Consider the following 576716-nt stretch of genomic DNA (forward strand, 5'->3'; position numbering starts at 1 on the left):
TTGATTACTGATTGTTGAGGATTGATGAATCAGGGTTGAGGGTTGAGGATTGACGATTGAGGATTGAGGATTGAGGATTGAGGATTGAGGATTGAGGATTAAGGGTTGAGGATTGAAGATTGAGGATTGGGTATTGAGGATTGAAGAATGAGGATTGAGGATTGAGGATTGAGGATAGAGGATTGAGGATTGAAGATTGAGTATTGAGGATTGAAGATAGACGATTGAGGATTGAGGATTGAGGATTGAGGATTGAGGATTGAGGATTGAAGATTGAGGATTGGGTATTGAGGACTGAACATTGAGGATTGTGGATTGAGGATTGAAGGTTGAATATTGATGAATGAAGATTAACGATTGAGGATTGAGGGTTGTGGATTGAGGACGAGGACTGAGGGTTGTGTATTGATACTTGAGGTCTGAGGATTGAGGATTGAGGATTGCGAATTGAGGCTTGAAGATTGAAGATTGAGGATTGGGTATTGAGGATTGTAGAATGAGGATTGAGGATTGAGGATTGAGGATTGAGGATTGAAAATTGAGTATTGAGGATTGAAGGTTGAGGATTGAGGATTTACGGTTGAGGATTGTGGATTGAGGATTGAGGATTAAGGCTTGAGGACTGAGGATTGAGGATTGAATATTGAGGATTGAGAACTGATGACTGAGGATTGAGGATTGAGGATTGAGCATGGAATATTGAGGATTGATGTTTGAGGTCGGAGGGTTGAGGATTGATGATTGAGTACTGAAGATTGAGGATTGAGGATTGAGGATTGAGGATTGAGGATTGAGGATTGAGGATTGAGGATTGAGGATAGAGTATTGAGCATTGACGGCTGAGTGTTGAGGATTGAAGATTGAGGATTGAGAATTGATGATTGAGGATTGAGGATTGAGGACTGAGGATTGATTACTGAGGGTTGAGGATTGAGGGTTGAGGATTGAGGAATGAGGATTGAAGATTGAGGATTGACTATTGATGATTGAAGATTGAGGACTGAGGATTGAGGAATGATGGGTGAGGTTTGAGTGCTGTGAGTTTATGATTGACAATTGAATATTGAGTGTTGAGGCTTGAGGAGTGAGGATTGAGGATCGAGTATTGAGGATTGAGGATTGAGGATTGAGGTTTGTGGACGGATGATTGAGGATTGAGGATTGAGGATTGAGGATTGAGGATTGAGGATAGAGTATTGAGCATTTACGAATGAATGTTGAGGATTGAATATTGAGTATTGAGGACTGATGATTGATGATTGGGGATTGAGGATTGAGGATTGATGGCTGAGGATTGAGGATTGACAATTGAGGATTGAGGATTGAGGATTGAGGATTGAGGATTGAGGATTGAGGATAGAGGATTGAGGACAGAGAATTGAGGATTGAAGATTGAGGATTGAGGATTGAAGATTGAGGATTGAGGATTGAGTATTGAGGGTTGACTACTGAGGGTTGAGGATTGAGCGTTGGGGATTGAGGATTGTGGATTGAAGATTGAGGATTGATGATTGATGATTGAGGATTGATGGTTGAGGATTGAGGAATGACGATTGAGGATTCAGGATTGAAGATTGAGTGTCGAGTACTGAGGATTGAGCATTGAGTATTAAAAACTGAGAATTGAGGATACTCTATTGAGGATTGAAAATTGAGGATTGAGGATTGTGGATTGAGGATTAAGTGTTGAGGATTGAGGATTGAGGATTGAGGATTGAGGATTGAGGATTTAGGATTGATGATTGAGGATTGAAGATTGAGGACAGAGTATTGAAAACTGAGAATTGAAGATATTCTATTGAGGATTGAAAATTGAGGATTGAGGATTGAGGATTGAGGATTGAGGATTGAGGATTGAGGATTGAAAATTGAGTATTGAGGATTGAAGGTTGAGGATTGAGGATTTACGGTTGAGGATTGTGGATTGAGGATTGAGGATTAAGGCTTGAGGACTGAGGATTGAGGATTGAATATTGAGGATTGAGAACTGATGACTGAGGATTGAGGATTGAGGATTGAGCATGGAATATTGAGGATTGATGTTTGAGGTCGGAGGGTTGAGGATTGATGATTGAGTACTGAAGATTGAGGATTGAGGATTGAGGATTGAGGATTGAGGATTGAGGATTGAGGATTGAGGATTGAGGATAGAGTATTGAGCATTGAGGGTTGAGTGTTGAGGATTGAAGATTGAGGATTGAGAATTGATGATTGAGGATTGAGGATTGAGGACTGAGGATTGATTACTGAGGGTTGAGGATTGAGGGTTGAGGATTGAGGAATGAGGATTGAAGATTGAGGATTGACTAATGATGATTGAAGATTGAGGACTGAGGATTGAGGAATGATGGGTGAGGTTTGAGTGCTGTGAGTTTATGATTGACAATTGAATATTGAGTGTTGAGGCTTGAGGAGTGAGGATTGAGGATCGAGTATTGAGGATTGAGGATTGAGGATTGAGGTTTGTGGACGGATGATTGAGGATTGAGGATTGAGGATTGAGGATTGAGGATTGAGGATAGAGTATTGAGCATTTACGAATGAATGTTGAGGATTGAATATTGAGTATTGAGGACTGATGATTGATGATTGGGGATTGAGGATTGAGGATTGATGGCTGAGGATTGAGGATTGACAATTGAGGATTGAGGATTGAGGATTGAGGATTGAGGATTGAGGATTGAGGATTGAGGATAGAGGATTGAGGACAGAGAATTGAGGATTGAAGATTGAGGATTGAGGATTGAAGATTGAGGATTGAGGATTGAGTATTGAGGGTTGACTACTGAGGGTTGAGGATTGAGCGTTGGGGATTGAGGATTGTGGATTGAAGATTGAGGATTGATGATTGATGATTGAGGATTGATGGTTGAGGATTGAGGAATGACGATTGAGGATTCAGGATTGAAGATTGAGTGTCGAGTACTGAGGATTGAGCATTGAGTATTAAAAACTGAGAATTGAGGTTACTCTATTGAGGATTGAAAATTGAGGATTGAGGATTGTGGATTGAGGATTAAGTGTTGAGGATTGAGGATTGAGGATTGAGGATTGAGGATTGAGGATTTAGGATTGATGATTGAGGATTGAAGATTGAGGACAGAGTATTGAAAACTGAGAATTGAAGATATTCTATTGCGGATTGAAAATTGAGGATTGAGGATTGAGGATTGAGGATTAAGGGTTGATGATTGAAGTTTGAGGTTTGAGGATTGACGATTGTGGATTGAGGATTGTGGATTGAGGATTGAGGATTGATGGTTGAGGATTGAGGATTGACGATTGAGGATTGAGGATTGAGGATTGAGGATTGACGATTGAGGATTGAGGATTGAGGATTGAGGATTGAGGATTGAGGATTGAGGATTAAGCATTGAGGGTTGAGTATTGAGTGTTGATGATTGAAGATTGAGGATTGAGAATGGATGATTGAGGATTGATGATTGAAGATTGAGGAATGATTACTGATTGTTGAGGATTGATGAATCAGGGTTGAGGGTTGAGGATTGACGATTGAGGATTGAGGATTGAGGATTGAGGATTGAGGATTGAGGGTTAAGGGTTGAGGATTGAAGATTGAGGATTGGGTATTGAGGATTGAAGAATGAGGATTGAGGATTGAGGATTGAGGATTGAGGATTGAGGATTGAAGATTGAGTATTGAGGATTGAAGATAGACGATTGAGGATTGAGGATTGAGGATTGAGGATTGAGGATTGAGGATTGAAGATTGAGGATTGGGTATTGAGGACTGAACATTGAGGATTGTGGATTGAGGATTGAAGGTTGAATATTGATGAATGAAGATTAACGATTGAGGATTGAGGGTTGTGGATTGAGGACGAGGACTGAGGGTTGAGTATTGATACTTGAGGTCTGAGGATTGAGGATTGAGGATTGCGAATTGAGGCTTGAAGATTGAAGATTGAGGATTGGGTATTGAGGATTGTAGAATGAGGATTGAGGATTGAGGATTGAGGATTGAGGATTGAAAATTGAGTATTGAGGATTGAAGGTTGAGGATTGAGGATTTACGGTTGAGGATTGTGGATTGAGGATTGAGGATTAAGGCTTGAGGACTGAGGATTGAGGATTGAATATTGAGGATTGAGAACTGATGACTGAGGATTGAGGATTGAGGATTGAGCATGGAATATTGAGGATTGATGTTTGAGGTCGGAGGGTTGAGGATTGATGATTGAGTACTGAAGATTGAGGATTGAGGATTGAGGATTGAGGATTGAGGATTGAGGATTGAGGATTGAGGATTGAGGATAGAGTATTGAGCATTGAGGGTTGAGTGTTGAGGATTGAAGATTGAGGATTGAGAATTGATGATTGAGGATTGAGGATTGAGGACTGAGGATTGATTACTGAGGGTTGAGGATTGAGGGTTGAGGATTGAGGAATGAGGATTGAAGATTGAGGATTGACTATTGATGATTGAAGATTGAGGACTGAGGATTGAGGAATGATGGGTGAGGTTTGAGTGCTGTGAGTTTATGATTGGCAATTGAATATTGAGTGTTGAGGCTTGAGGAGTGAGGATTGAGGATCGAGTATTGAGGATTGAGGATTGAGGATTGAGGTTTGAGGACGGATGATTGAGGATTGAGGATTGAGGATTGAGGATTGAGGATTGAGGATAGAGTATTGAGCATTTACGAATGAATGTTGAGGATTGAAGGTTGAGTATTGAGGATTGATGATTGATGATTGCGGATTGAGGATTGAGGATTGATGGCTGAGGATTGAGGATTGACAATTGAGGATTGAGGATTGAGGATTGAGGATTGAGGATTGAGGATTGAGGATTGAGGATAGAGGACTGAGGACAGAGAATTGAGGATTGAAGATTGAGGTTTGAGGATTGAAGATTGAGGTTTGAGGATTGAGTATTGAGGGTTGACTACTGAGGGTTGAGGATTGAGCGTTGGGGATTGAGGATTGTGGATTGAAGATTGAGGATTGATGATTGTTGATTGAGGATTGATGGTTGAGGATTGAGGAATGACGATTGAGGATTCAGGATTGAAGATTGAGGGTCGAGTACTGAGGATTGAGCATTGAGTATTAAAAACTGAGAATTGAGGATATTCTATTGAGGATTGAAAATTGAGGATTGAGGATTGTGGATTTAGGATTAAGTGTTGAGGATTGAAGGTTGAGGTTTGAGGATTGAGGATTGAGGATTGAGGATAGGCGATTGAGGGTTGAGGATTGATGGCTGAGGATTGAGGATTGACGGCTGACGATTGAGGACTGACGATTGAGGACTGAGGATTGAGGACTGATGGCTGAGGTTTGATGTTTGAGATTTGAGGATTGACAATTGAATATTGAGAATTGAGGCTTGATTACTTAGGATTGAGTATTGACGATTGAGGATTGAGGATAGAGGATTGAAAATTGAGGATTGAGTGTTGGGGATTGAAGATTGAGGGTTGAGGGTTGAAGATTGAAGATTGAGGATTTAGGGTTGAGGATCGGGTTTTGAGATTTTATGTTTGAGTATTGGCATTTGAAGGCTGTAGAATGTGGATTGTCTAATGAAAACTGAGAACTGACGATATTCGACTGAGGATTTATAATTGAGGTTTGAGGATGGAGGATTGGGTATTGCAGGGTGAGAATTGAAGTTTCAGGATGGAGGATTGAGTATTGAGGATTGATAATTGGGGATTGCGGGAAAAGGATTGAAGGTTGAGTATTGAGGATTGAGGACTCAGTGTTGAGGATTGAGGATTGACGATTGAGGTTCGAGGATTGGAGATTGAGGATTGTGTATTCATGTTTCAAGATTGAGGATTGAGGTTGAAGTATGAGGATTTAGGATTGATAATTGATGATTGAGGATAGAGGACTGAAGGTTGAGGATTGAGGACTGTGGACTGAGGGTTGAGGATTGAGGTTTGAGAATTGAGGATTGAGGATTGCGGATTGAGGATTGAGGATTGAGTATTGAGTGTCGAGGATTGAAGATTGAATATAGAGGTTTGAGGATTGTTGATTGATGATTGAGGACTGTGTGTTGAGGATAGAGTGTTGAGAATTGATGTACGGGAACTGAGATTTGAAGATTGTAGGTTGAGGATCGAGTATTGAATACTGGGAATTGAGGATTTTCTATTGAGGGCTGAGAATTGAGGATTGAGGATTGAGGATTGAGGATTGAGGATTGATGATTTAGGATTGATGGTTGAGGATTGAGTATTGACGACTGAGGGTTGAGGATTGACGATTGAAGACTGAGGACTGAGGATTGAGTATTGAAGAATGAGGACAGAGGGTTGAGGGTTGAGGATCAAGGTTTGAGGATTGAAGGCTAAGGTTTGAGGATTGACGATTGAGGATTGAGGATTGAGGATTGAGGATTGAGGATTGAGGATTAAGGGTTGAGGATTGAAGATTGAGGATTGGGTATTGAGGATTGAAGAATGAGGATTGAGGATTGAGGGTTGAGGATTGAGGATTGAGGATTGAGGATTGAGGATTGAGGATTGAGGATTGAGGATTGAGGATTGAGGATCTAGAATTGGAGATTGATTATTGAGGATTGAAGATTGAGGATTGATGATTGAGGATTGAGGATTGAGAATTGAGGATGAGGACTGAGGGTTGAGGATTGAGGTTTGAGAAATGAGGAATGAGGATTGAGGATTGAGGATTGAGGACTGAGGATTGAGGATTGTGTATTAAAGATTGAGTATTGATCACTGAGGATTGAGGATTGAGGATTGAGGGTTGAGGATTGAGGGTTGATGATTGAATATTGAGGATTGAAGATTGAGGTTTGAGGACTGAGGATTGATGATTGAGGAGTGAGGATTGAGGATTGAGGATTGAGGATTGAGAATTGAGGATTGAGGATTGAGGATAGAGGATTGAGCATTGAGGATTGACTGTTGAGGATTGAAGATTGAGGATTGAGAATTGATGATTGAGGGTTGAGGATTGATGACTGAGGGTTGAATACTGAGGGTTGAGGTTTAAGGGTTGAGGATTGAGTAATGAGGATTGAAGATTGAGTATTGATGATTGATGGTTGATGATTGAGGACTGAGGATTGAGGACTGAAGGGTGAGGTTTGAGTGCTGTGAGTTTATGATTGACAATTGAATATTGAGTGTTGAGGCTTGAGGTCTGAGGATTGAGGATTGAATATTGAGGATTGATAATTAATGACTGAGGATTGAGGATCGAGTATTGAGCATTAAATGTTGAGGATTGAGGATTGAGGATTGAGGGTTGAGTATTGAGGATTGAGCATTGAGGATTGAGGGTAGAGAATTGAGGACGGACGATTGAGGACTGTGGATTGAGGATTGAGGATTGAGGATTGAGGATTGAAGATTGAGGGTTGACTACTGAGGGATGAGGATTGAGTGTTGGGGATTGAGGATTGAGGATTGAGTATTGAGTGTCGATGATTGAAGATTGAATATAGAGGTTTGAGGATTGTTGATTGATGGTTGAGGACTGAGTGTTGAGGATAGAGTGTTGAGAATTGATGTACGGGAACTGAGATTTGAAGATTGTAGGTTGAGGATCGAGTATTGAATACTGGGAATTGAGGATTTTCTATTGAGGGCTGAGAATTGAGGATTGAGGATTGAGGATTGAGGATTGAGGATTGAGGATTTAGGATTGATGATTGAGGATTGAAGATTGAGGACAGAGTATTGAAAACTGAGAATTGAAGATATTCTATTGAGGATTGAAAATTGAAGATTGAGGATTGAGGATTGAGGATTGAGGATTAAGGGTTGAGGATTGAAGATTGAGGATTGGGTATTGAGGATTGAAGAATGAGGATTGAGGATTGAGGATTGAGGATTGAGGATTGAAGATTGAGTATTGAGGATTGAAGATAGACGTTTGAGGATTGAGGATTGAGGATTGAGGATTGAGGATTGAGGATTGAAGATTGAGGATTGGGTATTGAGGACTGAACATTGAGGTTGTGGATTGAGGATTGAAGGTTGAATATTGATGAATGAAGATTAACGATTGAGGATTGAGGGTTGTGGATTGAGGACGAGGACTGAGGGTTGAGTATTGATACTTGAGGTCTGAGGATTGAGGATTGAGGATTGCGAATTGAGGCTTGAAGATTGAAGATTGAGGATTGGGTATTGAGGATTGTAGAATGAGGATTGAGGATTGAGGATTGAGGATTGAGGATCGAAAATTGAGTATTGAGGGTTGAAGATTGAGTTTTGATTATTGAGGATTGAGGATTGAGGGTTGAAGATTGAGTTTTGATTATTGAGGATTGATGATTGAGGATTGAGGATTGAGGATTGAGGATTGAGGATTGAGGATTGAGGATTGAGGATTGAGGATTGAGGATCTAGAATTGGAGATTGATTATTGAGGATTGAAGATTGAGGATTGATGATTGAGGATTGAGGATTGAGAATTGAGGATGAGGACTGAGGGTTGAGGATTGAGGTTTGAGAAATGTGGAATGAGGATTGAGGATTGAGGATTGAAGATTGAGGATTGATGATTAAGGATTGAGGATGGAGGATGAGGGCTGAGTGTTGAGGATTGAGGTTTGAGGACTGAGGACAGAGGATTGAGGATTGAGAATTGAGGATTGAGGATTGAGGATTGAGGATTGAAAATTGAGTATTGAGGATTGAAGGTTGAGGATTGAGGATTTACGATTGAGGATTGTGGATTGAGGATTGAGTATTAAGCATTGAGGGTTGAGTATTGAGTGTTGATGATTGAAGATTGAGGATTGAGGATGGATGATTGAGGATTGATGATTGAATATTGAGGGTTGATTACTGATTGTTGAGGATTGATGAATCAGGGTTGAGGGTCGAGGATTGACGATTGAGGATTGAGGATTGAGGATTGAGGATTGAGGATTGAGGATTAAGGGTTGAGGATTGAAGATTGAGGATTGGGTATTGAGGATTGAAGAATGAGGATTGAGGATTGAGGATTGAGGATTGAGGATTGAGGATTGAAGATTGAGTATTGAGGATTGAAGATAGACGATTGAGGATTGAGGATTGAGGATTGAGGATTGAGGATTGAGGATTGAGGATTGAAGATTGAGGATTGGGTATTGAGGACTGAACATTGAGGTTGTGGATTGAGGATTGAAGGTTGAATATTGATGAATGAAGATTAACGATTGAGGATTGAGGGTTGTGGATTGAGGACGAGGACTGAGGGTTGAGTATTGATACTTGAGGTCTGAGGATTGAGGATTGAGGATTGCGAATTGAGGCTTGAAGATTGAAGATTGAGGATTGGGTATTGAGGATTGTAGAATGAGGATTGAGGATTGAGGATTGAGGATTGAGGATCGAAAATTGAGTATTGAGGGTTGAAGATTGAGTTTTGATTATTGAGGATTGAGGATTGAGGATTGAAGATTGAGTATTGAGGATTGATGATTGAGGATTGAGGATTGAGGATTGAGGATTGAGGATTGAGGATTGAGGATTGAGGATTGAGGATCTAGAATTGGAGATTGATTATTGAGGATTGAAGATTGAGGATTGATGATTGAGGATTGAGGATTGAGAATTGAGGATGAGGACTGAGGGTTGAGGATTGAGGTTTGAGAAATGTGGAATGAGGATTGAGGATTGAGGATTGAAGATTGAGGATTGATGATTAAGGATTGAGGATGGAGGATGAGGGCTGAGTGTTGAGGATTGAGGTTTGAGGACTGAGGACAGAGGACTGAGGATTGAGAATTGAGGATTGAGGATTGAGGATTGAGGATTGGAAATTGAGTATTGAGGAATGAAGGTTGAGGATTGAGGATTTACGATTGAGGATTGTGGATTGAGGATTGAGGATTAAGGCTTGAGGACTGAGGATTGAGGATTGAATATTGAGGATTGAGGATGGAGGATTGGGTATTGCAGGGTGAGAATTGAAGTTTCAGGATGGAGGATTGAGTATTGAGGATTGAGAATTGGGGATTGCGGGAAACGGATTGAAGGTTGAGTATTGAGGATTGAGGACTCAGTGTTGAGGATTGAGGATTGACGATTGAGGTTCGAGGATTGGAGATTGAGGATTGTGTATTCATGTTTCAAGATTGAGGATTGAGGTTGAAGTTTGAGGATTTAGGATTGATAATTGATGATTGAGGATAGAGGACTGAAGGTTGAGGATTGAGGACTGTGGACCGAGGGATGAGGATTGAGGTTTGAGAATTGAGGATTGAGGATTGCGGATTGAGGATTGAGGATTGAGTATTGAGTGTCGAGGATTGAAGATTGAATATAGAGGTTTGAGGATTGTTGATTGATGATTGAGGACTGAGTGTTGAGGATAGAGTGTTGAGAATTGATGTACGGGAACTGAGATTTGAAGATTGTAGGCTGAGGATCGAGTATTGAATACTGGGAATTGAGGGTTTTCTATTGAGGGCTGAGAATTGAGGATTGAGGATTGAGGATTGAGGATTGAGGATTGATGATTTAGGATTGATGGTTGAGGGTTGAGTATTGACGATTGAGGGTTGAGGATTGACGATTGAAGGCTGAGGACTGAGGATTGAGTATTGAAGAATGAGGACAGAGGGTTGAGGGTTGAGGATCAAGGTTTGAGGATTGAAGGCTGAGGTTTGAGGATTGACAATTGAGGATTGAGGTTTGGGGATTGAGGATTGAGGATTGGTGGTTGAGGATTGAGGATAGACGATTGACGATTGACGATTGACGATTGAGGATTGAGGATTGAGGATTGAGGATCGAGGATTGAGCATTGAGGATTGAGTGTTGAGGATTGAAGATTGAGGATTGAGAATTGATGATTGAGGATTGCAGATTGAGGACAGAGTATTGACAACTGAGAATTGAAGATATTCTATTGAGGATTGAAAATTGAGGATTGAGGATTGTGGATTGAGGATTAAGGGTTGAGGATTGAAGTTTGAGGTTTGAGGATTGACGATTGTGGATTGAGGATTGGGGATTGAGGATTGAGGATTGATGGTTGAGGATTGAGGATTGACGATTGAGGATTGAGGATTGAGGATTGAGGATTGACGATTGAGGATTGAGGATTGAGGATTGAGGATTGAGGATTGAGGATTGAGGATTGAGCATTGAGGGTTGAGTATTGAGTGTTGATGATTGAAGATCGAGAATTGAGAATGGATGATTGAGGATTGATGATTGAAGATTGAGGGTTGATTACTGAGTGTTGAGGATTGATGACTCAGTGTTGAGGGTTGAGGATTGACGATTGAGGATTGAGGATTGAGGATTGAGGATTGAGGATTGAGCATTGAGGATTGAGTGTTGAGGATTGAAGATTGAGGATTGAGAATTGATGATTGAGGATTGAAGATTGAGGACAGAGTATTGAAAACTGAGAGTTGAGGATATTCTGTTGAGGATTGAGATTTGAGAATTGATGATTGAGGATTCAGGATTGAGTATTGATGGCTGCAGTTTGAGGATTGAAGATGAGGGTTGAGGATCGAAGATGGAGGGTTGAGGATTGAGGGTTGAGGATTGAGGATAGACGACTGAGGATTGACGATTGAGGATTGAGGATTGAGGATGGAGGATTGAGGATTGAGCATTGAGGATTGAGTGTTGAGGATTGAAGATTGAGGATTGAGGATTGAGGATTGAGGACTAAGGGTTGAGGATTGAAGTTTGAGGTTTGAGGATTGACGATTGTGGATTGAGGATTGTGGATTGAGGATTGAGGATTGATGGTTGAGGATTGAGGATTGACGATTGAGGATTGAGGATTGAGGATTGAGGATTGACGATTGAGGATAGAGGATTGAGGATTGAGGAGTGAGGATTGAGGATTGAGCATTGAGGGTTGAGTATTGAGTGTTGATGATTGAAGATTGAGGATTGAGAATGGATGATTGAGGATTGATGATTGAAGATTGAGGATTGATTAATGATTGTTGAGGATTTCTGACTCAGGGTTGACGGTTGAGGATTGACGATTGAGGATTGAGGATTGAGGATTGAGGATTGAGGATTGAGGATTAAGGGTTGAGGATTGAAGATTGAGGATTGGGTATTGAGGATTGAAGAATGAGGATTGAGGATTGAGGATTGAGGATTGAGGATTGAAGATTGAGTATTGAGGATTGAAGATTGACGATTGAGGATTGAGGATTGAGAATTGAGGATTGAGGATTGAGGATTGAAGATTGAGGATTGGGTATTGAGGACTGAACATTGAGGATTGTGGATTGAGGATTGAAGGTTGAATATTGATGAATGAAGATTAACGATTGAGGATTGAGGGTTGTGGATTGAGGACGAGGACTGTTGGTTGAGGACTGAGGATTGAGGATTGAATATTGAGGATTGAGGATTGAGGATAGAGGATTGAGGACAGAGAATTGAGGATTGAAGATTGAGGATTGAGGATTGAAGATTGAGGATTGAGGATTGAGTATTGAGGGTTGACTACTGAGGGATGAGGATTGAGTGTTGGGGATTGAGGATTGAGGATTGAGTATTGAGTGTCGAGGATTGAAGATTGAATATAGAGGTTTGAGGATTGTTGATTGATGATTGAGGACTGAGTGTTGAGGATAGAGTGTTGAGAATTGATGTACGGGAACTGAGATTTGAAGATTGTAGGTTGAGGATCGAGTATTGAATACTGGGAATTGAGGATTTTCTATTGAGGGCTGAGAATTGAGGATTGAGGATTGAGGATTGAGAATTGAGGATTGAGGATTTAGGATTGATGATTGAGGATTGAAGATTGAGGACAGAGTATTAAAAACTGAGAATTGAAGATATTCTATTGAGGATTGAAAATTGAGGATTGAGGATTGAGGATTGAGGATTAAGGGTTGATGATTGAAGTTTGAGGTTTGAGGATTGACGATTGTGGATTGAGGATTGTGGATTGAGGATTGAGGATTGATGGTTGAGGATTGAGGATTGACGATTGAGGATTGAGGATTGAGGATTGAGGATTGACGATTGAGGATTGAGGATTGAGGATTGAGGATTGAGGATTGAGGATTAAGCATTGAGGGTTGAGTATTGAGTGTTGATGATTGAAGATTGAGGATTGAGAATGGATGATTGAGGATTGATGATTGAAGATTGAGGGTTGATTACTGATTGTTGAGGATTGATGAATCAGGGTTGAGGGTTGAGGATTGACGATTGAGGATTGAGGATTGAGGATTGAGGATTGAGGATTGAGGATTAAGGGTTGAGGATTGAAGATTGAGGATTGGGTATTGAGGATTGAAGAATGAGGATTGAGGATTGAGGATTGAGGATTGAGGATTGAGGATTGAAGATTGAGTATTGAGGATTGAAGATAGACGATTGAGGATTGAGGATTGAGGTTTGAGGATTGAGGATTGAGGATTGAAGATTGAGGATTGGGTATTGAGGACTGAACATTGAGGATTGTGGATTGAGGATTGAAGGTTTAATATTGATGAATGAAGATTAACGATTGAGGATTGAGGGTTGTGGATTGAGGACGAGGACTGAGGGTTGTGTATTGATACTTGAGGTCTGAGGATTGAGGATTGAGGATTGCGAATTGAGGCTTGAAGATTGAAGATTGAGGATTGGGTATTGAGGATTGTAGAATGAGGATTGAAGATTGAGGATTGAGGATTGAGGATTGAAAATTGAGTATTGAGGATTGAAGGTTGAGGATTGAGGATTTACGGTTGAGGATTGTGGATTGAGGATTGAGGATTAAGGCTTGAGGACTGAGGATTGAGGATTGAATATTGAGGATTGAGAACTGATGACTGAGGATTGAGGATTGAGGATTGAGCATGGAATATTGAGGATTGATGTTTGAGGTCGGAGGGTTGAGGATTGATGATTGAGTACTGAAGATTGAGGATTGAGGATTGAGGATTGAGGATTGAGGATTGAGGATTGAGGATTGAGGATTGAGGATAGAGTATTGAGCATTGAGGGTTGAGTGTTGAGGATTGAAGATTGAGGATTGAGAATTGATGATTGAGGATTGAGGATTGAGGACTGAGGATTGATTACTGAGGGTTGAGGATTGAGGGTTGAGGATTGAGGAATGAGGATTGAAGATTGAGGATTGACTATTGATGATTGAAGATTGAGGACTGAGGATTGAGGAATGATGGGTGAGGTTTGAGTGCTGTGAGTTTATGATTGGCAATTGAATATTGAGTGTTGAGGCTTGAGGAGTGAGGATTGAGGATCGAGTATTGAGGATTGAGGATTGAGGATTGAGGTTTGAGGACGGATGATTGAGGATTGAGGATTGAGGATTGAGGATTGAGGATTGAGGATAGAGTATTGAGCATTTACGAATGAATGTTGAGGATTGAAGGTTGAGTATTGAGGATTGATGATTGATGATTGCGGATTGAGGATTGAGGATTGATGGCTGAGGATTGAGGATTGACAATTGAGGATTGAGGATTGAGGATTGAGGATTGAGGATTGAGGATTGAGGATTGAGGATGAGGATTGAGGATAGAGGATTGAGGACAGAGAATTGAGGATTGAAGATTGAGGATTGAGGATTGAAGATTGTGGTTTGAGGATTGAGTATTGAGGGCTGACTACTGAGGGTTGAGGATTGAGCGTTGGGGATTGAGGATTGTGGATTGAAGATTGAGGATTGATGATTGATGATTGAGGATTGATGGTTGAGGATTGAGGAATGACGACTGAGGATTCAGGATTGAAGATTGAGGGTCGAGTACTGAGGATTGAGCATTGAGTATTAAAAACTGAGAATTGAGGATATTCTATTGAGGATTGAAAATTGAGGATTGAGGATTGTGGATTTAGGATTAAGTGTTGAGGATTGAAGGTTGAGGTTTGAGGATTGAGGATTGAGGATTGAGGATAGGCGATTGAGGGTTGAGGATTGATGGCTGAGGATTGAGGATTGACGGCTGACGATTGAGGACTGACGATTGAGGACTGAGGATTGAGGACTGATGGCTGAGGTTTGATGTTTGAGATTTGAGGATTGACAATTGAATATTGAGAATTGAGGCTTGATTACTTAGGATTGAGTATTGACGATTGAGGATTGAGGATAGAGGATTGAAAATTGAGGATTGAGTGTTGGGGATTGAAGATTGAGGGTTGAGGGTTGAAGATTGAAGATTGAGGATTTAGGGTTGAGGATCGGGTTTTGAGATTTTATGTTTGAGTATTGGCATTTGAAGGCTGTAGAATGTGGATTGTCTAATGAAAACTGAGAACTGACGATATTCGACTGAGGATTTATAATTGAGGTTTGAGGATGGAGGATTGGGTATTGCAGGGTGAGAATTGAAGTTTCAGGATGGAGGATTGAGTATTGAGGATTGATAATTGGGGATTGCGGGAAAAGGATTGAAGGTTGAGTATTGAGGATTGAGGACTCAGTGTTGAGGATTGAGGATTGACGATTGAGGTTCGAGGATTGGAGATTGAGGATTGTGTATTCATGTTTCAAGATTGAGGATTGAGGTTGAAGTTTGAGGATTTAGGATTGATAATTGATGATTGAGGATAGAGGACTGAAGGTTGAGGATTGAGGACTGTGGACTGAGGGTTGAGGATTGAGGTTTGAGAATTGAGGATTGAGGATTGCGGATTGAGGATTGAGGATTGAGTATTGAGTGTCGAGGATTGAAGATTGAATATAGAGGTTTGAGGATTGTTGATTGATGATTGAGGACTGTGTGTTGAGGATAGAGTGTTGAGAATTGATGTACGGGAACTGAGATTTGAAGATTGTAGGTTGAGGATCGAGTATTGAATACTGGGAATTGAGGATTTTCTATTGAGGGCTGAGAATTGAGGATTGAGGATTGAGGATTGAGGATTGAGGATTGATGATTTAGGATTGATGGTTGAGGATTGAGTATTGACGACTGAGGGTTGAGGATTGACGATTGAAGACTGAGGACTGAGGATTGAGTATTGAAGAATGAGGACAGAGGGTTGAGGGTTGAGGATCAAGGTTTGAGGATTGAAGGCTAAGGTTTGAGGATTGACGATTGAGGATTGAGGATTGAGGATTGAGGATTGAGGATTGAGGATTAAGGGTTGAGGATTGAAGATTGAGGATTGGGTATTGAGGATTGAAGAATGAGGATTGAGGATTGAGGGTTGAGGATTGAGGATTGAGGATTGAGGATTGAGGATTGAGGATTGAGGATTGAGGATTGAGGATTGAGGATCTAGAATTGGAGATTGATTATTGAGGATTGAAGATTGAGGATTGATGATTGAGGATTGAGGATTGAGAATTGAGGATGAGGACTGAGGGTTGAGGATTGAGGTTTGAGAAATGAGGAATGAGGATTGAGGATTGAGGATTGAGGACTGAGGATTGAGGATTGTGTATTAAAGATTGAGTATTGATCACTGAGGATTGAGGATTGAGGATTGAGGGTTGAGGATTGAGGGTTGATGATTGAATATTGAGGATTGAAGATTGAGGTTTGAGGACTGAGGATTGATGATTGAGGAGTGAGGATTGAGGATTGAGGATTGAGGATTGAGAATTGAGGATTGAGGATTGAGGATAGAGGATTGAGCATTGAGGATTGACTGTTGAGGATTGAAGATTGAGGATTGAGAATTGATGATTGAGGGTTGAGGATTGATGACTGAGGGTTGAATACTGAGGGTTGAGGTTTAAGGGTTGAGGATTGAGTAATGAGGATTGAAGATTGAGTATTGATGATTGATGGTTGATGATTGAGGACTGAGGATTGAGGACTGAAGGGTGAGGTTTGAGTGCTGTGAGTTTATGATTGACAATTGAATATTGAGTGTTGAGGCTTGAGGTCTGAGGATTGAGGATTGAATATTGAGGATTGATAATTAATGACTGAGGATTGAGGATCGAGTATTGAGCATTAAAGGTTGAGGATTGAGGATTGAGGATTGAGGGTTGAGTATTGAGGATTGAGCATTGAGGATTGAGGGTAGAGAATTGAGGACGGACGATTGAGGACTGTGGATTGAGGATTGAGGATTGAGGATTGAGGATTGAAGATTGAGGGTTGACTACTGAGGGATGAGGATTGAGTGTTGGGGATTGAGGATTGAGGATTGAGTATTGAGTGTCGATGATTGAAGATTGAATATAGAGGTTTGAGGATTGTTGATTGATGGTTGAGGACTGAGTGTTGAGGATAGAGTGTTGAGAATTGATGTACGGGAACTGAGATTTGAAGATTGTAGGTTGAGGATCGAGTATTGAATACTGGGAATTGAGGATTTTCTATTGAGGGCTGAGAATTGAGGATTGAGGATTGAGGATTGAGGATTGAGGATTGAGGATTTAGGATTGATGATTGAGGATTGAAGATTGAGGACAGAGTATTGAAAACTGAGAATTGAAGATATTCTATTGAGGATTGAAAATTGAAGATTGAGGATTGAGGATTGAGGATTGAGGATTAAGGGTTGAGGATTGAAGATTGAGGATTGGGTATTGAGGATTGAAGAATGAGGATTGAGGATTGAGGATTGAGGATTGAAGATTGAGTATTGAGGATTGAGAATTGAGGATTGAGGATTGAGGATTGAAGATTGAGGATTGGGTATTGAGGACTGAACATTGAGGATTGTGGATTGAGGATTGAAGGTTGAATATTGATGAATGAAGATTAACGATTGAGGATTGAGGGTTGTGGATTGAGGACGAGGACTGAGGGTTGAGTATTGATACTTGAGGTCTGAGGATTGAGGATTGAGGATTGCGAATTGAGGATTGAAGGTTGAAGATTGAGGATTGGGTATTGAGGATTGTAGAATGAGGATTGAGGATTGAGGATAGAGGATTGAGGATTGAAAATTGAGTACTGAGGATTGAAGATTGAGTTTTGAGTATTGAGGATTGAGGATTGAGGATTGAAGATTGAGTATTGAGGATTGAAGATTGAGGATTGAGGATTGAGGATTGAGGATTGAGAATTGAGGATTGAGGATTGAGGATTGAGGATCTAGAATTGGAGATTGATTATTGAGGATTGAAGATTGAGGATTGATGATTGAGGATTGAGGATTGAGAATTGAGGATGAGGACTGAGGGTTGAGGATTGAGGGTTGAGAAATGAGGAATGAGGATTGAGGATTGAGGACTGAGGATTGAGGATTGAGGATTGTGTATTAAAGATTGAGTATTGATCACTGAGGATTGAGGATTGAGGATTGAGGGTTGAGGATTGAGGGTTGATGATTGAATATTGAGGATTGAAGATTGAGGATTGATGATTAAGGATTGAGGATGGAGGATGAGGGCTGAGTGTTGAGGATAGAGGTTTGAGGACTGAGGACAGAGGATTGAGGATTAAGAATTGAGGATTGAGGATTGAGGATTGAGGATTGAAAATTGAGTAATGAGGATTGAAGGTTGAGGATTGAGGATTGACGATTCAGGATTGTGGATTGAGGATTGAGGATTAAGGCTTGAGGACTGAGGATTGAGGATTGAATATTGAGGATTGAGAACTGATGACTGAGGATTGAGGATTGAGGATTGAGCATTAAATATTGAGGATTGATGTTTGAGGTCGGAGGGTTGAGGATTGATGATTGAGTACTGAAGATTGAGGATTGAGGATTGAGGATTGAGGTTTGAGGACGGATGATTGAGGATTGAGGATTGAGGATTGAGGATAGAGTATTGAGCATTTAGGAATGAATGTTGAGTATTGAAGATTGAGGATTGAGGATTGATGATTGATGATTGGGGATTGAGGATTGAGGATTGATGGCTGAGGATTGAGGATTGACAATTGAGGATTGAGGATTGAGGATTGAGGTTTGAGGATTGAGGAATGAATGTCGAGGATTGAAGATTGAATATAGAGGTTTGAGGATTGTTGATTCATGATTGAGGACTGAGTGTTGAGGATCGAGTGTTGAGAATTGATGTACGGGAACTGAGATTTGAAGATTGTAGGTTGAGGATCGAGTATTGAATACTGGGAACTGAGGATTTTCTATTGAGGGCTGAGAATTGAGGATTGAGCATTGAGGATTGAGGATTGAGGATTAAGTATTGAGGATTGATGGTAGAGGTTTGAGGATTGAAGATTGAGGATTGAGTACTGAGGGTTGTGGATTGAGGTTTCAGAATCCAGGATTGTTAATTGAATATTGAGGATTGAGGATCGAGGTCTGAGGATTGAGGATTGAGTATTGAGGATTGAAGATTGAGGATTGAGGATTGAGGATTAAGGCTTGAGGACTGAGGATTGAGGATTGAATATTGAGGATTGAGAACTGATGACTGAGGATTGAGGATTGAGGATTGAGTATTGAGCATTGAGGAATGAATGTCGAGGATTGAAGATTGAATATAGAGGTTTGAGGATTGTTGATTCATGATTGAGGACTGAGTGTTGAGGATAGAGTGTTGAGAATTGATGTACGGGAACTGAGATTTGAAGATTGTAGGTTGAGGATCGAGTATTGAATACTGGGAACTGAGGATTTTCTATTGAGGGCTGAGAATTGAGGATTGAGGATTGAGGATTGAGGATTTAGGATTGATGGTTGATGATTGAGGATTGACGATTGAGGGTTGAGGATTGACGATTGAAGACTGAGGACTGAGGATCGAGTGTTGAAGAATGAGGACAGAGGGTTGAGGATTGAGGATCAAGGTTTGAGGATTGAAGGCTGAGGTTTGAGTATTGACGATTGAGGATTGAGGTTTGGGGATTGAGGATTGAGGATTGGTGGTTGAGGATTGAGGATAGACGATTGAGGATTGACGATTGAGGATTGAGGATTGACTATTGATGATTGAAGATTGAGGACTGAGGATTGAGGAATGATGGGTGAGGTTTGAGTGCTGTGAGTTTATGATTGACAATTGAATGTTGAGTGTTGAGGCTTGAGGAGTGAGGATTGAGGATCGAGTATTGAGGATTGAGGATTGAGGATTGAGGTTTGAGGACGGATGATTGAGGATTGAGGATTGAGGATTGAGGATTGAGGATTGAGGATAGAGTATTGAGCATTTACGAATGAATGTTGAGGATTGAAGATTGAGTATTGAGGATTGATGATTGATGATTGGGGTTTGAGGATTGAGGATTGATGGCTGAGGATTGAGGATTGACAATTGAGGATTGAGGATTGAGGATTGAGGATTGAGGATTGAGGATTGAGGATTGAGGATAGAGGATTGAGGACAGAGAATTGAGGATTGAAGATTGAGGATTGAGGATTGAAGATTGAGGATTGAGGATTGAGTATTGAGGGTTGACTACTGAGGGTTGAGGATTGAGCGTTGGGGATTGAGGATTGTGGATTGAAGATTGAGGATTGATGATTGATGATTGAGGATTGATGGTTGAGGATTGAGGAATGACGATTGAGGATTCAGGATTGAAGATTGAGTGTCGAGCACTGAGGATTGAGCATTGAGTATTAAAAACTGAGAATTGAGGATATTCTATTGAGGATTGAAAATTGAGGATTGAGGATAGTGGATTGAGGATTAAGTGTTGAGGATTGAAGGTTGAGGTTTGAGGATTGAGGATTGAGGATTGAGGATAGGCGACTGAGGGTTGAGGATTGATGGCTGAGGATTGAGGATTGACGGCTGACGATTGAGGACTGACGATTGAGGAATGAGGATTGAGGACTGATGGCTGAGGTTTGATGTTTGAGATTTGAGGATTGACAATTGAATATTGAGAATTGAGGCTTGATTACTTAGGATTGAGTATTGACGATTGAGGATTGAGGATAGAGGATTGAAAATTGAGGATTGAGTGTTGGGGATTGAAGATTGAGGGTTGAGGGTTGAAGATTGAAGATTGAGGATTTAGGGTTGAGGATCGGGTTTTGAGATTTTATGTTTGAGTATTGGCATTTGAAGGCTGTAGAATGTGGATTGACTAATGAAAACTGAGAACTGACGATATTCGACTGAGGATTTACAATTGAGGTTTGAGGAAGGAGGATTGGGTATTGCAGGGTGAGAATTGAAGTTTCAGGATGGAGGATTGAGTATTGAGGATTGAGAATTGGGGATTGCGGGAAACGGATTGAAGGTTGATTATTGAGGATTGAGGACTCAGTGTTGAGGATTGAGGATTGACGATTGAGGTTCGAGGATTGGAGATTGAGGATTGTGTATTCATGTTTCAAGATTGAGGATTGAGGTTGAAGTTTGAGGATTTAGGATTGATAATTGATGATTGAGGATAGAGGACTGAAGGTTGAGGATTGAGGACTGTGGACCGAGGGTTGAGGATTGAGGTTTGAGAATTGAGGATTGAGGATTGCGGATTGAGGATTGAGGATTGAGTATTGAGTGTCGAGGATTGAAGATTGAATATAGAGGTTTGAGGATTGTTGATTGATGATTGAGGACTGAGTGTTGAGGATAGAGTGTTGAGAATTGATGTACGGGAACTGAGATTTGAAGATTGTAGGTTGAGGATCGAGTATTGAATACTGGGAATTGAGGATTTTCTATTGAGGGCTGAGAATTGAGGATTGAGGATTGAGGATTGAGGATTGAGGATTGATGATTTAGGATTGATGGTTGAGGATTGAGTATTGACGATTGAGGGTTGAGGATTGACGATTGAAGGCTGAGGACTGAGGATTGAGTATTGAAGAATGAGGACAGAGGGTTGAGGGTTGAGGATCAAGGTTTGAGGATTGAAGGCTGAGGTTTGAGGATTGACAATTGAGGATTGAGGTTTGGGTATTGAGGATTGAGGATTGGTGGTTGAGGATTGAGGATAGACGATTGACGATTGACGATTGACGATTGAGGATTGAGGATTGAGGATTGAGGATCGAGGATTGAGCACTGAGGATTGAGTGTTGAGGATTGAAGATTGAGGATTGAGAATTGATGATTGAGGATTGAAGATTGAGGACAGAGTATTGAAAACTGAGAATTGAAGATATTCTATTGAGGTTTGAAAATTGAGGATTGAGGATTGTGGATTGAGGATTAAGGGTTGAGGATTGAAGTTTGAGGTTTGAGGATTGACGATTGTGGATTGAGGATTGGGGATTGAGGATTGAGGATTGATGGTTGAGGATTGAGGATTGAGGATTGACGATTGAGGATTGAGGATTGAGGATTGAGGATTGACGATTGAGGATTGAGGATTGAGGATTGAGGATTGAGGATTGAGGATTGAGCATTGAGGGTTGAGTATTGAGTGTTGATGATTGAAGATTGAGAATTGAGAATGGATGATTGAGGATTGATGATTGAAGATTGAGGGTTGATTACTGAGTGTTGAGGATTGATGACTCAGGGTTGAGGGTTGAGGATTGACGATTGAGGATTGAGGATTGAGGATTGAGGAGTGAGGATTGAGCATTGAGGATTGAGTGTTGAGGATTGAAGATTGAGGATTGAGAATTGATGATTGAGGATTGAAGATTGAGGACAGAGTATTGAAAACTGAGAGTTGAGGATATTCTGTTGAGGATTGAGATTTGAGAATTGATGATTGAGGATTCAGGATTGAGTATTGATGGCTGCAGTTTGAGGATTGAAGATGAGGGTTGAGGATCGAAGATGGAGGGTTGAGGATTGAGGGTTGAGGATTGAGGATTGAGGATTGAAGATTAGGGATGGAGGATAGATGATTGAAGATTGAGGACTGAGTGTTGAGAACAGAGTGACGAGGATTGATGTCTGTGAAATGAGATTTAAAAATTGAGGATTGAGGGTTGAGTATTGAAAACTGAGAGGTGAGGATTTTCTATTGAGGATTGAGGATTGAAGGCTGAGGGTTGAGGATTGAGGTTTCAGAATTCAGGATTTGTAATTGAGTATTGAGGATTGAGGCTCGAGGACTGAGGATTGAGGATTGAGTATAGAGGATTGAAGATTGAGGTTTGAGGACTGAGGATTGAGGATTGAGGATTGAGGATTGAGGATTGAGGATTGAGGATTGGGGATTGAGGATTGAGGATTGAGGATAGAGGATTGAGCATTGAGGATTGACTGTTGAGGATTGATGACTGAGGATTGAGAATTGATGATTGAGGGTTGAGGATTGATGACTGAGGGTTGAATACTGAGGGTTGAGGTTTAAGGGTTGAGGATTGAGTAATGAGGATTGAAGATTGAGTATTGATGATTGATGGTTGATGATTGAGGACTGAGGATTGAGGACTGAGGTGTGAGGTTTGAGTGCTGTGAGTTTATGATTGACAATTGAATATTGAGTGTTGAGGCTTGAGGTCTGAGGATTGAGGATTGAATATTGAGGATTGATAATTAATGACTGAGGATTGAGGATCGAGGATTGAGCATTAAATGTTGAGGATTGGGGATTGAGGATTGAGCATTGAGGATTGAGGGTAGAGAATTGAGGACGGAGGATTGAGGACTGTGGATTGAGGATTGAGGATTGAGGATTGAGGATTGAGGATTGAGGATTGAGGATTAAGGATTGAGGATTGAGGATTGAGGATCGAGTGATGATTATTGAGGATTAAATGTTGTGGACTGAGGATTGATGACTGAAGATAATCAATTGAGATTTGATGATTGAAGATTGAGGACCGAGTGTTCAGGACAGAGTGTTGAGGATTGATGTCTGTGAACTGTGATTTGAAAATTAAAGATTGAGGGTTGAGTATTGAAAACAGAGAATTGATGATTTTCTATTGAGTATTGAGGATTGAGGATTGAGGATTAAGTATTGAGGATTGATGGTAGAGGTTTGAGGATTGAAGATTGAGGATTGAGTACTGAGGGTTGTGGATTGAGGTTTCAGAATCCAGGATTGTTAATTGAATATTGAGGATTGAGGATCGAGGTCTGAGGATTGAGGATTGAGTATTGAGGATTGAAGATTGAGAATTGAGGATTGAGGATTAAGGCTTGAGGACTGAGGATTGAGGATTGAATATTGAGGATTGAGAACTGATGACTGAGGATTGAGGATTGAGTATTGAGCATTGAGGAATGAATGTCGAGGATTGAAGATTGAATATAGAGGTTTGAGGATTGTTGATTCATGATTGAGGACTGAGTGTTGAGGATAGAGTGTTGAGAATTGATGTACGGGAACTGAGATTAGAAGATTGTAGGTTGAGGATCGAGTATTGAATACTGGGAACTGAGGATTTTCTATTGAGGGCTGAGAATTGAGGATTGAGGATTGAGGATTGAGGATTGAGGATTGAGGATTTAGGATTGATGGTTGATGATTGAGGATTGACGATTGAGGGTTGAGGATTGACGATTGAAGACTGAGGACTGAAGATCGAGTGTTGAAGAATGAGGACAGAGGGTTGAGGATTGAGGATCAAGGTTTGAGGATTGAAGGCTGAGGTTTGAGGATTGACGATTGAGGATTGAGGTTTGGGGATTGAGGATTGAGGATTGGTGGTTGAGGATTGAGGATAGACGACTGAGGATTGACGATTGAGGATTGAGGATTGAGGATGGAGGATTGAGGATTGAGCATTGAGGATTGAGTGTTGAGGATTGAAGATTGAGGGTTGAGGATTGAGGATTGAGGATTGAGGACTAAGCGTTGAGGATTGAAGTTTGAGGTTTGAGGATTGACGATTGTGGATTGAGGATTGTGGATTGAGGATTGAGGATTGATGGTTGAGGATTGAGGATTGACGATTGAGGATTGAGGATTGAGGATTGAGGATTGACGATTGAGGATTGAGGATTGAGGATTGAGGAGTGAGGATTGAGGATTGAGCATTGAGGGTTGAGTATTGAGTATTGATGATTGAAGATTGAGGATTGAGAATGGATGATTGAGGATTGATGATTGAAGATTGAGGATTGATTAATGATTGTTGAGGATTTCTGACTCAGGGTTGACGGTTGAGGATTGACGATTGAGGATTGAGGATTGAGGATTGAGGATTGAGGATTGAGGATTAAGGGTTGAGGATTGAAGATTGAGGATTGGGTATTGAGGATTGAAGAATGAGGATTGAGGATTGAGGATTGAGGATTGAGGATTGAAGATTGAGTATTGAGGATTGAAGATTGACAATTGAGGATTGAGGATTGAGAATTGAGGATTGAGGATTGAGGATTGAAGATTGAGGATTGGGTATTGAGGACTGAACATTGAGGATTGTGGATTGAGGATTGAAGGTTGAATATTGATGAATGAAGATTAACGATTGAGGATTGAGGGTTGTGGATTGAGGACGAGGACTGAGGGTTGAGTATTGATACTTGAGGTCTGAGGATTGAGGATTGAGGATTGCGAATTGAGGATTGAAGGTTGAAGATTGAGGATTGGGTATTGAGGATTGTAGAATGAGGATTGAGGATTGAGGATAGAGGATTGAGGATTGAAAATTGAGTACTGAGGATTGAAGATTGAGTTTTGAGTATTGAGGATTGAGGATTGAGGATTGAAGATTGAGTATTGAGGATTGAAGATTGAGGATTGAGGATTGAGGATTGAGGATTGAGAATTGAGGATTGAGGATTGAGGATTGAGGATCTAGAATTGGAGATTGATTATTGAGGATTGAAGATTGAGGATTGATGATTGAGGATTGAGGATTGAGAATTGAGGATGAGGACTGAGGGTTGAGGATTGAGGGTTGAGAAATGAGGAATGAGGATTGAGGATTGAGGATTGAGGATTGAGGATTGAGGATTGTGTATTAAAGATTGAGTATTGATCACTGAGGATTGAGGATTGAGGATTGAGGGTTGAGGATTGAGGGTTGATGATTGAATATTGAGGATTGAAGATTGAGGATTGATGATTAAGGGTTGAGGATGGAGGATGAGGGCTGAGTGTTGAGGATTGAGGTTTGAGGACTGAGGACAGAGGATTGAGGATTAAGAATTGAGGATTGAGGATTGAGGATTGAGGATTGAAAATTGAGTAATGAGGATTGAAGGTTGAGGATTGAGGATTGACGATTCAGGATTGTGGATTGAGGATTGAGGATTAAGGCTTGAGGACTGAGGATTGGGGATTGAATATTGAGGATTGAGAACTGATGACTGAGGATTGAGGATTGAGGATTGAGCATTGAATATTGAGGATTGATGTTTGAGGTCGGAGGGTTGAGGATTGATGATTGAGTACTGAAGATTGAGGATTGAGGATTGAGGATTGAGGATTGAGGATTGAGGATTGAGGATTGAGGATTGAGGATTGAGGATAGAGTATTGAGCATTGAGGGTTGAGTGTTGAGGATTGAAGATTGAGGATTGAGAATTGATGATTGAGGATTGAGGATTGAGGACTGAGGATTGATTACTGAGGGTTGAGGATTGAGGGTTGAGGATTGAGGAATGAGGATTGAAGATTGAGGATTGACTATTGATGATTGAAGATTGAGGACTGAGGATTGAGGAATGATGGGTGAGGTTTGAGTGCTGTGAGTTTATGATTGACAATTGAATATTGAGTGTTGAGGCTTGAGGACTGAGGATTGAGGATCGAGTATTGAGGATTGAGGATTGAGGATTGAGGTTTGAGGACGGATGATTGAGGATTGAGGATTGAGGATTGAGGGTAGAGTATTGAGCATTTAGGAATGAATGTTGAGTATTGAAGATTGAGGATTGAGGATTGATGATTGATGATTGGGGATTGAGGATTGAGGATTGATGGCTGAGGATTGAGGATTGACAATTGAGGATTGAGGATTGAGGATTGAGGATTGAGGATTGAGGAATGAATGTCGAGGATTGAAGATTGAATATAGAGGTTTGAGGATTGTTGATTCATGATTGAGGACTGAGTGTTGAGGATAGAGTGTTGAGAATTGATGTACGGGAACTGAGATTTGAAGATTGTAGGTTGAGGATCGAGTATTGAATACTGGGAACTGAGGATTTTCTATTGAGGGCTGAGAATTGAGGATTGAGCATTGAGGATTGAGGATTGAGGATTAAGTATTGAGGATTGATGGTAGAGGTTTGAGGATTGAAGATTGAGGATTGAGTACTGAGGGTTGTGGATTGAGGTTTCAGAATCCAGGATTGTTAATTGAATATTGAGGATTGAGGATCGAGGTCTGAGGATTGAGGATTGAGTATTGAGGATTGAAGATTGAGGATTGAGGATTGAGGATTAAGGCTTGAGGACTGAGGATTGAGGATTGAATATTGAGGATTGAGAACTGATGACTGAGGATTGAGGATTGAGGATTGAGTATTGAGCATTGAGGAATGAATGTCGAGGATTGAAGATTGAATATAGAGGTTTGAGGATTGTTGATTCATGATTGAGGACTGAGTGTTGAGGATAGAGTGTTGAGAATTGATGTACGGGAACTGAGATTTGAAGATTGTAGGTTGAGGATCGAGTATTGAATACTGGGAACTGAGGATTTTCTATTGAGGGCTGAGAATTGAGGATTGAGGATTGAGGATTGAGGATTGAGGATTGAGGATTTAGGATTGATGGTTGATGATTGAGGATTGACGATTGAGGGTTGAGGATTGACGATTGAAGACTGAGGACTGAGGATCGAGTGTTGAAGAATGAGGACAGAGGGTTGAGGATTGAGGATCAAGGTTTGAGAATTGAAGGCTGAGGTTTGAGTATTAACGATTGAGGATTGAGGTTTGGGGATTGAGGATTGAGGATTGGTGGTTGAGGATTGAGGATAGACGATTGAGGATTGACGATTGAGGATTGAGGATTGAGGATGGAGGATTGAGGATTGAGCATTGAGGATTGAGTGTTGAGGATTGAAGATTGAGGATTGAGAATTGATGATTGAGGATTGAATATTGAGGACAGAGTATTGAAAACTGCGAATTGAAGATATTCTATTGAGGATTGAAAATTGAGGATTGAGGATTGAGGATTGAGGATTAAGGGTTGAGGATTGAAGTTTGAGGTTTGAGGATTGACGATTGTGGATTGAGGATTGTGGATTGAGGATTGAGGATTGACGGTTGAGGATTGAGGATTGACGATTGAGGATTGAGGATTGAGGATTGAGGATTGACGATTGAGGATTGAGGATTGAGGATTGAGGATTGAGGATTGAGGATTGAGCGTTGAGGGTTGAGTATTGAGTGTTGATGATTGAAGATTGAGGATTGAGAATGGATGATTGAGGATTGATGATTGAAGATTGAGGATTGATTACTGATTGTTGAGGATTGATGTCTCAGGGTTGACCGTTGAGGATTGACGATTGAGGATTGAGGATTGAGGATTGAGGATTGAGGATTGAGGATTAAGGGTTGACGATTGAAGATTGAGGATTGGGTATTGAGGATTGAAGAATGAGGATTGAGGATTGAGGATTGAGGGTTGTGGATTGAGGACGAGGACTGACGGTTGAGTATTGATACTTGAGGTCTGAGGATTGAGGATTGAGGATTGCGAATTGAGGATTGAAGATTGAAGATTGAGGATTGGGTATTGAGGATTGTAGAATGAGGATTGAGGATTGAGGATAGAGGATTGAGGATTGAAAATTGAGTACTGTGGATTGAAGATTAAGTTTTGAGTATTGAGGATTGAGGATTGAGGATTGAAGATTGAGTATTGAGGATTGAAGATTGAGGATTGAGGATTGAGGATTGAGGATTGAGAATTGAGGATTGAGGATTGAGGATTGAGGATCTAGAATTGGAGATTGATTGTTGAGGATTGAAGATTGAGGATTGATGATTGAGGATTGAGGATTGAGAATTGAGGATGAGGACTGAGGGTTGAGGATTGAGGTTTGAGAAATGAGGAATGAGGATTGAGGATTGAGGATTGAGGATTGAGGATTGAGGATTGAGGATTGTGTATTAAAGATTGAGTATTGATCACTGAGGATTGAGGATTGAGGATTGAGGGTTGAGGATTGAGGGTTGATGATTGAATATTGAGGATTGAAGATTGAGGATTGATGATTAAGGATTGAGGATGGAGGATGAGGGCTGAGTGTTGAGGATTGAGGTTTGAGGACTGAGGACAGAGCGTTGAGGATTAAGAATTGAGGATTGAGGATTGAGGATTGAGGATTGAAAATTGAGTAATGAGGATTGAAGGTTGAGGATTGAGGATTGACGATTCAGGATTGTGGATTGAGGATTGAGGATTAAGGCATGAGGACTGAGGATTGAGGATTGAAGATTGAGGATTGAGAACTGATGACTGAGGATTGAGGATTGAGGATTGAGCATTGAATATTGAGGATTGATGTTTGAGGTCGGAGGGTTGAGGATTGATGATTGAGTACTGAAGATTGAGGATTGAGGATTGAGGATTGAGGATTGAGGATTGAGGATAGAGTATTGAGCATTGAGGGTTGAGTGTTGAGGATTGAAGATTGAGGATTGAGAATTGATGATTGAGGATTGAGGATTGAGTACTGAGGATTGATTACTGAGGGTTGAGGATTGAGGGTTGAGGATTGAGGAATGAGGATTGAAGATTGAGGATTGACTATTGATGATTGAAGATTGAGGACTGAGGATTGAGGAATGATGGGTGAGGTTTGAGTGCTGTGAGTTTATGATTGACAATTGAATATTGAGTGTTGAGGCTTGAGGACTGAGGATTGAGGATCGAGTATTGAGGATTGAGGATTGAGGATTGAGGTTTGAGGACGGATGATTGAGGATTGAGGATTGAGGATTGAGGATAGAGTATTGAGCATTTAGGAATGAATGTTGAGGATTGAAGATTGAGGATTGAGGATTGATGATTGATGATTGGGGATTGAGGATTGAGGATTGATGGCTGAGGATTGAGGATTGACAATTGAGGATTGAGGATTGAGGATTGAGGATTGAGGATTGAGGATTGAGGATTGAGGACTGAGGATTGAGGATTGAGTATAGAGGATTGAAGATTGAGGTTTGAGGATTGAGGATTGAGGATTGAGGCTTCAGGATTGAGGATTGAGGATTGAGGATAGACGATTGAGGATTGACGATTGAGGATTGAGGATTGAGCGTTGAGGATTGAGTGTTGAGGATTGAAGATTGAGGATTGAGAATTGATGATTGAGGATTGAAGATTGAGGACAGAGTATTGAAAACTGAGAATTGAAGATATTATATTGAGGATTGAAAATTGAGGATTGAGGATTGAGGATTGAGGATTAAGGGTTGAGGATTGAAGTTTGAGGTTTGAGGATTGACGATTGTGGATTGAGGGTTGTGGATTGAGGATTGAGGATTGATGGTTGAGGATTGAGGATTGACGATTGAGGATTGAGGATTGAGGATTGAGGATTGACGATTGAGGATTGAGGATTGAGGATTGAGGATTGAGGATTGAGGATTGAGCATTGAGGGTTGAGTATTGAGTGTTGATGATTGAAGATTGAGGATTGAGAATGGATGATTGAGGATTGATGATTGAAGATTGAGGATTGATTACTGAGTGTTGAGGATTGATGACTCAGGGTTGAGGGTTGAGGATTGACGATTGAGGATTGAGGATTGAGGATTGAGGATTGAGGATTGAGGATTAATGGTTGAGGATTGCAGATTGAGGATTGGGTATTGAGGATTGAAGAATGAGGATTGAGGATTGAGGACTGAGGATTGAGGATTGAAGATTGAGTATTGAGGATTGAAGATTGACGATTGAGGATTGAGGATTGAGGATTGAGGATTGAGGATTGAGGATTGAAGATTGAGGATTGGGTATTGAGGACTGAACATTGAGGATTCTGGATTGAGGATTGAAGGTTGAATATTGATCAATGAAGATTAACGATAGAGGATTGAGGGTTGTGGATTGAGGACGAGGACTGAGGGTTGAGTATTGATACTTGAGGTCTGAGCATTGAGGATTGAGGATTGCGAATTGATGATTGAAGATTGAAGATTAAGGATTGGGTATTGAGGATTGTAGAATGAGGATTGAGGATTGAGGAAAGAGGATTGAGGATTGAAAATTGAGTATTGAGGATTGAAGATTGAGTTTTGAGTATTGAGGATTGAGGATTGAGGATTGAAGATTGAGTATTGAGGATTGAAGATTGAGGATTGAGAATTGAGGATTGAGGATTGAGGATTGAAGATTGAGGATTGAGGATTGGGTATTGAGGATTGAGCATTGAGGATTGAAGATTGAATATTGATGATTGAAGATTGAGGATTGAGGATTGAGGGTTGTGGATTGAGAATTGAGGATTGAGGATTGAGGGTTGAGGATTGAGGATTGAGGATTGAGGATTGAGGATTGAGTGTTGATTATTGAGGATTGAATGTTGTGGACTGAGGATTGATGACTGAAGATAATGAATTGAGATTTGATGATTGAAGATTGGGGACTGAGTGTTGAGGACAGAGTGTTGAGGATTGATGTCTCTGAACTGAGATTTGAAAATTAAAGATTGAGGGTTGAGTATTGAAAACAGAGAATTGAGGATTTTCTATTGAGCATTGAGAATTGAGGATTGAGGATTAGGTATTGAGGATTGATGGTAGAGGTATGAGGATTGAAGATTGAGGATTGAGTACTGAGGGTTGTGGATTGAGGTTTCAGAATCCAGGATTGTTAATTGAATATTGAGGATTGAGGATCGAGGTCTGAGGATTGAGGATTGAGTATTGAGGATTGAAGATTGAGGATTGAGGATTGAGGATTAAGGCTTGAGGACTGAGGATTGAGGATTGAATATTGAGGATTGAGAACTGATGACTGAGGATTGAGGATTGAGGATTGAGTATTGAGCATTGAGGAATGAATGTTGAGGATTGAAGATTGAGGATTGAGGATTGATGATTGATGATTGGGGATTGAGGATTGAGGATTGATGGCTGAGGATTGAGGATTGACAATTCAGGATTGAGGATTGAGGATTGACGATTGAGGATTGAGGTTTGGGGATTGAGGATTGAGGATTGGTGGTTGAGGATTGAAGATAGACGATTGAGGATTGACGATTGAGGATTGAGGATTGAGGATTGAGGATTGAGGACTGAGCATTGAGGAATGAGTGTTGAGGATTGAAGATTGAGGATTGAGAATTGATGATTGAGGATTGAAGATTGAGGACAGAGTATTGAAAACTGAGAATTGAAGATATTCTATTGAGGATTGAAAATTGAGGATTGAGGATTGAGGATTGAGGATTGAGGATTGACGATTGTGGATAGAGGATTGTGGACTGAGGATTGAGGACTGAGGATTGAGGATGAGGGCTGATGGTCGGGGATTGAGGTTTGACGGCTGAGGACTGAGGATTGAGGATTGAGAATTAAGGATTGTTGATAGAGGATTGAAGATTGAGGATTGGGTATTGAGGATTGAAGAATGAGGATTGAGGATTGAGGATTGAGGATTGAGGGTTGAGGATCTAGGATTGGAGATTGATTATTGAGGATTGAAGATTGAGGATTGATGATTGAGGATTTAGAATTGAGAATTGAGGATGAGGTCTGAGGGCTGAGGATTGAGGTTTGAGAAATGAGGATTGAGGATTGAGGATTGAGGATCGAAGATTGAGTATTGAGAATTGAGGATTGACGATTGAGGATTGAGGATTGAGGATTGAGGATTGACGATTGAGGATTGAGGATTGAGGATTGAGGATTGAGGATTGAAGATTGAGGATTGAGCATTGAGGGTTGAGTATTGAGTGTTGATGATTGAAGATTGAGGATTGAGAATGGATGATTGAGGATTGATGATTGAAGATTGAGGGTTGCTTACTGAGTGTTGAGGATTAATGACTCAGGGTCGAGGGTTGAGGATTGACGATTGTGGAGTGAGGATTGAGGATTGAGTATTGAGGATTGAGCATTGAGGATTGAGTGTTGAGGATTGAAGATTGAGGATTGAGAACTGATGATTGAGGATTGAAGATTGAGGACAGCGTATTGAAAACTGAGAGTTGAGGATATTCTGTTGAGGATTGAGATTTGAGTATTGACGATTGAGGATTCAGGATTGAGTATTGAGGGCTGCAGTTTGAGGATTGAAGATGAGGACTGAGGATCGAGGATGGAGGGTTGAGGATTGAGGGTTGAGGATTGAGGATTGAGGATTGAAGATTAAGGATTGAGGATAGATGATTGAAGATTCAGGACTGAGTGTTGAGAACAGAGTGACGAGGATTGATGTCTGTGAACTGAGATTTAAAAATTGAAGATTGAGGGTTGAGTATTGAAAACTGAGAATTGAGGATATTCTATTGAGGATTGAGGCTCGAGGACTGAGGATTGAGGATTGAGTATTGAGGCTCGACGACTGAGGATTGAGGATTGAGTATTGAGGATTGAAGATTGAGGATTGAGGGTCGAGGATTGAGGCTTGAGGCCTGAGGACTGAGGATTGAGGATTGAATATTGAGGATTGAGAATTAATGACTGAGGATTGAGGATCGAGGATTGAGCATTGATTATTGAGGATTGAGGTTTGAGGACGGAGGATTCAGGATTGAGGATTGGGGATTGAGGATTGAGGATTCAGGATTGATAATTGAGGATTGAGAATTGAGGATTGAGGATAGAGGACTGAAGGTTGAGGATTGAGGACTGTGGACTGATGGTTGAGGATTGAGGTTTGAGAATTGATGATTGAGGATTGCGGATTGAGGATTGAGGATTGAGTATTGAGTGTCGAGGATTGAAGATTGAATATAGAGGTTTGAGGATTGTTGATTGATGATTGAGGACTGAGTGTTGAGGATAGAGTGTTGAGAATTGATGTTCGGGAACTGAGATTTGAAGATTGCAGGTTGAGGATTGAGTACTGAATAATGGGAATTGAGGATTTTCTATTGAGGGCTGAGAATTGAGGATTGAGGATTGAGGACTGAGGATTGAGGATTGAGTATAGAGGATTGAAGATTGAGGTTTGAGGATTGAGGATTGAGGATTGAGGCTTCAGGGTTGAGGATTGAGGATTGAGGATAGACGATTGGGGATTGACGATTGAGGATTGAGGATTGAGGATTGAGGATTGAGGATTGAGGATTGAGCGTTGAGGATTGAGTGTTGAGGATTGAAGATTGAGGATTGAGAATTGATGATTGAGGATTGAAGATTGAGGACAGAGTATTGAAAACTGAGAATTGAAGATATTATATTGAGGATTGAAAATTGAGGATTGAGGATTGAGGATTGAGGATTAAGGGTTGAGGATTGAAGTTTGAGGTTTGAGGATTGACGATTGTGGATTGAGGATTGAGGATTGAGGATTGAGGATTAAGGGTTGAGGATTGAAGTTTGAGGTTTGAGGATTGACGATTGTGGATTGAGGATTGTGGATTGAGGATTGAGGATTGATGGTTGAGGATTGAGGATTGACGATTGAGGATTGAGGATTGAGGATTGAGGATTGACGATTGAGGATTGAGGATTGAGGATTGAGGATTGAGGATTGAGGATTGAGCATTGAGGGTTGAGTATTGAGTGTTGATGATTGAAGATTGAGGATTGAGAATGGATGATTGAGGATTGATGATTGAAGATTGAGGGTTGATTACTGAGTGTTGAGGATTGATGACTCAGGGTTGAGGGTTGAGGATTGACGATTGAGGATTGAGGATTGAGGATTGAGGATTGAGGATTGAGGATTAAGGGTTGAGGATTGCAGATTGGGGATTGGGTATTGAGGATTGAAGAATGAGGATTGAGGATTGAGGATTGAGGATTGAGGATTGAAGATTGAGTATTGAGGATTGAAGATTGACGATTGAGGATTGAGGATTGAGGATTGAGGATTGAGGATTGAGGATTGAAGATTGAGGATTGGGTATTGAGGACTGAACATTGAGGATTGTGGATTGAGGATTGAAGGTTGAATATTGATGAATGAAGATTAACGATTGAGGATTGAGGGTTGTGGATTGAGGACGAGGACTGAGGGTTGAGTATTGATACTTGAGGTCTGAGGATTGAGGATTGAGGATTGCGAATTGAGGATTGAAGATTGAAGATTAAGGATTGGGTATTGAGGATTGTAGAATGAGGATTGAGGATTGAGGATTGAGGATTGAGGATTGAAAATTGAGTATTGAGGATTGAAGATTGAGTTTTGAGTATTGAGGATTGAGGATTGAGGATTGAAGATTGAGTATTGAGGATTGAAGTTTGAGGATTGAGGATTGAGGATTGAGGATTGAGGATTGAAGATTGAGGATTGAGGATTGGGGACTGAGGATTAAGCATTGAGGATTGAAGATTGAATATTGATGATTGAAGATTGAGGATTGAGGATTGAGGGTTGTGGATTGAGGATTGAGGATTGAGGATTGAGGATTGAGGATTGAGGATTGAGGATTGAGGATTGAGGATTGAGGATTGAGTGTTGATTATTGAGGATTGAATGTTGTGGACTGAGGATTGATGACTGAAGATAATGAATTGAGATTTGATGATTGAAGATTGGGGACTGAGTGTTGAGGACAGAGTGTTGAGGATTGATGTCTCTGAACTGAGATTTGAAAATTAAAGGTTGAGGGTTGAGTATTGAAAACAGAGAATTGAGGATTTTCTATTGAGCATTGAGGATTGAGGATTGAGGATTAAGTATTGAGGATTGATGGTAGAGGTATGAGGATTGAAGATTGAGGATTGAGTACTGAGGGTTGTGGATTGAGGTTTCAGAATCCAGGATTGTTAATTGAATATTGAGGATTGAGGATCGAGGTCCGAGGATTGAGGATTGAGTATTGAGGATTGAAGATTGAGGATTGAGGATTGATGACTGAGGATTGAGGATTGAGGATTGAGTATTGAGCATTGAGGAATGAATGTTGAGGATTGAAGATTGAGGATTGAGGATTGATGATTGATGATTGGGGATTGAGGATTGAGGATTGATGGCTGAGGATTGAGGATTGGCAATTGAGGATTGAGGATTGAGGATTGACGATTGAGGATTGAGGTTTGGGGATTGAGGATTGAGGATTGGTGGTTGAGGGTTGAAGATAGACGATTGAGGATTGACGATTGAGGATTGAGGATTGAGGATTGAGGATTGAGGATTGAGGATTAAGCGTAGAGGGTTGAGTATTGAGTGTTGATGATTGAAGATTGAGGATTGAGAATGGATGATTGAGGATTGAGGATTAAGCATTGAGGGTTGAGTATTGAGTGTTGATGATTGAGGATTGAGGACTGAGAATGGATGATTGAGGATTGATGATTGAAGATTGAGGGTTGATTAGTGAGTGTTGAGGATAGATGACTCAGGGTTGAGGGTTGAGGATTGACGATTGAGGATTGAGGATTGAGGATTGAGGATTGAGGATTGAGGATTAAGGGTTGAGGATTGAAGATTGAGGATTGGGTATTGAGGATTGAAGAATGAGGATTGAGGATTGAGGATTGAGGATTGAGGATTGAAGATTGAGTATTGAGGATTGAAGATAGACGATTGAGGATTGAGGATTGAGGATTCAGGATTGTGGATTGAGGATTGAAGGTTGAATATTGATGAATGAAGATTAACGATTGTGGATTGAGTGTTGTGGATTGAGGACGAGGACTGAGGGTTGAGTATTGATACTTGAGGTCTGAGGATTGAGGATTGAGGATTGCGAATTGAGGATTGAAGATTGAAGATTGTGGATTGCGTATTGAGGATTGTAGAATGAGGATTGAGGATTGAGGATTGAGGATTGAGGATTGAAAATTGAGTATTGACGGGTTGAAGATTGAGTTTTGAGTATTGAGGATTGAGGATTGAGGATTGAAGATTGAGTAGTGAGGATTGATGATTGAGGATTGAGGATTGAGGATTGAGGATTGAGGATTGAGGATTGAGGATTGAGGATTGAGGATTGAGGATCTAGAATTGGAGATTGATTATTGAGGATTGAAGATTGAGGATTGATGATTGAGGATTGAGGATTGAGAATTGAGGATGAGGACTGAGGGTTGAGGATTGAGGTTTGAGAAATGAGGAATGAGGATTGAGGATTGAGGATTGAGGATTGAGGATTGTGTATTAAAGATTGAGTATTGATCACTGAGGATTGAGGATTGAGGACTGAGGGTTGAGGATTGAGGGTTGATGATTGAAGATTGAGGATTGAGGATTGATGATTGATGATTGGGGATTGAGGATTGAGGATTGATGGCTGAGGATTGAGGATTGACAATTCAGGATTGAGGATTGAGGATTGACGATTGAGGATTGAGGTTTGGGGATTGAGGATTGAGGATTGGTGGTTGAGGATTGAAGATAGACGATTGAGGATTGACGATTGAGGATTGAGGATTGAGGATTGACGATTGAGGACTGAGCATTGAGGATTGAGTGTTGAGGATTGAAGATTGAGGATTGAGAATTGATGATTGAGGATTGAAGATTGAGGACAGAGTATTGAAAACTGAGAATTGAAGATATTCTATTGAGGATTGAAAATTGAGGATTGAGGATTGAGGATTGAGGATTGAGGATTGACGATTGTGGATAGAGGATTGTGGACTGAGGATTGAGGACTGAGGATTGAGGATGAGGGCTGATGGTCGGGGATTGAGGTTTGACGGCTGAGGACTGAGGATTGAGGATTGAGAATTAAGGATTGTTGATAGAGGATTGAAGATTGAGGATTGGGTATTGAGGATTGAAGAATGAGGATTGAGGATTGAGGATTGAGGATTGAGGGTTGAGGATCTAGGATTGGAGATTGATTATTGAGGATTGAAGATTGAGGATTGATGATTGAGGATTTAGAATTGAGAATTGAGGATGAGGTCTGAGGGCTGAGGATTGAGGTTTGAGAAATGAGGATTGAGGATTGCGGATTGAGGATCGAAGATTGAGTATTGAGAATTGAGGATTGACGATTGAGGATTGAGGATTGAGGATTGAGGATTGACGATTGAGGATTGAGGATTGAGGATTGAGGATTGAGGATTGAAGATTGAGGATTGAGCATTGAGGGTTGAGTATTGAGTGTTGATGATTGAACATTGAGGATTGAGAATGGATGATTGAGGATTGATGATTGAAGATTGAGGGTTGCTTACTGAGTGTTGAGGATTAATGACTCAGGGTCGAGGGTTGAGGATTGACGATTGTGGAGTGAGGATTGAGGATTGAGTATTGAGGATTGAGCATTGAGGATTGAGTGTTGAGGATTGAAGATTGAGGATTGAGAACTGATGATTGAGGATTGAAGATTGAGGACAGAGTATTGAAAACTGAGGGTTGAGGATATTCTGTTGAGGATTGAGATTTGAGTATTGACGATTGAGGATTCAGGATTGAGTATTGAGGGCTGCAGTTTGAGGATTGAAGATGAGGATTGAGGATCGAGGATGGAGGGTTGAGGATTGAGGGTTGAGGATTGAGGATTGAGGATTGAAGATTAAGGATTGAGGATAGATGATTGAAGATTCAGGACTGAGTGTTGAGAACAGAGTGACGAGGATTGATGTCTGTGAACTGAGATTTAAAAATTGAAGATTGAGGGTTGAGTATTGAAAACTGAGAATTGAGGATATTCTATTGAGGATTGAGGCTCGAGGACTGAGGATTGAGGATTGAGTATTGAGGCTCGACGACTGAGGATTGAGGATTGAGTATTGAGGATTGAAGATTGAGGATTGAGGGTCGAGGATTGAGGCTTGAGGCCTGAGGACTGAGGATTGAGGATTGAATATTGAGGATTGAGAATTAATGACTGAGGATTGAGGATCGAGGATTGAGCATTGATTATTGAGGATTGAGGTTTGAGGACGGAGGATTCAGGATTGAGGATTGGGGATTGAGGATTGAGGATTCAGGATTGATAATTGAGGATTGAGAATTGAGGATTGAGGATAGAGGACTCAAGGTTGAGGATTGAGGACTGTGGACTGATGGTTGAGGATTGAGGTTTGAGAATTGATGATTGAGGATTGCGGATTGAGGATTGAGGATTGAGTATTGAGTGTCGAGGATTGAAGATTGAATATAGAGGTTTGAGGATTGTTGATTGATGATTAAGGACTGAGTGTTGAGGATAGAGTGTTGAGAATTGATGTTCGGGAACTGAGATTTGAAGATTGCAGGTTGAGGATTGAGTACTGAATAATGGGAATTGAGGATTTTCTATTGAGGGCTGAGAATTGAGGATTGAGGATTGAGGACTGAGGATTGAGGATTGAGTATAGAGGATTGAAGACTGAGGTTTGAGGATTGAGGATTGAGGATTGAGGCTTCAGGGTTGAGGATTGAGGATTGAGGATAGACGATTGGGGATTGACGATTGAGGATTGAGGATTGAGGATTGAGGATTGAGGATTGAGGATTGAGCGTTGAGGATTGAGTGTTGAGGATTGAAGATTGAGGATTGAGAATTGATGATTGAGGATTGAAGATTGAGGACAGAGTATTGAAAACTGAGAATTGAAGATATTATATTGAGGATTGAAAATTGAGGATTGAGGATTGAGGATTGAGGATTAAGGGTTGAGGATTGAAGTTTGAGGTTTGAGGATTGACGATTGTGGATTGAGGATTGAGGATTGAGGATTGAGGATTAAGGGTTGAGGATTGAAGTTTGAGGTTTGAGGATTGACGATTGTGGATTGAGGATTGTGGATTGAGGATTGAGGATTGATGGTTGAGGATTGAGGATTGACGATTGAGGATTGAGGATTGAGGATTGACGATTGAGGATTGAGGATTGAGGATTGAGGATTGAGGATTGAGGATTGAGGGTTGAGTATTGAGTGTTGATGATTGAAGATTGAGGATTGAGAATGGATGATTGAGGATTGATGATTGAAGATTGAGGGTTGATTACTGAGTGTTGAGGATTGATGACTCAGGGTTGAGGGTTGAGGATTGACGATTGAGGATTGAGGATTGAGGATTGAGGATTGAGGATTGAGGATTAAGGGTTGAGGATTGCAGATTGGGGATTGGGTATTGAGGATTGAAGAATGAGGATTGAGGATTGAGGATTGAGGATTGAGGATTGAAGATTGAGTATTGAGGATTGAAGATTGACGATTGAGGATTGAGGATTGAGGATTGAGGATTGAGGATTGAGGATTGAAGATTGAGGATTGGGTATTGAGGACTGAACATTGAGGATTGTGGATTGAGGATTGAAGGTTGAATATTGATGAATGAAGATTAACGATTGAGGATTGAGGGTTGTGGATTGAGGACGAGGACTGAGGGTTGAGTATTGATACTTGAGGTCTGAGGATTGAGGATTGTGGATTGCGAATTGAGGATTGAAGATTGAAGATTAAGGATTGGGTATTGAGGATTGTAGAATGAGGATTGAGGATTGAGGATTGAGGATTGAGGATTGAAAATTGAGTATTGAGGATTGAAGATTGAGTTTTGAGTATTGAGGATTGAGGATTGAGGATTGAAGATTGAGTATTGAGGATTGAAGTTTGAGGATTGAGGATTGAGGATTGAGGATTGAGGATTGAAGATTGAGGATTGAGGATTGGGGACTGAGGATTAAGCATTGAGGATTGAAGATTGAATATTGATGATTGAAGATTGAGGATTGAGGATTGAGGGTTGTGGATTGAGGATTGAGGATTGAGGATTGAGGATTGAGGATTGAGGATTGAGGATTGAGGATTGAGGATTGAGGATTGAGGATTGAGTGTTGATTATTGAGGATTGAATGTTGTGGACTGAGGATTGATGACTGAAGATAATGAATTGAGATTTGATGATTGAAGATTGGGGACTGAGTGTTGAGGACAGAGTGTTGAGGATTGATGTCTCTGAACTGAGATTTGAAAATTAAAGGTTGAGGGTTGAGTATTGAAAACAGAGAATTGAGGATTTTCTATTGAGCATTGAGGATTGAGGATTGAGGATTAAGTATTGAGGATTGATGGTAGAGGTATGAGGATTGAAGATTGAGGATTGAGTACTGAGGGTTGTGGATTGAGGTTTCAGAATCCAGGATTGTTAATTGAATATTGAGGATTGAGGATCGAGGTCCGAGGATTGAGGATTGAGTATTGAGGATTGAAGATTGAGGATTGAGGATTGATGACTGAGGATTGAGGATTGAGGATTGAGTATTGAGCATTGAGGAATGAATGTTGAGGATTGAAGATTGAGGATTGAGGATTGATGATTGATGATTGGGGATTGAGGATTGAGGATTGATGGCTGAGGATTGAGGATTGGCAATTGAGGATTGAGGATTGAGGATTGACGATTGAGGATTGAGGTTTGGGGATTGAGGATTGAGGATTGGTGGTTGAGGGTTGAAGATAGACGATTGAGGATTGACGATTGAGGATTGAGGATTGAGGATTGAGGATTGAGGATTGAGGATTAAGCGTAGAGGGTTGAGTATTGAGTGTTGATGATTGAAGATTGAGGATTGAGAATGGATGATTGAGGATTGAGGATTAAGCATTGAGGGTTGAGTATTGAGTGTTGATGATTGAGGATTGAGGACTGAGAATGGATGATTGAGGATTGATGATTGAAGATTGAGGGTTGATTACTGAGTGTTGAGGATAGATGACTCAGGGTTGAGGGTTGAGGATTGACGATTGAGGATTGAGGATTGAGGATTGAGGATTGAGGATTGAGGATTAAGGGTTGAGGATTGAAGATTGAGGATTGGGTATTGAGGATTGAAGAATGAGGATTGAGGATTGAGGATTGAGGATTGAGGATTGAAGATTGAGTATTGAGGATTGAAGATAGACGATTGAGGATTGAGGATTGAGGATTCAGGATTGTGGATTGAGGATTGAAGGTTGAATATTGATGAATGAAGATTAACGATTGTGGATTGAGTGTTGTGGATTGAGGACGAGGACTGAGGGTTGAGTATTGATACTTGAGGTCTGAGGATTGAGGATTGAGGATTGCGAATTGAGGATTGAAGATTGAAGATTGTGGATTGCGTATTGAGGATTGTAGAATGAGGATTGAGGATTGAGGATTGAGGATTCAGGATTGAAAATTGAGTATTGACGGGTTGAAGATTGAGTTTTGAGTATTGAGGATTGAGGATTGAGGATTGAAGATTGAGTAGTGAGGATTGATGATTGAGGATTGAGGATTGAGGATTGAGGATTGAGGATTGAGGATTGAGGATTGAGGATTGAGGATTGAGGATCTAGAATTGGAGATTGATTATTGAGGATTGAAGATTGAGGATTGATGATTGAGGATTGAGGATTGAGAATTGAGGATGAGGACTGAGGGTTGAGGATTGAGGTTTGAGAAATGAGGAATGAGGATTGAGGATTGAGGATTGAGGATTGAGGATTGAGGATTGTGTATTAAAGATTGAGTATTGATCACTGAGGATTGAGGATTTAGGACTGAGGGTTGAGGATTGAGGGTTGATGATTGAAGATTGAGGATTGAGGATTGATGATTGATGATTGGGGATTGAGGATTGAGGATTGATGGCTGAGGATTGAGGATTGACAATTCAGGATTGAGGATTGAGGATTGACGATTGAGGATTGAGGTTTGGGGATTGAGGATTGAGGATTGGTGGTTGAGGATTGAAGATAGACGATTGAGGATTGACGATTGAGGATTGAGGATTGAGGATTGAGGATTGAGGACTGAGCATTGAGGATTGAGTGTTGAGGATTGAAGATTGAGGATTGAGAATTGATGATTGAGGATTGAAGATTGAGGACAGAGTATTGAAAACTGAGAATTGAAGATATTCTATTGAGGATTGAAAATTGAGGATTGAGGATTGAGGATTGAGGATTGAGGATTGACGATTGTGGATAGAGGATTGTGGACTGAGGATTGAGGACTGAGGATTGAGGATGAGGGCTGATGGTCGGGGATTGAGGTTTGACGGCTGAGGACTGAGGATTGAGGATTGAGAATTAAGGATTGTTGATAGAGGATTGAAGATTGAGGATTGGGTATTGAGGATTGAAGAATGAGGATTGAGGATTGAGGATTGAGGATTGAGGGTTGAGGATCTAGGATTGGAGATTGATTATTGAGGATTGAAGATTGAGGATTGATGATTGAGGATTTAGAATTGAGAATTGAGGATGAGGTCTGAGGGCTGAGGATTGAGGTTTGAGAAATGAGGATTGAGGATTGAGGATTGAGGGTCGAAGATTGAGTATTGAGAATTGAGGATTGACGATTGAGGATTGAGGATTGAGGATTGAGGATTGACGATTGAGGATTGAGGATTGAGGATTGAGGATTGAGGATTGAAGATTGAGGATTGAGCATTGAGGGTTGAGTATTGAGTGTTGATGATTGAACATTGAGGATTGAGAATGGATGATTGAGGATTGATGATTGAAGATTGAGGGTTGCTTACTGAGTGTTGAGGATTAATGACTCAGGGTCGAGGGTTGAGGATTGACGATTGTGGAGTGAGGATTGAGGATTGAGTATTGAGGATTGAGCATTGAGGATTGAGTGTTGAGGATTGAAGATTGAGGATTGAGAACTGATGATTGAGGATTGAAGATTGAGGACAGAGTATTGAAAACTGAGAGTTGAGGATATTCTGTTGAGGATTGAGATTTGAGTATTGACGATTGAGGATTCAGGATTGAGTATTGAGGGCTGCAGTTTGAGGATTCAAGATGAGGATTGAGGATCGAGGATGGAGGGTTGAGGATTGAGGGTTGAGGATTGAGGATTGAGGATTGAAGATTAAGGATTGAGGATAGATGATTGAAGATTCAGGACTGAGTGTTGAGAACAGAGTGACGAGGATTGATGTCTGTGAACTGAGATTTAAAAATTGAAGATTGAGGGTTGAGTATTGAAAACTGAGAATTGAGGATATTCTATTGAGGATTGAGGCTCGAGGACTGAGGATTGAGGATTGAGTATTGAGGCTCGACGACTGAGGATTGAGGATTGAGTATTGAGGATTGAAGATTGAGGATTGAGGGTCGAGGATTGAGGCTTGAGGCCTGAGGACTGAGGATTGAGGATTGAATATTGAGGATTGAGAATTAATGACTGAGGATTGAGGATCGAGGATTGAGCATTGATTATTGAGGATTGAGGTTTGAGGACGGAGGATTCAGGATTGAGGATTGTGGATTGAGGATTGAGGATTCAGGATTGATAATTGAGGATTGAGAATTGAGGATTGAGGATAGAGGACTGAAGGTTGAGGATTGAGGACTGTGGACTGATGGTTGAGGATTGAGGTTTGAGAATTGATGATTGAGGATTGCGGATTGAGGATTGAGGATTGAGTATTGAGTGTCGAGGATTGAAGATTGAATATAGAGGTTTGAGGATTGTTGATTGATGATTGAGGACTGAGTGTTGAGGATAGAGTGTTGAGAATTGATGTTCGGGAACTGAGATTTGAAGATTGCAGGTTGAGGATTGAGTACTGAATAATGGGAATTGAGGATTTTCTATTGAGGGCTGAGAATTGAGGATTGAGGATTGAGGACTGAGGATTGAGGATTGAGTATAGAGGATTGAAGATTGAGGTTTGAGGATTGAGGATTGAGGATTGAGGCTTCAGGGTTGAGGATTGAGGATTGAGGATAGACGATTGGGGATTGACGATTGAGGATTGAGGATTGAGGATTGAGGATTGAGGATTGAGGATTGAGCGTTGAGGATTGAGTGTTGAGGATTGAAGATTGAGGATTGAGAATTGATGATTGAGGATTGAAGATTGAGGACAGAGTATTGAAAACTGAGAATTGAAGATATTATATTGAGGATTGAAAATTGAGGATTGAGGATTGAGGATTGAGGATTAAGGGTTGAGGATTGAAGTTTGAGGTTTGAGGATTGACGATTGTGGATTGAGGATTGAGGATTGAGGATTGAGGATTAAGGGTTGAGGATTGAAGTTTGAGGTTTGAGGATTGACGATTGTGGATTGAGGATTGTGGATTGAGGATTGAGGATTGATGGTTGAGGATTGAGGATTGACGATTGAGGATTGAGGATTGAGGATTGAGGATTGACGATTGAGGATTGAGGATTGAGGATTGAGGATTGAGGATTGAGGATTGAGCATTGAGGGTTGAGTATTGAGTGTTGATGATTGAAGATTGAGGATTGAGAATGGATGATTGAGGATTGATGATTGAAGATTGAGGGTTGATTACTGAGTGTTGAGGATTGATGACTCAGGGTTGAGGGTTGAGGATTGACGATTGAGGATTGAGGATTGAGGATTGAGGATTGAGGATTGAGGATTAAGGGTTGAGGATTGCAGATTGGGGATTGGGTATTGAGGATTGAAGAATGAGGATTGAGGATTGAGGATTGAGGATTGAGGATTGAAGATTGAGTATTGAGGATTGAAGATTGACGATTGAGGATTGAGGATTGAGGATTGAGGATTGAGGATTGAGGATTGAAGATTGAGGATTGGGTATTGAGGACTGAACATTGAGGATTGTGGATTGAGGATTGAAGGTTGAATATTGATGAATGAAGATTAACGATTGAGGATTGAGGGTTGTGGATTGAGGACGAGGACTGAGGGTTGAGTATTGATACTTGAGGTCTGAGGATTGAGGATTGAGGATTGCGAATTGAGGATTGAAGATTGAAGATTAAGGATTGGGTATTGAGGATTGTAGAATGAGGATTGAGGATTGAGGATTGAGGATTGAGGATTGAAAATTGAGTATTGAGGATTGAAGATTGAGTTTTGAGTATTGAGGATTGAGGATTGAGGATTGAAGATTGAGTATTGAGGATTGAAGTTTGAGGATTGAGGATTGAGGATTGAGGATTGAGGATTGAAGATTGAGGATTGAGGATTGGGGACTGAGGATTAAGCATTGAGGATTGAAGATTGAATATTGATGATTGAAGATTGAGGATTGAGGATTGAGGGTTGTGGATTGAGGATTGAGGATTGAGGATTGAGGATTGAGGATTGAGGATTGAGGATTGAGGATTGAGGATTGAGGATTGAGGATTGAGTGTTGATTATTGAGGATTGAATGTTGTGGACTGAGGATTGATGACTGAAGATAATGAATTGAGATTTGATGATTGAAGATTGGGGACTGAGTGTTGAGGACAGAGTGTTGAGGATTGATGTCTCTGAACTGAGATTTGAAAATTAAAGGTTGAGGGTTGAGTATTGAAAACAGAGAATTGAGGATTTTCTATTGAGCATTGAGGATTGAGGATTGAGGATTAAGTATTGAGGATTGATGGTAGAGGTATGAGGATTGAAGATTGAGGATTGAGTACTGAGGGTTGTGGATTGAGGTTTCAGAATCCAGGATTGTTAATTGAATATTGAGGATTGAGGATCGAGGTCCGAGGATTGAGGATTGAGTATTGAGGATTGAAGATTGAGGATTGAGGATTGATGACTGAGGATTGAGGATTGAGGATTGAGTATTGAGCATTGAGGAATGAATGTTGAGGATTGAAGATTGAGGATTGAGGATTGATGATTGATGATTGGGGATTGAGGATTGAGGATTGATGGCTGAGGATTGAGGATTGGCAATTGAGGATTGAGGATTGAGGATTGACGATTGAGGATTGAGGTTTGGGGATTGAGGATTGAGGATTGGTGGTTGAGGGTTGAAGATAGACGATTGAGGATTGACGATTGAGGATTGAGGATTGAGGATTGAGGATTGAGGATTGAGGATTAAGCGTAGAGGGTTGAGTATTGAGTGTTGATGATTGAAGATTGAGGATTGAGAATGGATGATTGAGGATTGAGGATTAAGCATTGAGGGTTGAGTATTGAGTGTTGATGATTGAGGATTGAGGACTGAGAATGGATGATTGAGGATTGATGATTGAAGATTGAGGGTTGATTACTGAGTGTTGAGGATAGATGACTCAGGGTTGAGGGTTGAGGATTGACGATTGAGGATTGAGGATTGAGGATTGAGGATTAAGGATTGAGGATTAAGGGTTGAGGATTGAAGATTGAGGATTGGGTATTGAGGATTGAAGAATGAGGATTGAGGATTGAGGATTGAGGATTGAGGATTGAAGATTGAGTATTGAGGATTGAAGATAGACGATTGAGGATTGAGGATTGAGGATTCAGGATTGTGAATTGAGGATTGAAGGTTGAATATTGATGAATGAAGATTAACGATTGTGGATTGAGTGTTGTGGATTGAGGACGAGGACTGAGGGTTGAGTATTGATACTTGAGGTCTGAGGATTGAGGATTGAGGATTGCGAATTGAGGATTGAAGATTGAAAATTGTGGATTGCGTATTGAGGATTGTAGAATGAGGATTGAGGATTGAGGATTGAGGATTGAGGATTGAAAATTGAGTATTGACGGGTTGAAGATTGAGTTTTGAGTATTGAGGATTGAGGATTGAGGATTGAAGATTGAGTAGTGAGGATTGATGATTGAGGATTGAGGATTGAGGATTGAGGATTGAGGATTGAGGATTGAGGATTGAGGATTGAGGATTGAGGATCTAGAATTGGAGATTGATTATTGAGGATTGAAGATTGAGGATTGATGATTGAGGATTGAGGATTGAGAATTGAGGATGAGGACTGAGGGTTGAGGATTGAGGTTTGAGAAATGAGGAATGAGGATTGAGGATTGAGGATTGAGGATTGAGGATTGAGGATTGTGTATTAAAGATTGAGTATTGATCACTGAGGATTGAGGATTGAGGATTGAGGATTGAGGATTGAGGATTGAGGATTGACGATTGAGGATTGAGGATTGAGGATTGAGGATTGAGGATTGAAGATTGAGGATTGAGCATTGAGGGTTGAGTATTGAGTGTTGATGATTGAACATTGAGGATTGAGAATGGATGATTGAGGATTGATGATTGAAGATTGAGGGTTGCTTACTGAGTGTTGAGGATTAATGACTCAGGGTCGAGGGTTGAGGATTGACGATTGTGGAGTGAGGATTGAGGATTGAGTATTGAGGATTGAGCATTGAGGATTGAGTGTTGAGGATTGAAGATTGAGGATTGAGAACTGATGATTGAGGATTGAAGATTGAGGACAGAGTATTGAAAACTGAGAGTTGAGGATATTCTGTTGAGGATTGAGATTTGAGTATTGACGATTGAGGATTCAGGATTGAGTATTGAGGGCTGCAGTTTGAGGATTGAAGATGAGGATTGAGGATCGAGGATGGAGGGTTGAGGATTGAGGGTTGAGGATTGAGGATTGAGGATTGAAGATTAAGGATTGAGGATAGATGATTGAAGATTCAGGACTGAGTGTTGAGAACAGAGAGACGAGGATTGATGTCTGTGAACTGAGATTTAAAAATTGAAGATTGAGGGTTGAGTATTGAAAACTGAGAATTGAGGATATTCTATTGAGGATTGAGGCTCGAGGACTGAGGATTGAGGATTGAGTATTGAGGCTCGACGACTGAGGATTGAGGATTGAGTATTGAGGATTGAAGATTGAGGATTGAGGGTCGAGGATTGAGGCTTGAGGCCTGAGGACTGAGGATTGAGGATTGAATATTGAGGATTGAGAATTAATGACTGAGGATTGAGGATCGAGGATTGAGCATTGATTATTGAGGATTGAGGTTTGAGGACGGAGGATTCAGGATTGAGGATTGGGGATTGAGGATTGAGGATTCAGGATTGATAATTGAGGATTGAGAATTGAGGATTGAGGATAGAGGACTCAAGGTTGAGGATTGAGGACTGTGGACTGATGGTTGAGGATTGAGGTTTGAGAATTGATGATTGAGGATTGCGGATTGAGGATTGAGGATTGAGTATTGAGTGTCGAGGATTGAAGATTGAATATAGAGGTTTGAGGATTGTTGATTGATGATTGAGGACTGAGTGTTGAGGATAGAGTGTTGAGAATTGATGTTCGGGAACTGAGATTTGAAGATTGCAGGTTGAGGATTGAGTACTGAATAATGGGAATTGAGGATTTTCTATTGAGGGCTGAGAATTGAGGATTGAGGATTGAGGACTGAGGATTGAGGATTGAGTATAGAGGATTGAAGATTGAGGTTTGAGGATTGAGGATTGAGGATTGAGGCTTCAGGGTTGAGGATTGAGGATTGAGGATAGACGATTGGGGATTGACGATTGAGGATTGAGGATTGAGGATTGAGGATTGAGGATTGAGGATTGAGCGTTGAGGATTGAGTGTTGAGGATTGAAGATTGAGGATTGAGAATTGATGATTGAGGATTGAAGATTGAGGACAGAGTATTGAAAACTGAGAATTGAAGATATTATATTGAGGATTGAAAATTGAGGATTGAGGATTGAGGATTGAGGATTAAGGGTTGAGGATTGAAGTTTGAGGTTTGACGATTGTGGATTGAGGATTGAGGATTGAGGATTGAGGATTAAGGGTTGAGGATTGAAGTTTGAGGTTTGAGGATTGACGATTGTGGATTGAGGATTGTGGATTGAGGATTGAGGATTGATGGTTGAGGATTGAGGATTGACGATTGAGGATTGAGGATTGAGGATTGAGGATTGACGATTGAGGATTGAGGATTGAGGATTGAGGATTGAGGATTGAGGATTGAGCATTGAGGGTTGAGTATTGAGTGTTGATGATTGAAGATTGAGGATTGAGAATGGATGATTGAGGATTGATGATTGAAGATTGAGGGTTGATTACTGAGTGTTGAGGATTGATGACTCAGGGTTGAGGGTTGAGGATTGACGATTGAGGATTGAGGATTGAGGATTGAGGATTGAGGATTGAGGATTAAGGGTTGAGGATTGCAGATTGGGGATTGGGTATTGAGGATTGAAGAATGAGGATTGAGGATTGAGGATTGAGGATTGAGGATTGAAGATTGAGTATTGAGGATTGAAGATTGACGATTGAGGATTGAGGATTGAGGATTGAGGATTGAGGATTGAGGATTGAAGATTGAGGATTGGGTATTGAGGACTGAACATTGAGGATTGTGGATTGAGGATTGAAGGTTGAATATTGATGAATGAAGATTAACGATTGAGGATTGAGGGTTGTGGATTGAGGACGAGGACTGAGGGTTGAGTATTGATACTTGAGGTCTGAGGATTGAGGATTGTGGATTGCGAATTGAGGATTGAAGATTGAAGATTAAGGATTGGGTATTGAGGATTGTAGAATGAGGATTGAGGATTGAGGATTGAGGATTGAGGATTGAAAATTGAGTATTGAGGATTGAAGATTGAGTTTTGAGTATTGAGGATTGAGGATTGAGGATTGAAGATTGAGTATTGAGGATTGAAGTTTGAGGATTAAGGATTGAGGATTGAGGATTGAGGATTGAAGATTGAGGATTGAGGATTGGGGACTGAGGATTAAGCATTGAGGATTGAAGATTGAATATTGATGATTGAAGATTGAGGATTGAGGATTGAGGGTTGTGGATTGAGGATTGAGGATTGAGGATTGAGGATTGAGGATTGAGGATTGAGGATTGAGGATTGAGGATTGAGGATTGAGGATTGAGTGTTGATTATTGAGGATTGAATGTTGTGGACTGAGGATTGATGACTGAAGATAATGAATTGAGATTTGATGATTGAAGATTGGGGACTGAGTGTTGAGGACAGAGTGTTGAGGATTGATGTCTCTGAACTGAGATTTGAAAATTAAAGGTTGAGGGTTGAGTATTGAAAACAGAGAATTGAGGATTTTCTATTGAGCATTGAGGATTGAGGATTGAGGATTAAGTATTGAGGATTGATGGTAGAGGTATGAGGATTGAAGATTGAGGATTGAGTACTGAGGGTTGTGGATTGAGGTTTCAGAATCCAGGATTGTTAATTGAATATTGAGGATTGAGGATCGAGGTCCGAGGATTGAGGATTGAGTATTGAGGATTGAAGATTGAGGATTGAGGATTGAAGACTGAGGATTGAGGATTGAGGATTGAGTATTGAGCATTGAGGAATGAATGTTGAGGATTGAAGATTGAGGATTGAGGATTGATGATTGATGATTGGGGATTGAGGATTGAGGATTGATGGCTGAGGATTGAGGATTGGCAATTGAGGATTGAGGATTGATGATTGAAGATTGAGGATTGAGGATTGAGGATTGAGGATTGAGGATTAAGCGTAGAGGGTTGAGTATTGAGTGTTGATGATTGTAGATTGAGGATTGAGAATGGATGATTGAGGATTGAGGATTAAGCATTGAGGGTTGAGTATTGAGTGTTGATGATTGAGGATTGAGGACTGAGAATGGATGATTGAGGATTGATGATTGAAGATTGAGGGTTGATTACTGAGTGTTGAGGATAGATGACTCAGGGTTGAGGGTTGAGGATTGACGATTGAGGATTGAGGATTGAGGATTGAGGATTGAGGATTGAGGATTAAGGGTTGAGGATTGAAGATTGAGGATTGGGTATTGAGGATTGAAGAATGAGGATTGAGGATTGAGGATTGAGGATTGAGGATTGAAGATTGAGTATTGAGGATTGAAGATAGACGATTGAGGATTGAGGATTGAGGATTCAGGATTGTGGATTGAGGATTGAAGGTTGAATATTGATGAATGAAGATTAACGATTGTGGATTGAGTGTTGTGGATTGAGGACGAGGACTGAGGGTTGAGTATTGATACTTGAGGTCTGAGGATTGAGGATTGAGGATTGCGAATTGAGGATTGAAGATTGAAGATTGTGGATTGCGTATTGAGGATTGTAGAATGAGGATTGAGGATTGAGGATTGAGGATTGAGGATTGAAAATTGAGTATTGACGGGTTGAAGATTGAGTTTTGAGTATTGAGGATTGAGGATTGAGGATTGAAGATTGAGTAGTGAGGATTGATGATTGAGGATTGAGGATTGAGGATTGAGGATTGAGGATTGAGGATTGAGGATTGAGGATTGAGGATTGAGGATCTAGAATTGGAGATTGATTATTGAGGATTGAAGATTGAGGATTGATGATTGAGGATTGAGGATTGAGAATTGAGGATGAGGACTGAGGGTTGAGGATTGAGGTTTGAGAAATGAGGAATGAGGATTGAGGATTGAGGATTGAGGATTGAGGATTGAGGATTGTGTATTAAAGATTGAGTATTGATCACTGAGGATTGAGGATTGAGGACTGAGGGTTGAGGATTGAGGGTTGATGATTGAAGATTGAGGATTGAGGATTGATGATTGATGATTGGGGATTGAGGATTGAGGATTGATGGCTGAGGATTGAGGATTGACAATTCAGGATTGAGGATTGAGGATTGACGATTGAGGATTGAGGTTTGGGGATTGAGGATTGAGGATTGGTGGTTGAGGATTGAAGATAGACGATTGAGGATTGACGATTGAGGATTGAGGATTGAGGATTGAGGATTGAGGACTGAGCATTGAGGATTGAGTGTTGAGGATTGAAGATTGAGGATTGAGAATTGATGATTGAGGATTGAAGATTGAGGACAGAGTATTGAAAACTGAGAATTGAAGATATTCTATTGAGGATTGAAAATTGAGGATTGAGGATTGAGGATTGAGGATTGAGGATTGACGATTGTGGATAGAGGATTGTGGACTGAGGATTGAGGACTGAGGATTGAGGATGAGGGCTGATGGTCGGGGATTGAGGTTTGACGGCTGAGGACTGAGGATTGAGGATTGAGAATTAAGGATTGTTGATAGAGGATTGAAGATTGAGGATTGGGTATTGAGGATTGAAGAATGAGGATTGAGGATTGAGGATTGAGGATTGAGGGTTGAGGATCTAGGATTGGAGATTGATTATTGAGGATTGAAGATTGAGGATTGATGATTGAGGATTTAGAATTGAGAATTGAGGATGAGGTCTGAGGGCTGAGGATTGAGGTTTGAGAAATGAGGATTGAGGATTGAGGATTGAGGATCGAAGATTGAGTATTGAGAATTGAGGATTGACGATTGAGGATTGAGGATTGAGGATTGAGGATTGACGATTGAGGATTGAGGATTGAGGATTGAGGATTGAGGATTGAAGATTGAGGATTGAGCATTGAGGGTTGAGTATTGAGTGTTGATGATTGAAGATTGAGGATTGAGAATGGATGATTGAGGATTGATGATTGAAGATTGAGGGTTGCTTACTGAGTGTTGAGGATTAATGACTCAGGGTCGAGGGTTGAGGATTGACGATTGTGGAGTGAGGATTGAGGATTGAGTATTGAGGATTGAGCATTGAGGATTGAGTGTTGAGGATTGAAGATTGAGGATTGAGAACTGATGATTGAGGATTGAAGATTGAGGACAGAGTATTGAAAACTGAGAGTTGAGGATATTCTGTTGAGGATTGAGATTTGAGTATTGACGATTGAGGATTCAGGATTGAGTATTGAGGGCTGCAGTTTGAGGATTGAAGATGAGGATTGAGGATCGAGGATGGAGGGTTGAGGATTGAGGGTTGAGGATTGAGGATTGAGGATTGAAGATTAAGGATTGAGGATAGATGATTGAAGATTCAGGACTGAGTGTTGAGAACAGAGTGACGAGGATTGATGTCTGTGAACTGAGATTTAAAAATTGAAGATTGAGGGTTGAGTATTGAAAACTGAGAATTGAGGATATTCTATTGAGGACTGAGGCTCGAGGACTGAGGATTGAGGATTGAGTATTGAGGCTCGACGACTGAGGATTGAGGATTGAGTATTGAGGATTGAAGATTGAGGATTGAGGGTCGAGGATTGAGGCTTGAGGCCTGAGGACTGAGGATTGAGGATTGAATATTGAGGATTGAGAATTAATGACTGAGGATTGAGGATCGAGGATTGAGCATTGATTATTGAGGATTGAGGTTTGAGGACGGAGGATTCAGGATTGAGGATTGGGGATTGAGGATTGAGGATTCAGGATTGATAATTGAGGATTGAGAATTGAGGATTGAGGATAGAGGACTGAAGGTTGAGGATTGAGGACTGTGGACTGATGGTTGAGGATTGAGGTTTGAGAATTGATGATTGAGGATTGCGGATTGAGGATTGAGGATTGAGTATTGAGTGTCGAGGATTGAAGATTGAATATAGAGGTTTGAGGATTGTTGATTGATGATTGAGGACTGAGTGTTGAGGATAGAGTGTTGAGAATTGATGTTCGGGAACTGAGATTTGAAGATTGCAGGTTGAGGATTGAGTACTGAATAATGGGAATTGAGGATTTTCTATTGAGGGCTGAGAATTGAGGATTGAGGATTGAGGACTGAGGATTGAGGATTGAGTATAGAGGATTGAAGATTGAGGTTTGAGGATTGAGGATTGAGGATTGAGGCTTCAGGGTTGAGGATTGAGGATTGAGGATAGACGATTGGGGATTGACGATTGAGGATTGAGGATTGAGGATTGAGGATTGAGGATTGAGGATTGAGCGTTGAGGATTGAGTGTTGAGGATTGAAGATTGAGGATTGAGAATTGATGATTGAGGATTGAAGATTGAGGACAGAGTATTGAAAACTGAGAATTGAAGATATTATATTGAGGATTGAAAATTGAGGATTGAGGATTGAGGATTGAGGATTAAGGGTTGAGGATTGAAGTTTGAGGTTTGAGGATTGACGATTGTGGATTGAGGATTGAGGATTGAGGATTGAGGATTAAGGGTTGAGGATTGAAGTTTGAGGTTTGAGGATTGACGATTGTGGATTGAGGATTGTGGATTGAGGATTGAGGATTGATGGTTGAGGATTGAGGATTGACGATTGAGGATTGAGGATTGAGGATTGAGGATTGACGATTGAGGATTGAGGATTGAGGATTGAGGATTGAGGATTGAGGATTGAGCATTGAGGGTTGAGTATTGAGTGTTGATGATTGAAGATTGAGGATTGAGAATGGATGATTGAGGATTGATGATTGAAGATTGAGGGTTGATTACTGAATGTTGAGGATTGATGACTCAGGGTTGAGGGTTGAGGATTGACGATTGAGGATTGAGGATTGAGGATTGAGGATTGAGGATTGAGGATTAAGGGTTGAGGATTGCAGATTGGGGATTGGGTATTGAGGATTGAAGAATGAGGATTGAGGATTGAGGATTGAGGATTGAGGATTGAAGATTGAGTATTGAGGATTGAAGATTGACGATTGAGGATTGAGGATTGAGGATTGAGGATTGAGGATTGAGGATTGAAGATTGAGGATTGGGTATTGAGGACTGAACATTGAGGATTGTGGATTGAGGATTGAAGGTTGAATATTGATGAATGAAGATTAACGATTGAGGATTGAGGGTTGTGGATTGAGGACGAGGACTGAGGGTTGAGTATTGATACTTGAGGTCTGAGGATTGAGGATTGAGGATTGCGAATTGAGGATTGAAGATTGAAGATTAAGGATTGGGTATTGAGGATTGTAGAATGAGGATTGAGGATTGAGGATTGAGGATTGAGGATTGAAAATTGAGTATTGAGGATTGAAGATTGAGTTTTGAGTATTGAGGATTGAGGATTGAGGATTGAAGATTGAGTATTGAGGATTGAAGTTTGAGGATTGAGGATTGAGGATTGAGGATTGAGGATTGAAGATTGAGGATTGAGGATTGGGGACTGAGGATTAAGCATTGAGGATTGAAGATTGAATATTGATGATTGAAGATTGAGGATTGAGGATTGAGGGTTGTGGATTGAGGATTGAGGATTGAGGATTGAGGATTGAGGATTGAGGATTGAGGATTGAGGATTGAGGATTGAGGATTGAGTGTTGATTATTGAGGATTGAATGTTGTGGACTGAGGATTGATGACTGAAGATAATGAATTGAGATTTGATGATTGAAGATTGGGGACTGAGTGTTGAGGACAGAGTGTTGAGGATTGATGTCTCTGAACTGAGATTTGAAAATTAAAGGTTGAGGGTTGAGTATTGAAAACAGAGAATTGAGGATTTTCTATTGAGCATTGAGGATTGAGGATTGAGGATTAAGTATTGAGGATTGATGGTAGAGGTATGAGGATTGAAGATTGAGGATTGAGTACTGAGGGTTGTGGATTGAGGTTTCAGAATCCAGGATTGTTAATTGAATATTGAGGATTGAGGATCGAGGTCCGAGGATTGAGGATTGAGTATTGAGGATTGAAGATTGAGGATTGAGGATTGATGACTGAGGATTGAGGATTGAGGATTGAGTATTGAGCATTGAGCAATGAATGTTGAGGATTGAAGATTGAGGATTGAGGATTGATGATTGATGATTGGGGATTGAGGATTGAGGATTGATGGCTGAGGATTGAGGATTGGCAATTGAGGATTGAGGATTGAGGATTGACGATTGAGGATTGAGGTTTGGGGATTGAGGATTGAGGATTGGTGGTTGAGGGTTGAAGATAGACGATTGAGGATTGACGATTGAGGATTGAGGATTGAGGATTGAGGATTGAGGATTGAGCATTGAGGATTGAGTGTTGAGGATTGAAGATTGAGGATTGAGAATTGATGATTGAGGATTGAAGATTGAGGACAGAGTATTGAAAACTGAGAATTGAAGATATTCTATTGAGGATTGAAAATTGAGGATTGAGGATTGAGGATTGAGGATTAAGGGTTGAGGATTGATGTTTGAGGTATGAGGATTGACGATTGTGGATTGAGGATTGTGGACTGAGGATTGAGGACTGAGGATTGAGGATGAGGGCTGATGGTCGGGGATTGAGGTTTGACGGCTGAGGACTGAGGATTGAGGATTGAGAATTAAGGATTGTTGATAGAGGATTGAAGATTGAGGATTGGGTATTGAGGATAGAAGAATGAGGATTGAGGATTGAGGATTGAGGATTGAGGGTTGAGGATCGATGATTGAGTATTGAAGATTGAGTATTGATCACTGAGGATTGAGGATTGAGGATTGAGGATTGAGGATTGAGGATTGAGGATTGAAGATTGAATATTGAGGATTGAAGATTGAGGATTGAGGATTGAGGGTTGAGGATGGAGGATGAGGGCTGAGGGTTCAGGATTGAGGTTTGAGGTCTGAGGACTGAGGATTGAGGATCGAGAGTCGAGGATTGAGGATTGAGGATTGATGATTGAGGATTGAGAATTGAGGATTGATGATTGAGGGTTGAAAATTGAATATTGAGGATTGAAGATTGAGGATTGATGATTAAGTATTGACGATTGAGGATTGAGGATTGAGGATTGAGGATTGAGGATTGAGGATTAAGCGTAGAGGGTTGAGTATTGAGTGTTGATGATTGAAGATTGAGGATTGAGAATGGATGATTGAGGATTGAGGATTAAGCATTGAGGGTTGAGTATTGAGTGTTGATGATTGAGGATTGAGGACTGAGAATGGATGATTGAGGATTGATGATTGAAGATTGAGGATTGATTACTGAGTGTTGAGGATAGATGACTCAGGGTTGAGGGTTGAGGATTGACGATTGAGGATTGAGGATTGAGGATTGAGGATTGAGGATTGAGGATTAAGGGTTGAGGATTGAAGATTGAGGATTGGGTATTGAGGATTGAAGAATGAGGATTGAGGATTGAGGATTGAGGATTGAGGATTGAAGATTGAGTATTGAGGATTGAAGATAGACGATTGAGGATTGAGGATTGAGGATTCAGGATTGTGGATTGAGGATTGAAGGTTGAATATTGATGAATGAAGATTAACGATTGTGGATTGAGTGTTGTGGATTGAGGACGAGGACTGAGGGTTGAGTATTGATACTTGAGGTCTGAGGATTGAGGATTGAGGATTGCGAATTGAGGATTGAAGATTGAAGATTGTGGATTGCGTATTGAGGATTGTAGAATGAGGATTGAGGATTGAGGATTGAGGATTGAGGATTGAAAATTGAGTATTGACGGGTTGAAGATTGAGTTTTGAGTATTGAGGATTGAGGATTGAGGATTGAAGATTGAGTATTGAGGATTGATGATTGAGGATTGAGGATTGAGGATTGAGGATTGAGGATTGAGGATTGAGGATTGAGGATTGAGGATTGAGGATCTAGAATTGGAGATTGATTATTGAGGATTGAAGATTGAGGATTGATGATTGAGGATTGAGGATTGAGAATTGAGGATGAGGACTGAGGGTTGAGGATTGAGGTTTGAGAAATGAGGAATGAGGATTGAGGATTGAGGATTGAGGATTGAGGATTGAGGATTGTGTATTAAAGATTGAGTATTGATCACTGAGGATTGAGGATTGAGGACTGAGGGTTGAGGATTGAGGGTTGATGATTGAATATTGAGGATTGAAGATTGAGGATTGATGATTAAGGATTGAGGATGGAGGATGAGGGCTGAGTGTTGAGGATTGAGGTTTGAGGACTGAGGACAGAGGATTGAGGATTGAGGATTGAGAATTTAGGATTGAGGATTGAGGATTGAGGATTGAAAATTGAGTATTGAGGATTGAAGGTTGAGGATTGAGGATTGACGATTGAGGATTGTGGATTGAGGATTAAGGCTTGAGGACTGAGGATTGAGGATTGAATATTGAGGATTGAGAACCGATGACTGAGGATTGAGGATTGAGGATTGAGCATTGAATATTGAGGATTGATGTTTGAGGTCGGAGGGTTGAGGATTGATGATTGAGTACTGAAGATTGAGGACTGAGGATTGATGATTGAGGATTGAGGATTGAGGATTGAGGATTGAGGATTGAGGATAGAGTATTGAGCATTGAGGGTTGAGTGTTGAGGATTGAAGATTGAGGATTGAGAATTGATGATTGAGGATTGAGGATTGAGGACTGAGGATTGATTACTGAGGGTTGAGGATTGCGGGTTGAGGATTGAGGAATGAGGATTGAAGATTGAGGATTGACTATTGATGATTGAAGATTGAGGACTGGGGATTGAGGAATGATGGGTGAGGTTTGAGTGCTGTGAGGTTATGATTGACAATTGAATATTGAGTGTTGAGGCTTGAGGACTGAGGATTGAGGATCGAGTATTGAGGATTGAGGATTGAGGATCGAGGTTTGAGGACGGATGATTGAGGATTGAGGATTGAGGATTGAGGATTGAGGATTGAGGATAGAGTATTGAGCATTTAGGAATGAATGTTGAGGATTGAAGATTGAGGATTGAGGATTGATGATTGATGATTGGGGATTGAGGATTGAGGATTGATGGCTGAGGATTGAGGATTGACAATTGAGGATTGAGGATTGAGGATTGAGGATTGAGGATTGAGGATTGAGGATAGAGGATTGAGGACAGAGAATTGAGGATTGAAGATTGAGGATTGAGGGTTGAAGATTGAGGATTGGGGATTGAGTATTGAGGGTTGACTACTGAGGGTTGAGGGTTGAGGGTTGGGGATTGAGGATTGTGGATTGAAGATTGAGGATTGATGATTGAGTGTCGTGTACTGAGGATTGAGCATTGAGTATTAAAAACTGAGAATTGAGGATATTCTATTGAGGATTGAAAATTGAGGATTGAGGATTGTGGATTGAGGATTAAGTGTTGAGGATTGAAGGTTGAGGTTTGAGGATTGAGGATTGAGGATTGAGGATAGGCGATTGAGGGTTGAGGATTGATGGCTGAGGATTGAGGATTGACGACTGACGATTGAGGATTGACGATTGAGGACTGAGGATTGAGGACTGATGGCTGAGGTTTGAGGTTTGAGATTTGAGGATTGACAATTGAATATTGAGGATTGAGGCTTGGTTACTTAGGATTGAGTATTGACGATTGAGGATTGAGGATAGAGGATTGAAAATTGAGGATTGAGGGTTGGGGATTGAAGATTGAGGATTGAGGGTTGAAGATTGAAGATTGAGGATTTAGGGTTGAGGATCGGGTTTTGAGGTTTTATGTTTGAGTATTGGCATTTGAAGACTGTAGAATGTGGATTGACTAATGAAAACTGAGAACTGACGATATTCGACTGAGGAGTTACAATTGAGGTTTGAGGATGGAGGATTGGGTATTGCAGGGTGAGAATTGAAGGTTCAGAATGGAGGATTGAGTATTGAGGATTGAGAATTGGGGATTGCGGGAAAAGGATTGGAGGTTGAGTATTGAGGATTGAGGACTCAGTGTTGAGGATTGAGGATTGACGATTGAGGTTCGAGGATTGGAGGTTGAAGATTGTGTATTCATGTTTCAAGATTGAGGATTGAGGTTGAAGTTTAAGGATTTAGGATTAATAATTGAGGATTGAGGATAGAGGACTGAAGGTTGAGGATTGAGGACTGTGGACTGAGGGTTGAGGATTGAGGTTTGAGAATTGAGGATTGAGGATTGCGGATTGAGGATTGAGGATTGAGTATTGAGTGTCGAGGATTGAAGATTGAATATAGAGGTTTGAGGATTGTTGATTGATGATTGAGGACTGAGTGTTGAGGATAGAGTGTTGAGAATTGATGTACGGGAACTGAGATTTGAAGATTGTAGGTTGAGGATCGAGTATTGAATACTGGGAATTGAGGATTTTCTATTGAGGGCTGCGAATTGAGGATTGAGGATTGAGGATTGAGGATTGAGGATTGATGATTTAGGATTGATGGTTGAGGATTGATGATTGACGATTGAGGGTTGAGGATTGACGATTGAAGACTGAGGACTGAGGATTGAGTATTGAAGAATGAGGACAGAGGGTTGAGGATTGAGGATCAAGGTTTGAGGATTGAAGGCTGAGTTTTGAGGATTGACAATTGAGGATTGAGGTTTGGGGATTGAGGATTGAGGATTGGTGGTTGAGGATTGAGGATAGACGATTGACGATTGACGATTGAGGATTGAGGATTGAGGATTGAGGATTGAGGATTGAGGATTGAGCATTGAGGATTGAGTGTTGAGGATTGAAGATTGAGGATTGAGAATTGATGATTGAGGATTGAAGATTGAGGACAGAGTATTGAAAACTGAGAATTGAAGATATTCTATTGAGGATTGAAAATTGAGGATTGAGGATTGAGGATTGAGGATTAAGGGTTGAGGATTGAAGTTTGAGGTTTGAGGATTGACGATTGTGGATTGAGGATTGGGGATTGAGGATTGAGGATTGATGGTTGAGGATTGAGGATTGACGATTGAGGATTGACGATTGACGATTGAGGATTGACGATTGAGGATTGAGGATTGAGGATTGAGGATTGAGGATTGAGGATAGAGGATTGAGCATTGAGGGTTGAGTATTGAGTGTTGATGATTGAAGGTTGAGGATTGAGAATGGATGATTGAGGATTCATGATTGAAGATTGAGGGTTGATAACTGAGTGTTGAGGATTGATGACTCAGGGCTGAGGGTTGAGGATTGACGATTGAGGATTGAGGATTGAGGATTGAGGATTGAGGATTGAGCATTGAGGATTGAGTGTTGAGGATTGAAGATTGAGGATTGAGAATTGATGATTGAGGATTGAAGATTGAGGACAGAGTATTGAAAACTGAGAGTTGAGGATATTCTGTTAAGGATTGAGATTTGAGAATTAACGATTGAGGATTCCGGATTGAGTCTTGATGGCTGCAGTTTGAGGATTGAAGATGAGGATTGAGGATCGAAGATGGAGGGTTGAGGATTGAGGGTTGAGGATTGAGGATTGAGGATTGAAGATTAGGGATGGAGGATAGATGATTGAAGATTGAGGACTGAGTGTTGAGCACAGAGTGACGAGGATTGATGTCTGTGAACTGAGATTTAAAAATTGAAGATTGAGGGTTGAGTATTGAAAACTGAGAGTTGAGGATTTTCTATTGAGGATTGAGGATTGAAGGCTGAGTGTTGAGGATTGAGGTTTCAGAATTCAGGATTGATAATTGAATATTGAGGATTGAGGATCGTGGGCTGAGAATTGAGGATTGAGGATTGAGGATTGAGGATTGAGGATTGATGGTTGAGGACAGAGTATTGAAAACTGAGAATCGAAGATATTCTATTGAGGATTGAAAATTGAGGATTGAGGATTGAGGATTGAGGATTAAGGGTTGAGGATTGAAGTTTGAGGTTTGAGGATTGACGATTGTGGTTTGAGGATTGGGGATTGAGGATTGAGGATTGATGGTTGAGGCTTGAGGATTGACGATTGAGGATTGATGGTTGAGGTTTGAGGATTGACGATTGAGGATTGAAGACTGAGGGTTGAGGATTGAGGTTTCAGAATTCAGGATTGGTAATTGAATATTGAGGATTGAGGCTTGAGGACTGAGGATTGAGGATTGAGTATAGAGGATTGAAGATTGAGGTTTGAGGATTGAGGATTGAGGATTGAGGGTTGAGGATTGAGGATTGAGGATTGAGGATTGAGGATTGAGGTTTGAGGATAGAGGATTGACGATTGAAGACTGAGGACTGAGGATTGAGTATTGAAGAATGAGGACAGAGGGTTGAGGATTGAGGATCAAGGTTTGAGGATTGAAGGCTGAGTTTTGAGGATTGACAATTGAGGATTGAGGTTTGGGGATTGAGGATTGAGGATTGGTGGTTGAGGATTGAGGATAGACGATTGACGATTGACGATTGAGGATTGAGGATTGAGGATTGAGGATTGAGGATTGAGGATTGAGCATTGAGGATTGAGTGTTGAGGATTGAAGATTGAGGATTGAGAATTGATGATTGAGGATTGAAGATTGAGGACAGAGTATTGAAAACTGAGAATTGAAGATATTCTATTGAGGATTGAAAATTGAGGATTGAGGATTGAGGATTGAGGATTAAGGGTTGAGGATTGAAGTTTGAGGTTTGAGGATTGACGATTGTGGATTGAGGATTGGGGATTGAGGATTGAGGATTGATGGTTGAGGATTGAGGATTGACGATTGAGGATTGACGATTGACGATTGAGGATTGACGATTGAGGATTGAGGATTGAGGATTGAGGATTGAGGATTGAGGATAGAGGATTGAGCATTGAGGGTTGAGTATTGAGTGTTGATGATTGAAGGTTGAGGATTGAGAATGGATGATTGAGGATTCATGATTGAAGATTGAGGGTTGATAACTGAGTGTTGAGGATTGATGACTCAGGGCTGAGGGTTGAGGATTGACGATTGAGGATTGAGGATTGAGGATTGAGGATTGAGGATTGAGCATTGAGGATTGAGTGTTGAGGATTGAAGATTGAGGATTGAGAATTGATGATTGAGGATTGAAGATTGAGGACAGAGTATTGAAAACTGAGAGTTGAGGATATTCTGTTGAGGATTGAGATTTGAGAATTAACGATTGAGGATTCCGGATTGAGTCTTGATGGCTGCAGTTTGAGGATTGAAGATGAGGATTGAGGATCGAAGATGGAGGGTTGAGGATTGAGGGTTGAGGATTGAGGATTGAGGATTGAAGATTAGGGATGGAGGATAGATGATTGAAGATTGAGGACTGAGTGTTGAGCACAGAGTGACGAGGATTGATGTCTGTGAACTGAGATTTAAAAATTGAAGATTGAGGGTTGAGTATTGAAAACTGAGAGTTGAGGATTTTCTATTGAGGATTGAGGATTGAAGGCTGAGTGTTGAGGATTGAGGTTTCAGAATTCAGGATTGATAATTGAATATTGAGGATTGAGGATCGTGGGCTGAGAATTGAGGATTGAGGATTGAGGATTGAGGATTGAGGATTGATGGTTGAGGACAGAGTATTGAAAACTGAGAATCGAAGATATTCTATTGAGGATTGAAAATTGAGGATTGAGGATTGAGGATTGAGGATTAAGGGTTGAGGATTGAAGTTTGAGGTTTGAGGATTGACGATTGTGGTTTGAGGATTGGGGATTGAGGATTGAGGATTGATGGTTGAGGCTTGAGGATTGACGATTGAGGATTGATGGTTGAGGTTTGAGGATTGACGATTGAGGATTGAGGACTGAGGGTTGAGGATTGAGGTTTCAGAATTCAGGATTGGTAATTGAATATTGAGGATTGAGGCTTGAGGACTGAGGATTGAGGATTGAGTATAGAGGATTGAAGATTGAGGTTTGAGGATTGAGGATTGAGGATTGAGGGTTGAGGATTGAGGATTGAGGATTGAGGATTGAGGATTGAGGTTTGAGGATAGAGGATTGAGCATTGAGGATTGACTGTTGAGGATTGAAGATTGAGGATTGAGAATTGATGATTGAGGGTTGAGGATTGATGACTGAGTGTTGAATACTGAGGGTTGAGGTTTAAGGGTTGAGGATTGAGTAATGAGGATTGAAGATTGAGTATTGATGATTGATGGTTGATGATTGAGGACTGAGGATTGAGGACTGAGGGGTGAGGTTTGAGTGCTGTGAGTTTATGATTGACAATTGAATACTGAGTGTTGAGGCTTGAGGTCTGAGGATTGAGGATTGAAGATTGAGGATTGATAATTAGTGACTGAGGATTGAGGATCGAGGGTTGAGCATTAAATGTTGAGGATTGAGGATTGAGGGTTGAGGGTTGAGTATTGAGGATTGAGCATTGAGGATTGAGGGTAGAGAATTGAGGACGGAGGATTGAGGACTGTGGATTGAGGATTGAGGATTGAGGATTGAGGATTGAGGATTGAGGATTGAGGATTGAGGATTGAGGATTAAGGGTTGAGGATTGAAGTTTGAGGTTTGAGGATTGACGATTGTGGATTGAGGATTGTGGATTGAGGATTGAGGATTGATGGTTGAGGATTGAGGATTGACGATTGAGGATTGAGGATTGAGGATTGAGGATTGACGATTGAGGATTGAGGATTGAGGATTGAGGATTGAGGATTGAGGATTGAGCATTGAGGGTTGAGTATTGAGTGTTGATGATTGAAGTTTGAGGATTGAGAATGGATGATTGAGGATTGATGATTGAAGATTGAGGATTGATTACTGAGTGTTGAGGATTGATGACTCAGGGTTGAGGGTTGAGGATTGACGATTGAGGATTGAGGATTGAGGATTGAGGATTGAGGATTGAGGATTAAGGGTTGAGGATTGAAGATTGAGGATTGGGTATTGAGGATTGAAGAATGAGGATTGAGGATTGAGGATTGAGGATTGAGGATTGAAGATTGAGTATTGAGGATTGAAGATTGACGATTGGGGATTGAGGATTGAGGATTGTGGATTGAGGATTGAGGATTGAAGATTGAGGATTGGGTATTGAGGACTGAACATTGAGGGTTGTGGATTGAGGATTGAAGGTTGAATATTGATGAATGAAGAATAACGATTGAGGATTGATGGTTGTGGATTGAGGACGAGGACTGAGGGTTGAGTATTGATACTTGAGGTCTGAGGATTCAGGATTGAGGATTGCGAATTGAGGATTGAAGATTGAAGATTGAGGATTGGGTATTGAGGATTGTAGAATGAGTATTGAGGATTGAGGATTGAGGATTGAGGATTGAAAATTGAGTATTGAGGATTGAAGATTGAGTTTTGAGTATTGAGGATTGAGGATTGAGGATTGAGGATTGATGATTAAGGATTGAGGATGGAGGATGAGGGCTGAGTGTTGAGGATTGAGGTTTGAGGACAGAGGACAGAGGATTGAGGATTGAGAATTGAGGATTGAGGATTGAGGATTGAGGATTGAGGATTGAAAATTGAGTATTGAGGATTGAAGGTTGAGGATTGAGGATAGACGATTGAGGATTGTGGATTGAGGATTGTGGATTAAGGCTTGAGGACTGAGGATTGAGGGTTGAATATTGAGGATTGAGAACTGATGACTGAGGATTGAGGATTGAGGATTGAGCATTGAATATTGAGGATTGATGTTTGAGGTCGGAGGGTTGAGGATTGATGATTGAGTACTGAAGATTGGGGATTGACGATTGAGGATTGAGCATTGAGGATTGAGGATTGAGGATTGAGGATAGAGTATTGAGCATTGAGGGTTGAGTGTTGAGGATTGAAGATTGAGGATTGAGAATTGATGATTCAGGATTGAGGATTGAGGACTGAGGATTGATTACTGAGGGTTGAGGATTGAGGGTTGAGGATTGACGATTGAAGACTGAGGACCGAGGATTGAGTATTGAAGAATGAGGACAGAGGGTTGAGGATTGAGGATCAAGGTTTGAGGATTGAAGGCTGAGTTTTGAGGATTGACAATTGAGGATTGAGGTTTGGGGATTGAGGATTGAGGATTGGTGGTTGAGGATTGAGGATAGACGATTGACGATTGACGATTGAGGATTGAGGATTGAGGATTGAGGATTGAGGATTGAGCATTGAGGATTGAGTGTTGAGGATTGAAGATTGAGGATTGAGAATTGATGATTGAGGATTGAAGATTGAGGACAGAGTATTGAAAACTGAGAATTGAAGATATTCTATTGAGGATTGAAAATTGAGGATTGAGGATTGAGGATTGAGGAATAAGGGTTGAGGATTGAAGTTTGAGGTTTGAGGATTGACGATTGTGGATTGAGGATTGGGGATTGAGGATTGAGGATTGATGGTTGAGGATTGAGGATTGACGATTGAGGATTGAGGATTGAGGATAGAGGATTGAGGACAGAGAATTGAGGATTGAAGATTGAGTATTGAGGATTGAAGATTGAGGATTGAGGATTGAGTATTGAGGACTGATGATTGAGGATTGACGATTGAGGATTGATTATTGAATATTGAGGACTGACTGTTGAGAGCATAGTGTTGAGAATTGATGTTTGAAAAATAAGACTTGGTGTTTGAAGATTGAGGGTTGAGTATTGAAAACTTAGAATTGACGTTTTTCTCTTGAGAATTGAGAATTGAGGATTGTGGATTGAGGATTGAGGATTGAGGATTGAGGACTGAGGGTTGAGTTTTGAGGATAGAGGTTTGAGGACTGAGGGTTGAGATTTGAGGATAGAGGATTGAGGTTTGAGGATTGATGATTGTGAATTCTGTATTGATGTTTCAAGATTGAGGATTGAGGATTGAGTATTGATGATTGAGGATCGATGGTTGAGGATTGAGTATTGGCGATTGAGGATTGAGCATTGAGTATTGCGGATTGAGTAGTGAGGTTTGAGGACTGAGTATTGAGGAATGAGGATTGAGTATTGAGGATTGTGGATCGTGGATAGAGGTTTCATGTTTGAGGATTGAAGGTTGAGGATTGAGGATTAAGGATTGTAGATTGAGGGCTGAGGGTTGAGGATTCTGTGCTGCGTATTGTTGTTTGTAGATTGAGATATGAAGATTGATGTTTGGGTATTGAAAACTGAGAATTGAGGTTATTCTATTGATGATTGGGTATTCAGGATTGAAGATTGAGGATTGATGGTTGAGGATTGAAGATTGAAGGCTGAGGATTCCGGAATTAGGATTGAGCATTGAGGACTGAGTGTTGAGGATTGAGTGTTGTGAATTGTGGATTGAGCATTGAGTATTGAGGATTGAAGTTTGAGGACTGAGGATTGAGGATTGAGGATTGAGGATTGAAGATTGAAGACTGAGGATAGAAGATTGAGGATTGAGGATTGATGATTGAGGACTGAGGGTTGAGGATCGGGTGTTGAGTATTTATGTTTGAGGATTGGGATTTGAAGACTGAAGAATGTGGATTGACTAATGAAAACTGAGTATTGGCGATATTGGATTGAGGATTTACAATTAAGGTTTGAGGATTGAGGCTTGGGTATTGAAGGGTGAGGATTGAAGGTTCAGGATCGAGGATTCAGGATTGAGGATTGAGAATTGAGGATAGAGGGTCGAGGATTGAGGATCGAAGGTTGAGGATAGAGTATTGCGGTTTGAGGATTGATGACCGAGGGTTGAAGTTTGAGGATTGAGAATTGTGGATTGAGTTTCGAGGTGAGAGGATTGAGAATTGAGAATTGAGGATTGAGGATCGAGGATTGAGGATTGAGGATTGATGATTGAAAATTGCTGGTTAAGTATTGAGGGATGAGGATTGAGGATTGAGGATTGAGGATTGAGGAGAGAGTATTGAGGATTGATGTTTGAGAACTAAGATTTGAAGATTGAAGATTGACGATTGAGTGTTGATAACTCAGAATTGAGGTTTTTCTCTTGAGAATTGAGAATTGAGGATTGGGGAATGAGGATTAAGGGCTGAGGATTGATTGTTGAGGTGTGGGGATTGACCATTGAGATTTGACGATTGAGGATTGAGGATTGAGGACTGAGGGTTGAGGATTGAGGTTTGAGATTTGAGGATTGACAGCTGAATATTGAGGGCTGAGGCTCGAGGACTTAGGATTGAGGATTGAGGATAGAGTATTGAGTATTGAGGATTGAAGATTGAGGATTGAGGATCGAGGATAGAAGGGTTGAGGATTGAGGATTGAGGATTGAGGATTGAGGATTGAAGATAGGATATTGAGGATTGAAGATTGAGGATCGAGGATTGAGGACTGAGGATTGAGGCTTGAAGGTTGAGTATTGAATATTCAGGATTGAGGGTTGAGGACTGAGGATTGAGGATTGAAGATTGAGTATTAGGGATTGAAGATTGAGGATTGAGGATTGAGGATTGAGGATTGAGGATGATGTCTGAGGGTTGAGGATTGAGGTTTGAGTACTGAGGACTGAGGATTGAAGACTGAGGGCTGAGGATGAGGGCAGACGGTCAGGGATTGAGGTTTGACAATGGAGGATGAGGGCTGAGGGTTGAGGATTGTGGTTTGAGTATTGAATCCTGAGAATACAGGATATTCTATTGAGTATTGAGAATTGAGGATTGATGGTTGAGTACTGAGGACTGAGGATTGAGGATTGAAGCTTGAGTATTGAGGATTCAGAATTGAGTTTTGAGGGCTGAGGATTAAGGATTGAAGATTGAGTATTGAGGATTGAAGGTCGAGGATTGAGGATTGAGGATTAAGGAATGAGGATGATGTCTGAGGGTTGAGGATTGAGGTTTGAGGACTGAGGACTGAGGATTGAGGACTGAGGATTGAGGATGAGGCCTGAGGGTCGGGGATTGAGGTCTGACGACTGAGGACTGAGGATTGAGAATTGAGAGTTCAGGATTGTTGATAGAGGATTGAAGATTGAGGATTGGGTATTGAGGATTGAAGAATGAGGATTGAGGATTGAGGATTGAGCATTGAGGATTGAGGATTGAGGATCTAGGATTGGAGATCGATTATTGAGGATTGCAGATTGAGGATTGAAGATTGAGGATTGAGGATTGAGGATTGAGGATTGAGGATTGAGGATTGAGGATTGAGGATGGTGTCTGAGGTTTGAGGATTGAGGTTTGAGGATTGAGGATTGAGGATTGAGGATTGAGGATTGAGGATTGAGGATTGGGGATTGAATATTCAGTACTGAGGATTGAAGATTGAGAATTGAGGATTGAGGATTGATGATGGAGGATGAGGGCTGAGGGTTGAGGATTGAGGTTTGAGTATTGAATCCTGAGAATTCAGGATATTCTATTGAGTATTGAGAATTGAGGATTGATGGTTGAGTACTGAGGACTGAGGATTGGGGATTGAAGGTTGAGTATTGAGGATTCAGAATTGAGGTTTGAGGGCAGATGATGGAGGATTGAAGATTGAGTATTGAGGATTGAAGGTTGAGGATTGAGGATTGAGGATTAAGGATTGAGGATGACGTCTGAGGGTTGACGATTGAGGATTGAGGATTGAGGATTGAGGATTGAGGATTGAGGATGGAGGATGAGGGCTGAGGGTTGAGGATTGAGGTTTGAGTATTGAGCCCTGAGAATTCAGGATATTCTATTGAGTATTGAGAATTGAGGATTGAGGGTTGAGTATTGAGGACTGAGGATTGAGGCTTGGAGGTTGAGTATTGAAGATTCAGGATTGAGGTTTGGGGACTGAGGATTGAGGATTGAAGATTGAGTATTAGGGATTGAAGATTGAGGATTGAGGATTGAGGATTGAGTATTGAGGATGATGTCTGAGGGTTGAGGATTGAGGATTGAGGACTGAGGACTGAGGATTAAAGACTGAGGGTTGAGGATGAGGGCAGAGTGTCAGGGATTGAGGTTTGACCACTGAGGATTGAGGATTGAGGATTGAGAATTGAGGATTGATAATTGAGGATTGAAGATTGAGGACTGGGTATTGAGGATTGAAGAATGAGGATTGAGGATTGAGGATTGAGGATTGAGGATTGAGGATCTAGGATTGGAGATAGATTATTGAGGATTGCAGATTGAGGATTGAGGATTGAGGATTGAGGATCTAGAATTGGAGATTGATTATTGAGGATTGAAGATTGAGGATTGATGAATGAGTATTGAGAATTGGAATTGAGGATGAGGACTGAGGGTTGAGGATTGAGGTTTGAGAAATGAGTATTGAGGATTTAGGATTGAGGATTGAGGATTGAGGATTGAGGATTGAGGATTGTGTATTAAAGATTGAGTATTGACCACTGAGGATTGAGGATTGAGGATTGAGGGTTGAGGATTGAGGGTTGATGATTGAATATTGAGGATTGAAGATTGAGGATTGATGATTAAGGATTGAGGGTGGAGGATGAGGTCTGAGTGTTGAGGATTGAGGTTTGAGGACTGAGGACAGAGGATTGAGGATTGAGAATTGAGGATTGAGGATTGAGGACTGAGGATTCAAGATTGGATATTGAGTATTGAAGATTCAGGATTGAGGTTTGAGGACTGTGGATTGAGGATTGAAGATTGAGTATTAGGGATTGAAGATTGAGGATAGAGGATTGAGGATGGAGGATGAGGGCTGAGGGTTGAGGATTGAGGTTTGAGTATTGAGTCCTGAGAATTCAGGATATTCTATTGAGTATTGAGAATTAAGGATTGATGGTTGAGTATTGAGGACTGAGGATTGAGGCATGAAGGTTGAGTCTTGAAGATTCAGGATTGAGGTTTGGGGACTGAGGATTGAGGATTGAAGATTGAGGATTGGGGATTGAGGATTGGCGATTGAGGATTGAGTATTGAGTATTGAGGATTGATGGTTGAGCATTGAGGATTCATGGCTGAGGGTTGTGTGTTGAATATTGAGGGTTGAGGATTGAGGTTTGAGTATTGAATCCTGAGAATTCAGGATATTCTATTGAGTATTGAGAATTGAGGATTGATGGTTCAGTACTGAGGACTGAGGATTGAGGATTGAAGGTTGAGTATTGAGGATTCAGAATTGAGGTTTGAGGGCTGAGGATTGAGGATTGAAGATTGAGTATTGAGGATTGAAGGTTGAGGATTGAGGATTGAGGATTAAGGATTGAGGATGATGTCTGAGGGTTGAGGATTGAGGTTTGAGGACTGAGGACTGAGGATTGAGGAATGAGGATTGAGGATGAGGGCTGACGGTCGGGGATTGAGGTTTGACGACTGAGGACTGAGGATTGAGGATTGAGTATTCAGGATTGTTGATAGAGGGTTGAAGATTGAGGATTGGGTATTGAGGATTGAAGAATGAGGATTGAGGATTGTGGATTGAGGATTGAGGATTGAGGATTGAAAATTGAGTATTGAGGATTGAAGGTTGAGGATTGACGATTGACGATTGAGGATTGTGGATTGAGGATTGAGGATTAAGGCTTGAGGACTGAGGATTGAGGATTGAATATTGAGGATTGAGAACTGATGACTGAGGATTGAGGATTGACGATTGAGCATTGAATATTGAGGATTGATGTTTGAGGTCGGAGGGTTGAGGATTGATGATTGAGTACTGAAGATTGAGGATTGAGGATTGAGGATTGAGGATTGAGGATTGAGGATTGAGGATTGAGGATAGAGTAATGAGCATTGAGGGTTGAGTGTTGAGGATTGAAGATTCAGGATTGAGGATTGATGATTGAGGATTGGGGATTGAGGACTGAGGATTGATTACTGAGGGTTGAGGATTGAGGGTTGAGGATTGAGGAATGAGGATTGAAGATTGAGGATTGACTATTGATGATTGAAGATTGAGGACTGAGGATTGAGGAATGATGGGTGAGGTTTGAGTGCTGTGAGTTTATGATTGACAATTGAATATTGAGTGTTGAGGCTTGAGGACAGAGGATTGAGGTACGCGTATTGAGGATTGAGGATTGAGGATTGAGGATTGAGGTTTGAGGACGGATGATTGAGGATTGAGGATTGAGGATTGAGGATTGAGGATTGAGGATTGAGGATAGAGTATTGAGCATTTAGGAATGAATGTTGAGGATTGAAGATTGAGGATTGAGGATTGATGATTGATGATTGGGGATTGAGGATTGAGGATTGATGGCTGAGGATTGAGGATTGACAATTGAGGATTGAGGATTGAGGATTGAGGATTGAGGATTGAGGATTGAGGATTGAGGATAGAGGATTGAGGACAGAGAATTGAGGATTGAAGATTGAGGATTGAGGACTGAAGATTGAGGATTGAGGATTGATTATTGAGGGTTGACTACTGAGGGTTGAGGATTGAGGGTTGGGGATTGAGGATTGAAGATTGAAGACTGAGGATTGATGATTGATGATTGAGGACTGAGGATTGAGGACTGATGGCTGAGGATTGAGGTTTGAGGTTTGAGGATTGACAATTGAATATTGAGAATTGAGGCTTGATCACTTAGGATTGAGGATTGGCGGTTGAGGATTGAGGATAGAGGATTGAAAATTGAGGATTGAGGTTTGGGGTTGAAGATTGAGGATTGAGGGTTGAAGATTGAAGATTGAGGATTTAGGGTTGAGGATCGGGTTTTGAGATTTTATGTTTGAGTATTGGCATTTGAAGACTGTAGAATGTGGATTGACTAATGAAAACTGAGAACTGACGATATTCGACTGAGGATTTACAATTGAGGTTTGAGGATGGAGGATTGGGTATTGCAGGGTGAGAATTGAAGGTTCAGGATGGAGGATTGAGTATTGAGGATTGAGAATTGGGGATTGCGAGAAACGGATTGAAGATTGAGTATTGAGGATTGAGGACTCAGTGTTGAGGATCGAGTATTGAGGATTGAGGATTGAGGATTGAGGTTTGAGGACGGATGATTGAGGATTGAGGATTGAGGATTGAGGATTGAGGATTGAGGATAGAGTATTGAGCATTTAGGAATGAATGTTGAGGATTGAATATTGAGGATTGAGGATTGATGATTGATGATTGGGGAATGAGGATTGAGGATTGATGGCTGAGGATTGAGGATTGTCAATTCAGGATTGAGGATTGAGGATTGAGGATTGAGGATTGAGGATTGAGGATTGAGGATTGAGGATAGAGGATTGAGGACAGAGAATTGAGGATTGACGATTGAGGTTCGAGGATTGGAGATTGAGGATTGTGTATTCATGTTTCAAGATTGAGGATTGAGGTTGAAGTTTGAGGATTTAGGATTGATAATTGAGGATTGAGGATAGAGGACTGAAGGTTGAGGATTGAGGACTGTGGACTGAGGGTTGAGGATGGAGGTTTGAGAATTGTGGATTGAAGATTGAGGATTGATGATTGAGGATTGAGGATTGAGAATTGAGGATGAGGACTGAGGGTTGAGGATTGAGGTTTGAGAAATGAGGAATGAGGATTGAGGATTGAGGATTGATGAATGAGGATTGAGGATTGTGTATTAAAGATTGAGTATTGATCACTGAGGATTGAGGATTGAGGATTGAGGGTTGAGGATTGAGGGTTGATGATTGAATATTGAGGATTGAAGATTGAGGATTGATGATTAAGGATTGAGGATGGAGGATGAGGGCTGAGTGTTGAGGATTGAGGTTTGAGGACTGAGGACAGAGGATTGAGGATTGAGAATTGAGGATTGAGGATTGAAGGTTGAGGATTGAGGATTGACGATTGAGGATTGTGGATTGAGGATTGAGGATTAAGGCTTGAGGACTGAGGATTGAGGATAGAGGATTGAAAATTGAGGATTGAGGGTTGGGGATTGAAGATTGAGGATTGAGGGATGAAGATTGAAGATTGAGGATTTAGGGTTGAGGATCGGGTTTTGAGATTTTATGTTTGAGTATTGGCATTTGAAGACTGTAGAATGTGGATTGACTAATGAAAACTGAGAACTGACGATATTCGACTGAGGAGTTACAATTGAGGTTTGAGGATGGAGGATTGGGTATTGCAGGGTGAGAATTGAAGGTTCAGAATGGAGGATTGAGTATTGAGGATTGAGAATTGGGGATTGCGGGAAAAGGATTGAAGGTTGAGTATTGAGGATTGAGGACTCAGTGTTGAGGATTGAGGATTGACGATTGAGGTTCGAGGATTGGAGATTGAGGATTGTGTATTCATGTTTCAAGATTGAGGATTGAGGTTGAAGTTTGAGGGTTTAGGATTGATAATTGAGGATTGAGGATAGAGGACTGAAGGTTGAGGATTGAGGACTGTGGACTGAGGGTTGAGGATTGAGGTTTGAGAATTGAGGATTGAGGATTGCGGATTGAGGATTGAGGATTGAGTATTGAGTGTCGAGGATTGAAGATTGAATATAGAGGTTTGAGGATTGTTGATTGATGATTGAGGACTGAGTGTTGAGGATAGAGTGTTGAGAATTGATGTACGGGAACTGAGATTTGAAGATTGTTGGTTGAGGATCGAGTATTGAATACTGGGAATTGAGGATTTTCTGTTGAGGTCTGAGGATTGAGGATTGAGGATTGCGAATTGAGGATTGAAGATTGAAGATTGAGGATTGGGTATTGAGGATTGTAGAATGAGGATTGAGGATTGAGGATTGAGGATTGAGGATTGAAAATTGAGTATTGAGGATTGAAGATTGAGTTTTGAGTATTGAGGATTGAGGATTGAGGATTGAAGATTGAGTATTGAGGATTGAAGATTGAGGATTGAGGATTGAGGATTGAGGAATGAGGATTGAGGATTTAGGATTGAGGATTGAGGATCTAGAATTGGAGATTGATTATTGAGGATTGAAGATTGAGGATTGATGATTGAGGATTGAGGATGGAGAATTGAGGATGAGGACTGAGGGTTGAGGATTGAGGTTTGAGAAATGAGGAATGAGGAATGAGGATTGAGGATTGAGGATTGAGGATTGAGGATTGTGTATTAAAGATTGAGTACTGATCACTGAGGATTGAGGATTGAGGATTGAGGGTTGAGGATTGAGGGTTGATGATTGAATATTGAGGACTGAAGATTGAGGATTGATGATTAAGGATTGAGGATGGAGGATGAGGGCTGAGTGTTGAGGATTGAGGTTTGAGGACAGAGGACAGAGGATTGAGGATTGAGAATTGAGGATGGAGGATTGAGGATTGAGGATTGAAAATTGAGTATTGAGGATTGAAGGTTGAGGATTGAGGATTGACGATTGAGGTTTATGGATTGAGGATTGAGGATTAAGGCTTGAGGACTGAGGATTGAGGATTGAAGATTGAGGATTGAGAACTGATGACTGAGGATTGAGGATTGAGGATTGAGCATTGAATATTGAGGATTGATGTTTGAGGTCGGAGGGTTGAGGATTGATGATTGAGTACTGAAGATTGAGGATTGACGATTGAGGATTGAGGATTGAGGATTGAGGATTGAGGATTGAGGATAGAGTATTGAGCATTGAGGGTTGAGTGTTGAGGATTGAAGATTTCGGATTGAGAATTGATGATTGAGGATTGAGGATTGAGGACTGAGGATTGATTACTGAGGTTTGAGGATTGAGGGTTGAGGATTGACGATTGAAGACTGAGGACTGAGGATTGAGTATTGAAGAATGAGGACAGAGGGTTGAGGATTGAGGATCTAGGTTTGAGGATTGAAGGCTGAGTTTTGAGGATTGACAATTGAGGATTGAGGTTTGGGGATTGAGGATTGAGGATTGGTGGTTGAGGATTGAGGATAGACGATTGACGATTGACGATTGAGGATTGAGGATTGAGCATTGAGGATTGAGGATTGAGCATTGAGGATTGAGTGTTGAGGATTGAAGATTGAGGATTGAGAATTGATGATTGAGGATTGAAGATTGAGGACAGAGTATTGAAAACTGAGAATTGAAGATATTCTATTGAGGATTGAAAATTGAGGATTGAGGATTGAGGATTGAGGATTAAGGGTTGAGGATTGATGTTTGAGGTTTGAGGATTGACGATTGTGGATTGAGGATTGGGGATTGAGGATTGAGGATTGATGGTTGAGGATTCAGGATTGACGATTGAGGATTGAGGATTGAGGGTTGAGGATTGACGATCGAGGATTGAGGATTGAGGATTGAGGATTGAGTATTGAGGATTGAGCATTGAGGGTTGAGTATTGAGTGTTGATGATTGAAGATTGAGGATTGAGAATGGATGATTGAGGATTGATGATTGAAGATTGAGGGTTGATTACTGAGTGTTGAGGATTGATGACTCAGGGTTGAGGGTTGAGGATTGACGATTGTGGAGTGAGGATTGAGGATTGAGTATTGAGGATTGAGCATTGAGGATTGAGTGTTGAGGATTGAAGATTGAGGATTGAGAATTGATGATTGAGGATTGAGGGTTGGGGATTGAAGATTGAGGATTGAGGGTTGAAGATTGAAGATTGAGGATTTAGGGTTGAGGATCGGGTTTTGAGGTTTTATGTTTGAGTATTGGCATTTGAAGACTGTAGAATGTGGATTGACTAATGAAAACTGAGAACTGACGATATTCGACTGAGGAGTTACAATTGAGGTTTGAGGATGGAGGGTTGGGTATTGCAGGGTGAGAATTGAAGGTTCAGAATGGAGGATTGAGTATTGAGGATTGAGAATTGGGGATTGCGGGAAAAGGATTGAAGGTTGAGTATTGAGGATTGAGGACTCAGTGTTGAGGATTGAGGATTGACGATTGAGGTTCGAGGATTGGAGATTGAGGATTGTGTATTCATGTTCCAAGATTGAGGATTGAGGATTGAGGATTGAGGATTGAGGATTGAGGATTGAGGATTGAGGATTCAGGATTGAGGATCTAGTATTGGAGATTGATTATTGAGGATTGAAGATTGAGGATTGATGATTGAGTATTGAGGATTGAGAATTGAGGATGAGGACTGAGGGTTGAGGATTGAGGTTTGAGAAATGAGGAATGAGGATTGAGGATTGAGGATTGAGGATTGAGGATTGAGGATTGAAAATTGAGTATTGAGGATTGAAGGTTGAGGATTGAGGATTGACGATTGAGGATTGTGGATTGAGGATTGAGGATTAAGGCTTGAGGACTGAGGATTGAGGATTGAATATTGAGGATTGAGAACTGATGACTGAGGATTGAGGATTGAGCATTGAATATTGAGGATTGATGTTTGAGGTCGGAGGGTTGAGGATTGATGATTGAGTACTGAAGATTGAGGATTGAGGATTGATGATTGAGGATTGAGGATTGAGGATTGAGGATTGAGGATTGAGGATAGAGTATTGAGCATTGAGGGTTGAGTGTTGAGGATTGAAGATTGAGGATTGACAATTGAGGATTGAGGATTGAGGATTGATGAATGAGGATTGAGGATTGAGGATAGAGGATTGAGGACAGAGAATTGAGGATTGAAGATTGAGGATTGAGGATTGAAGATTGAGGATTGAGGATTGAGCATTGAGGGTTGACTACTGAGGTTTGAGGGTTGAGGGTTGGGGATTGAGGATTGTGGATTGAAGATTGAGGATTGATGATTGACGATTGAGGATTGATGGTTGAGGATTGAGGAATGACGATTGAGGATTGAGGATTGAAGATTGAGTGTCGTGTACTGAGGATTGAGCATTGAGTATTAAAAACTGAGAATTGAGGATATTCTATTGAGGATAGAAAATTGAGGATTGAGGATTGTGGATTGAGGATTAAGTGTTGAGGATTGAAGGTTGAGGTTTGAGGATTGAGGATTGAGGATTGAGGATAGGCGATTGAGGGTAGAGGATTGATGGCTGAGGATTGAGGATTGACGACTGACGATTGAGGATTGACGATTGAGTACTGAGGATTGAGGACTGATGGCTGAGGTTTGAGGTTTGAGATTTGAGGATTGACAATTGAATATTGAGAATTGAGGCTTGATTACTTAGGAATGAGTATTGACGATTGAGGATTGAGGATAGAGGATTGAAAATTGAGGATTGAGGGTTGGGGATTGAAGATTGAGGATTGAGGGTTGAAGACTGAAGATTGAGGATTTAGGGTTGAGGATCGGGTTTGGAGGTTTTATGTTTGAGTATTGCCATTTGAAGACTGTAGAATGTGGATTGACTAATGAAAACTGAGAACTGACGATATTCGACTGAGGAGTTACAATTGAGGTTTGAGGATGGAGGATTGGGTATTGCAGGGTGAGAATTGAAGGTTCAGAATGGAGGATTGAGTATTGAGGATTGAGAATTGGGGATTGCGGGAAAAGGATTGAAGGTTGAGTATTCAGGATTGAGGACTCAGTGTTGAGGATTGAGGATTGACGATTGAGGTTCGAGGATTGGAGATTGAGGATTGTGTATTCATGTTTCAAGATTGAGGATTGAGGTTGAAGTTTGAGGGTTTAGGATTGATAATTGAGGATTGAGGATAGAGGACTGAAGGTTGAGGATTGAGGACTGTGGACTGAGGGTTGAGGATTGAGGTTTGAGAATTGAGGATTGAGGATTGCGGATTGAGGATTGAGGATTGAGTATTGAGTGTCGAGGATTGAAGATTGAATATAGAGGTTTGAGGATTGTTGATTGATGACTGAGGACTGAGTGTTGAGGATAGAGTGTTGAGAATTGATGTACGGGAACTGAGATTTGAAGATTGTAGGTTGAGGATCGAGTATTGAATACTGGGAATTGAGGATTTTCTATTGAGGTCTGAGGATTGAGGATTGAGGATTGCGAATTGAGGATTGAAGATTGAAGATTGAGGATTGGGTATTGAGGATTGTAGAATGAGGATTGAGGATTGAGGATTGAGGATTGAGGATTGAAAATTGAGTATTGAGGATTGAAGATTGAGTTTTGAGTATTGAGGATTGAGGTTTGAGGATTGAAGATTGAGTATTGAGGATTGAAGATTGAGGATTGAGGATTGAGGATTGAGGATTGAGGATTGAGGATTGAGGATTGAGGATTGAGGATCTAGAATTGGAGATTGATTATTGAGGATTGAAGATTGAGGATTGATGATTGAGGATTGAGGATGGAGAATTGAGGATGAGGACTGAGGGTTGAGGATTGAGGTTTGAGAAATGAGGAATGAGGAATGAGGATTGAGGATTGAGGATTGAGGATTGAGGATTGTGTATTAAAGATTGAGTATTGATCACTGAGGATTGAGGATTGAGGATTGAGGGTTGAGGATTGAGGGTTGATGATTGAATATTGAGGATTGAAGATTGAGGATTGATGATTAAGGATTGAGGACGGAGGATGAGGGCTGAGTGTTGAGGATTGAGGTTTGAGGACAGAGGACAGAGGATTGAGGATTGAGAATTGAGGATTGAGGATTGAGGATTGAGGATTGAAAATTGAGTATTGAGGATTGGTGGTTGAGGATTGAGGATAGACGATTGACGATTGACGATTGAGGATTGAGGATTGAGGATTGAGGATTGAGGATTGAGCATTGAGGATTGAGTGTTGAGGATTGAAGATTGAGGATTGAGAATTGATGATTGAGGATTGAAGATTGAGGACAGAGTATTGAAAACTGAGAATTGAAGATATTCTATTGAGGATTGAAAATTGAGGATTGAGGATTGAGGATTGAGGATTAAGGGTTGAGGATTGATGTTTGAGGTTTGAGGATTGACGATTGTGGATTGAGGATTGGGGATTGAGGATTGAGGATTGATGGTTGAGGATTCAGGATTGACGATTGAGGGTTGAGGATTGAGGGTTTAGGATTGACGATCGAGGATTGAGGATTGAGGATTGAGGATTGAGTATTGAGGATTGATGATTGAAGATTGAGGGTTGATTACTGAGTGTTGAGGATTGATGACTCAGGGTTGAGGGTTGAGGATTGACCATTGTGGATTGAGGATTGGGGATTGAGGATTGAGGATTGATGGTTGAGGATTCAGGATTGACGATTGAGGATTGAGGATTGAGGGTTCAGGATTGACGATCGAGGATTGAGGATTGAGGATTGAGGCTTGAGGACTGAGGATTGAGGATTGAATATTGAGGATTGAGAATTAATGACTGAGGATTGAAGATCGAGGATTGAGCATTGATTATTGAGGATTGAGGTTTGAGGACGGAGGATTCAGGATTGAGGATTGGGGATTGAGGTTTGAGGATTGAAGTTTGAGGATTGAGGATAGGCGATTGAGGGTTGAGGATTGATGGCTGAGGATTGAGGATTGACGACTGACGATTGAGGATTGACGATTGAGGACTGAGGATTGAGGACTGATGGCTGAGGTTTGAGGTTTGAGATTTGAGGATTGACAATTGAATATTGAGAATTGAGGCTTGATTACTTAGGATTGAGTATTGACGATTGAGGATTGAGGATAGAGGATTGAAAATTGAGGATTGAGGGTTGGGGATTGAAGATTGAGGATTGAGGGTTGAAGATTGAAGATTGAGGATTTAGGGTTGAGGATCGGGTTTTGAGATTTTATGTTTGAGTATTGGCATTTGAAGACTGTAGAATGTGGATTGACTAATGAAAACTGAGAACTGACGATATTCGACTGAGGATTTACAATTGAGGATTGAGGATGGAGGATTGGCTATTGCAGGGTGAGAATTGAAGGTTCAGGATGGGGGATTGAGTATTGAGGATTGAGAATTGGGGATTGCGGGAAAAGGATTGAAGGTTGAGTATTGAGGATTGAGGACTCAGTGTTGAGGATTGAGGATTGACGATTGAGGTTCGAGGATTGGAGATTGAGGATTGTGTATTCATGTTTCAAGATTGAGGATTGAGGTTGAAGTTTGAGGATTTAGGATTGATAATTGAGGATTGAGGATAGAGGACTGAAGGTTGAGGATTGAGGACTGTGGACTGAGGGTTGAGGATTGAGGTTTGAGAATTGAGGATTGAGGATTGCGGATTGAGGATTGAGGATTGAGTATTGAGTGTCGAGGATTGAAGACTGAATATAGAGGTTTGAGGATTGTTGATTGATGATTGAGGACTGAGTGTTGAGGATAGAGTGTTGAGAATTGATGTACGGGAACTGAGATTTGAAGATTGTAGGTTGAGGATCGAGTATTGAATACTGCGAATTGAGGATTTTCTATTGAGGGCTGAGAATTGAGGATTGAGGATTGAGGATTGAGGATTGAGGATTGATGATTTAGGATTGATGGTTGAGGATTGAGGATTGACGATTGAGGGTTGAGGATTGACGATTGAAGACTGAGGACTGAGGATTGAGTATTGAAGAATGAGGACAGAGGGTTGAGGATTGAGGATCAGGGTTTGAGGATTGAAGGCTGAGGTTTGAGGATTGACAATTGAGGATTGAGGTTTGGGGATTGAGGATTGAGGATTGAGGATCGAGTATTGAGGATTGAGGATTGAGGATTGAGGTTTGAGGACGGATGATTGAGGATTGAGGATTGAGGATTGAGGATTGAGAATTGACGATAGAGTATTGAGTATTTAGGAATGAAGGTTGAGGATTGAAGATTGAGGATTGAGGATTGATGATTGATGATTGTGGATTGAGGATTGAGGATTGATGGCTGAGGATTGAGGATTGACAATTGAGGATTGAGGATTGAGGATTGAGGATTGAGGATTGAGGATTGAGGATTGAGGATTCAGGATAGAGGATTGAGGACAGAGAATTGAGGATTGAAGATTGAGGATTGAGGATTGAAGTTTGAGGATTGAGGATTGAGTATTGAGGGTTGACTACTGAGGGTTGAGGATTGAGGGTTGGGGATTGAGGATTGTGGATTGAAGATTGAGGATTGATGATTGATGATTGAGGATTGATGGTTGAGGATTGAGGAATGACGATTGACGATTGAGGATTGAAGATTGAGTGTCGTGTACTGAGGATTGAGTATTGAGTATTAAAAACTGAGAACTGAGGATATTCTATTGAGGATTGAAAATTGAGAATTGAGGATTGTGGATTGAGGATTAAGTGTTGAGGATTGAAGGTTGAGGTTTGAGGATTGAGGATTGAGGATTGAGGAAAGGCGATTGAGGGTTGAGGATTGATGGCTGAGGATTGAGGATTGACGACTGGCGATTGAGGATTGACGATAGAGGACTGAGGATTGACGATTGAAGACTGAGGACTGAGGATTGAGTATTGAAGAATGAGGACAGAGGGTTGAGGATTGAGGATCAAGGTTTGAGGATTGAATGCTGAGGTTTGAGGATTGACGATTGAGGATTCATGGTTGGGGATTGAGGATTTAGGATTGGTGGTTGAGGATTGAGGACAGACGATTGAGGATTGACGATTGAGGATTGAGGATTGAGGATTGAGGATTGAGGATTGAGCGTTGAGGATTGAGTGTTGAGGATTGAAGATTGAGGACTGAGAATTGATGATTGAGGATTGAAGATTGAGGACAGAGTATTGAAAACTGAGAATTGAAGATATTCTATTGAGGATTGAAAATTGAGGATTGAGGATTGAGGATTGAGGATTAAGGGTTGAGGATTGAAGTTTGAGGTTTGAGGATTGACGATTGTGGATTGAGGATTGTGGATTGAGGATTGAGGATTGATGGTTGAGTATTGAGGATTGAGGATTGAAGATTGAGGACTGAGGATTGAGGCTCCAGGTCGGAGGATTGAGGATTGAGGATTGGGGATTGAGGATTGAGAATTGAGGATTGAGGATTGAGGATCGAGGATTGAAAATTGAGTATTGAGGATTGAAGGTTGAGGATTGAGGATTGACGATTGAGGATTGTGGATTGAGGATTGAGGATTAAGGCTTGAGGACTGAGGATTGAGGATTGAATATTGAGGATTGAGAACTGATGACTGAGGATTGAGGATTGAATATTGAGGATTGATGATTGAGTACTGAAGATTGAGGATTGAGGATTGATGATTGAGGATTGAGGATTGAGGATTGAGGATTGAGGATTGAGTATAGAGTATTGAGCATTGAGGATTGAGTGTTGAGGATTGAAGGTTGAGGATAGACAATTGAGGATTGAGGATTGAGGATTGAGGATTGAGGATTGAGGATTGAGGATAGAGGATTGAGGACAGAGAATTGAGGACTGAAGATTGAGGATTGAGGATTGAAGACTGAGGATTGAGGATTGAGTATTGAGGGTTGACTACTGAGGGTTGAGGGTTGAGGGTTGGGGATTGAGGATTGTGGATTGAAGATTGAGGATTGATGATTGACGATTGAGGATTGATGGTTGAGGATTGAGGAATGACGATTGAGGATTGAGGATTGAAGATTGAGTGTCGTGTACTGATGATTGAGCATTGAGTATTAAAAACTGAGAATTGAGGATATTCTATTGAGGATTGAAAATTGAGGATTGAGGATTGTTGATTGAGGATTAAGTGTTGAGGATTGAAGGTTGAGGTTTGAGGATTGAGGATTGAGGATTGAGGATTGAGGATAGGCGATTGAGGGTAGAGGATTGATGGCTGAGGATTGAGGATTGACGACTGACGATTGAGGATTGACGATTGAGGACTGAGGATTGAGGACTGATGGCTGAGGTTTGAGGTTTGAGATTTGAGGATTGACAATTGAATATTGAGAATTGAGGCTTGATTACTTAGGATTGAGTATTGACGATTGAGGATTGAGGATAGAGGATTGAAAATTGAGGATTGAGGGTTGGGGATTGAAGATTGAGGATTGAGGGTTGAGGATCGGGTTTTGAGATTTTATGTTTGAGTATTGGCATTTGAAGACTGTAGAATGTGGATTGACTAATGAAAACTGAGAACTGACGATATTCGACTGAGGAGTTACAATTGAGGTTTGAGGATGGAGGATTGGGTATTGCAGGGTGAGAATTGAAGGTTCAGAATGGAGGATTGAGTATTGAGGATTGAGGATTGAGGATTGAGGATTGAGGATAGAGTAATGAGCATTGAGGGTTGAGTGTTGAGGATTGAAGATTCAGGATTGAGAATTGATGATTGAGGATTGGGGATTGAGGACTGAGGATTGATTACTGAGGGTTGAGGATTGAGGGTTGAGGATTGAGGAATGAGGATTGAAGATTGAGGATTGACTATTGATGATTGAAGATTGAGGACTGAGGATTGAGGAATGATGGGTGAGGTTTGAGTGCTGTGAGTTTATGATTGACAATTGAATATTGAGTGTTGAGGCTTGAGGACTGAGGATTGAGGTACGCGTATTGAGGATTGAGGATTGAGGATTGAGGATTGAGGTTTGAGGACGGATGATTGAGGATTGAGGATTGAGGATTGAGGATTGAGGATTGAGGATTGAGGATAGAGTATTGAGCATTTAGGAATGAATGTTGAGGATTGAAGATTGAGGATTGAGGATTGATGATTGATGATTGGGGATTGAGGATTGAGGATTGATGGCTGAGGATTGAGGATTGACAATTGAGGATTGAGGATTGAGGATTGAGGATTGAGGATTGAGGATTGAGGATTGAGGATAGAGGATTGAGGACAGAGAATTGAGGATTGAAGATTGAGGATTGAGGACTGAAGATTGAGGATTGAGGATTGATTATTGAGGGTTGACTACTGAGGGTTGAGGATTGAGGGTTGGGGATTGAGGATTGAAGATTGAAGACTGAGGATTGATGATTGATGATTGAGGACTGAGGATTGAGGACTGATGGCTGAGGATTGAGGTTTGAGGTTTGAGGATTGACAATTGAATATTGAGAATTGAGGCTTGATCACTTAGGATTGAGGATTGGCGATTGAGGATTGAGGATAGAGGATTGAAAATTGAGGATTGAGGTTTGGGGTTGAAGATTGAGGATTGAGGGTTGAAGATTGAAGATTGAGGATTTAGGGTTGAGGATCGGGTTTTGAGATTTTATGTTTGAGTATTGGCATTTGAAGACTGTAGAATGTGGATTGACTAATGAAAACTGAGAACTGACGATATTCGACTGAGGATTTACAATTGAGGTTTGAGGATGGAGGATTGGGTATTGCAGGGTGAGAATTGAAGGTTCAGGATGGAGGATTGAGTATTGAGGATTGAGAATTGGGGATTGCGAGAAACGGATTGAAGATTGAGTATTGAGGATTGAGGACTCAGTGTTGAGGATCGAGTATTGAGGATTGAGGATTGAGGATTGAGGTTTGAGGACGGATGATTGAGGATTGAGGATTGAGGATTGAGGATTGAGGATTGAGGATAGAGTATTGAGCATTTAGGAATGAATGTTGAGGATTGAATATTGAGGATTGAGGATTGATGATTGATGATTGGGGAATGAGGATTGAGGATTGATGGCTGAGGATTGAGGATTGTCAATTCAGGATTGAGGATTGAGGATTGAGGATTGAGGATTGAGGATTGAGGATTGAGGATTGAGGATAGAGGATTGAGAACAGAGAATTGAGGATTGACGATTGAGGTTCGAGGATTGGAGATTGAGGATTGTGTATTCATGTTTCAAGATTGAGGATTGAGGTTGAAGTTTGAGGATTTAGGATTGATAATTGAGGATTGAGGATAGAGGACTGAAGGTTGAGGATTGAGGACTGTGGACTGAGGGTTGAGGATGGAGGTTTGAGAATTGTGGATTGAAGATTGAGGATTGATGATTGAGGATTGAGGATTGAGAATTGAGGATGAGGACTGAGGGTTGAGGATTGAGGTTTGAGAAATGAGGAATGAGGATTGAGGATTGAGGATTGATGAATGAGGATTGAGGATTGTGTATTAAAGATTGAGTATTGATCACTGAGGATTGAGGATTGAGGATTGAGGGTTGAGGATTGAGGGTTGATGATTGAATATTGAGGATTGAAGATTGAGGATTGATGATTAAGGATTGAGGATGGAGGATGAGGGCTGAGTGTTGAGGATTGAGGTTTGAGGACTGAGGACAGAGGATTGAGGATTGAGAATTGAGGATTGAGGATTGAAGGTTGAGGATTGAGGATTGACGATTGAGGATTGTGGATTGAGGATTGAGGATTAAGGCTTGAGGACTGAGGATTGAGGATAGAGGATTGAAAATTGAGGATTGAGGGTTGGGGATTGAAGATTGAGGATTGAGGGATGAAGATTGAAGATTGAGGATTTAGGGTTGAGGATCGGGTTTTGAGATTTTATGTTTGAGTATTGGCATTTGAAGACTGTAGAATGTGGATTGACTAATGAAAACTGAGAACTGACGATATTCGACTGAGGAGTTACAATTGAGGTTTGAGGATGGAGGATTGGGTATTGCAGGGTGAGAATTGAAGGTTCAGAATGGAGGATTGAGTATTGAGGATTGAGAATTGGGGATTGCGGGAAAAGGATTGAAGGTTGAGTATTGAGGATTGAGGACTCAGTGTTGAGGATTGAGGATTGACGATTGAGGTTCGAGGATTGGAGATTGAGGATTGTGTATTCATGTTTCAAGATTGAGGATTGAGGTTGAAGTTTGAGGGTTTAGGATTGATAATTGAGGATTGAGGATAGAGGACTGAAGGTTGAGGATTGAGGACTGTGGACTGAGGGTTGAGGATTGAGGTTTGAGAATTGAGGATTGAGGATTGCGGATTGAGGATTGAGGATTGAGTATTGAGTGTCGAGGATTGAAGATTGAATATAGAGGTTTGAGGATTGTTGATTGATGATTGAGGACTGAGTGTTGAGGATAGAGTGTTGAGAATTGATGTACGGGAACTGAGATTTGAAGATTGTTGGTTGAGGATCGAGTATTGAATACTGGGAATTGAGGATTTTCTGTTGAGGTCTGAGGATTGAGGATTGAGGATTGCGAATTGAGGATTGAAGATTGAAGATTGAGGATTGGGTATTGAGGATTGTAGAATGAGGATTGAGGATTGAGGATTGAGGATTGAGGATTGAAAATTGAGTATTGAGGATTGAAGATTGAGTTTTGAGTATTGAGGATTGAGGATTGAGGATTGAAGATTGAGTATTGAGGATTGAAGATTGAGGATTGAGGATTGAGGATTGAGGAATGAGGATTGAGGATTTAGGATTGAGGATTGAGGATCTAGAATTGGAGATTGATTATTGAGGATTGAAGATTGAGGATTGATGATTGAGGATTGAGGATGGAGAATTGAGGATGAGGACTGAGGGTTGAGGATTGAGGTTTGAGAAATGAGGAATGAGGAATGAGGATTGAGGATTGAGGATTGAGGATTGAGGATTGTGTATTAAAGATTGAGTACTGATCACTGAGGATTGAGGATTGAGGATTGAGGGTTGAGGATTGAGGGTTGATGATTGAATATTGAGGACTGAAGATTGAGGATTGATGATTAAGGATTGAGGATGGAGGATGAGGGCTGAGTGTTGAGGATTGAGGTTTGAGGACAGAGGACAGAGGATTGAGGATTGAGAATTGAGGATGGAGGATTGAGGATTGAGGATTGAAAATTGAGTATTGAGGATTGAAGGTTGAGGATTGAGGATTGACGATTGAGGTTTATGGATTGAGGATTGAGGATTAAGGCTTGAGGACTGAGGATTGAGGATTGAAGATTGAGGATTGAGAACTGATGACTGAGGATTGAGGATTGAGGATTGAGCATTGAATATTGAGGATTGATGTTTGAGGTCGGAGGGTTGAGGATTGATGATTGAGTACTGAAGATTGAGGATTGACGATTGAGGATTGAGGATTGAGGATTGAGGATTGAGGATTGAGGATAGAGTATTGAGCATTGAGGGTTGAGTGTTGAGGATTGAAGATTTCGGATTGAGAATTGATGATTGAGGATTGAGGATTGAGGACTGAGGATTGATTACTGAGGTTTGAGGATTGAGGGTTGAGGATTGACGATTGAAGACTGAGGACTGAGGATTGAGTATTGAAGAATGAGGACAGAGGGTTGAGGATTGAGGATCTAGGTTTGAGGATTGAAGGCTGAGTTTTGAGGATTGACAATTGAGGATTGAGGTTTGGGGATTGAGGATTGAGGATTGGTGGTTGAGGATTGAGGATAGACGATTGACGATTGACGATTGAGGATTGAGGATTGAGCATTGAGGATTGAGGATTGAGCATTGAGGATTGAGTGTTGAGGATTGAAGATTGAGGATTGAGAATTGATGATTGAGGATTGAAGATTGAGGACAGAGTATTGAAAACTGAGAATTGAAGATATTCTATTGAGGATTGAAAATTGAGGATTGAGGATTGAGGATTGAGGATTAAGGGTTGAGGATTGATGTTTGAGGTTTGAGGATTGACGATTGTGGATTGAGGATTGGGGATTGAGGATTGAGGATTGATGGTTGAGGATTCAGGATTGACGATTGAGGATTGAGGATTGAGGGTTGAGGATTGACGATCGAGGATTGAGGATTGAGGATTGAGGATTGAGTATTGAGGATTGAGCATTGAGGGTTGAGTATTGAGTGTTGATGATTGAAGATTGAGGATTGAGAATGGATGATTGAGGATTGATGATTGAAGATTGAGGGTTGATTACTGAGTGTTGAGGATTGATGACTCAGGGTTGAGGGTTGAGGATTGACGATTGTGGAGTGAGGATTGAGGATTGAGTATTGAGGATTGAGCATTGAGGATTGAGTGTTGAGGATTGAAGATTGAGGATTGAGAATTGATGATTGAGGATTGAGGGTTGGGGATTGAAGATTGAGGATTGAGGGTTGAAGATTGAAGATTGAGGATTTAGGGTTGAGGATCGGGTTTTGAGGTTTTATGTTTGAGTATTGGCATTTGAAGACTGTAGAATGTGGATTGACTAATGAAAACTGAGAACTGACGATATTCGACTGAGGAGTTACAATTGAGGTTTGAGGATGGAGGGTTGGGTATTGCAGGGTGAGAATTGAAGGTTCAGAATGGAGGATTGAGTATTGAGGATTGAGAATTGGGGATTGCGGGAAAAGGATTGAAGGTTGAGTATTGAGGATTGAGGACTCAGTGTTGAGGATTGAGGATTGACGATTGAGGTTCGAGGATTGGAGATTGAGGATTGTGTATTCATGTTCCAAGATTGAGGATTGAGGATTGAGGATTGAGGATTGAGGATTGAGGATTGAGGATTGAGGATTCAGGATTGAGGATCTAGTATTGGAGATTGATTATTGAGGATTGAAGATTGAGGATTGATGATTGAGTATTGAGGATTGAGAATTGAGGATGAGGACTGAGGGTTGAGGATTGAGGTTTGAGAAATGAGGAATGAGGATTGAGGATTGAGGATTGAGGATTGAGGATTGAGGATTGAAAATTGAGTATTGAGGATTGAAGGTTGAGGATTGAGGATTGACGATTGAGGATTGTGGATTGAGGATTGAGGATTAAGGCTTGAGGACTGAGGATTGAGGATTGAATATTGAGGATTGAGAACTGATGACTGAGGATTGAGGATTGAGGATTGAGCATTGAATATTGAGGATTGATGTTTGAGGTCGGAGGGTTGAGGATTGATGATTGAGTACTGAAGATTGAGGATTGAGGATTGATGATTGAGGATTGAGGATTGAGGATTGAGGATTGAGGATTGAGGATAGAGTATTGAGCATTGAGGGTTGAGTGTTGAGGATTGAAGATTGAGGATTGACAATTGAGGATTGAGGATTGAGGATTGATGAATGAGGATTGAGGATTGAGGATAGAGGATTGAGGACAGAGAATTGAGGATTGAAGATTGAGGATTGAGGATTGAAGATTGAGGATTGAGGATTGAGCATTGAGGGTTGACTACTGAGGTTTGAGGGTTGAGGGTTGGGGATTGAGGATTGTGGATTGAAGATTGAGGATTGATGATTGACGATTGAGGATTGATGGTTGAGGATTGAGGAATGACGATTGAGGATTGAGGATTGAAGATTGAGTGTCGTGTACTGAGGATTGAGCATTGAGTATTAAAAACTGAGAATTGAGGATATTCTATTGAGGATTGAAAATTGAGGATTGAGGATTGTGGATTGAGGATTAAGTGTTGAGGATTGAAGGTTGAGGTTTGAGGATTGAGGATTGAGGATTGAGGATAGGCGATTGAGGGTAGAGGATTGATGGCTGAGGATTGAGGATTGACGACTGACGATTGAGGATTGACGATTGAGTACTGAGGATTGAGGACTGATGGCTGAGGTTTGAGGTTTGAGATTTGAGGATTGACAATTGAATATTGAGAATTGAGGCTTGATTACTTAGGAATGAGTATTGACGATTGAGGATTGAGGATAGAGGATTGAAAATTGAGGATTGAGGGTTGGGGATTGAAGATTGAGGATTGAGGGTTGAAGATTGAAGATTGAGGATTTAGGGTTGAGGATCGGGTTTTGAGGTTTTATGTTTGAGTATTGCCATTTGAAGACTGTAGAATGTGGATTGACTAATGAAAACTGAGAACTGACGATATTCGACTGAGGGGTTACAATTGAGGTTTGAGGATGGAGGATTGGGTATTGCAGGGTGAGAATTGAAGGTTCAGAATGGAGGATTGAGTATTGAGGATTGAGAATTGGGGATTGCGGGAAAAGGATTGAAGGTTGAGTATTCAGGATTGAGGACTCAGTGTTGAGGATTGAGGATTGACGATTGAGGTTCGAGGATTGGAGATTGAGGATTGTGTATTCATGTTTCAAGATTGAGGATTGAGGTTGAAGTTTGAGGGTTTAGGATTGATAATTGAGGATTGAGGATAGAGGACTGAAGGTTGAGGATTGAGGACTGTGGACTGAGGGTTGAGGATTGAGGTTTGAGAATTGAGGATTGAGGATTGCGGATTGAGGATTGAGGATTGAGTATTGAGTGTCGAGGATTGAAGATTGAATATAGAGGTTTGAGGATTGTTGATTGATGACTGAGGACTGAGTGTTGAGGATAGAGTGTTGAGAATTGATGTACGGGAACTGAGATTTGAAGATTGTAGGTTGAGGATCGAGTATTGAATACTGGGAATTGAGGATTTTCTATTGAGGTCTGAGGATTGAGGATTGAGGATTGCGAATTGAGGATTGAAGATTGAAGATTGAGGATTGGGTATTGAGGATTGTAGAATGAGGATTGAGGATTGAGGATTGAGGATTGAGGATTGAAAATTGAGTATTGAGGATTGAAGATTGAGTTTTGAGTATTGAGGATTGAGGTTTGAGGATTGAAGATTGAGTATTGAGGATTGAAGATTGAGGATTGAGGATTGAGGATTGAGGATTGAGGATTGAGGATTGAGGATTGAGGATTGAGGATCTAGAATTGGAGATTGATTATTGAGGATTGAAGATTGAGGATTGATGATTGAGGATTGAGGATGGAGAATTGAGGATGAGGACTGAGGGTTGAGGATTGAGGTTTGAGAAATGAGGAATGAGGAATGAGGATTGAGGATTGAGGATTGAGGGTTGAGGATTGTGTATTAAAGATTGAGTATTGATCACTGAGGATTGAGGATTGAGGATTGAGGGTTGAGGATTGAGGGTTGATGATTGAATATTGAGGATTGAAGATTGAGGATTGATGATTAAGGATTGAGGACGGAGGATGAGGGCTGAGTGTTGAGGATTGAGGTTTGAGGACAGAGGACAGAGGATTGAGGATTGAGAATTGAGGATTGAGGATTGAGGATTGAGGATTGAAAATTGAGTATTGAGGATTGGTGGTTGAGGATTGAGGATAGACGATTGACGATTGACGATTGAGGATTGAGGATTGAGGATTGAGGATTGAGGATTGAGCATTGAGGATTGAGTGTTGAGGATTGAAGATTGAGGATTGAGAATTGATGATTGAGGATTGAAGATTGAGGACAGAGTATTGAAAACTGAGAATTGAAGATATTCTATTGAGGATTGAAAATTGAGGATTGAGGATTGAGGATTGAGGATTAAGGGTTGAGGATTGATGTTTGAGGTTTGAGGATTGACGATTGTGGATTGAGGATTGGGGATTGAGGATTGAGGATTGATGGTTGAGGATTCAGGATTGACGATTGAGGGTTGAGGATTGAGGGTTTAGGATTGACGATCGAGGATTGAGGATTGAGGATTGAGGATTGAGTATTGAGGATTGATGATTGAAGATTGAGGGTTGATTACTGAGTGTTGAGGATTGATGACTCAGGGTTGAGGGTTGAGGATTGACGATTGTGGATTGAGGATTGGGGATTGAGGATTGAGGATTGATGGTTGAGGATTCAGGATTGACGATTGAGGATTGAGGATTGAGGGTTCAGGATTGACGATCGAGGATTGAGGATTGAGGATTGAGGCTTGAGGACTGAGGATTGAGGATTGAATATTGAGGATTGAGAATTAATGACTGAGGATTGAAGATCGAGGATTGAGCATTGATTATTGAGGATTGAGGTTTGAGGACGGAGGATTCAGGATTGAGGATTGGGGATTGAGGTTTGAGGATTGAAGTTTGAGGATTGAGGATAGGCGATTGAGGGTTGAGGATTGATGGCTGAGGATTGAGGATTGACGACTGACGATTGAGGATTGACGATTGAGGACTGAGGATTGAGGACTGATGGCTGAGGTTTGAGGTTTGAGATTTGAGGATTGACAATTGAATATTGAGAATTGAGGCTTGATTACTTAGGATTGAGTATTGACGATTGAGGATTGAGGATAGAGGATTGAAAATTGAGGATTGAGGGTTGGGGATTGAAGATTGAGGATTGAGGGTTGAAGATTGAAGATTGAGGATTTAGGGTTGAGGATCGGGTTTTGAGATTTTATGTTTGAGTATTGGCATTTGAAGACTGTAGAATGTGGATTGACTAATGAAAACTGAGAACTGACGATATTCGACTGAGGATTTACAATTGAGGATTGAGGATGGAGGATTGGCTATTGCAGGGTGAGAATTGAAGGTTCAGGATGGGGGATTGAGTATTGAGGATTGAGAATTGGGGATTGCGGGAAAAGGATTGAAGGTTGAGTATTGAGGATTGAGGACTCAGTGTTGAGGATTGAGGATTGACGATTGAGGTTCGAGGATTGGAGATTGAGGATTGTGTATTCATGTTTCAAGATTGAGGATTGAGGTTGAAGTTTGAGGATTTAGGATTGATAATTGAGGATTGAGGATAGAGGACTGAAGGTTGAGGATTGAGGACTGTGGACTGAGGGTTGAGGATTGAGGTTTGAGAATTGAGGATTGAGGATTGCGGATTGAGGATTGAGGATTGAGTATTGAGTGTCGAGGATTGAAGACTGAATATAGAGGTTTGAGGATTGTTGATTGATGATTGAGGACTGAGTGTTGAGGATAGAGTGTTGAGAATTGATGTACGGGAACTGAGATTTGAAGATTGTAGGTTGAGGATCGAGTATTGAATACTGCGAATTGAGGATTTTCTATTGAGGGCTGAGAATTGAGGATTGAGGATTGAGGATTGAGGATTGAGGATTGATGATTTAGGATTGATGGTTGAGGATTGAGGATTGACGATTGAGGGTTGAGGATTGACGATTGAAGACTGAGGACTGAGGATTGAGTATTGAAGAATGAGGACAGAGGGTTGAGGATTGAGGATCAGGGTTTGAGGATTGAAGGCTGAGGTTTGAGGATTGACAATTGAGGATTGAGGTTTGGGGATTGAGGATTGAGGATTGAGGATCGAGTATTGAGGATTGAGGATTGAGGATTGAGGTTTGAGGACGGATGATTGAGGATTGAGGATTGAGGATTGAGGATTGAGGACTGACGATAGAGTATTGAGTATTTAGGAATGAAGGTTGAGGATTGAAGATTGAGGATTGAGGATTGATGATTGATGATTGTGGATTGAGGATTGAGGATTGATGGCTGAGGATTGAGGATTGACAATTGAGGATTGAGGATTGAGGATTGAGGATTGAGGATTGAGGATTGAGGATTGAGGATTGAGGATAGAGGATTGAGGACAGAGAATTGAGGATTGAAGATTGAGGATTGAGGATTGAAGTTTGAGGATTGAGGATTGAGTATTGAGGGTTGACTACTGAGGGTTGAGGATTGAGGGTTGGGGATTGAGGATTGTGGATTGAAGATTGAGGATTGATGATTGATGATTGAGGATTGATGGTTGAGGATTGAGGAATGACGATTGACGATTGAGGATTGAAGATTGAGTGTCGTGTACTGAGGATTGAGTATTGAGTATTAAAAACTGAGAACTGAGGATATTCTATTGAGGATTGAAAATTGAGAATTGAGGATTGTGGATTGAGGATTAAGTGTTGAGGATTGAAGGTTGAGGTTTGAGGATTGAGGATTGAGGATTGAGGAAAGGCGATTGAGGGTTGAGGATTGATGGCTGAGGATTGAGGATTGACGACTGGCGATTGAGGATTGACGATAGAGGACTGAGGATTGACGATTGAAGACTGAGGACTGAGGATTGAGTATTGAAGAATGAGGACAGAGGGTTGAGGATTGAGGATCAAGGTTTGAGGATTGAATGCTGAGGTTTGAGGATTGACGATTGAGGATTCATGGTTGGGGATTGAGGATTTAGGATTGGTGGTTGAGGATTGAGGACAGACGATTGAGGATTGACGATTGAGGATTGAGGATTGAGGATTGAGGATTGAGGATTGAGCGTTGAGGATTGAGTGTTGAGGATTGAAGATTGAGGACTGAGAATTGATGATTGAGGATTGAAGATTGAGGACAGAGTATTGAAAACTGAGAATTGAAGATATTCTATTGAGGATTGAAAATTGAGGATTGAGGATTGAGGATTGAGGATTAAGGGTTGAGGATTGAAGTTTGAGGTTTGAGGATTGACGATTGTGGATTGAGGATTGTGGATTGAGGATTGAGGATTGATGGTTGAGTATTGAGGATTGAGGATTGAAGATTGAGGACTGAGGATTGAGGCTCCAGGTCGGAGGATTGAGGATTGAGGATTGGGGATTGAGGATTGAGAATTGAGGATTGAGGATTGAGGATCGAGGATTGAAAATTGAGTATTGAGGATTGAAGGTTGAGGATTGAGGATTGACGATTGAGGATTGTGGATTGAGGATTGAGGATTAAGGCTTGAGGACTGAGGATTGAGGATTGAATATTGAGGATTGAGAACTGATGACTGAGGATTGAGGATTGAATATTGAGGATTGATGATTGAGTACTGAAGATTGAGGATTGAGGATTGATGATTGAGGATTGAGGATTGAGGATTGAGGATTGAGGATTGAGTATAGAGTATTGAGCATTGAGGATTGAGTGTTGAGGATTGAAGGTTGAGGATAGACAATTGAGGATTGAGGATTGAGGATTGAGGATTGAGGATTGAGGATTGAGGATAGAGGATTGAGGACAGAGAATTGAGGATTGAAGATTGAGGATTGAGGATTGAAGACTGAGGATTGAGGATTGAGTATTGAGGGTTGACTACTGAGGGTTGAGGGTTGAGGGTTGGGGATTGAGGATTGTGGATTGAAGATTGAGGATTGATGATTGACGATTGAGGATTGATGGTTGAGGATTGAGGAATGACGATTGAGGATTGAGGATTGAAGATTGAGTGTCGTGTACTGATGATTGAGCATTGAGTATTAAAAACTGAGAATTGAGGATATTCTATTGAGGATTGAAAATTGAGGATTGAGGATTGTTGATTGAGGATTAAGTGTTGAGGATTGAAGGTTGAGGTTTGAGGATTGAGGATTGAGGATTGAGGATTGAGGATAGGCGATTGAGGGTAGAGGATTGATGGCTGAGGATTGAGGATTGACGACTGACGATTGAGGATTGACGATTGAGGACTGAGGATTGAGGACTGATGGCTGAGGTTTGAGGTTTGAGATTTGAGGATTGACAATTGAATATTGAGAATTGAGGCTTGATTACTTAGGATTGAGTATTGACGATTGAGGATTGAGGATAGAGGATTGAAAATTGAGGATTGAGGGTTGGGGATTGAAGATTGAGGATTGAGGGTTGAAGATTGAAGATTGAGGATTTAGGGTTGAGGATCGGGTTTTGAGATTTTATGTTTGAGTATTGGCATTTGAAGACTGTAGAATGTGGATTGACTAATGAAAACTGAGAACTGACGATATTCGACTGAGGATTTACAATTGAGGATTGAGGATGGAGGATTGGCTATTGCAGGGTGAGAATTGAAGGTTCAGGATGGGGGATTGAGTATTGAGGATTGAGAATTGGGGATTGCGGGAAAAGGATTGAAGGTTGAGTATTGAGGATTGAGGACTCAGTGTTGAGGATTGAGGATTGACGATTGAGGTTCGAGGATTGGAGATTGAGGATTGTGTATTCATGTTTCAAGATTGAGGATTGAGGTTGAAGTTTGAGGATTTAGGATTGATAATTGAGGATTGAGGATAGAGGACTGAAGGTTGAGGATTGAGGACTGTGGACTGAGGGTTGAGGATTGAGGTTTGAGAATTGAGGATTGAGGATTGCGGATTGAGGATTGAGGATTGAGTATTGAGTGTCGAGGATTGAAGACTGAATATAGAGGTTTGAGGATTGTTGATTGATGATTGAGGACTGAGTGTTGAGGATAGAGTGTTGAGAATTGATGTACGGGAACTGAGATTTGAAGATTGTAGGTTGAGGATCGAGTATTGAATACTGCGAATTGAGGATTTTCTATTGAGGGCTGAGAATTGAGGATTGAGGATTGAGGATTGAGGATTGAGGATTGATGATTTAGGATTGATGGTTGAGGATTGAGGATTGACGATTGAGGGTTGAGGATTGACGATTGAAGACTGAGGACTGAGGATTGAGTATTGAAGAATGAGGACAGAGGGTTGAGGATTGAGGATCAGGGTTTGAGGATTGAAGGCTGAGGTTTGAGGATTGACAATTGAGGATTGAGGTTTGGGGATTGAGGATTGAGGATTGAGGATCGAGTATTGAGGATTGAGGATTGAGGATTGAGGTTTGAGGACGGATGATTGAGGATTGAGGATTGAGGATTGAGGATTGAGGACTGACGATAGAGTATTGAGTATTTAGGAATGAAGGTTGAGGATTGAAGATTGAGGATTGAGGATTGATGATTGATGATTGTGGATTGAGGATTGAGGATTGATGGCTGAGGATTGAGGATTGACAATTGAGGATTGAGGATTGAGGATTGAGGATTGAGGATTGAGGATTGAGGATTGAGGATTGAGGATAGAGGATTGAGGACAGAGAATTGAGGATTGAAGATTGAGGATTGAGGATTGAAGTTTGAGGATTGAGGATTGAGTATTGAGGGTTGACTACTGAGGGTTGAGGATTGAGGGTTGGGGATTGAGGATTGTGGATTGAAGATTGAGGATTGATGATTGATGATTGAGGATTGATGGTTGAGGATTGAGGAATGACGATTGACGATTGAGGATTGAAGATTGAGTGTCGTGTACTGAGGATTGAGTATTGAGTATTAAAAACTGAGAACTGAGGATATTCTATTGAGGATTGAAAATTGAGAATTGAGGATTGTGGATTGAGGATTAAGTGTTGAGGATTGAAGGTTGAGGTTTGAGGATTGAGGATTGAGGATTGAGGAAAGGCGATTGAGGGTTGAGGATTGATGGCTGAGGATTGAGGATTGACGACTGGCGATTGAGGATTGACGATAGAGGACTGAGGATTGACGATTGAAGACTGAGGACTGAGGATTGAGTATTGAAGAATGAGGACAGAGGGTTGAGGATTGAGGATCAAGGTTTGAGGATTGAATGCTGAGGTTTGAGGATTGACGATTGAGGATTCATGGTTGGGGATTGAGGATTTAGGATTGGTGGTTGAGGATTGAGGACAGACGATTGAGGATTGACGATTGAGGATTGAGGATTGAGGATTGAGGATTGAGGATTGAGCGTTGAGGATTGAGTGTTGAGGATTGAAGATTGAGGACTGAGAATTGATGATTGAGGATTGAAGATTGAGGACAGAGTATTGAAAACTGAGAATTGAAGATATTCTATTGAGGATTGAAAATTGAGGATTGAGGATTGAGGATTGAGGATTAAGGGTTGAGGATTGAAGTTTGAGGTTTGAGGATTGACGATTGTGGATTGAGGATTGTGGATTGAGGATTGAGGATTGATGGTTGAGTATTGAGGATTGAGGATTGAAGATTGAGGACTGAGGATTGAGGCTCCAGGTCGGAGGATTGAGGATTGAGGATTGGGGATTGAGGATTGAGAATTGAGGATTGAGGATTGAGGATCGAGGATTGAAAATTGAGTATTGAGGATTGAAGGTTGAGGATTGAGGATTGACGATTGAGGATTGTGGATTGAGGATTGAGGATTAAGGCTTGAGGACTGAGGATTGAGGATTGAATATTGAGGATTGAGAACTGATGACTGAGGATTGAGGATTGAATATTGAGGATTGATGATTGAGTACTGAAGATTGAGGATTGAGGATTGATGATTGAGGATTGAGGATTGAGGATTGAGGATTGAGGATTGAGTATAGAGTATTGAGCATTGAGGATTGAGTGTTGAGGATTGAAGGTTGAGGATAGACAATTGAGGATTGAGGATTGAGGATTGAGGATTGAGGATTGAGGATTGAGGATAGAGGATTGAGGACAGAGAATTGAGGATTGAAGATTGAGGATTGAGGATTGAAGACTGAGGATTGAGGATTGAGTATTGAGGGTTGACTACTGAGGGTTGAGGGTTGAGGGTTGGGGATTGAGGATTGTGGATTGAAGATTGAGGATTGATGATTGACGATTGAGGATTGATGGTTGAGGATTGAGGAATGACGATTGAGGATTGAGGATTGAAGATTGAGTGTCGTGTACTGATGATTGAGCATTGAGTATTAAAAACTGAGAATTGAGGATATTCTATTGAGGATTGAAAATTGAGGATTGAGGATTGTTGATTGAGGATTAAGTGTTGAGGATTGAAGGTTGAGGTTTGAGGATTGAGGATTGAGGATTGAGGATTGAGGATAGGCGATTGAGGGTAGAGGATTGATGGCTGAGGATTGAGGATTGACGACTGACGATTGAGGATTGACGATTGAGGACTGAGGATTGAGGACTGATGGCTGAGGTTTGAGGTTTGAGATTTGAGGATTGACAATTGAATATTGAGAATTGAGGCTTGATTACTTAGGATTGAGTATTGACGATTGAGGATTGAGGATAGAGGATTGAAAATTGAGGATTGAGGGTTGGGGATTGAAGATTGAGGATTGAGGGTTGAGGATCGGGTTTTGAGATTTTATGTTTGAGTATTGGCATTTGAAGACTGTAGAATGTGGATTGACTAATGAAAACTGAGAACTGACGATATTCGACTGAGGAGTTACAATTGAGGTTTGAGGATGGAGGATTGGGTATTGCAGGGTGAGAATTGAAGGTTCAGAATGGAGGATTGAGTATTGCGGATTGAGAATTGGGGATTGCGGGAAAAGGATTGAAGGTTGAGTATTGAGGATTGAGGACTCAGTGTTGAGGATTGAGGATTGACGATTGAGGTTCGAGGATTGGAGATTGAGGATTGTGTATTCATGTTTCAAGATTGAGGATTGAGGTTGAAGTTTGAGGGTTTAGGATTGATAATTGAGGATTGAGGATAGAGGACTGAAGGTTGAGGATTGAGGACTGTGGACTGAGGGTTGAGGATTGAGGTTTGAGAATTGAGGATTGAGGATTGCGGATTGAGGATTGAGGATTGAGTATTGAGTGTCGAGGATTGAAGATTGAATATAGAGGTTTGAGGATTGTTGATTGATGATTGAGGACTGAGTGTTGAGGATAGAGTGTTGAGAATTGATGTACGGGAACTGAGATTTGAAGATTGTAGGTTGAGGATCGAGTATTGAATACTGGGAATTGAGGATTTTCTATTGAGGTCTGAGGATTGAGGTTTGAGGATTGCGAATTGAGGATTGAAGATTGAAGATTGAGGATTGGGTATTGAGGATTGTAGAATGAGGATTGAGGATTGAGGATTGAGGATTGAGGATTGAAAGTTGAGTATTGAGGATTGAAGATTGAGTTTTGAGGATTGAGGATTGAGGGTTGAGGATTGAGGGTTGATGATTGAATATTGAGGATTGAAGATTGAGGATTGATGATTAAGGATTGAGGATGGAGGATGAGGGCTGAGTGTTGAGGATTGAGGTTTGAGGACAGAGGACAGAGGATTGAGGATTGAGAATTGAGGATTGAGGATTGAGGATTGAGGATTGAAAATTGAGTATTGAGGATTGAAGGTTGAGGATTGAGGATTGACGATTGAGGATTGTGGATTGAGGATTGAGGATTAAGGCTTGAGGACTGAGGATTGAGGATTGAAGATTGAGGATTGAGAACTGATGACTGAGGATTGAGGATTGAGGATTGAGCATTGAATATTGAGGATTGATGTTTGAGGTCGGAGGGTTGAGGATTGATGATTGAGTACTGAAGATTGAGGATTGACGATTGAGGATTGAGGATTGAGGATTGGGGATTGAGGATTGAGGATAGAGTATTGAGCATTGAGGGTTGAGTGTTGAGGATTGAAGATTGAGGATTGAGAATTGATGATTGAGGATTGAGGATTGAGGACTGAGGATTGATTACTGAGGGTTGAGGATTGAGGGTTGAGGATTGACGATTGAAGACTGAGGACTGAGGATTGAGTATTGAAGAATGAGGACAGAGGGTTGAGGATTGAGGATCAAGGTTTGAGGATTGAAGGCTGAGTTTTGAGGATTGACAATTGAGGATTGAGGTTTGGGGATTGAGGATTGAGGATTGGTGGTTGAGGATTGAGGATAGACGATTGACGATTGACGATTGAGGATTGAGGATTGAGGATTGAGGATTGAGGATTGAGCATTGAGGATTGAGTGTTGAGGATTGAAGATTGAGGATTGAGAATTGATGATTGAGGATTGAAGATTGAGGACAGAGTATTGAAAACTGAGAATTGAAGATATTCTATTGAGGATTGAAAATTGAGGATTGAGGATTGAGGATTGGGGATTAAGGATTGAGGATTGATGTTTGAGGTTTGAGGATTGACGATTGTGGATTGAGGATTGGGGATTGAGGATTGAGGATTGATGGTTGAGGATTCAGGATTGACGATTGAGGATTGAGTATTGAGGGTTGAGGAATGACGATCGAGGATTGAGGATTGAGGATTTAGGATTGAGGATTGAGGATTGAGCATTGAGGGTTGAGTATTGAGTGTTGATGATTGAAGATTGAGGATTGAGAATGGATGATTGAGGATTGATGATTGAAGATTGATGGTTGATTACTGAGTGTTGAGGATTGATGACTCAGGGTTGAGGGTTGAGGATTGACGATTGTGGAGTGAGGATTGAGGATTGAGTATTGAGGATTGAGCATTGAGGATTGAGTGTTGAGGATTGAATATTGAGGATTGAGAATTGATGATTGAGGATTGAAGATTGAGGACAGAGTATTGAAAACTGAGAGATGAGGATATTCTGTTGAGGATTGAGATTTGAGTATTGACGATTGAGGATTCAGGATTGAGTATTGATGGCTGCAGTTTGAGGATTGAAGATGAGGATTGAGGATCGAGGATGGAGGGTTGAGGATTGAGGGTTGAAGATTAAGGATTGAGGATATATGATTGAAGATTCAGGACTGAGTGTTGAGAACAGAGTGACGAGGATTGATGTCTGTGAACTGAGATTTAAAAATTGAAGATTGAGGGTTGAGTATTGAAAACTGAGAATTGAGGATTTTCTATTGAGGATTGAGGCTCGAGGACTGAGGATTGAGGATTGAGTATTGAGGCTCGAGGACTGAGGATTGAGGATTGAGTATTGAGGATTGAAGATTGAGGATTGAGGATTGAGGATTGAGGCTTGAGGACTGAGGATTGAGGATTGAATATTGAGGATTGAGAATTAATGACTGAGGACTGAGGATCGAGGATTGAGCATTGATTATTGAGGATTGAGGTTTGAGGACGGAGGATTCAGGATTGAGGATTGGGGATTGAGGTTTGAGGATTGAGGATTGATGATTGAGGATAGGCGATTGAGGGTTGAGGATTGATGGCTGAGGATTGAGGATTGACGACTGACGATTGAGGATTGACGATTGAGGACTGAGGATTGAGGACTGATGGCTGAGGTTTGAGGTTTGAGATTTGAGGATTGACAATTGAATATTGAGAATTGAGGCTTGATTACTTAGGATTGAGTCTTGACGATTGAGGATTGAGGATAGAGGATTGAAAATTGAGGATTGAAGGTTGAGTATTGAGGATTGAGGACTCAGTGTTGAGGATTGAGGATTGACGATTGAGGTTCGAGGATTGGAGATTGAGGATTGTGTATTCATGTTTCAAGATTGAGGATTGAGGTTGAAGTTTGAGGATTTAGGATTGATAATTGAGGATTGAGGATAGAGGACTGAAGGTTGAGGATTGAGGACTGTGGACTGAGGGTTGAGGATTGAGGTTTGAGAATTGAGGATTGAGGATTGCGGATTGAGGATTGAGGATTGAGGATTGAGTATTGAGGATTGATGATTGAAGATTGAGGGTTGATTACTGAGTGTTGAGGATTGATGACTCAGGGTTGAGGGTTGAGGATTGACGATTGTGGATTGAGGATTGGGGATTGAGGATTGAGGATTGATGGTTGAGGATTCAGGATTGACGATTGAGGATTGAGGATTGAGGGTTCAGGATTGACGATCGAGGATTGAGGATTGAGGATTGAGGCTTGAGGACTGAGGATTGAGGATTGAATATTGAGGATTGAGAATTAATGACTGAGGATTGAAGATCGAGGATTGAGCATTGATTATTGAGGATTGAGGTTTGAGGACGGAGGATTCAGGATTGAGGATTGGGGATTGAGGTTTGAGGATTGAAGTTTGAGGATTGAGGATAGGCGATTGAGGGTTGAGGATTGATGGCTGAGGATTGAGGATTGACGACTGACGATTGAGGATTGACGATTGAGGACTGAGGATTGAGGACTGATGGCTGAGGTTTGAGGTTTGAGATTTGAGGATTGACAATTGAATATTGAGAATTGAGGCTTGATTACTTAGGATTGAGTATTGACGATTGAGGATTGAGGATAGAGGATTGAAAATTGAGGATTGAGGGTTGGGGATTGAAGATTGAGGATTGAGGGTTGAAGATTGAAGATTGAGGATTTAGGGTTGAGGATCGGGTTTTGAGATTTTATGTTTGAGTATTGGCATTTGAAGACTGTAGAATGTGGATTGACTAATGAAAACTGAGAACTGACGATATTCGACTGAGGATTTACAATTGAGGATTGAGGATGGAGGATTGGCTATTGCAGGGTGAGAATTGAAGGTTCAGGATGGGGGATTGAGTATTGAGGATTGAGAATTGGGGATTGCGGGAAAAGGATTGAAGGTTGAGTATTGAGGATTGAGGACTCAGTGTTGAGGATTGAGGATTGACGATTGAGGTTCGAGGATTGGAGATTGAGGATTGTGTATTCATGTTTCAAGATTGAGGATTGAGGTTGAAGTTTGAGGATTTAGGATTGATAATTGAGGATTGAGGATAGAGGACTGAAGGTTGAGGATTGAGGACTGTGGACTGAGGGTTGAGGATTGAGGTTTGAGAATTGAGGATTGAGGATTGCGGATTGAGGATTGAGGATTGAGTATTGAGTGTCGAGGATTGAAGACTGAATATAGAGGTTTGAGGATTGTTGATTGATGATTGAGGACTGAGTGTTGAGGATAGAGTGTTGAGAATTGATGTACGGGAACTGAGATTTGAAGATTGTAGGTTGAGGATCGAGTATTGAATACTGCGAATTGAGGATTTTCTATTGAGGGCTGAGAATTGAGGATTGAGGATTGAGGATTGAGGATTGAGGATTGATGATTTAGGATTGATGGTTGAGGATTGAGGATTGACGATTGAGGGTTGAGGATTGACGATTGAAGACTGAGGACTGAGGATTGAGTATTGAAGAATGAGGACAGAGAGTTGAGGATTGAGGATCAGGGTTTGAGGATTGAAGGCTGAGGTTTGAGGATTGACAATTGAGGATTGAGGTTTGGGGATTGAGGATTGAGGATTGAGGATCGAGTATTGAGGATTGAGGATTGAGGATTGAGGTTTGAGGACGGATGATTGAGGATTGAGGATTGAGGATTGAGGATTGAGGATTGACGATAGAGTATTGAGTATTTAGGAATGAAGGTTGAGGATTGAAGATTGAGGATTGAGGATTGATGATTGATGATTGTGGATTGAGGATTGAGGATTGATGGCTGAGGATTGAGGATTGACAATTGAGGATTGAGGATTGAGGATTGAGGATTGAGGATTGAGGATTGAGGATTGAGGATAGAGGATTGAGGACAGAGAATTGAGGATTGAAGATTGAGGATTGAGGATTGAAGTTTGAGGATTGAGGATTGAGTATTGAGGGTTGACTACTGAGGGTTGAGGATTGAGGGTTGGGGATTGAGGATTGTGGATTGAAGATTGAGGATTGATGATTGATGATTGAGGATTGATGGTTGAGGATTGAGGAATGACGATTGACGATTGAGGATTGAAGATTGAGTGTCGTGTACTGAGGATTGAGTATTGAGTATTAAAAACTGAGAACTGAGGATATTCTATTGAGGATTGAAAATTGAGAATTGAGGATTGTGGATTGAGGATTAAGTGTTGAGGATTGAAGGTTGAGGTTTGAGGATTGAGGATTGAGGATTGAGGAAAGGCGATTGAGGGTTGAGGATTGATGGCTGAGGATTGAGGATTGACGACTGGCGATTGAGGATTGACGATAGAGGACTGAGGATTGACGATTGAAGACTGAGGACTGAGGATTGAGTATTGAAGAATGAGGACAGAGGGTTGAGGATTGAGGATCAAGGTTTGAGGATTGAATGCTGAGGTTTGAGGATTGACGATTGAGGATTCATGGTTGGGGATTGAGGATTTAGGATTGGTGGTTGAGGATTGAGGACAGACGATTGAGGATTGACGATTGAGGATTGAGGATTGAGGATTGAGGATTGAGGATTGAGCGTTGAGGATTGAGTGTTGAGGATTGAAGATTGAGGACTGAGAATTGATGATTGAGGATTGAAGATTGAGGACAGAGTATTGAAAACTGAGAATTGAAGATATTCTATTGAGGATTGAAAATTGAGGATTGAGGATTGAGGATTGAGGATTAAGGGTTGAGGATTGAAGTTTGAGGTTTGAGGATTGACGATTGTGGATTGAGGATTGTGGATTGAGGATTGAGGATTGATGGTTGAGTATTGAGGATTGAGGATTGAAGATTGAGGACTGAGGATTGAGGCTCCAGGTCGGAGGATTGAGGATTGAGGATTGGGGATTGAGGATTGAGAATTGAGGATTGAGGATTGAGGATCGAGGATTGAAAATTGAGTATTGAGGATTGAAGGTTGAGGATTGAGGATTGACGATTGAGGATTGTGGATTGAGGATTGAGGATTAAGGCTTGAGGACTGAGGATTGAGGATTGAATATTGAGGATTGAGAACTGATGACTGAGGATTGAGGATTGAATATTGAGGATTGATGATTGAGTACTGAAGATTGAGGATTGAGGATTGATGATTGAGGATTGAGGATTGAGGATTGAGGATTGAGGATTGAGTATAGAGTATTGAGCATTGAGGATTGAGTGTTGAGGATTGAAGGTTGAGGATAGACAATTGAGGATTGAGGATTGAGGATTGAGGATTGAGGATTGAGGATTGAGGATAGAGGATTGAGGACAGAGAATTGAGGATTGAAGATTGAGGATTGAGGATTGAAGACTGAGGATTGAGGATTGAGTATTGAGGGTTGACTACTGAGGGTTGAGGGTTGAGGGTTGGGGATTGAGGATTGTGGATTGAAGATTGAGGATTGATGATTGACGATTGAGGATTGATGGTTGAGGATTGAGGAATGACGATTGAGGATTGAGGATTGAAGATTGAGTGTCGTGTACTGATGATTGAGCATTGAGTATTAAAAACTGAGAATTGAGGATATTCTATTGAGGATTGAAAATTGAGGATTGAGGATTGTTGATTGAGGATTAAGTGTTGAGGATTGAAGGTTGAGGTTTGAGGATTGAGGATTGAGGATTGAGGATTGAGGATAGGCGATTGAGGGTAGAGGATTGATGGCTGAGGATTGAGGATTGACGACTGACGATTGAGGATTGACGATTGAGGACTGAGGATTGAGGACTGATGGCTGAGGTTTGAGGTTTGAGATTTGAGGATTGACAATTGAATATTGAGAATTGAGGCTTGATTACTTAGGATTGAGTATTGACGATTGAGGATTGAGGATAGAGGATTGAAAATTGAGGATTGAGGGTTGGGGATTGAAGATTGAGGATTGAGGGTTGAGGATCGGGTTTTGAGATTTTATGTTTGAGTATTGGCATTTGAAGACTGTAGAATGTGGATTGACTAATGAAAACTGAGAACTGACGATATTCGACTGAGGAGTTACAATTGAGGTTTGAGGATGGAGGATTGGGTATTGCAGGGTGAGAATTGAAGGTTCAGAATGGAGGATTGAGTATTGCGGATTGAGAATTGGGGATTGCGGGAAAAGGATTGAAGGTTGAGTATTGAGGATTGAGGACTCAGTGTTGAGGATTGAGGATTGACGATTGAGGTTCGAGGATTGGAGATTGAGGATTGTGTATTCATGTTTCAAGATTGAGGATTGAGGTTGAAGTTTGAGGGTTTAGGATTGATAATTGAGGATTGAGGATAGAGGACTGAAGGTTGAGGATTGAGGACTGTGGACTGAGGGTTGAGGATTGAGGTTTGAGAATTGAGGATTGAGGATTGCGGATTGAAGATTGAGGATTGAGTATTGAGTGTCGAGGATTGAAGATTGAATATAGAGGTTTGAGGATTGTTGATTGATGATTGAGGACTGAGTGTTGAGGATAGAGTGTTGAGAATTGATGTACGGGAACTGAGATTTGAAGATTGTAGGTTGAGGATCGAGTATTGAATACTGGGAATTGAGGATTTTCTATTGAGGTCTGAGGATTGAGGTTTGAGGATTGCGAATTGAGGATTGAAGATTGAAGATTGAGGATTGGGTATTGAGGATTGTAGAATGAGGATTGAGGATTGAGGATTGAGGATTGAGGATTGAAAGTTGAGTATTGAGGATTGAAGATTGAGTTTTGAGGATTGAGGATTGAGGGTTGAGGATTGAGGGTTGATGATTGAATATTGAGGATTGAAGATTGAGGATTGATGATTAAGGATTGAGGATGGAGGATGAGGGCTGAGTGTTGAGGATTGAGGTTTGAGGACAGAGGACAGAGGATTGAGGATTGAGAATTGAGGATTGAGGATTGAGGATTGAGGATTGAAAATTGAGTATTGAGGATTGAAGGTTGAGGATTGAGGATTGACGATTGAGGATTGTGGATTGAGGATTGAGGATTAAGGCTTGAGGACTGAGGATTGAGGATTGAAGATTGAGGATTGAGAACTGATGACTGAGGATTGAGGATTGAGGATTGAGCATTGAATATTGAGGATTGATGTTTGAGGTCGGAGGGTTGAGGATTGATGATTGAGTACTGAAGATTGAGGATTGACGATTGAGGATTGAGGATTGAGGATTGGGGATTGAGGATTGAGGATAGAGTATTGAGCATTGAGGGTTGAGTGTTGAGGATTGAAGATTGAGGATTGAGAATTGATGATTGAGGATTGAGGATTGAGGACTGAGGATTGATTACTGAGGGTTGAGGATTGAGGGTTGAGGATTGACGATTGAAGACTGAGGACTGAGGATTGAGTATTGAAGAATGAGGACAGAGGGTTGAGGATTGAGGATCAAGGTTTGAGGATTGAAGGCTGAGTTTTGAGGATTGACAATTGAGGATTGAGGTTTGGGGATTGAGGATTGAGGATTGGTGGTTGAGGATTGAGGATAGACGATTGACGATTGACGATTGAGGATTGAGGATTGAGGATTGAGGATTGAGGATTGAGCATTGAGGATTGAGTGTTGAGGATTGAAGATTGAGGATTGAGAATTGATGATTGAGGATTGAAGATTGAGGACAGAGTATTGAAAACTGAGAATTGAAGATATTCTATTGAGGATTGAAAATTGAGGATTGAGGATTGAGGATTGGGGATTAAGGATTGAGGATTGATGTTTGAGGTTTGAGGATTGACGATTGTGGATTGAGGATTGGGGATTGAGGATTGAGGATTGATGGTTGAGGATTCAGGATTGACGATTGAGGATTGAGTATTGAGGGTTGAGGAATGACGATCGAGGATTGAGGATTGAGGATTTAGGATTGAGGATTGAGGATTGAGCATTGAGGGTTGAGTATTGAGTGTTGATGATTGAAGATTGAGGATTGAGAATGGATGATTGAGGATTGATGATTGAAGATTGATGGTTGATTACTGAGTGTTGAGGATTGATGACTCAGGGTTGAGGGTTGAGGATTGACGATTGTGGAGTGAGGATTGAGGATTGAGTATTGAGGATTGAGCATTGAGGATTGAGTGTTGAGGATTGAATATTGAGGATTGAGAATTGATGATTGAGGATTGAAGATTGAGGACAGAGTATTGAAAACTGAGAGATGAGGATATTCTGTTGAGGATTGAGATTTGAGTATTGACGATTGAGGATTCAGGATTGAGTATTGATGGCTGCAGTTTGAGGATTGAAGATGAGGATTGAGGATCGAGGATGGAGGGTTGAGGATTGAGGGTTGAAGATTAAGGATTGAGGATATATGATTGAAGATTCAGGACTGAGTGTTGAGAACAGAGTGACGAGGATTGATGTCTGTGAACTGAGATTTAAAAATTGAAGATTGAGGGTTGAGTATTGAAAACTGAGAATTGAGGATTTTCTATTGAGGATTGAGGCTCGAGGACTGAGGATTGAGGATTGAGTATTGAGGCTCGAGGACTGAGGATTGAGGATTGAGTATTGAGGATTGAAGATTGAGGATTGAGGATTGAGGATTGAGGCTTGAGGACTGAGGATTGAGGATTGAATATTGAGGATTGAGAATTAATGACTGAGGACTGAGGATCGAGGATTGAGCATTGATTATTGAGGATTGAGGTTTGAGGACGGAGGATTCAGGATTGAGGATTGGGGATTGAGGTTTGAGGATTGAGGATTGATGATTGAGGATAGGCGATTGAGGGTTGAGGATTGATGGCTGAGGATTGAGGATTGACGACTGACGATTGAGGATTGACGATTGAGGACTGAGGATTGAGGACTGATGGCTGAGGTTTGAGGTTTGAGATTTGAGGATTGACAATTGAATATTGAGAATTGAGGCTTGATTACTTAGGATTGAGTCTTGACGATTGAGGATTGAGGATAGAGGATTGAAAATTGAGGATTGAAGGTTGAGTATTGAGGATTGAGGACTCAGTGTTGAGGATTGAGGATTGACGATTGAGGTTCGAGGATTGGAGATTGAGGATTGTGTATTCATGTTTCAAGATTGAGGATTGAGGTTGAAGTTTGAGGATTTAGGATTGATAATTGAGGATTGAGGATAGAGGACTGAAGGTTGAGGATTGAGGACTGTGGACTGAGGGTTGAGGATTGAGGTTTGAGAATTGAGGATTGAGGATTGCGGATTGAGGATTGAGGATTGAGTATTGAGTGTCGAGGATTGAAGATTGAATATAGAGGTTTGAGGATTGTTGATTGATGATTGAGGACTGAGTGTTGAGGATAGAGTGTTGAGAATTGATGTACGGGAACTGAGATTTGAAGATTGTAGGTTGAGGATCGAGTATTGAATACTGCGAATTGAGGATTTTCTATTGAGGGCTGAGAATTGAGGATTGAGGATTGAGGATTGAGGATTCAGGATTGATGATTTAGGATTGATGGTTGAGGATTGAGGATTGACGATTGAGGGTTGAGGATTGACGATTGAAGACTGAGGACTGAGGATTGAGTATTGAAGAATGAGGACAGAGGGTTGAGGATTGAGGATCAAGGTTTGAGGATTGAAGGCTGAGGTTTGAGGATTGACAATTGAGGATTGAGGTTTGGGGATTGAGGATTGAGGATTGAGGATCGAGTATTGAGGATTGAGGATTGAGGATTGAGGTTTGAGGACGGATGATTGAGGATTGAGGATTGAGGATTGAGGATTGAGGATTGAGGATTGAGGATAGAGTATTGAGTATTTAGGAATGAATGTTGAGGATTGAAGATTGAGGATTGAGGATTGATGATTGATGATTGTGAATTGAGGATTGAGGATTGATGGCTGAGGATTGAGGATTGACAATTGAGGATTGAGGATTGAGGATTGAGGATTGAGGATTGAGGATTGACGATTGAGGATAGAGGATTGAGGACAGAGAATTGAGGATTGAAGATTGAGGATTGAGGATTGAAGATTGAGGATTGAGGATTGAGTATTGAGGGTTGACTACTGAGGGTTGAGGATTGAGGGTTGGTGATTGAGGATTGTGGATTGAAGATTGAGGATTGATGATTGATGATTGAGGATTGATGGTTGAGGATTGAGGAATGACGATTGAGGATTGAGGATTGAAGATTGAATGTCGTGTACTGAGGATTGAGTATTGAGTTTTAAAAACTGAGAATTGAGGATATTCTATTGAGGATTGAAAATTGAGAATTGAGGATTGTGGATTGAGGATTACGTGTTGAGGATTGAAGGTTGAGGTTTGAGGATTGAGGATTGAGGATTCAGGATAGGCGATTGAGGGTTGAGGATTGATGGCTGAGGATTGAGTATTGACGACTGGCGATTGAGGATTGACGATTGAGGACTGAGGATTGACGATTGAAGACTGAGGACTGAGGATTGAGTATTGAAGAATGAGGACAGAGGGTTGAGGATTGAGGATCAAGGTTTGAGGATTGAAGGCTGAGGTTTGAGGATTGACGATTGAGGATTGATGGTTGGGGATTGAGGATTTAGGATTGGTGGTTGAGGATTGAGGATAGACGATTGAGGATTGACGATTGAGGATTGAGGATTGAGGATTGAGGATTGAGTATTGAGCGTTGAGGATTGAGTGTTGAGGATTGAAGATTGAGGATTGAGAATTGATGATTGAGGATTGAAGATTGAGGACAGAGTATTGAAAACCGAGAATTGAAGATATTCTATTGAGGATTGAAAATTGAGGATTGAGGATTGAGGATTGAGGATTAAGGGTTGAGGATTGAAGTTTGAGGTTTGAGGATTGACGATTGTGGATAGAGGATTGTGGATTGAGGATTGAGGATTGATGGTTGAGGATTGAGGATTGACGATTGAGGATTGAGGATTGAGGATTGAGGATTGACGATTGAGGATTGAGGATTGAGGATTGAGGATTGAGGATTGAGGATTGAGCATTGAGGGTTCAGTATTGAGTGCTGATGATTGAAGATTGAGGATTGAGAATGGATGATTGAGGATTGATGGTTGAAGATTGAGGGTTGATTACTGAGTGTTGAGGATTGACGACTCAGGGTTGAGGGTTGAGTATTGACGATTGAGGATTGAGGATTGAGGATTGAGGATTGAGGATTGAGGATTAAGGGTTGAGGATTGAGGATTGAGGATTGGGTATTGAGGATTGAAGAATGAGGATTGAGGATTGAGGATTGAGGATTGAGGATTGAGGGTTGATGATTGAATATTGAGGAATTGAAGATTCAGGATTGATGATTCAGGATTGAGGATGGAGGAAGAGGGCTGAGTGTTGAGGATTGAGGTTTGAGGACTGAGGGCAGAGGATTGAGGATTTAGAATTGAGGATTGAGGATTGAGGATTGAGGATTGAAAATTGAGTATTGAGGATCGAAGATTGAGGATTGAGGATTGACGATTGAGGATTGAGGATTGAAGATTGAGTATTGAGGATTGAAGATTGAGGATTGAGGATTGAAGATTGAGTATTGAGGATTGAAGGTTGAGGATTCAGGATTGAGGATTGAGGATTGAGGATTGAAGATTGAGGATTGAGGATTGAGGATTGAGAATTGAGAATTGAGGATTGAAGATTGAATATTGATGATTGAAGATTGAGGATTGACGATTGAGGGTTGTGGATTGAGGACGAGGACTGAGGGTTGAATATTGATGATTGAGGTCTGAGGATTGAGGATTGAAGATTGAAAATTGAGGCTTGAGGATTGAGGATTGAGGATTGAGGATTGAAGATTGGATATTGAGGATTGAAGATTGAGGATCGAGGATTGAGGACTGAGGATTGAGGCTTGAAGGTTGAGTATTGAAGATTCAGGATTGAGGTTTGGGGACTGAGCATTGAGGATTGAAGATTGAGTATTAGGGATTGAAGATTGAGGATTGAGGATTGAGGATTGAGGATTGAGGATTGAGGATGATGTCTGAGGGCTGAGGAGAGAGGTTTGAGGACTGAGGACTGAGGATTGAAGACTGAGGGTTGAGGATGAGGGCAGAGGGTCAGGGATTGAGGATAGACGACTGAGGATTGAGGATTGAGGATTGAGAGTTGAGGATTGAGGATTGAGGATTGAGGATTGAAGATTGAGTATTGAGAATTGAGGATTGAGGATTGAGGATTGAGGATTGAGAATTGAGGATGAGGACTGAGGGTTGAGAATTGAAGTTTGAGAAATGAGGATTGAGGATTGAGGATTGAGGATTGAGGATTGAGGATTGAGGGTTGAGGATCGATGATTGAGTATTGAAGATTGAGTATTGATCACTGAGGATTGAGGATTGAGGATTGAGGATTGAGGATTGAGGATTGAAGGTTGAGGATCGAGGATTGAGGACTGAGGATTGAGGCTTGAAGGTAGAGTATTGAAGATTCAGGATTGAGGTTTGAGGACTGAGCATTGAGGATTGAAGATTGAGTATTAGGGATTGAAGATTGAGGATTGAGGATTGAGGATTGAGGATTGAGGATTGAGGATTGAGGATGATGTCTGAGGGTTGAGGAGAGAGGTTTGAGGACTGAGGACTGAGGATTGAAGACTGAGGGTTGAGGATGAGGGCAGAGGTTCAGGGATTGAGGTTTGACGACTGAGGATTGAGGATTGAGGATTGAGAATTGAGGTTTGATGATTGAGGATTGAAGATTGAGGATTGGGTATTGAGGATTGAAGAACGAGGATTGAGGATTGAGGATTGAGGATTCAGGGTTGAGGATCTAGGATTGGCGATTGATTATTGAGGATTGAAGATTGGGGATTGAGGATTGAGGATTGAGGATCTAGGATTGGAGATTGATTAATGAGGATTGAAGATTGAGGATTGATGATTGAGGATTGAGGATTGAGGATGGAGGATGAGGGCTGAGGGTTGAGGATTGAGGTTTGAGTATTGGGTCCTGAGAATTCAGGATATTCTATTGAGTATTGAGAATTGAGGATTGATGGTTGAGTATTGAGGACTGAGGATTGAGGCTTGAAGGTTGAGTATTGAAGATTCAGGATTGAGGTTCGGGGACTGAGGATTGAGGATTGAAGATTGAGTATTAGGGATTGAAGATTGAGGATTGAGGATTGAGGATTGAGGATTGAGGATTGAAGATTGAGGATTGAGGATTGAGGATTGTGTATTAAAGATTGAGTATTGATCGCTGAGGATTGAGGATTGAGGATTGAGTGTTGAGGATTGAGGGTTGATGATTGAATATTGAGGAATTGAAGATTCAGGATTGATGATTAAGGATTGAGGATGGAGGAAGAGGGCTGAGTGTTGAGGATTGAGGTTTGAGGACTGAGGGCAGAGGATTGAGGATTTAGAATTGACGATTGAGGATTGAGGATTGAAGACTGAGTATTGAGGATTGAAGATTGAGGATTGAGGATTGAAGATTGAGTATTGAGGATTGAAGGTTGAGGATAGAGGATTGAGGACAGAGAATTGAGGATTGAAGATTGAGTATTGAGGATTGAAGGTTGAGGATTCAGGATTGAGGATTGAGGATTGAGGATTGAAGATTGAGGATTGAGGATTGAGGATTGAGAATTGAGAATTGAGGATTGAAGATTGAATATTGATGATTGAAGATTGAGGATTGACGATTGAGGGTTGTGGATTGAGGACGAGGACTGAGGGTTGAATATTGATGATTGAGGTCTGAGGATTGAGGATTGAAGATTGAAAATTGAGGCTTGAGGATTGAGGATTGAGGATTGAGGATTGAAGATTGGATATTGAGGATTGAAGATTGAGGATCGAGGATTGAGGACTGAGGATTGAGGCTTGAAGGTTGAGTATTGAAGATTCAGGATTGAGGTTTGGGGACTGAGCATTGAGGATTGAAGATTGAGTATTAGGGATTGAAGATTGAGGATTGAGGATTGAGGATTGAGGATTGAGGATTGAGGATGATGTCTGAGGGCTGAGGAGAGAGGTTTGAGGACTGAGGACTGAGGATTGAAGACTGAGGGTTGAGGATGAGGGCAGAGGGTCAGGGATTGAGGATAGACGACTGAGGATTGAGGATTGAGGATTGAGAGTTGAGGATTGAGGATTGAGGATTGAGGATTGAAGATTGAGTATTGAGAATTGAGGATTGAGGATTGAGGATTGAGGATTGAGAATTGAGGATGAGGACTGAGGGTTGAGAATTGAAGTTTGAGAAATGAGGATTGAGGATTGAGGATTGAGGATTGAGGATTGAGGATTGAGGGTTGAGGATCGATGATTGAGTATTGAAGATTGAGTATTGATCACTGAGGATTGAGGATTGAGGATTGAGGATTGAGGATTGAGGATTGAAGGTTGAGGATCGAGGATTGAGGACTGAGGATTGAGGCTTGAAGGTAGAGTATTGAAGATTCAGGATTGAGGTTTGAGGACTGAGCATTGAGGATTGAAGATTGAGTATTAGGGATTGAAGATTGAGGATTGAGGATTGAGGATTGAGGATTGAGGATTGAGGATTGAGGATGATGTCTGAGGGTTGAGGAGAGAGGTTTGAGGACTGAGGACTGAGGATTGAAGACTGAGGGTTGAGGATGAGGGCAGAGGTTCAGGGATTGAGGTTTGACGACTGAGGATTGAGGATTGAGGATTGAGAATTGAGGTTTGATGATTGAGGATTGAAGATTGAGGATTGGGTATTGAGGATTGAAGAACGAGGATTGAGGATTGAGGATTGAGGATTCAGGGTTGAGGATCTAGGATTGGCGATTGATTATTGAGGATTGAAGATTGGGGATTGAGGATTGAGGATTGAGGATCTAGGATTGGAGATTGATTAATGAGGATTGAAGATTGAGGATTGATGATTGAGGATTGAGGATTGAGGATGGAGGATGAGGGCTGAGGGTTGAGGATTGAGGTTTGAGTATTGGGTCCTGAGAATTCAGGATATTCTATTGAGTATTGAGAATTGAGGATTGATGGTTGAGTATTGAGGACTGAGGATTGAGGCTTGAAGGTTGAGTATTGAAGATTCAGGATTGAGGTTCGGGGACTGAGGATTGAGGATTGAAGATTGAGTATTAGGGATTGAAGATTGAGGATTGAGGATTGAGGATTGAGGATTGAGGATTGAAGATTGAGGATTGAGGATTGAGGATTGTGTATTAAAGATTGAGTATTGATCGCTGAGGATTGAGGATTGAGGATTGAGTGTTGAGGATTGAGGGTTGATGATTGAATATTGAGGAATTGAAGATTCAGGATTGATGATTAAGGATTGAGGATGGAGGAAGAGGGCTGAGTGTTGAGGATTGAGGTTTGAGGACTGAGGGCAGAGGATTGAGGATTTAGAATTGACGATTGAGGATTGAGGATTGAAGACTGAGTATTGAGGATTGAAGATTGAGGATTGAGGATTGAAGATTGAGTATTGAGGATTGAAGGTTGAGGATTGAGGATTGAGGATTGAGGATTGAGGATTGAAGATTGAGGATTGAGGATTGAGGATTGAGGATTGAGCATTGAGGATTGAAGATTGAATATTGATGATTGAAGATTGAGGATTGACGGTTGAGGGTTGTGGATTGAGGACGAGGACTGAGGGTTGAATATTGATGATTGAGGTCTGAGGATTGAGGATTGAAGATTGAAAATTGAGGCTTGAGGATTGAGGATTGAGGATTGGGGATTGAAGATTGGATATTGAGGATTGAAGATTGAGGATCGAGGACTGAGGACTGAGGATTGAGGCTTGAAGGTTGAGTATTGAAGATTCAGGATTGAGGTTTGAGGACTGAGCATTGAGGATTGAAGATTGAGTATTAGGGATTGAAGATTGAGGATAGAGGATTGAGGATTGAGGATTGAGGATGATGTCTGAGGGCTGAGGAGAGAGGTTTGAGGACTGAGGACTGAGGATTGAAGACTGAGGGTTGAGGATGAGGGCAGAGGGTCAGGGATTGAGGTTTGACGTCTGAGGATTGAGGATTGACGATTGAGAATTGAGGATTGATGATTGAGGATTGAAGATTGAGGATTGGGTATTGAGGATTGAAGAATGAGGATTGAGGATTGAGGATTGAGGATTGAGGGTTGAGGATCTAGGATTGGAGATTGATTATTGAGGATTGAAGATTGGGGATTGAGGATTGAGGATTGAGGATCTAGGATTGGAGATTGATTAATGAGGATTGAAGGTTGAGGATAGATGATTGAGGATTTAGAATTGAGAATTGAGGATGAGGGCTGAGGGTTGAGGATTGAGGTTTGAGTATTGGGTCCTGAGAATTCAGGATATTCTATTGAGTATTGAGAATTGAGGATTGATGGTTGAGTATTGAGGACTGAGGATTGAGGCTTGAAGGTTGAGTATTGAAGATTCAGGATTGAGGTTCGGGGACTGAGGATTGAGGATTGAAGATTGAGTATTAGGGATTGAAGATTGAGGATTGAGGATTGAGGATTGAGGATTGAGGATTGAAGATTGAGGATTGAGGATTGAGGATTGTGTATTAAAGATTGAGTATCGATCGCTGAGGATTGAGGATTGAGGATTGAGTGTTGAGGATTGAGGGTTGATGATTGAATATTGAGGAATTGAAGATTCAGGATTGATGATTATGGATTGAGGATGGAGGAAGAGGGCTGAGTGTTGAGGATTGAGGTTTGAGGACTGAGGGCAGAGGATTGAGGATTTAGAATTGACGATTGAGGATTGAGGATTGAAGACTGAGTATTGAGGATTGAAGATTGAGGATTGAGGACTGAGGATTGAGTATTGAAGAATGAGGACAGAGGGTTGAGGATTGAGGATCAGGGTTTGAGGATTGAAGGCTGAGGTTTGAGGATTGACAATTGAGGATTGAGGTTTGGGGATTGAGGATTGAGGATTGAGGATCGAGTATTGAGGATTGAGGATTGAGGATTGAGGTTTGAGGACGGATGATTGAGGATTGAGGATTGAGGATTGAGGATTGAGGATTGACGATAGAGTATTGAGTATTTAGGAATGAAGGTTGAGGATTGAAGATTGAGGATTGAGGATTGATGATTGATGATTGTGGATTGAGGATTGAGGATTGATGGCTGAGGATTGAGGATTGACAATTGAGGATTGAGGATTGAGGATTGAGGATTGAGGATTGAGGATTGAGGATTGAGGATTGAGGATTGAGGATTGAGGATAGAGGATTGAGGACAGAGAATTGAGGATTGAAGATTGAGGATTGAGGATTGAAGTTTGAGGATTGAGGATTGAGTATTGAGGGTTGACTACTGAGGGTTGAGGATTGAGGGTTGGTGATTGAGGATTGTGGATTGAAGATTGAGGATTGATGATTGATGATTGAGGATTGATGGTTGAGGATTGAGGAATGACGATTGAGGATTGAGGATTGAAGATTGAATGTCGTGTACTGAGGATTGAGTATTGAGTTTTAAAAACTGAGAATTGAGGATATTCTATTGAGGATTGAAAATTGAGAATTGAGGATTGTGGATTGAGGATTACGTGTTGAGGATTGAAGGTTGAGGTTTGAGGATTGAGGATTGAGGATTCAGGATAGGCGATTGAGGGTTGAGGATTGATGGCTGAGGATTGAGTATTGACGACTGGCGATTGAGGATTGACGATTGAGGACTGAGGATTGACGATTGAAGACTGAGGACTGAGGATTGAGTATTGAAGAATGAGGACAGAGGGTTGAGGATTGAGGATCAAGGTTTGAGGATTGAAGGCTGAGGTTTGAGGATTGACGATTGAGGATTGATGGTTGGGGATTGAGGATTTAGGATTGGTGGTTGAGGATTGAGGATAGACGATTGAGGATTGACGATTGAGGATTGAGGATTGAGGATTGAGGATTGAGGATTGAGCGTTGAGGATTGAGTGTTGAGGATTGAAGATTGAGGATTGAGAATTGATGATTGAGGATTGAAGATTGAGGACAGAGTATTGAAAACCGAGAATTGAAGATATTCTATTGAGGATTGAAAATTGAGGAATGAGGATTGAGGATTGAGGATTAAGGGTTGAGGATTGAAGTTTGAGGTTTGAGGATTGACGATTGTGGATTGAGGATTGTGGATTGAGGATTGAGGATTGATGGTTGAGGATTGAGGATTGACGATTGAGGATTGAGGATTGAGGATTGAGGATTGACGATTGAGGATTGAGGATTGAGGATTGAGGATTGAGGATTGAGGATTGAGCATTGAGGGTTGAGTATTGAGTGCTGATGATTGAAGATTGAGGATTGAGAATGGATGATTGAGGATTGATGGTTGAAGATTGAGGGTTGATTACTGAGTGTTGAGGATTGACGACTCAGGGTTGAGGGTTGAGTATTGACGATTGAGGATTGAGGATTGAGGATTGAGGATTGAGGATTGAGGATTAAGGGTTGAGGATTGAGGATTGAGGATTGGGTATTGAGGATTGAAGAATGAGGATTGAGGATTGAGGATTGAGGATTGAGGATTGAGGGTTGATGATTGAATATTGAGGAATTGAAGATTCAGGATTGATGATTCAGGATTGAGGATGGAGGAAGAGGGCTGAGTGTTGAGGATTGAGGTTTGAGGACTGAGGGCAGAGGATTGAGGATTTAGAATTGAGGATTGAGGATTGAGGATTGAGGATTGAAAATTGAGTATTGAGGATCGAAGATTGAGGATTGAGGATTGACGATTGAGGATTGAGGATTGAAGATTGAGTATTGAGGATTGAAGATTGAGGATTGAGGATTGAAGATTGAGTATTGAGGATTGAAGGTTGAGGATTCAGGATTGAGGATTGAGGATTGAGGATTGAAGATTGAGGATTGAGGATTGAGGATTGAGGATTGAGAATTGAGGATTGAAGATTGAATATTGATGATTGAAGATTGAGGATTGACGATTGAGGGTTGTGGATTGAGGACGAGGACTGAGGGTTGAATATTGATGATTGAGGTCTGAGGATTGAGGATTGAAGATTGAAAATTGAGGCTTGAGGATTGAGGATTGAGGATTGAGGATTGAAGATTGGATATTGAGGATTGAAGATTGAGGATCGAGGATTGAGGACTGAGGATTGAGGCTTGAAGGTTGAGTATTGAAGATTCAGGATTGAGGTTTGGGGACTGAGCATTGAGGATTGAAGATTGAGTATTAGGGATTGAAGATTGAGGATTGAGGATTGAGGATTGAGGATTGAGGATTGAGGATGATGTCTGAGGGCTGAGGAGAGAGGTTTGAGGACTGAGGACTGAGGATTGAAGACTGAGGGTTGAGGATGAGGGCAGAGGGTCAGGGATTGAGGTTTGACGACTGAGGATTGAGGATTGAGGATTGAGAGTTGAGGATTGAGGATTGAGGATTGAGGATTGAAGATTGAGTATTGAGAATTGAGGATTGAGGATTGAGGATTGAGGATTGAGAATTGAGGATGAGGACTGAGGGTTGAGAATTGAAGTTTGAGAAATGAGGATTGAGGATTGAGGATTGAGGATTGAGGATTGAGGATTGAGGGTTGAGGATCGATGATTGAGTATTGAAGATTGAGTATTGATCACTGAGGATTGAGGATTGAGGATTGAGGATTGAGGATTGAGGATTGAAGGTTGAGGATCGAGGATTGAGGACTGAGGATTGAGGCTTGAAGGTAGAGTATTGAAGATTCAGGATTGAGGTTTGAGGACTGAGCATTGAGGATTGAAGATTGAGTATTAGGGATTGAAGATTGAGGATTGAGGATTGAGGATTGAGGATTGAGGATTGAGGATTGAGGATGATGTCTGAGGGTTGAGGAGAGAGGTTTGAGGACTGAGGACTGAGGATTGAAGACTGAGGGTTGAGGATGAGGGCAGAGGTTCAGGGATTGAGGTTTGACGACTGAGGATTGAGGATTGAGGATTGAGAATTGAGGTTTGATGATTGAGGATTGAAGATTGAGGATTGGGTATTGAGGATTGAAGAATGAGGATTGAGGATTGAGGATTGAGGATTGAGGGTTGAGGATCTAGGATTGGAGATTCATTATTGAGGATTGAAGATTGGGGATTGAGGATTGAGGATTGAGGATCTAGGATTGGAGATTGATTAATGAGGATTGAAGGTTGAGGATAGATGATTGAGGATTTAGAATTGAGAATTGAGGATGAGGGCTGAGGGTTGAGGATTGAGGTTTGAGTATTGGGTCCTGAGAATTCAGGATATTCTATTGAGTATTGAGAATTGAGGATTGATGGTTGAGTATTGAGGACTGAGGATTGAGGCTTGAAGGTTGAGTATTGAAGATTCAGGATTGAGGTTCGGGGACTGAGGATTGAGGATTGAAGATTGAGTATTAGGGATTGAAGATTGAGGATTGAGGATTGAGGATTGAGGATTGAGGATTGAAGATTGAGGATTGAGGATTGAGGATTGTGTATTAAAGATTGAGTATCGATCGCTGAGGATTGAGGATTGAGGATTGAGTGTTGAGGATTGAGGGTTGATGATTGAATATTGAGGAATTGAAGATTCAGGATTGATGATTAAGGATTGAGGATGGAGGAAGAGGGCTGAGTGTTGAGGATTGAGGTTTGAGGACTGAGGGCAGAGGATTGAGGATTTAGAATTGACGATTGAGGATTGAGGATTGAAGACTGAGTATTGAGGATTGAAGATTGAGGATTGAGGATTGAAGATTGAGTATTGAGGATTGAAGGTTGAGGATTGAGGATTGAGGATTGAGGGTTGAGGATCGATGATTGAGTATTGAAGATTGAGTATCGATCACTGAGGATTGAGGATTGAGGATTGAGGATTGAGGATTGAGGATTGAAGATTGAGGATCGAGGATTGAGGACTGAGGATTGAGGCTTGAAGGTAGAGTATTGAAGATTCAGGATTGAGGTTTGAGGACTGTGCATTGAGGATTGAAGATTGAGTATTAGGGATTGAAGATTGAGGATTGAGGAATGAGGATTGAGGATTGAGGATGATGTCTGAGGGTTGAGGAGAGAGGTTTGAGGACTGAGGACTGAGGATTGAAGACTGAGGGTTGAGGATGAGGGTAGAGGGTCAGGGATTGAGGTTTGACGACTCAGGATTGAGGATTGAGGATTGAGAATTGAGGATTGATGATTGAGGATTGAAGATTGAGGATTGGGTATTGAGGATTGAAGAACGAGGATTGAGGATTGAGGATTGAGGATTGAGGGTTGAGGATCTAGGATTGGAGATTGATTATTGAGGATTGAAGATTGGGGATTGAGGATTGAGGATTGAGGATCTAGGATTGGAGATTGATTATTGAGGATTGAAGATTGGGGATTGAGGATTGAGGATTGAGGATCTAGGATTGGAGATTGAAGATTGGGGATTGAGGATTGAGGGTTGAGGGTTGAGGACGAGGACTGACGGTTGAGGATTGAGGATTGAGGATTGAGGATTGAGGATTGAGGAATGAAAATTGAGGGTTGAGGGTTGAGGATTGAGGATTGAAGATTGACGATTGAGGATTGAGGATTGAGGATTGAAGATTGAGTATTGAGGATTGAGGATTGAGGATTGAGGATTGTGTATTAAAGATTGAGTATTGATCACTGAGGATTGAGGATTGAGGATTGAGGGTTGAGGATTGAGGGTTGATGATTGAATATTGAGGATTGAAGGTTGAGGATTGATGATTAAGGATTGAGGATGGAGGATGAGGTCTGAGTGTTGAGGATTGAGGTTTGAGGACTGAGGACAGAGGATTGAGGATTGAGAATTGAGGATTGAGGATTGAGGATTGAGGATTGAAAATTGAGTATTGAATATTGAAGTTTGAATATTGATGATTGAAGATTGAGGATTGAGGATTGAGGGTTGTGGATTGAGGACGAGGACTGAGGGTTGAATATTGATGATTGAGGTCTGAGGATTGAGGATTGAGGATTGAAAATTGAGGATTGAGGATTGAGGATTGAGGATTGAGGATTGAAGATTGGATTTTGAGTATTGAAGATTCAGGATTGAGGTTTGAGGACTGAGGATTGAGGATTGAAGATTGAGTATTAGGGATTGAAGATTGAGGATTGAGGATTGAGGATTGAGGATTCAGGATGATGTCTGAGGGTTGAGAATTGAGGTTTGAGGACTGAGGATTGAGGATTGAAGACTGAGGGTTGAGGATGAGGGCAGAGGGTCAGGGATTATGGTTTGACGACTGAGGATTGAGGATTGAGGATTGAGGATTGTGTATTAAAGATTGAGTATTGATCACTGAGGATTGAGGATTGAGGATTGAGGGTTGAGGATTCAGGGTTGATGATTGAATATTGAGAATTCAAGATTGAGGATTGATGATTAAGGATTGAGGATGGAGGATGAGGGCTGAGTGTTGAGGATTGAGGTTTGAGGACTGAGGACAGAGGATTGAGGATTGAGAATTGGGGATTGAGGATTCAGGATTGAGGATTGAAAATTGAGTATTGAGGATTGAAAATTGAGGATTGAGGATTGACGATTGAGGATTGAGGATTGAAGATTGAGGATTGAGGATTGAGGATTGAGGATTGAGGATTGAGGATTGAGGATTGAAGATTGAGTATCGATGATTGAATATTGAGGATTGAGGATTGAGGTTTGAGGATTGAGGACGAGGACTGACGGTAGAGGATTGAGGTTTGAGGATTGAGGACTGAGGATTGATGACTGAGGATTGAGCATTGAGGATTGAGCATTGAGGATTGAAGATTGAAGACTGGGGATTGAGGATTGAATGTTGAGAATTAAGGATTGATGATTGTGGATTAAGGATCTAGGATTGGAGATTGATTATTGAGGATTGAAGATTGAGGATTGAGGAATGAGGATTGAGGATTGAGAATTGAGGATGAGGACTGAGGGTTGAGGATTGAGGTTTGAGGAATGAGGATTGAGGGTTGAGGATTGAGGACTGAGGATTGAGGATTGAAGGTTGAGTATTGAGGATTCAGAATTGAGGTTTGAGGGCTGAGGATTGAGGATTGAAGATTGAGTATTGAGGATTGAAGGTTGAGGATTGAGGATTGAGGATTAAGGATTGAGGATTATGTCTGAGGGTTGAGGACTGAAGTTTGAGGACTGAGGACTGAGGATTGAGGACTGAGGATTGAGGATGAGGGCTGAGGGTCGGGGATTCAGGTTTGACGACTGAGGACTGAGGATTGAGGATTGAGAATTCAGGATTGTTGATGGAGGATTGAAGATTGAGGATTGGGTATTGAGGATTGAAGAGTGAGGATTGAGGATTGAGGATTGAGAATTGAGGGTTGAGGATCTAGGATTGGAGATTGATTATTGAGGATTGAAGATTGGGGATTGAGGATTGAGGATTGAGGATCTAGGATTGGATATTGATTATTGAGGATTGAAGATTGGGGATTGAGGATTGAGGATTGAGGATCTAGGATTGGAGATTGAAGATTGGGGATTGAGGATTGAGGGTTGAGGATTGAGGACGAGGACTGAAGGTTGAGGATTGAGGTTTGAGGATTGAGGATTGAGGATTGAGGGCTGAGGCTTGAGGGTTGAGGATTGAGCATTGAGGATTCAAGATTGAGGACTGGCGATTGAGGATTGAAGATTGAGGATTAAGGATTGAGGATTGGGGATTGAGGATGTAGGATTGGAGATTGATTATTGAGGATTGAAGATTGAGGATTGAGGATTGCGGATTCTGTATTGAGGATTGAAGAATGAGGATTGAGTATTGAGGATTGAGGAATGAGGGTTGAGGATCTAGGATTGGAGATTGAGGATTGTGGATTGAGGATTGAGGATTGAGGATTGAGGATGGAGGATGAGGGCTGAGGGTTGAGGATTGAGGTTTGAGTATTGAGCCCTGAGAATTCAGGATATTCTATTGAGTATTGAGAATTGAGGAATGAGGGTTGAGGATCTAGGATTGGAGATTGAGGATTGTGGATTGAGGATTGGAGATTGATTATTGAGGATTGAAGATTGGGGACTGGCGATTGAGGATTGAAGATTGAGGATTAAGGATTGAGGATTGGGGATTGAGGATGTAGGATTGGAGATTGATTATTGAGGATTGAAGATTGAGGATTGAGGATTGAGGATTCTGTATTGAGGATTGAAGAATGAGGATTGAGTATTGAGGTTTGAGGAATGAGGGTTGAGGATCTAGGATTGGAGATTGAGGATTGTGGATTGAGGATTGGAGATTGATTATTGAGGATTGAAGATTGGGGATTGAGGATTGAGGATTGAGGATTGAGGATCTAGGATTGGAGATTGAAGATTGGGGTTTGAGGATTGAGGGTTGAGGATTGAGGACGAGGACTGACGGTTGAGGATTGAGGTTTGAGGATTGAGGATTGAGGATTGAGCATTGAGGATTGAAGATTGAGGACTGGCGATTGAGGATTGAAGATTGAGGATTAAGGATTGAGGATTGGGAATTGAGGATGTAGGATTGGAGATTGATTATTGAGGATTGAAGATTGAGGATTGAGGATTGAGGATTGGGTATTGAGGATTGAAGAATGAGGATTGAGGATTGAGGATTGAGAATTGAGGGTTGAGGATCTAGGATTGAAGATTGAGGACTGAGGATTGAGGATTGAGGATTGAGGATTGAGGATGGAGGATGAGGGCTGAGCGTTGAGGATTGAGGTTTGAGTATTAGGTCCTGAGAATTCTGGATATTCTATTGAGTATTGAGAATTGAGGATTGATGGTTGAGTATTGAGGACTGAGGATTGAGGCTTGAAGGTTGAGTATTGAAGATTCAGGATTGAGGTTCGGGGACTGAGGATTGAGGATTGAAGATTGAGTATTAGGGATTGAAGATTGAGGATTGAGGATTGAGGATTGAGGGTTGAGGATTGAAGATTGAGGATTGAGGATTGAGGATTGTGTATTAAAGATTGAGTATTTATCACTGAGGATTGAGGATTGAGGATTGAGTGTTGAGGATTGAGGGTTGATGATTGAATATTGAGGAATTGAAGATTCAGGATTGATGATTCAGGATTGAGGATGGAGGAAGAGGGCTGAGTTTTGAGGATTGAGGTTTGAGGACTGAGGGCAGAGGATTGAGGATTTAGAATTGAGGATTGAGGATTGAGGATTGAGGATTGAAAATTGAGTATTGAGGATCGAAGATTGAGGATTGAGGATTGACGATTGAGGATTGAGGATTGAAGATTGAGTATTGAGGATTGAAGATTGAGGATTGAGGATTGAAGATTGAGTATTGAGGATTGAAGGTTGAGGATTGAGGATTGAGGATTGAGGATTGAGGATTGAAGATTGAGGATTGAGGATTGAGGATTGAGGATTGAGCATTGAGGATTGAAGATTGAATATTGATGATTGAAGATTGAGGATTGACGATTGAGGGTTGTGGATTGAGGACGAGGACTGAGGGTTGAATATTGATGATTGAGGTCTGAGGATTGAGGATTGAAGATTGAAAATTGAGGCTTGAGGATTGAGGATTGAGGATTGAGGATTGAAGATTGGATATTGAGGATTGAAGATTGAGGATCGAGGATTGAGGACTGAGGATTGAGGCTTGAAGGTTGAGTATTGAAGATTCAGGATTGAGGTTTGAGGACTGAGCATTGAGGATTGAAGATTGAGTATTAGGGATTGAAGATTGAGGATTGAGGATTGAGGATTGAGGATTGAGGATGATGTCTGAGGGCTGAGGAGAGAGGTTTGAGGACTGAGGACTGAGGATTGAAGACTGAGGGTTGAGGATGAGGGCAGAGGGTCAGGGATTGAGGTTTGACGACTGAGGATTGAGGATTGAGGATTGAGAGTTGAGGATTGATGATTGAGGATTGAAGATTGAGGATTGGGTATTGAGGATTGAAGAATGAGGATTGAGGATTGAGGATTGAGGATTGAGGGTTGAGGATCTAGGATTGGAGATTGATTATTGAGGATTGAAGATTGGGGATTGAGGATTGAGGATTGAGGATCTAGGATTGGAGATTGATTATTGAGGATTGAAGGTTGAGGATAGATGATTGAGGATTTAGAATTGAGAATTGAGGATGAGGTCTGAGGGTTGAGGATTGAGGTTTGAGAAATGAGGATTGAGGATTGAGGATTGAGGATTGAAGATTGAGTATTGAGAATTGAGGATTGAGGATTGAGGATTGAGGACTGAGAATTGAGGATGAGGACTGAGGGTTGAGAATTGAGGTTTGAGAAATGAGGATTGAGGATTGAGGATTGAGGATTGAGGATTGAGGGTTGAGGATCGATGATTGAGTATTGAAGATTGAGTATTGATCACTGAGGATTGAGGATTGAGGATTGAGGATTGAGTATTGAGGATTGAAGGTTGAGGATCGAGGATTGAGGACTGAGGATTGAGGCTTGAAGGTAGAGTATTGAAGATTCAGGATTGAGGTTTGAGGACTGAGCATTGAGGATTGAAGATTGAGTATTAGGGATTGAAGATTGAGGATTGAGGATTGAGGATTGAGGATTGAGGATGATGTCTGAGGGTTGAGGAGAGAGGTTTGAGGACTGAGGACTGAGGATTGAAGACTGAGGGTTGAGGATGAGGTCAGAGGGTCAGGGATTGAGGTTTGACGACTGAGGATTGAGGATTGAGGATTGAGAATTGAGGATTGATGATTGAGGATTGAAGATTGAGGATTGGGTATTGAGGATTGAAGAACGAGGATTGAGGATTGAGGATTGAGGATTCAGGGTTGAGGATCTAGGATTGGAGATTGATTATTGAGGATTGAAGATTGGGGATTGAGGATTGAGGATTGAGGATCTAGGATTGGAGATTGATTAATGAGGATTGAAGATTGAGGATTGATGATTGAGGATTTAGGATTGAGAATTGAGGATGAGTTCTGAGGGTTGAGGATTGAGGATTGAGAAATGAGGATTGAGGATTGAGGATTGGGGATTGAAGATTGAGTATTGAGAATTGAGGATTGAGGATTGAGGATTGAGGATTGAGAATTGGGATGAGGACTGAGGGTTGAGAATTGAGGTTTGAGAAATGAGGATTGAGGATTGAGGATTGAGGATTGAGGATTGAGGGTTGAGGATCGATGATTGAGTATTGAAGATTGAGTATTGATCACTGAGGATTGAGGATTGAGGATTGAGGATTGAGGATTGAGGATTGAATATTGAATATTGAGGATTGAAGATTGAGGATTGAGGATTGAGGGATGAGGATGGAGGATGAGGGCTGAGGGTTGAGGATTGAGGTTCGAGGACTGAGGACTGATGATTGAGGATCGAGAGTTGAGGATTGAGGATTGAGGATTGAGGATTGAGGATTGAGAATTGAGCATTGAGGATTGAAGATTGAGGACTGGCGATTGAGGATTGAAGATTGAGGATTAAGGATTGAGGATTGGGAATTGAGGATGTAGGATTGGAGATTGATTATTGAGGATTGAGGATTGATGACTGAGGTTTGAGGATTGAGGATTGAGCATTGAGGATTGAAGATTGAGGACTGGCGATTGAGGATTGAAGATTGAGAATTAAGGATTGAGGATTGGGAATTGAGGATGTAGGATTGGAGATTGATTATTGAGGATTGAAGATTGAGGATTGAGGATTGAGGATTGGGTATTGAGGATTGAAGAATGAGGATTGAGGATTGAGGATTGAGAATTGAGGGTTGAGGATCTAGGATTGAAGATTGAGGACTGAGGATTGAGGATTGAGGATTGAGGATTGAGGATGGAGGATGAGGGCTGAGCGTTGAGGATTGAGGTTTGAGTATTAGGTCCTGAGAATTCTGGATATTCTATTGAGTATTGAGAATTGAGGATTGATGGTTGAGTATTGAGGACTGAGGATTGAGGCTTGAAGGTTGAGTATTGAAGATTCAGGATTGAGGTTCGGGGACTGAGGATTGAGGATTGAGGTTTGAGAATTGAGGATTGATGATTGAGGATTGAAGATTGAGGATTGGGTATTGAGGATTGAAGGATGAGGATTGAGGATTGAGGATTGAGGATTCAGGGTTGAGGATCTAGGATTGGAGATTGATTATTGAGGATTGAAGATTGGGGATTGAGGATTGAGGATTGAGGATCTAGGATTGGAGATTGATTAATGAGGATTGAAGATTGAGGATTGATGATTGAGGATTTAGAATTGAGAATTGAGGATGAGGTCTGAGGGTTGAGGATTGAGGTTTGAGAAATGAGGATTGAGGATTGAGGATTGAGGATTGAAGATTGAGTATTGAGAATTGAGGATTGAGGATTGAGGATTGAGGATTGAGAATTGAGGATGAGGACTGAGGGTTGAGAATTGAGGTTTGAGAAATGAGGATTGAGGATTGAGGATTGAGGATTGAGGATTGAGGGTTGAGGATCGATGATTGAGTATTGAAGATTGAGTATTGATCACTGAGGATTGAGGATTGAGGATTGAGGATTGAGGATTGAGCATTGAAGATTGAGGATCGAGGATTGAGGACTGAGGATTGAGGCTTGAAGGTTGAGTATTGAAGATTCAGGATTGAGGTTTGAGGACTGAGCATTGAGGATTGAAGATTGAGTATTAGGGATTGAAGATTGAGGATTGAGGATTGAGGATTGAGGATTGAGGATGATGTCTGAGGGTTGAGGAATGAGGTTTGAGGACTGAGGACTGAGGATTGAAGACTGAGGGTTGAGGATGAGGGCAGAGGGTCAGGGATTGACGTTTGACGACTGAGGATTGAGGATTGAGGATTGAGAATTGAGGATTGATGATTGAGGATTGAAGATTGAGGATTGGGTATTGAGGATTGAAGAATGAGGATTGAGGATTGAGGATTGAGGATTGAGGATTGAGGGTTGAGGATCTAGGATTGGAGATTGATTATTGAGGATTGAAGATTGGGGATTGAGGATTGAGGATTGAGGATCTAGGATTGGAGATTGATTATTGAGGATTGAAGATTGGGGATTGAGGATTGAGGATTGAGGATCTAGGATTGGAGATTGAAGATTGGGGATTGAGGATTGAGGGTTGAGGATTGAGGACGAGGACTGACGGTTGAGGATTGAGGTTTGAGGATTGAGGATTGAGGATTGAGGACTGAGGCCTGAGGATTGAGGATTGAGCATTGAGGATTGAAGATTGAGGACTGGCGATTGAGGATTGAAGATTGAGGATTAAGGATTGAGGATTGGGAATTGAGGATGTAGGATTGGAGATTGATTATTGAGCATTGAAGATTGAGGATTGAGGATTGAGGATTGGGTATTGAGGGTTGAAGAATGAGGATTGAGGATTGAGGATTGAGGATTGAGGGTTGAGGATCTAGGATTGAAGATTGAGGATTGAGGATTGAGTATTGAGGATTGAGGATTGAGGATGGAGGATGAGGGCTGAGGGTTGAGGATTGAGGTTTGAGTATTGGGTCCTGAGAATCCAGGATATTCTGTTGAGTATTGAGAATTGAGGATTGATGGTTGAGTATTGAGGACTGAGGACTGAGGCTTGAAGGTTGAGTATTGAAGATTCAGGATTGAGGTTTGGGGACTGAGGATTGAGGATTGAAGATTGAGTATTAGGGATTGAAGATTGAGGATTGAGGACTGAGGATTGAGGATTGAGGATTGAAGATTGAGGATTGGGTGTTGAGGATTGAAGAATGAGGATTGAGGATTGAGGATTGAGGATTGAGGATTGAGGATTGAGGATCTAGGATTGGAGATTGATTATTGAGGGCTGAGGATTGAGGATTGAGTATCTAGAATTGGAGATTGATTATTGAGGATTGAAGATTGAGGATTGATGATTGAGGATTGAGAATTGAGAATTGAGGATGAGGACTGAGGGTTGAGGATTGAGGTTTGAGAAATGAGGATTGAGGATTGAGGATTGAGGATTGAGGATTGAGGATTGAGGATTGTGTATTAAAGATTGAGTATTGATCACTGAGGATTGAGGATTGAGGATTGAGTGTTGAGGATTGAGGGTTGATGATTGAATATTGAGGATTGAAGATTGAGGATTGATGATTAAGGATTGAGGATGGAGGACGAGAGCTGAGTGTTGAGGATTGAGGTTTGAGGACTGAGGGCAGAGGATTGAGGATTGAGAATTGGGGATTGAGGATTGAGGATTGAGGATTGAAAATTGAGTATTGAGGATCGAAGATTGAGGATTGAGTATTGACGATTGAAGATTGAGGATTGAAGATTGAGTATTGAGGATTGAAGATTGAGGATTGAGGATTGAAGGTTGAGGATTGAGGATTGAGGATTAAGGATTGAGGATGATGTCTGAGGGTTGAGGATTGAGGATTGAGGATTGAGGATTGAGGATTGAAGATTGGATATTGAGGATTGAAGATTGAGGATCGAGGATTGAGGACTGAGGATTGAGGCTTGAAGGTTGAGTATTGAAGATTCAGTATTGAGGTTTGAGGACTGAGGATTGAGGATTGAAGATTGAGTATTAGGGATTGAAGGTTGAGGATTGAGGATTGAGGATTGAGGATTGAGGATGATGTCTGAGGTTTGAGGATTGATGTTTGAGGACTGAGGACTGAGGATTGAAGACTGAGGGTTGAGGATGAGGGCAGAGGGTCAGGGATTGCGGTTTGACGACTGAGGATTGAGGATTGAGGATTGAGAATTGAGGATTGATGATTGAGGATTGAAGATTGAGGATTGGGTATTGAGGATAGAGGATTGAGGATGGAGGATGAGGGCTGAGGGTTGAGGATTGAGGTTTGAGTAATGAGTCCTGAGAATTCAGGATATTCTATTGAGTATTCAGAATTGAGGATTGATGGTTGAGTATTGAGGATTCATGGCTGAGGGTTGTGTGTTGAATATTGAGGGTTGAGGATTGAGGATTGAGGATTGAGGATTGAAGATTGAGTATTGATGATTGAATATTGAGGATTGAGGATTGAGGTTTGAGGATTGAGGACGAGGACTGACGATAGAGGATTGATGTTTGAGGATTGAGGACTGAGGATTGTGGACTGAGGATTGAGGATTGAGGATTGAGCATTGAGGATTGAAGATTGAAGCCTGGGGATTGAGGATTGAAGATTGCGAATTAATTATTGAAGATTGTGGATTGAGGATCTAGGATTGGAGATCGATTATTGAGGATTGAAGATTGAGGATTGAGGGTTGAGGATTGAGGATTGAGAATTGAGGATGAGGACTGAGGGTTGAGGGTTGAGGTTTGAGGATTGAGGTTTGAGGATTGAGGATTGAGGGTTGAGGATTGAGGATTGAGGTTTGAGGATTGAGGATTGAGGATTGAGGATTGAGGATTGAGGATTGAGCATTGAGGATTGAAGATTGAGGACTGGCGATTGAGGATTGAAGATTGAGGATTAAGGATTGAGGATTGGGAATTGAGGATGTAGGATTGGAGATTGATTATTGAGGATTGAAGATTGAGGATTGAGGATTGAGGATTGGGTATTGAGGATTGAAGAATGAGGATTGAGGATTGAGGATTGAGAATTGAGGGTTGAGGATCTAGGATTGAAGATTGAGGACTGAGGATTGAGGATTGAGGATTGAGGATTCAGGATGGAGGATGAGGGCTGAGCGTTGAGGATTGAGGTTTGAGTATTAGGTCCTGAGAATTCAGGATATTCTATTGAGTATTGAGAATTGAGGATTGATGGTTGAGTATTGAGGACTGAGGATTGAGGCATGAAGGTTGAGTATTGAAGATTCAGGATTGAGGTTCGGGGACTGAGGATTGAGGATTGAACATTGAGTATTAGGGATTGAAGATTGAGGATTGAGGATGGAGGATTGAGGATTGAGGACTGAAGATTGAGGATTGAGGATTGAGGATTGTGTATTAAAGGTTGAGTATTGATCACTGAGGATTGAGGATTGAGGATTGAGTGTTGAGGATTGAGGGTTGATGATTGAATATTGAGGAATTGAAGATTCAGGATTGATGATTCAGGATTGAGGATGGAGGAAGAGGGCTGAGTGTTGAGGATTGAGGTTTGAGGACTGAGGGCAGAGGATTGAGGATTTAGAATTGAGGATTGAGGATTGAGGATTGAGGATTGAAAATTGAGTATTGAGGATCGAAGATTGAGGATTGAGGATTGACGATTGAGGATTGAGGATTGAAGATTGAGTATTGAGGATTGAAGATTGAGGATTGAGGATTGAAGATTGAGTATTGAGGATTGAAGGTTGAGGATTGAGGATTGAGGATTGAGGATTGAGGATTGAAGATTGAGGACTGAGGATTGAGGATTGAGGATTGAGCATTGAGGATTGAAGATTGAATATTGATGATTGAAGATTGAGGATTGACGATTGAGGGTTGTGGATTGAGGACGAGGACTGAGGGTTGAATATTGATGATTGAGCTCTGAGGATTGAGGATTGAAGATTGAAAATTGAGGCTTGAGTATTGAGGATTGAGGATTGAGGATTGAAGATTGTATATTGAGGATTGAAGATTGAGGATCGAGGATTGAGGACTGAGGATTGAGGCTTGAAGGTTGAGTATTGAAGATTCAGGATTGAGGTTTGAGGACTGAGCATTGAGGATTGAAGGTTGAGTATTAGGGATTGAAGATTGAGGATTGAGGATTGAGGATTGAGGATTGAGGATTGAGGATTGAGGGTTGAGGATCGATGATTGAGTATTGAAGATTGAGTATTGATCACTGAGGATTGAGGATTGAGGATTGAGGATTGAAGGTTGAGGATCGAGGATAGAGGACTGAGGATTGAGGCTTGAAGGTAGAGTATTGAAGATTCAGGATTGAGGTTTGAGGACTGAGCATTGAGGATTGAAGGTTGAGTATTAGGGATTGAAGATTGAGGATTGAGGATTGAGGATTGAGGATTGAGGATGATGTCTGAGGGTTGAGGAGAGAGGTTTGAGGACTGAGGTCTGAGGATTGAAGACTGAGGGTTGAGGATGAGGTCAGAGGGTCAGGGATTGTGGTTTGACGACTGAGGATTGAGGATTGAGGATTGAGAATTGAGGATTGATGATTGAGGATTGAAGATTGAGGATTGGGTATTGAGGATTGAAGAACGAGGATTGAGGATTGAGGATTGAGGATTCAGGGTTGAGGATCTAGGATTGGAGGTTGATTATTGAGGATTGAAGATTGGGGATTGAGGATTGAGGATTGAGGATCTAGGATTGGAGATTGATTAATGAGGATTGAAGATTGAGGATTGATGATTGAGGATTTAGAATTGAGAATTGAGGATGAGTTCTGAGGGTTGAGGATTGAGGATTGAGAAATGAGGATTGAGGATTGAGGATTGGGGATTGAAGATTGAGTATTGAGAATTGAGCATTGAGGATTGAGGATTGAGGATTGAGAATTGGGATGAGGACTGAGGGTTGAGAATTGAGGTTTGAGAAATGAGGATTGAGGATTGAGGATTGAGGATTGAGGATTGAGGGTTGAGGATCGATGATTGAGTATTGAAGATTGAGTATTGATCACTGAGGATTGAGGATTGAGGGTTGAGGATTGAGGATTGAGGATTGAAGATTGAATATTGAGGATTGAAGGTTGAGGATTGAGGATTGAGGGATGAGGATGGAGGATGAGGGCTGAGGGTTGAGGATGGAGGTTCGAGGACTGAGGACTGATGATTGAGGATCGAGAGTTGAGGATTGAGGACTGAGGATTGAGGATTGAGGATTGAGAATTGAGGATTGATGATTGAGGGTTGAAAATTGAATATTGAGGATTGAAGATTGAGGATTGATGATTAAGGATTGAGGATTGAGGGTTGAGGATCGATGATTGAGTATTGAAGATTGAGTATTGATCACTGAGGATTGAGGATTGAGGATTGAGGATTGAGGATTGAGGATTGAAGATTGAATATTGAGGATTGAAGGTTGAGGATTGAGGATTGAGGGATGAGGATGGAGGATGAGGGCTGAGGGTTGAGGATTGAGGTTCGAGGACTGAGGACTGATGATTGAGGATCGAGAGTTGAGGATTAAGGATTGAGGATTGGGAATTGAGGATGTAGGATTGGAGATTGATTATTGAGGATTGAAGATTGAGGATTGAGGATTGAGGATTGGGTATTGAGGATTGAAGAATGAGGATTGAGGATTGAGGATTGAGAATTGAGGGTTGAGGATCTAGGATTGAAGATTGAGGACTGAGGATTGAGGATTGAGGATTGAGGATTGAGGATGGAGGATGAGGGCTGAGCGTTGAGGATTGAGGTTTGAGTATTAGGTCCTGAGAATTCAGGATATTCTATTGAGTATTGAGAATTGAGGATTCATGGTTGAGTATTGAGGACTGAGGATTGAGGCTTGAAGGTTGAGTATTGAAGATTCAGGATTGAGGTTCGGGGACTGAGGATTGAGGATTGAAGATTGAGTATTAGGGATTGAAGATTGAGGATTGAGGATTGAGGATTGAGGATTGAGGATTGAAGATTGAGGATTGAGGATTGAGGATTGTGTATTAAAGATTGAGTATTGATCACTGAGGATTGAGGATTGAGGATTGAGTGTTGAGGATTGAGGGTTGATGATTGAATATTGAGGAATTGAAGATTCAGGATTGATGATTCAGGATTGAGGATGGAGGAAGAGGGCTGAGTGTTGAGGATTGAGGTTTGAGGACTGAGGGCAGAGGATTGAGGATTTAGAATTGAGGATTGAGGATTGAGGATTGAGGATTGAAAATTGAGTATTGAGGATCGAAGATTGAGGATTGAGGATTGACGATTGAGGATTGAGGATTGAAGATTGAGTATTGAGGATTGAAGATTGAGGATTGAGGATTGAAGATTGAGTATTGAGGATTGAAGGTTGAGGATTGAGGATTGAGGATTGAGGATTGAGGATTGAAGATTGAGGATTGAGGATTGAGGATTGAGGATTGAGCATTGAGGATTGAAGATTGAATATTGATGATTGAAGATTGAGGATTGACGATTGAGGGTTGTGGATTGAGGACGAGGACTGAGGGTTGAATATTGATGATTGAGGTCTGAGGATTGAGGATTGAAGATTGAAAATTGAGGCTTGAGGATTGAGGATTGAGGATTGAGGATTGAAGATTGTATATTGAGGATTGAAGATTGAGGATCGAGGATTGAGGACTGAGGATTGAGGCTTGAAGGTTGAGTATTGAAGATTCAGGATTGAGGTTTGGGCACTGAGGATTGAGGATTGAAGATTGAGGATTGGGGATTGAGGATTGGCGATTGAGGATTGAGTATTGAGAATTGAGAATTGATGGTTGAGTATTGAGGATTCATGCCTGAGGGTTGTGTGTTGAATATTGAGGGTTGAGGATTGAGAATTGAGGATTGAGGATTGAGGATTGAAGATTGAGTATTGATGATTGAATATTGAGGATTGAGGATTGAGGTTTGAGGATTGAGGACGAGGACTGCCGGTAGAGGATTGAGGTTTGAGGGTTGAGGACTGAGGGTTGAGGACTGAGGATTGTGCATTGACGATTGAGGATTGAGAATTGAGGATGAGGACTGAGGGTTGAGGATTGAGGTTTGAGGAATGAGGATTGAGGGTTGAGGATTGAGGATTGAGGATTGAGGATTGAGGATTGAGGATTGAGGATTGGGGATTGAATATTGAGTACTGAGGATTGAAGATTGAGGATTGAGGATTGAGGATTGATGGTGGAGGATGAGGGCTGAGGTTTGAGGATTGATGTTTGAGTATTGAATCCTGAGAATTCAGGATATTCTATTGAGTACTGAGAATTGAGGATCGATGGTTGAGTACTGAGGACTGAAGATTGAGGATTGAAGGTTGAGTATTGAGGATTCAGAATTGAGGTTTGAGGGCTGAGGATTGAGGATTGAAGATTGAGTATTGAGGATTGAAGGTTGAGGATTGAGGATTGAGGATGATGTCTGAGGTTTGAGGATTGAGGTTTGAGGACTGAGGACTGAGGATTGAGGATGAGGGCTGAGGTTCGGGGATTGAGGTTTGACGACTGAGGACTGAGGATTGAGGATTGAGAATTCAGGATTGTTGATAGAGGATTGAAGATTGAGGATTGGGTATTGAGGATTGAAGAATGAGGATTGAGGATTGAGGATTGAGGATTGAGGGTTGAGGATCTACGATTGGAGATTGATTATTGAGGATTGAAGATTGGGGATTGAGGATTGAGGATTGAGGATCTAGGATTGGAGATTGATTATTGAGGATTGAAGATTGGGGATTGAGGATTGAGGATTGAGGATCTAGGATTGGAGATTGAAGATTGGGGATTGAGGATTGAGGGTTGAGGATTGAGGACGAGGACTGACGGTTGAGGATTGAGGTTTGAGGATTGAGGGTTGAGGATTGAGGATTGAGGACTGAGGCTTGAGGGTTGAGGATTGAGCATTGAGGATTGAAGATTGAGGACTGGCGATTGAGGATTGAAGATTGAGGATTGAGGATTGAGGATTGGGTATTGAGGATTGAAGAATGATGATTGAGGATTGAGGATTGAGGGTTGAGGATTGAGGGTTGATGGTTGAATATTGAGGATTGAAGATTGAGGATTGATGATTTAGGATTGAGGATGGAGGATGAGGGCTGAGTGTTGAGGATTGAGGTTTGAGGACTGAGGACAGAGGATTGAGGATTGAGAATTGAGGATTGTGGATTGAGGATTGAGGATTGAAAATTGAGTATTGAGGATTGAAGTTTGAATATTGATGATTGAAGATTGAGGATTGAGGATTGAGGGTTGTGGAATGAGGACGAGGACTGAGGGTTGAATATTGATGATTGAGGTCTGCGGATTGAGGATTGAGGATTGAAAATTGAGGATTGAGGATTGAGGATTGAGGATTGAGGATTGAGGATTGAAGATTGTATATTGAGTATTGAAGATTCAGGATTGAGGTTTGAGGACTGAGGATTGAGGATTGAAGACTGAGTATTAGGGATTGAAGATTGAGGATTGAGGATTGAGGATTGAGGATTGAGGATGATGTCTGAGGGTTGAGGTTTGAGGTTTGAGGACTGAGGACTGAGGATTGAAGACTGAGGGTTGAGGATGAGGGCAGAGGGTCAGGGATTGAGGTTTGACGACTGAGGATTCAGGATTGAGGATTGAGAATTGAGGATTGATGATTGAGGATTGAAGATTGAGGATTGGGTATTGAGGATAGAGGATTGAGGATGGAGGATGAGGGCTGAGGGTTGAGGATTGAGGTTTGAGTAATGAGTCCTGAGAATTCAGGATATTCTATTGAGTATTCAGAATTGAGGATTGATGGTTGAGTATTGAGGATTCATGGCTGAGGTTTGTGTGTTGAATATTGAGGGTTGAGGATTGAGGATTGAGGATTGAGGATTGAGGATTGAAGATTGAGTATTGATGATTGAATATTGAGGATTGAGGATTGAGGTTTGAGGATTGAGGACGAGGACTGACGATAGAGGATTGATGTTTGAGGATTGAGGACTGAGGATTGTGGACTGAGGATTGAGGATTGAGGATTGAGCATTGAGGATTGAAGATTGAAGCCTGGGGATTGAGGATTGAAGATTGCGAATTAAGGATTGAAGATTGTGGATTGAGGATCTAGGATTGGAGATCGATTATTGAGGATTGAAGATTGAGGATTGAGGGTTGAGGATTGAGGATTGAGAATTGAGGATGAGGACTGAGGGTTGAGGGTTGAGGTTTGAGGCTTGAGGTTTGAGGATTGAGGATTGAGGGTTGAGGATTGAGGATTGAGGTTTGAGGATTGAGGATTGAGGATTGAGGATTGAGGATTGAGCATTGAGGATTGAAGATTGAGGACTGGCGATTGAGGATTGAAGATTGAGGATTAAGGATTGAGGATTGGGAATTGAGGATCTAGGATTGGAGATTGATTATTGAGGATTGAAGATTGAGGATTGAGGATTGAGGATTGGGTATTGAGGATTGAAGAATGAGGATTGAGGGTTGAGGATTGAGAATTGAGGGTTGAGGATCTAGGATTGAAGATTGAGGACTGAGGATTGAGGATTGAGGATTGAGGATTGAGGATGGAGGATGAGGGCTGAGCGTTGAGGGTTGAGGTTTGAGTATTAGGTCCTGAGAATTCAGGATATTCTATTGAGTATTGAGAATTGAGGATTGATGGTTGAGTATTGAGGACTGAGGATTGAGGCTTGAAGGTTGAGTATTGAAGATTCAGGATTGAGGTTCGGGGACTGAGGATTGAGGATTGAAGATTGAGTATTAGGGATTGAAGATTGAGGATTGAGGATTGAGGATTGAGGATTGAGGATTGAAGATTGAGGATTGAGGATTGAGGATTGTGTATTAAAGATTGAGTATTGATCACTGAGGATTGAGGATTGAGGATTGAGTGTTGAGGATTGAGGGTTGATGATTGAATATTGAGGAATTGAAGATTCAGGATTGATGATTCAGGATTGAGGATGGAGGAAGAGGGCTGACTGTTGAGGATTGAGGTTTGAGGACTGAGGGCAGAGGATTGAGGATTTAGAATTGAGGATTGAGGATTGAGGATTGAGGATTGAGGATGATGTCTGAGGGTTGAGGAGAGAGGTTTGAGGACTGAGGACTGAGGATTGAAGACTGAGGGTTGAGGATGAGGTCAGAGGGTCAGGGATTGAGGTTTGACGACTGAGGATTGAGGATTGCGGATTGAGAATTGAGGATTGATGATTGAGGATTGAAGATTGAGGATTGGGTATTGAGGATTGAAGAACGAGGATTGAGGATTGAGGATTGAGGATTCAGGGTTGAGGATCTAGGATTGGAGATTGATTATTGAGGATTGAAGATTGGGGATTGAGGATTGAGGATTGAGGATCTAGGATTGGAGATTGATTAATGAGGATTGAAGATTGAGGATTGATGATTGAGGATTTAGAATTGAGAATTGAGGATGAGTTCTGAGGGTTGAGGATTGAGGATTGAGAAATGAGGATTGAGGTTTGAGGATTGGGGATTGAAGATTGAGTATTGAGAATTGAGGATTGAGGATTGAGGATTGAGGATTGAGAATTGGGATGAGGACTGAGGGTTGAGAATTGAGGTTTGAGAAATGAGGATTGAGGATTGAGGATTGAGGATTGAGGATTGAGGGTTGAGGATCGATGATTGAGTATTGAAGATTGAGTATTGATCACTGAGGATTGAGGATTGAGCATTGAGGATTGAGGATTGAGGATTGAGAATTGGGATGAGGACTGAGGGTTGAGAATTGAGGTTTGAGAAATGAGGATTGAGGATTGAGGATTGAGGATTGAGGATTGAGGGTTGAGGATCGATGATTGAGTATTGAAGATTGAGTATTGATCACTGAGGATTGAGGATTGAGGGTTGAGGATTGAGGATTGAGGATTGAAGATTGAATATTGAGGATTGAAGGTTGAGGATTGAGGATTGAGGGATGAGGATGGAGGAGGAGGGCTGAGGGTTGAGGATGGAGGTTCGAGGACTGAGGACTGATGATTGAGGATCGAGAGTTGAGGATTGAGGACTGAGGATTGAGGATTGAGGATTGAGAATTGAGGATTGATGATTGAGGGTTGAAAATTGAATATTGAGGATTGAAGATTGAGGATTGATGATTAAGGATTGAGGATTGAGGGTTGAGGATCGATGATTGAGTATTGAAGATTGAGTATTGATCACTGAGGATTGAGGATTGAGGATTGAGGATTGAGGATTGAGGATTGAAGATTGAATATTGAGGATTGAAGGTTGAGGATTGAGGATTGAGGGATGAGGATGGAGGATGAGGGCTGAGGGTTGAGGATTGAGGTTCGAGGACTGAGGACTGATGATTGAGGATCGAGAGTTGAGGATTAAGGATTGAGGATTGGGAATTGAGGATGTAGGATTGGAGATTGATTATTGAGGATTGAAGATTGAGGATTGAGGATTGAGGATTGGGTATTGAGGATTGAAGAATGAGGATTGAGGATTGAGGATTGAGAATTGAGGGTTGAGGATCTAGGATTGAAGATTGAGGACTGAGGATTGAGGATTGAGGATTGAGGATTGAGGATGGAGGATGAGGGCTGAGCGTTGAGGATTGAGGTTTGAGTATTAGGTCCTGAGAATTCAGGATATTCTATTGAGTATTGAGAATTGAGGATTGATGGTTGAGTATTGAGGACTGAGGATTGAGGCTTGAAGGTTGAGTATTGAAGATTCAGGATTGAGGTTCGGGGACTGAGGATTGAGGATTGAAGATTGAGTATTAGGGATTGAAGATTGAGGATTGAGGATTGAGGATTGAGGATTGAGGATTGAAGATTGAGGATTGAGGATTGAGGATTGTGTATTAAAGATTGAGTATTGATCACTGAGGATTGAGGATTGAGGATTGAGTGTTGAGGATTGAGGGTTGATGATTGAATATTGAGGAATTGAAGATTCAGGATTGATGATTCAGGATTGAGGATGGAGGAAGAGGGCTGAGTGTTGAGGATTGAGGTTTGAGGACTGAGGGCAGAGGATTGAGGATTTAGAATTGAGGATTGAGGATTGAGGATTGAGGATTGAAAATTGAGTATTGAGGATCGAAGATTGAGGATTGAGGATTGACGAGTGAGGATTGAGGATTGAAGATTGAGTATTGAGGATTGAAGATTGAGGATTGAGGATTGAAGATTGAGTATTGAGGATTGAAGGTTGAGGATTGAGGATTGAGGATTGAGGATTGAGGATTGAAGATTGAGGATTGAGGATTGAGGATTGAGGATTGAGCATTGAGGATTGAAGATTGAATATTGATGATTGAAGATTGAGGATTGACGATTGAGGGTTGTGGATTGAGGACGAGGACTGAGGGTTGAATATTGATGATTGAGGTCTGAGGATTGAGGATTGAAGATTGAAAATTGAGGCTTGAGGATTGAGGATTGAGGATTGAGGATTGAAGATTGTATATTGAGGATTGAAGATTGAGGATCGAGGATTGAGGACTGAGGATTGAGGCTTGAAGGTTGAGTATTGAAGATTCAGGATTGAGGTTTGGGCACTGAGGATTGAGGATTGAAGATTGAGGATTGGGGATTGAGGATTGGCGATTGAGGATTGAGTATTGAGAATTGAGAATTGATGGTTGAGTATTGAGGATTCATGCCTGAGGGTTGTGTGTTGAATATTGAGGGTTGAGGATTGAGAATTGAGGATTGAGGATTGAGGATTGAAGATTGAGTATTGATGATTGAATATTGAGGATTGAGGATTGAGGTTTGAGGATTGAGGACGAGGACTGCCGGTAGAGGATTGAGGTTTGAGGGTTGAGGACTGAGGGTTGAGGACTGAGGATTGTGCATTGACGATTGAGGATTGAGAATTGAGGATGAGGACTGAGGGTTGAGGATTGAGGTTTGAGGAATGAGGATTGAGGGTTGAGGATTGAGGATTGAGGATTGAGGATTGAGGATTGAGGATTGAGGATTGGGGATTGAATATTGAGTACTGAGGATTGAAGATTGAGGATTGAGGATTGAGGATTGATGGTGGAGGATGAGGGCTGAGGTTTGAGGATTGATGTTTGAGTATTGAATCCTGAGAATTCAGGATATTCTATTGAGTACTGAGAATTGAGGATCGATGGTTGAGTACTGAGGACTGAAGATTGAGGATTGAAGGTTGAGTATTGAGGATTCAGAATTGAGGTTTGAGGGCTGAGGATTGAGGATTGAAGATTGAGTATTGAGGATTGAAGGTTGAGGATTGAGGATTGAGGATTGAGGATCTAGGATTGGAGATTGATTATTGAGGATTGAAGATTGGGGATTGAGGATTGAGGATTGAGGATCTAGGATTGGAGATTGAAGATTGGGGATTGAGGATTGAGGGTTGAGGATTGAGGACGAGGACTGACGGTTGAGGATTGAGGTTCGAGGACTGAGGACTGATGATTGAGGATCGAGAGTTGAGGATTAAGGATTGAGGATTGGGAATTGAGGATGTAGGATTGGAGATTGATTATTGAGGATTGAAGATTGAGGATTGAGGATTGAGGATTGGGTATTGAGGATTGAAGAATGAGGATTGAGGATTGAGGATTGAGAATTGAGGGTTGAGGATCTAGGATTGAAGAGTGAGGACTGAGGATTGAGGATTGAGGATTGAGGATTGAGGATGGAGGATGAGGGCTGAGCGTTGAGGATTGAGGTTTGAGTATTAGGTCCTGAGAATTCAGGATATTCTATTGAGTATTGAGAATTGAGGATTGATGGTTGAGTATTGAGGACTGAGGATTGAGGCTTGAAGGTTGAGTATTGAAGATTCAGGATTGAGGTTCGGGGACTGAGGATTGAGGATTGAAGATTGAGTATTAGGGATTGAAGATTGAGGATTGAGGATTGAGGATTGAGGATTGAGGATTGAAGATTGAGGATTGAGGATTGAGGATTGTGTATTAAAGATTGAGTATTGATCACTGAGGATTGAGGATTGAGGATTGAGTGTTGAGGATTGAGGGTTGATGATTGAATATTGAGGAATTGAAGATTCAGGATTGATGATTCAGGATTGAGGATGGAGGAAGAGGGCTGAGTGTTGAGGATTGAGGTTTGAGGACTGAGGGCAGAGGATTGAGGATTTAGAATTGAGGATTGAGGATTGAGGATTGAGGATTGAAAATTGAGTATTGAGTATCGAAGATTGAGGATTGAGGATTGACGATTGAGGATTGAGGATTGAAGATTGAGTATTGAGGATTGAAGATTGAGGATTGAGGATTGAAGATTGAGTATTGAGGATTGAAGGTTGAGGATTGAGGATTGAGGATTGAGGATTGAGGATTGAAGATTGAGGATTGAGGATTGAGGATTGAGGATTGAGCATTGAGGATTGAAGATTGAATATTGATGATTGAAGATTGAGGATTGACGATTGAGGGTTGTGGATTGAGGACGAGGACTGAGGGTTGAATATTGATGATTGAGGTCTGAGGATTGAGGATTGAAGATTGAAAATTGAGGCTTGAGGATTGAGGATTGAGGATTGAGGATTGAATATTGTATATTGAGGATTGAAGATTGAGGATCGAGGATTGAGGACTGAGGATTGAGGCTTGAAGGTTGAGTATTGAAGATTCAGGATTGAGGTTTGGGCACTGAGGATTGAGGATTGAAGATTGAGGATTGGGGATTGAGGATTGGCGATTGAGGATTGAGTATTGAGAATTGAGAATTGATGGTTGAGTATTGAGGATTCATGCCTGAGGGTTGTGTGTTGAATATTGAGGGTTGAGGATTGAGAATTGAGGATTGAGGATTGAGGATTGAAGATTGAGTATTGATGATTGAATATTGAGGATTGAGGATTGAGGTTTGAGGATTGAGGACGAGGACTGCCGGTAGAGGATTGAGGTTTGAGGGTTGAGGACTGAGGGTTGAGGACTGAGGATTGTGCATTGACGATTGAGGATTGAGAATTGAGGATGAGGACTGAGGGTTGAGGATTGAGGTTTGAGGAATGAGGATTGAGGGTTGAGGATTGAGGATTGAGGATTGAGGATTGAGGATTGAGGATTGAGGATTGGGGATTGAATATTGAGTACTGAGGATTGAAGATTGAGGATTGAGGATTGAGGATTGATGGTGGAGGATGAGGGCTGAGGTTTGAGGATTGATGTTTGAGTATTGAATCCTGAGAATTCAGGATATTCTATTGAGTACTGAGAATTGAGGATCGATGGTTGAGTACTGAGGACTGAAGATTGAGGATTGAAGGTTGAGTATTGAGGATTCAGAATTGAGGTTTGAGGGCTGAGGATTGAGGATTGAAGATTGAGTATTGAGGATTGAAGGTTGAGGATTGAGGATTGAGGATGATGTCTGAGGTTTGAGGATTGAGGTTTGAGGACTGAGGACTGAGGATTGAGGATGAGGGCTGAGGTTCGGGGATTGAGGTTTGACGACTGAGGACTGAGGATTGAGGATTGAGAATCCAGGATTGTTGATAGAGGATTGAAGATTGAGGATTGGGTATTGAGGATTGAAGAATGAGGATTGAGGATTGAGGATTGAGGATTGAGGGTTGAGGATCTACGATTGGAGATTGATTATTGAGGATTGAAGATTGGGGATTGAGGATTGAGGATTGAGGATCTAGGATTGGAGATTGATTATTGAGGATTCAAGATTGGGGATTGAGGATTGAGGATTGAGGATCTAGGATTGGAGATTGAAGATTGGGGATTGAGGATTGAGGGTTGAGGATTGAGGACGAGGACTGACGGTTGAGGATTGAGGTTTGAGGATTGAGGGTTGAGGATTGAGGATTGAGGACTGAGGCTTGAGGGTTGAGGATTGAGCATTGAGGATTGAAGATTGAGGACTGGCGATTGAGGATTGAAGATTGAGGATTGAGGATTGAGGATTGGGTATTGAGGATTGAAGAATGAGGATTGAGGATTGAGGATTGAGGGTTGAGGATTGAGGGTTGATGGTTGAATATTGAGGATTGAAGATTGAGGATTGATGATTTAGGATTGAGGATGGAGGATGAGGGCTGAGTGTTGAGGATTGAGGTTTGAGGACTGAGGACAGAGGATTGAGGATTGAGAATTGAGGATTGTGGATTGAGGATTGAGGATTGAAAATTGAGTATTGAGGATTGAAGTTTGAATATTGATGATTGAAGATTGAGGATTGAGGATTGAGGGTTGTGGAATGAGGACGAGGACTGAGGGTTGAATATTGATGATTGAGGTCTGCGGATTGAGGATTGAGGATTGAAAATTGAGGATTGAGGATTGAGGATTGAGGATTGAGGATTGAGGATTGAAGATTGTATATTGAGTATTGAAGATTCAGGATTGAGGTTTGAGGACTGAGGATTGAGGATTGAAGACTGAGTATTAGGGATTGAAGATTGAGGATTGAGGATTGAGGATTGAGGATTGAGGACGATGTCTGAGGGTTGAGGTTTGAGGTTTGAGGACTGAGGACTGAGGATTGAAGACTGAGGGTTGAGGATGAGGGCAGAGGGTCAGGGATTGAGGTTTGACGACTGAGGATTCAGGATTGAGGATTGAGAATTGAGGATTGATGATTGAGGATTGAAGATTGAGGATTGGGTATTGAGGATAGAGGATTGAGGATGGAGGATGAGGGCTGAGGGTTGAGGATTGAGGTTTGAGTAATGAGTCCTGAGAATTCAGGATATTCTATTGAGTATTCAGAATTGAGGATTGATGGTTGAGTATTGAGGATTCATGGCTGAGGTTTGTGTGTTGAATATTGAGGGTTGAGGATTGAGGATTGAGGATTGAGGATTGAGGATTGAAGATTGAGTATTGATGATTGAATATTGAGGATTGAGGATTGAGGTTTGAGGATTGAGGACGAGGACTGACGATAGAGGATTGATGTTTGAGGATTGAGGACTGAGGATTGTGGACTGAGGATTGAGGATTGAGGATTGAGCATTGAGGATTGAAGATTGAAGCCTGGGGATTGAGGATTGAAGATTGCGAATTAAGGATTGAAGATTGTGGATTGAGGATCTAGGATTGGAGATCGATTATTGAGGATTGAAGATTGAGGATTGAGGGTTGAGGATTGAGGATTGAGAATTGAGGATGAGGACTGAGGGTTGAGGGTTGAGGTTTGAGGCTTGAGGTTTGAGGATTGAGGATTGAGGGTTGAGGATTGAGGATTGAGGTTTGAGGATTGAGGATTGAGGATTGAGGATTGAGGATTGAGCATTGAGGATTGAAGATTGAGGACTGGCGATTGAGGATTGAAGATTGAGGATTAAGGATTGAGGATTGGGAATTGAGGATGTAGGATTGGAGATTGATTATTGAGGATTGAAGATTGAGGATTGAGGATTGAGGATTGGGTATTGAGGATTGAAGAATGAGGATTGAGGGTTGAGGATTGAGAATTGAGGGTTGAGGATCTAGGATTGAAGATTGAGGACTGAGGATTGAGGATTGAGGATTGAGGATTGAGGATGGAGGATGAGGGCTGAGCGTTGAGGGTTGAGGTTTGAGTATTAGGTCCTGAGAATTCAGGATATTCTATTGAGTATTGAGAATTGAGGATTGATGGTTGAGTATTGAGGACTGAGGATTGAGGCTTGAAGGTTGAGTATTGAAGATTCAGGATTGAGGTTCGGGGACTGAGGATTGAGGATTGAAGATTGAGTATTAGGGATTGAAGATTGAGGATTGAGGATTGAGGATTGAGGATTGAGGATTGAAGATTGAGGATTGAGGATTGAGGATTGTGTATTAAAGATTGAGTATTGATCACTGAGGATTGAGGATTGAGGATTGAGTGTTGAGGATTGAGGGTTGATGATTGAATATTGAGGAATTGAAGATTCAGGATTGATGATTCAGGATTGAGGATGGAGGAAGAGGGCTGAGTGTTGAGGATTGAGGTTTGAGGACTGAGGGCAGAGGATTGAGGATTTAGAATTGAGGATTGAGGATTGAGGATTGAGGATTGAAAATTGAGTATTGAGGATCGAAGATTGAGGATTGAGGATTGACGATTGAGGATTGAGGATTGAAGATTGAGTATTGAGGATTGAAGATTGAGGATTGAGGATTGAAGATTGAGTATTGAGGATTGAAGGTTGAGGATTGAGGATTGAGGATTGAGGATTGAGGATTGAAGATTGAGGATTGAGGATTGAGGATTGAGGATTGAGGATTGAGCATTGAGGATTGAAGATTGAATATTGATGATTGAAGATTGAGGATTGACGATTGAGTGTTGTGGATTGAGGACGAGGACTGAGGGTTGAATATTGATGATTGAGGTCTGAGGATTGAGGATTGAAGATTGAAAATTGAGGCTTGAGGATTGAGGATTGAGGATTGAGGATTGAAGATTGGATATTGAGGATTGAAGATTGAGGATCGAGGATTGAGGACTGAGGATTGAGGCTTGAAGGTTGAGTATTGAAGATTCAGGATTGAGGTTTGAGGACTGAGCATTGAGGATTGAAGATTGAGTATTAGGGATTGAAGGTTGAGGATTGAGGATTGAGGATTGAGGATTGAGGATTGAGGATTGAGGGTTGAGGATCGATGATTGAGTATTGAAGATTGAGTATTGATCACTGAGGATTGAGGATTGAGGATTGAGGATTATGGATTGAGGATTGAAGGTTGAGGATCGAGGATTGAGGACTGAGGATTGAGGCTTGAAGGTAGAGTATTGAAGATTCAGGATTGAGGTTTGAGGACTGAGCATTGAGGATTGAAGATTGAGTATTAGGGATTGAAGATTGAGGATTGAGGATTGAGGATTGAGGATTGAGGATGATGTCTGAGGGTTGAGGAGAGAGGTTTGAGGACTGAGGACTGAGGATTGAAGACTGAGGGTTGAGGATGAGGTCAGAGGGTCAGGGATTGAGGTTTGACGACTGAGGATTGAGGATTGCGGATTGAGAATTGAGGATTGATGATTGAGGATTGAAGATTGAGGATTGGGTATTGAGGATTGAAGAACGAGGATTGAGGATTGAGGATTGAGGATTCAGGGTTGAGGATCTAGGATTGGAGATTGATTATTGAGGATTGAAGATTGGGGATTGAGGATTGAGGATTGAGGATCTAGGATTGGAGATTGATTAATGAGGATTGAAGATTGAGGATTGATGATTGAGGATTTAGAATTGAGAATTGAGGATGAGTTCTGAGGGTTGAGGATTGAGGATTGAGAAATGAGGATTGAGGTTTGAGGATTGGGGATTGAAGATTGAGTATTGAGAATTGAGGATTGAGGATTGAGGATTGAGGATTGAGAATTGGGATGAGGACTGAGGGTTGAGAATTGAGGTTTGAGAAATGAGGATTGAGGATTGAGGATTGAGGATTGAGGATTGAGGGTTGAGGATCGATGATTGAGTATTGAAGATTGAGTATTGATCACTGAGGATTGAGGATTGAGCATTGAGGATTGAGGATTGAGGATTGAGAATTGGGATGAGGACTGAGGGTTGAGAATTGAGGTTTGAGAAATGAGGATTGAGGATTGAGGATTGAGGATTGAGGATTGAGGGTTGAGGATCGATGATTGAGTATTGAAGATTGAGTATTGATCACTGAGGATTGAGGATTGAGGGTTGAGGATTGAGGATTGAGGATTGAAGATTGAATATTGAGGATTGAAGGTTGAGGATTGAGGATTGAGGGATGAGGATGGAGGATGAGGGCTGAGGGTTGAGGATGGAGGTTCGAGGACTGAGGACTGATGATTGAGGATCGAGAGTTGAGGATTGAGGACTGAGGATTGAGGATTGAGGATTGAGAATTGAGGATTGATGATTGAGGGTTGAAAATTGAATATTGAGGATTGAAGATTGAGGATTGATGATTAAGGATTGAGGATTGAGGGTTGAGGATCGATGATTGAGTATTGAAGATTGAGTATTGATCACTGAGGATTGAGGATTGAGGATTGAGGATTGAGGATTGAGGATTGAAGATTGAATATTGAGGATTGAAGGTTGAGGATTGAGGATTGAGGGATGAGGATGGAGGATGAGGGCTGAGGGTTGAGGATTGAGGTTCGAGGACTGAGGACTGATGATTGAGGATCGAGAGTTGAGGATTAAGGATTGAGGATTGGGAATTGAGGATGTAGGATTGGAGATTGATTATTGAGGATTGAAGATTGAGGATTGAGGATTGAGGATTGGGTATTGAGGATTGAAGAATGAGGATTGAGGATTGAGGATTGAGAATTGAGGGTTGAGGATCTAGGATTGAAGATTGAGGACTGAGGATTGAGGATTGAGGATTGAGGATTGAGGATGGAGGATGAGGGCTGAGCGTTGAGGATTGAGGTTTGAGTATTAGGTCCTGAGAATTCAGGATATTCTATTGAGTATTGAGAATTGAGGATTGATGGTTGAGTATTGAGGACTGAGGATTGAGGCTTGAAGGTTGAGTATTGAAGATTCAGGATTGAGGTTCGGGGACTGAGGATTGAGGATTGAAGATTGAGTATTAGGGATTGAAGATTGAGGATTGAGGATTGAGGATTGAGGATTGAGGATTGAAGATTGAGGATTGAGGATTGAGGATTGTGTATTAAAGATTGAGTATTGATCACTGAGGATTGAGGATTGAGGATTGAGTGTTGAGGATTGAGGGTTGATGATTGAATATTGAGGAATTGAAGATTCAGGATTGATGATTCAGGATTGAGGATGGAGGAAGAGGGCTGAGTGTTGAGGATTGAGGTTTGAGGACTGAGGGCAGAGGATTGAGGATTTAGAATTGAGGATTGAGGATTGAGGATTGAGGATTGAAAATTGAGTATTGAGGATCGAAGATTGAGGATTGAGGATTGACGATTGAGGATTGAGGATTGAAGATTGAGTATTGAGGATTGAAGATTGAGGATTGAGGATTGAAGATTGAGTATTGAGGATTGAAGGTTGAGGATTGAGGATTGAGGATTGAGGATTGAGGATTGAAGATTGAGGATTGAGGATTGAGGATTGAGGATTGAGCATTGAGGATTGAAGATTGAATATTGATGATTGAAGATTGAGGATTGACGATTGAGGGTTGTGGATTGAGGACGAGGACTGAGGGTTGAATATTGATGATTGAGGTCTGAGGATTGAGGATTGAAGATTGAAAATTGAGGCTTGAGGATTGAGGATTGAGGATTGAGGATTGAAGATTGTATATTGAGGATTGAAGATTGAGGATCGAGGATTGAGGACTGAGGATTGAGGCTTGAAGGTTGAGTATTGAAGATTCAGGATTGAGGTTTTGGCACTGAGGATTGAGGATTGAAGATTGAGGATTGGGGATTGAGGATTGGCGATTGAGGATTGAGTATTGAGAATTGAGAATTGATGGTTGAGTATTGAGGATTCATGCCTGAGGGTTGTGTGTTGAATATTGAGGGTTGAGGATTGAGAATTGAGGATTGAGGATTGAGGATTGAAGATTGAGTATTGATGATTGAATATTGAGGATTGAGGATTGAGGTTTGAGGATTGAGGACGAGGACTGCCGGTAGAGGATTGAGGTTTGAGGGTTGAGGACTGAGGGTTGAGGACTGAGGATTGTGCATTGACGATTGAGGATTGAGAATTGAGGATGAGGACTGAGGGTTGAGGATTGAGGTTTGAGGAATGAGGATTGAGGGTTGAGGATTGAGGATTGAGGATTGAGGATTGAGGATTGAGGATTGAGGATTGGGGATTGAATATTGAGTACTGAGGATTGAAGATTGAGGATTGAGGATTGAGGATTGATGGTGGAGGATGAGGGCTGAGGTTTGAGGATTGATGTTTGAGTATTGAATCCTGAGAATTCAGGATATTCTATTGAGTACTGAGAATTGAGTATCGATGGTTGAGTACTGAGGACTGAAGATTGAGGATTGAAGGTTGAGTATTGAGGATTCAGAATTGAGGTTTGAGGGCTGAGGATTGAGGATTGAAGATTGAGTATTGAGGATTGAAGGTTGAGGATTGAGGATTGAGGATGATGTCTGAGGTTTGAGGATTGAGGTTTGAGGACTGAGGACTGAGGATTGAGGATGAGGGCTGAGGTTCGGGGATTGAGGTTTGACGACTGAGGACTGAGGATTGAGGATTGAGAATTCAGGATTGTTGATAGAGGATTGAAGATTGAGGATTGGGTATTGAGGATTGAAGAATGAGGATTGAGGATTGAGGATTGAGGATTGAGGGTTGAGGATCTACGATTGGAGATTGATTATTGAGGATTGAAGATTGGGGATTGAGGATTGAGGATTGAGGATCTAGGATTGGAGATTGATTATTGAGGATTGAAGATTGGGGATTGAGGATTGAGGATTGAGGATCTAGGATTGGAGATTGAAGATTGGGGATTGAGGATTGAGGGTTGAGGATTGAGGACGAGGACTGACGGTTGAGGATTGAGGTTTGAGGATTGAGGGTTGAGGATTGAGGATTGAGGACTGAGGCTTGAGGGTTGAGGATTGAGCATTGAGGATTGAAGATTGAGGACTGGCGATTGAGGATTGAAGATTGAGGATTGAGGATTGAGGATTGGGTATTGAGGATTGAAGAATGAGGATTGAGGATTGAGGATTGAGGGTTGAGGATTGAGGGTTGATGGTTGAATATTGAGGATTGAAGATTGAGGATTGATGATTTAGGATTGAGGATGGAGGATGAGGGCTGAGTGTTGAGGATTGAGGTTTGAGGACTGAGGACAGAGGATTGAGGATTGAGAATTGAGGATTGTGGATTGAGGATTGAGGATTGAAAATTGAGTATTGAGGATTGAAGTTTGAATATTGATGATTGAAGATTGAGGATTGAGGATTGAGGGTTGTGGAATGAGGACGAGGACTGAGGGTTGAATATTGATGATTGAGGTCTGCGGATTGAGGATTGAGGATTGAAAATTGAGGATTGAGGATTGAGGATTGAGGATTGAGGATTGAAGATTGTATATTGAGTATTGAAGATTCAGGATTGAGGTTTGAGGACTGAGGATTGAGGATTGAAGACTGAGTATTAGGGATTGAAGATTGAGGATTGAGGATTGAGGATTGAGGATTGAGGATGATGTCTGAGGGTTGAGGTTTGAGGTTTGAGGACTGAGGACTGAGGATTGAAGACTGAGGGTTGAGGATGAGGGCAGAGGGTCAGGGATTGAGGTTTGACGACTGAGGATTCAGGATTGAGGATTGAGAATTGAGGATTGATGATTGAGGATTGAAGATTGAGGATTGGGTATTGAGGATAGAGGATTGAGGATGGAGGATGAGGGCTGAGGGTTGAGGATTGAGGTTTGAGTAATGAGTCCTGAGAATTCAGGATATTCTATTGAGTATTCAGAATTGAGGATTGATGGTTGAGTATTGAGGATTCATGGCTGAGGTTTGTGTGTTGAATATTGAGGGTTGAGGATTGAGGATTGAGGATTGAGGATTGAGGATTGAAGATTGAGTATTGATGATTGAATATTGAGGATTGAGGATTGAGGTTTGAGGATTGAGGACGAGGACTGACGATAGAGGATTGATGTTTGAGGATTGAGGACTGAGGATTGTGGACTGAGGATTGAGGATTGAGGATTGAGCATTGAGGATTGAAGATTGAAGCCTGGGGATTGAGGATTGAAGATTGCGAATTAAGGATTGAAGATTGTGGATTGAGGATCTAGGATTGGAGATCGATTATTGAGGATTGAAGATTGAGGATTGAGGGTTGAGGATTGAGGATTGAGAATTGAGGATGAGGACTGAGGGTTGAGGGTTGAGGTTTGAGGCTTGAGGTTTGAGGATTGAGGATTGAGGGTTGAGGATTGAGGATTGAGGTTTGAGGATTGAGGATTGAGGATTGAGGATTGAGGATTGAGCATTGAGGATTGAAGATTGAGGACTGGCGATTGAGGATTGAAGATTGAGGATTAAGGATTGAGGATTGGGAATTGAGGATGTAGGATTGGAGATTGATTATTGAGGATTGAAGATTGAGGATTGAGGATTGAGGATTGGGTATTGAGGATTGAAGAATGAGGATTGAGGGTTGAGGATTGAGAATTGAGGGTTGAGGATCTAGGATTGAAGATTGAGGACTGAGGATTGAGGATTGAGGATTGAGGATTGAGGATGGAGGATGAGGGCTGAGCGTTGAGGGTTGAGGTTTGAGTATTAGGTCCTGAGAATTCAGGATATTCTATTGAGTATTGAGAATTGAGGATTGATGGTTGAGTATTGAGGACTGAGGATTGAGGCTTGAAGGTTGAGTATTGAAGATTCAGGATTGAGGTTCGGGGACTGAGGATTGAGGATTGAAGATTGAGTATTAGGGATTGAAGATTGAGGATTGAGGATTGAGGATTGAGGATTGAGGATTGAAGATTGAGGATTGAGGATTGAGGATTGTGTATTAAAGATTGAGTATTGATCACTGAGGATTGAGGATTGAGGATTGAGTGTTGAGGATTGAGGGTTGATGATTGAATATTGAGGAATTGAAGATTCAGGATTGATGATTCAGGATTGAGGATGGAGGAAGAGGGCTGAGTGTTGAGGATTGAGGTTTGAGGACTGAGGGCAGAGGATTGAGGATTTAGAATTGAGGATTGAGGATTGAGGATTGAGGATTGAAAATTGAGTATTGAGGATCGAAGATTGAGGATTGAGGATTGACGATTGAGGATTGAGGATTGAAGATTGAGTATTGAGGATTGAAGATTGAGGATTGAGGATTGAAGATTGAGTATTGAGGATTGAAGGTTGAGGATTGAGGATTGAGGATTGAGGATTGAGGATTGAAGATTGAGGATTGAGGATTGAGGATTGAGGATTGAGGATTGAGCATTGAGGATTGAAGATTGAATATTGATGATTGAAGATTGAGGATTGACGATTGAGTGTTGTGGATTGAGGACGAGGACTGAGGGTTGAATATTGATGATTGAGGTCTGAGGATTGAGGATTGAAGATTGAAAATTGAGGCTTGAGGATTGAGGATTGAGGATTGAGGATTGAAGATTGGATATTGAGGATTGAAGATTGAGGATCGAGGATTGAGGACTGAGGATTGAGGCTTGAAGGTTGAGTATTGAAGATTCAGGATTGAGGTTTGAGGACTGAGCATTGAGGATTGAAGATTGAGTATTAGGGATTGAAGGTTGAGGATTGAGGATTGAGGATTGAGGATTGAGGATTGAGGATTGAGGGTTGAGGATCGATGATTGAGTATTGAAGATTGAGTATTGATCACTGAGGATTGAGGATTGAGGATTGAGGATTATGGATTGAGGATTGAAGGTTGAGGATCGAGGATTGAGGACTGAGGATTGAGGCTTGAAGGTAGAGTATTGAAGATTCAGGATTGAGGTTTGAGGACTGAGCATTGAGGATTGAAGATTGAGTATTAGGGATTGAAGATTGAGGATTGAGGATTGAGGATTGAGGATTGAGGATGATGTCTGAGGGTTGAGGAGAGAGGTTTGAGGACTGAGGACTGAGGATTGAAGACTGAGGGTTGAGGATGAGGTCAGAGGGTCAGGGATTGAGGTTTGACGACTGAGGATTGAGGATTGCGGATTGAGAATTGAGGATTGATGATTGAGGATTGAAGATTGAGGATTGGGTATTGAGGATTGAAGAACGAGGATTGAGGATTGAGGATTGAGGATTCAGGGTTGAGGATCTAGGATTGGAGATTGATTATTGAGGATTGAAGATTGGGGATTGAGGATTGAGGATTGAGGATCTAGGATTGGAGATTGATTAATGAGGATTGAAGATTGAGGATTGATGATTGAGGATTTAGAATTGAGAATTGAGGATGAGTTCTGAGGGTTGAGGATTGAGGATTGAGAAATGAGGATTGAGGTTTGAGGATTGGGGATTGAAGATTGAGTATTGAGAATTGAGGATTGAGGATTGAGGATTGAGGATTGAGAATTGGGATGAGGACTGAGTGTTGAGAATTGAGGTTTGAGAAATGAGGATTGAGGATTGAGGATTGAGGATTGAGGATTGAGGGTTGAGGATCGATGATTGAGTATTGAAGATTGAGTATTGATCACTGAGGATTGAGGATTGAGGATTGAGGATTGAGGATTGAGGATTGAAGATTGAATATTGAGGATTGAAGATTGAGGATTGAGGATTGAGGGATGAGGATGGAGGATGAGGGCTGAGGGTTGAGGATTGAGGTTCGAGGACTGAGGACTGATGATTGAGGACCGAGAGTTGAGGATTGAGGACTGAGGATTGAGGATTGAGGATTGAGAATTGAGGATTGATGATTGAGGGTTGAAAATTGAATATTGAGGATTGAAGATTGAGGATTGATGATTAAGGATTGAGGATGGAGGATGAGGGCTGAGGGTTGAGGATTGAGGTTTGAGTATTGGGTCCTGAGAATTCAGGATATTCTATTGAGTATTGAGAATTGAGGATTGATGGTTGAGTATTGAGGACTGAGGATTGAGACTTGAAGGTTGAGTATTGAAGATTCAGGATTGTGGTTTGGGGACTGAGGATTGAGGATTGAAGATTGAGTATTAGGGATTGAAGATTGAGGATTGAGGATTGAGGATTGAGGATTGAGGATTGAAGATTGAGGATTGAGGATTGAGGATTGTGTATCAAAGATTGAGTATTGATCACTGAGGATTGAGGATTGAGGATTGAGTGTTGAGGATTGGGGGTTGATGATTGAATATTGAGGATTGAAGATTCAGGATTGATGAATAAGGATTGAGGATGGAGGACGAGGGCTGAGTGTTGAGGATTGAGGTTTGAGGACTGAGGGCAGAGGATTGAGGATTGAGAATTGAGGATTGAGGATGGAGGATTGAGGATTGAAAATTGAGTATTGAGGATCGAAGATTGAGGATTGAGGATTGACGATTGAGGATTGAGGATTGAAGATTGAGTATTGCGGATTGAAGATTGAGGATTGAGGATTGAGGATTTAGGATTGGAGATTGATTATTGAGGATTGAAGATTGGGGATTGAGGATTGAGGATTGAGGATCTAGGATTGGAGATTGATTAATGAGGATTGAAGATTGAGGATTGATGATTGAGGATTTAGAATTGAGAATTGAGGATGAGGTCTGAGGGTTGAGGATTGAGGTTTGAGAAATGAGGATTGAGGATTGAGGATTGAGGATTGAAGATTGAAAATTGAGGCTTGAGGATTGAGGATTGAGGATTGAGGATTGAAGATTGGATATTGAGGATTGAAGATTGAGGATCGAGGATTGAGGACTGAGGATTGAGGCTTGAAGGTTGAGTATTGAAGATTCAGGATTGAGGTTTGAGGACTGAGCATTGAGGATTGAAGATTGAGTATTAGGGATTGAAGATTGAGGATTGAGGATTGAGGATTGAGGATTGAGGATGATGTCTGAGGGTTGAGGAGAGAGGTTTGAGGACTGAGGACTGAGGATTGAAGACTGAGGGTTGAGGATGAGGGCACAGGGTCAGGGATTGAGGTTTGACGACTGAGGATTGAGGATTGAGGATTGAGAATTGAGGATTGATGATTGAGGATTGAAGATTGAGGATTGGGTATTGAGGATTGAAGGATGAGGATTGAGGATTGGGGATTGAGGATTCAGGGTTGAGGATCTAGGATTGGAGATTGATTATTGAGGATTGAAGATTGGGGATTGAGGATTGAGGATTGAGGATCTAGGATTGGAGATTGATTAATGAGGATTGAACATTGAGGATTGATGATTGAGGATTTAGAATTGAGAATTGAGGATGAGGTCTGAGGGTTGAGGATTGAGGTTTGAGAAATGAGGATTGAGGATTGAGGATTGAGGATTGAAGATTGAGTATTGAGAATTGAGGATTGAGGATTGAGGATTGAGGATTGAGAATTGAGGATGAGGACTGAGGGTCGAGAATTGAGGTTTGAGAAATGAGGATTGAGGGTTGAGGATTGAGGATTGAGGATTGAGGGTTGAGGATCGATGATTGAGTATTGAAGATTGAGTATTGATCACTGAGGATTGAGGATTGAGGATTGAGGATTGAGGATTGAGCATTGAAGATTGTGGATCGAGGATTGAGGACTGAGGATTGAGGCTTGATGGTTGAGTATTGAAGATTCAGGATTGAGGTTTGAGGACTGAGCATTGAGGATTGAAGATTGAGTATTAGGGATTGAAGATTGAGGATTGAGGATTGAGGATTGAGGATTGAGGATGATGTCTGAGGGTTGAGGAATGAGGTTTGAGGACTGAGGACTGAGGACTGAAGACTGAGGGTTGAGGATGAGGGCAGAGGGTCAGGGATTGACGTTTGACGACTGAGGATTGAGGATTGAGGATTGAGGATTGAGGATTGAGGGTTGAGGGTCTAGGATTGGAGATTGATTATTGAGGATTGAAGATTGGGGATTGAGGATTGAGGATTGAGGATCTAGGATTGGAGATTGATTATTGAGGATTGAAGATTGGGGTTGAGGATTGAGGATTGAGGATCTAGGATTGGAGATTGAAGATTGGGGATTGAGGATTGAGGGTTGAGGATTGAGGACGAGGACTGACGGTTGAGGATTGAGGTTTGAGGATTGAGGATTGAGGATTGAGGACTGAGGCCTGAGGATTGAGGATTGAGCATTGAGGATTGAAGATTGAGGACTGGCGATTGAGGATTGAAGATTGAGGATTAGGGATTGAGGATTGGGAATTGAGGATGTAGGATTGGAGATTGATTATTGAGGATTGAAGATTGAGGATTGAGGATTGAGGATTGGGTATTGAGGGTTGAAGAATGAGGATTGAGGATTGAGGATTGAGGATTGAGGATTGTGTATTAAAGATTGAGTATTGATCACTGAGGATTGAGGATTGAGGATTGAGTGTTGAGGATTGAGGGTTGATGATTGAATATTGAGGATTGAAGATTGAGGATTGATGATTAAGGATTGAGGATGGAGGACGAGAGCTGAGTGTTGAGGATTGAGGTTTGAGGACTGAGGGCAGAGGATTGAGGATTGAGAATTGGGGATTGGGGATTGAGGATTGAGGATTGAAAATTGAGTATTGAGGATCGAAGATTGAGGATTGAGTATTGACGATTGAGGATTGAGGATTGAAGATTGAGTATTGAGGATTGAAGATTGAGGATTGAGGATTGAAGATTGAGTATTGAGGATTGAAGATTGAGGATTGAGGATTGAGGATTGAGGATTGAGGATTGAAGATTGAGGATTGAGGATTGAGGATTGAGGATTGAGCATTGAGGATTGAAGATTGAATATTGATGATTGAAGTTTGAGGATTGACGATTGAGGGTTGTGGATTGAGGACGAGGACTGAGGGTTGAATATTGATGATTGAGGTCTGAGGATTGAGGATTGAAGATTGAAAATTGAGGCTTGAGGATTGAGGATTGAGGATTGAGGATTGAAGATTGGATATTGAGTATTGAAGATTCAGGATTGAGGTTTGAGGTCTGAGGATTGAGGATTGAAGATTGAGTGTTAGGGATTGAAGATTGAGGATTGAGGATTGAGGATTGAGGATTGAGGATGATGTCTGATGGTTGAGGTTTGAGGTTTGAGGACTGAGGACTGAGGATTGAAGACTGAGGGTTGAGGATGGGGGCAGAGGGTCAGGGATTGAGGTTTGACGACTGAGGATTCAGGATTGAGGTTTGAGAATTGAGGATTGATGATTGAGGATTGAAGATTGAGGATTGGGTATTGAGGATAGAGGATTGAGGATGGAGGATGAGGGCTGAGGGTTGAGGATTGAGGTTTGAGTAATGAGTCCTGAGAATTCAGGATATTCTATTGAGTATTCAGAATTGAGGATTGATGGTTGAGTATTGAGGATTCATGGCTGAGGGTTGTGTGTTTAATATTGAGGGTTGAGGATTGAGGATTGAGGATTGAGGATTGAGGATTGAAGATTGAGTATTGATGACTGAATATTGAGGATTGAGGATTGAGGTTTGAGGATTGAGGACGAGGACTGACGATAGATGATTGATGTTTGAGGATTGAGGACTGAGGATTGTGGACTGAGGATTGAGGATTGAGGATTGAGCATTGAGGACTGAAGATTGAAGACTGGGGATTGAGGATTGAAGATTGCGAATTAAGGATTGAAGATTGTGGATTGAGGATCTAGGATTGGAGATCGATTATTGATGATTGAAGATTGAGGATTGATGGTTGAGGATTGAGGATTGAGAATTGAGGATTGAAGATTGAGTATTAGGGATTGAAGATTGAGGACTGAGGATTGAGGATTGAGGATTGAGGATGATGTCTGAGGGTTGAGGAGAGATGTTTGAGGACTGAGGACTGAGGATTGAAGACTGAGGGTTGAGGATGAGGGCAGAGGGTCAGGGATTGAGGTTTGACGACTGAGGATTGAGGATTGAGGATTGAGAATTGAGGATTGATGATTGAGGATTGAAGATTGAGGATTGGGTATTGAGGATTGAAGAATGAGGATTGAGGATTGAGGATTGAGGACCTAGGATTGAAGATTGAGGACTGAGGATTGAGGATTGAGGATTGAGGATTGAGGATGGAGGATGAGGGCTGAGGGTAGAGGATTGAGGTTTGAGTATTGGGTCCTGAGAATTCAGGATATTCTATTGAGTATTGAGAATTGAGGATTGATGGTTGAGTATTGAGGACTGAGGATTGAGACTTGAAGGTTGAGTATTGAAGATTCAGGATTGTGGTTTGGGGACTGAGGATTGAGGATTGAAGATTGAGTATTAGGGATTGAAGATTGAGGATTGAGGATTGAGGATTGAGGATTGAGGATTGAAGATTGAGGATTGAGGATTGAGGATTGTGTATCAAAGATTGAGTATTGATCACTGAGGATTGAGGATTGAGGATTGAGTGTTGAGGATTGGGGGTTGATGATTGAATATTGAGGATTGAAGATTCAGGATTGATGAATAAGGATTGAGGATGGAGGACGAGGGCTGAGTGTTGAGGATTGAGGTTTGAGGACTGAGGGCAGAGGATTGAGGATTGAGAATTGAGGATTGAGGATGGAGGATTGAGGATTGAAAATTGAGTATTGAGGATCGAAGATTGAGGATTGAGGATTGACGATTGAGGATTGAGGATTGAAGATTGAGTATTGCGGATTGAAGATTGAGGATTGAGGATTGAGGATTTAGGATTGGAGATTGATTATTGAGGATTGAAGATTGGGGATTGAGGATTGAGGATTGAGGATCTAGGATTGGAGATTGATTAATGAGGATTGAAGATTGAGGATTGATGATTGAGGATTTAGAATTGAGAATTGAGGATGAGGTCTGAGGGTTGAGGATTGAGGTTTGAGAAATGAGGATTGAGGATTGAGGATTGAGGATTGAAGATTGAAAATTGAGGCTTGAGGATTGAGGATTGAGGATTGAGGATTGAAGATTGGATATTGAGGATTGAAGATTGAGGATCGAGGATTGAGGACTGAGGATTGAGGCTTGAAGGTTGAGTATTGAAGATTCAGGATTGAGGTTTGAGGACTGAGCATTGAGGATTGAAGATTGAGTATTAGGGATTGAAGATTGAGGATTGAGGATTGAGGATTGAGGATTGAGGATGATGTGTGAGGGTTGAGGAGAGAGGTTTGAGGACTGAGGACTGAGGATTGAAGACTGAGGGTTGAGGATGAGGGCACAGGGTCAGGGATTGAGGTTTGACGACTGAGGATTGAGGATTGAGGATTGAGAATTGAGGATTGATGATTGAGGATTGAAGATTGAGGATTGGGTATTGAGGATTGAAGGATGAGGATTGAGGATTGAGGATTGAGGATTCAGGGTTGAGGATCTAGGATTGGAGATTGATTATTGAGGATTGAAGATTGGGGATTGAGGATTGAGGATTGAGGATCTAGGATTGGAGATTGATTAATGAGGATTGAACATTGAGGATTGATGATTGAGGATTTAGAATTGAGAATTGAGGATGAGGTCTGAGGGTTGAGGATTGAGGTTTGAGAAATGAGGATTGAGGATTGAGGATTGAGGATTGAAGATTGAGTATTGAGAATTGAGGATTGAGGATTGAGGATTGAGGATTGAGAATTGAGGATGAGGACTGAGGGTTGAGAATTGAGGTTTGAGAAATGAGGATTGAGGGTTGAGGATTGAGGATTGAGGATTGAGGGTTGAGGATCGATGATTGAGTATTGAAGATTGAGTATTGATCACTGAGGATTGAGGATTGAGGATTGAGGATTGAGGATTGAGCATTGAAGATTGTGGATCGAGGATTGAGGACTGAGGATTGAGGCTTGATGGTTGAGTATTGAAGATTCAGGATTGAGGTTTGAGGACTGAGCATTGAGGATTGAAGATTGAGTATTAGGGATTGAAGATTGAGGATTGAGGATTGAGGATTGAGGATTGAGGATGATGTCTGAGGGTTGAGGAATGAGGTTTGAGGACTGAGGACTGAGGACTGAAGACTGAGGGTTGAGGATGAGGGCAGAGGGTCAGGGATTGACGTTTGACGACTGAGGATTGAGGATTGAGGAGTGAGAATTGAGGATTGATGATTGAGGATTGAAGATTGAGGATTGGGTATTGAGGATTGAAGAATGAGGATTGAGGATTGAGGATTGAGGATTGAGGATTGAGGGTTGAGGGTCTAGGATTGGAGATTGATTATTGAGGATTGAAGATTGGGGATTGAGGATTGAGGATTGAGGATCTAGGATTGGAGATTGATTATTGAGGATTGAAGATTGGGGTTGAGGATTGAGGATTGAGGATCTAGGATTGGAGATTGAAGATTGGGGATTGAGGATTGAGGGTTGAGGATTGAGGACGAGGACTGACGGTTGAGGATTGAGGTTTGAGGATTGAGGATTGAGGATTGAGGACTGAGGCCTGAGGATTGAGGATTGAGCATTGAGGATTGAAGATTGAGGACTGGCGATTGAGGATTGAAGATTGAGGATTAGGGATTGAGGATTGGGAATTGAGGATGTAGGATTGGAGATTGATTATTGAGGATTGAAGATTGAGGATTGAGGATTGAGGATTGGGTATTGAGGGTTGAAGAATGAGGATTGAGGATTGAGGATTGAGGATTGAGGGTTGAGGATCTAGGATTGAAGATTGAGGATTGAGGATTGAGTATTGAGGATTGAGGATTGAGGATGGAGGATGAGGGCTGAGGGTTGAGGATTGAGGTTTGAGTATTGGGTCCTGAGAATCCAGGATATTCTGTTGAGTATTGAGAATTGAGGATTGATGGTTGAGTATTGAGGACTGGGGACTGAGGCTTGAAGGTTGAGTATTGAAGATTCAGGATTGAGGTTTGGGGACTGAGGATTGAGGATTGACGATTGAGTATTAGGGATTGAAGATTGAGGATTGAGGACTGAGGATTGAGGATTGAGGATTGAGTGTTGAGGATTGAGGGTTGATGATTGAATATTGAGGATTGAAGATTGAGGACTGATGATTAAGGATTGAGGGTGGAGGACGAGAGCTGAGTGTTGAGGATTGAGGTTTGAGGACTGAGGGCAGAGGATTGAGGATTGAGAATTGGGGATTGGGGATTGAGGATTGAGGATTGAAAATTGAGTATTGAGGATCGAAGATTGAGGATTGAGTATTGACGATTGAGGATTGAGGATTGAAGATTGAGTATTGAGGATTGAAGATTGAGGATTGAGGATTGAAGATTGAGTATTGAGGATTGAAGATTGAGGATTGAGGATTGAGGATTGAGGATTGAGGATTGAAGATTGAGGATTGAGGATTGAGGATTGAGGATTGAGCATTTAGGATTGAAGATTGAATATTGATGATTGAAGTTTGAGGATTGACGATTGAGGGTTGTGGATTGAGGACGAGGACTGAGGGATGAATATTGATGATTGAGGTCTGAGGATTGAGGATTGAAGATTGAAAATTGAGGCTTGAGGATTGAGGATTGAGGATTGAGGATTGAAGATTGGATATTGAGTATTGAAGATTCAGGATTGAGGTTTGAGGTCTGAGGATTGAGGATTGAAGATTGAGTGTTAGGGATTGAAGATTGAGGATTGAGGATTGAGGATTGAGGATTGAGGATGATGTCTGATGGTTGAGGTTTGAGGTTTGAGGACTGAGGACTGAGGATTGAAGACTGAGGGTTGAGGATGGGGGCAGAGGGTCAGGGATTGAGGTTTGACGACTGAGGATTCAGGATTGAGGATTGAGAATTGAGGATTGATGATTGAGGATTGAAGATTGAGGATTGGGTATTGAGGATAGAGGATTGAGGATGGAGGATGAGGGCTGAGGGTTGAGGATTGAGGTTTGAGTAATGAGTCCTGAGAATTCAGGATATTCTATTGAGTATTCAGAATTGAGGATTGATGGTTGAGTATTGAGGATTCATGGCTGAGGGTTGTGTGTTTAATATTGAGGGTTGAGGATTGAGGATTGAGGATTGAGGATTGAGGATTGAAGATTGAGTATTGATGATTGAATATTGAGGATTGAGGATTGAGGTTTGAGGATTGAGGACGAGGACTGACGATAGAGGATTGATGTTTGAGGATTGAGGACTGAGGATTGTGGACTGAGGATTGAGGATTGAGGATTGAGCATTGAGGACTGAAGATTGAAGACTGGGGATTGAGGATCGAAGATTGCGAATTAAGGATTGAAGATTGTGGATTGAGGATCTAGGATTGGAGATCGATTATTGATGATTGAAGATTGAGGATTGATGGTTGAGGATTGAGGATTGAGAATTGAGGATGAGGACTGAGGGTTGAGGGTTGAAGTTTGAGGATTGAGGATTGAGGGTTGAGGATTGAGGATTGAGGTTTGAGGATTGAGGATTGAGGATTGAGGACTGAGGTTTGAGGATTGAGGATTGAGCATTGAGGATTGAATATTGAGGACTGGCGATTGAGGATTGAAGATTGAGGATTAACGATTGAGGATTGGGAATTGAGGATGTAGGATTGGAGATTGATTATTGAGCATTGAAGATTGAGGATTGAGGATTGAGGATTGGGTATTGAGGATTGAAGAATGAGGATTGAGGATTGAGGATTGAGAATTGAGGGTTGAGGATCTAGGATTGAAGATTGAGGACTGAGGATTGAGGATTGAGGATTGAGGATTGAGGATGGAGGATGAGGGCTGAGCGTTGAGGATTGAGGTTTGAGTATTAGGACGTGAGAATTCAGGATATTCTATTGAGTATTGAGAATTGAGGATTGATGGTTGAGTATTGAGGACTGAGGACTGAGGCTTGAAGGTTGAGTATTGAAGATTCAGGATTGAGGTTCGGGGACTGAGGATTGAGGATTGAAGATTGAGTATTAGGGATTGAAGATTGAGGATTGAGGATTGAGGATTGAGGATTGAGGATTGAAGATTGAGGATTGAGGATTGAGGATTGTGTATTAAAGATTGAGTATTGATCACTGAGGATTGAGGATTGAGGATTGAGTGTTGAGGATTGAGGGTTGATGATTGAATATTGAGGAATTGAAGATTCAGGATTGATGATTCAGGATTGAGGATGGAGGAAGAGGGCTGAGTGTTGAGGATTGAGGTTTGAGGATTGGGTATTGAGGGTTGAAGAATGAGGATTGAGGATTGAGGATTGAGGATTGAGGGTTGAGGATCTAGGATTGAAGATTGAGGATTGAGGATTGAGTATTGAGGATTGAGGATTGAGGATGGAGGATGAGGGCTGAGGGTTGAGGATTGAGGTTTGAGTATTGGGTCCTGAGAATCCAGGATATTCTGTTGAGTATTGAGAATTGAGGATTGATGGTTGAGTATTGAGGACTGAGGACTGAGGCTTGAAGGTTGAGTATTGAAGATTCAGGATTGAGGTTTGGGGACTGAGGATTGAGGATTGACGATTGAGTATTAGGGATTGAAGATTGAGGATTGAGGACTGAGGATTGAGGATTGAGGATTGAAGATTGAGGATTGGGTGTTGAGGATTGAAGAATGAGGATTGAGGATTGAGGATTGAGGATTGAGGATTGAGGATTGAGGATCTAGGATTGGAGATTGATTATTGAGGATTGAGGATTGAGGATTGAGTATCTAGAATTGGAGATTGATTATTGAGGATTGAAGATTGAGGATTGATGATTGAGGATTGAGAATTGAGAACTGAGGATGAGGACTGAGGGTTGAGGATTGAGGTTTGAGAAATGAGGATTGAGGATTGAGGATTGAGGATTGAGGATTGAGGATTGAGGATTGTGTATTAAAGATTGAGTATTGATCACTGAGGATTGAGGATTGAGGATTGAGTGTTGAGGATTGAGGGTTGATGATTGAATATTGAGGATTGAAGATTGAGGATTGATGATTAAGGATTGAGGATGGAGGACGAGAGCTGAGTGTTGAGGATTGAGGTTTGAGGACTGAGGGCAGAGGATTGAGGATTGAGAATTGGGGATTGGGGATTGAGGATTGAGGATTGAAAATTGAGTATTGAGGATCGAAGATTGAGGATTGAGTATTGACGATTGAGGATTGAGGATTGAAGATTGAGTATTGAGGATTGAAGATTGAGGATTGAGGATTGAAGATTGAGTATTGAGGATTGAAGATTGAGGATTGAGGATTGAGGATTGAGGATTGAGGATTGAAGATTGAGGATTGAGGATTGAGGATTGAGGATTGAGCATTGAGGATTGAAGATTGAATATTGATGATTGAAGTTTGAGGATTGACGATTGAGGGTTGTGGATTGAGGACGAGGACTGAGGGTTGAATATTGACGATTGAGGTCTGAGGATTGAGGATTGAAGATTGAAAATTGAGGCTTGAGGATTGAGGATTGAGGATTGAGGATTGAAGATTGGATATTGAGTATTGAAGATTCAGGATTGAGGTTTGAGGTCTGAGGATTGAGGATTGAAGATTGAGTGTTAGGGATTGAAGATTGAGGATTGAGGATTGAGGATTGAGGATTGAGGATGATGTCTGATGGTTGAGGTTTGAGGTTTGAGGACTGAGGACTGAGGATTGAAGACTGAGGGTTGAGGATGGGAGCAGAGGGTCAGGGATTGAGGTTTGACGACTGAGGATTCAGGATTGAGGATTGAGAATTGAGGATTGATGATTGAGGATTGAAGATTGAGGATTGGGTATTGAGGATAGAGGATTGAGGATGGAGGATGAGGGCTGAGGGTTGAGGATTGAGGTTTGAGTAATGAGTCCTGAGAATTCAGGATATTCTATTGAGTATTCAGAATTGAGGATTGATGGTTGAGTATTGAGGATTCATGGCTGAGGGTTGTGTGTTGAATATTGAGGGTTGAGGATTGAGGATTGAGGATTGAGGATTGAGGATTGAAGATTGAGTATTGATGATTGAATATTGAGGATTGAGGATTGAGGTTTGAGGATTGAGGACGAGGACTGACGATAGAGGATTGATGTTTGAGGATTGAGGACTGAGGATTGTGGACTGAGGATTGAGGATTGAGGATTGAGCATTGAGGACTGAAGATTGAAGACTGGGGATTGAGGATTGAAGATTGCGAATTAAGGATTGAAGATTGTGGATTGAGGATCTAGGATTGGAGATCGATTATTGAGGATTGAAGATTGAGGATTGATGGTTGAGGATTGAGGATTGAGAATTGAGGATGAGGACTGAGGGTTGAGGGTTGAAGTTTGAGGATTGAGGATTGAGGGTTGAGGATTGAGGATTGAGGTTTGAGGATTGAGGATTGAGGATTGAGGACTGAGGTTTGAGGATTGAGGATTGAGCATTGAGGATTGAATATTGAGGACTGGCGATTGAGGATTGAAGATTGAGGATTAAGGATTGAGGATTGGGAATTGAGGATGTAGGATTGGAGATTGATTATTGAGGATTGAAGATTGAGGATTGAGGATTGAGGATTGGGTATTGAGGATTGAAGAATGAGGATTGAGGATTGAGGATTGAGAATTGAGGGTTGAGGATCTAGGATTGAAGATTGAGGACTGAGGATTGAGGATTGAGGATTGAGGATTGAGGATGGAGGATGAGGGCTGAGCGTTGAGGATTGAGGTTTGAGTATTAGGACGTGAGAATTCAGGATATTCTATTGAGTATTGAGAATTGAGGATTGATGGTTGAGTATTGAGGACTGAGGACTGAGGCTTGAAGGTTGAGTATTGAAGATTCAGGATTGAGGTTCGGGGACTGAGGATTGAGGATTGAAGATTGAGTATTAGGGATTGAAGATTGAGGATTGAGGATTGAGGATTGAGGATTGAGGATTGAAGATTGAGGATTGAGGATTGAGGATTGTGTATTAAAGATTGAGTATTGATCACTGAGGATTGAGGATTGAGGATTGAGTGTTGAGGATTGAGGGTTGATGATTGAATATTGAGGAATTGAAGATTCAGGATTGATGATTCAGGATTGAGGATGGAGGAAGAGGGCTGAGTGTTGAGGATTGAGGTTTGAGGATTGGGTATTGAGGGTTGAAGAATGAGGATTGAGGATTGAGGATTGAGGATTGAGGGTTGAGGATCTAGGATTGAAGATTGAGGATTGAGGATTGAGTATTGAGGATTGAGGATTGAGGATGGAGGATGAGGGCTGAGGGTTGAGGATTGAGGTTTGAGTATTGGGTCCTGAGAATCCAGGATATTCTGTTGAGTATTGAGAATTGAGGATTGATGGTTGAGTATTGAGGACTGAGGACTGAGGCTTGAAGGTTGAGTATTGAAGATTCAGGATTGAGGTTTGGGGACTGAGGATTGAGGATTGACGATTGAGTATTAGGGATTGAAGATTGAGGATTGAGGACTGAGGATTGAGGATTGAGGATTGAAGATTGAGGATTGGGTGTTGAGGATTGAAGAATGAGGATTGAGGATTGAGGATTGAGGATTGAGGATTGAGGATTGAGGATCTAGGATTGGAGATTGATTATTGAGGATTGAGGATTGAGGATTGAGTATCTAGAATTGGAGATTGATTATTGAGGATTGAAGATTGAGGATTGATGATTGAGGATTGAGAATTGAGAACTGAGGATGAGGACTGAGGGTTGAGGATTGAGGTTTGAGAAATGAGGATTGAGGATTGAGGATTGAGGATTGAGGATTGAGGATTGAGGATTGTGTATTAAAGATTGAGTATTGATCACTGAGGATTGAGGATTGAGGATTGAGTGTTGAGGATTGAGGGTTGATGATTGAATATTGAGGATTGAAGATTGAGGATTGATGATTAAGGATTGAGGATGGAGGACGAGAGCTGAGTGTTGAGGATTGAGGTTTGAGGACTGAGGGCAGAGGATTGAGGATTGAGAATTGGGGATTGGGGATTGAGGATTGAGGATTGAAAATTGAGTATTGAGGATCGAAGATTGAGGATTGAGTATTGACGATTGAGGATTGAGGATTGAAGATTGAGTATTGAGGATTGAAGATTGAGGATTGAGGATTGAAGATTGAGTATTGAGGATTGAAGATTGAGGATTGAGGATTGAGGATTGAGGATTGAGGATTGAAGATTGAGGATTGAGGATTGAGGATTGAGGATTGAGCATTGAGGATTGAAGATTGAATATTGATGATTGAAGTTTGAGGATTGACGATTGAGGGTTGTGGATTGAGGACGAGGACTGAGGGTTGAATATTGACGATTGAGGTCTGAGGATTGAGGATTGAAGATTGAAAATTGAGGCTTGAGGATTGAGGATTGAGGATTGAGGATTGAAGATTGGATATTGAGTATTGAAGATTCAGGATTGAGGTTTGAGGTCTGAGGATTGAGGATTGAAGATTGAGTGTTAGGGATTGAAGATTGAGGATTGAGGATTGAGGATTGAGGATTGAGGATGATGTCTGATGGTTGAGGTTTGAGGTTTGAGGACTGAGGACTGAGGATTGAAGACTGAGGGTTGAGGATGGGAGCAGAGGGTCAGGGATTGAGGTTTGACGACTGAGGATTCAGGATTGAGGATTGAGAATTGAGGATTGATGATTGAGGATTGAAGATTGAGGATTGGGTATTGAGGATAGAGGATTGAGGATGGAGGATGAGGGCTGAGGGTTGAGGATTGAGGTTTGAGTAATGAGTCCTGAGAATTCAGGATATTCTATTGAGTATTCAGAATTGAGGATTGATGGTTGAGTATTGAGGATTCATGGCTGAGGGTTGTGTGTTGAATATTGAGGGTTGAGGATTGAGGATTGAGGATTGAGGATTGAGGATTGAAGATTGAGTATTGATGATTGAATATTGAGGATTGAGGATTGAGGTTTGAGGATTGAGGACGAGGACTGACGATAGAGGATTGATGTTTGAGGATTGAGGACTGAGGATTGTGGACTGAGGATTGAGGATTGAGGATTGAGCATTGAGGACTGAAGATTGAAGACTGGGGATTGAGGATTGAAGATTGCGAATTAAGGATTGAAGATTGTGGATTGAGGATCTAGGATTGGAGATCGATTATTGAGGATTGAAGATTGAGGATTGATGGTTGAGGATTGAGGATTGAGAATTGAGGATGAGGACTGAGGGTTGAGGGTTGAAGTTTGAGGATTGAGGATTGAGGGTTGAGGATTGAGGATTGAGGTTTGAGGATTGAGGATTGAGGATTGAGGACTGAGGTTTGAGGATTGAGGATTGAGCATTGAGGATTGAATATTGAGGACTGGCGATTGAGGATTGAAGATTGAGGATTAAGGATTGAGGATTGGGAATTGAGGATGTAGGATTGGAGATTGATTATTGAGGATTGAAGATTGAGGATTGAGGATTGAGGATTGGGTATTGAGGATTGAAGAATGAGGATTGAGGATTGAGGATTGAGAATTGAGGGTTGAGGATCTAGGATTGAAGATTGAGGACTGAGGATTGAGGATTGAGGATTGAGGATTGAGGATGGAGGATGAGGGCTGAGCGTTGAGGATTGAGGTTTGAGTATTAGGACGTGAGAATTCAGGATATTCTATTGAGTATTGAGAATTGAGGATTGATGGTTGAGTATTGAGGACTGAGGACTGAGGCTTGAAGGTTGAGTATTGAAGATTCAGGATTGAGGTTCGGGGACTGAGGATTGAGGATTGAAGATTGAGTATTAGGGATTGAAGATTGAGGATTGAGGATTGAGGATTGAGGATTGAGGATTGAAGATTGAGGATTGAGGATTGAGGATTGTGTATTAAAGATTGAGTATTGATCACTGAGGATTGAGGATTGAGGATTGAGTGTTGAGGATTGAGGGTTGATGATTGAATATTGAGGAATTGAAGATTCAGGATTGATGATTCAGGATTGAGGATGGAGGAAGAGGGCTGAGTGTTGAGGATTGAGGTTTGAGGACTGAGGGCAGAGGATTGAGGATTTAGAATTGAGGATTGAGGATTGAGGATTGAGGATTGAAAATTGAGTATTGAGGATCGAAGATTGAGGATTGAGGATTGAAGATTGAGTATTGAGGATTGAAGATTGAGGATTGAGGATTGAAGATTGAGTATTGAGGATTGAAGGTTGAGGCTTGAGGATTGAGGATTGAGGATTGAGGATTGAAGATTGAGGATTGAGGATTGAGGATTGAGGATTGAGGATTGAGCATTGAGGATTGAAGATTGAATATTGATGATTGAAGATTGAGGATTGACGATTGAGGGTTGTGGATTGAGGACGAGGACTGAGGGTTGAATATTGATGATTGAGGTCTGAGGATTGAGGATTGAAGATTGAAAATTGAGGCTTGAGGATTGAGGATTGAGGACTCAGGATTGAAGATTGGATATTGAGGATTGAAGATTGAGGATCGAGGATTGAGGACTGAGGATTGAGGCTTGAAGGTTGAGTATTGAAGATTCAGGATTCAGGTTTGAGGACTGAGCATTGAGGATTGAAGATTGAGTATTAGGGATTGAAGATTGAGGATTGAGGATTGAGGATTGAGGATTGAGGATTGAGGATGATGTCTGAGGGCTGAGGAGAGAGGTTTGAGGACTGAGGACTGAGGATTGAATACTGAGGGTTGAGGATGAGGGCAGAGGGTCAGGGATTGAGGTTTGACGACTGAGGATTGAGGATTGAGGATTGAGAGTTGAGGATTGATGATTGAGGATTGAAGATTGAGGATTGGGTATTGAGGATTGAAGAATGAGGATTGAGGATTGAGGATTGAGGATTGAGGGTTGAGGATCTAGGATTGGAGATTGATTATTGAGGATTGAAGATTGGGGATTGAGGATTGAGGATTGAGGATCTAGGATTGGAGATTGATTAATGAGGATTGAAGGTTGAGGATAGATGATTGAGGATTTAGAATTGAGAATTGAGGATGAGGTCTGAGGGTTGAGGATTGAGGTTTGAGAAATGAGGATTGAGGATTGAGGATTGAGGATTGAAAATTGAGTATTGAGAATTGAGGATTGAGGATTGAGGATTGAGGATTGAGAATTGAGGATGAGGACTGAGGGTTGAGAATTGAGGTTTGAGAAATGAGGATTGAGGATTGAGGATTGAGGATTGAGGATTGAGGGTTGAGGATCGATGATTGAGTATTGAAGATTGTGTATTGATCACTGAGGATTGAGGATTGAGGATTGAGGATTGAGGATTGAGGGTTGAGGACTGAGGTTTGAGGATTGAGGATTGAGCATTGAGGATTGAATATTGAGGACTGGCGATTGAGGATTGAAGATTGAGGATTAAGGATTGAGGATTGGGAATTGAGGATGTAGGATTGGAGATTGATTATTGAGGATTGAAGATTGAGGATTGAGGATTGAGGATTGGGTATTGAGGATTGAAGAATGAGGATTGAGGATTGAGGATTGAGAATTGAGGGTTGAGGATCTAGGATTGAAGATTGAGGACTGAGGATTGAGGATTGAGGATTGAGGATTGAGGATGGAGGATGAGGGCTGAGCGTTGAGGATTGAGGTTTGAGTATTAGGACCTGAGAATTCAGGATATTCTATTGAGTATTGAGAATTGAGGATTGATGGTTGAGTATTGAGGACTGAGGATTGAGGCTTGAAGGTTGAGTATTGAAGATTCAGGATTGAGGTTCGGGGACTGAGGATTGAGGATTGAAGATTGAGTATTAGGGATTGAAGATTGAGGATTGAGGATTGAGGATTGAGGATTGAGGATTGAAGATTGAGGATTGAGGATTGAGGATTGTGTATTAAAGATTGAGTATTGATCACTGAGGATTGAGGATTGAGGATTGAGTGTTGAGGATTGAGGGTTGATGATTGAATATTGAGGAATTGAAGATTCAGGATTGATGATTCAGGATTGAGGATGGAGGAAGAGGGCTGAGTGTTGAGGATTGAGGTTTGAGGACTGAGGGCAGAGGATTGAGGATTTAGAATTGAGGATTGAGGATTGAGGATTGAGGATTGAAAATTGAGTATTGAGGATCGAAGATTGAGGATTGAGGATTGAAGATTGAGTATTGAGGATTGAAGATTGAGGATTGAGGATTGAAGATTGAGTATTGAGAATTGAAGGTTGAGGCTTGGGGATTGAGGATTGAGGATTGAGGATTGAAGATTGAGGATTGAGGATTGAGGATTGAGGATTGAGGATTGAGCATTGAGGATTGAAGATTGAATATTGATGATTGAAGATTGAGGATTGACGATTGAGGGTTGTGGATTGAGGACGAGGACTGAGGGTTGAATATTGATGATTGAGGTCTGAGGATTGAGGATTGAAGATTGAAAATTGAGGCTTGAGGATTGAGGATTGAGGATTGAGGATTGAAGATTGGATATTGAGGATTGAAGATTGAGGATCGAGGATTGAGGACTGAGGATTGAGGCTTGAAGGTTGAGTATTGAAGATTCAGGATTGAGGTTTGAGGACTGAGCATTGAGGATTGAAGATTGAGTATTAGGGATTGAAGAATGAGGATTGAGGATTGAGGATTGAGGACTGAGGATTGAGGATGAGGGCTGAGGGTCGGGGACTCAGGTTTGACGACTGAGGACTGAGGATTGAGGATTGAGAATTAAGGATTGTTGATAGAGGATTGACGATTTTGGATTGGGTATTGAGGATTGAAGAATGAGGAGTGAGGATTGAGGATTGAAGATTGAGGGTTGAGGATCTAGGATTGGAGATTGATTATTGAGGATTGAAGATTGGGGATTGAGGATTGAGGATTGAGGATCTAGGATTGGAGATTGACTATTGAGGATTGAAGATTGGGGATTGAGGATTGAGGATTAAGGATCTAGGATTGGAGATTGAAGATTGGGGATTGAGGATTGAGGGTTGAGGATTGAGGACGAGGACTGACGGTTGAGGATTGAGGTTTGAGGATTGAGGATTGAGGATTGAGGACTGAGGCTTGAGGGTTGAGGATTGAGCATTGAGGATTGAAGATTGAGGACTGGCGATTGAGGATTGAAGATTGAGGATTAAGGATTGAGGATTGGGGATTGAGGATGTAGGATTGGAGACTGATTATTGAGGATTGAAGATTGAGGATTGAGGATTGAGGATTCTGTATTGAGGATTGAAGAATGAGGATTGAGTATTGATGATTGAGGAATGAGGATTGAGGATTGAGGATTGAAGATTGAGTATTGAGGATTGAAGGTTGAGGATTGAGGATTGAGGATTGAGGATTGAGGATTGAAGATTGAGGATTGAGGATTGAGGATTGAGGATTGAGCATTGAGGATTGAAGATTGAATATTGATGATTGAAGATTGAGGATTGACGATTGAGGGTTGTGGATTGAGGACGAGGACTGAGGGTTGAATATTGATGATTGAGGTCTGAGGATTGAGGATTGAAGATTGAGAATTGAGGCTTGAGGATTGAGGATTGAGGATTGAGGATTGAAGATTGGATATTGAGGATTGAAGATTGAGGGTCGAGGATTGAGGACTGAGGATTGAGGCTTGAAGGTTGAGTATTGAAGATTCAGGATTGAGGTTTGAGGACTGAGCATTGAGGATTGAAGATTGAGTATTAGGGATTGAAGATTGAGGACTGAGGATTGAGGATTGAGGATTGAGGATGATGTCTGAGGGTTGAGGAGAGATGTTTGAGGACTGAGGACTGAGGATTGAAGACTGAGGGTTGAGGATGAGGGCAGAGGGTCAGGGATTGAGGTTTGACGACTGAGGATTGAGGATTGAGGATTGAGAATTGAGGATTTATGATTGAGGATTGAAGATTGAGGATTGGGTATTGAGGATTGAAGAATGAGGATTGAGGATTGAGGATTGAGGATTGAGGGTTGAGGATCTAGGATTGGAGATTGATTATTGAGGATTGAAGATTGGGGATTGAGGATTGAGGATTGAGGATCTAGGATTGGAGATTGATTAATGAGGATTGAAGAGTGAGGATAGATGATTGAGGATTTAGAATTGAGAATTGAGGATGAGGACTGAGGGTTGAGAATTGAGGTTTGAGAAATGAGGATTGAGGATTGAGGATTGAGGATTGAGGATTGAGGGTTGAGGATCGATGATTGAGTATTAAAGATTGAGTATTGATCACTGAGGATTGAGGATTGAGGATTGAGGATTGAGGATTGAGGATTGAAGATTGAGGATCGAGGATTGAGGACTGAGGATTGAGGCTTGAATGTTGAGTATTGAAGATTCAGGATTGAGGTTTGAGTACTGAGCCTTGAGGATTGAAGATTGAGTATTAGGGATTGAAGATTGAGGATTGAGGATTGAGGAGTGAGGATTGAGGATGATGTCTGAGGGTTGAGGAGAGAGGTTTGAGGACTGAGGACTGAGGATTGAAGACTGGGGGTTGAGGATGAGGGCAGAAGGTCAGGGATTGAGGTTTGATGACTGAGGACTGAGGATTGAGGATTGAGAATTGAGGATTGATGATTGAGGATTGAAGATTGAGGATTGGGTATTGAGGGTTGAAGAATGAGGATTGAGGAATGAGTATTGAGGATTCAGCGTTGAGGATCTAGGATTGGAGATTGATTATTGAGGATTGAAGATTGGGGATTGAGGATTGAGGATTGAGGATCTAGGATTGGAGATTGATTAATGAGGATTGAAGATTGAGGATTGATGATTGAGGATTTAGAATTGAGAATTGAGGATGCGGTCTGAGGGTTGAGGATTGAGGATTGAGGAATGAGGATTGACGATTGAGGATTGAGGATTGAAGATTGAGTATTGAGAATTGAGGATTGAGGATTGAGGATTGAGGATTGAGAATTGGGATGAGGACTGAGGGTTGAGAATTGAGGTTTGAGAAATGAGGATTGAGGATTGAGGATTGAGGATTGAGGATTGAGGGTTGAGGATCGATGATTGAGTATTGAAGATTGAGTATTGATCACTGAGGATTGAGGATTGAGGATTGAGGATTGAGGATTGACGATTGAGGATTGAGTATTGAGGATTGAGAATTGAGGATTGAGGATTGAAATTGAGTATTGAGGATTTAAGATTGAGGATTGAGATTTGATTATTGAATATTGTGGATTAGGTATTGAACCATGAGAATTCAGGATATTCTATTGAGTATTGAGAATTGAGGATTGATCGTTGAGTATTGAGGATTCATGTCTGAGGGTTGTGTGTTGAATATTGAGGGTTGAGGATTGAGGATTGAGGATTGAGGATGATGTCTGAGGGTTGAGGGTTGAGGTTTGAGGACTGAGGACTGAGGATTGAGGACTGAGGATTGAGGATGAGGGCTGAGGGTCGGGGATTGAGGTTTGACGGCTGAGGACTGAGGATTGAGGATTGAGAATTAAGGATTGTTGATAGAGGATTGAAGATTGAGGATTGGGTATTGAGGATTGAAGAATGAGGATTGAGGATTGAGGATTGAGGATTGAGGGTTGAGGATCTAGGATTGGAGATTGATTATTGAGGATTGAAGATTGGGGATTGAGGATTGAGGATTGAGGATCTAGGATTGGAGATTGATTATTGAGGATTGAAGATTGGGGATTGAGGATTGAGGATTGAGGATCTAGGATTGGAGACTGAAGATTGGGGATTGAGGATTGAGGGTTGAGGATTGAGGACGAGGACTGACGGTTGAGGATTGAGGTTTGAGGATTGAGGATTGAGGATTGAGGACTGAGGCTTGAGGATTGAGGATTGAGCATTGAGGATTGAAGATTGAGGACTGGCGATTGAGGATTGAAGATTGAGGATTAAGGATTGAGGATTGGGAATTGAGGATGTAGGATTGGAGATTGATTATTGAGGATTGAAGATTGCGGATTGAGGATTGAAGATTGGGGATTGAGGATTGAGGATTGAGGATCTAGGATTGGAGATTGATTAATGAGGATTGAAGAGTGAGGATAGATGATTGAGGATTTAGAATTGAGAATTGAGGATGAGGACTGAGGGTTGAGAATTGAGGTTTGAGAAATGAGGATTGAGGATTGAGGATTGAGGATTGAGGATTGAGGGTTGAGGATCGATGATTGAGTATTAAAGATTGAGTATTGATCACTGAGGATTGAGGATTGAGGATTGAGGATTGAGGATTGAGGATTGAAGATTGAGGATCGAGGATTGAGGACTGAGGATTGAGGCTTGAATGTTGAGTATTGAAGATTCAGGATTGAGGTTTGAGTACTGAGCCTTGAGGATTGAAGATTGAGTATTAGGGATTGAAGATTGAGGATTGAGGATTGAGGAGTGAGGATTGAGGATGATGTCTGAGGGTTGAGGAGAGAGGTTTGAGGACTGAGGACTGAGGATTGAAGACTGGGGGTTGAGGATGAGGGCAGAGGGTCAGGGATTGAGGTTTGATGACTGAGGACTGAGGATTGAGGATTGAGAATTGAGGATTGATGATTGAGGATTGAAGATTGAGGATTGGGTATTGAGGGTTGAAGAATGAGGATTGAGGAATGAGTATTGAGGATTCAGCGTTGAGGATCTAGGATTGGAGATTGATTATTGAGGATTGAAGATTGGGGATTGAGGATTGAGGATTGAGGATCTAGGATTGGAGATTGATTAATGAGGATTGAAGATTGAGGATTGATGATTGAGGATTTAGAATTGAGAATTGAGGATGCGGTCTGAGGGTTGAGGATTGAGGATTGAGGAATGAGGATTGACGATTGAGGATTGAGGATTGAAGATTGAGTATTGAGAATTGAGGATTGAGGATTGAGGATTGAGGATTGAGAATTGGGATGAGGACTGAGGGTTGAGAATTGAGGTTTGAGAAATGAGGATTGAGGATTGAGGATTGAGGATTGAGGATTGAGGGTTGAGGATCGATGATTGAGTATTGAAGATTGAGTATTGATCACTGAGGATTGAGGATTGAGGATTGAGGATTGAGGATTGACGATTGAGGATTGAGTATTGAGGATTGAGAATTGAGGATTGAGGATTGAAATTGAGTATTGAGGATTTAAGATTGAGGATTGAGATTTGATTATTGAATATTGTGGATTAGGTATTGAACCATGAGAATTCAGGATATTCTATTGAGTATTGAGAATTGAGGATTGATCGTTGAGTATTGAGGATTCATGTCTGAGGGTTGTGTGTTGAATATTGAGGGTTGAGGATTGAGGATTGAGGATTGAGGATTGAGGATGATGTCTGAGGGTTGAGGGTTGAGGTTTGAGGACTGAGGACTGAGGATTGAGGACTGAGGATTGAGGATGAGGGCTGAGGGTCGGGGATTGAGGTTTGACGGCTGAGGACTGAGGATTGAGGATTGAGAATTAAGGATTGTTGATAGAGGATTGAAGATTGAGGATTGGGTATTGAGGATTGAAGAATGAGGATTGAGGATTGAGGATTGAGGATTGAGGGTTGAGGATCTAGGATTGGAGATTGATTATTGAGGATTGAAGATTGGGGATTGAGGATTGAGGATTGAGGATCTAGGATTGGAGATTGATTATTGAGGATTGAAGATTGGGGATTGAGGATTGAGGATTGAGGATCTAGGATTGGAGACTGAAGATTGGGGATTGAGGATTGAGGGTTGAGGATTGAGGACGAGGACTGACGGTTGAGGATTGAGGTTTGAGGATTGAGGATTGAGGATTGAGGACTGAGGCTTGAGGATTGAGGATTGAGCATTGAGGATTGAAGATTGAGGACTGGCGATTGAGGATTGAAGATTGAGGATTAAGGATTGAGGATTGGGAATTGAGGATGTAGGATTGGAGATTGATTATTGAGGATTGAAGATTGCGGATTGAGGATTGAGGATTGGGTATTGAGGATTGAAGAATGAGGATTGAGGATTGAGGATTGAGAATTGAGGGTTGAGGACCTAGGATTGAAGATTGAGGACTGAGGATTGAGGATTGAGGATTGAGGATTGAGGATGGGGGATGAGGGCTGAGGGTTGAGGATTGAGGTTTGAGTATTGGGTCCTGAGAATTCAGGATATTCTATTGAGTATTGAGAATTGAGGATTGATGGTTGAGTATTGAGGACTGAGGATTGAGACTTGAAGGTTGAGTATTGAAGATTCAGGATTGTGGTTTGGGGACTGAGGATTGAGGATTGAAGATTGAGTATTAGGGATTGAAGATTGAGGATTGAGGATTGAGGATTGAGGATTGAGGATTGAAGATTGAGGATTGAGGATTGAGGATTGTGTATCAAAGATTGAGTATTGATCACTGAGGATTGAGGATTGAGGATTGAGTGTTGAGGATTGGGGGTTGATGATTGAATATTGAGGATTGAAGATTCAGGATTGATGAATAAGGATTGAGGATGGAGGACGAGGGCTGAGTGTTGAGGATTGAGGTTTGAGGACTGAGGGCAGAGGATTGAGGATTGAGAATTGAGGATTGAGGATGGAGGATTGAGGATTGAAAATTGAGTATTGAGGATCGAAGATTGAGGATTGAGGATTGACGATTGAGGATTGAGGATTGAAGATTGAGTATTGCGGATTGAAGATTGAGGATTGAGGATTGAGGATCTAGGATTGGAGATTGATTATTGAGGATTGAAGATTGGGGATTGAGGATTGAGGATTGAGGATCTAGGATTGGAGATTGATTAATGAGGATTGAAGATTGAGGATTGATGATTGAGGATTTAGAATTGAGAATTGAGTATGAGGTCTGAGGGTTGAGGATTGAGGTTTGAGAAATGAGGATTGAGGATTGAGGATTGAGGATTGAAGATTGAAAATTGAGGCTTGAGGATTGAGGATTGAGGATTGAGGATTGAAGATTGGATATTGAGGATTGAAGATTGAGGATCGAGGATTGAGGACTGAGGATTGAGGCTTGAAGGTTGAGTATTGAAGATTCAGGATTGAGGTTTGAGGACTGAGCATTGAGGATTGAAGATTGAGTATTAGGGATTGAAGATTGAGGATTGAGGATTGAGGATTGAGGATTGAGGATGATGTCTGAGGGTTGAGGAGAGAGGTTTGAGGACTGAGGACTGAGTATTGAAGACTGAGGGTTGAGGATGAGGGCACAGGGTCAGGGATTGAGGTTTGACGACTGAGGATTGAGGATTGAGGATTGAGAATTGAGGATTGATGATTGAGGATTGAAGATTGAGGATTGGGTATTGAGGATTGAAGGATGAGGATTGAGGATTGAGGATTGAGGATTCAGGGTTGAGGATCTAGGATTGGAGATTGATTATTGAGGATTGAAGATTGGGGATTGAGGATTGAGGATTGAGGATCTAGGATTGGAGATTGATTAATGAGGATTGAAGATTGAGGATTGATGATTGAGGATTTAGAATTGAGAATTGAGGATGAGGTCTGAGGGTTGCGGATTGAGGTTTGAGAAATGAGGATTGAGGATTGAGGATTGAGGATTGAAGATTGAGTATTGAGAATTGAGGATTGAGGATTGAGGATTGAGGATTGAGAATTGAGGATGAGGACTGAGGGTTGAGAATTGAGGTTTGAGAAATGAGGATTGAGGATTGAGGATTGAGGATTGAGGATTGAGGGTTGAGGATCGATGATTGAGTATTGAAGATTGAGTATTGATCACTGAGGATTGAGGATTGAGGATTGAGGATTGAGGATTGAGCATTGAAGATTGTGGATCGAGGATTGAGGACTGAGGATTGAGGCTTGATGGTTGAGTATTGAAGATTCAGGATTGAGGTTTGAGGACTGAGCATTGAGGATTGAAGATTGAGTATTAGGGACTGAAGATTGAGGATTGAGGATTGAGGATTGAGGATTGAGGATGATGTCTGAGGGTTGAGGAATGAGGTTTGAGGACTGAGGACTGAGGACTGAAGACTGAGGGTTGAGGATGAGGGCAGAGGGTCAGGGATTGACATTTGACGACTGAGGATTGAGGATTGAGGAGTGAGAATTGAGGTTTGAGAAATGAGGATTGAGGATTGAGGATTGAGGATTGAGGATTGAGGGTTGAGGATCGATGATTGAGTATTGAAGATTGAGTATTGATCACTGAGGATTGAGGATTGAGGATTGAGGATTGAGGATTGAGCATTGAACATTGTGGATCGAGGATTGAGGACTGAGGATTGAGGCTTGATGGTTGAGTATTGAAGATTCAGGATTGAGGTTTGAGGACTGAGCATTGAGGATTGAAGATTGAGTATTAGGGATTGAAGATTGAGGATTGAGGATTGAGGATTGAGGATTGAGGATGATGTCTGAGGGTTGAGGAATGAGGTTTGAGGACTGAGGACTGAGGACTGAAGACTGAGGGTTGAGGATGAGGGCAGAGGGTCAGGGATTGACGTTTGACGACTGAGGATTGAGGATTGAGGAGTGAGAATTGAGGATTGATGATTGAGGATTGAAGATTGAGGATTGGGTATTGAGGATTGAAGAATGAGGATTGAGGATTGAGGATTGAGGATTGAGGATTGAGGGTTGAGGGTCTAGGATTGGAGATTGATTATTGAGGATTGAAGATTGGGGATTGAGGATTGAGGATTGAGGATCTAGGATTGGAGATTGATTATTGAGGATTGAAGATTGGGGTTGAGGATTGAGGATTGAGGATCTAGGATTGGAGATTGAAGATTGGGGATTGAGGATTGAGGGTTGAGGATTGAGGACGAGGACTGACGGTTGAGGATTGAGGTTTGAGGATTGAGGATTGAGGATTGAGGACTGAGGCCTGAGGATTGAGGATTGAGCATTGAGGATTGAAGATTGAGGACTGGCGATTGAGGATTGAAGATTGAGGATTAGGGATTGAGGATTGGGAATTGAGGATGTAGGATTGGAGATTGATTATTGAGGATTGAAGATTGAGGATTGAGGATTGAGGATTGGGTATTGAGGGTTGAAGAATGAGGATTGAGGATTGAGGATTGAGGATTGAGGGTTGAGGATCTAGGATTGAAGATTGAGGATTGAGGATTGAGTATTGAGGATTGAGGATTGAGGATGGAGGATGAGGGCTGAGGATTGAAGATTGAGGATTGATGATTGAGGATTGAGAATTGAGAATTGAGAATGAGGACTGAGGGTTGAGGATTGAGGTTTGAGAAATGAGGATTGAGGATTGAGGATTGAGGATTGAGGATTGAGGATTGAGGATTGTGTATTAAAGATTGAGTATTGATCACTGAGGATTGAGGATTGAGGATTGAGTGTTGAGGATTGAGGGTTGATGATTGAATATTGAGGATTGAAGATTGAGGATTGATGATTAAGGATTGAGGATGGAGGACGAGAGCTGAGTGTTGAGGATTGAGGTTTGAGGACTGAGGGCAGAGGATTGAGGATTGAGAATTGGGGATTGGGGATTGAGTGTTGAGGATTGAGGGTTGATGATTGAATATTGAGGAATTGAAGATTCAGGATTGATGATTCAGGATTGAGGATGGAGGAAGAGGGCTGAGTGTTGAGGATTGAGGTTTGAGGACTGAGGGCAGAGGATTGAGGATTTAGAATTGAGGATTGAGGATTGAGGATTGAGGATTGAAAATTGAGTATTGAGGATCGAAGATTGAGGATTGAGGATTGAAGATTGAGTATTGAGGATTGAAGATTGAGGATTGAGGATTGAAGATTGAGTATTGAGAATTGAAGGTTGAGGCTTGAGGATTGAGGATTGAGGATTGAGGATTGAAGATTGAGGATTGAGGATTGAGGATTGAGGATTGAGGATTGAGCATTGAGGATTGAAGATTGAATATTGATGATTGAAGATTGAGGATTGACGATTGAGGGTTGTGGATTGAGGACGAGGACTGAGGGTTGAATATTGATGATTGAGGTCTGAGGATTGAGGATTGAAGATTGAAAATTGAGGCTTGAGGATTGAGGATTGAGGATTGAGGATTGAAGATTGGATATTGAGGATTGAAGATTGAGGATCGAGGATTGAGGACTGAGGATTGAGGCTTGAAGGTTGAGTATTGAAGATTCAGGATTGAGGTTTGAGGACTGAGCATTGAGGATTGAAGATTGAGTATTAGGGATTGAAGAATGAGGATTGAGGATTGAGGATTGAGGACTGAGGATTGAGGATGAGGGCTGAGGGTCGGGGACTCAGGTTTGACGACTGAGGACTGAGGATTGAGGATTGAGAATTAAGGATTGTTGATAGAGGATTGACGATTGAGGATTGGGTATTGAGGATTGAAGAATGAGGAGTGAGGATTGAGGATTGAAGATTGAGGGTTGAGGATCTAGGATTGGAGATTGATTATTGAGGATTGAAGATTGGGGATTGAGGATTGAGGATTGAGGATCTAGGATTGGAGATTGACTATTGAGGATTGAAGATTGGGGATTGAGGATTGAGGATTAAGGATCTAGGATTGGAGATTGAAGATTGGGGATTGAGGATTGAGGGTTGAGGATTGAGGACGAGTACTGACGGTTGAGGATTGAGGTTTGAGGATTGAGGATTGAGGATTGAGGACTGAGGCTTGAGGGTTGAGGATTGAGCATTGAGGATTGAAGATTGAGGACTGGCGATTGAGGATTGAAGATTGAGGATTAAGGATTGAGGATTGGGGATTGAGGATGTAGGATTGGAGACTGATTATTGAGGATTGAAGATTGAGGATTGAGGATTGAGGATTCTGTATTGAGGATTGAAGAATGAGGATTGAGTATTGATGATTGAGGAATGAGGATTGAGGATTGAGGATTGAAGATTGAGTATTGAGGATTGAAGGTTGAGGATTGAGGATTGAGGATTGAGGATTGAGGATTGAAGATTGAGGATTGAGGATTGAGGATTGAGGATTGAGCATTGAGGATTGAAGATTGAATATTGATGATTGAAGATTGAGGATTGACGATTGAGGGTTGTGGATTGAGGACGAGGACTGAGGGTTGAATATTGATGATTGAGGTCTGAGGATTGAGGATTGAAGATTGAGAATTGAGGCTTGAGGATTGAGGATTGAGGATTGAGGATTGAAGATTGGATATTGAGGATTGAAGATTGAGGGTCGAGGATTGAGGACTGAGGATTGAGGCTTGAAGGTTGAGTATTGAAGATTCAGGATTGAGGTTTGAGGACTGAGCATTGAGGATTGAAGATTGAGTATTAGGGATTGAAGATTGAGGACTGAGGATTGAGGATTGAGGATTGAGGATGATGTCTGAGGGTTGAGGAGAGATGTTTGAGGACTGAGGACTGAGGATTGAAGACTGAGGGTTGAGGATGAGGGCAGAGGGTCAGGGATTGAGGTTTGACGACTGAGGATTGAGGATTGAGGATTGAGAATTGAGGATTGATGATTGAGGATTGAAGATTGAGGATTGGGTATTGAGGATTGAAGAATGAGGATTGAGGATTGAGGATTGAGGATTGAGGGTTGAGGATCTAGGATTGGAGATTGATTATTGAGGATTGAAGATTGGGGATTGAGGATTGAGGATTGAGGATCTAGGATTGGAGATTGATTAATGAGGATTGAAGAGTGAGGATAGATGATTGAGGATTTGGAATTGAGAATTGAGGATGAGGACTGAGGGTTGAGAATTGAGGTTTGAGAAATGAGGATTGAGGATTGAGGATTGAGGATTGAGGATTGAGGGTTGAGGATCGATGATTGAGTATTAAAGATTGAGTATTGATCACTGAGGATTGAGGATTGAGGATTGAGGATTGAGGATTGAGGATTGAAGATTGAGGATCGAGGATTGAGGACTGAGGATTGAGGCTTGAATGTTGAGTATTGAAGATTCAGGATTGAGGTTTGAGGACTGAGCCTTGAGGATTGAAGATTGAGTATTAGGGATTGAAGATTGAGGATTGAGGATTGAGGATTGAGGATTGAGGATGATGTCTGAGGGTTGAGGAGAGAGGTTTGAGGACTGAGGACTGAGTATTGAAGACTGAGGGTTGAGGATGAGGGCACAGGGTCAGGGATTGAGGTTTGACGACTGAGGATTGAGGATTGAGGATTGAGAATTGAGGATTGATGATTGAGGATTGAAGATTGAGGATTGGGTATTGAGGATTGAAGGATGAGGATTGAGGATTGAGGATTGAGGATTCAGGGTTGAGGATCTAGGATTGGAGATTGATTATTGAGGATTGAAGATTGGGGATTGAGGATTGAGGATTGAGGATCTAGGATTGGAGATTGATTAATGAGGATTGAAGATTGAGGATTGATGATTGAGGATTTAGAATTGAGAATTGAGGATGAGGTCTGAGGGTTGCGGATTGAGGTTTGAGAAATGAGGATTGAGGATTGAGGATTGAGGATTGAAGATTGAGTATTGAGAATTGAGGATTGAGGATTGAGGATTGAGGATTGAGAATTGAGGATGAGGACTGAGGGTTGAGAATTGAGGTTTGAGAAATGAGGATTGAGGATTGAGGATTGAGGATTGAGGATTGAGGGTTGAGGATCGATGATTGAGTATTGAAGATTGAGTATTGATCACTGAGGATTGAGGATTGAGGATTGAGGATGAGGATTGAGCATTGAAGATTGTGGATCGAGGATTGAGGACTGAGGATTGAGGCTTGATGGTTGAGTATTGAAGATTCAGGATTGAGGTTTGAGGACTGAGCATTGAGGATTGAAGATTGAGTATTAGGGATTGAAGATTGAGGATTGAGGATTGAGGATTGAGGATTGAGGATGATGTCTGAGGGTTGAGGAATGAGGTTTGAGGACTGAGGACTGAGGACTGAAGACTGAGGGTTGAGGATGAGGGCAGAGGGTCAGGGATTGACGTTTGACGACTGAGGATTGAGGATTGAGGAGTGAGAATTGAGGTTTGAGAAATGAGGATTGAGGATTGAGGATTGAGGATTGAGGATTGAGGGTTGAGGATCGATGATTGAGTATTGAAGATTGAGTATTGATCACTGAGGATTGAGGATTGAGGATTGAGGATTGAGGATTGACGATTGAGGATTGAGTATTGAGGATTGAGAATTGAGGATTGAGGATTGAAATTGAGTATTGAGGATTTAAGATTGAGGATTGAGATTTGATTATTGAATATTGTGGATTAGGTATTGAACCATGAGAATTCAGGATATTCTATTGAGTATTGAGAATTGAGGATTGATCGTTGAGTATTGAGGATTCATGTCTGAGGGTTGTGTGTTGAATATTGAGGGTTGAGGATTGAGGATTGAGGATTGAGGATTGAGGATGATGTCTGAGGGTTGAGGGTTGAGGTTTGAGGACTGAGGACTGAGGATTGAGGACTGAGGATTGAGGATGAGGGCTGAGGGTCGGGGATTGAGGTTTGACGGCTGAGGACTGAGGATTGAGGATTGAGAATTAAGGATTGTTGATAGAGGATTGAAGATTGAGGATTGGGTATTGAGGATTGAAGAATGAGGATTGAGGATTGAGGATTGAGGATTGAGGGTTGAGGATCTAGGATTGGAGATTGATTATTGAGGATTGAAGATTGGGGATTGAGGATTGAGGATTGAGGATCTAGGATTGGAGATTGATTATTGAGGATTGAAGATTGGGGATTGAGGATTGAGGATTGAGGATCTAGGATTGGAGACTGAAGATTGGGGATTGAGGATTGAGGGTTGAGGATTGAGGACGAGGACTGACGGTTGAGGATTGAGGTTTGAGGATTGAGGATTGAGGATTGAGGACTGAGGCTTGAGGATTGAGGATTGAGCATTGAGGATTGAAGATTGAGGACTGGCGATTGAGGATTGAAGATTGAGGATTAAGGATTGAGGATTGGGAATTGAGGATGTAGGATTGGAGATTGATTATTGAGGATTGAAGATTGCGGATTGAGGATTGAGGATTGGGTATTGAGGATTGAAGAATGAGGATTGAGGATTGAGGATTGAGAATTGAGGGTTGAGGACCTAGGATTGAAGATTGAGGACTGAGGATTGAGGATTGAGGATTGAGGACTGAGAATGGGGGATGAGGGCTGAGGGTTGAGGATTGAGGTTTGAGTATTGGGTCCTGAGAATTCAGGATATTCTATTGAGTATTGAGAATTGAGGATTGATGGTTGAGTATTGAGGACTGAGGATTGAGACTTGAAGGTTGAGTATTGAAGATTCAGGATTGTGGTTTGGGGACTGAGGATTGAGGATTGAAGATTGAGTATTAGGGATTGAAGATTGAGGATTGAGGATTGAGGATTGAGGATTGAGGATTGAAGATTGAGGATTGAGGATTGAGGATTGTGTATCAAAGATTGAGTATTGATCACTGAGGATTGAGGATTGAGGATTGAGTGTTGAGGATTGGGGGTTGATGATTGAATATTGAGGATTGAAGATTCAGGATTGATGAATAAGGATTGAGGATGGAGGACGAGGGCTGAGTGTTGAGGATTGAGGTTTGAGGACTGAGGGCAGAGGATTGAGGATTGAGAATTGAGGATTGAGGATGGAGGATTGAGGATTGGAAATTGAGTATTGAGGATCGAAGATTGAGGATTGAGGATTGACGATTGAGGATTGAGGATTGAAGATTGAGTATTGCGGATTGAAGATTGAGGATTGAGGATTGAGGATCTAGGATTGGAGATTGATTATTGAGGATTGAAGAATGGGGATTGAGGATTGAGGATTGAGGATCTAGGATTGGAGATTGATTAATGAGGATTGAAGATTGAGGATTGATGATTGAGGATTTAGAATTGAGAATTGAGGATGAGGTCTGAGGGTTGAGGATTGAGGTTTGAGAAATGAGGATTGAGGATTGAGGATTGAGGATTGAAGATTGAAAATTGAGGCTTGAGGATTGAGGATTGAGGATTGAGGATTGAAGATTGGATATTGAGGATTGAAGATTGAGGATCGAGGATTGAGGACTGAGGATTGAGGCTTGAAGGTTGAGTATTGAAGATTCAGGATTGAGGTTTGAGGACTGAGCATTGAGGATTGAAGATTGAGTATTAGGGATTGAAGATTGAGGATTGAGGATTGAGGATTGAGGATTGAGGATGATGTCTGAGGGTTGAGGAGAGAGGTTTGAGGACTGAGGACTGAGTATTGAAGACTGAGGGTTGAGGATGAGGGCACAGGGTCAGGGATTGAGGTTTGACGACTGAGGATTGAGGATTGAGGATTGAGAATTGAGGATTGATGATTGAGGATTGAAGATTGAGGATTGGGTATTGAGGATTGAAGGATGAGGATTGAGGATTGAGGATTGAGGATTCAGGGTTGAGGATCTAGGATTGGAGATTGATTATTGAGGATTGAAGATTGGGGATTGAGGATTGAGGATTGAGGATCTAGGATTGGAGATTGATTAATGAGGATTGAAGATTGAGGATTGATGATTGAGGATTTAGAATTGAGAATTGAGGATGAGGTCTGAGGGTTGCGGATTGAGGTTTGAGAAATGAGGATTGAGGATTGAGGATTGAGGATTGAAGATTGAGTATTGAGAATTGAGGATTGAGGATTGAGGATTGAGGATTGAGAATTGAGGATGAGGACTGAGGGTTGAGAATTGAGGTTTGAGAAATGAGGATTGAGGATTGAGGATTGAGGATTGAGGATTGAGGGTTGAGGATCGATGATTGAGTATTGAAGATTGAGTATTGATCACTGAGGATTGAGGATTGAGGATTGAGGATTGAGGATTGAGCATTGAAGATTGTGGATCGAGGATTGAGGACTGAGGATTGAGGCTTGATGGTTGAGTATTGAAGATTCAGGATTGAGGTTTGAGGACTGAGCATTGAGGATTGAAGATTGAGTATTAGGGATTGAAGATTGAGGATTGAGGATTGAGGATTGAGGATTGAGGATGATGTCTGAGGGTTGAGGAATGAGGTTTGAGGACTGAGGACTGAGGACTGAAGACTGAGGGTTGAGGATGAGGGCAGAGGGTCAGGGATTGACGTTTGACGACTGAGGATTGAGGATTGAGGAGTGAGAATTGAGGTTTGAGAAATGAGGATTGAGGATTGAGGATTGAGGATTGAGGATTGAGGGTTGAGGATCGATGATTGAGTATTGAAGATTGAGTATTGATCACTGAGGATTGAGGATTGAGGATTGAGGATTGAGGATTGAGCATTGAACATTGTGGATCGAGGATTGAGGACTGAGGATTGAGGCTTGATGGTTGAGTATTGAAGATTCAGGATTGAGGTTTGAGGACTGAGCATTGAGGATTGAAGATTGAGTATTAGGGATTGAAGATTGAGGATTGAGGATTGAGGATTGAGGATTGAGGATGATGTCTGAGGGTTGAGGAATGAGGTTTGAGGACTGAGGACTGAGGACTGAAGACTGAGGGTTGAGGATGAGGGCAGAGGGTCAGGGATTGACGTTTGACGACTGAGGATTGAGGATTGAGGAGTGAGAATTGAGGATTGATGATTGAGGATTGAAGATTGAGGATTGGGTATTGAGGATTGAAGAATGAGGATTGAGGATTGAGGATTGAGGATTGAGGATTGAGGGTTGAGGGTCTAGGATTGGAGATTGATTATTGAGGATTGAAGATTGGGGATTGAGGATTGAGGATTGAGGATCTAGGATTGGAGATTGATTATTGAGGATTGAAGATTGGGGTTGAGGATTGAGGATTGAGGATCTAGGATTGGAGATTGAAGATTGGGGATTGAGGATTGAGGGTTGAGGATTGAGGACGAGGACTGACGGTTGAGGATTGAGGTTTGAGGATTGAGGATTGAGGATTGAGGACTGAGGCCTGAGGATTGAGGATTGAGCATTGAGGATTGAAGATTGAGGACTGGCGATTGAGGATTGAAGATTGAGGATTAGGGATTGAGGATTGGGAATTGAGGATGTAGGATTGGAGATTGATTATTGAGGATTGAAGATTGAGGATTGAGGATTGAGGATTGGGTATTGAGGGTTGAAGAATGAGGATTGAGGATTGAGGATTGAGGATTGAGGGTTGAGGATCTAGGATTGAAGATTGAGGATTGAGGATTGAGTATTGAGGATTGAGGATTGAGGATGGAGGATGAGGGCTGAGGATTGAAGATTGAGGATTGATGATTGAGGATTGAGAATTGAGAATTGAGAATGAGGACTGAGGGTTGAGGATTGAGGTTTGAGAAATGAGGATTGAGGATTGAGGATTGAGGATTGAGGATTGAGGTTTGAGGATTGTGTATTAAAGATTGAGTATTGATCACTGAGGATTGAGGATTGAGGATTGAGTGTTGAGGATTGAGGGTTGATGATTGAATATTGAGGATTGAAGATTGAGGATTGATGATTAAGGATTGAGGATGGAGGACGAGAGCTGAGTGTTGAGGATTGAGGTTTGAGGACTGAGGGCAGAGGATTGAGGATTGAGAATTGGGGATTGGGGATTGAGTGTTGAGGATTGAGGGTTGATGATTGAATATTGAGGAATTGAAGATTCAGGATTGATGATTCAGGATTGAGGATGGAGGAAGAGGGCTGAGTGTTGAGGATTGAGGTTTGAGGACTGAGGGCAGAGGATTGAGGATTTAGAATTGAGGATTGAGGATTGAGGATTGAGGATTGAAAATTGAGTATTGAGGATCGAAGATTGAGGATTGAGGATTGAAGATTGAGTATTGAGGATTGAAGATTGAGGATTGAGGATTGAAGATTGAGTATTGAGAATTGAAGGTTGAGGCTTGAGGATTGAGGATTGAGGATTGAGGATTGAAGATTGAGGATTGAGGATTGAGGATTGAGGATTGAGGATTGAGCATTGAGGATTGAAGATTGAATATTGATGATTGAAGATTGAGGATTGACGATTGAGGGTTGTGGATTGAGGACGAGGACTGAGGGTTGAATATTGATGATTGAGGTCTGAGGATTGAGGATTGAAGATTGAAAATTGAGGCTTGAGGATTGAGGATTGAGGATTGAGGATTGAAGATTGGATATTGAGGATTGAAGATTGAGGATCGAGGATTGAGGACTGAGGATTGAGGCTTGAAGGTTGAGTATTGAAGATTCAGGATTGAGGTTTGAGGACTGAGCATTGAGGATTGAAGATTGAGTATTAGGGATTGAAGAATGAGGATTGAGGATTGAGGATTGAGGACTGAGGATTGAGGATGAGGGCTGAGGGTCGGGGACTCAGGTTTGACGACTGAGGACTGAGGATTGAGGATTGAGAATTAAGGATTGTTGATAGAGGATTGACGATTGAGGATTGGGTATTGAGGATTGAAGAATGAGGAGTGAGGATTGAGGATTGAAGATTGAGGGTTGAGGATCTAGGATTGGAGATTGATTATTGAGGATTGAAGATTGGGGATTGAGGATTGAGGATTGAGGATCTAGGATTGGAGATTGACTATTGAGGATTGAAGATTGGGGATTGAGGATTGAGGATTAAGGATCTAGGATTGGAGATTGAAGATTGGGGATTGAGGATTGAGGGTTGAGGATTGAGGACGAGGACTGACGGTTGAGGATTGAGGTTTGAGGATTGAGGATTGAGGATTGAGGACTGAGGCTTGAGGGTTGAGGATTGAGCATTGAGGATTGAAGATTGAGGACTGGCGATTTAGGATTGAAGATTGAGGATTAAGGATTGAGGATTGGGGATTGAGGATGTAGGATTGGAGACTGATTATTGAGGATTGAAGATTGAGGATTGAGGATTGAGGATTCTGTATTGAGGATTGAAGAATGAGGATTGAGTATTGATGATTGAGGAATGAGGATTGAGGATTGAGGATTGAAGATTGAGTATTGAGGATTGAAGGTTGAGGATTGAGGATTGAGGATTGAGGATTGAGGATTGAAGATTGAGGATTGAGGATTGAGGATTGAGGATTGTGTATTAAAGATTGAGTATTGATCACTGAGGATTGAGGATTGAGGATTGAGTGTTGAGGATTGAGGGTTGATGATTGAATATTGAGGAATTGAAGATTCAGGATTGATGATTCAGGATTGAGGATGGAGGAAGAGGGCTGAGTGTTGAGGATTGAGGTTTGAGGACTGAGGGCAGAGGATTGAGGATTTAGAATTGAGGATTGAGGATTGAGGATTGAGGATTGAAAATTGAGTATTGAGGATCGAAGATTGAGGATTGAGGATTGAAGATTGAGTATTGAGGATTGAAGATTGAGGATTGAGGATTGAAGATTGAGTATTGAGGATTGAAGGTTGAGGCTTGAGGATTGAGGATTGAGGATTCAGGATTGAAGATTGAGGATTGAGGATTGAGGATTGAGGATTGAGGATTGAGCATTGAGGATTGAAGATTGAATATTGATGATTGAAGATTGAGGATTGACGATTGAGGGTTGTGGATTGAGGACGAGGACTGAGGGTTGAATATTGATGATTGAGGTCTGAGGATTGAGGATTGAAGATTGAAAATTGAGGCTTGAGGATTGAGGATTGAGGATTGAAGATTGGATATTGAGGATTGAAGATTGAGGATCGAGGATTGAGGACAGAGGATTGAGGCTTGAAGGTTGAGTATTGAAGATTCAGGATTGAGGTTTGAGGACTGAGCATTGAGGATTGAAGATTGAGTATTAGGGATTGAAGATTGAGGATTGAGGATTGAGGATTGAGGATTGAGGATGATGTCTGAGGGCTGAGGAGAGAGGTTTGAGGACTGAGGACTGAGGATTGAAGACTGAGGGTTGAGGATGAGGGCAGAGGGTCAGGGATTGAGGTTTGACGACTGAGGATTGAGGATTGAGGATTGAGAGTTGAGGATTGATGATTGAGGATTGAAGATTGAGGATTGGGTATTGAGGATTGAAGAATGAGGATTGAGGATTGAGGATTGAGGATTGAGGATTGAGGGTTGAGGGTCTAGGATTGGAGATTGATTATTGAGGATTGAAGATTGGGGATTGAGGATTGAGGATTGAGGATCTAGGATTGGAGATTGATTATTGAGGATTGAAGATTGGGGTTGAGGATTGAGGATTGAGGATCTAGGATTGGAGATTGAAGATTGGGGATTGAGGATTGAGGGTTGAGGATTGAGGACGAGGACTGACGGTTGAGGATTGAGGTTTGAGGATTGAGGATTGAGGATTGAGGACTGAGGCCTGAGGATTGAGGATTGAGCATTGAGGATTGAAGATTGAGGACTGGCGATTGAGTATTGAAGATTGAGGATTAGGGATTGAGGATTGGGAATTGAGGATGTAGGATTGGAGATTGATTATTGAGGATTGAAGATTGAGGATTGAGGATTGAGGATTGGGTATTGAGGGTTGAAGAATGAGGATTGAGGATTGAGGATTGAGGATTGAGGGTTGAGGATCTAGGATTGAAGATTGAGGATAGAGGATTGAGTATTGAGGATTGAGGATTGAGGATGGAGGATGAGGGCTGAGGATTGAGGATTGAGGTTTGAGTATTGGGTCCTGAGAATCCAGGATATTCTGTTGAGTATTGAGAATTGAGGATTGATGGTTGAGTATTGAGGACTGAGGACTGAGGCTTGAAGGTTGAGTATTGAAGATTCAGGATTGAGGTTTGGGGACTGAGGATTGAGGATTGACGATTGAGTATTAGGGATTGAAGATTGAGGATTGAGGATTGAGGATTGAGGATTGAGGATTGAGGATTGAGGATCTAGGATTGGAGATTGATTATTGAGGATTGAGTATCTAGAATTGGAGATTGATTATTGAGGATTGAAGATTGAGGATTGATGATTGAGGATTGAGAATTGAGAATTGAGGATGAGGACTGAGGGTTGAGGATTGAGGTTTGAGAAATGAGGATTGAGGATTGAGGATTGAGGATTGAGGATTGAGGATTGAGGATTGTGTATTAAAGATTGAGTATTGATCACTGAGGATTGAGGATTGAGGATTGAGTGTTGAGGATTGAGGGTTGATGATTGAATATTGAGGATTGAAGATTGAGGATTGATGATTAAGGATTGAGGATGGAGGACGAGAGCTGAGTGTTGAGGATTGAGGTTTGAGGACTGAGGGCAGAGGATTGAGGATTGAGAATTGGGGATTGGGGATTGAGGATTGAGGATTGAAAATTGAGTATTGAGGATCGAAGATTGAGGATTGAGTATTGACGATTGAGGATTGAGGATTGAAGATTGAGTATTGAGGATTGAAGATTGAGGATTGAGGATTGAAGATTGAGTATTGAGGATTGAAGATTGAGGATTGAGGATTGAGGATTGAGGATTGAGGATTGAAGATTGAGGATTGAGGATTGAGGATTGAGGATTGAGCATTGAGGATTGAAGATTGAATATTGATGATTGAAGTTTGAGGATTGACGATTGAGGGTTGTGGATTGAGGACGAGGACTGAGGGTTGAATATTGATGATTGAGGTCTGAGGATTGAGGATTGAAGATTGAAAATTGAGGCTTGAGGATTGAGGATTGAGGATTGAGGATTGAAGATTGGATATTGAGTATTGAAGATTCAGGATTGAGGTTTGAGGTCTGAGGATTGAGGATTGAAGATTGAGTGTTAGGGATTGAAGATTGAGGATTGAGGATTGAGGATTGAGGATTGAGGATGATGTCTGATGGTTGAGGTTTGAGGTTTGAGGACTGAGGACTGAGGATTGAAGACTGAGGGTTGAGGATGGGGGCAGAGGGTCAGGGATTGAGGTTTGACGACTGAGGATTCAGGATTGAGGATTGAGAATTGAGGATTGATGATTGAGGATTGAAGATTGAGGATTGGGTATTGAGGATAGAGGATTGAGGATGGAGGATGAGGGCTGAGGGTTGAGGATTGAGGTTTGAGTAATGAGTCCTGAGAATTCAGGATATTCTATTGAGTATTCAGAATTGAGGATTGATGGTTGAGTATTGAGGATTCATGGCTGAGGGTTGTGTGTTGAATATTGAGGGTTGAGGATTGAGGATTGAGGATTGAGGATTGAGGATTGAAGATTGAGTATTGATGATTGAATATTGAGGATTGAGGATTGAGGTTTGAGGATTGAGGACGAGGACTGACGATAGAGGATTGATGTTTGAGGATTGAGGACTGAGGATTGTGGACTGAGGATTGAGGATTGAGGATTGAGCATTGAGGACTGAAGATTGAAGACTGGGGATTGAGGATTGAAGATTGCGAATTAAGGATTGAAGATTGTGGATTGAGGATCTAGGATTGGAGATCGATTATTGAGGATTGAAGATTGAGGATTGATGGTTGAGGATTGAGGATTGAGAATTGAGGATGAGGACTGAGGGTTGAGGGTTGAAGTTTGAGGATTGAGGATTGAGGGTTGAGGATTGAGGATTGAGGTTTGAGGATTGAGGATTGAGGATTGAGGACTGAGGTTTGAGGATTGAGGATTGAGCATTGAGGATTGAATATTGAGGACTGGCGATTGAGGATTGAAGATTGAGGATTAAGGATTGAGGATTGGGAATTGAGGATGTAGGATTGGAGATTGATTATTGAGGATTGAAGATTGAGGATTGAGGATTGAGGATTGGGTATTGAGGATTGAAGAATGAGGATTGAGGATTGAGGATTGAGAATTGAGGGTTGAGGATCTAGGATTGAAGATTGAGGACTGAGGATTGAGGATTGAGGATTGAGGATTGAGGATGGAGGATGAGGGCTGAGCGTTGAGGATTGAGGTTTGAGTATTAGGACCTGAGAATTCAGGATATTCTATTGAGTATTGAGAATTGAGGATTGATGGTTGAGTATTGAGGACTGAGGCTTGAAGGTTGAGTATTGAAGATTCAGGATTGAGGTTCGGGGACTGAGGATTGAGGATTGAAGATTGAGTATTAGGGATTGAAGATTGAGGATTGAGGATTGAGGATTGAGGATTGAGCACTGAAGATTGAGGATTGAGGATTGAGGATTGTGTATTAAAGATTGAGTATTGATCACTGAGGATTGAGGATTGAGGATTGAGTGTTGAGGATTGAGGGTTGATGATTGAATATTGAGGAATTGAAGATTCAGGATTGATGATTCAGGATTGAGGATGGAGGAAGAGGGCTGAGTGTTGAGGATTGAGGTTTGAGGACTGAGGGCAGAGGATTGAGGATTTAGAATTGAGGATTGAGGATTGAGGATTGAGGATTGAAAATTGAGTATTGAGGATCGAAGATTGAGGATTGAGGATTGAAGATTGAGTATTGAGGATTGAAGATTGAGGATTGAGGATTGAAGATTGAGTATTGAGGATTGAAGGTTGAGGCTTGAGGATTGAGGATTGAGGATTGAGGATTGAAGATTGAGGATTGAGGATTGAGGATTGAGGATTGAGGATTGAGCATTGAGGATTGAAGATTGAATATTGATGATTGAAGATTGAGGATTGACGATTGAGGGTTGTGGATTGAGGACGAGGACTGAGGGTTGAATATTGATGATTGAGGTCTGAGGATTGAGGATTGAAGATTGAAAATTGAGGCTTGAGGATTGAGGATTGAGGATTGAAGATTGGATATTGAGGATTGAAGATTGAGGATCGAGGATTGAGGACAGAGGATTGAGGCTTGAAGGTTGAGTATTGAAGATTCAGGATTGAGGTTTGAGGACTGAGCATTGAGGATTGAAGATTGAGTATTAGGGATTGAAGATTGAGGATTGAGGATTGAGGATTGAGGATTGAGGATGATGTCTGAGGGCTGAGGAGAGAGGTTTGAGGACTGAGGACTGAGGATTGAAGACTGAGGGTTGAGGATGAGGGCAGAGGGTCAGGGATTGAGGTTTGACGACTGAGGATTGAGGATTGAGGATTGAGAGTTGAGGATCGATGATTGAGGATTCAAGATTGAGGATTGGGTATTGAGGATTGAAGAATGAGGATTGAGGATTGAGGATTGAGGATTGAGGGTTGAGGATCTAGGATTGGAGATTGATTATTGAGGATTGAAGATTGGGGATTGAGGATTGAGGATTGAGGATCTAGGATTGGAGATTGATTAATGAGGATTGAAGGTTGAGGATAGATGATTGAGGATTTAGAATTGAGAATTGAGGATGAGGTCTGAGGGTTGAGGATTGAGGTTTGAGAAATGAGGATTGAGGATTGAGGATTGAGGATTGAAGATTGAGTATTGAGAATTGAGGATTGAGGATTGAGGATTGAGGATTGAGAATTGAGGATGAGGACTGAGGGTTGAGAATTGAGGTTTGAGAAATGAGGATTGAGGATTGAGGATTGAGGATTGAGGATTGAGGGTTGAGGATCGATGATTGAGTATTGAAGATTGAGTATTGATCACTGAGGATTGAGGATTGAGGATTGAGGATTGAGGATTGAGGATTGAAGGTTGAGGATCGAGGATTGAGGACTGAGGATTGAGGCTTGAAGGTAGAGTATTGAAGATTCAGGATTGAGGTTTGAGGACTGAGCATTGAGGATTGAAGATTGAGTATTAGGGATTGAAGATTGAGGATTGAGGATTGAGGATTGAGGATTGAGGATGATGTCTGAGGGTTGAGGAGAGAGGTTTGAGGACTGAGGACTGAGGATTGAAGACTGAGGGTTGAGGATGAGGTCAGAGGGTCAGGGATTGAGGTTTGATGACTGAGGACTGAGGATTGAGGATTGAGAATTGAGGATTGATGATTGAGGATTGAAGATTGAGGATTGGGTATTGAGGATTGAAGAATGAGGATTGAGGAATGAGGATTGAGGATTCAGCGTTGAGGATCTAGGATTGGAGATTGATTATTGAGGATTGAAGATTGGGGATTGAGGATTGAGGATTGAGGATCTAGGATTGGAGATTGATTAATGAGGATTGAAGATTGAGGATTGATGATTGAGGATTTAGAATTGAGAATTGAGGATGAGGACTGAGGGTTGAGGATTGAGGTTTGAGAAATGAGGATTGAGGATTGAGGATTGAGGATTGAGGATTGAGGATTGAGGATTGAGGATTGTGTATTAAAGATTGAGTATTGATCACTGAGGATTGAGGATTGAGGATTGAGTGTTGAGGATTGAGGGTTGATGATTGAATATTGAGGATTGAAGATTGAGGATTGATGATTAAGGATTGAGGATGGAGGACGAGAGCTGAGTGTTGAGGATTGAGGTTTGAGGTCTGAGGGCAGAGGATTGAGGATTGAGAATTGGGGATTGAGGATTGAGGATTGAGGATTGAAAATTGAGTATTGAGGATCGAAGATTGAGGATTGAGTATTGACGATTGAGGATTGAGGATTGAAGATTGAGTATTGAGGATTGAAGATTGAGGATTGAGGATTGAAGATTGAGTATTGAGGATTGAAGATTGAGGTTTGAGGATTGAGGATTGAGGATTGAGGATTGAAGATTGAGGATTGAGGATTGAGGATTGAGGATTGAGCATTGAGGATTGAAGATTGAATATTGATGATTGAAGATTGAGGATTGACGATTGAGGGTTGTGGATTGAGGACGAGGACTGAGGGTTGAATATTGATGATTGAGGTCTGAGGATTGAGGATTGAAGATTGAAAATTGAGGCTTGAGGATTGAGGATTGAGGATTGAGGATTGAAGATTGGATATTGAGTATTGAAGATTCAGGATTGAGGTTTGAGGACTGAGGATTGAGGATTGAAGATTGAGTATTAGGGATTGAAGATTGAGGATTGAGGATTGAGGATTGAGGATTGAGGATGATGTCTGAGGGTTGAGGATTGAGGTTTGAGGACTGAGGACTGAGGATTGAAGACTGAGGGTTGAGGATGAGGGCAGAGGGTCAGGGATTGTGGTTTCACGACTGAGGATTGAGGATTGAGGATTGAGAATTGAGGATTGATGATTGAGGATTGAAGATTGAGGATTGGGTATTGAGGATAGAGGATTGAGGATGGAGGATGAGGGCTGAGGGTTGAGGATTGAGGTTTGAGGGCTGAGGACTGAGGATTGAGGATTGAGAATTGAGGATTGAGGGTTGAGGATTGAAGATTGAGGATTGGGTATTGAGGATTGAAGAATGAGGAGTGAGGATTGAGGATTGAGGATTGAGGATTGAAGATTGAGAATTGAGGATTGAAGATTGACGATTGAGGATTGAGGATTGAGGATTGAGGATTGAAGATTGAAGATTGAAGATTGAGGATTGGGTATTGAGGACTGAACATTGAGGATTGTGGATTGAGGATTGAAGGTTGAATATTGATGAATGAAGATTAACCATTGAGGATTGAGGGTTGTGGATTGAGGACGTGGACTGAGGGTTGAGTATTGATACTTGAGGTCTGAGGATTGAGAATTCAGGTTTGAGAAATGAGGATTGAGGATTGATGATTGAGGATTGAGGGTTGAGGATCGATGATTGAGAATTGAGGATTGAGGGTTGAGGATTGAAGATTGAGGATTGGGTATTGAGGATTGAAGGTTGAGGATTGAGGATTGAGGATTAAGGATTGAGGATGATGTCTGAGGGTTGAGGATTGAGGATTGAGGATTGAGGATTGAGGATTGAAGATTGGATATTGAGGATTGAAGATTGAGGATCGAGGATTGAGGACTGAGGATTGAGGATTGAAGGTTGAGTATTGAAGATTCAGGATTGAGGTTTGAGGACTGAGGATTGAGGATTGAAGATTGAGTATTAGGGATTGAAGGTTGAGGATTGAGGATTGAGGATTGAGGATTGAGGATGATTTCTGAGGTATGAGGATTGATGTTTGAGGACTGAGGACTGAGGATTGAAGACTGAGGGTTGAGGATGAGGGCAGAGGGTCAGGGATTGAGGTTTGACGACTGAGGATTGAGGATTGAGGATTGAGAATTGAGGATTGATGATTGAGGATTGAAGATTGAGGATTGGGTATTGAGGATAGAGGATTGAGGACGGAGGATGAGGGCTGACGGTTGAGGATTGAGGTTTGAGTATTGAGTCCTGAGAATTCAGGATATTCTATTGAGTATTGAGAGTTGAGGATTGATGGTTGAGTATGGAGGACTGAGGATTGGGGCTTGAAGGTTGAGTATTGAAGATTCAGGATTGAGGTTTGGGGACTGAGGATTGAGGATTGAAGATTGAGAATTGGGGATTGAGGATTGGCGATTGAGGATTGAGTATTGAGAATTGAGAATTGATGGTTGAGCATTGAGGATTCATGGCTGAGTGTTGTGTGTTGAATATTGAGGGTTGAGGATTGAGAATTGAGGATTGAGGATTGAGGATTGAAGATTGTATACTGAGTATTGAAGATTCAGGATTGAGGTTTGAGGACTGAGGATTGAGGATTGAAGACTGAGTATTAGGGATTGAAGATTGGGGATTGAGGATTGAGGATTGAGGATTGAGGATGATGTCTGATGGTTGAGGTTTGAGGTTTGAGGACTGAGGACTGAGGATTGAAGACTGAGGGTTGAGGATGAGGGTAGAGGGTCAGGGATTGAGGTTTGACGACTGAGCATTCAGGATTGAGGATTGAGAATTGAGGATTGATGATTGAGGATTGAAGATTGAGGATTGGGTATTGAGGATAGAGGATTGAGGATGGAGGATGAGGGCTGAGGGTTGAGGATTGAGGTTTGAGTAATGAGTACTGAGAATTCAGGATATTCTATTGAGTATTCAGAATTGAGGATTGATGGTTGAGTATTGAGGATTCATGGCTGAGGGTTGTGTGTTGAATATTGAGGGTTGAGGATTGAGGATTGAGGATTGAGGATTGAGGATTGAAGATTGAGTATTGATGATTGAATATTGAGGATTGAGTATTGAGGTTTGAGGATTGAGGACGAGGACTGACGATAGAGGATTGATGTTTGAGGATTGAGGACTGAGGATTGTGGACTGAGGATTGAGGATTGAGGATTGAGCATTGAGGATTGAAGATTGAAGACTGGGGATTGAGGATTGAAGATTGCGAATTAAGGATTGAAGATTGTGGATTGAGGATCTAGGATTGGAGATCGATTATTGAGGATTGAAGATTGAGGATTGAGGGTTGAGGATTGAGGATTGAGAATTGAGGATGAGGACTGAGGGTTGAGGGTTGAGGTTTGAGGATTGAGGATTGAGGGTTGAGGATTGAGGATTGAGGATTGAGGATTGAGGATTGAGGATTGGGGATTGGCGATTGAATATTGAGTACTGAGGATTGAAGATTGAGGATTGAGGATTGACGATGGAGGATGAGGGCTGAGGGTTGAGGATTGAGGTTTGATTATTGAATCCTGTGAATTCAGAATATTCTATTGAGTATTGAGAATTGAGGATTGATGGTTGAGTACTGAGGACTGAGGATTGAGGATTGAAGGTTGAGTATTGAGGATTCAGAATTGAGGTTTGAGGGCTGAGGATTGAGGATTGAAGATTGAGTATTGAGGATTGAAGGTTGAGGATTGAGGATTGAGGATTAAGGATTGAGGATGATGTCTGAGGGTTGAGGATTGAGGTTTGAGGACTGAGGACTGAGGATTGAGGACTGAGGATTGAGGATGAGGGCTGAGGGTCGGGGATTGAGGTTTGACGACAGAGGACTGAGGATTGAGGACTGAGAATTCAGGATTGTTGATGGAGGATTGAAGATAGAGGATTGGGTATTGAGGATTGAAGAATGAGGATTGAGGATTGAGGATTGAGGATTGAGGATTGAGGGTTGAGGATCTAGGATTGGAGATTGATTATTGAGGATTGAAGATTGGGCATTGAGGATTGAGGATTGAGGATCTAGGATTGGAGATTGACTATTAAGGACTGAAGATTGGGGATTGAGGATTGAGGATTGAGGATCTAGGATTGGAGATTGAAGATTGGGGATTGAGGGTTGAGGGTTGAGGATTGAGGACGAGGACTGACGGTTGAGGATTGAGGTTTGAGGATTGAGGATTGAGGATTGAGGACTGAGGCTTGAGGATTGAGGATTCAGCATTGAGGATTGAAGATTGAGGACTGGCGATTGAGGATTGAAGATTGAGGATTAAGGATTGAGGATTGGGAATTGAGGATGTAGGATTGGAGATTCATTATTTAGGATTGAAGATTGAGGATTGAGGATTGAGGATTGGGTATTGAGGATTGAAGAATGAGGATTGAGGATTGAGGATTGAGGATTGAGGGTTGAGGATCTAGGATTGAAGATTGAGGATTGAGGATTGAGTATTAAGGATTGAGGATTGAGGATGGAGGATGAGGGCTGAGGGTTGAGGATTGAGGTATGAGTATTGGGTCCTGAGAATTCAGGATATTCTATTGAGTATTGAGAATTGAGGATTGATGGTTGAGTATTGAGGACTGAAGACTGAGGCTTGAAGGTTGAGTATTGAAGATTCAGGATTGAGGTTTGGGGTCTGAGGATTGAGGATTGAAGATTGAGTATTAGGGATTGAAGATTGAGGATTGAGGATTGAGGTTTGAGGAATGAGGATTGAGGGTTGAGGATTGAGGATTGAGGATTGAGGATTGAGGATTGAGGAATGAGGATTGGGGATTGAATATTGAGTACTGAGGATTGAAGATTGAGGATTGAGGATTGAGGATTGATGGTGGAGGATGAGGGCTGAGGTTTGAGGATTGATGTTTGAGTATTGAATCCTGAGAGTTCAGGATATTCTATTGAGTACTGAGAATTGAGGATCGATGGTTGAGTACTGAGGACTGAAGATTGAGGATTGAAGGTTGAGTATTGAGGATTCAGAATTGAGGTTTGAGGGCTGAGGATTGAGGATTGAAGATTGAGTATTGAGGATTGAAGGTTGAGGATTGAGGATTGAGGATGATGTCTGAAGTTTGAGGATTGAGGTTTGAGGACTGAGGACTGAGGATTGAGGACTGAGGATTGAGGATGAGGGCTGAGGTTCGGGGATTGAGGTTTGACGACTGAGGGCTGAGGATTGAGGATTGAGAATTCAGGATTGTTGATAGAGGATTGAAGATTGAGGATTGGGTATTGAGGATTGAAGAATGAGGATTGAGGATTGAGGATTGAGGATTGAGGGTTGAGGATCTACGATTGGAGATTGATTATTGGGGATTGAAGATTGGGGATTGAGGATTGAAGATTGAGGATCTAGGATTGGAGATTGATTATTGAGGATTGAAGATTGGGGATTGAGGATTGAGGATTGAGGATCTAGGATTGGAGATTGAAGATTGGAGATTGAGGATTGAGGGTTGAGGATTGAGGACGAGGACTGACGGTTGAGGATTGAGGTTTGAGGATTGAGGATTGAGGATTGAGGATTGAGGACTGAGGCTTGAGGGTTGAGTATTGAGCATTGAGGATTGAAGATTGAGGACTGGCGATTGAGGATTGAAGATTGAGGATTAAGGATTGAGGATTGGCGATTGAGGATGTAGGATTGGAGATTGATTATTGAGGATTGAAGATTGAGGATTGAGGATTGAGGATTGAGGATTGGGTATTGAGGATTGAAGAATGAGGATTGAGGATTGAGGATTGAGGATTGAGGGTTGAGGATCTAGGATTGAAGATCGAGGATTGAGGATTGAGGATTGAGGATTGAGGATTGAAGATTGGATATTGAGTATTGAATATTCAGGATTGAGGTTTGAGGACTGAGGATTGAGGATTGAAGATTGAGTATTAGGGATTGAAGATTGAGTATTGAGGACTGAGGATTGAGGATTGAGGATGATGTCTGAGGGTTGAGGATTGAGGTTTGAGGACTGAGGACTGAGGATTAAAGACTGAGGGTTGAGGATGAGGGCAGAGGGTCAGGGATTGAGGTTTGACGACTGAGGATTGAGGATTGAGGATTGAGAATTGAGGATTGATGATTGAGGATTGAAGATCGAGGAATGGGTATTGAGGATTGAAGAATGAGGATTGAGTATTGGCGATTGAGGATTGAGGATTGAGGATCTAGGATTGGAGATCGATTATTGAGGATTGCAGATTGAGGATTGAGGACTGAGGATTGAGGATCTAGAATTGGAGATTGATTATTGAGGATTGAAGATTGAGGATTGATGAATGAGGATTGAGAATTGAGAATTGAGGATGAGGACTGAGGGTTGAGGATTGAGGTTTGAGAAATGAGGATTGAGGATTGAGGATTGAGGATTGAAGATTGAGGATTGAGGATTGTGTATTAAAGATTGAGTATTGATCACTGAGCATTGAGGATTGAGGATTGAGGGTTGAGGATTGAGGGTTGATGTTTGAATATTGAGGATTGAAGATTGAGGATTGATGATTTAGGATTGAGGATGGAGGATGAGGGCTGAGTGTTGAGGATTGAGGTTTGAGGACTGAGGACAGAGGATTGAGGATTGAGAATTGAGGATTGAGGATTGAGGATTGAGGATTGAAAATTGAGTATTGAGGATTGAAGTTTGAATATTGATGATTGAAGATTGAGGATTGAGGATTGAGGGTTGTGGATTGAGGACGAGGACTGAGGGTTGAATATTGATGATTGAGGTCTGCGGATTGAGGATTGAGGATTGAAAATTGAGGATTGAGGATTGAGGATTGAGGATTGAGGATTGAAGATTGTATACTGAGTATTGAAGATTCAGGATTGAGGTTTGAGGACTGAGGATTGAGGATTGAAGACTGAGTATTAGGGATTGAAGATTGGGGATTGAGGATTGAGGATTGAGGATTGAGGATGATGTCTGAGGGTTGAGGTTTGAGGTTTGAGGACTGAGGACTGAGGATTGAAGACTGAGGGTTGAGGATGAGGGCAGAGGGTCAGGGATTGAGGTTCGACGACTGAGGATTCAGGATTGAGGATTGAGAATTGAGGATTGATGATTGAGGATTGAAGATTGAGGATTGGGTATTGAGGATAGAGGATTGAGGATGGAGGATGAGGGCTGAGGGTTGAGGATTGAGGTTTGAGTAATGAGTCCTGAGAATTCAGGATATTCTATTGAGTATTCAGAATTGAGGATTGATGGTTGAGTATTGAGGATTCATGGCTGAGAGGTTGTGTGTTGAATATTGAGGGTTGAGGATTGAGGATTGAGGATTGAGGATTGAGGATTGAAGATTGAGTATTGATGATTGAATATTGAGGATTGAGGATTGAGGTTTGAGGATTGAGGACGAGGACTGACGATAGAGGATTGATGTTTGAGGATTGAGGACTGAGGATTGTGGACTGAGGATTGAGGATTGAGGATTGAGCATTGAGGATTGAAGATTGAAGACTGGGGATTGAGGATTGAAGATTGCGAATTAAGGATTGAAGATTGTGGATTGAGGATCTAGGATTGGAGATCGATTATTGAGGATTGAAGATTGAGGATTGAGGATTGAGGATTGAGGATTGAGAATTGAGGATGAGGACTGACGGTTGAGGATTGAGGTTTGAGGATTGAGGATTGAGGATTGAGGACTGAGGCTTGAGGATTGAGGATTGAGCATTGAGGATTGAAGATTGAGGACTGGCGATTGAGGATTGAAGATTGAGGATTAAGGATTGAGGATTGGGAATTGAGGATGTAGGATTGGAGATTGATTATTTAGGATTGAAGATTGAGGATTGAGGATTGAGGATTGGGTATTGAGGATTGAAGAATGAGGATTGAGGATTGAGGATTGAGGATTGAGGGTTGAGGATCTAGGATTGAAGATTGAGGATTGAGGATTGAGTATTAAGGATTGAGGATTGAGGATGGAGGATGAGGGCTGAGGGTTGAGGATTGAGGTTTGAGTATTGGGTCCTGAGAATTCAGGATATTCTATTGAGTATTGAGAATTGAGGATTGATGGTTGAGTATTGAGGACTGAAGACTGAGGCTTGAAGGTTGAGTATTGAAGATTCAGGATTGAGGTTTGGGGTCTGAGGATTGAGGACTGAAGATTGAGTATTAGGGATTGAAGATTGAGGATTGAGGATTGAGGATTGAGGATTGAGGATTGAAGATTGAGGATTGGGTATTGAGGATTGAAGAATGAGGATTGAGGATTGAGGATTGAGGATTGAGGATTGAGGATCTAGGATTGGAGATTGATTATTGAGGATTGAAGATTGAGGATTGAGGATTGAGGATTGAGTATCTAGAATTGGAGATTGATTATTGAGGATTGAAGATTGAGGATTGATGATTGAGAATTGAGAATTGAGATTTGAGGATGAGGACTGAGGGTTGAGGATTGAGGTTTGAGAAATGAGGATTGAGGATTGAGGATTGAGGATTGAGGATTGAGTATTGAGGATTGAAGATTGAGTATTGATGATTGAATATTGAGGATTGAGGATTGAGGTTTGAGGATTGAGGACGAGGACTGACGGTAGAGGATTGAGGTTTGAGGATTGAGGACTGAGGATTGAGCACTGAGGATTGAGGATTGAGGATTGAGCATTGAGGATTGAAGATTGAGGACTGGGGATTGAGGATTGAAGATTGAGAATTAAGGATTGAAGATTGTGGATTGAGGATCTAATAGTGGAGATTGATTATTGAGGATTAAAGATTGAGGATTGATGAATGAGGATTGAGAATTGAGAATTGAGGATGAGGACTGAGGGTTGAGGATTGAGGTTTGAGAAATGAGGATTGAGGATTGAGGATTGAGGATTGAGGATTCAGGATTGAGGATTGTGTATTAAAGATTGAGTATTGATCACTGAGTATTGAGGATTGAGGATTGAGGGTTGAGGATTGAGGGTTGATGATTGAATATTGACGATTGAAGATTGAGGATTGATGATTAAGGATTGAGGATGGAGGATGAGGTCTCAGTGTTGAGTATTGAGGTTTGAGGTCTGAGGAAAGAGTATTGAGGATTGAGAATTGAGGATTGAGGATTGAGGATTGAAAATTGAGTATTGAGGATTGAAGTTTGAATATTGATGATTGAAGATTGAGGATTGAGGATTGAGGGTTGTGGATTGAGGACGAGGACTGAGGGTTGAATATTGATGATTGAGGTCTGAGGATTGAGGATTGAGGATTGAAAATTGAGGATTGAGGATTGAGGATTGAGGATTGAGGACTGAAGATTGGATATTGAGTATTGAAGATTCAGGATTGAGGTTTGAGGACTGAGGATTGAGGATTGAAGATTGAGTATTAGGGATTGAAGATTGAGGATTGAGGATTGAGGATTGAAGATTGAAGATTGAGGATTGAGGATTGAGGATTGAGGATGGAGGATGAGGGCTGAGGTTTGAGGATTGATGTTTGAGTATTGAATCCTGAGAGTTCAGGATATTCTATTGAGTACTGAGAATTGAGGATCGATGGTTGAGTACTGAGGACTGAAGATTGAGGATTGAAGGTTGAGTATTGAGGATTCAGAATTGAGGTTTGAGGGCTGAGGATTGAGGATTGCAGATTGAGTATTGAGGATTGAAGGTTGAGGATTGAGGATTGAGGATGATGTCTGAAGTTTGAGGATTGAGGTTTGAGGACTGAGGACTGAGGATTGAGGACTGAGGATTGAGGATGAGGGCTGAGGTTCGGGGATTGAGGTTTGACGACTGAGGGCTGAGGATTGAGGATTGAGAATTCAGGATTGTTGATAGAGGATTGAAGATTGAGGATTGGGTATTGAGGATTGAAGAATGAGGATTGAGGATTGAGGATTGAGGATTGAGGGTTGAGGATCTACGATTGGAGCTTGATTATTGAGGATTGAAGATTGGGGATTGAGGATTGAGGATTGAGGATCTAGGATTGGAGATTGATTATTGAGGATTGAAGATTGGGGATTGAGGATTGAGGATTGAGGATCTAGGATTGGAGATTGAAGATTGGAGATTGAGGATTGAGGGTTGAGGATTGAGGACGAGGACTGACGGTTGAGGATTGAGGTTTGAGGATTGAGGATTGAGGATTGAGGATTGAGGACTGAGGCTTGAGGGTTGAGGATTGAGCATTGAGGATTGAAGATTGAGGACTGGCGATTGAGGATTGAAGATTGAGGATTAAGGATTGAGGATTGGGGATTGAGGATGTAGGATTGGAGATTGATTATTGAGGATTGAAGATTGAGGATTGAGAATTGAGGATTGGGTATTGAGGATTGAAGAATGAGGATTGAGGATTGAGGATTGAGGATTGAGGGTTGAGGATCTAGGATTGAAGATCGAGGATTGAGGATTGAGGATTGAGGATTGAGGATTGAAGATTGGATATTGAGTATTGAATATTCAGGATTGAGGTTTGAGGACTGAGGATTGAGGATTGAAGATTGAGTATTAGGGATTGAAGATTGAGTATTGAGGATTGAGGATTGAGGATTGAGGATGATGTCTGAGGGTTGAGGATTGAGGTTTGAGGACTGAGGACTGAGGATTAAAGACTGAGGGTTGAGGATGAGGGCAGAGGGTCAGGGATTGAGGTTTGACGACTGAGGATTGAGGATTGAGAATTGAGAATTGAGGATTGATGATTGAGGATTGAAGATCGAGGAATGGGTATTGAGGATTGAAGAATGAGGATTGAGTATTGACGATTGAGGATTGAGGATTGAGGATCTAGGATTGGAGATCGATTATTGAGGATTGCAGATTGAGGATTGAGGACTGAGGATTGAGGATCTAGAATTGGAGATTGATTATTGAGGATTGAAGATTGAGGATTGATGAATGAGGATTGAGAATTGAGAATTGAGGATGAGGACTGAGGGTTGAGGATTGAGGTTTGAGAAATGAGGATTGAGGATTGAGGATTGAGGATTGAAGATTGAGGATTGAGGATTGTGTATTAAAGATTGAGTATTGATCACTGAGCATTGAGGATTGAGGATTGAGGGTTGAGGATTGAGGGTTGATGGTTGAATATTGAGGATTGAAGATTGAGGATTGATGATTTAGGATTGAGGATGGAGGATGAGGGCTGAGTGTTGAGGATTGAGGTTTGAGGACTGAGGACAGAGGATTGAGGATTGAGAATTGAGGATTGAGGATTGAGGATTGAGGATTGAAAATTGAGTATTGAGGATTGAAGTTTGAATATTGATGATTGAAGATTGAGGATTGAGGATTGAGGGTTGTGGATTGAGGACGAGGACTGAGGGTTGAATATTGATGATTGAGGTCTGCGGATTGAGGATTGAGGATTGAAAATTGAGGATTGAGGATTGAGGATTGAGGATTGAGGATTGAAGATTGTATACTGAGTATTGAAGATTCAGGATTGAGGTTTGAGGACTGAGGATTGAGGATTGAAGACTGAGTATTAGGGATTGAAGATTGGGGATTGAGGATTGAGGATTGAGGATTGAGGATGATGTCTGAGGGTTGAGGTTTGAGGTTTGAGGACTGAGGACTGAGGATTGAAGACTGAGGGTTGAGGATGAGGGCAGAGGGTCAGGGATTGAGGTTTGACGACTGACGATTCAGGATTGAGGATTGAGAATTGAGGATTGATGATTGAGGATTGAAGATTGAGGATTGGGTATTGAGGATAGAGGATTGAGGATGGAGGATGAGGGCTGAGGGTTGAGGATTGAGGTTTGAGTAATGAGTCCTGAGAATTCAGGATATTCTATTGAGTATTCAGAATTGAGGATTGATGGTTGAGTATTGAGGATTCATGGCTGAGGGTTGTGTGTTGAATATTGAGGGTTGAGGATTGAGGATTGAGGATTGAGGATTGAGGATTGAAGATTGAGTATTGATGATTGAATATTGAGGATTGAGGATTGAGGTTTGAGGATTGAGGACGAGGACTGACGATAGAGGATTGATGTTTGAGGATTGAGGACTGAGGATTGTGGACTGAGGATTGAGGATTGAGGATTGAGCATTGAGGATTGAAGATTGAAGACTGGGGATTGAGGATTGAAGATTGCGAATTAAGGATTGAAGATTGTGGATTGAGGATCTAGGATTGGAGATCGATTATTGAGGATTGAAGATTGAGGATTGAGGGTTGAGGATTGAGGATTGAGAATTGAGGATGAGGACTGAGGGTTGAGGGTTGAGGTTTGAGGATTGAGGATTGAGGGTTGAGGATTGAGGATTGAGGATTGAGGATTGAGGATTGAGGATTGGGGATTGGCGATTGAATATTGAGTACTGAGGATTGAAGATTGAGGATTGAGGATTGAGGATTGATGATGGAGGATGAGGGCTGAGGGTTGAGGATTGAGGTTTGAGTATTGAATCCTGTGAATTCAGAATATTCTATTGAGTATTGAGAATTGAGGATTGATGGTTGAGTACTGAGGACTGAGGATTGAGGATTGAAGGTTGAGTATTGAGGATTCAGAATTGAGGTTTGAGGGCTGAGGATTGAGGATTGAAGATTGAGTATTAAGGATTGAAGGTTGAGGATTGAGGATTGAGGATTAAGGATTGAGGATGATGTCTGAGGGTTGAGGATTGAGGTTTGAGGACTGAGGACTGAGGATTGAGGACTGAGGATTGAGGATGAGGGCTGAGGGTCGGGGATTGAGGTTTGACGACAGAGGACTGAGGATTGAGGACTGAGAATTCAGGATTGTTGATAGAGGATTGAAGATAGAGGATTGGGTATTGAGGATTGAAGAATGAGGATTGAGGATTGAGGATTGAGGATTGAGGATTGAGGGTTGAGGATCTAGGATTGGAGATTGATTATTGAGGATTGAAGATTGGGGATTGAGGATTGAGGATTGAGGATCTAGGATTGGAGATTGATTATTGAGGACTGAAGATTGGGGATTGAGGATTGAGGATTGAGGATCTAGGATTGGAGATTGAAGATTGGGGATTGAGGGTTGAGGGTTGAGGATTGAGGACGAGGACTGACGGTTGAGGATTGAGGTTTGAGGATTGAGGATTGAGGATTGAGGACTGAGGCTTGAGGATTGAGGATTGAGCATTGAGGATTGAAGATTGAGGACTGGCGATTGAGGATTGAAGATTGAGGATTAAGGATTGAGGATTGGCAATTGAGGATGTAGGATTGGAGATTGATTATTTAGGATTGAAGATTGAGGATTGAGGATTGAGGATTGGGTATTGAGGATTGAAGAATGAGGATTGAGGATTGAGGATTGAGGATTGAGGGTTGAGGATCTAGGATTGAAGATTGAGGATTGAGGATTGAGTATTAAGGATTGAGGATTGAGGATGGAGGATGAGGGCTGAGGGTTGAGGATTGAGGTTTGAGTATTGGGTCCTGAGAATTCAGGATATTCTATTGAGTATTGAGAATTGAGGATTGATGGTTGAGTATTGAGGACTGAAGACTGAGGCTTGAAGGTTGAGTATTGAAGATTCAGGATTGAGGTTTGGGGTCTGAGGATTGAGGATTGAAGATTGAGTATTAGGGATTGAAGATTGAGGATTGAGGATTGAGGATTGAGGATTGAGGATTGAAGATTGAGGATTGGGTATTGAGGATTGAAGAATGAGGATTGAGGATTGAGGATTGAGGATTGAGGATTGAGGATCTAGGATTGGAGATTGATTATTGAGGATTGAAGATTGAGGATTGAGGATTGAGGATTGAGTATCTAGAATTGGAGATTGATTATTGAGGATTGAAGATTGAGGATTGATGATTGAGGATTGAGAATTGAGAATTGAGGATGAGGACTGAGGGTTGAGGATTGAGGTTTGAGAAATGAGGATTGAGGATTGAGGATTGAGGATTGAGGATTGAGGATTGAGGATTGTGTATTAAAGATTGAGTATTGACCACTGAGGATTGAGGATTGAGGATTGAGTGTTGAGGATTGAGGGTTGATGATTGAATATTGAGGATTGAAGATTGAGGATTGATGATTAAGGATTGAGGATGGAGGACGAGAGCTGAGTGTTGAGGAATGAGGTTTGAGGACTGAGGGCAGAGGATTGAGGATTGAGAATTGAGGATTGAGGATTGAGGATTGAGGATTGAAAATTGAGTATTGAGGATCGAAGATTGAGGATTGAGGATTGACGATTGAGGATTGAGGATTGAAGATTGAGTATTGAGGATTGAAGATTGAGGATTGAGTATTGAAGATTGAGTATTGATGATTGAAGATTGAGGATTGAAGATTGAGGATTGAGGATTGAGGATTGAAGATTGAGGATTGTTGATTGAGGATTGAGGATTGAGCATTGAGGCTTGAAGGTTGAGTATTGAAGATTCAGGATTGAGGTTTGAGGACTGAGGATTGAGGATTGAAGATTGAGTATTAGGGATTGAAGATTGAGGATTGAGGATTGAGGATTGAGGATTGAGGATTGAGGATAATGTCTGAGGGTTGAAGATAGAGGTTTGAGGACTGAGGGCTGAGGATTGAAGACTGAGGGTAGAGGATGAGGGCAGAGGGTCAGGGATTGAGGTTTGACGACTGAGGATTGAGGATTGAGGATTGAGAATTGAGGATTGATGATTGAGGATTGAAGATTGAGGATTGGGTATTGAGGATTGAAGAATGAGGATTGAATATTGAGGATTGAAGATTGAGGATTGATGATTAAGGATTGAGGATGGAGGATGAGGGCTGAGTGTTGAGGATTGAGGTTTGAGGACTGAGGACAGAGGATTGAGGATTGAGAATTGAGGATTGATGATTGAGGATTGAAGATTGAGGATTGGGTATTGAGGATAGAAGATTGAGGATGGAGGATGAGGGCTGAGGGTTGAGGATTGAGGTTTGAGTATTGAGTCCTGAGAATTCAGGATATTCTATTGAGTATTAAGAATTGAGGATTGATGGTTGAGTATTGAGGACTGAGGATTGAGGCTTGAAGGTTGGGTATTGAAGATTCAGGATTGAGGTTTGGGGACTGAGGATTGAGGATTGAAGATTGAGGAATGGGGATTGAGGATTGGCGATTGAGGATTGAGTATTGAGAATTGAGGATTGATGGTTGAGTATTGAGGATTCATGGCTGAGGGTTGTGTGTTGAATATTGAGTGTTGAGTATTGAGGATTGAGGATTGAGTATTGAGGATTGAAGATTGAGTATTGATGATTGAATATTGAGGATTGAGGATTGAGGTTTGAGGATTGAGGACGAGGACTGACGGTAGAGGATTGAGGTTTGAGGATTGAGGACTGAGGATTGAGCACTGAGGATTGAGGATTGAGGATTGAGCATTGAGGATTGAAGATTGAAGACTGGGGATTGAGGATTGAAGATTGAGAATTAAGGATTGAAGATTGTGGATTGAGGATCTAATAGTGGAGATTGATTATTGAGGATTAAAGATTGAGGATCGATGAATGAGGATTGAGAATTGAGAATTGAGGATGAGGACTGAGGGTTGAGGATTGAGGTTTGAGAAATGAGGATTGAGGATTGAGGATTGAGGATTGAGTATTCAGGATTGAGGATTGTGTATTAAAGATTGAGTATTGATCACTGAGTATTGAGGATTGAGGATTGAGGGTTGAGGATTGAGGGTTGATGATTGAATATTGACGATTGAAGATTGAGGATTGATTATTAAGGATTGAGGATGGTGGATGAGGTCTCAGTGTTGAGTATTGAGGTTTGAGGTCTGAGGAAAGAGTATTGAGGATTGAGAATTGAGGATTGAGGATTGAGGATTGAGGATTGAAAATTGAGTATTGAGGATTGAAGTTTGAATATTGATGATTGAAGATTGAGGATTGAGGATTGAGGGTTGTGGATTGAGGACGAGGACTGAGGGTTGAATATTGATGATTGAGGTCTGAGGATTGAGGATTGAGGATTGAAAATTGAGGATTGAGGATTGAGGATTGAGGATTGAGGACTGAAGATTGGATATTGAGTATTGAAGATTCAGGATTGAGGTTTGAGGACTGAGGATTGAGGATTGAAGATTGAGTATTAGGGTTTGAGGATTGAGGACTGAGGATTGTGGACTGAGGATTGAGGATTGAGGATTGAGCATTGAGGATTGAAGATTGAAGACTGGGGATTGAGGATTGAAGATTGAGAATTAAGGATTGAAGATTGTGGATTGAGGATCTAGGATTGGAGATTGATTATTGAGGATTGAAGATTGAGGATTGAGGATTGAGGATTGAGGATTGAGAATTGAGGATGAGGACTGAGGGTTGAGGATTGAGGTTTGAGGAATGAGGATTGAGGGTTGAGGATTGAGGATTGAGGATTGAGGATTGAGGATTGGGGATTGGGGATTGAATATTGAGTACTGAGGATTGAAGATAGAGGATTGAGGATTGAGGATTGAGGATTGAGGGTTGAGGATCTAGGATTGAAGATTCAGTATTGAGGATTGAGTATTGAGGATTGAGGATTGAGGATGGAGGATGAGGGCTGAGGATTGAGGATTGAGGTTTGAGTATTGGGTCCTGAGAATTCAGGATATTCTATTGACTATTGAGAATTGAGGATTGATGGTTGAGTATTGAGGACTGAGGATTGAGGCTTGAAGGTTGAGTATTGAAGATTCGGGATTGAGGTTTGGGGACTGAGGATTGAGGATTGAAGATTGAGTATTAGGGATAGAAGATTGACGATTGAGGATTGAGGATTGAGGATTGAGGATTGAAGATTGAGGATTCGGTATTGAGGATTGAAGAATGAGGATTGAGGATTGAGGATTGAGGATTGAGGATTGAGGATCTAGGATTGGAGATTGATTATTGAGGATTGAAGATTGAGGATTGAGGATTGAGGATTGAGAATTGAGGATGAGGACTGAGGGTTGAGGATTGAGGTTTGAGGATTGAGGATTGAGGATTGAGGATTGAGGATTGAAGATTGAAGATTGATTATTGAGGATTGAATATTGGGGAGTGAGGATTTAGGATTGAGGATCTAGGATTGGAGATTGAAGATTGAGGATTGAGGATTGAGGGTCGAGTATTGAGGACGAGGACTGACGGTTGAGGGTTGAGGTTTGAGGATTGAGGATTGAGGACTGAGGCTTGAGGATTCGGGATTGAGCATTGAGGATTGAAGATTGAGGACTGGCGATTGAGGATTGAAGATTGAGGATTAAGGTCATAGGATTGGGGATTGAGGATGTAGGATTGGAGATTGATTATTGAGGATTGAAGATTGAGGATTGAGGATTGAGAATTGAGAATTGAGAATTGAGAATTGTAGTTGAGGACTGAGGGTTGAGGATTGAGGTTTGAGGAACGAGGATTGAGGATTGAGGATTGAGGACTGAGGATTGACGATTGAGTATTGAAGATTGAGGATTGATGACTGAGGATTGAGGACTGAGGATTGAGGATTGAGGATTGAGGATTGAAGATTGAGTATTGACGATTGAAAGTTGAGGATTGTGGGTTGAGTATTGAGGATTGAGGATTGAATATTGAGGATTGAGGATTGAGTATCTAGGATTGAAGATTGAGGATTGAGGATTGAGGGTTGAGTGTTGAGGATGGAGGATGAGGGCTGAGGGTTGAGGATTGAGGTTTGAGTATTGAGTCCTGAGAATTCAGGATATTCTATTGAGTATAGAGAATTGAGGATTGATGGTTGAGTATTGAGGACTGAGGATTGAGGCTTGAAGGTTGAGTATTGAAGATTCAGGATTGAGGTTTGGGGACTGAGGATTGAGGATTGAAGATTGAGTATTAGGGATTGAAGATTGAGTATTGAGGATTGAGGATTGAGGACTGAGGATGATGTCTGAGGGTTGAGGATTGAGGTTTGAAGACTGAGGACTGAGGATTGAAGACTGAGGGTTGAGGATGGGGGCAGAGGGTCAGGGATTGAGGTTTGACGACTGAGGATTGAGGATTGAGGATTGAGAATTGAGGATTGATGATTGAGGATTGAAGATTGAGGATTCGGTATTGAGGATTGAAGAATGAGGATTGAGGATTGAGGATTGAGGATTGAGGATTGAGGATCTAGGATTGGAGATTGATTATTGAGGATCGAAGATTGAGGATTGAGGATTGAGGGTAGAGGATCTAGAATTGGAGATTGATTATTGAGGATTGAAGATTGAGGATTGATGATTGAGGATTGAGAATTGAGAATTGAGGATGAGGACTGAGGGTTGAGGATTGAGGTTTGAGACATGATGATTGAGGATTGCGGATTGAGGATTGAGGATTGTGTATTAAAGACTTAGTATTGATCACTGAGGATTGAGGATTGAGGATTGAGGATTGAAGATTGAGGATAGAGGATTGACGATTGAGGATTGAGCATTGAGGATTGAAGATTGAATATTGATGATTGAAGATTGAGGATTGAGGATTGAGTGTTGTGGATCGAGGACGAGGACTGAGGGTTGAATATTGATGATTGAGGTCTGAGGATTGAGGATTGAGGATTGAAAGTTGAGGATTGAGGATTGAGGGTTGAGGATTGAGGGTTGACAATCTAGGATTGGAGATTGATTATTGAGGATTGAAGATTGGGGATTGAGGATTGAGGATTGAGGATCTAGGATTGGAGATTGATTATTGAGGATTGAAGATTGAGGATTGATGATTGAGGATTGAGAATAGAGAATTGAGGATGAGGTCTGAGGGTTGAGGATTGAGGTTTGAGAAATGAGGATTTAGGATTGAGGACTGAGGATTGAAAATTGAGTATCGGGGACTCAAGATTGAGGATTGAGGATTGAGGATTGAGGATTGAGGATGGGGGCTGACGGTTGAGGATTGAGATTTGAGGACTGAGGACTGAGGATAGAGCATTGAGAAATGAGGACTGAGGATTGATGATTGAAGATTGAGTATTGGGTATTGAGGATTGAAGAATGAGGATTGAGGATTGAGGTTTGAGGATTGAGGATTGAGGATTGAGGATTGAGTATTGAAGGTTGAGGATTGGGTATTGAGGATTGAAGACTGAGGATTGAGGTTTGAGGATTGAGGATTGAAGATTGAGTATTGAGGATTGAAGATTGGGGATTGAGGATTGAGGATTGAGGATCTAGGACTGGAGATTGATTATTGAGGATGAAGACTGAGAATTGGGTATTGAGGTTTGAAGAATGAGAATTGAGGATTGAGGATTGAGGATTGAGGATTGAGGATCTAGGCTTGGAGATTGAATATTGAGGATTGAAGATTGGGGATTGAGGATTGAGGATTGAGTATCTAGGATTGGAGATTGATTATTGAGGATGAAGGTTGAGAATTGAGGATTGAGGATTGAGAATTGAGAATTGAGGATGAGGACTAAGGGTTGAGGATTGAGGGTTGTGAAATGAGGATTGGGGATTGAGGATTGAGGATTGAGGATTGAGGATTGAAGATTGAGGATTGGGTATTGAAGATTGAGTATTGATCACTGAGGATTGAGGATTGAGGATTGAGGTTTGAGGATTGAGGATTGAAGATTGAATGTTGAGGATTGAATATTCAGGATTGAGGATTGGCGATTGAGGATGGAGGATGAGGGCTGAGGGTTGAGGATTGAGGTTTCAGTATTCAATCCCGAGAATTCAGGATATTCTATTGAGTATCGAGAATTGAGGATTGATGGTTAGTATTGAGGATTGAGGATTGAGGATTGAGTGTTGAAGATTGAGAATTGATGATTGAAGATTGATGACTGGGGATTGAGGATTGAGGAATGAGTATTGAAGATTGAGGATTGGTGATTGAGGATTTAGGATTGAGGATTAGGGATTGAGGATTGAGCATTGAGGTTAGAGGACTGAGTGCTGAGGACTGAGGATTGAGGATTGAGGATTGATAATGAGGGCTGAGGGTTGAGGATTGAGGTTTGAGGACTGAGGACTGAGGATTGAGGATTGAGAATTGAGGATTTAGGATTGAGGATTGAAGATTGAGGGTTGGGTATTGAGGATTGAAGAATGAGGATTGAGGATTGAGGATTGAGGATTGAGGATTGAGGATTGAGGATTGAAGGTTGAGGGTTGGGTATTGAGGATTGAAGACTGAGGATTGAGGATTGAGGATTGAGGATTGAAGATTGAGTATTGAGGATTGAAGATTGAGGATTGAGGATTGAGGATTGAGGATTGAGGATTGAAGATTGAGTTTTGAGGATTGAAGATTGAGGATTGAGTATTGGGGATTGAGGATTGAGGATTGAGGATGAGGATTGAGTATTGAAGATTGAGGGTTGATGATTGAGGATTGAGGATTGAGGATTGAGGATTGAAGATTGAATATTGATGATTGAATATTGAGGACTGAGGATTGAGGGTTATGTATGGAGGACGAGGACTGAGGGTTGAATATTGATGTTTGTGGTCTGATGGTTAAGGATTGAGGATTGAGAATTGAGGATTGAGGATTGAGGATTGAAGATTGAGTATTGAGGATTGAAGATTGAGGATTGAGGATTGAGGATTGAGGATTGAGGATTGAAGATTGAGTTTTGAGGATTGAAGATTGAGGATTGAGTATTGAGGATTGAGGATTGAGGATTGAGGATTGAGTATTGAGGATTGAGGATTGAGGATTGAGGATGAGGATTGAGTATTGAAGATTGAGGATTGATGATTGAGGATTGAGGATTGAGGATTGAGGATTGAAGATTGAATATTGATGATTGAATATTGAGGACTGAGGATTGAGGATTGAAGATTGAGGATTGGGTATTGAGGATTGAAGAATGAGGATTGAGGATTGAGGATTGAGGATGAGGATTGAGTATTGAAGATTGAGGATTGATGATTGAGGATTGAGGATTGAGGATTGAGGATTGAAGATTGAATATTGATGATTGAATATTGAGGACTGAGGATTGAGGGTTATGTATGGAGGGCGAGGACTGAGGGTTGAATATTGATGTTTGAGGTCTGATGGTTAAGGATTGAGGATTGAGAATTGAGGATTGAGGATTGAGGATTGAAGATTGAGGATTGGGTATTGAGGATTGAAGAATGAGGATTGAGGATTGAGGTTTGAGGATTGAGGATTGAGGATTGAGGATTGAGGATTGAGGATTGAGGATTGAGGACTGAGGCTTGAAGATTGAGGATTGAGCATTGAGGATTGAAGATTGAGGATTGGGTATTGAGGTTTGAAGGATGAGGATTGAGGATTGAGGACTGAACATTGAGGACTGAGTGTTGAGTGTTGAGTGATGAGAATTGATTTTTGTGGATAGAGGTTTGAAGATTGCAGATTGAGTATTGAGTATTGAAAACTTTGAATTGAGGATATTCTATTGAGGATTGAGGATTGACAACAGATTGTTGAGGACTGAGGTCTGAAGATTGAGGATTCAGGATTGAGGATTCAGAGTTGAGGTTTGAGGACCAAGGATTGAGGATTGAAGATTGAGTATTGAGGATTGAGGATTGAGGATTGAAGATCGAGGATTGGGGATTGAGGATGGGGGCTGTCGGTTGAGGATTGAGGTTCGAGGACTGAGGACTGAGGATAGAGCATTGAGAAATGAGGATTGAGGATTGAGGATTGAAGATTGAGTATTGGGTATTGAGGATTGAAGAATGAGGATTGAGGATTGAGGTTTGAGGATTGAGGATTGAAGATTGAGCATTGAGGATTGAAGACAGACGATTGAGGATTGAGGATTGAGGATTGAAGATTGAGTATTGAGGATTGAAGATTGAGGATTGAGGATTGAGGATTGAGGACTGAGGTTTGAAGATTGAGTTTTGAGGATTGAAGATTGAGTATTGAGTATTGAGGATTGAGGATTGAGGATTGAGGATGAGGATTGAGTATTGAAGATTGAGGATTGATGATTGAGGATTGAGGATTGAGGATTGAAGATTGAATATTGATGATTGAATATTGAGGACTGAGGATTGATGGTTGTGTATGGAGGACGAGGACTGAGGGTTGAATATTGATGTTTGAGGTCTGATGGTTAAGGATTGAGGATTGAGAATTGAGGATTGAGGATTGATGATTGAAGATTGAGGATTGGGTATTGAGGATTGAAGAATGAGGATTGAGAATTGAGGATGAGGACTGAGGGTTAAGGATTGAGGTTTGAGAAATGAGGATTGAGGATAGAGGATTGAAGATTGAGGATTGGGTATTGAGGATTGAAGAATGAGGATTGAGGATTGAGGATTGAGGATTGAGGATTGAGGATTGAGGATTGAAGCTTGAGGATTGGGTATTGAGGATTGAAGACTGAGGATTGAGGATTGAGGATTGAGGATTGAAGATTGAGTATTGAGGATTGAAGATTGAGGATTGAGGATTGAGGATTGAGGATTGAGGATTGAAGATTGAGTTTTGAGGATTGAAGATTGAGGATTGAGTATTGGGGATTGAGGATTGAGGATTGAGGATGAGGATTGGGTATTGAAGATTGAGGATTGATGATTGAGGATTGAGGATTGAGGATTGAGGATTGAAGATTGAATATTGATGATTGAATATTGAGGACTGAGGATTGAGGGTTATGTATGGAGGACGAGGACTGAGGGTTGAATATTGATGTTTGAGGTCTGATGGTTAAGGATTGAGGATTGAGAATTGAGGATTGAGGATTGAGGATTGAAGATTGAGGATTGGGTATTGAGGATTGAAGAATGAGGATTGAGGATTGAGGTTTGAGGATTGAGGACTGAGGATTGAGGATTGAGGATTGAGGATTGAGGATTGAGGATTGAGGACTGAGGCTTGAGGATTGAGGATTGAGCATTGAGGATTGAAGATTGAGGATTGGGTATTGAGGTTTGAAGAATGAGGATTGAGGATTGAGGATAGATGATTGAGGATTGAGGATTGAGGATTGAAGATTGAATATTGATGATTGAATATTGAGGACTGAGGATTGAGGGTTGTTTATTGAGGACGAGGACTGAAGGCTGAATATTGATGTTTGAGGTCTGAGGGTTAAGGATTGAGGATTGAGGATTGAGGATTGAGGATTGAGGGTTGAAGATTGAGTATCGAGGATTGAAGATTGAGGATTCACGATTGAGTACTGAGGATTGAGCATTGAGGATTGAGGATTGAAGATTGAGAATTGAAGATTGAGTATTGAGGACTGAAGATTGACGATTGAGGATTAAGGATTGAGGACGGAGGATGAGGGCTGAGGGCTGAGCATTGAGGTTTGAGTATTGAATCCTGAGAATTCAGGATATTCTATTGAGTGTTGAGAACTGAGGATTGATGGTTGAGTATTGAGGATTGAAGATTGAGGATTGAGGAATGAGTATTGAAGGTTGAGGATTGATGATTGTGGATTGAGGATTGATGATTCAAAATTGAGTATTGAGGATTGTAGAAAGAGGATTGAGGATTGAGGATTGAGGATTGAGGATTGAGGATTGAAGATTTAGTATTGAGGATTGAAGATAGAGGATTGAGAACTGAGGATTGAGGATTGAGGATTGAAGATTAAGGATTGAGTGTTGAGGATTGTAGAATGAGGATTGAGGATTGAGTATTGAAGATTAAGGATTGATGATTGAGGAACGAGGATTGAGGATTGAGGATTGAGGACTGAGGATTGATGATTGAAGATTGAGTATTGGGTATTGAGGATTGAAGAATGAGGATTGAGGATTGAGGTTTGAGGATTGAGGATTGAGGATTGAGGATTGAGGATTGAAGGTTGAGGATTGGGTATTGAGGATTGAAGACTGAGGATTGAGGTTTGAGGATTGAGGATTGAAGATTGAGTATTGAGGATTGAAGATTGAGGATTGAGGATTGAGGATTGAGGATTGAGGATTGAGGATTGAGGATTGAGTATTGAAGGTTGAGGATTGGGTATTGAGGATTGAAGACTGAGGATTGAGGTTTGAGGATTGAGGATTGAAGATTGAGTATTGAGGATTGAAGATTGAGGATTGAGGATTGAGGATTGAGGATTGAGGATTGAAGATTGAGTTTTGAGGATTGAAAATTGAGGATTGAGTATTGAGGATTGAAGATTGAATATTGATGATTGAATATTGAGGACTGAGGATTGAGGGTTATGTATGGAGGACGAGGACTGAGGGTTGAATATTGATGTTTGAGGTCTGATGGTTAAGGATTGAGGATTGAGAATTGAGGATTGAGGATTGAGGATTGAAGATTGAGGATTGGGTATTGAGGATTGAAGAATGAGGATTGAGGATTGAGGTTTGAGGATTGAGGATTGAGGATTGAGGATTGAGGATTGAGGATTGAGGATTGAGGACTGAGGCTTGAGGATTGAGGATTGAGCATTGAGGATTGAAGATTGAGGATTGGGTATTGAGGTTTGAAGAATGAGGATTGAGGATTGAGGATTGAGGATTGAGGATTGAGGATCTAGGATTGGAGATTGATTACTGAGGATTGAAGATTGGGGATTGAGGATTGAGGATTGAGGATCTAGGACTGGAGATTGATTATTGAGGATGAAGACTGAGAATTGGGTATTGAGGTTTGAAGAATGAGAATTGAGGATTGAGGATTGAGGATTGAGGATTGAGGATCTAGGCTTGGAGATTGAATATTGAGGATTGAAGATTGGGGATTGAGGATTGAGGATTGAGTATCTAGGATTGGAGATTGATTATTGAGGATGAAGGTTGAGAATTGAGGATTGAGGATTGAGAATTGAGAATTGAGGATGAGGACTAAGGGTTGAGGATTGAGGGTTGTGAAATGAGGATTGGGGATTGAGGATTGAGGATTGAGGATTGAGGATTGAAGATTGAGGATTGGGTATTGAAGATTGAGTATTGATCACTGAGGATTGAGGATTGAGGATTGAGGTTTGAGGATTGAGGATTGAAGATTGAATGTTGAGGATTGAATATTCAGGATTGAGGATTGGCGATTGAGGATGGAGGATGAGGGCTGAGGGTTGAGGATTGAGGTTTCAGTATTGAATCCCGAGAATTCAGGATATTCTATTGAGTATCGAGAATTGAGGATTGATGGTTAGTATTGAGGATTGAGGATTGAGGATTGAGTGTTGAAGATTGAGAATTGATGATTGAAGATTGATGACTGGGGATTGAGGATTGAGGAATGAGTATTGAAGATTGAGGATTGGTGATTGAGGATTTAGGATTGAGGATTAGGGATTGAGGATTGAGCATTGAGGTTAGAGGACTGAGTGCTGAGGACTGAGGGTTGAGGATTGAGGATTGATAATGAGGGCTGAGGGTTGAGGATTGAGGTTTGAGGACTGAGGACTGAGGATTGAGGATTGAGAATTGAGGATTTAGGATTGAGGATTGAAGATTGAGGGTTGGGTATTGAGGATTGAAGAATGAGGATTGAGGATTGAGGATTGAGGATTGAGGATTGAGGATTGAGGATTGAAGGTTGAGGGTTGGGTATTGAGGATTGAAGACTGAGGATTGAGGATTGAGGATTGAGGATTGAAGATTGAGTATTGAGGATTGAAGATTGAGGATTGAGGATTGAGGATTGAGGATTGAGGATTGAAGATTGAGTTTTGAGGATTGAAGATTGAGGATTGAGTATTGGGGATTGAGGATTGAGGATTGAGGATGAGGATTGAGTATTGAAGATTGAGGGTTGATGATTGAGGATTGAGGATTGAGGATTGAGGATTGAAGATTGAATATTGATGATTGAATATTGAGGACTGAGGATTGAGGGTTATGTATGGAGGACGAGGACTGAGGGTTGAATATTGATGTTTGAGGTCTGATGGTTAAGGATTGAGGATTGAGAATTGAGGATTGAGGATTGAGGATTGAAGATTGAGTATTGAGGATTGAAGATTGAGGATTGAGGATTGAGGATTGAGGATTGAGGATTGAAGATTGAGTTTTGAGGATTGAAGATTGAGGATTGAGTATTGAGGATTGAGGATTGAGGATTGAGGATTGAGTATTGAGGATTGAGGATTGAGGATTGAGGATGAGGATTGAGTATTGAAGATTGAGGATTGATGATTGAGGATTGAGGATTGAGGATTGAGGATTGAAGATTGAATATTGATGATTGAATATTGAGGACTGAGGATTGAGGGTTATGTATGGAGGGCGAGGACTGAGGGTTGAATATTGATGTTTGAGGTCTGATGGTTAAGGATTGAGGATTGAGAATTGAGGATTGAGGATTGAGGATTGAAGATTGAGGATTGGGTATTGAGGATTGAAGAATGAGGATTGAGGATTGAGGTTTGAGGATTGAGGATTGAGGATTGAGGATTGAGGATTGAGGATTGAGGATTGAGGACTGAGGCTTGAAGATTGAGGATTGAGCATTGAGGATTGAAGATTGAGGATTGGGTATTGAGGTTTGAAGGATGAGGATTGAGGATTGAGGACTGAACATTGAGGACTGAGTGTTGAGTGTTGAGTGATGAGAATTGATTTTTGTGGATAGAGGTTTGAAGATTGCAGATTGAGTATTGAGTATTGAAAACTTTGAATTGAGGATATTCTATTGAGGATTGAGGATTGACAACAGATTGTTGAGGACTGAGGTCTGAAGATTGAGGATTCAGGATTGAGGATTCAGAGTTGAGGTTTGAGGACCAAGGATTGAGGATTGAAGATTGAGTATTGAGGATTGAGGATTGAGGATTGAAGATCGAGGATTGGGGATTGAGGATGGGGGCTGTCGGTTGAGGATTGAGGTTCGAGGACTGAGGACTGAGGATAGAGCATTGAGAAATGAGGATTGAGGATTGAGGATTGAAGATTGAGTATTGGGTATTGAGGATTGAAGAATGAGGATTGAGGATTGAGGTTTGAGGATTGAGGATTGAAGATTGAGCATTGAGGATTGAAGACAGACGATTGAGGATTGAGGATTGAGGATTGAAGATTGAGTATTGAGGATTGAAGATTGAGGATTGAGGATTGAGGATTGAGGACTGAGGTTTGAAGATTGAGTTTTGAGGATTGAAGATTGAGGATTGAGTATTGAGGATTGAGGATTGAGGATTGAGGATGAGGATTGAGTATTGAAGATTGAGGATTGATGATTGAGGATTGAGGATTGAGGATTGAAGATTGAATATTGATGATTGAATATTGAGGACTGAGGATTGATGGTTGTGTATGGAGGACGAGGACTGAGGGTTGAATATTGATGTTTGAGGTCTGATGGTTAAGGATTGAGGATTGAGAATTGAGGATTGAGGATTGATGATTGAAGATTGAGGATTGGGTATTGAGGATTGAAGAATGAGGATTGAGAATTGAGGATGAGGACTGAGGGTTGAGGATTGAGGATTGAGTATTGAGGATTGAGGATTGAGGATTGAGGGTTGAGGATCTAGGATTGAAGATTCAGTATTGAGGATTGAGTATTGAGGATTGAGGATTGAGGATGGAGGATGAGGGCTGAGGATTGAGGATTGAGGTTTGAGTATTGGGTCCTGAGAATTCAGGATATTCTATTGACTATTGAGAATTGAGGATTGATGGTTGAGTATTGAGGACTGAGGATTGAGGCTTGAAGGTTGAGTATTGAAGATTCGGGATTGAGGTTTGGGGACTGAGGATTGAGGATTGAAGATTGAGTATTAGGGATAGAAGATTGACGATTGAGGATTGAGGATTGAGGATTGAGGATTGAAGATTGAGGATTCGGTATTGAGGATTGAAGAATGAGGATTGAGGATTGAGGATTGAGGATTGAGGATTGAGGATCTAGGATTGGAGATTGATTATTGAGGATTGAAGATTGAGGATTGAGGATTGAGGATTGAGAATTGAGGATGAGGACTGAGGGTTGAGGATTGAGGTTTGAGGATTGAGGATTGAGGATTGAGGATTGAGGATTGAAGATTGAAGATTGATTATTGAGGATTGAATATTGGGGAGTGAGGATTTAGGATTGAGGATCTAGGATTGGAGATTGAAGATTGAGGATTGAGGATTGAGGGTCGAGTATTGAGGACGAGGACTGACGGTTGAGGGTTGAGGTTTGAGGATTGAGGATTGAGGACTGAGGCTTGAGGATTCGGGATTGAGCATTGAGGATTGAAGATTGAGGACTGGCGATTGAGGATTGAAGATTGAGGATTAAGGGCATAGGATTGGGGATTGAGGATGTAGGATTGGAGATTGATTATTGAGGATTGAAGATTGAGGATTGAGGATTGAGAATTGAGAATTGAGAATTGAGAATTGTAGTTGAGGACTGAGGGTTGAGGATTGAGGTTTGAGGAACGAGGATTGAGGATTGAGGATTGAGGACTGAGGATTGACGATTGAGTATTGAAGATTGAGGATTGATGACTGAGGATTGAGGACTGAGGATTGAGGATTGAGGATTGAGGATTGAAGATTGAGTATTGACGATTGAAAGTTGAGGATTGTGGGTTGAGTATTGAGGATTGAGGATTGAATATTGAGGATTGAGGATTGAGTATCTAGGATTGAAGATTGAGGATTGAGGATTGAGGGTTGAGTGTTGAGGATGGAGGATGAGGGCTGAGGGTTGAGGATTGAGGTTTGAGTATTGAGTCCTGAGAATTCAGGATATTCTATTGAGTATAGAGAATTGAGGATTGATGGTTGAGTATTGAGGACTGAGGATTGAGGCTTGAAGGTTGAGTATTGAAGATTCAGGATTGAGGTTTGGGGACTGAGGATTGAGGATTGAAGATTGAGTATTAGGGATTGAAGATTGAGTATTGAGGATTGAGGATTGAGGACTGAGGATGATGTCTGAGGGTTGAGGATTGAGGTTTGAAGACTGAGGACTGAGGATTGAAGACTGAGGGTTGAGGATGGGGGCAGAGGGTCAGGGATTGAGGTTTGACGACTGAGGATTGAGGATTGAGGATTGAGAATTGAGGATTGATGATTGAGGATTGAAGATTGAGGATTCGGTATTGAGGATTGAAGAATGAGGATTGAGGATTGAGGATTGAGGATTGAGGATTGAGGATCTAGGATTGGAGATTGATTATTGAGGATCGAAGATTGAGGATTGAGGATTGAGGGTAGAGGATCTAGAATTGGAGATTGATTATTGAGGATTGAAGATTGAGGATTGATGATTGAGGATTGAGAATTGAGAATTGAGGATGAGGACTGAGGGTTGAGGATTGAGGTTTGAGACATGATGATTGAGGATTGCGGATTGAGGATTGAGGATTGTGTATTAAAGACTTAGTATTGATCACTGAGGATTGAGGATTGAGGATTGAGGATTGAAGATTGAGGATAGAGGATTGACGATTGAGGATTGAGCATTGAGGATTGAAGATTGAATATTGATGATTGAAGATTGAGGATTGAGGATTGAGTGTTGTGGATCGAGGACGAGGACTGAGGGTTGAATATTGATGATTGAGGTCTGAGGATTGAGGATTGAGGATTGAAAGTTGAGGATTGAGGATTGAGGGTTGAGGATTGAGGGTTGACAATCTAGGATTGGAGATTGATTATTGAGGATTGAAGATTGGGGATTGAGGATTGAGGATTGAGGATCTAGGATTGGAGATTGATTATTGAGGATTGAAGATTGAGGATTGATGATTGAGGATTGAGAATAGAGAATTGAGGATGAGGTCTGAGGGTTGAGGATTGAGGTTTGAGAAATGAGGATTTAGGATTGAGGACTGAGGATTGAAAATTGAGTATCGGGGACTCAAGATTGAGGATTGAGGATTGAGGATTGAGGATTGAGGATGGGGGCTGACGGTTGAGGATTGAGATTTGAGGACTGAGGACTGAGGATAGAGCATTGAGAAATGAGGACTGAGGATTGATGATTGAAGATTGAGTATTGGGTATTGAGGATTGAAGAATGAGGATTGAGGATTGAGGTTTGAGGATTGAGGATTGAGGATTGAGGATTGAGTATTGAAGGTTGAGGATTGGGTATTGAGGATTGAAGACTGAGGATTGAGGTTTGAGGATTGAGGATTGAAGATTGAGTATTGAGGATTGAAGATTGGGGATTGAGGATTGAGGATTGAGGATCTAGGACTGGAGATTGATTATTGAGGATGAAGACTGAGAATTGGGTATTGAGGTTTGAAGAATGAGAATTGAGGATTGAGGATTGAGGATTGAGGATTGAGGATCTAGGCTTGGAGATTGAATATTGAGGATTGAAGATTGGGGATTGAGGATTGAGGATTGAGTATCTAGGATTGGAGATTGATTATTGAGGATGAAGGTTGAGAATTGAGGATTGAGGATTGAGAATTGAGAATTGAGGATGAGGACTAAGGGTTGAGGATTGAGGGTTGTGAAATGAGGATTGGGGATTGAGGATTGAGGATTGAGGATTGAGGATTGAAGATTGAGGATTGGGTATTGAAGATTGAGTATTGATCACTGAGGATTGAGGATTGAGGATTGAGGTTTGAGGATTGAGGATTGAAGATTGAATGTTGAGGATTGAATATTCAGGATTGAGGATTGGCGATTGAGGATGGAGGATGAGGGCTGAGGGTTGAGGATTGAGGTTTCAGTATTCAATCCCGAGAATTCAGGATATTCTATTGAGTATCGAGAATTGAGGATTGATGGTTAGTATTGAGGATTGAGGATTGAGGATTGAGTGTTGAAGATTGAGAATTGATGATTGAAGATTGATGACTGGGGATTGAGGATTGAGGAATGAGTATTGAAGATTGAGGATTGGTGATTGAGGATTTAGGATTGAGGATTAGGGATTGAGGATTGAGCATTGAGGTTAGAGGACTGAGTGCTGAGGACTGAGGATTGAGGATTGAGGATTGATAATGAGGGCTGAGGGTTGAGGATTGAGGTTTGAGGACTGAGGACTGAGGATTGAGGATTGAGAATTGAGGATTTAGGATTGAGGATTGAAGATTGAGGGTTGGGTATTGAGGATTGAAGAATGAGGATTGAGGATTGAGGATTGAGGATTGAGGATTGAGGATTGAGGATTGAAGGTTGAGGGTTGGGTATTGAGGATTGAAGACTGAGGATTGAGGATTGAGGATTGAGGATTGAAGATTGAGTATTGAGGATTGAAGATTGAGGATTGAGGATTGAGGATTGAGGATTGAGGATTGAAGATTGAGTTTTGAGGATTGAAGATTGAGGATTGAGTATTGGGGATTGAGGATTGAGGATTGAGGATGAGGATTGAGTATTGAAGATTGAGGGTTGATGATTGAGGATTGAGGATTGAGGATTGAGGATTGAAGATTGAATATTGATGATTGAATATTGAGGACTGAGGATTGAGGGTTATGTATGGAGGACGAGGACTGAGGGTTGAATATTGATGTTTGTGGTCTGATGGTTAAGGATTGAGGATTGAGAATTGAGGATTGAGGATTGAGGATTGAAGATTGAGTATTGAGGATTGAAGATTGAGGATTGAGGATTGAGGATTGAGGATTGAGGATTGAAGATTGAGTTTTGAGGATTGAAGATTGAGGATTGAGTATTGAGGATTGAGGATTGAGGATTGAGGATTGAGTATTGAGGATTGAGGATTGAGGATTGAGGATGAGGATTGAGTATTGAAGATTGAGGATTGATGATTGAGGATTGAGGATTGAGGATTGAGGATTGAAGATTGAATATTGATGATTGAATATTGAGGACTGAGGATTGAGGATTGAAGATTGAGGATTGGGTATTGAGGATTGAAGAATGAGGATTGAGGATTGAGGATTGAGGATGAGGATTGAGTATTGAAGATTGAGGATTGATGATTGAGGATTGAGGATTGAGGATTGAGGATTGAAGATTGAATATTGATGATTGAATATTGAGGACTGAGGATTGAGGGTTATGTATGGAGGGCGAGGACTGAGGGTTGAATATTGATGTTTGAGGTCTGATGGTTAAGGATTGAGGATTGAGAATTGAGGATTGAGGATTGAGGATTGAAGATTGAGGATTGGGTATTGAGGATTGAAGAATGAGGATTGAGGATTGAGGTTTGAGGATTGAGGATTGAGGATTGAGGATTGAGGATTGAGGATTGAGGATTGAGGACTGAGGCTTGAAGATTGAGGATTGAGCATTGAGGATTGAAGATTGAGGATTGGGTATTGAGGTTTGAAGGATGAGGATTGAGGATTGAGGACTGAACATTGAGGACTGAGTGTTGAGTGTTGAGTGATGAGAATTGATTTTTGTGGATAGAGGTTTGAAGATTGCAGATTGAGTATTGAGTATTGAAAACTTTGAATTGAGGATATTCTATTGAGGATTGAGGATTGACAACAGATTGTTGAGGACTGAGGTCTGAAGATTGAGGATTCAGGATTGAGGATTCAGAGTTGAGGTTTGAGGACCAAGGATTGAGGATTGAAGATTGAGTATTGAGGATTGAGGATTGAGGATTGAAGATCGAGGATTGGGGATTGAGGATGGGGGCTGTCGGTTGAGGATTGAGGTTCGAGGACTGAGGACTGAGGATAGAGCATTGAGAAATGAGGATTGAGGATTGAGGATTGAAGATTGAGTATTGGGTATTGAGGATTGAAGAATGAGGATTGAGGATTGAGGTTTGAGGATTGAGGATTGAAGATTGAGCATTGAGGATTGAAGACAGACGATTGAGGATTGAGGATTGAGGATTGAAGATTGAGTATTGAGGATTGAAGATTGAGGATTGAGGATTGAGGATTGAGGACTGAGGTTTGAAGATTGAGTTTTGAGGATTGAAGATTGAGTATTGAGTATTGAGGATTGAGGATTGAGGATTGAGGATGAGGATTGAGTATTGAAGATTGAGGATTGATGATTGAGGATTGAGGATTGAGGATTGAAGATTGAATATTGATGATTGAATATTGAGGACTGAGGATTGATGGTTGTGTATGGAGGACGAGGACTGAGGGTTGAATATTGATGTTTGAGGTCTGATGGTTAAGGATTGAGGATTGAGAATTGAGGATTGAGGATTGATGATTGAAGATTGAGGATTGGGTATTGAGGATTGAAGAATGAGGATTGAGAATTGAGGATGAGGACTGAGGGTTAAGGATTGAGGTTTGAGAAATGAGGATTGAGGATAGAGGATTGAAGATTGAGGATTGGGTATTGAGGATTGAAGAATGAGGATTGAGGATTGAGGATTGAGGATTGAGGATTGAGGATTGAGGATTGAAGCTTGAGGATTGGGTATTGAGGATTGAAGACTGAGGATTGAGGATTGAGGATTGAGGATTGAAGATTGAGTATTGAGGATTGAAGATTGAGGATTGAGGATTGAGGATTGAGGATTGAGGATTGAAGATTGAGTTTTGAGGATTGAAGATTGAGGATTGAGTATTGGGGATTGAGGATTGAGGATTGAGGATGAGGATTGGGTATTGAAGATTGAGGATTGATGATTGAGGATTGAGGATTGAGGATTGAGGATTGAAGATTGAATATTGATGATTGAATATTGAGGACTGAGGATTGAGGGTTATGTATGGAGGACGAGGACTGAGGGTTGAATATTGATGTTTGAGGTCTGATGGTTAAGGATTGAGGATTGAGAATTGAGGATTGAGGATTGAGGATTGAAGATTGAGGATTGGGTATTGAGGATTGAAGAATGAGGATTGAGGATTGAGGTTTGAGGATTGAGGACTGAGGATTGAGGATTGAGGATTGAGGATTGAGGATTGAGGATTGAGGACTGAGGCTTGAGGATTGAGGATTGAGCATTGAGGATTGAAGATTGAGGATTGGGTATTGAGGTTTGAAGAATGAGGATTGAGGATTGAGGATAGATGATTGAGGATTGAGGATTGAGGATTGAAGATTGAATATTGATGATTGAATATTGAGGACTGAGGATTGAGGGTTGTTTATTGAGGACGAGGACTGAAGGCTGAATATTGATGTTTGAGGTCTGAGGGTTAAGGATTGAGGATTGAGGATTGAGGATTGAGGATTGAGGGTTGAAGATTGAGTATCGAGGATTGAAGATTGAGGATTCACGATTGAGTACTGAGGATTGAGCATTGAGGATTGAGGATTGAAGATTGAGAATTGAAGATTGAGTATTGAGGACTGAAGATTGACGATTGAGGATTAAGGATTGAGGACGGAGGATGAGGGCTGAGGGCTGAGCATTGAGGTTTGAGTATTGAATCCTGAGAATTCAGGATATTCTATTGAGTGTTGAGAACTGAGGATTGATGGTTGAGTATTGAGGATTGAAGATTGAGGATTGAGGAATGAGTATTGAAGGTTGAGGATTGATGATTGTGGATTGAGGATTGATGATTCAAAATTGAGTATTGAGGATTGTAGAAAGAGGATTGAGGATTGAGGATTGAGGATTGAGGATTGAGGATTGAAGATTTAGTATTGAGGATTGAAGATAGAGGATTGAGAACTGAGGATTGAGGATTGAGGATTGAAGATTAAGGATTGAGTGTTGAGGATTGTAGAATGAGGATTGAGGATTGAGTATTGAAGATTAAGGATTGATGATTGAGGAACGAGGATTGAGGATTGAGGATTGAGGACTGAGGATTGATGATTGAAGATTGAGTATTGGGTATTGAGGATTGAAGAATGAGGATTGAGGATTGAGGTTTGAGGATTGAGGATTGAGGATTGAGGATTGAGGATTGAAGGTTGAGGATTGGGTATTGAGGATTGAAGACTGAGGATTGAGGTTTGAGGATTGAGGATTGAAGATTGAGTATTGAGGATTGAAGATTGAGGATTGAGGATTGAGGATTGAGGATTGAGGATTGAGGATTGAGGATTGAGTATTGAAGGTTGAGGATTGGGTATTGAGGATTGAAGACTGAGGATTGAGGTTTGAGGATTGAGGATTGAAGATTGAGTATTGAGGATTGAAGATTGAGGATTGAGGATTGAGGATTGAGGATTGAGGATTGAAGATTGAGTTTTGAGGATTGAAAATTGAGGATTGAGTATTGAGGATTGAAGATTGAATATTGATGATTGAATATTGAGGACTGAGGATTGAGGGTTATGTATGGAGGACGAGGACTGAGGGTTGAATATTGATGTTTGAGGTCTGATGGTTAAGGATTGAGGATTGAGAATTGAGGATTGAGGATTGAGGATTGAAGATTGAGGATTGGGTATTGAGGATTGAAGAATGAGGATTGAGGATTGAGGTTTGAGGATTGAGGATTGAGGATTGAGGATTGAGGATTGAGGATTGAGGATTGAGGACTGAGGCTTGAGGATTGAGGATTGAGCATTGAGGATTGAAGATTGAGGATTGGGTATTGAGGTTTGAAGAATGAGGATTGAGGATTGAGGATTGAGGATTGAGGATTGAGGATCTAGGATTGGAGATTGATTACTGAGGATTGAAGATTGGGGATTGAGGATTGAGGATTGAGGATCTAGGACTGGAGATTGATTATTGAGGATGAAGACTGAGAATTGGGTATTGAGGTTTGAAGAATGAGAATTGAGGATTGAGGATTGAGGATTGAGGATTGAGGATCTAGGCTTGGAGATTGAATATTGAGGATTGAAGATTGGGGATTGAGGATTGAGGATTGAGTATCTAGGATTGGAGATTGATTATTGAGGATGAAGGTTGAGAATTGAGGATTGAGGATTGAGAATTGAGAATTGAGGATGAGGACTAAGGGTTGAGGATTGAGGGTTGTGAAATGAGGATTGGGGATTGAGGATTGAGGATTGAGGATTGAGGATTGAAGATTGAGGATTGGGTATTGAAGATTGAGTATTGATCACTGAGGATTGAGGATTGAGGATTGAGGTTTGAGGATTGAGGATTGAAGATTGAATGTTGAGGATTGAATATTCAGGATTGAGGATTGGCGATTGAGGATGGAGGATGAGGGCTGAGGGTTGAGGATTGAGGTTTCAGTATTGAATCCCGAGAATTCAGGATATTCTATTGAGTATCGAGAATTGAGGATTGATGGTTAGTATTGAGGATTGAGGATTGAGGATTGAGTGTTGAAGATTGAGAATTGATGATTGAAGATTGATGACTGGGGATTGAGGATTGAGGAATGAGTATTGAAGATTGAGGATTGGTGATTGAGGATTTAGGATTGAGGATTAGGGATTGAGGATTGAGCATTGAGGTTAGAGGACTGAGTGCTGAGGACTGAGGGTTGAGGATTGAGGATTGATAATGAGGGCTGAGGGTTGAGGATTGAGGTTTGAGGACTGAGGACTGAGGATTGAGGATTGAGAATTGAGGATTTAGGATTGAGGATTGAAGATTGAGGGTTGGGTATTGAGGATTGAAGAATGAGGATTGAGGATTGAGGATTGAGGATTGAGGATTGAGGATTGAGGATTGAAGGTTGAGGGTTGGGTATTGAGGATTGAAGACTGAGGATTGAGGATTGAGGATTGAGGATTGAAGATTGAGTATTGAGGATTGAAGATTGAGGATTGAGGATTGAGGATTGAGGATTGAGGATTGAAGATTGAGTTTTGAGGATTGAAGATTGAGGATTGAGTATTGGGGATTGAGGATTGAGGATTGAGGATGAGGATTGAGTATTGAAGATTGAGGGTTGATGATTGAGGATTGAGGATTGAGGATTGAGGATTGAAGATTGAATATTGATGATTGAATATTGAGGACTGAGGATTGAGGGTTATGTATGGAGGACGAGGACTGAGGGTTGAATATTGATGTTTGAGGTCTGATGGTTAAGGATTGAGGATTGAGAATTGAGGATTGAGGATTGAGGATTGAAGATTGAGTATTGAGGATTGAAGATTGAGGATTGAGGATTGAGGATTGAGGATTGAGGATTGAAGATTGAGTTTTGAGGATTGAAGATTGAGGATTGAGTATTGAGGATTGAGGATTGAGGATTGAGGATTGAGTATTGAGGATTGAGGATTGAGGATTGAGGATGAGGATTGAGTATTGAAGATTGAGGATTGATGATTGAGGATTGAGGATTGAGGATTGAGGATTGAAGATTGAATATTGATGATTGAATATTGAGGACTGAGGATTGAGGGTTATGTATGGAGGGCGAGGACTGAGGGTTGAATATTGATGTTTGAGGTCTGATGGTTAAGGATTGAGGATTGAGAATTGAGGATTGAGGATTGAGGATTGAAGATTGAGGATTGGGTATTGAGGATTGAAGAATGAGGATTGAGGATTGAGGTTTGAGGATTGAGGATTGAGGATTGAGGATTGAGGATTGAGGATTGAGGATTGAGGACTGAGGCTTGAAGATTGAGGATTGAGCATTGAGGATTGAAGATTGAGGATTGGGTATTGAGGTTTGAAGGATGAGGATTGAGGATTGAGGACTGAACATTGAGGACTGAGTGTTGAGTGTTGAGTGATGAGAATTGATTTTTGTGGATAGAGGTTTGAAGATTGCAGATTGAGTATTGAGTATTGAAAACTTTGAATTGAGGATATTCTATTGAGGATTGAGGATTGACAACAGATTGTTGAGGACTGAGGTCTGAAGATTGAGGATTCAGGATTGAGGATTCAGAGTTGAGGTTTGAGGACCAAGGATTGAGGATTGAAGATTGAGTATTGAGGATTGAGGATTGAGGATTGAAGATCGAGGATTGGGGATTGAGGATGGGGGCTGTCGGTTGAGGATTGAGGTTCGAGGACTGAGGACTGAGGATAGAGCATTGAGAAATGAGGATTGAGGATTGAGGATTGAAGATTGAGTATTGGGTATTGAGGATTGAAGAATGAGGATTGAGGATTGAGGTTTGAGGATTGAGGATTGAAGATTGAGCATTGAGGATTGAAGACAGACGATTGAGGATTGAGGATTGAGGATTGAAGATTGAGTATTGAGGATTGAAGATTGAGGATTGAGGATTGAGGATTGAGGACTGAGGTTTGAAGATTGAGTTTTGAGGATTGAAGATTGAGGATTGAGTATTGAGGATTGAGGATTGAGGATTGAGGATGAGGATTGAGTATTGAAGATTGAGGATTGATGATTGAGGATTGAGGATTGAGGATTGAAGATTGAATATTGATGATTGAATATTGAGGACTGAGGATTGATGGTTGTGTATGGAGGACGAGGACTGAGGGTTGAATATTGATGTTTGAGGTCTGATGGTTAAGGATTGAGGATTGAGAATTGAGGATTGAGGATTGATGATTGAAGATTGAGGATTGGGTATTGAGGATTGAAGAATGAGGATTGAGAATTGAGGATGAGGACTGAGGGTTGAGGATTGAGGTTTGAGAAATGAGGATTGAGGATAGAGGATTGAAGATTGAGGATTGGGTATTGAGGATTGAAGAATGAGGATTGAGGATTGAGGATTGAGGATTGAGGATTGAGGATTGAGGATTGAAGCTTGAGGATTGGGTATTGAGGATTGAAGACTGAGGATTGAGGATTGAGGATTGAGGATTGAAGATTGAGTATTGAGGATTGAAGATTGAGGATTGAGGATTGAGGATTGAGGATTGAGGATTGAAGATTGAGTTTTGAGGATTGAAGATTGAGGATTGAGTATTGGGGATTGAGGATTGAGGATTGAGGATGAGGATTGGGTATTGAAGATTGAGGATTGATGATTGAGGATTGAGGATTGAGGATTGAGGATTGAAGATTGAATATTGATGATTGAATATTGAGGACTGAGGATTGAGGGTTATGTATGGAGGACGAGGACTGAGGGTTGAATATTGATGTTTGAGGTCTGATGGTTAAGGATTGAGGATTGAGAATTGAGGATTGAGGATTGAGGATTGAAGATTGAGGATTGGGTATTGAGGATTGAAGAATGAGGATTGAGGATTGAGGTTTGAGGATTGAGGACTGAGGATTGAGGATTGAGGATTGAGGATTGAGGATTGAGGATTGAGGACTGAGGCTTGAGGATTGAGGATTGAGCATTGAGGATTGAAGATTGAGGATTGGGTATTGAGGTTTGAAGAATGAGGATTGAGGATTGAGGATAGATGATTGAGGATTGAGGATTGAGGATTGAAGATTGAATATTGATGATTGAATATTGAGGACTGAGGATTGAGGGTTGTTTATTGAGGACGAGGACTGAAGGTTGAATATTGATGTTTGAGGTCTGAGGGTTAAGGATTGAGGATTGAGGATTGAGGATTGAGGATTGAGGGTTGAAGATTGAGTATCGAGGATTGAAGATTGAGGATTCACGATTGAGTACTGAGGATTGAGCATTGAGGATTGAGGATTGAAGATTGAGAATTGAAGATTGAGTATTGAGGACTGAAGATTGACGATTGAGGATTAAGGATTGAGGACGGAGGATGAGGGCTGAGGGCTGAGCATTGAGGTTTGAGTATTGAATCCTGAGAATTCAGGATATTCTATTGAGTGTTGAGAACTGAGGATTGATGGTTGAGTATTGAGGATTGAAGATTGAGGATTGAGGAATGAGTATTGAAGGTTGAGGATTGATGATTGTGGATTGAGGATTGATGATTCAAAATTGAGTATTGAGGATTGTAGAATGAGGATTGAGGATTGAGGATTGAGGATTGAGGATTGAGGATTGAAGATTTAGTATTGAGGATTGAAGATAGAGGATTGAGAACTGAGGATTGAGGATTGAGGATTGAAGATTAAGGATTGAGTGTTGAGGATTGTAGAATGAGGATTGAGGATTGAGTATTGAAGATTAAGGATTGATGATTGAGGAACGAGGATTGAGGATTGAGGATTGAGGACTGAGGATTGATGATTGAAGATTGAGTATTGGGTATTGAGGATTGAAGAATGAGGATTGAGGATTGAGGTTTGAGGATTGAGGATTGAGGATTGAGGATTGAGGATTGAAGGTTGAGGATTGGGTATTGAGGATTGAAGACTGAGGATTGAGGTTTGAGGATTGAGGATTGAAGATTGAGTATTGAGGATTGAAGATTGAGGATTGAGGATTGAGGATTGAGGATTGAGGATTGAAGATTGAGTTTTGAGGATTGAAGATTGAGGATTGAGTATTGAGGATTGAGGATTGAGGATTGAGGGTGAGGATTGAGTATTGAAGATTGAGGATTGATGATTGGGGATTGAGGATTGAGGATTGAGGATTGAAGATTGAATATTGATGATTGAATATTGAGGACTGAGGATTGAGGGTTATGTATGGAGGACGAGGACAGAGGGTTGAATATTGATGTTTGAGGTCTGATGGTTAAGGATTGAGGATTGAGAATTGAGGATTGAGGATTGAGGATTGAAGATTGAGGATTGGGTATTGAGGATTGAAGAATGAGGATTGAGGATTGAGGTTTGAGGATTGAGGATTGAGGATTGAGGATTGAGGATTGAGGATTGAGGATTGAGGACTGAGGCTTGAGGATTGAGGATTGAGCATTGAGGATTGAAGATTGAGGATTGGGTATTGAGGTTTGAAGAATGAGGATTGAGGATTGAGGATTGAGGATTGAGGATTGAGGATCTAGGATTGGAGATTGATTACTGAGGATTGAAGATTGGGGATTGACGATTGAGGATTGAGGATCTAGGACTGGAGATTGATTATTGAGGATGAAGATTGAGAATTGGGTATTGAGGTTTGAAGAATGAGAATTGAGGATTGAGGATTGTGGATTGAGGATTGAGGATCTAGGCTTGGAGATTGAATATTGAGGATTGAAGATTGGGGATTGAGGATTGAGGATTGAGTATCTAGGATTGGAGATTGATTATTGAGGATGAAGGTTGAGAATTGAGGATTGAGGATTGAGAATTGAGAATTGAGGATGAGGACTAAGGGTTGAGGATTGAGGGTTGTGAAATGAGGATTGGGGATTGAGGATTGAGGATTGAGGATTGAGGATTGAGGATTGAGGATTGGGTATTGAAGATTGAGTATTGATCACTGAGGATTGAGGATTGAGGATTGAGGTCTGAGGATTGAGGATTGAAGATTGAATGTTGAGGGTTGAATATTCAGGATTGAGGATTGGCGATTGAGGATGGAGGATGAGGGCTGAGGGTTGAGGATTGAGGTTTCAGTATTGAATCCCGAGAATTCAGGATATTCTATTGAGTATCGAGAATTGAGGATTGATGGTTAGTATTGAGGATTGAGGATTGAGGATTGAGTGTTGAAGATTGAGAATTGATGATTGAAGATTGATGACTGGGGATTGAGGATTGAGGAATGAGTATTGAAGATTGAGGATTGGTGATTGAGGATTTAGGATTGAGGATTAGGGATTGAGGATTGAGCATTGAGGTTAGAGGACTGAGTGCTGAGGACTGAGGATTGAGGATTGAGGATTGATAATGAGGGCTGAGGGTTGAGGATTGAGGTTTGAGGACTGAGGACTGAGGATTGAGGATTGAGAATTGAGGATTTAGGATTGAGGATTGAAGATTGAGGATTGGGTATTGAGGATTGAAGAATGAGGATTGAGGATTGAGGATTGAAGTTTGAGGGTTGGGTATTGAGGATTGAAGACTGAGGTTTGAGGATTGAGGATTGAGGATTGAGGATTGAGGATTGAGTATTGAGGATTGAGGATTGAGGATTGAGGATTGAGTATTGAGGATTGAGGATTGAAGATTGAGGATTGGGGTCTGAGGAGTGACGATTGAGGATTGAGGATTGAGGACTGAGAGTTGATGATTGATGATTCAAGATTGAGTATTGAGGATTGTAGAATGAGGATTGAGGATTGAGGATTGAGGATTGAGGATTGAGGATTGAAGATTTAGTATTGAGGATTGAAGATAGAGGATTGAGAATTGAGGATTGAGGATTGAGGATTGAAGATTGAGGATTGAGTGTTGAGGATTGTAGAATGAGGATTGAGGATTGAGTATTGAAGATTAAGAATTGATGATTGACGAATGAGGATTGAGGATTGAGGATTGAGGACTGAGGATTGAGGATTGAAGATTGATGATTGAGGATTGGGTACTGAGGATTGAAGAATGAGGATTGAGGATTGAGGATTGAGGATTGAGGATTGAGGATTGAGGATTGAGGATTGAGGATTGAGGATTGAGTATTGAAGATTGAGTATTGATGACTGAGGATTGAGGATTGAGGATTGAGGATTGAGGATTGAGGATTGAGGATTGAGGATTGAGGATTGAGGATTGAAAATTGAGTATCGGGGACTCAAGATTGAGGATTGAGGATTGAGGATTGAGGTTTGAGGATGGGGGCTGACGGTTGAGGATTGAGGTTTGAGGACTGAGGACTGAGGATAGAGCATTGAGAAATGAGGATTGAGGATTGATGATTGAAGATTGAGTATTGGGTATTGAGGATTGAAGAATGAGGATTGAGGATTGAGGTTTGAGGATTGAGGATTGAGGATTGAGAATTGAGGATTGAAGGTTGAGGATTGGGTATTGAGGATTGAAGACTGAGGATTGAGGATTGAGGATTGAGGATTGAAGATTGAGTATTGAGGATTGAAGATTGAGGATTGAGGATTGAGGATTGAGGATTGAGGATTGAAGATTGAGTTTTGAGGATTGAAGATTGAGGATTGAGTATTGAGGATTGAGGATTGAGGATTGAGGATGAGGATTGAGTATTGAAGATTGAGGATTGATGATTGAGGATTGAGGATTGAGGATTGAGGATTGAAGATTGAATATTGATGATTGAATATTGAGGACTGAGGATTGAGGGTTATGTATGGAGGACGAGGACTGAGGGTTGAATATTGATGTTTGAGGTCCGATGGTTAATGATTGAGGATTGAGAATTGAGGATTGAGGATTGAGGATTGAAGATTGAGGATTGGGTATTGTGGATTGAAGAATGAGTATTGAGGATTGAGGTTTGAGGATTGAGGATTGCAGATTGAGTATTGAGGATTGAAGATTGAGGATTGAGGTTTGAGGATTGAAGATTGAGGATTGAGGATTGAGGCTTGAGGATTGAGGGTTGAAGATTGAGTATTGAGGATTGAAGATTGAGGACTCAGGATTGAGTGCTGAGGATTGAGGTTTGAGGATTGAGGATTGAAGATTGAGAATTGAAGATTGAGTATTGAGGACTGAAGATTGACGATTGAGGATCAGGGATTGATGATTGAGGATTGAGGATTGAAGATTCAGTATTGAGGATTGAAGGTTGAGGATTGTGGATTGAGGATCTAGGATTGGAGATTGATTATTGAGGATTGAAGATTGAGAATTCAGGATTGAGGATTGAGAATTGAGAATTGAGGATGAGGACTGAGGGTTGAGGAGTGAGGTTTGAGAAATGAGGATTGAGGATTGAGGATTGAGGATTGAGGATTGAGGATTGAGGATTCAGTATTGACGATTGAGTATTGATCACTGAGGATTGAGGATTGAGTATTGAGAATTGAAGATTGAATATAGAGGATCGAAGATTCAGCATTGAGGATTGAGTATTGAGGATGGAGGATGAGGGCTGAGGGCTGAGGATTGAGGTTTGGGTATTGAGTCCTGAGAATTCAGGATATTCTATTGAGTATTGAGAATTGAGCATTGATGGTTGAGTATTGAGGATTGAGGATTGAGGATTGAGGATACCATATTGAGTATTGTGGATTGAAGATTGAGGATTCAGGATTGAGGATTGAGGATTGAGGATTGATGATTGAGGATTGAGGATTGAGGATTGAGCATTGAAAATTCAGGATTGGGAATTGAGGATTGAGGATTAAGGTTTGAGGATTGAGGATTGAAGATTGAATGTTGAGGATTGAATATTCAGGATTGAGGATTGGCGATTGAGGGTGGAGGATGAAGGCTGAGGGTTGAGGATTGAGGTTTCAGTATTGAATCCTGAGAATTCAGGATCTTCTATTGAGTATCGAGAATTGAGGATTGATGGTTAGCATTGAGGATTGAGGATTGAGGATTGAGTGTTGAAGATTGAGGATTGATGATTGAAGATTGAGGATTGGGGATTGAGGATTGAGGAATGAGTATTGAAGATTGAGGATTGGTGATTGAGGATTTAGGATTGAGGATTAAGGATTGAGGATTGAGCATTGAGGTTAGAGGACTGAGTGCTGAGGACTGAGGATTGAGGATTGAGGATTGATAATGAGGGCTGAGGGTTGAGGATTGAGGTTTGAGGACTGAGGACTGAGGATTGAGGATTGAGAATTGAGGATTTAGGATTGAGGATTGAAGATTGAGGATTGGGTATTGAGGATTGAAGAATGAGGATTGAGGATTGAGGATTGAGGATTGAGGATTGAGGATTGAAGGTTGAGGATTGGGTATTGAGGATTGAAGACTGAGGATTGAGGATTGAGGATTGAGGATTGAAGATTGAGTATTGAGGATTGAAGATTGAGGATTGAGGATTGAGGATTGAGGATTGAGGATTGAAGATTGAGTTTTGAGGATTGAAGATTGAGGATTGAGTATTGAGGATTGAGGATTGAGGATTGAGGATGAGGATTGAGTATTGAAGATTGAGGATTGATGATTGAGGATTGAGGATTGAGGATTGAAGATTGAATATTGATGATTGAATATTGAGGACTGAGGATTGAGGGTTGTGTATGGAGGACGAGGACTGAGGGTTGAATATTGATGTTTGAGGTCTGATTGTTAAGGATTGAGGATTGAGAATTGAGCATTGAGGATTGAGGATTGAAGATTGAGGATTGGGTATTGAGGATTGAAGAATGAGGATTGAGGATTGAGGTTTGAGGATTGAGGATTGAGGATTGAGGATTGAGGATTGAGGATTGAGGATTGAGGATTGAGTATTGAAGATTGAGGATTGATGATTGAGGATTGAGGATAGAGGATTGAAGATTGAATATTGATGATTGAATATTGAGGACTGAGGATTGAGGGTTGTGTATTGAGGACGAGGACTGAGGGTTGAATACTGATGTTTGAGGTCTGAGGGTTAAGGATTGAGGATTGAGGATTGAGGATTGAGGATTGAGGGTTGAAGATTGAGTATTGAGGATTGAAGATTGATGATTCAGTATTGAGTACTGAGGATTGAGGATTGAGGATTGAGGATTGATGATTGAATATTGAGAATTGAAGATTGAGTATTGAGGACTGAAGATTGACGATTGAGGATTAAGGATTGAGGATTGAGGATTGAGGATTGAAGATTCAGTATTGAGGATTGAAGGTTGAGGATTGTGGATTGAGGATCTAGGATTGGAGATTGATTATTGAAGATTGAAGATTGAGAATTCAGGATTGAGGATTGAGCATTGAAAATTGAGGATTGGGAATTGAGGATTGACGATTGAGGATTGAGTATTGAGGATTGAAGATTGAGTATAGATGATTGAAGATTGAGGGTTGAGGATTGAGGATTGAGAATGAGGGCTGAGGGCTGAGGATTGAGGTTTGAGTATAGAATCCTGAGAATTCAGGATATTCTATTGAGCATTGAGAATTTAGGATTGATGGTTGAGTATTGAGGATTGAGAATTGAGGATTGAGTATTGAGTATTGAAGATTGAGGATTGATGATTGAGCATTGAGGATTGAGTATTGAGGATTGACGCTTGAGGATTGAGGGTTGAGGATGTAGGATTGAAGAGAGAGGACTGAGTGTTGAGGATTGAGTGTTGAGAATTGATGCTTGAGGTTTGAGATTTGATTATTGAATATTCTGGATTGAGTATTGAACCATCAGAATTCAGGATGTTCTATAGGGTATTGAGAATTGAGGATTGATGGTTGAGTATTGAGGATTGATGGTTGAGGGTTGAGTGTTGAATATAGAGGATTGAGGATTGAGGATTGAGGATTGAGTATTGAAGATTGAGGAATGATGATTGAGGATTGAGGATTGAAGGATGAGGATTGAGGATTGAGGATTGAGGATTGAGTATTGAAGATTGAGGATTGATGATTGAGCATTGAGGATTGACTATTGAGGATTGACGCTTGAGGATTGAGGGTTGAGGATGTAGGATTGAAGAGAGAGTACTGAGTGTTGAGGATTGAGTGTTGAGAATTGATGCTTGAGGTTTGAGATTTGATTATTGAATATTCTGGATTGAGTATTGAACCATCAGAATTCAGGATGTTCTATAGAGTATTGAGAATTGAGGATTGATGGTTGAGTATTGAGGATTCATGGTTGAGGGTTGAGTGTTGAATATAGAGGATTGAGGATTGGAGATTGAGGATTGGGTATTGTGGATTGAAGAATGAGGATTGAGGATTGAGGTTTGAGGATTGACGATTGCAGATTGAGTATTGAGGATTGAAGATTGAGGATTGAGGATTGAGGATTGAAGATTGAGGATTGAGGATTGAGGGTTGAGGATTGAGGGTTGAAGATTGAGTATTGAGGATTGAAGATTGAGGACTCAGGATTGAGTGCTGCGGATTGAGGTTTGAGGATTGAGGATTGAAGATTGAGAATTGAAGATTGAGTATTGAGGACTGAAGGTTGACGATTGAGGATCAAGGATTGATGATTGAGGATTGAGGATTGAAGATTCAGTATTGAGGATTGAAGGTTGAGGATTGTGGATTGAGGATCTAGGATTGGAGATTGATTATTGAGGATTGAAGATTGAGAATTCAGGATTGAGGATTGAGAATTGAGAATTGAGGATGAGGACTGAGGGTTGAGGAGTGAGGTTTGAGAAATGAGGATTGAGGATTGAGGATTGAGGATTGAGGATTGAGGATTCAGTATTGACGATTGAGTATTGATCACTGAGGATTGAGGATTGAGTATTGAGAATTGAAGATTGAATATAGAGGATCGAAGATTCAGCATTGAGGATTGAGTATTGAGGATGGAGGATGAGGGCTGAGGGCTGAGGATTGAGGTTTGGGTATTGAATCCTGAGAATTCAGGATATTCTATTGAGTATTGAGAATTGAGCATTGATGGTTGAGTATTGAGGATTGAGGATTGAGGATTGAGGATAGCATATTGAGTATTGTGGATTGAAGATTGAGGATTCAGGATTGAGGATTGAGGATTGAGGATTGAGGATTGAGGATTGAGGATTGAGGATTGAGGATTGAGGATTGAGCATTGAAAATTCAGGATTGGGAATTGAGGATTGACGACTGAGGATTGAGTATTGAGGATTGAAGATTGAGTATTGATGATTGAAGATTGAGGATTGAGGATTGAGGGTTGAGGATTGAGGACGAGGACTGACGGTTGAGGATTGAGGTGTGAGGATTGTGGATTGAGGATTGAGGATCTAGGATTGGAGATTGATTAATGAGGATTGAAGATTGGGGATTGAGGATTGAGGATTGAGGATCTAGGATTGGAGATTGATTATTGAGGATTGAAAGTTGCGAATTGAGGATTGAGGATTGAGAATTGAGAATTGAGTATGAGGACTGAGGGTTGAGGATTGAGTTTTGAGAAATGAGGATTGAGGATTGAGGATTGAGGATTGAGGATTGAGGATTGAGGATTGAGGATTGAGTATTGAAGATTGAGTATTGATCACTGAGGATTGAGGATTGAGGATTGAGGATTGAGGATTGAGGGTTGAAGATTGAATATTGAGGATTGAAGATTCAGGATTGAGAATTGAGGATTGAGGATTGAGGATTGAGGATTGAGGATTGAGGATTGAAGATTGAGTTTTGAGGATTGAAGATTGAGGATTGAGTATTGGGGATTGAGGATTGAGGATTGAGGATGAGGATTGAGTATTGAAGATTGAGGGTTGATGATTGAGGATTGAGGATTGAGGATTGAGGATTGAAGATTGAATATTGATGATTGAATATTGAGGACTGAGGATTGAGGGTTATGTATGGAGGACGAGGACTGAGGGTTGAATATTGATGTTTGAGGTCTGATGGTTAAGGATTGAGGATTGAGAATTGAGGATTGAGGATTGAGGATTGAAGATTGAGTATTGAGGATTGAAGATTGAGGATTGAGGATTGAGGATTGAGGATTGAGGATTGAAGATTGAGTTTTGAGGATTGAAGATTGAGGATTGAGTATTGAGGATTGAGGATTGAGGATTGAGGATTGAGTATTGAGGATTGAGGATTGAGGATTGAGGATGAGGATTGAGTATTGAAGATTGAGGATTGATGATTGAGGATTGAGGATTGAGGATTGAGGATTGAAGATTGAATATTGATGATTGAATATTGAGGACTGAGGATTGAGGGTTATGTATGGAGGGCGAGGACTGAGGGTTGAATATTGATGTTTGAGGTCTGATGGTTAAGGATTGAGGATTGAGAATTGAGGATTGAGGATTGAGGATTGAAGATTGAGGATTGGGTATTGAGGATTGAAGAATGAGGATTGAGGATTGAGGTTTGAGGATTGAGGATTGAGGATTGAGGATTGAGGATTGAGGATTGAGGATTGAGGACTGAGGCTTGAAGATTGAGGATTGAGCATTGAGGATTGAAGATTGAGGATTGGGTATTGAGGTTTGAAGAATGAGGATTGAGGATTGAGGACTGAACATTGAGGACTGAGTGTTGAGTGTTGAGTGATGAGAATTGATTTTTGTGGATAGAGGTTTGAAGATTGCAGATTGAGTATTGAGTATTGAAAACTTTGAATTGAGGATATTCTATTGAGGATTGAGGATTGACAACAGATTGTTGAGGACTGAGGTCTGAAGATTGAGGATTCAGGATTGAGGATTCAGAGTTGAGGTTTGAGGACCAAGGATTGAGGATTGAAGATTGAGTATTGAGGATTGAGGATTGAGGATTGAAGATCGAGGATTGGGGATTGAGGATGGGGGCTGTCGGTTGAGGATTGAGGTTCGAGGACTGAGGACTGAGGATAGAGCATTGAGAAATGAGGATTGAGGATTGAGGATTGAAGATTGAGTATTGGGTATTGAGGATTGAAGAATGAGGACTGAGGATTGAGGATTGAGGATTGAGGATTGAAGATTGAGTATTGACGATTGAAAGTTGAGGATTGTGGGTTGAGGATTGAGGATTGAGGATTGAATATTGAGGATTGAGGATTGAGTATCTAGGATTGAAGATTGAGGATTGAGGATTGAGGGTTGAGTGTTGAGGATGGAGGATGAGGGCTGAGGGTTGAGGATTGAGGTTTGAGTATTGAGTCCTGAGAATTCAGGATATTCTATTGAGTATAGAGAATTGAGGATTGATGGTTGAGTATTGAGGACTGAGGATTGAGGCTTGAAGGTTGAGTATTGAAGATTCAGGATTGAGGTTTGGGGACTGAGGATTGAGGATTGAAGATTGAGTATTAGGGATTGAAGATTGAGGATTGAGGATTGAGGATTGAGGACTGAGGATGATGTCTGAGGGTTGAGGATTGAGGTTTGAAGACTGAGGACTGAGGATTGAAGACTGAGGGTTGAAGATGGGGGCAGAGGGTCAGGGATTGAAGTTTGACGACTGAGGATTGAGGATTGAGGATTGAGAATTGAGGATTGATGATTGAGGATTGAAGATTGAGGATTCGGTATTGAGGATTGAAGAATGAGGATTGAGGATTGAGGATTGAGGATTGAGGATTGAGGATCTAGGATTGGAGATTGATTATTGAGGATCGAAGATTGAGGATTGAGGATTGAGGGTAGAGGATCTAGAATTGGAGATTGATTATTGAGGATTGAAGATTGATGATTGATGATTGAGGATTGAGAATTGAGAATTGAGGATGAGGACTGAGGGTTGAGGATTGAGGTTTGAGACATGATGATTGAGGATTGCGGATTGAGGATTGAGGATTGTGTATTAAAGACTTAGTATTGATCACTGAGGATTGAGGATTGAGGATTGAGGATTGAAGATTGAGGATAGAGGATTGACGATTGAGGATTGAGCATTGAGGATTGAAGATTGAATATTGATGATTGAAGATTGAGGATTGAGGATTGAGTGTTGTGGATCGAGGACGAGGACTGAGGGTTGAATATTGATGATTGAGGTCTGAGGATTGAGGATTGAGGATTGAAAGTTGAGGATTGAGGATTGAGGGTTGAGGATTGAGGGTTGACAATCTAGGATTGGAGATTGATTATTGAGGATTGAAGATTGGGGATTGAGGATTGAGGATTGAGTATCTAGGATTGGAGATTGATTATTGAGGATTGAAGATTGAGGATTGATGATTGAGGATTGAGAATAGAGAATTGAGGATGAGGTCTGAGGGTTGAGGATTGAGGTTTGAGAAATGAGGATTTAGGATTGAGGACTGAGGATTGAAAATTGAGTATCGGGGACTCAAGATTGAGGATTGAGGATTGAGGATTGAGGATTGAGGATGGGGGCTGACGGTTGAGGATTGAGATTTGAGGACTGAGGACTGAGGATAGAGCATTGAGAAATGAGGACTGAGGATTGATGATTGAAGATTGAGTATTGGGTATTGAGGATTGAAGAATGAGGATTGAGGATTGAGGTTTGAGGATTGAGGATTGAGGATTGAGGATTGAGTATTGAAGGTTGAGGATTGGGTATTGAGGATTGAAGACTGAGGATTGAGGTTTGAGGATTGAGGATTGAAGAATGAGGATTGAGGATTGAGGTTTGAGGATTGAGGATTGAGGATTGAGGATTGAGGATTGAGGATTGAGGATTGAGGACTGAGGCTTGAGGATTGAGGATTGAGCATTGAGGATTGAAGATTGAGGATTGGGTATTGAGGTTTGAAGAATGAGGATTGAGGATTGAGGATTGAGGATTGAGGATTGAGGATCTAGGATTGGAGATTGATTACTGAGGATTGAAGATTGGGGATTGAGGATTGAGGATTGAGGATCTAGGACTGGAGATTGATTATTGAGGATGAAGACTGAGAATTGGGTATTGAGGTTTGAAGAATGAGAATTGAGGATTGAGGATTGAGGATTGAGGATTGAGGATCTAGGCTTGGAGATTGAATATTGAGGATTGAAGATTGGGGATTGAGGATTGAGGATTGAGTATCTAGGATTGGAGATTGATTATTGAGGATGAAGGTTGAGAATTGAGGATTGAGGATTGAGAATTGAGAATTGAGGATGAGGACTAAGGGTTGAGGATTGAGGGTTGTGAAATGAGGATTGGGGATTGAGGATTGAGGATTGAGGATTGAGGATTGAAGATTGAGGATTGGGTATTGAAGATTGAGTATTGATCACTGAGGATTGAGGATTGAGGATTGAGGTTTGAGGATTGAGGATTGAAGATTGAATGTTGAGGATTGAATATTCAGGATTGAGGATTGGCGATTGAGGATGGAGGATGAGGGCTGAGGGTTGAGGATTGAGGTTTCAGTATTGAATCCCGAGAATTCAGGATATTCTATTGAGTATCGAGAATTGAGGATTGATGGTTAGTATTGAGGATTGAGGATTGAGGATTGAGTGTTGAAGATTGAGAATTGATGATTGAAGATTGATGACTGGGGATTGAGGATTGAGGAATGAGTATTGAAGATTGAGGATTGGTGATTGAGGATTTAGGATTGAGGATTAGGGATTGAGGATTGAGCATTGAGGTTAGAGGACTGAGTGCTGAGGACTGAGGATTGAGGATTGAGGATTGATAATGAGGGCTGAGGGTTGAGGATTGAGGTTTGAGGACTGAGGACTGAGGATTGAGGATTGAGAATTGAGGATTTAGGATTGAGGATTGAAGATTGAGGGTTGGGTATTGAGGATTGAAGAATGAGGATTGAGGATTGAGGATTGAGGATTGAGGATTGAGGATTGAGGATTGAAGGTTGAGGGTTGGGTATTGAGGATTGAAGACTGAGGATTGAGGATTGAGGATTGAGTATTGAGGATTGAGGATTGAGGATTGAGGATGAGGATTGAGTATTGAAGATTGAGGATTGATGATTGAGGATTGAGGATTGAGGATTGAGGATTGAAGATTGAATATTGATGATTGAATATTGAGGACTGAGGATTGAGGGTTATGTATGGAGGGCGAGGACTGGGGGTTGAATATTGATGTTTGAGGTCTGATGGTTAAGGATTGAGGATTGAGAATTGAGGATTGAGGATTGAGGATTGAAGATTGAGGATTGGGTATTGAGGATTGAAGAATGAGGATTGAGGATTGAGGTTTGAGGATTGAGGATTGAGGATTGAGGATTGAGGATTGAGGATTGAGGATTGAGGACTGAGGCTTGAAGATTGAGGATTGAGCATTGAGGATTGAAGATTGAGGATTGGGTATTGAGGTTTGAAGAATGAGGATTGAGGATTGAGGACTGAACATTGAGGACTGAGTGTTGAGTGTTGAGTGATGAGAATTGATTTTTGTGGATAGAGGTTTGAAGATTGCAGATTGAGTATTGAGTATTGAAAACTTTGAATTGAGGATATTCTATTGAGGATTGAGGATTGACAACAGATTGTTGAGGACTGAGGTCTGAAGATTGAGGATTCAGGATTGAGGATTCAGAGTTGAGGTTTGAGGACCAAGGATTGAGGATTGAAGATTGAGTATTGAGGATTGAGGATTGAGGATTGAAGATCGAGGATTGGGGATTGAGGATGGGGGCTGTCGGTTGAGGATTGAGGTTCGAGGACTGAGGACTGAGGATAGAGCATTGAGAAATGAGGATTGAGGATTGAGGATTGAAGATTGAGTATTGGGTATTGAGGATTGAAGAATGAGGATTGAGGATTGAGGTTTGAGGATTGAGGATTGAAGATTGAGCATTGAGGATTGAAGACAGACGATTGAGGATTGAGGATTGAGGATTGAGATTGAGTATTGAGGATTGAAGATTGAGGATTGAGGATTGAGGATTGAGGACTGAGGTTTGAAGATTGAGTTTTGAGGATTGAAGATTGAGGATTGAGTATTGAGGATTGAGGATTGAGGATTGAGGATGAGGATTGAGTATTGAAGATTGAGGATTGATGATTGAGGATTGAGGATTGAGGATTGAAGATTGAATATTGATGATTGAATATTGAGGACTGAGGATTGATGGTTGTGTATGGAGGACGAGGACTGAGGGTTGAATATTGATGTTTGAGGTCTGATGGTTAAGGATTGAGGATTGAGAATTGAGGATTGAGGATTGAGGATTGAAGATTGAGGATTGGGTATTGAGGATTGAAGAATGAGGATTGAGAATTGAGGATGAGGACTGAGGGTTGAGGATTGAGGTTTGAGAAATGAGGATTGAGGATAGAGGATTGAAGATTGAGGATTGGGTATTGAGGATTGAAGAATGAGGATTGAGGATTGAGGATTGAGGATTGAGGATTGAGGATTGAGGATTGAAGCTTGAGGATTGGGTATTGAGGATTGAAGACTGAGGATTGAGGATTGAGGATTGAGGATTGAAGATTGAGTATTGAGGATTGAAGATTGAGGATTGAGGATTGAGGATTGAGGATTGAGGATTGAAGATTGAGTTTTGAGGATTGAAGATTGAGGATTGAGTATTGGGCATTGAGGATTGAGGATTGAGGATGAGGATTGGGTATTGAAGATTGAGGATTGATGATTGAGGATTGAGGATTGAGGATTGAGGATTGAAGATTGAATATTGATGATTGAATATTGAGGACTGAGGATTGAGGGTTATGTATGGAGGACGAGGACTGAGGGTTGAATATTGATGTTTGAGGTCTGATGGTTAAGGATTGAGGATTGAGAATTGAGGATTGAGGATTGAGGATTGAAGATTGAGGATTGGGTATTGAGGATTGAAGAATGAGGATTGAGGATTGAGGTTTGAGGATTGAGGATTGAGGATTGAGGATTGAGGATTGAGGATTGAGGATTGAGGATTGAGGACTGAGGCTTGAGGATTGAGGATTGAGCATTGAGGATTGAAGATTGAGGATTGGGTATTGAGGTTTGAAGAATGAGGATTGAGGATTGAGGATAGATGATTGAGGATTGAGGATTGAGGATTGAAGATTGAATATTGATGATTGAATATTGAGGACTGAGGATTGAGGGTTGTTTATTGAGGACGAGGACTGAAGGTTGAATATTGATGTTTGAGGTCTGAGGGTTAAGGATTGAGGATTGAGGATTGAGGATTGAGGATTGAGGGTTGAAGATTGAGTATCGAGGATTGAAGATTGAGGATTCACGATTGAGTACTGAGGATTGAGCATTGAGGATTGAGGATTGAAGATTGAGAATTGAAGATTGAGTATTGAGGACTGAAGATTGACGATTGAGGATTAAGGATTGAGGACGGAGGATGAGGGCTGAGGGCTGAGCATTGAGGTTTGAGTATTGAATCCTGAGAATTCAGGATATTCTATTGAGTGTTGAGAACTGAGGATTGATGGTTGAGTATTGAGGATTGAAGATTGAGGATTGAGGAATGAGTATTGAAGGTTGAGGATTGATGATTGTGGATTGAGGATTGATGATTCAAAATTGAGTATTGAGGATTGTAGAATGAGGATTGAGGATTGAGGATTGAGGATTGAGGATTGAGGATTGAAGATTTAGTATTGAGGATTGAAGATAGAGGATTGAGAACTGAGGATTGAGGATTGAGGATTGAAGATTAAGGATTGAGTGTTGAGGATTGTAGAATGAGGATTGAGGATTGAGTATTGAAGATTAAGGATTGATGATTGAGGAACGAGGATTGAGGATTGAGGATTGAGGACTGAGGATTGATGATTGAAGATTGAGTATTGGGTATTGAGGATTGAAGAATGAGGATTGAGGATTGAGGTTTGAGGATTGAGGATTGAGGATTGAGGATTGAGGATTGAAGGTTGAGGATTGGGTATTGAGGATTGAAGACTGAGGATTGAGGTTTGAGGATTGAGGATTGAAGATTGAGTATTGAGGATTGAAGATTGAGGATTGAGGATTGAGGATTGAGGATTGAGGATTGAAGATTGAGTTTTGAGGATTGAAGATTGAGGATTGAGTATTGAGGATTGAGGATTGAGGATTGAGGGTGAGGATTGAGTATTGAAGATTGAGGATTGATGATTGGGGATTGAGGATTGAGGATTGAGGATTGAAGATTGAATATTGATGATTGAATATTGAGGACTGAGGATTGAGGGTTATGTATGGAGGACGAGGACAGAGGGTTGAATATTGATGTTTGAGGTCTGATGGTTAAGGATTGAGGATTGAGAATTGAGGATTGAGGATTGAGGATTGAAGATTGAGGATTGGGTATTGAGGATTGAAGAATGAGGATTGAGGATTGAGGTTTGAGGATTGAGGATTGAGGATTGAGGATTGAGGATTGAGGATTGAGGATTGAGGACTGAGGCTTGAGGATTGAGGATTGAGCATTGAGGATTGAAGATTGAGGATTGGGTATTGAGGTTTGAAGAATGAGGATTGAGGATTGAGGATTGAGGATTGAGGATTGAGGATCTAGGATTGGAGATTGATTACTGAGGATTGAAGATTGGGGATTGAGGATTGAGGATTGAGGATCTAGGACTGGAGATTGATTATTGAGGATGAAGATTGAGAATTGGGTATTGAGGTTTGAAGAATGAGAATTGAGGATTGAGGATTGTGGATTGAGGATTGAGGATCTAGGCTTGGAGATTGAATATTGAGGATTGAAGATTGGGGATTGAGGATTGAGGATTGAGTATCTAGGATTGGAGATTGATTATTGAGGATGAAGGTTGAGAATTGAGGATTGAGGATTGAGAATTGAGAATTGAGGATGAGGACTAAGGGTTGAGGATTGAGGGTTGTGAAATGAGGATTGGGGATTGAGGATTGAGGATTGAGGATTGAGGATTGAGGATTGAGGATTGGGTATTGAAGATTGAGTATTGATCACTGAGGATTGAGGATTGAGGATTGAGGTTTGAGGATTGAGGATTGAAGATTGAATGTTGAGGATTGAATATTCAGGATTGAGGATTGGCGATTGAGGATGGAGGATGAGGGCTGAGGGTTGAGGATTGAGGTTTCAGTATTGAATCCCGAGAATTCAGGATATTCTATTGAGTATCGAGAATTGAGGATTGATGGTTAGTATTGAGGATTGAGGATTGAGGATTGAGTGTTGAAGATTGAGAATTGATGATTGAAGATTGATGACTGGGGATTGAGGATTGAGGAATGAGTATTGAAGATTGAGGATTGGTGATTGAGGATTTAGGATTGAGGATTAGGGATTGAGGATTGAGCATTGAGGTTAGAGGACTGAGTGCTGAGGACTGAGGATTGAGGATTGAGGATTTATAATGAGGGCTGAGGGTTGAGGATTGAGGTTTGAGGACTGAGGACTGAGGATTGAGGATTGAGAATTGAGGATTTAGGATTGAGGATTGAAGATTGAGGATTGGGTATTGAGGATTGAAGAATGAGGATTGAGGATTGAGGATTGAAGTTTGAGGGTTGGGTATTGAGGATTGAAGACTGAGGTTTGAGGATTGAGGATTGAGGATTGAGGATTGAGGATTGAGGATTGAGTATTGAGGATTGAGGATTGAGGATTGAGGATTGAGTATTGAGGATTGAGGATTGAAGATTGAGGATTGGGGTCTGAGGAGTGACGATTGAGGATTGAGGATTGAGGACTGAGAGTTGAGGATTGATGATTCAAGATTGAGTATTGAGGATTGTAGAATGAGGATTGAGGATTGAGGATTGAGGATTGAGGATTGAGGATTGAAGATTTAGTATTGAGGATTGAAGATAGAGGATTGAGAATTGAGGATTGAGGATTGAGGATTGAAGATTGAGGATTGAGTGTTGAGGATTGTAGAATGAGGATTGAGGATTGAGTATTGAAGATTAAGAATTGATGATTGACGAATGAGGATTGAGGATTGAGGATTGAGGACTGAGGATTGAGGATTGAAGATTGATGATTGAGGATTGGGTACTGAGGATTGAAGAATGAGGATTGAGGATTGAGGATTGAGGATTGAGGATTGAGGATTGAGGATTGAGGATTGAGGATTGAGGATTGAGTATTGAAGATTGAGTATTGATGACTGAGGATTGAGGATTGAGGATTGAGGATTGAGGATTGAGGATTGAGGATTGAGGATTGAGGATTGAGGATTGAAAATTGAGTATCGGGGACTCAAGATTGAGGATTGAGGATTGAGGATTGAGGTTTGAGGATGGGGGCTGACGGTTGAGGATTGAGGTTTGAGGACTGAGGACTGAGGATAGAGCATTGAGAAATGAGGATTGAGGATTGATGATTGAAGATTGAGTATTGGGTATTGAGGATTGAAGAATGAGGATTGAGGATTGAGGTTTGAGGATTGAGGATTGAGGATTGAGGATTGAGGATTGAAGGTTGAGGATTGGGTATTGAGGATTGAAGACTGAGGATTGAGGATTGAGGATTGAGGATTGAAGATTGAGTATTGAGGATTGAAGATTGAGGATTGAGGATTGAGGATTGAGGATTGAGGATTGAAGATTGAGTTTTGAGGATTGAAGATTGAGGATTGAGTATTGAGGATTGAGGATTGAGGATTGAGGATGAGGATTGAGTATTGAAGATTGAGGATTGATGATTGAGGATTGAGGATTGAGGATTGAGGATTGAAGATTGAATATTGATGATTGAATATTGAGGACTGAGGATTGAGGGTTATGTATGGAGGACGAGGACTGAGGGTTGAATATTGATGTTTGAGGTCTGATGGTTAATGATTGAGGATTGAGAATTGAGGATTGAGGATTGAGGATTGAAGATTGAGGATTGGGTATTGTGGATTGAAGAATGAGTATTGAGGATTGAGGTTTGAGGATTGAGGATTGCAGATTGAGTATTGAGGATTGAAGATTGAGGATTGAGGTTTGAGGATTGAAGATTGAGGATTGAGGATTGAGGGTTGAGGATTGAGGGTTGAAGATTGAGTATTGAGGATTGAAGATTGAGGACTCAGGATTGAGTGCTGAGGATTGAGGTTTGAGTATTGTGGATTGAAGATTGAGGATTCAGGATTGAGGATTGAGGATTGAGGATTGAGGATTGAGGATTGAGGATTGAGGATTGAGCATTGAAAATTCAGGATTGGGAATTGAGGATTGAGGATTAAGGTTTGAGGATTGAGGATTGAAGATTGAATGTTGAGGATTGAATATTCAGGATTGAGGATTGGCGATTGAGGGTGGAGGATGAAGGCTGAGGGTTGAGGATTGAGGTTTCAGTATTGAATCCTGAGAATTCAGGATCTTCTATTGAGTATCGAGAATTGAGGATTGATGGTTAGCATTGAGGATTGAGGATTGAGGATTGAGTGTTGAAGATTGAGGATTGATGATTGAAGATTGAGGATTGGGGATTGAGGATTGAGGAATGAGTATTGAAGATTGAGGATTGGTGATTGAGGATTTAGGATTGAGGATTAAGGATTGAGGATTGAGCATTGAGGTTAGAGGACTGAGTGCTGAGGACTGAGGATTGAGGATTGAGGATTGATAATGAGGGCTGAGGGTTGAGGATTGAGGTTTGAGGACTGAGGACTGAGGATTGAGGATTGAGAATTGAGGATTTAGGATTGAGGATTGAAGATTGAGGATTGGGTATTGAGGATTGAAGAATGAGGATTGAGGATTGAGGATTGAGGATTGAGGATTGAAGGTTGAGGATTGGGTATTGAGGATTGAAGACTGAGGATTGAGGATTGAGGATTGAGGATTGAAGATTGAGTATTGAGGATTGAAGATTGAGGATTGAGGATTGAGGATTGAGGATTGAGGATTGAAGATTGAGTTTTGAGGATTCAAGATTGAGGATTGAGTATTGAGGATTGAGGATTGAGGATTGAGGATGAGGATTGAGTATTGAAGATTGAGGATTGATGATTGAGGATTCAGGATTGAGGATTGAAGATTGAATATTGATGATTGAATATTGAGGACTGAGGATTGAGGGTTGTGTATGGAGGACGAGGACTGAGGGTTGAATATTGATGTTTGAGGTCTGATTGTTAAGGATTGAGGATTGAGAATTGAGCATTGAGGATTGAGGATTGAAGATTGAGGATTGGGTATTGAGGATTGAAGAATGAGGATTGAGGATTGAGGTTTGAGGATTGAGGATTGAGGATTGAGGATTGAGGATTGAGGATTGAGGATTGAGGATTGAGTATTGAAGATTGAGGATTGATGATTGAGGATTGAGGATAGAGGATTGAAGATTGAATATTGATGATTGAATATTGAGGACTGAGGATTGAGGGTTGTGTATTGAGGACGAGGACTGAGGGTTGAATATTGATGTTTGAGGTCTGAGGGTTAAGGATTGAGGATTGAGGATTGAGGATTGAGGATTGAGGGTTGAAGATTGAGTATTGAGGATTGAAGATTGATGATTCAGTATTGAGTACTGAGGATTGAGGATTGAGGATTGAGGATTGAGGATTGAATATTGAGAATTGAAGATTGAGTATTGAGGACTGAAGATTGACGATTGAGGATTAAGGATTGAGGATTGAGGATTGAGGATTGAAGATTCAGTATTGAGGATTGAAGGTTGAGGATTGTGGATTGAGGATCTAGGATTGGAGATTGATTATTGAAGATTGAAGATTGAGAATTCAGGATTGAGGATTGAGCATTGAAAATTGAGGATTGGGAATTGAGGATTGACGATTGAGGATTGAGTATTGAGGATTGAAGATTGAGTATAGATGATTGAAGATTGAGGGTTGAGGATTGAGGATTGAGAATGAGGGCTGAGGTCTGAGGATTGAGGTTTGAGTATAGAATCCTGAGAATTCAGGATATTCTATTGAGCATTGAGAATTTAGGATTGATGGTTGAGTATTGAGGATTGAGAATTGAGGATTGAGAATTGAGTATTGAAGATTGAGGATTGATGATTGAGCATTGAGGATTGAGTATTGAGGATTGACGCTTGAGGATTGATGGTTGAGGATGTAGGATTGAAGAGAGAGGACTGAGTGTTGAGGATTGAGTGTTGAGAATTGATGCTTGAGGTTTGAGATTTGATTATTGAATATTCTGGATTGAGTATTGAACCATCAGAATTCAGGATGTTCTATAGGGTATTGAGAATTGAGGATTGATGGTTGAGTATTGAGGATGGATGGTTGAGGGTTGAGTGTTGAATATAGAGGATTGAGGATTGAGGATTGAGGATTGAGTATTGAAGATTGAGGAATGATGATTGAGGATTGAGGATTGAAGGATGAGGATTGAGGATTGAGGATTGAGGATTGAGTATTGAAGATTGAGGATTGATGATTGAGCATTGAGGATTGACTATTGAGGATTGACGCTTGAGGATTGAGGGTTGAGGATGTAGGATTGAAGAGAGAGGACTGAGTGTTGAGGATTGAGTGTTGAGAATTGATGCTTGAGGTTTGAGATTTGATTATTGAATATTCTGGATTGAGTATTGAACCATCAGAATTCAGGATGTTCTATAGAGTATTGAGAATTGAGGATTGATGGTTGAGTATTGAGGATTCATGGTTGAGGGTTGAGTGTTGAATATAGAGGATTGAGGATTGGAGATTGAGGATTGGGTATTGTGGATTGAAGAATGAGGATTGAGGATTGAGGTTTGAGGATTGACGATTGCAGATTGAGTATTGAGGATTGAAGATTGAGGATTGAGGATTGAGGATTGAAGATTGAGGATTGAGGATTGAGGGTTGAGGATTGAGGGTTGAAGATTGAGTATTGAGGATTGAAGATTGAGGACTCAGGATTGAGTGCTGCGGATTGAGGTTTGAGGATTGAGGATTGAAGATTGAGAATTGAAGATTGAGTATTGAGGACTGAAGGTTGACGATTGAGGATCAAGGATTGATGATTGAGGATTGAGGATTGAAGATTCAGTATTGAGGATTGAAGGTTGAGGATTGTGGATTGAGGATCTAGGATTGGAGATTGATTATTGAGGATTGAAGATTGAGAATTCAGGATTGAGGATTGAGAATTGAGAATTGAGGATGAGGACTGAGGGTTGAGGAGTGAGGTTTGAGAAATGAGGATTGAGGATTGAGGATTGAGGATTGAGGATTGAGGATTCAGTATTGACGATTGAGTATTGATCACTGAGGATTGAGGATTGAGTATTGAGAATTGAAGATTGAATATAGAGGATCGAAGATTCAGCATTGAGGATTGAGTATTGAGGATGGAGGATGAGGGCTGAGGGCTGAGGATTGAGGTTTGGGTATTGAATCCTGAGAATTCAGGATATTCTATTGAGTATTGAGAATTGAGCATTGATGGTTGAGTATTGAGGATTGAGGATTGAGGATTGAGGATAGCATATTGAGTATTGTGGATTGAAGATTGAGGATTCAGGATTGAGGATTGAGGATTGAGGATTGAGGATTGAGGATTGAGGATTGAGGATTGAGGATTGAGGATTGAGCATTGAAAATTCAGGATTGGGAATTGAGGATTGACGACTGAGGATTGAGTATTGAGGATTGAAGATTGAGTATTGATGATTGAAGATTGAGGATTGTTGATTGAGGGTTGAGGATTGAGGACGAGGACTGACGGTTGAGGATTGAGGTGTGAGGATTGAGGATTGAGGATTGAGGATCTAGGATTGGAGATTGATTAATGAGGATTGAAGATTGGGGATTGAGGATTGAGGATTGAGGATCTAGGATTGGAGATTGATTATTGAGGATTGAAAGTTGCGAATTGAGGATTGAGGATTGAGAATTGAGAATTGAGTATGAGGACTGAGGGTTGAGGATTGAGTTTTGAGAAATGAGGATTGAGGATTGAGGATTGAGGATTGAGGATTGAGGATTGAGGATTGAGGATTGAGTATTGAAGATTGAGTATTGATCACTGAGGATTGAGGATTGAGGATTGAGGATTGAGGATTGAGGGTTGAAGATTGAATATTGAGGATTGAAGATTCAGGATTGAGAATTGAGGATTGAGGATTGAGGATTGAAGATTGAGGATTGGGTATTGAGGATTGAAGAATGAGGATTGAGGATTGAGGATTGAGGATTAAGGATTGCAGACTGAGGATTGAGGTTTGAGGAATGAGGATTGAGGATTGAGGATTGAGGATTGAAGATTGAGTATTGAGGATTGAAGATTGAGGATTGAGGATTGAGGATTGAGGATTGAGGATTGAAGATTGAGTTTTGAGGATTGAAGATTGAGGATTGAGTATTGAGGATTGAGGATGGAGGATTGAGGATGAGGATTGAGTATTGAAGATTGAGGATTGATGATTGAGGATTGAGGATTGAGGATTGAAGATTGAATATTGATGATTGAATATTGAGGACTGAGGATTGAGGGTTGTGTATGGAGGACGAGGACTGAGGGTTGAATATTGATGTTTGAGGTCTGATGGTTAAGGATTGAGGATTGAGAATTGAGCATTGAGGATTGAGGATTGAAGATTGAGGATTGGGTATTGAGGATTGAAGAATGAGGATTGAGGATTGAGGTTTGAGGATTGAGGATTGAGGATTGAGGATTGAGAATTGAGGATTGAGGATTGAGGATTGAGTATTGAAGATTGAGGATTGATGATTGAGGATTGAGGATAGAGGATTGAAGATTGAATATTGATGATTGAATATTGAGGACTGAGGATTGAGGGTTGTGTATTGAGGACGAGGACTGAGGGTTGAATATTGATGTTTGAGGTCTGAGGGTTAAGGATTGAGGATTGAGGATTGAGGATTGAGGATTGAGGGTTGAAGATTGAGTATTGAGGATTGAAGATTGATGATTCAGGATTGAGTACTGAGGATTGAGGATTGAGGATTAAGGATTGAATATTGAGAATTGAAGATTGAGTATTGAGGACTGAAGATTGACGATTGAGGATTAAGGATTGAGGATTGAGGATTGAGGATTGAAGATTCAGTATTGAGGATTGAAGGTTGAGGATTGTGGATTGAGGATCTAGGATTGGAGATTGATTATTGAAGATTGAAGATTGAGAATTCAGGATTGAGGATTGAGCATTGAAAATTGAGGATTGGGAATTGAGGATTGACGATTGAGGATTGAGTATTGAGGATTGAAGATTGAGTATAGATGATTGAAGATTGAGGGTTGAGGATTGAGGATTGAGAATGAGGGCTGAGGGCTGAGGATTGAGGTTTGAGTATAGAATCCTGAGAATTCAGGATATTCTATTGAGCATTGAGAATTTAGGATTGATGGTTGAGTATTGAGGATTGAGAATTGAGGATTGAGTATTGAGTATTGAAGATTGAGGATTGATGATTGAGCATTGAGGATTGAGTATTGAGGATTGACGCTTGAGGATTGAGTGTTGAGGATGTAGGATTGAAGAGAGAGGACTGAGTGTTGAGGATTGAGTGTTGAGAATTGATGCTTGAGGTTTGAGATTTGATTATTGAATATTCTGGATTGAGTATTGAACCATCAGAATTCAGGATGTTCTATAGGGTATTGAGAATTGAGGATTGATGGTTGAGTATTGAGGATTGATGGTTGAGGGTTGAGTGTTGAATATAGAGGATTGAGGATTGAGGATTGAGGATTGAGTATTGAAGATTGAGGAATGATGATTGAGGATTGAGGATTGAAGGATGAGGATTGAGGATTGAGGATTGAGGATTGAGTATTGAAGATTGAGGATTGATGATTGAGCATTGAGGATTGACTATTGAGGATTGACGCTTGAGGATTGAGGGTTGAGGATGTAGGATTGAAGAGAGAGTACTGAGTGTTGAGGATTGAGTGTTGAGAATTGATGCTTGAGGTTTGAGATTTGATTATTGAATATTCTGGATTGAGTATTGAACCATCAGAATTCAGGATGTTCTATAGAGTATTGAGAATTGAGGATTGATGGTTGAGTATTGAGGATTCATGGTTGAGGGTTGAGTGTTGAATATAGAGGATTGAGGATTGGAGATTGAGGATTGGGTATTGTGGATTGAAGAATGAGGATTGAGGATTGAGGTTTGAGGATTGACGATTGCAGATTGAGTATTGAGGATTGAAGATTGAGGATTGAGGATTGAGGATTGAAGATTGAGGATTGAGGATTGAGGGTTGAGGATTGAGGGTTGAAGATTGAGTATTGAGGATTGAAGATTGAGGACTCAGGATTGAGTGCTGCGGATTGAGGTTTGAGGATTGAGGATTGAAGATTGAGAATTGAAGATTGAGTATTGAGGACTGAAGGTTGACGATTGAGGATCAAGGATTGATGATTGAGGATTGAGGATTGAAGATTCAGTATTGAGGATTGAAGGTTGAGGATTGTGGATTGAGGATCTAGGATTGGAGATTGATTATTGAGGATTGAAGATTGAGAATTCAGGATTGAGGATTGAGAATTGAGAATTGAGGATGAGGACTGAGGGTTGAGGAGTGAGGTTTGAGAAATGAGGATTGAGGATTGAGGATTGAGGATTGAGGATTGAGGATTCAGTATTGACGATTGAGTATTGATCACTGAGGATTGAGGATTGAGTATTGAGAATTGAAGATTGAATATAGAGGATCGAAGATTCAGCATTGAGGATTGAGTATTGAGGATGGAGGATGAGGGCTGAGGGCTGAGGATTGAGGTTTGGGTATTGAATCCTGAGAATTCAGGATATTCTATTGAGTATTGAGAATTGAGCATTGATGGTTGAGTATTGAGGATTGAGGATTGAGGATTGAGGATAGCATATTGAGTATTGTGGATTGAAGATTGAGGATTCAGGATTGAGGATTGAGGATTGAGGATTGAGGATTGAGGATTGAGGATTGAGGATTGAGGATTGAGGATTGAGCATTGAAAATTCAGGATTGGGAATTGAGGATTGACGACTGAGGATTGAGTATTGAGGATTGAAGATTGAGTATTGATGATTGAAGATTGAGGATTGAGGATTGAGGGTTGAGGATTGAGGACGAGGACTGACGGTTGAGGATTGAGGTGTGAGGATTGAGGATTGAGGATTGAGGATCTAGGATTGGAGATTGATTAATGAGGATTGAAGATTGGGGATTGAGGATTGAGGATTGAGGATCTAGGATTGGAGATTGATTATTGAGGATTGAAAGTTGCGAATTGAGGATTGAGGATTGAGAATTGAGAATTGAGTATGAGGACTGAGGGTTGAGGATTGAGTTTTGAGAAATGAGGATTGAGGATTGAGGATTGAGGATTGAGGATTGAGGATTGAGGATTGAGGATTGAGTATTGAAGATTGAGTATTGATCACTGAGGATTGAGGATTGAGGATTGAGGATTGAGGATTGAGGGTTGAAGATTGAATATTGAGGATTGAAGATTCAGGATTGAGAATTGAGGATTGAGGATTGAGGATTGAGGATTGAGGATTGAGGATTGAAGATTGAGTTTTGAGGATTGAAGATTGAGGATTGAGTATTGGGGATTGAGGATTGAGGATTGAGGATGAGGATTGAGTATTGAAGATTGAGGGTTGATGATTGAGGATTGAGGATTGAGGATTGAGGATTGAAGATTGAATATTGATGATTGAATATTGAGGACTGAGGATTGAGGGTTATGTATGGAGGACGAGGACTGAGGGTTGAATATTGATGTTTGAGGTCTGATGGTTAAGGATTGAGGATTGAGAATTGAGGATTGAGGATTGAGGATTGAAGATTGAGTATTGAGGATTGAAGATTGAGGATTGAGGATTGAGGATTGAGGATTGAGGATTGAAGATTGAGTTTTGAGGATTGAAGATTGAGGATTGAGTATTGAGGATTGAGGATTGAGGATTGAGGATTGAGTATTGAGGATTGAGGATTGAGGATTGAGGATGAGGATTGAGTATTGAAGATTGAGGATTGATGATTGAGGATTGAGGATTGAGGATTGAGGATTGAAGATTGAATATTGATGATTGAATATTGAGGACTGAGGATTGAGGGTTATGTATGGAGGGCGAGGACTGAGGGTTGAATATTGATGTTTGAGGTCTGATGGTTAAGGATTGAGGATTGAGAATTGAGGATTGAGGATTGAGGATTGAAGATTGAGGATTGGGTATTGAGGATTGAAGAATGAGGATTGAGGATTGAGGTTTGAGGATTGAGGATTGAGGATTGAGGATTGAGGATTGAGGATTGAGGATTGAGGACTGAGGCTTGAAGATTGAGGATTGAGCATTGAGGATTGAAGATTGAGGATTGGGTATTGAGGTTTGAAGAATGAGGATTGAGGATTGAGGACTGAACATTGAGGACTGAGTGTTGAGTGTTGAGTGATGAGAATTGATTTTTGTGGATAGAGGTTTGAAGATTGCAGATTGAGTATTGAGTATTGAAAACTTTGAATTGAGGATATTCTATTGAGGATTGAGGATTGACAACAGATTGTTGAGGACTGAGGTCTGAAGATTGAGGATTCAGGATTGAGGATTCAGAGTTGAGGTTTGAGGACCAAGGATTGAGGATTGAAGATTGAGTATTGAGGATTGAGGATTGAGGATTGAAGATCGAGGATTGGGGATTGAGGATGGGGGCTGTCGGTTGAGGATTGAGGTTCGAGGACTGAGGACTGAGGATAGAGCATTGAGAAATGAGGATTGAGGATTGAGGATTGAAGATTGAGTATTGGGTATTGAGGATTGAAGAATGAGGACTGAGGATTGAGGATTGAGGATTGAGGATTGAAGATTGAGTATTGACGATTGAAAGTTGAGGATTGTGGGTTGAGGATTGAGGATTGAGGATTGAATATTGAGGATTGAGGATTGAGTATCTAGGATTGAAGATTGAGGATTGAGGATTGAGGGTTGAGTGTTGAGGATGGAGGATGAGGGCTGAGGGTTGAGGATTGAGGTTTGAGTATTGAGTCCTGAGAATTCAGGATATTCTATTGAGTATAGAGAATTGAGGATTGATGGTTGAGTATTGAGGACTGAGGATTGAGGCTTGAAGGTTGAGTATTGAAGATTCAGGATTGAGGTTTGGGGACTGAGGATTGAGGATTGAAGATTGAGTATTAGGGATTGAAGATTGAGGATTGAGGATTGAGGATTGAGGACTGAGGATGATGTCTGAGGGTTGAGGATTGAGGTTTGAAGACTGAGGACTGAGGATTGAAGACTGAGGGTTGAAGATGGGGGCAGAGGGTCAGGGATTGAGGTTTGACGACTGAGGATTGAGGATTGAGGATTGAGAATTGAGGATTGATGATTGAGGATTGAAGATTGAGGATTCGGTATTGAGGATTGAAGAATGAGGATTGAGGATTGAGGATTGAGGATTGAGGATTGAGGATCTAGGATTGGAGATTGATTATTGAGGATCGAAGATTGAGGATTGAGGATTGAGGGTAGAGGATCTAGAATTGGAGATTGATTATTGAGGATTGAAGATTGAGGATTGATGATTGAGGATTGAGAATTGAGAATTGAGGATGAGGACTGAGGGTTGAGGATTGAGGTTTGAGACATGATGATTGAGGATTGCGGATTGAGGATTGAGGATTGTGTATTAAAGACTTAGTATTGATCACTGAGGATTGAGGATTGAGGATTGAGGATTGAAGATTGAGGATAGAGGATTGACGATTGAGGATTGAGCATTGAGGATTGAAGATTGAATATTGATGATTGAAGATTGAGGATTGAGGATTGAGTGTTGTGGATCGAGGACGAGGACTGAGGGTTGAATATTGATGATTGAGGTCTGAGGATTGAGGATTGAGGATTGAAAGTTGAGGATTGAGGATTGAGGGTTGAGGATTGAGGGTTGACAATCTAGGATTGGAGATTGATTATTGAGGATTGAAGATTGGGGATTGAGGATTGAGGATTGAGTATCTAGGATTGGAGATTGATTATTGAGGATTGAAGATTGAGGATTGATGATTGAGGATTGAGAATAGAGAATTGAGGATGAGGTCTGAGGGTTGAGGATTGAGGTTTGAGAAATGAGGATTTAGGATTGAGGACTGAGGATTGAAAATTGAGTATCGGGGACTCAAGATTGAGGATTGAGGATTGAGGATTGAGGATTGAGGATGGGGGCTGACGGTTGAGGATTGAGATTTGAGGACTGAGGACTGAGGATAGAGCATTGAGAAATGAGGACTGAGGATTGATGATTGAAGATTGAGTATTGGGTATTGAGGATTGAAGAATGAGGATTGAGGATTGAGGTTTGAGGATTGAGGATTGAGGATTGAGGATTGAGTATTGAAGGTTGAGGATTGGGTATTGAGGATTGAAGACTGAGGATTGAGGTTTGAGGATTGAGGATTGAAGAATGAGGATTGAGGATTGAGGTTTGAGGATTGAGGATTGAGGATTGAGGATTGAGGATTGAGGATTGAGGATTGAGGACTGAGGCTTGAGGATTGAGGATTGAGCATTGAGGATTGAAGATTGAGGATTGGGTATTGAGGTTTGAAGAATGAGGATTGAGGATTGAGGATTGAGGATTGAGGATTGAGGATCTAGGATTGGAGATTGATTACTGAGGATTGAAGATTGGGGATTGAGGATTGAGGATTGAGGATCTAGGACTGGAGATTGATTATTGAGGATGAAGACTGAGAATTGGGTATTGAGGTTTGAAGAATGAGAATTGAGGATTGAGGATTGAGGATTGAGGATTGAGGATCTAGGCTTGGAGATTGAATATTGAGGATTGAAGATTGGGGATTGAGGATTGAGGATTGAGTATCTAGGATTGGAGATTGATTATTGAGGATGAAGGTTGAGAATTGAGGATTGAGGATTGAGAATTGAGAATTGAGGATGAGGACTAAGGGTTGAGGATTGAGGGTTGTGAAATGAGGATTGGGGATTGAGGATTGAGGATTGAGGATTGAGGATTGAAGATTGAGGATTGGGTATTGAAGATTGAGTATTGATCACTGAGGATTGAGGATTGAGGATTGAGGTTTGAGGATTGAGGATTGAAGATTGAATGTTGAGGATTGAATATTCAGGATTGAGGATTGGCGATTGAGGATGGAGGATGAGGGCTGAGGGTTGAGGATTGAGGTTTCAGTATTGAATCCCGAGAATTCAGGATATTCTATTGAGTATCGAGAATTGAGGATTGATGGTTAGTATTGAGGATTGAGGATTGAGGATTGAGTGTTGAAGATTGAGAATTGATGATTGAAGATTGATGACTGGGGATTGAGGATTGAGGAATGAGTATTGAAGATTGAGGATTGGTGATTGAGGATTTAGGATTGAGGATTAGGGATTGAGGATTGAGCATTGAGGTTAGAGGACTGAGTGCTGAGGACTGAGGATTGAGGATTGAGGATTGATAATGAGGGCTGAGGGTTGAGGATTGAGGTTTGAGGACTGAGGACTGAGGATTGAGGATTGAGAATTGAGGATTTAGGATTGAGGATTGAAGATTGAGGGTTGGGTATTGAGGATTGAAGAATGAGGATTGAGGATTGAGGATTGAGGATTGAGGATTGAGGATTGAGGATTGAAGGTTGAGGGTTGGGTATTGAGGATTGAAGACTGAGGATTGAGGATTGAGGATTGAGTATTGAGGATTGAGGATTGAGGATTGAGGATGAGGATTGAGTATTGAAGATTGAGGATTGATGATTGAGGATTGAGGATTGAGGATTGAGGATTGAAGATTGAATATTGATGATTGAATATTGAGGACTGAGGATTGAGGGTTATGTATGGAGGGCGAGGACTGGGGGTTGAATATTGATGTTTGAGGTCTGATGGTTAAGGATTGAGGATTGAGAATTGAGGATTGAGGATTGAGGATTGAAGATTGAGGATTGGGTATTGAGGATTGAAGAATGAGGATTGAGGATTGAGGTTTGAGGATTGAGGATTGAGGATTGAGGATTGAGGATTGAGGATTGAGGATTGAGGACTGAGGCTTGAAGATTGAGGATTGAGCATTGAGGATTGAAGATTGAGGATTGGGTATTGAGGTTTGAAGAATGAGGATTGAGGATTGAGGACTGAACATTGAGGACTGAGTGTTGAGTGTTGAGTGATGAGAATTGATTTTTGTGGATAGAGGTTTGAAGATTGCAGATTGAGTATTGAGTATTGAAAACTTTGAATTGAGGATATTCTATTGAGGATTGAGGATTGACAACAGATTGTTGAGGACTGAGGTCTGAAGATTGAGGATTCAGGATTGAGGATTCAGAGTTGAGGTTTGAGGACCAAGGATTGAGGATTGAAGATTGAGTATTGAGGATTGAGGATTGAGGATTGAAGATCGAGGATTGGGGATTGAGGATGGGGGCTGTCGGTTGAGGATTGAGGTTCGAGGACTGAGGACTGAGGATAGAGCATTGAGAAATGAGGATTGAGGATTGAGGATTGAAGATTGAGTATTGGGTATTGAGGATTGAAGAATGAGGATTGAGGATTGAGGTTTGAGGATTGAGGATTGAAGATTGAGCATTGAGGATTGAAGACAGACGATTGAGGATTGAGGATTGAGGATTGAAGATTGAGTATTGAGGATTGAAGATTGAGGATTGAGGATTGAGGATTGAGGACTGAGGTTTGAAGATTGAGTTTTGAGGATTGAAGATTGAGGATTGAGTATTGAGGATTGAGGATTGAGGATTGAGGATGAGGATTGAGTATTGAAGATTGAGGATTGATGATTGAGGATTGAGGATTGAGGATTGAAGATTGAATATTGATGATTGAATATTGAGGACTGAGGATTGATGGTTGTGTATGGAGGACGAGGACTGAGGGTTGAATATTGATGTTTGAGGTCTGATGGTTAAGGATTGAGGATTGAGAATTGAGGATTGAGGATTGAGGATTGAAGATTGAGGATTGGGTATTGAGGATTGAAGAATGAGGATTGAGAATTGAGGATGAGGACTGAGGGTTGAGGATTGAGGTTTGAGAAATGAGGATTGAGGATAGAGGATTGAAGATTGAGGATTGGGTATTGAGGATTGAAGAATGAGGATTGAGGATTGAGGATTGAGGATTGAGGATTGAGGATTGAGGATTGAAGCTTGAGGATTGGGTATTGAGGATTGAAGACTGAGGATTGAGGATTGAGGATTGAGGATTGAAGATTGAGTATTGAGGATTGAAGATTGAGGATTGAGGATTGAGGATTGAGGATTGAGGATTGAAGATTGAGTTTTGAGGATTGAAGATTGAGGATTGAGTATTGGGCATTGAGGATTGAGGATTGAGGATGAGGATTGGGTATTGAAGATTGAGGATTGATGATTGAGGATTGAGGATTGAGGATTGAGGATTGAAGATTGAATATTGATGATTGAATATTGAGGACTGAGGATTGAGGGTTATGTATGGAGGACGAGGACTGAGGGTTGAATATTGATGTTTGAGGTCTGATGGTTAAGGATTGAGGATTGAGAATTGAGGATTGAGGATTGAGGATTGAAGATTGAGGATTGGGTATTGAGGATTGAAGAATGAGGATTGAGGATTGAGGTTTGAGGATTGAGGATTGAGGATTGAGGATTGAGGATTGAGGATTGAGGATTGAGGATTGAGGACTGAGGCTTGAGGATTGAGGATTGAGCATTGAGGATTGAAGATTGAGGATTGGGTATTGAGGTTTGAAGAATGAGGATTGAGGATTGAGGATAGATGATTGAGGATTGAGGATTGAGGATTGAAGATTGAATATTGATGATTGAATATTGAGGACTGAGGATTGAGGGTTGTTTATTGAGGACGAGGACTGAAGGTTGAATATTGATGTTTGAGGTCTGAGGGTTAAGGATTGAGGATTGAGGATTGAGGATTGAGGATTGAGGGTTGAAGATTGAGTATCGAGGATTGAAGATTGAGGATTCACGATTGAGTACTGAGGATTGAGCATTGAGGATTGAGGATTGAAGATTGAGAATTGAAGATTGAGTATTGAGGACTGAAGATTGACGATTGAGGATTAAGGATTGAGGACGGAGGATGAGGGCTGAGGGCTGAGCATTGAGGTTTGAGTATTGAATCCTGAGAATTCAGGATATTCTATTGAGTGTTGAGAACTGAGGATTGATGGTTGAGTATTGAGGATTGAAGATTGAGGATTGAGGAATGAGTATTGAAGGTTGAGGATTGATGATTGTGGATTGAGGATTGATGATTCAAAATTGAGTATTGAGGATTGTAGAATGAGGATTGAGGATTGAGGATTGAGGATTGAGGATTGAGGATTGAAGATTTAGTATTGAGGATTGAAGATAGAGGATTGAGAACTGAGGATTGAGGATTGAGGATTGAAGATTAAGGATTGAGTGTTGAGGATTGTAGAATGAGGATTGAGGATTGAGTATTGAAGATTAAGGATTGATGATTGAGGAACGAGGATTGAGGATTGAGGATTGAGGACTGAGGATTGATGATTGAAGATTGAGTATTGGGTATTGAGGATTGAAGAATGAGGATTGAGGATTGAGGTTTGAGGATTGAGGATTGAGGATTGAGGATTGAGGATTGAAGGTTGAGGATTGGGTATTGAGGATTGAAGACTGAGGATTGAGGTTTGAGGATTGAGGATTGAAGATTGAGTATTGAGGATTGAAGATTGAGGATTGAGGATTGAGGATTGAGGATTGAGGATTGAAGATTGAGTTTTGAGGATTGAAGATTGAGGATTGAGTATTGAGGATTGAGGATTGAGGATTGAGGGTGAGGATTGAGTATTGAAGATTGAGGATTGATGATTGGGGATTGAGGATTGAGGATTGAGGATTGAAGATTGAATATTGATGATTGAATATTGAGGACTGAGGATTGAGGGTTATGTATGGAGGACGAGGACAGAGGGTTGAATATTGATGTTTGAGGTCTGATGGTTAAGGATTGAGGATTGAGAATTGAGGATTGAGGATTGAGGATTGAAGATTGAGGATTGGGTATTGAGGATTGAAGAATGAGGATTGAGGATTGAGGTTTGAGGATTGAGGATTGAGGATTGAGGATTGAGGATTGAGGATTGAGGATTGAGGACTGAGGCTTGAGGATTGAGGATTGAGCATTGAGGATTGAAGATTGAGGATTGGGTATTGAGGTTTGAAGAATGAGGATTGAGGATTGAGGATTGAGGATTGAGGATTGAGGATCTAGGATTGGAGATTGATTACTGAGGATTGAAGATTGGGGATTGAGGATTGAGGATTGAGGATCTAGGACTGGAGATTGATTATTGAGGATGAAGATTGAGAATTGGGTATTGAGGTTTGAAGAATGAGAATTGAGGATTGAGGATTGTGGATTGAGGATTGAGGATCTAGGCTTGGAGATTGAATATTGAGGATTGAAGATTGGGGATTGAGGATTGAGGATTGAGTATCTAGGATTGGAGATTGATTATTGAGGATGAAGGTTGAGAATTGAGGATTGAGGATTGAGAATTGAGAATTGAGGATGAGGACTAAGGGTTGAGGATTGAGGGTTGTGAAATGAGGATTGGGGATTGAGGATTGAGGATTGAGGATTGAGGATTGAGGATTGAGGATTGGGTATTGAAGATTGAGTATTGATCACTGAGGATTGAGGATTGAGGATTGAGGTTTGAGGATTGAGGATTGAAGATTGAATGTTGAGGATTGAATATTCAGGATTGAGGATTGGCGATTGAGGATGGAGGATGAGGGCTGAGGGTTGAGGATTGAGGTTTCAGTATTGAATCCCGAGAATTCAGGATATTCTATTGAGTATCGAGAATTGAGGATTGATGGTTAGTATTGAGGATTGAGGATTGAGGATTGAGTGTTGAAGATTGAGAATTGATGATTGAAGATTGATGACTGGGGATTGAGGATTGAGGAATGAGTATTGAAGATTGAGGATTGGTGATTGAGGATTTAGGATTGAGGATTAGGGATTGAGGATTGAGCATTGAGGTTAGAGGACTGAGTGCTGAGGACTGAGGATTGAGGATTGAGGATTGATAATGAGGGCTGAGGGTTGAGGATTGAGGTTTGAGGACTGAGGACTGAGGATTGAGGATTGAGAATTGAGGATTTAGGATTGAGGATTGAAGATTGAGGATTGGGTATTGAGGATTGAAGAATGAGGATTGAGGATTGAGGATTGAAGTTTGAGGGTTGGGTATTGAGGATTGAAGACTGAGGTTTGAGGATTGAGGATTGAGGATTGAGGATTGAGGATTGAGGATTGAGTATTGAGGATTGAGGATTGAGGATTGAGGATTGAGTATTGAGGATTGAGGATTGAAGATTGAGGATTGGGGTCTGAGGAGTGACGATTGAGGATTGAGGATTGAGGACTGAGAGTTGAGGATTGATGATTCAAGATTGAGTATTGAGGATTGTAGAATGAGGATTGAGGATTGAGGATTGAGGATTGAGGATTGAGGATTGAAGATTTAGTATTGAGGATTGAAGATAGAGGATTGAGAATTGAGGATTGAGGATTGAGGATTGAAGATTGAGGATTGAGTGTTGAGGATTGTAGAATGAGGATTGAGGATTGAGTATTGAAGATTAAGAATTGATGATTGACGAATGAGGATTGAGGATTGAGGATTGAGGACTGAGGATTGAGGATTGAAGATTGATGATTGAGGATTGGGTACTGAGGATTGAAGAATGAGGATTGAGGATTGAGGATTGAGGATTGAGGATTGAGGATTGAGGATTGAGGATTGAGGATTGAGGATTGAGTATTGAAGATTGAGTATTGATGACTGAGGATTGAGGATTGAGGATTGAGGATTGAGGATTGAGGATTGAGGATTGAGGATTGAGGATTGAGGATTGAAAATTGAGTATCGGGGACTCAAGATTGAGGATTGAGGATTGAGGATTGAGGTTTGAGGATGGGGGCTGACGGTTGAGGATTGAGGTTTGAGGACTGAGGACTGAGGATAGAGCATTGAGAAATGAGGATTGAGGATTGATGATTGAAGATTGAGTATTGGGTATTGAGGATTGAAGAATGAGGATTGAGGATTGAGGTTTGAGGATTGAGGATTGAGGATTGAGGATTGAGGATTGAAGGTTGAGGATTGGGTATTGAGGATTGAAGACTGAGGATTGAGGATTGAGGATTGAGGATTGAAGATTGAGTATTGAGGATTGAAGATTGAGGATTGAGGATTGAGGATTGAGGATTGAGGATTGAAGATTGAGTTTTGAGGATTGAAGATTGAGGATTGAGTATTGAGGATTGAGGATTGAGGATTGAGGATGAGGATTGAGTATTGAAGATTGAGGATTGATGATTGAGGATTGAGGATTGAGGATTGAGGATTGAAGATTGAATATTGATGATTGAATATTGAGGACTGAGGATTGAGGGTTATGTATGGAGGACGAGGACTGAGGGTTGAATATTGATGTTTGAGGTCTGATGGTTAATGATTGAGGATTGAGAATTGAGGATTGAGGATTGAGGATTGAAGATTGAGGATTGGGTATTGTGGATTGAAGAATGAGTATTGAGGATTGAGGTTTGAGGATTGAGGATTGCAGATTGAGTATTGAGGATTGAAGATTGAGGATTGAGGTTTGAGGATTGAAGATTGAGGATTGAGGATTGAGGGTTGAGGATTGAGGGTTGAAGATTGAGTATTGAGGATTGAAGATTGAGGACTCAGGATTGAGTGCTGAGGATTGAGGTTTGAGTATTGTGGATTGAAGATTGAGGATTCAGGATTGAGGATTGAGGATTGAGGATTGAGGATTGAGGATTGAGGATTGAGGATTGAGCATTGAAAATTCAGGATTGGGAATTGAGGATTGAGGATTAAGGTTTGAGGATTGAGGATTGAAGATTGAATGTTGAGGATTGAATATTCAGGATTGAGGATTGGCGATTGAGGGTGGAGGATGAAGGCTGAGGGTTGAGGATTGAGGTTTCAGTATTGAATCCTGAGAATTCAGGATCTTCTATTGAGTATCGAGAATTGAGGATTGATGGTTAGCATTGAGGATTGAGGATTGAGGATTGAGTGTTGAAGATTGAGGATTGATGATTGAAGATTGAGCATTGGGGATTGAGGATTGAGGAATGAGTATTGAAGATTGAGGATTGGTGATTGAGGATTTAGGATTGAGGATTAAGGATTGAGGATTGAGCATTGAGGTTAGAGGACTGAGTGCTGAGGACTGAGGATTGAGGATTGAGGATTGATAATGAGGGCTGAGGGTTGAGGATTGAGGTTTGAGGACTGAGGACTGAGGATTGAGGATTGAGAATTGAGGATTTAGGATTGAGGATTGAAGATTGAGGATTGGGTATTGAGGATTGAAGAATGAGGATTGAGGATTGAGGATTGAGGATTGAGGATTGAAGGTTGAGGATTGGGTATTGAGGATTGAAGACTGAGGATTGAGGATTGAGGATTGAGGATTGAAGATTGAGTATTGAGGATTGAAGATTGAGGATTGAGGATTGAGGATTGAGGATTGAGGATTGAAGATTGAGTTTTGAGGATTCAAGATTGAGGATTGAGTATTGAGGATTGAGGATTGAGGATTGAGGATGAGGATTGAGTATTGAAGATTGAGGATTGATGATTGAGGATTGAGGATTGAGGATTGAAGATTGAATATTGATGATTGAATATTGAGGACTGAGGATTGAGGGTTGTGTATGGAAGACGAGGACTGAGGGTTGAATATTGATGTTTGAGGTCTGATTGTTAAGGATTGAGGATTGAGAATTGAGCATTGAGGATTGAGGATTGAAGATTGAGGATTGGGTATTGAGGATTGAAGAATGAGGATTGAGGATTGAGGTTTGAGGATTGAGGATTGAGGATTGAGGATTGAGGATTGAGGATTGAGGATTGAGGATTGAGTATTGAAGATTGAGGATTGATGATTGAGGATTGAGGATAGAGGATTGAAGATTGAATATTGATGATTGAATATTGAGGACTGAGGATTGAGGGTTGTGTATTGAGGACGAGGACTGAGGGTTGAATATTGATGTTTGAGGTCTGAGGGTTAAGGATTGAGGATTGAGGATTGAGGATTGAGGATTGAGGGTTGAAGATTGAGTATTGAGGATTGAAGATTGATGATTCAGTATTGAGTACTGAGGATTGAGGATTGAGGATTGAGGATTGAGGATTGAATATTGAGAATTGAAGATTGAGTATTGAGGACTGAAGATTGACGATTGAGGATTAAGGATTGAGGATTGAGGATTGAGGATTGAATATTCAGTATTGAGGATTGAAGGTTGAGGATTGTGGATTGAGGATCTAGGATTGGAGATTGATTATTGAAGATTGAAGATTGAGAATTCAGGATTGAGGATTGAGCATTGAAAATTGAGGATTGGGAATTGAGGATTGACGATTGAGGATTGAGTATTGAGGATTGAAGATTGAGTATAGATGATTGAAGATTGAGGGTTGAGGATTGAGGATTGAGAATGAGGGCTGAGGTCTGAGGATTGAGGTTTGAGTATAGAATCCTGAGAATTCAGGATATTCTATTGAGCATTGAGAATTTAGGATTGATGGTTGAGTATTGAGGATTGAGAATTGAGGATTGAGAATTGAGTATTGAAGATTGAGGATTGATGATTGAGCATTGAGGATTGAGTATTGAGGATTGACGCTTGAGGATTGATGGTTGAGGATGTAGGATTGAAGAGAGAGGACTGAGTGTTGAGGATTGAGTGTTGAGAATTGATGCTTGAGGTTTGAGATTTGATTATTGAATATTCTGGATTGAGTATTGAACCATCAGAATTCAGGATGTTCTATAGGGTATTGAGAATTGAGGATTGATGGTTGAGTATTGAGGATGGATGGTTGAGGGTTGAGTGTTGAATATAGAGGATTGAGGATTGAGGATTGAGGATTGAGTATTGAAGATTGAGGAATGATGATTGAGGATTGAGGATTGAAGGATGAGGATTGAGGATTGAGGATTGAGGATTGAGTATTGAAGATTGAGGATTGATGATTGAGCATTGAGGATTGACTATTGAGGATTGACGCTTGAGGATTGAGGGTTGAGGATGTAGGATTGAAGAGAGAGGACTGAGTGTTGAGGATTGAGTGTTGAGAATTGATGCTTGGGGTTTGAGATTTGATTATTGAATATTCTGGATTGAGTATTGAACCATCAGAATTCAGGATGTTCTATAGAGTATTGAGAATTGAGGATTGATGGTTGAGTATTGAGGATTCATGGTTGAGGGTTGAGTGTTGAATATAGAGGATTGAGGATTGGAGATTGAGGATTGGGTATTGTGGATTGAAGAATGAGGATTGAGGATTGAGGTTTGAGGATTGACGATTGCAGATTGAGTATTGAGGATTGAAGATTGAGGATTGAGGATTGAGGATTGAAGATTGAGGATTGAGGATTGAGGGTTGAGGATTGAGGGTTGAAGATTGAGTATTGAGGATTGAAGATTGAGGACTCAGGATTGAGTGCTGCGGATTGAGGTTTGAGGATTGAGGATTGAAGATTGAGAATTGAAGATTGAGTATTGAGGACTGAAGGTTGACGATTGAGGATCAAGGATTGATGATTGAGGATTGAGGATTGAAGATTCAGTATTGAGGATTGAAGGTTGAGGATTGTGGATTGAGGATCTAGGATTGGAGATTGATTATTGAGGATTGAAGATTGAGAATTCAGGATTGAGGATTGAGAATTGAGAATTGAGGATGAGGACTGAGGGTTGAGGAGTGAGGTTTGAGAAATGAGGATTGAGGATTGAGGATTGAGGATTGAGGATTGAGGATTCAGTATTGACGATTGAGTATTGATCACTGAGGATTGAGGATTGAGTATTGAGAATTGAAGATTGAATATAGAGGATCGAAGATTCAGCATTGAGGATTGAGTATTGAGGATGGAGGATGAGGGCTGAGGGCTGAGGATTGAGGTTTGGGTATTGAATCCTGAGAATTCAGGATATTCTATTGAGTATTGAGAATTGAGCATTGATGGTTGAGTATTGAGGATTGAGGATTGAGGATTGAGGATAGCATATTGAGTATTGTGGATTGAAGATTGAGGATTCAGGATTGAGGATTGAGGATTGAGGATTGAGGATTGAGGATTGAGGATTGAGGATTGAGGATTGAGGATTGAGCATTGAAAATTCAGGATTGGGAATTGAGGATTGACGACTGAGGATTGAGTATTGAGGATTGAAGATTGAGTATTGATGATTGAAGATTGAGGATTGTTGATTGAGGGTTGAGGATTGAGGACGAGGACTGACGGTTGAGGATTGAGGTGTGAGGATTGAGGATTGAGGATTGAGGATCTAGGATTGGAGATTGATTAATGAGGATTGAAGATTGGGGATTGAGGATTGAGGATTGAGGATCTAGGATTGGAGATTGATTATTGAGGATTGAAAGTTGCGAATTGAGGATTGAGGATTGAGAATTGAGAATTGAGTATGAGGACTGAGGGTTGAGGATTGAGTTTTGAGAAATGAGGATTGAGGATTGAGGATTGAGGATTGAGGATTGAGGATTGAGGATTGAGGATTGAGGATTGAGGATTGAGGGTTGAAGATTGAATATTGAGGATTGAAGATTCAGGATTGAGAATTGAGGATTGAGGATTGAGGATTGAAGATTGAGGATTGGGTATTGAGGATTGAAGAATGAGGATTGAGGATTGAGGATTGAGGATTAAGGATTGCAGACTGAGGATTGAGGTTTGAGGAATGAGGATTGAGGATTGAGGATTGAGGATTGAAGATTGAGTATTGAGGATTGAAGATTGAGGATTGAGGATTGAGGATTGAGGATTGAGGATTGAAGATTGAGTTTTGAGGATTGAAGATTGAGGATTGAGTATTGAGGATTGAGGATTGAGGATTGAGGATGAGGATTGAGTATTGAAGATTGAGGATTGATGATTGAGGATTGAGGATTGAGGATTGAAGATTGAATATTGATGATTGAATATTGAGGACTGAGGATTGAGGGTTGTGTATGGAGGACGAGGACTGAGGGTTGAATATTGATGTTTGAGGTCTGATGGTTAAGGATTGAGGATTGAGAATTGAGCATTGAGGATTGAGGATTGAAGATTGAGGATTGGGTATTGAGGATTGAAGAATGAGGATTGAGGATTGAGGTTTGAGGATTGAGGATTGAGGATTGAGGATTGAGAATTGAGGATTGAGGATTGAGGATTGAGTATTGAAGATTGAGGATTGATGATTGAGGATTGAGGATAGAGGATTGAAGATTGAATATTGATGATTGAATATTGAGGACTGAGGATTGAGGGTTGTGTATTGAGGACGAGGACTGAGGGTTGAATATTGATGTTTGAGGTCTGAGGGTTAAGGATTGAGGATTGAGGATTGAGGATTGAGGATTGAGGGTTGAAGATTGAGTATTGAGGATTGAAGATTGATGATTCAGGATTGAGTACTGAGGATTGAGGATTGAGGATTAAGGATTGAATATTGAGAATTGAAGATTGAGTATTGAGGACTGAAGATTGACGATTGAGGATTAAGGATTGAGGATTGAGGATTGAGGATTGAAGATTCAGTATTGAGGATTGAAGGTTGAGGATTGTGGATTGAGGATCTAGGATTGGAGATTGATTATTGAAGATTGAAGATTGAGAATTCAGGATTGAGGATTGAGCATTGAAAATTGAGGATTGGGAATTGAGGATTGACGATTGAGGATTGAGTATTGAGGATTGAAGATTGAGTATAGATGATTGAAGATTGAGGGTTGAGGATTGAGGATTGAGAATGAGGGCTGAGGGCTGAGGATTGAGGTTTGAGTATAGAATCCTGAGAATTCAGGATATTCTATTGAGCATTGAGAATTTAGGATTGATGGTTGAGTATTGAGGATTGAGAATTGAGGATTGAGTATTGAGTATTGAAGATTGAGGATTGATGATTGAGCATTGAGGATTGAGTATTGAGGATTGACGCTTGAGGATTGAGTGTTGAGGATGTAGGATTGAAGAGAGAGGACTGAGTGTTGAGGATTGAGTGTTGAGAATTGATGCTTGAGGTTTGAGATTTGATTATTGAATATTCTGGAATTGAGTATTGAACCATCAGAATTCAGGATGTTCTATAGAGTATTGAGAATTGAGGATTGATGGTTGAGTATTGAGGATTGATGGTTGAGGGTTGAGTGTTGAATATAGAGGATTGAGGATTGAGGATTGAGGATTGAGTATTGAAGATTGAGGAATGATGATTGAGGATTGAGGATTGAAGAATGAGGATTGAGGATTGAGGATTGAGGATTGAGTATTGAAGATTGAGGATTGATGATTGAGCATTGAGGATTGAGTATTGAGGATTGACGCTTGAGGATTGAGGGTTGAGGATGTAGGATTGAAGAGAGAGGACTGAGTGTTGAGGATTGAGTGTTGAGAATTGATGCTTGAGGTTTGAGATTTGATTATTGAATATTCTGGATTGAGTATTGAAACATCAGAATTCAGGATGTTCTATAGAGTATTGAGAACTGAGGATTGATGGTTGAGTATTGAGGATTGATGGTTGAGGGTTGAGTGTTGAATATAGAGGATTGAGGATTGGAGATTGAGGATTGGGTATTGTGGATTGAAGAATGAGGATTGAGGATTGAGGTTTGAGGATTGACGATTGCAGATTGAGTATTGAGGATTGAAGATTGAGGATTGAGGATTGAGGATTGAAGATTGAGGATTGAGGATTGAGGGTTGAGGATTGAGGGTTGAAGATTGAGTATTGAGGATTGAAGATTGAGGACTCAGGATTGAGTGCTGCGGATTGAGGTTTGAGGATTGAGGATTGAAGATTGAGAATTGAAGATTGAGTATTGAGGACTGAAGATTGACGATTGAGGATCAAGGATTGATGATTGAGGATTGAGGATTGAAGATTCAGTATTGAGGATTGAAGGTTGAGGATTGTGGATTGAGGATCTAGGATTGGAGATTGATTATTGAGGATTGAAGATTGGGAATTCAGGATTGAGGATTGAGAATTGAGAATTGAGGATGAGGACTGAGGGTTGAGGAGTGAGGTTTGAGAAATGAGGATTGAGGATTGAGGATTGAGGATTGAGGATTGAGGATTGAGGATTCAGTATTGACGATTGAGTATTGATCACTGAGGATTGAGGATTGAGTATTGAGAATTGAAGATTGAATATAGAGGATCGAAGATTCAGCATTGACGATTGAGTATTGAGGATGGAGGATGAGGGCTGAGGGCTGAGGATTGAGGTTTGGGTATTGAATCCTGAGACTTCAGGATATTCTATTGAGTATTGAGAATTGAGCATTGATGGATGAGTATTGAGGATTGAGGATTGAGGATTGAGGATAGCATATTGAGTATTGTGGATTGAAGATTGAGGATTCAGGATTGAGGATTGAGGATTGAGGATTGAGGATTGAGGATTGAGGATTGAGGATTGAGGATTGAGGGTTGAAGATTGAATATTGAGGATTGAATATTCAGGATTGAGAATTGAGGATTGAGGATTGAGGATTGAAGATTGAGGATTGGGTATTGAGGATTGAAGAATGAGGATTGAGGATTGAGGATTGAGGATTAAGGATTGCAGACTGAGGATTGAGGTTTGAGGAATGAGGATTGAGGTTTGAGGATTGAGGATTGAGGAGTGAGGATTGAGGATTGAGTATTGAATATTGAGGATTGATGACTGAGTATTGAGGATTGAGGATTGAAAATTGATTATTAAGGATTGAAGATTGAGGATTGAGGATTGAGGATTGAGAATTGAGAATTGAGGATGAGGGCTGAGGGTTGTGGATTGAGGTTTGAGGAATGAGGATTGAGGATTGAGGATTGAGTATTGAGGATTGAGGATTGAGGATTGAGGATTGAGTATTGAAGATTGAGTATTGATGACTGAGGATTGAGGGTTGAGGATTGAGGATTGAGGATTGAGGATTGAAAATTGAGTATCGGGGACTCAAGAATGAGGATTGAGGATTGAGGATTGAGGACGGAGGATGAGGGCTGAGGGTTGAGGATTGAGGTTTGAGTATTGAATCCTGAGAATTCAGGATATTCTATTGAGTGTTGAGAACTGAGGATTGATGGTTGAGTATTGAGGATTGAAGATTGAGGATTGAGGTATGAGTATTGAAGGTTGAGGATTGATGATTGAGGATTGAGGATTGGGGATTGAGGATTGAGTATTGAGTATTGAAGATTGAGGATTGATGATTGAGGATTGAGGATTGAGGATTGAGGATTGAGGATTGAGGATTGAGGATTGAGGATTGAGGATTGAAGATTGAGGATTGCGGATTGAGGAGTGACGATTGAGGATTGAGGATTGAGAGTTGACGATTGATGATTCAAGATTGAGTATTGAGGATTGTAGAATGAGGATTGAGGATTGAGGATTGAGGATTGAGGATTGAGGATTGAAGATTTATTATTTAGGATTGAAGATAGAGGATTGAGAATTGAGGATTGAGGATTGAGGATTGAAGTTTGAGGATTGGGTAGTGAGGATTGAAGAATGAGGATTGAGGATTGAGGATTGAGGATTGAGTGTTGAGGATTGAAGATTGAGTATTGAGGATAGAAGACGGACGATTGAGGATTGAGGATTGAGGATTGGGGATCGAGGACTGACGGTTGAGGATTGAGGTGTGAGGATTGAGGATTGAGGATTGAGGATCTAGGATTGGAGATTGATTAATGAGGATTGAAGATTGGGGATTGAGGATTGAGGATTGAGGATCTAGGATTGGAGATTGATTATTGAGGATTGAAAGTTGCGAATTGAGGATTGAGGATTGAGAATTGAGAATTGAGTATGAGGACTGAGGGTTGAGGATTGAGTTTTGAGAAATGAGGATTGAGGATTGAGGATTGAGGATTGAGGATTGAGGATTGAGTATTGAAGATTGAGGAATGATGATTGAGGATTGAGGATTGAAGAATGAGGATTGAGGATTGAGGATTGAGGATTGAGTATTGAAGATTGAGGATTGATGATTGAGCATTGAGGATTGAGTATTGAGGATTGACGCTTGAGGATTGAGGGTTGAGGATGTAGGATTGAAGAGAGAGGACTGAGTGTTGAGGATTGAGTGTTGAGAATTGATGCTTGAGGTTTGAGATTTGATTATTGAATATTCTGGATTGAGTATTGAAACATCAGAATTCAGGATGTTCTATAGAGTATTGAGAACTGAGGATTGATGGTTGAGTATTGAGGATTGATGGTTGAGGGTTGAGTGTTGAATATAGAGGATTGAGGATTGGAGATTGAGGATTGGGTATTGTGGATTGAAGAATGAGGATTGAGGATTGAGGTTTGAGGATTGACGATTGCAGATTGAGTATTGAGGATTGAAGATTGAGGATTGAGGATTGAGGATTGAAGATTGAGGATTGAGGATTGAGGGTTGAGGATTGAGGGTTGAAGATTGAGTATTGAGGATTGAAGATTGAGGACTCAGGATTGAGTGCTGCGGATTGAGGTTTGAGGATTGAGGATTGAAGATTGAGAATTGAAGATTGAGTATTGAGGACTGAAGATTGACGATTGAGGATCAAGGATTGATGATTGAGGATTGAGGATTGAACATTCAGTATTGAGGATTGAAGGTTGAGGATTGTGGATTGAGGATCTAGGATTGGAGATTGATTATTGAGGATTGAAGATTGGGAATTCAGGATTGAGGATTGAGAATTGAGAATTGAGGATGAGGACTGAGGGTTGAGGAGTGAGGTTTGAGAAATGAGGATTGAGGATTGAGGATTGAGGATTGAGGATTGAGGATTGAGGATTCAGTATTGACGATTGAGTATTGATCACTGAGGATTGAGGATTGAGTATTGAGAATAGAAGATTGAATATAGAGGATCGAAGATTCAGCATTGACGATTGAGTATTGAGGATGGAGGATGAGGGCTGAGGGCTGAGGATTGAGGTTTGGGTATTGAATCCTGAGACTTCAGGATATTCTATTGAGTATTGAGAATTGAGCATTGATGGATGAGTATTGAGGATTGAGGATTGAGGATTGAGGATAGCATATTGAGTATTGTGGATTGAAGATTGAGGATTCAGGATTGAGGATTGAGGATTGAGGATTGAGGATTGAGGATTGAGGATTGAGGATTGAGGATTGAGGGTTGAAGATTGAATATTGAGGATTGAATATTCAGGATTGAGAATTGAGGATTGAGGATTGAGGATTGAAGATTGAGGATTGGGTATTGAGGATTGAAGAATGAGGATTGAGGATTGAGGATTGAGGATTAAGGATTGCAGACTGAGGATTGAGGTTTGAGGAATGAGGATTGAGGTTTGAGGATTGAGGATTGAGGAGTGAGGATTGAGGATTGAGTATTGAATATTGAGGATTGATGACTGAGTATTGAGGATTGAGGATTGAAAATTGATTATTAAGGATTGAAGATTGAGGATTGAGGATTGAGGATTGAGAATTGAGAATTGAGGATGAGGGCTGAGGGTTGTGGATTGAGGTTTGAGGAATGAGGATTGAGGATTGAGGATTGAGTATTGAGGATTGAGGATTGAGGATTGAGGATTGAGTATTGAAGATTGAGTATTGATGACTGAGGATTGAGGGTTGAGGATTGAGGATTGAGGATTGAGGATTGAAAATTGAGTATCGGGGACTCAAGAATGAGGATTGAGGATTGAGGATTGAGGACGGAGGATGAGGGCTGAGGGTTGAGGATTGAGGTTTGAGTATTGAATCCTGAGAATTCAGGATATTCTATTGAGTGTTGAGAACTGAGGATTGATGGTTGAGTATTGAGGATTGAAGATTGAGGATTGAGGTATGAGTATTGAAGGTTGAGGATTGATGATTGAGGATTGAGGATTGGGGATTGAGGATTGAGTATTGAGTATTGAAGATTGAGGATTGATGATTGAGGATTGAGGATTGAGGATTGAGGATTGAGGATTGAGGATTGAGGATTGAGGATTGAGGATTGAAGATTGAGGATTGCGGATTGAGGAGTGACGATTGAGGATTGAGGATTGAGAGTTGACGATTGATGATTCAAGATTGAGTATTGAGGATTGTAGAATGAGGATTGAGGATTGAGGATTGAGGATTGAGGATTGAGGATTGAAGATTTAGTATTTAGGATTGAAGATAGAGGATTGAGAATTGAGGATTGAGGATTGAGGATTGAAGTTTGAGGATTGGGTAGTGAGGATTGAAGAATGAGGATTGAGGATTGAGGATTGAGGATTGAGTGTTGAGGATTGAAGATTGAGTATTGAGGATAGAAGACGGACGATTGAGGATTGAGGATTGAGGATTGGGGATCGAGGATTGAGGATTGAAGATTTAGTATTGAGGACTGAAGGTAGAGGATTGAGAATTGAGGATTGAGGATTGAGGATTGAAGATTGAGTATTGGGTATTGTGGATTCAAGATTGAGGATTGAGGATTGAGGATTGAGGATTGAGGATAGAGGATTGAGTATTGAGGATTGAAGACTGACGACTGAGTATTGAGAATTGAGGACTGAGGATTGAGGATTGAGGATTGAGGGTTGAGAATTGATGATTGAGGGTTGAAGACTGAGTATTGAGGATTGAAGGTTAAGGATTGAGGATTGAGGATTGAGGATTGACGATGAGGGCTGAGGGTTGAGGATTGAGGTTTGAGGACTGAGGACTGAGGATAGAGCATTGAGAAATGAGGATTGAGGATTGAGGATTGAAGATTGAGTATTGGGTATTGAGGATCGAAGAATGAGGATTGAGGATTGAGGTTTGAGGATTGAGGATTGAAGATTGAGTATTGAGGATTGAAGACTGACGATTGAGGATTGAGGATTGAGGACTGAGGATTGAGGATTGAGGATTGAAGATTGAGGATTGGGTATTGAGGATTGAAGAATGAGGATTGAGGATTCAGGATAGAGGATTGAGTGTTGAGGATTGAAGATTGAGTACTGAGGATAGAAGACTGACGATTGAGGATTGAGGATTGAGTGTTGAAGATTGAGGACTGATGATTGAGGAATGAAGATTGAGGATTGATGATTGAGGACTGAGGATTGAGTGTTGAGTGATGAGAATTGATGTTTGTGGATAGAGGTTTGAAGATTGCAGATTGAGTGTTGACTATTGAAAACTTTGAATTGAGGATATTCTATTGAGGATTGAGGATTGACAACAGATTGTTGAGGACTGAGGTCTGAAGATTGAGGATTCAGGATTGAGGATTCAGAATTGAGGTTTGAGGACTAAGGATTGATGATTGAAGATTGAGTATTGAGGATTGAGGATTGAGGATTGAAGATTGAGTATTGAGGATTGAGGATGGGGGCTGACGGTTGAGGATTGAGGTTTGAGGACTGAGGACTGAGGATAGAGCATTGAGAAATGAGGATTGAGGATTGATGATTGAAGATTGAGTATTGGGTATTGAGGATTGAAGAATGAGGATTGAGGATTGAGGTTTGAGGATTGAGGATTGAAGATTGAGTATTGAGGATTGAAGACTGACCATTGAGGATTGAGGATTGAGGACTGAGGATTGAGGATTGAAGATTGATGATTGAGGATTGGGTATTGAGGATTGAAGAATGAGGATTGAGGATTGAGGATTGAGGATTGAGTGTTGAGGATGGAAGATTGAGTATTGAGGATAGAAGACTGACGATTGAGGATTGAGGATTGAGTATTGAAGATTAAGGATTGATGATTGAGGAATGAGGATTGAGGATTGAGGATTGAGGATTGAGTATTGAAGATTGAGGATTGATGATTGAGGATTGAGGATTGAGGATTGAAGATTCAGGTTTGGGTACTGAGGATTGAAGAATGAGGATTGAGGATTGAGGATTGAGGATTGAGGATTGAAGATTGAGTATTGAGGATTGAAGATTGACGATTGAGGATTGAGGATTGAGGATTGAGGATTGAACGTTGAGGACTGAGTGTTGAGGGTTGAGTGATGAGTATTGATGTTTGTGGATAGAGGTTTGAAGATTGCAGATTGAGTATTGAGTATTGAAAACTTTGAATTGAGGATATTCTATTGAGGATTGAGGATTGACAACAGATTGTTGAGGACTGAGTTCTGATGATTGAGGATTCAGGATTTTGGATTCAGAATTGAGGTTTGAGGACTAAGGATTGAGGATTGAAGATTGAGTATTGAGGATTGAGGATTGAGGATTGAAGATTGAGTATTGACGATTGAGGATGGGGGCTGACGGTTGAGGATTGAGGTTTGAGGACTGAGGACTGAGGATAGAGAATTGAGAAATGAGGATTGAGGATTGATGATTGAAGATTGAGTATTGGGTATTGAGGATTGAAGAATGAGGATTGAGGATTGAGGTTTGAGGATTGAGGATTGAAGATTGAGTGTTGAGGATTGAAGACAGACGATTGAGGATTGAGGATTGAGGACTGAGGATTGAGGATTGAAGATTGATGATTGAGGATTGGGTATTGAGGATTGAAGAATGAGGATTGAGGATTGAGGATTGAGGATTGAGTGTTGAGGATTGAAGATTGAGTATTGAGGATAGAAGACTGACGATTGAGGATTGAGGATTGAGTATTGAAGAATAAGGATTGACGATTGAGGAATGAGGATTGAGGATTGAGGATTGAGGATTGAGTATTGAAGATTGAGGATTGATGATTGAGGACTGAGGATTGAGGATTGGGGATAGAGGATTGAGGATTGAGGTTTGAGGACTGAGGACTGAGGATTGTGGATTCAGGATTCAGTATTGAGGATGAGGGCTGAGGGTTGAAGATTGAGGTTTGAGGACTGAGGACTGAGGATTGAGGATTGAGAATTGAGGATTGAGGATTGAGGATTGAAGATTGAGGATTGGGTATTGAGGATTGAAGGATGAGGATTGAGGATTGAGGATTGAGGAATGAAAATTGAGGGTTGAGGGTTGAGGATTTAGGATTGAAGAATGAGTATTGACGATTGAAGATTGAGGATTGAGGATTGAGTATTGAGGACTGAAGATTGACGATTGAGGATTGAGGATTGAGGATTGAAGATTGAGTATTGAGGATTGAAGATTGAGGGTTGAGGATTGATCATTGAGGACTGAGGATTGAGGACTGAGGATTGAGGATTGAGAATTGAGAACTGATAATGAGGACTGAGGGTTGAGGGTTGAGGATAGAGGATTGAGGATTGAGGATTGAGTATTGAAGATTGAGGATTGATGACTGAGTATTGAGGATTGATGATTGAAAATTGATTATTAAGGATTGAAGATTGAGGATTGAGGATTGAGGATTGAGAATTGAGAATTGAGAATGAGGACTGAGGGTTGTGGATTGAGGATTGAGGAATAAGGATTGAGGATTGAGTATTGAGGATTGAGGATTGAGGATTGAGGATTGAGTATTGAAGATTGAGTATTGATGACTGAGGATTGAGGATTGAGGATTGAGGATTGAGGATTGAGGATTGAAAATTGAGTATCGGGGACTCAAGAATGAGGATTGAGGATTGAGGATTGAGGACGGAGGATGAGGGCTGAGGGTTGAGGATTGAGGTTTGAGTATTGAATCCTGAGAAATCAGGATATTCTATTGAGTGTTGAGAACTGAGGATTGATGGGTGAGTATTGAGGATTGAAGATTGAGGATTGAGAAATGAGTATTGAAGATTGAGGATTGATGATTGAGGATTGAGGATTGAGGATTGAGGATTGAGGATTGAGGATTGAGGATTGATGATTGAGGATTGAGGATTGGGGATTGAGGATTGAGTATTGAGTATTGAAGATTGAGGATTGATGGTTGAGGATTGAGGATTGAGGATTGAGGATTCAGTGTTGAGGATTGAACATTGAGTATTGAGGATAGAAGACGGACGATTGAGGATTGAGGATTGAGGATTGAGGATCGAGGATTGAGGATTGAAGATTTAGTATTGAGGACTGAATGTAGAGGATTGAGAATTGAGGATTGAGGACTGAGGATTGAGTGTTGAGTGATGAGAATTGATGTTTGTGGATAGAGGTTTGAAGATTGCAGATTGAGTATTGACTATTGAAAACTTTGAATTCAGGATATTCTATTGAGGATTGAGGATTGACAACAGATTGTTGAGGACTGAGGTTTGAAGATTGAGGATTCAGGATTGAGGATTCAGAATTGAGGTTTGAGGACTAAGGATTGAGGATTGAAGATTGAGTATTGAGGATTGAGGATTGAGGATTGAAGATTGAGTATTGAGGAATGAGGATGGGGGCTGACGGTTGAGGATTGAGGTTTGAGGACTGAGGACTGAGGATAGAGCATTGAGAAATGAGGATTGAGGATTGATGATTGAAGATTGAGTATTGAGGATTGAGGATTGAAGATTGAGTATTGAGGATTGAGGATGGGGGCTGACGGTTGAGGATTGAGGTTTGAGGACTGAGGACTGAGGATAGAGCATTGAGAAATGAGGATTGAGGATTGATGATTGAAGATTGAGTATTGGGTATTGAGGATTGAAGAATGAGGATTGAGGATTGAGGTTTGAGGATTGAGGATTGAACATTGAGTATTGAGGATTGTAGACTGACGATTGAGGATTGAGGATTGAGGACTCAGGATTGAGGATTGAAGATTGATGATTGAGGATTTGGTATTGAGGATTGAAGAATGAGGATTGAGGATTGAGGATTGAGGATTGAGCATTGAGTGTTGAGGATTGAAGATTGAGTATTGAGGATAGAAGACTGACGATTGAGGATTGAGGATTGAGGATTGAGGATTGAGGATTGAAGATTGAGGATTGAGTATTGAGGATTGAAGATTGAGGATTGAGGATAGAGGATTGAGGATTGAGGATTGAGTATTGAAGATTGAGGATTGATGACTGAGTATTGAGGATTGAGGATTGAAAATTGATTATTAAGGGTTGAAGGTTGAGGATTGAGGATTGAGGATTGAGGATTGAAGATTGAATATTGATGATTGAATATTGAGGACTGAGGATTGAGGGTTATGTTTCGAGGACGAGGACTGAGGGTTGAATATTGATGTTTGAGGTCTGATGGTTAAGGATTGAAGATTGAGTATTGATGACTGTGGATTGAGGATTGAGGATTGAGGATTGAGGATTGAGGATTGAAAATTGAGTATCGGGGACTCAAGATTGAGGATTGAGGATTGAGGATTGAGGACGGAGTATGAGGGCTGAGGGTTGAGGATTGAGGTTTGAGTATTGAATCCTGAGAATTCAGGATATTCTATTGAGTGTTGAGAACTGAGGATTGATGGTTGAGTATTGAGGATTGAAGATTGAGGATTGAGGAATGAGTATTGAAGGTTGAGGATTGATGGTTGTGGATTGAGGATTGGGGATTGAGGATTGAGTATTGAGTATTGAAGATTGAGGATTGATGATTGAGGATTGAGGATTGTGGATTGAGGATTGAGGATTGAGGATTGAGGATTGAGGATTGAAGATTGAGGATTGGGGATTGAGGAGTGACGATTGAGGATTGAGGATTGAGGATTGAGAGTTGAGGATTGATGATTCAAGATTGAGTATTGAGGATTGTAGAATGAGGATTGAGGATTGAGGATTGAGGGTTGAGGATTGAGGATTGAAGGTAGAGGATTGAGAATTGAGGATTGAGGATTGAGGATTGAAGATTGAGTATTGAGGATTGAGGATTGAGGATTGAGGATTGAAGATTGAGTATTGACGATTGAGGATGGGGGCTGACGGTTCAGCATTGAGGTTTGAGGAATGGGGATTGAGGATTGAGGATTGAGGATTGAGTATTGAAGATTGAGGATTGATGATTGAGGACTGAGGAATGAGTGTTGAGTGATGAGAATTGATGTTTGTGGATAGAGGTTTGAAGATTGCAGATTGAGTATTGACTATTGAAAACTTTGAATTCAGGATATTCTATTGAGGATTGAGGATTGACAACAGATTGTTGAGGACTGAGGTTTGAAGATTGAGGATTCAGGATTGAGGATTCATAATTGAGGTTTGAGGACTAAGGATTGAGGATTGAAGATTGAGTATTGAGGATTGAGGATTGAGGATTGAAGATTGAGTATTGAGGATTGAGGATGGGGTCTGACGGTTGAGGATTGAGGTTTGAGGACTGAGGACTGAGGATAGAGCATTGAGAAATGAGGATTGAGGATTGATGATTGAAGATTGAGTATTGGGTATTGAGGATTGAAGAATGAGGATTGAGGATTGAGGTTTGAGGATTGAGGATTGAAGGTTGAGTATTGAGGATTGAACACTGACGATTGAGGATTGAGGATTGAGGACTGAGGATTGAGGATTGAAGATTGATGATGGAGGATTGGGTATTGAGGATTGAAGAATGAGGATTGAGTATTGAGGATTGAGTATTGAGGATTGAGGATTGAGGATTGAGGATTGTGTATTGAAGATTGAGTATTGATGACTGAGGTTTGAGGATTGAGGATTGAGGATTGAGGATTGAGGATTGAAAATTGAGTATCGGGGACTCAAGATTGAGGATTGAGGATTGAGGATTGAGGACGGAGGATGAGGGCTGAGGGTTGAGGATTGAGGTTTGAGTATTGAATCCTGAGAATTCAGGATATTCTATTGAGTGTTGAGAACTGAGGATTGATGGTTGAGTATTGAGGATTGATGATTGAGGATTGAGGAATGAGTATTGAAGGTTGAGGATTGATGGTTGTGGATTGAGGATTGGGGATTGAGGATTGAGTATTGAGTATTGAAGATTGAGGATTGATGATTGAGGATTGAGGATTGTGGATTGAGGATTGAGGATTGAGGATTGAGGATTGAGGATTGAAGATTGAGGATTTGGGATTGAGGAGTGACGATTGAGGATTGAGGATTGCGGATTGAGAGTTGAGGATTGATGATTCAAGATTGAGTATTGAGGATTGTAGAATGAGGATTGAGGATTGAGGATTGAGGATTGAGGATTGAGGATTGAAGATTTAGTATTGAGGATTGAAGATAGAGGATTGAGAATTGAGGATTGAGGATTGAGGATTGAAGATTCAGGATTGGGTAGTGAGGATTGATGAATGAGGATTGAGGATTGAGGATTGAGGATTGAGTGTTGAGGATTGAAGATTGAGTATTGAGGATAGAAGACGGACGATTGAGGATTGAGGATTGAGGATTGAGGATCGAGGATTGAGGATTGAAGATTTAGTATTGAGGATTGAAGGTAGAGGATTGAGAATTGAGGATTGAGGATTGAGGATTGAAGATTGAGTATTGGGTATTGAGTATTCAAAAATAAGGATTGAGGATTGAGGATTGAGGATTGAGGATTTAGGATTGAGGATAGAAGATTGGGTATTGAGGATTGAAGACTGACGATTGAGGATTGAGTACTGAGGATTGAGGGTTGAGGATTGAGGATTGAAGATTGAGTATTGAGGATTGAGGATTGAGGATTGAAGATTGAGTATTGACGATTGAGGATGGGGGCTGACGGTTCAGGATTGAGCTTTGAGGAATGAGGATTGAAGATTGAGGATTGAGGATTGAGTATTGAAGATTGAGGATTGATGATTGAGGACTGAGGATTGAGTGTTGAGTGATGAGAATTGATGTTTGTGGATAGAGGTTTGAAAATTGCAGATTGAGTATTGACTATTGAAAACTTTGAATTCAGGATATTCTATTGAGGATTGAGGATTGACAACAGATTGTTGAGGACTGAGGTTTGAAGATTGAGGATTCAGGATTGAGGATTCAGAATTGAGGTTTGAGGACTAAGGATTGAGGATTGAAGATTGAGTATTGAGGATTGAGGATTGAGGATTGAAGATTGAGTATTGAGGATTGAGGATGGGGTCTGACGGTTGAGGATTGAGGTTTGAGGACTGAGGACTGAGGATAGAGCATTGAGAAATGAGGATTGAGGATTGATGATTGAAGATTGAGTATTGGGTATTGAGGATTGAAGAATGAGGATTGAGGATTGAGGTTTGAGGATTGAGGATTGAAGGTTGAGTATTGAGGATTGAAGACTGACGATTGAGGATTGAGGATTGAGGACTGAGGATTGAGGATTGAAGATTGATGATGGAGGATTGGGTATTGAGGATTGAAGAATGAGGATTGAGGATTGAGGATTGAGTATTGAGGATTGAGGATTGAGGATTGAGGATTGAGTATTGAAGATTGAGTATTGATGACTGAGGATTGAGGATTGAGGATTGAGGATTGAGGATTGAGTATTGAAAATTGAGTATCGGGGACTCAAGAATGAGGATTGAGGATTGAGGATTGAGGACGGAGGATGAGGGCTGAGGGTTGAGGATTGAGGTTTGAGTATTGAATCCTGAGAATTCAGGATATTCTATTGAGTGTTGAGAACTGAGGATTGATGGTTGAGTATTGAGGATTGAAGATTGAGGATTGAGGAATGAGTATTGAAGGTTGAGGATTGATGATTGAGGATTGAGGATTGGGGATTGAGGATTGAGTATTGAGTATTGAAGATTGAGGATTGATGATTGAGGATAGAGGATTGAGGATTGAGGATTCAGTGTTGAGGATTGAACATTGAGTATTGAGGATAGAAGACGGACGATTGAGGATTGAGGATTGAGGATTGAGGATCGAGGATTGAGGATTGAGGATTGGGTATTGAGGATTGAAGAATGAGGGTTGAGGATTGAGGATTGAGGATTGAGGATTGAGGATTGAAGATTCAGGTTTGGGTACTGAGGATTGAAGGATGAGGATTGAGCATTGAGGATTGAGGATTGAGTATTGAAGATTGAGTATTGAGGATTGAAGATTGACGATTGAGGATTGGGGATTGAGGATTGAGGATTGAACGTTGAGGACTGAGTGTTGAGGGTTGAGTGATGAGAATTGATGTTTGTGGATAGAGGTTTGAAGATTGCAGTTTGAGTATTGAGTATTGAAAGCTGTGAATTGAGGATATTCTATTGAGGGTTGAGGATTGACAATTGATTGTTGAGGACTGAGGGCCGAAGATTGAGGACTCAGGATTGAGGATTCAGAATTGAGGTTTGAGGACTGAGGATTGTGGATTGAGGATTGAGGATTGAAGATTCAGTATTGAGGATTGAAGATTGGGAATTGAGGATTGAGGATTGAACATTGAGGACTGAGTGTTGAGTGTTGAGTGATGAGAATTGATGTTTGTGGATAGAGGTTTGAAGATTGCAGATTGAGTATTGAGTATTGAAAACTTTGAATTGAGGATTTTCTATTGAGGATTGAGTATTGTGAACAGATTGTTGAGGACTGAGGGCCGAAGATTGAGGATTCAGGATTGAGGATTCAGAATTGAGGTTTGAGGACTGAGGATTGAGGATTGAAGATTGAGTACTGAGGATTGAAGATTCAGGATTGAGAATTGAGGATTCAGTATTGAGGATGAGGGCTGAGGGTTGAGGATTGAGGTTTGAGGTCTGATGGTTCAGGATTGAGGATTGAGAATTGAGGATTGATGGTTGAGGATTGAAGATTGAGGATTGGGTATTGAGGATTGAAGAATGAGGATTGAGGATTGAGGTTTGAGGATTGAGGATTGAGGATTGAGGATTCAGGATTGAGGATTCAGAATTGAGGTTTGAGGACTAAGGGTTGAGGATTGAAGATTGAGTATTGAGGATTGAGGATTGAGGATTGAAGATTGAGGATTGAGGATTGAGGATGGGGGCTGACGGTTGAGGATTGAGGTTTGAGGACTGAGGACTGAGGATAGAGCATTGAGAAATGAGGATTGAGGATTGATGATTGAAGATTGAGTATTGGGTATTGAGGATTGAAGAACGAGGATTGAGGATTGAGGTTTGAGGATTGAGGATTGAAGATTGAGTATTGAGGATTGAAGACTGACGATTGAGGATAGAGGATTGAGGACTGAGGATTGAGGATTGAAGATTGATGATTGAGGATTGGGTATTGAGGATTGAAGAATGAGGATTGAGGATTGAGGATTGAGGATTGAGTGTTGAGGATTGAAGATTGAGTATTGAGGATTGAAGATTGGGAATTGAGGATTGAGGATTGAACATTGAGGACTGAGTGTTGAGTGTTGAGTGATGAGAATTGATGTTTGTGGATAGAGGTTTGAAGATTGCAGATTGAGTATTGAGTATTGAAAACTTTGAATTGAGAATATTCTATTGAGGATTGAGGATTGACAACAGATTGTTGAGGACTGAGGTCTGAAGATTGAGGATTCAGGATTTTGGATCCAGAATTGAGGTTTGAGGACTAAGGATTGAGGATTGAAGATTGAGTATTGAGGATTGAGGATTGAGGATTGAAGATTGAGGATTGAGGATTGAGGATGGGGGCTGACCGTTCAGGATTGAGGTTTGAGGACTGAGGACTGAGGATAGAGCATTGAGAAATGAGGATTGAGGATTGAGGATTGAAGATTGAGGATTGGGTATTGAGGATTGAAGATTGGGAATTGAGGATTGAGGATTGAACATTGAGGACTGAGTGTTGAGTGTTGAGTGATGAGAATTGATGTTTGTGGATAGAGGTTTGAAGGTTGCAGATTGAGTATTGAGTATTGAAAACTTTGAATTGAGGGTATTCTCTTGAGGATTGAGGATTGACAACAGATTGTTGAGGACTGAGGGCCGAAGATTGAGGATTCAGTATTGAGGATTCAGAATTGAGGTTTGAGGACTGAGGATTGAGGATTGAAGATTGAGTACTGAGGATTGAAGATTGAGGATAGAGAATTGAGGATTCAGTATTGAGGATGAGGGCTGAGGCTTGAGGATTGAGGTTTGAGGACTGAGGACTGAGGATTGAGGATTGAGAATTGAGGATTGAGGATTGAGGATTGAAGATTGAGGATTGGGTATTGAGGATTGGAGAATGAGAATTGAGGATTGAGGATTGAGGATTGTGTGTTGAGGTTTGAAGATTGAGTATTGAGGGTTGAAGACTGTCGATTGAGGATTGAGGATTGATGATTGAGGATTGAGGATTGAGGATTGAAGATTGAGTATTGAGGATTCAAGATTGAGGATTGAGGATTGAGGATTGGGGATTGAGGATTAAGGATTGAGGATTGAGGATTGAAGACTGAGTATTGAGGATTGAGGATGAGGGCTGAGGGTTGAGGATTGAGGTTTGAGGATTGAAGATTGAGGATTGGGTATTGGGGATTGAAGAATGAGGATTGAGTATTGTGGATTGAGGATTGAGGATTGAAGAGTGAGTATTGAGGATTGAAGATTGAGGATTGAGGATTGAGGATTGGGGATTGACGATGAGTGCTGAGGGTTGAGGATTGAGGTTTGAGGACTGAGGACTGAGGATTGAGGATTGAGAATTGAGGATAGAGGATTGAGGATTGAAGATTGAGGATTGGGTATTGAGGATTGAAGAATGAGTATTGAGGATTGAGGATTGAGGATTGAGGAATGAGAATTGAGGGTTGAGGGTTGAGGATTGAGGATTGAAGAATGAGTATTGACGATTGAAGATTGAGGACTGAGGATTGAGTATTGAGGACTGAAGATTGACGATTGAGGATTGAGTATTGAGGATTGAAGATTGAGTATTGAGGATTGAAGATTGAGGATTGAGGATTGATCATTGAGGACTGAGGATTGAGGACTGAGGATTGAGGATTGAGAATTGAGCACTGATAATGAGGACTGAGGGTTGAGGATTGAGGATAGAGGATTGAGGATTGAGGATTGAGTATTGAAGATTGAGGATTGATGACTGAGTATTGAGGATTGAGGATTGAAAATTGATTATTAAGGGTTGAAGGTTGAGGATTGAGGATTGAGTATTGAGGATTGAAGATTGAATATTGATGATTGAATATTGAGGACTGAGGATTGAGGGTTATGTTTCGAGGACGAGGACTGAGGGTTGAATATTGATGTTTGAGGTCTGATGGTTAAGGATTGAAGATTGAGTATTGATGACTGAGGATTGAGGATTGAGGATTGAGGATTGAGGATTGAGCATTGAAAATTGAGTGTCGGGGACTCAAGATTGAGGATTGAGGATTGAGGATTGAGGACGGAGGATGAGGGCTGAGGGTTGAGGATTGAGGTTTGAGGACTGAGGACTGAGGATTGAGGATTGAGAATTGAGGATTGAGGATTGAGGATTGAAGATTGAGGATTGGGTATTGAGGATTGAAGAATGAGTGTTGAGGATTGAAGATTGAGTATTGAGGATAGAAGACTGACGATTGAGGATTGAGGATTGAGTATTGAAGATTAAGGATTGATGATTGAGGAATGAGGATTGAGGATTGAGCATTGAGGATTGAGTATTGAAGATTGAGGATTGATGATTGAGGACTGAGGATTGAGGATTGGGGATAGAGGATTGAGGATTGAGGTTTGAGGACTGAGGACTGAGGATTGTGGATTGAGGATTGAGGATTGAAGATTCAGTATTGAGGATTGAAGATTGGGAATTGAGGATTGAGGATTGAACATTGAGGACTGAGGGTTGAGTGTTGAGTGATGAGAATTGATGTTTGTGTATAGAGGTTTGAAGATTGCAGATTGAGTATTGAGTATTGAAAACATTGAATTGAGGATATTCTATTGAGGATTGAGGATTGACAACAGATTGTTGAGGACTGAGGGCCGAAGATTGAGGATTCAGGATTGAGGATTCAGAATTGAGGTTTGAGGACTGAGGATTGAGGACTGAAGATTGAAGATTCAGTATTGAGGATTTATGATTGGGAATTGAGGATTGAGGATTGAACATTGAGGACTGAGTGTTGAGTGTTGAGTGATGGGAATTGATGTTTGTGGATAGAGGTTTGAAGATTGCAGATTGAGTATTGAGTATTGAAAACTTTGAATTGAGGATATTCTATTGAGGATTGAGGATTGACAACAGATTGTTGAGGACTGAGGTCTGAAGATTGAGGATTCAGGATTTTGGATTCAGAATTGAGGTTTGAGGACTAAGGATTGAGAATTGAAGATTGAGTATTGAGGATTGAGGATTGAGGATTGAAGATTGAGTATTGACGATTGAGGATGGGGGATGACGGTTCAGGATTGAGGTTTGAGGACTGAGGACTGAGGATAGAGCATTGAGAAATGAGGATTGAGGATTGAGGGTTGAAGATTGAGTATTGGGTATTGAGGATCGAAGAATGAGGATTGAGGATTGAGGTTTGAGGATTGAGGATTGAAGATTGAGTATTGAGGATTGAAGACTGACGATTGAGGATTGAGGATTGAGGACTGAGGATTGAGGATTGAGGATTGAATATTGAGGATTGGGTATTGAGGATTGAAGAATGAGGATTGAGGATTGAGGATAGAGGATTGAGTGTTGAGGATTGAAGATTGAGTACTGAGGATAGAAGACTGACGATTGACAATTGAGGATTGAGTGTTGAAGATTGAGGACTAATGATTGAGGAATGAGGATTGAGGATTGAGGATTGAGGATTTAGTATTGAAGATTGAGGATTGATGATTGAGGACTGAGGATTGAGGATTGGGGATAGAGGATTGAGGATTGAGGTTTGAGGACTGAGGACTGAGGATTGTGGATTGAGGATTGAGGATTGAAGATTCAGTATTGAGGATTGAAGATTGGGAATTGAGGATTGAGGATTGAACATTGAGGACTGAGTGTTGAGTGTTGAGTGATGAGAATTGATGTTTGTGGATAGAGGTTTGAAGATTGCAGATTGAGTATTGAGTATTGAAAACATTGAATTTAGGATATTCTATTGAGGATTGAGGATTGACAACAGATTGTTGAGGACTCAGGGCCGAAGATTGAGGATTCACTACTGAGGATTCAGAATTGAGGTTTGAGGACTGAGGATTGAGGATTGAAGATTGAGTATTGAGGATTGAAGATTGAGGATTGAGAATTGAGGATTCAGTATTGAGGATGAGGGCTGAGGGTTGAGGATTGAGGTTTGAGGACTGAGGACTGAGGATTGAGGATTGAGAATTGAGGATTGAGGATTGAGGATTGAAGATTGAGGATTGGGTATTGAGGATTGAAGAATGAGGATTGAGGATTGAGGATTGAGGATTGAGGAATGAAAATTGAGGGTTGAGGGTTGAGGATTGAGGATTGAATAATGAGTATTGACGATTGAAGATTGAGGGTTGAGGATTGAGTATTGAGGACTGAAGATTGACGATTGAGGATTGAGGATTGAGGATTGAAGATTGAGTATTGAGGATTGAAGATTGAGGATTGAGGATTGATCATTGAGGACTGAGGATTGAGGACTGAGTATTGAGGATTGAGAATTGAGAACTGATAATGAGGACTGAGGGTTGAGGATTGAGGATACAAGATTGAGGATTGAGGATTGAGTATTGAAGATTGAGGATTGATGACTGAGTATTGAGGATTGAGGATTGAAAATTGATTATTAAGGATTGAAGATTGGGGATTGAGGATTGAGGATTGAGAATTGAGAATTGAGGATGAGGACTGAGGGTTGTGGATTGAGATTTGAGGAATGAGGATTGAGGATTGAGGATTGATTATTAAGGAATGAAGATTGAGGATTGAGGATTGAGGATTGAGAATTGAGAATTGAGGATGAGGACTGAGGGATGTGGGTTGAGGTTTGAGGGATGAGGATTGAGGATTGAGGATTGAGTATTGAGGATTGAGGATTGAGAATTGAGGATTGAGGATTGAGGATTGAAGATTGAGGATTGGGTATTGAGGATTGAAGAATGAGGATTGAGGATTGAGGATTGAGGATTGAGGAATGAAAATTGAGCGTTGAGGGTTGAGGATTGAGGATTGAAGAATGAGAATTGACGATTGAATATTGAGGATTGAGGATTGAGTATTGAGGACTGAAGATTGACGATTGAGGATTGAGGATTGGGGATTGAAGATTGAGTATTGAGGATTGAAGATTGAGGATTGAGGATTGATCATTGAGGACTGAGGATTGAGGACTGAGGATTGAGGATTGAGAATTGAGAACTGATAATGAGGACTGAGGGTTGAGGATTGAGGATAGAGGATTGAGGATTGAGGGTTGAGTATTGAAGATTGAGGATTGATGACTGAGTATTGAGGATTGAGGATTGAAAATTGATTATTAAGGATTGAAGATTGAGGATTGAGGATTGGGGATTGAGAATTGAGAATTGAGGATGAGGACTGAGGTTTGTGGATTGAGGTTTGAGGAATGAGGATTGAGGATTGAGGATTGAGTATTGAGGATTGAGGATTGAGGATTGAGGATTGAGTATTGAAGATTGAGTATTGATGACTGAGGATTGAGGATTGAGGATTGAGGATTGAGGATTGAGGATTGAAAATTGAGTATCGGGGACTCAAGAATGAGGATTGACGATTGAGGATTGAGGACGGAGGATGAGGGCTGAGGGTTGAGTATTGAGATTTGAGTATTGAATCCTGAGAATTCAGGATATTCTATTGAGTGTTGAGAACTGAGGATTGATGGTTGAGTATTGAGGATTGAAGATTTAGGATTGAGGAATGAGTATTGAAGGTTGAGGATTGATGATTGAGGATTGAGGATTGGGGATTGAGGATTGAGTATTGAGTATTGAAGGTTGAGGATTGATGATTGAGGATTGAGGATTGAGGATTGAGGATCGAGGATTGAGGATTGAGGGTTGAGGATTGCAGATTGAGGATTGGGGATTGAGGAGTGACGATTGAGGATTGAGGATTGAGGATTGAGAGTTGACGATTGATGATTCAAGATTGAGTATTGAGGATTGTAGAATGAGGATTGAGGATTGAGGATTGAGGATTGAGGATTGAGAATTGAAGATTTAGTATTTAGGATTGAAGATAGAGGATTGAGTATTGAGGATTGAGGATTGAGGATTGAAGATTGAGGATTGGGTAGTGAGGATTGAAGAATGAGGATTGAGGATTGAGGATTGAGGATTGAGTGTTGAGGATTGAAGATTGAGTATTGAGGATAGAAGACGGACGATTGAGGATTGAGGATTGAGGATTGAGGATCGAGGATTGAGGATTGAAGATTTAGTATTGAGGACTGAAGGTAGAGGATTGAGAATTGAGGATTGAGGATTGAGGATTGAAGATTGAGTATTGGGTATTGAGGATTCAAGAATGAGGATTGAGGATTGAGGATTGAGGATTGAGGATAGAAGATTGAGTATTGAGGATTGAAGACTGACGATTGAGTATTGAGAATTGAGGACTGAGGATTGAGGATTGAGGATTGAGGGTTGAGAATTGATGATTGAGGATTGAAGATTGAGTATTGAGGGTTGAAGGTTAAGGATTGAGGATTGAGGATTGAGGATTGACGATGAGGGCTGAGGGTTGATGACTGAGGTTTGAGGACTGAGGACTGAGGATTGAGGATTGAGAATTGGGGATTGAGGATTGAGGAATGAAGATTGAGGATTGGGTATTGAGGATTGAAGAATGAGGGTTGAGGATTGAGGATTGAGGATTGAGGATTGAGGATTGAAGATTCAGGTTTGGGTACTGAGGATTGAAGAATGAGGATTGAGGATTGAGGATTGAGGATTGAAGATTGAGTATTGAGGATTGAAGATTGACTATTGAGGATTGAGGATAGAGGATTGAGGATTGAACGTTGAGGACTGACTGTTGAGGGTTGAGTGATGAGTATTGATGTTTGTGGATACAGGTTTGAAGATTGCAGTTTGAGAATTGAGTATTGAAAGCTGTGAACTGAGGATATTCTATTGAGAATTGAGGATTGACAATTGATTGTTGAGGACTGAGGGCCGAAGATTGAGGACTCAGGATTGAGGATTCAGAATTGAGGTTTGAGGTCTGACGATTGTGGATTGAGGATTGAGGATTGAAGATTCAGTATTGAGGATTGATGATTGGGAATTGAGGATTGAGGATTGAACATTGAGGACTGAGTGTTGAGTGTTGAGTGATGGGAATTGATGTTTGTGGATAGAGGTTTGAAGATTGCAGATTGAGTATAGAGTATTGAAAACTTTGAATTGAGGATATTCTATTGAGGATTGAGGATTGACAACAGATTGTTGAGGACTGAGGTCTGAAGATTGAGGATTCAGGATTTTGGATTCAGAATTGAGGTTTGAGGACTAAGGATTGAGAATTGAAGATTGAGTATTGAGGATTGAGGATTGAGGATTGAAGATTGAGTATTGACGATTGAGGATGGGGGATGACGGTTCAGGATTGAGGTTTGAGGACTGAGGACTGAGGAAAGAGCATTGAGAAATGAGGATTGAGGATTGAGGATTGAAGATTGAGTATTTGGTATTGAGGATCGAAGAATGAGGATTGAGGATTGAGGTTTGAGGATTGAGGATTGAAGATTGAGTATCGAGGATTGAAGACTGACGATTGAGGATTGAGGATTGAGGACTGAGGATTGAGGATTGAGGATTGAAGATTGAGGATTGGGTATTGAGGATTGAAGAATGAGAATTGAGGATTGAGGATAGAGGATTGAGTGTTGAGGATTGAAGATTGAGTATTGAGGATAGAAGACTGACGATTGAGGATTGTGGATTGAGGATTGAGGATCGAGGATTGAGGATTGAAGATTTAGTATTGAGGACTGAAGGTAGAGGATTGAGAATTGAGGATGGAGGATTGAGGATTGAGGATTGAAGATTTAGTATTGAGGACTGAAGGTAGAGGATTGAGAATTGAGGATGGAGGATTGAGGATTGAAGATTGAGTATTGGGTATTGAGGATTGAAGATTGAGGATTGAGGATTGAGGATTGAGGATTGAGGATAGAAGATTGAGTATTGAGGATTGAAGACTGACGATTGAGTATTGAGAATTGAGGACTGAGGATTGAGGATTGAGGATTGAAGATTGAGTATTGAGGATTGAAGACTGACGATTGAGGATTGAGGATTGAGGACTGAGGATAGAGGATTGAGGATTGAAGATTGAGGATTGGGTATTGAGGATTGAAGAATGAGGATTGAGGATTGAGGATAGAGGATTGAGTGTTGAGGATTGAAGATTGAGTACTGAGGGTAGAAGACTGACGCTTGAGGATTGAGGATTGAGTGTTGAGTGATGAGAATTGATGTTTGTGGATAGAGGTTTGAAGATTGCAGATTGAGTATTGACTATTGAAAACTTTGAATTGAGGATATTCTATTGAGGATTGAGGATTGACAACAGATTGTTGAGGACTGAGGTCTGAAGATTGAGGATTCAGGATTGAGGATTCAGAATTGAGGTTTGAGGACTAAGGATTGAGGATTGAAGATTGAGTATTGAGGATTGAGGATTGAGGATTGAAGGTTGAGTATTGAGGATTGAAGACTGACGATTGAGGATTGAGGATTGAGGACTGAGGATTGAGGATTGAAGATTGATGATTGAGGATTGGGTATTGAGGATTGAAGAATGAGGATTGAGGATTGAGGATTGAGGATTGAGTGTTGAGGATTGAAGATTGAGTATTGAGGATAGAAGACTGACAATTGAGGATTGAGGATTGAGTATTGAAGATTAGGGATTGATGATTGAGGAATGAGGATTGAGGATTGAGGATTGAGGATTGAGTATTGAAGATTGAGGATTGATGATTGAGGTCTGAGGATTGAGGATTGGGGATAGAGGATTGAGGGTTAAGGTTTGAGGACTGAGGACTGAGGATTGTGGATTGAGAATTGAGGATTGAAGATTCAGTATTGAGGATTGAATATTGGGAATTGAGGATTGAGGATTGAACTTTGAGGACTGAGTGTTGAGTGTTGAGTGATGAGAATTGATGTTTGTGGATAGAGGTTTGAAGATTGCGGATTGAGTATTGAGTATTGAAAACATCGAATTGAGGATATTCTATTGAGGATTGAGGATTGACAACAGATTGTTGAGGACTGAGGGCCGAAGATTGAGGATTCAGGATTGAGGATTCAGAATTGAGGTTTGAGGACTGAGGATTGAGGATTGAAGATTGAGTATTGAGGATTGAAGATTGAGGATTGAGAATTGAGGATTCAGTATTGAGGGTGAGGGCTGAGGGTTGATGATTGAGGTTTGAGGACTGAGGACTGAGGATTGAGGGTTGAGAATTGAGGATTGAGGATTGAGGATTGAGGAATGAAAATTGCGGGTTGAGGGTTGAGGATTGAGGATTGAAGAATGAGTATTGACGATTGAAGATTGGGGATTGAGGATTGAGTATTGAGGACTGAAGATTGACGATTGAGGATTGAGGATTGAGGATTGAAGATTGAGTATTGAGGATTGAAGATTGAGGATTGAGGATTGACCATTGAGGACTGAGGATTGAGGACTGAGGGTTGAGGATTGAGAATTGAGAACTGATAATGAGGTCTGAGGGTTGATGATTGAGGATAGAGGATTGAGGATTGAGGATTGAGTATTGAAGATTGAGGATTGATGACTGAGTATTGAGGATTGAGGATTGAAAATTGATTATTAAGGATTGAAGATTGAGGATTGAGGATTGAGGATTGAGAATTGAGAATTGAGGATGAGGACTGAGGGTTGTGGATTGAGGTTTGAGGTATGAGGATTGAGGATTGAGGATTGAGTATTGAGGATTGAGGATTGAGGATTGAGGATTCAGTATTGAAGATTGAGTATTGATGACTGAGGATTGAGGATTGAGGATTGAGGATTGAGGATTGAGGATTGAAAATTGAGTATCGGGGACTCAAGAATGAGGATTGACGATTGAGGATTGAGGACGGAGGATGAGGGCTGAGGGTTGAGGATTGTGGTTTGAGTATTGAATCCTGAGAATTCAGGATATTCTATTGAGCGTTGAGAACTGAGGATTGATGGTTGAGTATTGAGGATTGAAGATTGAGGATTGAGGAATGAGTATTGAAGGTTGAGGATTGATGATTGAGGATTGAGGATTGGGGATTGAGGATTGAGTATTGAGTATTGAAGATTGAGGATTGATGATTGAGGATTGAGGTTTGAGGATTGAGGATTGAGGATTGAGGATTGAGGATTGAGGATTGAGGATCGAAGATTGAGGATTGGGGATTGAGGAGTGACGATTGAGGATTGAGGATTGAGGATTGAGAGTTGACGATTGATGATTCAAGATTGAGTATTGAGGATTGTAGAATGAGGATTGAGGATTGAGGATTGAAGATTTAGTATTTAGGACTGAAGATAGAGGATTGAGAATTGAGGATTGAGGATTGAGGATTGAAGATTGAGGATTGGGTAGTGAGGATTGAAGAATGAGGATTGAGGATTGAGGATTGAGGATTGGGGATTGAGGATTGAGTATTGAGTGTTGAGGATTGATGATTGAGGATTGAGGACTGAGGACTGAGGATTGAGGATTGAGAATTGGGGATTGAGGATTGAGGATTGAAGATTGAGGATTGGGTATTGAGGATTGAAGAATGAGTGTTGAGGATTGAGGATTGAGTATTGAGGATTGAGGATTGAAGATTCAGGTTTGGGTACTGAGGATTGAAGAATGAGGATTGAGGATTGAGGATTGAGGATTGAGTATTGAAGATTGAGTATTGAGGATTGAAGATTGACGATTGAGGATTGAGGATTGAGGATTGAGGATTGAACGTTGAGGACTGAGTGTTGAGGGTTTAGTGATGAGTATTGATGTTTGTGGATAGAGGTTTGAAGATTGCAGTTTGAGTATTGAGTATTGAAAGCTGTGAATTGAGGATATTCTATTGAGAATTGAGGATTGACAATTGATTGTTGAGGACTGAGGGCCGAAGATTGAGGACTCAGGATTGAGGATTCAGAATTGAGGTTTGAGGGCTGACGATTGTGGATTGAGGATTGAGGATTGAAGATTCAGTATTGAGGATTGAAGATTGGGAATTGAGGATTGAGGATTGAACATTGAGGACTGAGTGTTGAGTGTTGAGTGATGAGAATTGATGTTTGTGGATACAGGTTTGAAGATTCCAGATTGAGTATAGAGTATTGAAAACTTTGAATTGAGGATATTCTATTGAGGATTGAGGATTGACAACAGATTGTTGAGGACTGAGGTCTGAAGATTGAGGATTCAGGATTTTGGATTCAGAATTGAGGTTTGAGGACTAAGGATTGAGAATTGAAGATTGAGTATTGAGGATTGAGGATTGAGGATTGAAGATTGAGTATTGACGATTGAGGATGGGGGATGACGGTTCAGGATTGAGGTTTGAGGACTGAGGACTGAGGATAGAGCATTGAGAAATGAGGATTGAGGATTGAGGATTGAAGATTGAGTATTGGGTATTGAGGATCGAAGAATGAGGATTGAGGATTGAGGTTTGAGGATTGAGGATTGAAGATTGAGTATCGAGGATTGAAGACTGACGATTGAGGATTGAGGATTGAGGACTGAGGATAGATGATTGAGGATTGAAGATTGAGGATTGGGTATTGAGGATTGAAGAATGAGGATTGAGGATTGAGGATAGAGGATTGAGTGTTGAGGATTGAAGATTGAGTACTGAGGGTAGAAGACTGACGCTTGAGGATTGAGGATTGAGTGTTGAGTGATGAGAATTGATGTTTGTGGATAGAGGTTTGAAGATTGCAGGTTGAGTATTGACTATTGAAAACTTTGAATTGAGGATATTCTATTGAGGATTGAGGATTGACAACAGATTGTTGAGGACTGAGGTCTGAAGATTGAGGATTCAGGATTGAGGATTCAGAATTGAGGTTTGAGGACTAAGGATCGAGGATTGAAGATTGAGTATTGAGGATTGAGGATTGAGGATTGAAGGTTGAGTATTGAGGATTGAAGACTGACGATTGAGGATTGAGGATTGAGGACTGAGGATTGAGGATTGAAGATTGATGATTGAGGATTGGGTATTGAGGATTGAAGAATGAGGATTGAGGATTGAGGATTGAGGATTGAGTGTTGAGGATTGAAGATTGAGTATTGAGGATAGAAGACTGACAATTGAGGATTGAGGATTGAGTATTGAAGATTAGGGATTGATGATTGAGGATTGAGGATTGAGGACTGAGGATTGAGGATTGAGGATTGAAGATTGAGGATTGGGTATTGAGGATTGAAGAATGAGAATTGAGGATTGAGGATAGAGGATTGAGTGTTGAGGATTGAAGATTGAGTATTGAGGATAGAAGACTGACGATTGAGGATTGTGGATGAGGATTGAGGATCGAGGATTGAGGATTGAAGATTTAGTATTGAGGACTGAAGGTAGAGGATTGAGAATTGAGGATTGAGGATTGAGGATTGAAGATTGAGTATTGGGTATTGAGGATTGAAGATTGAGGATTGAGGATTGAGGATTGAGGATTGAGGATAGAAGATTGAGTATTGAGGATTGAAGACTGACGATTGAGTATTGAGAATTGAGGACTGAGGATTGAGGATTGAGGATTGAAGATTGAGTATTGAGGATTGAAGACTGACGATTGAGGATTGAGGATAGAGGACTGAGGATAGAGAATTGAGGATTGAAGATTGAGGATTGGGTATTGAGGATTGAAGAATGAGGATTGAGGATTGAGGATAGAGGATTGAGTGTTGAGGATTGAAGATTGAGTACTGAGGGTAGAAGACTGACGCTTGAGGATTGAGGACTGAGTGTTGAGTGATGAGAATTGAAGTTTGTGGATAGAGGTTTGAAGATTGCAGATTGAGTATTGACTATTGAAAACTTTGAATTGAGGATATTCTATTGAGGATTGAGGATTGACAACAGATTGTTGAGGACTGAGGTCTGAAGATTGAGGATTCAGGATTGAGGATTCAGAATTGAGGTTTGAGGACTAAGGATTGAGGATTGAAGATTGAGTATTGAGGATTGAGGATTGAGGATTGAAGGTTGAGTATTGAGGATTGAAGACTGACGATTGAGGATTGAGGATTGAGGTCTGAGGATTGAGGATTGAAGATTGATGATTGAGGATTGGGTATTGAGGATTGAAGAATGAGGATTGAGGATTGAGGATTGAGGATTGAGTGTTGAGGATTGAAGATTGAGTATTGAGGATAGAAGACTGACAATTGAGGATTGAGGATTGAGTATGGAAGATTAAGGATTGATGATTGAGGAATGAGGATTGAGGATTGAGTATTGAAGATTGAGGATTGATGATTGAGGACTGAGGATTGAGGATTGGGGATAGAGGATTGAGGGTTAAGGTTTGAGGACTGAGGACTGAGGATTGAGGATTGAGGATTGAGGAATGAAAATTGCGGGTTGAGGGTTGAGGATTGAGGATTGAAGAATGAGTATTGACGATTGAAGATTGAGGATTGAGGATTGAGTATTGAGGACTGAAGATTGACGATTGAGGATTGAGGATTGAGGATTGAAGATTGAGTATTGAGGATTGAAGATTGAGAATTGAGGATTGACCATTGAGGACTGAGGATTGAGGACTGAGGATTGAGTATTGAGAATTGAGAACTGATAATGAGGACTGAGGGTTGAAGATTGAGGATAGAGGATTGAGGATTGAGGATTGAGTATTGAAGATTGAGGATTGATGACTGAGTATTGAGGATTGAGGATTGAAAATTGATTATTAAGGATTGAAGATTGAGGATTGAGGATTGAGGATTGAGAATTGAGAATTGAGGATGAGGACTGAGGGTTGTGGATTGAGGTTTGAGGTATGAGGATTGAGGATTGAGGATTGAGTATTGAGGATTGAGGATTGAGGATTGAGGATTGAGTATTGAAGATTGAGTATTGATGACTGAGGATTGAGGATTGAGGATTGAGGAGTGACGATTGAGGATTGAGGATTGAGGATTGAGAGTTGACGATTGATGATTCAAGATTGAGTATTGAGGATTGTAGAATGAGGATTGAGGATTGAGGATTGAGGATTGAGGATTGAGGATTGAGGATTGAAGATTTAGTATTTAGGATTGAAGATAGAGGATTGAGAATTGAGGATTGAGGATTGAGGATTGAAGATTGAGGATTGGGTAGTGAGGATTGAAGAATGAGGATTGAGGATTGAGGATTGAGGATTGGGGATTGAGGATTGAGTATTGACGATTGAGGATGGGGGCTGACGGTTCAGGATTGAGGTTTGAGGACTGAGGACTGAGGATAGAGCATTGAGAAATGAGGATTGAGGATTGAGGATTGAAGATTGAGTATTGGGTATTGAGGATCGAAGAATGAGGATTGAGGATTGAGGTTTGAGGATTGAGGATTGAAGATTGAGTATTGAGGATTGAAGACTGACGATTGAGGATTGAGGATTGAGGACTGAGGATTGAGGATTGAGGATTGAAGATTGAGGATTGGGTATTGAGGATTGAAGAATGAGGATTGAGGATTGAGGATAGGGGATTGAGTGTTGAGGATTGAAGATTGAGTACTGAGGATAGAAGACTGACGATTGAGGATTGAGGGTTGAAGATTGAGTATTGAGGATAGAAGACTGACGGTTGAGGATTGAGAATTGAGGATTGAGGATCGAGGATTGAGGATTGAAGATTTAGTATTGAGGATTGAAGATAGAGGAGTGAGAATTGAGGATTGAGGATTGAGGATTGAAGATTGAGAATTGGGTACTGAGGATTGAAGAATGAGGATTGAGGATTCAGGATTGAGGATTGAGGATTGAGGATTGAAGATTCAGTATTGAGGATTGAAGATTGGGAATTGAGGATCGAGGATTGAACATTGAGGACTGAGTGCTGAGTGTTGAGTGATGAGAATTGATGTTTGTGGATAGAGGTTTGAAGATTGCAGATTGAGTATTGAGTATTGAAAACTCTGAATTGAGGATATTCTATTGAGAATTGAGGATTGACAATTGATTGTTGAGGACTGAGGGCCGAAGATTGAGGACTCAGGATTGAGGATTCAGAATTGAGGTTTGAGGGCTGACGATTGTGGATTGAGGATTGAGGATTGAAGATTCAGTATTGAGGATTGAAGATTGGGAATTGAGGATTGAGGATTGAACATTGAGGACTGAGTGTTGAGTGTTGAGTGATGAGAATTGATGTTTGTGGATAGAGGTTTGAAGATTCCAGATTGAGTATAGAGTATTGAAAACTTTGAATTGAGGATATTCTATTGAGGATTGAGGACTGACAACAGATTGTTGAGGACTGAGGTCTGAAGATTGAGGATTCAGGATTTTGGATTCAGAATTGAGGTTTGAGTACTAAGGATTGAGAATTGAAGATTGAGTATTGAGGATTGAGGATTGAGGATTGAAGATTGAGTATTGACGATTGAGGATGGGGGATGACGGTTCAGGATTGAGGTTTGAGGACTGAGGACTGAGGATAGAGCATTGAGAAATGAGGATTGAGGATTGAGGATTGAAGATTGAGTATTGGGTATTGAGGATCGAAGAATGAGGATTGAGGATTGAGGTTTGAGGATTGAGGATTGAAGATTGAGTATCGAGGATTGAAGACTGACGATTGAGGATTGAGGATTGAGGACTGAGGATTGAGGATTGAGGATTGAAGATTGATGATTGGGTATTGAGGATTGAAGAATGAGGATTGGGGATTGAGGATAGAGGATTGAGTGTTGAGGATTGAAGATTGAGTATTGAGGATAGAAGACTGACGATTGAGGTTTGTGGATTGAGGATTGAGGATCGAGGATTGAGGATTGAAGATTTAGTATCGAGGACTGAAGGTAGAGGATTGAGAATTGAGGATTGAGGATTGAGGATTGAAGATTGAGTATTGGGTATTGAGGATTCAAGATTGAGGATTGAGGATTGAGGATTGAGGATTGAGGATAGAAGATTGAGTATTGAGGATTGAAGACTGACGATTGAGTATTGAGAATTGAGGACTGAGGATTGAGGATTGAGGATTGAAGATTGAGTATTGAGGATTGAAGACTGACGATTGAGGATTGAGGATTGAGGACTGAGGATTGAGGATTGAGGATTGAAGATTGAGGATTGGGTATTGAGGATTGAAGAATGAGGATTGAGGATTGAGGATAGAGGATTGAGTGTTGAGGATTGAAGATTGAGTACTGAGGGTAGAAGACTGACGCTTGAGGATTGAGGATTGAGTGTTGAGTGATGAGAATTGATGTTTGTGGATACAGGTTTGAAGATTGCAGATTGAGTATTGACTATTGAAAACTTTGAATTGAGGATATTCTATTGAGGATTGAGGATTGACAACAGATTGTTGAGGACTAAGGTCTGAAGATTGAGGATTCAGGATTCAGGATTCAGAATTGAGGTTTGAGGACTAAGGATTGAGGATTAAAGATTGGGTATTGAGGATTGAGGATTGAGGATTGAAGGTTGAGTATTGAGGATTGAAGACTGACGATTGAGGATTGAGGATTGAGGACTGAGGATTGAGGATTGAAGATTGATGATTGAGGATTGGGTATTGAGGATTGAAGAATGAGGATTGAGGATTGAGGATTGAGGATTGAGTGTTGAGGATTGAAGATTGAGTATTGAGGATAGAAGACTGACAATTGAGGATTGAGGATTGAGTATTGAAGATTAAGGATTGATGATTGAGGAATGAGGATTGAGGATTGAGGATTGAGGATTGAGTATTGAAGATTGAGGATTGATGATTGAGGACTGAGGATTGAGGATTGGGGATAGAGGATTGAGGGTTAAGGTTTGAGGACTGAGGACTGAGGATTGAGGATTGAGGATTGAGGAATGAAAATTGCGGGTTGAGGGTTGAGGATTGAGGATTGAAGAATGAGTATTGACGATTGAAGATTGAGGATTGAGGATTGAGTATTGAGGACTGAAGATTGACGATTGAGGATTGAGGATTGAGGATTGAAGATTGAGTATTGAGGATTGAAGATTGAGGATTGAGGATTGACCATTGAGGACTGAGGATTGAGGACTGAGGATTGAGGATTGAGAATTGAGAACTGATAATGAGGACTGAGGGTTGAAGATTGAGGATAGAGGATTGAGGATTGAGGATTGAGTATTGAAGATTGAGGATTGATGACTGAGTATTGAGGATTGAGGATTGAAAATTGATTATTAAGGATTGAAGATTGAGGATTGAGGATTGAGGATTGAGACTTGAGAATTGAGGATGAGGACTGAGGGTTGTGGATTGAGGTTTGAGGTATGAGGATTGAGGATTGAGGATTGAGTATTGAGGATTGAGGATTGGGGATTGAGGATTGAGTATTGAAGATTGAGTATTGATGACTGAGGATTGAGGATTGAGGATTGAGGATTGAGGATTGAGGATTGAAAATTGAGTATCGGGGACTCAAGTATGAGGATTGACGATTGAGGATTGAGGACGGAGGATGAGGGCTGAAGGTTGAGGATTGTGGTTTGAGTATTGAATCCTGAGAATTCAGGATATTCTATTGAGCGTTGAGAACTGAGGATTGATGGTTGAGTATTGAGGATTGAAGATTGAGGATTGAGGAATGAGTATTGAAGGTTGAGGATTGATGATTGAGGATTGAGGATTGAGGATTGAGGATTGAGTGTTGAGGATTGAAGATTGAGTATTGAGGATAGAAGATTGAGTATTGAGGATTGAAGGTAGAGGATTGAGAATTGAGGATTGAGGATTCAGGATTGAAGATTGAGTATTGGGTATTGAGGATTCAAGAATGAGGATTGAGGATTGAGGATTGAGGATTGAGGATAGAAGATTGAGTATTGAGGATTGAAGACTGACGATTGAGTATTGAGAATTGAGGACTGAGGATTGAGGATTGAGGATTGAGGGTTGAGAATTGATGATTGAGGACTGAAGATTGAGTATTGAGGATTGAATGTTAAGGATTGAGGATTGAGGATTGAGGATTGACGATGAGGGCTGAGGGTTGAGGATTGAGGTTTGACGACTGAGGACTGAGGATTGAGGATTGAGAATTGGGGATTGAGGATTGAGGATTGAAGATTGAGTATTGAGGATTGAGGATTGAGGATTGAATATTTAGTATTGACGATTGAGGATGGGGGCTGACGGTTCAGGATTGAGGTTTGAGGACTGAGGACTGAGGATAGAGCATTGAGAAATGAGGATTGAGGATTGAGGATTGAAGATTGAGTATTGGGTATTGAGGATCGAAGAATGAGGATTGTGGATTGAGGTTTGAGGATTGAGGATTGAAGATTGAGTATTGAGGATTGAAGTCTGACGATTGAGGATTGAGGATTGAGGACTGAGGATTGAGGATTGAGGATTGAAGATTGAGGATTGGGTATTGAGGATTGAAGAATGAGGATTGAGGATTGAGGATAGGGGATTGAGTGTTGAGGATTGAAGATTGAGTACTGAGGATAGAAGACTGACGATTGAGGATTGAGGATTGAAGATTGAGTATTGAGGATTGAAGACTGACGATTGAGGATTGAGGATTGAGGACTGAGGATTGAGGACTGAGGATTGAGGATTGAGAATTGAAGATTGAGGATTGGGTATTGAGGGTTGAAGAATGAGGATTGAGGATTGAGGATAGAGGATTGAGTGTTGAGGATTGAAGATTGAGTATTGAGGATAGAAGACTGACGATTGAGGATTGAGGATTGAGTGTTGAAGATTGAGGACTGATGATTGAGGAATGAGGATTGAGGATTGAGGATTGAGGATTGAGTATTGAAGATTGAGGATTGATGATTGAGGACTGAGGATTGAGTGTTGAGTGATGAGAATTGATGTTTGTGGATAGAGGTTTGAAGATTGCAGATTGAGTATTGACTATTGAAAACTTTGAATTGAGGATATTCTATTGAGGATTGAGGATTGACAACAGATTGTTGAGGACTGAGGTCTGAAGATTGAGGATTCAGGTTTGAGGATTCAGAATTGAGGTTTGAGGACTAAGGATTGAGGATTGAAGATTGAGTATTGAGGATTGAGGATTGAGGATTGAAGATTGTGTATTGAGGATTGAGGATGGGGGCTGACGGTTGAGGATTGAGGTTTGAGGACTGAGGACTGAGGATAGAGCATTAAGAAATGAGGATTGAGGATTGAGTATTGAAGATTGAGTATTGATCACTGAGGATTGAGGATTGAGGATTGCAGATTGAGTATTGTGGATTGAAGATTGAGGATTCAGGATTGAGGATTGAGGATTGAGGATTGAGGATTGAGGATTGAGGATTGAAGATTGAGTATTGAGGATTGAAGATTGAGGATTGAGGATTGAGGATTGAGGATTGAGTATTGAGCATTGAAGATTGAGGATTGGGGATTGAGGATTGACGATTGAGGATTGAGTATTGAGGATTGAAGATTGAGTATTGATGATTGAAGATTGAGGATTGAGGATTGAGGGTTGAGGATTGAGGACGAGGACTGACGGTTGAGGATTGAGGTTTGAGGATTGAGGATTGAAGATTGAGGACTGGGTGTTGAGGATTGAAGAATGAGGATTGAGGATTGAGGATTGAGGATTGAGTGTTGTGGATTGAAGATTGAGTATTGAGGATAGAAGACTGACGATTGAGGATTGAGTATTGAGGATTGAGGATCGAGGATTGAGGATTGAAGATTTAGTATTGAGGATTGAAGATAGAGGAGTGAGAATTGAGGATTGAGGATTGAGGATTGAAGATTGAGAATTGGGTACTGAGGATTGAAGAATGAGGATTGAGGATTCAGGATTGAGGATTGAGGATTGAGGATTGAAGATTCAGTATTGAGGATTGAAGATTGGGAATTGAGGATCGAGGATTGAACATTGAGGACTGAGTGCTGAGTGTTGAGTGATGAGAATTGATGTTTGTGGATAGAGGTTTGAAGATTGCAGATTGAGTATTGAGTATTGAAAACTTTGAATTGAGGATATTCTATTGAGAATTGAGGATTGACAATTGATTGTTGAGGACTGAGGGCCGAAGATTGAGGACTCAGGATTGAGGATTCAGAATTGAGGTTTGAGGGCTGACGATTGTGGATTGAGGATTGAGGATTGAAGATTCAGTATTGAGGATTGAAGATTGGGAATTGAGGATTGAGGATTGAACATTGAGGACTGAGTGTTGAGTGTTGAGTGATGAGAATTGATGTTTGTGGATAGAGGTTTGAAGATTCCAGATTGAGTATAGAGTATTGAAAACTTTGAATTGAGGATATTCTATTGAGGATTGAGGATTGACAACAGATTGTTGAGGACTGAGGTCTGAAGATTGAGGATTCAGGATTTTGGATTCAGAATTGAGGTTTGAGGACTAAGGATTGAGAATTGAAGATTGAGTATTGAGGATTGAGGATTGAGGATTGAAGATTGAGTATTGACGATTGAGGATGGGGGATGACGGTTCAGGATTGAGGTTTGAGGACTGAGGACTGAGGATAGAGCATTGAGAAATGAGGATTGAGGATTGAGGATTGAAGATTGAGTATTGGGTATTGAGGATCGAAGAATGAGGATTGAGGATTGAGGTTTGAGGATTGAGGATTGAAGATTGAGTATCGAGGATTGAAGACTGACGATTGAGGATTGAGGATTGAGGACTGAGGATTGAGGATTGAGGATTGAAGATTGATGATTGGGTATTGAGGATTGAAGAATGAGGATTGAGGATTGAGGATAGAGGATTGAGTGTTGAGGATTGAAGATTGAGTATTGAGGATAGAAGACTGACGATTGAGGATTGTGGATTGAGGATTGAGGATCGAGGATTGAGGATTGAAGATTTAGTATCGAGGACTGAAGGTAGAGGATTGAGAATTGAGGATTGAGGATTGAGGATTGAAGATTGAGTATTGGGTATTGAGGATTCAAGATTGAGGATTGTGGATTGAGGATTGAGGATTGAGGATAGAAGATTGAGTATTGAGGATTGAAGACTGACGATTGAGTATTGAGAATTGAGGACTGAGGATTGAGGATTGAGGATTGAAGATTGAGTATTGAGGATTGAAGACTGACGATTGAGGATTGAGGATTGAGGACTGAGGATTGAGGATTGAGGATTGAAGATTGAGGATTGGGTATTGAGGATTGAAGAATGAGGATTGAGGATTGAGGATAGAGGATTGAGTGTTGAGGATTGAAGATTGAGTACTGAGGGTAGAAGACTGACGCTTGAGGGTTGAGGATTGAGTGTTGAGTGATGAGAATTGATGTTTGTGGATACAGGTTTGAAGATTGCAGATTGAGTATTGACTATTGAAAACATTGAATTGAGGATATTCTATTGAGGATTGAGAATTGACAACAGATTGTTGAGGACTGAGGTCTGAAGATTGAGGATTCAGGATTGAGGATTCAGAATTGAGGTTTGAGGACTAAGGATTGAGGATTGAAGATTGAGTATTGAGGATTGAGGATTGAGGATTGAAGGTTGAGTATTGAGGATTGAAGACTGACGATTGAGGATTGAGGATTGAGGACTGAGGATTGAGGATTGAAGATTGATGATTGAGGATTGGGTATTGAGGATTGAAGAATGAGGATTGAGGATTGAGGATTGAGGATTGAGTGTTGAGGATTGAAGATTGAGTATTGAGGATAGAAGACTGACAATTGAGGATTGAGGATTGAGTATTGAAGATTAAGGATTGATGATTGAGGAATGAGGATTGAGGATTGAGGATTGAGGATTGAGTATTGAAGATTGAGGATTGATGATTGAGGACTGAGGATTGAGGATTGGGGATAGAGGATTGAGGGTTAAGCTTTGAGGACTGAGGACTGAGGATTGAGGATTGAGGATTGAGGAATGAAAATTGCGGGTTGAGGGTTGAGGATTGAGGATTGAAGAATGAGTATTGACGATTGAAGATTGAGGATTGAGGATTGAGTATTGAGGACTGAAGATTGACGATTGAGGATTGAGGATTGAGGATTGAAGATTGAGTATTGAGGATTGAAGATTGAGGATTGAGGATTGACCATTGAGGACTGAGGATTGAGGACTGAGGATTGAGGATTGAGAATTGAGAACTGATAATGAGGACTGAGGGTTGAAGATTGAGGATTGAATATTGAGTATTGACGATTGAGGATGGGGGCTGACGGTTCAGGATTGAGGTTTGAGGACTGAGGACTGAGGATAGAGCATTGAGAAATGAGGATTGAGGATTGAGGATTGAAGATTGAGTATTGGGTATTGAGGATCGAAGAATGAGGATTGAGGATTGAGGTTTGAGGATTGAGGATTGAAGATTGAGTATTGAGGATTGAAGTCTGACGATTGAGGATTGAGGATTGAGGACTGAGGATTGAGGATTGAGGATTGAAGATTGAGGATTGGGTATTGAGGATTGAAGAATGAGGATTGAGGATTGAGGATAGGGGATTGAGTGTTGAGGATTGAAGATTGAGTACTGAGGATAGAAGACTGACGATTGAGGATTGAGGATTGAAGATTGAGTATTGAGGATTGAAGACTGACGATTGAGGATTGAGGATTGAGGACTGAGGATTGAGGATTGAGAATTGAAGATTGAGGATTGGGTATTGAGGGTTGAAGAATGAGGATTGAGGATTGAGGACAGAGGATTGAGTGTTGAGGATTGAAGATTGAGTATTGAGGATAGAAGACTGACGATTGAGGATTGAGGATTGAGTGTTGAAGATTGAGGACTGATGATTGAGGAATGAGGATTGAGGATTGAGGATTGAGGATTGAGTATTGAAGATTGAGGATTGATGATTGAGGACTGAGGATTGAGTGTTGAGTGATGAGAATTGATGTTTGTGGATAGAGGTTTGAAGATTGCAGATTGAGTATTGACTATTGAAAACTTTGAATTGAGGATATTCTATTGAGGATTGAGGATTGACAACAGATTGTTGAGGACTGAGGTCTGAAGATTGAGGATTCAGGTTTGAGGATTCAGAATTGAGATTTGAGGACTAAGGATTGAGGATTGAAGATTGAGTATTGAGGATTGAGGATTGAGGATTGAAGATTGTGTATTGAGGATTGAGGATGGGGGCTGACGGTTGTGGATTGAGGTTTGAGGACTGAGGACTGAGGATAGAGCATTAAGAAATGAGGATTGAGGATTGAGTATTGAAGATTGAGTATTGATCACTGAGGATTGAGGATTGAGGATTGCAGATTGAGTATTGTGGATTGAAGATTGAGGATTCAGGATTGAGGATTGAGGATTGAGGATTGAGGATTGAGGATTGAGGATTGAAGATTGAGTATTGAGGATTGAAGATTGAGGATTGAGGATTGAGGATTGAGGATTGAGTATTGAGCATTGAAGATTGAGGATTGGGGATTGAGGATTGACGATTGAGGATTGAGTATTGAGGATTGAAGATTGAGTATTGATGATTGAAGATTGAGGATTGAGGATTGAGGGTTGAGGATTGAGGACGAGGACTGACGGTTGAGGATTGAGGTTTGAGGATTGAGGATTGAAGATTGAGGACTGGGTGTTGAGGATTGAAGAATGAGGATTGAGGATTGAGGATTGAGGATTGAGTGTTGTGGATTGAAGATTGAGTATTGAGGATAGAAGACTGACGATTGAGGATTGAGTATTGAGGATTGAGGATCGAGGATTGAGGATTGAAGATTTAGTATTGAGGATTGAAGATAGAGGAGTGAGAATTGAGGATTGAGGATTGAGGATTGAAGATTGAGAATTGGGTACTGAGGATTGAAGAATGAGGATTGAGGATTCAGGATTGAGGATTGAGGATTGAGGATTGAAGATTCAGTATTGAGGATTGAAGATTGGGAATTGAGGATCGAGGATTGAACATTGAGGACTGAGTGCTGAGTGTTGAGTGATGAGAATTGATGTTTGTGGATAGAGGTTTGAAGATTGCAGATTGAGTATTGAGTATTGAAAACTTTGAATTGAGGATATTCTATTGAGAATTGAGGATTGACAATTGATTGTTGAGGACTGAGGGCCGAAGATTGAGGACTCAGGATTGAGGATTCAGAATTGAGGTTTGAGGGCTGACGATTGTGGATTGAGGATTGAGGATTGAAGATTCAGTATTGAGGATTGAAGATTGGGAATTGAGGATTGAGTATTGAACATTGAGGACTGAGTGTTGAGTGTTGAGTGATGAGAATTGATGTTTGTGGATAAAGGTTTGAAGATTCCAGATTGAGTATAGAGTATTGAAAACTTTGAATTGAGGATATTCTATTGAGGATTGAGGATTGACAACAGATTGTTGAGGACTGAGGTCTGAAGATTGAGGATTCAGGATTTTGGATTCAGAATTGAGGTTTGAGGACTAAGGATTGAGAATTGAAGATTGAGTATTGAGGATTGAGGATTGAGGATTGAAGATTGAGTATTGACGATTGAGGATGGGGGATGACGGTTCAGGATTGAGGTTTGAGGACTGAGGACTGAGGATTGAGGATTGAGAATTGGGGATTGAGGATTGAGGATTGAAGATTGAGTATTGAGGATTGAGGATTGAGGATTGAATATTTAGTATTGACGATTGAGGATGGGGGATGACGGTTCAGGATTGAGGTTTGAGGACTGAGGACTGAGGATAGAGCATTGAGAAATGAGGATTGAGGATTGAGGATTGAAGATTGAGTATTGGGTATTGAGGATCGAAGAATGAGGATTGAGGATTGAGGTTTGAGGATTGAGGATTGAAGATTGAGTATCGAGGATTGAAGACTGACGATTGAGGATTGAGGATTGAGGACTGAGGATTGAGGATTGAGGATTGAAGATTGATGATTGGGTATTGAGGATTGAAGAATGAGGATTGAGGATTGAGGATAGAGGATTGAGTGTTGAGGATTGAAGATTGAGTATTGAGGATAGAAGACTGACGATTGAGGATTGTGGATTGAGGATTGAGGATCGAGGATTGAGGATTGAAGATTTAGTATCGAGGACTGAAGGTAGAGGATTGAGAATTGAGGATTGAGGATTGAGGATTGAAGATTGAGTATTGGGTATTGAGGATTCAAGATTGAGGATTGTGGATTGAGGATTGAGGATTGAGGATAGAAGATTGAGTATTGAGGATTGAAGACTGACGATTGAGTATTGAGAATTGAGGACTGAGGATTGAGGATTGAGGATTGAAGATTGAGTATTGAGGATTGAAGACTGACGATTGAGGATTGAGGATTGAGGACTGAGGATTGAGGATTGAGGATTGAAGATTGAGGATTGGGTATTGAGGATTGAAGAATGAGGATTGAGGATTGAGGATAGAGGATTGAGTGTTGAGGATTGAAGATTGAGTACTGAGGGTAGAAGACTGACGCTTGAGGGTTGAGGATTGAGTGTTGAGTGATGAGAATTGATGTTTGTGGATACAGGTTTGAAGATTGCAGATTGAGTATTGACTATTGAAAACATTGAATTGAGGATATTCTATTGAGGATTGAGGATTGACAACAGATTGTTGAGGACTGAGGTCTGAAGATTGAGGATTCAGGATTGAGGATTCAGAATTGAGGTTTGAGGACTAAGGATTGAGGATTGAAGATTGAGTATTGTGGATTGAGGATTGAGGATTGAAGGTTGAGTATTGAGGATTGAAGACTGACGATTGAGGATTGAGGATTGAGGACTGAGGATTGAGGATTGAAGATTGATGATTGCGGATTGGGTATTGAGGATTGAAGAATGAGGATTGAGGATTGAGGATTGAGGATTGAGTGTTGAGGATTGAAGATTGAGTATTGAGGATAGAAGACTGACAATTGAGGATTGAGGATTGAGTATTGAAGATTAAGGATTGATGATTGAGGAATGAGGATTGAGGATTGAGGATTGAGGATTGAGTATTGAAGATTGAGGATTGATGATTGAGGACTGAGGATTGAGGATTGGGGATAGAGGATTGAGGGTTAAGGTTTGAGGACTGAGGACTGAGGATTGAGGATTGAGGATTGAGGAATGAAAATTGCGGGTTGAGGGTTGAGGATTGAGGATTGAAGAATGAGTATTGACGCTTGAAGATTGAGGATTGAGGATTGAGTATTGAGGACTGAAGATTGACGATTGAGGATTGAGGATTGAGGATTGAAGATTGAGTATTGAGGATTGAAGATTGAGGATTGAGGATTGACCATTGAGGACTGAGGATTGAGGACTGAGGATTGAGGATTGAGAATTGAGAACTGATAATGAGGACTGAGGGTTGAAGATTGAGGATAGAGGATTGAGGATTTAGGATCGAAGATTGAGGATTGGGGATTGAGGAGCGACGATTGAGGATTGAGGATTGAGGATTGAGAGTTGACGATTGATGATTCAAGATTGAGTATTGAGGATTGTAGAATGAGGATTGAGGATTGAGGATTGAGGATTGAGGATTGAGGATTGAAGATTTAGTATTTAGGATTGAAGATAGAGTATTGAGAATTGAGGATTGAGTATTGAGGATTGAAGATTGAGGATTGGGTAGTGAGGATTGAAGAATGAGGATTGAGGATTGAGGATTGAGGATTGGGGATTGAGGATTGAGTATTGAGTGTTGAGGATTGATGACTGAGGATTGAGGACTGAGGACTGAGGATTGAGGATTGAGAATTGGGGATTGAGGATTGAGGATTGAAGATTGAGGATTGGGTATTGAGGATTGAAGAATGAGGGTTGAGGATTGAGGATTGAGTATTGAGGATTGAGGATTGAAGATTCAGGTTTGGGTACTGAGGATTGAAGAATGAGGATTGAGGATTGAGGATTGAGGATTGAGTATTGAAGTTTGAGTATTGAGGATTGAAGATTGACGATTGTGGATTGAGGATTGAGGATTGAGTATTGAACGTTGAGAACTGAGTGCTGAGTGTTGAGTGATGAGAATTGATGTTTGTGGATAGAGGTTTGAAGATTGCAGATTGAGTATTGAGTATTGAAAACTTTGAATTGAGGATATTCTATTGAGAATTGAGGATTGACAATTGATTGTTGAGGACTGAGGGCCGAAGATTGAGGACTCAGGATTGAGGATTCAGAATTGAGGTTTGAGGGCTGACGATTGTGGATTGAGGATTGAGGATTGAAGATTCAGTATTGAGGATTGAAGATTGGGAATTGAGGATTGAGTATTGAACATTGAGGACTGAGTGTTGAGTGTTGAGTGATGAGAATTGATGTTTGTGGATAAAGGTTTGAAGATTCCAGATTGAGTATAGAGTATTGAAAACTTTGAATTGAGGATATTCTATTGAGGATTGAGGATTGACAACAGATTGTTGAGGACTGAGGTCTGAAGATTGAGGATTCAGGATTTTGGATTCAGAATTGAGGTTTGAGGACTAAGGATTGAGAATTGAAGATTGAGTATTGAGGATTGAGGATTGAGGATTGAGGATTGAGTATTGACGATTGAGGATGGGGGATGACGGTTCAGGATTGAGGTTTGAGGACTGAGGACTGAGGATAGAGCATTGAGAAATGAGGATTGAGGATTGAGGATTGAAGATTGAGTATTGGGTATTGAGGATCGAAGAATGAGGATTGAGGATTGAGGTTTGAGGATTGAGGATTGAAGATTGAGTATCGAGGATTGAAGACTGACGATTGAGGATTGAGGATTGAGGACTGAGGATTGAGGATTGAGGATTGAAGATTGATGATTGGGTATTGAGGATTGAAGAATGAGGATTGAGGATTGAGGATAGAGGATTGAGTGTTGAGGATTGAAGATTGAGTATTGAGGATAGAAGACTGACGATTGAGGATTGTGGATTGAGGATTGAGGATCGAGGATTGAGGATTGAAGATTTAGTATCGAGGACTGAAGGTAGAGGATTGAGAATTGAGGATTGAGGATTGAGGATTGAAGATTGAGTATTGAGTATTGAGGATTCAAGATTGAGGATTGTGGATTGAGGATTGAGGATTGAGGATAGAAGATTGAGTATTGAGGATTGAAGACTGACGATTGAGTATTGAGAATTGAGGACTGAGGATTGAGGATTGAGGATTGAAGATTGAGTATTGAGGATTGAAGACTGACGATTGAGGATTGAGGATTGAGGACTGAGGATTGAGGATTGAGGATTGAAGATTGAGGATTGGGTATTGAGGATTGAAGAATGAGGATTGAGGATTGAGGATAGAGGATTGAGTGTTGAGGATTGAAGATTGAGTACTGAGGGTAGAAGACTGACGCTTGAGGGTTGAGGATTGAGTGTTGAGTGATGAGAATTGATGTTTGTGGATACAGGTTTGAAGATTGCAGATTGAGTATTGACTATTGAAAACATTGAATTGAGGATATTCTATTGAGGATTGAGGATTGACAACAGATTGTTGAGGACTGAGGTCTGAAGATTGAGGATTCAGGATTGAGGATTCAGAATTGAGGTTTGAGGACTAAGGATTGAGGATTGAAGATTGAGTATTGTGGATTGAGGATTGAGGATTGAAGGTTGAGTATTGAGGATTGAAGACTGACGATTGAGGATTGAGGATTGAGGACTGAGGATTGAGGATTGAAGATTGATGATTGCGGATTGGGTATTGAGGATTGAAGAATGAGGATTGAGGATTGAGGATTGAGGATTGAGTGTTGAGGATTGAAGATTGAGTATTGAGGATAGAAGACTGACAATTGAGGATTGAGGATTGAGTATTGAAGATTAAGGATTGATGATTGAGGAATGAGGATTGAGGATTGAGGATTGAGGATTGAGTATTGAAGATTGAGGATTGATGATTGAGGACTGAGGATTGAGGATTGGGGATAGAGGATTGAGGGTTAAGGTTTGAGGACTGAGGACTGAGGATTGAGGATTGAGGATTGAGGAATGAAAATTGCGGGTTGAGGGTTGAGGATTGAGGATTGAAGAATGAGTATTGACGCTTGAAGATTGAGGATTGAGGATTGAGTATTGAGGACTGAAGATTGACGATTGAGGATTGAGGATTGAGGATTGAAGATTGAGTATTGAGGATTGAAGATTGAGGATTGAGGATTGACCATTGAGGACTGAGGATTGAGGACTGAGGATTGAGGATTGAGAATTGAGAACTGATAATGAGGACTGAGGGTTGAAGATTGAGGATAGAGGATTGAGGATTTAGGATCGAAGATTGAGGATTGGGGATTGAGGAGCGACGATTGAGGATTGAGGATTGAGGATTGAGAGTTGACGATTGATGATTCAAGATTGAGTATTGAGGATTGTAGAATGAGGATTGAGGATTGAGGATTGAGGATTGAGGATTGAGGATTGAAGATTTAGTATTTAGGATTGAAGATAGAGTATTGAGAATTGAGGATTGAGTATTGAGGATTGAAGATTGAGGATTGGGTAGTGAGGATTGAAGAATGAGGATTGAGGATTGAGGATTGAGGATTGGGGATTGAGGATTGAGTATTGAGTGTTGAGGATTGATGACTGAGGATTGAGGACTGAGGACTGAGGATTGAGGATTGAGAATTGGGGATTGAGGATTGAGGATTGAAGATTGAGGATTGGGTATTGAGGATTGAAGAATGAGGGTTGAGGATTGAGGATTGAGTATTGAGGATTGAGGATTGAAGATTCAGGTTTGGGTACTGAGGATTGAAGAATGAGGATTGAGGATTGAGGATTGAGGATTGAGTATTGAAGTTTGAGTATTGAGGATTGAAGATTGACGATTGTGGATTGAGGATTGAGGATTGAGTATTGAACGTTGAGAACTGAGTGTTGAGGGTTGAGTGATGAGTATTGATGTTTGTGGATAGAGGTTTGAAGATTGCAGTTTGAGTATTGAGTATTGAAAGCTGTGAAATGAGGATATTCTATTGAGAATTGAGGATTGACAATTGATTGTTGAGGACTGAGGGCCGAAGATTGAGGACTCAGTATTGAGGATTCAGAATTGAGGTTTGAGGGCTGACGATTGTGGATTGAGGATTGAGGATTGAAGATTCAGTATTGAGGATTGAAGATTGGGAATTGAGGATTGAGGATTGAACATTGAGGACTGAGTGTTGAGTGTTGAGTGATGAGAATTGATGTTTGTGGATAGAGGTTTGAAGATTCCAGATTGAGTATTGAGTATTGAAAACTTTGAATTGAGGATATTCTATTGAGGATTCAGGATTGACAACAGATTGTTGAGTACTGAGGTCTGAAGATTGAGGATTCAGGATTTTGGATTCAGAATTGAGGTTTGAGGACTAAGGATTGAGGATTGAAGATTGAGTATTGAGGATTGAGGATTGAGGATTGAAGATTGGGTATTGACGATTGAGGATGGGGGATGACGGTTCAGAATTGAGGTTTGAGGACTGAGGACTGAGGTTAGAGCATTGAGAAATGAGGATTGAGGATTGAGGATTGAAGATTGAGTATTGGGTATTGAGGATCGAAGAATGAGGATTGAGGATTGAGGTTTGAGGATTGAGGATTGAAGATTGAGTATTGAGGATTGAAGACTGACGATTGAGGATTGAGGATTGAGGACTGAGGATTGAGGATTGAGGATTGAAGATTGAGGATTGGGTATTGAGGATTGAAGAATGAGGATTGAGGATTGAGGATAGAGGATTGAGTGTTGAGGACTGAAGATTGAGTATTGAGGATAGAAGACTGACGATTGAGGATTGAGGATTGAGTGTTGAAGATTGAGGACTGATGATTGAGGAATGAGGATTGAGGATTGAGGATTGAGGATTGAGTATTGAAGATTGAGGATTGATGATTGAGGACTGAGGATTGAGGATTGGGTATAGAGGATTGAGGATTGAGGTTTGAGGACTGAGGACTGAGGATTGTGGATTGAGGATTCAGTATTGAGGATGAGGGCTGAGGGTTGAGGATTGAGGTTTGAGGACTGAGGACTGAGGATTGAGGATTGAGAATTGAGGATTGAGGATTGAGGATTGAAGATTGAGGATTGGGTATTGAGGATTGAAGAATGAGGATTGAGGATTGAGGATTGAGGATTGAGGAATGAAAATTGAGGGTCGAGGGTTGAGGATTGAGGATTGAAGAATGAGTATTGACGATTGAAGATTGAGGATTGAGGATTGAGTATTGAGGACTGAAGATTGACGATTGAGGATTGAGGATTGAGGATTGAATATTGAGTATTGAGGATTGAAGATTGAGGATTGAGGATTGATCATTGAGGAATTAGGATTGAGGATTGAGGATTGAGTATTGAGGATTGAGGGTTGAGGGTTGAGGATTGAGGATTGAGTATTGAAGATTGAGTATTGATGACTGAGGATTGAGGATTGAGGATTGAGGATTGAGGATTGAGGATTGAAAATTGAGTATCGGGGACTCAAGAATGAGGATTGAGGATTGAGGATTGAGGACGGAGGATGAGGGCTGAGGGTTGAGGATTGATGTTTGAGTATTGAATCCTGAGAATTCAGGATATTCTATTGAGTGTTGAGAACTGAGGATTGATGGTTGAGTATTGAGGATTGAAGATTGAGGATTGAGGAATGAGTATTGAAGGTTGAGGATTGATGATTGAGGATTGAGGATTGGGGATTGAGGATTGAGTATTGAGTATTGAAGATTGAGGATTGATGACTGAGGATTGAGGATTGAGGATTGAGGATTGAGTGTTGAGGATTGAAGATTGAGTATTGAGGATACAAGACGGACGATTGAGGATTGAGTATTGAGGATTGAGGATCGAGGATTGAGGATTGAAGATTTAGTATTGAGGACTGAAGGTAGAGGATTGAGAATTGAGGATTGAGGATTCAGGATTGAAGATTGAGTATTGGGTATTGAGGATTCAAAAATGAGGATTGAGGATTGAGGATTGAGGATTGAGGATAGAAGATTGAGTATTGAGGATTGAAGACTGACGATTGAGTATTGAGAATTGAGGACTGAGGATTGAGGATTGAGGATTGAGGGTTGAGAATTGATGATTGAGGACTGAAGATTGAGTATTGAGGATTGAATGTTAAGGATTGAGGATTGAGGATTGAGGATTGACGATGAGGGCTGAGGGTTGAGGATTGAGGTTTGACGACTGAGGACTGAGGATTGAGGATTGAGAATTGGGGATTGAGGATTGAGGATTGAAGATTGAGTATTGAGGATTGAGGATTGAGGATTGAATATTGAGTATTGACGATTGAGGATGGGGGCTGACGGTTCAGGATTGAGGTTTGAGGACTGAGGACTGAGGATAGAGCGTTGAGAAATGAGGATTGAGGATTGAGGATTGAAGATTGAGTATTGGGTATTGAGGATCGAAGAATGAGGATTGAGGATTGAGGTTTGAGGATTGAGGATTGAAGATTGAGTATTGAGAATTGAAGACTGACGATTGAGGATTGAGGATTGAGGACTGAGGATTGAGGATTGAGGATTGAAGATTGAGGATTGGGTATTGAGGATTGAAGAATGAGGATTGAGGATTGAGGATAGGGGATTGAGTGTTGAGGATTGAAGATTGAGTACTGAGGATAGAAGACTGACGATTGAGGATTGAGGATTGAAGATTGAGTATTGAGGATTGAAGACTGACGATTGAGGATTGAGGATTGAGGACTGAGGATTGAGGATTGAGAATTAAAGATTGAGGTTTGGGTATTGAGTGTTCAAGAATGAGGATTGAGTATTGAGGATAGAGGATTGAGTGTTGAGGATTGAAGATTGAGTATTGAGGATAGAAGACTGACGATTGAGGATTGAGGATTCAGTGTTGAAGATTGAGGACTGATGATTGAGGAATGAGGATTGAGGATTGAGGATTGAGGATTGAGTATTGAAGATTGAGGATTGATGATTGAGGACTGAGGATTGAGTGTTGAGTGATGAGAATTGATGTTTGTGGATAGAGGTTTGAAGATTGCAGATTGAGTATTGACTATTGAAAACTTTGAATTGAGGATATTCTATTGAGGATTGAGGATTGACAACAGATTGTTGAGGACTGAGGTCTGAAGATTGAGGATTCAGGTTTGAGGATTCAGAATTGAGGTGTGAGGACTAAGGATTGAGGATTGAAGATTGAGTATTGAGGATTGAGGATTGAGGATTGAAGATTGTGTATTGAGGATTGAGGATGGGGGCTGACGGTTGAGGATTGAGGTTTGAGGACTGAGGACTGAGGATAGAGCATTAAGAAATGAGGATTGAGGATTGAGTATTGAAGATTGAGTATTGATCACTGAGGATTGAGGATTGAGGATTGCAGATTGAGTATTGTGGATTGAAGATTGAGGATTCAGGATTGAGGATTGAGGATTGAGGATTGAGGATTGAGGATTGAGGATTGAAGATTGAGTATTGAGGATTGAAGATTGAGGATTGAGGATTGAGGATTGAGGATTGAGTATTGAGCATTGAAGATTGAGGATTGGGGATTGAGGATTGACGATTGAGGATTGAGTATTGAGGATTGAAGATTGAGTATTGATGATTGAATATTGAGGATTGAGGATTGAGGGTTGAGGATTGAGGACGAGGACTGACGGTTGAGGATTGAGGTTTGAGGATTGAGGATTGAAGATTGAGGACTGGGTGTTGAGGATTGAAGAATGAGGATTGAGGATTGAGGATTGAGGATTGAGTGTTGTGGATTGAAGATTGAGTATTGAGGATAGAAGACTGACGATTGAGGATTGAGAATTGAGGATTGAGGATCGAGGATTGAGGATTGAAGATTTAGTATTGAGGATTGAAGATAGAGGAGTGAGAATTGAGGATTGAGGATTGAGGATTGAAGATCGAGGATTGAGGATTGAGGATGCGGGCTGACGGTTGAGGATTGAGGTTTGAGGACTGAGGACTGAGGATAGAGCATTGAGAAATGAGGATTGAGGATTGAGGATTGAAGATTGAGTATTGGGTATTGAGGATTGAAGAATGAGGATTGAGGATTGAGGATTGAGGATTGAGGATGAGGGCTGAGGGCTGAGGATTGAGGTTTGAGGACTGAGGACTGAGGATTGAGGATTGAGAATTGAGGATTTAGGATTGAGGATTGAAGATTGAGAGTTGGGTATTGAGGATTGAAGAATGAGGATTGAGGATTGAGGATTGAGGATTGAGGATTGAGGATTGGAGGTTGAGGATTGGGTATTGAGGATTGAAGACTGAGGATTGAGGATTGAGGATTGAGGATTGAGGATTGAAGATTGAATATTGAGGATTGAAGATTGAGGATTGATGATTGAGAATTGAGGATTGAGGATTGAGGATTGAAGATTGAGGATTGGGTATTGAGGATTGAAGAATGAGGATTGAGGATTGATTATTGAGGACTGAGGATTGAGGATTGAAGAATGAGGATTGAGGATTGAGGATTGAGGATTGAGGATTGAGGATTGGAGGTTGAGGATTGGGTATTGAGGATTGAAGACTGAGGATTGAGGATTGAGGATTGAGGATTGAGGATTGAAGATTGAATATTGAGGATTGAAGATTGAGGATTGATGATTGAGTATTGAGGATTGAGGATTGAGGATTGAGGGTTGAGGATTGAAGATTGAGGAATGAAGATTGAGGATTGGGGATTGATGAGTGACGATTGAGTATTTAGGATTGAGGATTGAGAATTGAGGATTGATGTTTCAAGATTGAGTACTGAGGATTGTAGAATGAGGATTGAGGATTGAGGATTGAGCATCGAGGATTGAAGATTTAGTATTGAGGATTGAAGATAGGGGATTGAGAATTGAGGATTGAGGATTGAGGATTGACGATTGAGGATTGGGTATTGAGGACTGAAGAATGAGGATTGAGCATTGAGGATTGAGGATTGAGGATTGAGTGTTGAGTATTGAAGATTGAGTATTGAGGGTTGAAGACTGACGATTGAGGATTCAGGATTGAGGATTGAGGATTGAGGATTGAGGACTGAGGATTGAAGATTGAGTATTGAGGGTTGAAGACTGACGATTGAGGATTGAGGATTGAGGATTGAGGATTGAGGATTGAGGATTGAAGATTGAGTATTGAGGATTGAAGGTTGAGGATTGAGGATTGAGGATTGAGGATTGAGGATTGAATATTGAGGATTGGGGACTGAGTGTTGAGGGTTGAGAGGTGAGAATTGATGTTTGTGGATAGAGGTTTGAAGATTGCAGATTGGGTATTGAGTATTGAAAACTTTGAATTGAGGGTATTCTATTGAGGATTGAGGATTGACAACAGATTGATTAGGACTGAGGTCTGAAGATTGAGGATTCAGGATTGAGGATTCAGAATTGAGGTTTGAGGACTAAGGATTGAGGATTGAAGATTGAGTATTGAGGATTGAGGATTGAGGATTGAAGATCGAGGATTGAGGATCGAGCATGGGGGCTGACGGTTGAGGATTGAGGTTTGAGGACTGAGGACTGAGGATAGAGCATTGAGAAATGAGGATTGAGGATTGAGGATTGAAGATTGAGTATTGGGTATTGAGGATTGAAGAATGAGGATTGAGGATTGACGCTTGAGGATTGAGGGTTCAGGATGTAGGATTGAAGAGAGAGGACTGAGTGTTGAGAATTGAGTGTTGAGAATTGATGCTTGAGGTTTGAGATTTGATTATTGAATATTCTCGATTGAGTATTGAACCATAAGAGTTCAGGATGTTCTATTGAGTATTGAGAATTGAGGATTGAGGACTGAGGATTGAGGATTGATGATTGAGGATTGAAGATTGATTAGTGATGATTGAAGATTGAGGACTGAGGATTGAGGGTTGAGGATTGAGGACGAGGACTGACGGTTGAGGATTGAGGTTTGAGGATTGAGGATTGAGGATTGAGGACTGAGGCTTGAGGATTGAGGATTGAGCATTGAGGATTGAAGATTGAGGATTGGGTATTGAGGTTTGAAGAATGATAATTGATGATTGAGGGTTGAGGATTGAGGATTGAGGATCTAGGATTTCAGATTGATTATTGAGGATTGAAGATTGGGGATTGAGGATTGAGGATTGAGGATCTAGGATTGGAGATTGATTATTGAGAATGAAGATTGAGAATTGGGTATTGAGGTTTGAAGAATGAGGATTGAGAATTGAGGATTGAGGATTGAGGATTGAGGATCTAGGATTGGAGATTGAATATTGAGGATTGAAGATTGGGGATTGAAGATTGAGGATTGAGTATCTAGGATTGGAGATTGATTATTGAGGATGAAGATTGAGAATTGAGGATTGAGGATTGAGAATTGAGAATTGAGGATGGGGCGTAAGGGTTGAGGATTGAGGGTTGAGAAATGAGGATTGGGGAATGAGGATTGAGGATTGAGGATTGAGGATTGAGGAATGAGGATTGAGTATTGAAGATTGAGTATTGATCACTGAGGATTGAGGATTGAGGATTGCAGATTGAGTATTGTGGATTGAAGATTGAGGATTCAGGATTGAGGATTGAGGATTGAGGATTGAGGATTGAGGATTGAGGATTGAAGATTGAGTATTGAGGATTGAAGATTGAGGATTGAGGATTGAGGATTGAGGATTGAGGATTGAGGATTGAGCATTGAAGATTGAGGATTGGGGATTGAGGATTGACGATTGAGGATTGAGTATTGAGGATTGAAGATTGAGTATTGATGATTGAAGATTGAGGATTGAGGATTGAGGGTTGAGGATTGAGGACGAGGACTGACGGTTGAGGATTGAGGTTTGAGGATTGAGGATTGAGGATTGAGGACTGAGGCTTGAGGATTGACGATTCAGCATAGAGGATTGAGGATTGAGGACTGGCGATTGAGGATTGAAGATTGAGGATTAAGGACTGAGGATTGGGGATTGAGGATCTAGGATTGGAGATTGACTTTTGGGTATAGAAAATTCAGGATTGAGGAACGAGGATTGAGGATTGAGGTTTGAGGACTGAGGACAGAGGATTGATGATTGAGAATTGAGGATTGAGGATTGAGGATTGAAGATTGAGGATTGCGTATTGAGGATTGAGGAATGAGGATTGAGGATTGAGGATTGAGGATTGAGTGTTGTGGATTGAAGATTGAGTATTGAGGATAGAAGACTGACGATTGAGGATTGAGAATTGAGGATTGAGGATCGAGGATTGAGGATTGAAGATTTAGTATTGAGGATTGAAGATAGAGGAGTGAGAATTGAGGATTGAGGATTGAGGATTGAAGATTGAGAATTGGGTACTGAGGATTGAAGAATGAGGATTGAGGATTGAGGATAGAGGATTGAGTGTTGAGGATTGAAGATTGAGTATTGAGGATAGAAGACTGACGATTGAGGATTGAGGATTGAGTGTTGAAGATTGAGGACTGATGATTGAGGAATGAGGATTGAGGATTGAGGATTGAGGATTGAGTATTGAAGATTGAGGATTGATGATTGAGGACTGAGGATTGAGGATTGGGGATAGAGGATTGAGCATTGAGGTTTGAGGACTGAGGACTGAGGATTGTGGATTGAGGATTCAGTATTGAGGATGAGGGCTGAGGGTTGAGGATTGAGGTTTGAGGACTGAGGACTGAGGATTGAGGATTGAGAATTGAGGATTGAGGATTGAGGATTGAAGATTGAGGATTGGGTGTTGAGGATTGAAGAATGAGGATTGAGGATTGAGGATTGACGATTGAGGAATGAAAATTGAGGGTCGAGGGTTGAGGATTGGGGATTGAAGAATGAGTATTGACGATTGAAGGTTGAGGATTGAGGATTGAGTATTGAGGACTGAAGATTGACGATTGAGGATTGAGGATTGAGGATTGAATATTGAGTATTGAGGATTGAATATTGAGGATTGAGGATTGATCATTGAGGAATGAGGATTGAGGATTGAGGATTGAGTATTGAGGATTGAGGTTTGAGGATTGAGGATTGAGTATTGAAGATTGAGTATTGATGACTGAGGATTGAGGATTGAGGATTGAGGATTGAGGATTGAGGATTGAAAATTGAGTATCGGGGACTCAAGAATGAGGATTGAGGATTGAGGATTGAGGACGGAGGATGAGGGCTGAGGGTTGAGGATTGAGGTTTGAGTATTGAATCCTGAGAATTCAGGATATTCTATTGAGCGTTGAGAACTGAGGATTGATGGTTGAGTATTGAGGATTGAAGATTGAGGATTGAGGAATGAGTATTGAAGGTTGAGGATTGATGATTGAGGATTGAGGATTGGGGATTGCGGATTGAGTATTGAGTATTGAATATTGAGGATTGATGATTGAGGATTGAGGATTGAGGGTTGAGGATTGAGTGTTGAGGATAGAAGATTGAGTATTGAGGATTGAAGACTGACGATTGAGTATTGAGAATTGAGGACTGAGGATTGAGGATTGAGGATTGAGGGTTGAGAATTGATGATTGAGGATTGAAGATTGAGTATTGAGGATTGAATGTTAAGGATTGAGGATTGAGGATTGAGGATTGACGATGAGGGCTGAGGGTTGAGGATTGAGGTTTGAGGACTGAGGACTGAGGATTGAGGATTGAGAATTGGGGATTGAGGATTGAGGATTGAAGATTGAGTATTGAGGATTGAGGATTGAGGATTGAATATTGAGTATTGTCGATTGAGGATGGGGGCTGACGGTTCAGGATTGAGGTTTGAGGACTGAGGACTGAGGATAGAGCATTGAGAAATGAGGATTGAGGATTGAGGATTGAAGACTGAGTATTGGGTATTGAGGATCGAAGAATGAGGATTGAGGATTGAGGTTTGAGGATTGAGGATTGAAGATTGAGTATTGAGGATTGAAGACTGACGATTGAGGATTGAGGATTGAGGATTGAGTATTGAAGATTGAGGATTGATGATTGAGGACTGAGCATTGAGTGTTGAGTGATGAGAATTGATGTTTGTGGATAGAGGTTTGAAGATTGCAGATTGAGTATTGACTATTGAAAACTTTGAATTGAGGATATTCTATTGAGGATTGAGGATTGACAACAGATTGTTGAGGACTGAGGTCTGAAGATTGAGGATTCAGGATTGAGGATTCAGAATTGAGGTTTGAGGACTAAGGATTGAGGATTGAAGATTGAGTATTGAGGATTGAGGATTGAGGATTGAAGATTGAGTATTGAGGATTGAGGATGGGGGCTGACGGTTGAGGATTGAGGTTTGAGGACTGAGGACTGAGGATAGAGCATTGAGAAATGAGGATTGAGGATTGAGTATTGAAGATTGAGTATTGATCACTGAGGATTGAGGATTGAGGATTGCAGATTGAGTATTGTGGGTTGAAGATTGAGGATTCAGGATTGAGGATTGAGGATTGAGAATTGAGGATTGAGGATTGAGGATTGAAGATTGAGTATTGAGGATTGAAGATTGAGGATTGAGGATTGAGGATTGAGGATTGAGTATTGAGCATTGAAGATTGAGGATTGGGGATTGAGGATTGACGATTGAGGATTGAGTATTGAGGATTGAAGATTGAGTATTGATGATTGAAGATTGAGGATTGAGGATTGAGGGTTGAGGATTGAGGACGAGGACTGACGGTTGAGGATTGAGGTTTGAGGATTGAGGATTGAGGATTGAGGACTGAGGCTTGAGGATTGACGATTCAGCATAGAGGATTGAGGATTGAGGACTGGCGATTGAGGATTGAAGATTGAGGATTAAGGACTGAGGATTGGGGATTGAGGATCTAGGATTGGAGATTGACTTTAGGGTATTGAAAATTGAGGATTGAGGAACGAGGATTGAGGATTGAGGTTTGAGGACTGAGGACTGAGGATTGATGATTGATAATTGGGGATTGAGGATTGAGGATTGAAGATTGAGGATTGGGTGTTGAGGATTGAAGAATGAGGATTGAGGATTGAGGATTGAGGATTGAGTGTTGTGGATTGAAGATTGAGTATTGAGGATAGAAGACTGACGATTGAGGATTGAGAATTGAGGATTGAGGATCGAGGATTGAGGATTGAAGATTTAGTATTGCGGATTGAAGATAGAGGAGTCAGAATTGAGGATTGAGGATTGAGGATTGAAGATTGAGAATTGGGTACTGAGGATTGAAGAATGAGGATTGAGGATTGAGGATTGAGGATTGAGGATTGAGGATTGAAGATTCAGTATTGAGGATTGAAGATTGGGAATTGAGGATCGAGGATTGAACATTGAGGACTGAGTGCTGAGTGTTGAGTGATGAGAATTGATGTTTGTGGATAGAGGTTTGAAGATTGCAGATTGAGTATTGAGTATTGAAAACTTTGAATTGAGGATATTCTATTGAGGATTGAGGATTGACAACAGATTGATTAGGACTGAGGTCTGAAGATTGAGGATTCAGGATTGAGGATTCAGAATTGAGGTTTGAGGGCTAAGGATTGAGGATTGAAGATTGAGTATTGAGGATTGAGGATTGAGGATTGAAGATCGAGGATTGAGGATTGAGGATGCGGGCTGACGGTTGAGGATTGAGGTTTGAGGACTGAGGACTGAGGATAGAGCATTGAGAAATGAGGATTGAGGATTGAGGATTGAAGATTGAGTATTGGGTATTGAGGATTGAAGAATGAGGATTGAGGATTGAGGATTGAAGATTGAGAATTGGGTATTGAGGATTGAAGAATGAGGATTGAGGATTGAGGATTGAGGATTGAGGACTGAGGATTGGAGGTTGAGGATTGGGTATTGAGGATTGTAGACTGAGGATTGAGGATTGAGGATTGAGGATTGAGGATTGAAGATTGAGTATTGAGGATTGAAGATTGAGGATTGATGATTGAGAATTGAGGATTGAGGATTGAGGATTGAAGATTGAGGATTGGGTATTGAGGATTGAAGAATGAGGATTGAGGATTGAGTATTGAGGACTGAGGATTGAGGATTGAAGATTGAGGATTGGGTATTGAGGATTGAAGAATGAGGATGGAGGATTGAGGATTGAGGATTGAGGATTGAAGATTGAGTGTTGAGGATTGAAGATTGAGGATTGAGGATTGAGGATTGAGGATCTAGGATTGAAGATTGAGGATTGAGTGTTGAGTATTGAAGATTGAGTATTGAGGGTTGAAGACTGACGATTGAGGATTGAGGAATGAGGATTGAGGATTGAGGATTGAGGATTGTAGATTGAGTATTGAGGATTGAAGATTGAGGATTGAGGATTGAGGATTGAGGATTGAGGATTGAATATTGAGGATTGGGGACTGAGTGTTGAGGGTTGAGAGGTGAGAATTGATGTTTGTGGATAGAGATTTGAAGATTGCAGATTGAGTATTGAGTATTGAAATCTGTGAATTGATGATATTCTATTGAGAACTGAGGATTGATGGTTGAGTATCGAGGATTGAGGATTGAGGATTGAGGATTGAGGATTGAAGATTGAGGAATGAAGATTGAGGATTGGGGATTGAGGAGTGACGATTGAGTATTTAGGATTGAGGATTGAGAATTGAGGATTGATGTTTCAAGATTGAGTATTGAGGATTGTAGAATGAGGATTGAGGATTGAGGATTGAGCATCGAGGATTGAAGATTTAGTATTGAGGATTGAAGATAGAGGATTGAGAATTGAGGATTGAGGATTGAGGATTGAAGATTGAGGATTGGGTATTGAGGACTGAAGAATGAGGATTGAGCATTGAGGATTGAGGATTGAGGATTGAGTGTTGAGTATTGAAGATTGAGTATTGAGGGTTGAAGACTGACGATTGAGGATTCAGGATTGAGGATTGAGGATTGAGGATTGAGGACTGAGGATTGAAGATTGAGTATTGAGGGTTGAAGACTGACGATTGAGGATTGAGGATTCAGGATTGAGGATTGAGGATTGAGGATTGAAGATTGAGTATTGAGGATTGAAGGTTGAGGATTGAGGATTGAGGATTGAGGATTGAGGATTGAATATTGAGGATTGGGGACTGAGTGTTGAGGGTTGAGAGATGAGAATTGATGTTTGTGGATAGAGGTTTGAAGATTGCAGATTGGGTATTGAGTATTGAAAACTTTGAATTGAGGATATTCTATTGAGGATTGAGGATTGACAACAGATTGATTAGGACTGAGGTCTGAAGATTGAGGATTCAGGATTGAGGATTCAGAATTGAGGTTTGAGGACTAAGGATTGAGGATTGAAGATTGAGTATTGAGGATTGAGGATTGAGGATTGAAGATCGAGGTTTGAGGATCGAGCATGGGGGCTGACGGTTGAGGATTGAGGTTTGAGGACTGAGGACTGAGGATAGAGCATTGAGAAATGAGGATTGAGGATTGAGGATTGAAGATTGAGTATTGGGTATTGAGGATTGAGGAATGAGGATTGAGGATTGACGCTTGAGGATTGAGGGTTGAGGATGTAGGATTGAAGAGAGAGGACTGAGTGTTGAGAATTGAGTGTTGAGAATTGATGCTTGAGGTTTGAGATTTGATTATTGAATATTCTGGATTGAGTATTGAACCATAAGAGTTCAGGATGTTCTATTGAGTATTGAGAATTGAGGATTGATGGTTGAGTATTGAGGATTGATGGTTGAGGGTTGAGTGTTGAATATTGAGGATTGAGGACTGAGGATTGAGGATTGATGATTGAGGATTGAAGATTGATTAGTGATGATTGAAGATTGAGGACTGAGGATTGAGGGTTGAGGATTGAGGACGAGGACTGACGGTTGAGGATTGAGGTTTGAGGATTGAGGATTGAGGATTGAGGACTGAGGCTTGAGGATTGAGGATTGAGCATTGAGGATTGAAGATTGAGGATTGGGTATTGAGGTTTGAAGAATGATAATTGATGATTGAGGGTTGAGGATTGAGGATTGAGGATCTAGGATTTCAGATTGATTATTGAGGATTGAAGATTGGGGATTGAGGATTGAGGATTGAGGATCTAGGATTGGAGATTGATTATTGAGAATGAAGATTGAGAATTGGGTATTGAGGTTTCAAGAATGAGGATTGAGAATTGAGGATTGAGGATTGAGGATTGAGGATCTAGGATTGGAGATTGAATATTGAGGATTGAAGATTGGGGATTGAAGATTGAGGATTGAGTATCTAGGATTGGAGATTGATTATTGAGGATGAAGATTGAGAATTGAGGATTGAGGATTGAGAATTGAGAATTGAGGATGGGGCGTAAGGGTTGAGGATTGAGGGTTGAGAAATGAGGATTGGGGAATGAGGATTGAGGATTGAGGGTTGAGGATTGAGGAATGAGGATTGAGTATTGAAGATTGAGTATTGATCACTGAGGATTGAGGATTGAGGATTGCAGATTGAGTATTGTGGATTGAAGATTGAGGATTCAGGATTGAGGATTGAGGATTGAGGATTGAGGATTGAGGATTGAGGATTGACGATTGAGTATTGAGGATTGAAGATTGAGGATTGAGGATTGAGGATTGAGGATTGAGGATTGAGGATTGAGCATTGAAGATTGAGGATTGGGGATTGAGGATTGACGATTGAGGATTGAGTATTGAGGATTGAAGATTGAGTATTGATGATTGAAGATTGAGGATTGAGGATTGAGGGTTGAGGATTGAGGACGAGGACTGACGGTTGAGGATTGAGGTTTGCGGATTGAGGATTGAGGGTTGAGGACTGAGGCTTGAGGATTGACGATTCAGCATAGAGGATTGAGGATTGAGGACTGGCGATTGAGGATTGAAGATTGAGGATTAAGGACTGAGGATTGGGGATTGAGGATCTAGGATTGGAGATTGACTTTTGGGTATTGAAAATTCAGGATTGAGGAACGAGGATTGAGGATTGAGGTTTGAGGACTGAGGACTGAGGATTGATGATTGAGAATTGAGGATTGAGGATTGAGGATTGAGGATTGAGGATTGAGGATTGAGGATTGAGGATTGAAAATTGAGTATCGGGGACTCAAGAATGAGGATTGAGGATTGAGGATTGAGGACGGAGGATGAGGGCTGAGGGTTGAGGATTGAGGTTTGAGTATTGAATCCTGAGAATTCAGGATATTCTATTGAGTGTTGAGAACTGAGGACTGATGGTTGAGTATTGAGGATTGAAGATTGAGGATTGAGGAATGAGTATTGAAGGTTGAGGATTGATGATTGAGGATTGAGGATTGGGGATTGAGGATTGAGTATTGAGTATTGAAGATTGAGGATTGATGATTGAGGATTGAGGATTGAGGATTGAGGATTGAGTGTTGAGGATTGAAGATTGAGTATTGAGGATAGAAGACGGACTATTGAGGACTGAGGCTTGAGGATTGAGGATTGAGCATTGAGGATTGAAGATTGAGGATTGGGTATTGAGGTTTGAAGAATGATAATTGATGATTGAGGGTTGAGGATTGAGGATTGAGGATCTAGGATTTCAGATTGATTATTGAGGATTGAAGATTGGGGATTGAGGATTGAGGATTGAGGATCTAGGATTGGAGATTGATTATTGAGAATGAAGATTGAGAATTGGGTATTGAGGTTTCAAGAATGAGGATTGAGAATTGAGGATTGAGGATTGAGGATTGAGGATCTAGGATTGGAGATTGAATATTGAGGATTGAAGATTGGGGATTGAAGATTGAGGATTGAGTATCTAGGATTGGAGATTGATTATTGAGGATGAAGATTGAGAATTGAGGATTGAGGATTGAGAATTGAGAATTGAGGATGGGGCGTAAGGGTTGAGGATTGAGGGTTGAGAAATGAGGATTGGGGAATGAGGATTGAGGATTGAGGGTTGAGGATTGAGGAATGAGGATTGAGTATTGAAGATTGAGTATTGATCACTGAGGATTGAGGATTGAGGATTGCAGATTGAGTATTGTGGATTGAAGATTGAGGATTCAGGATTGAGGATTGAGGATTGAGGATTGAGGATTGAGGATTGAGGATTGACGATTGAGTATTGAGGATTGAAGATTGAGGATTGAGGATTGAGGATTGAGGATTGAGGATTGAGGATTGAGCATTGAAGATTGAGGATTGGGGATTGAGGATTGACGATTGAGGATTGAGTATTGAGGATTGAAGATTGAGTATTGATGATTGAAGATTGAGGATTGAGGATTGAGGGTTGAGGATTGAGGACGAGGACTGACGGTTGAGGATTGAGGTTTGCGGATTGAGGATTGAGGGTTGAGGACTGAGGCTTGAGGATTGACGATTCAGCATAGAGGATTGAGGATTGAGGACTGGCGATTGAGGATTGAAGATTGAGGATTAAGGACTGAGGATTGGGGATTGAGGATCTAGGATTGGAGATTGACTTTTGGGTATTGAAAATTCAGGATTGAGGAACGAGGATTGAGGATTGAGGTTTGAGGACTGAGGACTGAGGATTGATGATTGAGAATTGAGGATTGAGGATTGAGGATTGAGGATTGAGGATTGAGGATTGAGGATTGAGGATTGAAAATTGAGTATCGGGGACTCAAGAATGAGGATTGAGGATTGAGGATTGAGGACGGAGGATGAGGGCTGAGGGTTGAGGATTGAGGTTTGAGTATTGAATCCTGAGAATTCAGGATATTCTATTGAGTGTTGAGAACTGAGGACTGATGGTTGAGTATTGAGGATTGAAGATTGAGGATTGAGGAATGAGTATTGAAGGTTGAGGATTGATGATTGAGGATTGAGGATTGGGGATTGAGGATTGAGTATTGAGTATTGAAGATTGAGGATTGATGATTGAGGATTGAGGATTGAGGATTGAGGATTGAGTGTTGAGGATTGAAGATTGAGTATTGAGGATAGAAGACGGACTATTGAGGATTGAGTATTGAGGATTGAGGATCGAGGATCGAGGACTGAAGATTTAGTATTGAGGACTGAAGGTAGAGGATTGAGAATTGAGGATTGAGGATTGAGGATTGAAGATTGAGTATTGGGTATTGAGGATTCAAGAATGAGGATTGAGGATTGAGGATTGAGGATTGAGGATAGAAGATTGAGTATTGAGGATTGAAGACTGACGATTGAGTATTGAGAATTGAGGACTGAGGATTGAGGATTGAGGATTGAGGGTTGAGAATTGATGATTGAGGATTGAAGATTGAGTATTGAGGATTGAATGTTAAGGATTGAGGATTGAGGATTGAGGATTGACGATGAGGGCTGAGGGTTGAGGATTGAGGTTTGAGGACTGAGGACTGAGGATTGAGGATTGAGAATTGGGGATTGAGGATTGAGGATTGAAGATTGAGTATTGAGGATTGAGGATTGAGGATTGAATATTGTGTATTGTCGATTGAGGATGGGGGCTGACGGTTCAGGATTGAGGTTTGAGGACTGAGGACTGAGGATAGAGCATTGAGAAATGAGGATTGAGGATTGAGTATTGAAGATTGAGTATTGATCACTGAGGATTGAGGACTGAGGCTTGAGGATTGACGATTCAGCATAGAGGATTGAGGATTGAGGACTGGCGATTGAGGATTGAAGATTGAGGATTAAGGACTGAGGATTGGGGATTGAGGATCTAGGATTGGAGATTGACTTTTGGGTATTGAAAATTGAGGATTGAGGAACGAGGATTGAGGATTGAGGTTTGAGGACTGAGGACTGAGGATTGATGATTGATAATTGAGGATTGAGGATTGAGGATTGAAGGTTGAGGATTGGGTGTTGAGGATTGAAGAATGAGGATTGAGGATTGAGGATTGAGGATTGAGTGTTGTGGATTGAAGATTGAGTATTGAGGATAGAAGACTGACGATTGAGGATTGAGAATTGAGGATTGAGGATCGAGGATTGAGGATTGAAGATTTAGTATTGCGGATTGAAGATAGAGGAGTGAGAATTGAGGATTGAGGATTGAGGATTGAAGATTGAGAATTGGGTACTGAGGATTGAAGAATGAGGATTGAGGATTGAGGATTGAGGATTGAGGATTGAGGATTGAAGATTCAGTATTGAGGATTGAAGATTGGGAATTGAGGATCGAGGATTGAACATTGAGGACTGAGTGCTGAGTGTTGAGTGATGAGAATTGATGTTTGTGGATAGAGGTTTGAAGATTGCAGATTGAGTATTGAGTATTGAAAACTTTGAATTGAGGACATTCTATTGAGGATTGAGGATTGACAACAGATTGATTAGGACTGAGGTCTGAAGATTGAGGATTCAGGATTGAGGATTCAGAATTGAGGTTTGAGGGCTAAGGATTGAGGATTGAAGATTGAGTATTGAGGATTGAGGATTGAGGATTGAAGATTGAGTATTGGGTATTGAGGATTGAAGAATGAGGATTGAGGATTGAGGATTGAAGATTGAGAATTGGGTATTGAGGATTGAAGAATGAGGATTGAGGATTGAGGATTGAGGATCGAGGATTGAGGATTGAGGATTGAGGATTGGAGGTTGAGGATTGGGTATTGAGGATTGAAGACTGAGGATTGAGGATTGAGGATTGAGTATTGAGGATTGAAGATTGAGTATTGAGGATTGAAGATTGAGGATTGATGATTGAGAATTGAGGATTGAGGATTGAGGATTGAAGATTGAGGATTGGGTATTGAGGATTGAAGAATGAGGATTGAGGATTGAGTATTGAGGACTGAGGATTGAGGATTGAAGATTGAGGATTGGGTATTGAGGATTGAAGAATGAGGATGGAGAATTGAGGATTGAGGATTGAGGATTGAAGATTGAGTGTTGAGGATTGAAGATTGAGGATTGAGGATTGAGGATTGAGGATCTAGGATTGAAGATTGAGGATTGAGTGTTGAGTATTGATGATTGAGTATTGAGGGTTGAAGACTGACGATTGAGGATTGAGGAATGAGGATTGAGGATTGAGGATTGAGGATTGTAGATTGAGTATTGAGGATTGAAGATTGAGGATAGAGGATTGAGGATTGAGGATTGAGGATTGAATATTGAGGATTGGGGACTGAGTGTTGAGGGTTGAGAGGTGAGAATTGATGTTTGTGGATAGAGATTTGAAGATTGCAGATAGAGTATTGAGTATTGAAATCTGTGAATTGATGATATTCTATTGAGAACTGAGGATTGATGGTTGAGTATTGAGGATTGAGGATTGAGGATTGTGGATTGAGGATTGAAGATTGAGGAATGAAGATTGAGGATTGGGGATTGAGGAGTGACGATTGAGTATTTAGGATTGAGGATTGAGAATTGAGGATTGATGTTTCAAGATTGAGTATTGAGGATTGTAGAATGAGGATTGAGGATTGAGGATTGAGCATCGAGGATTGAAGATTTAGTATTGAGGATTGAAGATAGAGGATTGAGAATTGAGGATTGAGGATTGAGGATTGAAGATTGAGGATTGGCTATTGAGGACTGAAGAATGAGGATTGAGCATTGAGGATTGAGGAATGAGGATTGAGTGTTGAGTATTGAAGATTGAGTATTGAGGGTTGAAGACTGACGATTGAGGATTCAGGATTGAGGATTGAGGATTGAGGATTGAGGACTGAGGATTGAAGATTGAGGATTGAGGATTGAGGATTGAGGATCGAGGATTGAGGATTGAGGATTGAGGACTGTGGCTTGAGGATTGAGGATTGAGCATTGAGGATTGAAGATTGAGGATTGGGTATTGAGGTTTGAAGAATGAGGATTGAGGATTGAGGATTGAGGATTGAGGATTGAGGATCTAGGATTGGAGATTGATTACTGAGTATTGAAGATTGGGGATTGAGGATTGAGGATTGAGGATCTAGGACTGGAGATTGATTATTGAGGATGAAGATTGAGAATTGGGTATTGAGGTTTGAAGAATGAGGATTGAGGATTGAGGATTGAGGATTGAGGATTGAGGATCTAGGATTGGAGATTGAATATTGAGGATTGAAGATTGGGGATTGAGGATTGAGGATTGAGTATCTAGGATTGGAGATTGATTATTGAGGATGAAGGTTGAGAATTGAGGATTGAGGATTGAGAATTGAGAATTGAGGATGAGGACTAAGGGTTGAGGATTGAGGGTTGTGAAATGAGGATTGGGGATTGAGGATTGAGGATTGAGGATTGAGGATTGAGGATTGAGGATTGAGTATTGAAGATTGAGTATTGATCACTGAGGATTGAGGATTGAGGATTTAGGTTTGAGGATTGAGGATTGAAGATTGAATGTTGAGGATTGAATATTCAGGATTGAGGATTGGCGACTGAGGATGGAGGATGATGGCTGAGGGTTGAGGATTGAGGTTTCAGTATTGAATCCCGAGAATTCAGGATATTCTATTGAGTATCGAGAATTGAGGATTGATGGTTAGTATTGAGGATTGAGGATTGAGGATTGAGTGTTGAAGATTGAGGATTGATGATTGAAGATTGATGATTGGGGATTGAGGATTGAGGAATGAGTATTGAAGATTGAGGATTGGTGATTGAGGATTTAGGATTGAGGATTAGGGATTGAGGATTGAGCATTGAGGTTAGAGGACTGAGTGCTGAGGACTGAGGATTGAGGATTGAGGATTGATAATGAGGGCTGAGGGTTGAGGATTGAGGTTTGAGGACTGAGGACTGAGGATTGAGGATTGAGAATTGAGGATTTAGGATTGAGGATTGACGATTGAGGATTGGGTATTGAGGATTGAAGAATGAGGATTGAGGATTGAGGATTGAGGATTGAGGATTGAGGATTGAGGATTGAAGGTTGAGGATTGGGTACTGAGGATTGAAGACTGAGGATTGAGGATTGATGATTGAGGATTGAAGGTTGAGTATTGAGGATTGAAGATTCAGGATTGAGGATTGAGGATTGAGGATTGAGGATTGAAGATTGAGTTTTGAGGATTGGAGATTGAGGATTGAGTATTGGGGATTGAGGATTGAGGATTGAGGATGAGGATTGAGTATTGACGATTGAGGATTGATGATTGAGGATTGAGGATTGAGAATTGAGGATTGCAGATTGAATATTGAAGATTGAATATTGATGATTGAATATTGAGGACTGAGGATTGAGGGTTATGTATGGAGGACGAGGACTGAGGGTTGAATATTGATGTTTGTTGTCTGATGGTTAAGGATTGAGGATTGAGAATTGAGGATTGAGGATTGAGGATTGAAGATTGAGGATTGGGTATTGAGGATTGAAGAATGAGGATTGAGGATTGAGGTTTGAGGATTGAGGATTGAGAATTGAGGATTGAGGATTGAGGATTGAGGATTGAGTATTGAAGATTGAGGATTGATGATTGAGGATTGAGGATTGAGAATTGAGGATTGCAGATTGAATATTGAAGATTGAATATTGATGATTGAATATTGAGGACTGAGGATTGAGGGTTGTTTATTGAGGACGAGGACTGAAGGTTGAATATTGATGTTTGAGGTCTGAGGGTTAAGGATTGAGGATTGAGGATTGAGGATTGAGGATTGAGGGTTGAAGATTGAGTATCGAGGATTGAAGATTGAGGATTCAGGATTGAGTACTGAGGATTGAGGATTGAGGATTGAGGATTGAAGATTGAGAATTGAAGATTGAGTATTGAGGACTGAAGACTGACGATTGAGGATTAAGGATTGAGGATTGAGGTTTGAGGATTGAAGATTCAGTATTGAGGATTGAAGGTTGAGGGTTGTGGATTGAGGATCTAGGATTGGAGATTGATTATTGAGGATTGAAGATTGAGAATTCAGGGTTGACGATTGAGAATTGAGAATTGAGGATGAGGACTGAGGGTTGAGGATTGAGGTTTGAGAAATGAGGATTGAGGATTGAGGATTGAGGATTGAGGATTGAGGATTGAGGATTCAGTATTGACGATTGAGTATTGATCACTGAGGATTGAGGATTGAGTATTGAGGATTGAAGATTGAATATAGAGGATTGAAGATTCAGGATTGAGGATTCAGTATTGAGGATGGAGGATGAGGGCTGAGGGCTGAGGATTGAGGTTTGGGTATTGAATCCTGAGAATTCAGGATATTCTATTGAGTATTGGTAATTGTGCATTGATGGTTCAGTATTGAGGATTGAGGATTGGGTATTGAGGATTGAAGAATGAGGGTTGAGGATTGAGGATTGAGGACTGAGGATTTAGGATTGAAGATTCAGGTTTGGGTACTGAGGATTGAAGAATGAGGATTGAGCATTGAGGATTGAGGATTGAGTATTGAAGATTGAGTATTGAGGATTGAAGATTGACGATTGAGGATTGGGGATTGAGGATTGAGGATTGAACGTTGAGGACTGAGTGTTGAGGGTTGAGTGATGAGAATTGATGTTTGTGGATAGAGGTTTGAAGATTGCAGTTTGAGTATTGAGTATTGAAAGCTGTTAATTGAGGATATTCTATTGAGGATTGAGGATTGACAATTGATTGTTGAGGACTGAGGGCCGAAGATTGAGGACTCAGGATTGAGGTTTCAGAATTGAGGTTTGAAGACTGAGGATTGTGGATTGAGGATTGAGGATTGAAGATTCAGTATTGAGGATTGAAGATTGGGAATTGGGGATTGAGGATTGAACATTGAGGACTGAGTGTTGAGTGTTGAGTGATGAGAATTGATGTTTGTGGATAGAGGTTTGAAGATTGCAGATTGAGTATTGAGTATTGAAAACTTTGAATTGAGAATATTCTATTGAGGATTGAGGATTGACAACAGATTGTTGAGGACTGAGGTCTGAAGATTGAGGATTCAGGATTTTGGATCCAGAATTGAGGTTTGAGGACTAAGGATTGAGGATTGAAGATTGGGTATTGAGGATTGAGGATTGAGGATTGAAGATTGAGGATTGACGATTGAGGATGGGGGCTGACGGTTCAGGATTGAGGTTTGAGGACTGAGGACTGAGGATAGAGCATTGAGAAATGAGGATTGAGGATTGAGGATTGAAGATTGAGTATTGGGTATTGAGGATCGAAGAATGAGGATTGAGGATTGAGGTTTGAGGATTGAGGATTGAAGATTGAGTATTGAGGATTCAAGACTGACGATTGAGGATTGAGGATTGAGGACTGAGGATTGAGGATTGAGGATTGAAGATTGAGGATTGGGTATTGAGGATTGAAGAATGAGGATTGAGGATTGAGGATAGAGGATTGAGTGTTGAGGATTGAAGATTGAGTATTGAGGATAGAAGACTGACGATTGAGGATTGAGGATTGAGTGTTGAAGATTGAGGATTGATGATTGAGGAATGAGGATTGAGGATTGAGGATTGAGGATTGAGTATTGAAGATTGAGGATTGATGATTGAGGACTGAGGATTGAGTGTTGAGTGATGAGAATTGATGTTTGTGGATAGAGGTTTGAAGATTGCAGATTGAGTATTGACTATTGAAAACCTTGAAATGAGGATATTCTATTGAGGATTGAGGATTGACAACAGATTGTTGTGGACTGAGGTCTGAAGATTGAGGATTCAGGATTGAGGATTCAGAATTGAGGTTTGAGGACTGAGGATTGAGGATTGAAGATTGAGGATTGAGGATTGAGGATGGGGGCTGACGGTTGAGGATTGAGGTTTGAGGACAGAGGACTGAGGATAGAGCATTGAGAAATGAGGATTGAGGATTGATGATTGAAGATTGAGTATTGGGTATTGAGGATTGAAGAATGAGGATTGAGGATTGAGGTTTGAGGATTGAGGATTGAAGATTGAGTATTGAGGATTGAAGACTGACGATTGAGGATTGAGGATTGAGGATTGATCATTGAGGACTGAGGATTGAGGACTGATGATTGAGGATTGAGAATTGAGAACTGATATTGAGGACTGAGGGTTGAGGATTGAGGATAGAGGATTGAGGATTGAGGATTGAGTATTGAAGATTGAGAATTGATGACTGAGTATTGAGGATTGAGGATTGAAAATTGATTATTAAGGATTGAAGATTGAGGATTGAGGATTGAGGATTGAGAATTGAGAATTGAGGATGAGGACTGAGGGTTGTGGATTGAGGTTTGAGGAATGAGGATTGAGGATTGAGGATTGAGTATTGAGTATTGAGGATTGAGGATTGAAAATTGAGTATCGGGGACTCAAGATTGAGGATTGAGGATTGAGGATTGAGGACGGAAGACGAGGGCTGAGGGTTGAGCATTGAGGTTTGAGTATTGAATCCTGAGAATTCAGGATATTCTATTGAGTGTTGAGAACTGAGGATTGATGGTTGAGTATTGAGGATTGAAGATTGAGGATTGAGGAATGAGTATTGAAGGTTGAGGATTGATGATTGTGGATTGAGGATTGGGGATTGAGGATTGAGTATTGAGTATTGAAGATTGAGGATTGATGATTGAGGATTGAGTATTGAGGATTGAGGATTGAGGATTGAGGATTGAGGATTGAGGATTGAAGATTCAGGATTGGGGTCTGAGTAGTGACGATTGAGGATTGAGGATTGAGGACTGAGAGTTGAGGATTGATGATTCAAGATTGAGTATTGAGGATTGTAGAATGAGGATTGAGGATTGAGGATTGAGGATTGAGGACTGAGGATTGAGGATTGAAGATTTAGTATTGAGGATTGAAGATAGAGGATTGAGAATTGAGGATTGAGGATTGAGGATTGAAGATTGAGGATTGGGTATTGAGGATTGAAGAATGAGGATTGAGGATTGAGGATAGAGGATTGAGTGTTGAGGATTGAAGATTGAGTATTGAGGATAGAAGACTGACGATTGAGGATTGAGGATTGAGTGTTGAACATTGAGGATTGATGATTGAGGAATGAGGATTGAGGATTGAGGATTGAGGATTCAGTATTGAAGATTGAGGATTGATGATTGAGGACTGAGGATTGAGGATTGGGGATTGAGGATTGAGGATTGAGGTTTGAGGACTGAGGACTGAGGATTGTGGATTGATGATTGAGGAATGAGGATTGAGGATTGAGGATTGAGGATTGAGTATTGAAGATTGAGGATTGGTGATTGAGGACTGAGGATTGAGGATTGGGGATTGAGGATTGAGGATTGAGGTTTGAGGACTGAGGACTGAGGATTGTGGATTGAGGATTGAGGATTGAAGATTCTGTATTGAGGATTGAAGATTGGGAATTGAGGATTGAGGATTGAACATTGAGGACTGAGTGTTGAGTGTTGAGTGATGAGAATTGATGTTTGTGGACAGAGGTTTGAAGATTGCAGATTGAGCATTGAGTATTGAAAACTTTGAATTGAGGATATTCTATTGAGGATTGAGGATTGACAACAGATTGTTGAGGACTGAGGCCCGAAGATTGAGGATTCAGGATTGAGGATTCAGAATTGAGGTTTGAGGACTGAAGATTGAGGATTGAAGATTGAGTATTGAGGATTGAAGATTGAGGATTGAGAATTGAGGATTCAGTATTGAGGATGAGGGCTGAGGGTTGAGGATTGAGGTTTGAGGACTGAGGTCTGAGGATTGAGGATTGAGAATTGAGAATTGAGGATTGAGGATCGAAGATTGAGGATTAGGTATTGAGGATTCGAGAATGAGAATTGAGGATTGAGGATTGAGGATTGAGTGTTGAGGTTTGAAGATTGAGTATTGAGGGTTGAAGGATGACGATTGAGGATTGAGGATTGAGGATTGAGGATTGAGGATTGAGGATTGAGGATTGAAGATTGAGTATTGAGGATTCAAGATTGAGGATTGAGGATTGAGGATTGGGGATTGAGGATTGAGGATTGAGGATTGAGGATTGAAGACTGAGGATTGAGGATTGAGGATGAGGGCTGAGGGCTGAGGATTGAGGTTTGAGGATTGAAGATTGAGGATTGGGTATTGGGGATTGAAGAATGAGGATTGAGTATTGTGGATTGAGGATTGAGGATTGAAGAGTGAGTATTGAGGATTGAAGGCTGACGAATGAGGACTGAGGACAGAGAATTGAGGATTGAGGTTTGAGGATTGAAGATTGGGGATTGAGTATTGAGGATTGAAGATTGAGGATTGAGGACTGAGGATTGAGGATTGAGGATTGAGGATTGAAGATTGAGGATTGAGTATTGAGGATTGAAGATTGAGTATTGAGGATTGAAGATTGAGGATTGAGGATTGATCATTGAGGACTGAGGATTGAGGACTGAGGATTGAGGATTGAGAATTGAGAACTGATAATGAGGACTGAGGGTTGAGGATTGAGGATAGAGGATTGAGGATTGAGGATTGAGTATTGAAGATTGAGGATTGATGACTGAGTATTGAGGATTGAGGATTGAAAATTAATTATTAAGGATTGAAGATTGAGGATTGAGGATTGAGGATTGAGAATTGAGACTTGTGGATGAGGACTGAGGGTTGTGGATTGAGGTTTGAGGAATGAGGATTGAGGATTGAGGATTGAGGATTGTGGATTGAGGATTGAGGATTGAGGATTGAGTATTGAAGATTGAGTATTGATGACTGAGGATTGAGGATTGAGGATTGAGGATTGAGGATTGAGGATTGAAAATTGAATATCGGGGACTCAAGATTGAGGATTGAGGATTGAGGATTGAGAACGGAGAATGAGGGCTAAGGGTTGAGGATTGAGGTTTGAGTATTGAATCCTGAGAATTCAAGATATTCTATTGAGTGTTGAGAACTGAGGATTGATGGTTGAGTATTGAGGATTGAAGATTGAGGATTGAGGAATGAGTATTGAAGGTTGAGGATTGATGATTGTGGATTGAGGATTGGGGATTGAGGATTGAGTATTGAGTATTGAAGATTGAGGATTGATGATTGAGGATTGAGGATTGAGGATTGAGGATTGAGGATTGAGGACTGAGGATTGAGGATTGAAGATTGAGGATTGGGGATTGAGGAGTGACGATTGAGGATTGAGGATTGAGGATTGAGGGTTGAGGATTGAGGATTGAAGATTCAGTATTGAGGATTGAGTATTGAAGATCGAGGATTGAGGATTGAGGGTGGGGGCTGACGGTTGAGGATTGAGGTTTGAGGACTGAGGACTGAGGATAGAGCATTGAGAAATGAGGATTGAGGATTGATGATTGCAGATTGAGTATTGGGTATTGAGGATTGAAGAATGAGGATTGAGGATTGCGGTTTGAGGATTGAGGATTGAGGATTGAGGATTGAGGATTGAAGGTTGAGGATTGGGTATTGAGGATTGAAGACTGAGGATTGAGGATTGAGGATTGAGGATTGAAGATTGAGTATTGAGGATTGAAGATTGAGGATTGAGGATTGAGGATTGAGGATTGAGGATTGAAGATTGAGTTTTGAAGATTGAAGATTGAGGATTGAGTATTGAGGATTGAGGATTGAGGATTGAGGATGAGGATTGAGTATTGAAGATTGAGGATTGATGATTGAGGATTGAGGATTGAGGATTGACGATTGAAGATTGAATATTGATGATTGAATATTGAGGACTGGGGATTGAGGGTTATGGCTGGAGGACGAGGACTGATGGTTGAATATTGATGTTTGAGGTCTGATGGTTAAGGATTGAGGATTGAGAATTGAGGATTGAGGGTTGAGGATTGAAGATTGAGGATTGGGTATTGAGGATTGAAGAATGAGGATTGAGGATTGAGGTTTGAGGATTGAGGATTGAGGATTGAGGATTGAGGATTGAGGATTGAGGATTGAGGACTGAGGCTTGAGGATTGAGGATTGAGCATTGAGGATTGAAGATTGAGGATTGGGTATTGAGGTTTGAAGAATGAGGATTGAGGATTGAGGATTGAGGATTGAGGATTGAGGATCTAGGATTGGAGATTGATTACTGAGGATTGAAGATTGGGGATTGAGGATTGAGGATTGAGGATCTAGGACTGGAGATTGATTATTGAGGATGAAGATTGAGAATTGGGTATTGAGGTTTGAAGAATGAGGATTGAGGATTGAGGATTGAGGATTGAGGATTGAGGATCTAGGATTGGAGATTGAATATTGAGGATTGAAGATTGGGGATTGAGGATTGAGGGTTGAGTATCTAGGATTGGAGATTGATTATTGAGGATGATGGTAGAGAATTGAGGATTGAGGATTGAGAATTGAGAATTGAGGATGAGGACTAAGGGTTGAGGATTGAGGGTTGTGAAATGAGGATTGGGGATTGAGGATTGAAGATTGAGGATTGAGGATTGAGGATTGAGGATTGGGTATTGAAGATTGAGTATTGATCACTGAGGATTGAGGATTGAGGATTGAGGTTTGAGGATTGAGGATTGAAGATTGAATGTTGAGGATTGAATATTCAGGATTGAGGATTGGCGATTGAGGATGGAGGATGAGGGCTGAGGGTTGAGGATTGAGGTTTCAGTATTGAATCACGAGAATTCAGGATATTCTATTGAGTATCGAGAATTGAGGATTGATGGTTAGTATTGAGGATTGAGGATTGAGGATTGAGTGTTGAAGATTGAGGATTGATGATTGAAGATTGATGATTGGGGATTGAGGATTGAGGAATGAGTATTGAAGATTGAGGATTGGTGATTGAGGATTTAGGATTGAGGATTAGGGATTGAGGATTGAGCATTGAGGTTAGAGGACTGAGTGCTGAGGACTGAGGATTGAGGATTGAGGATTGATAATGAGGGCTGAGGGTTGAGGATTGAGGTTTGAGGACTGAGGACTGAGGATTGAGGATTGAGAATTGAGGATTTAGGATTGAGGATTGAAGATTGAGGATTGGGTATTGAGGATTGAAGAATGAGGATTGAGGATTGAGGATTGAGGATTGAGGATTGAGGATTGAAGGTTGAGGGTTGGGTATTGAGGATTGAAGAATGAGGATTGAGGATTGAGGTTTGAGGATTGATGATTGAGGATTGCAGATTGAGTATTGAGGATTGAAGATTGAGGATTGAGGATTGAGGATTGAAGATTGAGTATTGAGGATAGAAGACTGACGATTGAGGATTGAGGATTGGGTATTGAGGATTGAAGAATGAGGATTGAGGATTGAGGTTTGAGGATTGAGGATTGAAGATTGAGTATTGAGGATTGAAGACTGACGATAGAGGATAGAGGATTGAGGTCTGAGGATTGAGGATTGAAGATTGATGACTGAGGATTGGGTATTGAGGATTGAAGAATGAGGATTGAGGATTGAGGATTGAGGACTGATTGTTGAGGATTGAAGATTGAGTATTGAGGATAGAAGACTGACGATTGAGGATTGAGGATTGAGTATTGAAGATTAAGGATTGATGATTGAGGAATGAGGATTGAGGATTGAGGATTGAGGATTGAGTGTTGAAGATTGAGGATTGATGATTGAGGACTGAGGATTGAGGATTGGGGATTGAGGATTGAGGATTGAGGTTTGAGGACTGAGGGCTGAGGATTGTGGATTGAAGATTGAGGATTGAAGATTCAGTATTGAGGATTGAAGATTGGGAATTGAGGATTGAGGATTGAACATTGAGGACTGAGTGTTGAGTGTTGAGTGATGAGAATTGATGTTTGTGGATAGAGGTTTGAAGATTGCAGATTGAGTATTGAGTATTGAAAACTTTGAATTCAGGATATTCTATTGAGGATTGAGGATTGACAACAGATTGTTGAGGACTGAGGGCCGAAGATTGAGGATTCAGGATTGAGGATTCAGAATTGAGGTTTGAGGACTGAGGATTGAGGATTGAAGGTTGAGTACTGAGGATTGAAGATTGAGGATTGAGAATTGAGGATTCAGTATTGAGGATGAGGGCTGAGGGTTGAGGATTGAGGTTTGAGGACTGAGGACTGAGGATTGAGAATTGAGAATTGAGGATTGAGGATTGAGGATTGAAGATTGAGGATTGGGTATTGAGGATTGGAGAATGAGAATTGAGGATTGAGGATTGAGGATTGTGTGTTGAGGTTTGAAGATTGAGTATTGAGGGTTGAAGACTGACGATTGAGGATTGAGGATTGATGACTGAGGATTGAGGATTGAGGATTGAAGATTGAGTATTGAGGATTCAAGATTGAGGATTGAGGATTGAGGATTGGGGATTGAGGATTGAGGATTGAGGATTGAGGATTGAAGACTGAGGATTGAGGATTGAGGATGAGGGCTGAGGGTTGAGGATTGAGGTTTGAGGATTGAAGATTGAGGATTGGGTATTGGGGATTGAAGAATGAGGATTGAGTATTGTGGATTGAGGATTGAGGATTGAAGAGTGAGTATTGAGGATTGAAGATTGAGGATTGAGGATTGAGGATTGGGGATTGACGATGAGTGCTGAGGGTTGAGGATTGAGGTTTGAGGACTGAGGACTGAGGATTGAGGATTGAGAATTGATTATTGAGGATTGAGGATTGAAGCTTGAGGATTGGGTATTGAGGATTGAAGAATGAGGATTGAGGATTGCGGATTGAGGATTGAGGAATGAAAATTGAGGGTTGAGGGTTGAGGATTGAGGATTGAAGAATGAGTATTGACGATTGAAGATTGAGGATTGAGGATTGAGTATTGAGGACTGAAGATTGACGATTGAGGATTGAGTATTGAGGATTGAAGACTGACGATTGAGGATTGAGGATTGAGGACTGAGGATTGAGGATTGAAGATTGATGATTGAGGATTGGGTATTGAGGGTTGAAGAATGAGGATTGAGGATTGAGGATTGAGGATTGAGTGATGAGGGTTGAAGATTGAGTATTGAGGATAGCAGACTGACGATTGAGGATTGAGGATTGAGTACTGAAGATTAAGGGTTGATGATTGAGGAATGAGGATTGAGGATTGAGGATTGAGGATTGAGTATTGAAGATTGAGGATTGATGATTGAGGACTGAGGATTGAGGATTGGGGATTGAGGATTGAGGATTGAGGTTTGAGGACTGAGGGCTGAGGATTGTGGATTGAGGATTGAGGATTGAAGATTGAGTATTGAGGACAGAAGACTGACGATTGAGGATTGAGGATTGGGTATTGAGGATTGAAGAATGAGGATTGAGGATTGAGGTTTGAGGACTGAGGACTGAGGATTGAGAATTGAGAATTGAGGATTGAGGATTGAGGATTGAAGATTGAGGATTGGGTATTGAGGATTGGAGAATGAGAATTGAGGATTGAGGATTGAGGATTGTGTGTTGAGGTTTGAAGATTGAGTATTGAGGGTTGAAGACTGACGATTGAGGATTGAGGATTGATGACTGAGGATTGAGGATTGAGGATTGAAGATTGAGTATTGAGGATTCAAGATTGAGGATTGAGGATTGAGGATTGGGGATTGAGGATTGAGGATTGAGGATTGAGGATTGAAGACTGAGTATTGAGGATTGAGGATGAGGGCTGAGGGTTGAGGATTGAGGTTTGAGGATTGAAGATTGAGGATTGGGTATTGGGGATTGAAGAATGAGGATTGAGTATTGTGGATTGAGGATTGAGGATTGAAGAGTGAGTATTGAGGATTGAAGATTGAGGATTGAGGATTGAGGATTGGGGATTGACGATGAGTGCTCAGGGTTGAGGATTGAGGTTTGAGGACTGAGGACTGATGATTGAGGATTGAGAATTGAGGATTGAGGATTGAGGATTGAAGATTGAGGATTGGGTATTGAGGATTGAAGAATGAGGATTGAGGATTGCGGATTGAGGATTGAGGAATGAAAATTGAGGGTTGAGGGTTGAGGATTGAGGATTGAAGAATGAGTATTGACGATTGAAGATTGAGGATTGAGGATTGAGTATTGAGGACTGAAGATTGACGATTGAGGATTGAGTATTGAGGATTGAAGACTGACGATTGAGGATTGAGGATTGAGGACTGAGGATTGAGGATTGAAGATTGATGATTGAGGATTGCGTATTGAGGATTGAAGAATGAGGATTGAGGATTGAGGATTGAGGGTTGAGTGATGAGGGTTGAAGGTTGAGTATTGAGGATAGAAGACTGACGATTGAGGATTGAGGATTGAGTACTGAAGATTAAGGGTTGATGATTGAGGAATGAGGATTGAGGATTGAGGATTGAGGATTGAGTATTGAAGATTGAGGATTGATGATTGAGGACTGAGGATTGAGGATTGGGGATTGAGGATTGAGGATTGAGGTTTGAGGACTGAGGACTGAGGATTGTGGATTGATGATTGAGGAATGAGGATTGAGGATTGAGGATTGAGTATTGAAGATTGAGGATTGATGATTGAGGACTGAGGATTGAGGATTGGGGATTGAGGATTGAGGATTGAGGTTTGAGGACTGAGGACTGAGGATTGTGGATTGAGGATTGAGGATTGAAGATTCTGTACTGAGGATTGAAGATTGGGAATTGTGGATTGAGGATTGAACATTGAGGACTGAGTGTTGAGTGTTGAGTGATGAGAATTGATGTTTGTGGATAGAGGTTTGAAGATTGCAGATTGAGTATTGAGTATTGAAAACTTTGAATTGAGGATATTCTATTGAGGATTGAGGATTGACAACAGATTGTTGAGGACTGAGGCCCGAAGATTGAGGATTCAGGATTGAGGATTCAGAATTGAGGTTTGAGGACTGAGGATTGAGGATTGAGGATTGAAGATTGAGTATTGAGGATTGAAGATTGAGGATTGAGAATTGAGGATTCAGTATTGAGGATGAGGGCTGAGGGTTGAGGATTGAGGTTTGAGGACTGAGGACTGAGGATTGAGGATTGAGAATTGAGAATTGAGGTTTGAGGATCGAAGATTGAGGATTGGGTATTGAGGATTGGAGAATGAGAATTGAGGATTGAGGATTGAGGATTGAGGATTGAGGATTGAATATTGAGGATTGGGTATTGAGGATTGAAGAATGAGGATTGAGGATTGAGGTTTGAGGATTGAGGATTGAGGATTGAGGATTGAGGATTGAGGATTGAGGATTGAGGATTGAGGACTGAGGCTTGAGGATTGAGGATTGAGCATTGAGGATTGAAGATTGAGGTTTGAGGATTGAAGATTGAGGATTGGGTATTGGGGATTGAAGAATGAGGATTGAGTATTGTGGATTGAGGATTGAGGATTGAAGAGTGAGTATTGAGGATTGAAGATTGAGGATTGAGGATTGAGGATTGGGGATTGACGATGAGTGCTGAGGGTTGAGGATTGAGGTTTGAGGACTGAGGACTGAGGATTGAGGATTGAGAATTGAGGATTGAGGATTGAGGATTGAAGATTGAGGATTGGGTATTGAGGATTGAAGAATGAGGATTGAGGATTGCGGATTGAGGATTGAGGAATGAAAATTGAGGGTTGCGGGTTGAGGATTGAGGATTGAAGAATGAGTATTGACGATTGAAGATTGAGGATTGAGGATTGAGTATTGAGGACTGAAGATTGACGATTGAGGATTGAGTATTGAGGATTGAAGACTGACGATTGAGGATTGAGGATTGAGGACTGAGGATTGAGGATTGAAGATTGATGATTGAGGATTGGGTATTGAGGATTGAAGAATGAGGATTGAGGATTGAGGATTGAGGGTTGAGTGATGAGGGTTGAAGATTGAGTATTGAGGATAGAAGACTGACGATTGAGGATTGAGGATTGAGTACTGAAGATTAAGGGTTGATGATTGAGGAATGACGATTGAGGACTGAGGATTGAGGATTGAGTATTGAAGATTGAGGATTGATGATTGAGGACTGAGGATTGAGGATTGGGGATTGAGGATTGAGGATTGAGGTTTGAGGACTGAGGACTGAGGATAGTGGATTGATGATTGAGGAATGAGGATTGAGGATTGAGGATTGAGTATTGAAGATTGAGGATTGATGATTGAGGACTGAGGATTGAGGATTGGGGATTGAGGATTGAGGATTGAGGTTTGAGGACTGAGGACTGAGGATTGTGGATTGAGGATTGAGGATTGAAGATTCTGTACTGAGGATTGAAGATTGGGAATTGTGGATTGAGGATTGAACATTGAGGACTGAGTGTTGAGTGTTGAGTGATGAGAATTGATGTTTGTGGATAGAGGTTTGAAGATTGCAGATTGAGTATTGAGTATTGAAAACTTTGAATTGAGGATATTCTATTGAGGATTGAGGATTGACAACAGATTGTTGAGGACTGAGGCCCGAAGATTGAGGATTCAGGATTGAGGATTCAGAATTGAGGTTTGAGGACTGAGGATTGAGGATTGAGGATTGAAGATTGAGTATTGAGGATTGAAGATTGAGGATTGAGAATTGAGGATTCAGTATTGAGGATGAGGGCTGAGGGTTGAGGATTGAGGTTTGAGGACTGAGGACTGAGGATTGAGGATTGAGAATTGAGAATTGAGGTTTGAGGATCGAAGATTGAGGATTGGGTATTGAGGATTGGAGAATGAGAATTGAGGATTGAGGATTGAGGATTGAGGATTGAGGATTGAATATTGAGGATTGGGTATTGAGGATTGAAGAATGAGGATTGAGGATTGAGGTTTGAGGATTGAGGATTGAGGATTGAGGATTGAGGATTGAGGATTGAGGATTGAGGATTGAGGACTGAGGCTTGAGGATTGAGGATTGAGCATTGAGGATTGAAGATTGAGGATTGGGTATTGAGGTTTGAAGAATGAGGATTGAGGATTGAGGATTGAGGATTGAGGATTGAGGATCTAGGATTGGAGATTGATTACTGAGGATTGAAGATTGGGGATTGAGGATTGAGGATTGAGGATCTAGGACTGGAGATTGATTATTGAGGATGAAGATTGAGAATTGGGTATTGAGGTTTGAAGGATGAGGATTGAGGATTGAGGATTGAGGATTGAGGATTGAGGATTGAGGATCTAGGATTGGAGATTGAATATTGAGGATTGAAGATTGGGGATTGAGGATTGAGGATTGAGTATCTAGGATTGGAGATTGATTATTGAGGATGAAGGTTGAGAATTGAGGATTGAGGATTGAGAATTGAGAATTGAGATTGAGGACTAAGGGTTGAGGATTGAGGGTTGTGAAATGAGGATTGGGGATTGAGGATTGAGGATTGAGGATTGAGGATTGAGGATTGAGGATTGAGTATTGAAGATTGAGTATTGATCACTGAGGATTGAGGATTGAGGATTGAGGTTTGAGGATTGAGGATTGAAGATTGAATGTTGAGGATTGAATATGCAGGATTGAGGATTGGCGATTGAGGATGGAGGATGAGGGCTGAGGGTTGAGGATTGAGGTTTCAGTATTGAATCCTGAGAATTCAGGATATTCTATTGAGTATCGAGAATTGAGGATTGATGGTTAGTATTGAGGATTGAGGATTGAGGATTGAGTGTTGAAGATTGAGGATTGATGATTGAAGATTGATGATTGGGGATTGAGGATTGAGGAATGAGTATTGAAGATTGAGGATTGGTGATTGAGGATTCAGGATTGAGGATTAGGGATTGAGGATTGAGCACTGAGGTTAGAGGACTGAGTGCTGAGGACTGAGGATTGAGGATTGAGGATTGATAATGAGGGCTGAGGGTTGAGGATTGAGGTTTGAGGACTGAGGACTGAGGGTTTAGGATTGAGAATTGAGGATTTAGGATTGAGGATTGAAGATTGAGGATTGGGTATTGAGGATTGAAGAATGAGGATTGAGGATTGAGGATTGAGGATTGAGGATTGAGGATTGAAGGTTGAGGATTGGGTATTGGGGATTGAAGACTGATGATTGCGGATTGAGGATTGAGGATTGAAGATTGAGTATTGAGGATTGAAGATTGAGGATTGAGGATTGAGGATTGAGGATTGAGGATTGAAGATTGAGTTTTGAGGATTGAAGATTGAGGATTGAGTATTGAGGACTGAGGATTGAGGATTGAGGATAAGGATTGAGTATTGAAGATTGAGGATTGATGATTGAGGATTGAGGATTGAGGATTGAGGATTGAAGATTGAATATTGATGATTGAATATTGAGGACTGAGGATTGAGGGTTATGTATGGAGGACGAGGACTGAGGGTTGAATATTGATGTTTGAGGTCTGATGGTTAAGGATTGAGGATTGAGAATTGAGGATTGAGGATTGAGGATTGAAGATTGAGGATTGGGTATTGAGGATTGAAGAATGAGGATTGAGGATTGAGGTTTGAGGGTTGAGGATTGAGGATTGAGGATTGAGGATTGAGGATTGAGGATTGAGGATTGAAGATTGAGGATTGGGTATTGAGGATTGAAGAATGAGGATTGAGGATTGAGGATTGAGGATTGAGGATTGAGTATTGAAGGTTGAGGATTAGGTATTGAGGATTGAAGACTGAGGATTGAGGATTGAGGATTGAGGATTGAAGATTGAGTATTGAGGATTGAAGATTGAGGATTGAGGATTGAGGATTGAGGATTGAGGATTGAAGATTGAGTTTTGAGGATTGAAGATTGAGGATTGAGTATTGGGGATTGAGGATTGAGGATTGAGGATGAGGATTGAGTATTGAAGATTGAGGATTGATGATTGAGGATTGAGGATTGAGGATTGAGGATTGAAGATTGAATATTGATGATTGAATATTGAGGACTGAGGATTGAGGGTTATGTATGGAGGACGAGGACTGAGGGTTGAATATTGATGTTTGAGGTCTGATGGCTAAGGATTGAGGATTGAGAATTGAGGATTGAGGATTGAGGATTGAAGATTGAGGATTGAGGATTGAGGATTGAGGATTGAGGGTTGAGGATTGATGATTGTGGATTGAGGATTGGGGATTGAGGATTGAGTATTGAGTATTGAAGATTGAGGATTGATGATTGAGGATTGAGTATTGAGGATTGAGTATTGAGGATTGAGGATTGAGGATTGAGGATTGAAGATTGAGGATTGGGGTCTGAGGAGTGACGATTGAGGATTGAGGATTGAGGACTGAGAGTTGAGGATTGATGATTCAAGATTGAGTATTGAGGATTGTAGAATGAGGATTGAGGATTGAGGATTGAGGATTGAGGATTGAGGATTGAAGATTTAGTATTGAGGATTGAAGATAGAGGATTGAGAATTGAGGATTGAGGATTGAGGATTGAAGATTGAGGATTGAGTGCTGAGGATTGTAGAATGAGGATTGAGGATTGAGTATTGAAGATTAAGGATTGATGATTGAGGAATGAGGATTGAGGATTGAGGATTGAGGACTGAGGATTGAGGATTGAAGATTGATGATTGAGGATTGGGTATTGAGGATTGAAGAATGAGGATTGAGGATTGAGGATTGAGGATTGAGGATTGAGGATTGAGGATTGAGGATTGAGGATTGAGTATTGAAGATTGAGTATTGATAACTGAGGATTGAGGATTGAGGATTGAGGATTGAGGATTGAGGATTGAAAATTGAGTATCGGGGACTCAAGATTGAGGATTGAGGATTGAGGATTGAGGATTGAGGATGGGGGCTGACGGTTGAGGATTGAGGTTTGAGGACTGAGGACTGAGGATAGAGCATTGAGAAATGAGGATTGAGGATTGATGATTGAAGATTGAGTATTGGGTATTGAGGATTGAAGAATGAGGATTGAGGATTGAGGTTTGAGGATTGAGGATTGAGGTTTGAGGATTGAGGATTGAAGGTTGAGGATTGGGTATTGAGGATTGAAGACTGAGGATTGAGGATTGAGGATTGAGGATTGAAGATTGAGTATTGAGGATTGAAGATTGAGGATTGAGGATTGAGGATTGAGGATTGAGGATTGAAGATTGAGTTTTGAGAATTGAAGATTGAGGATTGAGTATTGAGGATTGAGGACTGAGGATTGAGGATGAGGATTGAGTATTGAAGATTGAGGATTGATGATTGAGGATTGAGGATTGAGGATTGAGGATTGAAGATTGAATATTGATGATTGAATATTGAGGACTGAGGATTGAGGGTTATGTATGGAGGACGAGGACTGAGGGTTGAATATGGATGTTTGAGGTCTGATGGTTAAGGATTGAGGATTGAGAATTGAGGATTGAGGATTGAGGATTGAAGATTGAGGATTGGGTATTGAGGATCGAGGAATGAGGATTGAGGATTGAGGTTTGAGGATTGAGGATTGAGGATTGAGAGTTGAGGTTTGAGGATTGAGGATTGAGGATTGAGGATTGAGGATTGAGGATTGAGGATTGAGGACTGAGGCTTGAGGATTGAGGATTGAGCATTGAGGATTGAAGATTGAGGATTGGGTATTGAGGTTTGAAGAATGAGGATTGAGGATTGAGGATTGAGGATTGAGGATTGAGGATCTAGGATTGGAGATTGATTACTGAGGATTGAAGATTGGGGATTGAGGATTGAGGATTGAGGATCTAGGACTGGAGATTGATTATTGAGGATGAAGATTGAGAATTGGGTATTGAGGTTTGAAGGATGAGAATTGAGGATTGAGGATTGAGGATTGAGGATTGAGGATCTAGGCTTGGAGATTGAATATTGAGGATTGAAGATTGGGGATTGAGGATTGAGGATTGAGTATCTAGGATTGGAGATTGATTATTGAGGATGAAGGTTGAGAATTGAGGATTGAGGATTGAGAATTGAGAATTGAGGATGAGGACTAAGGGTTGAGGATTGAGGGTTGTGAAATGAGGATTGGGGATTGAGGATTGAGGATTGAGGATTGAGGATTGAGGATTGGGTATTGAAGATTGAGTATTGATCACTGAGGATTAAGGATTGAGGATTGAGGTTTGAGGATTGAGGATTGAAGATTGAATGTTGAGGATTGAATATTCAGGATTGAGGATTGGCGATTGAGGATGGAGCATGAGGGCTGAGGGTTGAGGATTGAGGTTTCAGTATTGAATCCCGAGAATTCAGGATATTCTATTGAGTATCGAGAATTGAGGATTGATGGTTAGTATTGAGGATTGAGGATTGAGGATTCAGTGTTGAAGATTGAGGATTGATGATTGAAGATTGATGATAGGGGATTGAGGATTGAGGAATGAGTATTGAAGATTGAGGATTGGTGATTGAGGATTTAGGATTGAGGATTAGGGATTGAGGATTGAGCATTGAGGTTAGAGGACTGAGTGCTGAGGACTGAGGATTGAGGATTGAGGATTGATAATGAGGGCTGAGGGTTGAGGATTGAGGTTTGAGGACTGAGGACTGAGGATTGAGGATTGAGAATTGAGGATTTAGGATTGAGGATTGAAGATTGAGGATTGGGTATTAGGGATTGAAGAATGAGGATTGAGGATTGAGGATTGAGGATTGAGGATTGAGGATTGAAGGTTGAGGGTTGGGTATTGAGGATTGAAGACTGAGGATTGAGGATTGAGGATTGAGGATTGAAGATTGAGTATTGAGGATTGAAGATTGAGGATTGAGGATTGAGGATTGAGGATTGAGGATTGAAGATTGAGTTTTGAGGATTGAAGATTGAGGATTGAGTATTGGGGATTGAGGATTGAGGATTGAGGATGAGGATTGAGTATTGAAGATTGAGGATTGATGATTGAGGATTGAGGATTGAGGATTGAGGATTGAAGATTGAATATTGATGATTGAATATTGAGGACTGAGGATTGAGGGTTATGTATGGAGGACGAGGACTGAGGGTTGAATATTGATGTTTGAGGTCTGATGGTTAAGGATTGAGGATTGAGAATTGAGGATTGAGGATTGAGGATTGAAGATTGAGGATTGGGTATTGAGGATTGAAGAATGAGGATTGAGGATTGAGGTTTGAGGATTGAGGATTGAGGATTGAGAATTGAGGATTGAGGATTGAGGATTGAGGATTGAGTATTGAAGATTGAGGATTGATGATTGAGGATTGAGGATTGAGGATTGAAGATTGAATATTGATGATTGAATATTGAGGACAGAGGATTGAGGGTTGTTTATTGAGGACGAGGACTGAAGGTTGAATATTGATGTTTGAGGTCTGAGGGTTAAGGATTGAGGATTGAGGATTGAGGATTGAGGATTGAGGGTTGAAGATTGAGTATCGAGGATTGAAGATTGAGGATTCAGGATTGAGTACTGAGGATTGAGGATTGAGGATTGAGGATTGAAGATTGAGAATTGAAGATTGAGTATTGAGGACTGAAGATTGACGATTGAGGATTAAGGATTGAGGACGGAGGATGAGGGCTGAGGGTTGAGCATTGAGGTTTGAGTATGGAATCCTGAGAATTCAGGATATTCTATTGAGTGTTGAGAACTGAGGATTGATGGTTGAGTATTGAGGATTGAAGATTGAGGATTGAGGAATGAGTATTGAAGGTTGAGGATTGATGATTGTGGATTGAGGATTGGGGATTGAGGATTGAGTATTGAGTATTGAAGATTGAGGATTGATGATTGAGGATTGAGTATTGAGGATTGAGGATTGAGGATTGAGGATTGAGGATTGAGGATTGAAGATTGAGGATTGGGGTCTGAGGAGTGACGATTGAGGATTGAGGATTGAGGACTGAGAGTTGAGGATTGATGATTCAAGATTGAGTATTGAGGATTGTAGAATGAGGATTGAGGATTGAGGATTGAGGATTGAGGATTGAGGATTGAAGATTTAGTATTGAGGATTGAAGATAGAGGATTGAGAATTGAGGATTGAGGATTGAGGATTGAAGATTAAGGATTGAGTGTTGAGGATTGTAGAATGAGGATTGAGGATTGAGTATTGAAGATTAAGGATTGATGATTGAGGAATGAGGATTGAGGATTGAGGATTGAGGACTGAGGACTGAGGATTGAAGATTGATGATTGAGGATTGGGTATTGAGGATTGAAGAATGAGGATTGAGGATTGAGGATTGAGGATTGAGGATTGAGGATTGAGGATTGAGTATTGAGGATTGAGTATTGAAGATTGAGTATTGATGACTGAGGATTGAGGATTGAGGATTGAGGATTGAGGATTGAGGATTGAAAATTGAGTATCGGGGACTCAAGATGGAGGATTGAGGATTGAGGATTGAGGATTGAGGATGGGGGCTGACGGTTGAGGATTGAGATTTGAGGACTGAGGACTGAGGATAGAGCATTGAGAAATGAGGACTGAGGATTGATGATTGAAGATTGAGTATTGGGTATTGAGGATTGAAGAATGAGGATTGAGGATTGAGGTTTGAGGATTGAGGATTGAGGATTGAGGATTGAGGATTGAAGGTTGAGGATTGGGTATTGAGGATTGAAGACTGAGGATTGAGGTTTGAGAATTGAGGATTGAAGATTGAGTATTGAGGATTGAAGATTGAGGATTGAGGATTGAGGATTGAGGATTGAGGATTGAAGATTGAGTTTTGAGGACTGAAAATTGAGGATTGAGTATTGAGGATTGAGGATTGAGGATTGAGGATGAGGATTGAGTATTGAAGATTGAGGATTGATGATTGAGGATTGAGGATTGAGGATTGAGGATTGAAGATTGAATATTGATGATTGAATATTGAGGACTGAGGATTGAGGGTTATGTATGGAGGACGAGGACTGAGGGTTGAATATTGATGTTTGAGGTCTGATGGCTAAGGATTGGGGATTGAGAATTGAGGATTGAGGATTGAGGATTGAAGATTGAGGATTGGGTATTGAGGATTGAAGAATGAGGATTGAGGATTGAGGTTTGAGGATTGAGGATTGAGAATTGAGGATTGAGGATTGAGGATTGAGGATTGAGGACTGAGGCTTGAGGATTGAGGATTGAGCATTGAGGATTGAAGATTGAGGATTGGGTATTGAGGTTTGAAGTATGAGGATTGAGGATTGAGGATTGAGGATTGAGGTTTGAGGATTGAGGATTGGGTATAGAAGATTGAGTATTGATCACTGAGGATTGAGGATTGAGGATTGAGGTTTGAGGATTGAGGATTGAAGATTGAATGTTGAGGATTGAATATTCAGGATTGAGGATTGGCGATTGAGGATGGAGGATGAGGGCTGAGGGTTGAGGATTGAGGTTTCAGTATTGAATCCCGAGAATTCAGGATATTCTATTGAGTATCGAGAATTGAGGATTGATGGTTAGTATTGAGGATTGAGGATTGAGGATTGAGTGTTGAAGATTGAGGATTGATGATTGAAGATTGATGATTGGGGATTGAGGATTGAGGAATGAGTATTGAAGATTGAGGATTGGTGATTGAGGATTTAGGATTGAGGATTAGGGATTGAGGATTGAGCATTGAGGTTAGAGGACTGAGTGCTGAGGACTGAGGATTGAGGATTGAGGATTGATAATGAGGGCTGAGGGTTGAGGATTGAGGTTTGAGGACTGAGGACTGAGGATTGAGGATTGAGGATTTAGGATTGAGGATTGAAGATTGAGGATTGGGTATTGAGGATTGAAGAATGAGGATTTAGGATTGAGGATTGAGGATTGAGGATTGAGGATTGAAGGTTGAGGGTTGGGTATTGAGGATTGAAGACTGAGGATTGAGGATTGAGGATTGAGGATTGAAGATTGAGTATTGAGGATTGAAGATTGAGGATTGAGGATTGAGGATTGAGGATTGAGGATTGAAGATTGAGTTTTGAGGATTGAAGATTGAGGATTGAGTATTGGGGATTGAGGATTGAGGATTGAGGATGAGGATTGAGTATTGAAGATTGAGGATTGATGATTGAGGATTGAGGATTGAGGATTGAGGATTGAAGATTGAATATTGATGATTGAATATTGAGGACTGAGGATTGAGGGTTATGTATGGAGGACGAGGACTGAGGGTTGAATATTGATGTTTGAGGTCTGATGGTTAAGGATTGAGGATTGAGAATTGAGGATTGAGGATTGAGGATTGAAGACTGAGGATTGGGTATTGAGGATTGAAGAATGAGGATTGAGGATTGAGGTCTGAGGATTGAGGATTGAGGATTGAGGATTGAGTATTGAAGATTGAGGATTGATGATTGAGGATTGAGGATTGAGAATTGAGGATTGAGGATTGAGGATTGAAGATTGAGGATTGGGAATTGAGGATTGAAGAATGAGGATTGAGGATTGAGGTTTGAGGTCTGAGGGTTAAGGATTGAGGATTGAGGATTGAGGATTGAGGATTGAGGATGAGGGCTGAGGGTTGAGGATTGAGGTTTGAGGATTGAAGATTGAGTATTGAGGATTGAAGATTGAGGATTGAGGATTGAGGATTGAGGATTGAGGATTGTAGAAGGAGTTTTGAGGATTGAAGATTGAGGATTGAGTATTGAGGATTGAGGATTGAGGATTGAGGATTGAGGATGAGGATTGAGTATTGAAGATTGAGGATTGATGATTGAGGATTGAGGATTGAGGATTGAGGATTGAAGATTGAATATTGATGATTGAATATTGAGGACTGAGGATTGAGGGTTATGTATGGAGGACGAGGACTGAGGGTTGAATATTGATGTTTGAGGTCTGATGGTTAAGGATTGAGGATTGAGAATTGAGGATTGAGGATTGAGGATTGAAGATTGAGGATTGGGAATTGAGGATTGAAGAATGAGGATTGAGGATTGAGGTTTGAGGATTGAGGATTGAGGATTGAGGATTGAGGATTGAGGATTGAGGATTGAGGACTGAGGCTTGAGGATTGAGGATTGAGCATTGAGGATTGAAGATTGAGGATTGGGTATTGAGGTTTGAAGAATGAGGATTGAGGATTGAGGATTGAGGATTGAGGATCTAGGATTGGAGATTGATTACTAAGGATTGAGTACTGAGGATTGAGGGTTGAGGATTGAGGATTGAAGATTGAGTATTGAGGACTGAAGATTGACGACTGAGGATTAAGGATTGAGGATTGAGAATTGAGAATTGAGGATGAGGACTAAGGGTTGATGATTGAGGGTTGAGAAATGAGGATTGGGGATTGAGGATTGAGGATTGAGGATTGAGGATTGAGGATTGAGGATTGAGTATTGAAGATTGAGTATTGATCACTGAGGATTGAGGATTGAGGATTGAGGTTTGAGGATTGAGGATTGAAGATTGAATGTTGAGGATTGAATATTCAGGATTGAGGATTGGCGATTGAGGATGGAGGATGAGGGCTGAGGGTTGAGGATTGAGGTTTCAGTATTGAATCCCGAGAATTCAGGATATTCTATTGAGTATCGAGAATTGAGGATTGATGGTTAGTATTGAGGATTGAGGATTGAGGATTGAGTGTTGAAGATTGAGGATTGATGATTGAAGATTGATGATTGGGGATTGAGGATTGAGGAATGAGTATTGAAGATTGAGGATTGGTGATTGAGGATTGAGGATTGAGGATTAGGGATTGAGGATTGAGCATTGAGGTTAGAGGACTGAGTGCTGAGCACTGAGGATTGAGGATTGAGGATTGATAATGAGGGCTGAGGGTTGAGGATTGAGGTTTGAGGACTGAGGACTGAGGATTGAGGATTGTGAATTGAGGATTTAGGATTGAGGATTGAAGATTGAGGATTGGGTATTGAGGATTGAAGAATGAGGATTGAGGATTGAGGATTGAGTATTGAGGATTGAGGATTGAAGGTTGAGGGTAGGGTATTGAGGATTGAAGACTGAGGATTGAGGATTGAGGATTGAGGATTGAAGATTGAGTATTGAGGATTGAAGATTGAGGATTGAGGATAGAGGATTGAGGATTGAGGATTGAAGAATGAGGATTGAGGATTGAGGTTTGAGGTCTGAGGGTTAAGGATTGAGGATTGAGGATTGAGGATTGAGGATTGAGGATGAGGGCTGAGGGTTGAGGATTGAGGTTTGAGGATTGAAGATTGAGTATTGAGGATTGAAGATTGAGGATTGAGGATTGAGGATTGAGGATTGAGGATTGTAGAAGGAGTTTTGAGGATTGAAGATTGAGGATTGAGTATTGAGGATTGAGGATTGAGGATTGAGGATTGAGGATGAGGATTGAGTATTGAAGATTGAGGATTGATGATTGAGGATTGAGGATTGAGGATTGAGGATTGAAGATTGAATATTGATGATTGAATATTGAGGACTGAGGATTGAGGGTTATGTATGGAGGACGAGGACTGAGGGTTGAATATTGATGTTTGAGGTCTGATGGTTAAGGATTGAGGATTGAGAATTGAGGATTGAGGATTGAGGATTGAAGATTGAGGATTGGGAATTGAGGATTGAAGAATGAGGATTGAGGATTGAGGTTTGAGGATTGAGGATTGAGGATTGAGGATTGAGGATTGAGGATTGAGGATTGAGGACTGAGGCTTGAGGATTGAGGATTGAGCATTGAGGATTGAAGATTGAGGATTGGGTATTGAGGTTTGAAGAATGAGGATTGAGGATTGAGGATTGAGGATTGAGGATCTAGGATTGGAGATTGATTACTAAGGATTGAGTACTGAGGATTGAGGGTTGAGGATTGAGGATTGAAGATTGAGTATTGAGGACTGAAGATTGACGACTGAGGATTAAGGATTGAGGATTGAGAATTGAGAATTGAGGATGAGGACTAAGGGTTGATGATTGAGGGTTGAGAAATGAGGATTGGGGATTGAGGATTGAGGATTGAGGATTGAGGATTGAGGATTGAGGATTGAGTATTGAAGATTGAGTATTGATCACTGAGGATTGAGGATTGAGGATTGAGGTTTGAGGATTGAGGATTGAAGATTGAATGTTGAGGATTGAATATTCAGGATTGAGGATTGGCGATTGAGGATGGAGGATGAGGGCTGAGGGTTGAGGATTGAGGTTTCAGTATTGAATCCCGAGAATTCAGGATATTCTATTGAGTATCGAGAATTGAGGATTGATGGTTAGTATTGAGGATTGAGGATTGAGGATTGAGTGTTGAAGATTGAGGATTGATGATTGAAGATTGATGATTGGGGATTGAGGATTGAGGAATGAGTATTGAAGATTGAGGATTGGTGATTGAGGATTGAGGATTGAGGATTAGGGATTGAGGATTGAGCATTGAGGTTAGAGGACTGAGTGCTGAGCACTGAGGATTGAGGATTGAGGATTGATAATGAGGGCTGAGGGTTGAGGATTGAGGTTTGAGGACTGAGGACTGAGGATTGAGGATTGTGAATTGAGGATTTAGGATTGAGGATTGAAGATTGAGGATTGGGTATTGAGGATTGAAGAATGAGGATTGAGGATTGAGGATTGAGTATTGAGGATTGAGGATTGAAGGTTGAGGGTAGGGTATTGAGGATTGAAGACTGAGGATTGAGGATTGAGGATTGAGGATTGAAGATTGAGTATTGAGGATTGAAGATTGAGGATTGAGGATAGAGGATTGAGGATTGAGGATTGAAGATTGAGTTTTGAGGATTGAAGATTGAGGATTGAGTATTGGGGATAGAGGATTGAGGATTGAGTATTGAAGATTGAGTATTGAGGATTGAAGATTGACGATTGAGGATTGGGGATTGAGGATTGAGGATTGAACGTTGAGGACTGAGTGTTGAGGGTTGAGTGATGAGAATTGATGTTTGTGGATAGAGGTTTGAAGATTGCAGTTTGAGTATTGAGTATTGAAAGCTGTGAATTGAGGATATTCTATTGAGGATTGAGGATTGACAATTGATTGTTGAGGACTGAGGGCCGAAGATTGAGGACTCAGGATTGAGGATTCAGAATTGAGGTTTGAAGACTGAGGATTGTGGATTGAGGATTGAGGATTGAAGATTCAGTATTGAGGATTGAAGATTGGGAATTGAGGTTTGAGGATTGAACATTGAGGACTGAGTGTTGAGTGTTGAGTGATGAGAATTGATGTTAGTGGATAGAGGTTTGAAGATTGCAGATTGAGTATTGAGTATTGAAAACTTTGAATTGAGAATATTCTATTGAGGATTGAGCATTGACAACAGATTGTTGAGGACTGAGGTCTGAAGATTGAGGATTCAGGATTTTGGATCCAGAATTGAGGTTTGAGGACTAAGGATTGAGGATTGAAGATTGGGTATTGAGGATTGAGGATTGAGGATTGAAGATTGAGGATTGAGGATTGAGGATGGGGGCTGACGGTTCAGGATTGAGGTTTGAGGACTGAGGACTGAGGATAGAGCATTGAGAAATGAGGATTGAGGATTGAGGATTGAAGATGGAGTATTGGGTATTGAGGATCGAAGAATGAGGATTGAGGATTGAGGTTTGAGGATTGAGGATTGAAGATTGAGTATTGAGGATTCAAGATTGACGATTGAGGATTGAGGATTGAGGACTGAGGATTGAGGATTGAGGATTGAAGATTGAGGATTGGGTATTGAGGATTGAAGAATGATGATTGAGGATTGAGGATAGAGGATTGAGTGTTGAGGATTGAAGATTGAGTATTGAGGATAGAAGACTGACGATTGAGGATTGAGGATTGAGTGTTGAAGATTGAGGATTGATGATTGAGGAATGAGGATTGAGGATTGAGGATTGAGGATTGAGTATTGAAGATTGAGGATTGATGATTGAGGACTGAGGATTGAGTGTTGAGTGATGAGAATTGATGTTTGTGGATAGAGGTTTGAAGATTGCAGATTGAGTATTGACTATTGAAAACCTTGAATTCAGGATATTCTATTGAGGATTGAGGATTGACAACAGATTGTTGTGGACTGAGGTCTGAAGATTGAGGATTCAGGATTGAGGATTCAGAATTGAGGTTTGAGGACTAAGGATTGAGGATTGAAGATTGAGTATTGAGGATTGAGGATTGAGGATTGAAGATTGAGGATTGAGGATTGAGGATGGGGGCTGACGGTTGAGGATTGAGGTTTGAGGATTGAGGATTGAAGATTGAGTATTGAGGATTGAAGACTGACGATTGAGGATTGAGGATTGAGTATTGATCATTGAGGACTGAGGATTGACGACTGAGGATTGAGGATTGAGAATTGAGAACTGATAATGTGGACTGAGGGTTGAGGATTGAGGATACAGGATTGAGGATTGAGGATTTAGGATTGAGGATTAGGGATTGAGGATTGAGCATTGAGGTTAGAGGACTGAGTGCTGAGGACTGAGGATTGAGGATTGAGGATTGAGGATTGGGTATTGAGGATTGAAGATTGAGGATTGAGTATTGGGGATTGAGGATTGAGGATTGAGGATGAGGATTGAGTATTGAAGATTGAGGATTGATGATTGAGGATTGAGGATTGAGGATTTGTTCCGTTCGAAGAGGCAAACGCATTTATTGCTGCCAGATGTGGAAATCCGAATTCTGTAAGGACTTGCTTATTCATTCATATTTCTAAAAATCCACATCTGGCCGAATAAAGTAATTTCGTGCTTTCTTCGAGCGGAGTGTTCCTCCCTAATAACCATCGAAGGCCGTATTGCCCCGCAATCGGTGCCTTCGCCAGCTCATCCTTTTCGGACTTGTAGGATCGGAGCTGACTAGCGGGACAATACGGCCATAAAAAGATTCGGAAAATACGCGCGTGGGCCACTCGAGCCACGCTATTCCGGGGTTCGTTCTTCCTCCCCAATCTTCGCGGCCTTCGACATGAAGGCGAGGTCTCCTCCACCTTCATCGCGAGGAGATCGGGGGCGGTTCCTTTGCCCCGTCAGGGTGACAAGGAGGATCGTCCTTCTTTCGGTCGAAGGCCAATTAATATCGATTTTTGTTTCATCGTGCAAAATCGGTGACGCCCTTAGAGTCGGGCGTTTTGGGGGTTGTAAGGGGATGAAGAGCGAACTCCGAAAAAATCGAGACCAGAAGATCAAACGTCGTCATTCGGACTAGTTGATTTCAAAACAGAAGATAACACGTCGGCATTCGGACGAGTTGATTTCTAACGTAACGACAGGGGATCGCAAGTCATCGTTCGGACTTGTCGATTTTTTAACTTAACGAGTCATCGAATCGGACTCTTCCATCTTTTAGTCATTTTACACTTTATCGTCGAGGTCTATCCGAAGTAATTTGAAACAGTTACTCAATATTAACTTGGCGAGTGACAACCCGAGATTCGCGAGACGAAATCGCGAACCGTACATTTTATGGTCCTTCGAGCCGGATACGACCTGCTGGATGTGCACAGTGAACGAGTTAAAGTGTAAAGGTGATTGAACATTTGTCTGGACATCACTGGGTTGAAAGTCAAGTCGACTTGGACGCTTTCGAGAAGTCAACTTCGGACAATCGAGTTCAACCCACCGGACTTATTGGACATTGGGATTGAGGAAGCTAAATCATCCATTCGCTTGGAGTCATCGTCTGCACCAACGTTCGACATCAGTGCAACCAGGCAAGACTACGTCAAGGTAGGCTCGTAATCACGAAGTACCGATCGACACCTTTTCGTTTTTGATTCCTTCCTCTGTCCTTACCTCGATTTTTGCTTAAATCATGGCGACCGCTAACCTTGAGGCAAATGCTAACCAAGTCACCAAACGCATACGTGACTTGAAACAGAAACGAAAGTATTTCAAGGCACAAGTTACGTCCTTAAGTAATTTTGTCGAGAAATACATGGATTCGGAGAAAGAACGTGTAAAATTACAAGAGCGGATCGAACGATTACGGAATTTGTTTACGGCATTCAATGCGAATATAGACGAGTTAGTTCTGCTTGAAGACAATTTCGAAGAAATAGAGAGCGAGCGCGAAGATGTGATGAATGCATACGATGATGCATTAGCAGCCGCGATCGTTTTACAAAGGTCATTGCAAGATGCGTCGAATATGCCGGAACGATATCCATCCGTACGTGATTCCCCAGCGCCGTCCGGCTCATCGTTTTCCTTACCGGTTCGTCTACCGAAAATCGACTTACCCAAGTTCGACGGCCGCATCGAAAAGTGGGTAACGTTTAAGGATGCGTTCAATACGATGATCCATTCGCAACCCGGATTGAGTAATATACAAAAACTAAATTATTTACGACTGTCTCTTTCCGGAAGAGCCGAAATAGCTATCGGCGCATTTACTATTAGCGAGGATAATTACGAAGCCGCGTGGAAACATCTGGTCGAGATATACGACAACAAGCGTGCTCTCGTTCTGCGTCACGCCGCGCTCTTACGCGATACCCCCATGATGACAGACGATTCATCGGAATCGGTTCGAGATCTCGCAAGTTATATGCAACTTCACGTGCGTTCGTTGCAAGCCTTGGGACGTTCGTGGGCAGATATCGGTAATGATATCCTCGTGAGTATCGTAATTTCGCGGATGTCGAAGGAAACGCGCAAGACCTGGGAGCGAACGCTATCCGTTACTAAGGTACCCAAAATTGAGGACATTTTTAAGTTCTTGCACATAACGTCGCATCAGTGCAAGGATTACGAATCTGTGTCGTATGTGAAGCACACATCGAATTTTAAATCGGACGCGTTTAAGAACCACGAGCGAACACCGATAACGTCGGTAAAAACAAATCGCATGCGTAATCCTCCACCGTCATCATCGCGATTAAATCAACGCCAACAGACGTTTGTTACCACCGCGAACTCACAACCGTCAAATTTGCGACGTGTAGAAACGCGAGCTGCACAATCGCAGAAACTCGGAACACAAGCAACAGATAATTGTAAAATCTGCAACAATGGACCGCATGCGACATTTAATTGTAAAATGTTTGTAAGCCTCCCAATCGAAAAACGTATTGAGGCAGCACGAAAGGCTCGATTATGTCTTAATTGCTTGCTGGACGATCATACGACCGAGGAATGCAAGGCAGGCAAATGTCGCGTCTGTAACCAAATGCATAACACGCGATTGCATTATGATGCAGCGTCGCGATCAGCATCCCCGTCTCAGCAACACTCGTGACTAGACCAAACAATCAACAGTCCCCGAATTTTCGCATCCAAGAGTACGTCTAGCGCCGAGGGATCGACCCACGGAGTAATGCCTACCGCCATCGTTACCGTCTTCGATCGCGACCAACGGTTAATCGAAGGTAGGACCCTGTTGGACACGTGCTCAAACGCAAATTTTATCACCGAAAAATTTGCGGCAAAATTACGGCTTCCCACAAAGAAGCTCAACGTGGCCATCGAAACATTGAACGAGTTGAATACTGTCACGAGCAAACTCGTTCAAGCAACAATCAAGTCACGGACATCGAATTATCAACGCAGCCTGACTTTTTTTGTAATCCCGCGGATTTCGAGTCAGTTGCCAAACGTACAAATTAATCGAACGACGATTCAGATCCCGGCTAACATAAAGTTGGCAGATCCGAATTTTCATAAACCCGCAGCCATCGACATGCTTATCGGCACAGGTCCGACTTTGACCTGTCTAAGCATCGGGCAAATCCATCTCAACCAACATTGCGACGAGGTTCTCGTCTTACAAAAGACGCAACTGGGATGGATCATCGGGGGGAGTGTTCCAGCCATCCAACCACGGACAACTCGGAAGACATTCGTCACCGCGGTGAACTTCGACCTGAAACAGTTTTGGGAAATTGAAGAAGGTCCACGACAGCGGCATTTCTCCACGGAAGAACAGCTTTGCGAAAAACATTTTTCGACCCACGTTCGACGCGACTTAACAGGACGTTATGTTGTTGCACTGCCGTTCAACGGAAATAAAGAGAATCTGGGAGATTCACTATCGCACGCGTTGAATCGATTCTTAGCATTAGAACGCAAGTTTCTACGCAACCCTGATTTGATGCAAGAATACTCAGCCGTTATTCAAGAGTATATTGCACTTGGCCATATGAGCCAGGTAGACGCACCTGACGCACCCGAGTTCTACCTGCCTCACCACGCGGTCATGAAACCCACGAGTTCAACGACGAAGATTCGGGTAGTTTTTGACGGCTCAGCGAAAACCACCTCCGGAATATCATTAAACGATACGCAACTCGTGGGTCCTACCATCCAGGACGATATTTTTTCTTTATTATTACGGTTTCGTATACACGCATACGTGATAACCGGTGATATAGAGAAGATGTACCGACAATTCATCGTACGACCAGAAGATCGGCGTTATCAACGGATTTTGTGGAGGAACGATCGCAACGAGATATCAACCTATCAATTAAATACTGTCACTTTCGGACTTTCATCGGCTCCATTCCTCGCTATCCGATGTTTACATCAGCTTGCGGACGATGAGAGAAACAGCTGTCCGAAGGCTGCCAGTATCCTGAAGCAGGATCTATACGTGGACGATCTTCTGACCGGCGCATCATCCTACGATGAAGCATTAGGATTACGAAACGAGATAATCGATCTCCTTCCACGTGGAGGCCTTAATATTCATCAATGGGTATCGAACGACCCACGCCTACTATCAGGATTGTCTGAAGATCAGATACATCCCAAGTTCTTCGGGGAAATCGATGGAATCAAAACGCTTGGAATCACGTGGAACGCACGCCAAGATTCGATTAATTATTCGGTTAACCTCCCATCGTCGAAGAAACACACGAAACGTACCGTACTGTCGTCAATTGCGAAGATTTTTGACCCTCTAGGTTTGCTCGGACCGATTACCATCACGGCAAAAATTTTCATGCAACGACTTTGGCAACTGAAACTCGACTGGGACGAGTCTTTACCGACCAACCTCCATACGGAATGGACAACTTACGAAGAGGAACTTCAGCGATTAAATAACGTAACATTCGAACGTCATGTTGCGCAACGCATGGGTCACCGAGTCGAGTTACACGGATTTTGCGACGCTAGCGAACGCGCATATAGCGCGTGCTTTTTCGTTCGATCCATCGATAAGCGAGGTCATATAAAATCAAGTCTGCTGTGTGCGAAATCGCGAGTCGCACCTTTGAAGACTGTCAGTCTCGCAAGATTGGAATTATGCGGCGCTACCCTCTTAACGTCACTGTATGTATCGGTCCGCGAAGCGTTAAATTGCAACATCGATCGCGTATGTCTGTGGACAGATTCAACTATTGTGTTGAATTGGTTACAAAGGCCACCGGGTACATTGAAAACGTTTGTCGCAAATCGAGTTGCAGAAATCCAAACGAAAACGGAGGTTTCAATTTGGCGACATATTCGATCTAATGACAACCCGGCCGACTTATCATCGCGAGGGATCACGGCATCAAGATTCTTGACCAACAAACTTTGGTACTGCGGACCTAATTGGCTCACTAGCGTTGAATCGGATTGGCCAGAATCTGTGTTCGAGTCATCGTCAGACGTTCCGGAATCGCGAAAAATCACGTGCTTAGCAACATCCACCGAAACTAGCGACCAGATTTTTAACCGGTTTTCTTGTATTGTCAAACTCCGTCGGATAATCGCATATTGTTTTAGATTTCGTAACCGGAAAACCGGACCTCTTACAATCGATGAAATCCGAAATGCAAACGACTGTATCATTCGCACAGTTCAAGCATCGACATTTTCATCGGACATTCAAAATTTAAAGGCCAATACAGAATTACATCCGAAGAGCAAGCTTTTATCGTTGCATCCATTTCTAGATGATAAGGGAATTTTGCGTGTCGGAGGCCGACTTCGAAATTCAAATTTACCGTTTTCTCAGAAACATCCAATTCTATTGCCGAAAAATAATCATGTCACGGAATTAATTATTCGTCGAGCACATGTACAAAATTATCACGCAGGCATAACATCAACACTGTACACCGTACGACTGCAGTATTGGCCTATCGATGGTAAAAACATTACACGTAAAATCGTCCGGCATTGCGTCAAGTGTTTTCGCGTCAACCCACCTACGGTAAATTACGTAATGGGTAATCTGCCAGCTAATCGAATCACCGAAACTCGACCGTTCCACAATTGCGGTGTCGATTATTGTGGACCTTTTTACATGAAAGAAAAGCGTTATCGAAACCGTACGCGAATTAAGATTTACGTCGCGGTATTTATTTGTTTCGCTACAAAGGCTATTCATTTAGAAGTCGTGAGCGATCTAACGACCGAAGCCTTTCTCGCCGCGTTAAAACGATTCATCGCACGACGAGGAATTTGTCGTAATGTCTATTCTGACAACGGCTCAAATTTTATTGGCGCTCAGAATGAATTGACCGCGCTTCACGAAACCCTACGCGACGACAAAGGGATGCGTCGATTTCTTGATGAAAAAGAAATCTCTTGGCATTTCATGCCAGCCTTGTCACCTCATTTCGGCGGGTTATGGGAAGTAGCCGTGAAATCGTTTAAGCATCACCTGAAGCGGGTCGTCGGTGAAGAATTATTCACGTACGAACAATTTACTACTTTTGTGACAGAAATCGAGGCTATCCTGAACTCCCGTCCTTTAACTCCTTTATCATCTGACCCAAACGATCCAGTCGCTCTGACTCCTGGACATTTTTTGATCGGCGCTTCATTAACGAGCTTGCCAGAAGCTGATTTCACATCTACACCGACGAATCGGCTGTCAAATTGGCAGCACATCCAAAAGGTGAAACAAGATTTTTGGTCAAGGTGGTACAAGGAATACATTAACCACTTAAACGTTCGACATAAGTGGACAAAGGGTTCGCACGAAATCAAAATGGGAACCATTGTCGTTCTCAAGGACGATCATCTGCCACCGCTGCAATGGAATCTCGGGCGAATCATCGAGGTCCATCCGGGCGAAGATGGCATCATTCGTACGGTCACCGTTCAGACGTCAACCGGAATTTACCGTCGAAACGTTAAACGTCTGGCACCCCTTCCAATCCACAATGTGACATCAGGATAAAGACAATTATTAGTCGATATTTTAGCGATAAGTAATATTAATAATATTTTTGTATTATACGCCGTTTAACATTGCATAACGGAACGACCGTTCGAGTTCCGATTTATTGTAGAATATCGAGTACGGTATTGATCAACTTAATTGATCAACGGGGGGAGCATGTTCCGTTCGAAGAGGCAAACGCATTTATTGCTGCCAGATGTGGAAATCCGAATTCTGTAAGGACTTGCTTATTCATTCATATTTCTAAAAATCCACATCTGGCCGAATAAAGTAATTTCGTGCTTTCTTCGAGCGGAGTGTTCCTCCCTAATAACCATCGAAGGCCGTATTGCCCCGCAATCGGTGCCTTCGCCAGCTCATCCTTTTCGGACTTGTAGGATCGGAGCTGACTAGCGGGACAATACGGCCATAAAAAGATTCGGAAAATACGCGCGTGGGCCACTCGAGCCACGCTATTCCGGGGTTCGTTCTTCCTCCCCAATCTTCGCGGCCTTCGACATGAAGGCGAGGTCTCCTCCACCTTCATCGCGAGGAGATCGGGGGCGGTTCCTTTGCCCCGTCAGGGTGACAAGGAGGATCGTCCTTCTTTCGGTCGAAGGCCAATTAATATCGATTTTTGTTTCATCGTGCAAAATCGGTGACGCCCTTAGAGTCGGGCGTTTTGGGGGTTGTAAGGGGATGAAGAGCGAACTCCGAAAAAATCGAGACCAGAAGATCAAACGTCGTCATTCGGACTAGTTGATTTCAAAACAGAAGATAACACGTCGGCATTCGGACGAGTTGATTTCTAACGTAACGACAGGGGATCGCAAGTCATCGTTCGGACTTGTCGATTTTTTAACTTAACGAGTCATCGAATCGGACTCTTCCATCTTTTAGTCATTTTACACTTTATCGTCGAGGTCTATCCGAAGTAATTTGAAACAGTTACTCAATATTAACTTGGCGAGTGACAACCCGAGATTCGCGAGACGAAATCGCGAACCGTACAGGATTGAGGATTGAAGATTGAATATTGATGATTGAATATTGAGGACTGAGGATTGAGGGTTATGTATGGAGGACGAGGACTGAGGGTTGAATATTGATGTTTGAGGTCTGATGGTTAAGGATTGAGGATTGAGAATTGAGGATTGAGGATTGAGGATTGAAGATTGAGGATTGGGTATTGTGGATTGAAGAATGAGGATTGAGGATTGAGGTTTGAGGATTGAGGATTGAGGATTGAGGATTGAGGATTGATGATTGAGGATTGAGGATTGAGTATTGAAGATTGAGGATTGATGATTGAGGATTGAGGATTGAGGATTGAAGATTGAATATTGATGATTGAATATTGACGACTGAGGATTGAGGGTTGTTTATTGAGGACGAGGACTGAAGGTTGAATATTGATGTTTGAGGTCTGAGGGTTAAGGATTGAGGATTGAGGATTGAGGATTGAGGATTGAGGGTTGAAGATTGAGTATCGAGGATTGAAGATTGAGGATTCAGGATTGAGTACTGAGGATTAAGGATTGAGGATTGAGGATTGAAGATTGAGAATTGAAGATTGAGTATTGAGGACTGAAGATTGACGATTGAGGATTAAGGATTGAGGACGGAGGATGAGGGCTGAGGGTTGAGCATTGAGGTTTGAGTATTGAATCCTGAGAATTCAGGATATTCTATTGAGTGTTGAGAACTGAGGATTGATGGTTGAGTATTGAGGATTGAAGATTGAGGATTGAGGAATGAGTATTGAAGGTTGAGGATTGATGATTGTGGATTGAGGATTGGGGATTGAGGATTGAGTATTGAGTATTGAAGATTGAGGATTGATGATTGAGGATTGAGTATTGAGGATTGAGGATTGAGGATTGAGGATTGAGGATTGAGGATTGAAGATTGAGGATTGGGGTCTGAGGAGTGACGATTGAGGATTGAGGATTGAGGACTGAGAGTTGAGGATTGATGATTCAAGATTGAGTATTGAGGATTGTAGAATGAGGATTGAGGATTGAGGATTGAGGATTGAGGATTGAGGATTGAAGATTTAGTATTGAGGATTGAAGATAGAGGATTGAGAATTGAGGATTGAGGATTGAGGATTGAAGATTGAGGATTGAGTGTTGAGGATTGTAGAATGAGGATTGAGGATTGAGTATTGAAGATTAAGGATTGATGATTGAGGAATGAGGATTGAGGATTGAGGATTGAGGACTGAGGATTGAGGATTGAAGATTGACGATTGAGGATTGGGTATTGAGGATTGAAGAATGAGGATTGAGGATTGAGGATTGAGGATTGAGGATTGAGGATTGAGGATGGGGGCTGACGGTTGAGGATTGAGGTTTGAGGACTGAGGACTGAGGATAGAGCATTGAGAAGTGAGGATTGAGGATTGATGATTGAAGATTGAGTATTGGGTATTGAGGATTGAAGAATGAGGATTGAGGATTGAGGTTTGAGGATTGAGGATTGAGGATTGAGGATTGAGGATTGAAGGTTGAGGATTGGGTATTGAGGATTGAAGACTGAGGATTGAGGATTGAGGATTGAGGATTGAAGATTGAGTATTGAGGATTGAAGATTGAGGATTGAGGATTGAGGATTGAGGATTGAGGATTGAAGATTGAGTTTTGAGGATTGAAGATTGAGGATTGAGTATTGAGGATTGAGGATTGAGGATTGAGGATGAGGATTGAGTATTGAAGATTGAGGATTGATGATTGAGGATTGAGGATTGAGGATTGAGGATTGAAGATTGAATATTGATGATTGAATATTGAGGACTGAGGATTGAGGGTTATGTATGGAGGACGAGGACTGAGGGTTGAATATTGATGTTTCAGGTCTGATGGTTAAGGATTGAGGATTGAGAATTGAGGATTGAGGATTGAGGATTGAAGATTGAGGATTGGGTATTGAGGATTGAAGAATGAGGATTGAGGATTGAGGTTTGAGGATTGAGGATTGAGGATTGAGGATTGAGGATTGAGGATTGAGGATTGAGGACTGAGGCTTGAGGATTGAGGATTGAGCATTGAGGATTGAAGATTGAGGACTGGGTATTGAGGTTTGAAGAATGAGGATTGAGGATTGAGGATTGAGGATTGAGGATTGAGGATCTAGGATTGGATATTGATTACTGAGGATTGAAGATTGGGGATTGAGGATTGAGGATTGAGGATCTAGGACTGGAGATTGATTATTGAGGATGAAGATTGAGAATTGGGTAATGAGGTTTGAAGAATGAGAATTGAGGATTGAGGATTGAGGATTGAGGATTGAGGATCTAGGCTTGGAGATTGAATATTGAGGATTGAAGATTGGGGATTGAGGATTGAGGATTGAGTGTCTAGGATTGGAGAATGATTATTGAGGATGAAGGTTGAGAATTGAGGATTGAGGATTGAGAATTGAGAATTGAGGATGAGGACTAAGGGTTGAGGATTGAGGGTTGTGAAATGAGGATTGGGGATTGAGGATTGAGGATTGAGGATTGAGGATTGAGGATAGGGTATTGAAGATTGAGTATTGATCACTGAGGATTGAGGATTGAGGATTGAGGTTTGAGGATTGAGGATTGAAGATTGAATGTTGAGGATTGAATATTCAGGATTGAGGATTGGCGATTGAGGATGGAGGATGAGGGCTGAGGGTTAGAGGATTGAGGTTTCAGTATTGAATCCCGAGAATTCAGGATATTCTATTGAGTATCGAGAATTGAGGATTGATGGTTAGTATTGAGGATTGAGGATTGAGGATTGAGTGTTGAAGATTGAGGATTGATGATTGAAGATTGATGATTGGGGATTGAGGATTGAGGAATGAGTATTGAAGATTGAGGATTGGTGATTGAGGATTTAGGATTGAGGATTAGGGATTGAGGATTGAGCATTGAGGTTAGAGGACTGAGTGCTGAGGACTGAGGATTGAGGATTGAGGATTGATAATGAGGGCTGAGGGTTGAGGATTGAGGTTTGAGGACTGTGGACTGAGGATTGAGGATTGTGAATTGAGGATTTAGGATTGAGGATTGAAGATTGAGGATTGGGTATTGAGGATTGAAGAATGTGGATTGAGGCTTGAGGATTGAGGATTGAGGATTGAGGATTGAGGATTGAGGATTGAGGATTGAGTATTGAAGATTGAGTATTGATGACTGAGGATTGAGGATTGAGGATTGAGGATTGAGGATTGAGGATTGAAGAATGAGGATTGAGGATTGAGGTTTGAGGATTGAGGATTGTGGATTGAGGATCGAGGATTGAGGATTGAGGATTGAGGACTGAGGCTTCAGGATTGAGGATTGAGCATTGAGGATTGAAGATTGAGGATTGGGTATTGAGGTTTGAAGAATGAGGATTGAGGATTGAGGATTGAGGATTGAGGATTGAGGATCTAGGATTGGAGATTGATTACTGAGGATTGAAGATTGGGGATTGAGGATTGAGGATTGAGGATCTAGGACTGGAGATTGATTATTGAGGATGAAGATTGAGAATTGGGTATTGAGGTTTGAAGAATGAGGATTGAGGATTGAGGATTGAGGATTGAGGATTGAGGATCTAGGATTGGAGATTGAATATTGAGGATTGAAGATTGGGGATTGAGGATTGAGGATTGAGTATCTAGGATTGGAGATTGATTATTGAGGATGAAGGTTGAGAATTGAGGATTGAGGATTGAGAATTGAGAATTGAGGATGAGGACTAAGGGTTGAGGATTGAGGGTTGTGAAATGAGGATTGGGGATTGAGGATTGAGGATTGAGGATTGAGGATTGAGGATTGAGGATTGAGTATTGAAGATTGAGCATTGATCACTGAGGACTGAGGATTGAGGATTGAGGTTTGAGGATTGAGGATTGAAGATTGAATGTTGAGGATTGAATATTCAGGATTGAGGATTGGCGATTGAGGATGGAGGATGAGGGCTGAGGGTTGAGGATTGAGGTTTCAGTATTGAATCCCGAGAATTCAGGATATTCTATTGAGTATCGAGAATTGAGGATTGATGGTTAGTATTGAGGATTGGGGATTGAGGATTGAGTGTTGAAGATTGAGGATTGATGATTGAAGATTGATGATTGGGGATTGAGGATTGAGGAATGAGTATTGAAGATTGAGGATTGGTGACTGAGGATTTAGGATTGAGGATTAGGGATTGAGGATTGAGCATTGAGGTTAGAGGACTGAGTGCTGAGGACTGAGGATTGAGGATTGAGGATTGATAATGAGGGCTGAGGGTTGAGGATTGAGGTTTGAGGACTGAGGACTAAGGATTGAGGATTGAGAATTGAGGATTTAGGATTGAGGATTGACGATTGAGGATTGGGTATTGAGGATTGAAGAATGAGGATTGAGGATTGAGGATTGAGGATTGAGGATTGAGGATTGAAGGTTGAGGATTGGGTACTGAGGATTCAAGACTGAGGTTTGAGGATTGAGGATTGAGGATTGAAGGTTGAGTATTGAGGATTGAAGATTCAGGATTGAGGATTGAGGATTGAGGATTGAGGATTGAAGATTGAGTTTTGAGGATTGAAGATTGAGGATTGAGTATTGGGGATTGAGGATTGAGGATTGAGGATGAGAATTGAGTATTGAAGATTGAGGATTGATGATTGAGGATTGAGGATTGAGGTTTGAGGATTGAGGATTGAGGATTGAGAATTGAGGATTGAGGATTGAGGATTGAGGATTGAGTATTGAAGATTGAGGATTGATGATTGAGGATTGAGGATTGAGGATTGAAGATTGAATATTGATGATTGAATATTGAGGACTGAGGATTGAGGGTTGTTTATTGAGGACGAGGACTGAAGGTTGAATATTGATGTTTGAGGTCTGAGGGTTAAGGATTGAGGATTGAGGATTGAGGATTGAGGATTGAGGGTTGAAGATTGAGTATCGAGGATTGAAGATTGAGGATTCAGGTTTGAGTACTGAGGATTGAGGGTTGAGGATTGAGGATTGAAGATTGAGAATTGAAGATTGAGTATTGAGGACTGAAGATTGACGATTGAGGATTAAGGATTGAGGACGGAGGATGAGGGCTGAGGGCTGAGCATTGAGGTTTGAGTATTGAATCCTGAGAATTCAGGATATTCTATTGAGTGTTGAGAACTGAGGATTGATGGTTGAGTATTGAGGATTGAAGATTGAGGATTGAGGAATGAGTATTGAAGGTTGAGGATTGATGATTGTGGATTGAGGATTGGGGATTGAGGATTGAGTATTGAGTATTGAAGATTGAGGATTGATGATTGAGGATTGAGTATTGAGGATTGAGGATTGAGGATTGAGGATTGAGGATTGAGGATTGAAGATTGAGGATTGGGGTCTGAGGAGTGACGATTGAGGATTGAGGATTGAGGACTGAGAGTTGAGGATTGATGATTCAAGATTGAGTATTGAGGATTGTAGAATGAGGATTGAGGATTGAGGATTGAGGATTGAGGATTGAGGATTGAAGATTTAGTATTGAGGATTGAAGATAGAGGATTGAGAATTGAGGATTGAGGATTGAGGATTGAAGATTAAGGATTGAGTGTTGAGGATTGTAGAATGAGGATTGAGGATTGAGTATTGAAGATTAAGGATTGATGATTGAGGAATGAGGATTGAGGATTGAGGATTGAGGACTGAGGATTGAGGATTGAAGATTGATGATTGAGGATTGGGTATTGAGGATTGAAGAATGAGGATTGAGGATTGAGGATTGAGGATTGAGGATTGAGGATTGAGGATTGAGGATTGAGGATTGGTTATTGAAGATTGAGTATTGATGACTGAGGATAGAGGATTGAGGATTGAGGATTGAGGATTGAGGATTGAAAATTGAGTATCGGGGACTCAAGATGGAGGATTGAGGATTGAGGATTGAGGATTGAGGATGGGGGCTGACGGTTGAGGATTGAGGTTTGAGGACTGAGGGCTGAGGATAGAGCATTGAGAAATGAGGACTGAGGATTGATGATTGAAGATTGAGTATTGGGTATTGAGGATTGAAGAATGAGGATTGAGGATTGAGGTTTGAGGATTGAGGATTGAGGATTGAGGATTGAGGATTGAAGGTTGAGGATTGGGTATTGAGGATTGAAGACTGAGGATTGAGGTTTGAGGATTGAGGATTGAAGATTGAGTATTGAGGATTGAAGATTGAGGATTGAGGATTGAGGATTGAGGATTGATGATTGAAGATTGAGTTTTGAGGATTGAAGATTGAGGATTGAGTATTGAGGATTGAGGATTGAGGATTGAAGATGAGGATTGAGTATTGAAGATTGAGGATTGATGATTGAGGATTGAGGATTGAGGATTGAGGATTGAAGATTGAATATTGATGATTGAATATTGAGGACTGAGGATTGAGGGTTATGTATGGATGGCGAGGACTGAGGGTTGAATATTGATGTTTGAGGTCTGATGGTTAAGGATTGAGGATTGAGAATTGAGGATTGAGGATTGAGGATTGAAGATTGAGGATTGGGTATTGAGGATTGAAGAATGAGGATTGAGGATTGAGGTTTGAGGATTGAGGATTGAGGATTGAGGATTGAGGATTGAGGATTGAGGATTGAGGACTGAGGCTTGAAGATTGAGGATTGAGCATTGAGGATTGAAGATTGAGGATTGGGTATTGATGTTTGAAGAATGAGGATTGAGGATTGAGGATTGAGGATTGAGGATTGAGGATTGAGGATTGAGGATTGGGTATTGAAGATTGAGTATTGATCACTGAGGATTGAGGATTGAGGATTGAGGTTTGAGGATTGAGGATTGAAGATTGAATGTTGAGGATTGAATATTCAGGATTGAGGATTGGCGATTGAGGATGGAGGATGAGGGCTGAGGGTTGAGGATTGAGGTTTCAGTATTGAATCCCGAGAATTCAGGATATTCTATTGAGTATCGAGAATTGAGGATTGATGGTTAGTATTGAGGATTGAGGATTGAGGATTGAGTGTTGAAGATTGAGGATTGATGATTGAAGATTGATGATTGTGGATTGAGGATTGAGGAATGAGTATTGAAGATTGAGGATTGGTGATTGAGGATTTAGGATTGAGGATTAGGGATTGAGGATTGAGCATTGAGGTTAGAGGACTGACTGCTGAGGACTGAGGATTGAGGATTGAGGATTGATAATGAGGGCTGAGGGTTGAGGATTGAGGTTTGAGGACTGAGGACTGAGGATTGAGGATTGAGAATTGAGGATTTAGGATTGAGGATTGAAGATTGAGGATTGGGTATTGAGGATTGAAGAATGAGGATTGGGTATTGAGGATTGAAGAATGAGGATTGAGGATTGAGGTTTGAGGATTGAGGATTGAGGATTGAGGATTGAAGATTGAGGATTGGGTATTGAGGATTGAAGAATGAGGATTGAGGATTGAGGTTTGAGGATTGAGGATTGAGGATTGAGAATTGAGGATTGAGGATTGAGGATTGAGGATTGAGTATTGAAGATTGAGGATTGATGATTGAGGATTGAGGATTGAGGATTGAAGATTGAATATTGATGATTGAATATTGAGGACTGAGGATTGAGGGTTGTTTATTGAGGACGAGGACTGAAGGTTGAATATTGATGTTTGAGGTCTGAGGGTTAAGGATTGAGGATTGAGGATTGAGGATTGAGGATTGAGGATGAGGGCTGAGGGTTGAGGATTGAGGTTTGAGGATTGAAGATTGAGTATTGAGGATTGAAGGTTGAGGATTGAGGATTGAGGATTGAGGATTGTAGATTGAGTTTTGAGGATTGAAGATTGAGGATTGAGTATTGAGGATTGAGGATTGAGGATTGAGGATTGAGGATGAGGATTGAGTATTGAAGATTGAGGATTGATGATTGAGGATTGAGGATTGAGGATTGAGGATTGAAGATTGAATATTGATGATTGAATATTGAGGACTGAGGATTGAGGGTTATGTATGGAGGACGAGGACTGAGGGTTGAATATTGATGTTTGAGGTCTGATGGTTAAGGATTGAGGATTGAGAATTGAGGATTGAAGATTGAGGATTGAAGATTGAGGATTGGGTATTGAGGATTGAAGAATGAGGATTGAGGATTGAGGTTTGAGGATTGAGGATTGAGGATTGAGGATTGAGGATTGAGGATTGAGGATTGAGGATTGAGGACTGAGGCTTGAGGATTGAGGATTGAGCATTGAGGATTGAAGATTGAGGATTGGGTATTGAGGTTTGAAGAATGAGGATTGAGGATTGAGGATTGAGGATTGAGGATTGAGGATCTAGGATTGGAGATTGATTACTGAGGATTGAGTACTGAGTATTGAGGGTTGAGGATTGAGGATTGAAGATTGAGTATTGAGGACTGATGATTGACGATTGAGGATTAAGGATTGAGGATTGAGAATTGAGAATTGAGGATGAGGACTAAGGGTTGATGATTGAGGGTTGAGAAATGAGGATTGGGGATTGAGGATTGAGGATTGAGGATTGAGGATTGAGGATTGAGGATTGAGTATTGAAGATTGAGTATTGATCACTGAGGATTGAGGATTGAGGATTGAGGTTTGAGGATTGAGGATTGAAGATTGAATGTTGAGGATTGAAGATACAGGATTGAGGATTGGCTATTGAGGATGGAGGATGAGGGCTGAGGGTTGAGGATTGAGGTTTCAGTATTGAATCCTGAGAATTCAGGGTATTCTATTGAGTATCGAGAATTGAGGATTGATAGTTAGTATTGTGGATTGAGGATTGAGGATTGAGGATTGAAGATTCAGTATTGAGGATTGAAGATTGGGAATTGAGGATTGAGGATTGAGGATTGAAGATTCAGTATTGAGGATTGAAGATTGGGAATTGAGGATTGAGGACTGAACATTGAGGACTGAGTGTTGAGTGTTGAGTGATGAGAATTGATTTTTGTGGATAGAGGTTTGAAGATTGCAGATTGAGTATTGAGTATTGAAAACTTTGAATTGAGGATATTCTATTGAGGATTGAGGATTGACAACAGATTGTTGAGGACTGAGGTCTGAAGATTGAGGATTCAGGATTGAGGATTCAGAGTTGAGGTTTGAGGACCAAGGATTGAGGATTGAATATTGAGTATTGAGGATTGAGGATTGAGGATTGAAGATCGAGGATTGAGGATTGAGGATGGGGGCTGTCGGTTGAGGATTGAGGTTCGAGGACTGAGGACTGAGGATAGAGCATTGAGAAATGAGGATTGAGGATTGAGGATTGAAGATTGAGTATTGGGTATTGAGGATTGAAGAATGAGGATTGAGGATTGAGGTTTGAGGATTGAGGATTGAAGATTGAGCATTGAGGATTGAAGACTGACGATTAAGGATTGAGGATTGAGGATTGAAGATTGAGTATTGAGGATTGAAGATTGAGGATTGAGGATTGAGGATTGAGGATTGAGGTTTGAAGATTGAGTTTTGAGGATTGAAGATTGAGGATTGAGTATTGAGGATTGAGGATTGAGGATTGAGGATGAGGATTGAGTATTGAAGATTGAGGATTGATGATTGAGGATTGAGGATTGAGGATTGAAGATTGAATATTGATGATTGAATATTGAGGACTGAGGATTGAGGGTTGTGTATGGAGGACGAGGACTGAGGGTTGAATATTGATGTTTGAGGTCTGATGGTTAAGGATTGAGGATTGAGAATTGAGGATTGAGGATTGAGGATTGAAGATTGAGGATTGGGTATTGAGGATTGAAGAATGAGGATTGAGAATTGAGGATGAGGACTGAGGGTTGAGGATTGAGGTTTGAGAAATGAGGATTGAGGATAGAGGATTGAAGATTGAAGATTGGGTATTGAGGATTGAAGAATGAGGATTGAGGATTGAGGATTGTGGATTGAGGATTGAGGATTGAGGATTGAAGGTTGAGGATTGGGTATTGAGGATTGAAGACTGAGGATTGAGGATTGAGGATTGAGGATTGAGTATTGAAGATTGAGTATTGAGGATTGAAGATTGACGATTGAGGATTGGGGATTGAGGATTGAGGATTGAACGTTGAGGACTGAGTGTTGAGGGTTGAGTGATGAGAATTGATGTTTGTGGATAGAGGTTTGAAGATTGCAGTTTGAGTATTGAGTATTGAAAGCTGTGAATTGAGGATATTCTATTGAGGATTGAGGATTGACAATTGATTGTTGAGGACTGAGGGCCGAAGATTGAGGACTCAGGATTGAGGATTCAGAATTGAGGTTTGAAGACTGAGGATTGTGGATTGAGGATTGAGGATTGAAGATTCAGTATTGAGGATTGAAGATTGGGAATTGAGGTTTGAGGATTGAACATTGAGGACTGAGTGTTGAGTGTTGAGTGATGAGAATTGATGTTTGTGGATAGAGGTTTGAAGATTGCAGATTGAGTATTGAGTATTGAAAACTTTGAATTGAGAATATTCTATTGAGGATTGAGCATTAACAACAGATTGTTGAGGACTGAGGTCTGAAGATTGAGGATTCAGGATTTTGGATCCAGAATTGAGGTTTGAGGACTAAGGATTGAGGATTGAAGATTGGGTATTGAGGATTGAGGATTGAGGATTGAAGATTGAGGATTGAGGATTGAGGATGGGGGCTGACGGTTCAGGATTGAGGTTTGAGGACTGAGGACTGAGGATAGAGCATTGAGAAATGAGGATTGAGGATTGAGGATTGAAGATTGAGTATTGGGTATTGAGGATCGAAGAATGAGGATTGAGGATTGAGGTTTGAGGATTGAGGATTGAAGATTGAGTATTGAGGATTCAAGATTGACGATTGAGGATTGAGGATTGAGGACTGAGGATTGAGGATTGAGGATTGATGATTGAGGATTGGGCATTGAGGATTGAAGAATGATGATTGAGGATTGAGGATAGAGGATTGAGTGTTGAGGATTGAAGATTGAGTATTGAGGATAGAAGACTGACGATTGAGGATTGAGGATTGAGTGTTGAAGATTGAGGATTGATGATTGAGGAATGAGGATTGAGGATTGAGGATTGAGGATTGAGTATTGAAGATTGAGGATTGATGATTGAGGACTGAGGATTGAGTGTTGAGTGATGAGAATTGATGTTTGTGGATAGAGGTTTGAAGATTGCAGATTGAGTATTGACTATTGAAAACCTTGAATTCAGGATATTCTATTGAGGATTGAGGATTGACAACAGATTGTTGTGGACTGAGGTCTGAAGATTGAGGATTCAGGATTGAGGATTCAGAATTGAGGTTTGAGGACTAAGGATTGAGGATTGAAGATTGAGTATTGAGGATTGAGGATTGAGGATTGAAGATTGAGGATTGAGGATTGAGGATGGGGGCTGACGGTTGAGGATTGAGGTTTGAGGATTGAGGATTGAAGATTGAGTATTGAGGATTGAAGACTGACGATTGAGGATTGAGGATTGAGGATTGATCATTGAGGACTGAGGATTGACGACTGAGGATTGAGGATTGAGAATTGAGAACTGATAATGTGGACTGAGGGTTGAGGATTGAGGATAGAGGATTGAGGATTGAGGATTTAGGATTGAGGATTAGGGATTGAGGATTGAGCATTGAGGTTAGAGGACTGAGTGCTGAGGACTGAGGATTGAGGATTGAGGATTGAGGATTGGGTATTGAGGATTGAAGATTGAGGATTGAGTATTGGGGATTGAGGATTGAGGATTGAGGATGAGGATTGAGTATTGAAGATTGAGGATTGATGATTGAGGATTGAGGATTGAGGATTGAGGATTGAAGATTGAATATTGATGATTGAATATTGAGGGCTGAGGATTGAGGGTTATGTATGGAGGACGAGGACTGAGGGTTGAATATTGATGTTTGAGGTCTGATGGTTAAGGATTGAGGATTGAGAATTGAGGATTGAGGATTGAGGATTGAAGATTGAGGATTGGGTATTGAGGATTGAAGAATGAGGATTGAGGATTGAGGTTTGAGGATTGAGGATTGAGGATTGAGGATTGAGGATTGATGATTGAGGATTGAGGATTGAGTATTGAAGATTGAGGATTGATGATTGAGGATTGCGGATTGAGGATTGAAGATTGAATATTGATGATTGAATATTGACGACTGAGGATTGAGGGTTGTTTATTGAGGACGAGGACTGAAGGTTGAATATTGATGTTTGAGGTCTGAGGGTTAAGGATTGAGGATTGAGGATTGAGGATTGAGGATTGAGGGTTGAAGATTGAGTATCGAGGATTGAAGATTGAGGATTCAGGATTGAGTACTGAGGATTAAGGATTGAGGATTCAGGATTGAAGATTGAGAATTGAAGGACTGAAGATTGACGATTGAGGATTAAGGATTGAGGACGGAGGATGAGGGCTGAGGGTTGAGCATTGAGGTTTGAGTATTGAATCCTGAGAATTCAGGATATTCTATTGAGTGTTGAGAACTGAGGATTGATGGTTGAGTATTGAGGATTGAAGATTGAGGATTGAGGAATGAGTATTGAAGGTTGAGGATTGATGATTGTGGATTGAGGATTGGGGATTGAGGATTGAGTATTGAGTATTGAAGATTGAGGATTGATGATTGAGGATTGAGTATTGAGGATTGAGGATTGAGGATTGAGGATTGAGGATTGAGGATTGAAGATTGAGGATTGGGGTCTGAGGAGTGACGATTGAGGATTGAGGATTGAGGACTGAGAGTTGAGGATTGATGATTCAAGATTGAGTATTGAGGATTGTAGAATGAGGATTGAGGATTGAGGATTGAGGATTGAGGATTGAGGATTGAAGATTTAGTATTGAGGATTGAAGATAGAGCATTGAGAATTGAGGATTGAGGATTGAGGATTGAAGATTGAGGATTGAGTGTTGAGGATTGTAGAATGAGGATTGAGGATTGAGTATTGAAGATTAAGGATTGATGATTGAGGAATGAGGATTGAGGATTGAGGATTGAGGACTGAGGATTGAGGATTGAAGATTGACGATTGAGGATTGGGTATTGAGGATTGAAGAATGAGGATTGAGGATTGAGGATTGAGGATTGAGGATTGAGGATTGAGGATGGGGGCTGACGGTTGAGGATTGAGGTTTGAGGACTGAGGACTGAGGATAGAGCATTGAGAAATGAGGATTGAGGATTGATGATTGAAGATTGAGTATTGGGTATTGAGGATTGAAGAATGAGGATTGAGGATTGAGGTTTGAGGATTGAGGATTGAGGATTGAGGATTGAGGATTGAAGGTTGAGGGTTGGGTATTGAGGATTGAAGACTGAGGATTGAGGATTGAGGATTGAGGATTGAAGATTGAGTATTGAGGATTGAAGATTGAGGATTGAGGATTGAGGATTGAGGATTGAGGATTGAAGATTGAGTTTTGAGGATTGAAGATTGAGGATTGAGTATTGAGGATTGAGGATTGAGGATTGAGGATGAGGATTGAGTATTGAAGATTGAGGATTGATGATTGAGGATTGAGGATTGAGGATTGAGGATTGAAGATTGAATATTGATGATTGAATATTGAGGACTGAGGATTGAGGGTTATGTATGGAGGACGAGGACTGAGGGTTGAATATTGATGTTTGAGGTCTGATGGTTAAGGATTGAGGATTGAGAATTGAGGATTGAGGATTGAGGATTGAAGATTGAGGATTGGGTATTGAGGATTGAAGAATGAGGATTGAGGATTGAGGTTTGAGGATTGAGGATTGAGGATTGAGGATTGAGGATTGAGGATTGAGGATTGAGGATTGAGGACTGAGGCTTGAGGATTGAGGATTGAGCATTGAGGATTGAAGATTGAGGACTGGGTATTGAGGTTTGAAGAATGAGGATTGAGGATTGAGGATTGAGGATTGAGGATTGAGGATCTAGGATTGGAGATTGATTACTGAGGATTGAAGATTGGGGATTGAGGATTGAGGATTGAGGATCTAGGACTGGAGATTGATTATTGAGGATGAAGATTGAGAATTGGGTATTGAGGTTTGAAGAATGAGAATTGAGGATTGAGGATTGAGGATTGAGGATTGAGGATCTAGGCTTGGAGATTGAATATTGAGGATTGAAGATTGGGGATTGAGGATTGAGGATTGAGTGTCTAGGATTGGAGATTGATTATTGAGGATGAAGGTTGAGAATTGAGGATTGAGGATTGAGAATTGAGAATTGAGGATGAGGACTAAGGGTTGAGGATTGAGGGTTGTGAAATGAGGATTGGGGATTGAGGATTGAGGATTGAGGATTGAGGATTGAGGATTGAGGATTGGGTATTGAAGATTGAGTATTGATCACTGAGGATTGAGGATTGAGGATTGAGGTTTGAGGATTGAGGATTGCAGATTGAGGATTGTGAATTGAGGATTTAGGATTGAGGATTGAAGATTGAGGATTGGGTATTGAGGATTGAAGAATGAGGATTGAGGATTGAGGATTGAGGATTGAGGATTGGGGATTGAAGGTTGAGGGTTGTGTATTGAAGATTGAAGACTGAGGATTGAGGATTGAGGATTGAGGATTGAAGATTGAGTATTGAGGATTGAAGATTGAGGATTGAGGATTGAGGATTGAGGATTGAGGATTGAAGATTGAGTTTTGAGGATTGAAGATTGAGGATTGAGTATTGGGGATTGAGGATTGAGGATCGAGTATTGAAGATTGAGTATTGAGGATTGAAGATTGACGATTGAGGATTGGGGATTGAGGATTGAGGATTGAACGTTGAGGACTGAGTGTTGAGGGTTGAGTGATGAGAATTGATGTTTGTGGATAGAGGTTTGAAGATCGCAGTTTGAGTATTGAGTATTGAAAGCTGTGAATTGAGGATATTCTATTGAGGATTGAGGATTGACAATTGATTGTTGAGGACTGAGGACCGAAGATTGAGGACTCAGGATTGAGGATTCAGAATTGAGGTTTGAAGACTGAGGATTGTGGATTGAGGATTGAGGATTGAAGATTCAGTATTGAGGATTGAAGATTGGGAATTGAGGTTTGAGGATTGAACATTGAGGACTGAGTGTTGAGTGTTGAGTGATGAGAATTGATGTTTGTGGATAGAGGTTTGAAGATTGCAGATTGAGTAGTGAGTATTGAAAACTTTGAATTGAGAATATTCTATTGAGGATTGAGGATTGACAATAGATTGTTGAGGACTGAGGTCTGAAGATTGAGGATTCAGGATTTTGGATCCAGAATTGAGGTTTGAGGACTAAGGATTGAGGATTGAAGATTGGGTATTCAGGATTGAGGATTGAGGATTGAAGATTGAGGATTGAGGATTGAGGATGGGGGCTGACGGTTCAGGATTGAGGTTTGAGGACTGAGGACTGAGGATAGAGCATTGAGAAATGAGGATTGAGGATTGAGGATTGAAGATTGAGTATTGGGTATTGAGGATCGAAGAATGAGGATTGAGGATTGAGGTTTGAGGATTGAGGATTGAAGATTGAGTATTGAGGATTCAAGACTGACGATTGAGGATTGAGGATTGAGGACTGAGGATTGAGAATTGAGGATTGAAGATTGAGGATTGGGTATTGAGGATTGAAGAATGATGATTGAGGATTGAGGATAGAGGATTGAGTGTTGAGGATTGAAGATTGAGTATTGAGGATAGAAGACTGACGATTGAGGATTGAGGATTGAGTGTTGAAGATTGAGGATTGATGATTGAGGAATGAGGATTGAGGATTGAGGATTGAGGATTGAGTATTGAAGATTGAGGATTGATGATTGAGGACTGAGGATTGAGTGTTGAGTGATGAGAATTGATGTTTGTGGATAGAGGTTTGAAGATTGCAGATTGAGTAATGACTATTGAAAACCTTGAATTCAGGATATTCTATTGAGGATTGAGGATTGACAACAGATTGTTGTGGACTGAGGTCTGAAGATTGAGGATTCAGGATTGAGGATTCAGAATTGAGGTTTGAGGACTAAGGATTGAGGATTGAAGATTGAGTATTGAGGATTGAGGATTGAGGATTGAAGATTCAGTATTGAGGATTGAAGATTGGGAATTGAGGTTTGAGGATTGAACATTGAGGACTGAGTGTTGAGTGTTGAGTGATGAGAATTGATGTTTGTGGATAGAGGTTTGAAGATTGCAGATTGAGTATTGAGTATTGAAAACTTTGAATTGAGAATATTCTATTGAGGATTGAGCATTAACAACAGATTGTTGAGGACTGAGGTCTGAAGATTGAGGATTCAGGATTTTGGATCCAGAATTGAGGTTTGAGGACTAAGGATTGAGGATTGAAGATTGGGTATTGAGGATTGAGGATTGAGGATTGAAGATTGAGGATTGAGGATTGAGGATGGGGGCTGACGGTTCAGGATTGAGGTTTGAGGACTGAGGACTGAGGATAGAGCATTGAGAAATGAGGATTGAGGATTGAGGATTGAAGATTGAGTATTGGGTATTGAGGATCGAAGAATGAGGATTGAGGATTGAGGTTTGAGGATTGAGGATTGAAGATTGAGTATTGAGGATTCAAGATTGACGATTGAGGATTGAGGATTGAGGACTGAGGATTGAGGATTGAGGATTGATGATTGAGGATTGGGCATTGAGGATTGAAGAATGATGATTGAGGATTGAGGATAGAGGATTGAGTGTTGAGGATTGAAGATTGAGTATTGAGGATAGAAGACTGACGATTGAGGATTGAGGATTGAGTGTTGAAGATTGAGGATTGATGATTGAGGAATGAGGATTGAGGATTGAGGATTGAGGATTGAGTATTGAAGATTGAGGATTGATGATTGAGGACTGAGGATTGAGTGTTGAGTGATGAGAATTGATGTTTGTGGATAGAGGTTTGAAGATTGCAGATTGAGTATTGACTATTGAAAACCTTGAATTCAGGATATTCTATTGAGGATTGAGGATTGACAACAGATTGTTGTGGACTGAGGTCTGAAGATTGAGGATTCAGGATTGAGGATTCAGAATTGAGGTTTGAGGACTAAGGATTGAGGATTGAAGATTGAGTATTGAGGATTGAGGATTGAGGATTGAAGATTGAGGATTGAGGATTGAGGATGGGGGCTGACGGTTGAGGATTGAGGTTTGAGGATTGAGGATTGAAGATTGAGTATTGAGGATTGAAGACTGACGATTGAGGATTGAGGATTGAGGATTGATCATTGAGGACTGAGGATTGACGACTGAGGATTGAGGATTGAGAATTGAGAACTGATAATGTGGACTGAGGGTTGAGGATTGAGGATAGAGGATTGAGGATTGAGGATTTAGGATTGAGGATTAGGGATTGAGGATTGAGCATTGAGGTTAGAGGACTGAGTGCTGAGGACTGAGGATTGAGGATTGAGGATTGAGGATTGGGTATTGAGGATTGAAGATTGAGGATTGAGTATTGGGGATTGAGGATTGAGGATTGAGGATGAGGATTGAGTATTGAAGATTGAGGATTGATGATTGAGGATTGAGGATTGAGGATTGAGGATTGAAGATTGAATATTGATGATTGAATATTGAGGGCTGAGGATTGAGGGTTATGTATGGAGGACGAGGACTGAGGGTTGAATATTGATGTTTGAGGTCTGATGGTTAAGGATTGAGGATTGAGAATTGAGGATTGAGGATTGAGGATTGAAGATTGAGGATTGGGTATTGAGGATTGAAGAATGAGGATTGAGGATTGAGGTTTGAGGATTGAGGATTGAGGATTGAGGATTGAGGATTGATGATTGAGGATTGAGGATTGAGTATTGAAGATTGAGGATTGATGATTGAGGATTGCGGATTGAGGATTGAAGATTGAATATTGATGATTGAATATTGACGACTGAGGATTGAGGGTTGTTTATTGAGGACGAGGACTGAAGGTTGAATATTGATGTTTGAGGTCTGAGGGTTAAGGATTGAGGATTGAGGATTGAGGATTGAGGATTGAGGGTTGAAGATTGAGTATCGAGGATTGAAGATTGAGGATTCAGGATTGAGTACTGAGGATTAAGGATTGAGGATTCAGGATTGAAGATTGAGAATTGAAGGACTGAAGATTGACGATTGAGGATTAAGGATTGAGGACGGAGGATGAGGGCTGAGGGTTGAGCATTGAGGTTTGAGTATTGAATCCTGAGAATTCAGGATATTCTATTGAGTGTTGAGAACTGAGGATTGATGGTTGAGTATTGAGGATTGAAGATTGAGGATTGAGGAATGAGTATTGAAGGTTGAGGATTGATGATTGTGGATTGAGGATTGGGGATTGAGGATTGAGTATTGAGTATTGAAGATTGAGGATTGATGATTGAGGATTGAGTATTGAGGATTGAGGATTGAGGATTGAGGATTGAGGATTGAGGATTGAAGATTGAGGATTGGGGTCTGAGGAGTGACGATTGAGGATTGAGGATTGAGGACTGAGAGTTGAGGATTGATGATTCAAGATTGAGTATTGAGGATTGTAGAATGAGGATTGAGGATTGAGGATTGAGGATTGAGGATTGAGGATTGAAGATTTAGTATTGAGGATTGAAGATAGAGCATTGAGAATTGAGGATTGAGGATTGAGGATTGAAGATTGAGGATTGAGTGTTGAGGATTGTAGAATGAGGATTGAGGATTGAGTATTGAAGATTAAGGATTGATGATTGAGGAATGAGGATTGAGGATTGAGGATTGAGGACTGAGGATTGAGGATTGAAGATTGACGATTGAGGATTGGGTATTGAGGATTGAAGAATGAGGATTGAGGATTGAGGATTGAGGATTGAGGATTGAGGATTGAGGATGGGGGCTGACGGTTGAGGATTGAGGTTTGAGGACTGAGGACTGAGGATAGAGCATTGAGAAATGAGGATTGAGGATTGATGATTGAAGATTGAGTATTGGGTATTGAGGATTGAAGAATGAGGATTGAGGATTGAGGTTTGAGGATTGAGGATTGAGGATTGAGGATTGAGGATTGAAGGTTGAGGGTTGGGTATTGAGGATTGAAGACTGAGGATTGAGGATTGAGGATTGAGGATTGAAGATTGAGTATTGAGGATTGAAGATTGAGGATTGAGGATTGAGGATTGAGGATTGAGGATTGAAGATTGAGTTTTGAGGATTGAAGATTGAGGATTGAGTATTGAGGATTGAGGATTGAGGATTGAGGATGAGGATTGAGTATTGAAGATTGAGGATTGATGATTGAGGATTGAGGATTGAGGATTGAGGATTGAAGATTGAATATTGATGATTGAATATTGAGGACTGAGGATTGAGGGTTATGTATGGAGGACGAGGACTGAGGGTTGAATATTGATGTTTGAGGTCTGATGGTTAAGGATTGAGGATTGAGAATTGAGGATTGAGGATTGAGGATTGAAGATTGAGGATTGGGTATTGAGGATTGAAGAATGAGGATTGAGGATTGAGGTTTGAGGATTGAGGATTGAGGATTGAGGATTGAGGATTGAGGATTGAGGATTGAGGATTGAGGACTGAGGCTTGAGGATTGAGGATTGAGCATTGAGGATTGAAGATTGAGGACTGGGTATTGAGGTTTGAAGAATGAGGATTGAGGATTGAGGATTGAGGATTGAGGATTGAGGATCTAGGATTGGAGATTGATTACTGAGGATTGAAGATTGGGGATTGAGGATTGAGGATTGAGGATCTAGGACTGGAGATTGATTATTGAGGATGAAGATTGAGAATTGGGTATTGAGGTTTGAAGAATGAGAATTGAGGATTGAGGATTGAGGATTGAGGATTGAGGATCTAGGCTTGGAGATTGAATATTGAGGATTGAAGATTGGGGATTGAGGATTGAGGATTGAGTGTCTAGGATTGGAGATTGATTATTGAGGATGAAGGTTGAGAATTGAGGATTGAGGATTGAGAATTGAGAATTGAGGATGAGGACTAAGGGTTGAGGATTGAGGGTTGTGAAATGAGGATTGGGGATTGAGGATTGAGGATTGAGGATTGAGGATTGAGGATTGAGGATTGGGTATTGAAGATTGAGTATTGATCACTGAGGATTGAGGATTGAGGATTGAGGTTTGAGGATTGAGGATTGCAGATTGAGGATTGTGAATTGAGGATTTAGGATTGAGGATTGAAGATTGAGGATTGGGTATTGAGGATTGAAGAATGAGGATTGAGGATTGAGGATTGAGGATTGAGGATTGGGGATTGAAGGTTGAGGGTTGTGTATTGAAGATTGAAGACTGAGGATTGAGGATTGAGGATTGAGGATTGAAGATTGAGTATTGAGGATTGAAGATTGAGGATTGAGGATTGAGGATTGAGGATTGAGGATTGAAGATTGAGTTTTGAGGATTGAAGATTGAGGATTGAGTATTGGGGATTGAGGATTGAGGATCGAGTATTGAAGATTGAGTATTGAGGATTGAAGATTGACGATTGAGGATTGGGGATTGAGGATTGAGGATTGAACGTTGAGGACTGAGTGTTGAGGGTTGAGTGATGAGAATTGATGTTTGTGGATAGAGGTTTGAAGATCGCAGTTTGAGTATTGAGTATTGAAAGCTGTGAATTGAGGATATTCTATTGAGGATTGAGGATTGACAATTGATTGTTGAGGACTGAGGACCGAAGATTGAGGACTCAGGATTGAGGATTCAGAATTGAGGTTTGAAGACTGAGGATTGTGGATTGAGGATTGAGGATTGAAGATTCAGTATTGAGGATTGAAGATTGGGAATTGAGGTTTGAGGATTGAACATTGAGGACTGAGTGTTGAGTGTTGAGTGATGAGAATTGATGTTTGTGGATAGAGGTTTGAAGATTGCAGATTGAGTAGTGAGTATTGAAAACTTTGAATTGAGAATATTCTATTGAGGATTGAGGATTGACAATAGATTGTTGAGGACTGAGGTCTGAAGATTGAGGATTCAGGATTTTGGATCCAGAATTGAGGTTTGAGGACTAAGGATTGAGGATTGAAGATTGGGTATTCAGGATTGAGGATTGAGGATTGAAGATTGAGGATTGAGGATTGAGGATGGGGGCTGACGGTTCAGGATTGAGGTTTGAGGACTGAGGACTGAGGATAGAGCATTGAGAAATGAGGATTGAGGATTGAGGATTGAAGATTGAGTATTGGGTATTGAGGATCGAAGAATGAGGATTGAGGATTGAGGTTTGAGGATTGAGGATTGAAGATTGAGTATTGAGGATTCAAGACTGACGATTGAGGATTGAGGATTGAGGACTGAGGATTGAGAATTGAGGATTGAAGATTGAGGATTGGGTATTGAGGATTGAAGAATGATGATTGAGGATTGAGGATAGAGGATTGAGTGTTGAGGATTGAAGATTGAGTATTGAGGATAGAAGACTGACGGTTGAGGATTGAGGATTGAGTGTTGAAGATTGAGGATTGATGATTGAGGAATGAGGATTGAGGATTGAGGATTGAGGATTGAGTATTGAAGATTGAGGATTGATGATTGAGGACTGAGGATTGAGTGTTGAGTGATGAGAATTGATGTTTGTGGATAGAGGTTTGAAGATTGCAGATTGAGTAATGACTATTGAAAACCTTGAATTCAGGATATTCTATTGAGGATTGAGGATTGACAACAGATTGTTGTGGACTGAGGTCTGAAGATTGAGGATTCAGGATTGAGGATTCAGAATTGAGGTTTGAGGACTAAGGATTGAGGATTGAAGATTGAGTATTGAGGATTGAGGATTGAGGATTGAAGATTGAGGATTGAGGATTGAGGATGGGGGCTGACGGTTGAGGATTGAGGTTTGAGGATTGAGGATTGAAGATTGAGTATTGAGGATTGAAGACTGACGATTGAGGATTGAGGATTGAGGATTGATCATTGAGGACTGAGGATTGACGACTGAGGATTGAGGATTGAGAATTGAGAACTGATAATGTGGACTGAGGGTTGAGGATTGAGGATAGAGGATTGAGGATTGAGGATTTAGGATTGAGGATTAGGGATTGAGGATTGAGCATTGAGGTTAGAGGACTGAGTGCTGAGGACTGAGGATTGAGGATTGAGGATTGAGGATTGGGTATTGAGGATTGAAGATTGAGGATTGAGTATTGGGGATTGAGGATTGAGGATTGAGGATGAGGATTGAGTATTGAAGATTGAGGATTGATGATTGAGGATTGAGGATTGAGGATTGAGGATTGAAGATTGAATATTGATGATTGAATATTGAGGGCTGAGGATTGAGGGTTATGTATGGAGGACGAGGACTGAGGGTTGAATATTGATGTTTGAGGTCTGATGGTTAAGGATTGAGGATTGAGAATTGAGGATTGAGGATTGAGGATTGAAGATTGAGGATTGGGTATTGAGGATTGAAGAATGAGGATTGAGGATTGAGGTTTGAGGATTGAGGATTGAGGATTGAGGATTGAGGATTGATGATTGAGGATTGAGGATTGAGTATTGAAGATTGAGGATTGATGATTGAGGATTGCGGATTGAGGATTGAAGATTGAATATTGATGATTGAATATTGACGACTGAGGATTGAGGGTTGTTTATTGAGGACGAGGACTGAAGGTTGAATATTGATGTTTGAGGTCTGAGGGTTAAGGATTGAGGATTGAGGATTGAGGATTGAGGATTGAGGGTTGAAGATTGAGTATCGAGGATTGAAGATTGAGGATTCAGGATTGAGTACTGAGGATTAAGGATTGAGGATTCAGGATTGAAGATTGAGAATTGAAGGACTGAAGATTGACGATTGAGGATTAAGGATTGAGGACGGAGGATGAGGGCTGAGGGTTGAGCATTGAGGTTTGAGTATTGAATCCTGAGAATTCAGGATATTCTATTGAGTGTTGAGAACTGAGGATTGATGGTTGAGTATTGAGGATTGAAGATTGAGGATTGAGGAATGAGTATTGAAGGTTGAGGATTGATGATTGTGGATTGAGGATTGGGGATTGAGGATTGAGTATTGAGTATTGAAGATTGAGGATTGATGATTGAGGATTGAGTATTGAGGATTGAGGATTGAGGATTGAGGATTGAGGATTGAGGATTGAAGATTGAGGATTGGGGTCTGAGGAGTGACGATTGAGGATTGAGGATTGAGGACTGAGAGTTGAGGATTGATGATTCAAGATTGAGTATTGAGGATTGTAGAATGAGGATTGAGGATTGAGGATTGAGGATTGAGGATTGAGGATTGAAGATTTAGTATTGAGGATTGAAGATAGAGGATTGAGAATTGAGGATTGAGGATTGAGGATTGAAGATTGAGGATTGAGTGTTGAGGATTGTAGAATGATGATTGAGGATTGAGTATTGAAGATTAAGGATTGATGATTGAGGAATGAGGATTGAGGATTGAGGATTGAGGACTGAGGATTGAGGATTGAAGATTGACGATTGAGGATTGGGTATTGAGGATTGAAGAATGAGGATTGAGGATTGAGGATTGAGGATTGAGGATTGAGGATTGAGGATGGGGGCTGACGGTTGAGGATTGAGGTTTGAGGACTGAGGACTGAGGATAGAGCATTGAGAAATGAGGATTGAGGATTGATGATTGAAGATTGAGTATTGGGTATTGAGGATTGAAGAATGAGGATTGAGGATTGAGGTTTGAGGATTGAGGATTGAGGATTGAGGATTGAGGATTGAAGGTTGAGGGTTGGGTATTGAGGATTGAAGACTGAGGATTGAGGATTGAGGATTGAGGATTGAAGATTGAGTATTGAGGATTGAAGATTGAGGATTGAGGATTGAGGATTGAGGATTGAGGATTGAAGATTGAGTTTTGAGGATTGAAGATTGAGGATTGAGTATTGAGGATTGAGGATTGAGGATTGAGGATGAGGATTGAGTATTGAAGATTGAGGATTGATGATTGAGGATTGAGGATTGAGGATTGAGGATTGAAGATTGAATATTGATGATTGAATATTGAGGACTGAGGATTGAGGGTTATGTATGGAGGACGAGGACTGAGGGTTGAATATTGATGTTTGAGGTCTGATGGTTAAGGATTGAGGATTGAGAATTGAGGATTGAGGATTGAGGATTGAAGATTGAGGATTGGGTATTGAGGATTGAAGAATGAGGATTGAGGATTGAGGTTTGAGGATTGAGGATTGAGGATTGAGGATTGAGGATTGAGGATTGAGGATTGAGGATTGAGGACTGAGGCTTGAGGATTGAGGATTGAGCATTGAGGATTGAAGATTGAGGACTGGGTATTGAGGTTTGAAGAATGAGGATTGAGGATTGAGGATTGAGGATTGAGGATTGAGGATCTAGGATTGGAGATTGATTACTGAGGATTGAAGATTGGGGATTGAGGATTGAGGATTGAGGATCTAGGACTGGAGATTGATTATTGAGGATGAAGATTGAGAATTGGGTATTGAGGTTTGAAGAATGAGAATTGAGGATTGAGGATTGAGGATTGAGGATTGAGGATCTAGGCTTGGAGATTGAATATTGAGGATTGAAGATTGGGGATTGAGGATTGAGGATTGAGTGTCTAGGATTGGAGATTGATTATTGAGGATGAAGGTTGAGAATTGAGGATTGAGGATTGAGAATTGAGAATTGAGGATGAGGACTAAGGGTTGAGGATTGAGGGTTGTGAAATGAGGATTGGGGATTGAGGATTGAGGATTGAGGATTGAGGATTGAGGATTGAGGATTGGGTATTGAAGATTGAGTATTGATCACTGAGGATTGAGGATTGAGGATTGAGGTTTGAGGATTGAGGATTGCAGATTGAGGATTGTGAATTGAGGATTTAGGATTGAGGATTGAAGATTGAGGATTGGGTATTGAGGATTGAAGAATGAGGATTGAGGATTGAGGATTGAGGATTGAGGATTGGGGATTGAAGGTTGAGGGTTGTGTATTGAAGATTGAAGACTGAGGATTGAGGATTGAGGATTGAGGATTGAAGATTGAGTATTGAGGATTGAAGATTGAGGATTGAGGATTGAGGATTGAGGATTGAGGATTGAAGATTGAGTTTTGAGGATTGAAGATTGAGGATTGAGTATTGGGGATTGAGGATTGAGGATCGAGTATTGAAGATTGAGTATTGAGGATTGAAGATTGACGATTGAGGATTGGGGATTGAGGATTGAGGATTGAACGTTGAGGACTGAGTGTTGAGTGTTGAGTGATGAGAATTGATGTTTGTGGATAGAGGTTTGAAGATCGCAGTTTGAGTATTGAGTATTGAAAGCTGTGAATTGAGGATATTCTATTGAGGATTGAGGATTGACAATTGATTGTTGAGGACTGAGGACCGAAGATTGAGGACTCAGGATTGAGGATTCAGAATTGAGGTTTGAAGACTGAGGATTGTGGATTGAGGATTGAGGATTGAAGATTCAGTATTGAGGATTGAAGATTGGGAATTGAGGTTTGAGGATTGAACATTGAGGACTGAGTGTTGAGTGTTGAGTGATGAGAATTGATGTTTGTGGATAGAGGTTTGAAGATTGCAGATTGAGTAGTGAGTATTGAAAACTTTGAATTGAGAATATTCTATTGAGGATTGAGGATTGACAATAGATTGTTGAGGACTGAGGTCTGAAGATTGAGGATTCAGGATTTTGGATCCAGAATTGAGGTTTGAGGACTAAGGATTGAGGATTGAAGATTGGGTATTCAGGATTGAGGATTGAGGATTGAAGATTGAGGATTGAGGATTGAGGATGGGGGCTGACGGTTCAGGATTGAGGTTTGAGGACTGAGGACTGAGGATAGAGCATTGAGAAATGAGGATTGAGGATTGAGGATTGAAGATTGAGTATTGGGTATTGAGGATCGAAGAATGAGGATTGAGGATTGAGGTTTGAGGATTGAGGATTGAAGATTGAGTATTGAGGATTCAAGACTGACGATTGAGGATTGAGGATTGAGGACTGAGGATTGAGAATTGAGGATTGAAGATTGAGGATTGGGTATTGAGGATTGAAGAATGATGATTGAGGATTGAGGATAGAGGATTGAGTGTTGAGGATTGAAGATTGAGTATTGAGGATAGAAGACTGACGATTGAGGATTGAGGATTGAGTGTTGAAGATTGAGGATTGATGATTGAGGAATGAGGATTGAGGATTGAGGATTGAGGATTGAGTATTGAAGATTGAGGATTGATGATTGAGGACTGAGGATTGAGTGTTGAGTGATGAGAATTGATGTTTGTGGATAGAGGTTTGAAGATTGCAGATTGAGTAATGACTATTGAAAACCTTGAATTGAGGATATTCTATTGAGGATTGAGGATTGACAACAGATTGTTGTGGACTGAGGTCTGAAGATTGAGGATTCAGGATTGAGGATTCAGAATTGAGGTTTGAGGACTAAGGATTGAGGATTGAAGATTGAGTATTGAGGATTGAGGATTGAGGATTGAAGATTGAGGATTGAGGATTGAGGATGGGGGCTGACGGTTGAGGATTGAGGTTTGAGGATTGAGGATTGAAGATTGAGTATTGAGGATTGAAGACTGACGATTGAGGATTGAGGATTGAGGATTGATCATTGAGGACTGAGGATTGACGACTGAGGATTGAGGATTGAGAATTGAGAACTGACAATGAGGACTGAGGGTTGAGGATTGAGGATAGAGGATTGAGGATTGAGGATTGAGTATTGAAGATTGAGGATTGATGACTGAGTATTGAGGATTGAGGATTGAAAATTGATTATTAAGGATTGAAGATTGAGGATTGAGGATTGAGGATTGAGAATTGAGAATTGAGGATGAGGACTGAGGGTTGTGGATTGAGGTTTGAGGAATGAGGATTGAGGATTGAGGATTGAGTATTGAGGATTGAGGATTGAGGATAGAAAATTGAGTATCGGGGACTCAAGATTGAGGATTGAGGATTGAGGATTGAGGACGGAGGATGAGGGCTGAGGGTTGAGCATTGAGGTTTGAGTATTGAATCCTGAGAATTCAGGATATTCTATTGAGGGTTGAGAACTGAGGATTGATGGTTGAGTATTGAGGATTGAAGATTGAGGATTGAGGAATGAGTATTGAAGGTTGAGGATTGATGATTGTGGATTGAGGATTGGGGATTGAGGATTGAGTATTGAGTATTGAAGATTGAGGATTGATGATTGAGGATTGAGTATTGAGGATTGAAGACTGACGATTGAGGATTGAGGATTGAGGATTGATCATTGAGGACTGAGGATTGACGACTGAGGATTGAGGATTGAGAATTGAGAACTTACAATGAGGACTGAGGGTTGAGGATTGAGGATAGAGGATTGAGGATTGAGGATTGAGTATTGAAGATTGAGGATTGATGACTGAGTATTGAGGATTGAGGATTGAAAATTGATTATTAAGGATTGAAGATTGAGGATTGAGGATTGAGGATTGAGAATTGAGAATTGAGGATGAGGACTGAGGGTTGTGGATTGAGGTTTGAGGAATGAGGATTGAGGATTGAGGATTGAGTATTGAGGATTAAGGATTGAGGATTGAAAATTGAGTATCGGGGACTCAAGATTGAGGATTGAGGATTGAGGATTGAGGACGGAGGATGAGGGCTGAGGGTTGAGCATTGAGGTTTGAGTATTGAATCCTGAGAATTCAGGATATTCTATTGAGGGTTGAGAACTGAGGATTGATGGTTGAGTATTGAGGATTGAAGATTGAGGATTGAGGAATGAGTATTGAAGGTTGAGGATTGATGATTGTGGATTGAGGATTGGGGATTGAGGATTGAGTATTGAGTATTGAAGATTGAGGATTGATGATTGAGGATTGAGTATTGAGGATTGAAGACTGACGATTGAGGATTGAGGATTGAGGATTGATCATTGAGGACTGAGGATTGACGACTGAGGATTGAGGATTGAGAATTGAGAACTTACAATGAGGACTGAGGGTTGAGGATTGAGGATAGAGGATTGAGGATTGAGGATTGAGTATTGAAGATTGAGGATTGATGACTGAGTATTGAGGATTGAGGATTGAAAATTGATTATTAAGGATTGAAGATTGAGGATTGAGGATTGAGGATTGAGAATTGAGAATTGAGGATGAGGACTGAGGGTTGTCGATTGAGGTTTGAGGAATGAGGATTGAGGATTGAGGATTGAGTATTGAGGATTAAGGATTGAGGATTGAAAATTGAGTATCGGGGACTCAAGATTGAGGATTGAGGATTGAGGATTGAGGACGGAGGATGAGGGCTGAGGGTTGAGCATTGAGGTTTGAGTATTGAATCCTGAGAATTCAGGATATTCTATTGAGGGTTGAGAACTGAGGATTGATGGTTGAGTATTGAGGATTGAAGATTGAGGATTGAGGAATGAGTATTGAAGGTTGAGGATTGATGATTGTGGATTGAGGATTGGGGATTGAGGATTGAGTATTGAGTATTGAAGATTGAGGATTGATGATTGAGGATTGAGTATTGAGGATTGAGGATTGAGGATTGAGGATTGAGGATTGAGGATTGAAGATTGAGGATTGGGGTCTGAGGAGTGACGATTGAGGATTGAGGATTGAGGACTGAGAGTTGAGGATTGATGATTCAAGATTGAGTATTGAGGATTGTAGAATGAGGATTGAGGATTGAGGATTGAGGATTGAGGATTGAGGATTGAAGATTTAGGATTGAGTATTGAAGATAGAGGATTGAGTATTGAGGATTGAGGATTGAGGATTGAAGATTGAGGATTGAGTGTTGAGGATTGTAGAATGAGGATAGAGGATTGAGTATTGAAGATTAAGGATTGATGATTGAGGAATGAGGATTGAGGATTGAGGATTGAGGACTGAGGATTGAGGTTTGAAGATTGATGATTGAGGATTGGGTATTGAGGATTGAAGAATGAGGATTGAGGCTTGAGGATTGAGGATTGAGGATTGAGGATTGAGGATTGAGGATTGAGGATTGAGTATTGAAGATTGAGTATTGATGACTGAGGATTGAGGATTGAGGATTGAGGATTGAGGATTGAGGATTGAAGAATGAGGATTGAGGATTGAGGTTTGAGGATTGAGGATTGTGGATTGAGGATCGAGGATTGAGGATTGAGGATTGAGGACTGAGGCTTGAGGATTGAGGATTGAGCATTGAGGATTGAAGATTGAGGATTGGGTATTGAGGTTTGAAGAATGAGGATTGAGGATTGAGGATTGAGGATTGAGGATTGAGGATCTAGGATTGGAGATTGATTACTGAGGATTGAAGATGGGGGATTGAGGATTGAGGATTGAGGATCTAGGACTGGAGATTGATTATTGAGGATGAAGATTGAGAATTGGGTATTGAGGTTTGAAGAATGAGGATTGAGGATTGAGGATTGAGGATTGAGGATTGAGGATCTAGGATTGGAGATTGAATATTGAGGATTGAAGATTGGGGATTGAGGATTGAGGATTGAGTATCTAGGATTGGAGATTGATTATTGAGGATGAAGGTTGAGAATTGAGGATTGAGGATTGAGAATTGAGAATTGAGGATGAGGACTAAGGGTTGAGGATTGAGGGTTGTGAAATGAGGATTGGGGATTGAGGATTGAGGATTGAGGATTGAGGATTGAGGATTGAGGATTGAGTATTGAAGATTGAGCATTGATCACTGAGGACTGAGGATTGAGGATTGAGGTTTGAGGATTGAGGATTGAAGATTGAATGTTGAGGATTGAATATTCAGGATTGAGGATTGGCGATTGAGGATGGAGGATGAGGGCTGAGGGTTGAGGATTGAGGTTTCAGTATTGAATCCCGAGAATTCAGGATATTCTATTGAGTATCGAGAATTGAGGATTGATGGTTAGTATTGAGGATTGAGGATTGAGGATTGAGTGTTGAAGATTGAGGATTGATGATTGAAGATTGATGATTGGGGATTGAGGATTGAGGAATGAGTATTGAAGATTGAGGATTGGTGACTGAGGATTTAGGATTGAGGATTAGGGATTGAGGATTGAGCATTGAGGTTAGAGGACTGAGTGCTGAGGACTGAGGATTGAGGATTGAGGATTGATAATGAGGGCTGAGGGTTGAGGATTGAGGTTTGAGGACTGAGGACTGAGGATTGAGGATTGAGAATTGAGGATTTAGGATTGAGGATTGACGATTGAGGATTGGGTATTGAGGATTGAAGAATGAGGATTGAGGATTGAGGATTGAGGATTGAGGATTGAGGATTGAAGGTTGAGGATTGGGTACTGAGGATTCAAGACTGAGGTTTGAGGATTGAGGATTGAGGATTGAAGGTTGAGTATTGAGGATTGAAGATTCAGGATTGAGGATTGAGGATTGAGGATTGAGGATTGAAGATTGAGTTTTGAGGATTGAAGATTGAGGATTGAGTATTGGGGATTGAGGATTGAGGATTGAGGATGAGAATTGAGTATTGAAGATTGAGGATTGATGATTGAGGATTGAGGATTGAGGTTTGAGGATTGAGGATTGAGGATTGAGAATTGAGGATTGAGGATTGAGGATTGAGGATTGAGTATTGAAGATTGAGGATTGATGATTGAGGATTGAGGATTGAGGATTGAAGATTGAATATTGATGATTGAATATTGAGGACTGAGGATTGAGGGTTGTTTATTGAGGACGAGGACTGAAGGTTGAATATTGATGTTTGAGGTCTGAGGGTTAAGGATTGAGGATTGAGGATTGAGGATTGAGGATTGAGGGTTGAAGATTGAGTATCGAGGATTGAAGATTGAGGATTCAGGTTTGAGTACTGAGGATTGAGGGTTGAGGATTGAGGATTGAAGATTGAGAATTGAAGATTGAGTATTGAGGACTGAAGATTGACGATTGAGGATTAAGGATTGAGGACGGAGGATGAGGGCTGAGGGCTGAGCATTGAGGTTTGAGTTTTGAATCCTGAGAATTCAGGATATTCTATTGAGTGTTGAGAACTGAGGATTGATGGTTGAGTATTGAGGATTGAAGATTGAGGATTGAGGAATGAGTATTGAAGGTTGAGGATTGATGATTGTGGATTGAGGATTGGGGATTGAGGATTGAGTATTGAGTATTGAAGATTGAGGATTGATGATTGAGGATTGAGTATTGAGGATTGAGGATTGAGGATTGAGGATTGAGGATTGAGGATTGAAGGTTGAGGATTGGGTATTGAGGATTGAAGACTGAGGATTGAGGTTTGAGAATTGAGGATTGAAGATTGAGTATTGAGGATTGAAGATTGAGGATTGAGGATTGAGGATTGAGGATTGAGGATTGAAGATTGAGTTTTGAGGACTGAAAATTGAGGATTGAGTATTGAGGATTGAGGATTGAGGATTGAGGATGAGGATTGAGTATTGAAGATTGAGGATTGATGATTGAGGATTGAGGATTGAGGATTGAGGATTGAAGATTGAATATTGATGATTGAATATTGAGGACTGAGGATTGAGGGTTATGTATGGAGGACGAGGACTGAGGGTTGAATATTGATGTTTGAGGTCTGATGGCTAAGGATTGAGGATTGGGAATTGAGGATTGAGGATTGAGGATTGAAGATTGAGGATTGGGTATTGAGGATTGAAGAATGAGGATTGAGGATTGAGGTTTGAGGATTCAGGATTGAGAATTGAGGATTGAGGATTGAGGATTGAGGATTGAGGACTGAGGCTTGAGGATTGAGGATTGAGCATTGAGGATTGAAGATTGAGGATTGGGTATTGAGGTTTGAAGTATGAGGATTGAGGATTGAGGATTGAGGATTGAGGTTTGAGGATTGAGGATTGGGTATTGAAGATTGAGTATTGATCACTGGGGATTGAGGATTGAGGATTGAGGTTTGAGGATTGAGGATTGAAGATTGAATGTTGAGGATTGAATATTCAGGATTGAGGATTGGCAATTGAGGATGGAGGATGAGGGCTGAGGGTTGAGGATTGAGGTTTCAGTATTGAATCCCGAGAATTCAGGATATTCTATTGAGTATCGAGAATAGAGGATTGATGGTTAGTATTGAGGATTGAGGATTGAGGATTGAGTGTTGAAGATTGAGGATTGATGATTGAAGATTGATGATTGGGGATTGAGGATTGAGGAATGAGTATTGAAGATTGAGGATTGAGAATTGAGGATTTAGGATTGAGGATTGAAGATTGAGGATTGGGTATTGAGGATTGAAGAATGAGGATTTAGGATTGAGGATTGAGGATTGAGGATTGAGGATTGAAGGTTGAGGGTTGGGTATTGAGGATTGAAGACTGAGGATTGAGGATTGAGGATTGAGGATTGAAGATTGAGTATTGAGGATTGAAGATTGAGGATTGAGGATTGAGGATTGAGGATTGAGGATTGAAGATTGAGTTTTGAGGATTGAAGATTGAGGATTGAGTATTGGGGATTGAGGATTGAGGATTGAGGATGAGGATTGAGTATTGAAGATTGAGGATTGATGATTGAGGATTGAGGATTGAGGATTGAGGATTGAAGATTGAATATTGATGATTGAATATTGAGGACTGAGGATTGAGGGTTATGTATGGAGGACGAGGACTGAGGGTTGGATATTGATGTTTGAGGTCTGATGGTTAAGGATTGAGGATTGAGAATTGAGGATTGAGGATTGAGGATTGAAGACTGAGGATTGGGTATTGAGGATTGAAGAATGAGGATTGAGGATTGAGGTTTGAGGATTGAGGATTGAGGATTGAGGATTGAGTATTGAAGATTGAGGATTGATGATTGAGGATTGAGGATTGAGGATTGAAGATTCAATATTGATGATTGAATATTGAGGACTGAGGATTGAGGGTTGTTTATTGAGGACGAGGACTGAAGGTTGAATATTGATGTTTGAGGTCTGAGGGTTAAGGATTGAGGATTGAGGATTGAGGATTGAGGATTGAGGATGAGGGCTGAGGGTTGAGGATTGAGGTTTGAGGATTGAAGATTGAGTATTGAGGATTGAAGATTGAGGATTGAGGATTGAGGATTGAGGATTGAGGATTGTAGAAGGAGTTTTGAGGATTGAAGATTGAGGATTGAGTATTGAGGATTGAGGATTGAGGATTGAGGATTGAGGATGAGGATTGAGTATTGAAGATTGAGGATTGATGATTGAGGATTGAGGATTGAGGATTGAGGATTGAAGATTGAATATTGATGATTGAATATTGAGGACTGAGGATTGAGGGTTATGTATGGAGGACGAGGACTGAGGGTTGAATATTGATGTTTGAGGTCTGATGGTTAAGGATTGAGGATTGAGAATTGAGGATTGAGGATTGAGGGTTGAAGATTGAGGATTGGGTATTGAGGATTGAAGAATGAGGATTGAGGATTGAGGTTTGAGGATTGAGGATTGAGGATTGAGGATTGAGGATTGAGGATTGAGGATTGAGGACTGAGGCTTGAGGATTGAGGATTGAGCATTGAGGATTGAAGATTGAGGATTGGGTATTGAGGTTTGAAGAATGAGGATTGAGGATTGAGGATTGAGGATTGAGGATCTAGGATTGGAGATTGATTACTGAGGATTGAGTACTGAGGATTGAGGGTTGAGGATTGAGGATTGAAGATTGAGTATTGAGGACTGAAGATTGACGACTGAGGATTAAGGATTGAGGATTGAGAATTGAGAATTGAGGATGAGGACTAAGGGTTGAGGATTGAGGGTTGTGAAATGAGGATTGGGGATTGAGGATTGAGGATTGAGGATTGAGGATTGAGGATTGAGGATTGAGTATTGAAGATTGAGCATTGATCACTGAGGACTGAGGATTGAGGATTGAGGTTTGAGGATTGAGGATTGAAGATTGAATGTTGAGGATTGAATATTCAGGATTGAGGATTGGCGATTGAGGATGGAGGATGAGGGCTGAGGGTTGAGGATTGAGGTTTCAGTATTGAATCCCGAGAATTCAGGATATTCTATTGAGTATCGAGAATTGAGGATTGATGGTTAGTATTGAGGATTGAGGATTGAGGATTGAGTGTTGAAGATTGAGGATTGATGATTGAAGATTGATGATTGGGGATTGAGGATTGAGGAATGAGTATTGAAGATTGAGGATTGGTGACTGAGGATTTAGGATTGAGGATTAGGGATTGAGGATTGAGCATTGAGGTTAGAGGACTGAGTGCTGAGGACTGAGGATTGAGGATTGAGGATTGATAATGAGGGCTGAGGGTTGAGGATTGAGGTTTGAGGACTGAGGACTAAGGATTGAGGATTGAGAATTGAGGATTTAGGATTGAGGATTGACGATTGAGGATTGGGTATTGAGGATTGAAGAATGAGGATTGAGGATTGAGGATTGAGGATTGAGGATTGAGGATTGAAGGTTGAGGATTGGGTACTGAGGATTCAAGACTGAGGTTTGAGGATTGAGGATTGAGGATTGAAGGTTGAGTATTGAGGATTGAAGATTCAGGATTGAGGATTGAGGATTGAGGATTGAGGATTGAAGATTGAGTTTTGAGGATTGAAGATTGAGGATTGAGTATTGGGGATTGAGGATTGAGGATTGAGGATGAGAATTGAGTATTGAAGATTGAGGATTGATGATTGAGGATTGAGGATTGAGGTTTGAGGATTGAGGATTGAGGATTGAGAATTGAGGATTGAGGATTGAGGATTGAGGATTGAGTATTGAAGATTGAGGATTGATGATTGAGGATTGAGGATTGAGGATTGAAGATTGAATATTGATGATTGAATATTGAGGACTGAGGATTGAGGGTTGTTTATTGAGGACGAGGACTGAAGGTTGAATATTGATGTTTGAGGTCTGAGGGTTAAGGATTGAGGATTGAGGATTGAGGATTGAGGATTGAGGGTTGAAGATTGAGTATCGAGGATTGAAGATTGAGGATTCAGGTTTGAGTACTGAGGATTGAGGGTTGAGGATTGAGGATTGAAGATTGAGAATTGAAGATTGAGTATTGAGGACTGAAGATTGACGATTGAGGATTAAGGATTGAGGACGGAGGATGAGGGCTGAGGGCTGAGCATTGAGGTTTGAGTATTGAATCCTGAGAATTCAGGATATTCTATTGAGTGTTGAGAACTGAGGATTGATGGTTGAGTATTGAGGATTGAAGATTGAGGATTGAGGAATGAGTATTGAAGGTTGAGGATTGATGATTGTGGATTGAGGATTGGGGATTGAGGATTGAGTATTGAGTATTGAAGATTGAGGATTGATGATTGAGGATTGAGTATTGAGGATTGAGGATTGAGGATTGAGGATTGAGGATTGAGGATTGAAGATTGAGGATTGGGGTCTGAGGAGTGACGATTGAGGATTGAGGATTGAGGACTGAGAGTTGAGGATTGATGATTCAAGATTGAGTATTGAGGATTGTAGAATGAGGATTGAGGATTGAGGATTGAGGATTGAGGATTGAGGATTGAAGATTTAGTATTGAGGATTGAAGATAGAGGATTGAGAATTGAGGATTGAGGATTGAGGATTGAAGATTAAGGATTGAGTGTTGAGGATTGTAGAATGAGGATTGAGGATTGAGTATTGAAGATTAAGGATTGATGATTGAGGAATGAGGATTGAGGATTGAGGATTGAGGACTGAGGATTGAGGATTGAAGATTGATGATTGAGGATTGGGTATTGAGGATTGAAGAATGAGGATTGAGGATTGAGGATTGAGGATTGAGGATTGAGGATTGAGGATTGAGGATTGAGGAATGAGTATTGAAGATTGAGGATTGGTGATTGAGGATTTAGGATTGAGGATTGAGCATTGAGGTTAGAGGACTGAGTGCTGAGGACTGAGGATTGAGGATTGAGGATTGATAATGAGGGCTGAGGGTTGAGGATTGAGGTTTGAGGACTGAGGACTGAGGATTGAGGATTGAGAATTGAGGATTTAGGATTGAGGATTGAAGATTGAGGATTGGGTATTGAGGATTGAAGAATGAGGATCGGGTATTGAGGATTGAAGAATGAGGATTGAGGATTGAGGTTTGAGGATTGAGGATTGAGGATTGAGCATTGAAGATTGAGGATTGGGTATTGAGGATTGAAGAATGAGGATTGAGGATTGAGGTTTGAGGATTGAGGATTGAGAATTGAGGATTGAGGATTGAGGATTGAGGATTGAGTATTGAAGATTGAGGATTGATGATTGAGGATTGAGGATTGAGGATTGAAGATTGAATATTGATGATTGAATATTGAGGACTGAGGATTGAGGGTTGTTTATTGAGGACGAGGACTGAAGGTTGAATATTGATGTTTGAGGTCTGAGGGTTAAGGATTGAGGATTGAGGATTGAGGATTGAGGATTGAGGATGAGGGCTGAGGGTTGAGGATTGAGGTTTGAGGATTGAAGGTTGAGTATTGAGGACTGGAGGTTGAGGATTGAGGATTGAGGATTGAGGATTGTAGATTGAGTTTTGAGGATTGAAGATTGAGGATTGAGTATTGAGGATTGAGGATTGAGGATTGAGGATTGAGGATGAGGATTGAGTATTGAAGATTGAGGATTGATGATTGAGGATTGAGGATTGAGGATTGAGGATTGAAGATTGAATATTGATGATTGAATATTGAGGACTGAGGATTGAGGGTTATGTATGGAGGACGAGGACTGAGGGTTGAATATTGATGTTTGAGGTCTGATGGTTAAGGATTGAGGATTGAGAATTGAGGATTGAAGATTGAGGATTGAAGATTGAGGATTGGGTATTGAGGATTGAAGAATGAGGATTGAGGATTGAGGTTTGAGGATTGAGGATTGAGGATTGAGGATTGAGGATTGAGGATTGAGGATTGAGGATTGAGGACTGAGGCTTGAGGATTGAGGATTGAGCATTGAGGATTGAAGATTGAGGATTGGGTATTGAGGTTTGAAGAATGAGGATTGAGGATTGAGGATTGAGGATTGAGGATTGAGGATCTAGGATTGGAGATTGATTACTGAGGATTGAGTACTGAGTATTGAGGGTTGAGGATTGAGGATTGAAGATTGAGTATTGAGGACTGAAGATCGACGATTGAGGATTAAGGATTGAGGATTGAGAATTGAGAATTGAGGATGAGGACTAAGGGTTGATGATTGAGGGTTGAGAAATGAGGATTGGGGATTGAGGATTGAGGATTGAGGATTGAGGATTGAGGATTGAGGATTGAGTATTGAAGATTGAGTATTGATCACTGAGGATTGAGGATTGAGGATTGAGGTTTGAGGATTGAGGATTGAAGATTGAATGTTGAGGATTGAAGATACAGGATTGAGGATTGGCTATTGAGGATGGAGGATGAGGGCTGAGGGTTGAGGATTGAGGTTTCAGTATTGAATCCTGAGAATTCAGGGTATTCTATTGAGTATCGAGAATTGAGGATTGATAGTTAGTATTGTGGATTGAGGATTGAGGATTGAGGATTGAAGATTCAGTATTGAGGATTGAAGATTGGGAATTGAGGATTGAGGATTGAGGATTGAAGATTCAGTATTGAGGATTGAAGATTGGGAATTGAGGATTGAGGACTGAACATTGAGGACTGAGTGTTGAGTGTTGAGTGATGAGAATTGATTTTTGTGGATAGAGGTTTGAAGATTGCAGATTGAGTATTGAGTATTGAAAACTTTGAATTGAGGATATTCTATTGAGGATTGAGGATTGACAACAGATTGTTGAGGACTGAGGTCTGAAGATTGAGGATTCAGGATTGAGGATTCAGAGTTGAGGTTTGAGGACCAAGGATTGAGGATTGAAGATTGAGTATTGAGGATTGAGGATTGAGGATTGAAGATCGAGGATTGAGGATTGAGGATGGGGGCTGTCGGTTGAGGATTGAGGTTCGAGGACTGAGGACTGAGGATAGAGCATTGAGAAATGAGGATTGAGGATTCAGGATTGAAGATTGAGTATTGGGTATTGAGGATCGAAGAATGAGGATTGAGGATTGAGGTTTGAGGATTGAGGATTGAGGATTGAGTGTTGAAGATTGAGGATTGATGATTGAGGAATGAGGATTGAGGATTGAGGATTGAGGATTGAGTATTGAAGATTGAGGATTGATGATTGAGGACTGACGATTGAGTGTTGAGTGATGAGAATTGATGTTTGTGGATAGAGGTTTGAAGATTGCAGATTGAGTAATGACTATTGAAAACCTTGAATTGAGGATATTCTATTGAGGATTGAGGATTGACAACAGATTGTTGTGGACTGAGGTCTGAAGATTGAGGATTCAGGATTGAGGATTCAGAATTGAGGTTTGAGGACTAAGGATTGAGGATTGAAGATTGAGTATTGAGGATTGAGGATTGAGTATTGAAGATTGAGGATTGAGGATTGAGGATGGGGGCTGACGGTTGAGGATTGAGGTTTGAGGATTGAGGATTGAAGATTGAGTATTGAGGATTGAAGACTGACGATTGAGGATTGAGGATTGAGGATTGATCATTGAGGGCTGAGGATTGACGACTGAGGATTGAGGATTGAGAATTGAGAACTGACAATGAGGACTGAGGGTTGAGGATTGAGGATAGAGGATTGAGGATTGAGGATTGAGTATTGAAGATTGAGGATTGATGACTGAGTATTGAGGATTGAGGATTGAAAATTGATTATTAAGGATTGAAGATTGAGGATTGAGGATTGAGGATTGAGAATTGAGAATTGAGGATGAGGACTGAGGGTTGTGGATTGAGGTTTGAGGAATGAGGATTGAGGATTGAGGATTGAGTATTGAGGATTGAGGATTGAGGATTGAAAATTGAGTATCGGGGACTCAAGATTGAGGATTGAGGATTGAGGATTGAGGACGGAGGATGAGGGCTGAGGGCTGAGCATTGAGGTTTGAGTATTGAATCCTGAGAATTCAGGATATTCTATTGAGGGTTGAGAACTGAGGATTGATGGTTGAGTATTGAGGATTGAAGATTGAGGATTGAGGAATGAGTATTGAAGGTTGAGGATTGATGATTGTGGATTGAGGATTGGGGATTGAGGATTGAGTATTGAGTATTGAAGATTGAGGATTGATGATTGAGGATTGAGGATTGAGGATTGAGGATTGAGGATTGAGGATTGAGGATTGAGGATTGAAGATTGAGGATTGGGGTATGAGGAGTGACGATTGAGGATTGAGGATTGAGGACTGAGAGTTGAGGATTGATGATTCAAGATTGAGTATTGAGGATTGTAGAATGAGGATTGAGGATTGAGGATTGAGGATTGAGGATTGAGGATTGAAGATTTAGTATTGAGTATTGAAGATAGAGGATTGAGTATTGAGGATTGAGGATTGAGGATTGAAGATTGAGGATTGAGTGTTGAGGATTGTAGAATGAGGATAGAGGATTGAGTATTGAAGATTAAGGATTGATGATTGAGGAATGAGGATTGAGGATTGAGGATTGAGGACTGAGGATTGAGGTTTGAAGATTGATGATTGAGGATTGGGTATTGAGGATTGAAGAATGAGGATTGAGGCTTGAGGATTGAGGATTGAGGATTGAGGATTGAGTATTGAGGATTGAGGATTGAGTATTGAAGATTGAGTATTGATGACTGAGGATTGAGGATTGAGGATTGAGGATTGAGGATTGAGGATTGAAGAATGAGGATTGAGGATTGAGGTTTGAGGATTGAGGATTGTGGATTGAGGATCGAGGATTGAGGATTGAGGATTGAGGACTGAGGCTTGAGGATTGAGGATTGAGCATTGAGGATTGAAGATTGAGGATTGGGTATTGAGGTTTGAAGAATGAGGATTGAGGATTGAGGATTGAGGATTGAGGATTGAGGATCTAGGATTGGAGATTGATTACTGAGGATTGAAGATTGGGGATTGAGGATTGAGGATTGAGGATCTAGGACTGGAGATTGATTATTGAGGATGAAGATTGAGAATTGGGTATTGAGGTTTGAAGAATGAGGATTGAGGATTGAGGATTGAGGATTGAGGATTGAGGATCTAGGATTGGAGATTGAATATTGAGGATTGAAGATTGGGGATTGAGGATTGAGGATTGAGTATCTAGGATTGGAGATTGATTATTGAGGATGAAGGTTGAGAATTGAGGATTGAGGATTGAGAATTGAGAATTGAGGATGAGGACTAAGGGTTGAGGATTGAGGGTTGTGAAATGAGGATTGGGGATTGAGGATTGAGGATTGAGGATTGAGGATTGAGGATTGAGGATTGAGTATTGAAGATTGAGCATTGATCACTGAGGACTGAGGATTGAGGATTGAGGTTTGAGGATTGAGGATTGAAGATTGAATGTTGAGGATTGAATATTCAGGATTGAGGATTGGCGATTGAGGATGGAGGATGAGGGCTGAGGGTTGAGGATTGAGGTTTCAGTATTGAATCCCGAGAATTCAGGATATTCTATTGAGTATCGAGAATTGAGGATTGATGGTTAGTATTGAGGATTGAGGATTGAGGATTGAGTGTTGAAGATCGAGGATTGATGATTGAAGATTGATGATTGGGGATTGAGGATTGAGGAATGAGTATTGAAGATTGAGGATTGGTGACTGAGGATTTAGGATTGAGGATTAGGGATTGAGGATTGAGCATTGAGGTTAGAGGACTGAGTGCTGAGGACTGAGGATTGAGGATTGAGGATTGATAATGAGGGCTGAGGGTTGAGGATTGAGGTTTGAGGACTGAGGACTAAGGATTGAGGATTGAGAATTGAGGATTTAGGATTGAGGATTGACGATTGAGGATTGGGTATTGAGGATTGAAGAATGAGGATTGAGGATTGAGGATTGAGGATTGAGGATTGAGGATTGAAGGTTGAGGATTGGGTACTGAGGATTCAAGACTGAGGTTTGAGGATTGAGGATTGAGGATTGAAGGTTGAGTATTGAGGATTGAAGATTCAGGATTGAGGATTGAGGATTGAGGATTGAGGATTGAAGATTGAGTTTTGAGGATTGAAGATTGAGGATTGAGTATTGGGGATTGAGGATTGAGGATTGAGGATGAGAATTGAGTATTGAAGATTGAGGATTGATGATTGAGGATTGAGGATTGAGGTTTGAGGATTGAGGATTGAGGATTGAGAATTGAGGATTGAGGATTGAGGATTGAGGATTGAGTATTGAAGATTGAGGATTGATGATTGAGGATTGAGGATTGAGGATTGAAGATTGAATATTGATGATTGAATATTGAGGACTGAGGATTGAGGGTTGTTTATTGAGGACGAGGACTGAAGGTTGAATATTGATGTTTGAGGTCTGAGGGTTAAGGATTGAGGATTGAGGATTGAGGATTGAGGATTGAGGGTTGAAGATTGAGTATCGAGGATTGAAGATTGAGGATTCAGGTTTGAGTACTGAGGATTGAGGGTTGAGGATTGAGGATTGAAGATTGAGAATTGAAGATTGAGTATTGAGGACTGAAGATTGACGATTGAGGATTAAGGATTGAGGACGGAGGATGAGGGCTGAGGGCTGAGCATTGAGGTTTGAGTATTGAATCCTGAGAATTCAGGATATTCTATTGAGTGTTGAGAACTGAGGATTGATGGTTGAGTATTGAAGATTGAAGATTGAGGATTGAGGAATGAGTATTGAAGGTTGAGGATTGATGATTGTGGATTGAGGATTGGGGATTGAGGATTGAGTATTGAGTATTGAAGATTGAGGATTGATGATTGAGGATTGAGTATTGAGGATTGAGGATTGAGGATTGAGGATTGAGGATTGAGGATTGAAGATTGAGGATTGGGGTCTGAGGAGTGACGATTGAGGATTGAGGATTGAGGACTGAGAGTTGAGGATTGATGATTCAAGATTGAGTATTGAGGATTGTAGAATGAGGATTGAGGATTGAGGATTGAGGATTGAGGATTGAGGATTGAAGATTTAGTATTGAGGATTGAAGATAGAGGATTGAGAATTGAGGATTGAGGATTGAGGATTGAAGATTAAGGATTGAGTGTTGAGGATTGTAGAATGAGGATTGAGGATTGAGGATTGAGTATTGAAGATTAAGGATTGATGATTGAGGAATGAGGATTGAGGATTGAGGATTGAGGACTGAGGATTGAGGATTGAAGATTGATGATTGAGGATTGGGTATTGAGGATTGAAGAATGAGGATTGAGGATTGAGGATTGAGGATTGAGGATTGAGGATTGAGGATTGAGGATTGAGGATTGATTATTGAAGATTGAGTATTGATGACTGAGGATAGAGGATTGAGGATTGAGGATTGAGGATTGAGGATTGAAAATTGAGTATCGGGGACTCAAGATGGAGGATTGAGGATTGAGGATTGAGGATTGAGGATGGGGGCTGACGGTTGAGGATTGAGGTTTGAGGACTGAGGGCTGAGGATAGAGCATTGAGAAATGAGGACTGAGGATTGATGATTGAAGATTGAGTATTGGGTATTGAGGATTGAAGAATGAGGATTGAGGATTGAGGTTTGAGGATTGAGGATTGAGGATTGAGGATTGAGGATTGAAGGTTGAGGATTGGGTATTGAGGATTGAAGACTGAGTATTGAGGATTGAAGATTGAGGATTGAGGATTGAGGATTGAGGATTGATGATTGAAGATTGAGTTTTGAGGATTGAAGATTGAGGATTGAGTATTGAGGATTGAGGATTGAGGATTGAAGATGAGGATTGAGTATTGAAGATTGAGGATTGATGATTGAGGATTGAGGATTGAGGATTGAGGATTGAAGATTGAATATTGATGATTGAATATTGAGGACTGAGGATTGAGGGTTATGTATGGATGGCGAGGACTGAGGGTTGAATATTGATGTTTGAGGTCTGATGGTTAAGGATTGAGGATTGAGAATTGAGGATTGAGGATTGAGGATTGAAGATTGAGGATTGGGTATTGAGGATTGAAGAATGAGGATTGAGGATTGAGGTTTGAGGATTGAGGATTGAGGATTGAGGATTGAGGATTGAGGATTGAGGATTGAGGATTGAGGATTGAGGACTGAGGCTTGAGGATTGAGGATTGAGCACTGAGGATTGGAGATTGAGGATTGGGTATTGAGGTTTGAAGAATGAGGATTGAGGATTGAGGATTGAGGATTGAGGATTGAGGATCTAGGATTGGAGATTGATTACTGAGGATTGAGTACTGAGTATTGAGGGTTGAGGATTGAGGATTGAAGATTGAGTATTGAGGACTGAAGATTGACGATTGAGGATTAAGGATTGAGGATTGAGAATTGAGAATTGAGGATGAGGACTAAGGGTTGATGATTGAGGGTTGAGAAATGAGGATTGGGGATTGAGGATTGAGGATTGAGGATTGAGGATTGAGGATTGAGGATTGAGTATTGAAGATTGAGTATTGATCACTGAGGATTGAGGATTGAGGATTGAGGTTTGAGGATTGAGGATTGAAGATTGAATGTTGAGGATTGAAGATACAGGATTGAGGATTGGCTATTGAGGATGGAGGATGAGGGCTGAGGGTTGAGGATTGAGGTTTCAGTATTGAATCCTGAGAATTCAGGGTATTCTATTGAGTATCGAGAATTGAGGATTGATAGTTAGTATTGTGGATTGAGGATTGAGGATTGAGGATTGAAGATTCAGTATTGAGGATTGAAGATTGGGAATTGAGGATTGAGGATTGAGGATTGAAGATTCAGTATTGAGGATTGAAGATTGGGAATTGAGGATTGAGGACTGAACATTGAGGACTGAGTGTTGAGTGTTGAGTGATGAGAATTGATTTTTGTGGATAGAGGTTTGAAGATTGCAGATTGAGTATTGAGTATTGAAAACTTTGAATTGAGGATATTCTATTGAGGATTGAGGATTGACAACAGATTGTTGAGGACTGAGGTCTGAAGATTGAGGATTCAGGATTGAGGATTCAGAGTTGAGGATTGAGGACCAAGGATTGAGGATTGAAGATTGAGTATTGAGGATTGAGGATTGAGGATTGAAGATCGAGGATTGCGGATTGAGGATGGGGGCTGTCGGTTGAGGATTGAGGTTCGAGGACCGAGGACTGAGGATAGAGCATTGAGAAATGAGGATTGAGGATTGAGGATTGAAGATTGAGTATTGGGTATTGAGGATTGAAGAATGAGGATTGAGGATTGAGGTTTGAGGATTGAGGATTGAAGATTGAGCATTGAGGATTGAAGACTGACGATTAAGGATTGAGGATTGAGGATTGAAGATTGAGTATTGAGGATTGAAGATTGAGGATTGAGGATTGAGGATTGAGGATTGAGGTTTGAAGATTGAGTTTTGAGGATTGAAGATTGAGGATTGAGTATTGAGGATTGAGGATTGAGGATTGAGGATGAGGATTGAGTATTGAAGATTGAGGATTGATGATTGAGAATTGAGGATTGAGGATTGAAGATTGAATATTGATGATTGAATATTGAGGACTGAGGATTGAGGGTTGTGTATGGAGGACGAGGACTGAGGGTTGAATATTGATGTTTGAGGTCTGATGGTTAAGGATTGAGGATTGAGAATTGAGGATTGAGGATTGAGGATTGAAGATTGAGGATTGGGTATTGAGGATTGAAGAATGAGGATTGAGAATTGAGGATGAGGACTGAGGGTTGAGGATTGAGGTTTGAGAAATGAGGATTGAGGATAGAGGATTGAAGATTGAAGATTGGGTATTGAGGATTGAAGAATGAGGATTGAGGATTGAGTATTGTGGATTGAGGATTGAGGATTGAGGATTGAAGGTTGAGGATTGGGTATTGAGGATTGAAGACTGAGGATTGAGGATTGAGGATTGAGGATTGAGTATTGAAGATTGAGTATTGAGGATTGAAGATTGACGATTGAGGATTGGGGATTGAGGATTGAGGATTGAACGTTGAGGACTGAGTGTTGAGGGTTGAGTGATGAGAATTGATGTTTGTGGATAGAGGTTTGAAGATTGCAGTTTGAGTATTGAGTATTGAAAGCTGTGAATTGAGGATATTCTATTGAGGATTGAGGATTGACAATTGATTGTTGAGGACTGAGGGCCGAAGATTGAGGACTCAGGATTGAGGATTCAGAATTGAGGTTTGAAGACTGAGGATTGTGGATTGAGGATTGAGGATTGAAGATTCAGTATTGAGGATTGAAGATTGGGAATTGAGGTTTGAGGATTGAACATTGAGGACTGAGTGTTGAGTGTTGAGTGATGAGAATTGATGTTTGTGGATAGAGGTTTGAAGATTGCAGATTGAGTATTGAGTATTGAAAACTTTGAATTGAGAATATTCTATTGAGGATTGAGCATTGACAACAGATTGTTGAGGACTGAGGTCTGAAGATTGAGGATTCAGGATTTTGGATCCAGAATTGAGGTTTGAGGACTAAGGATTGAGGATTGAAGATTGGGTATTGAGGATTGAGGATTGAGGATTGAAGATTGAGGATTGAGGATTGAGGATGGGGGCTGACGGTTCAGGATTGAGGTTTGAGGACTGAGGACTGAGGATAGAGCATTGAGAAATGAGGATTGAGGATTGAGGATTGAAGATTGAGTATTGGGTATTGAGGATCGAAGAATGAGGATTGAGGATTGAGGTTTGAGGATTGAGGATTGAAGATTGAGTATTGAGGATTCAAGATTGACGATTGAGGATTGAGGATTGAGGACTGAGGATTGAGGATTGAGGATTGAAGATTGAGGATTGGGTATTGAGGATTGAAGAATGATGATTGAGGATTGAGGATAGAGGATTGAGTGTTGAGGATTGAAGATTGAGTATTGAGGATAGAAGACTGACGATTGAGGATTGAGGATTGAGTGTTGAAGATTGAGGATTGATGATTGAGGAATGAGGATTGAGGATTGAGGATTGAGGATTGAGTATTGAAGATTGAGGATTGATGATTGAGGACTGAGGATTGAGTGTTGAGTGATGAGAATTGATGTTTGTGGATAGAGGTTTGAAGATTGCAGATTGAGTATTGACTATTGAAAACCTTAAATTCAGGATATTCTATTGAGGATTGAGGATTGACAACAGATTGTTGTGGACTGAGGTCTGAAGATTGAGGATTCAGGATTGAGGATTCAGAATTGAGGTTTGAGGACTAAGGATTGAGGATTGAAGATTGAGTATTGAGGATTGAGGATTGAGGTTTGAGGATTGAGGATTGAAGATTGAGTATTGAGGATTGAAGACTGACGATTGAGGATTGAGGATTGAGGATTGATCATTGAGGACTGAGGATTGACGACTGAGGATTGAGGATTGAGAATTGAGAACTGATAATGTGGACTGAGGGTTGAGGATTGAGGATTGAGTATTGAAGATTGAGGATTGATGACTGAGTATTGAGGATTGAGGATTGAAAATTGATTATTAAGGATTGAAGATTGAGGATTGAGGATTGAGGATTGAGAATTGAGAATTGAGGATGAGGACTGAGGGTTGTGGATTGAGGTTTGAGGAATGAGGATTGAGGATTGAGGATTGAGTATTGAGGATTGAGGATTGAGGATTGAAAATTGAGTATCGGGGACTCAAGATTGAGGATTGAGGATTGAGGATTGAGGACGGAGGATGAGGGCTGAGGGTTGAGCATTGAGGTTTGAGTATTGAATCCTGAGAATTCAGGATATTCTATTGAGGGTTGAGAACTGAGGATTGATGGTTGAGTATTGAGGATTGAAGATTGAGGATTGAGGAATGAGTATTGAAGGTTGAGGATTGATGATTGTGGATTGAGGATTGGGGATTGAGGATTGAGTATTGAGTATTGAAGATTGAGGATTGATGATTGAGGATTGAGGATTGAGGATTGAGGATTGAGGATTGAGGATTGAGGATTGAGGATTGAAGATTGAGGATTGGGGTCTGAGGAGTGACGATTGAGGATTGAGGATTGAGGACTGAGAGTTGAGGATTGATGATTCAAGATTGAGTATTGAGGATTGTAGAATGAGGATTGAGGATTGAGGATTGAGGATTGAGGATTGAGGATTGAGGATTGAAGATTTAGTATTGAGTATTGAAGATAGAGGATTGAGTATTGAGGATTGAGGATTGAGGATTGAAGATTGAGGATTGAGTGTTGAGGATTGTAGAATGAGGATAGAGGATTGAGTATTGAAGATTAAGGATTGATGATTGAGGAATGAGGATTGAGGATTGAGGATTGAGGACTGAGGATTGAGGTTTGAAGATTGATGATTGAGGATTGGGTATTGAGGATTGAAGAATGAGGATTGAGGCTTGAGGATTGAGGATTGAGGATTGAGGATTGAGGATTGAGGATTGAGGATTGAGTATTGAAGATTGAGAATTGATGACTGAGGATTGAGGATTGAGGATTGAGGATTGAGGATTGAGGATTGAAGAATGAGGATTGAGGATTGAGGTTTGAGGATTGAGGATTGTGGATTGAGGATCGAGGATTGAGGATTGAGGATTGAGGACTGAGGCTTGAGGATTGAGGATTGAGCATTGAGGATTGAAGATTGAGGATTGGGTATTGAGGTTTGAAGAATGAGGATTGAGGATTGAGGATTGAGGATTGAGGATTGAGGATCTAGGATTGGAGATTGATTACTGAGGATTGAAGATTGGGGATTGAGGATTGAGGATTGAGGATCTAGGACTGGAGATTGATTATTGAGGATGAAGATTGAGAATTGGGTATTGAGGTTTGAAGAATGAGGATTGAGGATTGAGGATTGAGGATTGAGGATTGAGGATCTAGGATTGGAGATTGAATATTGAGGATTGAAGATTGGGGATTGAGGATTGAGGATTGAGTATCTAGGATTGGAGATTGATTATTGAGGATGAAGGTTGAGAATTGAGGATTGAGGATTGAGAATTGAGAATTGAGGATGAGGACTAAGGGTTGAGGATAGAGGGTTGTGAAATGAGGATTGGGGATTGAGGATTGAGGATTGAGGATTGAGGATTGAGGATTGAGGATTGAGTATTGAAGATTGAGCATTGATCACTGAGGACTGAGGATTGAGGATTGAGGTTTGAGGATTGAGGATTGAAGATTGAATGTTGAGGATTGAATATTCAGGATTGAGGATTGGCGATTGAGGATGGAGGATGAGGGCTGAGGGTTGAGGATTGAGGTTTCAGTATTGAATCCCGAGAATTCAGGATATTCTATTGAGTATCGAGAATTGAGGATTGATGGTTAGTATTGAGGATTGAGGATTGAGGATTGAGTGTTGAAGATTGAGGATTGATGATTGAAGATTGATGATTGGGGATTGAGGATTGAGGAATGAGTATTGAAGATTGAGGATTGGTGACTGAGGATTTAGGATTGAGGATTAGGGATTGAGGATTGAGCATTGAGGTTAGAGGACTGAGTGCTGAGGACTGAGGATTGAGGATTGAGGATTGATAATGAGGGCTGAGGGTTGAGGATTGAGGTTTGAGGACTGAGGACTAAGGATTGAGGATTGAGAATTGAGGATTTAGGATTGAGGATTGACGATTGAGGATTGGGTATTGAGGATTGAAGAATGAGGATTGAGGATTGAGGATTGAGGATTGAGGATTGAGGATTGAAGGTTGAGGATTGGGTACTGAGGATTCAAGACTGAGGTTTGAGGATTGAGGATTGAGGATTGAAGGTTGAGTATTGAGGATTGAAGATTCAGGATTGAGGATTGAGGATTGAGGATTGAGGATTGAAGATTGAGTTTTGAGGATTGAAGATTGAGGATTGAGTATTGGGGATTGAGGATTGAGGATTGAGGATGAGAATTGAGTATTGAAGATTGAGGATTGATGATTGAGGATTGAGGATTGAGGTTTGAGGATTGAGGATTGAGGATTGAGAATTGAGGATTGAGGATTGAGGATTGAGGATTGAGTATTGAAGATTGAGGATTGATGATTGAGGATTGAGGATTGAGGATTGAAGATTGAATATTGATGATTGAATATTGAGGACTGAGGATTGAGGGTTGTTTATTGAGGACGAGGACTGAAGGTTGAATATTGATGTTTGAGGTCTGAGGGTTAAGGATTGAGGATTGAGGATTGAGGATTGAGGATTGAGGGTTGAAGATTGAGTATCGAGGATTGAAGATTGAGGATTCAGGTTTGAGTACTGAGGATTGAGGGTTGAGGATTGAGGATTGAAGATTGAGAATTGAAGATTGAGTATTGAGGACTGAAGATTGACGATTGAGGATTAAGGATTGAGGACGGAGGATGAGGGCTGAGGGCTGAGCATTGAGGTTTGAGTATTGAATCCTGAGAATTCAGGATATTCTATTGAGTGTTGAGAACTGAGGATTGATGGTTGAGTATTGAGGATTGAAGATTGAGGATTGAGGAATGAGTATTGAAGGTTGAGGATTGATGATTGTGGATTGAGGATTGGGGATTGAGGATTGAGTACTGAGTATTGAAGATTGAGGATTGATGATTGAGGATTGAGTATTGAGGATTGAGGATTGAGGATTGAGGATTGAGGATTGAGGATTGAAGATTGAGGATTGGGGTCTGAGGAGTGACGATTGAGGATTGAGGATTGAGGACTGAGAGTTGAGGATTGATGATTCAAGATTGAGTATTGAGGATTGTAGAATGAGGATTGAGGATTGAGGATTGAGGATTGAGGATTGAGGATTGAAGATTTAGTATTGAGGATTGAAGATAGAGGATTGAGAATTGAGGATTGAGGATTGAGGATTGAAGATTAAGGATTGAGTGTTGAGGATTGTAGAATGAGGATTGAGGATTGAGTATTGAAGATTAAGGATTGATGATTGAGGAATGAGGATTGAGGATTGAGGATTGAGGACTGAGGATTGAGGATTGAAGATTGATGATTGAGGATTGGGTATTGAGGATTGAAGAATGAGGATTGAGGATTGAGGATTGAGGATTGAGGATTGAGGATTGAGGATTGAGGATTGAGGATTGATTATTGAAGATTGAGTATTGATGACTGAGGATAGAGGATTGAGGATTGAGGATTGAGGATTGAGGATTGACAATTGAGTATCGGGGACTCAAGATGGAGGATTGAGGATTGAGGATTGAGGATTGAGGATGGGGGCTGACGGTTGAGGATTGAGGTTTGAGGACTGAGGGCTGAGGATAGAGCATTGAGAAATGAGGACTGAGGATTGATGATTGAAGATTGAGTATTGGGTATTGAGGATTGAAGAATGAGGATTGAGGATTGAGGTTTGAGGATTGAGGATTGAGGATTGAGGATTGAGGATTGAAGGTTGAGGATTGGGTATTGAGGATTGAAGACTGAGGATTGAGGTTTGAGGATTGAGGATTGAAGATTGAGTATTGAGGAATGAAGATTGAGGATTGAGGATTGAGGATTGAGGATTGATGATTGAAGATTGAGTTTTGAGGATTGAAGATTGAGGATTGAGTATTGAGGATTGAGGATTGAGGATTGAAGATGAGGATTGAGTATTGAAGATTGAGGATTGATGATTGAGGATTGAGGATTGAGGATTGAGGATTGAAGATTGAATATTGATGATTGAATATTGAGGACTGAGGATTGAGGGTTATGTATGGATGGCGAGGACTGAGGGTTGAATATTGATGTTTGAGGTCTGATGGTTAAGGATTGAGGATTGAGAATTGAGGATTGAGGATTGAGGATTGAAGATTGAGGATTGGGTATTGAGGATTGAAGAATGAGGATTGAGGATTGAGGTTTGAGGATTGAGGATTGAGGATTGAGGATTGAGGATTGAGGATTGAGGATTGAGGACTGAGGCTTTAAGATTGAGGATTGAGCATTGAGGATTGAAGATTGAGGATTGGGTATTGAGGTTTGAAGAATGAGGATTGAGGATTGAGGATTGAAGATTGAGGATTGAGGATTGAGGATTGAGGATTGGGTATTGAAGATTGAGTATTGATCACTGAGGATTGAGGATTGAGGATTGAGGTTTGAGGATTGAGGATTGAAGATTGAATGTTGAGGATTGAATATTCAGGATTGAGGATTGGCGATTGAGGATGGAGGATGAGGGCTGAGGGTTGAGGATTGAGGTTTCAGTATTGAATCCCGAGAATTCAGGATATTCTATTGAGTATCGAGAATTGAGGATTGATGGTTAGTATTGAGGATTGAGGATTGAGGATTGAGTGTTGAAGATTGAGGATTGATGATTGAAGATTGATGATTGTGGATTGAGGATTGAGGAATGAGTATTGAAGATTGAGGATTGGTGATTGAGGATTTAGGATTGAGGATTGAGCATTGAGGTTAGAGGACTGAGTGCTGAGGACTGAGGATTGAGGATTGAGGATTGATAATGAGGGCTGAGGGTTGAGGATTGAGGTTTGAGGACTGAGGACTGAGGATTGAGGATTGAGAATTGAGGATTTAGGATTGAGGATTGAAGATTGAGGATTGGGTATTGAGGATTGAAGAATGAGGATCGGGTATTGAGGATTGAAGAATGAGGATTGAGGATTGAGGTTTGAGGATTGAGGATTGAGGATTGAGGATTGAAGATTGAGGATTGGGTATTGAGGATTGAAGAATGAGGATTGAGGATTGAGGTTTGAGGATTGAGGATTGAGGATTGAGAATTGAGGATTGAGGATTGAGGATTGAGGATTGAGTATTGAAGATTGAGGATTGATGATTGAGGATTGAGGATTGAGGATTGAAGATTGAATATTGATGATTGAATATTGAGGACTGAGGATTGAGGGTTGTTTATTGAGGACGAGGACTGAAGGTTGAATATTGATGTTTGAGGTCTGAGGGTTAAGGATTGAGGATTGAGGATTGAGGATTGAGGATTGAGGATGAGGGCTGAGGGTTGAGGATTGAGGTTTGAGGATTGAAGATTGAGTATTGAGGATTGAAGGTTGAGGATTGAGGATTGAGGATTGAGGATTGTAGATTGAGTTTTGAGGATTGAAGATTGAGGATTGAGTATTGAGGATTGAGGATTGAGGATTGAGGATTGAGGATGAGGATTGAGTATTGAAGATTGAGGATTGATGATTGAGGATTGAGGATTGAGGATTGAGGATTGAAGATTGAATATTGATGATTGAATATTGAGGACTGAGGATTGAGGGTTATGTATGGAGGACGAGGACTGAGGGTTGAATATTGATGTTTGAGGTCTGATGGTTAAGGATTGAGGATTGAGAATTGAGGATTGAAGATTGAGGATTGAAGATTGAGGATTGGGTATTGAGGATTGAAGAATGAGGATTGAGGATTGAGGTTTGAGGATTGAGGATTGAGGATTGAGGATTGAGGATTGAGGATTGAGGATTGAGGATTGAGGACTGAGGCTTGAGGATTGAGGATTGAGCATTGAGGATTGAAGATTGAGGATTGGGTATTGAGGTTTGAAGAATGAGGATTGAGGATTGAGGATTGAGGATTGAGGATTGAGGATCTAGGATTGGAGATTGATTACTGAGGATTGAGTACTGAGTATTGAGGGTTGAGGATTGAGGATTGAAGATTGAGTATTGAGGACTGAAGATCGACGATTGAGGATTAAGGATTGAGGATTGAGAATTGAGAATTGAGGATGAGGACTAAGGGTTGATGATTGAGGGTTGAGAAATGAGGATTGGGGATTGAGGATTGAGGATCGAGGATTGAGAATTGAGGATTGAGGATTGAGTATTGAAGATTGAGTATTGATCACTGAGGATTGAGGATTGAGGATTGAGGTTTGAGGATTGAGGATTGAAGATTGAATGTTGAGGATTGAAGATACAGGATTGAGGATTGGCTATTGAGGATGGAGGATGAGGGCTGAGGGTTGAGGATTGAGGTTTCAGTATTGAATCCTGAGAATTCAGGGTATTCTATTGAGTATCGAGAATTGAGGATTGATAGTTAGTATTGTGGATTGAGGATTGAGGATTGAGGATTGAAGATTCAGTATTGAGGATTGAAGATTGGGAATTGAGGATTGAGGATTGAGGATTGAAGATTCAGTATTGAGGATTGAAGATTGGGAATTGAGGATTGAGGACTGAACATTGAGGACTGAGTGTTGAGTGTTGAGTGATGAGAATTGATTTTTGTGGATAGAGGTTTGAAGATTGCAGATTGAGTATTGAGTATTGAAAACTTTGAATTGAGGATATTCTATTGAGGATTGAGGATTGACAACAGATTGTTGAGGACTGAGGTCTGAAGATTGAGGATTCAGGATTGAGGATTCAGAGTTGAGGTTTGAGGACCAAGGATTGAGGATTGAAGATTGAGTATTGAGGATTGAGGATTGAGGATTGAAGATCGAGGATTGAGGATTGAGGATGGGGGCTGTCGGTTGAGGATTGAGGTTCGAGGACTGAGGACTGAGGATAGAGCATTGAGAAATGAGGATTGAGGATTGAGGATTGAAGATTGAGTATTGGGTATTGAGGATCGAAGAATGAGGATTGAGGATTGAGGTTTGAGGATTGAGGATTGAGGATTGAGTGTTGAAGATTGAGGATTGATGATTGAGGAATGAGGATTGAGGATTGAGGATTGAGGATTGAGTATTGAAGATTGAGGATTGATGATTGAGGACTGAGGATTGAGTGTTGAGTGATGAGAATTGATGTTTGTGGATAGAGGTTTGAAGATTGCAGATTGAGTAATGACTATTGAAAACCTTGAATTGAGGATATTCTATTGAGGATTGAGGATTGACAACAGATTGTTGTGGACTGTGGTCTGAAGATTGAGGATTCAGGATTGAGGATTCAGAATTGAGGTTTGAGGACTAAGGATTGAGGATTGAAGATTGAGTATTGAGGATTGAGGATTGAGGATTGAAGATTGAGGATTGAGGATTGAGGATGGGGGCTGACGGTTGAGGATTGAGGTTTGAGGATTGAGGATTGAAGATTGAGTATTGAGGATTGAAGACTGACCATTGAGGATTGAGGATTGAGGATTGATCATTGAGGGCTGAGGATTGACGACTGAGGATTGAGGATTGAGAATTGAGAACTGACAATGAGGACTGAGGGTTGAGGATTGAGGATAGAGGATTGAGGATTGAGGATTGAGTATTGAAGATTGAGGATTGATGACTGAGTATTGAGGATTGAGGATTGAAAATTGATTATTAAGGATTGAAGATTGAGGATTGAGGATTGAGGATTGAGAATTGAGAATTGAGGATGAGGACTGAGGGTTGTGGATTGAGGTTTGAGGAATGAGGATTGAGGATTGAGGATTGAGTATTGAGGATTGAGGATTGAGGATTGAAAATTGAGTATCGGGGACTCAAGATTGAGGATTGAGGATTGAGGATTGAGGACGGAGGATGAGGGCTGAGGGCTGAGCATTGAGGTTTGAGTATTGAATCCTGAGAATTCAGGATATTCTATTGAGGGTTGAGAACTGAGGATTGATGGTTGAGTATTGAGGATTGAAGATTGAGGATTGAGGAATGAGTATTGAAGGTTGAGGATTGATGATTGTGGATTGAGTATTGGGGATTGAGGATTGAGTATTGAGTATTGAAGATTGAGGATTGATGATTGAGGATTGAGGATTGAGGATTGAGGATTGAGGATTGAGGATTGAGGATTGAGGATTGAAGATTGAGGATTGGGGTCTGAGGAGTGACGATTGAGGATTGAGGATTGAGGACTGAGAGTTGAGGATTGATGATTCAAGATTGAGTATTGAGGATTGTAGAATGAGGATTGAGGATTGAGGATTGAGGATTGAGGATTGAGGATTGAAGATTTAGTATTGAGTATTGAAGATAGAGGATTGAGTATTGAGGATTGAGGATTGAGGATTGAAGATTGAGGATTGAGTGTTGAGGATTGTAGAATGAGGATAGAGGATTGAGTATTGAAGATTAAGGATTGATGATTGAGGAATGAGGATTGAGGATTGAGGATTGAGGACTGAGGATTGAGGTTTGAAGATTGATGATTGAGGATTGGGTATTGAGGATTGAAGAATGAGGATTGAGGCTTGAGGATTGAGGATTGAGGATTGAGGATTGAGGATTGAGGATTGAGGATTGAGTATTGAAGATTGAGTATTGATGACTGAGGATTGAGGATTGAGGATTGAGGATTGAGGATTGAGGATTGAAGAATGAGGATTGAGGATTGAGGTTTGAGGATTGAGGATTGTGGATTGAGGATCGAGGATTGAGGATTGAGGATTGAGGACTGAGGCTTGAGGATTGAGGATTGAGCATTGAGGATTGAAGATTGAGGATTGGGTATTGAGGTTTGAAGAATGAGGATTGAGGATTGAGGATTGAGGATTGAGGATTGAGGATCTAGGATTGGAGATTGATTACTGAGGATTGAAGATTGGGGATTGAGGATTGAGGATTGAGGATCTAGGACTGGAGATTGATTATTGAGGATGAAGATTGAGAATTGGGTATTGAGGTTTGAAGAATGAGGATTGAGGATTGAGGATTGAGGATTGAGGATTGAGGATCTAGGATTGGAGATTGAATATTGAGGATTGAAGATTGGGGATTGAGGATTGAGGATTGAGTATCTAGGATTGGAGATTGATTATTGAGGATGAAGGTTGAGAATTGAGGATTGAGGATTGAGAATTGAGAATTGAGGATGAGGACTAAGGGTTGAGGATTGAGGGTTGTGAAATGAGGATTGGGGATTGAGGATTGAGGATTGAGGATTGAGGATTGAGGATTGAGGATTGAGTATTGAAGATTGAGCATTGATCACTGAGGACTGAGGATTGAGGATTGAGGTTTGAGGATTGAGGATTGAAGATTGAATGTTGAGGATTGAATATTCAGGATTGAGGATTGGCTATTGAGGATGGAGGATGAGGGCTGAGGGTTGAGGATTGAGGTTTCAGTATTGAATCCCGAGAATTCAGGATATTCTATTGAGTATCGAGAATTGAGGATTGATGGTTAGTATTGAGGATTGAGGATTGAGGATTGAGTGTTGAAGATCGAGGATTGATGATTGAAGATTGATGATTGGGGATTGAGGATTGAGGAATGAGTATTGAAGATTGAGGATTGGTGACTGAGGATTTAGGATTGAGGATTAGGGATTGAGGATTGAGCATTGAGGTTAGAGGACTGAGTGCTGAGGACTGAGGATTGAGGATTGAGGATTGATAATGAGGGCTGAGGGTTGAGGATTGAGGTTTGAGGACTGAGGACTAAGGATTGAGGATTGAGAATTGAGGATTTAGGATTGAGGATTGACGATTGAGGATTGGGTATTGAGGATTGAAGAATGAGGATTGAGGATTGAGGTTTGAGGATTGAGGATTGAGGATTGAGGATTGAAGATTGAGGATTGGGTATTGAGGATTGAAGAATGAGGATTGAGGATTGAGGTTTGAGGATTGAGGATTGAGGATTGAGAATTGAGGATTGAGGATTGAGGATTGAGGATTGAGTATTGAAGATTGAGGATTGATGATTGAGGATTGAGGATTGAGGATTGAAGATTGAATATTGATGATTGAATATTGAGGACTGAGGATTGAGGGTTGTTTATTGAGGACGAGGACTGAAGGTTGAATATTGATGTTTGAGGTCTGAGGGTTAAGGATTGAGGATTGAGGATTGAGGATTGAGGATTGAGGATGAGGGCTGAGGGTTGAGGATTGAGGTTTGAGGATTGAAGATTGAGTATTGAGGATTGAAGGTTGAGGATTGAGGATTGAGGATTGAGGATTGTAGATTGAGTTTTGAGGATTGAAGATTGAGGATTGAGTATTGATGATTGAGGATTGAGGATTGAGGATTGAGGATGAGGATTGAGTATTGAAGATTGAGGATTGATGATTGAGGATTGAGGATTGAGGATTGAGGATTGAAGATTGAATATTGATGATTGAATATTGAGGACTGAGGATTGAGGGTTATGTATGGAGGACGAGGACTGAGGGTTGAATATTGATGTTTGATGTCTGATGGTTAAGGATTGAGGATTGAGAATTGAGGATTGAAGATTGAGGATTGAAGATTGAGGATTGGGTATTGAGGATTGAAGAATGAGGATTGAGGATTGAGGTTTGAGGATTGAGGATTGAGGATTGAGGATTGAGGATTGAGGATTGAGGATTGAGGATTGAGGACTGAGGCTTGAGGATTGAGGATTGAGCATTGAGGATTGAAGATTGAGGATTGGGTATTGAGGTTTGAAGAATGAGGATTGAGGATTGAGGATTGAGGATTGAGGATTGAGGATCTAGGATTGGAGATTGATTACTGAGGATTGAGTACTGAGTATTGAGGGTTGAGGATTGAGGATTGAAGATTGAGTATTGAGGACTGAAGATCGACGATTGAGGATTAAGGATTGAGGATTGAGAATTGAGAATTGAGGATGAGGACTAAGGGTTGATGATTGAGGGTTGAGAAATGAGGATTGGGGATTGAGGATTGAGGATTGAGGATTGAGAATTGAGGATTGAGGATTGAGTATTGAAGATTGAGTATTGATCACTGAGGATTGAGGATTGAGGATTGAGGTTTGAGGATTGAGGATTGAAGATTGAATGTTGAGGATTGAAGATACAGGATTGAGGATTGGCTATTGAGGATGGAGGATGAGGGCTGAGGGTTGAGGATTGAGGTTTCAGTATTGAATCCTGAGAATTCAGGGTATTCTATTGAGTATCGAGAATTGAGGATTGATAGTTAGTATTGTGGATTGAGGATTGAGGATTGAGGATTGAAGATTCAGTATTGAGGATTGAAGATTGGGAATTGAGGATTGAGGATTGAGGATTGAAGATTCAGTATTGAGGATTGAAGATTGGGAATTGAGGATTGAGGACTGAACATTGAGGACTGAGTGTTGAGTGTTGAGTGATGAGAATTGATTTTTGTGGATAGAGGTTTGAAGATTGCAGATTGAGTATTGAGTATTGAAAACTTTGAATTGAGGATATTCTATTGAGGATTGAGGATTGACAACAGATTGTTGAGGACTGAGGTCTGAAGATTGAGGATTCAGGATTGAGGATTCAGAGTTGAGGTTTGAGGACCAAGGATTGAGGATTGAAGATTGAGTATTGAGGATTGAGGATTGAGGATTGAAGATCGAGGATTGAGGATTGAGGATGGGGGCTGTCGGTTGAGGATTGAGGTTCGAGGACTGAGGACTGAGGATAGAGCATTGAGAAATGAGGATTGAGGATTGAGGATTGAAGATTGAGTATTGGGTATTGAGGATCGAAGAATGAGGATTGAGGATTGAGGTTTGAGGATTGAGGATTGAGGATTGAGTGTTGAAGATTGAGGATTGATGATTGAGGAATGAGGATTGAGGATTGAGGATTGAGGATTGAGTATTGAAGATTGAGGATTGATGATTGAGGACTGAGGATTGAGTGTTGAGTGATGAGAATTGATGTTTGTGGATAGAGGTTTGAAGATTGCAGATTGAGTAATGACTATTGAAAACCTTGAATTGAGGATATTCTATTGAGGATTGAGGATTGACAACAGATTGTTGTGGACTGAGGTCTGAAGATTGAGGATTCAGGATTGAGGATTCAGAATTGAGGTTTGAGGACTAAGGATTGAGGATTGAAGATTGAGTATTGAGGATTGAGGATTGAGGATTGAAGATTGAGGATTGAGGATTGAGGATGGGGGCTGACGGTTGAGGATTGAGGTTTGAGGATTGAGGATTGAAGATTGAGTATTGAGGATTGAAGACTGACGATTGAGGATTGAGGATTGAGGATTGATCATTGAGGGCTGAGGATTGACGACTGAGGATTGAGGATTGAGAATTGAGAACTGACAATGAGGACTGAGGGTTGAGGATTGAGGATTGAAGATCGAGGATTGTGGATTGAGGATTGGGGATTGAGGATTGAGTATTGAGTATTGAAGATTGAGGATTGATGATTGAGGATTGAGGATTGAGGATTGAGGATTGAGGATTGAGGATTGAGGATTGAGGATTGAAGATTGAGGATTGGGGTCTGAGGAGTGACGATTGAGGATTGAGGATTGAGGACTGAGAGTTGAGGATTGATGATTCAAGATTGAGTATTGAGGATTGTAGAATGAGGATTGAGGATTGAGGATTGAGGATTGAGGATTGAGGATTGAAGATTTAGTATTGAGTATTGAAGATAGAGGATTGAGTATTGAGGATTGAGGATTGAGGATTGAAGATTGAGGATTGAGTGTTGAGGATTGTAGAATGAGGATAGAGGATTGAGTATTGAAGATTAAGGATTGATGATTGAGGAATGAGGATTGAGGATTGAGGATTGAGGACTGAGGATTGAGGTTTGAAGATTGATGATTGAGGATTGGGTATTGAGGATTGAAGAATGAGGATTGAGGCTTGAGGATTGAGGATTGAGGATTGAGGATTGAGGATTGAGGATTGAGGATTGAGTATTGAAGATTGAGTATTGATGACTGAGGATTGAGGATTGAGGATTGAGGATTGAGGATTGAGGATTGAAGAATGAGGATTGAGGATTGAGGTTTGAGGATTGAGGATTGTGGATTGAGGATCGAGGATTGAGGATTGAGGATTGAGGACTGAGGCTTGAGGATTGAGGATTGAGCATTGAGGATTGAAGATTGAGGATTGGGTATTGAGGTTTGAAGAATGAGGATTGAGGATTGAGGATTGAGGATTGAGGATTGAGGATCTAGGATTGGAGATTGATTACTGAGGATTGAAGATTGGGGATTGAGGATTGAGGATTGAGGATCTAGGACTGGAGATTGATTATTGAGGATGAAGATTGAGAATTGGGTATTGAGGTTTGAAGAATGAGGATTGAGGATTGAGGATTGAGGATTGAGGATTGAGGATCTAGGATTGGAGATTGAATATTGAGGATTGAAGATTGGGGATTGAGGATTGAGGATTGAGTATCTAGGATTGGAGATTGATTATTGAGGATGAAGGTTGAGAATTGAGGATTGAGGATTGAGAATTGAGAATTGAGGATGAGGACTAAGGGTTGAGGATTGAGGGTTGTGAAATGAGGATTGGGGATTGAGGATTGAGGATTGAGGATTGAGGATTGAGGATTGAGGATTGAGTATTGAAGATTGAGCATTGATCACTGAGGACTGAGGATTGAGGATTGAGGTTTGAGGATTGAGGATTGAAGATTGAATGTTGAGGATTGAATATTCAGGATTGAGGATTGGCTATTGAGGATGGAGGATGAGGGCTGAGGGTTGAGGATTGAGGTTTCAGTATTGAATCCCGAGAATTCAGGATATTCTATTGAGTATCGAGAATTGAGGATTGATGGTTAGTATTGAGGATTGAGGATTGAGGATTGAGTGTTGAAGATCGAGGATTGATGATTGAAGATTGATGATTGGGGATTGAGGATTGAGGAATGATTATTGAAGATTGAGGATTGGTGACTGAGGATTTAGGATTGAGGATTAGGGATTGAGGATTGAGCATTGAGGTTAGAGGACTGAGTGCTGAGGACTGAGGATTGAGGATTGAGGATTGATAATGAGGGCTGAGGGTTGAGGATTGAGGTTTGAGGACTGAGGACTAAGGATTGAGGATTGAGAATTGAGGATTTAGGATTGAGGATTGACGATTGAGGATTGGGTATTGAGGATTGAAGAATGAGGATTGAGGATTGAGGATTGAGGATTGAGGATTGAGGATTGAAGGTTGAGGATTGGGTACTGAGGATTCAAGACTGAGGTTTGAGGATTGAGGATTGAGGATTGAAGGTTGAGTATTGAGGATTGAAGATTCAGGATTGAGGATTGAGGATTGAGGATTGAGGATTGAAGATTGAGTTTTGAGGATTGAAGATTGAGGATTGAGTATTGGGGATTGAGGATTGAGGATTGAGGATGAGAATTGAGTATTGAAGATTGAGGATTGATGATTGAGGATTGAGGATTGAGGTTTGAGGATTGAGGATTGAGGATTGAGAATTGAGGATTGAGGATTGAGGATTGAGGATTGAGTATTGAAGATTGAGGATTGATGATTGAGGATTGAGGATTGAGGATTGAAGATTGAATATTGATGATTGAATATTGAGGACTGAGGATTGAGGGTTGTTTATTGAGGACGAGGACTGAAGGTTGAATATTGATGTTTGAGGTCTGAGGGTTAAGGATTGAGGATTGAGGATTGAGGATTGAGGATTGAGGGTTGAAGATTGAGTATCGAGGATTGAAGATTGAGGATTCAGGTTTGAGTACTGAGGATTGAGGGTTGAGGATTGAGGATTGAAGATTGAGAATTGAAGATTGAGTATTGAGGACTGAAGATTGACGATTGAGGATTAAGGATTGAGGACGGAGGATGAGGGCTGAGGGCTGAGCATTGAGGTTTGAGTATTGAATCCTGAGAATTCAGGATATTCTATTGAGTGTTGAGAACTGAGGATTGATGGTTGAGTATTGAGGATTGAAGATTGAGGATTGAGGAATGAGTATTGAAGGTTGAGGATTGATGATTGTGGATTGAGGATTGGGGATTGAGGATTGAGTATTGAGTATTGAAGATTGAGGATTGATGATTGAGGATTGAGTATTGAGGATTGAGGATTGAGGATTGAGGATTGAGGATTGAGGATTGAAGATTGAGGATTGGGGTCTGAGGAGTGACGATTGAGGATTGAGGATTGAGGACTGAGAGTTGAGGATTGATGATTCAAGATTGAGTATTGAGGATTGTAGAATGAGGATTGAGGATTGAGGATTGAGGATTGAGGATTGAGGATTGAAGATTTAGTATTGAGGATTGAAGATAGAGGATTGAGAATTGAGGATTGAGGATTGAGGATTGAAGATTAAGGATTGAGTGTTGAGGATTGTAGAATGAGGATTGAGGATTGAGTATTGAAGATTAAGGATTGATGATTGAGGAATGAGGATTGAGGATTGAGGATTGAGGACTGAGGATTGAGGATTGAAGATTGATGATTGAGGATTGGGTATTGAGGATTGAAGAATGAGGATTGAGGATTGAGGATTGAGGATTGAGGATTGAGGATTGAGGATTGATTATTGAAGATTGAGTATTGATGACTGAGGATAGAGGATTGAGGATTGAGGATTGAGGATTGAGGATTGAAAATTGAGTATCGGGGACTCAAGATGGAGGATTGAGGATTGAGGATTGAGGATTGAGGATGGGGGCTGACGGTTGAGGATTGAGGTTTGAGGACTGAGGGCTGAGGATAGAGCATTGAGAAATGAGGACTGAGGATTGATGATTGAAGATTGAGTATTGGGTATTGAGGATTGAAGAATGAGGATTGAGGATTGAGGTTTGAGGATTGAGGATTGAGGATTGAGGATTGAGGATTGAAGGTTGAGGATTGGGTATTGAGGATTGAAGACTGAGTATTGAGGATTGAAGATTGAGGATTGAGGATTGAGGATTGAGGATTGATGATTGAAGATTGAGTTTTGAGGATTGAAGATTGAGGATTGAGTATTGAGGATTGAGGATTGAGGATTGAAGATGAGGATTGAGTATTGAAGATTGAGGATTGATGATTGAGGATTGAGGATTGAGGATTGAGGATTGAAGATTGAATATTGATGATTGAATATTGAGGACTGAGGATTGAGGGTTATGTATGGATGGCGAGGACTGAGGGTTGAATATTGATGTTTGAGGTCTGATGGTTAAGGATTGAGGATTGAGAATTGAGGATTGAGGATTGAGGATTGAAGATTGAGGATTGGGTATTGAGGATTGAAGAATGAGGATTGAGGATTGAGGTTTGAGGATTGAGGATTGAGGATTGAGGATTGAGGATTGAGGATTGAGGATTGAGGACTGAGGCTTGAAGATTGAGGATTGAGCATTGAGGATTGAAGATTGAGGATTGGGTATTGAGGTTTGAAGAATGAGGATTGAGGATTGAGGATTGAGGATTGAGGATTGAGGATTGAGGATTGGGTATTGAAGATTGAGTATTGATCACTGAGGATTGAGGATTGAGGATTGAGGTTTGAGGATTGAGGATTGAAGATTGAATGTTGAGGATTGAATATTCAGGATTGAGGATTGGCGATTGAGGATGGAGGATGAGGGCTGAGGGTTGAGGATTGAGGTTTCAGTATTGAATCCCGAGAATTCAGGATATTCTATTGAGTATCGAGAATTGAGGATTGATGGTTAGTATTGAGGATTGAGGATTGAGGATTGAGTGTTGAAGATTGAGGATTGATGATTGACGATTGATGATTGTGGATTGAGGATTGAGGAATGAGTATTGAAGATTGAGGATTGGTGATTGAGGATTTAGGATTGAGGATTGAGCATTGAGGTTAGAGGACTGAGTGCTGAGGACTGAGGATTGAGGATTGAGGATTGATAATGAGGGCTGAGGGTTGAGGATTGAGGTTTGAGGACTGAGGACTGAGGATTGAGGATTGAGAATTGAGGATTTAGGATTGAGGATTGAAGATTGAGGATTGGGTATTGAGGATTGAAGAATGAGGATTGGGTATTGAGGATTGAAGAATGAGGATTGAGGATTGAGGTTTGAGGATTGAGGATTGAGGATTGAGGATTGAAGATTGAGGATTGGGTATTGAGGATTGAAGAATGAGGATTGAGGATTGAGGTTTGAGGATTGAGGATTGAGGATTGAGAATTGAGGATTGAGGATTGAGGATTGAGGATTGAGTATTGAAGATTGAGGATTGATGATTGAGGATTGAGGATTGAGGATTGAAGATTGAATATTGATGATTGAATATTGAGGACTGAGGATTGAGGGTTGTTTATTGAGGACGAGGACTGAAGGTTGAATATTGATGTTTGAGGTCTGAGGGTTAAGGATTGAGGATTGAGGATTGAGGATTGAGGATTGAGGATGAGGGCTGAGGGTTGAGGATTGAGGTTTGAGGATTGATGATTGAGTATTGAGGATTGAAGGTTGAGGATTGAGGATTGAGGATTGAGGATTGTAGATTGAGTTTTGAGGATTGAAGATTGAGGATTGAGTATTGAGGATTGAGGATTGAGGATTGAGGATTGAGGATGAGGATTGAGTATTGAAGATTGAGGATTGATGATTGAGGATTGAGGATTGAGGATTGAGGATTGAAGATTGAATATTGATGATTGAATATTGAGGACTGAGGATTGAGGGTTATGTATGGAGGACGAGGACTGAGGGTTGAATATTGATGTTTGAGGTCTGATGGTTAGGGATTGAGGATTGAGAATTGAGGATTGAAGATTGAGGATTGAAGATTGAGGATTGGGTATTGAGGATTGAAGAATGAGGATTGAGGATTGAGGTTTGAGGATTGAGGATTGAGGATTGAGGATTGAGGATTGAGGATTGAGGATTGAGGATTGAGGACTGAGGCTTGAGGATTGAGGATTGAGCATTGAGGATTGAAGATTGAGGATTGGGTATTGAGGTTTGAAGAATGAGGATTGAGGATTGAGGATTGAGGATTGAGGATTGAGGATCTAGGATTGGAGATTGATTACTGAGGATTGAGTACTGAGTATTGAGGGTTGAGGATTGAGGATTGAAGATTGAGTATTGAGGACTGAAGATTGACGATTGAGGATTAAGGATTGAGGATTGAGAATTGAGATTTGAGGATGAGGACTAAGGGTTGATGATTGAGGGTTGAGAAATGAGGATTGGGTATTGAGGATTGAGGATTGAGGATTGAGGATTGAGGATTGAGGATTGAGTATTGAAGATTGAGTATTGATCACTGAGGATTGAGGATTGAGGATTGAGGTTTGAGGATTGAGGATTGAAGATTGAATGTTGAGGATTGAAGATACAGGATTGAGGATTGGCTATTGAGGATGGAGGATGAGGGCTGAGGGTTGAGGATTGAGGTTTCAGTATTGAATCCTGAGAATTCAGGGTATTCTATTGAGTATCGAGAATTGAGGATTGATAGTTAGTATTGTGGATTGAGGATTGAGGATTGAGGATTGAAGATTCAGTATTGAGGATTGAAGATTGGGAATTGAGGATTGAGGATTGAGGATTGAAGATTCAGTATTGAGGATTGAAGATTGGGAATTGAGGATTGAGGACTGAACATTGAGGACTGAGTGTTGAGTGTTGAGTGATGAGAATTGATTTTTGTGGATAGAGGTTTGAAGATTGCAGATTGAGTATTGAGTATTGAAAACTTTGAATTGAGGATATTCTATTGAGGATTGAGGATTGACAACAGATTGTTGAGGACTGAGGTCTGAAGATTGAGGATTCAGGATTGAGGATTCAGAGTTGAGGTTTGAGGACCAAGGATTGAGGATTGAAGATTGAGTATTGAGGATTGAGGATTGAGGATTGAAGATCGAGGATTGAGGATTGAGGATGGGGGCTGTCGGTTGAGGATTGAGGTTCGAGGACTGAGGACTGAGGATAGAGCATTGAGAAATGAGGATTGAGGATTGAGGATTGAAGATTGAGTATTGGGTATTGAGGATTGAAGAATGAGGATTGAGGATTGAGGTTTGAGGATTGAGGATTGAAGATTGAGCATTGAGGATTGAAGACTGACGATTAAAGATTGAGGATTGAGGATTGAAGATTGAGTATTGAGGATTGAAGATTGAGGATTGAGGATTGAGGATTGAGGATTGAGGTTTGAAGATTGAGTTTTGAGGATTGAAGATTGAGGATTGAGTATTGAGGATTGAGGATTGAGGATTGAGGATGAGGATTGAGTATTGAAGATTGAGGATTGATGATTGAGGATTGAGGATTGAGGATTGAAGATTGAATATTGATGATTGAATATTGAGGACTGAGGATTGAGGGTTGTGTATGGAGGACGAGGACTGAGGGTTGAATATTGATGTTTGAGGTCTGATGGTTAAGGATTGAGGATTGAGAATTGAGGATTGAGGATTGAGGATTGAAGATTGAGGATTGGGTATTGAGGATTGAAGAATGAGGATTGAGAATTGAGGATGAGGACTGAGGGCTGAGGATTGAGGTTTGAGAAATGAGGATTGAGGATAGAGGATTGAAGATTGAAGATTGGGTATTGAGGATTGAAGAATGAGGATTGAGGATTGAGTATTGTGGATTGAGGATTGAGGATTGAGGATTGAAGGTTGAGGATTGGGTATTGAGGATTGAAGACTGAGGATTGAGGATTGAGGATTGAGGATTGAGTATTGAAGATTGAGTATTGAGGATTGAAGATTGACGATTGAGGATTGGGGATTGAGGATTGAGGATTGAACGTTGAGGACTGAGTGTTGAGGGTTGAGTGATGAGAATTGATGTTTGTGGATAGAGGTTTGAAGATTGCAGTTTGAGTATTGAGTATTGAAAGCTGTGAATTGAGGATATTCTATTGAGGATTGAGGATTGACAATTGATTGTTGAGGACTGAGGGCCGAAGATTGAGGACTCAGGATTGAGGATTCAGAATTGAGGTTTGAAGACTGAGGATTGTGGATTGAGGATTGAGGATTGAAGATTCAGTATTGAGGATTGAAGATTGGGAATTGAGGTTTGAGGATTGAACATTGAGGACTGAGTGTTGAGTGTTGAGTGATGAGAATTGATGTTTGTGGATAGAGGTTTGAAGATTGCAGATTGAGTATTGAGTATTGAAAACTTTGAATTGAGAATATTCTATTGAGGATTGAGCATTGACAACAGATTGTTGAGGACTGAGGTCTGAAGATTGAGGATTCAGGATTTTGGATCCAGAATTGAGGTTTGAGGACTAAGGATTGAGGATTGAAGATTGGGTATTGAGGATTGAGGATTGAGGATTGAAGATTGAGGATTGAGGATTGAGGATGGGGGCTGACGGTTCAGGATTGAGGTTTGAGGACTGAGGACTGAGGATAGAGCATTGAGAAATGAGGATTGAGGATTGAGGATTGAAGATTGAGTATTGGGTATTGAGGATCGAAGAATGAGGATTGAGGATTGAGGTTTGAGGATTGAGGATTGAAGATTGAGTATTGAGGATTCAAGATTGACGATTGAGGATTGAGGATTGAGGACTGAGGATTGAGGATTGAGGATTGAAGATTGAGGATTGGGTATTGAGGATTGAAGAATGATGATTGAGGATTGAGGATAGAGGATTGAGTGTTGAGGATTGAAGATTGAGTATTGAGGATAGAAGACTGACGATTGAGGATTGAGGATTGAGTGTTGAAGATTGAGGATTGATGATTGAGGAATGAGGATTGAGGATTGAGGATTGAGGATTGAGTATTGAAGATTGAGGATTGATGATTGAGGACTGAGGATTGAGTGTTGAGTGATGAGAATTGATGTTTGTGGATAGAGGTTTGAAGATTGCAGATTGAGTATTGACTATTGAAAACCTTGAATTCAGGATATTCTATTGATTATTGAGGATTGACAACAGATTGTTGTGGACTGAGGTCTGAAGATTGAGGATTCAGGATTGAGGATTCAGAATTGAGGTTTGAGGACTAAGGATTGAGGATTGAAGATTGAGTATTGAGGATTGAGGATTGAGGATTGAAGATTGAGGATTGAGGATTGAGGATGGGGGCTGACGGTTGAGGATTGAGGTTTGAGGATTGAGGATTGAAGATTGAGTATTGAGGATTGAAGACTGACGATTGAGGATTGAGGATTGAGGATTGATCATTGAGGACTGAGGATTGACGACTGAGGATTGAGGATTGAGAATTGAGAACTGATAATGTGGACTGAGGGTTGAGGATTGAGGATAGAGGATTGAGGATTGAGGATTTAGGATTGAGGATTAGGGATTGAGGATTGAGCATTGAGGTTAGAGGACTGAGTGCTGAGGACTGAGGATTGAGGATTGAGGATTGAGGATTGGGTATTGAGGATTGAAGATTGAGGATTGAGTATTGGGGATTGAGGATTGAGGATTGAGGATGAGGATTGAGTATTGAAGATTGAGGATTGATGATTGAGGATTGAGGATTGAGGATTGAGGATTGAAGATTGAATATTGATGATTGAATATTGAGGGCTGAGGATTGAGTGTTATGTATGGAGGACGTGGACTGAGGGTTGAATATTGATGTTTGAGGTCTGATGGTTAAGGATTGAGGATTGAGAATTGAGGATTGAGGATTGAGGATTGAAGATTGAGGATTGGGTATTGAGGATTGAAGAATGAGGATTGAGGATTGAGGTTTGAGGATTGAGGATTGAGGATTGAGGATTGAGGATTGATGATTGAGGATTGAGGATTGAGTATTGAAGATTGAGGATTGATGATTGAGGATTGAGGATTGAGGATTGAAGATTGAATATTGATGATTGAATATTGACGACTGAGGATTGAGGGTTGTTTATTGAGGACGAGGACTGAAGGTTGAATATTGATGTTTGAGGTCTGAGGGTTAAGGATTGAGGATTGAGGATTGAGGATTGAGGATTGAGGGTTGAAGATTGAGTATCGAGGATTGAAGATTGAGGATTCAGGATTGAGTACTGAGGATTAAGGATTGAGGATTGAGGATTGAAGATTGAGAATTGAAGATTGAGTATTGAGGACTGAAGATTGACGATTGAGGATTAAGGATTGAGGACGGAGGATGAGGGCTGAGGGTTGAGCATTGAGGTTTGAGTATTGAATCCTGAGAATTCAGGATATTCTATTGAGTGTTGAGAACTGAGGATTGATGGTTGAGTATTGAGGATTGAAGATTGAGGATTGAGGAATGAGTATTGAAGGTTGAGGATTGATGATTGTGGATTGAGGATTGGGGATTGAGGATTGAGTATTGAGTATTGAAGATTGAGGATTGATGATTGAGGATTGAGTATTGAGGATTGAGGATTGAGGATTGAGGATTGAGGATTGAGGATTGAAGATTGAGGATTGGGGTCTGAGGAGTGACGATTGAGGATTGAGGATTGAGGACTGAGAGTTGAGGATTGATGATTCAAGATTGAGTATTGAGGATTGTAGAATGAGGATTGAGGATTGAGGATTGAGGATTGAGGATTGAGGATTGAAGATTTAGTATTGAGGATTGAAGATAGAGGATTGAGAATTGAGGATTGAGGATTGAGGATTGAAGATTGAGGATTGAGTGTTGAGGATTGTAGAATGAGGATTGAGGATTGAGTATTGAAGATTAAGGATTGATGATTGAGGAATGAGGATTGAGGATTGAGGATTGAGGACTGAGGATTGAGGATTGAAGATTGACGATTGAGGATTGGGTATTGAGGATTGAAGAATGAGGATTGAGGATTGAGGATTGAGGATTGAGGATTGAGGATTGAGGATGGGGGCTGACGGTTGAGGATTGAGGTTTGAGGACTGAGGACTGAGGATAGAGCATTGAGAAATGAGGATTGAGGATTGATGATTGAAGATTGAGTATTGGGTATTGAGGATTGAAGAATGAGGATTGAGGATTGAGGTTTGAGGATTGAGGATTGAGGATTGAGGATTGAGGATTGAAGGTTGAGGGTTGGGTATTGAGGATTGAAGACTGAGGATTGAGGATTGAGGATTGAGGATTGAAGATTGAGTATTGAGGATTGAAGATTGAGGATTGAGGATTGAGGATTGAGGATTGAGGATTGAAGATTGAGTTTTGAGGATTGAAGATTGAGGATTGAGTATTGAGGATTGAGGATTGAGGATTGAGGATGAGGATTGAGTATTGAAGATTGAGTATTGATCACTGAGGATTGAGGATTGAGGATTGAGGTTTGAGGATTGAGGATTGCAGATTGAATGTTGAGGATTGAATATTCAGGATTGAGGATTGGCGATTGAGGGTGGAGGATGAGGGCTGAGGGTTGAGGATTGAGGTTTCAGTATTGAATCCCGAGAATTCAGGATATTCTATTGAGTATCGAGAATTGAGGATTGATGGTTAGTATTGAGGATTGAGGATTGAGGATTGAGTGTTGAAGATTGAGGATTGATGATTGAAGATTGATGATTGGGAATTGAGGATTGAGGAATGAGTATTGAAGATTGAGGATTGGTGATTGAGGATTTAGGATTGAGGATTAGGGATTGAGGATTGAGCATTGAGGTTAGAGGACTGAGTGCTGAGGACTGAGGATTGAGGATTGAGGATTGATAATGAGGGCTGTGGGTTGAGGATTGAGGTTTGAGGACTGAGGACTGAGGATTGAGGATTGTGAATTGAGGATTTAGGATTGAGGATTGAAGATTGAGGATTGGGTATTGAGGATTGAAGAATGAGGATTGAGGATTGAGGATTGAGGATTGAGGATTGGGGATTGAAGGTTGAGGGTTGTGTATTGAAGATTGAAGACTGAGGATTGAGGATTGAGGATTGAGGATTGAAGATTGAGTATTGAGGATTGAAGATTGAGGATTGAGGATTGAGGATTGAGGATTGAGGATTGAAGATTGAGTTTTGAGGATTGAAGATTGAGGATTGAGTATTGGGGATTGAGGATTGAGGATTGAGTATTGAAGATTGAGTATTGAGGATTGAAGATTGACGATTGAGGATTGGGGATTGAGGATTGAGGATTGAACGTTGAGGACTGAGTGTTGAGGGTTGAGTGATGAGAATTGATGTTTGTGGATAGAGGTTTGAAGATCGCAGTTTGAGTATTGAGTATTGAAAGCTGTGAATTGAGGATATTCTATTGAGGATTGAGGATTGACAATTGATTGTTGAGGACTGAGGACCGAAGATTGAGGACTCAGGATTGAGGATTCAGAATTGAGGTTTGAAGACTGAGGATTGTGGATTGAGGATTGAGGATTGAAGATTCAGTATTGAGGATTGAAGATTGGGAATTGAGGTTTGAGGATTGAACATTGAGGACTGAGTGTTGAGTGTTGAGTGATGAGAATTGATGTTTGTGGATAGAGGTTTGAAGATTGCAGATTGAGTATTGAGTATTGAAAACTTTGAATTGAGAATATTCTATTGAGGATTGAGGATTGACAATAGATTGTTGAGGACTGAGGTCTGAAGATTGAGGATTCAGGATTTTGGATCCAGAATTGAGGTTTGAGGACTAAGGATTGAGGATTGAAGATTGGGTATTCAGGATTGAGGATTGAGGATTGAAGATTGAGGATTGAGGATTGAGGATGGGGGCTGACGGTTCAGGATTGAGGTTTGAGGACTGAGGACTGAGGATAGAGCATTGAGAAATGAGGATTGAGGATTGAGGATTGAAGATTGAGTATTGGGTATTGAGGATCGAAGAATGAGGATTGAGGATTGAGGTTTGAGGATTGAGGATTGAAGATTGAGTATTGAGGATTCAAGACTGACGATTGAGGATTGAGGATTGAGGACTGAGGATTGAGAATTGAGGATTGAAGATTGAGGATTGGGTATTGAGGATTGAAGAATGATGATTGAGGATTGAGGATAGAGGATTGAGTGTTGAGGATTGAAGATTGAGTATTGAGGATAGAAGACTGACGATTGAGGATTGAGGATTGAGTGTTGAAGATTGAGGATTGATGATTGAGGAATGAGGATTGAGGATTGAGGATTGAGGATTGAGTATTGAAGATTGAGGATTGATGATTGAGGACTGAGGATTGAGTGTTGAGTGATGAGAATTGATGTTTGTGGATAGAGGCTTGAAGATTGCAGATTGAGTAATGACTATTGAAAACCTTGAATTGAGGATATTCTATTGAGGATTGAGGATTGACAACAGATTGTTGTGGACTGAGGTCTGAAGATTGAGGATTCAGGATTGAGGATTCAGAATTGAGGTTTGAGGACTAAGGATTGAGGATTGAAGATTGAGTATTGAGGATTGAGGATTGAGGATTGAAGATTGAGGATTGAGGATTGAGGATGGGGGCTGACGGTTGAGGATTGAGGTTTGAGGATTGAGGATTGAAGATTGAGTATTGAGGATTGAAGACTGACGATTGAGGATTGAGGATTGAGGATTGATCATTGAGGACTGAGGATTGACGACTGAGGATTGAGGATTGAGAATTGAGAACTGACAATGAGGACTGAGGGTTGAGGATTGAGGATAGAGGATTGAGGATTGAGGATTGAGTATTGAAGATTGAGGATTGATGACTGAGTATTGAGGATTGAGGATTGAAAATTGATTATTAAGGATTGAAGATTGAGGATTGAGGATTGAGGATTGAGAATTGAGAATTGAGGATGAGGACTGAGGGTTGTGGATTGAGGTTTGAGGAATGAGGATTGAGGATTGAGGATTGAGGATTGATCATTGAGGACTGAGGATTGACGACTGAGGATTGAGGATTGAGAATTGAGAACTGACAATGAGGACTGAGGGTTGAGGATTGAGGATAGAGGATTGAGGATTGAGGATTGAGTATTGAAGATTGAGGATTGATGACTGAGTATTGAGGATTGAGGATTGAAAATTGATTATTAAGGATTGAAGATTGAGGATTGAGGATTGAGGATTGAGAATTGAGAATTGAGGATGAGGACTGAGGGTTGTGGATTGAGGTTTGAGGAATGAGGATTGAGGATTGAGGATTGAGTATTGAGGATTGAGGATTGAGGATTGAAAATTGAGTATCGGGGACTCAAGATTGAGGATTGAGGATTGAGGATTGAGGACGGAGGATGAGGGCTGAGGGTTGAGCATTGAGGTTTGAGTATTGAATCCTGAGAATTCAGGATATTCTATTGAGGGTTGAGAACTGAGGATTGATGGTTGAGTATTGAGGATTGAAGATTGAGGATTGAGGAATGAGTATTGAAGGTTGAGGATTGATGATTGTGGATTGAGGATTGGGGATTGAGGATTGAGTATTGAGTATTGAAGATTGAGGATTGATGATTGAGGATTGAGTATTGAGGATTGAGGATTGAGGATTGAGGATTGAGGATTGAGGATTGAAGATTGAGGATTGGGGTCTGAGGAGTGACGATTGAGGATTGAGGATTGAGGACTGAGAGTTGAGGATTGATGATTCAAGATTGAGTATTGAGGATTGTAGAATGAGGATTGAGGATTGAGGATTGAGGATTGAGGATTGAGGATTGAAGATTTAGTATTGAGTATTGAAGATAGAGGATTGAGTATTGAGGATTGAGGATTGAGGATTGAATATTGAGGATTGAGTGTTGAGGATTGTAGAATGAGGATAGAGGATTGAGTATTGAAGATTAAGGATTGATGATTGAGGAATGAGGATTGAGGATTGAGGATTGAGGACTGAGGATTGAGGTTTGAAGATTGATGATTGAGGATTGGGTATTGAGGATTGAAGAATGAGGATTGAGGCTTGAGGATTGAGGATTGAGGATTGAGGATTGAGGATTGAGGATTGAGGATTGAGTATTGAAGATTGAGTATTGATGACTGAGGATTGAGGATTGAGGATTGAGGATTGAGGATTGAGGATTGAAGAATGAGGATTGAGGATTGAGGTTTGAGGATTGAGGATTGTGGATTGAGGATCGAGGATTGAGTATTGAGGATTGAGGACTGAGGCTTGAGGATTGAGGATTGAGCATTGAGGATTGAAGATTGAGGATTGGGTATTGAGGTTTGAAGAATGAGGATTGAGGATTGAGGATTGAGGATTGAGGATTGAGGATCTAGGATTGGAGATTGATTACTGAGGATTGAAGATTGGGGATTGAGGATTGAGGATTGAGGATCTAGGACTGGAGATTGATTATTGAGGATGAAGATTGAGAATTGGGTATTGAGGTTTGAAGAATGAGGATTGAGGATTGAGGATTGAGGATTGAGGATTGAGGATCTAGGATTGGAGATTGAATATTGAGGATTGAAGATTGGGGATTGAGGATTGAGGATTGAGTATCTAGGATTGGAGATTGATTATTGAGGATGAAGGTTGAGAATTGAGGATTGAGGATTGAGAATAGAGAATTGAGGATGAGGACTAAGGGTTGAGGATTGAGGGTTGTGAAATGAGGATTGGGGATTGAGGATTGAGGATTGAGGATTGAGGATTGAGGATTGAGGATTGAGTATTGAAGATTGAGCATTGATCACTGAGGACTGAGGATTGAGGATTGAGGTTTGAGGATTGAGGATTGAAGATTGAATGTTGAGGATTGAATATTCAGGATTGAGGATTGGCGATTGAGGATGGAGGATGAGGGCTGAGGGTTGAGGATTGAGGTTTCAGTATTGAATCCCGAGAATTCAGGATATTCTATTGAGTATCGAGAATTGAGGATTGATGGTTAGTATTGAGGATTGAGGATTGAGGATTGAGTGTTGAAGATTGAGGATTGATGATTGAAGATTGATGATTGGGGATTGAGGATTGAGGAATGAGTATTGAAGATTGAGGATTGGTGACTGAGGATTTAGGATTGAGGATTAGGGATTGAGGATTGAGCATTGAGGTTAGAGGACTGAGTGCTGAGGACTGAGGATTGAGGATTGAGGATTGATAATGAGGGCTGAGGGTTGATTATTGAGGTTTGAGGACTGAGGACTGAGGATTGAGGTTTGAGAATTGAGGATTTAGGATTGAGGATTGACGATTGAGGATTGGGTATTGAGGATTGAAGAATGAGGATTGAGGATTGAGGATTGAGGATTGAGGATTGAGGATTGAAGGTTGAGGATTGAGGATTGAGTATTGAAGATTGAGGATTGATGATTGAGGATTGAGGATTGAATATTGAGGATTGAGTGTTGAGGATTGAAGAATGAGGATTGAGGATTGAGGATTGAGGATTGAGGATTGAGGATTGAGGATTGAAGGTTGAGTATTGAGGATTGAAGATTCAGGATTGAGGATTGAGGATTGAGGATTGAGGATTGAAGATTGAGTTTTGAGGATTGAAGATTGAGGATTGAGTATTGGGGATTGAGGATTGAGGATTGAGGATGAGAATTGAGTATTGAAGATTGAGGATTGATGATTGAGGATTGAGGATTGAGGTTTGAGGATTGAGGATTGAGGATTGAGAATTGAGGATTGAGGATTGAGGATTGAGGATTGAGTATTGAAGATTGAGGATTGATGATTGAGGATTGAGGATTGAGGATTGAAGATTGAATATTGATGATTGAATATTGAGGACTGAGGATTGAGGGTTGTTTATTGAGGACGAGGACTGAAGGTTGAATATTGATGTTTGAGGTCTGAGGGTTAAGGATTGAGGATTGAGGATTGAGGATTGAGGATTGAGGGTTGAAGATTGAGTATCGAGGATTGAAGATTGAGGATTCAGGTTTGAGTACTGAGGATTGAGGGTTGAGGATTGAGGATTGAAGATTGAGAATTGAAGATTGAGTATTGAGGACTGAAGATTGACGATTGAGGATTAAGGATTGAGGACGGAGGATGAGGGCTGAGGGCTGAGCATTGAGGTTTGAGTATTGAATCCTGAGAATTCAGGATATTCTATTGAGTGTTGAGAACTGAGGATTGATGGTTGAGTATTGAGGATTGAAGATTGAGGATTGAGGAATGAGTATTGAAGGTTGAGGATTGATGATTGTGGATTGAGGATTGGGGATTGAGGATTGAGTATTGAGTATTGAAGATTGAGGATTGATGATTGAGGATTGAGTATTGAGGATTGAGGATTGAGGATTGAGGATTGAGGATTGAGGATTGAAGATTGAGGATTGGGGTCTGAGGAGTGACGATTGAGGATTGAGGATTGAGGACTGAGAGTTGAGGATTGATGATTCAAGATTGAGTATTGAGGATTGTAGAATGAGGATTGAGGATTGAGGATTGAGGATTGAGGATTGAGGATTGAAGATTTAGTATTGAGGATTGAAGATAGAGGATTGAGAATTGAGGATTGAGGATTGAGGATTGAAGATTAAGGATTGAGTGTTGAGGATTGTAGAATGAGGATTGAGGATTGAGTATTGAAGATTAAGGATTGATGATTGAGGAATGAGGATTGAGGATTGAGGATTGAGGACTGAGGATTGAGGATTGAAGATTGATGATTGAGGATTGGGTATTGAGGATTGAAGAATGAGGATTGAGGATTGAGGATTGAGGATTGAGGATTGAGGATTGAGGATTGAGGATTGAGGATTGAGTATTGAAGATTGAGTATTGATGACTGAGGATAGAGGATTGAGGATTGAGGATTGAGGATTGAGGATTGAAAATTGAGTATCGGGGACTCAAGATGGAGGATTGAGGATTGAGGATTGAGGATTGAGGATGGGGGCTGACGGTTGAGGATTGAAGTTTGAGGACTGAGGGCTGAGGATAGAGCATTGAGGAATGAGGACTGAGGATTGATGATTGAAGATTGAGTATTGGGTATTGAGGATTGAAGAATGAGGATTGAGGATTGAGGTTTGAGGATTGAGGATTGAGGATTGAGGATTGAGGATTGAAGGTTGAGGATTGGGTATTGAGGATTGAAGACTGAGGATTGAGGTTTGAGGATTGAGGATTGAAGATTGAGTATTGAGGATTGAAGATTGAGGATTGAGGATTGAGGATTGAGGATTGATGATTGAAGATTGAGTTTTGAGGATTGAAGATTGAGGATTGAGTATTGAGGATTGAGGATTGAGGATTGAAGATGAGGATTGAGTATTGAAGATTGAGGATTGATGATTGAGGATTGAGGATTGAGGATTGAGGATTGAAGATTGAATATTGATGATTGAATATTGAGGACTGAGGATTGAGGGTTATGTATGGATGGCGAGGACTGATGGTTGAATATTGATGTTTGAGGTCTGATGGTTAAGGATTGAGGATTGAGAATTGAGGATTGAGGATTGAGGATTGAAGATTGAGGATTGGGTATTGAGGATTGAAGAATGAGGATTGAGGATTGAGGTTTGAGGATTGAGGATTGAGGATTGAGGATTGAGGATTGAGGATTGAGGATTGAGGACTGAGGCTTGAAGATTGAGGATTGAGCATTGAGGATTGAAGATTGAGGATTGGGTATTGAGGTTTGAAGAATGAGGATTGAGGATTGAGGATTGAGGATTGAGGATTGAGGATTGAGGATTGGGTATTGAAGATTGAGTATTGATCACTGAGGATTGAGGATTGAGGATTGAGGTTTGAGGATTGAGGATTGAAGATTGAATGTTGAGGATTGAATATTCAGGATTGAGGATTGGCGATTGAGGATGGAGGATGAGGGCTGAGGGTTGAGGATTGAGGTTTCAGTATTGAATCCCGAGAATTCAGGATATTCTATTGAGTATCGAGAATTGAGGATTGATGGTTAGTATTGAGGATTGAGGATTGAGGATTGAGTGTTGAAGATTGAGGATTGATGATTGAAGATTGATGATTGTGGATTGAGGATTGAGGAATGAGTATTGAAGATTGAGGATTGGTGATTGAGGATTTAGGATTGAGGATTAGGGATTGAGGATTGAGCATTGAGGTTAGAGGACTGAGTGTTGAGGACTGAGGATTGAGGATTGAGGATTGATAATGAGGGCTGAGGGTTGAGGATTGAGGTTTGAGGACTGAGGACTGAGGATTGAGGATTGAGAATTGAGGATTTAGGATTGAGGATTGAAGATTGAGGATTGGGTATTGAGGATTGAAGAATGAGGATTGGGTATTGAGGATTGAAGAATGAGGATTGAGGATTGAGGTTTGAGGATTGAGGATTGAGGATTGAGGATTGAAGATTGAGGATTGGGTATTGAGGATTGAAGAATGAGGATTGAGGATTGAGGTTTGAGGATTGAGGATTGAGGATTGAGAATTGAGGATTGAGGATTGAGGATTGAGGATTGAGTATTGAAGATTGAGGATTGATGATTGAGGATTGAGGGTTGAGGATTGAAGATTGAATATTGATGATTGAATATTGAGGACTGAGGATTGAGGGTTGTTTATTGAGGACGAGGACTGAAGGTTGAATATTGATGTTTGAGGTCTGAGGGTTAAGGATTGAGGATTGAGGATTGAGGATTGAGGATTGAGGATGAGGGCTGAGGGTTGAGGATTGAGGTTTGAGGATTGAAGATTGAGTATTGAGGATTGAAGGTTGAGGATTGAGGATTGAGGATTGAGGATTGAGGATTGTAGATTGAGTTTTGAGGATTGAAGATTGAGGATTGAGTATTGAGGATTGAGGATTGAGGATTGAGGATTGAGGATGAGGATTGAGTATTGAAGATTGAGGATTGATGATTGAGGATTGAGGATTGAGGATTGAGGATTGAAGATTGAATATTGATGATTGAATATTGAGGACTGAGGATTGAGGGTTATGTATGGAGGACGAGGACTGAGGGTTGAATATTGATGTTTGAGGTCTGATGGTTAAGGATTGAGGATTGAGAATTGAGGATTGAAGATTGAGGATTGAAGATTGAGGATTGGGTATTGAGGATTGAAGAATGAGGATTGAGGATTGAGGTTTGAGGATTGAGGATTGAGGATTGAGGATTGAGGATTGAGGATTGAGGATTGAGGATTGAGGACTGAGGCTTGAGGATTGAGCATTGAGGATTGAAGATTGAGGATTGGGTATTGAGGTTTGAAGAATGAGGATTGAGGATTGAGGATTGAGGATTGAGGATTGAGGATCTAGGATTGGAGATTGATTACTGAGGATTGAGTACTGAGTATTGAGGGTTGAGGATTGAGGATTGAAGATTGAGTATTGAGGACTGAAGATTGACGATTGAGGATTAAGGATTGAGGATTGAGAATTGAGAATTGAGGATGAGGACTAAGGGTTGATGATTGAGGGTTGAGAAATGAGGATTGGGGATTGAGGATTGAGGATTGAGGATTGAGGATTGAGGATTGAGGATTGAGTATTGAAGATTGAGTATTGATCACTGAGGATTGAGGATTGAGGATTGAGGTTTGAGGATTGAGGATTGAAGATTGAATGTTGAGGATTGAAGATACAGGATTGAGGATTGGCTATTGAGGATGGAGGATGAGGGCTGAGGGTTGAGGATTGAGGTTTCAGTATTGAATCCTGAGAATTCAGGGTATTCTATTGAGTATCGAGAATTGAGGATTGATAGTTAGTATTGTGGATTGAGGATTGAGGATTGAAGATTAAGGATTGAGTGTTGAGGATTGTAGAATGAGGATTGAGGATTGAGTATTGAAGATTAAGGATTGATGATTGAGGAACGAGGATTGAGGATTGAGGATTGAGGGCTGAGGATTGAGGATTGAAGATTGATGATTGAGGATTGGGTATTGAGGATTGAAGAATGAGGATTGAGGATTGAGGATTGAGGATTGAGGATTGAGGATTGAGGATTGAGGATTGAGGATTGAGTATTGAAGATTGAGTATTGATGACTGAGGATTGAGGATTGAGGATTGAGGATTGAGGACTGAGGATTGAAAATTGAGTATCGGGGACTCAAGATTGAGGATTGAGGATTGAGGATTGAGGATTGAGGATGGGGGCTGACGGTTGAGGATTGAGATTTGAGGACTGAGGACTGAGGATAGAGCATTGAGAAATGAGGACTGAGGATTGATGATTGAAGATTGAGTATTGGGTATTGAGGATTGAAGAATGATGATTGAGGATTGAGGTTTGAGGATTGAGGATTGAGGATTGAGGATTGAGGATTGAAGGTTGAGGATTGGGTATTGAGGATTGAAGACTGAGGATTGAGGTTTGAGGATTGAGGATTGAAGATTGAGTATTGAGGATTGAAGATTGAGGATTGAGGATTGAGGATTGAGGATTGAGGATTGAAGATTGAGTTTTGAGGATTGAAAATTGAGGATTGAGGATTGAGGATTGAAGATTGAATATTGATGATTGAATATTGAGGACTGAGGATCGAGGGTTATGTATGGAGGACGAGGACTGAGGGTTGAATATTGATGTTCGAGGTCTGATGGTTAAGGATTGAGGATTGAGAATTGAGGATTGAGGATTGAGGATTGAAGATTGAGGATTGGGTATTGAGGATTGAAGAATGAGGATTGAGGATTGAGGATTGATGATTGAGGATTGAGGATTGAGGATTGAAGATTGAATAATGATGATTGAATATTGAGGACTGAGGATTGAGGGTTGTTTATTGAGGACGAGGACTGAAGGTTGAATATTGATGTTTGAGGTCTGAGGGTTAAGGATTGAGGATTGAGGATTGAGGATTGAGGATTGAGGGTTGAAGATTGAGTATCGAGGATTGAAGATTGAGGATTCACGATTGAGTACTGAGGATTGAGCATTGAGGATTGAGGATTGAAGATTGAGAATTGAAGATTGAGTATTGAGGACTGAAGATTGACGATTGAGGATTAAGGATTGAGGACGGAGGATGAGGGCTGAGGGTTGAGCATTGAGGTTTGAGTATTGAATACTGAGAATTCAGGATATTCTATTGAGTGTTGAGAACTGAGGATTGATGGTTGAGTATTGAGGATTGAAGATTGAGGATTGAGGAATGAGTATTGAAGGTTGAGGATTGATGATTGTGGATTGAGGATTGATGATTCAAGATTGAGGATTGAGGATTGAGGATTGAGGATTGAGAATTGAGAATTGAGGATGAGGACTGAGGGTTGTGGATTGAGGTTTGAGGAATGAGGATTGAGGATTGAGGATTGAGTATTGAGGATTGAGGATTGAGGATTGAAAATTGAGTATCGGGGACTCAAGATTGAGGATTGAGGATTGAGGATTGAGGACGGAGGATGAGGGCTGAGGGTTGAGCATTGAGGTTTGAGTATTGAATCCTGAGAATTCAGGATATTCTATTGAGGGTTGAGAACTGAGGATTGATGGTTGAGTATTGAGGATTGAAGATTGAGGATTGAGGAATGAGTATTGAAGGTTGAGGATTGATGATTGTGGATTGAGGATTGGGGATTGAGGATTGAGTATTGAGTATTGAAGATTGAGGCTTGAGGATTGAGGATTGAGGATTGAGGATTGAGGATTGAGGATTGAGGATTGAGTATTGAAGATTGAGTATTGATGACTGAGGATTGAGGATTGAGGATTGAGGATTGAGGATTGAGGATTGAAGAATGAGGATTGAGGATTGAGGTTTGAGGATTGAGGATTGTGGATTGAGGATCGAGGATTGAGGATTGAGGATTGAGGACTGAGGCTTGAGGATTGAGGATTGAGCATTGAGGATTGAAGATTGAGGATTGGGTATTGAGGTTTGAAGAATGAGGATTGAGGATTGAGGATTGAGGATCTAGGTTTGGAGATTGATTACTGAGGATTGAAGATTGGGGATTGAGGATTGAGGATTGAGGATCTAGGACTGGAGATTGATTATTGAGGATGAAGATTGAGAATTGGGTATTGAGGTTTGAAGAATGAGGATTGAGGATTGAGGATTGAGGATTGAGGATTGAGGATCTAGGATTGGAGATTGAATATTGAGGATTGAAGATTGGGGATTGAGGATTGAGGATTGAGTATCTAGGATTGGAGATTGATTATTGAGGATGAAGGTTGAGAATTGAGGATTGAGGATTGAGAATTGAGAATTGAGGATGAGGACTAAGGGTTTAGGATTGAGGGTTGTGAAATGAGGATTGGGGATTGAGGATTGAGGATTGAGGATTGAGGATTGAGGATTGAGGATTGAGTATTGAAGGTTGAGCATTGATCACTGAGGACTGAGGATTGAGGATTGAGGTTTGAGGATTGAGGATTGAAGATTGAATGTTGAGGATTGAATATTCAGGATTGAGGATTGGCGATTGAGGATGGAGGATGAGGGCTGAGGGTTGAGGATTGAGGTTTCAGTATTGAATCCCGAGAATTCAGGATATTCTATTGAGTATCGAGAATTGAGGATTGATGGTTAGTATTGAGGATTGAGGATTGAGGATTGAGTGTTGAAGATTGAGGATTGATGATTGAAGATTGATGATTGGGGATTGAGGATTGAGGAATGAGTATTGAAGATTGAGCATTGGTGACTGAGGATTTAGGATTGAGGATTAGGGATTGAGGATTGAGCATTGAGGTTAGAGGACTGAGTGCTGAGGACTGAGGATTGAGGATTGAGGATTGATAATGAGGGCTGAGGGTTGAGGATTGAGGTTTGAGGACTGAGGACTGAGGATTGAGGATTGAGAATTGAGGATTTAGGATTGAGGATTGACGATTGAGGATTGGGTATTGAGGATTGAAGAATGGGGATTGAGGATTGAGGATTGAGGATTGAGGATTGAGGATTGAAGGTTGAGGATTGGGTACTGAGGATTCAAGACTGAGGTTTGAGGATTGAGGATTGAGGATTGAAGGTTGAGTATTGAGGATTGAAGATTCAGGATTGAGGATTGAGGATTGAGGATTGAGGATTGAAGATTGAGTTTTGAGGATTGAAGATTGAGGATTGAGTATTGGGGATTGAGGATTGAGGATTGAGGATGTGAATTGAGTATTGAAGATTGAGGATTGATGATTGAGGATTGAGAATTGAGGTTTGAGGATTGAGGATTGAGAATTGAGGATTGAGGATTGTGGATTGAGGATTGAGTATTGAAGATTGAGGATTGATGATTGAGGATTGAGGATTGAGGATTGAAGATTGAATATTGATGATTGAATATTGAGGACTGAGGATTGAGGGTTGTTTATTGAGGACGAGGACTGAAGGTTGAATATTGATGTTTGAGGTCTGAGGGTTAAGGATTGAGGATTGAGGATTGAGGATTGAGGATTGAGGGTTGAAGATTGAGTATCGAGGATTGAAGATTGAGGATTCAGGTTTGAGTACTGAGGATTGAGGGATGAGGATTGAAGATTTAGTATTGAGGATTGAAGATAGAGGATTGAGAATTGAGGATTGAGGATTGAGGATTGAGGATTGAAGATTAAGGATTGAGTGTTGAGGATTGTAGAATGAGGATTGAGGATTGAGTATTGAAGATTAAGGATTGATGATTGAGGAATGAGGATTGAGGATTGAGGATTGAGGACTGAGGATTGAGGATTGAAGATTGATGATTGAGGATTGGGTATTGAGGATTGAAGAATGAGGATTGAGTATTGAGGATTGAGGATTGAGGATTGAGGATTGAGGATTGAGGATTGAGGATTGAGTATTGAAGATTGAGTATTGATGACTGAGGATAGAGGATTGAGGATTGAGGATTGAGGATTGAGGACTGAAAATTGAGTATCGGGGACTCAAGATGGAGGATTGAGGATTGAGGATTGAGGATTGAGGATGGGGGCTGACGGTTGAGGATTGAGGTTTGAGGACTGAGGGCTGAGGATAGAGCATTGAGAAATGAGGACTGAGGATTGATGATTGAAGATTGAGTATTGGGTATTGAGGATTGAAGAATGAGGATTGAGGATTGAGGTTTGAGGATTGAGGATTGAGGATTGAGGATTGAGGATTGAAGGTTGAGGATTGGGTATTGAGGATTGAAGACTGAGGATTGAGGTTTGAGGATTGAGGATTGAAGATTGAGTATTGAGGATTGAAGATTGAGGATTGAGGATTGAGGATTGAGGATTGATGATTGAAGATTGAGTTTTGAGGATTGAAGATTGAGGATTGAGTATTGAGGATTGAGGATTGAGGATTGAAGATGAGGATTGAGTATTGAAGATTGAGGATTGATGATTGAGGATTGAGGATTGAGGATTGAGGATTGAAGATTGAATATTGATGATTGAATATTGAGGACTGAGGATTGAGGGTTATGTATGGATGGCGACGACTGAGGGTTGAATATTGATGTTTGAGGTCTGATGGTTAAGGATTGAGGATTGAGAATTGAGGATTGAGGATTGAGGATTGAAGATTGAGGATTGGGTATTGAGGATTGAAGAATGAGGATTGAGGATTGAGGTTTGAGGATTGAGGATTGAGGATTGAGGATTGAGGATTGAGGATTGAGGATTGAGGACTGAGGCTTGAAGATTGAGGATTGAGCATTGAGGATTGAAGATTGAGGATTGGGTATTGAGGTTTGAAGAATGAGGATTGAGGATTGAGGATTGAGGATTGAGGATTGAGGATTGAGGATTGGGTATTGAAGATTGAGTATTGATCACTGAGGATTGAGGATTGAGGATTGAGGTTTGAGGATTGAGGATTGAAGATTGAATGTTGAGGATTGAATATTCAGGATTGAGGATTGGCGATTGAGGATGGAGGATGAGGGCTGAGGGTTGAGGATTGAGGTTTCAGTATTGAATCCCGAGAATTCAGGATATTCTATTGAGTATCGAGAATTGAGGATTGATGGTTAGTATTGAGGATTGAGGATTGAGGATTGAGTGTTGAAGATTGAGGATTGATGATTGAAGATTGATGATTGGGGATTGAGGATTGAGGAATGAGTATTGAAGATTGAGCATTGGTGACTGAGGATTTAGGATTGAGGATTAGGGATTGAGGATTGAGCATTGAGGTTAGAGGACTAAGTGCTGAGGACTGAGGATTGAGGATTGAGGATTGATAATGAGGGCTGAGGGTTGAGGATTGAGGTTTGAGGACTGAGGACTGAGGATTGAGGATTGAGAATTGAGGATTTAGGATTGAGGATTGACGATTGAGGATCGGGTATTGAGGATTGAAGAATGAGGATTGAGGATTGAGGATTGAGGATTGAGGATTGAGGATTGAAGGTTGAGGATTGGGTACTGAGGATTCAAGACTGAGGTTTGAGGATTGAGGATTGAGGATTGAAGGTTGAGTATTGAGGATTGAAGATTCAGGATTGAGGATTGAGGATTGAGGATTGAGGATTGAAGATTGAGTTTTGAGGATTGAAGATTGAGGATTGAGTATTGGGGATTGAGGATTGAGGATTGAGGATGTGAATTGAGTATTGAAGATTGAGGATTGATGATTGAGGATTGAGAATTGAGGTTTGAGGATTGAGGATTGAGAATTGAGGATTGAGGATTGTGGATTGAGGATTGAGTATTGAAGATTGAGGATTGATGATTGAGGATTGAGGATTGAGGATTGAAGATTGAATATTGATGATTGAATATTGAGGACTGAGGATTGAGGGTTGTTTATTGAGGACGAGGACTGAAGGTTGAATATTGATGTTTGAGGTCTGAGGGTTAAGGATTGAGGATTGAGGATTGAGGATTGAGGATTGAGGGTTGAAGATTGAGTATCGAGGATTGAAGATTGAGGATTCAGGTTTGAGTACTGAGGATTGAGGGATGAGGATTGAGGATTGAAGATTGAGAATTGAAGATTGAGTATTGAGGACTGAAGATTGACGATTGAGGATTAAGGATTGAGGACGGAGGATGAGGGCTGAGGGCTGAGCATTGAGGTTTGAGTATTGAATCCTGAGAATTCAGGATATTCTATTGAGTGTTGAGAACTGAGGATTGATGGTTGAGTATTGAGGATTGAAGATTGAGGATTGAGGAATGAGTATTGAAGGTTGAGGATTGATGATTGTGGATTGAGGATTGGGGATTGAGGATTGAGTATTGAGTATTGAAGATTGAGGATTGATGATTGAGGATTGAGTATTGAGGATTGAGGATTGAGGATTGAGGATTGAGGATTGAGGATTGAAGATTGAGGATTGGGGTCTGAGGAGTGACGATTGAGGATTGAGGATTGAGGACTGAGAGTTGAGGATTGATGATTCAAGATTGAGTATTGAGGATTGTAGAATGAGGATTGAGGATTGAGGATTGAGGATTGAGGATTGAGGATTGAAGATTTAGTATTGAGGATTGAAGATAGAGGATTGAGAATTGAGGATTGAGGATTGAGGATTGAAGATTAAGGATTGAGTGTTGAGGATTGTAGAATGAGGATTGAGGATTGAGTATTGAAGATTAAGGATTGATGATTGAGGAATGAGGATTGAGGATTGAGGATTGAGGACCGAGGATTGAGGATTGAAGATTGATGATTGAGGATTGGGTATTGAGGATTGAAGAATGAGGATTGAGTATTGAGGATTGAGGATTGAGGATTGAGGATTGAGGATTGAGGATTGAGGATTGAGTATTGAAGATTGAGTATTGATGACTGAGGATAGAGGATTGAGGATTGAGGATTGAGGATTGAGGATTGAAAATTGAGTATCGGGGACTCAAGATGGAGGATTGAGGATTGAGGATTGAGGATTGAGGATGGGGGCTGACGGTTGAGGATTGAGGTTTGAGGACTGAGGGCTGAGGATAGAGCATTGAGAAATGAGGACTGAGGATTGATGATTGAAGATTGAGTATTGGGTATTGAGGATTGAAGAATGAGGATTGAGGATTGAGGTTTGAGGATTGAGGATTGAGGATTGAGGATTGAGGATTGAAGGTTGAGGATTGGGTATTGAGGATTGAAGACTGAGGATTGAGGTTTGAGGATTGAGGATTGAAGATTGAGTATTGAGGATTGAAGATTGAGGATTGAGGATTGAGAATTGAGGATTGATGATTGAAGATTGAGTTTTGAGGATTGAAGATTGAGGATTGAGTATTGAGGATTGAGGATTGAGGATTGAAGATGAGGATTGAGTATTGAAGATTGAGGATTGATGATTGAGGATTGAGGATTGAGGATTGAGGATTGAAGATTGAATATTGATGATTGAATATTGAGGACTGAGGATTGAGGGTTATGTATGGATGGCGACGACTGAGGGTTGAATATTGATGTTTGAGGTCTGATGGTTAAGGATTGAGGATTGAGAATTGAGGATTGAGGATTGAGGATTGAAGATTGAGGATTGGGTATTGAGGATTGAAGAATGAGGATTGAGGATTGAGGTTTGAGGATTGAGGATTGAGGATTGAGGATTGAGGATTGAGGATTGAGGATTGAGGACTGAGGCTTGAAGATTGAGGATTGAGCATTGAGGATTGAAGATTGAGGATTGGGTATTGAGGTTTGAAGAATGAGGATTGAGGATTGAGGATTGAGGATTGAGGATTGAGGATTGAGGATTGGGTATTGAAGATTGAGTATTGATCACTGAGGATTGAGGATTGAGGATTGAGGTTTGAGGATTGAGGATTGAAGATTGAATGTTGAGGATTGAATATTCAGGATTGAGGATTGGCGATTGAGGATGGAGGATGAGGGCTGAGGGTTGAGGATTGAGGTTTCAGTATTGAATCCCGAGAATTCAGGATATTCTATTGAGTATCGAGAATTGAGGATTGATGGTTAGTATTGAGGATTGAGGATTGAGGATTGAGTGTTGAAGATTGAGGATTGATGATTGAAGATTGATGATTGTGGATTGAGGATTGAGGAATGAGTATTGAAGATTGAGGATTGGTGATTGAGGATTTAGGATTGAGGATTAGGGATTGAGGATTGAGCATTGAGGTTAGAGGACTGAGTGCTGAGGACTGAGGATTGAGGATTGAGGATTGATAATGAGGGCTGAGGGTTGAGGATTGAGGTTTGAGGACTGAGGACTGAGGATTGAGGATTGAGAATTGAGGATTTAGGATTGAGGATTGAAGATTGAGGATTGGGTATTGAGGATTGAAGAATGAGGATTGGGTATTGAGGATTGAAGAATGAGGATTGAGGATTGAGGTTTGAGGATTGAGGATTGAGGATTGAGGATTGAAGATTGAGGATTGGGTATTGAGGATTGAAGAATGAGGATTGAGGATTGAGGTTTGAGGATTGAGGATTGAGGATTGAGAATTGAGGATTGAGGATTGAGGATTGAGGATTGAGTATTGAAGATTGAGTATTGATGACTGAGGATTGAGGATTGAGGATTGAGGATTGAGGACTGAGGATTGAAAATTGAGTATCGGGGACTCAAGATTGAGGATTGAGGATTGAGGATTGAGGATTGAGGATGGGGGCTGACGGTTGAGGATTGAGATTTGAGGACTGAGGACTGAGGATAGAGCATTGAGAAATGAGGACTGAGGATTGATGATTGAAGATTGAGTATTGGGTATTGAGGATTGAAGAATGATGATTGAGGATTGAGGTTTGAGGATTGAGGATTGAGGATTGAGGATTGAGGATTGAAGGTTGAGGATTGGGTATTGAGGATTGAAGACTGAGGATTGAGGTTTGAGGATTGAGGATTGAAGATTGAGTATTGAGGATTGAAGATTGAGGATTGAGGATTGAGGATTGAGGATTGAGGATTGAAGATTGAGTTTTGAGGATTGAAAATTGAGGATTGAGGATTGAGGATTGAAGATTGAATATTGATGATTGAATATTGAGGACTGAGGATCGAGGGTTATGTATGGAGGACGAGGACTGAGGGTTGAATATTGATGTTTGAGGTCTGATGGTTAAGGATTGAGGATTGAGAATTGAGGATTGAGGATTGAGGATTGAAGATTGAGGATTGGGTATTGAGGATTGAAGAATGAGGATTGAGGATTGAGGATTGATGATTGAGGATTGAGGATTGAGGACTGAGGCTTGAAGATTGAAGATAGAGGATTGAGAATTGAGGATTGAGGATTGAGGATTGAGGATTGAAGATTAAGGATTGAGTGTTGAGGATTGTAGAATGAGGATTGAGGATTGAGTATTGAAGATTAAGGATTGATGATTGAGGAATGAGGATTGAGGATTGAGGATTGAGGACTGAGGATTGAGGATTGAAGATTGATGATTGAGGATTGGGTATTGAGGATTGAAGAATGAGGATTGAGTATTGAGGATTGAGGATTGAGGATTGAGGATTGAGGATTGAGGATTGAGGATTGAGTATTGAAGATTGAGTATTGATGACTGAGGATAGAGGATTGAGGATTGAGGATTGAGGATTGAGGACTGAAAATTGAGTATCGGGGACTCAAGATGGAGGATTGAGGATTGAGGATTGAGGATTGAGGATGGGGGCTGACGGTTGAGGATTGAGGTTTGAGGACTGAGGGCTGAGGATAGAGCATTGAGAAGTGAGGACTGAGGATTGATGATTGAAGATTGAGTATTGGGTATTGAGGATTGAAGAATGAGGATTGAGGATTGAGGTTTGAGGATTGAGGATTGAGGATTGAGGATTGAGGATTGAAGGTTGAGGATTGGGTATTGAGGATTGAAGACTGAGGATTGAGGTTTGAGGATTGAGGATTGAAGATTGAGTATTGAGGATTGAAGATTGAGGATTGAGGATTGAGGATTGAGGATTGATGATTGAAGATTGAGTTTTGAGGATTGAAGATTGAGGATTGAGTATTGAGGATTGAGGATTGAGGATTGAAGATGAGGATTGAGTATTGAAGATTGAGGATTGATGATTGAGGATTGAGGATTGAGGATTGAGGATTGAAGATTGAATATTGATGATTGAATATTGAGGACTGAGGATTGAGGGTTATGTATGGATGGCGACGACTGAGGGTTGAATATTGATGTTTGAGGTCTGATGGTTAAGGATTGAGGATTGAGAATTGAGGATTGAGGATTGAGGATTGAAGATTGAGGATTGGGTATTGAGGATTGAAGAATGAGGATTGAGGATTGAGGTTTGAGGATTGAGGATTGAGGATTGAGGATTGAGGATTGAGGATTGAGGATTGAGGACTGAGGCTTGAAGATTGAGGATTGAGCATTGAGGATTGAAGATTGAGGATTGGGTATTGAGGTTTGAAGAATGAGGATTGAGGATTGAGGATTGAGGATTGAGGATTGAGGATTGAGGATTGGGTATTGAAGATTGAGTATTGATCACTGAGGATTGAGGATTGAGGATTGAGGTTTGAGGATTGAGGATTGAAGATTGAATGTTGAGGATTGAATATTCAGGATTGAGGATTGGCGATTGAGGATGGAGGATGAGGGCTGAGGGTTGAGGATTGAGGTTTCAGTATTGAATCCCGAGAATTCAGGATATTCTATTGAGTATCGAGAATTGAGGATTGATGGTTAGTATTGAGGATTGAGGATTGAGGATTGAGTGTTGAAGATTGAGGATTGATGATTGAAGATTGATGATTGGGGATTGAGGATTGAGGAATGAGTATTGAAGATTGAGCATTGGTGACTGAGGATTTAGGATTGAGGATTAGGGATTGAGGATTGAGCATTGAGGTTAGAGGACTGAGTGCTGAGGACTGAGGATTGAGGATTGAGGATTGATAATGAGGGCTGAGGGTTGAGGATTGAGGTTTGAGGACTGAGGACTGAGGATTGAGGATTGAGAATTGAGGATTTAGGATTGAGGATTGACGATTGAGGATCGGGTATTGAGGATTGAAGAATGAGGATTGAGGATTGAGGATTGAGGATTGAGGATTGAGGATTGAAGGTTGAGGATTGGGTACTGAGGATTCAAGACTGAGGTTTGAGGATTGAGGATTGAGGATTGAAGGTTGAGTATTGAGGATTGAAGATTCAGGATTGAGGATTGAGGATTGAGGATTGAGGATTGAAGATTGAGTTTTGAGGATTGAAGATTGAGGATTGAGTATTGGGGATTGAGGATTGAGGATTGAGGATGTGAATTGAGTATTGAAGATTGAGGATTGATGATTGAGGATTGAGAATTGAGGTTTGAGGATTGAGGATTGAGAATTGAGGATTGAGGATTGTGGATTGAGGATTGAGTATTGAAGATTGAGGATTGATGATTGAGGATTGAGGATTGAGGATTGAAGATTGAATATTGATGATTGAATATTGAGGACTGAGGATTGAGGGTTGTTTATTGAGGACGAGGACTGAAGGTTGAATATTGATGTTTGAGGTCTGAGGGTTAAGGATTGAGGATTGAGGATTGAGGATTGAGGATTGAGGGTTGAAGATTGAGTATCGAGGATTGAAGATTGAGGATTCAGGTTTGAGTACTGAGGATTGAGGGATGAGGATTGAGGATTGAAGATTGAGAATTGAAGATTGAGTATTGAGGACTGAAGATTGACGATTGAGGATTAAGGATTGAGGACGGAGGATGAGGGCTGAGGGCTGAGCATTGAGGTTTGAGTATTGAATCCTGAGAATTCAGGATATTCTATTGAGTGTTGAGAACTGAGGATTGATGGTTGAGTATTGAGGATTGAAGATTGAGGATTGAGGAATGAGTATTGAAGGTTGAGGATTGATGATTGTGGATTGAGGATTGGGGATTGAGGATTGAGTATTGAGTATTGAAGATTGAGGATTGATGATTGAGGATTGAGTATTGAGGATTGAGGATTGAGGATTGAGGATTGAGGATTGAGGATTGAAGATTGAGGATTGGGGTCTGAGGAGTGACGATTGAGGATTGAGGATTGAGGACTGAGAGTTGAGGATTGATGATTCAAGATTGAGTATTGAGGATTGTAGAATGAGGATTGAGGATTGAGGATTGAGGATTGAGGATTGAGGATTGAAGATTTAGTATTGAGGATTGAAGATAGAGGATTGAGAATTGAGGATTGAGGATTGAGGATTGAAGATTAAGGATTGAGTGTTGAGGATTGTAGAATGAGGATTGAGGATTGAGTATTGAAGATTAAGGATTGATGATTGAGGAATGAGGATTGAGGATTGAGGATTGAGGACCGAGGATTGAGGATTGAAGATTGATGATTGAGGATTGGGTATTGAGGATTGAAGAATGAGGATTGAGTATTGAGGATTGAGGATTGAGGATTGAGGATTGAGGATTGAGGATTGAGGATTGAGTATTGAAGATTGAGTATTGATGACTGAGGATAGAGGATTGAGGATTGAGGATTGAGGATTGAGGATTGAAAATTGAGTATCGGGGACTCAAGATGGAGGATTGAGGATTGAGGATTGAGGATTGAGGATGGGGGCTGACGGTTGAGGATTGAGGTTTGAGGACTGAGGGCTGAGGATAGAGCATTGAGAAATGAGGACTGAGGATTGATGATTGAAGATTGAGTATTGGGTATTGAGGATTGAAGAATGAGGATTGAGGATTGAGGTTTGAGGATTGAGGATTGAGGATTGAGGATTGAGGATTGAAGGTTGAGGATTGGGTATTGAGGATTGAAGACTGAGGATTGAGGTTTGAGGATTGAGGATTGAAGATTGAGTATTGAGGATTGAAGATTGAGGATTGAGGATTGAGAATTGAGGATTGATGATTGAAGATTGAGTTTTGAGGATTGAAGATTGAGGATTGAGTATTGAGGATTGAGGATTGAGGATTGAAGATGAGGATTGAGTATTGAAGATTGAGGATTGATGATTGAGGATTGAGGATTGAGGATTGAGGATTGAAGATTGAATATTGATGATTGAATATTGAGGACTGAGGATTGAGGGTTATGTATGGATGGCGACGACTGAGGGTTGAATATTGATGTTTGAGGTCTGATGGTTAAGGATTGAGGATTGAGAATTGAGGATTGAGGATTGAGGATTGAAGATTGAGGATTGGGTATTGAGGATTGAAGAATGAGGATTGAGGATTGAGGTTTGAGGATTGAGGATTGAGGATTGAGGATTGAGGATTGAGGATTGAGGATTGAGGACTGAGGCTTGAAGATTGAGGATTGAGCATTGAGGATTGAAGATTGAGGATTGGGTATTGAGGTTTGAAGAATGAGGATTGAGGATTGAGGATTGAGGATTGAGGATTGAGGATTGAGGATTGGGTATTGAAGATTGAGTATTGATCACTGAGGATTGAGGATTGAGGATTGAGGTTTGAGGATTGAGGATTGAAGATTGAATGTTGAGGATTGAATATTCAGGATTGAGGATTGGCGATTGAGGATGGAGGATGAGGGCTGAGGGTTGAGGATTGAGGTTTCAGTATTGAATCCCGAGAATTCAGGATATTCTATTGAGTATCGAGAATTGAGGATTGATGGTTAGTATTGAGGATTGAGGATTGAGGATTGAGTGTTGAAGATTGAGGATTGATGATTGAAGATTGATGATTGTGGATTGAGGATTGAGGAATGAGTATTGAAGATTGAGGATTGGTGATTGAGGATTTAGGATTGAGGATTAGGGATTGAGGATTGAGCATTGAGGTTAGAGGACTGAGTGCTGAGGACTGAGGATTGAGGATTGAGGATTGATAATGAGGGCTGAGGGTTGAGGATTGAGGTTTGAGGACTGAGGACTGAGGATTGAGGATTGAGAATTGAGGATTTAGGATTGAGGATTGAAGATTGAGGATTGGGTATTGAGGATTGAAGAATGAGGATTGGGTATTGAGGATTGAAGAATGAGGATTGAGGATTGAGGTTTGAGGATTGAGGATTGAGGATTGAGGATTGAAGATTGAGGATTGGGTATTGAGGATTGAAGAATGAGGATTGAGGATTGAGGTTTGAGGATTGAGGATTGAGGATTGAGAATTGAGGATTGAGGATTGAGGATTGAGGATTGAGTATTGAAGATTGAGTATTGATGACTGAGGATTGAGGATTGAGGATTGAGGATTGAGGACTGAGGATTGAAAATTGAGTATCGGGGACTCAAGATTGAGGATTGAGGATTGAGGATTGAGGATTGAGGATGGGGGCTGACGGTTGAGGATTGAGATTTGAGGACTGAGGACTGAGGATAGAGCATTGAGAAATGAGGACTGAGGATTGATGATTGAAGATTGAGTATTGGGTATTGAGGATTGAAGAATGATGATTGAGGATTGAGGTTTGAGGATTGAGGATTGAGGATTGAGGATTGAGGATTGAAGGTTGAGGATTGGGTATTGAGGATTGAAGACTGAGGATTGAGGTTTGAGGATTGAGGATTGAAGATTGAGTATTGAGGATTGAAGATTGAGGATTGAGGATTGAGGATTGAGGATTGAGGATTGAAGATTGAGTTTTGAGGATTGAAAATTGAGGATTGAGGATTGAGGATTGAAGATTGAATATTGATGATTGAATATTGAGGACTGAGGATCGAGGGTTATGTATGGAGGACGAGGACTGAGGGTTGAATATTGATGTTTGAGGTCTGATGGTTAAGGATTGAGGATTGAGAATTGAGGATTGAGGATTGAGGATTGAAGATTGAGGATTGGGTATTGAGGATTGAAGAATGAGGATTGAGGATTGAGGATTGATGATTGAGGATTGAGGATTGAGGATTGAAGATTGAATAATGATGATTGAATATTGAGGACTGAGGATTGAGGGTTGTTTATTGAGGACGAGGACTGAAGGTTGAATATTGATGTTTGAGGTCTGAGGGTTAAGGATTGAGGATTGAGGATTGAGGATTGAGGATTGAGGGTTGAAGATTGAGTATCGAGGATTGAAGATTGAGGATTCACGATTGAGTACTGAGGTTTGAGCATTGAGGATTGAGGATTGAAGATTGAGAATTGAAGATTGAGTATTGAGGACTGAAGATTGACGATTGAGGATTAAGGATTGAGGACGGAGGATGAGGGCTGAGGGTTGAGCATTGAGGTTTGAGTATTGAATCCTGAGAATTCAGGATATTCTATTGAGTGTTGAGAACTGAGGATTGATGGTTGAGTATTGAGGATTGAAGATTGAGGATTGAGGAATGAGTATTGAAGGTTGAGGATTGATGATTGTGGATTGAGGATGGATGATTCAAGATTGAGGATTGAGGATTGAGGATTGAGGATTGAGAATTGAGAATTAAGGATGAGGACTGAGGGTTGTGGATTGAGGTTTGAGGAATGAGGATTGAGGATTGAGGATTGAGTATTGAGGATTGAGGATTGAGGATTGAAAATTGAGTATCGGGGACTCAAGATTGAGGATTGAGGATTGAGGATTGAGGACGGAGGATGAGGGCTGAGGGTTGAGCATTGAGGTTTGAGTATTGAATCCTGAGAATGCAGGATATTCTATTGAGGGTTGAGAACTGAGGATTGATGGTTGAGTATTGAGGATTGAAGATTGAGGATTGAGGAATGAGTATTGAAGGTTGAGGATTGATGATTGTGGATTGAGGATTGGGGATTGAGGATTGAGTATTGAGTATTGAAGATTGAGGATTGATGATTGAGGATTGAGTATTGAGGATTGAGGATTGAGGATTGAGGATTGAGGATTGAGGATTGAAGATTGAGGATTGGGGTCTGAGGAGTGACGATTGAGGATTGAGGATTGAGGACTGAGAGTTGAGGATTGATGATTCAAGATTGAGTATTGAGGATTGTAGAATGAGGATTGAGGATTGAGGATTGAGGATTGAGGATTGAGGATTGAAGATTTAGTATTGAGTATTGAAGATAGAGGATTGAGTATTGAGGATTGAGGATTGAGGATTGAAGATTGAGGATTGAGTGTTGAGGATTGTAGAATGAGGATAGAGGATTGAGTATTGAAGATTAAGGATTGATGATTGAGGAATGAGGATTGAGGATTGAGGATTGAGGACTGAGGATTGAGGTTTGAAGATTGATGATTGAGGATTGGGTATTGAGGATTGAAGAATGAGGATTGAGGCTTGAGGATTGAGGATTGAGGATTGAGGATTGAGGATTGAGGATTGAGGATTGAGTATTGAAGATTGAGTATTGATGACTCAGGATTGAGGATTGAGGATTGAGGATTGAGGATTGAGGATTGAAGAATGAGGATTGAGGATTGAGGTTTGAGGATTGAGGATTGTGGATTGAGGATCGAGGATTGAGGATTGAGGATTGAGGACTGAGGCTTGAGGATTGAGGATTGAGCATTGAGGATTGAAGATTGAGGATTGGGTATTGAGGTTTGAAGAATGAGGATTGAGGATTGAGGATTGAGGATTGAGGATTGAGGATCTAGGATTGGAGATTGATTACTGAGGATTGAAGATTGGGGATTGAGGATTGAGGATTGAGGATCTAGGACTGGAGATTGATTATTGAGGATGAAGATTGAGAATTGGGTATTGAGGTTTGAAGAATGAGGATTGAGGATTGAGGATTGAGGATTGAGGATTGAGGATCTAGGATTGGAGATTGAATATTGAGGATTGAAGATTGGGGATTGAGGATTGAGGATTGAGTATCTAGGATTGGAGATTGATTATTGAGAATGAAGGTTGAGAATTGAGGATTGAGGATTGAGAATTGAGAATTGAGGATGAGGACTAAGGGTTTAGGATTGAGGGTTGTGAAATGAGGATTGGGGATTGAGGATTGAGGATTGAGGATTGAGGATTGAGGATTGAGGATTGAGTATTGAAGATTGAGCATTGATCACTGAGGACTGAGGATTGAGGATTGAGGTTTGAGGATTGAGGATTGAAGATTGAATGTTGAGGATTGAATATTCAGGATTGAGGATTGGCGATTGAGGATGGAGGATGAGGGCTGAGGGTTGAGGATTGAGGTTTCAGTATTGAATCCCGAGAATTCAGGATATTCTATTGAGTATCGAGAATTGAGGATTGATGGTTAGTATTGAGGATTGAGGATTGAGGATTGAGTGTTGAAGATTGAGGATTGATGATTGAAGATTGATGATTGGGGATTGAGGGTTGAGGAATGAGTATTGAAGATTGAGGATTGGTGACTGAGGATTTAGGATTGAGGATTAGGGATTGAGGATTGAGCATTGAGGTTAGAGGACTGAGTGCTGAGGACTGAGGATTGAGGATTGAGGATTGATAATGAGGGCTGAGGGTTGAGGATTGAGGTTTGAGGACTGAGGACTGAGGATTGAGGATTGAGAATTGAGGATTTAGGATTGAGGATTGACGATTGAGGATTGGGTATTGAGGATTGAAGAATGAGGATTGAGGATTGAGGATTGAGGATTGAGGATTGAGGATTGAAGGTTGAGGATTGGGTACTGAGGATTCAAGACTGAGGTTTGAGGATTGAGGATTGAGGATTGAAGGTTGAGTATTGAGGATTGAAGATTCAGGATTGAGGATTGAGGATTGAGGATTGAGGATTGAAGATTGAGTTTTGAGGATTGAAGATTGAGGATTGAGTATTGGGGATTGAGGATTGAGGATTGAGGATGTGAATTGAGTATTGAAGATTGAGGATTGATGATTGAGGATTGAGAATTGAGGTTTGAGGATTGAGGATTGAGAATTGAGGATTGAGGATTGTGGATTGAGGATTGAGTATTGAAGATTGAGGATTGATGATTGAGGATTGAGGATTGAGGATTGAAGATTGAATATTGATGATTGAATATTGAGGACTGAGGATTGAGGGTTGTTTATTGAGGACGAGGACTGAAGGTTGAATATTGATGTTTGAGGTCTGAGGGTTAAGGATTGAGGATTGAGGATTGAGGATTGAGGATTGAGGGTTGAAGATTGAGTATCGAGGATTGAAGATTGAGGATTCAGGTTTGAGTACTGAGGATTGAGGGATGAGGATTGAGGATTGAAGATTGAGAATTGAAGATTGAGTATTGAGGACTGAAGATTGACGATTGAGGATTAAGGATTGAGGACGGAGGATGAGGGCTGAGGGCTGAGCATTGAGGTTTGAGTATTGAATCCTGAGAATTCAGGATATTCTATTGAGTGTTGAGAACTGAGGATTGATGGTTGAGTATTGAGGATTGAAGATTGAGGATTGAGGAATGAGTATTGAAAGTTGAGGATTGATGATTGTGGATTGAGGATTGGGGATTGAGGATTGAGTATTGAGTATTGAAGATTGAGGATTGATGATTGAGGATTGAGTATTGAGGATTGAGGATTGAGGATTGAGGATTGAGGATTGAGGATTGAAGATTGAGGATTGGGGTCTGAGGAGTGACGATTGAGGATTGAGGATTGAGGACTGAGAGTTGAGGATTGATGATTCAAGATTGAGTATTGAAGATTGTAGAATGAGGATTGAGGATTGAGGATTGAGGATTGAGGATTGAGGATTGAAGATTTAGTATTGAGGATTGAAGATAGAGGATTGAGAATTGAGGATTGAGGATTGAGGATTGAAGATTAAGGATTGAGAGTTGAGGATTGTAGAATGAGGATTGAGGATTGAGTATTGAAGATTAAGGATTGATGATTGAGGAATGAGGATTGAGGATTGAGGATTGAGGACTGAGGATTGAGGATTGAAGATTGATGATTGAGGATTGGGTATTGAGGATTGAAGAATGAGGATTGAGGATTGAGGATTGAGGATTGAGGATTGAGGATTGAGGATTGAGGATTGAGGATTGAGTATTGAAGATTGAGTATTGATGACTCAGGATAGAGGATTGAGGATTGAGGATTGAGGATTGAGGATTGAAAATTGAGTATCGGGGACTCAAGATGGAGGATTGAGGATTGAGGATTGAGGATTGAGGATGGGGGCTGACGGTTGAGGATTGAGGTTTGAGGACTGAGGGCTGAGGATAGAGCATTGAGAAATGAGGACTGAGGATTGATGATTGAAGATTGAGTATTGGGTATTGAGGATTGAAGAATGAGGATTGAGGATTGAGGTTTGAGGATTGAGGATTGAGGATTGAGGATTGAGGATTGAAGGTTGAGGATTGGGTATTGAGGATTGAAGACTGAGGATTGAGGTTTGAGGATTGAGGATTGAAGATTGAGTATTGAGGATTGAAGATTGAGGATTGAGGATTGAGGATTGAGGATTGATGATTGAAGATTGAGTTTTGAGGATTGAAGATTGAGGATTGAGTATTGAGGATTGAGGATTGAGGATTGAAGATGAGGATTGAGTATTGAAGATTGAGGATTGATGATTGAGGATTGAGGATTGAGGATTGAGGATTGAAGATTGAATATTGATGATAGAATATTGAGGACTGAGGATTGAGGGTTTTGTATGGATGGCGACGACTGAGGGTTGAATATTGATGTTTGAGGTCTGATGGTTAAGGATTGAGGATTGAGAATTGAGGATTGAGGATTGAGGATTGAAGATTGAGGATTGGGTATTGAGGATTGAAGAATGAGGATTGAGGATTGAGGTTTGAGGATTGAGGATTGAGGATTGAGGATTGAGGATTGAGGATTGAGGATTGAGGACTGAGGCTTGAAGATTGAGGATTGAGCATTGAGGATTGAAGATTGAGGATTGGGTATTGAGGTTTGAAGAATGAGGATTGAGGATTGAGGATTGAGGATTGAGGATTGAGGATTGAGGATTGGGTATTGAAGATTGAGTATTGATCACTGAGGATTGAGGATTGAGGATTGAGGTTTGAGGATTGAGGATTGAAGATTGAATGTTGAGGATTGAATATTCAGGATTGAGGATTGGCGATTGAGGATGGAGGATGAGGGCTGAGGGTTGAGGATTGAGGTTTCAGTATTGAATCCCGAGAATTCAGGATATTCTATTGAGTATCGAGAATTGAGGATTGATGGTTAGTATTGAGGATTGAGGATTGAGGATTGAGTGTTGAAGATTGAGGATTGATGATTGAAGATTGATGATTGTGGATTGAGGATTGAGGAATGAGTATTGAAGATTGAGGATTGGTGATTGAGGATTTAGGATTGAGGATTAGGGATTGAGGATTGAGCATTGAGGTTAGAGGACTGAGTGCTGAGGACTGAGGATTGAGGATTGAGTATTGATAATGAGGGCTGAGGGTTGAGGATTGAGGTTTGAGGACTGAGGACTGAGGATTGAGGATTGAGAATTGAGGATTTAGGATTGAGGATTGAAGATTGAGGATTGGGTATTGAGGATTGAAGAATGAGGATTGGGTATTGAGGATTGAAGAATGAGGATTGAGGATTGAGGTTTGAGGATTGAGGATTGAGGATTGAGGATTGAAGATTGAGGATTGGGTATTGAGGATTGAAGAATGAGGATTGAGGATTGAGGTTTGAGGATTGAGGATTGAGGATTGAGAATTGAGGATTGAGGATTGAGGATTGAGGATTGAGTATTGAAGATTGAGGATTGATGATTGAGGATTGAGGATTGAGGATTGAAGATTGAATATTGATGATTGAATATTGAGGACTGAGGATTGAGGGTTGTTTATTGAGGACGAGGACTGAAGGTTGAATATTGATGTTTGAGGTCTGAGGGTTAAGGATTGAGGATTGAGGATTGAGGATTGAGGATTGAGGATGAGGGCTGAGGGTTGAGGATTGAGGTTTGAGGATTGAAGATTGAGTATTGAGGATTGAAGGTTGAGGATTGAGGATTGAGGATTGAGGATTGAGGATTGTAGATTGAGTTTTGAGGATTGAAGATTGAGGATTGAGTATTGAGGATTGAGGATTGAGGATTGAGGATTGAGAATTGAGGATTGAGGATTGAGGATTGAAGATTGAGGATTGGGTATTGAGGATTGAAGAATGAGGATTGAGGATTGAGGTTTGAGGATTGAGGATTGAGGATTGAGGATTGAGGATTGAGGATTGAGGATTGAGGACTGAGACTTGAGGATTGAGGATTGAGCATTGAGGATTGAAGATTGAGGATTGTGTATTGAGGTTTGAAGAATGAGGATTGAGGATTGAGGATTGATGATTGAGGATTGAGGATTGAGGATTGAAGATTGAATATTGATGATTGAATATTGAGGACTGAGGATTGAGGGTTGTTTATTGAGGACGAGGACTGAAGGTTGAATATTGATGTTTTAGGTCTAAGGGTTAAGGATTGATGATTGAGGATTGAGGATTGAGGATTGAGGGTTGAAGATTGAGTATCGAGGATTGAAGATTGAGGATTCAGGATTGAGTACTGAGGATTGAGCATTGAGGATTGAGGATTGAAGATTGAGAATTGAAGATTGAGTATTGAGGACTGAAGATTGACGATTGAGGATTAAGGATTGAGGACGGAGGATGAGGGCTGAGGGTTGAGCATTGAGGTTTGAGTATTGAATCCTGAGAATTCAGGATATTCTATTGAGTGTTGAGAACTGAGGATTGATGGTTGAGTATTGAGGATTGAAGATTGAGGATTGAGGAATGAGTATTGAAGGTTGAGGATTGATGATTGTGGATTGAGGATTGATGATTCAAGATTGAGTATTGAGGATTGTAGAATGAGGATTGAGGATTGAGGATTGGGGATTGAGGATTGAGGATTGAAGATTTAGTATTGAGGATTGAAGATAGAGGATTGAGAATTGAGGATTGAGGATTGAGGATTGAAGATTAAGGATTGAGTGTTGAGGATTGTAGAATGAGGATTGAGGATTGAGTATTGAAGATTAAGGATTGATGATTGAGGAAGGAGGATTGAGGGTTGAGGATTGAGGGCTGAGGATTGAGGATTGAAGATTGATGATTGAGGATTGGGTATTGAGGATTGAAGAATGAGGATTGAGGATTGAGGATTGAGGATTGAGGATTGAGGATTGAGGATTGAGGATTGAGGATTGAGGATTGAGTATTGAAGATTGAGTATTGATGACTGAGGATTGAGGATTGAGGATTGAGGATTGAGGACTGAGGATTGAAAATTGAGTATCGGGGTCTCAAGATTGAGGATTGAGGATTGAGGATTGAGGATTGAGGATGGGGGCTGACGGTTGAGGATTGAGATTTGAGGACTGAGGACTGAGGATAGAGCATTGAGAAATGAGGACTGAGGATTGATGATTGAAGATTGAGTATTGGGTATTGTGGATTGAAGAATGAGGATTGAGGATTGAGGTTTGAGGATTGAGGATTGAGGATTGAGGATTGAGGATTGAGGATTGAGGATTGAGGACTGAGGCTTGAAGATTGAGGATTGAGCATTGAGGATTGAAGATTGAGGATTGGGTATTGAGGTTTGAAGAATGAGGATTGAGGATTGAGGATTGAGGATTGAGGATTGAGGATTGAGGATTGGGTATTGAAGATTGAGTATTGATCACTGAGGATTGAGGATTGAGGATTGAGGTTTGAGGATTGAGGATTGAAGATTGAATGTTGAGGATTGAATATTCAGGATTGAGGATTGGCGATTGAGGATGGAGGATGAGGGCTGAGGGTTGAGGATTGAGGTTTCAGTATTGAATCCCGAGAATTCAGGATATTCTATTGAGTATCGAGAATTGAGGATTGATGGTTAGTATTGAGGATTGAGGATTGAGGATTGAGTGTTGAAGATTGAGGATTGATGATTGAAGATTGATGATTGTGGATTGAGGATTGAGGAATGAGTATTGAAGATTGAGGATTGGTGATTGAGGATTTAGGATTGAGGATTAGGGATTGAGGATTGAGCATTGAGGTTAGAGGACTGAGTGCTGAGGACTGAGGATTGAGGATTGAGGATTGATAATGAGGGCTGAGGGTTGAGGATTGAGGTTTGAGGACTGAGGACTGAGGATTGAGGATTGAGAATTGAGGATTTAGGATTGAGGATTGAAGATTGAGGATTGGGTATTGAGGATTGAAGAATGAGGATTGGGTATTGAGGATTGAAGAATGAGGATTGAGGATTGAGGTTTGAGGATTGAGGATTGAGGATTGAGGATTGAAGATTGAGGATTGGGTATTGAGGATTGAAGAATGAGGATTGAGGATTGAGGTTTGAGGATTGAGGATTGAGGATTGAGAATTGAGGATTGAGGATTGAGGATTGAGGATTGAGTATTGAAGATTGAGGATTGATGATTGAGGATTGAGGATTGAGGATTGAAGATTGAATATTGATGATTGAATATTGAGGACTGAGGATTGAGGGTTGTTTATTGAGGACGAGGACTGAAGGTTGAATATTGATGTTTGAGGTCTGAGGGTTAAGGATTGAGGATTGAGGATTGAGGATTGAGGATTGAGGATGAGGGCTGAGGGTTGAGGATTGAGGTTTGAGGATTGAAGATTGAGTATTGAGGATTGAAGGTTGAGGATTGAGGATTGAGGATTGAGGATTGAGGATTGTAGATTGAGTTTTGAGGATTGAAGATTGAGGATTGAGTATTGAGGATTGAGGATTGAGGATTGAGGATTGAGAATTGAGGATTGAGGATTGAGGATTGAAGATTGAGGATTGGGTATTGAGGATTGAAGAATGAGGATTGAGGATTGAGGTTTGAGGATTGAGGATTGAGGATTGAGGATTGAGGATTGAGGATTGAGGATTGAGGACTGAGGCTTGAGGATTGAGGATTGAGCATTGAGGATTGAAGATTGAGGATTGTGTATTGAGGTTTGAAGAATGAGGATTGAGGATTGAGGATTGATGATTGAGGATTGAGGATTGAGGATTGAAGATTGAATATTGATGATTGAATATTGAGGACTGAGGATTGAGGGTTGTTTATTGAGGACGAGGACTGAAGGTTGAATATTGATGTTTGAGGTCTGAGGGTTAAGGATTGATGATTGAGGATTGAGGATTGAGGATTGAGGGTTGAAGATTGAGTATCGAGGATTGAAGATTGAGGATTCAGGATTGAGTACTGAGGATTGAGCATTGAGGATTGAGGATTGAAGATTGAGAATTGAAGATTGAGTATTGAGGACTGAAGATTGACGATTGAGGATTAAGGATTGAGGACGGAGGATGAGGGCTGAGGGTTGAGCATTGAGGTTTGAGTATTGAATCCTGAGAATTCAGGATATTCTATTGAGTGTTGAGAACTGAGGATTGATGGTTGAGTATTGAGGATTGAAGATTGAGGATTGAGGAATGAGTATTGAAGGTTGAGGATTGATGATTGTGGATTGAGGATTGATGATTCAAGATTGAGTATTGAGGATTGTAGAATGAGGATTGAGGATTGAGGATTGGGGATTGAGGATTGAGGATTGAAGATTTAGTATTGAGGATTGAAGATAGAGGATTGAGAATTGAGGATTGAGGATTGAGGATTGAAGATTAAGGATTGAGTGTTGAGGATTGTAGAATGAGGATTGAGGATTGAGTATTGAAGATTAAGGATTGATGATTGAGGAACGAGGATTGAGGGTTGAGGATTGAGGGCTGAGGATTGAGGATTGAAGATTGATGATTGAGGATTGGGTATTGAGGATTGAAGAATGAGGATTGAGGATTGAGGATTGAGGATTGAGGATTGAGGATTGAGGATTGAGGATTGAGGATTGAGGATTGAGGATTGAAGATTGAGTATTGATGACTGAGGATTGAGGATTGAGGATTGAGGATTGAGGACTGAGGATTGAAAATTGAGTATCGGGGACTCAAGATTGAGGATTGAGGATTGAGGATTGAGGATTGAGGATGGGGGCTGACGGTTGAGGATTGAGATTTGAGGACTGAGGACTGAGGATAGAGCATTGAGAAATGAGGACTGAGGATTGATGATTGAAGATTGAGTATTGGGTATTGAGGATTGAAGAATGATGATTGAGGATTGAGGTTTGAGGATTGAGGATTGAGGATTGAGGATTGAGGATTGAAGGTTGAGGATTGGGTATTGAGGATTGAAGACTGAGGATTGAGTTTTGAGGATTGAGGATTGAAGATTGAGTATTGAGGATTGAAGATTGAGGATTGAGGATTGAGGATTGAGGATTGAGGATTGAAGATTGAGTTTTGAGGATTGAAAATTGAAGATTGAGGATTGAGGATTGAAGACTGAATATTGATGATTGAATATTGAGGACTGAGGATCGAGGGTTATGTATGGAGGACGAGGACTGAGGGTTGAATATTGATGTTTGAGGTCTGATGGTTAAGGATTGAGGATTGAGAATTGAGGATTGAGGATTGAGGATTGAAGATTGAGGATTGGGTATCGAGGATTGAAGAATGAGGATTGAGGATTGAGGATTGATGATTGAGGATTGAGGATTGAGGATTGAAGATTGAATATTGATGATTGAATATTGAGGACTGAGGATTGAGGGTTGTTTATTGAGGACGAGGACTGAAGGTTGAATATTGATGTTTGAGGTCTGAGGGTTAAGGATTGAGGATTGAGGATTGAGGATTGAGGATTGAGGGTTGAAGATTGAGTATCGAGGATTGAAGATTGAGGATTCACGATTGAGTACTGAGGATTGAGCATTGAGGATTGAGGATTGAAGATTGAGAATTGAAGATTGAGTATTGAGGACTGAAGATTGACGATTGAGGATTAAGGATTGAGGACGGAGGATGAGGGCTGAGGGTTGAGCATTGAGGTTTGAGTATTGAATCCTGAGAATTCAGGATATTCTATTGAGTGTTGAGAACTGAGGATTGATGGTTGAGTATTGAGGATTGAAGATTGAGGATTGAGGAATGAGTATTGAAGGTTGAGGATTGATGATTGTGGATTGAGGATTGATGATTCAAGATTGAGTATTGAGGATTGTAGAATGAGGATTGAGGATTGAGGATTGAGGATTGAGGATTGAGGATTGAAGATTTAGTATTGAGGATTGAAGATAGAGGATTGAGGATTGAGGATTGAGGATTGAGGATTGAGGGTGGGGGCTGACGGTTGAGGATTGAGATTTGTGGACTGAGGACTGAGGATAGAGCATTGAGAAATGAGGACTGAGGATTGATGATTGAAGATTGAGTATTGGGTATTGAGGATTGAAGAATGAGGATTGAGGATTGAGGTTTGAGGATTGATGATTGAGGATTGAGGATTGAGGATTGAAGATTGAATATTGATGATTGAATATTGAGGACTGAGGATTGAGGGTTGTTTATTGAGGACGAGGACTGAAGGTTGAATATTGATGTTTGAGGTCTGAGGGTTAAGGATTGAGGATTGAGGATTGAGGATTGAGGATTGAGGGTTGAAGATTGAGTATCGAGGATTGAAGATTGAGGATTCACGATTGAGTACTGAGGATTGAGCATTGAGGATTGAGGATTGAAGATTGAGAATTGAAGATTGAGTATTGAGGACTGAAGATTGACGATTGAGGATTAAGGATTGAGGACGGAGGATGAGGGCTGAGGGTTGAGCATTGAGGTTTGAGTATTGAATCCTGAGAATTCAGGATATTCTATTGAGTGTTGAGAACTGAGGATTGATGGTTGAGTATTGAGGATTGAAGATTGAGGATTGAGGAATGAGTATTGAAGGTTGAGGATTGATGATTGTGGATTGAGGATTGATGATTCAAGATTGAGTATTGAGGATTGTAGAATGAGGATTGAGGATTGAGGATTGAGGATTGAGGATTGAGGATTGAAGATTTAGTATTGAGGATTGAAGATAGAGGATTGAGGATTGAGGATTGAGGATTGAGGATTGAGGGTGGGGGCTGACGGTTGAGGATTGAGATTTGTGGACTGAGGACTGAGGATAGAGCATTGAGAAATGAGGACTGAGGATTGATGATTGAAGATTGAGTATTGGGTATTGAGGATTGAAGAATGAGGATTGAGGATTGAGGTTTGAGGATTGAGGATTGAGGATTGAGGATTGAGGATTGAAGGTTGAGGATTGGGTATTGAGGATTGAAGACTGAGGATTGAGGTTTGAGGATTGAGGATTGAAGATTGAGTATTGAGGATTGAAGATTGAGGATTGAGGATTGAGGATTGAGGATTGAGGATTGAAGATTGAGTTTTGAGGATTGAAGATTGAGGATTGAGTATTGAGGATTGAGGATTGAGGATTGAGGATGAGGATTGAGTATTGAAGATTGAGGATTGATGATTGGGGATTGAGGATTGAGAATTGAGGATTGAAGATTGAATATTGATGATTGAATATTGAGGACTGAGGATTGAGGGTTATGTATGGAGGACGAGGACTGAGGGTTGAATATTGATGTTTGAGGTCTGATGGTTAAGGATTGAGGATTGAGAATTGAGGATTGAGGATTGAGGATTGAAGATTGAGGATTGGGTATTGAGGATTGAAGAATGAGGATTGAGGATTGAGGTTTGAGGATTGAGGATTGAGGATTGAGGATTGAGGATTGAGGATCGAGGATTGAGGACTGAGGCTTGAGGATTGAGGATTGAGCATTGAGGATTGAAGATTGAGGATTGGGTATTGAGGACTGAAGATTGACGATTGAGGATTAAGGATTGAGGACGGAGGATGAGGGCTGAGGGTTGAGCATTGAGGTTTGAGTATTGAATCCTGAGAATTCAGGATATTCTATTGAGTGTTGAGAACTGAGGATTGATGGTTGAGTATTGAGGATTGAAGATTGAGGATTGAGGAATGAGTATTGAAGGTTGAGGATTGATGATTGTGGATTGAGGATTGATGATTCAAGATTGAGTATTGAGGATTGTAGAATGAGGATTGAGGATTGAGGATTGGGGATTGAGGATTGAGGATTGAAGATTTAGTATTGAGGATTGAAGATAGAGGATTGAGAATTGAGGATTGAGGATTGAGGATTGAAGATTAAGGATTGAGTGTTGAGGATTGTAGAATGAGGATTGAGGATTGAGTATTGAAGATTAAGGATTGATGATTGAGGAACGAGGATTGAGGGTTGAGGATTGAGGGCTGAGGATTGAGGATTGAAGATTGATGATTGAGGATTGGGTATTGAGGATTGAAGAATGAGGATTGAGGATTGAGGATTGAGGATTGAGGATTGAGGATTGAGGATTGAGGATTGAGGATTGAGGATTGAGGATTGAAGATTGAGTATTGATGACTGAGGATTGAGGATTGAGGATTGAGGATTGAGGACTGAGGATTGAAAATTGAGTATCGGGGACTCAAGATTGAGGATTGAGGATTGAGGATTGAGGATTGAGGATGGGGGCTGACGGTTGAGGATTGAGATTTGAGGACTGAGGACTGAGGATAGAGCATTGAGAAATGAGGACTGAGGATTGATGATTGAAGATTGAGTATTGGGTATTGAGGATTGAAGAATGATGATTGAGGATTGAGGTTTGAGGATTGAGGATTGAGGATTGAGGATTGAGGATTGAAGGTTGAGGATTGGGTATTGAGGATTGAAGACTGAGGATTGAGTTTTGAGGATTGAGGATTGAAGATTGAGTATTGAGGATTGAAGATTGAGGATTGAGGATTGAGGATTGAGGATTGAGGATTGAAGATTGAGTTTTGAGGATTGAAAATTGAAGATTGAGGATTGAGGGTTGAAGACTGAATATTGATGATTGAATATTGAGGACTGAGGATCGAGGGTTATGTATGGAGGACGAGGACTGAGGGTTGAATATTGATGTTTGAGGTCTGATGGTTAAGGATTGAGGATTGAGAATTGAGGATTGAGGATTGAGGATTGAAGATTGAGGATTGGGTATCGAGGATTGAAGAATGAGGATTGAGGATTGAGGATTGATGATTGAGGATTGAGGATTGAGGATTGAAGATTGAATATTGATGATTGAATATTGAGGACTGAGGATTGAGGGTTGTTTATTGAGGACGAGGACTGAAGGTTGAATATTGATGTTTGAGGTCTGAGGGTTAAGGATTGAGGATTGAGGATTGAGGATTGAGGATTGAGGGTTGAAGATTGAGTATCGAGGATTGAAGATTGAGGATTCACGATTGAGTACTGAGGATTGAGCATTGAGGATTGAGGATTGAAGATTGAGAATTGAAGATTGAGTATTGAGGACTGAAGATTGACGATTGAGGATTAAGGATTGAGGACGGAGGATGAGGGCTGAGGGTTGAGCATTGAGGTTTGAGTATTGAATCCTGAGAATTCAGGATATTCTATTGAGTGTTGAGAACTGAGGATTGATGGTTGAGTATTGAGGATTGAAGATTGAGGATTGAGGAATGAGTATTGAAGGTTGAGGATTGATGATTGTGGATTGAGGATTGATGATTCAAGATTGAGTATTGAGGATTGTAGAATGAGGATTGAGGATTGAGGATTGAGGATTGAGGATTGAGGATTGAAGATTTAGTATTGAGGATTGAAGATAGAGGATTGAGGATTGAGGATTGAGGATTGAGGATTGAGGGTGGGGGCTGACGGTTGAGGATTGAGATTTGTGGACTGAGGACTGAGGATAGAGCATTGAGAAATGAGGACTGAGGATTGATGATTGAAGATTGAGTATTGGGTATTGAGGATTGAAGAATGAGGATTGAGGATTGAGGTTTGAGGATTGAGGATTGAGGATTGAGGATTGAGGATTGAAGGTTGAGGATTGGGTATTGAGGATTGAAGACTGAGGATTGAGGTTTGAGGATTGAGGATTGAAGATTGAGTATTGAGGATTGAAGATTGAGGATTGAGGATTGAGGATTGAGGATTGAGGATTGAAGATTGAGTTTTGAGGATTGAAGATTGAGGATTGAGTATTGAGGATTGAGGATTGAGGATTGAGGATGAGGATTGAGTATTGAAGATTGAGGATTGATGATTGGGGATTGAGGATTGAGAATTGAGGATTGAAGATTGAATATTGATGATTGAATATTGAGGACTGAGGATTGAGGGTTATGTATGGAGGACGAGGACTGAGGGTTGAATATTGATGTTTGAGGTCTGATGGTTAAGGATTGAGGATTGAGAATTGAGGATTGAGGATTGAGGATTGAAGATTGAGGATTGGGTATTGAGGATTGAAGAATGAGGATTGAGGATTGAGGTTTGAGGATTGAGGATTGAGGATTGAGGATTGAGGATTGAGGATCGAGGATTGAGGACTGAGGCTTGAGGATTGAGGATTGAGCATTGAGGATTGAAGATTGAGGATTGGGTATTGAGGTTTGAAGAATGAGGATTGAGGATTGAGGATTGAGGATTGAGGATTGAGGATCTAGGATTGGAGATTGATTACTGAGGATTGAAGATTGGGGATTGAGGATTGAGGATTGAGGATCTAGGACTGGAGATTGATTATTGAGGATGAAGATTGAGAATTGGGTATTGAGGTTTGAAGAATGAGAATTGAGGATTGAGGATTGAGGATTGAGGATTGAGGATCTAGGCTTGGAGATTGAATATTGAGGATTGAAGATTGGGGATAGAGGATTGAGGATTGAGTATCTAGGATTGGAGATTGATTATTGAGGATGAAGGTTGAGAATTGAGGATTGAGGATTGAGAATTGAGAATTGAGGATGAGGACTAAGGGTTGAGGATTGAGGGTTGTGAAATGAGGATTGGGGATTGAGGATTGAGGATTGAGGATTGAGGATTGAGGATTGAGGATTGGGTATTGAAGATTGAGTATTGATCACTGAGGATTGAGGATTGAGGATTGAGGTTTGAGGATTGAGGATTGAAGATTGAATGTTGAGGATTGAATATTCAGGATTGAGTATTGGCGATTGAGGATGGAGGATGAGGGCTGAGGGTTGAGGATTGAGGTTTCAGTATTGAATCCCGAGAATTCAGGATATTCTATTGAGTATCGAGAATTGAGGATTGATGGTTAGTATTGAGGATTGAGGATTGAGGATTGAGTGTTGAAGATTGAGAATTGATGATTGAAGATTGATGACTGGGGATTGAGGATTGAGGAATGAGTATTGAAGATTGAGGATTGGTGATTGAGGATTTAGGATTGAGGATTAGGGATTGAGGATTGAGCATTGAGGTTAGAGGACTGAGTGCTGAGGACTGAGGATTGAGGATTGAGGATTGATAATGAGGGCTGAGGGTTGAGGATTGAGGTTTGAGGACTGAGGACTGAGGATTGAGGATTGAGAATTGAGGATTTAGGACTGAGGATTGAAGATTGAGGATTGGGTATTGAGGATTGAAGAATGAGGATTGAGGATTGAGGATTGAGGATTGAGGATTGAGGATTGAAGATTTAGTATTGAGGATTGAAGATAGAGGATTGAGAATTGAGGATTGAGGATTGAGGATTGAAGATTGAGGATTGAGTGTTGAGGATTGTAGAATGAGGATTGAGGATTGAGTATTGAAGATTAAGGATTGATAATTGAGGAATGAGGATTGAGGATTGAGGATTGAGGACTGAGGATTGAGGATTGAAGATTGATGATTGAGGATTGGGTATTGAGGATTGAAGAATGAGGATTGAGGATTGAGGATTGAGGATTGAGGATTGAGGATTGAGGATTGAGGATTGAGGATTGAGGATTGAGGATTGAGTATTGAGGATTGAAGATTCAGTATTGAGGATTGAAGATTGGGAATTGAGGATTGAGGATTGAACATTGAGGACTGAGTGTTGAGTGTTGAGTGATGAGTATTGATGTTTGTGGATAGAGGTTTGAAGATTGCAGATTGAGTATTGAGTATTGAAAACTTTGAATTGAGGATATTCTATTGAGGATTGAGGATTGACAACAGATTGTTGAGGACTGAGGTCTGAAGATTGAGGATTCAGGATTTTGGATTCAGAATTGAGGTTTGAGGACTAAGGATTGAGGATTGAAGATTGAGTATTGAGGATTGAGCATTGAGGATTGAAGATTGAGTATTGAGGATTGAGGATGGGGGCTGACGGTTCAGGATTGAGGTTTGAGGACTGAGGACTAAGGATAGAGCATTGAGAAATGAGGATTGAGGATTGAGGATTGAGAATTGAGGATTGAGGATTGAGGATTGAAGATTGAGGATTGGGTATTGAGGATTGAAGAATGAGGATTGAAGAATGAGGATTGAGGATTGAGGAATGAAAATTGAGGGTTGAGGGTTGAGGATTGAGGATTGAAGAATGAGTATTGACGATTGAAGATTGAGGATTGAGGATTGAGTATTGAGGACTGAAGATTGACGATTGGGGATTGAGGACTGAGGATTGAAGATTGAGTATTGAGGATTGAAGATTGAGGATTGAGGATTGATCATTGAGGACTGAGGTCTGAGGACTGAGGATTGAGGATTGGGAATTGGGGATTGAGGATTGAGGATTGAAGATTGAGGATTGGGTATTGAGGATTGAAGAATGAGGGTTGAGGATTGAGGATTGAGGATTGAGGATTGAAGATTCAGGTTTGGGTACTGAGGATTGAAGAATGAGGATTGAGGATTGAGGATTGAGGATTGAGGATTGAAGATTGAGTATTGAGGATTGAAGATTGACCATTGAGGATTGAGGATTGAGGATTGAGGATTGAACGTTGAGGACTGAGTGTTGAGGGTTGAGTGATGAGTATTGATGTTTGTGGATAGAGGTTTGAAGATTGCAGTTTGAGTATTGAGTATTGAAAGCTGTGAATTGAGGTTATTCTATTGAGGATTGAGGATTGACAATTGATTGTTGAGGACTGAGGGCCGAAGATTGAGGACTCAGGATTGAGGATTCAGGATTGAGGTTTGAGGGCTGACGATTGTGGATTGAGTATTGAGGATTGAAGATTCAGTATTGAGGATTGAAGATTGGGAATTGAGGATTGAGGATTGAACATTGAGGACTGAGTGTTGAGTGTTGAGTGATGAGAATTGATGTTTGTGGATAGAGGTTTGAAGATTGCAGATTGAGTATTGAGTATTGAAAACTTTGAATTGAGGATATTCTATTGAGGATTGAGGATTGACAACAGATTGTTGAGGACTGAGGTCTGAAGATTGAGGATTCAGGATCTTGGATTCAGAATTGAGGTTTGAGGACTAAGGATTGAGGATTGAAGATTGAGTATTGAGGATTGAGCATTGAGGATTGAAGATTGAGTATTGAGGATTGAGGATGGGGGCTGACGGTTCAGGATTGAGGTTTGAGGACTGAGGACTAAGGATAGAGCATTGAGAAATGAGGATTGAGGATTGAGGATTGAGAATTGAGGATTGAGGATTGAGGATTGAAGATTGAGGATTGGGTATTGAGGATTGAAGAATGAGGATTGAAGATTGAGGATTGAGGATTGAGGAATGAAAATTGAGGGTTGAGGGTTGAGGATTGAGGATTGAAGAATGAGTATTGACGATTGAAGATTGAGGATTGAGGATTGAGTATTGAGGACTGAAGATTGACGATTGGGGATTGAGGACTGAGGATTGAAGATTGAGTATTGAGGATTGAAGATTGAGGATTGAGGATTGATCATTGAGGACTGAGGATTGAGGACTGAGGATTGAGGATTGAGAATTGAGAACTGATAATGAGGACTGAGTGTTGAGGATTGAGGGTAGAGGATTGAGGATTGAGGATTGAGTATTGAAGATTGAGGATTGATGACTGAGTATTGAGGATTGAGGATTGAAAATTGATTATTAAGGATTGAAGATTGAGGATTGAGGATTGAGGATTGAGAATTGAGAATTGAGGATGAGGACTGAGGGTTGTGGATTGAGGATTGAGGATTGAGTATTGAAGATTGAGGATTGATGATTGAGGACTGAGGATTGAGGATTGGGGATTGAGGATTGAGGATTGAGGTTTGAGGACTGAGGACTGAGGATTGTGGACTGAGGATTGAGGATTGAAGATTCAGTATTGAGGATTGAAGATTGGGAATTTAGGATTGAGGATTGAACATTGAGGACTGAGTGTTGAGTGTTGAGTGATGAGAATTGATGTTTGTGGATAGAGGTTTGAAGATTGCAGATTGAGTATTGAGTATTGAAAACTTTGAATTGAGGATATTCTATTGAGGATTGAGGATTCACAACAGATTGTTGAGGACTGGGGGCCGAAGATTGAGGATTCAGGATTGAGGATTCAGAATTGAGGTTTGAGGCCGGAGGATTGAGGATTGAAGATTGGGTATTGAGGATTGAAGATTGAGGATCGAGAATTGAGGATTCAGTATTGAGGATGAGGGCTGAGGATTGAGGATTGAGGATTGAGGATTGCAGATTGAGTATTGAGGATTGAAGATTGAGGATTGAGGATTGAGGATTGAAGATTGAGGAATGAGGGTTGAGAATTGATGATTGAGTATTGAAGATTGAGTATTGAGGATTGAAGGTTAAGGATTGAGGATTGAGGATTGAGGATTGACGATGAGGGCTGAGGGTTGAGGATTGAGGTTTGAGGACTGAGGACTGAGGATTGAGGATTGAGAATTGGGGATTGAGGATTGAGGATTGAAGATTGAGTATTGGGTATTGAGGATTGAAGAATGAGAATTGAGGATTGAGGTTTGAGGATTGAGGATTGAAGATTGAGTATTGAGGATTGAAGACTGACGATTGAGGATTGAGGATTGAGGACTGAGGATTGAGGATTGAAGATTGATGATTGAGGATTGGGTATTGAGGATTGAAGAATGAGGATTGAGGATTGAGGATTCAGGACTGAGGATTGAGGATTGAAGATTGATGATTGAGGATTGGTTATTGAGGATTGAGGATTGAAGATTGAGGATTGGGTAGTGAGGATTGATGAATGAGGATTGAGGATTGAGGATTGAGGATTGAGTGTTGAGGATTGAAGATTGAGTATTGAGGATAGAATACTGACGATTGAGTATTGAGGATTGAGTATTGAAGATTAAGGGTTGATGATTGAGGAATGAGGATTGAGGATTGAGGATTGAGGATTGAGTATTGAAGATTGAGGATTGATGATTGAGGACTGAGGATTGAGGATTGGGGATAGAGGATTGAGGATTGAGGTTTGAGGACTGAGGACTGAGGATTGTGGATTGAGGATTCAGTATTGAGGATGAGGGCTGAGGGTTGAGGATTGAGGTTTGAGGACTGAGGACTGAGGATTGAGGATTGAGAATTGAGGATTCAGGATTGAGGATTGAACATTGAGGATTGGGTATTGAGGACTGAAGAATGAGGATTGAGGATTGAGGACTGAGGATTGAGGAATGAAAATTGAGGGTTGAGGGTTGAGGATTGAGGATTGAAGAATGAGTATTGACGATTGAAGATTGAGGATTGAGGATTGAGTATTGAGGACTGAAGATTGACGATTGAGGATTGAGGATTGAGGATTGAAGATTGAGCATTGAGGATAGAAGACGGACGATTGAGGATTGGGGATTGAGGATTGAGGATTGAACGTTGAGGACTGAGTGTTGAGGGTTGAGTGATGAGAATTGATGTTTGTGGATAGAGGTTTGAAGATTGCAGTTTGAGTATTGAGTATTGAAAGCTGTGAATTGAGGATATTCTATTGAGGATTGAGGATTGACAATTGATTGTTGAGAACTGAGGGTCGAAGATTGAGGATTCAGGATTGAGGATTCAGAATTGAGGTTTGAGGACTGAGGATTGTGGATTGAGGATTGAGGATTGAAGATTCAGTATTGAGGATTGAAGATTGGGGATTGAGGATTGAGGATTGAACATTGAGGACTGAGTGTTCAGTGTTGAGTGATGAGAATTGATGTTTGTGGATAGAGGTTTGAAGATTGCAGATTGAGTATTGAGTATTGAAAACTTTGAATTGAGAATGTTCTATTGAGGATTGAGGATTGACAACAGATTGTTGAGGACTGAGGTCTGAAGATTGAGGATTCAGGATTTTGGATCCAGAATTGAGGTTTGAGGGCTAAGGATTGAGGATTGAAGATTGAGTATTGAGGATTGAGGATTGAGGATTGAAGATTGAGGATTGAGGATTGAGGATGGGGGCTGACGGTTCAGGATTGAGGTTTGAGGACTGAGGACTGAGGATGGAGCATAGAGAAATGAGGATTGAGGATTGAGGATTGAAGATTGAGTATTGGGTATTGAGGATCGAAGAATGAGGATTGAGGATTGAGGTTTGAGGATTGAGGATTGAAGATTGAGTATTGAGGATTGAAGACTGACGATTGAGGATTGAGGATTGAGGACTGAGGATTGAGGATTGAGGATTGAAGATTGAGGATTGGGTATTGAGGATTGAAGAATGAGGATTGAGGATTGAGGATAGAGGATTGAGTGTTGAGGATTGAAGATTGAGTATTGAGGATAGAAGACTGACGATTGAGGATTGAGGATTGAGTGTTGAAGATTGAGGATTGATGATTGAGGAATGAGGATTGAGGATTGAGGATTGAGGATTGAGTATTGAAGATTGAGGATTGATGATTGAGGACTGAGGATTGAGTGTTGAGTGATGAGAATTGATGTTTGTGGATAGAGGTTTGAAGATTGCAGATTGAGTATTGACAATTGAAAACCTTGAATTGAGGATATTCTATTGAGGATTGAGGATTGACAACAGATTGTTGAGGACTGAGGTCTGAAGATTGACGATTCAGGATTGATGATTCAGAATTGTGGTTTGAGGACTAAGGATTGAGGATTGAAGATTGAGTATTGAGGATTGAGGATTGAGGATTGAAGATTGAGGATTGAGGATTGAGGATGGGGGCTGACTGTTGAGGATTGAGGTTTGAGGACTGAGGACTGAGGATAGAGCATTGAGAAATGAGGACTGAGGATTGATGATTGAAGATTGAGTATTGGGTATTGAGGATTGAAGAATGAGGATTGAGGATTGAGGTTTGAGGATTGAGGATTGAGGATTGAGGATTGAGGATTGAAGGTTGAGGATTGGGTATTGAGGATTGAAGACTGAGGATTGAGGTTTGAGGATTGAGGATTGAAGATTGAGTATTGAGGATTGAAGATTGAGGATTGAGGATTGAGGATTGAGGATTGAGGATTGAAGATTGAGTTTTGAGGATTGAAGATTGAGGATTGAGTATTGAGGATTGAGGATTGAGGATTGAGGATGAGGATTGAGTATTGAAGATTGAGGATTGATGATTGGGGATTGAGGATTGAGAATTGAGGATTGAAGATTGAATATTGATGATTGAATATTGAGGACTGAGGATTGAGGGTTATGTATGGAGGACGAGGACTGAGGGTTGAATATTGATGTTTGAGGTCTGATGGTTAAGGATTGAGGATTGAGAATTGAGGATTGAGGATTGAGGATTGAAGATTGAGGATTGGGTATTGAGGATTGAAGAATGAGGATTGAGGATTGAGGTTTGAGGATTGAGGATTGAGGATTGAGGATTGAGGATTGAGGATCGAGGATTGAGGACTGAGGCTTGAGGATTGAGGATTGAGCATTGAGGATTGAAGATTGAGGATTGGGTATTGAGGTTTGAAGAATGAGGATTGAGGATTGAGGATTGAGGATTGAGGATTGAGGATCTAGGATTGGAGATTGATTACTGAGGATTGAAGATTGGGGATTGAGGATTGAGGATTGAGGATCTAGGACTGGAGATTGATTATTGAGGATGAAGATTGAGAATTGGGTATTGAGGTTTGAAGAATGAGAATTGAGGATTGAGGATTGAGGATTGAGGATTGAGGATCTAGGCTTGGAGATTGAATATTGAGGATTGAAGATTGGGGATAGAGGATTGAGGATTGAGTATCTAGGATTGGAGATTGATTATTGAGGATGAAGGTTGAGAATTGAGGATTGAGGATTGAGAATTGAGAATTGAGGATGAGGACTAAGGGTTGAGGATTGAGGGTTGTGAAATGAGGATTGGGGATTGAGGATTGAGGATTGAGGATTGAGGATTGAGGATTGAGGATTGGGTATTGAAGATTGAGTATTGATCACTGAGGATTGAGGATTGAGGATTGAGGTTTGAGGATTGAGGATTGAAGATTGAATGTTGAGGATTGAATATTCAGGATTGAGTATTGGCGATTGAGGATGGAGGATGAGGGCTGAGGGTTGAGGATTGAGGTTTCAGTATTGAATCCCGAGAATTCAGGATATTCTATTGAGTATCGAGAATTGAGGATTGATGGTTAGTATTGAGGATTGAGGATTGAGGATTGAGTGTTGAAGATTGAGAATTGATGATTGAAGATTGATGACTGGGGATTGAGGATTGAGGAATGAGTATTGAAGATTGAGGATTGGTGATTGAGGATTTAGGATTGAGGATTAGGGATTGAGGATTGAGCATTGAGGTTAGAGGACTGAGTGCTGAGGACTGAGGATTGAGGATTGAGGATTGATAATGAGGGCTGAGGGTTGAGGATTGAGGTTTGAGGACTGAGGACTGAGGATTGAGGATTGAGAATTGAGGATTTAGGACTGAGGATTGAAGATTGAGGATTGGGTATTGAGGATTGAAGAATGAGGATTGAGGATTGAGGATTGAGGATTGAGGATTGAGGATTGAAGATTTAGTATTGAGGATTGAAGATAGAGGATTGAGAATTGAGGATTGAGGATTGAGGATTGAAGATTGAGGATTGAGTGTTGAGGATTGTAGAATGAGGATTGAGGATTGAGTATTGAAGATTAAGGATTGATAATTGAGGAATGAGGATTGAGGATTGAGGATTGAGGACTGAGGATTGAGGATTGAAGATTGATGATTGAGGATTGGGTATTGAGGATTGAAGAATGAGGATTGAGGATTGAGGATTGAGGATTGAGGATTGAGGATTGAGGATTGAGGATTGAGGATTGAGGATTGAGGATTGAGTATTGAGGATTGAAGATTCAGTATTGAGGATTGAAGATTGGGAATTGAGGATTGAGGATTGAACATTGAGGACTGAGTGTTGAGTGTTGAGTGATGAGTATTGATGTTTGTGGATAGAGGTTTGAAGATTGCAGATTGAGTATTGAGTATTGAAAACTTTGAATTGAGGATATTCTATTGAGGATTGAGGATTGACAACAGATTGTTGAGGACTGAGGTCTGAAGATTGAGGATTCAGGATTTTGGATTCAGAATTGAGGTTTGAGGACTAAGGATTGAGGATTGAAGATTGAGTATTGAGGATTGAGCATTGAGGATTGAAGATTGAGTATTGAGGATTGAGGATGGGGGCTGACGGTTCAGGATTGAGGTTTGAGGACTGAGGACTAAGGATAGAGCATTGAGAAATGAGGATTGAGGATTGAGGATTGAGAATTGAGGATTGAGGATTGAGGATTGAAGATTGAGGATTGGGTATTGAGGATTGAAGAATGAGGATTGAAGAATGAGGATTGAGGATTGAGGAATGAAAATTGAGGGTTGAGGGTTGAGGATTGAGGATTGAAGAATGAGTATTGACGATTGAAGATTGAGGATTGAGGATTGAGTATTGAGGACTGAAGATTGACGATTGGGGATTGAGGACTGAGGATTGAAGATTGAGTATTGAGGATTGAAGATTGAGGATTGAGGATTGATCATTGAGGACTGAGGACTGAGGACTGAGGATTGAGGATTGGGAATTGGGGATTGAGGATTGAGGATTGAAGATTGAGGATTGGGTATTGAGGATTGAAGAATGAGGGTTGAGGATTGAGGATTGAGGATTGAGGATTGAAGATTCAGGTTTGGGTACTGAGGATTGAAGAATGAGGATTGAGGATTGAGGATTGAGGATTGAGGATTGAAGATTGAGTATTGAGGATTGAAGATTGACCATTGAGGATTGAGGATTGAGGATTGAGGATTGAACGTTGAGGACTGAGTGTTGAGGGTTGAGTGATGAGTATTGATGTTTGTGGATAGAGGTTTGAAGATTGCAGTTTGAGTATTGAGTATTGAAAGCTGTGAATTGAGGTTATTCTATTGAGGATTGAGGATTGACAATTGATTGTTGAGGACTGAGGGCCGAAGATTGAGGACTCAGGATTGAGGATTCAGGATTGAGGTTTGAGGGCTGACGATTGTGGATTGAGTATTGAGGATTGAAGATTCAGTATTGAGGATTGAAGATTGGGAATTGAGGATTGAGGATTGAACATTGAGGACTGAGTGTTGAGTGTTGAGTGATGAGAATTGATGTTTGTGGATAGAGGTTTGAAGATTGCAGATTGAGTATTGAGTATTGAAAACTTTGAATTGAGGATATTCTATTGAGGATTGAGGATTGACAACAGATTGTTGAGGACTGAGGTCTGAAGATTGAGGATTCAGGATCTTGGATTCAGAATTGAGGTTTGAGGACTAAGGATTGAGGATTGAAGATTGAGTATTGAGGATTGAGCATTGAGGATTGAAGATTGAGTATTGAGGATTGAGGATGGGGGCTGACGGTTCAGGATTGAGGTTTGAGGACTGAGGACTAAGGATAGAGCATTGAGAAATGAGGATTGAGGATTGAGGATTGAGAATTGAGGATTGAGGATTGAGGATTGAAGATTGAGGATTGGGTATTGAGGATTGAAGAATGAGGATTGAAGATTGAGGATTGAGGATTGAGGAATGAAAATTGAGGGTTGAGGGTTGAGGATTGAGGATTGAAGAATGAGTATTGACGATTGAAGATTGAGGATTGAGGATTGAGTATTGAGGACTGAAGATTGACGATTGGGGATTGAGGACTGAGGATTGAAGATTGAGTATTGAGGATTGAAGATTGAGGATTGAGGATTGATCATTGAGGACTGAGGATTGAGGACTGAGGATTGAGGATTGAGAATTGAGAACTGATAATGAGGACTGAGTGTTGAGGATTGAGGGTAGAGGATTGAGGATTGAGGATTGAGTATTGAAGATTGAGGATTGATGACTGAGTATTGAGGATTGAGGATTGAAAATTGATTATTAAGGATTGAAGATTGAGGATTGAGGATTGAGGATTGAGAATTGAGAATTGAGGATGAGGACTGAGGGTTGTGGATTGAGGATTGAGGATTGAGTATTGAAGATTGAGGATTGATGATTGAGGACTGAGGATTGAGGATTGGGGATTGAGGATTGAGGATTGAGGTTTGAGGACTGAGGACTGAGGATTGTGGACTGAGGATTGAGGATTGAAGATTCAGTATTGAGGATTGAAGATTGGGAATTTAGGATTGAGGATTGAACATTGAGGACTGAGTGTTGAGTGTTGAGTGATGAGAATTGATGTTTGTGGATAGAGGTTTGAAGATTGCAGATTGAGTATTGAGTATTGAAAACTTTGAATTGAGGATATTCTATTGAGGATTGAGGATTCACAACAGATTGTTGAGGACTGGGGGCCGAAGATTGAGGATTCAGGATTGAGGATTCAGAATTGAGGTTTGAGGCCGGAGGATTGAGGATTGAAGATTGGGTATTGAGGATTGAAGATTGAGGATCGAGAATTGAGGATTCAGTATTGAGGATGAGGGCTGAGGATTGAGGATTGAGGATTGAGGATTGCAGATTGAGTATTGAGGATTGAAGATTGAGGATTGAGGATTGAGGATTGAAGATTGAGGAATGAGGGTTGAGAATTGATGATTGAGTATTGAAGATTGAGTATTGAGGATTGAAGGTTAAGGATTGAGGATTGAGGATTGAGGATTGACGATGAGGGCTGAGGGTTGAGGATTGAGGTTTGAGGACTGAGGACTGACGATTGAGGATTGAGGATTGAGGACTGAGGATTGAGGATTGAAGATTGATGATTGAGGATTGGGTATTGAGGATTGAAGAATGAGGATTGAGGATTGAGGATTCAGGACTGAGGATTGAGGATTGAAGATTGATGATTGAGGATTGGTTATTGAGGATTGAGGATTGAAGATTGAGGATTGGGTAGTGAGGATTGATGAATGAGGATTGAGGATTGAGGATTGAGGATTGAGTGTTGAGGATTGAAGATTGAGTATTGAGGATAGAATACTGACGATTGAGTATTGAGGATTGAGTATTGAAGATTAAGGGTTGATGATTGAGGAATGAGGATTGAGGATTGAGGATTGAGGATTGAGTATTGAAGATTGAGGATTGATGATTGAGGACTGAGGATTGAGGATTGGGGATAGAGGATTGAGGATTGAGGTTTGAGGACTGAGGACTGAGGATTGTGGATTGAGGATTCAGTATTGAGGATGTGGGCTGAGGGTTGAGGATTGAGGTTTGAGGACTGAGGACTGAGGATTGAGGATTGAGAATTGAGGATTCAGGATTGAGGATTGAACATTGAGGATTGGGTATTGAGGACTGAAGAATGAGGATTGAGGATTGAGGACTGAGGATTGAGGAATGAAAATTGAGGGTTGAGGGTTGAGGATTGAGGATTGAAGAATGAGTATTGACGATTGAAGATTGAGGATTGAGGATTGAGTATTGAGGACTGAAGATTGACGATTGAGGATTGAGGATTGAGGATTGAAGATTGAGCATTGAGGATAGAAGACGGACGATTGAGGATTGGGGATTGAGGATTGAGGATTGAACGTTGAGGACTGAGTGTTGAGGGTTGAGTGATGAGAATTGATGTTTGTGGATAGAGGTTTGAAGATTGCAGTTTGAGTATTGAGTATTGAAAGCTGTGAATTGAGGATATTCTATTGAGGATTGAGGATTGACAATTGATTGTTGAGAACTGAGGGTCGAAGATTGAGGATTCAGGATTGAGGATTCAGAATTGAGGTTTGAGGACTGAGGATTGTGGATTGAGGATTGAGGATTGAAGATTCAGTATTGAGGATTGAAGATTGGGGATTGAGGATTGAGGATTGAACATTGAGGACTGAGTGTTCAGTGTTGAGTGATGAGAATTGATGTTTGTGGATAGAGGTTTGAAGATTGCAGATTGAGTATTGAGTATTGAAAACTTTGAATTGAGAATGTTCTATTGAGGATTGAGGATTGACAACAGATTGTTGAGGACTGAGGTCTGAAGATTGAGGATTCAGGATTTTGGATCCAGAATTGAGGTTTGAGGGCTAAGGATTGAGGATTGAAGATTGAGTATTGAGGATTGAGGATTGAGGATTGAAGATTGAGGATTGAGGATTGAGGATGGGGGCTGACGGTTCAGGATTGAGGTTTGAGGACTGAGGACTGAGGATGGAGCATAGAGAAATGAGGATTGAGGATTGAGGATTGAAGATTGAGTATTGGGTATTGAGGATCGAAGAATGAGGATTGAGGATTGAGGTTTGAGGATTGAGGATTGAAGATTGAGTATTGAGGATTGAAGACTGACGATTGAGGATTGAGGATTGAGGACTGAGGATTGAGGATTGAGGATTGAAGATTGAGGATTGGGTATTGAGGATTGAAGAATGAGGATTGAGGATTGAGGATAGAGGATTGAGTGTTGAGGATTGAAGATTGAGTATTGAGGATAGAAGACTGACGATTGAGGATTGAGGATTGAGTGTTGAAGATTGAGGATTGATGATTGAGGAATGAGGATTGAGGATTGAGGATTGAGGATTGAGTATTGAAGATTGAGGATTGATGATTGAGGACTGAGGATTGAGTGTTGAGTGATGAGAATTGATGTTTGTGGATAGAGGTTTGAAGATTGCAGATTGAGTATTGACAATTGAAAACCTTGAATTGAGGATATTCTATTGAGGATTGAGGATTGACAACAGATTGTTGAGGACTGAGGTCTGAAGATTGACGATTCAGGATTGATGATTCAGAATTGTGGTTTGAGGACTAAGGATTGAGGATTGAAGATTGAGTATTGAGGATTGAGGATTGAGGATTGAAGATTGAGGATTGAGGATTGAGGATGGGGGCTGACTGTTGAGGATTGAGGTTTGAGGACTGAGGACTGAGGATAGAGCATTGAGAAATGAGGATTGAGGATTGATGATTGAAGATTGAGTATTGAGGATTGAAGACTGACGATTGAGGATTGAGGATTGAGGATTGATCATTGAGGACTGAGGATTGAGGACTGAGGATTGAGGATTGAGAATTGAGAACTGATAATGAGGACTGAGGGTTGAGGATTGAGAATTGAGAACTGATAATGAGGACTGAGGGTTGAGGATTGAGGATAGAGGATTGAGGATTGAGGATTGAGTATTGAAGATTGAGGATTGATGTCTGAGTATTGAGGATTGAGGATTGAAAATTGATTATTAAGGATTGAAGATTGAGGATTGAGGATTGAGGATTGAGAATTGAGAATTGAGGATGAGGACTGAGGGTTGTGGATTGAGGTTTGAGGAATGAGGATTGAGGATTGAGGATTGAGGATTGAGGATTGAGGATTGAGGATTGAGGATTGAGTATTGAAGATTGAGTATTGATGACTGAGGATTGAGGATTGAGGATTGAGGATTGAGGATTGAGGATTGAAAATTGAGTATCGGGGACTCAAGATTGAGGATTGATGATTGAGGACTGAGGATTGAGTGTTGAGTGATGAGAATTGATGTTTGTGGATAGAGGTTTGAAGATTGCAGATTGAGTATTGACAATTGAAAACCTTGAATTGAGGATATTCTATTGAGGATTGAGGATTGACAACAGATTGTTGAGGACTGAGGTCTGAAGATTGACGATTCAGGATTGAGGATTCAGAATTGTGGTTTGAGGACTAAGGATTGAGGATTGAAGATTGAGTATTGAGGATTGAGGATTGAGGATTGAAGATTGAGGATTGAGGATTGAGGATGGGGGCTGACTGTTGAGGATTGAGGTTTGAGGACTGAGGACTGAGGATAGAGCATTGAGAAATGAGGATTGAGGATTGATGATTGAAGATTGAGTATTGAGGATTGAAGACTGACGATTGAGGATTGAGGATTGAGGATTGATCATTGAGGACTGAGGATTGAGGACTGAGGATTGAGGATTGAGAATTGAGAACTGATAATGAGGACTGAGGGTTGAGGATTGAGAATTGAGAACTGATAATGAGGACTGAGGGTTGAGGATTGAGGATAGAGGATTGAGGATTGAGGATTGAGTATTGAAGATTGAGGATTGATGACTGAGTATTGAGGATTGAGGATTGAAAATTGATTATTAAGGATTGAAGATTGAGGATTGAGGATTGAGGATTGAGAATTGAGAATTGAGGATGAGGACTGAGGGTTGTGGATTGAGGTTTGAGGAATGAGGATTGAGGATTGAGGATTGAGGATTGAGGATTGAGGATTGAGGATTGAGGATTGAGTATTGAAGATTGAGTATTGATGACTGAGGATTGAGGATTGAGGATTGAGGATTGAGGATTGAGGATTGAAAATTGAGTATCGGGGACTCAAGATTGAGGATTGAGGATTGAGGATTGAGGGCGGAGGATGAGGGCTGAGGGTTGAGCATTGAGGTTTGAGTATTGAAACCTGAGAATTCAGGATATTCTATTGAGTGTTGAGAACTGAGGATTGATGGTTGAGTATTGAGGATTGAAGATTGAGGACTGAGGAATGAGTATTGAAGGTTGAGGATTGATGATTGTGGATTGAGGATTGGGGATTGAGGATTGAGTATTGAGTACTGAAGATTGAGGATTGATGATTGAGGATTGAGTATTGAGGATTGAGGATTGAGGTTTGAGGACTGAGGACTGAGGATAGAGCATTGAGAAATGAGGATTGAGGATTGATGATTGAAGATTGAGTATTGGGTATTGAGGATTGAAGAATGAGGATTGAGGATTGAGGTTTGAGGATTGAGGATTGAAGATTGAGTATTGAGGATTGAAGACTGACGATTGAGGATTGAGGATTGAGGACTGAGGATTGAGGATTGAAGATTTATGATTGAGGATTGGGTATTGAGGATTGAAGAATGAGGATTGAGGATTGAGGATTGAGGATTGAGTGTTGAGGATTGAAGATTGAGTATTGAGGATAGAAGACTGACGATTGAGGATTGAGGATTGAGTATTGAAGATTAAGGGTTGATGATTGAGGAATGAGGATTGAGGATTGAGGATTGAGGATTGAGTATTGAAGATTGAGGATTGATGATTGAGGACTGAGGATTGAGGATTGGGGATAGAGGATTGAGGGTTGAGGTTGAGGACTGAGGACTGAGGATTGTGGATTGAGGATTCAGTATTGAGGATGAGGGCTGAGGGTTGAGGATTGAGGTTTGAGGACTGAGGACTGAGGATTGACGATTGAGAATTGAGGATTCAGGATTGAGGATTGAGGATTGAGGATTGAGTATTGAAGATTGAGGATTGATGATTGAGGACTGAGGATTGAAGATTGAGGATTGGGTATTGAGGACTGAAGAATGAGGACTGAGGATTGAGGATTGAGGATTGAGGAATGAAAATTGAGGGTTGAGGGTTGAGGATTGAGGATTGAGGAATGAGTATTGACGTATGAAGATTGAGGATTGAGGATTGAGTATTGAGGACTGAAGATTGACGATTGAGGATTGAGGATTGAGGATTGAAGATTGAGTATTGAGGATTGAAGATTGAGGATTGAGGATTGATCATTGAGGACTGAGGATTGAGGACTGAGGATTGAGGATTGAGAATTGAGAACTGATAATGAGGACTGAGGGTTGAGGATTGAGGATAGAGGATTGAGGATTGAGGATTGAGTATTGAAGATAGAGGATTGATGACTGAGTATTGAGGATTGTGGATTGAAAATTGATTATTAAGGATTGAAGATTGAGGATTGAGGATTGAGGATTGAGAATTGAGAATTGAGGATGAGGACTGAGGGTTGTGGATTGAGGTTTGAGGAATGAGGATTGAGGATTGAGGATTGAGTATTGAGGATTGAGGATTGAGGATTGAGGATTGAAGATTGAGGATTGATGATTGAGGATTGAGGATTGAGGATGTGGGCTGACGGTTGAGGATTGATGTTTGAGGACTGAGGACTGAGGATAGAGCATTGAGAAATGAGGATTGAGGATTGATGATTGAAGATTGAGTATTGGGTATTGAGGATTGAAGAACGAGGATTGAGGATTGAGGTTTGAGGATTGAGGATTGAAGATTGAGTATTGAGGATTGAAGACTGACCATTGAGGATAGAGGATTGAGGACTGAGGATTGAGGATTGAAGATTGATGATTGAGGATTGGGTATTGAGGATTGAAGAATGAGGATTGAGGATTGAGGATTGAGGATTGAGTGTTGAGGATTGAAGATTGAGTATTGAGGATAGAAGACTGACGATTGAGGATTGAGGATTGAGTATTGAAGATTAAGGATTGATGATTGAGGAATGAGGATTGAGGATTGAGGATTGAGGATTGAGTGTTGAAGATTGAGGATTGATGATTGAGGACTGAGGATTGAGGATTGGGGATTGAGGATTGAGGATTGAGGTTTGAGGACTGAGGGCTGAGGATTGTGGATTGAGGATTGAGGATTGAAGATTCAGTATTGAGGATTGAAGATTGGGAATTGAGGATTGAGGATTGAACATTGAGGACTGAGTGTTGAGTGTTGAGTGATGAGAATTGATGTTTGTGGATAGAGGTTTGATGGTTGCAGATTGAGTATTGAGTATTGAAAACTTTGAATTGAGGATATTCTCTTGAGGATTGAGGATTGACGACAGATTGTTGAGAACTGAGTGCCGAAGATTGAGGATTCAGTATTGAGGATTCAGAATTGAGGTTTGAGGACTGAGGATTGAGGATTGAAGATTGAGTACTGAGGATTGAGGATTGAGAATTGAGGATTGAGGATTGAGGATTGAAGATTGAGGATTGGGTATTGAGGATTGGAGAATGAGAATTGAGGATTGAGGATTGAGAATTGTGTGTTGAGGTTTGAAGATTGAGTATTGAGGGTTGAAAACTGTCGATTGAGGATTGAGGATTGATGACTGAGGATTGAGGATTGAAGATTGAGTATTGAGGATTCAAGATTGAGGATTGAGGATTGAGGATTGGGGATTGAGGATTGAGGATTGAGGATTGAGGATTGAAGACTGAGGATTGAGGATTGAGGATGAGGGCTGAGGGTTGAGGATTGAGGTTTGAGGATTGAAGATTGAGGATTGGGTATTGGGGATTGAAGAATGAGGATTGAGTATTGTGGATTGAGGATTGAGGATTGAAGAGTGTGTATTGAGGATTGAAGATTGAGGATTGAGGATTGGGGATTGACGATGAGTGCTGAGGGTTGAGGATTGAGGTTTGAGGACTGAGGACTGAGGATTGAGGATTGAGAATTGAGGATAGAGGATTGAGGATTGAAGATTGAGGATTGGGTATTGAGGATTGAAGAATGAGTATTGAGGATTGAGGATTGAGGATTGAGGAATGAAAATTGAGGGTTGAGGGTTGAGGTTTGAGGATTGAAGAATGAGTATAGACGATGAAGAATGAGGATTGAGGATTGAGTATTGAGGACTGAAGATTGACGATTGAGGATTGAGTATTGAGGATTGAAGATTGAGTATTGAGGATTGAAGATTGAGGATTGAGGATTGATCATTGAGGACTGAGGATTGAGGACTGAGGATTGAGGATTGAGAACTGAGAACTGATAATGAGGACTGAGGGTTGAGGATTGAGGATAGAGGATTGAGGATTGAGGATTGAGTATTGAAGATTGAGGATTGATGACTGAGTATTGAGCATTGAGGATTGAAAATTGATTATTAAGGGTTGAAGGTTGAGGATTGAGGATTGAGGATTGAGGATTGAGGGTTATGTTTCGAGGACGAGGACTGAGGGTTGAATATTGATGTTTGAGGTCTGATGGTTAAGGATTGAAGATTGAGTATTAATGACTGAGGATTGAGGATTGAGGATTGAGGATTGAGGATTGAGGATTGAAAATTGAGTATCGGGGACTCAAGATTGAGGATTGAGGATTGAGGATTGAGGACGGAGGATGAGGGCTGAGGGTTGAGGATTGAGGTTTGAGTATTGAATCCTGAGAATTCAGGATATTCTATTGAGTGTTGAGAACTGAGGATTGATGGTTGAGTATTGAGGATTGAAGATTGAGGATTGAGGAATGAGTATTGAAGGTTGAGGATTGATGGTTGTGGATTGAGGATTGGGGATTGAGGATTGAGTATTGAGTATTGAAGATTGAGGATTGATGATTGAGGATTGAGGATTGTGGATTGAGGATTCAGAATTGAGGTTTGAGGACTGAGGATTGAGGATTGAAGATTGAGTACTGAGGATTGAGGATTGAGAACTGAGGATTGAGGATTGAGGATTGAAGATTGAGGATTGGGTATTGAGGATTGGAGAATGAGAATTGAGGATTGAGGATTGAGAATTGTGTGTTGAGGTTTGAAGATTGAGTATTGAGGGTTGAAAACTGTCGATTGAGGATTGAGGATTGATGACTGAGGATTGAGGATTGAAGATTGAGTATTGAGGATTCAAGATTGAGGATTGAGGATTGAGGATTGGGGATTGAGGATTGAGGATTGAGGATTGAGGATTGAAGACTGAGGATTGAGGATTGAGGATGAGGGCTGAGGGTTGAGGATTGAGGTTTGAGGATTGAAGATTGAGGATTGGGTATTGGGGATTGAAGAATGAGGATTGAGTATTGTGGATTGAGGATTGAGGATTGAAGAGTGTGTATTGAGGATTGAAGATTGAGGATTGAGGATTGAGGATTGGGGATTGACGATGAGTGCTGAGGGTTGAGGATTGAGGTTTGAGGACTGAGGACTGAGGATTGAGGATTGAGAATTGAGGATAGAGGATTGAGGATTGAAGATTGAGGATTGGGTATTGAGGATTGAAGAATGAGTATTGAGGATTGAGGATTGAGGATTGAGGAATGAAAATTGAGGGTTGAGGGTTGAGGATTGAGGATTGAAGAATGAGTATAGACGATGAAGAATGAGGATTGAGGATTGAGTATTGAGGACTGAAGATTGACGATTGAGGATTGAGTATTGAGGATTGAAGATTGAGTATTGAGGATTGAAGATTGAGGATTGAGGATTGATCATTGAGGACTGAGGATTGAGGACTGAGGATTGAGGATTGAGAACTGAGAACTGATAATGAGGACTGAGGGTTGAGGATTGAGGATAGAGGATTGAGGATTGAGGATTGAGTATTGAAGATTGAGGATTGATGACTGAGTATTGAGCATTGAGGATTGAAAATTGATTATTAAGGGTTGAAGGTTGAGGATTGAGGATTGAGGATTGAGGATTGAGGGTTATGTTTCGAGGACGAGGACTGAGGGTTGAATATTGATGTTTGAGGTCTGATGGTTAACGATTGAAGATTGAGTATTAATGACTGAGGATTGAGGATTGAGGATTGAGGATTGAGGATTGAGGATTGAAAATTGAGTATCGGGGACTCAAGATTGAGGATTGAGGATTGAGGATTGAGGACGGAGGATGAGGGCTGAGGGTTGAGGATTGAGGTTTGAGTATTGAATCCTGAGAATTCAGGATATTCTATTGAGTGTTGAGAACTGAGGATTGATGGTTGAGTATTGAGGATTGAAGATTGAGGATTGAGGAATGAGTATTGAAGGTTGAGGATTGATGGTTGTGGATTGAGGATTGGGGATTGAGGATTGAGTATTGAGTATTGAAGATTGAGGATTGATGATTGAGGATTGAGGATTGTGGATTGAGGATTGAGGATTGAGGATTGAGGATTGAGGATTGAGGATTGAGGATTGGGGATTGAGGAGTGACGATTGAGGATTGAGGATTGAGGATTGAGAGTTGAGGATTGATGATTCAAGATTGAGTATTGAGGATTGTAGAATGAGGATTGAGGATTGAGGATTGAGGATTGAGGATTGAGGATTGAAGATTTAGTATTGAGGATTGAAGATAGAGGATTGAGAATTGAGGATTGAGGGTTGAGGATTGAAGATTCAGGATTGGGTAGTGAGGATTGATGAATGAGGATTGAGGATTGAGGATTGAGGATTGAGTGTTGAGGATTAAAGATTGAGTATTGAGGATAGAAGACGGACGATTGAGGATTGAGGATTGAGGATTGAGGATCGAGGATTGTGGATTGAAGATTTAGTATTGAGGATTGAAGGTAGAGGATTGAGAATTGAGGATTGAGGATTGAGGATTGAAGATTGAGTATTGGGTATTGAGGATTCAAGAATAAGGATTGAGGATTGAGGATTGAGGATTGAGGATTGAGGATTGAGGATAGAAGATTGAGTATTGAGGATTGAAGACTGACGATTGAGGATTGAGTACTGAGGATTGAGGGTTGAGGATTGAGGATTGAAGATTGAGTATTGAGGATTGAGGATTGAGGATTGAAGATTGAGTATTGACGATTGAGGATGGGGGCTGACGGTTCAGCATTGAGGTTTGAGGAATGAGGATTGAGGATTGAGGATTGAGGATTGAGTATTGAAGATTGAGGATTGATGATTGAGGACTGAGGATTGAGTGTTGAGTGATGAGAATTGATGTTTGTGGATAGAGGTTTGAAGATTGCAGATTGAGTATTGACTATTGAAAACTTTGAATTCAGGATATTCTATTGAGGATTGAGGATTGACAACAGATTGTTGAGGACTGAGGTTTGAAGATTGAGGATTCAGGATTGAGGATTCAGAATTGAGGTTTGAGGACTAAGGATTGAGGATTGAAGATTGAGTATTGAGGATTGAGGATTGAGGATTGAAGATTGAGTATTGAGGATTGAGGATGGGGGCTGACGGTTGAGGATTGAGGTTTGAGGACTGAGGACTGAGGATAGAGCATTGAGAAATGAGGATTGAGGATTGGTGATTGAAGATTGAGTATTGCGTATTGAGGATTGAAGAATGAGGATTGAGGATTGAGGTTTGAGGATTGAGGATTGAAGGTTGAGTATTGAGGATTGAAGACTGACGATTGAGGATTGAGGATTGAGGACTGAGGATTGAGGATTGAAGATTGATGATTGAGGATTGGGTATTGAGGATTGAAGTATGAGGATTGAGGATTGAGGATTGAGTATTGAGGATTGAGGATTGGGGATTGAGGATTGAGTATTGAAGATTGAGTATTGATGACTGAGGATTGAGGATTGAGGATTGAGGATTGAGGATTGAGGATTGAGGATTGAAAATTGAGTATCGGGGACTCAAGAATGAGGATTGAGGATTGAGGATTGAGGACGGAGGATGAGGGCTGAGGGTCGAGGATTGAGGATTGAGTATTGAATCCTGAGAATTCAGGATATTCTATTGAGTGTTGAGAACTGAGGATTGATGGTTGAGTATTGAGGATTGAAGATTGAGGATTGAGGAATGAGTATTGAAGGTTGAGGATTGATGATTGAGGATTGAGGATTGGGGATTGAGGATTGAGTATTGAGTATTGAAGATTGAGGATTGATGGTTGAGGATTGAGAATTGAGGATTGAGGATTCAGTGTTGAGGATTGAACATTGAGTATTGAGGATAGAAGACGGACGATTGAGGATTGAGGATTGAGGATTGAGGATCGAGGATTGAGGATTGAAGATTTAGTATTGAGGACTGAATGTAGAGGATTGAGAATTGAGGATTGAGGACTGAGGATTGAGTGTTGAGTGATGAGAATTGATGTTTGTGGATAGAGGTTTGAAGATTGCAGATTGAGTATTGACTATTGAAAACTTTGAATTCAGGATATTCTATTGAGGATTGAGGATTGACAACAGATTGTTGAGGACTGAGGTTTGAAGATTGAGGATTCAGGATTGAGGATTCAGAATTGAGGTTTGAGGACTAAGGATTGAGGATTGAAGATTGAGTATTGAGGATTGAGGATTGAGGATTGAAGATTGAGTATTGAGGATTGAGGATGGGGGCTGACGGTTGAGGATTGAGGTTTGAGGACTGAGGACTGAGGATAGAGCATTGAGAAATGAGGATTGAGGATTGATGATTGAAGATTGAGTATTGATGATTGAGGATTGAAGATTGAGTATTGAGGATTGAGGATGGGGGCTGACGGTTGAGGATTGAGGTTTGAGGACTGAGGACTGAGGATAGAGCATTGAGAAATGAGGATTGAGGATTGATGATTGAAGATTGAGTATTGAGTATTGGGTATTGAGGATTGAAGAATGAGGATTGAGGATTGAGGTTTGAGGATTGAGGATTGAACATTGAGTATTGAGGATTGTAGACTGACGATTGAGGATTGAGGATTGAGGACTCAGGATTGAGGGTTGAAGATTGATGATTGAGGATTTGGTATTGAGGATTGAAGAATGAGGATTGAGGATTGAGGATTGAGGATTGAGGGTTGAGTGTTGAGGATTGAAGATTGAGTATTGAGGATAGAAGACTGACGATTGAGGATTGAGGATTGAGTATTGAAGATTAAGGATTGATGATTGAGGAATGAGGATTGAGGATTGAGGATTGAGGATTTAGTATTGAAGATTGAGGATTGGTGATTGAGGACTGAGGATTGAGGATTGGGGATAGAGGATTGAGGATTGAGGTTTGAGGACTGAGGACTGAGGATTGTGGATTGAGGATTCAGTATTGAGGATGAGGGCTGAGGGTTGAGGATTGAGGTTTGAGGACTGAGGACTGAGGATTGAGGATTGAGAATTGAGGATTGAGGATTGAGGATTGAAGATTGAGGATTGGGTATTGAGGATTGAAGAATGAGGATTGAGGATTGAGGATTGAGGATTGAGGAATGAAAATTGAGGGTTGAGGGTTGAGGATTGAGGATTGAAGGATGAGTATTGACGATTGAAGATTGAGGATTGAGGATTGAGTATTGAGGACTGAAGTTTGACGATTGAGGATTGAGGATTGAGGATTGAAGATTGAGCATTGAGGATTGAGGATTGAGGATTGAGTATTGATGATTGAAGATTGAGGATTGAGGACTGAGGATTGAGGATTGAGGATTGAGGATTGAAGATTGAGGATTGAGGATTGAGTATTGAAGATTAAGGGTTGATGATTGAGGAATGAGGATTGAGGATTGAGGATTGAGGATTGAGTATTGAAGATTGAGGATTGATGATTGAGGACAGAGGATTGAGGATTGGGGACAGAGGATTGAGGGTTGAGGTTGAGGACTGAGGACTGAGGATTGTGGATTGAGGATTCAGTATTGAGGATGAGGGCTGACGGTTGAGGATTGAGGTTTGAGGACGGAGGACTGAGGATTGAGGATTGAGAATTGAGGATTCAGGATTGAGGATTGAAGATTGAGGATTGGGTATTGAGGACTGAAGAATGAGGACTGAGGATTGAGGATTGAGGATTGAGGAATGAAAATTGAGGGTTGAGGGTTGAGGATTGAGGATTGAAGAATGAGTATTGACGTATGAAGATTGAGGATTGAGGATTGAGTATTGAGGACTGAAGATTGACGATTGAGGATTGAGGATTGAGGATTGAAGATTGAGTATTGAGGATTGAAGATTGAGGATTGAGGATTGATCATTGAGGACTGAGGATTGAGGACTGAGGATTGAGGATTGAGAATTGAGAACTGATAATGAGGACTGAGGGTTGAGGATTGAGGATAGAGGATTGAGGATTGAGGATTGAGTATTGAAGATAGAGGATTGATGACTGAGTATTGAGGATTGTGGATTGAAAATTGATTATTAAGGATTGAAGATTGAGGATTGAGGATTGAGGATTGAGAATTGAGAATTGAGGATGAGGACTGAGGGTTGTGGATTGAGGTTTGAGGAATGAGGATTGAGGATTGAGGATTGAGTATTGAGGATTGAGGATTGAGGATTGAGGATTGAAGATTGAGGATTGATGATTGAGGATTGAGGATTGAGGATGTGGGCTGACGGTTGAGGATTGATGTTTGAGGACTGAGGACTGAGGATAGAGCATTGAGAAATGAGGATTGAGGATTGATGATTGAAGATTGAGTATTGGGTATTGAGGATTGAAGAACGAGGATTGAGGATTGAGGTTTGAGGATTGAGGATTGAAGATTGAGTATTGAGGATTGAAGACTGACGATTGAGGATAGAGGATTGAGGACTGAGGATTGAGGATTGAAGATTGATGATTGAGGATTGGGTATTGAGGATTGAAGAATGAGGATTGAGGATTGAGGATTGAGGATTGAGTGTTGAGGATTGAAGATTGAGTATTGAGGATAGAAGACTGACGATTGAGGATTGAGGATTGAGTATTGAAGATTAAGGATTGATGATTGAGGAATGAGGATTGAGGATTGAGGATTGAGGATTGAGTGTTGAAGATTGAGGATTGATGATTGAGGACTGAGGATTGAGGATTGGGGATTGAGGATTGAGGATTGAGGTTTGAGGACTGAGGGCTGAGGATTGTGGATTGAGGATTGAGGATTGAAGATTCAGTATTGAGGATTGAAGATTGGGAATTGAGGATTGAGGATTGAACATTGAGGACTGAGTGTTGAGTGTTGAGTGATGAGAATTGATGTTTGTGGATAGAGGTTTGATGGTTGCAGATTGAGTATTGAGTATTGAAAACTTTGAATTGAGGATATTCTCTTGAGGATTGAGGATTGACGACAGATTGTTGAGGACTGAGGGCCGAAGATTGAGGATTCAGTATTGAGGATTCAGAATTGAGGTTTGAGGACTGAGGATTGAGGATTGAAGATTGAGTACTGAGGATTGAGGATTGAGAATTGAGGATTGAGGATTGAGGATTGAAGATTGAGGATTGGGTATTGAGGATTGGAGAATGAGAATTGAGGATTGAGGATTGAGAATTGTGTGTTGAGGTTTGAAGATTGAGTATTGAGGGTTGAAGACTGTCGATTGAGGATTGAGGATTGATGATTGAGGATTGAGGATTGAAGATTGAGTATTGAGGATTCAAGATTGAGGATTGAGGATTGAGGATTGAGGATTGAGGATTGAGGATTGAAGACTGAGGATTGAGGATTGAGGATGAGGGCTGAGGGTTGAGGATTGAGGTTTGAGGATTGAAGATTGAGGATTGGGTATTGGGGATTGAAGAATGAGGATTGAGTATTGTGGATTGAGGATTGAGGATTGAAGAGTGAGTATTGAGGATTGAAGATTGAGGATTGAGGATTGAGGATTGGGGATTGACGATGAGTGCTGAGGGTTGAGGATTGAGGTTTGAGGACTGAGGACTGAGGATTGAGGATTGAGAATTGAGGATAGAGGATTGAGGATTGAAGATTGAGGATTGGGTATTGAGGATTGAAGAATGAGTATTGAGGATTGAGGATTGAGGATTGAGGAATGAAAATTGAGGGTTGAGGGTTGAGGATTGAGGATTGAAGAATGAGTATTGACGATGAAGAATGAGGATTGAGGATTGAGTATTGAGGACTGAAGATTGACGATTGAGGATTGAGTATTGAGGATTGAAGATTGAGTATTGAGGATTGAAGATTGAGGATTGAGGATTGATCATTGAGGACTGAGGATTGAGGACTGAGGATTGAGGATTGAGAACTGAGAACTGATAATGAGGACTGAGGGTTGAGGATTGAGGATAGAGGATTGAGGATTGAGGATTGAGTATTGAAGATTGAGGATTGATGACTGAGTATTGAGCATTGAGTATTGAAAATTGATTATTAAGGGTTGAAGGTTGAGGATTGAGGATTGAGGATTGAGGGTTATGTTTCGAGGACGAGGACTGAGGGTTGAATATTGATGTTTGAGGTCTGATGGTTAAGGATTGAAGATTGAGTATTGATGACTGAGGATTGAGGATTGAGGATTGAGGATTGAGGATTGAGGATTGAAAATTGAGTATCGGGGACTCAAGATTGAGGACTGAGGATTGAGGATTGAGGACGGAGGATGAGGGCTGAGGGTTGAGGATTGAGGTTTGAGTATTGAATCCTGAGAATTCAGGATATTCTATTGAGTGTTGAGAACTGAGGATTGATGGTTGAGTATTGAGGATTGAAGATTGAGGATTGAGGAATGAGTATTGAAGGTTGAGGATTGATGGTTGTGGATTGAGGATTGGGGATTGAGGATTGAGTATTGAGTATTGAAGATTGAGGATTGATGATTGAGGATTGAGGATTGTGGATTGAGGATTGAGGATTGAGGATTGAGGATTGAGGATTGAGGATTGAGGATTGGGGATTGAGGAGTGACGATTGAGGATTGAGGATTGAGGATTGAGAGTTGAGGATTGATGATTCAAGATTGAGTATTGAGGATTGTAGGATGAGGATTGAGGATTGAGGATTGAGGATTGAGGACTGAGGATTGAAGATTTAGTATCGAGGATTGAAGATAGAGGATTGAGTATTGAGGATTGAGGATTGAGGATTGAAGATTCAGGATTGGGTAGTGAGGATTGATGAATGAGGATTGAGGATTGAGGATTGAGGATTGAGTGTTGAGGATTGAAGATTGAGTATTGAGGATAGAAGACGGACGATTGAGGATTGAGGATTGAGGATTGAGGATCGAGGATTGTGGATTGAAGATTTAGTATTGAGGATTCAAGGTAGAGGATTGAGAATTGAGGATTGAGGATTGAGGATTGAAGATTGAGTATTGGGTATTGAGGATTCAAGAATAAGGATTGAGGATTGAGGATTGAGGATTGAGGATTGAGGATTGAGGATAGAAGATTGAGTATTGAGGATTGAAGACTGACGATTGAGGATTGAGTACTGAGGATTGAGGGTTGAGGATTGAGGATTGAAGATTGAGTATTGAGGATTGAGGATTGAGGATTGAAGATTGAGTATTGACGATTGAGGATGGGGGCTGACGGTTCAGGATTGAGGTTTGAGGAATGAGGATTGAGGATTGAGGATTGAGGATTGAGTATTGAAGATTGAGGATTGATGATTGAGGACTGAGGATTGAGTGTTGAGTGATGAGAATTGATGTTTGTGGATAGAGGTTTGAAGATTGCAGATTGAGTATTGACTATTGAAAACTTTGAATTCAGGATATTCTATTGAGGATTGAGGATTGACAACAGATTGTTGAGGACTGAGGTTTGAAGATTGAGGATTCAGGATTGAGGATTCAGAATTGAGGTTTGAGGACTAAGGATTGAGGATTGAAGATTGAGTATTGAGGATTGAGGATTGAGGATTGAAGATTGAGTATTGAGGATTGAGGATGGGGGCTGACGGTTGAGGATTGAGGTTTGAGGACTGAGGACTGAGGATAGAGCATTGAGAAATGAGGATTGAGGATTGGTGATTGAAGATTGAGTATTGCGTGTTGAGGATTGAAGAATGAGGATTGAGGATTGAGGTTTGAGGATTGAGGATTGAAGGTTGAGTATTGAGGATTGAAGACTGACGACTGAGGATTGAGGATTGAGGACTGAGGATTGAGGATTGAAGATTGATGATTGAGGATTGGGTATTGAGGATTGAAGAATGAGGATTGAGGATTGAGGATTGAGTATTGAGGATTGAGGATTGGGGATTGAGGATTGAGTATTGAAGATTGAGTATTGATGACTGAGGATTGAGGATTGAGGATTGAGGATTGAGGATTGAGGATTGAGGATTGAAAATTGAGTATCGGGGACTCAAGAATGAGGATTGAGGATTGAGGATTGAGGACGGAGGATGAGGGCTGAGGGTTGAGGATTGAGGATTGAGTATTGATTCCTGAGAATTCAGGATATTCTATTGAGTGTTGAGAACTGAGGATTGATGGTTGAGTATTGAGGACTGAAGATTGAGGATTGAGGAATGAGTATTGAAGGTTGAGGATTGATGATTGAGGATTGAGGATTGGGGATTGAGGATTGAGTATTGGGTATTGAAGATTGAGGATTGATGGTTGAGGATTGAGGATTGAGGATTGAGGATTCAGTGTTGAGGATTGAACATTGAGTATTGAGGATAGAAGACGGACGATTGAGGATTGAGGATTGAGGATTGAGGATCGAGGATTGAGGATTGAAGATTTAGTATTGAGGACTGAATGTAGAGGATTTAGAATTGAGGATTGAGGACTGAGGATTGAGTGTTGAGTGATGAGAATTGATGTTTGTGGATAGAGGTTTGAAGATTGCAGATTGAGTATTGACTATTGAAAACTTTGAATTCAGGATATTCTATTGAGGATTGAGGATTGACAACAGATTGTTGAGGACTGAGGTTTGAAGATTGAGGATTCAGGATTGAGGATTCAGAATTGAGGTTTGAGGACTAAGGATTGAGGATTGAAGATTGAGTATTGAGGATTGAGGATTGAGGATTGAAGATTGAGTATTGAGGATTGAGGATGGGGGCTGACGGTTGAGGATTGAGGTTTGAGGACTGAGGACTGAGGATAGAGCATTGAGAAATGAGAATTGAGGATTGATGATTGAAGATTGAGTATTGAGGATTGAGGATTGAAGATTGAGTATTGAGGATTGAGGATGGGGGCTGACGGTTGAGGATTGAGGTTTGAGGGCTGAGGACTGAGGATAGAGCATTGAGAAATGAGGATTGAGGATTGATGATTGAAGATTGAGTATTGGGTATTGAGGATTGAAGAATGAGGATTGAGGATTGAGGTTTGAGGATTGAGGATTGAACATTGAGTATTGAGGATTGTAGACTGACGATTGAGGATTGAGGATTGAGGACTCAGGATTGAGGGTTGAAGATTGATGATTGAGGATTTGGTATTGAGGATTGAAGAATGAGGATTGAGGATTGAGGATTGAGGATTGAGGATTGAGTGTTGAGGATTGAAGATTGAGTATTGAGGATAGAAGACTGACGATTGAGGATTGAGGATTGAGTATTGAAGATTAAGGATTGATGATTGAGGAATGAGGATTGAGGATTGAGGATTGAGGATTGAGTATTGAAGATTGAGGATTGGTGATTGAGGACTGAGGATTGAGGATTGGGGATAGAGGATTGAGGATAGAGGTTTGAGGACTGAGGACTGAGAATTGTGGATTGAGGATTCAGTATTGAGGATGAGGGCTGAGGGTTGAGGATTGAGGTTTGAGGACTGAGGACTGAGGATTGAGGATTGAGAATTGAGGATTGAGGATTGAGGATTGAAGATTGAGGATTGGGTATTGAGGATTGAAGAATGAGGATTGAGGATTGAGGATTGAGGATTGAGGAATGAAAATTGAGGGTTGAGGGTTGAGGATTGAGGATTGAAGAATGAGTATTGACGATTGAAGGTTGAGGATTCAGGATTGAGTATTGAGGACTGAAGATTGACGATTGAGGATTGAGGATTGAGGATTGAAGACTGAGTATTGAGGATTGAAGATTGAGGATTGAGGATTGATCATTGAGGACTGAGGATTGAGGACTGAGGATTGAGGATTGAGAATTGAGGACTGATAATGAGGTCTGAGGGTTGAGGATTGAGGATACAGGATTGAGGATTGAGGATTGAGTATTGAAGATTGAGGATTGATGCCTGAGTATTGAGGATTGAGGATTGAAAATTGATTATTAAGGATTGAAGATTGAGGTTTGAGGATTGAGGATTGAACATTGAGGACTGAGTGTTGAGTGTTGAGTGATGAGAATTTATGTTTGTGGATAGAGGTTTGAAGATTGCAGATTGAGTATTGAGTATTGAAAACTTTGAATTGAGGATATTCTATTGAGGATTGAGGATTGACAACAGATTGTTGAGGACTGAGGCCTGAAGATTGAGGATTCAGGATTTTGGATCCAGAACTGAGGTTTGAGGACTAAGGATTGAGGATTGAAGATTGAGTATTGAGGATTGAGGATTGAGGATTGAAGATTGAGGATTGAGGATTGAGGATGGGGGCTGACGGTTCAGGATTGAGGTTTGAGGACTGAGGTCTGAGGATAGAGCATTGAGAAATGAGGATTGAGTATTGAGGAATGAAGATTGAGTATTGGGTATTGAGGATCGAAGAATGAGGATTGAGGATTGAGGTTTGAGGATTGAGGATTGAAGATTGACTATTGAGGATTGAAGACTGAAGTTTGAGGATTGAGGATTGAGGACTGAGAATTGAGGATTGAGGATTGAAGATTGAGGCTTGGGTATTGAGGGTTGAAGAATGAGGATTGAGGATTGAGGATAGAGGATTGAGTGTTGAGTATTGAAGATTGAGTATTGAGGATAGAAGACTGACGATTGAGGATTGAGGATTGAGTGTTGAAGATTGAGGATTGATGATTGAGGAATGAGGATTGAGGATTGAGGATTGAGGATTGAGTATTGAAGATTGAGGATTGATGATTGAGGACTGAGGATTGAGTGTTGAGTGATGAGAATTGATGTTTGTGGATAGAGGTTTGAAGATTGCAGATTGAGTATTGACTATTGAAAACCTTGAATTGATGATATTCTATTGAGGATTGAGGATTGACAACAGATTGTTGAGGACTGAGGTCTGAAGATTGAGGATTCAGGATTGAGGATTCAGAATTGAGGTTTGAGGACTAAGGATTGAGGATTGAAGATGGAGTATTGAGGATTGAGGATTGAGGATTGAAGATTGAGGATTGAGGATTGAGGATGGGGGCTGACGGTTGAGGATTGAGGTTTGAGGACTGAGGACTGAGGATAGAGCATTGAGAAATGAGGATTGAGGATTGATGATTCAAGATTGAGTATTGTGTATTGAGGATTGAAGAACGAGGATTGAGGAGTGAGGTTCGAGGATTGAGGATTGAAGATTGAGGTTTGAGGACTGAGGGCTGAGGATGGTGGATTGAGGATTGAGGATTGAAGATTCAGTATTGAGGATTGAAGATTGGGAATTGAGGATTGAGGATTGAACATTGAGGACTGAGTGTTGAGTGTTGAGTGATTAGAATTGATGTTTGTGGATAGAGGTTTAAAGATTGCAGATTGAGTATTGAATATTGAAAACTTTGAATTGAGGATATTCTATTGAGGATTGAGGATTGACAACAGATTGTTGAGGACTGAGGGCCGAAGATTGAGGATTCAGGATTGAGGATTCAGAATTGAGGTTTGAGGATTGAGGATTGAGGATTGAAGATTGAGTACTGAGGATTGAAGATTGAGGATTGAGAATTGAGGATTCAGTATTGAGGATGAGGGCTGAGGGTTGAGGATTGAGGTTTGAGGTCTGAGGACTGAGGATTGAGGATTGAGAATTGAGGATTGAGGATTCAGGATTGAAGATTGAGGATTGGGTATTGAGGATCGAAGAATGAGGATTGAGGATTGAGGTTTGAGGATTGAGGATTGAAGATTGAGTATTGAGGATTGAAGACTGACGTTTGAGGATTGAGGATTGAGGACTGAGAATTGAGGATTGAGGATTGAAGATTGAGGATTGGATATTGAGGATTGAAGAATGAGGATTGAGGATTGAGGATAGAGGATTGAGTGTTGAGTATTGAAGATTGAGTATTGAGGATAGAAGACTGACGATTGAGGATTGAGGATTGAGTGTTGAAGATTGAGGATTGATGATTGAGGAATGAGGATTGAGGATTGAGGATTGAGGATTGAGTATTGAAGATTGAGGATTGATGATCGAGGACTGAGGATTGAGTGTTGAGTGATGAGAATTGATGTTTGTGGATAGAGGTTTGAAGATTGCAGATTGAGTATTGACTATTGAAAACCTTGAATTGATGATATTCTATTGAGGATTGAGGATTGACAACAGATTGTTGAGGACTGAGGTCTGAAGATTGAGGATTCAGGATTGAGGATTCAGAATTGAGGTTTGAGGACTAAGGATTGAGGATTGAAGATTCAGTATTGAGGATTGAGGATTGAGGATTGAAGATTGAGGATTGAGGATTGAGGATGGGGGCTGACGGTTGAGGATTGAGGTTTGAGGACTGAGGACTGAGGATGGAGCATTGAGAAATGAGGATTGAGGATTGATGATTGAAGATTGAGTATTGTGCATTGAGGATTGAAGAACGAGGATTGAGGATTGAGGTTTGAGGATTGAGGATTGAAGATTGAGTATTGAGGATTGAAGACTGACGATTGAGGATAGAGGATTGAGGACTGAGGATTGTGGATTGAAGATTGATGATTGAGGATTGGGTATTGAGGATTGAAGAATGAGGATTGAGGATTGAGGATTGAGGATTGAGTGTTGAGGATTGAAGATTGAGTATTGAGGATAGAAGACTTACGATTGAGGATTGAGGATTGAGTATTGAAGATTAAGGATTGATGATTGAGGAATGAGGATTGAGGATTGAGGATTGAGGATTGAGTGTTGACGATTGAGGATTGATGATTGAGGACTGAGGATTGAGGATTGGGGATTGAGGATTGAGGATTGAGGTTTGAGGACTGAGGGCTGAGGATTGTGGATTGAGGATTGAGGATTGAAGATTCAGTATTGAGGATTGAAGATTGGGAATTGAGGATTGAGGATTGAACATTGAGGACTGAGTGTTGAGTGTTGAGTGATTAGAATTGATGTTTGTGGATAGAGGTTTAAAGATTGCAGATTGAGTATTGAATATTGAAAACTTTGAATTGAGGATATTCTATTGAGGATTGAGGATTGACAACAGATTGTTGAGGACTGAGGGCCGAAGATTGAGGATTCAGGATTGAGGATTCAGAATTGAGGTTTGAGGACTGAGGATTGAGGATTGAAGATTGAGTACTGAGGATTGAAGATTGAGGATTGAGAATTGAGGATTCAGTATTGAGGATGAGGGCTGAGGGTTGAGGATTGAGGTTTGAGGTCTGATGGTTAAGGATTGAGGATTGAGAATTGAGGATTGATGGTTGAGGATTGAAGATTGAGGATTGGGTATTGAGGATTGAAGAATGAGGATTGAGGATTGAGGTTTGAGGATTGAGGATTGAGGATTGAGGATTGAGGATTGAGGATTGAGGATTGAGGATTGAGTGTTGAAGATTGAGGATTGATGATTGAGGATTGAGGATTGAGGATTGAAGATTGAATATTGATGATTGAATATTGAGGACTGAGGATTGAGGGTTGTTTATTGAGGACGAGGACTGAGGGTTGAATATTGATGTTTGAGGTCTGAGGGTTAAGGATTGAGGATTGAGGATTGAGGATTGAGGATTGAGTATTGAAGATTGAGGATTGATGATTGAGGATTGAGGATTGAGGATTGAAGATTGAATATTGAAGATTGAGTATTGAGGATTGATGATTGAGGATTGAAGATTGAGGATTGAGGATTGAGGATGGGGGCTTACGGTTCAGGATTGAGGTTTGAGGACTGAGGACTGAGGATAGAGCATTGAGAAATGAGGATTGAGTATTGAGGATTGAAGATTGAGTATTGGGTATTGAGGATCGGAGAATGAGGATTGAGGATTGAGGTTTGAGGATTGAGGATTGAGGATTGAGTATTGAGGATTGAAGACTGACGATTGAGGATTGAGGATTGAGGACTGAGAATTGAGGATTGAGGATTGAAGATTGAGGATTGGGTATTGAGGATTGAAGAATGAGGATTGAGGATTGAGGATAGAGGATTGAGTCTTGAGTATTGAAGATTGAGTATTGAGGATAGAAGACTGACGATTGAGGATTGAGGATTGAGTGTTGAAGATTGAGGATTGATGATTGAGGAATGAGGATTGAGGATTTATGATTGAGGATTGAGTATTGAAGATTGAGGATTGATGATTGAGGACTGAGGATTGAGTGTTGAGTGATGAGAATTGATGTTTGTGGATAGAGGTTTGAAGATTGCAGATTGAGTATTGAATATTGAAAACTTTGAATTGAGGATATTCTATTGAGGATTGAGGATTGACAACAGATTGTTGAGGACTGAGGGCCGAAGATTGAGGATTCAGGATTGAGGATTCAGAATTGAGGTTTGAGGACTGAGGATTGAGGATTGAAGATTGAGTACTGAGGATTGAAGATTGAGGATTGAGAATTGAGGATTCAGTATTGAGGATGAGGGCTGAGGGTTGAGGATTGAGGTTTGAGGTCTGATGGTTAAGGATTGAGGATTGAGAATTGAGGATTGAAGGTTGAGGATTGAAGATTGAGGATTGGGTATTGAGGATTGAAGAATGAGGATTGAGGATTGAGGTTTGAGGATTGAGGATTGAGGATTGAGGATTGAGGATTGAGGATTGAGGATTGAGGATTGAGTATTGAAGATTGAGGATTGATGATTGAGGATTGAGGATTGAGGATTGAAGATTGAATATTGATGATTGAATATTGAGGACTGAGGATTGAGGGTTGTTTATTGAGGACGAAGACTGAGGGTTGAATATTGATGTTTGAGGTCTGAGGGTTAAGGATTGAGGATTGAGGATTGAGGATTGAGGATTGAGTATTGAAGATTGAGGATTGATGATTGAGGATTGAGGATTGAGGATTGAAGATTGAATATTGAAGATTGAGTATTGAGGATTGAGGATTGAGGATTGAAGATTGAGGATTGAGGATTGAGGATGGGGGCTTACGGTTCAGGATTGAGGTTTGAGGACTGAGGACTGAAGATAGAGCATTGAGAAATGAGGATTGAGTATTGAGGATTGAAGATTGAGTATTGGGTATTGAGGATCGGAGAATGAGGATTGAGGATTGAGGTTTGAGGATTGAGGATTGAAGATTGAGTATTGAGGATTGAAGACTGACGATTGAGGATTGAGGATTGAGGACTGAGAATTGAGGATTGAGGATTGAAGATTGAGGATTGGGTATTGAGGATTGAAGAATGAGGATTGAGGATTGAGGATAGAGGATTGAGTCTTGAGTATTGAAGATTGAGTATTGAGGATAGAAGACTGACGATTGAGGATTGAGGATTGAGTGTTGAAGATTGAGGATTGATGATTGAGGAATGAGGATTGAGTGTTGAGTGATGAGAATTGATGTTTGTGGATAGAGGTTTGAAGATTGCAGATTGAGTATTGACTATTGAAAACCTTGAATTGATGATATTCTATTGAGGATTGAGGATTGACAACAGATTGTTGAGGACTGAGGTCTGAAGATTGAGGATTCAGGATTGAGGATTCAGAATTGAGGTTTGAGGACTAAGGATTGAGGATTGAAGATTGAGTATTGAGGATTGAGGATTGAGGATTGAAGATTGAGGATTGAGGATTGAGGATGGGGGCTGACGGTTGAGGATTGAGGTTTGAGGACTGAGGACTGAGGATAGAGCATTGAGAAATGAGGATTGAGGATTGATGATTGAAGATTGAGTATTGTGTATTCAGGATTGAAGAACGAGGATTGAGGATTGAGGTTTGAGGATTGAGGATTGAAGATTGAGTATTGAGGATTGAAGACTGACGATTGAGGATAGAGGATTGAGGACTGAGGATTGAGGATTGAAGATTGATGATTGAGGATTGGGTACTGAGGATTGAAGAATGAGGATTGAGGATTGAGGATTGAGGATTGAGTGTTGAGGATTGAAGATTGAGTATTGAGGATAGAAGACTGACGATTGAGGATTGAGGATTGAGTATTGAAGATTAAGGATTGATGATTGAGGAATGAGGATTGAGGATTGAGGATTGAGGATCGAGTGTTGAAGACTAGGATTGATGATTGAGGACTAAGGATTGAGGATTGGGGATTGAGGATTGAGGATTGAAGATTGAGGATTGAGGATTGAGGATGGGGGCTGACGGTTGAGGATTGAGGATTGAGAATTGAGGATTCAGGATTGAGGGTTGAAGATTGAGGATTGGGTATTGAGGATTGGAGAATGAGAATTGAGGATTGAGGATTGAGGATTGAGGTTTGAGGACTGAGGACTGAGGATTGTGGATTGAGGATTCAGTATTGAGGATGAGGGCTGAGGGTTGAGGATTGAGGTTTGAGGACTGAGGACTGAGGATTGAGGATTGAGAATTGAGGATTCAGGATTGAGGATTGAAGATTGAGGATTGGGTATTGAGGACTGAAGAATGAGGATTGAGTATTGAGAATTGAGGTTTGAGGAATCAAAATTGAGGGTTGAGGGTTGAGGATTGAGGATTGAAGAATGAGTATTGACGTATGAAGATTGAGGATTGAGGATTGAGTATTGAGGACTGAAGATTGACGATTGAGGATTGAGGATTGAGGATTGAAGATTGAGTATTGAGGATTGAAGATTGAGGATTGAGGATTGATCATTGAGGACTGAGGATTGAGGACTGAGGATTGAGGATTGAGAATTGAGAACTGATAATGAGGACTGAGGGTTGAGGATTGAGGATAGAGGATTGAGGATTGAGGATTGAGTATTGAAGATAGAGGATTGATGACTGAGTATTGAGGATTGAGGATTGAAAATTGATTATTAAGGATTGAAGATTGAGGATTGAGGATTGAGGATTGAGAATTGAGAATTGAGGATGAGGACTGAGGGATGTGGATTGAGGTTTGAGGAATGAGGATTGAGGATTGAGGATTGAGTATTGAGGATTGAGGATTGAGGATTGAGGATTGAAGATTGAGGATTGATGATTGAGGATTGAGGAATGAGGTTTGAGGACTGAGGGCTGAGGATTGTGGATTGAGGATTGAGGATTGAAGATTCAGTATTGAGGATTGAAGATTGGGAATTGAGGATTGAGGATTGAACATTGAGGACTGAGTGTTGAGTGTTGAGTGATGAGAATTGATGTTTGTGGATAGAGGTTTGAAGGTTGCAGATTGAGTATTGAGTATTGAAAACTTTGAATTGAGGATATTCTCTTGAGGATTGAGGATTGACAACAGATTGTTGAGGACTGCGGGCCGAAGATTGAGGATACAGTATTGAGGATTCAGAATTGAGGTTTGAGGACTGAGGATTGAGGATTGAAGATTGAGTACTGAGGATTGAAGATTGAGGATTGAGAATTGAGGATTCAGTATTGAGGATGAGGGCTGAGGGTTGAGGATTGAGGTTTGAGGACTGAGGACTGAGGATTGAGGATTGAGAATTGAGGATTGAGGATTGAGGATTGAAGATTGAGGATTGGGTATTGAGGATTGGAGAATGAGAATTGAGGATTGAGGATTGAGGATTGAGGATTGAGGATTGAGGATTGAGGATTGAAGACTGAGGATTGAGGATTGAGGATGAGGGCTGAGGGTTGAGGATTGAGGTTTGAGGATTGAAGATTGAGGATTGGGTATTGGGGATTGAAGAATGAGGATTGAGTATTGTGGATTGAGGATTGAGGATTGAAGAGTGAGTATTGAGGATTGAAGATTGAGGATTGAGGATTGAGGATTGAACATTGAGGACTGAGTGTTGAGTGTTGAGTGATGAGAATTGATGTTTTGGATAGAGGTTTGAAGGTTGCAGATTGAGTATTGAGTATTGAAAACTTTGAATTGAGGATATTCTCTTGAGGATTGAGGATTGACAACAGATTGTTGAGGACTGCGGGCCGAAGATTGAGGATTCAGTATTGAGGATTCAGAATTGAGGTTTGAGGACTGAGGATTGAGGATTGAAGATTGAGTACTGAGGATTGAAGATTGAGGATTGAGAATTGAGGATTCAGTATTGAGGATGAGGGCTGAGGGTTGAGGATTGAGGTTTGAGGACTGAGGACTGAGGATTGAGGATTGAGAATTGAGGATTGAGGATTGAGGATTGAAGATTGAGGATTGGGTATTGAGGATTGGAGAATGAGAATTGAGGATTGAGGATTGAGGATTGTGTGTTGAGGTTTGAAGATTGAGTATTGAGGGTTGAAGACTGTCGATTGAGGATTGAGGATTGATGATTGAGGATTGAGGATTGAGGATTGAAGATTGAGTATTGAGGATTCAAGATTGAGGATTGAGGATTGAGGATTGGGGATTGAGGATTGAGGATTGAGGATTGAGGATTGAAGACTGAGGATTGAGGATTGAGGATGAGGGCTGAGGGTTGAGGATTGAGGTTTGAGGATTGAAGATTGAGGATTGGGTATTGGGGATTGAAGAATGAGGATTGAGTATTGTGGATTGAGGATTGAGGATTGAAGAGTGAGTATTGAGGATTGAAGATTGAGGATTGAGGATTGAGGATTGGGGATTGACGATGAGTGCTGAGGGTTGAGGATTGAGGTTTGAGGACTGAGGGCTGAGGATTGAGGATTGAGAATTGAGGATAGAGGATTGAGGATTGAAGATTGAGGATTGGGTATTGAGGATTGAAGAATGAGTATTGAGGATTGAGGGTTGAGGATTGAGGAATGAAAATTGAGGGTTGAGGGTTGAGGATTGAGGATTGAAGAATGAGTATTGACGATGAAGATTGAGGATTGAGGATTGAGTATTGAGGACTGAAGATTGACGATTGAGGATTGAGTATTGAGGATTGAAGATTGAGTATTGAGGATTGAAGATTGAGGATTGAGGATTGATCATTGAGGACTGAGGATTGAGGACTGAGGATTGAGTATTGAGAATTGAGAACTGATAATGAGGACGGAGGGTTGAGGATTGAGGATAGAGGATTGAGGATTGAGGATTGAGTATTGAAGATTGAGGATTGATGACTGAGTATTGAGGATTGAGGATTGAAAATTGATTATTAAGGGTTGAAGGTTGAGGATTGAGGATTGAGGATTGAGGATTGAAGATTGAATATTGATGATTGAATATTGAGGACTGAGGATTGAGGGTTATGTTTCGAGGACGAGGACTGAGGGTTGAATATTGATGTTTGAGGTCTGATGGTTAAGGATTGAAGATTGAGTATTGATGACTGAGGATTGAGGATTGAGGATTGAGGATTGAGGATTGAGGATTGAAAATTGAGTATCGGGGACTCAAGATTGAGGATTGAGGATTGAGGATTGAGGACGGAGGATGAGGGCTGAGGGTTGAGGATTGAGGTTTGAGTATTGAATCCTGAGAATTCAGGATATACTATTGAGTGTTGAGAACTGAGGATTGATGGTTGAGTATTGAGGATTGATGATTGAGGATTGAGGAATGAGTATTGAAGGTTGAGGATTGATGGTTGTGGATTGAGGATTGGGGATTGAGGATTGAGTATTGAGTATTGAAGATTGAGGATTGATGATTGAGGATTGAGGATTGTGGATTGAGGATTGAGGATTGAGGATTGAGGATTGAGGATTGAAGATTGAGGATTGGGGATTGAGGAGTGACGATTGAGGATTGAGGATTGCGGATTGAGAGTTGAGGATTGATGATTCAAGATTGAGTATTGAGGATTGTAGAATGAGGATTGAGGATTGAGGATTGAGGATTGAGGATTGAGAATTGAAGATTTAGTATTGAGGATTGAAGATAGAGGATTGAGAATTGAGGATTGAGGATTGAGGATTGAAGATTCAGGATTGGGTAGTGAGGATTGATGAATGAGGATTGAGGATTGAGGATTGAGGATTGAGTGTTGAGGATTGAAGATTGAGTATTGAGGATAGAAGACGGACGATTGAGGACTGAGGATTGAGGATTGAGGATCGAGGATTGAGGATTGAAGATTTAGTATTGAGGATTGAAGGTAGAGGATTGAGAATAGAGGATTGAGGATTGAGGATTGAAGATTGAGTATTGGGTATTGAGGATTCAAGAATAAGGATTGAGGATTGAGGATTGAGGATTGAGGTTTGAGGACTGAGGACTGAGGATTGTGGATTGAGGATTCAGTATTGAGGATGAGGGCTGAGGGTTGAGGATTGAGGTTTGAGGACTGAGGACTGAGGATTGAGGATTGAGAATTGAGGATTCAGGATTGAGGATTGAAGATTGAGGATTGGGTATTGAGGACTGAAGAATGAGGATTGAGTATTGAGAATTGAGGTTTGAGGAATCAAAATTGAGGGTTGAGGGTTGAGGATTGAGGATTGAAGAATGAGTATTGACGTATGAAGATTGAGGATTGAGGATTGAGTATTGAGGACTGAAGATTGACGATTGAGGATTGAGGATTGAGGATTGAAGATTGAGTATTGAGGATTGAAGATTGAGGATTGAGGATTGATCATTGAGGACTGAGGATTGAGGACTGAGGATTGAGGATTGAGAATTGAGAACTGATAATGAGGACTGAGGGTTGAGGATTGAGGATAGAGGATTGAGGATTGAGGATTGAGTATTGAAGATAGAGGATTGATGACTGAGTATTGAGGATTGAGGATTGAAAATTGATTATTAAGGATTGAAGATTGAGGATTGAGGATTGAGGATTGAGAATTGAGAATTGAGGATGAGGACTGAGGGATGTGGATTGAGGTTTGAGGAATGAGGATTGAGGATTGAGGATTGAGTATTGAGGATTGAGGATTGAGGATTGAGGATTGAAGATTGAGGATTGATGATTGAGGATTGAGGAATGAGGTTTGAGGACTGAGGGCTGAGGATTGTGGATTGAGGATTGAGGATTGAAGATTCAGTATTGAGGATTGAAGATTGGGAATTGAGGATTGAGGATTGAACATTGAGGACTGAGTGTTGAGTGTTGAGTGATGAGAATTGATGTTTGTGGATAGAGGTTTGAAGGTTGCAGATTGAGTATTGAGTATTGAAAACTTTGAATTGAGGATATTCTCTTGAGGATTGAGGATTGACAACAGATTGTTGAGGACTGCGGGCCGAAGATTGAGGATACAGTATTGAGGATTCAGAATTGAGGTTTGAGGACTGAGGATTGAGGATTGAAGATTGAGTACTGAGGATTGAAGATTGAGGATTGAGAATTGAGGATTCAGTATTGAGGATGAGGGCTGAGGGTTGAGGATTGAGGTTTGAGGACTGAGGACTGAGGATTGAGGATTGAGAATTGAGGATTGAGGATTGAGGATTGAAGATTGAGGATTGGGTATTGAGGATTGGAGAATGAGAATTGAGGATTGAGGATTGAGGATTGAGGATTGAGGATTGAGGATTGAGGATTGAGGATTGAAGACTGAGGATTGAGGATTGAGGATGAGGGCTGAGGGTTGAGGATTGAGGTTTGAGGATTGAAGATTGAGGATTGGGTATTGGGGATTGAAGAATGAGGATTGAGTATTGTGGATTGAGGATTGAGGATTGAAGAGTGAGTATTGAGGATTGAAGATTGAGGATTGAGGATTGAGGATTGAACATTGAGGACTGAGTGTTGAGTGTTGAGTGATGAGAATTGATGTTTTGGATAGAGGTTTGAAGGTTGCAGATTGAGTATTGAGTATTGAAAACTTTGAATTGAGGATATTCTCTTGAGGATTGAGGATTGACAACAGATTGTTGAGGACTGCGGGCCGAAGATTGAGGATTCAGTATTGAGGATTCAGAATTGAGGTTTGAGGACTGAGGATTGAGGATTGAAGATTGAGTACTGAGGATTGAAGATTGAGGATTGAGAATTGAGGATTCAGTATTGAGGATGAGGGCTGAGGGTTGAGGATTGAGGTTTGAGGACTGAGGACTGAGGATTGAGGATTGAGAATTGAGGATTGAGGATTGAGGATTGAAGATTGAGGATTGGGTATTGAGGATTGGAGAATGAGAATTGAGGATTGAGGATTGAGGATTGTGTGTTGAGGTTTGAAGATTGAGTATTGAGGGTTGAAGACTGTCGATTGAGGATTGAGGATTGATGATTGAGGATTGAGGATTGAGGATTGAAGATTGAGTATTGAGGATTCAAGATTGAGGATTGAGGATTGAGGATTGGGGATTGAGGATTGAGGATTGAGGATTGAGGATTGAAGACTGAGGATTGAGGATTGAGGATGAGGGCTGAGGGTTGAGGATTGAGGTTTGAGGATTGAAGATTGAGGATTGGGTATTGGGGATTGAAGAATGAGGATTGAGTATTGTGGATTGAGGATTGAGGATTGAAGAGTGAGTATTGAGGATTGAAGATTGAGGATTGAGGATTGAGGATTGGGGATTGACGATGAGTGCTGAGGGTTGAGGATTGAGGTTTGAGGACTGAGGGCTGAGGATTGAGGATTGAGAATTGAGGATAGAGGATTGAGGATTGAAGATTGAGGATTGGGTATTGTGGATTGAAGAATGAGTATTGAGGATTGAGGATTGAGGATTGAGGAATGAAAATTGAGGGTTGAGGGTTGAGGATTGAGGATTGAAGAATGAGTATTGACGATGAAGATTGAGGATTGAGGATTGAGTATTGAGGACTGAAGATTGACGATTGAGGATTGAGTATTGAGGATTGAAGATTGAGTATTGAGGATTGAAGATTGAGGATTGAGGATTGATCATTGAGGACTGAGGATTGAGGACTGAGGATTGAGTATTGAGAATTGAGAACTGATAATGAGGACGGAGGGTTGAGGATTGAGGAAAGAGGATTGAGGATTGAGGATTGAGTATTGAAGATTGAGGATTGATGACTGAGTATTGAGGATTGAGGATTGAAAATTGATTATTAAGGGTTGAAGGTTGAGGATTGAGGATTGAGGATTGAGGATTGAAGATTGAATATTGATGATTGAATATTGAGGACTGAGGATTGAGGGTTATGTTTCGAGGACGAGGACTGAGGGTTGAATATTGATGTTTGAGGTCTGATGGTTAAGGATTGAAGATTGAGTATTGATGACTGAGGATTGAGGATTGAGGATTGAGGATTGAGGATTGAGGATTGAAAATTGAGTATCGGGGACTCAAGATTGAGGATTGAGGATTGAGGATTGAGGACGGAGGATGAGGGCTGAGGGTTGAGGATTGAGGTTTGAGTATTGAATCCTGAGAATTCAGGATATACTATTGAGTGTTGAGAACTGAGGATTGATGGTTGAGTATTGAGGATTGATGATTGAGGATTGAGGAATGAGTATTGAAGGTTGAGGATTGATGGTTGTGGATTGAGGATTGGGGATTGAGGATAGAGTATTGAGTATTGAAGATTGAGGATTGATGATTGAGGATTGAGGATTGTGGATTGAGGATTGAGGATTGAGGATTGAGGATTGAGGATTGAAGATTGAGGATTGGGGATTGAGGAGTGACGATTGAGGATTGAGGATTGCGGATTGAGAGTTGAGGATTGATGATTCAAGATTGAGTATTGAGGATTGTAGAATGAGGATTGAGGATTGAGGATTGAGGATTGAGGATTGAGAATTGAAGATTTAGTATTGAGGATTGAAGATAGAGGATTGAGAATTGAGGATTGAGGATTGAGGATTGAAGATTCAGGATTGGGTAGTGAGGATTGATGAATGAGGATTGAGGATTGAGGATTGAGGATTGAGTGTTGAGGATTGAAGATTGAGTATTGAGGATAGAAGACGGACGATTGAGGACTGAGGATTGAGGATTGAGGATCGAGGATTGAGGATTGAAGATTTAGTATTGAGGATTGAAGGTAGAGGATTGAGAATAGAGGATTGAGGATTGAGGATTGAAGATTGAGCATTGGGTATTGAGGATTCAAGAATAAGGATTGAGGATTGAGGATTGAGGATTGAGGATTTAGGATTGAGGATAGAAGATTGAGTATTGAGGATTGAAGACTGACGATTGAGGATTGAGTACTGAGGATTGAGGGTTGAGGATTGAGGATTGAAGATTGAGTATTGAGGATTGAGGATTGAGGATTGAAGATTGAGTATTGACGATTGAGGATGGGGGCTGACGGTTCAGGATTGAGCTTTGAGGAATGAGGATTGAGGATTGAGGATTGAGGATTGAGTATTGAAGATTGAGGATTGATGATTGAGGACTGAGGATTGAGTGTAGAGTGATGAGAATTGATGTTTGTGGATAGAGGTTTGAAGATTGCAGATTGAGTATTGACTATTGAAAACTTTGAATTCAGGATATTCTATTGAGGATTGAGGATTGACAACAGATTGTTGAGGACTGAGGTTTGAAGATTGAGGATTCAGGATTGAGGATTCAGAATTGAGGTTTGAGGGCTAAGGATTGAGGATTGAAGATTGAGTATTGAGGATTGAGGATTGAGGATTGAAGATTGAGTATTGAGGATTGAGGGTGGGGGCTGACGGTTGAGGATTGAGGTTTGAGGACTGAGGACTGAGGATAGAACATTGAGAAATGAGGATTGAGGATTGATGATTGAAGATTGAGTATTGGGTATTGAGGATTGAAGAATGAGGATTGAGGATTGAGGTTTGAGGATTGAGGATTGAAGGTTGAGTATTGAGGATTGAAGACTGACGATTGAGGATTGAGGATTGAGGACTGAGGATTGAGGATTGAAGATTGATGATTGAGGATTGGGTATTGAGGATTGAAGAATGAGGATTGAGGATTGAGGATTGAGTATTGAGGATTGAGGATTGAGGATTGAGGATTGAGTATTGAAGATTGAGTATTGATGACTGAGGATTGAGGATTGAGGATTGAGGATTGAGGATTGAGGATTGAGGATTGAAAATTGAGTATCGGGGACTCAAGAATGAGGATTGAGGATTGAGGATTGAGGACGGAGGATGAGGGCTGAGGGTTGAGGATTGAGGTTTGAGTATTGAATCCTGAGAATTCAGGATATTCTATTGAGTGTTGAGAACTGAGGATTGATGGTTGAGTATTGAGGATAGAAGACGGACGATTGAGGATTGAGGATTGAGGATTGAGGATCGAGGATTGAGGATTGAAGATTTAGTATTGAGGACTGAATGTAGAGGATTGAGAATTGAGGATTGAGGATTGAGGATTGAAGATTGAGTATTGGGTATTGAGGATTCAAGAATGAGGATTGAGGATTGAGGATTGAGGATTGAGGATAGAAGATTGAGTATTGAGGATTGAAGACTGACGATTGAGTATTGAGAATTGAGGACTGAGGATTGAGGATTAAGGATTGAGGGTTGAGAATTGATGATTGAGGATTGAAGATTGAGTATTGAGGATTGAAGGTTAAGGATTGAGGATTGAGGATTGAAAATTGAGTATCGGGGACTCAAGAATGAGGATTGAGGATTGAGGATTGAGGACGGAGGATGAGGGCTGAGGGTTGAGGATTGAGGTTTGAGTATTGAATCCTGAGAATTCAGGATATTCTATTGAGTGTTGAGAACTGAGGATTGATGGTTGAGTATTCAGGATTGAAGATTGAGGATTGAGGAATGAGTATTGAAGGTTGAGGATTGATGATTGAGGATTGAGGATTGGCGATTGAGGATAGAGTATTGAGTATTGAAGATTGAGGATTGATGATTGAGGATTGAGGATTGAGGATTGAGGATTGAGTGTTGAGGATTGAAGATTGATTATTGAGGATAGAAGACGGACGATTGAGGATTGAGGATTGAGGATTGAGGATCGAGGATTGAGGATTGAAGATTTAGTATTCAGGACTGAAGGTAGAGGATTGAGAATTGAGGATTGAGGATTGAGGATTGAAGATTGAGTATTGGGTATTGAGGATTCAAGAATGAGGATTGAGGATTGAGGATTGAGAATTGAGGATAGAAGATTGAGTATTGAGGATTGAAGACTGACGATTGAGTATTGAGAATTGAGGACTGAGGATTGAAGAATGAGGATTGAGGATTGAGGATAGAGGATTGAGTGTTGAGGATTGAAGATTGAGTATTGAGGATAGAAGACTGACGATTGAGGATTGAGGATTGAGTGTTGAAGATTGAGGACTGATGATTGAGGAATGAGGATTGAGGATTGAGGATTGAGGATTGAGTATTGAAGATTGAGGATTGATGATTGAGGACTGAGGATTGAGTGTTGAGTGATGAGAATTGATGTTTGTGGATAGAGGTTTGAAGATTGCAGATTGAGTATTGACTATTGAAAACTTTGAATTGAGGATATTCTATTGAGGATTGAGGATTGACAACAGATTGTTGAGGACTGAGGTCTGAAGATTGAGGATTCAGTATTGAGGATTCAGAATTGAGGTTTGAGGACTAAGGATTGAGGATTGAAGATTGAGTATTGAGGATTGAGGATTGAAGATTGAGTATTGAGGATTGAGGATGGGGGCTGACGGTTGAGGATTGAGGTTTGAGGACTGAGGACTGAGGATAGAGCATTGAGAAATGAGGATTGAGGATTGATGATTGAAGATTGAGTATTGGGTATTGAGGATTGAAGAATGAGGATTGAGGACTGAGGTTTGAGGATTGAGGATTGAACATTGAGTATTGAGGATTGTAGACTGACGATTGAGGATTGAGGATTGAGGACTCAGGATTGAGGATTGAAGATTGATGATTGAGGATTGGGTATTTAGGATTGAAGAATGAGGATTGAGGATTGAGGATTGAGGATTGAGTGTTGAGGATTGAAGATTGAGTATTGAGGATAGAAGACTGACGATTGAGGATTGAGGATTGAGTATTGAATATTAAGGATTGATGATTGAGGAATGAGGATTGAGGATTGAGGATTGAGGATTGAGTATTGAAGATTGAGGATTGGTGATTGAGGACTGAGGATTGAGGATTGGGGATAGAGGATTGAGGATTGAGGTTTGAGGACTGAGGACTGAGGATTGTGGATTGAGGATTCAGTATTGAGGATGAGGGCTGAGGGTTGAGGATTGAGGTTTGATTACTGAGGACTGAGGATTGAGGTTTGAGAATTGAGGATTGAGGATTGAGGATTGAAGATTGAGGATTGGGTATTGAGGATTGAAGAATGAGGATTGAGGATTGAGGATTGAGGATTGAGGAATGAAAATTGAGGGTTGAGGGTTGAGGATTGAGGATTGAAGGATGAGTATTGACGATTGAAAATTCAGGATTGAGGATTGAGTATTGAGGACTGAAGTTTGACGATTGAGGATTGAGGATTGAGGATTGAAGGTTGAGTATTGAGGATTGAAGATTGAGGATTGAGTATTGAGGATTGAAGATTGAGGATTGAGGATTGAGGATTGAAGATTGAGGATTGAGTATTGAGGATTGAAGATTGAGGATTGAGGATTGAGGATTGGGGATTGACGATGAGTGCTGAGGGTTGAGGATTGAGGTTTGAGAACTGAGGACTGAGGATTGAGGATTGAGAATTGAGGATTGGGGATTGAGGATTGAAGATTGAGGATTGGGTATTGAGGATTGAAGAATGAGGATTGAGGATTGAGGATTGAGGATTGAGGAATGAAAATTGAGGGTTGAGGGTTGAGGATTGAGGATTGAAGAATGAGTATTGACGATTGAAGGTTGAGGATTGAGGATTGAGTATTGAGGACTGAAGATTGACGATTGAGGATTGAGGATTGAGGATTGAAGATTGAGTATTGAGGATTGAAGATTGAGGATTGAGGATTGATCATTGAGGACTGAGGATTGAGGACTGAGGATTGAGGATTGAGAATTGAGAACTGATAATGAGGTCTGAGGGTTGAGGATTGAGGATACAGGATTGAGGATTGAGGATTGAGTATTGAAGATTGAGTATTGATGACTGAGGATTGAGGATTGAGGATTGAGGATTGAGGATTGAGGATTGAGGATTGAAAATTGAGTATCGGGGACTCAAGAATGAGGATTGAGGATTGAGGATTGAGGACGGAGGATGAGGGCTGAGGGTTGAGGATTGAGGTTTGAGTATTGAATCCTGAGAATTCAGGATATTCTATTGAGTGTTGTGAACTGAGGATTGATGGTTGAGTATTGAGGATAGAAGACGGACGATTGAGGATTGAGGATTGAGGATTGAGGATCGAGGATTGAGGATTGAAGATTTAGTATTGAGGACTGAATGTAGAGGATTGAGAATTGAGGATTGAGGATTGAGGATTGAAGATTGAGTATTGGGTATTGAGGATTCAAGAATGAGGATTGAGGATTGAGGATTGAGGATTGAGGATAGAAGATTGAGTATTGAGGATTGAAGACTGACGATTGAGTATTGAGAATTGAGGACTGAGGATTGAGGATTAAGGATTGAGGGTTGAGAATTGATGATTGAGGATTGAAGATTGAGTATTGAGGATTGAAGGTTAAGGATTGAGGATTGAGGATTGAAAATTGAGTATCGGGGACTCAAGAATGAGGATTGAGGATTGAGGATTGAGGACGGAGGATGAGGGCTGAGGGTTGAGGATTGAGGTTTGAGTATTGAATCCTGAGAATTCAGGATATTCTATTGAGTGTTGAGAACTGAGGATTGATGGTTGAGTATTCAGGATTGAAGATTGAGGATTGAGGAATGAGTATTGAAGGTTGAGGATTGATGATTGAGGATTGAGGATTGGGGATTGAGGATAGAGTATTGAGTATTGAAGATTGAGGATTGATGATTGAGGATTGAGGATTGAGGATTGAAGATTGAGTGTTGAGGATTGAAGATTGATTATTGAGGATAGAAGACGGACGATTGAGGATTGAGGATTGAGGATTGAGGATCGAGGATTGAGGATTGAAGATTTAGTATTGAGGACTGAAGGTAGAGGATTGAGAATTGAGGATTGAGTATTGAGGATTGAGGATTGAGGATTGAGGATGAGGATTGAGTATTGAAGATTGAGGATTGATGATTGGGGATTGAGGATTGAGAATTGAGGATTGAAGATTGAATATTGATGATTGAATATTGAGGACTGAGGATTGAGGGTTATGTATGGAGGACGAGGACTGAGGGTTGAATATTGATGTTTGAGGTCTGATGGTTAAGGATTGAGGATTGAGAATTGAGGATTGAGGATTGAGGATTGAAGATTGAGTATTGAGGATAGAAGACTGACGATTGAGGATTGAGGATTGAGTGTTGAAGATTGAGGACTGATGATTGAGGAATGAGGATTGAGGATTGAGGATTGAGGATTGAGTATTGAAGATTGAGGATTGATGATTGAGGACTGAGGATTGAGTGTTGAGTGATGAGAATTGATGTTTGTGGATAGAGGTTTGAAGATTGCAGATTGAGTATTGACTATTGAAAACTTTGAATTGAGGATATTCTATTGAGGATTGAGGATTGACAACAGATTGTTGAGGACTGAGGTCTGAAGATTGAGGATTCAGTATTGAGGATTCAGAATTGAGGTTTGAGGACTAAGGATTGAGGATTGAAGATTGAGTATTGAGGATTGAGGATTGAAGATTGAGTATTGAGGATTCAGGATGGGGGCTGACGGTTGAGGATTGAGGTTTGAGGACTGAGGACTGAGGATAGAGCATTGAGAAATGAGGATTGAGGATTGATGATTGAAGATTGAGTATTGGGTATTGAGGATTGAAGAATGAGGATTGAGGACTGAGGTTTGAGGATTGAGGATTGAACATTGAGTATTGAGGATTGTAGACTGACGATTGAGGATTGAGGATTGAGGACTCAGGATTGAGGATTGAAGATTGATGATTGAGGATTGGGTATTTAGGATTGAAGAATGAGGATTGAGGATTGAGGATTGAGGATGGAGTGTTGAGGATTGAAGATTGAGTATTGAGGATAGAAGACTGACGATTGAGGATTGAGGATTGAGTATTGAATATTAAGGATTGATGATTGAGGAATGAGGATTGAGGATTGAGGATTGAGGATTGAGTATTGAAGATTGAGGATTGGTGATTGAGGACTGAGGATTGAGGATTGGGGATAGAGGATTGAGGATTGAGGTTTGAGGACTGAGGACTGAGGATTGTGGATTGAGGATTCAGTATTGAGGATGAGGGCTGAGGGTTGAGGATTGAGGTTTGATTACTGAGGACTGAGGATTGAGGATTGAGAATTGAGGATTGAGGATTGAGGATTGAAGATTGAGGATTGGGTATTGAGGATTGAAGAATGAGGATTGAGGATTGAGGATTGAGGATTGAGGAATGAAAATTGAGGGTTGAGGGTTGAGGATTGAGGATTGAAGGATGAGTATTGACGATTGAAAATTCAGGATTGAGGATTGAGTATTGAGGACTGAAGTTTGACTATTGAGGATTGAGGATTGAGGATTGAAGGTTGAGTATTGAGGATTGAAGATTGAGGATTGAGTATTGAGGATTGAAGATTGAGGATTGAGGATTGAGGATTGAGGATTGAAGATTGAGGATTGAGTATTGAGGATTGAAGATTGAGGATTGAGGATTGAGGATTGGGGATTGACGATGAGTGCTGAGGGTTGAGGATTGAGGTTTGAGAACTGAGGACTGAGGATTGAGGATTGAGAATTGAGGATTGGGGATTGAGGATTGAAGATTGAGGATTGGGTATTGAGGATTGAAGAATGAGGATTGAGGATTGAGGATTGAGGATTGAGGAATGAAAATTGAGGGTTGAGGGTTGAGGATTGAGGATTGAAGAATGAGTATTGACGATTGAAGGTTGAGGATTGAGGATTGAGTATTGAGGACTGAAGATTGACGATTGAGGATTGAGGATTGAGGATTGAAGATTGAGTATTGAGGATTGAAGATTGAGGATTGAGGATTGATCATTGAGGACTGAGGATTGAGGGCTGAGGATTGAGGATTGAGAATTGAGAACTGATAATGAGGTCTGAGGGTTGAGGATTGAGGATACAGGATCGAGGATTGAGGATTGAGTATTGAAGATTGAGGATTGATGACTGAGTATTGAGGATTGAGGATTGAAAATTGATTATTAAGGATTGAAGATTGAGGTTTGAGGATTGAGGATTGAACATTGAGGACTGAGTGTTGAGTGTTGAGTGATGAGAATTTATGTTTGTGGATAGAGGTTTGAAGATTGCAGATTGAGTATTGAGTATTGAAAACTTTGAATTGACGATATTCTATTGAGGATTGAGGATTGACAACAGATTGTTGAGGACTGAGGGCAGAAGATTGAGGATTCAGGATTTTGGATCCAGAATTGAGGTTTGAGGACTAAGGATTGAGGATTGAAGATTGAGTATTGAGGATTGAGGATTGAGGATTGAAGATTGAGGATTGAGGATTGAGGATTGGGGCTGACGGTTCAGGATTGAGGTTTGAGGACTGAGGACTGAGGGTAGAGCATTGAGAAATGAGGATTGAGTATTGAGGATTGAAGATTGAGTATTGGGTATTGAGGATCGAAGAATGAGGATTGAGGATTGAGGTTTGAGGATTGAGGATTGAAGATTGAGTATTGAGGATTGAAGACTGACGTTTGAGGATTGAGGATTGAGGACTGAGGATTGAGTATTGAGGATTGAAGATTGAGGATTGGGTATTGAGGATTGAAGAATGAGGATTGAGGATTGAGGATAGAGGATTGAGTGTTGAGTATTGAAGATTGAGTATTGAGGATAGATGACTGACGATTGAGGATTGAGGATTGAGTGTTGAAGATTGAGGATTGATGATTGAGGAATGAGGATTGAGGGTTGAGGATTGAGGATTGAGTATTGAAGATTGAGGATTGATGATTGAGGACTGAGGATTGAGTGTTGAGTGATGAGAATTGATGTTTGTGGATAGAGGTTTGAAGATTGCAGATTGAGTATTGACTATTGAAAACCTTGAATTGATGATATTCTATCGAGGATTGAGGATTGACAACACATTGTTGAGGACTGAGGTCTGAAGATTGAGGATTCAGGATTGAGGATTCAGAATTGAGGTTTGAGGACTAAGGATTGAGGATTGAAGATTGAGTAATGAGGATTGATGATTGAGGATTGAAGATTGAGGATTGAGGATTGAGGATGGGGGCTGACGGTTGAGGATTGAGGTTTGAGGACTGAGGACTGAGGATAGAGCATTGAGAAATGAGGATTGAGGATTGATGATTGAAGATTGAGTATTGTGTATTGAGGATTGAAGAACGAGGATTGAGGATTGAGGTTTGAGGATTGAGGATTGAAGATTGAGCATTGAGGATTGAAGGCTGACGATTGAGGATAGAGGATTGAGGACTGAGGGTTGAGGATAGAAGATTGAGTATTGAGGATTGAAGACTGACGATTGAGTATTGAGAATTGAGGACTGAGGATTGAGGATTAAGGATTGAGGGTTGAGAATTGATGATTGAGGATTGAAGATTGAGTATTGAGGATTGAAGGTTAAGGATTGAGGATTGAGGATTGAAAATTGAGTATCGGGGACTCAAGAATGAGGATTGAGGATTGAGGATTGAGGACGGAGGATGAGGGCTGAGGGTTGAGGATTGAGGTTTGAGTATTGAATCCTGAGAATTCAGGATATTCTATTGAGTGTTGAGAACTGAGGATTGATGGTTGAGTATTCAGGATTGAAGATCGAGGATTGAGGAATGAGTATTGAAGGTTGAGGATTGATGATTGAGGATTGAGGATTGGGGATTGAGGATAGAGTATTGAGTATTGAAGATTGAGGATTGATGATTGAGGATTGAGGATTGAGGATTGAGGATTGAGTGTTGAGGATTGAAGATTGATTATTGAGGATAGAAGACGGACGATTGAGGATTGAGGATTGAGGATTGAGGATCGAGGATTGAGGATTGAAGATTTAGTATTGAGGACTGAAGGTAGAGGATTGAGAATTGAGGATTGAGGATTGAGGATTGAAGATTGAGTATTGGGTATTGAGGATTCAAGAATGAGGATTGAGGATTGAGGATTGAGAATTGAGGATAGAAGATTGAGTATTGAGGATTGAAGACTGACGATTGAGTATTGAGAATTGAGGACTGAGGATTGAAGAATGAGGATTGAGGATTGAGGATAGAGGATTGAGTGTTGAGGATTGAAGATTGAGTATTGAGGATAGAAGACTGACGATTGAGGATTGAGGATTGAGTGTTGAAGATTGAGGACTGATGATTGAGGAATGAGGATTGAGGATTGAGGATTGAGGATTGAGTATTGAAGATTGAGGATTGATGATTGAGGACTGAGGATTGAGTGTTGAGTGATGAGAATTGATGTTTGTGGATAGAGGTTTGAAGATTGCAGATTGAGTATTGACTATTGAAAACTTTGAATTGAGGATATTCTATTGAGGATTGAGGATTGACAACAGATTGTTGAGGACTGAGGTCTGAAGATTGAGGATTCAGTATTGAGGATTCAGAATTGAGGTTTGAGGACTAAGGATTGAGGATTGAAGATTGAGTATTGAGGATTGAGGATTGAAGATTGAGTATTGAGGATTCAGGATGGGGGCTGACGGTTGAGGATTGAGGTTTGAGGACTGAGGACTGAGGATAGAGCATTGAGAAATGAGGATTGAGGATTGATGATTGAAGATTGAGTATTGGGTATTGAGGATTGAAGAATGAGGATTGAGGACTGAGGTTTGAGGATTGAGGATTGAACATTGAGTATTGAGGATTGTAGACTGACGATTGAGGATTGAGGATTGAGGACTCAGGATTGAGGATTGAAGATTGATGATTGAGGATTGGGTATTTAGGATTGAAGAATGAGGATTGAGGATTGAGGATTGAGGATTGAGTGTTGAGGATTGAAGATTGAGTATTGAGGATAGAAGACTGACGATTGAGGATTGAGGATTGAGTATTGAATATTAAGGATTGATGATTGAGGAATGAGGATTGAGGATTGAGGATTGAGGATTGAGTATTGAAGATTGAGGATTGGTGATTGAGGACTGAGGATTGAGGATTGGGGATAGAGGATTGAGGATTGAGGTTTGAGGACTGAGGACTGAGGATTGTGGATTGAGGATTCAGTATTGAGGATGAGGGCTGAGGGTTGAGGATTGAGGTTTGATTACTGAGGACTGAGGATTGAGGATTGAGAATTGAGGATTGAGGATTGAGGATTGAAGATTGAGGATTGGGTATTGAGGATTGAAGAATGAGGATTGAGGATTGAGGATTGAGGATTGAGGAATGAAAATTGAGCGTTGAGGGTTGAGGATTGAGGATTGAAGGATGAGTATTGACGATTGAAAATTCAGGATTGAGGATTGAGTATTGAGGACTGAAGTTTGACGATTGAGGATTGAGGATTGAGGATTGAAGGTTGAGTATTGAGGATTGAAGATTGAGGATTGAGTATTGAGGATTGAAGATTGAGGATTGAGGATTGAGGATTGAAGATTGAGGATTGAGTATTGAGGATTGAAGATTGAGGATTGAGGATTGAGGATTGGGGATTGACGATGAGTGCTGAGGGTTGAGGATTGAGGTTTGAGAACTGAGGACTGAGGATTGAGGATTGAGAATTGAGGATTGGGGATTGAGGATTGAAGATTGAGGATTGGGTATTGAGGATTGAAGAATGAGGATTGAGGATTGAGGATTGAGGATTGAGGAATGAAAATTGAGGGTTGAGGGTTGAGGATTGAGGATTGAAGAATGAGTATTGACGATTGAAGGTTGAGGATTGAGGATTGAGTATTGAGTACTGAAGATTGACGATTGAGGATTGAGGATTGAGGATTGAAGATTGAGTATTGAGGATTGAAGATTGAGGATTGAGGATTGATCATTGAGGACTGAGGATTGAGGACTGAGGATTGAGGATTGAGAATTGAGAACTGATAATGAGGTCTGAGGGTTGAGGATTGAGGATACAGGATTGAGGATTGAGGATTGAGTATTGAAGATTGAGGATTGATGACTGAGTATTGAGGATTGAGTATTGAAAATTGATTATTAAGGATTGAAGATTGAGGTTTGAGGATTGAGGATTGAACATTGAGGACTGAGTGTTGAGTGTTGAGTGATGAGAATTTATGTTTGTGGATAGAGGTTTGAAGATTGCAGATTGAGTATTGAGTATTGAAAACTTTGAATTGACGATATTCTATTGAGGATTGAGGATTGACAACAGATTGTTGAGGACTGAGGGCAGAAGATTGAGGATTCAGGATTTTGGATCCAGAATTGAGGTTTGAGGACTAAGGATTGAGGATTGAAGATTGAGTATTGAGGATTGAGGATTGAGGATTGAAGATTGAGGATTGAGGATTGAGGATTGGGGCTGACGGTTCAGGATTGAGGTTTGAGGACTGAGGACTGAGGGTAGAGCATTGAGAAATGAGGATTGAGTATTGAGGATTGAAGATTGAGTATTGGGTATTGAGGATCGAAGAATGAGGATTGAGGATTGAGGTTTGAGGATTGAGGATTGAAGATTGAGTATTGAGGATTGAAGACTGACGTTTGAGGATTGAGGATTGAGGACTGAGGATTGAGGATTGAGGATTGAAGATTGAGGATTGGGTATTGAGGATTGAAGAATGAGGATTGAGGATTGAGGATAGAGGATTGAGTGTTGAGTATTGAAGATTGAGTATTGAGGATAGAAGACTGACGATTGAGGATTGAGGATTGAGTGTTGAAGATTGAGGATTGATGATTGAGGAATGAGGATTGAGGGTTGAGGATTGAGGATTGAGTATTGAAGATTGAGGATTGATGATTGAGGACTGAGGATTGAGTGTTGAGTGATGAGAATTGATGTTTGTGGATAGAGGTTTGAAGATTGCAGATTGAGTATTGACTATTGAAAACCTTGAATTGATGATATTCTATCGAGGATTGAGGATTGACAACACATTGTTGAGGACTGAGGTCTGAAGATTGAGGATTCAGGATTGAGGATTCAGAATTGAGGTTTGAGGACTAAGGATTGAGGATTGAAGATTGAGTATTGAGGATTGATGATTGAGGATTGAAGATTGAGGATTGAGGATTGAGGATGGGGGCTGACGGTTGAGGATTGAGGTTTGAGGACTGAGGACTGAGGATAGAGCATTGAGAAATGAGGATTGAGGATTGATGATTGAAGATTGAGTATTGTGTATTGAGGATTGAAGAACGAGGATTGAGGATTGAGGTTTGAGGATTGAGGATTGAAGATTGAGCATTGAGGATTGAAGGCTGACGATTGAGGATAGAGGATTGAGGACTGAGGGTTGAGGATTGAAGATTGATGATTGAGGATTGGGTATTGAGGATTGAAGAATGAGGATTGAGGATTGAGGATTGAGGATTGAGTGTTGAGTATTGAAGATTGAGTATTGAGGATAGAAGACTGACGATTGAGGTTTGAGGACTGAGGGCTGAGGATTGTGGATTGAGGATTGAGGATTGAAGATTCAGTATTGAGGATTGAAGATTGGGAATTGAGGATTGAGGATTGAACATTGAGGACTGAGTGTTGAGTGTTGAGTGATTAGAATTGATGTTTGTGGATAGAGGTTTAAAGATTGCAGATTGAGTATTGAATATTGAAAACTTTGAATTGAGGATATTCTATTGAGGATTGAGGATTGACAACAGATTGTTGAGGACTGAGGGCCGAAGATTGAGGATTCAGGATTGAGGATTCAGAATTGAGGTTTGAGGACTGAGGATTGAGGATTGAAGATTGAGTACTGAGGATTGAAGATTGAGGATTGAGAATTGAGGATTCAGTATTGAGGAAGAGGGCTGAGGGTTGAGGATTGAGGTTTGAGGTCTGATGGTTAAGGATTGAGGATTGAGAATTGAGGATTGAGGTTTGAGGATTGAGGATTGAGGATTGAGGATTGAGGATTGAGGATTGAGGATTGAGGATTGAGTATTGAAGATTGAGGATTGATGATTGAGGATTGAGGATTGAGGATTGAAGACTGAATATTGATGATTGAATATTGAGGACTGAGGATTGAGGGTTGTTTATTGAGGACGAGGACTGAGGGTTGAATATTGATGTTTGAGGTCCGAGGGTTAAGGATTGAGGATTGAGGATTGAGGATTGAGGATTGAGTATTGAAGATTGAGGATTGATGGTTGAGGATTGAGGATTGAGGATTGAAGATTGAATATTGAAGATTGAGTATTGAGGATTGAGGATTGAGGACTGAGGATTGAGGATTGAGAATTGAGAACTGATAATGAGGACTGAGGGTTGAGGATTGAGGATAGAGGATTGAGGATTGAGGATTGAGTATTGAAGATAGAGGATTGATGACTGAGTATTGAGGATTGAGGATTGAAAATTGATTATTAAGGATTGAAGGTTGAGGATTGAGGATTGAGGATTGAGAATTGAGAATTGAGGATGAGGACTGAGGGTTGTGGATTGAGGTTTGAGGAATGAGGATTGAGGATCGAGGATTGAGTATTGAGGATTGAGGATTGAGGATTGAGGATTGAAGATTGAGGATTGATGATTGAGGATTGAGGATTGAGGATGTGGGCTGACGGTTGAGGATTGATGTTTGAGGACTGAGGACTGAGGATAGAGCATTGAGAAATGAGGATTGAGGATTGATGATTGAAGATTGAGTATTGTTTATTGAGGATTGAAGAACGAGGATTGAGGATTGAGGTTTGAGGATTGAGGATTGAAGATTGAGTATTGAGGATTGAAGACTGACGATTGAGGATAGAGGATTGAGGACTGAGGATTGAGGATTGAAGATTGATGATTGAGGATTGGGTATTGAGGATTGAAGAATGAGGATTGAGGATTGAGGATTGAGGATTGAGTGTTGAGGATTGAAGATTGAGTATTGAGGATAGAAGACTGACGATTGAGGATTGAGGATTGAGTATTGAAGATTAAGGATTGATGATTGAGGAATGAGGATTGAGGATTGAGGATTGAGGATTGAGTGTTGAAGATTGAGGATTGATGATTGAGGACTGAGGATTGAGGATTGGGGATTGAGGATTGAGGATTGAGGTTTGAGGACTGAGGGCTGAGGATTGTGGATTGAGGATTGAGGATTGAAGATTCAGTATTGAGGATTGAAGATTGGGAATTGAGGATTGAGGATTGAACATTGAGGACTGAGTGTTGAGTGTTGAGTGATGAGAATGGATGTTTGTGGATAGAGGTTTGAAGGTTGCAGATTGAGTATTGAGTATTGAAAACTTTGAATTGAGGATATTCTCTTGAGGATTGAGGATTGACAACAGATTGTTGAGGACTGAGGGACGAAGATTGAGGATTCAGTATTGAGGATTCAGAATTGAGGTTTGAGGACTGAGGATTGAGGATTGAAGATTGAGTACTGAGGATTGAAGATTGAGGATTGAGAATTGAGGATTCAGTATTGAGGATGAGGGCTGAGGGTTGAGGATTGAGGTTTGAGGACTGAGGACTGAGGATTGAGGATTGAGAATTGAGGATTGAGGATTGAGGATTGAAGACTGAGGATTGAGGATTGAGGATGAGGGCTGAGGGTTGAGGATTGAGGTTTGAGGATTGAAGATTGAGGATTGGGTATTGGGGATTGAAGAATGAGGATTGAGTATTGTGGATTGAGGATTGAGGATTGAAGAGTGAGTATTGAGGATTGAAGATTGAGGATTGAGGATTGAGGATTGGGGATTGACGATGAGTGCTGAGGGTTGAGGATTGAGGTTTGAGGACTGAGGACTGAGGATTGAGGATTGCAAATTGAGGATAGAGGATTGAGGATTGAAGATTGAGGATTGGGTATTGAGGATTGAAGAATGAGTATTGAGGATTGAGGATTGAGGATTGAGGAATGAAAATTGAGGGTTGATAGGTTGAGGATTGAGGATTGAAGAATGAGTATTGACGATTGAAGATTGAGGATTGAGGATTGAGTATTGAGGACTGAAGATTGACGATTGAGGATTGAGTATTGGGGATTGAAGATTGAGTATTGAGGATTGAAGATTGAGGATTGAGGATTGATCATTGAGGACTGAGGATTGAGGACTGAGGATTGAGGATTGAGAATTGAGGATAGAGGATTGAGGATTGAAGATTGAGGATTGGGTATTGAGGATTGAAGAATGAGTATTGAGTATTGAAGATTGAGGATTGATGATTGAGGATTGAGTATTGAGGATGGAGGTTTGATGATTGAGGATTGAGGACTGAGGATTGAAGATTGAGGATTGGGGTCTGAGGAGTGACGATTGAGGATTGAGGATTGAGGATTGAGAGTTGAGGATTGATGATTCAAGATTGAGTATTGAGGATTGTAGAATGAGGATTGAGGATTGAGGTTTGAGGATTGAGGATTGAGGATTGAAGATTTAGTATTGAGGATTGAAGATAGAGGATTGAGAATTCAGGATTGAGGATTGAGGATTGAAGATTGAGGATTGAGTGTTGAGGATTGAAGATTGAGTATTGAGGATAGAAGACTGACGATTGAGGATTGAGGATTGAGTATTGAAGATTAAGGATTGATGATTGAGGAATGAGGATTGAGGATTGAGGATTGAGGACTGAGGATTGAGGATTGAAGATTGATGATTGAGGATTGGGTATTGAGGATTGAAGAATGAGGATTGAGGATTGAGGATTGAGGATTGAGTGTTGAGGATTGAAGATTGAGTATTGAGGATAGAAGACTGACGATTGAGGATTGAGGATTGAGTATTGAAGATTAAGGATTGATGATTGAGGACTGAGGATTGAGGATAGAGCATTGAGAAATGAGGATTGAGGATTGATGATTGAAGATTGAGTATTGTGTATTGAGGATTGAAGAACGAGGATTGAGGATTGAGGTTTGAGGATTGAGGATTGAAGATTGAGTATTGAGGATTGAAGACTGACGATTGAGGATAGAGGATTGAGGACTGAGGATTGAGGATTGAAGATTGATGATTGAGGATTGGGTATTGAGGATTGAAGAATGAGGATTGAGGATTGAGGATTGAGGATTGAGTGTTGAGGATTGAAGATTCAGTATTGAGGATTGAAGATTGGGAATTGAGGATTGAGGATTGAACATTGAGGACTGAGTGTTGAGTGTTGAGTGATGAGAATTGATGTTTGTGGATAGAGGTTTGAAGATTGCAGATTGAGTATTGAGTATTGAAAACTTTGAATTGAGGATATTCTATTGAGGATTGAGGATTGAGAACAGATTGTTGAGGACTGAGGGCCGAAGATTGAGGATCCAGGATTGAGGATTCAGAATTGAGGTTTGAGGACTGAGGATTGAGGATTGAAGATTGAGTACTGAGGATTGAAGATTCAGGATTGAGAATTGAGGATTCAGTATTGAGGATGAGGGCTGAGGGTTGAGGATTGAGGTTTGAGGTCTGATGGTTAAGGATTGAGGATTGAGAATTGAGGATTGAAGGTTGAGGATTGAAGATTGAGGATTGGGTATTGAGGATTGAAGAATGAGGATTGAGGATTGAGGTTTGAGGATTGAGGATTGAGGATTGAGGATTGAGGATTGAGGATTGAGGATTGAGGATTGAGTATTGAAGATTGAGGATCCATGATTGAGGATTGAGGATTGAGGATTGAAGATTGAATATTGATGATTGAATATTGAGGACTGAGGATTGAGGGTTGTTTATTGAGGACGAGGACTGAGGGTTGAATATTGATGTTTGAGGTCTGAGGGTTAAGGATTGAGGATTGAGGATTGAGGATTGAGGATTGAGTATTGAAGATTGAGGATTGATGATTGAGGATTGAGGATTGAGGATTGAAGATTGAGGATTGATGATTGATCATTGAGGACTGAGGATTGAGGACTGAGGATTGAGGATTGAGAATTGAGAACTGATAATGAGGACTGAGGGTTGAGGATTGAGGATAGAGGATTGAGGATTGAGGATTGAGTATTGAAGATAGAGGATTGATGACTGAGTATTGAGGATTGAGGATTGAAAATTGATTATTAAGGATTGAAGGTTGAGGATTGAGGATTGAGGATTGAGAATTGAGAATTGAGGATGAGGACTGAGGGTTGTGGATTGAGGTTTGAGGAATGAGGATTGAGGATCGGGGATTGAGTATTGAGGATTGAGGATTGAGGATTGAGGATTGAAGATTGAGGATTGATGATTGAGGATTGAGGATTGAGGATGTGGGCTGACGGTTGAGGATTGATGTTTGAGGACTGAGGACTGAGGATAGAGCATTGAGAAATGAGGATTGAGGATTGATGATTGAAGATTGAGTATTGTTTATTGAGGATTGAAGAACGAGGATTGAGGATTGAGGTTTGAGGATTGAGGATTGAAGGTTGAGTATTGAGGATTGAAGACTGACGATTGAGGATAGAGGATTGAGGACTGAGGATTGAGGATTGAAGATTGATGATTGAGGATTGGGTATTGAGGATTGAAGAATGAGGATTGAGGATTGAGGATTGAGGATTGAGTGTTGAGGATTGAAGATTGAGTATTGAGGATAGAAGACTGACGATTGAGGATTGAGGATTGAGTATTGAAGATTAAGGATTGATGATTGAGGAATGAGGATTGAGGATTGAGGATTGAGGATTGAGTGTTGAAGATTGAGGATTGATGATTGAGGACTGAGGATTGAGGATAGAGCATTGAGAAATGAGGATTGAGGATTGATGATTGAAGATTGAGTATTGTGTATTGAGGATTGAAGAACGAGGATTGAGGATTGAGGTTTGAGGATTGAGGATTGAAGATTGAGTATTGAGGATTGAAGACTGACGATTGAGGATAGAGGATTGAGGACTGAGGATTGAGGATTGAAGATTGATGATTGAGGATTGGGTATTGAGGATTGAAGAATGAGGATTGAGGATTGAGGATTGAGGATTGAGTGTTGAGGATTGAAGATTCAGTATTGAGGATTGAAGATTGGGAATTGAGGATTGAGGATTGAACATTGAGGACTGAGTGTTGAGTGTTGAGTGATGAGAATTGATGTTTGTGGATAGAGGTTTGAAGATTGCAGATTGAGTATTGAGTATTGAAAACTTTGAATTGAGGATATTCTATTGAGGATTGAGGATTGAGAACAGATTGTTGAGGACTGAGGGCCGAAGATTGAGGATTCAGGATTGAGGATTCAGAATTGAGGTTTGAGGACTGAGGATTGAGGATTGAAGATTGAGTACTGAGGATGGAAGATTCAGGATTGAGAATTGAGGATTCAGTATTGAGGATGAGGGCTGAGGGTTGAGGATTGAGGTTTGAGGTCTGATGGTTAAGGATTGAGGATTGAGAATTGAGGATTGAAGGTTGAGGATTGAAGATTGAGGATTGGGTATTGAGGATTGAAGAATGAGGATTGAGGATTGAGGTTTGAGGATTGAGGATTGAGGATTGAGGATTGAGGATTGAGGATTGAGGATTGAGGATTGAGTATTGAAGATTGAGGATCCATGATTGAGGATTGAGGATTGAGGATTGAAGATTGAATATTGATGATTGAATATTGAGGACTGAGGATTGAGGGTTGTTTATTGAGGACGAGGACTGAGGGTTGAATATTGATGTTTGAGGTCTGAGGGTTAAGGATTGAGGATTGAGGATTGAGGATTGAGGATTGAGTATTGAAGATTGAGGATTGATGATTGAGGATTGAGGATTGAGGATTGAAGATTGAGGATTGATGATTGATCATTGAGGACTGAGGATTGAGGACTGAGGATTGAGGATTGAGAATTGAGAACTGATAATGAGGACTGAGGGTTGAGGATTGAGGATAGAGGATTGAGGATTGAGGATTGAGTATTGAAGATAGAGGATTGATGACTGAGTATTGAGGATTGAGGATTGAAAATTGATTATTAAGGATTGAAGGTTGAGGATTGAGGATTGAGGATTGAGAATTGAGAATTGAGGATGAGGACTGAGGGTTGTGGATTGAGGTTTGAGGAATGAGGATTGAGGATCGAGGATTGAGTATTGAGGATTGAGGATTGAGGATTGAGGATTGAAGATTGAGGATTGATGATTGAGGATTGAGGATTGAGGATGTGGGCTGACGGTTGAGGATTGATGTTTGAGGACTGAGGACTGAGGATAGAGCATTGAGAAATGAGGATTGAGGATTGATGATTGAAGATTGAGTATTGTTTATTGAGGATTGAAGAACGAGGATTGAGGATTGAGGTTTGAGGATTGAGGATTGAAGATTGAGTATTGAGGATTGAAGACTGACGATTGAGGATAGAGGATTGAGGACTGAGGATTGAGGATTGAAGATTGATGATTGAGGATTGGGTATTGAGGATTGAAGAATGAGGATTGAGGATTGAGGATTGAGGATTGAGTGTTGAGGATTGAAGATTGAGTATTGAGGATAGAAGACTGACGATTGAGGATTGAGGATTGAGTATTGAAGATTAAGGATTGATGATTGAGGAATGAGGATTGAGGATTGAGGATTGAGGATTGAGTGTTGAAGATTGAGGATTGATGATTGAGGACTGAGGATTGAGGATTGGGGATTGAGGATTGAGGATTGAGGTTTGAGGACTGAGGGCTGAGGATTGTGGATTGAGGATTGAGGATTGAAGATTCAGTATTGAGGATTGAAGATTGGGAATTGAGGATTGAGGATTGAACATTGAGGACTGAGTGTTGAGTGTTGAGTGATGAGAATTGATGTTTGTGGATAGAGGTTTGAAGGTTGCAGATTGAGTATTGAGTATTGAAAACTTTGAATTGAGGATATTCTCTTGAGGATTGAGGATTGACAACAGATTGTTGAGGACTGAGGGACGAAGATTGAGGATTCAGTATTGAGGATTCAGAATTGAGGTTTGAGGACTGAGGATTGAGGATTGAAGATTGAGTACTGAGGATTGAAGATTGAGGATTGAGAATTGAGGATTCAGTATTGAGGATGAGGGCTGAGGGTTGAGGATTGAGGTTTGAGGACTGAGGACTGAGGATTGAGGATTGAGAATTGAGGATTGAGGATTGAGGATTGAAGATTGAGGATTGGGTATTGAGGATTGGAGAATGAGAATTGAGGATTGAGGATTGAGGATTGTGTGTTGAGGTTTGAAGATTGAGTATTGAGGGTTGAAGACTGTCGATTGAGGATTGAGGACTGATGATTGAGGATTGAGGATTGAGGATTGAAGATTGAGTATTGAGGATTCAAGATTGAGGATTGAGGATTGAGGATTGGGGATTGAGGATTGAGGATTGAGGATTGAGGATTGAAGACTGAGGATTGAGGATTGAGGATGAGGGCTGAGGGTTGAGGATTGAGGTTTGAGGATTGAAGATTGAGGATTGGGTATTGGGGATTGAAGAATGAGGATTGAGTATTGTGGATTGAGGATTGAGGATTGAAGAGTGAGTATTGAGGATTGAAGATTGAGGATTGAGGATTGAGGATTGGCGATTGACGATGAGTGCTGAGGGTTGAGGATTGAGGTTTGAGGACTGAGGACTGAGGATTGAGGATTGAGAATTGAGGATAGAGGATTGAGGATTGAAGATTGAGGATTGGGTATTGAGGATTGAAGAATGAGTATTGAGGATTGAGGATTGAGGATTGAGGAATGAAAATTGAGGGTTGATAGGTTGAGGATTGAGGATTGAAGAATGAGTATTGACGATTGAAGATTGAGGATTGAGGATTGAGTATTGAGGACTGAAGATTGACGATTGAGGATTGAGTATTGAGGATTGAAGATTGAGTATTGAGGATTGCAGATTGAGGATTGAGAATTGATCATTGAGGACTGAGGATTGAGGACTGAGGATTGAGGATTGAGAATTGAGGATAGAGGATTGAGGATTGAAGATTGAGGATTGGGTATTGAGGATTGAAGAATGAGTATTGAGTATTGAAGATTGAGGATTGATGATTGAGGATTGAGTATTGAGGATGGAGGTTTGATGATTGAGGATTGAGGACTGAGGATTGAAGATTGAGGATTGGGGTCTGAGGAGTGACGATTGAGGATTGAGGATTGAGGATTGAGAGTTGAGGATTGATGATTCAAGATTGAGTATTGAGGATTGTAGAATGAGGATTGAGGATTGAGGTTTGAGGATTGAGGATTGAGGATTGAAGATTTAGTATTGAGGATTGAAGATAGAGGATTGAGAATTGAGGATTGAGGATTGAGGATTGAAGATTGAGGATTGAGTGTTGAGGATTGAAGATTGAGTATTGAGGATAGAAGACTGACGATTGAGGATTGAGGATTGAGTATTGAAGATTAAGGATTGATGATTGAGGAATGAGGATTGAGGATTGAGGATTGAGGACTGAGGATTGAGGATTGAAGATTGATGATTGAGGATTGGGTATTGAGGATTGAAGAATGAGGATTGAGGATTGAGGATTGAGGATTGAGTGTTGAGGATTGAAGATTGAGTATTGAGGATAGAAGACTGACGATTGAGGATTGAGGACTGAGTATTGAAGATTAAGGATTGATGATTGAGGAATGAGGATTGAAGACTGAGGATTGAGGATTGAGGATTGAGGATTGAGGATTGAAGATTGAGTATTGAGGATTGAAGGTTGAGGATTGAGGATTGAGGATTGAGTATTGAAGATTGAAGATTGAATATTGAGGATTGAAGATTGAGGATTGAGTATTGAGGATTGAGGATTGAGGATTGAGGATGGAGGATGAGGGCTGAGATATGAGGGTTGTTGTTTGTGTGTTGAATCCTGAGAATTCAGGATATTCTCTTGAGTATTGAGAACAGAGGATTGATGGTTGAGTACTGAGGACTGAGAATTGAGTATTGAAGGTTGAGGATTGAGGATTCAGAATTGAGGTTTGAGGACTGAGGATTGAGGATTGAGGATTGGGTATTGAGGATTGAAGAATGAGGATTGAGGATTGAGGATTGAGGGTTGAGGATTGAGGATTGAGGATCTAGGATTTGAGATTGACTATTGAGGATTGAATATTGGGGATTGAGGATTGTGGATTGAGAATCTAGGATTGGAGATTGATTATTGAGGATTGAAGATTGAGAATTGAGGATTGGGGATTGAGAATTGAGAATTGAGGATGAGGACTGAGGGTTGAGGATTGAGGAATGAATATTGAAGATTGAGGATTGATGATTGAGGATTGAGGATTGAGGATTGGGGATGGAGGATTGAGCATTGTGGTTTGAGGACTGATGGCTGAGGATTGAGGATTGAGGATTGAGTATTGAAGATTCAGTATTGAGGATTGAAGATTGAGGATTAAGGATTGAGGATTGAAGATTGAGGACTGAGTGTTGATGGTTGAGTGATGAGAATTGATGTTAGTGGATTGAGAATTGAAGATTGAAGAATGGGGATTGAGTATTGAAAACTTTGAATAGAGGATATTCTATTGAGGATTGATGATAGACAATTGATTTTTGGGGACTGAGGGCTGAAGATTGAGGTTTCAGGATTGAGGATTCGGGATTGAGGTTCGAGGACTGAGGATTAAGAGTTGAGGATTGAGGATTGAGGATTGACGCTTGAGGATTGAGTGTTGAGGATGTAGGGTTGAAGAGAGAGGACTGAGTGTTGAGGATTGAGTGTTGAGAATTGAAGTTTGAGGACTGAGATTTGATTATTGAATATTGTGGATTCAGTATTGAACCATGGGAATTCAGGATGGTCTATTGAGTATTGACTATTGAGGATTGAAGATTGAGGATTGAGGATTGAGGATTGAGGATTGAGGGTCGAAGATTGTGGATTGAGGATTGAGGATGGAGGATTGAGGATTGAGGATTGAAGATTGAGTATTGTTGCCTGAGGACTGAGGATTGAGGATTGAGGATTGAAGATTGAGTATTGAGGATTGAAGATTGAGGATTGAGGATTGAGAATTGAGGATGGAGGATGAGGGCTGAGGGTTGAGGATTGAGGTTTGAGGACTGAGGACTGAGGATTGAGGATTGAGGATTGAGGATTGAGGATTGAGGATTGAGGATTGAGGATTGAGGATTGAAGATTGAGTATTAAGGATTGAACATTGAGGATTGAGGATTGAGGATTGAGTATTGGGCATTGAAGATTGAGTATTGAGGATTGATGATTGAGGATTGATGATTGAGGATTGAGGATTGAGGACTGAGGATTGAAGATTGAGTATTGAGGACTGAAGATTGACGATTCAGGATTGAGGATTGAGGATTGAAGATTGAGTATTGAGGATTGAAGATTCAGGATTGAGGATTGATCATTGAGGACTGAGGATTGAGGACTGAGGATTGAGGATTGAGAATTGAGAACTGATAATGAGGACTGAGGGTTGAGGATTGAGGATAGAGGATTGAGGATTGAGGATTGAGTATTGAAGATAGAGGATTGATGTCTGAGTATTGAGGATTGAGGATTGAAAATTGATTATTGAGGACTGAAGATTGAGGATTGAGAATTGAGGATTGAGAATTGAGTATTGAGGATGAGGACTGATGGTTGTGGATTGAGGTTTGAGGAATGAGGATTGAGGATTAAGGATTGAGGATTGAGGATTGAAGGTTGAGGATTGAGGATTGAAGATTGGGTATTGAGGATTGAAGATTGAGGATTGAGGATTGAGGATTGGGGATTGAGGATTGAGGATTGACGATGAGGGCTGATAGGTTGAGGATTGAGGTTTGAGAACTGAGGACTGAGGATTGAGGATTGAGAATTGGGGATTGAGGATTGAGGACCGAAGGTTGAGGATTGGGTATTGAGGATTGAAGAATGAGGGTTGAGGGTTGAGAATTGAGGATTGAGGATTGAGTATTGAAAACTTTGAATTGAGGATATTCTATTGAGGATTGAGGATTGACAACAGATTGTTGAGGACTGAGGTCTGAAGATTGAGGATTCAGGATTGAGGATTCAGAATTGATGTTTGAGGACTAAGGATTGAGGATTGAAGATTGAGTATTGAGGAATGAGGATTGAGGATTGAGGATTGAGGATTGAGTATTGAAGATTGAGGATTGATGATTGAGGACTGAGGATTGAGGATTGGGGATAGAGGATTGAGGATTGAGGTTTGAGGACTGAGGACTGAGGATTGTGGATTGAGGATTCAGTATTGAGGATGAGGGCTGAGGGTTGAGGATTGAGGTTTGAGGACTGAGGACTGAGGATTGAGGATTGAGAATTGAGGATTCAGGATTGAGGATTGAAGATTGAGGATTGGGTATTGAGGACTGAAGAATGAGGATTGAGGATTGAGGATTGAGGATTGAGGAATGAAACTTGAGGGTTGAGGGTTGAGGATTGAGGATTGAAGAATGAGTATTGACGTATGGAGATTGAGGATTGAGGATTGAGTATTGAGGACTGAAGATTGACGATTGAGGATTGAGGATTGAGGATTGATCATTGAAGACTGAGGATTGAGGACTGAGGATTGAGGATTGAGAATTGAGAACTGATAATGAGGACTGAGGGTTGAGGATTGAGGATAGAGGATTGAGGATTGAGGATTGAGTATTGAAGATAGAGGATTGATGACTGAGTATTGAGGATTGAGGACTGAAAATTGATTATTAAGGATTGAAGATTGCGGATTGAGGATTGAGGATTGAGAATTGAGAATTGAGGATGAGGACTGAGGGTTGTGGATTGAGGTTTGAGGAATGAGGATTGAGGATTGAGGATTGAGTATTGAGGATTGAGGATTGAGGATTGAGGATTGAAGATTGAGGATTGATGATTGAGGATTGAGGATTGAGGATGTGGGCTGACGGTTGAGGATTGACGTTTGAGGACTGAGGACTGTGGATAGAGCATTGAGAAATGAGGATTGAGGATTGATGATTGAAGATTGAGTATTGGGTATTGAGGATTGAAGAACGAGGATTGAGGATTGAGGTTTGAGGATTGAGGATTGAAGACTGACGATTGAGGATAGAGGATTGAGGACTGAGGATTGAGGATTGAAGATTGATGATTGAGGATTGGGTATTGAGGATTGAAGAATGAGGATTGAGGATTGAGGATTGAGGATTGAGTGTTGAGGATTGAAGATTGAGTATTGAGGATAGAAGACTGACGATTGAGGATTGAGGATTGAGTATTGAAGATTAAGGATTGATGATTGAGGAATGAGGATTGAGGATTGAGGATTGAGGATTGAGTGTTGAAGGTTGAGGATTGATGATTGAGGACTGAGGATTGAGGATTGGGTATTGAGGATTGAGGATTGAGGTTTGAGGACTGAGGGCTGAGGATTGTGGATTGAGGATTGAGGATTGAAGATTCAGTATTGAGGATTGAAGATTGAGTACTGAGGATTGAAGATTGAGGATTGAGAATTGAGGATTCAGTATTGAGGATGAGGGCTGAGGATTGAAGGTAGAGGGTTGAGAACTGAGGATTGAGGATTGAGGATTGAAGATTGAGTATTGGGTATTGAGGATTCAAGAATAAGGATTGAGGATTGAGGATTGAGGATTGAGGATTGAGGATAGAAGATTGAGTATTGAGGATTGAAGACTGACGATTGAGGATTGAGTACTGAGGATTGAGGGTTGAGGATTGAGGATTGAAGATTGAGTATTGAGGATTGAGGATTGAGGATTGAAGATTGAGTATTGACGATTGAGGATGGGGGCTGACCGTTCAGGATTGAGGTTTGAGGACTGAGGACTGAGGATAGAGCATTGAGAAATGAGGATTGAGGATTGAGGATTGAAGATTGTGTATTGGGTATTGAGGATCGAAGAATGAGGATTGAGGATTGAGGTTTGAGGATTGAGGATTGAAGATTGAGGTTTGAGGAATGAGGATTGAGGATTGAGGATTGAGGATTGAGTATTGAAGATTGAGGATTGATGATTGAGGATTGAGGATTGAGGATTGAGGATTGAGGATTGAGGATTGAGGATTGAGGATTGAGTATTGAGGATTGAAAGCTGTGAATTGAGGATATTCTATTGAGGACTGAGGATTGACAATTGATTGTTGAGGACTGAGGGCCGAAGATTGAGGACTCAGGATTGAGGATTCAGAATTAATGTTTGAGGGCTGACGATTGTGGATTGAGGATTGAGGATTGAAGATTCAGTATTGAGGATTGAAGATTGGGAATTGAGGATTGAGGATTGAACATTGAGGACTGAGTGTTGAGTGTTGAGTGATGAGAATTGATGTTTGTGGATAGAGGTTTGAATATTGCAGATTGAGTATTGAGTATTGAAAGCTGTGAATTGAGGATATTCTATTGAGGACTGAGGATTGACAATTGATTGTTGAGGACTGAGGGCCGAAGATTGAGCATTCAGGATTGAGGATTCAGAATTGAGGTTTGAGGACTGATGATTGAGGACTGAAGATTGAGTATTGAGGATTGAAGATTGAGGATTGAGAATTGAGGATTCAGTATTGAGGATGAGGGCTGAGGGTTGAGGATTGAGGTTTGAGGACTGAGGACTGAGGATTGAGGATTGAGAATTGAGGATTGAGGATTGAGGATTGAAGATTGAGGATTGGGTATTGAGGATTGAAGAATGAGGATTGAGGATTGAGGATTGAGGATTGAGGATTGACGATGAGTGCTGAGGGTTGAGGATTGAGGTTTGTGGACTGAGGACTGAGGATTGAGGATTGAGAATTGGGGATTGAGGATTGAGGATTGAAGATTGGGTATTGAGGATTGAAGATTGAGGATTGAGGATTGAGGATTGGGGATTGAGGATTGAGGATTGACGATGAGGGCTGATAGGTTGAGGATTGAGGTTTGAGGACTGAGGACTGAGGATTGAGGATTGAGAATTGGGGATTGAGGATTGAGGACCGAAGGTTGAGGATTGGGTATTGAGGATTGAAGAATGAGGGTTGAGGGTTGAGAATTGAGGATTGAGGATTGAGTATTGAAAACTTTGAATTGAGGATATTCTATTGAGGATTGAGGATTGACAACAGATTGTTGAGGACTGAGGTCTGAAGATTGAGGATTCAGGATTGAGGATTCAGAATTGATGTTTGAGGACTAAGGATTGAGGATTGAAGATTGAGTATTGAGGAATGAGGATTGAGGATTGAGGATTGAGGATTGAGTATTGAAGATTGAGGATTGATGATTGAGGACTGAGGATTGAGGATTGGGGATAGAGGATTGAGGATTGAGGTTTGAGGACTGAGGACTGAGGATTGTGGATTGAGGATTCAGTATTGAGGATGAGGGCTGAGGGTTGAGGATTGAGGTTTGAGGACTGAGGACTGAGGATTGAGGATTGAGAATTGAGGATTCAGGATTGAGGATTGAAGATTGAGGATTGGGTATTGAGGACTGAAGAATGAGGATTGAGGATTGAGGATTGAGGATTGAGGAATGAAACTTGAGGGTTGAGGGTTGAGGATTGAGGATTGAAGAATGAGTATTGACGTATGGAGATTGAGGATTGAGGATTGAGTATTGAGGACTGAAGATTGACGATTGAGGATTGAGGATTGAGGATTGATCATTGAGGACTGAGGATTGAGGACTGAGGATTGAGGATTGAGAATTGAGAACTGATAATGAGGACTGAGGGTTGAGGATTGAGGATAGAGGATTGAGGATTGAGGATTGAGTATTGAAGATAGAGGATTGATGACTGAGTATTGAGGATTGAGGACTGAAAATTGATTATTAAGGATTGAAGATTGCGGATTGAGGATTGAGGATTGAGAATTGAGAATTGAGGATGAGGACTGAGGGTTGTGGATTGAGGTTTGAGGAATGAGGATTGAGGATTGAGGATTGAGTATTGAGGATTGAGGATTGAGGATTGAGGATTGAAGATTGAGCATTGATGATTGAGGATTGAGGATTGAGGATGTGGGCTGACGGTTGAGGATTGACGTTTGAGGACTGAGGACTGTGGATAGAGCATTGAGAAATGAGGATTGAGGATTGATGATTGAAGATTGAGTATTGGGTATTGAGGATTGAAGAACGAGGATTGAGGATTGAGGTTTGAGGATTGAGGATTGAAGATTGAGTATTGAGGATTGAAGACTGACGATTGAGGATAGAGGATTGAGGACTGAGGATTGAGGATTGAAGATTGATGATTGAGGATTGGGTATTGAGGATTGAAGAATGAGGATTGAGGATTGAGGATTGAGGATTGAGTGTTGAGGATTGAAGATTGAGTATTGAGGATAGAAGACTGACGATTGAGGATTGAGGATTGAGTATTGAAGATTAAGGATTGATGATTGAGGAATGAGGATTGAGGATTGAGGATTGAGGATTGAGTGTTGAAGGTTGAGGATTGATGATTGAGGACTGAGGATTGAGGATTGGGTATTGAGGATTGAGGATTGAGGTTTGAGGACTGAGGGCTGAGGATTGTGGATTGAGGATTGAGGATTGAAGATTCAGTATTGAGGATTGAAGATTGAGTACTGAGGATTGAAGATTGAGGATTGAGAATTGAGGATTCAGTATTGAGGATGAGGGCTGAGGATTGAAGGTAGAGGGTTGAGAACTGAGGATTGAGGATTGAGGATTGAAGATTGAGTATTGGGTATTGAGGATTCAAGAATAAGGATTGAGGATTGAGGATTGAGGATTGAGGATTGAGGATAGAAGATTGAGTATTGAGGATTGAAGACTGACGATTGAGGATTGAGTACTGAGGATTGAGGGTTGAGGATTGAGGATTGAAGATTGAGTATTGAGGATTGAGGATTGAGGATTGAAGATTGAGTATTGACGATTGAGGATGGGGGCTGACCGTTCAGGATTGAGGTTTGAGGACTGAGGACTGAGGATAGAGCATTGAGAAATGAGGATTGAGGATTGAGGATTGAAGATTGTGTATTGGGTATTGAGGATCGAAGAATGAGGATTGAGGATTGAGGTTTGAGGATTGAGGATTGAAGATTGAGGTTTGAGGAATGAGGATTGAGGATTGAGGATTGAGGATTGAGTATTGAAGATTGAGGATTGATGATTGAGGATTGAGGATTGAGGATTGAGGATTGAGGATTGAGGATTGAGGATTGAGGATTGAGTATTGAGGATTGAAAGCTGTGAATTGAGGATATTCTATTGAGGACTGAGGATTGACAATTGATTGTTGAGGACTGAGGGCCGAAGATTGAGGACTCAGGATTGAGGATTCAGAATTAATGTTTGAGGGCTGACGATTGTGGATTGAGGATTGAGGATTGAAGATTCAGTATTGAGGATTGAAGATTGGGAATTGAGGATTGAGGATTGAACATTGAGGACTGAGTGTTGAGTGTTGAGTGATGAGAATTGATGTTTGTGGATAGAGGTTTGAATATTGCAGATTGAGTATTGAGTATTGAAAGCTGTGAATTGAGGATATTCTATTGAGGACTGAGGATTGACAATTGATTGTTGAGGACTGAGGGCCGAAGATTGAGGATTCAGGATTGAGGATTCAGAATTGAGGTTTGAGGACTGATGATTGAGGACTGAAGATTGAGTATTGAGGATTGAAGATTGAGGATTGAGAATTGAGGATTCAGTATTGAGGATGAGGGCTGAGGGTTGAGGATTGAGGTTTGAGGACTGAGGACTGAGGATTGAGGATTGAGAATTGAGGATTGAGGATTGAGGATTGAAGATTGAGGATTGGGTATTGAGGATTGAAGAATGAGGATTGAGGATTGAGGATTGAGGATTGAGGATTGATGATTGAAGATTGAGGATTGGGGATTGAGGAGTCACGATTGAGGATTGAGGATTGAGGATTGAGAGTTGACGATTGATGATTCAAGATTGAGTATTGAGGATTGTAGAATGAGGATTGAGGATTGAGGATTGAGGATTGAGGATTGAGAATTGAAGATTTAGTATTTAGGATTGAAGATAGAGGATTGAGTATTGAGGATTGAGGATTGAGGATTGAAGATTGAGGATTGGGTAGTGAGGATTGAAGAATGAGGATTGAGGATTGAGGATTGAGGATTGAGTGTTGAGGATTGAAGATTGAGTATTGAGGATAGAAGACGGACGATTGAGGATTGAGGATTGAGGATCGAGGATTGAGGATTGAAGATTTAGTATTGAGGACTGAAGGTAGAGGATTGAGAATTGAGGATTGAGGATTGAGGATTGAAGATTGAGTATTGGGTATTGAGGATTCAAGAATGAGGATTGAGGATTGAGGATTGAGGATTGAGGATAGAAGATTGAGTATTGAGGATTGAAGACTGACGATTGAGTATTGAGAATTGAGGACTGAGGATGAGGATTGAGGATTGAGGGTTGAGAATTGATGATTGAGGATTGAAGATTGAGTATTGAGGATTGAAGGTTAAGGATTGAGGATTGAGGATTGAGGATTGACGATGAGGGCTGAGGGTTGATGATTGAGGTTTGAGGACTGAGGACTGAGGATTGAGGATTGAGAATTGGGGATTGAGGATTGAGGAATGAAGATTGAGGATTGGGTATTGAGGATTGAAGAATGAGGGTTGAGGATTGAGGATTGAGGATTGAGGATTGAAGATTGAGTATTGAGGATTGAGGATGGGGGCTGACGGTTGAGGATTGAGGTCTGAGGACAGAGGACTGAGGATAGAGCATTGAGAAATGAGGATTGAGGATTGATGATTGAAGATTAAGTATTGGGTATTGAGGATTGAAGAATGAGGATTGAGGATTGAGGTTTGAGGATAGAAGATTGAGTATTGAGGATTGAAGACTGACGATTGAGGATTGAGGATTGAGGACTGAGGATTGAGGATTGAAGATTGATGATTGAGGATTGGGTATTGAGGATTGAAGAATGAGGATTGAGGATTGAGTATTGAGGATTGAGGATTGAGGATTGAGGATTGAGGACGGAGGATGAGGGCTGAGGGTTGAGGATTGAGGTTTGAGTATTGAATCCTGAGAATTCAGGATATTCTATTGAGTGTTGAGAACTGAGGATTGATAGTTGAGAATTGAGGATTGAAGATTGAGGATTGAGGAATGAGTATTGAAGGTTGAGGATTGATGCTTGAGGATTGAGGATTGGGGATTGAGGATTGAGTATTGAGTATTGAAGATTGAGGATTGATGATTGAGGATTGAGGATTGAGGATTGAGGATTGAGGATTGAGTGTTGAGGATTGAAGATTGAGTATTGAGGATAGAAGACGGACGATTGAGGATCGAGGATTGAGGATTGAGGATTTAGTATTGAGGACTGAAGCTAGAGGATTGAGAATTGAGGATTGAGGATTGAGGATTGAAGATTGAGTATTGGGTATTGAGGATTCAAGAATGAGGATTGAGGATTGAGGATTGAGGATTGAGCATAGAAGATTGAGTATTGAGGATTGAAGACTGACGATTGAGTATTGAGAATTGAGGACTGAGGATTGAGGATTGAGGATTGAGGGTTGAGAATTGATGATTGAGGATTGAAGGTTGAGTATTGAGGATTGAAGGTTAAGGATTGAGGATTGAGGATTGAGGATTGACGATGAGTGCTGAGGGTTGAGGATTGAGGTTTGTGGACTGAGGACTGAGGATTGAGGATTGAGAATTGGGGATTGAGGATTGAGGATTGAAGATTGAGGATTGGGTATTGAGGATTGAAGAATGAGGGTTGAGGATTGAGGATTGAGGATTGAGGATTGAGGATTGAAGATTCAGGTTTGGGTACTGAGGATTGAAGAATGAGGATTGAGGATTGAGGATTGAGGATTGAGGATTGAAGATTGAGTATTGAGGATTGAAGATTGACGATTGAGGATTGAGGTTTGAGGATTGAGGATTGAACGTTGAGGACTGAGTGTTGAGGGTTGAGTGATGAGTATTGATGTTTGTGGATAGAGGTTTGAAGATTGCAGTTTGAGTATTGAGTATTGAAAGCTGTGAATTGAGGATATTCTATTGAGGATTGAGGATTGACAACTGATTGTTGAGGACTGAGGGCCGCAGATTGAGGACTCAGGATTGAGGATTCAGAATTGAGGTTTGAGGGCTGACGATTGTGGATTGAGGACTGAGGATTGAAGATTCAGTATTGAGGATTGAAGATTGGGAATTGAGGATTGAGGATTGAACATTGAGGACTGAGTGTTGAGTGTTGAGTGATGAGAATTGATGTTTGTGGATAGAGGTTTGAAGATTGCAGATTGAGTATTGAGTATTGAAAACCTTGAATTGAGGATATTCTATTGAGGATTGAGGATTGACAACAGATTGTTGAGGACTGAGGTCTGAAGATTTAGGATTCAGGATTTTGGACTCAGAATTGATGTTTGAGGTCTAAGGATTGAGCATTGAGACATGAGGATTGAGAATTGAGGATTGAAGATTGAGTATTGGGTATTGAGGATCGAAGAATGAGGATTGAGGATTGAGGTTTGAGGATTGAGGATTGAAGATTGAGTATTGAGGATTGAAGACTGACGATTGAGGATTGAGGATTGAGGACTGAGGATTGAGGATTGAGGATTGAAGATTGAGGATTGGGTATTGAGGATTGAAGAATGAGGATTGAGTATTGAGGATAGAGGATTGAGTGTTGAGGATTGAAGATTGAGTACTGAGGATAGAAGACTGACGATTGACAATTGAGGATTGAGTGTTGAAGATTGAGGACTAATGATTGAGGAATGAGGATTGGGGATTGAGGATTGAGGATTGAGTATTGAAGATTGAGGATTGATGATTGAGGACTGAGGATTGAGGATTGGTGATAGAGGATTGAGGATTGAGGTTTGAGGACTGAGGACTGAGGATTGTGGATTGAGGATTGAGGATTGAAGATTCAGTATTGAGGATTGAAGATTGGGAATTGAGGATTGAGGATTGAACATTGAGGACTGAGTGTTGAGTGTTGAGTGATGAGAATTGATGTTTGTGGATAGAGGTTTGAAGATTGCAGATTGAGTATTGAGTATTGAAAACATTGAAATGAGGATATTCTATTGAGGATTGAGGATTGACAACAGATTGTTGAGGACTCAGGGCCGAAGATTGACGATTCAGGACTGAGGATTCAGAATTGAGGTTTGAGGACTGAGGATTGAGGATTGAAGATTGAGTATTGAGGATTGAAGATTGAGGATTGAGAATTGAGGATTCAGTATTGAGGATGAGGGCTGAGGGTTGAGGATTGAGGTTTGAGGACTGAGGACTGAGGATTGAGGATTGAGAATTGAGGATTGAGGATTGAGGATTGAAGATTGAGGATTGGGTATTGAGGATTGAAGAATGAGGATTGAGGATTGAGGATTGAGGATTGAGGAATGAAAATTGAGGGTTGAGGGTTGAGGATTGAGGATTGAAGAATGAGTATTGACGATTGAAGATTGAGGGTTGAGGATTGAGTATTGAGGACTGAAGATTGACGATTGATGATTGAGGATTGAGGATTGAAGATTGAGTATTGAGGATTGAAGATTGAGGATTGAGGATTGATCATTGAGGACTGAGGATTGAGGACTGAGGATTGAGGATTGAGAATTGAGAACTGATAATGAGGACTGAGGGTTGAGGATTGAGGATAGAAGATTGAGGATTGAGGATTGAGTATTGAAGATTGAGGATTGATGACTGAGTATTGAGGATTGAGGATTGAAAATTGATTATTAAGGATTGAAGATTGGGGATTGAGGATTGAGGATTGAGAATTGAGAATTGAGGATGAGGACTGAGGGTTGTGGATTGAGGTTTGAGGAATGAGGATTGAGGATTGAGGATTGATTATTAAGGATTGAAGATTGAGGATTGAGGATTGAGGATTGAGAATTGAGAATTGAGGATGAGGACTGAGGGATGTGGGTTGAGGTTTGAGGGATGAGGATTGAGGATTGAGGATTGAGTATTGAGGATTGAGGATTGAGAATTGAGGATTGAGGATTGAGGATTGAAGATTGAGGATTGGGTATTGAGGATTGAAGAATGAGGATTGAGGATTGAGGATAGAGGATTGAGGAATGAAAATTGAGCGTTGAGGGTTGAGGATTGAGGATTGAAGAATGAGAATTGACGATTGAAGATTGAGGATTGAGGATTGAGTATTGAGGACTGAAGATTGACGATTGAGGATTGAGGATTGAGGATTGAAGATTGAGTATTGAGGATTGAAGATTGAGGATTGAGGATTGATCATTGAGGACTGAGGATTGAGGACTGAGGATTGAGGATTGAGAATTGAGAACTGATAATGAGGACTGAGGGTTGAGGATTGAGGATAGAGGATTGAGGATTGAGGATTGAGTATTGAAGATTGAGGATTGACGACTGAGTATTGAGGATTGAGGATTGAAAATTGATTATTAAGGATTGAAGATTGAGGATTGAGGATTGGGGATTGAGAATTGAGAATTGAGGATGAGGACTGAGGGTTGTGGATTGAGGTTTGAGGAATGAGGATTGAGGATTGAGGATTGAGAATTGAGGATTGAGGATTGAGGATTGAGAATTGAGTATTGAAGATTGAGTATTGATGACTGAGGATTGAGGATTGAGGATTGAGGATTGAGGATTGAGGATTGAAAATTGAGTATCGGGGACTCAAGAATGAGGATTGACGATTGAGGATTGAGGACGGAGGATGAGGGCTGAGGGTTGAGGATTGAGGTTTGAGTATTGAATCCTGAGAATTCAGGATATTCTATTGAGTGTTGAGAACTGAGGATTGATGGTTGAGTATTGAGGATTGAAGATTTAGGATTGAGGAATGAGTATTGAAGGTTGAGGATTGATGATTGAGGATTGAGGATTGGGGATTGAGGATTGAGTATTGAGTATTGAAGATTGAGGATTGATGATTGAGGATTGAGGATTGAGGATTGAGTATCGAGGATTGAGGATTGAGGATTGAGGATTGAAGATTGAGGATTGGGGATTGAGGAGTGACGATTGAGGATTGAGGATTGAGGATTGAGAGTTGACGATTGATGATTCAAGATTGAGTATTGAGGATTGTAGAATGAGGATTGAGGATTGAGGATTGAGAATTGAAGATTTAGTATTTAGGATTGAAGATAGAGGATTGAGTATTGAGGATTGAGGATTGAGGATTGAAGATTGAGGATTGGGTAGTGAGGATTGAAGAATGAGGATTGAGGATTGAGGATTGAGGATTGAGTGTTGAGGATTGAAGATTGAGTATTGAGGATAGAAGACGGACGATTGAGGATTGAGGATTGAGGATTGAGGATCGAGGATTGAGGATTGAAGATTTAGTATTGAGGACTGAAGGTAGAGGATTGAGAATTGAGGATTGAGGATTGAGGATTGAAGATTGAGTATTGAGGATAGAAGACTGACGATTGAGGATTGTGGATTGAGGATTGAGGATCGAGGATTGAGGATTGAAGATTGACGATTGATGATTCAAGATTGAGTATTGAGGATTGTAGAATGAGGATTGAGGATTGAGGATTGAGAATTGAAGATTTAGTATTTAGGATTGAGGATTGAGGATTGAAGATTGAGTATTGACGATTGAGGATGGGGGATGACGGTTCAGGATTGAGGTTTGAGGACTGAGGACTGAGGAAAGAGCATTGAGAAATGAGGATTGAGGATTGAGGATTGAAGATTGAGTATTGGGTATTGAGGATCGAAGAATGAGGATTGAGGATTGAGGTTTGAGGATTGAGGATTGAAGATTGAGTATCGAGGATTGAAGACTGACTATTGAGGATTGAGGATTGAGGACTGAGGATTGAGGATTGAGGATTGAAGATTGAGGATTGGGTATTGAGGATTGAAGAATGAGGATTGAGGATTGAGGATAGAGGATTGAGTGTTGAGGATTGAAGATTGAGTATTGAGGAGAGAAGACTGACGATTGAGGATTGTGGATTGAGGATTGAGGATCGAGGATTGAGGATTGAAGATTTAGTATTGAGGACTGAAGGTAGAGGATTGAGAATTGAGGATTGAGGATTGAGGATTGAAGATTGAGTATTGGGTATTGAGGATTCAAGATTGAGGACTGAGGATTGAGGATTGAGGATTGAGGATAGAAGATTGAGTATTGAGGATTGAAGACTGACGATTGAGTATTGAGAATTGAGGACTGAGGATTGAGGATTGAGGATTGAAGATTGAGTATTGAGGATTGAAGACTGACGATTGAGGATTGAGTATTGAGGACTGAGGATTGAGGATTGAGGATTGAAGATTGAGGATTGGGTATTGAGGATTGAAGAATGAGGATTGAGGATTGAGGATAGAGGATTGAGTGTTGAGGATTGAAGATTGAGTACTGAGGGTAGAAGACTGACGCTTGAGGATTGAGGATTGAGTGTTGAGTGATGAGAATTGATGTTTGTGGATAGAGGTTTGAAGATTGCAGATTGAGTATTGACTATTGAAAACTTTGAATTGAGGATATTCTATTGAGGATTGAGGATTGACAACAGATTGTTGAGGACTGAGGTCTGAAGATTGAGGATTCAGGATTGAGGATACAGAATTGAGGTTTGAGGACTAAGGATTGAGGATTGAAGATTGAGTATTGAGGATTGAGGATTGAGGATTGAAGGCTGAGTATTGAGGATTGAAGACTGACGATTGAGGATTGAGTATTGAGGACTGAGGGTTGAGGATTGAAGATTGATGATTGAGGATTGGGTATTGAGGATTGAAGAATGAGGATTGAGGATTGAGGATTGAGGATTGAGTGTTGAGGATTGAAGATTGAGTATTGAGGATAGAAGACTGACAATTGGGGATTGAGGATTGAGTATTGAAGATTAAGGATTGATGAATGAGGATTGAGGATTGAGGATTGAGGATTGAGAATTGAGCATTGAAAATTGAGGATTGGGAATTGACGATTGAGGATTGAGGATTGAGGATTGAAGATTGAGTATTGAGGATTGAAGATTGAGGATTGATGATTGATCACTGAGGACTGAGGATTGAGGACTGAGGATTGAGGATTGAGAATTGAGAACTGATAATGAGGACTGAGGGTTGCGGATTGAGGATAGAGGATTGAGGATTGAGGATTGAGTATTGAAGATTGAGGATTGATGACTGAGTATTGAGGATTGAGGATTGAAGATTGATTATTGATGACTGAGGACTGAGGATTGAGGATTGAGGATTGAGGATTGAGGATTGAAAATTGAGTATCGGGGACTCAAGAATGAGGATTGAGGATTGAGGATTGAGGACGGAGGATGAGGGCTGAGGGTTGAGGATTGATGTTTGAGTATTGAATCCTGAGAATTCAGGATATTCTATTGAGTGTTGAGAACTGAGGATTGATGGTTGAGTATTGAGGATTGAAGATTGAGGATTGAGGAATGAGTATTGAAGGTTGAGGATTGATGATTGAGGATTGAGGATTGGGGATTGAGGATTGAGTATTGAGTATTGAAGATTGAGGATTGATGATTGAGGATTGAGGATTGAGGATTGAGGATTGAGGATTGAGGATTGAGGATTGAGTATTGAGGATTGAAAACCTTGAATTGAGGATATTCTATTGAGGATTGAGGATTGACAACAGATTGTTGAGGACTGAGGTCTGAAGATTTAGGATTCAGGATTTTGGACTCAGAATTGATGTTTGAGGTATAAGGATTGAGCATTGAGACATGAGGATTGAGAATTGAGGATTGAAGATTGAGTATTGGGTATTGAGGATCGAAGAATGAGGATTGAGGATTGAGGTTTGAGGATTGAGGATTGAAGATTGAGTATTGAGGATTGAAGACTGACGATTGAGGATTGAGGATTGAGGACTGAGGATTGAGGATTGAGGATTGAAGATTGAGGATTGGGTATTGAGGATTGAAGAATGAGGATTGAGGATTGAGGATAGAGGATTGAGTGTTGAGGATTGAAGATTGAGTACTGAGGATAGAAGACTGACGATTGACAATTGAGGATTGAGTGTTGAAGATTGAGGACTAATGATTGAGGAATGAGGATTGGGGATTGAGGATTGAGGATTGAGTATTGAAGATTGAGGATTGATGATTGAGGACTGAGGATTGAGGATTGGTGATAGAGGATTGAGGATTGAGGTTTGAGGACTGAGGACTGAGGATTGTGGATTGAGGATTGAGGATTGAAGATTCAGTATTGAGGATTGAAGATTGGGAATTGAGGATTGAGGATTGAACATTGAGGACTGAGTGTTGAGTGTTGAGTGATGAGAATTGATGTTTGTGGATAGAGGTTTGAAGATTGCAGATTGAGTATTGAGTATTGAAAACATTGAAATGAGGATATTCTATTGAGGATTGAGGATTGACAACAGATTGTTGAGGACTCAGGGCCGAAGATTGAGGATTCAGGACTGAGGATTCAGAATTGAGGTTTGAGGACTGAGGATTGAGGATTGAAGATTGAGTATTGAGGATTGAAGATTGAGGATTGAGAATTGAGGATTCAGTATTGAGGATGAGGGCTGAGGGTTGAGGATTGAGGTTTGAGGACTGAGGACTGAGGATTGAGGATTGAGAATTGAGGATTGAGGATTGAGGATTGAAGATTGAGGATTGGGTATTGAGGATTGAAGAATGAGGATTGAGGATTGAGGATTGAGGATTGAGGAATGAAAATTGAGGGTTGAGGGTTGAGGATTGAGGATTGAAGAATGAGTATTGACGATTGAAGATTGAGGGTTGAGGATTGAGTATTGAGGACTGAAGATTGACGATTGATGATTGAGGATTGAGGATTGAAGATTGAGTATTGAGGATTGAAGATTGAGGATTGAGGATTGATCATTGAGGACTGAGGATTGAGGACTGAGTATTGAGGATTGAGAATTGAGAACTGATAATGAGGACTGAGGGTTGAGGATTGAGGATAGAAGATTGAGGATTGAGGATTGAGTATTGAAGATTGAGGATTGATGACTGAGTATTGAGGATTGAGGATTGAAAATTGATTATTAAGGATTGAAGATTGGGGATTGAGGATTGAGGATTGAGAATTGAGAATTGAGGATGAGGACTGAGGGTTGTGGATTGAGGTTTGAGGAATGAGGATTGAGGATTGAGGATTGATTATTAAGGATTGAAGATTGAGGATTGAGGATTGAGGATTGAGAATTGAGAATTGAGGATGAGGACTGAGGGATGTGGGTTGAGGTTTGAGGGATGAGGATTGAGGATTGAGGATTGAGTATTGAGGATTGAGGATTGAGAATTGAGGATTGAGGATTGAGGATTGAAGATTGAGGATTGGGTATTGAGGATTGAAGAATGAGGATTGAGGATTGAGGATAGAGGATTGAGGAATGAAAATTGAGCGTTGAGGGTTGAGGATTGAGGATTGAAGAATGAGAATTGACGATTGAAGATTGAGGATTGAGGATTGAGTATTGAGGACTGAAGATTGACGATTGAGGATTGAGGATTGAGGATTGAAGATTGAGTATTGAGGGTTGAAGATTGAGGATTGAGGATTGATCATTGAGGACTGAGGATTGAGGACTGAGGATTGAGGATTGAGAATTGAGAACTGATAATGAGGACTGAGGGTTGAGGATTGAGGATAGAGGATTGAGGATTGAGGATTGAGTATTGAAGATTGAGGATTGATGACTGAGTATTGAGGATTGAGGATTGAAAATTGATTATTAAGGATTGAAGATTGAGGATTGAGGATTGGGGATTGAGAATTGAGAATTGAGGATGAGGACTGAGGGTTGTGGATTGAGGTTTGAGGAATGAGGATTGAGGATTGAGGATTGAGAATTGAGGATTGAGGATTGAGGATTGAGAATTGAGTATTGAAGATTGAGTATTGATGACTGAGGATTGAGGATTGAGGATTGAGGATTGAGGATTGAGGATTGAAAATTGAGTATCGGGGACTCAAGAATGAGGATTGACGATTGAGGATTGAGGACGGAGGATGAGGGCTGAGGGTTGAGGATTGAGGTTTGAGTATTGAATCCTGAGAATTCAGGATATTCTATTGAGTGTTGAGAACTGAGGATTGATGGTTGAGTATTGAGGATTGAAGATTTAGGATTGAGGAATGAGTATTGAAGGTTGAGGATTGATGATTGAGGATTGAGGATTGGGGATTGAGGATTGAGTATTGAGTATTGAAGATTGAGGATTGATGATTGAGGATTGAGGATTGAGGATTGAGTATCGAGGATTGAGGATTGAGGATTGAGGATTGAAGATTGAGGATTGGGGATTGAGGAGTGACGATTGAGGATTGAGGATTGAGGATTGAGAGTTGACGATTGATGATTCAAGATTGAGTATTGAGGATTGTAGAATGAGGATTGAGGATTGAGGATTGAGAATTGAAGATTTAGTATTTAGGATTGAAGATAGAGGATTGAGTATTGAGGATTGAGGATTGAGGATTGAAGATTGAGGATTGGGTAGTGAGGATTGAAGAATGAGGATTGAGGATTGAGGATTGAGGATTGAGTGTTGAGGATTGAAGATTGAGTATTGAGGATAGAAGACGGACGATTGAGGATTGAGGATTGAGGATTGAGGATCGAGGATTGAGGATTGAAGATTTAGTATTGAGGACTGAAGGTAGAGGATTGAGAATTGAGGATTGAGGATTGAGGATTGAAGATTGAGTATTGAGGATAGAAGACTGACGATTGAGGATTGTGGATTGAGGATTGAGGATCGAGGATTGAGGATTGAAGATTGACGATTGATGATTCAAGATTGAGTATTGAGGATTGTAGAATGAGGATTGAGGATTGAGGATTGAGAATTGAAGATTTAGTATTTAGGATTGAGGATTGAGGATTGAAGATTGAGTATTGACGATTGAGGATGGGGGATGACGGTTCAGGATTGAGGTTTGAGGACTGAGGACTGAGGAAAGAGCATTGAGAAATGAGGATTGAGGATTGAGGATTGAAGATTGAGTATTGTGTATTGAGGATCGAAGAATGAGGATTGAGGATTGAGGTTTGAGGATTGAGGATTGAAGATTGAGTATCGAGGATTGAAGACTGACTATTGAGGATTGAGGATTGAGGACTGAGGATTGAGGATTGAGGATTGAAGATTGAGGATTGGGTATTGAGGATTGAAGAATGAGGATTGAGGATTGAGGATAGAGGATTGAGTGTTGAGGATTGAAGATTGAGTATTGAGGAGAGAAGACTGACGATTGAGGATTGTGGATTGAGGATTGAGGATCGAGGATTGAGGATTGAAGATTTAGTATTGAGGACTGAAGGTAGAGGATTGAGAATTGAGGATTGAGGATTGAGGATTGAAGATTGAGTATTGGGTATTGAGGATTCAAGATTGAGGCCTGAGGATTGAGGATTGAGGATTGAGGATAGAAGATTGAGTATTGAGGATTGAAGACTGACGATTGAGTATTGAGAATTGAGGACTGAGGATTGAGGATTGAGGATTGAAGATTGAGGATTGAGTATTGAAGATTGAGGATTGATGATTGAGGACTGAGGATTGAGGATTGGGGATAGAGGATTGAGGGTTAAGGTTTGAGGACTGAGGACTGAGGATTGTGGATTGAGAATTGAGGATTGAAGATTCAGTATTGAGGATTGAATATTGGGAATTGAGGATTGAGGATTGAACTTTGAGGACTGAGTGTTGAGTGTTGAGTGATGAGAATTGATGTTTGTGGATAGAGGTTTGAAGATTGCGGATTGAGTATTGAGTATTGAAAACATCGAATTGAGGATATTCTATTGAGGATTGAGGATTGACAACAGATTGTTGAGGACTGGGGGCCGAAGATTGAGGATTCAGGGTTGAGGATTCAGAATTGAGGTTTGAGGACTGAGGATTGAGGATTGAAGATTGAGTATTGAGGATTGAAGATTGAGGATTGAGAATTGAGGATTCAGTATTGAGGGTGAGGGGTGAGGGTTGATGATTGAGGTTTGAGGACTGAGGACTGAGGATTGAGGGTTGAGAATTGAGGATTGAGGATTGAGGATTGAGGAATGAAAATTGCGGGTTGAGGGTTGAGGATTGAGGGTTGAAGAATGAGTATTGACGATTGAAGATTGAGGATTGAGGATTGAGTATTGAGGACTGAAGATTGACGATTGAGGATTGAGGATTGAGGATTGAAGATTGAGTATTGAGGATTGAAGATTGAGGATTGAGGATTGACCATTGAGGACTGAGGATTGAGGACTGAGGATTGAGGATTGAGAATTGAGAACTGATAATGAGGACTGAGGGTTGAAGGTTGAGGATAGAGGATTGAGGATTGAGGATTGAGTATTGACGATTGAGGATTGATGACTGAGTATTGAGGATTGAGGATTGAAAATTGATTATTAAGGATTGAAGATTGAGGATTGAGGATTGAGGATTGAGAATTGAGAATTGAGGATGAGGACTGAGGGTTGTGGATTGATGTTTGAGGTATGAGGATTGAGGATTGAGGATTGAGTATTGAGGATTGAGGATTGAGGATTGAGGATTCAGTATTGAAGATTGAGTATTGATGACTGAGGATTGAGGATTGAGGATTGAGGATTGAGGATTGAGGATTAAAAATTGAGTATCGGGGACTCAAGAATGAGGATTGACGATTGAGGATTGAGGACGGAGGATGAGGGCTGAGGGTTGAGGATTGTGGTTTGAGTATTGAATCCTGAGAATTCAGGATATTCTATTGAGCGTTGAGAACTGAGGATTGATGGTTGAGTATTGAGGATTGAAGATTGAGGATTGAGGAATGAGTATTGAAGGTTGAGGATTGATGATTGAGGTTTGAGGATTGGGGATTGAGGATTGAGTATTGAGTATTGAAGATTGAGGATTGATGATTGAGGATTGAGGATTGAGGATTGAGGATTGAGGATTGAGGATTGAGGATTGAGGATCGAAGATTGAGGATTGGGGATTGAGGAGTGACGATTGAGGATTGAGGATTGAGGATTGAGAGTTGACGATTGATGATTCAAGATTGAGTATTGAGGATTGTAGAATGAGGATTGAGGATTGAGGATTGAAGATTTAGTATTTAGGATTGAAGATAGAGGATTGAGAATTGAGGATTGAGGATTGAGGATTGAAGATTGAGGATTGGGTAGTGAGGATTGAAGAATGAGGATTGAGGATTGAGGATTGAGGATTGGGGATTGAGGATTGAGTATTGAGTGTTGAGGATTGATGATTGAGGATTGAGGACTGAGGACTGAGGATTGAGGATTGAGAATTGGGGATTGAGGATTGAGGATTGAAGATTGAGGATTGGGTATTGAGGATTGAAGAATGAGTGTTGAGGATTGAGGATTGAGTATTGAGGATTGAGGATTGAAGATTCAGGTTTGGGTACTGAGGATTGAAGAATGAGGATTGAGGATTGAGGATTGAGGATTGAGTATTGAAGATTGAGTATTGAGGATTGAAGATTGACGATTGAGGGTTGAGGATTGAGGATTGAGGATTGAACGTTGAGGACTGAGTGTTGAGGGTTTAGTGATGAGTATTGATGTTTGTGGATAGAGGTTTGAAGATTGCAGTTTGAGTATTGAGTATTGAAAGCTGTGAATTGAGGATATTCTATTGAGAATTGAGGATTGACAATTGATTGTTGAGGACTGAGGGCCGAAGATTGAGGACTCAGGATTGCGGATTCAGAATTGAGGTTTGAGGGCTGACGATTGTGGATTGAGGATTGAGGATTGAAGATTCAGTATTGAGGATTGAAGATTGGGAATTGAGGATTGAGGATTGAACATTGAGGACTGAGTGTTGAGTGTTGAGTGATGAGAATTGATGTTTGTGGATAGAGGTTTGAAGATTCCAGATTGAGTATAGAGTATTGAAAACTTTGAATTGAGGATATTCTATTGAGGATTGAGGATTGACAACAGATTGTTGAGGACTGAGATCTGAAGATTGAGGATTCAGGATTTTGGATTCAGAATTGAGGTTTGAGGACTAAGGATTGAGAATTGAAGATTGAGTATTGAGGATTGAGGATTGAGGATTGAAGATTGAGTATTGACGATTGAGGATGGGGGATGACGGTTCAGGATTGAGGTTTGAGGACTGAGGACTGAGGATAGAGCATTGAGAAATGAGGATTGAGGATTGAGGATTGAAGATTGAGTATTGGGTATTGAGGATCGAAGAATGAGGATTGAGGATTGAGGTTTGAGGATTGAGGATTGAAGATTGAGTATCGAGGATTGAAGACTGACGATTGAGGATTGAGGATTGAGGACTGAGGATTGAGGATTGAGGATTGAAGATTGATGATTGGGTATTGAGGATTGAAGAATGAGGATTGAGGATTGAGGATAGAGGATTGAGTGTTGAGGATTGAAGATTCAGTATTGAGGATAGAAGACTGACGATTGAGGATTGTGGATTGAGGATTGAGGATCGAGGATTGAGGATTGAAGATTTAGTATCGAGGACTGAAGGTAGAGGATTGAGAATTGAGGATTGAGGATTGAGGATTGAAGATTGAGTGTTGGGTATTGAGGATTCAAGATTGAGGATTGAGGATTGAGGATTGAGGATTGAGGATAGAAGATTGAGTATTGAGGATTGAAGACTGACGATTGAGTATTGAGAATTGAGGACTGAGGATTGAGGATTGAGGATTGATGATTGAGTATTGAGGATTGAAGACTGACGATTCAGGATTGAGGATTGAGGACTGAGGATTGAGGATTGAGGATTGAAGATTGAGGATTGTGTATTGAGGATTGAAGAATGAGGATTGAGGATTGAGGATAGAGGATTGAGTGTTGAGGACTGAAGATTGAGTACTGAGGGTAGAAGCCTGACGCTTGAGGATTGAGGATTGAGTGTTGAGTGATGAGTATTGATGTTTGTGGATAGAGGTTTGAAGATTGCAGATTGAGTATTGACTATTGAAAACTTTGAATTGAGGATATTCTATTGAGGATTGAGGATTGACAACAGATTGTTGAGGACTGAGGTCTGAAGATTGAGGATTCAGGATTGAGGATTCAGAATTGAGGTTTGAGGACTAAGGATTGAGGATTGAAAATTGAGTATTGAGGATTGAGGATTGAGGATTGAAGGTTGAGTATTGAGGATTGAAGACTGACGATTGAGGATTGAGGATTGAGGACTGAGGATTGAGGATTGAAGATTGATGATTGAGGATTGGGTATTGAGGATTGAAGAATGAGGATTGAGGATTGAGGATTGAGGATTGAGTGTCGAGTATTGAAGATTGAGTATTGAGGATAGAAGACTGACAATTGAGGATTGAGGATTGAGTATTGAAGATTAAGGATTGATGATTGAGGAATGAGGATTGAGGATTGAGGATTGAGGATTGAGTATTGAAGATTGAGGATTGATGGTTGAGGACTGAGGATTGAGGATTGGGGATAGAGGATTGAGGGTTAAGGTTTGAGGACTGAGGACTGAGGATTGAGGATTGGGGATTGAGGAATGAAAATTGCGGGTTGAGGGTTGAGGATTGAGGATTGAAGAATGAGTATTGACGATTGAAGATTGAGGATTGAGGATTGAGTATTGAGGACTGAAGATTGACGATTGAGGATTGAGGATTGAGGATTGAAGATTGAGTATTGAGGATTGAAGATTGAGGATTGAGGATTGACCATTGAGGACTGAGGATTGAGGACTGAGGATTGAGGATTGAGAATTGAGAACTGATAATGAGGACTGAGGGTTGAAGATTGAGAATAGAGGATTGAGGATTGAGGATTGAGTATTGAAGATTGAGGATTGATGACTGAGTATTGAGGATTGAGGATTGAAAATTGATTATTAAGGATTGAAGATTGAGGATTGAGGATTGAGGATTGAGAATTGAGAATTGAGGATGAGGACTGAGGGTTGTGGATTGAGGTTTGAGGTATGAGGATTGAGGATTGAGGATTGAGTATTGAGGATTGAGGATTGAGGATTGAGGATTGAGTATTGAAGATTGCGTATTGATGACTGAGGATTGAGGATTGAGGATTGAGGAGTGACGATTGAGGATTGAGGATTGAGGATTGAGAGTTGACGATCGATGATTCAAGATTGAGTATTGAGGATTGTAGAATGAGGATTGAGGATTGAGGATTGAGGATTGAGGATTGAGGATTGAAGATTTAGTATTTAGGATTGAAGATAGAGGATTGAGAATTGAGGATTGAGGATTGAGGATTGAAGATTGAGGATTGGGTAGTGAGGATTGAAGAATGAGGATTGAGGATTGAGGATTGAGGATTGGGGATTGAGGATTGAGTATTGAGTGTTGAGGATTGATGACTGAGGATTGAGGACTGAGGACTGAGGATTGAGGATTGAGAATTGGGGATTGAGGATTGAGGATTGAAGATTGAGGATTGGGTATTGAGGATTGAAGAATGAGGGTTGAGGATTGAGGATTGAGTATTGAGGATTGAGGGTTGAGGATTGAGGTTTGACGACTGAGGACTGAGGATTGAGGATTGAGAATTGGGGATTGAGGATTGAGGATTGAAGATTGAGTATTGAGGATTGAGGATTGAGGATTGAATATTGAGTATTGACGATTGAGGATGGGGGCTGACGGTTCAGGATTGAGGTTTGAGGACTGAGGACTGAGGATAGAGCATTGAGAAATGAGGATTGAGGATTGAGGATTGAAGATTGAGTATTGGGTATTGAGGATCGAAGAATGAGGATTGAGGATTGAGGTTTGAGGATTGAGGATTGAAGACTGACGATTGAGTATTGAGAATTGAGGGCTGAGGATTGAGGATTGAGGATTGAAGATTGAGAATTGGGTACTGAGGATTGATGAATGAGGATTGAGGATTCAGGATTGAGGATTGAGGATTGAGGATTGAAGATTCAGTATTAAGGATTGAAGATTGGGAATTGAGGATCGAGGATTGAACATTGAGGACTGAGTGCTGAGTGTTGAGTGATGAGAATTGATGTTTGTGGATAGAGGATTGAAGATTCCAGATTGAGTATAGAGTATTGAAAACTTTGAATTGAGGATATTCTATTGAGGATTGAGGATTGACAACAGATTGTTGAGGACTGAGGTCTGAAGATTGAGGATTCAGGATTTTGGATTCAGAATTGAGGTTTGAGGACTAAGGATTGAGAATTGAAGATTGAGTATTGAGGATTGAGGATTGAGGATTGAAGATTGAGTATTGACGATTGAGGATGGGGGATGACGGTTCAGGATTGAGGTTTGAGGACTGAGGACTGAGGATAGAGCATTGAGAAATGAGGATTGAGGATTGAGGATTGAAGATTGAGTATTGGGTATTGAGGATCGAAGAATGAGGATTGAGGATTGAGGTTTGAGGATTGAGGATTGAAGATTGAGTATCGAGGATTGAAGACTGACGATTGAGGATTGAGGATTGAGGACTGAGGATTGAGGATTGAGGATTGAAGATTGATGATTGGGTATTGAGGATTGAAGAATGAGGATTGAGGATTGAGGATAGAGGATTGAGTGTTGAGGATTGAAGATTCAGTATTGAGGATAGAAGACTGACGATTGAGGATTGTGGATTGAGGATTGAGGATCGAGGATTGAGGATTGAAGATTTAGTATCGAGGACTGAAGGTAGAGGATTGAGAATTGAGGATTGAGGATTGAGGATTGAAGATTGAGGATTGTGTATTGAGGATTGAAGAATGAGGATTGAGGATTGAGGATAGAGGATTGAGTGTTGAGGACTGAAGATTGAGTACTGAGGGTAGAAGCCTGACGCTTGAGGATTGAGGATTGAGTGTTGAGTGATGAGAATTGATGTTTGTGGATAGAGGTTTGAAGATTGCAGATTGAGTATTGACTATTGAAAACTTTGAATTGAGGATATTCTATTGAGGATTGAGGATTGACAACAGATTGTTGAGGACTGAGGTCTGAAGATTGAGGATTCAGGATTGAGGATTCAGAATTGAGGTTTGAGGACTAAGGATTGAGGATTGAAAATTGAGTATTGAGGATTGAGGATTGAGGATTGAAGGTTGAGTATTGAGGATTGAAGACTGACGATTGAGGATTGAGGATTGAGGACTGAGGATTGAGGATTGAAGATTGATGATTGAGGATTGGGTATTGAGGATTGAAGAATGAGGATTGAGGATTGAGGATTGAGGATTGAGTGTCGAGTATTGAAGATTGAGTATTGAGGATAGAAGACTGACAATTGAGGATTGAGGATTGAGTATTGAAGATTAAGGATTGATGATTGAGGAATGAGGATTGAGGATTGAGGATTGAGGATTGAGTATTGAAGATTGAGGATTGATGGTTGAGGACTGAGGATTGAGGATTGGGGAT

At 40.8% G+C, this 576716-nt stretch overlaps 1 protein-coding gene across 1 annotated transcript; it reads left to right on the forward strand.

Moving 5' to 3' along the window:
• The first annotated feature begins 370880 nt into the window (after positions 1 to 370880).
• Positions 370881 to 374681, forward strand: LOC143187454 (uncharacterized). The gene has a single exon (XM_076391675.1). It carries the CDS (start codon positions 370881 to 370883, stop codon positions 374679 to 374681), a length of 3801 nt encoding a protein of 1266 aa, XP_076247790.1.
• Positions 374682 to 576716: the final 202035 nt, after the last annotated feature.

This window comes from Calliopsis andreniformis, unplaced genomic scaffold, assembly GCF_051401765.1.
Source record: "Calliopsis andreniformis isolate RMS-2024a unplaced genomic scaffold, iyCalAndr_principal scaffold0039, whole genome shotgun sequence".
NCBI classification, from domain to species: Eukaryota; Metazoa; Arthropoda; class Insecta; order Hymenoptera; family Andrenidae; genus Calliopsis; species Calliopsis andreniformis.

Excerpts from the sequence above, each read along its gene's own strand:
- LOC143187454 (XM_076391675.1), top strand. The coding sequence starts at position 370,881 with ATGCCTACCGCCATCGTTACCGTCTTCGATCGCGACCAACGGTTAATC.